Below are 576,716 nucleotides of genomic sequence, written 5' to 3'. Positions count from 1 at the left end.
TCTCATTATTCACTCACAATGTATTTCACATTCTCTTATCATCCCATTTAAATTCACAAAACAACAATATTTAACTGGAAGACCAGTAATTCCTATTCTGGCATTTGATCATCACTTATGTTAATACATACAACAGTCCAGGCTCACCAAGATCCTTAGCTATGCTACAGGTTAGTATGTCATCACAAACAAAACTTCAGGGCAGCATGGACAACAGAACAATAAAACATTCTGGTAACATTTCATCAGTAACTACAAAATAAAAAATAGGTGTATGCAGCTGCTAAAACAAGAAGACAACAGAGTTCTCATTATTCACTCACAATGTATTTCACATTCTCTTATCATCCCTTTTAAATTCACAAAACAACAATATTTAACTGGAAGACCAGTAATTCCTATTCTGGCATTTAATCATCACTTATGTTAAAACATACAACTGTCCAGGCTCACCAAGATCCTTAGCTATGCTACAGGTTAGTATGTCATCACAAACAAAACTTCAGGGCATCATGGACAACAGGCCAATAAAACACTCTGGTAACATTTCATCAGTAACTACATAATAAAAAATAGGTGTATGCAGCTGCTAAAACAATAAGACAACAGAGTTCTCATTATTCACTCACAATGTATTTCACATTCTCTTATCATCCCTTTTAAATTCACAAAACAACAATATTTGACTGGAAGACCAGTAATTCCTATTCTGGCATTTAATCATCACTTATGTTAAAACATACAACTGTCCAGGCTCACCAAGATCCTTAGCTATGCTACAGGTTAGTATGTCATCACAAACAAAACTTCAGGGCAGCATGGACAACAGAACAATAAAACACTCTGGTAACATTTCATCAGTAACTACAAAATAAAAAATAGGTGTATGCAGCTGCTGAAACAAGAAGACAACAGAGTTCTCATTATTCACTCACAGTGTATTTCACATTTCCTTATCATCCCTTTTAAATTCACAAAACAACAATATTTAACTGGAAGACCAGTAATTCCTATTCTCGTTATTGATCATCACTTATTTTAAAACATACAACAGTACAGGCTCACCAAGATCCTTAGCTATGCTACAGGTTAGTATGCCATCACAAACAAAACTTCAGGGCAGCATGAACAACAGACGAATAAAACACTCTGGTAACATTTCGTTAGTAACTACATAATAAAAAATAGGTGTACGCAGCTGCTAAAGCAAGAAGACAATAGAGTTCTCATTATTCACTCACAATGTATTTCACATTCTCTTAGCATCCCTTTTAAATTCACAAAAGAACAATATTTAACTGGAAGACCAGTAATTCCTTTTCTGGCAATTGATCATCACTTATGTTAAAACATACAACAGTCCAGGCTCACCAAGATCCTTAGCTATGCTACAGGTTAGTATGTCATCACAAACAAAACTTCAGGGCAGCATGGACAACAGACCAATAAAACACCCTGGTAACATTTCATCAGTCACTGCATAATAAAAATAGGTGTATGCAGCTGCTAAACAAGAAGACAACAGAGTTCTCATTATGCACTCACAGTGTATTTCACATTTCCTTATCATCCCTTTTAAATTCACAAACCATTAATATTTAACTGGAAGACCAGTAATTCCTATTCTGGCAATTGATCATCACTTATGTTAAAACATACAACAGTCCAGGCTCACCAAGATCCTTAGCTATGCTACAGGTTAGTATGACATCACAAACAAAACTTCAGGGCAGCTTGAACAACAGACGAATAAAACACTCTGGTAACATTTCATTAGTAACTACATAATAAAAAATAGGTGTACGCAGCTGCTAAAACAAGAAGACTTTAGAGTTCTCATTATTCACTCACAATGTATTTCACATTCTCTTAGCATCCCTTTTAAATTCACAAAACAACAATATTTAACTGGAAGATCAGTAATTCCTATTCTGGCAATTTATCATCACTTATGTTAAAACATACAACAGTCCAGGCTCACCAAGATCTTTAGCTATGCTACAGGTTAGTATGTCATCGCAAATATACTTCAGGGCATCATGGACAACAGACCGATAAAACACTCTGGTAACATTTCATCAGTACCTACATAATAAAAATAGGTGTATGCAGCTGCTAAAACAAGAAGACAACAGAGTTCTCATTATTCACTCACAATGTATTTCACATTCTCTTTTCATCCCTTTTAAATTCACAAAACAACAATACTTAACTGGAAGACCAGTAATTCCTATTCTGGCATTTGATCATCACTTATGTTGAAACATACAACAGTCCAGGCTCACCAAGATCCTTAGCTATGCTACAGGTTAGTATGTCATCACAAACAAAACTTCAGGGCAGCATGGACAACAGACCAATAAAACACCCTGGTAACATTTCATCAGTAACTACATAATAAAAAATAGGTGTATGCAGCTGCTGAAACAAGTATACAACAGAGTTCTCATTATTCACTCACAGTGTATTTCACATTTCCTTTTCATCCCTTTTAAATTCACAAAACAACAATATTTAACTGGAAAACCAGTAATTCCTATTGTGGCAATTGATCATCACTTATTTTAAAACATACAACAGTACAGACTCAATAAGATCCTTAGCTATTCTACAGGTTAGTATGCCATCACAAACAAAACTTCAGGGCAGCATGAACAACAGACGAATAAAACACACTGGTAACATTTCGTTAGTAACTACATAATAAAAAATAGGTATACGCAACTGCTAAAACAAGAAGACAATAGAGTTCTCATTATTCACTCACAATGTATTTCACATTCTCTTAGCATCCCTTTTAAATTCACAAAAGAACAATATTTAACTGGAAGACCAGTAATTCCTATTCTGGCAATTGATCATCACTTATGTTAAAACATACAACAGTCCAGGCTCACCAAGATCCTTAGCTATGTATGCAGCTGCTAAAACAAGAAGACAACAGAGTTCTCATTATTCACTCACAATGTATTTCACATTCTCTTTTCATCCCTTATAAATTCACAAAACAACAATACTTAACTGGAAGACCAGTAATTCCTATTCTGGCATTTGATCATCACTTATGTTGAAACAGATTAGTATGTCATCAGAAACAAAACTTCAGGGCAGCATGGACAACAGACGAATAAAACACCCTGGTAATAATAAAAATAAAAATAGGTGTATGCAGCTGCTAAACAAGAAGACAACAGAGTTCTCATTATTCACTCACAGTGTATTTCACATTTCCTTCTCATCCCTTTTAAATTCACAAAACGTTAATATGTAACTGGAAGACCAGTAATTCCTATTCTGGCAATTGATCATCACTTATGTTAAAACATACAACAGTACAGGCTCACCAAGATCCTTAGCTATGCTACAGGTTAGCATGACATCACAAACAAAACTTCAGGGCAGTATGGACAACAGACCAATAAAGCACTCTGGTAACATTTCATCAATAACTACATTATAAAAAATAGGTGTATGTAGCTGCTAAAATAAGGAAACAACAGAGTTCTCATTATTCACTCACAATGTATTTCACATTCTCTTATCATCCCATTTAAATTCACAAAACAACAATATTTAACTGGAAGACCAGTAATTCCTATTCTGGCATTTGATCATCACTTATGTTAATACATACAACAGTCCAGGCTCACCAAGATCCTTAGCTATGCTACAGGTTAGTATGTCATCACAAACAAAACTTCAGGGCAGCATGGACAACAGAACAATAAAACACTCTGGTAACATTTCATCAGTAACTACAAAATAAAAAATAGGTGTATGCAGCTGCTAAAACAAGAAGACAACAGAGTTCTCATTATTCACTCACAATGTATTTCACATTCTCTTATCATCCCTTTTAAATTCACAAAACAACAATATTTAACTGGAAGACCAGTAATTCCTATTCTGGCATTTAATCATCACTTATGTTAAAACATACAACAGTCCAGGCTCACCAAGATCCTTTGCTATGCTACAGGTTAGTATGTCATCACAAACAAAACTTCAGGGCATCATGGACAACAGACCAATAAAACACTCTGGTAACATTTCATCAGTAACTACATAATATAAAATAGGTGTATGCAGCTGCTAAAACAAGAAGACAACAGAGTTCTCATTATTTACTCACAATGTATTTCACATTCTCTTATCATCCCATTTAAATTCACAAAACAACAATATTTAACTGGAAGACCAGTAATTAATATTCTGGCATTTAATCAGCACTTATGTTAAAACATACAACAGTCCAGGCTCACCAAGATCCTTAGCTATGCTACAGGTTAGTATGTCATCACAAACAAAACTTCATGGCATCATGGACAACAGGCCAATAAAACACTCTGGTAACGTTTCATCAGTAAGTACATAATAAAAAATAGGTGTATGCAGCTGCTAAAACAAGAAGACAACAGAGTTCTCATTATTCACTCACAATGTATTTCACATTCTCTTATCATCCCTTTTAAATTCACAAAACAACAATATTTAACTGGAAGACCAGTAATTCCTATTCTGGCAATTGATCATCACTTATGTTAAAACATACAACAGTCACGGCTCACCAAGATCCTTAGCTATGCTACAGGTTAGTATGTCATCACAATTAAAACTTCAGGACAGCATGGACAACAGACCAATAAAACACCCTGGTAACATTTCATCAGTAACTACATAATAAAAAATAGGTGTATGCAGCTGCTAAAACAAGAAGACAACAGAGTTCTCATTATTCACTCACAGTGTATTTCACATTTCCTTATCATCCCTTTTAAATTCACAAAACAACAATATTTAACTGGAAGACCAGTAATTCCTATTCTGGTTATTGATCATCACTTATTTTAAAACATACAACAGTACAGGCTCACCAAGATCCTTAGCTATGCTACAGGTTAGTATGCCATCACAAACAAAACTTCAGGGCAGCATGAACAACAGACGAATAAAACACTCTGGTAACATTTCGTTAGTAACTACATAATAAAAAATAGGTGTACGCAGCTGCTAAAGCAAGAAGACAATAGAGTTCTCATTATTCACTCACAATGTATTTCACATTCTCTTAGCATCCCTTTTAAATTCACAAAAGAACAATATTTAACTGGAAGACCAGTAATTCCTTTTCTGGCAATTGATCATCACTTATGTTAAAACATACAACAGTCCAGGCTCACCAAGATCCTTAGCTATGCTACAGGTTAGTATGTCATCACAAACAAAACTTCAGGGCAGCATGGACAACAGACCAATAAAACACCCTGGTAACATTTCATCAGTCACTGCATAATAAAAATAGGTGTATGCAGCTGCTAAACAAGAAGACAACAGAGTTCTCATTATGCACTCACAGTGTATTTCACATTTCCTTATCATCCCTTTTAAATTCACAAAACATTAATATTTAACTGGAAGACCAGTAATTCCTATTCTGGCAATTGATCATCACTTATGTTAAAACATACAACAGTCCAGGCCCACCAAGATCCTTAGCTATGCTACAGGTTAGTATGACATCACAAACAAAACTTCAGGGCAGCTTGAACAACAGACGAATAAAACACTCTGGTAACATTTCATTAGTAACTACATAATAAAAAATAGGTGTACGCAGCTGCTAAAACAAGAAGACTTTAGAGTTCTCATTATTCACTCACAATGTATTTCACATTCTCTTAGCATCCCTTTTAAATTCACAAAACAACAATATTTAACTGGAAGATCAGTAATTCCTATTCTGGCAATTTATCATCACTTATGTTAAAACATACAACAGTCCAGGCTCACCAAGATCTTTAGCTATGCTACAGGTTAGTATGTCATCACAAATATACTTCAGGGCATCATGGACAACAGACCGATAAAACACTCTGGTAACATTTCATCAGTACCTACATAATAAAAATAGGTGTATGCAGCTGCTAAAACAAGAAGACAACAGAGTTCTCATTATTCACTCACAATGTATTTCACATTCTCTTTTCATCCCTTTTAAATTCACAAAACAACAATACTTAACTGGAAGACCAGTAATTCCTATTCTGGCATTTGATCATCACTTATGTTGAAACATACAACAGTCCAGGCTCACCAAGATCCTTAGCTATGCTACAGGTTAGTATGTCATCACAAACAAAACTTCAGGGCAGCATGGACAACAGACCAATAAAACACCCTGGTAACATTTCATCAGTAACTACATAATAAAAAATAGGTGTATGCAGCTGCTGAAACAAGTAGACAACAGAGTTCTCATTATTCACTCACAGTGTATTTCACATTTCCTTTTCATCCCTTTTAAATTCACAAAACAACAATATTTAACTGGAAAACCAGTAATTCCTATTTTGGCAATTGATCATCACTTATTTTAAAACATACAACAGTACAGACTCAATAAGATCCTTAGCTATTCTAAAGGTTAGTATGCCATCACAAACAAAACTTCAGGGCAGCATGAACAACAGACGAATAAAACACACTGGTATCATTTCGTTAGTAACTACATAATAAAAAATAGGTGTACGCAACTGCTAAAACAAGAAGACAATAGAGTTCTCATTATTCACTCACAATGTATTTCACATTCTCTTAGCATCCCTTTTAAATTCACAAAAGAACAATATTTAACTGGAAGACCAGTAATTCCTATTCTGGCAATTGATCATCACTTATGTTAAAACATACAACAGTCCAGGCTCACCAAGATCCTTAGCTATGCTACAGGTTAGTATGTCATCAGAAACAAAACTTCAGGGCAGCATGGACAACAGACCAATAAAACACCCTGGTAACATTTCATCAGTCACTGCATAATAAAAATAGGTGTATGCAGCTGCTAAACAAGAAGACAACAGAGTTCTCATTATTCACTCACAGTGTATTTCACATTTCCTTCTCATCCCTTTTAAATTCACAAAACGTTAATATTTAACTGGAAGACCAGTAATTCCTATTCTGGCAATTGTTCATCACTTATGTTAAAACATACAACAGTACAGGCTCACCAAGATCCTTAGCTATGCTACAGGTTAGCATGACATCACAAACAAAACTTCAGGGCAGCATGAACAACAGACCAATAAAACACTCTGGTAACATTTCATCAGTAACTACATAATAAAAAATAGGTGTAAGCAGCTGCTAAAACAAGAAGACTATAGAGTTCTCATTAATCACTCACCATGTATTTCACTTTCTCTTAGCATTCCTTTTAAATTCACAAAACAACAATATTTAACTGGAAGACCAGTAATTCCCATTCTGGCAATTGATCATCACTTATGTTAAAACATACAACAGTCCAGGCTCACCAAGATCCTTAGCTATGCTACAGGTTAGTATGTCATCACAATCAAAACTTCAGGGCAGCATGGACAACAGACCAATAAAACACTCTGCTAACATTTCGTCAGTATCTACATAATAAAGAATATGTGTATGCAGCTGCTAAAACAAGAAGACAATAGAGTTCTCATTATTCACTCACAGTGTATTTCACATTTCTTTATCATCCCTTTTAAATTCACAAAACAACAATATTTAACTGGAAGACCAGTAATTCCTATTCTGGCAATTGATCATCACTTATGTTAAAACATACAACAGTCCAGGCTCACCAAGATCCTTAGCTATGCTACGGGATAGAATGTCATCACAAACAAAACTTCAGGGCAGCATGGACAACAGACCAATAAACAGCCTGGTTACCTTTCATCAGTAACTACATAATAAAAAATAGGTGTATGCAGCTGCTAAAACAATAAGACAACAGAGTTCTCATTATTCACTCACAGTGTATTTATCATTTCCTTATCATCCCTTTTAAATTCAAAAAACAACAGTATTTAACTGGAAGACCAGTAATTCCTATTCTCGCAATTGATCATCACTTATGTTAAAACATACAACAGTCCAGGCTCACCAAAATCCTTAGCTATGCTACAGGTTAGTATGTCATCACAAACAAAACTTCAGGGCAGCATGGACAACAGACCAATAAAACACTCTGGTAACATTTCATCAGTAACTACATAATAAAAAATAGGTGTATGCAGCTGCTAAAACAAGACGACAACAGAGTTCTCATTATTCACTCACAATGTATTTCACATTCTCTTATCATCCCATTTAAATTCACAAAACAACAATATTTAACTGGAAGACCAGTAATTCCTATTCTGGCATTTAATCATCACTTATGTTAAAACATACAACAGTCCAGGCTCACCAAGATCCTTAGCTATGCTACAGGTTAGTATGTCATCACAAACAAAACTTCAGGGCATCATGGACAACAGACCAATAAAACACTCTGGTAACATTTCATCAGTAACTACATAATAAAAAATAAGTGTATGCAGCTGCTAAAACAAGAAGACAACAGAGTTCTCATTATTAACTCACAATGTATTTCAAATTCTCTTATCATCCCTTTTAAATTCACAAAACAACAATATTAAACTGGAAGACTAGTAATTCCTATTCTGGCATTTAATCATCACTTATGTTAAAACATACAACAGTCCAGGCTCAGCAAGATCCTTAGCTATGCTACAGGTTAGTATGTCATCACATACAAAACTTCAGGGCATCATGGACAACAGACCAATAAAACACTCTGGTAACGTTTCATCAGTAACTACATAATAAAAAATAGGTGTATGCAGCTGCTAAAACAAGAAGACAACAGAGTTCTCATTATTCACTCACAATGTATTTCACATTCTCTTATCATCCCTTTTAAATTCACAAAACAACAATATTTAACTGGAAGACCAGTAATTCCTATTCTGGCAATTGATCATCACTTATGTTAAAACATACAACAGTCCAGGCTCACCAAGATCCTTAGCTATGCTACAGGTTGGTATGTCATCACAAACAAAACTTCAGGGCATCATGGACAACAGACCAATAAAATACTCCGGCAACATTTCATCAGTAACTACATAATAGAAAATAGGTGTATGCAGCTGCTAAAACAAGAAGACAACAGAGTTCTCATTATTCACTCACAATGTATTTCACATTCTTCTATCATCCCTTATAAATTCACAAAACAAGTATATTTAACTGGAAGACCAGTAATTCCTATTCTGGCAATTGATCATCACTTATGTTAAAACATACAACAGTCCAGGCTCACCAAGATCCTTAGCTATGCTACAGGTTAGTATGTCATCACAAACAAAACTTCAGGGCATCATGGACAGCAGACCAATAAAACACTCTGGTAACATTTCATCAGTAACTACATAATAAAAAATAGGTGTATGCAGCTGCTAAAACAAGAAGACAACAGAGTTCTCATTATTCACTCACAATATATTTCACATTCTTTTATCATCCCTTTTAAATTCACAAAACAACAATATTTAACTGGAAGACCAGTAATTCCTATTCTGGCAATTGATCATCACTTAAGTTAAAACATACAACAGTCCAGGCTCACCAAGATCCTTAGCTATGCTACAGGTTAGTATGTCATCACAAACAAAACTTCAGGGCAGCATGGACAACAGACCAATAAAACACTCTGGTAACATTTCATCAGTAACTACATAATAAAAAATAGGTGTATGCAGCTGCTAAAACAAGAAGACAACAGAGTTCTCATTATTCACTCACAGTGTATTTCACATTTCTTTATCATCCCTTTTAAATTCATAAAACAACAATATTTAACTGAATGACCAGTAATTCCTATTCTGGCAATTGATCATCACTTATGTTAAAACATACAACAGTCCAGGCTCACCAAGATCCGTAGCTATGCTACAGGTTAGTATGTCATCACAAACAAAATTTCAGGGCAGCATGGACAACAGATCAATAAAACACCCTGGTAACATTTCATCAGTAACCACATAATAAAAAATAGGTGTATGCAGCTGCTAAAACAAGAAGACTACTGAGTTCTCATTATTCACTCACAGCGTATTTCACATTTTCTTATCATCCCTTTTAAATTCACAAAACAACAATATTTAACTGGAAGACCAGTAATTCCTATTCTGGCAATTGATCATCACTTATGTTAAAACATACAACAGTCCAGGCTCACCAAGATCCTTAGCTATGCTACAGGTTAGTATGCCATCACAAACAAAACTTCAGGGCAGCATGAACAACAGACCAATAAAATACTCTGGTAACATTTCATTAGTAACTACATAATAAAAAATAGGTGTACGCTGCTACTAAAACGAGAAGACAATAGAGTTCTCATTATTCACTCACAATGTATTTCACATTCTCTTAGCATCCCTTTTAAATTCACAAAACAACAATATTCAACTGGAAGACCCGTAATTCCTATTCTGGCATTTGATCATCACTTATGTTAAAACATACAACAGTCCAGGCTCACCAAGATCCTTAGCTATGCTACAGGTTAGTATGTCATCACAAACAAAACTTCAGGGCAGCAAGGACAACAGACCAATAAAATACCCTGGTAACATTTCATCAGTAACTACATAATAAAAAATAGGTGTATGCAGCTGCTAAAACAAGAAGACAACAGAGTTCTCATTATTCACTCACAGTGTATTTCACATTTCCTTATCATCCCTTTTAAATTCACAAAACAACAATATTTAACTGGAAGACCAGTAATTCCTATTCTGGCAATTGATCGTCACTTATGTTAAAACATACAACAGTCCAGGCTCACCAAGATCCTTAGCTATGCTACAGGTTAGTATGCCATCACAAACAAAACTTCAGGGCAGCATGAACAACAGACCAATAAAACACTCTGGTAACATTTCATTAGAAACTACATAATAAAAAATAGGTGTATGCAGCTGCTAAACCAAGAAGACAATAGAGTTCTCATTATTCACTCTCAGTGTATTTCACATTTCCTTATCATCCCTTTTAAATTCACAAAACAACAATATTTAAGTGGAAGACCAGTAATTCCTATTCTGGCAATTGATCATCACTTATGTTAAAACATACTACAGTCCAGGCTCACCAAGATCCTTAGCTATGCTACAGGTTAGTATGTCATCGCAAACATACTTCAGGGCATCATGGACAACAGACCAATAAAACACTCTGGTAACATTTCATCAGTAACTACATAATAAAAAATAGGTGTATGCAGCTGCTAAAACAAGAAGACAACAGAGTTCTCATTATTCACTCACAATGTATTTTACATTTTCTTATCATCCCTTTTAAATTCACAAAACAACAGTATTTAAATGGAAGACCAGTAATTCCTATTCTGGCAATTGGTCAACTCTTATGTTAAAACATACAACAGTCCAGGCTCACCAAGATCCTTAGCTATGCTACAGGTTAGTATGTCATCACAAACAAAACTTCAGGGAAGCATGGACAACAGACCAATAAAACACTCTGGTAACATTTCATCAGTAACTACATAATAAAAAATAGGTGTATGCAGCTGCTAAAACAAGAAGACAACAGAGTTCTCATTATTCACTCACAATGTATTTCACATTCTCTTATCATCCCATTTAAATTCACAAAACAACAATCTTTAACTGGAAGACCAGTAATTCCTATTCTGGCATTTGATCATCACTTATGTTAATACATACAACAGTCCAGGCTCACCAAGATCCTTAGCTATGCTACAGGTTAGTAAGCCATCACAAACAAAAACTTCAGGGCAGCATGGACAACAGACCAATAAAACACTCTGGTAACATTTCATCAGTAACTACATAATAAAAAATAGGTGGATGCAGCTGCTAAAACAAGAAGACAACAGAGATCTCATTATTCACTCACAGTGTATTTCACATTTCATTATCATCCATTTTAAATTAGAAAAACCACAATATTAACTGGAAGACCAGTAATTCCTATTCTGGCAATTGATCATCACTTATGTTAAAACATACAACAGTCCAGGCTCACCAAGATCCTTAGCTATGCTACAGGTTAGTATGTCATCACAAACAAAACTTCAGTGCAGCATGGACAACAGACCAATAAAACACTCTGGTAACATTTCATTAGTAACTACATAATAAAAAATAGGTGTACGCAGCTGCTAAAACAAGAAGACAATAGAGTTCTCATTATTCACTCACAATGTATTTCACATTCTCTTAGCTTCCCTTTTAAATTCACAAAACAACAATATTTAACTGGAAGACCAGTAATTCCTATTCTGGCAATTGACCATCACATATGTTAAAACATACAACAGTCCAGGCTCACCAAGATCCTTAGCTATGCTACAGGTTAGTATGCCATCACAAACAAAACTTCAGGGCAGCATGGGCAACAGACCAATAAAACACTCTGGTAACATTTCATTAGTAACTACATAATAAAAAATAGGTGTACGCATCTGCTAAAACAAGAAGACAATGGAGTTCTCATTATTCACTCACAATGTATTTCACATTCTCTTATCATCCCTTTTAAATTTACAAAACAACAATATTTAACTGGAAAACCAGTAATACCTATTTTGGCATTTGATCATCACTTATGTTAAAACATACAACAGTCCAGGCTCACCAAGATCCTTAGCTATGCTACAGGTTAGTATGTCATCACAAACAAATCTTCAGGGCAGCATGGACAACAGACCAATAAAGCACCCTGGTAACATTTCATCAGTAACTACATAATAAAAAATAGGTGTATGCAGCTGCTAAAACAAGAAGACAACAGAGTTCTCATTATTCACTCACAATGTATTTCACATTCTCTTATCATCCCTTTTAAATTCACAAAACAACAATATTTAACTGGAACACCAGTAATTCCTATTTTGGCATTTGATCATCACTTATGTTAAAACATACAACAGTCCAGGCTCACCAAGATCCTTAGGTATGCTACAGGTTAGTATGTCATCACAAACAATACTTAAGGGCAGCATGGACAACAGACCAATAAAGCACCCTGGTAACATTTCATCAGTAACTACATAATAAAAAATAGGTGTATGCAGCTGCTAAAACAAGAAGACAACAGAGTTCTCATTATTCACTCACAATGTATTTCACATTCTCTTATCATCCCTTTTAAATTCACAAAACAACAATATTTAACTGGAACACCAGTAATTCCTATTCTGGCAATTGATCATCACTTATGTTAAAACATACAACAGTCCATGCTCACCAAGATCCTTAGCTATGCTACAGGTTAGTATGTCATCACAAACAAAACTTCAGTTCATCATGAAAAACAGACCAATAAAACACTCTGGTAACATTTCATCAGTAACTACATAATAAAAAATAGGTGTATGCAGCTGCTAAAACAAGAAGACAACAGAGTTCTCATTATTCACTCACAATGTATTTCACATTCTCTTAACCCCATTTTAAATTCACAAAACAACAATAATTAACTGGAAGACCAGTAATTCCTATTCTGGCAATTGATCATCACTTATGTTAAAACATACAACAGTCCAGGCTCACCAAGATCCTTAGCTATGCTACAGGTTAGTATGCCAACACAAGCAAAACTTCAGGGCAGCATGGACAACAGACCAATAAAACACTCTGGTAACATTTCATCAGTAACTACATAATAAAAAATAGGTGTATGCAGCTGCTAAAACAAGAAGACAACAGATTTCTCATTATTCACTCACAATGTATTTCACATTCTCTTATCATCCCTTTTAAATTCACAAAACAACAATATTTAACTGGAAGACCAGTAATTCCTATTCTGGCAATTGATCATCACTTATGTTAAGACATACAACAGTCCAGGCTCACCAAGATCCTTAGCTATGCTACAGGTTAGTATGTCATCACAAACAAAACTTCAGGGCATCATGGACCACAGACCAATAATACACTCTGGTAACTTTTCATCAGTAACTACATAATAAAAAATAGGTGTATGCAGCAGCTAAATCAAGAAGACAACAGAGTTCTCATTATTCACTCACAATGTATTTCACATTCTCTTATCATCCCTTATAAATTCACAAAACAAGTATATTTAACTGGAAGACCAGTAATTCCTATTCTGGCAATTGATCATCACTTATGTTAAAACATACAACAGTCCAGGCTCACCAAGATCCTTAGCTATGCTACAGGTTAGTATGTCATCACAAACAAAACTTCAGGGCATCATGAAAAACAGACCAATAAAACACTCTGGTAACATTTCATCAGTAACTACACAATAAAAAATAGGTGTATGCAGCTGCTAAAACAAGAAGACAACAGAGTTCTCATTATTCACTCACAATGTATTTCACATTCTCTTATCATCCCTTATAAATTCACAAAACAAGTATATTTAACTGGAAGACCAGTAATTCCTATTCTGGCAATTGACCATCACATATGTTAAAACATACAACAGTCCAGGCTCACCAAGATCCTTAGCTATGCTACAGGTTAGTATGCCAACACAAGCAAAACTTCAGGGCAGCATGGACAACAGACCAATAAAACACTCTGGTAACATTTCATCAGTAACTACATAATAAAAAATAGGTGTATGCAGCTGCTAAAACAAGAAGACAACAGATTTCTCATTATTCACTCACAATGTATTTCACATTCTCTTATCATCCCTTTTAAATTCACGAAACAACAATATTTAACTGGAAGACCAGTAATTCCTATTCTGGCAATTGATCATCACTTATGTTAAAACATACAACAGTCCAGGCTCACCAAGATCCTTAGCTATGCTACAGGTTAGTATGTCATCACAAACAAAACTTCAGGGCATCATGAAAAACAGACCAATAAAACACTCTGGTAACATTTCATCAGTAACTACACAATAAAAAATAGGTGTATGCAGCTGCTAAAACAAGAAGACAACAGAGTTCTCATTATTCACTCACAATGTATTTCACATTCTCTTAACATCCCTTTTAAATTCACAAAACAACAATATTTAACTGGAAGACCAGTAATTCCTATTTTGGCATTTGAGCATCACTTATGTTAAAACATACAACAGTCCAGGCTCACCAAGATCCTTAGCTATGCTACAGGTTAGTATGCCATCACAAACAAAACTTCTGCGCAGCATGGACAACAGACCAATAAAACACTCTGGTAACATTTCATCAGTAACTACATAATAAAAAATAGGTGTATGCAGCTGCTAAAACAATAAGACAACAGAGTTCTCATGATTCACTCACAGTGTATTTCACATTTCCTTATCATCCATTTTAAATTAAAAAAACAACAATATTTAACTGGAAGACCAGTAATTCCTATTCTGGCAATTGATCATCACTTATGTTAAAACATACAACAGTCCAGGCTCACCAAGATCCTTAGCTATGCTACAGGTTAGTATGTCATCACAAACAAAACTTCAGGGCAGCATGGACAACAGACCAATAAAACACTCTGGTAACATTTCATTAGTAAATACATAATAAGAAATAGGTGTACGCAGCTGCTAAAACAAGAAGACAATAGAGTTCTCATTATTCACTCACAATGTATTTCACATTCTCTTAGCATCCCTTTTAAATTCACAAAACAACAATATTTAACTGGAAGACCAGTAATTCCTATTCTGGCAATTGATCATCACTTATGTTAAAACACACAACAGTCCAGGCTCACCAAGATCCTTAGCTATGCTACAGGTTAGTATGTCATCACAAACAAAACTTCAGGGCAGCATGAACAACAGACCAATAAAACACTCTGGTAACATTTCATCAGTAACTACATAATAAAAAATAGGTGTATGCAGCTGCTAAAACAAGAAGACAACAGAGTTCTCATTATTCACTCACAGTGTATTTCACATTTCCTTATCATCCCTTTTAAATTCACAAAACAACAATATTTAACTGGAAGACCGGTAATTCCTATTCTGGCATTTGATCATCACTTATGTTAAAACATACAACAGTCCAGGCTCACCAAGATCCTTAGCTATGCTACAGGTTAGTATGTCATCACAAACAAAACTTCAGGGCAGCATGGACAACAGACCAATAAGACACTCTGGTAACATTTCATCAGTAACTACATAATAAAAAATAGGTGTATGCAGCTGCTAAAACAAGGAGACAACAGAGTTCTCATTATTCACTCACAGTGTATTTCACATTTCTTTATCATCCCTTTTAAATTCATAAAACAACAATATTTAACTGGATGACCAGTAATTCCTATTCTGGCAATTGAACATCACTAATATTAAACACAAAACATTCCAACCTTACATAGACCTTTAACTATGCTATAGGTTTGTCTATTATCACACACTATACCTCAGTGGAGCTCTCGCGGACAGACCAATAAAACACTCTGGCAACATTTTATCAGGAACTACATCATCATCATCATCATCATCATCATCATCATTTAAGACTGATTATGCCTTTCAGCGTTCAGTCTGGAGCATAGCCCCCCTTATACAGTTCCACCATGGTCCCCTATTCAATGCTAACATTGGTGCCTCTTCTGATGTTAAACCTATTACTTCAAAATCATTCTTAACCAAATCGAGGTACCTTCTCCTCGGTCTGCCCCGACTCCTCCTACCCTCTACTGCTGAATCCATGAGACTCTTGGGTAACCTTGCTTCTCCCATGCGTGTAACATGACCCGACCATCTAAGCCTGTTCGCCCTGACTGCTACATCTATAGAGTTCATTCCCAGTTTTTCTTTGATTTCCTCTTTGTGGACACCCTCCTGCCATTGTTCCCATCTACTAGTACCTGCAATCATCCTAGCTACTTTCATATCCGTAACCTCAACCTTGTTGATAAGGTAACCTGAATCCACCCAGCTTTCGCTCCCATACAACAAAGTTGGTCGAAAGATTTAACGGTGCACAGATAACTTAGTCTTGGTACTGACTTCCTTCTTGCAGAAGAGAGTAGATCGTAGCTGAGCGCTCACTGCATTAGCTTTGCTACACCTCACTTCCAGTTCTTTCACTATGTTGCCATCCTGTGAGAATATGCATCCTAAGTACTTGAAACCGTCCACCTGTTCTAACTTTGTTCCTCCTATTTGGCACTCAATCCGTTTATATTTCTTTCCCACTGACATTACTTTCGTTTTGGAGATGCTAATCTTCATACCATAGTCCTTACATTTCTGATCTAGCTCTGAAATATTACTCTGCAAACTTTCAATCGAATCTGCCATCACAACTAAGTCATCCGCATATGCAAGACTGCTTATTTTGTGTTCACATATCTTAATCTCACCCAGCCAGTCTATTGTTTTCAACATATGATCCACAAATAATATGAACAATAGTGGAGACAGGTTGCAGCCTTGTCTTACCCCTGAAGCTACTCTGAACCATGAACTCAATTTACCGTCAACTCTAACTGCTGCCTGACTATCCATGTAAAGACCTTTAATTGCTTGCAAAAGTTTGCCTCCTATTCCATAATCTTGTAGAACAGACAATAACTTCCTCATAGGAACCTGGTCATATGGCTTTTCTAGATCTATAAAGCATAGATACAATTCCCTGTTCCACTCATAACACTTCTCCATTATTTGCCGTAAGCTAAAGATCTGGTCCTGACAACCTCTAAGAGGCCTAAACCCACACTGATTTTCATCCAATTGGTCCTCAACTAATACTCGCACTTTCCTTTCAACAATACCTGCGAAGATTTTACCCACAACGCTGATTAAAGAGATACCTCTGTAGTTGTTACAATCTTTTCTGTTTCCATGTTTAAAGATTGGTGTGATTACTGCTTTTGTCAAGTCTGATGGAACCTGTCCCGACTCCCAGGTCACTTCAATTATCCTGTGTAGCCATTTAAGACCTGACATTCCACTGTATTTGATGAGTTCCGACTTAATTTCATCCATCCCAGCCGCTTTATTGCACTGCAATCTATTGACCATTTTTTCCACTTCCTCAAATGTGATCCTATTTCCATCATCATTCCTATCCCATTCTACCTCGAAATCTGAAACATTACTGATCGCATTTTCACCTACATTGAGCAACTCTTCAAAATATTCCCTCCATCTGCCCAAGGCATCCACAGGATTCACCAGCAGTTTTCCTGACTTGTCCAAAATACTTGTCATTTCCTTCTTACCTCCCTTTCGAAGACTGCTAATTGCACTCCAGAATGGTTTTCCAGCAGCTTGGCCCATAGTCTCCAACCTGTTTCCAAAGTCTTCCCACGATTTCTTCTTGGATGCTGCAATTATCTGTTTGGCTTTGTTTCTTTCTTCAACATAACTTTCTCTGTCTACATGGGTTCTGGTATGTAGCCATTTTTGATACGCCTTCTTTTTCCTTTTACAGGCTGCCTTGACTGTATCATTCCACCAAGCTGTTTGCTTCATCCTACTTTTACACACTACTGTTCCAAGACATTCTTTAGCCACTTCTAGTACTGTGTCCCTGTACCTTGTCCATTCCTTTTCCAATGACTGTAATTGACTGCATTCAACTAACTGGTACCTTTCTGAGGTCGCTGTTATGTACTTGTGCCTGATTTCCTTATCCTGAAGTTTCTCCACTCTTATCCTCCTACATATGGACCTGACCTCCTGCACTTTCGGCCTCACAATCCCAATTTCACTGCAGATTAAATAATTATCAGTGTCATCAAAGAATCCCCTGAATACACGTGTGTCTCTCACAGCCTTCCTGAATTCCTGATCTGTTGTTATATAGTCAATGATAGATCTGGTCCCCCTGCCTTCCCGAGTGTACCGGTGAATGTTCTTATGTTTAAAAAAGGAGTTTGTGATTACTAAGCCCATACTGGCACAGAAATCCAAGAGTTGTTTCCCGTTCCTGTTGGCCTCCATATCCTCTCCAAATTTACCCATAACCTTTTCATACCCTTCTGTTCGATTTCCAATCCTGGCGTTAAAATCACCCGTGAGAAGAACACTTGTCCTTTACTCTAACAACTACATCACTGAGTGCCTCATAAAAACTATCCATCTTACCTTGATCTGTCCCTTCACAATGTGAATATACTGACACAATCCTAATTTTCTTGCTAGACACTGTCAAATCTGTCCACATCAGTCGTTCGTTTACATACCTTATTGCAACTATGCTGGGTTCCATTTCTTTCCTGATGTAAGGCCCTACACCCCATTGTGCTATTCCTGCTTTGACTCCTGAAAGGTTGACCTTGTATTCTCCCACTTCCTCTTCTTTCTCACCCCTTACCCGAATGTCACTAACAGCTAAAACGTCCAGCCCCATTTTACTTGCAGCCTCTGCCAGCTCTACCTTCTTCCCAGAGTAGCCCCCATAGATATTAATAGCTCCCCATCTCATTACCATTTGTTTGCCAAGTCGTATCTTAGGAGTCCCTGGTTTGTCAGTTAGAGGTGGGACTCCGTCACCTCCAAAGGTCCGAGGCATTTTGCTCTGATTATTTCCAGCGTCATATTTAAAGTACCAGGGAAGCAAGTTGCTAGCCTTACTTGCCCCGAGTCCCATTGGGTTCAACCACTGACGGCTGAGGGACTAACCGGTGGATTTGGTAGTCTTTGCCGTATGAGCACAAAGGTGACCACAACTCAGAATATGTCCGAGATGCCCAGCCTTATTCCAAGGTAACTGGTATCCCGACTGTTGGGACCACTTACATGGCCACTCATACGTTGCCCGTGGTTCATGAACTAGGACGTGACTACAGGAACCCACACCATGAACCACCAGGTACTACATAATAAAAAAATCTGTGTATATTGCAGCTAACACAAGAAGACAACAGAGTTCCCAATATTCACTCCCAGTGTATTTCACATTTCCTTTGCATCCCTTTTAAATTCATAAAACAACAATATTTAACTGGAAGACCAGTAATTTCTATTCATGCAATTGAACATCACTTATGTTAAAACATACAACACTCCAGCCGGACCTAGATCCTTAGCTATGCTACAGGTTAGTCTGTCATTACAATCAAAACATCAGGGCAGCATGGACAACAGACTCATAAAACACTCTGGTAACACTTAATCAGTATCTACATAATAAAAAAATAACTGTATGCCATTGCTAAAACAAGAAGACAATGGAGTTCTCATTATTCACTCACAGCATATTTCACATTCTCTTAGCATCCCTTTTAAATTCAGAAAACAACAATACTTAACTGGAAGACCTGTAATTTCTATTCAGGCAATTGAACATCGCTAATATTAAACACAAAACATTCCAACCTGACATTGACCATTATCTATGGTATAGGTTAGTCTGTCGTCACACAATAAACTTCAGGGGAGCTCTGGCAGACAGACCATTAAAACACTCTGGCAACATTTTATCAGCAGCTACATAATTAAAAAAAAAGTGTATGCAGCTGCTAAAACAAGAAGACAATAGAATTCTCATTATTCACTCACAGTGTATTTCACATTCTCTTAGCATCCCTTTTAAATTCACAACACAACAATACTTAACTGGAAGACCAGTAATTTCTATACATGCAATTGAACATCACTTATGTTAAAACATACAACACTCCAGCCGGACCTAGATCCTTAGCTATGCTACAGGTTAGTCTGTCATCACAATCAAAACTTCAGGGCAGCATGGACAACAGAATAAAAAACACTCTGGTAACATTTCATCAGTAACTACATAATAAAAAATAAGTGTATGCAGCTGCTAAAACAAGAAGACAATAGAATTCTCATTATTCACTCACAGTGTATTTCAAATCCCTTTTAAATTCACAAAACAAAAATGTTCAACTGGAAGACCAGTAATTTCTAATCTGGCAATTGGACATCTCTAATATTAAACACAAAATATTCCAACCTCACATCGACCTTTACCTATGCTATTGGTTAGTCTGTCATCACACACTAAACTTCAGGGGAGCTCTGGCTGACAGACCAACAAAGCACTCTGGCAACATTTTATCAGGAACTACAAAATAAAAAAATTTGTGTATAATGCAGCTAACACAAGAAGACAACATAGTTGTCATTATTCACTCACAGTGTATTTCACATTTCCTTAGCATCACTTTTAAATTCACGAAACAACAATATCCAACTGGAAGACCAGTAATTTCTATTCTGGCAATTGAATATCACTTATGTTAAAACATACAACACTCCAGCCTGCCCTAGATCCTTAGCTATGCTACAGGTTAGACTGAGATCACAGTCAAAACTTCAGAGCAGCATGGACAACAGACCAATAAAACACTCTGGTAAGATTTCATCAGTAACTACACAATAAAAAAATAAGTTTATGCCGCTGCTAAAACAAGAAGGCAACAAAGTTCTCATTATACACTCAATTTGTAATTCACATTCTCTTAGCATCCTTTTCAAAATCACAAAAACAGTAATATTTAACTGGAAGACCAGTAATTTATCTTCTGGCAATTGAACATCACTTAAGTTAAAACATACAACACTCCAGCCTGACATAGGTCCGTTGCTATGCTACAGGTTAGTCTGTCATCACAACCAAAAATTCAGGGCAATGGGCAACACACTAAGAAATCACTCTGGTAACATTTCATCAGTAATTACATAATAAAAAATAAGTGTATGCTGCTGCTAAAACAAGAAGACAACAGAGTTCTCATTATTCACACACAGTGTATTTCACATTTCCTTAGCATCCCCTTTAAATTCACAAGTTAACAATATTTAACTGGAAGAGCAGTAACTCCTATTCATGCACTTGAACATCACTTATGTCAAAACATACAACACTCCAGCCTGACCTAGATCCTTAGCTACGCTACAGGTTAGTCTGTCATCTCAACCAAAACTTCAGGACAAAATGGACAACAGACCAATAAAAGACTCTAGTAACATTTCATCAGGAACTACATGATTAAGAAATAAGTGTATGCAGCTGCTAAAACAAGAAAACAATAGAGTTCCCATTATTCACTCACAGTCTATTTGACGTTCTCTTAGCATCCCTTTTAAATTCACAAAACAACAATACTTAACTGGAAGACCAGTAATTTCTATTCTGGCAATTGAACATCACTAATATTAAACACAAAACATTCCAACCTGACATTGACCTTTAACTATGGTACAAGTTAGTCTATCATCACACACTAAACTTCAGGGAAGCTCTGGCAGACAGACCAATAAAACACTCTGGCAACATTTTATCAACGAACTAAATAATAAAAAAATAAGTGTATGCAGCTGCTAAAACAAGAAGACAACAGAGTTCTCATTATTCACTAACAGTGTATTTCGCATTTCCTTAGCATCCCTTTAATTTCACAGAACAACAATACTTAACTGGAAGACCAGTAATTTCTATTCTGGCAATTGAACATCGCTAATATTAAACACAAAACATTCCAACACTTCATAGACCTTTAACTATGCTATAGGGTTGTCTATCATCACACACTAAACTTCAGGGAAGCTCTGGCAGACAGACCAATACAACACTCTGGCAACATTTTATCAGGAACTACATAATAAAAAAATAAGTGTATGCAGCTGCTAAAACAAGAAGACAACAGAGTTATCATTATTCACGCACAGTGTATTTCACATTTCCTTAGCATACCTTTCAAATTCACAAAACAACATTATTTAACTGGAAGACCAGTAATTTCTATTCATGCAACAGAACATCACTTATGTTGAAACATTCAACACTCCAGCCTGACGTACATCCTCAGCTATCCTACACGTTAGTCTGTCACTACAGTCTAAACTTCAGGGCAGCATGGACAGCAGACCAATAAAACACTCTTGTAACACATCATCAGTAACTACATAATAAAAAGTAAGTGTATGCCACTGCTAAAACAAGAAGACAACAGAGTTCTCATTATTCACTCACAACATATTTCACTTCCTAGTAGCATCCCTTTGAAATTCATAAACAACCAATATTTAACTGGAAGACCTGTAATTTCTATTCTGGGAGTTGAATATCACTTAAGTTAAAACATACAACATTCCAGCCTGACCTAGATCTTTGCTATGCTACACGTTAGTCTGTCATTACAATTAAAAACGGCAGGGCAGCATGGACAGCAGACAAAGAAAACACTCTGACAATATTTCATCAGTAACTACATAACTAAAAAATAAGTGTATGCCGCTGCTAAAACAAGAAGACAACAGCGTTCTCATTATTCACTGACAGTGTAATTCACATCCTTTTAAATTCACAAAACAAAAGTATTTAACTGGAAGACCATTAATTTCTATTCTGAGAATTGGACATCTCTAATATTAAACACAAAACATTCCAACCTGATATCGACCTTCACCTATGCTATTGGTTAGTCTGTCATTACACACTAAGCTTCAGGGGAGCTCTGGAAGCGCGACCAATAAAACACTCAGGCAACATTTTATCTGGTACTACAAAATAAAAAATTCTGTGTATGTTCCAGCTAACACAAGAAGACAACAGAGTTCTCATTATTCACTCACAATGTATTTCACATTTCCTTAGCATCCGTTTTAAATACACAAAACAACAATATTTAACTGGAAGACCTGTAATTTCTATTCTGGCAATTGAACATCACTATTATGAAACACAAAACGCTCCAACTTTACATAGACCTTTACTATGCTATAGGTTAGTCTATCATCACACACTAAATTTCAGGGGAGCTCCAGCAGACAGACCAATAAAACACTCTGGCAACGTTTTACCAGGAACTACAGATAAAAAAAATTGTGTATAAAGCAGCTAACACAAGAAGACAACAGGGTTCTCATTATTCACTCACAGTGTATTTCACATACCCTTAGCAACCCTTTTTAATTCACCATACAACAATACTTAACTGGAAGACCAGTAATTTCTATTCTGGTAATTGAACATCACTAATATTAAATACAAAAAAATTCCAACCTGCCATTGACCTTTAACTATGCTATAGGTTAGTCTACCATCACACACTAAACTTCAGGGGAGCTCTGGAAGACAGACCAATAAAACACTCTGGCAACATTTTATCAGGAACTACATAATACAAAAATCTATGTATATTGCAGCTAACACAAGAAGGCAACAGAGTTCTCATTATTCACTCACAGTATATTTCACATTTCCTTAGGATCCCTTATAAATTCACAGAACCACAATATTTAATGAGAAGACCAGTAATTTCTGTTCTGGCAATTGAACATCACTTATGTTATAACATAAAACACTCCAGCCTGACCTAGATCCTTAGCTATGCTGCAGGTTAGTCTGTCATCACAATCAAAACTTCAGGGCAGCATGGACAACAGACCAATAAAACACACTGGTAACATTTCATCGATAACTACATAATAAAAAAATTAGTGCATGCCGTTGCGAATACAAGAAACATCTCATTATTCACTCACAGTGTATTTCACATTTCCTTAGCATCCCTTTCAAATTCACAAGACAACAATATTTAAGTGACGGACCTGTGTTTTCTATGCTGGCAATCGAACATCAAGAATATTAAGCACAAAACATTCTATTCTGACATAGACCTTTAACTATGCTACAAGTTAGTGCCTCATCACGTCCTAATCTTCAGTGGAGCTCTGGCAGACAGACCAATTAAACACTCTGGCAACATTTCATCAGGAACTACACAAAAAAAAAAAAGACCTTTAACTATGGTACAGGTTAATCTATCATAACGCATTAAACTTCAGGGGAGCTCCGCAGACAGACCAATAAAACACGCAGGCAACATTTTACCAGGAACTACATAATAAAAAAATCGGTGTATAATGCAGTTAACACAAGACTACAACAGAGTTCTCATTATTCACTCACAGTGTATTTCACATTTCCTTAGCGTCCCTTTTAAATTCACAAAACAACAATATTTAACAAGAAGACCAGTAATTTCTATTCTGGCAATTGAACATCACTTATGTTAAAACATACAACACTCCATCCTGTCCTTGATCCTTAGCTATGCTACAGGTTAGTCTGTCATCACAATCAAAACTTCAGGGCAGCGTTGACGACAGTCCAATAAAACACACTGGTAACATTTTATCTGTAACTACATAATAAATAAATAAGTGTATGCCGCTGTTAAAACAAGAAGACAACAGAGTTCTCATTACTCACTCACAGTGTATTTCACATTCTCTTAGCATCCCTTTTAAATTCACACAACAACAATATTTAACTGGAAGGCCAGTTATTTCTATTCTCGCAATCGAACGTCACTTATTTTAAAACATATAACAATCCAGCCTGACCTAGGTCCTTAGCTATGCTACAGGTTAGTCTATCATCACAATCAAAACTTCAGGGCAGCGTGGACAACAGACCAATAAAACACTCTGGTAACATTTCATCAGTAACTACATAATAAAAAAAAAGTGTACGCTGCTGCTAAAACAAGAAGCCAACAGAGTTCTCATTATTCACTCTCTTTGTAATTCGCATTCTCTTTGCATCACTTTTAAATTCACAAAACAACAATATTTAACAGGAAGACCAGTAATTTCTTTTCTGGCAATTGAACATCACTAATACTAAACACAAAACACCCAACCTGACATAGACCTTTAACCCTTTCAGACCTGATTTTTTATTTACTTATTAAAAAAATATCTTACATCATTTTTACATTCAGGTGACCCTCCTTACAACATCTTTCTAAGAAGAAATTTCACCTGATCTCTAGTTTTCTAGATATTTAATGTATACAATTGTGTTCATCAGGTCTCAAGCTTCATGTCATACATTACTGAAGTTTACACTATGGATCAAATATGCCACTCTTTATTTCCCTTTAAAACAAAAGAAACAATAAAAATAATTCCAAATTACAGTTCTTATTTAAACAACAATGGTCAAAACACTGATTTTTAAAGTTTCGTATGAAACTGCAAAAAAAACTTCTGTCCTTTTGGAGACATAAATGTACTTTACATTTTCTGCACTGAATTCTAGAACGCCCTGTACATTTTGGAAATTTGCCATGAATTGGAGCTACTACATCATGCAAAGGCAAATGATCAATGGAATCAAACCGTATATCTGTAGCTGCTCATAATTCTTCTCTTCTTCTTGGTATAACTCTCATGTCTGAAGCCAGTTCTTCATCAGACAGTCCATCCATTGCATGATTATATCTTCTCACTATTTCAGGTCTTTCTACTGTCACATATTTATGGTGTTTTTTGTCCCAACACTCAACTTTATCCACTGAGCCTTTACCAACAAAGTTTCAATACAATATAACTGGCCTATAGTCTAACCATTTACACATGGTAATGTCATCAGCACTAGTGATTTGTTCCCAGTAACCTCTGGTTTGTTTCATTATTGTTCTATCATCTGGAAAATGCAAGTTCTTTCTAGATCTGTTTTCTGCATCAGTGAAGTTACACCTCTCCAAGACAAATGTGAAATTTTATTAATGCAAGTGAACACTCCAAATGTTAATAATTCACAGAAAGGCACAGCAGTTATGGAACAACAAACACCAGAAATAAGTGAAACAGCAGCAGCACCATCATTATCAGCAGAAGCAGCAACAGCAGCAGAACCAACAACGACTGGAGCAGCAACACAGCAACGCTTAAGGAGGAGCCAAAGGAAAAATACATCTGTGTCATTCAGTAATAATTTTTTATGGTTTCAAGCCAAGAAGAAAATAAAAATGTGAAAAACCAGCCTGCTAACTCACAGATAAGTCACAAACATTAAGGGTCTTGAAAATAAAGTTAAAATTCTGGAGGAGTCATTGCCACAGAATAAGTATTCTTTCTTATGTCTGTCAGAACATTGGCTTAAACCAGAACAAATACAATACTATGTACCAGAAGGTTATAAATATGGAAACAGTTTTTGCAGATCTCAGTACCGTAATGGTGGTACTGTTATCTATGTTTCAAATGAAATAGAGTGTAGAGAACTAGATCTTAGTTGGGCTTGTGTAGAGAAACACTTTGAAACTACCGGGATCATATGTGATATAATGAAACTTATCATAGTATGTATCTACCATTCCCCTGACTCAGATGATAAAACTTTTTTAGATAATTTAGACAGTGTACTCTGCTACATAACGAAATGGAAACAGTATGTAACTGTAATTGGGGGAGACTTTAATTCAAGCTTTGATGTAACATGTAACAAACCCAGTGTAAATAAGTTACTGAATATGCTAAGGCAGCACAACTTCCATCATGTAAATTCAGAACCAACAAGACTACAAGCGTGCTTGGATAATGCTTTTGTCAACTGTGCATGTGATATGTACTCCACCAAGGTAAAGGAATTTGTTTTCTCAGACCACTCCATGTTAACAGTAGAGTTAAGACATTTTTATAAAAGGGGATGAGAGCAAGGCTGCACAAAAGTTAACAAAATCTAATACCTTAATATTAACAAAACACAATCTCATAAAACTAACACACCAGCTGAGCATAACAAACTGGGACAAATTATTTCAAAACTGTGATTCCAGTGCCCAAACAGTTTATGGAACATTCCACAATTACTTAACAGGTATTTTAAAAGCCCATCTTGTTCAAAAGAAATACCATAAAACAAGAAAGGGTAAATTTTGGTACACCAAAGAACTGGAGAATCTAAAAAATAAGCTACTGCTGTTGAAGCGCCTTGCCAAAGTAAACAATTCTAATGAAATTAAGGATCTCGAAAAAATCAGTAAGAAACTGTATAAGAAAGAGTTGCAATTGGCGAAACTTAGATACAACACAAATTTCATAAAAAATAGTAGAAACCAATGCAAAACAGCCTGGTCAGTAATTAATACTGTTAAAGGTGAAGTCAGAAACTTTGACAAGACAGTCCCAATACCAGCAGATACATTCAATAAATATTTTGTAAGCTGTGCTCATGAAATCAAAAAGCTGATCAGTAAACCCAATGTAACATGTATAGATTATCTGAGGAGAGCAAACCTAAATCATAATAGGGCCAGATCATCATTGAAACACTTCAAAGAGGTATGCCAACATGAAGTTCTTAAAATAGTCCAAGAAATGAAAAATTCATACAGTACAGATATTTTTAATATGTCAAACAATCTATTGAAAGAAATCATACATTACATTGCAGCACCATTAACATATTCCATAAACCTGTGTCTCATAGAAGGGTTTTTTTCCTGTTGCTCTCAAACTATCCAAGGTAACTCCAGTCTTTAAGAAGGGTGTCAAATCAGATCCTGCAAACTACAGACCAATTTCACTAATTCCAGTATCACTTCTGCTCTCTAAACTTGAGGACTATGGAATATGCGATAAAAGTTTAAAACTCATCAAATCATACCTCAATAAAAGGAAGCAGGTGGTGAGTTCAGGAAGTCATCTGTCAAACATAATCGAGATTCATCACGGTGTGCCACAGGGATCTAAATTGGGACCACTTCTTTTCCTTGTACACATAAATGACTTACCAGGAAATATAGATGTGAAGACATATATGTATGCAGAAGACACAACTTTCCTATCTGTAAACCATGTACTTGATAACCTTGTTAGTGATATGAAATTGGCAAAAGAAAATGCAACATCATGGTTTAATGCCAATGGTCTGCTATTAAATGAGGAAAAGACCCAGAATATGTGGTTCAGTCTATCAAAGACTACAAAAATAGGAAAACAAAAGGCAAAGTTTTTATGTATCGTACTTGACAACAGTCTAACGTGGAACTCTCACGTTGATCACATAGTGGTTAGGTTGTCAAATGTTATATATTTGTTGAAGAGACTGATGTATTGTGTGACATTTGAGTATGTAAGGACAGCGTACTTTGCCTTTTTTCAATCTGTTTTAAGGTATGGGTTAATACTCTGGGGAAACAGCAGAAAAATAAATGAAATTATGGTGATCCAAAAGAAAGCAATCAGAGTAATGGCTAAGGTAGATAATAGAACACATTGTAAACCATTGTTCATTAAATAGAGAATTTTAACAGTAATTAATTTATATATTCTTGACAGTGTTAACTACATACTTGCTGAACTACCTAATTTAAGTGTAACAAATGAAAGGCATGGCTACTATACAAGAACGTGTACTTCTCTGCTGTTGCCACAAAATAGATTAGCTAAAACTAACAATAGTCATAAGTATATGGCAATTGAAATATATAACAAACTGTCTAAAAATGGGTCAATCAAGCCTGCCAAATTATTTAAAGACAATGTTCATAACTTCTTGTTAACTAATCCATTCTATTCATTAGAAGAATTTTTAGAAATACCCAATATCAACTTAAATATGTAAAAATTTATTTTATAAAATTAATAGGTTAAGTGAACTGACGAAGTCTATTGCATGCAATAATGCTGAATGACTAATAAAGAATCTGAATCTGAATCTAAATGGACAGTACCTGATGCATTGATATCTTGATACAAAAGGAAATCTTGCACTATTCCACTCTTTTCACATGAAGACTTTGATTCCCCATGGACTTGGTTTCCCTTTGACATACTGCTTTGCAGAAAACTTCCCAGTGAAAGGAATATTTCCTTCACTGACACCAACATTCTCTTCTACAGGTAGTTCACTGCAGCATTTTCGAATGACTGAGTAAATTGGCCTGACTTTGTAAAATTTATACTTATTTTCAGGTGGCTTTTCCAGATTGTTCACCAAGTGTAAATTTGTTCGTAATTCTAAAAATCTGTCTCGTGACGTGTTTTCCCAAAATACACCTATCTTCATGCTTGTATCCAAATACACTTATAATCTGGAAATTTCAATGTGCCAGTCAATATATGCAAACCAAATAGCATCTCTTATGATTGAGGAGTTGTCTGCTTGAATGAGGTTTTGCCTTGTTGTAATGCATAAATATGAGTATGTGCTGCCATGCTAGTGAACAAATCATCTGGTATATATCTTTTGAAGTATTGCATTGGAGAACACAAGAGAGACTCTTCGAAATTTGGAGCTTTGTATGTCTCTCCAATGGTACTTAGAGGCTTGTGTTTCCATTTTATGGATTCTTTAGGTGTCACCATCATGTTGTCACGCAGGTTATTCAAGTCTGGGTTGTTTTCATTGCATAAGAAGTTCATTTCATCATCCACCACCTCACCATCATCTTCATCTTCAGATATGGTGTCTCTACGCACATCATTCACGCCCACTTTATTTGCTCCAACACGTCTTACTATTTGTAGAGCCTGCCTTTCAATAAGTGGTACACTCCTCTCAAACTAATGTCAGAAATGAGACCATTTTCAATTATGTCCATAATCAAATCCCAATCTTTCTCCACAGAAAGATATTCGTTATCCATATTTGTAAGACAAAAGCCAGCAATATAAAATAAAATCGTATGTACAGGTCAATTACTCTCCTTTCTTGCTGCTGATACTGAAGTTAATTGAAATATTTCCATACATAACTACCATAGCCATGCAAATATAGCTGACACATATTTTAGGTTATTTTCCTATTTTACACCATTAAGAACCTGTTGTACACAAATGTGTACATTAGTCTTACCTGATACATAACACAAATATGAAGTGAATTAAATTGCTGAAAATTCCACTGAAAGAATGTCTAATGTTTCCAAAAGAAGGAAATCACACAAAACATTCATAAACAAAACCCACAACAGGACTATTATAAAAATAAAGTCAATGAGTAATGGCTTCCCACAGAGAGACAACACCAGACAGTATATTTTGCTATGTGGCTCACAAGAGAGCCACAGCTGCTGAAGCATGGCTAAAAGAAACATACACAAATGTGAAAAGTGGGTTTGGATGCACCTGACACATCTTGTCAGCGAAATATTAGTGAACAAACTTTATATACACAGTTGTGACCACAAGGCCTGAAAGGGTTAACTATGCTGCAGGTTAGTCTATCATCACGCACTAAACTCTAGGGCAGCTCTGGCAGACAGACCAATAAAACACTCTGGCAACATTTTATCAGGAACTACATAATCAAAAAATCAGTGTATAATGCATCTAACACAAGAAGACAACAGAGTTCTCACTATTCACTCACAGTGAATTTCACATTTCCTTAGCATCTCTTTTAAATTCACAAAACAACAATATTTAACTGGAAGACCAGTAATTTCTATCCTGGCAATTGAACAACACTAATATTAAACACAAAACATTCCAACCTGACACAGACCTTTAACTACGCTACAGGTGAGTCCATCATCACACGTTAAACTTCAGGGGAGTTCTGAGTTCTGGCAGACAGACCAATAAAACACTTGGGCAACATTTTATCAGGAACTACATAATAGAAAAATCGGTGTATAATGCAGCTAACACAAAACAACAATATTTAACTGGAAGACCAGTAATTTCTATTCTGGCAATTGAACATCACTTATGTTAGAACATACAACACTCCAACCTGACCTAGATCCTTAGCTATGCTACAGGTTAGTCTGTCATCACAATGAAAACTTCAGGGCAGCATGTATAACAGACCAATAACACACTCTGTTAACATTTCATCAGTAACTAAATATTAAAAATATAAGTGTATGCCGCTGCTAAAACAAGAAGACAACAGAGTTTTCATCATTCACTCACAGTGTATTTCACATTTCCTTAGCATCCCTTTCAAATTCACAAAACAACAATATTTGACTGGAAGACCAGTAATTCCTATTCTGGCAATAGAACATCACTAATATTAAATACAAAACATTCCAATCTGACATAGACCTTTAACTATGCTGCAGGTTATGCTATCATCACACTCTAAACTTAAGGGTAGCTCTGGCAGACAGACCAATAAAACACTCTGGCAACATTTTATTAGGAACTACATAAAAAAAAATCGGTGTATAATGCAGCTTACACAAGAAGACAACAGAGTTCTCATTATTCAGTCACAGTGTATTTCACATTTCCTTAGTGTAGTAACACTGTTCACGTTACGTCGCACTTCACTTAGCGTATACCGGGACTGTGTCCTAGGCATGCCCGATGTTGACTGACTGCGCACGGCCTGTGCTGCCAGAGTTGTTGTTGGTATTCTTGTTGTTACGACGGCAGAGGGCGCGTCCGAATTCTCGCATGCCCTCTGGTGGACGGGACTCTACTTGCGGCAACTACCGTCCATGACGCGCCATGCCAATGTGCGCCTCCCGCGATCTTTCTGGTGGCTACTACACTCCTCCTCGTTTGGGGGGTGAAGCCACTGTGATCCACTGCGTCGGAAGGTGGAGCATCGGGCAGGAGCGATGACCTCCACATCCATTGGATGGCCGGAGTCTAGGGGATCTGCCAACCCTCGAGCCGGAACCTTCGAATACGGCTGGAAGTGACCCACACGAAGAGGCCCCCGTCGTCCCACAACCGGAGCCCGGGACAGAACGGGCGACAAGCTGTCGAACTCTGGATCCTGTTCTATCTCAGGAGGGGCAAGACACAGTGGCGGGGATGAAGGGGAAGGGACGACCACAGGGGAATTAGCCCTCTGGGAAACCGGGCCGGCTAGGGGGGCCGGCTCTCGCTGGGGCATCTCGAATGACGGCGATGCCGGTGCTGGAGCCACTGGAGGCGGGACGACCACCCCTGCTGATGGAGGCGAACTACTTGCCAGAGAACCGGGTCAGCTGCCGTTTCCCTGGCGACTCGAGAACTAGTTATCGGGAAGCCATCAACCGCTTGGCGGGACGCCACATCCAAATGAAAACACATAATCTCCTCTCAATCAAATGTAGGGTCCGGGCCCACCGGAAGACGGGAAAGAGCGTCGGCGTTGGCATGCTGGCCTGTAGGGCGAAAACGAATGTCATAATGGTACTTTGAGAGGAACGAGGCCCAGCGCTGTAGTCTGTGGGCCGCCCTATCCGGAATCTGAGAGGCGGGGCCAAATAACGATATTAACGGCTTATGGTCAGTGATTAACTGAAACTTCGTGCCATACAAGAAAGGGTGAAACTTGGTAACAGCGTAGACAATGGCCAAGGCCTCTTTTTCCACCTGGGAGTAATGGGCCTGCGCGGGACTAAGCGTTTTCGACGCAAACGTCAGTGGTTGCTCGGTACCATCTGCGTTGCGATGGGCCAGGACCACCCCCACCCCATACTGCGAAGCATCCGTAGCCAGGACCAACGGCTTATGGGGATCAAAAGTAGCCAAACAAGGGGCTGACGTGAGGAGGCCCTTCAACGTGGTGAACGCTCACTCACATGCAGGCGACCAATCAAAAGGAACACCCTTGTGCAGAAGGCAGTACAGGGGGTGGGCTATAGTGGAAGCCCTTGGAATGAACCGGTGGTAATAGGCTATCTGGCCTAAAAAAGCTTGTAACTCCTTCAGCGAAGTGGGTCGAGGAAGGTTGACGATACCTTGGACCAAACTTCCTAGTGGCTGGATGCTGTGCCGAGATATGGTGTAGCCCACATACTCAATGGACGGTTGGAAGAAGGTTGACTTATGCAGGTTGCAACGCAAGCCCACAGACCTTAATTTGAGAAAGAGGGTGCGGAGGTTGTGCAAGTGGTCTGTCGTGCTGCAGCCCGTGACAATTATGTCATCCAGGTAATTAATACAATGAGGGATTGTCGACGTGACATGCTCAAGATAACGCTGGAATATAGCCGGGGCACTGGATATTCCAAAAGCCAACCACTGGTATTGGTAAAGGCCAAACGGGGTGTTGACGACTGCCAGCCGTTTGGAGTCCTCATCAAGTGGTATCTGATGATAAGCCTCTGACAGATTGATTTTCGAAAAATAGTGGCCTCCCGCCATGGCGGAGAACAATTCATCAGCACGAAGCAAAGGATAGGTGTCCATCACCAATTGGGAATTAATGGTGGCCTTAAAATCGCCACAAAGACGTAATTTTCCCGAGGGCTTCTTGACAATAACGAGGGGCGAAGCCCACTCACTGGAAGAAATGGGAAGAACGACCCCTAGGGCTGTCAGCCGGTCTAGCTCTTCCTTTACCTGAGGGCGGAGAGCCAAGGGGATCTGCCTCGCGCGTAGAAAACGCGGGCGAGCCGACGCCTTCAACGTTAAGTGAGCTGCAAAATCTGAAACACGCCCCAGGCCCGCCTCAAAAATATCTGGAAAGTCTGAGATCAAAGATTCCAATGAGTGATAGGGAACGTCTTCGGAGACCAACTGTATGGTGTCAGCGATAGAAAAACCGAAAGCTTGAAAGGCATCCAGGCCAAAAAGGTTAGCGGAGCTCACATCACTGACAACAATAAAACTAATAGGCCGAGTGACTGATTTGTAAGTCACGTCAGTAGTGAATTGACCCAGTAGGGGAATGAACTGTTAACCATAACCGCGTAGACGCCGGTAAACTGGCGCCAACTGGGGCGATCCAAGGTCGGAATACGTTTGTGCATTGAACAACGAAACTGCCGCACCCGTATCTACTTGCAGTTGTAACCGGCGCGACCGAACCGACACCTCGATAAAGAGTTTGTGTGCCGATGCGTCGGGAGCCTGGCCCGATGAAACTTCCTGAATGTCAACGTCCACGTCCTCTGTACTTGCTTCCTTCGATTCTTTTGAGGCTGAGCGGCAAACTTTAGCAATGTGACCGTTTTTATTACATTTGCGACAAACGGCCCAACGCTGGGGGCACTTTGACCGATCGTGATGTATATAGCACGACGCACAGGACGGCAACAGGGGCCGGCGGCCGGAATTCTATTTACGCGCCGCGCGGGAGCGGCCGTAACGGCCGGATTGTACCGGTCGCACGTCGTCCACCCCGGACACAGTGGACGCGGCCGCGCCACCCCGAACCTCCGCGACGTCGCACCATGCTTCCAGCTGTTGACCTGCTGCGTGAGAGACTTCATACGATTGAGCAATGGACAGGACTTCTTCGAGGGAAGGGTCTTCTAACTGCAGGGCCCGTTGCCGGACTTCCCTATCAGGAGCCGAACGAACAATGACGTCGCGTACCATAACATGGGCATACGACTCTCGCGACTGCTCCGTGACAAAATGACACTTGCGACTAAGACCGTGCAGGGTAGCTGCCCACGCTTGGTAAGACTGATGGGGCTGTTTCTTGCATTGATAGAACTCGACCCTAGCCGCCACAACATGCGTGCGGCGGCGATAATATGAAGACAGCAATGAACACAATGCGTCAAAAGACAAGGACGAGGGTTCCTGCAACGGCGCTAGCTGCCGCAAAACGTGATACAGCGAGGGAGATATCCAAGACAAGAAGAGAGCACGACATACCTCCGCATCGGCAACATGAAACGCCTGGAAATGCTGCAGAAGGCGATGTTCATATGCGTCTCAATCCTCCGCCGTCTCGTCATACGGGGGAAAGGGAGGAGCACGGGTTCCCGGGTTCGATTCCCGTCGGGGTCAGGGATTTTCTCTGCCTCGTGATGGCTGGGTGTTGTGTGCTGTCCTTAGGTTAGTTAGGTTTAAGTAGTTCTAAGTTCTAGGGGACTTATGACCACAGCAGTTGAGTCCCATAGTGCTCAGAGCCATTTTGAACCATTTTGAAAGGGAGGAGGGAACGGCGCCGGAGCAGACGGCGTGGAGAGCAACGCCGGAAGCACTTGTTTCATGGTGGCCATGAGCTCCGTCTGCTGCGCAACCAAAACCCGCACCAAATCCTCCATGCCGTGGAGAAACTGTGAAACCGGAACAACGACGCAACACGCGAAAGAACGACCCTACTCGTCGCCAATTGTGTAGTAACACTGTTCACGTTACGTCGCACTTCACTTAGCGTATACCGGGACTGTGTCCTAGGCATGCCCGATGGTGACTGACTGCGCACGCCCTGTGCTACTGGAGTTGTTTTTGTTGTTCTTGTTGTTACGCCGGCAGAGGGCGCGTCCGAATTCTCGCGTGCCCTCTGGTGGACCGGACTCTACTTGCGGCAACTACCGTCCATGACGCGCCGTGCCAATGTGCGCCTCCCGCGATCTTTCTGATGGCTACTACACTTAGCATCCCTTTTAAATTCACAAAACAACAATATTTAACAAGAAGACCAGTAATTTCTATGTGGCAATTGAACATCACTAATAATAAATACAAAACTTTCCAACCTGACATAGACATTTAACTATGCTACAGGTTAATCTTTCATCACACCCTAAACTTCAGGGGAGCTCTGGCAGACAGACCAATTATACACTCTGGCAACATTTTATCAGGAACTACATAATAAAAAATTCAGTGTGTAATGTAGCTAACACAAGAAGACAACAGAGTTCTCATTATTCACTCACAGTGTATTTCACATTTCCTTAGCATCCCTTTTAAATTCACAAAACAACAATATGTAACTGGAAGACCAGTAATTCCTACTCTGTCAATTAAACATCACTTATGTTAAAACATACAACACTCCAGCCTGACCTAGATCCTTAGCTATGCTACAGGTTAGTTAATGGAAAAGGCCTTACACACACCATTTGATACAATTGAAATTCCACACACCTCTACTTCTGAAATTTGGAAGAAAATAAACTCTCTCAAGAATAAAAGCTCACATGGAATTTATGGCATTTCCAGTGGGATAATAAAAGCTTGTCCCCAAGAAATAAGTGAGATTCTTAGCCACATACGTAATAACTCTCTCAACACGGTATTTTCCAGATAGACTGACGTATGCCATTGTTAAACCACTGCATAAAAAAGGGGATACGTGTGATGTCAACAACTACTGCCCAATCTCTCTTCTGACTGCCTTATCCAAAATTCTTGAAAAAGTAATGTATTGTCGAGTAACTTCACTCCTTTGTAAAAATAAAGTTTTTAAAAAAAAATGTCAGTTTAGTTTCCAGGAGGGTTTTTCAAGGGAAATGGTATATATACTTTCACTAATGAAATATTAAATGCTCTGAGTAACCAGAAGTCAGCTGTTGGAATTTTTTGTGATCTATCAAAGGCTTTTGATTGTGTAAATCATGGAATATTTCTAGTTAAGTTTATGTACTGTGGTATGAATGGGACAGTGCTCAAATGGTTTAAATCATACCTAAATGGAAGAGCGCAGAAAGTTGAAATAAGCAGTTTACATAATATGCAAAAAACTGATGATTTCTCAAACTGGAGAACAATCAAGAATGGGGTGCTGCAAGGTTCGGTCTTGCGTCCTCTGCTGTTCTTAATATATATTAATGACTTGCCGTTCTATATTCACGAAGATGCAAAGGTGGTACTTTTTGCTGATGATACAATTATAGCTATCACACCCAACAGATAAGAATTAACTGGTGAAATTGTAAACAATGTTTTTCAAAAGATCATTAAGTGTTTCTCTGCAAATGGGCTCTCATTAAACTTTGACAAAACACAGTATATACAGTTCCACACAGTAAATGGAATGACACCATTGATAAATATAGACTTTGATCAGAAATTGGTAGCTAAGGTAGAATATTCAAAATTTCTAGGTGTACGCATTTATGAGGTGTTGAACTGAAAAAAACAAACTGAGGATCTGCTAAAACATTTGAGTTCACCTATTTATGCTATTGGGGTCATTGCAAATTTTGGCGATATACATATGAATAAATTAGCTTACCACGCCTATTTTCATTCTCTGCTTTTGTATGGCATCATATTCTGGGGTAACTCATCATTGAGTAAAAGTGTGTTCATTGCACAAAAGCGTGTAATCAGTATAATTGCTGGAGCTCATCCAAGATCATCCTGCAGACACTTATTCAAAGAGCTAGAGATCTTCACTGTAGCCCCACAATGTATATATTCACTTATGAAATTTGTTATTAACAATCCAAACGAATTCAAAAGTAATAGCAGTGTACATGGCTACAACACTAGGAGAAAGCATGATCTTCACTACTCAAAGTGAAATCTAACTTTGGCTCAGAAGGGAGTACATTATGGTGCCACAAAAGTCTTTGGTCACTTACCTAACAGCATCAAAAGTCTGACAGATAGCCATATCGCGTTTAAAAGGAAATTAAAAGAATTTCTTAATGGCAACTCCTTCTACTCATTAGACGAATTTTTGGATATACTAAGTGGATAATTTTCCCAACCCTCACAAAAAAAAGAAATTGAAAATATCGAGTGTCATGTAATATTTTGTGTAATGTAATATCTTGTATAGACACCTTTTATTAACCTGACACATTCCACATCATTATGAAGTGTTGTGTTGATGATCTATGGAACAAGTACCAACCTAATCTAATCTAAGAAAGTGGTCGAACAGATAAGAAGGATGATAGCGCCCTCTGGTGCCAGTACTGTGTACTAGCTCAGTTGGGCTCTGGACCTCGTGGTGAACACACTGGACGGCTGTAGTGCCTCAAATTGTTGAGATACAGACTGGTGCATGATTTCGACAGTTGGTGATTAGCAATCACGTTTGCAGAGTCTTTTAGTGATTCACGTGTCTGTAGGCTGTGTAACATGACACCAAGCATGTCAGAGCGTGTGTTTTGTATCTGTGTAATAGATATACTCCGTCCCTAAATAAATTGTTCCAAAATAAATAAAGTACACTCCTTCCTCTCTCCACCAGCCCAGTGCAAGCTGAGGCCTTCTTCCACGAATCCCTAGGAGAAGGTGGCAGTCGGATGACTTATGTTAATCCAAGTGTCCTTTCTTTCGCGCAATTTTCTTAGGGTAGCAGAGGTAACCCAATTGACCTATCTTCCCGCCAAAATCCAAACTTCCCACCAGCTCCTAGGATGAGGTGACAGGTTAGTAGAGGTAACCAGAGTGATCTATCTTCCAGTGATTTTCTTAGCTTAGTAGATATAAACGTGGTGTGATGAATTATCCTGTTTTAATTTGAACTTCCCGCCATTTTGGTGAGGGAGGGAACCGTGGCACTTTCCTGCTAAATTTCAAACCTCCCGCCAGAGGTGTGTGGCAAGGGGTGTGGCACTTGCGTCATCTGGAGTCTACCTACTTTGGGGCGACGTCCTGGTCTGGGGTGAACTACTTTGGGGCGACGCCGGCCTTGGGGTGATGTCCTCCTTCGGGTGATGCCCCCTTGTCACCCTACTGGCAGGATGTTAGAAAAGGAAGTATCAGAAAAATCTGAGTCCGATCCAAGAATTCAAATTATTTTGTTATGTGAGTGCATTCTTGTGTTTAAAATGTTTATTGAAAGCCGTTTGTCACCAGTTTTCCGTTTTATTTATGAGGAAATGATGCCTGGTTTGCCTACTCTCTATCCTTCGATAATACTGTGACTTGCCCTCCTCTCCCACCCAATTCCACTAGTTTATATCGTGGTTACGCCCTTCGATTTCACATTCATAGGGACAAACCGTGAGGTTCTTCTCCAGAGCAGATTCTCAGAGCAAAAGAGTATTCACTGAGAAAGTTTGCAGTTTCATATGAATGAAAAATTGGAAGCGTATTCTCCGACGAGAGAGTTTCCTCCCCACTGCCTCCCCACCTCCCTGAGAAGGTTCTCTGTGTGTGTCGTCCGCCGTGTCACGCACAGAACGCACGCGTAACGCCAGACTTCATTCAGCTCGCTCAAACAGGCTAGTCATTTAGTCTACAAAGATGGAACTGGGATCAGTGTGTTCTGGAAGAGTTGCACTACGATCGATTTCACTTTTACGTGGGGCAAAGAACTATTAAGACGATTAATGACAATTTAGAAAAATGCGTTTTCTGCGATCTTATCGAATTAACGATATGTGGGAACCTCTTCTGTTACTGAAGTTAGGTGAACACATTATGTGAATGAAATCTTAAATTTAAGCGATTTTTCATCTACTCCAAACCAGAACTGTGACAGAGCTTTCTAACACGAGATAATTTTGATTGAATACGACGCGGAATGATCTGCTCTCGTGTCAAGCACGCAAGCGATCGCCTGTGGGGTTCGTTACGAGAAACAGGTCGCTAGGTTTGTAATCAACCAGCTGATAATTCTTCTGATTCACCTACATTTCTAACGTAACAAGATATTAGATTTATGCTGCGAGAAGACATCATTATGAATATCCGGAAATGTCAGCCGCACAGTTGTTCTGTGTATACCAAAGTCTTCTCATACATCAGTTTGAAAAAATGTTTTAATTTTCACTTCGTTTGGAAGGTCACCCCTCTCTTTTTTCATGATTTTCTCGAAGGAAATGCGCCAGGCAAGTGATGTTTTTTATTGAGAAACCCGTATAAGCTTCCATAGTTTTCCTCTCCTGTATTTCTTCGGGTTACGTATACCTTCTTACCTTCCAGGCAATATAAACTCTGCCTTTACCGCCGAAAAGTCGGTAAAAATTAACCTCTACAGAACTTACTCAGTTCGATGTATGATACAGAGATCACTTCAAAAAACAGAGAATGTTCTCGACTTGTGATAGGCTCCTCTATTTTACTGATACGAAATGCTCTTTGTTTTGAGCGACCTCCCCCACACCTTTACTCAAGCTGAGGACGTTCTCGGACGGTGTGTATTCTCCGACTCGCTTTATTTCTACGAACCTGGGAATGTTCTCCAAAATTTAGAATATAAAGTAGACTCTCCGTCGTATTCATACGACGGGAGGTCGCGATTTTGTAAGTTGCACCAAACCATGATGACGCACACTCATTGAGGTAATTCGGCTCAGAAAGTTTTCCCACTGGTTGGCAGCCAATACTGGACTTGCAACAGTCTGTTTCAGAAATTGTTACGTTATTCACTCTGAAGCTGCAAATCGAAATGTATAATTCTATCCCAAATACAGCAACACTACTTGTGACCAACGTATACCCCACAGGATGCAATGTACTTTTTTCCGAGGTTTATACCTTATACCTGTGAATTTCTGCGGGCTTTTGGCAGAATCGCGTGGCACCAAGACTTACGTAGGGTCTTTTCAATTAAAGATGCCCAACACTGGATTGTCAATCAGCAAAAACGTCGTGTTACATAGTGCTTCCGTGTTTATTTCTGCTCCTTTTCTCTTTAACCTTCAATCCTTTCACTTTGGGTTGTCGAGATCAACTTTTCTTCCATTTCCCCCACCATCGGCGTCCATGCAACAGTGCCACTCTCACTCAAGTCTTGCGACCTGACAATTGAAGTCGATGTCTGAGCGAGATCTCTGCCACGACAGGAGTTTAGCGAGGAATACGACCGAGCAAGTTCTGCCAGCCCGAATTATGCACAACTTTTCTCCTGTTTTTTAATTTACGATTTCCCAAGAGCATTTACAATTACTTTTCAAAGTTACTACGATCCCATATCGTGATTAAAGTACTTTAAAGATAAGATTAGATTAGATTTACTTTCATTCCAATTGATCCGTAGTGAGGAGGTCCTCCAGGATGTGGAACATGTCAGAAAAACAACAATACATGACAAATATTTACAACTAAAACAAGTAAGCTAGCGGGCCGTGGTGGCCATGCGGTTCTAGGCGCTCCAGTCCAGAGCTGTGCTGCTGCTACGCTCGCAGGTTCGAATCCTGCCTTGGGCATGGATGTGTGTGATGTCCTTAGGTTAGTTAGGTTTAAGTAGTTCTAAGTTCTAGGGGACTGATGACCACAGCAGTTGAGTCCCATAGTGCTCAGAGCCATTTGAACCAAGTAAGCTAATGTACCATTCCACAGGTCCCAAGTGGAATGATTGTAATTTTTTAATGAACACTAAGAGTCATTTTACAAATACTAATGCACTGAATTTAAAATAAAAAAGTTTTTTATTTATTTATAAGGTAATAAACATGTAATACTTATTTACAATGAACACATTACTGCACTGAAATGGAGCAGAAGTTAAATTATACTTACACACACACACACACACACACATATTTTCAATGAACACATTACTGCACTGAAATTGTGCAGAAGTTATGTTGTACTTATATACAAATCAGTTGGTTTTACTAAGAAATTCATCAATGGAGTAGAAGGAGTTGGCCACCAATAAATCCTTAAGGCTTCTATTAAACTGAATTTCATTGGTTGTTAAGCTTTTTATGGCTGCTGGCAAGTTGTTGAAAATGTTTGTTCCTGAATAATGCACACCTTTTTTTACAAGACTAAGTGAGTTTAAATCCTTGTGAACATTATTCTTATTTCTAGTATTGATTCCATGAATTGAGCTGTTGGTTTGAAAAAGTGATATATTTTTAATGACAAATTTCATTAAGAAATAAATATATTGGGAAGCCGTAGTTAGTATCCCTAGTTCCCTAAACAGGCTTCTGCAGGATGTTCTTGAGTTCACACCACATATAACTCTCACTGCACGTTTTTGTGCCTGGAAAACTTTAGCTTGGCTCTATGAATTACCCCAAAAAATAATCCCATATGACATTATGGAATGAAAGTAAGCATAGTATGCCAGCTTTTTCATTTTTATGTCCCCTATGTCTGACAAAATTCGCATTGCAAACAGAGATTTGTTAAGACGCTTCAGCAGTTCTGTGGTGTGCTCCTTCCAGTTGAATTTATTATCAAGCTGTAATCCCAAGACTTTAACACTCTCCACTTCTTCTATCTTCTTGTCATCATATGTTAGACATACACTCTTGGGACACCCCTTTCAAGTTCTGAACCGCATGTAGTGTGTTTTTTCAAAGTTTAGTGACAAAGAATTGGCTAGGAACCAGTGATTAATGTCCACAAATATTTTATTGGCTGATCTTTCTAAGACTACACTTGATTTGCTATTTATTGCAATGTTTGTATCATCGGCAAACAAAACAAACTTGGCATCTGGTAATGTTGTAATTTATTTGGAGTTGTGAATAATAACAAATCGAACACCACACTGCATTCGAGCACTGCAGATGGGGGGCGCCACGAACTTGTAAGTCATCTTCAGTCAGGTGTCCGAATACTTTTGACCACATAGTGTATGTGAAGGCATTGTCAAGATCTAAAATGGATGTTCCAGCATCCAGAAAGTGCAGAATTGTCTAAATCTACGACAGACAGGTAGCAAATATGTTTTCCAGTCATTAAACAATCGAACCACACAATGAACATCAGTGCAGTAGTTACATGTGTAATGAATTTGATCTGAAAATATACTACGGAAGAAACTGGTTGACATGGCCAAAGATGAATAACATGTCTATGTTGGACAATCCATCTTCACAGGATGATACATAAAATGAAACATCCTTGGAAGAACTATGTTATCTGTGAATACATTTATAAATAAATTCATCTCTGGAAGAACAGTGTTATCTCCGACCGCAAGGTGTAAACAGTATGTTTGCAGAACAAGAATATGACATCATCCGGAAAAGAATACTCACGTTGTATACAAGTTTAAATGAGAAACACGTCCATATGTCATACATACCATGCTACAGAGAACTGCTAAAGTTTGCTATTAAAATATTTTGCATTGTAACCAATATGTTGCAGACCACTAGAGTGTCAGGCCTATGGCCTGAGTGCCAAAGTTGATAGCGAAATGAATCAACATATTAGTAGCTCAAATTCGCGCAGTCTCTACTAATTCAGTTCTAGGGAGACGAGAACTCAAGATTATGGGACTGTACTGCACTTGTGTTAAGGATGCGAATTACATTGGCACAAGGACGATAAAGACACCCCATTTAATGATACATTAACAGAAAAAAATGAATAAATTCTAGTGTCCGATTTCACCCTCGGCTTTGACCACAGAGTGAGGATTCAGATGGACAGAATTTATTTTCTATTGTCGACATACATTGCCACCGCGGACATGTGATCTCGGGATGGCATAGGTTTCTCCATAAAGCGTTCTATAAATTTTGAATGCCGCCATATCGCTAGTACAGATAGGTTCCCTTCGTATGTGTTGTGTATTTGGGACAGGTGTTTTGTAGACACCTTACCAATTTGAATTTGATACCTGGAATAAACTATTCTCACTGCTTTGATACGCAAAATGAGCGGGCATCACGTCACAGAAGCGTCACATCAGCGTGCATTCACACTGTCTCTCACGTCATGTAACGTCAGTTCACTTGGTCCGTGTCAGAGTGTAGTACTGCAACTGAGAAACTACGGTTATTAATGGCCAAACCAAACCTCATAACGTATGTTCTTGATCAGTTTTGTTTGTTGAAATACTGAGGCGTGAAACAATATTTCAAAACATCGACATTTCTGTGCTATGGCAAAGAGGGCGTCTGTTCTGTTATTGTCATACCTGAATAATTTTTCGCTTCCAGATATCTCACATTCCTTGTGTTAAAACATCCAGTGGAAAATAGTTCTAAACCTTTACAATTTGCCACGAAAACAACATACAATAATACAATGAAGATTAAGAAGATACAAAAGCACAAGATCAACTACTATAACACGAGCGAGCGCCGCAAAATAGGTTAACTTACGATGATAGCAGACGATGATACCGCCGACAATTCCTTGCCGGGAAACCTTGACCTGCCGTGACGTGACGTGACGGTCTGTTGATGACTTGTCTGAATACCGCCATTTCAAATGGATCGCGGAATGTTATGACTTGACATTACGGGACATCACGGACAAGGTGAACTGGTCTTAAAAAGAGTCATCCTGAGATCATGTGACAATTTCAGCTTAATGTTGACAACACGCGCAGCACGAAATGCACACTCCAGAGATTTTTCTACTCTGTGGCTTTGACCGACGTCATATCTGAGTCACAGACGCTGCTTAGAGGCGACATATGAAGGCAATGAGATTTATTGCTAAACCAAAAAATGTATTTCAGAAAAGAAAGATAATACACATACATACAATAACATCTCATTTCAGCTCACGCGATTAATTACATTGTCACAAGTTACATCGGAAAGAAATTTGGGTAACAAAAAAGAAAGTAACAACATAAAAAACATACATGCATTAAATAAATTATTGTCACAGTTTACACGAGCAAGTGAAAGAACCATAGCTGGCCTTCAAAGTCCACTACAATATCACTCGTAGTAAACTCGTAATCTACATCTACATGCCGGCCGCTGTGGCCGAGTGGTTCTAGGCGCTTCAGTCTGGAGCCGCGCTGCTTCTACAGTCGCAGGTTTGAATCCTGCCTCGGGCATGCAGGTGTGTGATGTCCTTAGGTTAGTTAGGTTTAAATAGTTCTAAGTCTAGGGGACTGATGACCTCAGATGTTAAGTCCCATAGTTCTTGGAGCCCTCTACATCTACATGGGCACTTACAAATCACACTTACGTGCTTGGCGAAGGATTCATCTACCCACCTTCACAATAATCCTCGATTATTACAATCACGAACAGGGCGCGAAAAAACGAACACCTATATTTTTCCGAGCGAGTTCTGATTTCCTTATTTTATGATGATGATCGTTTCTCCCTACGGAGGTCGGTGTCAAAAAAATATTTTCGCATTTGGAGGAAAAACTTGGTGATCGAAATTTCGTGAGAATTTTCTAGAACAACGAAAAACGCCTTATTTTTAATTATGTCCGCCCGAAATTCTGCATCACGTCTGTGTCAGTCGCACCCCTATTTCTTGATAGTACAAAATGTGCTGCTCTTCTTTGAACATTCTCGATGTAGTCCGTTAATTCTATCTGGTAGGGATCCCACCCCGCACAGCAGCGCTCCAAAAGCGGACAGACAAGCGTAGTGTAGGCAGTCTCTGTAGTCGATCTGTTGCATCTTCAGCCAGTAAAACGCAATCTTTGGTTCGCTTTCCCCCACAACATTTCCTGTGTGTTCTCTCCATTTTATGTTGTTCGCAATTGTGATTCCTAGGTCTATCTATATCTGGATCCCGCTCCAACTACTGCCATTTCTGGGCGCTGACGAGTCCTCTTCATTTGGCTTGGTCCTCCCACCACATTTCTTCCTCCACATGCTGCCAGGTCACACCTCTCCTTTCCACGGATATTTTCACTCCCGTTTTCCACCGTGTTCTTGGGCGTCCTCTAGGTCTTTTTCCATCCATCTTTAGTTCTTCCATAATTTTGGGGAGTCTCTGCCCACACACCCTCTTAACATGCTCGTACCATCTTAATCTCTTTTTTTCAGTTTCTTCTCTCATACATTCTTGTTGAAGGTCCTTTCTGATATCTACGTTCCTTACTCTGCCCATTCTTGTTTTTCCCATAACTGCTCTGAGAAATTTCATTTCCCCCGCTTGCTGCTCCAGACCCTTCCTGTCATTGTCCATGCTACTCCTCCATAGGTAACAATAGGGAAGTAATATCTCTTATACACAAGGAGTTTTGATTTTTCTGAAACTTCCTTATTCCAAATCAGGTGTTTCATTGTTTGGTAGAAATTGCCTCCCTTCTGTAACTTCCTATTAATTTCGTTGGTTATTCTTCCATCATTACATATTTCACTCCCTAAATAAGTGAAACTGTCTACCATTTTGAGGGGTTCTCCATTCTAAGTAATACATCCGTTGATCCCTCGGTCTCTTCCAAATACCATCACTTCACTCTTATCTTTATTTATTTTTAATCCATACCTTTTCATTATTTCCTTCCACACATCGAGTTGTAACTGTACATGTACCTCTTTATCATCCCATATTACCATATCATCTGCAAAAATAATCTTTTTGTCTTTTTCTTTTACTATATCTTTAACTGCCCTATCCATTTCCTCCATCACAACATTAAAAAGTGCAGGAGATAGAATACTTCCTTGTTTAAGTCCTTGTCTTATTTCGAAGTATTCAGAGTTCCCCAATGATGCTCTAATTCTACAATAGTGTCCTTTGTACATTGTCTTCATTACATTAATTTATACATCTTCTATATCTATTTTCTTCATTTCTTCCCAGAGCCTTTCCCTGGTAAGTGAGTTATATGCCTTTTCTACATCTACATCTACATCTATACTCCGCGAGCCACCTTACGGTGTGTGGCGGAGGGTACTTATTGTACCACTATCTGATCCCCCCTTCCCTGTTCCATTCACGAATTGTGCGTGGGAAGAACGACTGCTTGTAAGTCTCCGTATTTGCTCTAATTTCTCGGATCTTTTCGTTGTGATCATTACGCGAGATATATGTGGGCGGTAGTAATATGTTGCCCATCTCTTCCCGGAATGTGCTCTCTCGTAATTTCGATAATAAACCTCTCCGTATTGCGTAACGCCTTTCTTGAAGTGTCCGCCACTGGAGCTTGTTCAGCATCTCCGTAACGCTCTCGCGCTGACTAAATGTCCCCATGACGAATCGCGCTGCTTTTCGCTGGATCATGTCTATCTCTTCTATTAATCCAACCTGGTAAGGGTCCCATACTGATGAGCAATACTCAAGAATCGGACGAACAAGCGTTTTGTAAGCTACTTCTTTCGTCGATGAGTCACATTTTCTTAGAATTCTTCCTATGAATCTCAACCTGGCGCCTGCTTTTCCCACTATTTGTTTTATGTGATCATTCCACTTCAGATCGCTCCGGATAGTAACTCCTAAGTATTTTACGGTCGTTACCGCTTCCAATGATTTACCACCTATGGCATAATCGTACTGGAATGGATTTCTGCCCCTATGTATGCGCATTATATTACATTTATCTACGTTTAGGGAAAGCTGCCAGCTGTCGCACCATGCGTTAATCCTCTGCAGGTCCTCCTGGAGTACGTACGAGTCTTCTGATGTTGCTACTTTCTTGTAGACAACCGTGTCATCTGCAAATAGCCTCACGGAGCTACCGATGTTGTCAACTAAGTCATTTATGTATATTGTAAACAATAAAGGTCCTATCACGCTTCCCTGCGGTACTCCCGAAATTACCTCTACATCTGCAGATTTTGAACCGTTAAGAATGACATGTTGTGTTCTTTCTTCTAGGAAATCCTGAATCCAATCACAAACCTGGTCCGATATTCCGCAAGCTCGTATTTTTTTCACTAAACGTAAATGCGGAACCGTATCAAATGCCTTCCTGAAGTCCAGGAATACGGCATCAATCTGCTCGCCAGTGTCTACGGCACTGTGAATTTCTTGGGCAAATAGGGCGAGCTGAGTTTCACATGATCTCTGTTTGCGGAATCCATGTTGGTTATGATGAAGGAGATTTGTATTATCTAAGAACGTCAAAATACGAGAACATAAAACATGTTCCATTATTCTACAACAGATTGACGTAAGCGAAATAGGCCTATAATTATTCGCATCTGATTTATGACCCTTCTTGAAAATGGGAACGACCTGCGCTTTCTTCCAGTCGCTAGGTACTTTACGTTCTTCCAGCGATCTACGATAAATTGCTGATAGAAAGGGGGCAAGTTCTTTAGCATAATCACTGTAGAATCTTAAGGGTATCTCGTCTGGTCCGGATGCTTTTCCGCTACTAAGTGATAGCAGTTGTTTTTCAATTCCGATATCGTTTATTTCAATATTTTCCATTTTGGCGTCCGTGCGACGGCTGAAGTCAGGGACCGTGTTACGATTTTCCGCAGTGAAACAGTTTCGGAACACTGAATTCAGTATTTCTGCCTTTCTTCGGTCGTCCTCTGTTTCGGTTCCATCGTGGTCAACGAGTGACTGAATAGGGGATTTAGATCCGCTTACCGATTTTACATATGACCAAAACTTTTTAGGGTTCTTGTTTAGATTGTTTGCCAATGTTTTATGTTCGAATTCGTTGAATGCTTCTCTCATTGCTCTCTTTACGCTCTTTTTCGCTTCGTTCAGCTTTTCCTTATCAGCTATGTTTCGACTACTCTTAAACCTATGATGAAGCTTTCTTTGTTTCCGTAGTACCTTTCGTACATGATTGTTATACCACGGTGGATCTTTCCCCTCGCTTTGGACCTTAGTCGGTACGAACTTATCTAAGGCGTACTGGACGATGTTTCTGAATTTTTTCCATTTTTGTTCCACATCCTCTTCCTCAGAAATGAACGTTTGATGGTGGTCACTCAGATATTCTGCGATTTGTGCCCTATCACTCTTGTTAAGCAAATATATTTTCCTTCCTTTCTTGGCATTTCTTATTACACTTGTAGTCATTGATGCAACCACTGACTTATGATCACTGATACCCTCTTCTACATTCACGGAGTCGAAAAGTTCCGGTCTATTTGTTGCTATGAGGTCTAAAACGTTAGCTTCACGAGTTGGTTCTCTAACTATCTGCTCGAAGTAATTCTCGGACAAGGCAGTCAGGATAATGTCACAAGAGTCTCTGTCCCTGGCTCCAGTTCTATATCGATAAAAACCATTATCACCCTTTTGTTATACTCCCAACTTTTTTCCATCAGTTGATGGATAGAAAATATGAGGTCAGTTGTGCTTCTTCCTTTCCTAAACTCATGCTGTTCTTCACTCAGCTCCTTTTCTATCTTTTCACTTATTCGATTTAGTAAAATTCTTTCAAAAATCTTGGCTGTATGACTCATAAGGGTTATTCCTCTGTAGTTTTTTAGAAAGCCTTTATTGCCATTTTTGAAGATGGGAACAATGTCTCCTCTTCTCAAATCGTCAGGTACTGTACTATTTCTCCATACACTTGATAGTACTCTACAGAGCCACTGCATTCCCAACAGACCTGCTGCTCTTATCATGTCATCAGGTTCTGCGGCTTTCACCCCATTCATCTTCTTCACAGCTATTTCCATTTCTTCCTATATAATTTGTCCTAATTCTGCTTCCCAATTCTCTCAATTTCTCCATTATTTGCTGTTACCTCGTGTACCTGCTCCTCAGCATTTAACAGTTTCTTAAAATGTTCTTTCCAGAGGTCTTTTATATTCCCTGGATCTTCAACCACAGTAACTTCCTCTGTTTCCATCTTTACTGGTACTTCATAAGCCTTCCTTTATTTTTCATCATTTTATAGAACATTTTCTTATTGCTCTTCACATCTTCTTCAAAATTTTTTGTAAACTCTTCCCATGCCTTTTTCTTTGCTGTTTCCACTATTTCTTTGCACTTCTTCTTTTCCTCTTCATATCTTATATGGCCCTCATTATTTTTAGTTTTCCACCACTTTCTCCATGCTCCATTTTTTCTTCTAACTGCTTGGATTGTGGTATCATCCCACCAACTTGTCTGTCCTGCTTTTTTTTCCCAAATGTTCTACCACATACTTTTTGTGCTGCTTCGACTAAAGTGTCTTTGAATAAACTTCATTCTTTTTCTACATCGCAGAAAACTTCTTTTGGTAATTTTTGTGTGATTAATTCTCTATAATTGTCAACATTTTTACTCTCCTTCAGTTTCTAATTCCATATCCTCATCACTTTATACTGTTTTCTATTTTTCACACATTCATCCATTTTCCATTGTCCCACCAGTAATCTATGGTCTCCATCTGCACTCACACTAGGAATTATCTTCACATTTGTTACTCTCTCTCCCCATTCCCTATTTGCTAGGATATAATCAATTACACTCTTGGTTCTTCTATCCGAACTATATCTGGTGATAACATGACTTTCTCTCTTCATAAACCAGCTGTTTGCTAGTTTCATTCCATTCCTCTGGCACAAATCCAGGAGTCTTTCCCCTTCTTCATTTCTGCCCCCATACCCGAAACATCCCAACACCTGCTCAAATCTCTTTCTGTCTTTGCCTACCTGTGCATTAAAATCTCCCATCACTATATTCACACTGTCTATATGGTTCTCTAACTCATTTTCAAATACCTAGGTATTTAGTTCAATTTCAAACTTTAGATTTGAATGATTTATCGTCTAAATAAAGTTTGACAGATTCCTTTTCGCACCCATGTGGATGAACTCACATTTTTCATCATTTAGGGTCAACTGCCAACTTTTGCACCATATAGATCAACTGCCAACTTTCGCACCATATAGGTATCTTTTCTAAATCGTTCTGCAATTTTTTTGATCTTCTGACGACTTTACTAGATGGTAAATGACAGCATCATCTGCAACCAACCTAAGAGGGCTGCTCAGATTGTCTACTAACCCGTTTATAAAGATAAGGAACAGCATAACCGTGGGAAACACTGGAAATGACTGCTGTTTCACTCGATAACTTTCCATTAATTAGTATGAACTGAGAACACTGTGACAGAAATCTTTGCAATAGCACTGCAACTATTGAGAAATAGACTAGTGCTAAGAAACACAACTTCTCTCTCTTGACCTTGTGTTTCTCGTGGAATATAATGTATCCATACAACTTACAAGAATGCAGCCGACATCTTTCACAATCTCGTCTATTTCCAAACGTAAACTCCCAATCTCTTTGAAGGTACAAATGCCGGAATATTGGTGGCTGTCTAGTACATCACCCAACTCTATTACCATTTGATGTTTGAACCAGTCCCCTACATTATCAGCTTACTGTAAACTATTTGCTGGCAGCATGTATGGTCCTATCTTAGATTGGTGTAAACTGCACCATACTCAATTTACTGACATATAAGCTGTGCAGCTAGAATGTATTTTTAGTTGCGATCTCAGACTGAATTTACTTCTGTTACTCTAGCACACATACACTTTTTGTGTTCAATTACAACGTCACATTGGTAGCAGTACTTACATCACATCATGCTCACATCATCTGCAGTCATCTTACTAGTTTGTTTAAATAAAGGGAATTGAAGAAAAACCTAATACGCTTCCTTTCCCGCAAACCTGCCATGCTAGTCGTACAAAACAAGCTACCACCAAAATTTTTCAAATGGCGCTGAGCACTATGGGACTTAACATCTGTGGTCGTCAGTCCCCTAGAACTTAGACCTACTTAAACCTAACTAACCTAAGGAGATCACACACATCCATGCCTGAGGCAGGATTCGAACCTGCGACCATAGCAGTCGCGCTGATCTGGACTAAGCGCCTAGATCCGCTCGGCCACTACGGCTGGCGACTACGATCTCTCAGAGGATTATACACAACTGTGCACAAGGGTAAGTCAATTATTATCCGCAATTTAGTCATAGTTTTGTTTATTTTGGTACTACTGTCGTTTTACAATGATGATGCATGAGTTGTTTATTAATTGTTATATCTTTGCAATTATCAACCTGCTAGGTTAGTTTCGTTAATGCTGCTGCGCTGTTAATCATGGCTGCTCCCTTTCTATTTGCATCAAAGAAGAGCAGTATTGGGACAAAGGGAATACAGCGCCACTTTGCATTGTTGCCATATATATGCAAGGTGGCGGCGATGACGTCATCCAAGATAGCAGCGTATAGACTTGGCAACAGCTCATGAAGTCATCCAAGATGTCGACAATGATGTTATCCAAAATGACGGATCTTGGTGGGAAGTTGGAATTTTGGTGGGAAAGTCAAACGCCCCCCTCCCCGAGAAAAATGTCGGGAAGTTCAAATTCCAGCAGGATAATGCATCACACGGCGGTCATCTCCACTAAGCTAAGAAAATCGCGGGAAGACAGCTAACTTGTGCTACCTCCACTAACCAAAGTCATCCGACCGCCACTTCTTCCTATGAACTGGCGCCAAGTTCGAATTTTGGCGGTAAAGAAAGGTCACTTGGGGTTTCTCTACCTACCTAACAAACTTGCAGGAAACAAAGCTCACCTCCACTAACCTAAATCACCTGACCGCCACCTCTTCCTAGGGATTGGTGGGAAATGGACTATGCCTGCACTGGGATGCTGGAGAGATGAAGGAGTGTACTTTATTTATTTTCGAACAATTTATTTAGGGATGGAGTATATTTGTCAAAGCTATACAGAACACATGCTCTGACATGCCACACAGCATACATACTTGCAAACTACTCCTAAATAACTCATGTATAATGATCTACACTTGCACTTGCTAATTGCAAACTGTCAAAATAACGCATTGCACAGCCCACAGACATGCAAACCACTCGTAAATAATGCAGTACATTTACGTCCTGAGAGCCAAACAACTCGTAAATTGTCAAAATAATAATCCATCTAAAATACTCTGCAAACATGCTTGCTAATCGTCAAGTATCGAAATCATGCACCAGTCTTTATTTAAACAATCACAGACAGCACCACCATCCAGTGTGTACGCCAGGAGGTCCGCACTCCAGCTGACCTAGTACACACTACCACCACCGGAGGGTGCTGTCCAAGATGACAGCCATTACATCAGCTGATGATGCAAGTACAGTTATCCAATATGGCTTCAAACAGTGTGTTCACCACTAGGTCAGGACCTAGTACTCAGTACCACCACCAAAGAGCGCTGTCATCCTTTTCATGACACAACCCAAGACGGTGGGTGTAAAATGGGGGAAAATGACACTGCCTGTGCGGGACATGAGTTTTTATTTTGCAAGCAGTGTCTCCGCTATGAGATCTAGACTCCAAGTGAACTGTACACATTCGTGTCACGAGAGGGTGCTGTCATCCCTCCTGTGACGTAATCCGAGATGGTGGTCTATAGGGGGAAAATGGCGCGAAATTGACTCAGCTTGCGCTGGGGAGAGTAGGGAAGGAGTGCACTCTATTTATTTTGGAATATTTTATTTAGGGATGGAGTATATTTATCACACTGACACAAAACACACGCTCTGACATGCCTGGGGTCACGCCACACAGCCCACAGATCTGTAAACTACTCCTAAACAACGCTCTCCAGACACACAAACAACTCCTAATTTATCAAAATAATTTCAGTACAGACATGCAGACTCCTCCTAAGTAATGCAGCACAGTGGTGTGTAGACATGCTCAGTACTCTTAAACTGTCCAGATAATGAACAGGGCAGCTCACAGACTGGCTCGCAAAATAATGCAACAGACACACAATCAACGGGCAGACACTGCCCAGTAGAATGCACAGGAGGTTAGCGGCAACCCCCGCCAAGTGATGCGGCCGTCAGCTGTCAAACTGCACACAGGTGCCCTCAGGCAAGATGTCGCGGCATCCCTTTCATACTTGACACCAGATAAATTCCTATCCAAGTACGTGTTCACCTAGACACAGGGGCTGACACGACTGGGTGAGAGTGCAGCCGCAATCCAGTTCCGGACACAGGTGAAAGCTGCCTCTATTTCCGAGTATACAGTCACTGTTATACCGACCTAACAGAACTCCAAGGTGCAGCCCCCATATGCGAGACATCTGTGGACAGCACTTGTCTTTACTGCTGATGACAGAATAGCACAGGCTGCTTCCTCCTAATGGAACACATTAGCTGTGTTCAGCTGTGCATACCCGCCCCACCATGTCTGACACCTCGCCGTGAGCCGTTCGCATGGCGACTCGCCATCTAAAACGTTCTCAATGTTATTCATACATCACATGGCTTTGTAAAAAATAATAGCCAAGTCAACCTATCGGGAATTGGAAACGAGAGAAAATTTCTGACTGATGACCTAGGATAGAGAGAATACTAACTGCTGAGACGCTTTCATTTTCCACAGCAGTTGCTAATGAGAACTGCACAGCGTACTCGTTTGAAATTAAACCTGCATCATATTCATCTAATTTTGATTCGGTTTGTTAAAGAAAACTGCTAAAAACAAGTGAGGAGAGTTGTTCTCTGAGGAAAACCGCAGGTCTGCGGCTCTACGTCTGCATTTAAAGTGTATACGGCAAGGCACCTGACGGTGTGTGGCGGAGGGTAGTTTGTGAACCGGTGTCGCTTCCCCCTTTTCCTGTTCCAGTCATGTATGGTTGGCGGGAAGAGAGATTACCGGTAGGCCTCTACAATTATATCCCCGTGGACTTTTCGCGAGATATAGCCAGATGTGGACTCTGACCACAATCTATTGGTTATGAACTGTAAATTAAAACTGAAGAAACTGCAAAAAGGTGGGAATTTAAGGAGATGGGACCTGGATAAACAGAAAAAACCAGAGGTTGTACACCTCAGGGCTAGTAGAAATCCTTGGGCAACAGAAGAGATACTGAATTTAGTTGATGAAAGGAGAAAATATAAAAATGCAGTAAGTGAAGCAGGCAAAAAGGAATACAAACGTCTCAAAAATGAGATCGACAGGAAGTGCAAAATGGCTAAGCAGGGATGGCTAGAGGACAAATGTAAGGATGTAGAGGCTTATCTCACGAGGGGTAAGATAGATACTGCCTACAGGAAAATTAAAGAGACCTCTGGAAAAAAGAGAACCACTTGCATGAATATCAAGAGCTCAGATGGAAACCCAGTTCTAAGCAAAGAGGGGAAAGCAGAAAGGTGGAAGGAGAATATAGAGAGTCCATACAGGGGCATGTTCTTGAGGACAATATTATGGAAATGGAAGAGGATGTAGATGAAGATGAATTGGGAGATAGGGTACTGCGTGAAGAGTTCGACAGAGCACTGAAAGACCTAAGAGGAAACAAGGCCCCAGCAGTAGACAACATTCCATTAGAACTACTGACAGCCTTGGGAGAGCCAGTCCTGACAAAACTCTACCAACTGGTGAGCAAGATGTATGAGACGGGCGAAATTCCCTCAGACTGCGTTAGAGAAAAGTGAAATAATCAACACAGAAAACAATGCTGTACTGCTTCATTTTGTTGTGTGAATGTTGAGGACTCTAATGGCTCGACACATTTACATAATAAAATCGTCATTTTGTTTGTTGGTTAGATACCTTTGGCTCCATGCTGCTATCCACCACCAGATTGATGGTGCCTGACTAAATAAATAGTTGGAATTTCATTAGTTTTGCTATAGTTTTTAACTTCTACGCTTTTATTCACACAATTGTGATTGACATTTTATTGGACACATCGTTTCTGGAATAATTAGAGGGCTTGAATTCTCTCCAGTGTCCAGAGTCGCCCTCTCCAGAGCAGGCGAGCCTCCAGCAGAGCTCCGTGGCCACTGGGGCGACACCCGCTGCCACCTGCCGCGGTACCCCCTTTGCCGCTGAGCGCTCAGCCCTGCCAGAGGGAATCCAGGCCTGGCCGCAAAGCTACTCCATCGGGAACAGCTCTCAAGTCTAGCTCTGAAACGTGTTCATAAGCCTGCGACTTATCCAGTATTCGCTTTGACTTATTGTCTCGAGAACAGATCGTTCATAAGCTTCAGGAGTTAGATCTCAACTACAACTTTCTATGTTTATATCGAAGCACTGGCCTGGACGAAACAGTCGGTCCCTAGACATGCCGTCGTCTGTCGCAGAGCAACAGTAGACCAGCAACAAAGCTACGATCATTCTTGAAAATGTCCTCCCCACATGGGGACGAAACGTCGTGCTTTAAAGTGAAATCCCTTCGACCACGGCAAAATAGCCCGGAATATTTCATTAATTATGACAAGTACGGTCGTGGAAGTTTACATTTTACAATCAGATTAAAATGTTCGCCCTGAATATTGTTAATTATTATCTTTAGAATTACAAACGATCACTTTACCAGAACTGTTATTGTAGTTATAGAGCAAAGAAAGATAAAACGAAAGACATCTGACTTTGTGTTACACGCCGGCCGCGGTGGTCTCGCGGTTCTAGGCGCGCAGTCCGGAACCGTGCGACAGCTACGGTCGCGGGTTCGAGTCCTGCCTCGGGCGTGGGTGTGTGTGATGTCCTTAGGTTAGTTAGGTTTAAGTAGTTCTAAGTTCTAGGGGACTAATGACCACAGCAGTTGAGTCCCATAGTGCTCAGAGCCATTTGAACCATTTGAACTTTGTGTTACCACAGTTTGAAAACTCACAAGGTAACAGCTGTATGAAATCATTTGCAGATTAGAAACCTCTGAAATTACATGACATTTTCACAGATACATCCCGACAGACACTGTGCATTACAGTGGACATGAACTCTGATGGTAATTACATTTGTTGGCCTACCTGTGCGAATGGAACGTTCGTCTGCTCTGCAACATATTACTATTAAGGTAACGATGAAACTGTCAAAAACGAAATTTTGTTTACCGTGCTTGCGAGCGACGTGCAGTACAAGAGGCTATCTTATCAGTTTTCATAAAAATGTTTCTGCAGCGAGTATGCAAGCGTGTCCATAAAAGTCAAGAATGAAAAATGAGGAACTGAAGTTAACGACCGATAAATGAGGACAAAGGCTACAAGTACAACTATGCTTCGTTAAGACTGGGAAGGGATGATTATACGCATACCAGAGGAAACACGTGGTGAGGGCCGTCGGTACAGAGTCGGGCTGAGCACAGCACTGCAGCACGGGGGCGCCCAAGCGAACACTCTGCCCGCTCTCCATCATGTGCGACTGGAAAGGGGAAAACTTGTAACAAGTGTTACGGTGCCAAGCACTCTCTGCCATGCTCTTCGCAGTGGTTTGTACGTCGATTCAGATGTAGATATGACGGTGAAGACTCGGTGTTAACCACTATCTCAAGTATGTCTACGTTGTGACGCCACAGTTGTCTATAGTGGTGTGAGGCGTTCAGTGATCGGCAGAACAGCCTACACAGGGCTTCTGTGGAGTACATGTCTTCCGTCTGCGTATCGTTCCAGATGCTGGTTAGACGGGCAGGAATTGTCGGCGCCACGTACGTTGTCACTGCTGGACGACCCACGTAAAGTCATTTGAAAATGCGAAGTAATACTACGAGACTCGAATACGTGTAACGCAACTGAAGCATGTTGTTGTTGTTGTGGTCTTCAGTCCTGAGACTGGTTTGATGCAGCTCTCCATGCTACTCTATCCTGTGCAAGCTTCTTCCAGTACCTACTGCAACCTACATCCTTCTGAATCTGCTTAGTGTATTCATCTCTTGGTCTCCCCCTATGATTTTTACCCTCCACGCTGCCCTCCAATACTAAATTGGTGATCCCTTGATGTCTCAGAACATGTCCTACCAACCGATCCCTTCTTCTGGTCAAGTTGTGCCACAAACTTCTCTTCTCCCCAATCCTATTCAATACTTCCTCATTAGTTATGTGATCTACCCATCTAATCTTCAGCATTCTTCTGTAGCACCACATTTCAAAAGCTTCTATTCTCTTCTTGTCCAAACTATTTATCGTCCATGTTTCACTTCCATACATGGCTACACTCCATACAAATACTTTCAAAAATGACTTCCTGACACTTAAATCTATACTCGATGTTAACAAATTTCTCTTCTTCAGAAACGCTTTCCTTGCCATTGCCAGTCTACATTTTATATCCTCTCTACTTCGTCCATCATCAGTTATTTTGCTCCCCAAATAGCAAAACTCCTTTACTACTTTAAGTGTCTCACTTCCTAATCTAATACCCTCAGCATCACCCGACTTAACTCGACTACACTCCATTATCCTCGTTTTGCTTTTGTTGATGTTCATCTTATATCCTCCCTTCAAGACACCATCCATTCCGTTCAACTGCTCTTCCAAGTCCTTTGCTGTCTCTGACAGAATTACAATGTCATCGGCGAACCTCAAAGTTTTTATTTCTTCTCCATGGATTTTAATACCTACTCCAAATTTTTCTTTTGTTTCCTTTACTGCTTGCTCAATATAGAGATTGAATAACATTGGGGAGAGGCTACAACCCTGTCTCACTCCCTTCCCAACCACTGCTTCTCTTTCATGTCCCTCAACTCTTATAACTGCCGTCTGGTTTCTGTACAAGTTGTAAACAGCCTTTCGGTCCCTGTATTTTACCCCTGCCACTTTTAGAATTTGTAAGAGAGTATTCCAGTCAACATTGTCAAAAGCTTTCTCTAAGTCTACAAATGCTAGAAACGTAGGTTTGCCTTTCCTTAATCTTTCTTCTAAGATAAGTCGTAAGGTCAGTATTGCCTCACGTGTTCCAGTATTTCTACGGAATCCAAACTGATCTTCCCCGAGGTCGGCTTCTACTAGTTTTTCCATTCGTCTGTAAAGAATTCGTGTTAGTACTTTGCAGCTGTGGCTTATTAAACTGATTGTTCGGTAATTTTCACATCTGTCAACACCTGCTTTCTTTGGGATTGGAATTATTATATTCTTCTTGAAGTCTGAGGGTATTTCGCCTGTTTCATACATCTTGCTCACCAGATGGTAGAGTTTTGTCAAGACTGGCTCTCCCAAGGCCGTCAGTAGTTCCAATGGAATGTTATCTACTCCGGGGGCCTTGTTTCGACTGAGGTCCTTCAGTGCTCTGTCAAACTCTTCACGCAGTATCGTATCTCCCATTTCATCTTCATCTACATCCTCTTCCATTTCCATAATATTGTCCTCAAGTGCATCGCCCTTGTATAGACTCTCTATATACTCCTTCCACCTTTCTGCTTTCCCTTCTTTGCTTAGAACTGGGTTTCCATCTGAGCTCTTGATGTTCATACATGTGGTTCTCTTATCTCCAAAGGTCTCTTTAATTTTCCTGTAGGCAGTATCTATCTTACCCCTAGTGAGATAAGCCTCTACATCCTTATATTTGTCCTCTAGCCATCCCTGCTTAGCCATTTTGCACTTCCCGTCGATCTCATTTTTGAGACGTTTGTATTCCTTTTTGCCTGCTTCATTTACTGCATTTTTATATTTTCTCCTTTCATCAATTAAATTCAATATTTCTTCTGTTACCCAAGGATTTCTACTAACCCTCTTCTTTTTACCTACTTGATCGTCTGCTGCCTTCACTACTTCATCCCTCAGAGCTACCCATTCTTCTTCTACTGTATTTCTTTCCCCCATTCCTTTCAATTGTTCCCTTATGCTCTCCCTGAAACTCTGTACAACCTCTGGTTCTTTCAGTTTATCCAGGTCCCATCTCCTTAAATTCCCACCTTTTTGCAGTTTCTTCAGTTTTAATCTACAGGTCATAACCAATAGATTGTGGTCAGAGTCCACATCTGCCCCTGGAAATGTCTTACAATTTAAAACCTGGTTCCTAAATCTTTGTCTTACCATTATATAATCTATCTGATACCTTTTAGTATCTCCAGGGTTCTTCCATGTATACAACCTTCTATCATGATTCTTAAACCAAGTGTTAGCTATGATTAAGTTGTGCTCTGTGCAGAATTCTACCAGGCGGCTTCCTCTTTCATTTCTTAGCCCCAATCCATATTCACCTACTACGTTTCCTTCTCTCCCTTTTCCTACACTCGAATTCCAGTCACCCACGACTATTAAATTTTCGTCTCCCTTCACTATCTGAATAATTTCTTTTATTTCATCATACATTTATTCAATTTCTTCGTCATCTGCAGAGCTAGTTGGCATATAAACTTGTACTACTGTAGTAGGTGTGGGCTTCGTATCTATCTTGGCCACAATAATGCGTTCACTATGCTGTTTGTAGTAGCTTACCCGCATTCCTATTTTCCTATTCATTATTAAACCTACTCCTGCATTACCCCTATTTGACTTTGTGTTTATAACCCTATACTCACCTGACCAAAAGTCTTGTTCCTCCTGCCACCGAACTTCACTAATTCCCACAATATCTAACTTTAACCTATCCATTTCCCTTTTTAAATTTTCTAACCTACCTGCCCGATTAAGGGATCTGACATTCCACGCTCCGATCCGTAGAACGCCAGTTTTCTTTCTCCTGATAACGACATCCTCTTGAGTAGTCCCCGCCCGGAGATCCGAATGGGGGACTATTTTACCTCCGGAATATTTTACCCAAGAGGACGCCATCATCATTTAATCATACAGTAAAGCTGCATGTCCCAGGGAAAAATTACGGCCGTAGTTTCCCCTTGCTTTCAGCCGTTCGCAGTACCAGCACAGCAAGGCCGTTTTGGTTATTGTTACAAGGCCAGATCAGTCAATCATCCAGACTGTTGCCCTTGCAACTACTGAAAAGGCTGCTGCCCCTCTTCAGGAACCACACGTTTGTCTGGCCTCTCAACAGATACCCCTCCATTGTGGTTGTACCTACGGTACGGCTATCTGTATCCCTGAGGCACGCAAGCCTCCCCACCAACGGCAAGGTCCATGGTTCATGGGGGGGAACTGAAGCATAGGGAACAGTAAAATCTCGGAATCGTCACATATTTCTAACATGTTCAGTAATTTTCTACGTGACTAAACTAATTACAACAATTCACACTACTGTCTTAGACAAAATCATTTGCAGTAGTGTTATCAACGGAATACCGAGGCCTACGTAAGAAAACGGAATTACGTTTTCTGTGACCAGAGACGCCGCACAAAACAGATTCCGCAACAATATAGTTCCAGCCTGGCTGCGGCTATTGTCTTAGCGCCGACTGAGTACAGAGAAAGTCGCCGGAATTCATTAGGTCTCCGTGTGTGGGAAAAGCGTCGCAGACATCGACACCTTCCCTGGCAGTAATGCGGTCATGGAGAAAATGGCTGTGCAGTTTTTCGCCCTGATATCGATTTGTTACTCGAGCTCAACTCGGCAACGACACGGACAGCGTCTGACGCAACAATGTCGCCGCGAGCAGCTCCGTTCCCAGCTGTAACGGAATTCTCGGCCCACAGCTGTTTTCGCGGCAGCTTACAAACTCCGCGTCATTTTAATTGTTCGTTCGTCTTCTTGACTCCCGCAAGGCGTTTGATACAGTTCCCCACAGTCGTTTAATGAACAAAGTAAGAGCATACGGACTATCAGACCAATTGTGTGATTGGATTGAGGAGTTCCTAGATAACAGGACGCAGCATATCATTCTCAATGGAGAAAAGTCTTCCGAAGTAAGAGTGATTTCAGGTGTGCCGCAGGGGAGTGTCGTAGGACCATTGCTATTCACAATATACATAAATGACCTTGTGGATGACATCGGAAGTTCACTGAGGCTTTTTGCAGATGATGCTGTGGTGTATCGAGAGGTTGTAACAATGGAAATTTGTACTGAAATGCAGGAGGATCTGCAGCGAATTGACGCATGGTGCAGCGAATGGCAATTGAATCTCAATGTAGACAAGTGTAATGTGCTGCGAATACACAGAAAGATAGATCCATTATCATTTAGCTACAAAATAGCAGGTCAGCAACTGGAAGCAGTTAATACCATAAATTATCTGGGAGTACGCATTAGGAGTGATTTAAAATGGAATGATCATATAATGTTGATCGTCGGTAAAGCAGATGCCAGACTGAGATTCATTGGAAGAATCCTAAGGAAATGCAATCCGAAAACAAAGGAAGTAGGTTACAGTACACTTGTTCGCCCACTGCTTGAATACTGCTCAGCAGTGTGGGATCCGTACCAGATAGAGTTGATAGAAGATATAGAGAAGATCCAACGGAGAGCAGCGCGTTTCGTTACAGGATCATTTAGTAATCGCGAAAGCGTTACGGAGATGATAGATAAACTCCAGTGGAAGACTCTGCAGGAGAGACGCTCAGTAGCTCGGTACGGGCTTTTGTCAAAGTTTCGAGAACATACCTTCACCGAAGAGTCAAGCAGTATATTGCTCCCTCCTACGTATATCTCGCGAAGAGACCATGAGGATAAAATCAAAGAGATTAGAGCCCACACAGAGGCATACCGACAATCCTTCTCTCCACGAACAATACGAGACGGGAATAGAAGGGAGAACCGATACAGGTACTCAAGGCACCCTCCGTCACACACCGTCAGGTGGCTTGCGGAGTATGGATGTAGATGTAGATGTAGATATCGACGAATTACAGACCAGTGAAAGATTTTTTCCTTTCTATTGTCAAATCGCAAGACTGTTCTCTCTGGATAAAGGGAGAGAAGACAACGCCGTTTCAGTCAATTCCCGAAGCACTGGAACATAGAAACAGAATATTTAAACGAGTTTGTCAAATTGCTTCATCGCTTTGTTTGTAAGGGCGACGTGGCTTGATAGCGTCCCAAATGAAGCAGTACACACAGCGAGAGCTGAATGACAAGCACAAAAATTAATGAGACGTCGTTAAATATGGTGATACCAGGCGGTTCTTTTTCTTTCTCGTCTCAATATGTAGTTACAAGAGTAACGTAGTCTGTGTGGCGTCGTGATGTACGTGCGCGAGCGGTTACGCATAATCTGTCGGAACAAGCAGGTGCTACCAGTTTCTTCTGACCAGAAGACAACGTAGCTTCATATGTCACCAGTCTTAACTAAACTAAAACCTGCTAAATATTGCCTCAAGACGCATATGTGGATAAGCTCGCCAAAACTTCACTAGCAGCTGGAAGTTTTGATACTTACATCGAAGCCGGCCGCGGTGGTCTAGCGGTTCTGGCGCTGCAGTCCGGAACCGCGGGACTGCTACGGTCGCAGGTTCGAATCCTGCCTCGGGCATGGATGTGTGTGATGTCCTTAGGTTAGTTAGGTTTAAGTAGTTCTTAGTTCTAGGGGACTTATGACCTAAGATGTTGAGTCCCATAGTGCTCAGAGCCATTTGAACGATTTGAACTTACATCGAAGCACCGGTCCGAACGAAACAAGAAAGTAGTGAATACCAGAGACGCTTTGGTACATAAAGTCAGTATACTAAACAGATATTAAAGATTTCAGTAGTACACAGTAGTTCTAGCATAGCAATTCTGTTCGCACTAATCGCGCCAGTTCCTAGTAGTTTTCTGCTATGGACTAGTCAAGCACTTGAGTGCGTCACCACATTTCATACGAGCGGCTACTAATTATACATTTCTCCTCTGCCGTCATCAAGGCTACTACGGTTCTGTTTAAGTACGTGGCCGGAATGTGTAAGATATCGCAGCGGGAAAAAGTGACTGCAACGAAAATAGTTTGGCAATAGAGATTGCGGGATTCGATTGTCGAGGCTTGTCACCCGGCGTATTCCAAACGATGGATTACATGAACACCATTTACACATTTTAAAAATGTGTTAAAGCTGTAGCAAAATAAAAAGTACGGCCTTAAAATGCTTAAACTTGATAAACGTTGCGAATTGTTGTAGTGATAACAGTTTAAGGACAAGTTCTGTCGATTGTAAGGGCTTCGTACGTGTGGCGTTGCAAAGTAGGTCGTATTGAACACGACGCCTGTGTCGGTGTCATGACGCCACGGGTGTGTACCATGGAACGAGGGCTGCCGCGGTGTGTACAGAATGTACGTAAATTTTCTCAAGCAGGTGTCTACACCCGCATATCGTGCGTCTCCAGGGCTGGCTTGGCGAAGCTGAGTCGGCACTGTATACAGGTTGAGTCACCTAACGTTACCGCTGGATATATTTCGTAAACCACATCAAATACTGACGAACCGATTCCACAGATCGAACGTGAGGAGAGGGGCTAGTGCAATTGTTTAATTAAAACCATACAAAAATGCACGGAAGTATGTTTTTTAACACAAACCTAGGTTTTTTTAAATGGAACCCCGTTAGTTTTGTTAGCACATCTGAACATATAAACAAATACGTAATCAGTGCCGTTTGTTGCATTGTAAAATGTTAATTACATCCGGAGATATTGTAACCTAAAGTTGACGCTTGAAACCTCCGACGTTCAGTTGCGTGTTGCAACAAACACGGGCCTCGGTCGGCGAGCAGCATCTGCAGGGACATGTTTACGATGACGACCGTGTTTACGAGTGTGGCTGTAGTGCACTGTTGTGGTTTGGTCTAGCTGTCGCAGTGTCCGCATGTAGCGCTTGCTGCTATTGTTATTCTGCATTCGTCTCCGCACGCAGACCAACTGTAGTACACCGTGTTACTAGACGTCTGTGATAGTGTAGTGTTGTAGGAACTGTGACCATGGTGTATTCGAACTCTGAAAAGGCGGAGATGATACTCATCTATGGCGAGTGTCGACGAAATGCAGCTGAAGCCTGCAGGGTGTATGCAGAACGGTACCCGGGCAGAGAGCATCCAACGTGCCGCACATTGCAAAACATCTACCGCCAACTGTATGCAACAGGTATGGTCGTAGCACGCAAACGGGTCCGTAACAGGCCCGTCACAGGAGAAGCAGGTGCAGCTGGCGTGTTAGTTGCTGTTGCCATGAACCCACACATGAGTACACGGGACATTGCGAGAGCCGGTGGACTGAGTCAAAGTAGTGTCATGCGCATACTGCATCGTCACCGCTTTCACCCGTTTCATGTGTCGCTACATCAGCAATTACAGTGATGACTTTACTCATCGAGTGCAATTCTGTCAATGGGCATTAACAGAGAATGCGTTGCAGTTCTACGTGTTTACCGATGAAGCGGGTTTCACAAACCACGGGGCAGTGAATCTACGGAACATGCATTGCTGGTCCGTGGACAATCCTCGCTGGCTCAGACAGGTAGAGCGACAGCGACCGTGGACTGTAAATGTATGGTGCGGAATCATTGGCGACCACCTCATTGCTCCTCACTTCACTGCAGGGGCCCAAACAGCTGCAACATACATCGCGTTTCTAGAGAATGATCTGCCAACGTTGCTCGAAAATGTCCCACTGGAAACGCGTCGACGTATGTGGTATCAGCATGATGGTGCACCTGCACATTCCGCAATTAACACTAGGCTGACCCTTGACAGGATGTTCGACGGGCGTTTCATAGGACGTGGAGGACGCATAAATTGGCCAGCCTGTTCTCCTGATCTTACAAATCTGGACTTCTTTCTGTGGGGTACGTTAAAGGAGAATGTGTACCGTGATGTGCCTGCAACCCCAGAGGCTATGAAACAACGTACTGTGGCAGCCTGCGGCGATATTACACCAGATGTACTGCAGCGTGTACGAAATTCATTACGCCAGAGATTGCAATTGCGTGCAGCAAATGATGGCCACCACATTGAACATCTATTGGCCTGACAAGTCGGGACACACTCTATTCCACTCCGTAATTGAAAATGGAAACCATGTGTGTACGTGTACCTCACCCCTCATGGTAATGTACATGTCAGTGAAAAAGACCAATAAAAAGGTGTTAGCATGTGGACGTAATGTGCTGCTCCAGTCTCTTCTGTAGCTAAGGTCCATCACCGTTCCCTTTGGATCCCTACATAATTCAGTGCTCTGCGATACACACGATCGAACAGCGGAGGAGTGGTACTCAAGCGTCAACTTTAGGTTACAATATCTCCGGATGTAATTAACATTTTACATTGCAACAAACGGCACTGATTACGTATTATGAAACGTCCCCTTTCCACAATTATACATGACTGTGCTTAAACTGACACTCAATATTTTGTTAGCGCAACGCAATCTGACTTTCAAAGATCCCTGCAAAAGAATGGCCCTGACTAACATTAAACTATACCTTTCACAAATCACTTACCTCACAAAAATCTTCGCTGCTCAAGCTACTGCAATACAGCGAGCGCCACTACTGCCAGCTAAATAAAAGATTCAAACTATGGAAGGCACTAACTACTGATAGGGATAGTTAGCAAATGAAAGATATTAATAGAGAACGAACAATGTATTTACCTTAATATCATCATATATAAATATAGCAGTTCATGACAAATTACAAACCTCCGCCATCTCTCTCCCCACATCCACCACTGCTGGCGGCTCACCTCCAACTGCGCAACGCTACGTGCTGTTCACAGCCAGCTGCCTAACACTACAATGGCGAGTATTACAACAATGCAAAGCAGCCACAGACGGCGCACAGCACAGCCAGTGATTTTCATATTGAGCGCTACGTAACGTTGCCAATAAGAAAACATAAACAGCCTACTTACATAGAGAAAACATAAACAGCTTACTTACATAGCCCCCATGCTCCCCACAAAAAATTTTACAAATTTTTTTTTGGGCAGTGGCCAATAATGATTTGATAAAATTTTTCATAATTAAAATAACAAAGACATCAAATGCACACACTTATTGATACAATGTTGGTCAAAAGCTAAAATTGTCTCACAGTCCATAAAGACAGTCCTAATCGTACATAACAGGAGAATAGCAGTGTTTTTCTCAAAGTCTGAGCAGTAAAAGAAAATGCACACGGAAGTAGTGGATTTCCATGGAGTCTTGAAGAAGCAGTGTTGTCCTCCCAACGGAAAGACAGTGCTGACTCTTGACATGCATACAGGTAACGGGCCACAACAGAGCAAACCCACAGCAGAGTCAGTCATAGTTTGGAAGAATATTGGTAGGTAGGTCATCACAGAACAGACCCACTGTAGTCCTGGTAGAGATTACGGTATTGGTGGGCCACCAGAGGTGCAGACCCACTGCAGTCCTTGTAGAAATAATGGTATTGGTAGGTCATCATAGATGCAGACCCACTGTAGTCCTTGTAGAGATAATGGTATTGGTGGGCCACCAGAGGTGCAGACCCACTGTAGTCCTGGTATAGACGGCCAGCAGCCATCCGTTGCGACTGTGCAGGTGCACAATCACCATCGAAGATTCTTGCAGAGAATATAGCAAGTCCATAAACCACCACTTGTGCACTCAGAAAGTTTTTCTTTTAATTGTCCTTAGAACCAGCAATGCTGTTATCCAGTCCCTTGCTGAATTACCAACACACGTGCAAACACTATCAGTCCCTACTTCTCACATATTGTCCATATACTATGACCAACAGAAACGTGTGCAGTGAAATGTAACTAACAAGTTAATAATATCATGAACTGGTGACAATTACAATTTTATAACATAAGAATACAATAACAAAGGTACAAAATACATCATTAAAAACATAACAATATAGATAACATTTGTAGTACAGGCTTTACAAAAGAATAGAAATAGACATATACATCAGTGTTACAGGAATTATGACATGAGTACATACATAGAAGATCAGAATAACTTGCGAAACATCAACTTCACACATGAGCATTTAAACAGAATGAATAATGTCTAATATCTTTACAAAGTAAATAACATATTATTCATGCCAATTATATTTGAGGATACCAGTATTCCTCATCATAGTGAATGTAGCTTAATATTAAAAGAAGAAAAAATTCTATGAAACTACACAGAGACAGGAAGAAAACAAATACACAAGGGTACACAAACACGTACTGGGATAACACAAAAGGAAAGGACAGGGTTCGTTTTCAGTGTAACATTTGGTACTGCAGTCCAACCTAAAACTTCATATATCTTTCCTTTTATTTCATCCGTTGTTTCCACCAAAAAAATTCTATCTAAGCATGCTTTCTGTATTTAAATGTTCACACATTTCGTACCTCAACATTTATTTCCAAGAAAATCCTACCTAAACCTGTTTTCTCAATGCATTTCTTCCAATTCATCGCAACTCATTCTCTTAGAGGCTACCCCCTCTTAAGCTAACTTAAATCTACTCAGCTCAGATGCTAAACTAAGGGACGAGGCAATGCAGCATCACATAACAAATCAACACAAACAGCAATGCAAAAAAATGCAAATTGGCAAAGCTAGCAGCATAAATGAGCAAAAGTCAAATTCAATAACACTATGCCTGGCAAACAGCAGCAACTTATACCTAAACATGACATAGCGCAAGCAGAAAAAATATTACACTAAAATGGCCATGTCTAATACCTATGTCACATCTTAACATTAGAGTGATGCATCACAAAAACTTACGCTAGTAGATAAGTTACCAAATCGTAAAAGAATTATTTATGCAATTCCTGTGAAGGGAAATTTCTTTTTGTGCTCCCTCATTTGTTTTGGATGGATCATAAAATTATTTACTGGATCTGTAGGCATAAAATATTTATATTAGTACATATATTAAATTTTATTTTAACCATTGCTGCAGTGCAGCTAGAAACTTGATATTAATCAAAATGTGTAAATAAATACATAAAGCAAGCCATATGGCATTTTTCTTAACTAGCAAGACAATAGCTGTGAAATGTTTCTCATCGTTTCATTAGGCATTTCAGTAAATATCATAAATTACGAGCTCCACAGTATGCTTTCAACAAGGAGATGTCAGTAGCACGTACAATGGCCTTCCCTTTCTTTTTTTTTCTACCTGTGCCGCTGAAAAGGGCTCGCAATAATGGCTTTTTCTCCAGGCGTCTGACACAGCTGGGTGCCCGCGACGCATTACGTGCAGGTGGTCACTTAACTTTCTTACGGAAATATTTACCGCTAAAGTGACAGTCTGATATAAAAATATTTCACAGGTCAAGAATTTGCGTTACAAATCTGTAGAAACAAAATGCTATTGATATAACAGTGTCCAAAAAAATTTTTCGTCTGCATTGTAATACATTCACGCATATACACACACATTTCATAACTCTTAAAGTACGTTTCTTGGTTTCCAACATCCTTTTCATAAATCAGAGTCCCAAACCACTATTCATTATTCCTTACCTTATTATACATATACATATTCGTCGACACTTCTTCAATATTTCATCCTGAGAAACATGTAGCATAATCAAATTCCTCATATACGGTATCATCATCTTATTGATCATAAACATACCTCAACAGCATAATACACATCGTCGTCGTAATAATAACATCATAACACCTCAGTCAAATCTCAAAAACGTCGTAGCTTTCTGCAATAATATCAAAACCTAAAAAAATTCTCTGCTCATGTCAAAAGTGTCAGCTGCCTCAAACGTACTTTAAAAATCATGATCTCATACCAAATACATCATTCAAAGCTCTCATAGTATCACAATGGTTCCGAAAAAATATGAAGAGTTCACACAGTACAGACAAAATACAATTTCGTAAGTGTGAAGTTATCCAACGGTGCAATTACGTAAACATCTGTCACTGATATAGTAAAATAAATGTTTGTCTCTCTCAGTTAAATGATCAGATAGCTGTGTAATTTGTGTGTTAGAGAAATATGGTACCGATGTGTAAAGTTGTATAAGCAAATACCATATTAGCTAGGGTTCCTTGTGGTTGCCACAAACATGGTACACAAAGTAAGTGTGTACCCCCCTGAGGATTAATGTAATTATACCCTCAGGTGTTACAGATTACAGGAATAGAATGAAATATATCACTGAAAACTTTCTTTGTAATTCAAAAATCTTGAAAAATAAATGGCTTAAGTACAAAATCTCTCAAATGCGTGTCCTGTAGCGCTAAATGTGCGTCTTGCTGTAAGATAATTCTGTGGAAGTGTCGTACTTATCGTCCTCCGAAAGCCAAGTTCTGCAGAAGTCAATGTACTTACCTCATGATAAACAAAAGTGAAATGCTTTGCGTATAGATGTCGTAGTTATTATGCTTATTGGCGTGATGAAGAAAGTACTGTACAATAACGTAATGTTGTGCCACGAAAAAGGCTGTCTCATTGTTGCTATACCACAAAAGTTACTACTAAAACACGTTTTTCTTTCCAGAAGAATTCAGAAAACTGTGCAGATATAAAACAGATACACCGCAAAAGCAACATTGTAAATTGTCACTCATTAGTAGCGTCGTGATAAAAATCGTGTAGCTGTCACATAAACTAACCTCTGTGTCATCTGGTATCTCTCAGAAAGCACTTTAAATTCAGAATGTATTTTCAAATAAACCAAAATGTTGCATTAAAATCTCATTAGCAGTACTGGTAAATGTTCTAAGTATGTGAGCCTTATAGTCGTTACGTAATCGTGCAACAAACAAGCAAGAATGTACACACACAATAACACTGTGACGTCTGTTTACTATAACAATGCATTCGTCATTTCTGTTTAAATAAGTTCTCTTGGTTCTTGATTGGATATTGTACTTCAAACATTGTTGTATGTTAACAGTTTCTTAAGCATACTAGTAACGTGAAGTGAAACGTTTTATGGCAAAGACAAAGTTAAAAGGCAGATTATCTGTCAATAAATGGTTTTACATGTGAAATATGGTGTAAACCTTTACTCTTCCTAGTACGCAGAGTTTCAACTTTAACGCAATTATCATGTGGTATATGTCGGTGAGGAGTGCTAAAATTTTTTCTCAAGGTTAGCGTCTATGTTATTTTTCCCTGAGCCAGCCGGCGCAGGTGGTTGCCTGCTGTGCGAGTCATTGTCTGTTCCTTTGTTGGCGCGCGTCGTTATTGGGATTTGGAGACCTAACTTCTACAAATTCACCGTGACGAGAGGGCCCTGCCCTGTTTAAATCCCGCCAGTTCTGATGCAATTCAGGTCTGTCGTTACGATCATATCGTCTGTCGTCATGTCGGTAGATGCCATAGTTTCTTTCTTGTCGGTCACATGGTGGAGAATTTCTCCCTGAATCGTAACTGCGCGCTGGTCCGTTGCGTCTGAAGTTATTCTGCCTCCCTTGATAGTATTTATTTTGGTTCCCATATTGTCTGTTTCTCTTATTGTCTCTGTGATAGTCATTACCACGGAGAGGTGATCTTTCCCTGTAGTTATTACTACTCTGCCAACGGTTGTCATATGGGTGGTGTCTGTTTTGGTCACGATTTGTGTTGTGAGAATAGCCTTGTCGTGTCCAGTTATTATTTCTTTCATCGTGGAATTGTGACAGATGTGACCTGTAATTGTTGTGCTCCTGTTTCCGCGTTCCCCGATTGTCAGTGTCAATTTCCAGTTCTTGTAACAGACCCTGAAATGCTTCAATGTCATCTTTGCAACGTCCTGCTAAAATAATATGTCGTAAATGTTCAGGCAATTTGAGTAAGCAAATGCGGATGAGTTCTGAGGGGCTGTATGGGTTTGAAAGATATTGATTCTTATGCAACATGTCTTCAAAATATTTGACAAGACTGGAAAATTCAGATTGTTCAAAGTGTTTCATCATCATGATGCTATGTTTTACACGGTCTTGTGTAGCTTGAGACCAATATGCTGAGAGGAAGGCATGGTAAAACTCACCCTCACTGTGGCAATCGTGAATGACCGATCGCATTCTTACAGCTGGTTCATTCTCTAAATAGCCACACATGAATTCTAATCTGTGTTCTAACGACCAGTTGGGAGGAAAACAATGAGAGAATTGATGGAGCCATGCTTGTGGATGAATGTCGTTGCCAGAATTCTTAAATGTTTTGAATTTACGTGTAGTAATGAACAGCTTATAGTCAAAATCATCATGTCGGCAAGTCGCATGTCGGTCATTGTTACGTCGTTTCGGCGGTTCCATCTCAAAATTCGGCGTACCTTGCCAACTTCTTTCACAATTTCCGAAGTGCCCTGTGTTGTTATTTTGTGTCTGTTCCGTATTTGTATGTCCCTCTTCCCGTATTGGGGCGCGAGTGTCCTCTGAAATACGTAATTCTTGTAATACTTGTGCCAACTGATCTTGCACTTCGCGGATTTCTCTTTTGTACTGTGTATTGATTTGATTTTGATTTTGTTTGAATTTTCTAATTTGTTCATACTCTTCAGTGTCCAAGAAGGCTACAGGTGTTGTGTCATTCAGATCATCATCTACCTTTGTAGATAAGTTAGTGAATTGATCCGAAAGTTCGGCTACTTTATCCGATAGTGAAATCATTTCCTCTCTATGTTTTTCTGAACCAAGTTTCAGAGTGTCCATTTGTGTTGCAATCGTGTCTACTGTGACCTTTAAGTTTTCCTGAGCTTTTGCAAGTTGCATAACCATATCGGTAGATGCAACTGAGTCAAATTTTGCTTGCAAGGTCTCATGATTTTCATGAACAATAGTTTGCAGTTCTTTTATGGCTGCTTCGTGATTCTGTAGTGCATTTTCATGACGCGAAAAAATAGGTTGGAAATGCTCACAAATTTGTGTTTTTACGTCATTACAGACTTTTTGACATTTCGATTCAATGTGATGTAACTCAGCAGTTAAATCCTCACGTGTTCGTTCAAGAGTTTGCTCCAATGAGTCTAACTTTTTAAGATTTTGTTCCATTGTGTCTAACTTTTCAAGCTTTTGTCCCATTTGTTGCATTAATTGTAATAACAATGCACTGGTGTCTGAAACATGTTCCTCAGTGCTTTTCGGCAGTGAATTTACACCGGAAACATTCACATTTTGACAAGCAGAAAATGTGTCTTGACTTATTTGAGAAAACGGTGAGGATCCAAAACCTGAATCTACAGTATTTGCGAGATCGTGTCGTGTCATTTCGGCTTCCTGAGGCGAGCTATTGCCGACCGATCGATCGATAATGCTTCCCTCTTCACTAATTGTTTCACTGTCCACGCCATTGTTTGACGCCCGCTCCATTTCCCTGTGCACAGTTACCAAATTACTACTTTGAACATTAGTAAATTCATTACTCGGTGGCGCTAACACACTACTTTCATTTTCACTGTCATTTCTCAGTTTACTTTGGAGCCTAGTATTACGTTTTTCACACGCCATTATTGTCACAGTATTTCACACGACAACACAGAAAAACACAATTTGAAGAGCAAAAATAAGAGAACACATTAACATAACACTGAAAATAATATCTAGTTAATTACAGCTGCGAAATACTTGGTGCAAATCTATATGCATGCCACAACTGTTTTACTGTACAATAATGAAAGACTGCAACTACAAAGGAGATTTTCTCTACAATTACGCGCTAGCAATAAACAAAATCTACACTAATTACACAAACTACAAGAAAAAATCAGAAGATTCCAGTGAGGTATCCTAGGCTAAGGGTCGACATATGAAACGTCCCCTTTGAACAATTTATATATGAGACTGTGCTTATACTGACACACAATATTTTTAGCGCAACGCAATCTGACTATCAAAGATCCCTGCAAAAGAATGGCCCTGACTAACATTAAACTATACCTTTCACAAATCACTTACCTCACAAAAATCTTCGCTGCTCAAGCTACTGCAATACAGCGAGCGCCACTACTGCCAGCTAAATAAAAGATTCAAACTATGGAAGGCACTAACTACTGATAGGGATAGTTAGCAAATGAAAGATATTAATAGAGAACAAACAATGTATTTACCTTAATATCATCACATATAAATATAGCAGTTCATGACAAATTTCAAAACTCCGCCATCTCTCTCCCCACATCCACCACTGCTGGCGGCTCACCTCCAACTGCGCAGCGCTACGCGCTGTTCACAGACAGCTGCCTAACACTACAATGGCGAGTATTACAACAATGCAAAGCAGCCACAGACTGCACACAGCACAGCCAGTGATTTTCATATTGAGCGCTACGTAACGTTGCCAATAAGAAAACATAAACAGCCTACTTACATAGAGAAAACATAAACAGCTTACTTACAAAATCTCCCCATTCTTCTTCCACTGTTCTCTGATCTTCCTTTGGCAGCTTCTTCCTGATCAGTGTCTGGTACTGGGTCCTCCGTTCATCCTCTTTCAGCATTCATGTCTTCAACCTTTTCTCCTGTATGTCTGTTGCCCTCCTATCTTTTTTCTCTCTCAGGGTGGCTACCAACAGCCGATGGTCACTGTCTAAGGCCTCAGATGGAATGACGTTAACATCTGTGAGGCTGCTCATAATCTGCCTATCCACTAGTACATAGTTTACTACTGAAGTTTGGGACCAGTCTCCACTGTACCAAGTTATTTTGTGGCTACTTCTCTTCTTGTACCAGGAATTTGCGATTGCCAGCCCATTCCTCTTGCAGAATTCCAGCAACAATTTTCCTTCTCTATTTCGGTTCCCCCAGCCCTCTGGTCCCATTATCTCCTCGAATCCTTTCCTGTCTGTGCCAACATGTGCATTGAGGTCCCCTATTATAATCTGATTACCTCCATTTAGCTGCTTTTGCATGTCATCTTCAAATTCCTCCTTCTCCTTTTATGTACACCCCACCTGTGGGGCATATGCTTGGATGATTTCAATGCTTTTTCCTTTCACTTGTACTCTGGCTTTTATCATTCGATCATTGATACCTTCCACCTCCTCCTGCAGACCCTCTCTGACCACTATTGCCACTCCATTTCTTCCCCTCTCATTCCCTATCCAGTACAGTTTACATCCTTTACTTAGTGGTTTTTCACCAACTCCTCTCCACCTAGTCTCAGCAAGTCCCAAGATGTCCAATTTCCTCCTTTCCATCATTTCTACAATTTCTTCTAACTTCCCAGTTAGAGTCCTTACGTTTAAGGAGCCCAGTCGTAAACCATCTCGTAATCCTTTTCCATTGCTTGGTCGGTTTCCTTTTCTGAATTCTCATTCCTTGTCATGTTTCAGACCTCACGTCTGTATAGTCTTTCCCTCCTCACACCAGCCTGTGTGAGCTAAAACGCGTGCATTTCGGCCTCCACTAGCAACACGGTGGTGGTGGCTCTTCTGCCAACACAAGACTTAGGTTAGTTAGATTTAAGTAGTTCTAAGTTCTAGGGGACTGATGACCTCTGATGTTAAGTCCCATAGTGCTCACAGCCATTTGAACCATCTGAACTGTTACTACTGGATCAGATAAGTTTCACAAATTTTGTTCGAGATACACGCTTCAATGATTTCATCACTCGTCTGTGCTCTGTGTTTACAAGATATTAAATGAGTTGTAGGTTATAAACACTAATGGTATTCACACTTTGCACAGAACTTCTTTTCCACGCCTTTTGAAGAGCAAGTTCATGAATAATATCTTCAGATCTTAATTGTGGAACTACGGCGACAGTTACTGGCACGCCTGCAAAATTCTGTGGCCGATGTAAATGCTGGGAAACGGGTATGCAGCGTCACTAGAGTACTTCAGTATTAACGTAGGAGCTTCCACGTCACCAGGCACCGTTTGTCTGAGCACATTAATGTCTGACAAGAAATAAGGTGCAACAATGTCTTTCGAACATTCACAATTTGTGTTTAAACTTAGCTTTTTCCCAAGGTTTTTAGATAGCATTTTCAGTTCTTCGTCCTGTACGCATTTTTAAACTGTCTGGAGAAAAAAAAGCCGAACATTTCGGAATACTTAGCCAGTTGGCCAAACCTTTCTTTCAAACTTTTTAACACTGTCTCAACGACAGAGTAGAGAAAATCGATCCTATATGTCTCCTCTGACGGTTGAGCTATGCAAACCAAATCGTCACCTTCATAATCAAATTGCTTCGCCTTCTTGCCAGTTCTCCTTTCTCCAAATTTTGGTCAAGTCTGCGAAGTTTCTCTTTCGCCATTAACTGCACATTAACGAAACCTCCTTCGCGGAAATTCCCAATAAACGTAATTAGACTTTCGAGGGATTTAGTTGCTACTTTCACGTCAACGTTTGCTGCTTGAACTGCCTTAATTGTTGCGCTAATGGCAAAGAGAAGACCATACTATACGAGAACGCCTACAATAAACTCGAAGCTTTTCAAATCGTCCACAGCAAGCGAGAGAGCTTCGCACTTTGTTTTCGATTCAACAGCGCCGTCGCTCACCTCAGGAAGGGCGCCCCTGACTTCTCTCGTCTGGCACTTTAACAGCTTTGACACGCTACACCATACTTTGAATCTGAAAGATTCATCGCTGTTCAAGTTGGCGCCCTGCGCAATGAGATTTCCCATCTCTGCGTGGATACACTGAAAATAATGCATATTCTTTAAATTACACCAGAAAATGTGACTGCTTTTGCAGTAGATTCCGCCGCATCTGATAACACGAGACTGTGGCTGTCACATGGCATATAAAATGCTCTTGGTTTGCACCTTAATATTCTGGCTTGAACACCAGTTCGATAACCTTTTATAATCGATAACGTTGGCTTCTGCAATCATGAATATCGAGTCCTAGTTCATCTAATTTCGACAAAACGGTTTCGGTGAAACGTTCTCCTGTTGTTGAAGTGGCGCTCAGGAAATCGAAGAAGTGTTCTTCTACAGTCGCTGCGTCTTCTGATAAACTTACAGACCTAACAATCAGTGTCATTTGTTCATTGTGGCATGTATCAGGAGTACAACATAGCACGTCAGAAACATATTTACTTTCGTTTACAGAATTAACAATGCTGTTTTTTACTTTGTTGGCAAGCAAATTTATGAGTTCATTTTGAACGTTTTTTCCCAAGAAAATGGTCGTGACTTACTTGAGCCTTTACCCACCTCTAATGTTCCTGCAAAACAGGGTCAAATTCTGCTGTCATTTCGATCAAACCAAGAAAACTACCATTATTTTCTTGATAGAGCTTGTCGCTGCCTCCCTTTAAGGCAATATTACATTCAACTAGGTACCTGACGGTGAGTACAATTCATTTTAGAACCTGACGCTAATGTTCTTTCTCTCTTTCCAGTAGTTCAAGGTCAGTATGATCAATACCACTTTGTTGTTTCAAATTACCTCGCATTCTATCCACTTTCTTGTACTGTTTATGTTGTTAAATTATTGTTCACGCTCTTGAATCCGATTTCCTAAATGAACCCAGCCACAGAGTCCATCGCCTGATATCTTGTTTGAAGGAGATCGAATATGTTAACAATAAAAACAAAGAACGTTGTCGGTAGGTTTCGAATACACAAGCCATTTACGATCATTGTCTGTCTCAAGTTGGTAAACTTCTTATATTAAAAATGAGTTGAAAATTTTGTTTCATTCTCGTTTAAAGGATACTCAAAACTTACAATTTTAGTAGGGCCTTTATGTAAAATTTCAATTATCATTGTGGATGTTAACCTATTAGGCCAAGTGCCTGGGTCCAAACTCCTGATTGCTTCACAACTGCTAGTAGTAGGCCTACCCGAATGTGGGACAGCGGGAAGTCCGTATTCCAGTGCTTGTGTTCACTTGCATCTAAAGTACCACACGATGAGAGGCTGCTGTTAAGGACATGGCCTTTTAAGCACGCTGAAGTCTCACTGTCTGACGTTGTTGGTCGGAGAAATTTTCCGGAAGCGCCTTTTTGTGAGTTCAAAAACTGTTCAGTTGTAGCTTTTTCTTGGTCTTTTGAATACATGAATCGTATCTTTTAAATCTGTCCCTTTCAGGAAAGGTTTCCCTGTTGGCACTTTGAACTCCACAGGACAGGGAAAAACACTGTATCTTCACACACAGAGAACACACAACACGTGAAGTGGGAATGTGCGGCAGGCATATGTATCAACTGACGAGAATAAAACAATCATTCTGTGGGAACACCTTCTGACGGGTAGAATGTAATGCTTGATTGTTATCCACAGCAATGACTAGAAATGGCGTGGAGAGGCAGCGAGCAGCAATGAATCGAATCGACGCGTGGGCAGCGGCCGTGTGTTGGCAACAGATACTGCTGCGGCGCGTCCGTCTCACAGCCGCTGGTTCCCTCGACTCCGGTGCGGGCATAATTTTCTGAGAGGTACTCCAGTGGCCACAGCAGTGTCACAGTGAGCGTAGAATTGGATTACATTAAGTGAAAAGTACTTTCACAAACATGTTACTTTATTTTTTTCAGCTTGTCCGCAATAACAAAATTAGGACGACAGTCTTCGTATTACATTCGCATGTTCTGCGCGGGGTCCCTGGAAGCGCAGCCCCCTGTGAGGCCGCCTTAGCAGGCTGCAGTTGGTACCTGCCGGCCTCGCAGCCGTTGGCAGCACTGACTGCGTGCCACAGCCCTGCCGCTTCAGGCGTCTGTCGCATTTGTAGCGAGTCGTGTCCAGTGTGACGTTCTGCGTTGGGGTTTCGTGCTGCTGTTTCTGCGCCGAGAATTTCTTCTGCTACACCCACACCCTTAATAAGGTAAGGACGACTGTTTTCATGCGTTCCTGTAGTGTTGACTTATTTTCTTTGTTTTCTTTTGGTTTGTTTTTGCAAAGTCACGGTAGCTGTAAGGTTTCATTTACGTTCACTATGGAGACTATCGCTTATAAAGCAAACCGCGTTCGTTTATTACGCTCTCAAAATACTAACGAATTTCGTATTACAAACCTTGATATTTTAAAGTCCTACTGATTTTCCTATTAATTCTGCTGTTCTACGGACTTTAGGCATGAGTGAAAAGCATATGCTTGGACGAGATTTCTCCTCGTACTCGCGCCATTTTGTTGAATTTTTTTTTTTCCGAAATATAGGTTCGTATTTGCACACAAGTGATCCATAAAAGGATTATTGTGCGTGTTAGGAATAACAGAACAGAATGACGGAACACTGCTTCTGCAAGTAGATAAGATGCTATGGCAACTTCGACTATTGAGGAACTAAACAATTACTTTACGTCAGGATAGTGCGTAGACCTTGGGACAGTCTGATCCTATTGCTAGACGCATTTTGACAGTTCCATAGTGGGGCATTGAATCCGGTATTTCCCGAAGCAGTCAGCTCCACGAAAACTGTCGAATTTAGTACAAATAATCTGTCAGCTTCTTTCTCCCAGTCCTGCATTAGCAATCGTCAGCACGTCAAGTCACGCAAATGTTTTAATACAGAACGCTGTTCCATTGAATTTCGATATCTTCACTTTTCTAGAGTGATGTTTTTGGTGACAAGGTAGTCTGTCGGGTAGTCAGTAAGACTATATGTGTAAGTGCAGAAATGAATGAATTCTTACGTTGACCTAAAATTGATCCTCTTGCTAGACAAGTTGTCAAAATTCCCGGCGTTACGGGCTTAGTCTTCACTTCTGTTAATAATCGTGCATCTCCAGGCAGAGACTGTGCCGTACACTTACCAAAAAAGTAGTCGGTTTTCTGCTAAGGGGGTATCTGGACGAGTGAAGCAGTATCCCACGTAATGGACCAGTACTGAAACACTTTGGCAGTAAAACCAGCCATCCTCAGAATCTTTTCTGATAAGTGTTTGTCATTGCTCAGAACGATATCAAGATACAGAGTATCAGCTACAAATCTCACTGCAGAACTCAACTATTATATATATTCTTGATGGAACAGTCCATAGCTGTACTTTCGGTTCATAGCGTGCACGTCGGACACTACGAACAGGCAGTTCACCCGTGGACTGTTCCATCAAAAAATAAGCTGGGAGAAACTGAAGATTCACACACATGTTCCTGTCAAACCAAACGGGTGCTGCTGAGTAATACTTTATTAGGACAAATAAAGAATTATTCAAGTGTTGCGGCTTTTAAGAAGAACGCATTGTTACATCTGTAGTTGCCTACAGTATGAAGGGTGTTGCTGTTGCGTAGAGGAAGGAATACACAGTTTATATCACAGAAAGCGGATCTCTTGTCATTAGTACGTTGGGAGTAATTTCATCGTCTTTTGTGTAAGTAAATGAAAAATAGCAATGCAGGTGGTTGTAGACAAACTTCCACAAAGAGGGGCTGATACGATAGCCACCTCCCTGAAATTGGCTTGTGTTGACAAATTGGTCTGCATACATACATACGTACATACATTGATCCTTGTTGCATAGAGCATTAATACATTTCGTAACGATGTGGGATGTGTCACTTGAACATAAGTTTTCTTTGCACAAAATAGTAAATATTTTTATAGTTAATACTTCATGTTTAAAAATTCATCTATTGAGTAGGAGTTGTCATTCAGGAATACTTTTATTTTCTTTTAAATGTTGGTTAGATATCTGCCGGATTTTTAATGCTATTTGGTAAATGACCAAATACTTTTGTGGCAACATAATTCACACCTTTTTGTGACAAAGTGAGATTTAATCCAGAGTAGTGAAGATAATGGTTTCTTCTAGTGTTGTAGCTATGCACTTCGCTGTTACTTTTGAATTGGGGTGGGTCATTAATGACAAATCTCATAAATGAATATATGTATGTCGAAGGTACTGTGAATATCTCAAGTTCATTAAATAAACGTCCACAAGGTGATCTTCGGTGGGCTCCAGCTGTTAGCCTGATCACACCCTTCTGTGCTATGAATACTTTTCCTCTTAGTGACGAATTGCCCCCGAATACGATACCATGTGTAAGCAGTGAATGAAAATAGGCATAGTAGGCTACTTTAACGATGTTCATCACCAATATTTTGCAATAACCGCAGTAGCGTAAGTAGCTCAACCTATTTCAGCAGATCATCGATGTTTTTTCAAATTCAATTTCTCATCAGTGTACACATCCAGAAATTTTGAATACCCTGCCTTAGCAACAGACTTGCGTTCATAGCCTATATTTATCAATGTTTTTATGCCATTTACTGCACAGAATTGTATACACTGTTTTTTCTTAAAATTTAATGAGTGTCCACTTGCAGAGAACCACTTAGTAATTTTGTGAAAGACATTATTTACAATTTCCTTGGGTGTGATTACTGTACTTGTATCATTAGCAAAAAGAACTAGCTTTGCATCTTCATGAATACAGAGTGGCGAGTCATTAATGTATATTAAGACCAATAAGGAAACAGACTGAACTCTGTGGGACACCGTTCTTGATACCTCCCCAGTTAAAGGACTCCGCTGGTTTTCGCAGACTATTTGTACTGTTAATTTGAGCCTTCTGCTTTCTTCCAGTTAAATATGAATTAAACCATTCGTGCACTGTCCCACTCATGACACAATACTTAAGCTTGTCTAGAAGAAATTCATGATTCACACCATCAAAAGCCTTTGAGAGGTCACAAAATATTCCAATGGATGAAGTTCGGTTATTCAGTGCATTTAATATTTGATCAGTGAAAGCAAATATATAGCATTTTCTGTTGAAAAGTCTTTCTGAAAACCAAATTGACATTTGATTAGTACTTCATTTTTACAGATGCGTGATGCTACTCCTGAATACATTGCTTTTTCAAGAATTTTGGATAAAGCTATGAGAGGTGGGGTTGGGTGGTAGTTGCTAGCATCAGACCTGTCCCCTTTTTTGTGCAGTTGCTGAACAACAGCGTGTTTCAGTCTATCTGGAAAAATACATGTGTGGCTGAGAATCCTACTTATTTGTTGCGAACAAGCTTTCAGTACTCTGTAGCACAGCAAGAGATGTAGGTTGGTATGGAATAAGGTGCTATGGTTGTGAGACTGGTAAGACAATGAACGTGAATGCGAAATAAAGGGTGGGGCTACGGGGTTCGTATGTAGCATGTACTTCATCATAAGAGCAAACCAGATGTAAACAAACGCAAGCGCGGTGACTGGTCAGCAGCCGTAGCTCTCTTACCACTGGTGGTGCTCCGCTCTTGGAAGTAGGTCCAACTTATGTGTTCGGTAGCTCATTAGTATGTCAGTGCGGAAAAACCTTTCAGACATTCTGACGTATTAACAGCCATCAACGTCTATCTTAATCGTACTTTACCTACGTAACTTTTACCTTAAAAATTGTGTACAGTCACAGTCCCTGTAACCAGTACTTGTGCTCTGATTGTCTCGCTGTTCATACGTACCGCGAAAATGGACGACACTGCTTCCTGCTTCGTAGTGAAACACGAGCGTGGAACACCGTTAATGGCGAGAAACAACTAGTTAATGTTCTTCACAAGATTACAGACAAAAATCAGCTTTTGACTTTTTCGAGTAGGACTATGTATCGGAAATAAGGGAGGTGTTAACTGTATGCGTGGCGTGATAGACAGGGTCGTAGACTGACCATCGTGTGTGCCGGCGGGCGGTGGTTCTACGCTCCACGTGGTGCGTAATTTTCTTTGTTTGGTTTGAATACCTAAAGCATTTAAATATGAAACTCATCACATCTACATATACATCTATATGGTTACTCTGCAATTCACACTTAAGTGCCTGGCAGAGGGTTCATCGAACCATTTTCATACTACTACTTTACCATTCCACTCTCGAATGGCGCGTGGGAGAAAGGAACACCTATATCTTTCCGTTCGAGCTCTGATTTCTCTTATTTTATTATCATGATCATTTCTTCCTACGTAGTTGGGTGTCGACAAGATATTTACACATTCGGGAGAGAAAGTTGGAGATTGAAATTTCGTAAACAGATCTCTCCTCAATCAAGACTGCCTTTGATTCAGTGACTCTCAGCCCAACTCGCGTATCATATCAGTACACTCTCACCCCTATTTCGCGATAACACGAAATGAGCTGCCCTTCCTTGAACTTCTTCGATGTCCTCCGTCAATCTTACCTGGTAAGGATCCCCTACCGCGCAGCAATATTCCAGCAGAGGATGGACAAGTGTGATGTAGGCTGTCTCTTTAGTGATCTGCCAACAAAGCGCAGTCTTTTGTTTCGCCTTCCCCACAATATTATCTATGTGATCTTTCCAATTTAAGTTGCTCGTAATTGCAATTCCTAGGTATTTAGTCGAATTAACAGCACTAAGATTTGTGTGATTTATCGTATACCCAAAATTACTCGGATTTCTTTTAGTACCCATGTGGATGACCTCCCACTTTTCTTTTGCTTAGTGCCAATTGCCACTTCTCGCACCATACAGAAATTCTCTCTAGGTCATTTTGTAGTTGGAGTTGATCGTCTAATGACTTCACTAGACTGTAAATCACAGCGTCATCTGCAAACAATCTAAGGGGGCTGCTCAGATTCTCACCTAGATCATTTATGTAAATCAGGAACAGCAGAGGGCCTATGACACTACCTTGCGGAACGCCTGATATCACTTCTGTTCTAGTCGATGATTTACCGTCTATCGCCACGTACTGTGACCTCTCTCGGAGAGGAAATCACGAATTCGATCACACAACTGAGACGATGATCCATATGCACGCAATTTGCTTAATAGTCGCTTGTGAGGAACGGTATCAAAAGCCTTCTGGAAATCTAGGAATATGGAATCGATCTGAGATCCCTTGTCGACAGCACTCATTACTTCATCGGAATAAAGAGCCAGCTGCGTTGCACAAGAACGATATTTTCTGAAGCCGTGTTGGTTATGTATCAATAAGTCATTTTCTTCAAGGTGGTTCATAATGTTAAAGTACTGTATGTGCTCCAGAATCCTCCTGCAGATTGAGGTCAGTGATATGGGTCTGTAATTAAATGGATTACTCCTATTTCATTTCTTGAATATTGGTGTGACCTGTGCTGCTTTCCAGTCTTCAGGAACAGACCCTTCAAGTGAGCGGTTGTATATGATTCATAAGAAAGGCGGTGTTGTCTGCATACTCTGAAAGGAACCTGATTGCTATATCGTCTGGACCTGAAGACTTGCCTTAGTAAAGTGATTTGATTCGTTTCGCAACACCTAAGATATCTACTTTTGTCACTCACGCTAACAACTGTTCTGGTTTCGAATTCTGGAATATGTACGTCGTCTTCTTTCGTGAAGGAATTACGGAAAACTGTATTTAGTAACTCCGCTTCAGTGGCACCACCATCGGTAACTTCTCCATCGCTATCGCGCAGTGGCGGTGTTTACTGTTTTCTGCCACTGGTGAACTTGACATACGACCAGAATCTCGTTGGGTTTTCTACCGTGTTTTGAGACAATATTTCATTGTGGAAACTATTAAAAGCATCTCGCATAGACGTCCGCACTAAATTTCGAGCTTCCGTGAAACTTGGCCAGTTTTGGGGATTTTGCGTTCTTCTGAATTTGGCATGCTTTTTTCGTTGTTTCTGCAACAGTGTTCTGATGTGTTTTGCGTACCGTGATGGATCAGTCCCTCTCTTATTAACTTGGATGGTATGAATCTATTGCTGTCGATACTGTATCTTTGAATTTGAGCCATATCTGGTCTACACTTACATAATTAGCTTGGGAGGAATGGAGAATCTCTCTTAGGAAGGCATCAAGCGAATTTTTATCTGCTGTTTTAAATAGATATATTTTGCGTTTATTTTTAGTGGTTTTGGTTGATACGGTTTTGAGCCATATATGGCAATTAACTTGTGAATCACCAATTTTAAGAAAAATGCACATCCCGTAGTTTACAATTACGTATCAAGCGAAAATTTCTGGTGATCATTGCAAGTATACATTCTTAATTACAGATATATTATAAAAGATTGCAAAAGATGGTTGAAGATAAAACATTACGTGATTAAATTTTTCGGAGAAAAATTAAAAAGTACTGTTTGAATATGCCCATTGTTTTGTAGGACAGATGTGGTATCACATGAGCCAGAGTGATAAATGTCGCAGAAAGATGGAAGACAATTTTGATGGCGTCGAGCACGCTGTACAAATGGATTATTATTAGAGTTGTGGTCGTAACACTGCAGTCTGAACCCGACAGAATTGATATGGAGCCAAGTTAAGGTATTTGTCGCGAGAAATAACAAGACACTACGATGTCAAACGTACTGCAACTAATGCGCGAAGCTTTGTGACACGCCACTGCCTAACGATGGCGAACTGCAGAACAGCACGTCACGAAAGAGGAGGAGGAGGAAATGTGGACATTTGCACACCACGAAACTCTGTGATACATTTTAGGGTACATAGGTATTGCGAAACGGAGACGTCCTTCGCAACTGTGCAGTCCAGGCATTGGACAGTGTCTCCAGTACTTGGAGCTGGAACAACGGTTCTGCTCGCTTGGTCGGCTGTGTTCCTGTGAAGACAAAAAAAGGAAATGGCGGAAGACCAGACTTCATGTGGGCCGTCAAGACTGGTTAAAAAAAAAGAAACTTATCACACTGTTACCCCGTGAGTTGACGACATTTGCACGTGACCGTTATAATTGTTTATGCATCAAAAAAAGTAATCATTTGTCATTGCTGCTACTGGATATGAGGCCCTAAATTCCGTATTATGAAACAGCACCGTTTCAAGGCAACGGTACATGGAAGATTTGTAAAAACACGTCACTTTCTTTCGGATGTTTTATAATCAGACGTCATGTAAGGACGTATCGGCTGCTAAAGCCTTCATTACATTCAGTTTACGGTGCGGGGGCTGATCTTCCAGCGGTTGATTGTGAGGCAGCGGTTGTAAGCGTTGAGTTACAGAGCAGAGGGGGGCTACGGAGGTGACTCGCGTCCTACCATCTCACCTTCACGTTTGTAAAGGTTCTGGGACTTCTTTATTACGTTAATTGCAGTTAGTTCTTAAATATTCGATATTGTGTACATATAGTAGTTCCCTTTCTCTGGAGGTGTGCGTATCAGTTCTGGGTTGTCATTGTCAATTTACAAATCTACGTATTAAGTGTGAAACTCGCAAATGGTAATAAATATTCACACGTTTATCATCTGGCAAAGCAAATTGCCATTCAAAATAAAAAGCATAGAACTGACTGACACATCTGCAACAGATTAAAAAGGTAGCGTAGTCTCAGCTATACATAAAATGTAGCCGTATGTGAAGTGTACAAAAGACAATTTACGGGCTAAGTTTTAGAGGCCACTTCTTTCCCAGACAAAAATCTCCCATTAAAGTACCTCTTGAACCACTTACATTACGCTTTTCTTCATTTTATTACACCAAATGCTACAGATAGTGACGTGTTTTCGAGAGATGCTAGCTGTGTTGTTTCGAAACGGCTTTACTTACTGGACACAAGGTGAGTGAGCTGATGGTTTACCTCACTTGTTAGAGTGGCTGCCCACCCCCTTTTTTTTCTGACTCCAACTCTACACGTCAGTTTTCAGATTTTTTTTAAAAAAAGTAACTTTTCTTGAGAAACGTTAATGAGCGGGTTATTGGATTCTGTGCTGGCTGGCTTAAGATTCTTTTTGCTTGTAAGTCAGTAAGTGGTCTCACTTTTGATGTTAACGAAGGCGTATTAGCAAAAGCAGTTGGCACAACTTTTTCAGTATGTTTCAGAGCTAATTCTTGCCAACGTTTTAATCCCTCACTTATGCACAGCCTGGTCCACATGAATGCAAAACTTCTGGCGTCAGAATGACGTCACGTTTTCAGAAACTCCTGAGAACTGTAGGTTGCCCTTAACACAGCTGCAAGATCACACCACATCGCTATGTCTGCGGAAGACGAAATATTAATACTAACCTCATAGTTTTTTCAGATGATCCTGTTATCTATGATGTATTGTCTGAAAGAAGCAGCATATTCACTCAGATCTCGATAAGATTTCAAAGCGGTTGAAAAACGGCAACTTGATTTAAATGTTCATAAATGTAAAACTGTGCCTCCAGAAAATTAAAAATAGTATTCCAAGACTATATCATGGAGTCACTGTTGGAATCGGCCGACACATAAAAAGTACCTGGTATGAAATGGAATTTATGGGTAAAGCAGGTGACAGACTTCAGTTTACTGGTAGAATACTGGTAGAGAGCAGTCAGCCTACAAAGGACTTTGCTTACAAATCACTCGTACCATCGGTTCTAGAGTATTGCTCAAGTGTGTGGGACTAGTACCAAATACGACTAACAAGGGATACTGAACATATACAGAGAAGGGCAGCACGAATTGTCATGGATTTGTTTGACGCGTAGGAGTGTAACGGAAGTACGCAAGGAACTGAACTTCCAGACTCTTTAAAGACACACCCAGACTATCCCGAGGAAGTCTATTAACAAAGTTTCAAGAACCGGCTTTAGATGGTGGTGATGCTAGGAATATACTAACAACCCTCTACGTACCGCTCACATAGGGATCGTGAGGATAAGATTACAATAAGTACTAAGCGTACAGAGGCATTCAGTCATTCTTCCCGCGCTCCATACGTGAACGGAACAGGAAGAAACCCTGACAACTGGTACTGTGGGACGCTCTCTCTGCCACGGTCGTTTCCAGAGCATATAGACGTAGATGCAGATGCAAATGTAGAAGATGCTGTTTAGCATCGAATTATCACAGCGTCTTCCGTAGTTTCGGGCAATTCTCGTTGTCATTTTCTTTTTTCATCGCAGTGTATCTTAATTTTCGTTTCATCACAGGCACAGGAATTCTGCTGTAGATTTCTTCTGCACTTTCTCGACCTGGCCTATTCATCCACAGTTGTTCCTACGTGTACTTCGGTCGATTCCAAGTTGAGCTCCCATTTTCTCTTTCAAAATTACCTAATGTTGTTTCTCATTTCAGCTCGCAAGTACTGTGGATTCCTATAAAATGTTAAAGATTCCATTTTAAGTGGACTGCCTGTAGGTATTTGCAACATCGAGCGTTTCCTTACCTGTACTTTCCAGTTCCAAAACTCCTGCTGTTTATTCGCTCCCAAGTGTCTCGATAATGTCCGTACTTGGCTTACATACAGGATGGCGCACGAAATGTGTTAACATTTTGTTTTTGAATATAAACTTTATTGTCAATACAATCGGAAAGGAACATATACTACAATGAGGAGCCGTCCATGGAGATTTGTTCTAAATGAGCACATGCTCAATATGTCTACCATTGGGGGGCCAATTTTGTCCGTGATTGAAGCGAGCTGGAAACCTGAGTGAAATGATCCGCACGTCGAAATGCTCGTGTAAAAACTCCAATAGTCCAGACCTCAATCCATGTGACTCTTTTCTTTGGGGGTTCCTAAAGGAAAAAATTTCCCCGAAACGTCCACTTGATTTAATGGAGCTCAGAAGACTTATTCTTCAAGCTTGCAGTGAAATTACGGAAGACATGTGCCGTAGGGTAATCACTAACTTCAGTATTCGTTTGAAGGAAGGTCGGAAACGAAATGGTGGACATATGGAGTATGCGCGGAGTTAGAACAAATCTCCATGGGCGGCTCTTGATTATAGTATATGTTCCTTTCAGATCGTATTGACAGTAAAGTTCATATTCAAAAACAAAATGGTAACACATTTCGTGCGCCACCCTGTATGTTGCCAGTGAACATCGGCATTTGTTTTAGTAGATTAAAGAATTCCCTATGATCGCCATCAGTCACATCCCCCATGCTCCTGTTCTAGCCTCCTGGCAACCAGCCTTTCCCGCTCACTCTTTTCTGTTCGCCTTCTATCCCACTCAACCGGTTTCCTACCTCTCAAAGTGCCGCGAGGTTTGAGGCGCCGTGTCACGGATTGCGCGGCCCCTCCCGCCGGAGGTTCGAGTCCCCCCACGGGCTCGGGTGTGTGTGTGTTGTTCTTTGCATAAGTTAGTTTACATTAGTTTAAGTAGTGTGTAAGTCTAGAGACCGATGACCTTCGCTTCTTCAAATTGCGCTGTGTCGTCCATTTTGATTGCTAAGTTCTGAACGTTTCTTCCGTATCATCATCAATTTCTGAGCTCAGTGATTCTACTGTAGTCGTTAAGGTGCCATATTCGGCAACTAAATCCCAGTTTAGCTCCTCCTTTGACGCCAGCAAGTCTGCAGTCTGCCTTTAACTCTTCGCTATGTGCTCATTCTTTTTATCAGCGTGGCCAAATTGGCCAATCATGTTCTGCTCAGAGCTACATGCACTGCTGCCCTCTGTTCACTTATCGTTGCTTCAGCCTCGCCCGTACTCACACTTAGTAAATTGTGCACTCGACCCCAAACACTGCCAGCTGTGAGTGGAACAGGCTGTGCACACCCTTTAAATCTAAACATCTCCGCTGCACCACTGAAGTCTGCCTCACTCATTTGTCTCGCATCGGAGGAACCTACTGTTTCATTTTGCACATTTTCGTCGCTAAAAGTGGGGAGAATATGTCCCTACACTTCTCTGTACCTCCCAAGTCTCTTTTCTAGGCATTTCGTCTACTCACCACCTTTTTTCTTTTCTCCTCGTACTGCTTTTGGAGCGACTACACGTAATTATTTTCGAATAACGCAAATGAAAATCTTATACAGAAAAAACACTATCTGAAACAGATTCACTTAAATAACATGATAAATTTTTACTAAGTTCATCACACTGGCTAAACAAGAGTATTCATCACAAGCAACCTAATAGAATGAAAATGAGCTTCACACGCAATTCCCAGCGCAAAATCGTCACACGAGCATTAATTACATTTAAAAAACTCCCCAATGAAAAGGATTAAGACGAAAAGCTCCCGGACTACCATAAACACACTTCACACAAAATTCAAAACAGACAACAAAGACGACACTGTTTCATAAAGCAAGCAACAACGCTGATCAACCACAATGAAGTATTTGTGAGAGATCTGTAGAAAATAAAATTTACGTGTTAGTACACCCTAACAATGTCACAGCATCAACATAAGATCCCTGGGGTGACCGAAATCCTGTGCAAAAGGGTCTCGCCATTATGAAGGCTACCTGTTCTCCGCAAAATTCAGATTTAATGGCAAAGTCGGTGTTCCGAATGAAACCTGTTCCTGACTTCAAATACCAACAGCCACCAGGCAAACAGAGGTTATTTTCGTTTTCGTTTCATTGAGCACGCACCAGACACACAAACTTAGATTGTGGCTGAAATTCGTTCAAGTACTGGAAAAAGAGCAGGGAAAACCACCACCTGCCAGACTGTTGTATGAGCTAAGGAATGAAATATCCTCGTACTGGATACACAAGACAACATATTACAATTTTATTGATTGATCGCTATTAAGGGAGGATAAGAACTGAATGATTTTAGCGATCTTGACTAGGAAGCAGAGTGGTGCTGTGAGGTGGTATGTAAAGAGCCACTCGACGTTTACGTCTGAATTAAAACTCACGAAAATATTAAATGGTGCTTAAACTTCGGCATAGGGTACGTGTCTCTCGAATGCAGCCTCCAAATGCGGAACCCAATCTGCTAAATATGGGGTAGGATTTACTTGATGCAGACACTGACCATATCCATACATTATATAGTTTTGAAGAATGCTTGCTTGTTCTGCTTTCAAGTACACTGGGACAGAGAGCAACTACTTTAGACAGTCAACTTTTGAGGACAAAGGCCCGTTGCAAGAATTCACTATAAATCCAATAATTAGACAGTACAGTTACTGAATAAGAGCACCTCTACTCTGTACTTGACAAAGAATATGAGACACACAACACGTGTGGGGAATGAAGTGGTTCTAGCACTACACATTCCACCCTCCAAAGGGACTTCACAGTTGAAAATATTCTTTCCACAACAATATTTGTGTATAGTACGGCAGGAGCAAAACTCACAAGCGTTTCTATATTTTTTACATGAAGTACCTGTACTTTTAAGTGTGTGGAATATATCACACAGTCTCTTAACTGTTTCCAAATTAGCTTTTTCCAATTCCTCAAGTTTCTGGGATACAATGTTGTTCACGCATCCTATCTCGTCCGAAATGTTGCACATGAGTCTACTGCCTTAAGAATTATCAGAAAATTTAAAAGTTCAGCCCAAGAAACAGTATTTTTTTTTTTTTTTTTTTTTTTTTTTGTTCTCCAATGAAATGATTTCAGAGGTTGAAGTGGAGAAATCTACTTTTCCAAACAAGTCACAAAAGTGTCGAAGTGTCTTAGAATTGGTAAAAGGCTCGTATTTTGACCGACTGAAAGTACCTTCCTTTTCAAAGTTAATTAAAATGGTATTGATTATTTCTTGAAGCCAAGCTGAAACCGTGGTTATTTCCAACTTTTGGATTGAATTTAAAAACATTTTCAATGGGCATTGTGTGAAATGAAGCCAAAGAAGTGATTGTTGGTTTTCGAAAATTTGACAAACTGCCTATTGGCTTCTGTCTCGGGTTCTTCGGCCGACGTTCATCTAATGATTCTTCTGGCGTTTCGCCAGCACGAGTGGCTGGCATTGTCAAAGCTTGACCCTCCATTGCCGGTGGTGAACTGGAGCCGAGCTCGCGGCCGCAGACTATATGTAGCTGGCGCGCCAACGTCCGAGGTCTTCTCCGCGGTCATTTCCGGTGCGGTTCTCCTCTTGCTACCTGCGACGGTCGTTCGCTGCAGTACGGGAAGCCAGGATCCGTTTACCTTAAGGCTTTCCTCTTTCTTGTTGAAACTGTTCGCGTGTTTTTGTATTTCTACAGCGCGTGTGATAGTGCTTCTCTACAGCCAGAAGTTCCGTGTCGGGGAATTTTATTACGTGGTCGGTCTCATTCAGTGCGTGCTCTGCCACGGCCGATTTCTCCACCTGCCCCAACCTGCAATGTCGCTTATGCTCTTTGATCCTGGTGTTAATTGATCGTCCAGTCATTCCGACATCCATTGTGCTTTCGTATTTTTTATCGCTCCGTCACGTCTCCTCGTTTGTGATTTGCTGATGCAATTTTTTTTAGCACTCTACAACGCTGCATCGCTTTGTTGGGCTGTTCTCGTGTTACTATTTGTCTGATTATGATGAGAGAGCCCGGTGTGTCGACCAAGCAACGCGTCAGCGATCTGTGAGGCGCGCCGTGTTCTGTGCGGCCTGCGCTTCAGTCGTGTATTATGTGAGGGAAGGATGAAGGTCGGTGATTCTGACGCCGTCACTTACCAGCTTCATTTCACGTTGAAATTACACTATTGAAGTGCAGTGTAGATTTCTATGTGCAGGCACTAATGGCGGCAGAACCTAGGTTTAATTTGTGCCATTTCCAGTGCAACAGTTGCGAGAATCGAGATAGATTTGTTGTTAGTTTCCGTCAGAGGCTGAATCACGTCAAAATTATAACATTTGTTGGGGATTTGCTAATTATGTTTGACAGAAACCTACAGTAAACATTATTTCGTTTAGCCAGATACTGTTACAGAAGCCTTACCCGTTATTGATGGTAAGTCACAGTTTCGGAATCGTCGGTGGCCACTGACGTCGCATTTACAGACACTTCGGCATGACAAAGTACTGAAGACGACCCGTCTTGAAGAGTTCAGAAATGCCATGTGTCAGTTAGACTGCACATCGTCGTAAAACGCAAATTTGAATACCAAAACCATAAAATTGACAATTTTATCTCCGGAAACAGGTAGATCAACACGACTGTTCAGTGTGCTCCCCTCATCCACTGCAAGCAAAGAACGCGTGACGTCACGGAAAAGTGACTGTCGTCACATGTGAGGGACACGATGATTTGATAAAAGTTGCGCGAATTTTATGTATAAAAAGCAACCCGGAATCGGTGCTCTAAATGCCCTTCACTTTCGTGACATGGAACTATGTGTGGTGGTTTTCGTATTTATACTCGCCTATCACAAAATATACAACGCAATTGATGCACGCCGTATTAAAGGCCTGTTCAAAGCGTATCGTGTGTAGCGAGATAAGATTTGCTGAATTGTAGAAAACTGTGGCGTTCACGGATGAACAGCAGCGGCAGCCAAAAGTGTTTCCTAAAAAGGTCTCCATTTAATCGCGATTGTGTGGAATCAGCTCTTTAGGTCACACATAGATATCCAATAATAAGGGAGTAAGGTCACTCGTGACTTGGGAATGTGCGCAGTGTTTCCGGGTGCTTTCAATTCATTAGGTGTTCTGTCCACCAGTAAAATGTGATAGCCGCATAAAATTTCACATTGTGGTGTCTCACATGATACTTGGGCCGGCAGTAAACGTGACTCAGCGTGGAGACGGCGGCGAGGTGTCGCCCTGACACGTGGCTGAGGGTAGCCGTGCCCTACCACTGGCTGCTTGTAGTCTCAAGTTGAGCCACTCTGAGGTCCATCGTGGGCTGTGACTGCTGTACGGCAGCGAAACTTGGTGTGCTAATGCGCCCTTGCGGAACCGATTTACACTGGAAGGAATGTTCCCATATGTAATGGATTGGGAACGGAACGTGCACAGGAAGGGACAAACAAGTGAGAAAGGCAGAATGTCGATATTGTTAACCGCCACTTGCAGAACTTGTTCAGTATGAGCACCGGAGACTTCCGCGAGGTGTTGCACAGTGACAGATTCGCACCTGGTATTGGAATTGATTTCCTCCGGCGCCAACTGGTTTCGCGTTAACGCATTAGCATGTCTACAGTGTTTCGCTGCCTTACCATACTCACAGACCACAGTCGACTTGGGTCAGTAGCTTCATTTTACTTACAAGCACCCGCTACTTGAATGTCTCAGACGGAGAAAAAAAAAGGTTCGTGAAAATTTCGCTGTCACCTTGGTGGCCCATATGGTCATAAACCATTTAGTAGTTAATCAGTGAAAAAAATCTGCAGTTTTCTCAGACTTCCGTCGTGTGTTTCACTTTCCTCAAAGCATCAAGGCTCTGCCAGTACCCGTATTTCCAGTACAGGCGGCTGCCTAAACTGGAGCAGCTCGCAGCTGCTGATAGCGGCCGTCGACATTGACCCGTGGCGTAATGGTTTGCTGCGTGACGTCACACACACTCACGGATACAGCAGAACGCGTGGCTGCTATATTATTTTCTGTAAAGAGTGTTGTGGTGGAAAAGTGATCCGTTGCTTGGCCAGAGTTCTGGTACAGGTTGTCAGGTTACAGTATGGTTGTCACTCAGCGGAGCCAAAGAAACGGAATGCTACAGTAACAATTTTTGTGTGGCACGTATTTCACGCATGTTGGATTTCGAAGAGTGTCGTATGTCCGTTTTGGTGATGCACAGTTGGAATCGGCAGGTTCAGTGCTGGGCCCGCTTGCCCCTAGTGTGGAGGCAGGTCCACACCTGTGCAGCCGGCCGGCCAGCACGGCACCCCGCGGCACCCCCCACGCTCCGGACGAGTGCGGACCGCGCTCTCCCGCCCGCGGTGTTTTTCTGTCTGTTTTTTGTACTGCGTCTCACGGTTACGTTGCTGTGTTTCGCGCCCTTTCAAATTTTCGCAAGCCCATTGGCCGAGTGGTCTAAAAAGATACAAAATGGCTCTGAAGATCATCGTGCATACATACCTGTGGCGCGAGTTCTCGGTAACATCCAGTATGGCCTCTACTTTGTGTAATCAGTGATCGAGTGGTCTTCTGCTAATATTTCAAGTTCATTTGAGTCAGCCACAGTGCAATGAAACCCTATTTTAATCGCTAGATTTTCGAAAATAAACATTAAGAGAAACAGGGCTGTAGTACAATTATAAACATTATGACTTAAATATAGGAGACAACCGCAATTACGACACACACACACACACACACACACACACAGTTTAATTACACAAACCCGTGACCAGCTTCAGATTTTCAAACATCGATTGTTAAGTGCTTTTGCAAGCTGATCAGTACTTGCGTTAACCGCCTACGGCCAATCCAGCGATGCGAAATTTCGTCGTTTAGGTAGCAACAAACATCGATGCTCCCTGAAGGAATGAGTAGTCCAAACAACCACAACTGCAACATATCGAGGTAAGATGTATCCGGCACAGTTGCCTCACAGTATTAAAACGGCCCATTCATCTTCGCCTGTCACACTGCACAGGATACATTAACCCTCGGCGAATCTCCTTCATGCGCCGAAATTACCTGAGGTTTTTCAGTACGGCACACTCTCACATTGCGGAGATAAACTTTTTCAGTAAAGTGTTAATTGCTTTGTCGCTGAATATCAGCGTGGGGGCGAAATGTCCATCCTCAATTGATCCCTGCAATGTGGCGCAAATGTGGAGGCGCCGGCCGTAACAGTCCGCTTTTAATTGTTGTAAGGGATCCAGACGGTACGGTTTGGAGTGTAACCGCCGACGCACTGTCTTCCACATACTTTGCTGCCGTGTTCAGAGTTCGTGGCTTTTGCGTGCTGTTGACTTGTGTGGACTGCGTACAGAAATCTCGTTCAGCCCCCCCCCCCCCCCCCCACCCCTTACACGGTTTTTTGCACCTGCCACATTTGGTCAAATACCTCGCATGTTACAACACACGAAAAGTCTTCCCTTGCCTTGTCGCCATTTTGGCAAGGCGCTGAATTCGTAATGGCATGCAATCATATTCGTACATCTAATACTGCGGAAAAATTCGAATTCTGGAAACGAGTGAATCGTTCATAGTAGCCCTCTGTCTCGCCTTTTATCTGTCGTCCTTAGTTTCTGCACCAGTACGGTGCTGAGCAGCCCAACTCGTGATCTCGAGCCCCTTGCTCATTTTACACAAGGCCAAGAAGTCTTTAAAATCTTAGTCTGGTTGACAACATTGCATTTGCGGATTATTTCAATAACGTACGTAATATCTGTACACGTAATGTGCCTCCAGGAACACCCGCGAAATGTTAACCATCAAAGTACTTCTGTGCCCTAACAATGAATCACTGCAGCGCCTAATATTTAATTCACAGAATCTGGTACTTTCTGAACGCGCTTGGTTACACTTCACGTGCTGACTTCAATCCCAGTACATACACTGTGTACCTTAGTGTCGGGAATCTTTCCCTAAGCAATGAAAGATAATGTACGTAAATGATGAGTATATGCCTACTTCTACTGAACCCATATTACTCCTCTGTGGTACACAAGTTAATTATGTACGTACATGTAAACGATGCAGTTCCGCGTGTAACTGACGTATACAAAGACGCAGGTATCGTTAATACGTAGAGTGTAAGTGTTTGAATTCTAAAATTGGATGTAGAAGTTCGTTATGTGGAGAGCCAAGTACGGAAACCACTGCATCAGTGGCTTTATTCTTCTTTCAAAATAATGCTGATAAATTTATACACAAGTGCGTTTTAACGCGTAAATACCTAGTGTATGGTGAGCTGTCAGTGTTCCTGTTCATTAACTTGTAATTCACGCCCTACCTACCCTTAGTTCGCTTACAGTATCACTGAAGCGTCGTTCCTTTCCGTACGTAAAATTCCGATTACAAGTTACGAAATGCCACAGTAGGTGAAGTAACGTTCTCTAAAGCACTGCAGGACCTTTGCTTGTCTCTGAGTTGCACACCAGATACAATGAATTTTCGTCTCTTTTATTGACGATTAAAATGCGTAATACTTGGGCAAATCTGCTGATAGCAAATGTCGTTCTGCTTACTGTTTATCAAAATATGTCCCCGACCTTCATGCCTTCTTTCTTCTGTCGTGTAAATTTTGCCAACTCCAAGGAAACAAGACGACCGGCAAGTCAGGGATTTTTGTCTCCTTATCTATGAGTTTCAAACAGCTGTTTCTCTTTCTTTTTCTCCTACAGAAATTAGTATTGCGTATTTCTTTATACTTACCGCGTGTACAAATTATTTCCTCTTTTTTACTTATTTACATAAAAATATGCAAATAATCGTTACCACCTAGATGGACGTAGAACATGAAAAATATATCTATGGACGGTTAGTCTCTAATTTGGCTAAAAGAGAATTACTACCATCTTTGTAGCCTCTTTCATGTAGGTGCTTTAATAATACATTCATTACATGATGAACGGTGCAGTTTTTTATAAACTCACGCAAAGATTTATTAACGTGACTTTTCTCGACCGAAATATTTCAGACAGGACTAAAGAAAACGATGGCGTCAACTCTTGACAGTTTTTGTGTGGTGATCCACAGTGCGGACCTTACTGTAGTTAGTTTCTTACTGTGCTTAGTTTGAAGCGTCAGAAATTAAACTTGGTATTTGAACCTAAAGTAATTGCAGCTTGCGGGGATGACGTCATATAGCGATATTTTGCGCGGTTAGATTGTAAGAATTCGTATATTTTACTAAGGGATTTCGCGGGATTTTTTTCCTTGCTCTTTCTTCAGTACAAAGCCACTAAATGTGGCACCAGTGCTCCGGTAGTATAAAACCGAATACGGCGACCGGTCAGTCTCCTCTGCATCAACGAATCAGAGCGCAGACAACAGCCACTTACTGGGAACCGCTGGAAGTGACCAGCGCAAATATATAAGGGTTACTGCAAAAAACAGCCGCCATAAAATAAGTTCTGGCCATCGTACTCGGCGCAGCACAACGGAACAGACAGGAAAAATTTAGGTTCCTCTTCCGCCCACGAATGGCGCGTGGGTAGGTTGATCCTCCGTAAGGCGTCTTTATTGGCCGCAGTTTCTCGATTTTTCTCGTCGTCGTCGTCATTTCGCTGCAAGCCTGGAAGCTTCGAGGAGACGCGCTGGCGCTGCGGAACAGCGGTTTGTGGGCAGGAAGCGGGCGTCCGCGCAGTGCAGACAACTGCGGGTCGCCAGTCCAGGGTCAGCGGGTGACGTCACGCGGCGAGGCTGGTGGAAACCGGCTGCAGTGAGAAACACAGTGGCAGGAAAGGGGGGGGGGGGGGCAGCAGCGAGACTGACGTCACGGCGCAGCGAAGAACGGCTTCGGTGAACAAAAAGTACCTTCCTCCATATTCCGCAAAGTCGTGTGAGGTTTGAATCTGTAGGTGGTTACTTAGTTTTACTGCATGCCCCATCAAGACATTAATTTTGTGGTGCTTGTGTTTAGATTTGATTCATACATGAGAAGTGTGTTGGAAAAGAGCACTACAACGTATTACGGTTATGCACATGAGGGTATACAGGTACATTCATGGCGGTGCATTTTGTGTGGTTCATATCGTTTGAAAGATGTTTCACGCTGATACGGAAAACACTGGGGCGTAAAATGTGTACGCCACAGGAAGTTTTCAGGCAGAAGAACGTTTCCTTCAGCTTGTATAAATCATACAGAAGTGTACATGTTGGCATAATTTGACAACAGTAATTGTATAAATTTTTCGTTCCTGTTTAGATATAGTAAAAGTTGTCTGTGGACTGGAGCGGACACACACACACACACACACACACACACACACACACACACACGCACACGAGTGGTCCTACAAGAGTTTAGTTTCTACCGACTGAGCTGCGGGGCCATGGAAACAGAATGAGGTGGCGGTGTTGGCCGGGAGATTTGCTCCCGGGGTTGCTCGGCCGGTAGGAGAAAGCCGTCCCGTTTGACGCGACTCCGCCGATCTGCTCGGCGGTGAGATGAGCCGAAGTTACGGGGGCGCAAACACCCAGACCCCGAGAGAAGGAAATTAGCGACTCTGTCGGGAATCGAACCTGGGACGCTAACCACGGACTGCGGACACTGCTGCACCGACCGTGAACACGAGTCGGTCTGGGATACGCTGTGTGGGGCTCACCGCCTCTCTTTCCTGCTAGAAGCAGTTAGTGTTCCGAAATTCTTCCGTTCATTACCGCCTTAACAACGTCGCGTTTTGTCTCTGTGGGGGGGGGGGGGGGGGCGCCCAGGGGGGGGGGGGGATGTGAAGATGCTCTACAAAACAAAAATCTACTCGCATTTTGACCTAGAACATGCGAATTTCTTCTCAGGTGGGTCTCTGATAAGAGCCGTGCTGTCCGTTCAACGGAAAGAAAGATTGTGTTTTGCGGCATCGAATATCCGCTGACAAGCTTCGGGGTCACGTTAGTCTGTTTACACTTGTTAATAAATGAAATGGCCATGCTAGTACTAGCAATTATGTAGGAAAATTATATTACAAATCGCCTACTTTCAAAAAGAAATTCATAGCTCAGATCCTCAATAACAGAATTGCGGAATTGTATACAAAGAAAGATGGGTTAAACGAGAAAGCTTACTTGTTGTATCTTGAAATATTGATGCACTATTCGAAGTCTTAAAATTATCGAATAGATGATTTTTGGGCACTGGCCAATGATTTCATTGGTAAACAGAAAGAAGAAACACGCTGCAAGTCGTGCGAAAAAGCGTCAAATTTGTGTAAGGGTGTTATCAGAGGTAACCAACAAGGATGTTCGAATAATAAAGTTTTAAACCCACGTTCTGTGAACGTGTTATTAGTAAAACTTATATTTCCAACAGCTAAGACCCAGTTACTGTCCAAAGGGCTGAAATTCAATATCGCACCTGCGATTAAAGAACCACACGTGGTAGACAATTTCATAGCAGGCCTTAAACTAGGTTTGGAGTGTACCAAAACGCCAAAGAATGTTCAAACGCGGTTAGGCTAAGAATTCTGTGAAATCTTAGGAAATGAATTGTCTGTCGCTCAATCAAAGCATTACGTTATAGAACCGTGAAAAGTTTTAATCGTAAACTGGAGAATAATGGCGCCCTAGTTACGAAAGCTGATAACGGGAACTCGTTAATTATAGCTTGCGTATGTCGGTTATTTCGGCCGGCTTTAAACATCTAAAATGTTGTAATGTACTGATTAAGAGGTATAATCTGCCACGCAGTAAGAAAAGTATCACATAATCGTCTTGTGGTGCAGCTCTTCTTGTCGTCTCCGTGCTTGCTAAGAAAATGGGATGGGAAGTTCCGCCTTATGCAAGACACCTTTCTTCTTTGTTTCACACATGCATGTTTCAGCACTTTTGTGCTATCGTCAGTGGGTTCTATGTCTCTTTTTAACTGTAAATTTGTTCTTGACATATTAACATTTGTGTCGTTTACAACATTATGTAAAAGTTGCATTTCTAACTTAATTGGCGAAAAGTGGGTGTAATCATGAGTAACATGCGTTACATGATATGTGTCCACTTATTTTGGTAGCTGTTCTGCTACACAATATACAACTTGTCATCTGCAAACAGCAAAACGTAATTTATTTTAAATGCGAACATTTTTAGGTTAGGCTTTACCGTGACTGTTGCTGACATTAAATGAAACAAGTAGTTCACTGTTACCAGTCACCGTTTTATTTATTTCCACCACGCGTTTCGAAGGTTTAAACCTCCATCATCGGGTGGATTTACATTAGTAAGTATTACATTTGTGTGTTGTGTTACGATTTTTTGTTTGTTATGCATTTACGAACGGAAATAAGACTGTATCGCGTTTTCTTTCCGTAACTTACAGTTTTGAAGTTGTGGTACGTTTCCCTGTATTGTTGGCGAAGTAAATAGGCTTACTTCTGTGCCTTTGTTCGCGTGGCAATGCAGTTTGTCAAAACATGGGCGGAGTTTTCGCTGCCATTACGTGTTGTTGTGGCTGTGTGGCGTTCATTTGTTTCGTAGCGTGTTCTGCTGGGTGAGGCGCGCGAGCTTCAATTACATTTGGTGTGTGTGTGTGTGTGTGTGTGTGTGTGTGTGTGTGTATATATATATATATATATATATATATATAAGAGAGAGAGAGGATTTTGTGTGTGTGTGTGTGTGTGTGTGTGTGTGTGTGTTACTTGTATAGTTCTTCTATTGTAGCGAAGAGGGTTTTGTTGCACAGTGATGTGTATTCATTGAGTACTTTACTTCCTTGGGCTCTTGATTTTTGGATGTGGTAGTTTTCCTCTGTAGCTAATTTTTGGTATAGGCTGCTGCTAGTTTTTAGGATGTGAAGGTCAGTTGTTGGGTGGTGGTTGTGTGCTACCAGGTGGTCTGCAAATGTTGAGTGTGTGCTATTGCTTTTCAGTGCTCTGAGGTGTTCATTATATCTGGTTCTGAAGGTCCTGCATGTTTGGTCCACATATACATATTGACAGCAGTTGCAAGTAAGTTGGTAGATGCCGGACTGGCTGTATTTGTCAGTGTTGGTGATATTTCTTCCGAGTCTGCTCTGTATTGTGTTGTTGGTTCTGTATGCTATGTTGAGTCCTTGTTTCTTTAGTATATTACCCACCCTGTGTGTGACCTTGTTGTTGCAAGTCATTATGTGCCATTTGTTGCTTACTGCCTGCTGATTTGTTGTGTGATGTGTGTGTTTGATGGTTATGTGCTGTTTGTTTCTGTATTTTCTGGTTTATTTTGTCTACTCTCTTTGCGTCATATCCATTCTCCTTTGCAATTTGCTTTATCGTGTTCAGTTCTTGTGCGTAGTCATGCTTGTTTGTGGGTATTTTGTTCAGCCTGTGAAGTAAATATCTGAAGCTGGCTTGTTTGTGAGGTATGGGGTGATTGGATTGGTTATGAATAATGGTGCTGGTGGGTGTGGGTTTTCTGTAGATTGTGAATTCATGTTTGTTGTTTCTCTTGTGTATAGTGAGATCTAAGAAATGAAGTTTTTCATCTGTTTGTGTTTCTATGGTGAATTGTATTTGTGGGTGGATGGAGTTTATCATGAAGTTCTTTTATGCGAAACAGTGGTTCATCTATTAAGCAAATTATGTCATCTATGTATCTGTACCAATATATTATTTTGTACTGTTTTGGTATTACTATTTTGTCAAAGATTTGTTTTTCCATCTGACTGAGGAAAATGTCAGGTAGGAGGTCACTGATTGGGGATCCCATGGGTAGTCCATCTTGTTGAGAGTAAAATCTGTCGTTGAATGTGAAGTAGTTTTGTTCTGTGATGAGCCTGAGTATGGCTAATATTTCTTGTATGTTTGTTGTGGGTATGTTTCCTTGCAGTTGGAGGTTTCTTTCTATTATGTTGATGGTTTCTTCTGTTGGGGTGTGTGTGTACATTGAAATTATATCAAATGAAACCAATGTTGCTGTGTTTGGTATGTTTTCATATCTTACTTTTTCTAAGACTTCTGTTGTCAGTGTATTTGTATATTGTCTGTAGCAGAGTGTGTTTGGTGAAGTGGTATTTTGTGGCTTTATTGAAGTTTATCAAGACATATGGGTATTCTGGGTTTGTGAACTTAAGGCAATGATTTTAGGGTGGGGGCCTTGGGATTTTACTGTATCATTTTTCTAATCTGTGTTTCTGTGAAAATTGTTTCTATGTTTCTCAGGGTTTTCTGTAACTCACTTTGGTATCGGTTTGTTGGGTCACTGGTTAATTCTGTGATGTTGTTGCTTTGGATGAGTTCTAATATGTTGTGAATGTATTCCTGTTTGTTTATGACTACTATTGAATTACCTTTGTCAGATTTTGTGATGATGGCATTTTCTTGTGTTAATTTATTCTGTAGTTTTCTGTAGGTTTTTTCTTCAGGAGTCCTAGTGTTTTCTTTTATGGTGGTTTTGTTCTCTTTGATTATGTTTATTTCCTCAGCAATTAGTTGTCTTGTTAGGTTTGCATTGAATACAGGTGTGTTTAGTCTTTCTTGTTGCTTTATGATGTTTTCAGCTTCTGTTATATTTTCTACTGTCCTGTGTGACACCACTGTGTTAATGTTATGTTTGGGACCCTTTTCAAGTAGGCTGCTTTCTTGTTCAGATAATTTTATGTCTGTTAGATTAATCACTCCTTTGTGAAAGGTGTGTTTGTTGTATCGGTGGTGGGAATGGTGGGTGTTTGTGTGATTTAACATTTTTGTGAGTTTCTTTTGTTGGATTGTCTGTTTCCTGCCTATTATGGTATCTGTGTATGCTCTAACCCTGTACATTAGTTCATCAAAAAATGGTGGGTGTGTTATGTGATAGCTAGTTCTATATGCAATCTGTATAATTCAATATTCAGAGTCAGTTTTTTGGAATACAGAGACCGGATTTCTTGCTTTATTCACATGATTTCTGCTTTACGTTTTGTCTGCTGTGCTGCTGGTGGCATGTTGTTTACAGTTATTGTTATATAGTTAGGTACAATTTTATAAGCCAAACATAGTTTATTGAACTTAATGTTGAGTATGGTTTTATGAAATCTGATGGTTGTTCTGATATATGTTGAAGAGCTGCGATGGAAATACCTGGCTTGGTGTAGAAATAATCATCTTGTGGTGCAGTTCTTCTTGTTGTCTCCGTGATTGCTAAGAAAATGGGATGTATCACAGCTGGAAACTTGGCGTGTCTCGAGGTGACGCAACTCACAGTTATGAAATACATGGTCGTCATTCACCCAGTACTTCAGAATGATGGCAGTTAGCGACCCGGAACCAACTTCAGACAACATTTCAAACACTTGAGATAATTTCCCCTAATGTTACCCCGCCCCACACACATACACACACGCACATAAACATGCGCGCGCACTGGGAGATTGGCATGTCGAACATTTAGTCGCGCAAGAGACTTCCTTTTGTGTCAACTAGCCACACTGTCATCCAACTGTGTTTCAGAATGAGAGCACTTGTCCACATCGAACACACGTTAAGAATAATTTCAAACCGTTCCCAAACTCCTCTCATACATGCGTAACGTAGGATATCACACGCGTTAACTCATTTATAAAGCAACCAGTCGTCGGGCGCTATTTCGTGTGTCGGCATTGCGTGTCCTGTAATCCACTCGCGAATCAGAACCCGTGACGTCATCCCGACATGGTTGTGGCGATGAAATGCAGCACTTGCGTTCATTTCAGTTTGTTGTTGTTGTGGTCTTCAGTCCTGTGACTGGTTTGATGCAGCTCTTCATGCTACCCTATCCTGTGCAAGCTTCTTCATCTCCCACTACCTACTGCAGCCTACATACTTCTGAATCTGCTCAGTGTATTCATCTCTTGGTCTCCCTCTACGATTTTTACTCTCCACGCTGCCCACCAATACTAAATTTGTGATACCTCGATGCCTCAGAACATGTCCTACCAACCGATCCCTTCTTCTGGTCAAGTTGTACCACAAACTCCTCTTCTCCCCAAATCTATTCAATACCTCCTCATTAGTTATGTGATCTACCCATCTAATCTTCAGCATTCTTCTGTAGCACCATATTTCGAAAGCTTCTATTCTTGACTAAACTATGTATCGTCCACGTTTCACTTCCATACATGGCTACACTCCATACAAATACTTTCAGAAACGACTTCCTGGCATTTAAGTCTATACTCGATGTTAACAAATTTCTTTTCTTCAGAAACGCTTTGCTCTCTACTTCGACATTCATCAGTTATTTTTCTCCCCAAATCGCAAAACTCCTTTACTACTTTGTCTCATTTCCTAATCTAATTCCCTCAGCATCACCCGACTTATTTGACTACATTCCATTATCCTCGTTTTGCTTTTGTTGATGTTCATCTTATATCCTCCTTTCAAGACACTGTCCATTCCATTCAACTGCTCTTCCAAGGCCTTTGCTGTCTCTGACAGATTTACTATGTCATCGGCGAACCTCAAAGATTTTGTTTATTCTCCATGGATTTTAATACCTACTTCGAATTTTCCTTTTGTTTCCTTTACTGCTTGCTCAATATACAGATTGAATAACATCGAGGAGAGGCTACAACCCTGTCTCACTCCGTTCCCAACCACTGATTCCCTTTCATGCCCCTCGACTATAAGAGCCATCTGATTTCTGTATAAATTGTAAATAGCCTTTCGCTCCCTGTATTTTACCCCTGCCACATTTAGAATTTGAGAGAGTGTATACCAGCCAACATTGTCAAAGACTTTCTCTAAGTCTACAAATGCTAGAAACGTAGGTTTGCCTTTTCTTAATCTAGCTTCTAAAATAAGTCATAAGGTCAGTATTGCCTCACGTGTTCCAACATTTCTACGGAATCCAAACTGATCTTCCCTGAGGTCGGCCTCTACCAGTTTTTCCATTCGTCTGTAAAGAATTCGCGTTAGTATTTTGCAGCTGTGACTTAAACCTGATAGTTCGGTAATTTTCACATCTGTTAACACCTGCTTTCTTTGGAATTGGAATTATTATATTCTTCTTGAAGTCTGACGGTATTTCGCCTGTCTCATACATCTTGCTCACCAGATGGTAGAGTTTTGTCAAGACTAGCTCTCCCAAGGCCGTCAATAGTTCAAATGGAATGTTGTCTACTCCCGGGGCCTTGTTTCAACTTAGGTGTTTCAGTGCTCTGTCAAACTCTTCACGCAGTATTGTATCTCGCATTTCGTCTTCATCTACATTCTCTTCTATTTCCAGAATATTGTCCTTAAGTACGTATAGACCCTCTATATACTCCTTCCACCTTCCTGCTTTCACCTCTTTGCTTAGAACTGGGTTTTCATCTGAGCTCTTGATGTTCATACAAGTGGTTTTCTTCTCTCCAAAGGTCTCTTTAACTGTCCTGTAGGCAGTATCTATCTTACCCCTCGTGAGATAAGCCTCTAAATCGTTACATTTGTCCTCTAGCCATCCCTGCTTAGCCATTTTGCACTTCCTGTCGATCTCATTTTTGAGACATTTGTATTCCTTTTGGCCTGCTTCATTTACTGAATTTTATATTTTCTCCTTTCATCAATTAAATTCAATATTTCTTCTGTTACCTAAGGATTTCCACTAACCCTCGTCTTTTTACCTGCTTGGTCCTCTGATGCCTTCACTACTTTATCCCTGAGAGCTACCCATTCTTCTTGTACTGTATATCTTTCCCCCATTCCTGTCAATTGTTCCCTTACGCTCTCCCTGAAACTCTGTACAACGTCTGATTTAGTCAGTTTATCCAGGTCGCATCTCCTTAAATTCCCACCTTTTTGCGGTTTCTTCAGTTTTTAATCTACAGTTCATAACCAATAGCTTGCGGTCAGTCCATATCTGCTCCTGGAAATGTCTTACAATTTAAAACATGGTTCCTAAATGTCTGTCTTACCATTATATAATCTTTCTGATACCTTCTAGTATCTCCAGGATTCTTCTTTGTATACAACCTTCTTCATTTCGGTATTTTCACAATTTTATGGAACTAAGGCTGTGGTGAGCGAGAGACCTGCTGCGCTCCCCTGCGCCTCGGTTAGACTGAGGCGAAGGCTGGATTAGCAGCGGGCGGATTCTCGAAGTTTTGTCGTGATGTTTTGCTTCGTGAAATCAAATATTGCATATTTCTCTTTTCATCTGTGACGTCACGTCTCCTGCTTTGAGATTAGCTGATGAAAGGGAAGCTATCAGACACAACACTTTTTTTTGTACTATGCAACGCTGCAGTGCTTTGTTTGGCTGTTCTTGTGTTAAAATTTGCGTGAGAAGTCCATGGCGTGCTGACAAAGCAAAGCACAAGGGATCTCTCCGAAACGCCTCGAGTTCTGTGTGGCTTTTTGTGCAAAAAATTTGCCGCAGTCGTGCTTGGGCGTTAATAGCATCCTTTGTTGCGAAAGAATGGACGACTGACGCTGTCACTTACAAACTTCTTTACTTGAGGTTCAAATGACACGATTAAAGAGTAGTGTAAATTTTCACGTCCAGTCTACAACGACGGTAGAATTTTGTCATTTCCAGTGCAATAACGGCAAGATTAGGCGTAGACTACTCTGTTATTAGTTTTCCTGAAGGGACTGCTCCCCACATCCAATCGTGGCAATATTCAGAACTTGGTACCTCTACTTCAGCAAAAGCACTTTCCTCCGGGTTTTGTGCGTAAAACGTGCTTGGTGGTGCTTAGAGCTGGCCACATCTTCGTCGTAAGTAGTTACAGAGTACACAGCAGGCAGGCACCGCATTCTGCATATTTTCTGCATCAATTTTTAAAGGACTGGAATGTGGAAGAGAGAGTCGGAAACACGTTCTCCACAGTTCTTCGACAACGGGATTGGGGATAATAGCAAACCACCTTCTCAGAATTTAGTACCTTGAGACTATAGGGATCAATAAAATCGTGCCTTACGCAGAAGGCATTTCTCCTGCAAAAACATACGGCAGTTTGTGACGTATGACACAAGATTCACACGGTATTCTTAACTTACTTTTCTTCGGTTTGTTGCAAAATACTGTGTTTCGCACAACGCCACCATCAGGTATCCCGTCATTGGTTCCAAAGCCTCCATAGTGAACTCGTAATTTGCGTTTACTGTTGCAAGCAGCACCATGTTGCAGTAGCCATTGTAGTTACCACTCTCCAGGAGGAGGGACGATTAATGCGCACGTGTTCGCCGTCGATATGATCAAGACATTTCGGAACTCTTTTGCATTGTAAATCCATCCATCCTGAGACCTTGGGAACTGTAACATAGGAAGGAAAAACACAGCTACATATAACGTCAACCTTTTTTTTAATTTACACATACCTCCATGTGTTCATTTATCAAAGCATAGAAAATTGCGGCACAAGTATCTGGCATAATCTTCGAGAGACCCAGTTGTGAAATAGCAACACTGTGCTGCAGATGACGGTATGTAGGGCCAGTAGCTAAGTACCTTAATGTTGGTGCTGATTTCTCATGCGGTGCCGCAGCTCTCCCCATCTGTGTCTCCCGTCTTTGTAGTAAAGGGCTCACGAAGGGGGAGCAAGTGCTGGTAAGTTTCTCCATCCATTCTTAGGTAATTGTCGAAATCACCACACTCTAAAACTGGCAACATTTCTAGGTGAGAGACTCTCCTCTCTTCTTTGCAGCCATTTCTTCATCGAAAATTTTGGTGTCCTTCTCCTCTTCTTGCTCAAGCAGCCGTATAGTTTCAGAACCGGAAGTGCGCACAGCGACAGCCAAACGACGTCGTCGTCCACCCTGCCCCGCTCCACACAGCAGACTGACAGTCGGTGCGCGAGTAGCCGCGGTCGAGCGGTTCTGCCACCGAAAATCCGCGCGTTTTCTGCCGGGAGAAAGTGTCCTGTGGAACAGCGCTTCGTACGAACAATTTACCCGCGGCGGGAAATGCGCGCACTCCCGCCTACGCCCTGACAGCTTCCCCTGCCGGCAAACCGCGCATTTTCCCCCGCGGTAAAACGCCGTGTCGCATAGCGCCGACGCGTCGTGGAAACTGCCCCGGACGCTGAGCGCAGAGACGTGCTGTGGGAGGGAGGGAGTGGGAGCCGCTCCACGCCCTCAGGAGTGGAGGGACGGCAGTCGGGCTGGCAGAGGCCGAACCACGCAGTGGGGTGGCGAGTGCCAGTTTCTTCAGCTCTTCCAGGCGAATTGCGCTGGTCAACTCACGGATAGTAATATTCCCGTGTCACGACAGGGTGGCGAGCGAGCATGTTACCGGATCGCTGCTGAATGGCTGTTTCTGAGACACTCGCCACTGGCCAATCTCTATTCTCAGAGTGCGTGTGTCCGTGACGTCCACAAATGCGCTAATACTTTCAGTTGATTTTGATTCATATATTCTGCTAGGAAAACATTATCTCATTCTCTTCTTCAGTAGCGTTCGTATATAAGCAACTTACTTTCTGGAGTTCAGGTTTAAGAGTGCCGGTGGCGGCTGCTCCACACGTGGTACAGGGCGGCGCAAGGCGCACACAGACTGTTTCTGCAGCGTCGTGGCGTGTCCCCAGTCCAGACCAAATGCTGCCGAAGCTGCCGACACAGGCAGCTTGTAACACTGCAACCGGTTGTACGTAGCGTGTGCAATCAGATACCAAATTTGGTATATTACGTACTATTCCCCAAAAGAGCAAATAGTCCTGTCCCGGAAAAGCCACGTATAACACTTCTGTCAAATACAGCTACTGTTATACCATAACCTCAAAACTGGAGGCAGTTCGTATAATGAAATTATTTGTATTCAAGCAATTATAGTATAAAGCAACGGAGCAATGTTACCCTCTGAGAGGAATTTCGTTATGTTGACCGTGTTGTACCTAACGGAGGTGGTTTATCGGAAGTGAAACACAAAATTACGTAAATATTTAAACAGTAACAAACAACATCTTACCTATCTACACTGTTCAAAGAATAAAGAAAACGGTCGCCAGCCTAATTAGGCAAGAGAATGATTGACATTCTTGTTCAACAAAATAGGTATGAGTAACTGTAATGGACCAACACAACATATACTTTGCCACACGCGAGTGCAATGAACTCTGGCACCTGAATATAGCATGTTAACGTTAAGGTTGGAGCTACCAAATAAGAACAAACTATTTGCATAGATATAACACATAACAAAACACACTATTACCTTGAAGATTTAGTGCTCTCAATATCGTTACTACTAATATTCACTGTAGAATCATAAATTGGACATAGGTTTTATATTACTTTTCAAACAAATTCCTATCCGACATGAAATATGGATATGGTCCACAGCAAATTTAGTTACTCTGTGTAGATTAAGTCTTTCGCTACTAAGCACCTTTCTACTTAAAATGAAAATTAAATGGAATTAACTAACAGATTACTCCTCACTATCTTTTGAACAAAGAAATTGTTGTAAGTGGACCTTCTATGAATTGTTATCTAGCATGAGCACAATAGACAAACTGTTGCTCCTGTTACACCATTAACGGTCACCTTTAATACACAAGAGGAACCCAGTATTGTACAGAATTTCACTTGAATAGCAAGAATAGTAGAAACTACTTTGAGTGGAGAGGGGCCCTTAATCATGACCACTGTAGCAGAGCATACTAAACATAATTTCAATACACTAAAGAAACAAGGCCTTAACAAGTATGAACATGTAACCTTCAATAGTATTAGTTCTCAACTCTTACTGCAGTAGAACACAACTCGATGTGGTTATAAGACAATAGCTCGTCTTTGATTGATTTTCAACAGACTGCACTGTCATCATTTACTAAGCAAACTTCATAAGCCTCAGTTTTGAGGACTTTCACTTTAGAAGTTGGCAATAAAATTTTAATAAGCAGTTTTAATAGAGAAATTATTTTCAGCAAGCATTATTTACTGTATTACTCAGTTCTGCTCAAACACTGAGCTTTAAATGTTCTTTCAATAAAGACACTCGGTAATCACTTTAGAATGGGAAGGACCCTAAGAGGTTGTGTGACTAAGGATAAAAAAATCAAGGTAGGTATAAGAGTTAGAGTATAAGTTACCTTGTATTTGTCCGCACTAAAACATCCAATGAGCTGATCCTTCACCGTACACTTCTACTATTCCTTGGTTCCTTTTCAGTGGCTGCGCAATGTGGTGGCGATTGCATGTAGGTAGGTGGATTTGCAGGTAGAATTGCTGGACCCTGTCATTTCTAGGTGGCGATGATAGATAACAATTCAAGAATAGTTCCAGCTCTTTATCCATCCATCCGAGGCATTGGAAGGCGCCATGGAAAGCCTCTCTCGGTACCAGCACAATACACAACTTTTACGTGAGCAGTTGACAGTTTGGTAGCTCGGCCCCGACTGACTCTTGGTTCCACCTTTCTGTCCATGCCCACCACGTTTAGCGCGTGCTACGGAGTTCCGTTCCCGAGGGGAACCACAACACCTGTTACATATGAAATAACTTAAGAACCCTAAGTGAAGGTCAGCAGTTTACATAACAGCAAACAAACGTTTAAAAAAACAGAACATTAGCATATATTGACATTTCGACAAAAAATTAAACAAAATTACAATTATATACATTAAGTTTCGTCTCCCTCCGAATGAGACAAAGAATTTAAATGATAGATACACTACATTGCATAGAATCAAACCATGACATCAGAGTTTTTACAAAGAAAGGACTATACAATTTTGTCATCGATTCAATAAACATCATTTACAGAAACTCAACGATCTGACATTAAATAAAAGAAAACGCAAAATGAATCAGTAGAGCATTAGAGCTATGGTGTTAGATGCTGCATATCGGCGGGCACATTTCTCTGTACGACATGCAGCCCGTCTTGTTCTCTCTAGTGTGTTAACTTTATTCACAAAAACGTGACTCCTGTTTTCGGTAGTTACATGCAGACATCAGTTTAAATACGTACAAGCAGAGACGAATTTCAAAATTATCGACATGTGCTGTGTTTTACCTGTAAGGAAGACGCCGTTTTCACATCGTTTAAGTGACATCAGAAGACATCAATGTGTACGACACTGTCTTGCTAGCGTCATTCACGAGTGCAGTTTGCTACTGAGCTCGGAATGGAAATGAAATCTGCGTCCTTCTGTGCAAGAAATGAGAGTTGAAACTACCGCACGCGAACCAGACAGCGTAATTTCGAAGTAGAGACAAATCGCTATCAAAGTACAAGTGGGCCACGTCACAGATGTATGCGCTTGTTCGCGCCCTGACAAGACCTGCTGTGGGAAATCTTAACCCAATAGTCTCCGTCTCAGTCAATGCACGATAGTTCCAACTGCATATTCCAGTGTATTCAACTAGATCCGTAATCGAGCTAATGTAACGCCTAGATATTCTGAAACAAATAGAACTCGATGGTTACAATGGCTGTGTCAATACCATCTCTGTATCACATTACACTGCCCTTGGGAGATGCATACACTCTCGTCTCACGATTACAGCTGCGTAAATAAAGCGAAATGGATTCGCATTTCACGAATCTGGATTTACGTGAGCCGTTTGTGGCACATGGAAGTTTGTGCGGGATTTGGGTTCGAGTCCCGCTCCGGCAAAACGTTTCATGTTTCGCAAATAGCGGACGTCAATTCGGATTCGCGAAATTTGAATAAATTTCACAATAAATGTAAAACTCTTTCCAAGCTAGATGAACCACAGATCGGTGGTAACGTTTCTACTGAGGTTATGTTTCTCACACGCAGACAGATTGTCTATCGGAAAAACATCACAAATTGCAATTTTGTAAGTTTTTTTAGTGTGTCAGATGTGACGCTTGCATATCTTCCGTATAAAGGAGGTAACAGAATGAACCGTGAACGCTTCAGGGTTGCGTTTACTGTTGTAAAACTTGCTGCCATTTTAATTTTGTGACGCACGACAGATGAAGCTTGCGTATCTGGACATGTTTAAAGTTGTGTCGTAAGGCGTGGGCGGCTAGCTCAGCTGGCAAGAGTGAAGGTTCCGCGCTGGAAGCCTCTTTCGGGGCACAAACGACACAACTCGGGTGCGGCTGGCGTCCTGTTGACAGACAGGCGCGGAAGTAAACACTGTGTCCGCAAGCCTGGACACCGGGGAGACACACAACACAGCCGCCGGGAGAGAGCGGCCTGCCGCCAGGGAGCGGCCGTCCGCCGGTGGAGACATCTGCGTCCGCTGCGGCCAGCCCGGGCTGCACTGAGGCCGGGACTTCCCCGAGCAGCTGACGCAATGCGGCCACACCCGCGGAAAACTACTGGCTGCAGTTAGGGAGGGGTGGGGAGGGGAGCGGGGGAAGGGAAATGTCCGGCAGAGAAGGCGGCGCGCCGGCGGAACGCAGAAAGGCCCTGGTGCTGAAAGTACCCTCCACCACACACCGTAAAGCGGCTGGAAGTAGGTTACTTTCTCCTTTTGGATCACACCCCAGCTGTGCCGTGGGATTAGAATTTTCTCAGGTACTTGCCAAAGTGACTTATGACATGGAAGTTGTATGCTTTGGGTTTTCCGCAATTTTGTGATTAAACTGCCCTTAATCCACTCACTTGGCTCGTACTGCTTCAGAGCGCAATTTCCAATTATTTTACACCTTGTCCATAATTCCTTCACGTCCATCACATCGAAATTAAATGATGCCTATTCATTGCCTTAAGATACTAATACCTGCTTATCTACTATATCCATCATAGATATTCTCCTAGGCTTCGTGAAGCATGTATTAGCTTCAGTAACCATCGTCCCTACGTTGAAATAGAGATCATCAATTCCTGTCCATATAGTTGCAATATCTATAAAGTCAGGTCACTTTGTAGTTTAATCGTCCAAAACATTCTCAATGTGTGTGGGTTCCCGAAATAGCGGCTCAAGACAGTTCTCAGAAAAAGCGCAGTAGCACTTCCTCTTGCGATTCCACTTGGTTTTCTATCACATGCTCGCATCTTTCGATATCTGCTATTTTGACGTTTGTGCGATTATTAAAGGCGGAACTACGGACTAATGTTCGTCAGTGAAACAGTTTTGGGAAAAGACGTTTAGTATTTTGGGCTTTTCTCTGTAATCCAAGGTTTTGAGGTTTTCTGAGGAATTGGAAGAGAAGTTAAACGTAATGGACAGTGTCGTGGAAGGAAGATACAAGATCATCAACAAAAGCGATACAATGTAGCCAGATTATATTAGGCGATTTTGACGAAATTAGTTTAGGAAAAGACGCTAAAAGTAGTAGGTGACCTTTCCTAGTTATGCTTAACTGATGGTAGACAGAGTAGAGAAGATATAAAATGCACACTGGTAAGGGTGAGAAAAGCGTTTCCGAAGAAGAGAAATGCTTAAAATTCGAATATAAATTTAAATATTAAGAAGTCTTTCCTGACAGTATTAGTGTGTAGCCTTTTCTGGAAGTGAAATGTCGACGATAAAAAGTTCAGACAGGAAAGGAACAAAGGTTTTAGATTGCAGCACTACAGAAGAATGCACAAGAATTGATGTGTAGATCACGTAAGTAATGAGATACTGAATAGAATTGCCGCGCAAAGAAATTTGTGACACAACCTGACTAGAAGAAGGCATCAGTTGACAGGACACATTCTCAGACAGCAAGGGATCCCCAATTTAGTAGTGGAGGGAAGTGTAAAACAGGGGGGTTGGGGTGGACAGATGGTTTCGACCTATTTATTCACTTGAAGTGGGACTAAAGCTTCCTGGTACCAGTACATCCTGTGAAGTTGGTAGACAGGATTTGACTTCTAAATTCGTTGAATGCTGCACATAAGGCTCTCCTTACTCTAATTTAGTTCTGCTGTGGGGTTTTGGCCGCGCGTAGTTTTGCAGTGGAGCCGTGTTTGCCTCCTAAAGGCCGGTTCCCACTAGGGCTGCCGCGCGTCAAAACGGCGCGTCAGCGGCGTGGTTGCCATGGAAACGGCGTCAGCGGCACGCCGCGGCGGGCTCTGCGTCGCGGTTTGACCATGTCGAACCGCTTCCGCTGCCGCGTGCCGCGCTCCAGGTGCGCGCCGCCAATCACAGAACGCGCTGAGCGTGACGTCAGGAACGGAACCCCTGGCCACACGAACTTTCGCCGAACCGCTGGCGCGGACGCGGCGGCAGCAATGAAATACTTATCATCCGATTCCAAGGAAACTATTCGGCAGAAAAATTCGATTCTTGGGTATGTTACAGCCTGATATCTTCTCTCGATAAAGGACCGAATTTATTTTCGTTATTCGTTGTGGTTACTTGCTGTATCGCATTTACGTAAACCTTTACACGAAATTTTAATGAGTGTGCAGAGGTAAAAACGCATTGCGTGGACTTTGCGTACAGTTCATTTTAGGTAATACATTATTGCGTATGAAATTTAGTCAACATATCGAAATTGTTTTTAAAGCTGAGAGCAGATCGATAGCTATCACCGTTCTCGAGATATTGGATGATATGTCGGCGGACGGGCTGTGCGGTGACCGCGCGCGGGTCGATCGCGACGCGACCGATACTTCGTCCTGCTCGTCGTAAACCATGTGGTTGTATCAACCGCAAATTTCGTAAACGGTTCAAAAGTATCGAAACGCGTTTTTTTGCAAACGATAACTTGTGAAAAGTCATGTATTTCGTCGCATGATAAATATCCTAAATCTGTTTATCTACCGAGATATGAAAGTAACTACAGTTTTTCAGAAGGGATAGATGAATTTTTTTAAACAGCATTTAATAGCATGTGGAATGAGAAGTTAAACCGAAACTAATTTGCTGGTATGTCATAAGATGTAATTTACTAAATATCTACAGCTATTGATTATTCCCTTTGGTAAGTAAGAAACTTTTTTTTTCTTTATCCAGTGTACTTCACTGATTGAAGACGCGTTTCGCCTTTTACTTTAAGGCACCTTCGGTGGAATCTAGAATGATTCAGTTTTGTTTTGATATGTGATACTTGCAGATTATAAAACAGTTCACATCTTTTTTTACGTGAATGACTGACTACTTACAGTGAACCGAGTTTTTGGCGGACAGGCGGACATATACGTTTCCCTTCACCTGGTCACATGCTGGAGGTTGAACTAAAACTTAGATTATGGAACATAAGCACATTTTCATGTTCGCTCTGTTTTTTTCTGTCACTAGCAGTAGACGTTTTACCGAAAACTCTGATTTGAAGTCGTAACTACAGTGTGTTCACCTCATGTCCCTTCCTGTCTGGTTTGTTTATGTACATGTTGCCATCCTGCAGAATTATATGCTGAAAACTAATGTTTGTTTATTTTTGTTCTCCTTATACCTGTATGTGCGTGTGGCTAGTCAGTGACAGTTATAGAAAGTTGAAAGTGAATCCAGTAGTTGTCAGACAGTGGTTGAAAGATTTGGTGTTCAGCTGATTTCAGTTTTGGATTAAATGTTTTGTGGAGGAGTGCATGGAAGAGTAAATTCACTGCTTACATTAATAGATAAAATAGTAGAATAGCATTTCAACAGATGATTATTATCAGAATACTATCACCCAACCCCTTTGTCCTCACTCTTTGACGCCTCATAATATGTCCTGTCAACTTACCCCTGTTGTAGTCAAAGTTGTGCTGTAATTTCCTCTTCCTCCTCTATTTAATTCCGTACCTCTTCATTAGTTACACGATCCTCATATCTAATCTTCAGCATTCTTATTGATCACCACGTTTTGAAGCGTTTATTGTCTTCGTGACAGAACTGTTCATCGTCCACGTTTCACTTACATACAAGGCTGCAGTCCACACAAATACCTTTGTAAAATAGTATCCAACCATTATAATTTATATTCGATGTGAACAAATTTTCTTTTTCAGAACGCTTTCTTGCTATTGACAGTCTTCATTTTATGTCATCTCTACTTCTACCTTCTCAATTACTGCTTCCCTTTCAAGTCATTGAAGTCTTAGAAATGCAGTTTGGTTTCTGTACAAGTTGTAGATCATCTTGTGGCCCTGTGTTTTATCGCTGACATCTCCAGAGCTTCAAAGAATGTTTTCATTTAGATTGTCAAAACCTTTCTCTAAACATGCAAATGCTATAAACACAGTTTTGCAGTTCTTCAGTGTGTCTACTTATCTAAGTGGTAGGATCAGTATTGCTTTGCGTGTTCAGACATTTCACAGGAATCTAACATTATGCTTATGTTAGTTTGCACAACCCCTCCCACTCTCCTACCTACATATTCCTTCCACTTTCTAGCCTTCTCTTATTTGCTTAGTTCTGGCTTGCCAAATGAGTTCTTGACAGTTGCTTCTCCTTTGAGGAAAGTTTTCTTTGTTCTTTCACATTTTCATTCCCCTATGTTTTCCAAGTGCAAAATCGCGTTGCAATTTTGGACTTTCTGTCGACGTCATGTTTAGACATTTCTGTTTCCCATGGTCTACTTTATTTGCTGCATTTTTATAATTTTCCCTCTTGTCAAATTTAATATATCACGTTTTATCTAACGATTTCTACTGTACCTTCTTCCCGTTAACATACTCTGCTGCATTCACCACTTCTTCTCTCAAAGATATCCATTCGTATTCTAGCGGATTCCTTCCTCTGTTTCAGTCAGTCGTTGCATTACGGTAAATAAGATTATCGACTAACTGTGGTTCTTGACTTATTCAAGTTCCATTTCCTTAATTTGCTATCGTTTACTGTATTTTTGGTTGTAAACTGCAGATCGTAACCAATAAAGTATTGTAGGTTTGCGTCTGCACAGGGAAAATGTCTTATAATTTAAAATCTGGTTTCGAAAACTTTGTTCCAAATATGTATTATTCTTTCATGAGTGTTAAGCAAGGTGCCGGCGATGATTACATTATGCTCTGTGCGAAATTCTACCAGGTGGCTTCCACTTTCATCCCTTTGTGTTCTTATTGTTTTCCTGTACCTGCTACCGTATCAAATTTTAAATTTTTGTCTCGCTTAACTATCTGAATAATCTCTTTTGTCGTACATTGATTGTTTCAATGTGTTTATGGTGAAATGAGGAAACATGAATAATGAAATATGTGAAAGAGTACATTCTACAGAAAATGAAAATTTGGTATGTCTTCACCCAACTTCGTCTTTCCTTCTTGTAGGTGTAAGATATAGTTAATCAAACGCACCGGCATAATGGAATATTTGAAAGAGTACATTGTACAGAAAATGAAAAATTGGTATGTCTTCACCCAACTAGATATAGTTTTTCAAACGCACCGCGCGTTTCAGTGGGTCCCGCCCCGTACCTCAGTGGCTGTCCGTCATTGGCTACCGCTAGCGTCTGCCGCTTCCAGATGGGAACGCCAATTCCGCGAGCCGCCGCGTCAAAGCGGAAAACGCTTGCCGCCGCCGATGCCGCACGCCGCGCTGCCGCGCTCTAGTGGGAACCGGCCTTAACGCTGGTGCGGAACCACGGCGGGTGTCGGCCCTCCGTCACCACTCTGGCCGGCGCACCCGTGCCGGAAGCGTGTCGCACAGTACTGCCGAACTCTGCCCACTGGTGCTCAAGACAGCCGCTGGTGATATTTTCATGCTGAGCCCTCACATAACCTGCCGGCCTCTGTATATGTATTTACAGCCGTACTGAGTGATGCTGAAAGATACAGTTACCAGTTTGATCTCTTGCTTCAGACGTTGTTGTGGAACATAACAGTGCAGTGATACTTTAGAGGTGATTAATCTTCTACTTGTTGAATATTCTACTTCGGTAAAGTAAATAGTCAGCATCAGGGCTCGTCCGATGGACCCCGTACAACCACTCACACGAAGAAACATACGTAGCTAAAGACGGGAAAGTCGCACGGGTCACACCAATACTCAAGAAAGGAAATGGGAGTAATGCGATGAAAGACAGCCTCATATCACTGGAATCAATCTGCAGAATAATTTCGGAATATATACCCTGTTCGAAAATGAGTTACCTCAAAGAAAGCGATTTGTTCAGAATAAATTTCTTGTAAAGCACAACTAGCTCTTTTTTCACACCAAATAACGAGCGTTGTCGACAGAGGATCTCAAATCTATTCCATATTTATGAATTTCGAGAAGGCTCTTGACAGCGGGCCTCACATGCAACTTGTAATCGAACTGCGTGTCGCCGGCCGCTGTGGCCGATCGGTTCTAGGCACTTCAGTCCGGAACCGCGTTGCTGCTACGGTCGCAGGTTCGAATCCTGCATCGGGCACGGATGTGTGTGATGTCCGTAGGTTAGTTAGGTTTAAGTAGTTCTAAGTCTAGGGCACTGATGACCTCCGATGTTTAAGTCCCATAGTGCTCAGAGGCATTTGAACCATTTGAAACGGCGTGTCCAGGGAGTGCCTTCCCAGTTGTGCGACTGGATTCGTCATTTCCTCGCAGAAAGGTCGCAGTTCGTAGTCATTCGAGGAAAGTCATCGAGTAAAACAGAAGGTACATCTATTGTGCTCCGAGGAAGTGTTGAAGGTCCTCTGCCGTTCCGGACGTACGTAATTGCTTTACTAGATAATCTGAGCAGCCATTTTAGACTGTATAAAATTATCACATTTACCGTCTGGTAAGGTCAGCAGAACATGGAAACCAAATGCAAAATGATTTGGAGACGGTAACTTGTTTGTACGGATACTGGCAACTGATCCTACATAATGACGTGTTAAGCTTTATGCAAAACCGACTGAAATTACCATTACGGACAACTTAAATTGGAAAGAACACATAGAAAATGTTGTTGTGAAGGCGAACCAAAGAGCGCATTTTATGGGCAGAACACTTAGTAGATACAATAGAGCTACTGGAGAGACGGCCGACACCACGCGTGTACCAAATTACTAAATTGGTGATCCCTTGACGTCTCCTCGTTCGGAATGTTTGCTGTGGAGAAGGGATGCTTACCAGATGCGATTGACTGAGAACATCGAAAAAGTCCAAAGGAGGACAGTTAGTTTTGTTTTATTACTAAGTAGGGGAGAAAGTGTCACGGATATGACACGCGAGTTGCGATGACAATAACTGAAAGACCATTTCGTCGGGGCCAGATCTTTTCATGAAATTTAGTCACCAGTTTTGTCCTGCCAATACAAGAATACTTTGCTGCATAGTGAAATGACCGTCGCTAGAGAATTAAAGTTGTCGTGGAACGTCTTGAAGTGTGCATTTTTCTCGCGCGCTCTTGGGAAAGTATAACGGGAAAGAATTAGTCGCAGGGTAATTCGATGAACCTTCTGCCAGGCTCTTAAGAGTGAATCGCGCCGTAATCATGTACATGGTGAAAATGTTGTGTGGCATAAATTATATGAATGATTCATCTGGAAAACTTTGTTGCATATTGCATGGTAAAATGTAAGTAAGTTCTTGATGCGAAATTGGACGAGAAGCGTATCTATATTTTAGGGGTATCTTCGATGTACATGACATGCGGAAGTACGCAGTCTTACCTGTCGGCTCAGAATTAATTGGGGTGAAAGTCTGTCTACTTGATATGAGAATAAGGAGCTGATTTTTTATCTTTTTATTAATCAAATTTTTATTTGATGTTTATTATCTTTATAGCAGTTTACCGTCGGCTGAGAACGACTGGTAGCAAAGCTAAACACTCGAACCAACAACGATAGTGAATAATAATGAAAAATGCAAAAATAATTCCCAGGCCCGGCCTGTGTGGCCGCGGTCCAGCAGATACCGCCACGTTCTGACACACCACGGCGGGGCGCGGATTTCTGAGCAGGAAAGCAACTGCTGGGAGAGAACCCACGACCCCCTTACGCCGGTCCAGTATTCAGGACTCAGTAGAGGACACGGCAGTCAAATACTGTCTCAAGACGAGCAGAGGTCACTGGGAAGGTCTTGAAAAAAGTGTAGTAATTGGTGTGGTAGGGTCTTTTCTCGCATTAGGAGATGGAATACCCACTCTTTACATGACGAATAGCACAGTGTTCCCAGCTGATGCGAAAGTTTATGAACGCGGCTTTTCTGGAACGAAATTTTTCAGGCAGGACTATACAAAACTACTATGACGTCAACAGTTTTGTGCGGTGATCCACAGTGTTGGCCTTACACTGAAGCGGCGTAAATTAAACTTGGTATTTGACCCTAAAGTAACTGCAGCTTACGGGGATGACGTTTTGGTATTCGTTTATTTTGCACCGTTGTATTGTAAGAAATTGCGCAGGTATATCGAGTGTTCGGTGGCCTTTTTTGCTTTGGACGTAAGTTTCAATACAAAGTGACCAAATGTGGCACCAAAGCGCCGATAGTATGAAACCGAATACGACGACTGCTCAGTGTGTTCTGCCTCAGCCAATCACAGCACAGATGACACCCTCTTATTACGAACTGTTAAATATTACTACCGCTTACTGCGAAAACTGCTGCTGCAAAATAAACATTTCGACCGTCGTACTTTGCGCAGTACATAGGAGCAGACAGAAAATTTTAAGGTGTTGCATGGACACCAGGGCAGCAGGCAGTCAACTGAAACGCTATAAGATGAATGGCCAGATCATGCGAATTAATTACGTTATGTACTTGTGACCTATGAGCTTCTCGGTTAAGACTGAAATCAAAATAACTACGGAAAATACAGGCGATGACGTAGGGAGAAGCCGGCCGGAGTGGCCGTGCGGTTCTAGGCGCTGCAGTCTGGAACCGAGCAACCGCTACGGTCGCAGGTTCGAATTCTGCCTCGGGCATGGATGTGTGTGATGTCCTTAGGCTAGTTAGGTTTAACTAGTTCTAAGTTCTAGGCGGCTGATGACGTCAGAAGTTAAGTCGCATAGTGCTCGGAGCCATTTTTGAACGTAGGGAGAAGCAAGCGACGGAGATGTTCATTCGTTAGGCAGCGTTCTGTCGCAGTAAGCGTTGCGTGTGCTCGCTTCTCGGAGAAGGGAATGAAACGCTGCCACGAAGCGCCAAGGTCGTGGCGTTGCTGGCGGCGGAGGGGGTCACGTGACCTGAGAGCCGCTGCCCCGGCCCGGCCCGCCGGCTGTGGGGCAGCGAGGCGGCGCTCAGTCGCTTTCCTACGGGAGGGGGGGCGAGTGTGCGTGTGGGCGCAGCAGCAGCAGGTGGGGACGACGCGCAATCGCCCCGTGCTGTCTGAAGAGTGCAAGATTTGTTTGCAAAAAATGTTGCAACTATTGCCGGTACTAATAGTTCAATTCAGTATAAAGAGCCGCAAAGTACAGACAGCTGTTACAATTGACAGTATGTACTCAGTTTAATCTCAAAACAAACAAATTTTTTCGTTGTAGTGATCTGAAAAGGCAGCAACACAACTCATTTAGGTACAATAAACTCAGCTTGCTACTGACAGAATAGAAATGAAAGAAAATTACTTGCTCCCTCAGACACGGCCTCTCGCGAAACAAATTTTATTGCACGCAACTTCCTGGCAGATTAAAACTGTGTGCCGGGCCGAGAGTCGAGAACTCGGGTCATTTGCCTTTCGCGGGCAAGTGCTCTGCTGCGGAAGTAGAGCTATGAGCAGATGTTTTTTGAGTTGTGCTTCGGTAGCTCAGGTAAGCCGGCACGGTAGCTCAGCGTGTTCGGTCAGAGAGTTGTTTGGCCTCTGTAATAAAAAAACTGAGTCCAAGGATCAACAAACGAACCAGACCGGATGTCATGTGACGTCCGCAACGACCAAACACAACGATCAACAACGAACAAAACGCAAAAAAAAGTGGTAGAGCACTTGCTCGCGAGAGGGAAAGGTCGGGAGTTCGAGCCTCGGTCGGGCACCCAGTTTTAATCTTCCAAGAAGTTCAATATCAGTGCACACTCCGCTGCAGAGCGAAAATTTCACTCTGGAAATTTTATTCCATGTTCAGAAGTGAAACTGTGACTGAAAGTACTCTGGTGAAGTAAGTAGGATACTTCGGACTCCGTCTTGACTAAATAAAATTCGTTTATATCGACAAGCCCACATCAAACTAGAAATGGCCCACGTCGTCTGTACAAGCCTCTTACAAATAGTTACGTAGGTGAACCTATTTCGTTAAATAAGGCTCCTCAAACGACTTCTGAAGGCAACAAAAATTTTATTCTCAGTATTTCACTCTGTTATCCGCGTAAACTGCTCGCTAAGAGGTCCAAACTTGTGTTTAAAGCCCTCTTACAGCGAGACAAGTATTACGCTGAACGAGACAGGTACGGAGATTGCCATCGCATCTCGTGGAGCCCAAACAACCCACGATACGTTCGTCCATTGTCTGGGAATGACAGCACTTGGGAACTTGCAACAAAGTTTCAACATTATCTCAAACCTTGTCAAAAGTTTCTCTCGCTTCCATGCGTAACGTCAAATATTCGAGACAGTGGCGCATTTGTAAAGTAATAGATTACACGTGTAGTATAAGTGCGAGTTGTAGTCTTGACAGAATCGGGCGTGGCGTGGGGTTTATACTGGATGTGACTTGTGAGACCTCTGCACTGTACCTCATGCCGCTGTAGGACTTTCAGCAAACTTTAACACCTAAGTCTGTATGTACGTGCCGGCAAGCCGCGTGGCAGTGTGTGGCAGAGGGTACCACTGACTGCTCCCTTCCGCCTTGGCTGTGCCGCTCGCGAGTGGTACGTGGCTGGCGTCATCGTCGGTAAGCCCGTGTGTAGGCTGCAGTTTCTAGAATTTTCTCGTCGCGCTCATTTCGCCGCAGGCCTGAAAGCGTCGAGGAGACACGCTTGCACTGCGGCACTGCAGCACTGCGGTTTGTCGGCAGGAAGCGGGCGTCCGCGCGGTGGGTGCAGATAAGTGCGTGTCGCCAGTCCAGGGTCGGCAGCGGCGGGAGGTGACGTCACGCGGCCACGCTGGCGATAGTCGGCGGGGGTGGGCGGGAAGCCAGCGAGGCGCAGAGTAGAATGGCCTCGGTGCACGAAATACCCTCCACCACACACCGTAAAGTGGCCTTAGGTTTGAAAATGCAGGTGGTAGCTCATTCCTGCTACATTATGCATCGCAATATTAGTTTTTAGTACTTCATGTTTAGATTTGATTGCTACGGCTAAGGGGCGATGTAACGAATTAACAGTTATGCAGATGAGAGTATACCGGTACATTCGTAACAGGAAACACTGGAACCACTTAAAATTTACCGTTTACGGGTGGAACAACAGTTTCCTTCAGATCGTATAAATAATGTAATTGTTGACATGCTGGCGTACTTTGACAACACAAATTTTACGGTTTTGTTGTGAATGTGGTTCGTCGATTGGCGGTCAGCGTCCTCCTTCCTGTTCCACGCTTCCGCAGTGCGTTCCTGCCGCCACCGAGTCCACGGCACTCCCACCAGAGCCCCGCTGGTGCCAGCCCGCCCGTTGCTGAGGAAGGGCCGTCTTTAGGCCTAGGCGCGACACGACGCTACAGCGCGACGCGCACGAATCACGCGTGGCGCGCGTGTCCAGCGCAGGTCGAGACGCGTGCACGTGTTTTGCACGCGCCGGCTGACGGCGCTCCACGCTGCCAGAAACGAAGCGCGCGCACACTGTACTCTTTCTCAAACGATTTTGCAGAAACTACTCAGTAAAAATATTTCATTTTTTACTTGCTTGTAGCGTTATATGGCAGCTTCGTGGCCAAGTGCCCATCATCTCGCTAATGGTCATACTTCTTGCGATATACACATTATAGTTAGACGCTACGCAAACTTCGAAAAGCCTGCAATGAAAAATAAGGGTCGCTACGATTTTGCGTTTGGTTACACCATATGTTGTTGCGTTTGAAATTTAGCCAACGTGTTGAATTTTTGTTTAGACTTGGGAGGAGGTATCTATCTGCCTCCAATCTCGATTAAACGGATCCTACGTAGCGCGCTCACTTCCGATCTCACGCCCGCGTGAATGAAATACTCGCAACATCTCTCGTATCTCCTAAACCGCTTGAGACATCGAAACGAAAGATTGGCGAATGATAGCACACAAGGAGAGTATTTTGCTAATTCGTAAACACAGGGAACTTTATCTTTGGCGATATATCAGTACTTATACTTCCCTTCTTATTTTTTTGACTCCATTGGTACTAATTTCTTGAGTTATCGACAGCTAGCGAAACAAGATTTTGCTAGTTGTTGTTGTTGTTGTGGTGGTGGTGGTGGTGGTGGTGGTGGTGGTGGTGGTGGTGGTGGTCTTCAGTCCTGAGACGGGTTTGATGCAGCTCTCCATGCTACTCTATCCTGTGCAAGCTTCTTCATCTCCCAGTACCTACTGCAGCCTACATCCTTCTGAATCTGCTTACTGTATTCATCTCTTGGTCTCCCTCTACGATTTTTACCCTCCACACTGCCCTCCAATACTAAATTGGGTGTGATGACTGGGTGTTGTGTGATGTCCTTAGGTTAGTTAGGTTTAAGTAGTTCTAAGTTCTAGGGGACTGATGACCATAGATGTTAAGTCCCATAGTGCTCAGAGCCATTTGAACCATACTAAATTGGTGATCCCTCGATGTCTCAGAACATGCCCTACCAACCGGTCCCTTCTTCTAATCAAGTTGTACCACAAACTCCTCTTCTCCCCAATCCTATTCAGCACCTCCTCATTAGTCATGTGATCTACCCATCTAATCTTCACCATTTTTCTGTAGCACCACATTTCGAAAGCTTCTATTCTCTTCTTGTCTAAACTATTTATCATCCATGTTTCACTCCCATACATGGCTACACTCCATACAAATACTTTGAGAAACAACTTCGTGACACTTAAAACTATACTCGATGTTAAGAAATTTCTCTTCTTCAGAAACGCTTTCCTTGCCATTGCGAGTCTACATTTTATATCCTCTCTACTTCGACCATCATACGTTATTTTGCTCCCCAAATAGCAAAACTCCTTTACTACCTTAAGTCTCATTCCTAATCTAATTCCCTAAGCTTCACCCAACTTCATTCGCCTACATTCCATTATCCTCGTTTTGCTTTTGTTGATGTTCATCTTATACCCTCCTTTCAAGACACTGTCCATTCCGTTCAACTGCTCTTCGAAGTCGTTTGCTGTCTCTGACAGAATTACAATGTCATCGGCGAACCTAAAAGTTTTTATTTCTTCTCCATGGATTTTAATACCTACTCCGAACTTTTCTTTTGTTTCATTTATTGCTTGCTCAATATACAGATTGAATAACATCGGGGATAGGCTACAACCCTCTCTCATTTTATTTTCCTAGTATGAAAATAAAAATGAAATTTCTTCTCTTATGTTACTACAAACCGACACTGAGGTTTTCGTAAGCTATTGACCTCTGTGATTGCCAGTTACTTGTTCTTTGAGTGACTGTTTCAGGATTCTGCCGCAGTAGCTGCTGTGAGATGAGTTTGCGCAAATTACACTGTGTTTTGACAAAGTACAATTACAATTGTCAACAGAAGTGTGTCCGTTACTCATAAATGGTGACGCTTCTTCGAATGAGAAAAGGTTAACAACTCACACAAAAATTAATTACCAATTATGTTGGAGTTTTGGTCGAATGCCCGTAACCCATTGGTGTCCAACACTGAGGGACTGGAATGGAAACTTACCAAAGGATTTTATTGCTTCTCTTGTCTGAGCAGTATTAAAATAATGACGACCGTTCCTTCAGGCGGAATAATACGCACCTGCCGGATGCTGGTTACTCACCTACGGCTGGGCAAACTGTGTGATAGCGAATGAAATAGTTGTTACTGAGAAAAGGAAAGAATTGGTCTGTCGCACAACATACTGGTCAGTGTATTGTCAGCAGCGGAGGATAATACGCGCGACAGGAATGCAGACGCTGGCCATGTGTGCCTTGTGAGCTGCAGTTCGAAGAACATTGTCATGAAAGTAGATCTGCCTTTGTCAGCAGCACATTTCAACAAATTAAATATATCTAAGCACCACACTCTTTTAGGATATTCCTACTTTCGTAATAATACCGACCATTTTTTTTTCATTTGTATAATTAGTTTATTAATGCTGAATAATGTGCATGCAACAATTGAAATGCTGTTTCTCATCTTGGCGAGCCAATTGAAACACTGCTATTTCTGACTGCTTTTCGAGTGTTTCTAGCTTGCAGTGGAAATGTAATGTCCACAGGTACATACTATAATGTCTCTTATTACACCTATATCCAAGTAACGACAGTGAAAGCTACGTACTTCATATCTTCGACGTTTTATCAGAAGCAGAAAGAGGTCATACCTGTGGAAATAACGCCTCTTCGACTTCTTGCAGCAGATCGTAGAGACACGTCAGCATTACAGGCAGCAAGTAGCTACCCTTATTTTAATTTCCTGCCTCTTTTCTAAATCACTTGATTTTATAATTATTCCTTAGTTCCTTATTCACTACCCTCAGGATGAATCGTCTATCCCTTCTTACGATCTGAAAACATGGCGGAGGCAGAAGATGATAATGCCAGTGGCTAAGGGCTCACCAGTTACTGAACTGTCCATTGTTCTTGACAAAAGAAGAAACAAACCAAAAGAACTGTAGAGATATTTGCAACTGAAAACTATTATGGACTAACGTAAATAGATGGAGCTCTTGAACGGCGAAAGACGAAACACTACTCAGTGTTAATAAAATTCGGTATACCATAAGGCTGTATTTTTCGGACGGGCAATACTTCCACCGCCCATACGCGCCATGCCGGGGTGAGCACACGGCAGGACTGCCTTCCTCCCCCCCCCCCCCCCCCCCATCCCCTCCCGCGGTGCTCGCGTGACGCGCGTCGCCAGAAACTGTGCCTCAATCACAACGCCGCGCGTCGCGTCCCAGTCGCGTCGCGTCGCAGTTTGCGCGGCCCCATTTGAACCTGAAGTTAGGAAAACGCGCGCTGCGCTGCGTCGCGCCACACGCGCTATATGCGTCTCAATTTGCGCCTAGCCTGGAATCCTAAAAATGAAGTGAATTGACCGGGAGATGATCCCGTTTGGGGTTGCTCGGCCGGTAGGAGAAAGACCACCTGTTTCACTCGAATTTGTCGGTTTGCGCGGCGGTGAAACCGACCGGCAATGATTGTGGCTGAACAAACACCGAGATCCGTAGAGAGGGAAAACACCGACTCGGCCGGGAATCGAACTTGGGACACTAACCACGAGACCATGGACTGCGGAAACTGCTGCACAAATCGTGAATGCCAGTCTCTGTAGGACACGCTGTGTCACATGCTGTGTGTTAAAGCGGTAACGGACGGCAGAATTTCGAAATATTGACAACGTGTATCAGATATGAGATGAACTACAGTGTCGCATTTTTTTTTTGTGTGTGTGTGTGTGTGTGTGTGTGTGTGTGTGTGTGTGTGTGTGTGTGTGTGTGTGAGGGGAGTGAAGATGTAAAAAAAACAACAGTGCATCAAGTAACGCAGACAAGTAGGAACAGAACGCCCATTCTGCTGCCTTTACTTGTGTAATGTCGCACCCAACATGCGTATCTGGTTCGGGAGCTTTCCTGCATAACAAAAAATAATAAAATGAGAAATAAAATCTATGAAGCCAACGTCGAATTTTCTACCCAAATTGGAAGTTACTAAAAGTCCATGTCGATGAAACTTCTTTTCGTGTCGTCTGTGGCTGAAATAAATCCGATCCGATCCGTGAGCGGTACGTGATGCCTGACTCCTTTTGGCGAGCCAGCTGACCGGCGCTGCGCATGCGCACAGGCTCCGCTCCCAGCACAGCCGGCTGCCCTGCCGCTCCCTCTGGGCTGACGCGATGCACGCCGTCTGACACTACCGGAAAACCGTAACAGCAGTGCAGCGACATTTTAGAGATCGTTAATCCCTGAAAGTTCTCTTGAGAAATGCTTGGAAAACTTGTTCTCTGCTCCAGATGCCACACATACACTCCTGGAAATTGAAATAAGAACACCGTGAATTCATTGTCCCAGGAAGGGGAAACTTTATTGACACATTCCTGGGGTCAGATACATCACATGATCACACTGACAGAACCACAGGCACATAGACACAGGCAACAGAGCATGCACAATGTCGGCACTAGTACAGTGTATATCCACCTTTCGCAGCAATGCAGGCTGCTATTCTCCCATAGAGACGACTGTAGAGATGCTGGATGTAGTCCTGTGGAACGGCTTGCCATGCCATTTCCACCTGGCGCCTCAGTTGGACCAGCGTTCGTGCTGGACGTGCAGACCGCGTGAGACGACGCTTCATCCAGTCCCAAACATGCTCAATGGGGGACAGACCCGGAGATCTTGCTGGCCAGGGTAGTTGACTTACACCTTCTAGAGCACGTTGGGTGGCACGGGATACATGCGGACGTGAATTGTCCTGTTGGAACAGCAAGTTCCCTTGCCGGTCTAGGAATGGTAGAACGATGGGTTCGATGACGGTTTGGATGTACCGTGCACTATTCAGTGTCCCCTCGACGATCACCAGTGGTGTACGGCCAGTGTAGGAGATCGCTCCCCACACCATGATGGCGGGTGTTGGCCCTGTGTGCCTCGGTCGTATGCAGTCCTGATTGTGGTGCTCACCTGCACGGCGCCAAACACGCATACGACCATCATTGGCACAAAGGCAGAAGCGATTCTCATCGCTGAAGACGACACGTCCCCATTCGTCCCTCCATTCACGCCTGTCGCGACACCACTGGAGGCGGGCTGCACGATGTTGGGGCGTGAGCGGAAGACGGCCTAACGGTGTGCGGGACCGTAGCCCATCTTCATGGAGACGGTTGCGAATGGTCCTCGCCGATACCCCAGGAGCAACAGTGTCCCTAATTTGCTGGGAAGTGGCGGTGCGGTCCCCTACGGCACTGCGTAGGATCCTACGGTCTTGGCGTGCATCCGTGCGTCGCTGCGGTCCGGTCCCAGGTCGACGGGCACGTGCACCTTCCGCCGACCACTGGCGACAACATCGATGTACTGTGGAGACCTCACGCCCCACGTGTTGAGCAATTCGGCGGTACGTCCACCCGGCCTCCCGCATGCCCACTATACGCCCTCGCTCAAAGTCCGTCAACTGCACATACGGTTCACGTCCACGCTGTCGCGGCATGCTACCAGTGTTAAAGACTGCGATGGAGCTCCGTATGCCACGGCAAACTGGCTGACACTGACGGCGGCGGTGCACAAATGCTGCGCAGCTAGCGCCATTCGACGGCCAACACCGCGGTTGCTGGTGTGTCCGCTGTGCCGTGCGTGTGATCATTGCTTGTACAGCCCTCTCGCAGTGTCCGGAGCAAGTATGGTGGGTCTGACTGGCTGACACTGACGGCGGCGGTGCACAAATGCTGCGCAGCTAGCGCCATTCGACGGCCAACACCGCGGTTGCTGGTGTGTCCGCTGTGCCGTGCGTGTGATCATTGCTTGTACAGCCCTCTCGCAGTGTCCGGAGCAAGTATGGTGGGTCTGACACACCCATGTCAATGTGTTCTTTTTTCCATTTCCAGGAGTGTAGTTCGGTTACGGTTCTTCACAGCGGTTGTATAACTGTGTTAGGTCACCCGAAATATACGCAGAATGACTGAACATGTGTCGAGGTGCGGCTTGCGCTAAACTGTAACTACGCAAGTTATAACGGAGCTGGACTTCCGTTTAATTAGAATGTTTACATGAGGCGTGCGCCTAATTTTCCCAGTTACATTGGGAACGCGTATGTTCCGGGGAATAATGAAAATACGAAAAAATCCAGATACACTTGTAAACGAATTGTTACTGTGCGACTGGTTTTACACAGTAACGAAAGATAAAAGTATGGAATAAATAAACGGCATCAGCCATAAGCTTAGACGGAAAATAACTCGAGATCGGTCACCAGGTCAATTCGTGAGCAAAAATTACTGTATGATTATTAATTAATAATCTCTCTGCATAAAAGGGAATGTCCTGCCCGTCTGACCCATCATCGCCCAGCCCAAACCGAAACTGGAAATCTCCAGGAGGTGCGTGTAAGAAGATTGCGCGAAATTTCAACCATAAGGGGGTGAAATTGGGATGAAGGATTTTTGAGAAATGTCTCTATTAAGGTAATTTTGGAGCTAGAACTACAAAAACTAGTGTTTGATTTCTCAGTCAGAAAATAAAAAAATACGTGTTTGAGTGTTTCTGGAAATTCAACCCCTAAAGGAGTGGAATAGGGGATGAAAATTTTTAAGAAAATATTTCATTGCATTAAAAAGTTTCAAAGCTGCATTTATGAAAGTTGCTGTTTCACCTCTGGGTTAGGTATAAAGAAATATTTGTCACGGTATGGAACTTGTAACCTCCCCCGTGACATTTGAAAGACAATGTTTAAATATAAATGGAGCAAAGTGTAACCTCCCCACAAAAATGTTAAGTCAATTCAACAAAAAATGAATGAAATCTCAGCTGATATGAATTCAATAAAAAATGAAATCTCAGTGACAATGAAAACACAAATAGACCGAAATGTCGATCTTTAGGCCCTGATTAAACTCAAATTCTTACCTCAGTAATACTGCATCTGCTCTTATTTTTCGCATAGCTTGGAGGAAATGCATCGCAAATATATATATTTTTTTTAATTTAAGGGAGACTTTTCTTTAAGGAAATGCAAGGAAAATATTATTTCAAAAAGGGATTCTTTGTTTTGTTAAAATGCTTGGTTTGAAAACAAAATTATTATTGGGGCGATTCTTGAACAAATTAATTACACTTAAGATCCATTACATTATCAGATGTGCGCAAAGCTGCTTCATTACCTTATTTAAAAAATATACCTCGTCCTGAATGTCGACCATAGAGCCATGTCGACGCCCGCCGACTCCTCACACACAACTGCTAACTCGCAACAGCAACTACATGCTCTCGCGACTCGCTACGTACCACTACTGCCTCGCAGCAGAACTGAACTCTCGCGCGCTATTACTCTCTCGCAACTGCACTGACTACATGCTCTCTGGTCAGAGATTCTGTGGCTCGCCATCGCTGCCTATGAAACGTACGCGTTTCAAACTTGCTATGGAAATATCTGCAGAGCAACGCAAAAGGCACGATAAAGAAAAACTCTGGACTCCAGCTACCGGCTACCGGAATCGCATTTTGGTCAAAACTACATTCGGAAGAGACCATGCTTACACGGCCTTAATTAGCGTGAAAACCTGTAACGGTGTTGCAGTTTGTGCAAAACGTAAAAATCTGATTAAGTTAGAACAAAAAGGTTTCTGCCGGTCGTACAGACCACCCGATCGAAGCGCCAGTCCTTTCTGGACTGCAGTCACGAACCAATCAGGCGAGAACCGAACCAGGAGCTCAGACGTCGAAACACGATTAATACCACGAGAGAGAAAGTCGGTCGTCAGAAAACCAGGAGAACAGTTTGTGCCGAACATGCGTGTAAAAGTCGACGGTTTGCGAAACTGTTAGCGCATTGAACAACTTTGCGTTACCCACTGTGATGATAGGTGCTACCGATGTCATAAATGTAAATGTTCTCCTGATCTTACACCTCTGGACTACTTTCTGTGGGGTACGTTAAGAAGAATGTGTACCGTGATGTGCCTACAACCCCAGAGGATATGAAACAACGTATTGTGGCAGCCTGCGGCGACATTACACCAGATGTACTGCGGCGTGTACGACATTCATTACGCCAGAGATTGCAATTGTGTGCAGCAAATGATGGCCACCACATTGAACATCTATTGGCCTGACATGTCGGGACACGCTCTATTCCACTGCGTAATTGAAAACGGAAACCACGTGTGTACGTGTACCTCACCCCTCATGGTAATGTACATGTGCGTCAGTGAAAAAGACCAATAAAAAGGTGTTAGCATGTGGACATAATGTGCTGTTCCAGTCTCTTCTGTACCTAAGGTCCATCACTGTTCCCTTTGGATCCCTACGTAATTCGGTGCTCTCCGATACACACGATCGAACAGCGGAGGAGTGGTACTCAAACGGCACTGATTACGTATTTGTTTGTATGTTCAAATGTGCTAACAAAACCAACGGGGTTCCAACTAAAAAATGTAGTTTTATGTTAAAAAACATAGTTCCGTGCATTTTTTTATGGATTGTGGTAACCAATTACACTAGCCCCTCTCCTCCCGTTCGGTCTGTGGAATCGGTTCGTCAGTATTTGATGTGGTTTACGAAATATATCCAGCGGTAACGTTAGGTGACTCACCCTGTATTTATCAACTGTCGCTGGAGACAGGTGTGGCTGTCACTCGTAGAGGTATCGTCAGTCACCTGTATGCTGAAACGGCTGCTCCGTGTTGCTGTGTTTCAGAATCGTCCGCAATGGAAGCAGTTAAGGGCATCACAGAGACGGTGGCTGTCGACCTGGGGGACCTGCTGGACGCCGGGGACGACGCCATGGTGATGCTCGAGGCAGGTGAGACTCGGCTGGTGGTGCACAGGGCCGTCCTGGCGGACAGGAGCCCTGTGTTCGCGGCGATGTTCGCCCACGACACCCTCGAGGCCTGCACTGGCGTGGTGAGGATTGCCGACATCGGGGGCCCGGTGCTGAGGCAGCTGGTCTCCTACCTGTACACCCAGCGGGCCCCCCAGCTGCCCGGCACGGCCCCCCCGCTGCTGGCTGCAGCAGATAAGTACGGGGCGTCGGGGCTGAAGGCGGAGTGCGAGCGGCAGGTGGCCGCTCAGCTGACCGTGGAGACCGCGGCGGCCGCGGCCGTCCTCGCAGTCCGCCACTCCTGCAGTGACCTCAGGCGAGCCGCCATCGAATTTATTAAGGCACGTACCCACGAGGTGATGGCCACGCAGGGGTGGGCAGATGCGATGCGGAAGCAGCCGGAAGACTTGATCGAAGTGAGCCGGTTGCTGTACGATCCACCACCACAAACCAGGTAAGTGTGAGACAACCCACTGATTAGTGTCTCTCGGTTCTAGGTGTGTGTATTTCCAACTGTGTAATTTTTCCCACTGAATTTTCGTAGATGTGTGTCTGCTGTAAAATACACCATCATAGACAGTCATTTCACGATAGCTCACAATGCTATCATTACCCTCGTGTAGCAGTTTCAGTGAACCCCTAAACTGAACAGTGTTCATTACCAGGTATGTTAGCTAACAAAAATCATCAAACAGCCAGTTTGTGGGCATTATATTAAACTACATGTATACAGAAAGTGGTTGTTTAGGTTTTAGCATCAACTGTCATGACAGAGGGTACACTCACTGTGTGAATAGAGCATGAGGCAGACTGCTGTGGACACAAAGCTGTATTGCCCAGCATAGGCTCAGACACAGTGATGGGTGTAGTTTGCAACCGGCAGCCTGTACTGGTTGCTGTAGCCCTGTTCCCATAAAGTAGTCTCTAAAGTTGTCCATTGCCTCTGTGGCTGATGACAATGAGACACCTTTGAATAGTGCCACACTGCATGAAGATGATGACCGAGTAAGTCACTTACAGCCGACACCTCGAGCAAGGTAGTGTACTGCAGAATGATTAGAGGAGGGCGGCAACTTATCTACAATTTTATATTGCTGATGTTGACCTGTGGAATTTTCTTTGTGTAGTAAAGGAGACTATCCGAGTAATGATTATTCACACCTTAGTATTACAGCTTTGGCTGTTATGTAGTTGTCTGTCACTTTCTTTCCACGTGCAAGCCATATGCCAGTAACTATTCCAAGATAATTCTTAGTTCTCTCCAAATCCAGACAGTACACGGAAGATGTTAATTGCTCTAAAGGCACATTATATAAAAGAATGCTCTGCTGGGAGGGCTTGTATGGAAGATGTTCAGAAAACCAGGTGAAGTAAGCATCGGTGCCCCAGTGTCTGGCTGCTCACACCTCTTGCAGCCTGAGACCACCTCGCAGGATCACAGGCCAGACCTACCAGCAGTTCCAGCTGGTCCCATAAAATTAAATCTTCCCACCTCATTTTGTTCGCCTCTGTACTCAGCATTACATAAAGCTCACGCAGTGCTTGGATACGTTCCCTTCTGTGACACACAGAATACCGTGCCTTACTGTGTATTCGACGAACAGGTGTCCACCCCTGTGTGTGTGTGTTTCAGTGGATCTATGGCTTTACTAAAGCCACCCAGTGAACACTACAGGCTTCCATTCTCCTGTGGCACACCTTATGACATTATCTATCCCATCCATTGTTGTTGCTGTTCCACCTCTGATAGTCTGTGATGCTTAAAGTGGCTGTGCGACCAGAGTTACCATTTTTCTGCACCATCTTACAGTTACATATGTTCATACAAGTCTAATAGCCACTAACACTGATAAATGATCATTTATTTTTCATTTAGATTTTAATACTTATGCAGTATTTCAGTGTTCTGCTCATGGGTGATTCTAACACTAGGATTGGAAATCGAACAGAAGGGTATGAAAAGGTTATGGGTAAATTTGGAGAGGATATGGATGCCAACAGGAACGGGAAACAACTCTTGGATTTCTGTGCCAGTATGGGCTTAGTAATCACAAACTCCTTTTTTAAACATAAGAACATTCACCGGTATACTTGGGAAGGCAGGGGAACCAGATCTGTCATTGACTATATAATAACAGATCACGAATTCAGGAAGGCTGTGAGGGACACACGTGTATTCAGGGGATTCTTTGATGACACTGATCATTATTTAATCTGCAGTGAAATTGGGATTGTGAGGCCGAAAGTGCAGGAGGTCAGGTCCATATGTAGGAGGATAAGGGTGGAGAAACTTCAGGATAAGGAAATCAGGCACAAGTACATAACAGCGATCTCAGAAAGGTACCAGTTAGTTGAATGTAGTCAATTACAGTCATTGGAAAAGGAATGGACAAGGTACAGGGACACAGTACTAGAAGTGGCTAAAGAATGTCTTGGAACAGTAGTGTGTAAAAGTAGGAGGAAGCAAACAGCTTGGGGGAATGACACAGTCAAGGCAGCCTGTAAAAGGAAAAAGAAGGCGTATAAAAAATGGCTACATACCAGAACCCAGGTAGACAGAGAAAGTTATGTTGAAGAAAGAAATAAAGCCAAACAGATAATTGCAGCATCCAAGAAGAAATCTTGGGAAGACTTTGGAAACAGGTTGGAGACATTGGGTCAAGCTGCTGGAAAACCATTCTGGAGTGTAATTAGCAGTCTTTGAAAGGAAGCTAAGAAGGAAATGACAAGTATTTTGGACAGGTCAGGAAAACTGCTGGTGAATCCTGTGGATGCCTTGGGCAGATGGAGGGAATATTTTGAAGAGTTGCTCAATGTAGGTGAAAATACGATCAGTAATGTTTCAGATTTCGAGGTAGAATAGGATAGGAATGATGATGGAAATAGGATCACGTTTGAGGAAGTGGAGAAAATGGTCAATAGATTGCAGTGCAATAAAGCAGCTGGGGTGGATGAAATTAAGTCGGAACTCATCAAATACAGTGGAATGTCAGGTCTTAAATGGCTACACAGGATAATTGAAATGGCCTGGGAGTCGGGACAGGTTCCATCAGACTGGACAAAAGTAGTAATCACACCAATCTTTAAACATGGAAACAGAAAAGATTGTAACAACTACAGAGGTATCTCTTTAATCAGCGTTGTGGGTAAAATCTTCTCAGGTATTGTTGAAAGGAAAGTGCGAGTATTAGTTGAGGAGCAATTGGATGAAAATCAGTGTGTGTTTAGGCCTCAGAGGTTGTCAGGACCAGATATCTTTAGCTTACGGCAAATAATGGAGAAGTGTTATGAGTGGAACAGGGAATTGTATCTATGCTTTATAGATCTAGAAAAGGCATATGACCGGGTTCCTAGGAGGAAGTTATTGTCTGTTCTACATGATTATGGAATAGGAGGCGTTGGGTTCATGGTTCAGAGTAGTTTCAGGGGTAGGACAAGGCTGCAACCTGTCTCAACTGTTCTTCTTATTATTTATGGATCATATGTTGAAAACAGTAGACTGGCTGGGTGAGATTAAGATATGTGAACACAAAATAAGCAGTCTTGCATATGCGGATGACTTAGTTGTGATGGCAGATTCGATTGAAAGTTTGTAAAGTAATATTTCAGAGCTAGATCAGAAATGTAAGGACTATGGTATGAAGATTAGCATCTCCAAAACGAAAGTAATGTCAGTGGGAAAGAAATATAAACGGATTGAGTGCCAAATAGGAGGAACAAAGTTAGAACAGGTGGACGGTTTCAAGTACTTAGGATGCATATTCTCACAGGATGGCAACATAGTGAAAGAACTGGAAGCGAGATGTAGCAAAGCTAATGCAGTGAGTGCTCAGCTACGATCTACTCTCTTCTGCAAGAAGGAAGTCAGTACCAAGACTATGTTATCTGTGCACCGTTCAATCTTTCGACCAACTTTGTTGTATGGGAGCGAAAGCTGGGTGGATTCATGTTACCTTATCAACAAGGTTGAGGTTACGGATGTGAAAGTAGCTAGGATGATTGCAGGTACTAGTAGATGGGAACAATGGCAGGAGGGTGTCCACAATGAGGAAATCAAAGAAAAACTGGGAATGAACTCTATAGATTTAGCAGTCAGGGCGAACCGGCTTAGATGGTGGGGTCATGTTACACGCATGGGGGAAGCAAGGTTACCCAAGAGACTCGTGGATTCAGCAGTAGAGGGTAGGAGGAGTCGGGGCAGACCGAGGAGAAGGTACCTGGATTCGGTTAAGAATGATTTTGAAGTAATAGGTTTAACATCAGAAGAGGCACCAATGTTAGCACTGAGATGATGATGATGATGATGATGATGTAGTATTTTATGTGCTATTTGACATATCAGAAATCTTGTGTTCGAGATGACACTGTGCATTCCCTGAACCAATTGTAATGAACATAGAGCCAGTGTTGTAAATCATTCAGTGTCTTTCTCTTTTATTCAATAAAGATTAACATCAAAATTCCTTGTTTAAACAACAAACATATTACAATTGTTTACATTCTTGAAAAAAATTTAAAACATTATATTATTCCAAACTCGTTATGCACGCTGTGGGAAATTACTCAAGCTCTTATGTTTGAAAAAATTTTTGTTAACGGGAATCTTTTTACTAGCAGTAATCTTTGTGTACATTTTAAAAATTCTCTTCATGATGTATAATAGATTTTTGTCGTGATCTTCACCTAGTTCACTGCCTCATACTTCCCACACTATTGGGTGTCACTTACAGACAGATACACAATGTTTGGTTCTGGAACTGCCTCTGTCTTTCAATGATTCCACTCAACCCCCCCCCCCCCCCCCAACCTCTCAAAATTATACATAGTGTCACACTCAAATTTTATACACGACAGGTGCCTATGATTTTAACAATAATTAAAATAAGATGTATAAAACCACGTGTAAGCAGAATTATTTTTTACTTCATACAGTGTCCACTTCACACAGTGAAGTGATAGTGTTTTCCCATTTTTTGGGGAGGATGTCTCACTATCCCATGTTCATCCTACTCCCCCTTGTATCCATGCCAGCCCTTCTAGATAGACATCAAATTCTTACGGAATTTACCATTCACACCTACTGTATGTGGAGGACAAAACATAATTTTATTTCAGTAGCAAGTTCACAGCACAACTTACATCATCAATCACAAACATTGCTCATCACCCCCCCCCCCCCCCACACACACACACACATTAGTGTGTGTTTTTCCATCACTGGGGAATGACACAGCTTACTTCAACTACCCCATGGTTTCATGTGTGCTTACAAAGTGAGGATGCTCACTTGAAAAATACTTAAATTCCTGTCAACCATATTTAATGAATGAAATTTAGACGAATGTGGTAATACTGTTATGACACGTAACTGTTGCACAACCACAGCCTCTTTCTGTTGTCAAATCACGAGGTTCACCGTGCCTTACTGCCCGCTGTACTGAATTCCTTCTCCAGCTCAATTTGAAACACGCTGTCAACCATTTTGTAGCTGTACCTTTCAAAGACCAGTTTTAAGACAGGCTTTGAACGATGTCTGATGATCAAAGTATCACATTAATTACAATACAAAATGTTTGACAATCAGACGAGTGTCGTGCCTGTCAAATTTATATGCGTGTGTTAACATGCTCAGAAGCAGCCAAATTTCCTGAACTGCGTTCCACCTGGTTTGTATCCAGCCACATAACTTTCTTGCACTTTGTCTATTATCGTCCATATGAAAACCAATACCACAGTAATGTAAATATCAGAAAGCCCTTTACCAGAGATGACGGTCCTCAGTGCGTGTAAACTGAAGTGAATTACAATAAATGAGATTTCAAAAAGCAAGATTCAGCTTCAAACTACATGCTTTTGTATTGGACTGCGATCCAGGACTCCAATCCGGCCACTACAGATCTTAACTATCATTTTAACAGCATGTGACATCATATGCACTTTTTCAAACTTGATATGATGGGGCATAAAGTTTTGTTTTGGGCAGGGATTGTGAATGAAGCACAATAAACTGTTATAATTTTATGTATCGAAATTTTTCACCGCTAGAGGGATGATGAAACTGAAATGATTATACACCAAAGTATTCCCCTGCTGCGTTTCGAACCCAGCATATATCATGTTGTTTTCTAGCCACATATAGATAAACAATGTCGGTTTATTTCACCACCAGTGAGATATGCTCATGTCTGAACTAGAAATTATGCGAGGAAAAGTTCTGTGCTGACTGGGACTCTTAACCCTGTATATGCTATCACCACTGGCTACACACCTGTCAAATACTTTTCCACCAGCCACTAGGACTGGAATTTATAAATCTGAAATGATAGGATAAAAAGTTCTCTGCCTGTTTCATGGTCAAAATTGGCACGAATTGTTATTGTTGACATTGCATGCACAAATGCTAAAAATCATAATTGCTCCCACATATTACTTGCAGTGCGAATGCTACAACTTGAAATCACACAGCGAAAATTTTTGTACCCAACCAGTATTTAAAACCAGACCTTCCCCTTTCATTGAAACCTGGATAACTATGGAATGTTGGGGACCCAACAAAACGATGGAACTGTATTGTCCGAAAAGTGTTCAAAATGGCAGAAAGAGATATCCAAGTTAGATTCCCAGTTCAGCACCAACATTTTCAACATTGCAAGTTCAAATAAGTGTGCTGTGACTTTACATGACAATTGTTTCAGGGATGAAGTAAAATTTCTGGTGCAAGAAAGGTTAACGGTGAGCTTCCACTAGCCGGACGTCTGCCTCTGTCATGGCCCAACATACACCGACTCTCCTCCAGCAGGTAGTGAAGGAGCGTCGGCTTTATTGTAGATTAGGAAGGAAAGTGGAATCTTATGTTGTTAAACAGAAGTCACCGGAGGCAAAGAGGGTCTGTTAATACTTGTTAAGTGTTTGGCTGATCAGTGACTCGAACACAGAGCTTAAGCAAATGAAGGTAGAGAAATTTTAACAGACCACCAAACTACTTTCAATGCAGTGCCACTGTTTTGCTCGTCACTGGATGAGCGTTCCGTTTCCCTGGAGGTTCATTACAGCCTTTACAAAACATTCTTTTCCTTGTTAATCCATATCAATGGCCACTAGTTGCCTCAGCTACCTAATATGTACTTTAGAGTTGTTTTTGTAATCACTGAAATAAAATCACATAATTGTCGGCTGCACTACTGGCGTTATTGTAGGCTACAGAAATTTCTGCAGGAAGTGTTTTTTCCCACCTGAGCTGCTGTGATCTTGTAAGAGTTTAAGTTACACCAACACTAGATCGTACAAAACAAACTCAGCAACAAGTATCAATCAAACTTCCAGAATGTTCTCCATTGTCACATTTATAACTGCAGTAGTGTGCCATTGTGTCAAGGAACGTTAATTATTTTCTAGTTCTTTATTATTGTGATAGAGGCTTATAATTTTACTAAAAGAAGAGATGCATTATTATAATTTCTTCTGTTATTATTAACACCATCAATCTTGGCAAAGACGAGGCTTGTCTTTAGTAAATGTAGCTCATGTAGCACAGATAATCCCTCCATATAAATTCCATGTGGAAAAAGGAGGCCTAAAAATGTACCGTGCAAGTGCGTAAGAAAGTCCATAAATTTTCCTCATGTAGCATACTACATTGATGCATGTAGCCTAAAAGGACCACCCATAATTTAACTGAAACAGGTAGATTCATGCATAATATCATAGACTTTTGTCTGACATGTTGTCATGCAGGTTGGAATAAGTATATTTATCAATCATAATTTTTTATTTGTAGCTATAAAGTATTCATGGAGTGACTAATTGAATATTGTACTCTTGAAGGTCATGAGGATTGTTGTTTAAACCTTCGAAAATGGTGCATGAAGTATTTTGTGCGTCACAGTATATTGATAATTTTTACTTATGGACCATCTGACAGCAACTGAATAAAACACAATTTTAGTGCCATACGCGTTTTGAGTTTATTTTGTGCAAGGCATTATCAGTGGCCTGGAATATGTACATATGTTAGCTATTTAATTTACATTTTTGTCACTGTGCCTATAGGTTATAAACAGGTCTGGTGGTTGGTATTCCCTATTAAGTAGTAATGTTTTGAACTGTACTTACAGGTTGTGTGGACGATTTCTTACATATTACACTTCCATTGCATTTTTGGTGTTGTTCTTCTTATGAATGCCAATTTGCAGTTTTTTCCCACACTCCACAGCACTATGAACTGAAAGATTGTTTCAATGCAATGTTTTGGTTTCTGTTGCCGACTGTCAAATGTTTTTACCAAAGATCGAATGTTATTGCCAAACTTTCGAGTGTAATTATTGAAGTATGTCATCTGTGTGTGTGTGTGTGTGTGTGTGTGTGTGTGTGTGTGTGTGTGTGTGTGTGTGTGTGGTATTTTTTTTATTTTGACTCTGCTTATGTGTGTTAGTTTATGTGTGTAGGTCATGGTGTACCATCTGGTTCTTTTCTGTGTGGTGTTCTCAGTGTGTGTTTGTTGAGTGTGTTTGTAAGTTTTCAGCTTGTGAGTCCTTTTGTATTCTGGAAATGTTTGTTTTGTTGTATTATTTTGTGCACGTATGTGGTAAGTGTGTCAAAGAAATTACGTCAGGAAATAATTTTCTCATTTTCAGTTGGTTGGTTTTACCAGTATGGCTCAATCGATTACTGCCAAATGTTTTGAAATGTGACCAATTAGCCATCATGCGGCACTTTAATTCAATAGGAAATGTTGAGGAAGAAAGAAAGAAGTAATTAAGTGTCAAACATCCCATCGACTGCAAGACCATTAGAGACAAAGTAGAATCTACAGCTCTCAAACGTTAGAAAGGAAATAGATAGTGCCATTTCAAAGGAAAGGTCACAGTATTTGCATTGCTTAGTTTAAGAAAATAAAGGAAAACTTAAAACAGGATGGTTGGATGGGCATTTGAACTATTTGGCTTTACCTTCATAAAACAAAAATGTTTGGTCCTGACAAAAAAACGTAAAATCAGAGGCTAATGTGAGTCCTCAGAATGTAACAGTACACATCTGGTGTAATGAAGCTCTTTTGTGTTACGAAGTTCTTCCCACGGATATGTCCATAGTTATTAGCATCCATTGTATTCATGGTTGTCTGCAATGATTTTCATTGTGTCGTGCACATAAAACCAGAGGAGAAAAGCAATTTTGATTTTTATCGCCTCTGCATGTCTTGTCAACTATGACAGCTGGTGTCGATTTCAAGTCTGTCACACAAAACTTTAAATGATTGCTTGAAAAGTTAAAACACGTACCTCGTAGCAAGTGGTGAAAAAGAATTCGATAGTCATCATCATCATCTTGTGTGCAGTCAACAACGATGGTGCATGCAGCACGCGGGGATAGATTCCCACCCTACACAGAATGTTCTGTTAGGTTATTTCCAGTATATATATGGGCACATCCTGCTACAGCTAAACTAAGCAGATGTTTAACATGTATTTGTGGTTAGAAAACAATGAGAAGTGGTGGATTCAGATCCCAGTAAAGGAACAAAATACTTTTTCTCGACAGTTCAGATTCTCATATTGCTATATTTGGATATGTAATGTATTACTGCACTTAGTTAACAATCCTATTAGTTGCTAGGTTTGAATCATCGAACACAATGCGAAGCCATTTCAACATTCCAACATGCACACATACACACATGCTTACCTGTGGCTGAAATGATATTTAGCATCTTTCGTACTTAGTTAACAGAGACAATAGGTGCTCAGTTGGAATCCTGGATGGTAGTCTTAATACAAATGTTTTCGTCACTTAATTTCAAGTTGAAACTTAGTTTCCAAAAAGTCATTTATTGCAATAAACTTGAGTTTACAAGCTGCCATCTAATTATAACAGGTTTCGATATTCACATTATTGTGATATTAGTCTGATTGTGGACTCAGTGTTACAAATCAGTTGCTTCAAGTGGGGTCTTTTAGTAATCATTTTGTAGAGTGAAATGCCCATATCGAAAAGAGATCAGAGGAACTGCAAGACAGTAACATTATGTGGGTGCATTCGTCGTTCCCCTACACTCTGTCAAGGAATATGGGACTTCATTCATCATCATACAATTTAGGTGGAGTGGAATTCAGGCCGTTTGGATAGTTTTGATGGCGATAGCACCTGAGCTAACCTGTCCAGTAATTCTGTAATTATGTTTTGTGCAAGTATTGGGCGTTGTATGTACCTTCTGGCTGCACTTAGATTTGAACTACCTGTTGTACGGGGTTGAGCGACTGCCGTGGAAAGCTCGGATGGTACAACTGATTGTTATTAGCTTACTGGTAATTCATTTGTATTAACTGGAGCCCTATCCCCTGTGTGGATGGTCCCTCAGCAGTGCTGGCCATAGTGAGCCACCTCCACATCCCCACGAGGACACGCCTAGCCAGCTCACACCCTGCCTCTCTGTATGTGCAGTGCACCAGTCGTTACAGAGCTGAGGACCACCACTACCACCAGCACCACAACCACAACCAGAACCGCCACCACCACCACCACCACCACCACCACCGCTGCCACCGCCACCTCTGCCAGCGCACCTCGCCAGACACCTGCTGCTGCGCGGCTCACGACTCCTCCACCTGATGAGGCCACTGTCTCTCGAATGCGGTGAGTTCCCTCAGCGTGCGCACTCACACACACACACACACACACACACACACACACACACACACACACACACACACACACACACACACAGCATTATATGGTAGGTAAGATATAAATACTGAAAAGCAAAGTGTAAATGCTCAGTCTAGACTTAATGAGGGTCAGCAAAGTGAACTGGGAATAAAATCAAAACATACAATCAGAGGTGGTATCCCCACGACTAGATCATAGTACCATGGAAGAGAGGTTAGTTAAGAATAGGTTGGTAGGAAAAATAGTTATTGTCAACAGTTCAGTGTCTTATTCATCAAGACCAGCAAACCAATGCCAACAATAATTCAGACTGAGATTTTCAATCTGCAGCGGAGTGTGCGCTGATACGAAACTTCCTGGCACATTAAAACTGTCTGCTGGACCGAGATTCGAACTCGGGACCTTTTCCTTTCGTGGGCAAGTGCTCTACCAACTGAGCTACCCAAGCACGAGTCAAGCCCAGTCCTCAGCTTTACTTTTGCCAGTACCTCGGCTCGTACCCTCCAAACATTACAGAAGCTCTCCTGCGAACCTTGCAGAACTAGCACTCCTGAAAGAAAGGATATTGCGGAGACACGGCTTAGCCACAGCCTGGCGGATGTTTCCAGAATGAGAGTCGTGCTTGGGTAGCTCAATTGGTAGAGCACTTGCCCGCGAAAGGCAAAGGTCCCGAGTTCGAGTCTCGGTCCGGCACACAGTTTTAATCTGCCGGGAAGTTTCAATAATTCAGACAATGTCATGCCCAGAAAATTTAGTGATGGGGAGAGTATGAGTGCACTGAATGTGTAACACTGTCAGATGAGATAAATGTCTATTACTTTAGATGTATTGGAATGGTCTAGCAGAGGTCACACATACACACACATTTATGAGACCATTTTTGGTGTTTGTCAGGAATGAGAGAGGAGAAAGAACCCAATAATTTGCTATAGTTTCTGTTAGTAACAAGAAATACACTCGGCAATCACCAAACAGAAGCAAACGCCAGCAGAGCCTCAGCTTGCCAGGGTGTGCACCACCTTGGTTGCCCCACTGTAGTCTGCTGTAACAGCCAGTCTCGGTAACCACAGACATGCAAAGGGGAAACTGTGCCTTCTGTTGACAATGTGTCTGTCTGTCTGAGCAGCAGATTTGCAGTGCCATGAGCTCCCAGAGTCCACAATTACATGCCTTCCTATCTCTGTCTTTCCCTACAGTTTTTAACCTCAGCAACCACCTCTAGTTCCACAGTGGTTATTCCCTAATGCCTTCAAATATAACTTACTCTGCTGACCCTTGTACTTGTCACAGTTTTCCACATATCACACTATCCTCACCTATTCTGCAGAGATGTTCGATAGTTCTTCTGTTACGAGTTCACCTAGTTTAAACATCCGTCAATAGCACCGCATTTACAATGCTCCGATTCCCCTCTTGTTTTTTTCCATAATCCATGATTAATTTTTATCCAGTACTCTGCTCCAAGCATACATTCAGGTATGTCTAACACAAATTAAGGCATATCTTTGATATTAGTAACTTTGTTTTGCGGGGAATCTCCTGTTTTTCCATGCTACATTATTCCTTATAACAACCGTGCTTTGACCCTCAGTGTAAATTAGCATCACATGTACCAGAGTCCGTACAAGTGGTCTACTGTGTGGTCCTTAATTCTGTAAACTTTGCCACCAATGTTACTTCTGCCACACCCCAATACTTTCCTCTTTCTTCCATTCATTAATCCTGATTTGGCACTCATTCAACTGTTTATTACATTCACCAATTCTGGTGATTCAGTCTGACTTTTGGTGAACACAGAAATATCACCAATGAATTTTATCAATGATATCCTTTTCAACTTCAGTTTTAATTAAATTGCTATAAGTTTCTTCAGTTCCACCAATGATTCTTCAGTGTTCATCTGAACGTGTGTGGAGATTACCTGCATCCTTATCTTTAACAATCTTTAATTCAGAATACCAATTCTTGTTGATTATTGTACATATTCTATGTTACCTGCTGTTCAATATATCTTATATGTACCTTTTAAAAAAATTTCACACACTTTCATTATTTCATGCTGTCAAATGTCATGTAAAGATCTTCAAATCCAATAAAGATACCTTGATTTTTCTTACACATTCCATCCACTATCCCTGGATCCTTTACTCCAAATTTATCTTCCTCAAACAGATAATCACCTTTGTCTTCCATTCTTCTTCATGTTGTTGTTATTTTTTCAAAAAGCTCTATTCATGAGCTGTTTAGCTATTGCACTTACAAGTGCTTGGTTGCTTCTGTAGTATCTGGATGGTGTTTCTCTGGCATTCTGTTGCTATGACTCCTGTCTCACGGATTATGCAGACAAATGTGGATACTCGCTTGATTGCCGTTCATTATCACGTTGTCTAGAGCCTTGTAGAAGTTAAAATTCCCATTCCATTCCTGGGTACTTCGCTATCCTATTTATTTACACACTGAATTCTCATAACAGTTCTCTTAAAATTTAGTTCACTCATTATCATACCTGAATTGTGCTCCGAGTGCACATCTGTTGCTGGATACACCTTACAATTCAATACCTGATTCCAGAGTGTGTGTCTGGTTGTGATGTACTCCAGCTGGAAATGTCTTCACCAACTAAAGCTCTGCCGTCCTCCTGGAGATCTGAAAATGCCAAGATACCGAAGCAGCCATACAGATGTCACAGAATACAGGGCACAGCCTTGCAGCAAGTCAGCCACCCACATGTGGTGGAATTGTGCAGGAGGGCCCCTCCAAAGGGACTGCTTTTAGCGGTAATGTGGCCAACCATAAAAGGCAATCAGTGCTAACCTTAAACCGCTGTGAGGAATTTTTGAGAAAGTTGTGACCACAATATAACCTAATGGGAACAGGACAAACAGACTGGGATTCGTTTCCAAAACACTCCAGCAGAGTATAACCAACACTTAACATTTGTGTGAGGAACAGATGTTCTCCAGCACAAAAGCAAGTCTTATTAATTACATATTAGTTATGTATTAATATCAGTCGCCAGCCTAATTAGGAATTCTTGTTAAACAATGTAATAAAGCAGAAGGCAGTGCTAAGGCTAACCTAACCTTCCTTGACACACACACACACACACACACACACACACACACACACACACACACCTGTTTCATTATATCTGTTCACATTACACCAGAGCAACGTAACCTTGCAGATAAATGTAATACTAATTTGGAGGTCAAACAAATGGCCAATAAGATTGCAAACTGTAGCATATGCCTAACAACAACATGTACCTTGAATCAGGGCTTAATTTTGGCCACAATGCATTCTGGCACCTCCCAGAAACTCCCTTTCTTCTAATTCTCTCTTTTCTCCCCCCCCCCCCCCCCCTTTTTTTAACAGTACAGTACCGGAGATTTGAAGTAGTACATGTGTATTAAATCAAACCGTAACCGTAATTTTCTGCTGCACCAGCACAAGTGAACATGACAATGGCTCGCCAACATGATGTGACGGGCAGGAGGTAGAGAGAGAGAGAGAGAGAGAGAGAGAGAGAGAGAGAGAGAGTGTGTGTGTGTGTGTGTGTGTGTGTGTGTGTGTGTGTGTGTGTGTGTGTACGCACGTACAGTATACCCAAGATAATTGGAGTATCATTCTAAAGTTGTGATTGGTGCATATTGCCTTTTGTATACGACTGCCAACAACCTCGGCAATGTAGTAGCAAGGCAACATCTCATGTTATGTGTGTTAATGAGAAATAATGTAAGCCATGTTTGAATGTGAACGTCTTTATAATGTGCTTTCACGAAATCATTTTATTCCATGTTGTAATTTACGTCACAGCTAAAAATCATATGTGCGAATGGAGCAAAAATGACTAAAAGTTGGCAGCCTTGCGACCCGATATGTCCCTTTGCCCACGGCACTCTTGACCTTTGTCTTTATCTGCCCGCACCCTCGTTAGAACATGGTTGACGCTATACAGTAGAGGGGAGCTCCCACAGGGGGCAAATTTGAACTCCCAATGCAGAACGGACATGTATATGTTTGACCCTTAAGTCTGTCTGTCTGCCCCAGCATAGTCCTCAAACGAAAGTTCCAATTTTAAAGCCGTTTTTTTATTTGAAAGCTGGTTTAATGGGGACGGTTCTTAGCTATATTTCTGAAAGTCTGTTCAGCCGTTTAAATGTCATCAGCTATGTGAAGTAAAAATGTTTTCTGCCAGCATGCTCTCTTGAAATACATTACATAATCCATAAGAACTATATCACGTTATGTAGTACCAAACTGTAGAGCTCAAAAAGATGTACCTAAATAAAAGATTAAGGTTGAAGAATAATGATGATTTTTGTCTTCTGAAGTCAGCTGTTTAAACACCCACAAAGCAGAAAAATTGAGTGTGACTCAACTGTGAAAGACAAACATATGCTCTTGCTGACTTTTTGTGGTTCTTTTTGAGGTCTACAATTCATTAAAAAATCAAATGATTTTGCTCTAATAGTGTAAGGAGCACGACGGCAGCCCAGTTTCTTGCGACTTGACTTACAATTATAGCCACAGCTTATTTCTTGTGCTACCTAAAGTAGCTAAATATATAATAATAGATAGTAAATGAATATATCTGTGAGTTAAAGAAAGAAACAAGTAAATCCCATAAGTGGTTCTCGCATTACAGTTGCCTGTCTGTATGTCTATGTGAATTCAGTCTTTTTAGTCCACGATTCAGACAGGTCGTGTCTATGGCTTTTTCAATTTGAATCAGTTTACCTTGTTAGCCATCGCTGCCTCACAGAGAAGCCAACAAACAATCCAACAGGCACTTCAGGAATTCACGTTCAACAATATTACTCAATCACTCTCTGTACGTCAATCGCTTGCAGTGCAGTTGTTCTGCTCAGAACCGACGAGCATTGTTTTGGTTTGTTCGTAGTGTTTATTTACACATTGTGACTCAGTGGACAGGAGAGTTTAATAGTAATGTGTATCTCTACAAAAATTAGTGACTTCTTTAAACCTAAAAGACAAAACGTTAGTGAGGGCAATGAAAACCACAGTTTAGATGTAGAATCCATGACGTCAGCTGTGGCTGGAGAAGAAGATGCAAACAACAAAGCAGACAATCCTTCTCCTATGTCATTGTTGCAAAATGAAAATTTCTATAAGTTGGTGGATATGGATACAGACAACACATCTATAGACTGTATTGATAATTGTAATGATGGAAAGCCAGATTGTCGGTCTGTCAAACAATGTACAGATTATAAAGCTAAAAACCCGTGGTTGATTATTAAAAAAAGGCCAAGTTTGTAGATATACACTAGGTGCTGAAAAAACAAAACGGTTAAAACTGAGTGAGCAATGGCTTTTAGGAACTGTAAGCTCATGTGGGACATGATCAAATAACGTCCCTTAGGAAAAAACTGTTTGATCACTGCACATTTGAAGCTCACGGTTTAGCAAACAAAATCCAGACTACGCAGAAAAATATCACATTCAGAACTCCGTCGCTTCCACAGTAAAGGAACAAGAAGTTGTTACTGAGCGTATTTTTGGACAGCTTATAAGCAAGCAAAGTTAAATAGACTGTTTAATGAGTTTCAGACAGAAATTGATCTCCAAATTAAAATTGGTTTGGATATGGGCCGAATACTATGTTCAAATGTTGCTTGATCTAATATAGTGATTCATATTTCTGACCAGATGACATCAGATCTAATAAATAAATTAATAAAAAGTGACTCCAAATTTTCACTTCTTTTGGATAAAGCCACTTCACTTTCACACAAAAAAGCTTTGATTGTCTAGTTCAGAACATTGTTAAAAGGGAAAACGCCATGACAATTTCTTTGCGACTTTTTGAGCTAAATGACACAACAGCATCTGATATCTTGAAAGAACTTTTAAAGCAGTTAGAATCACTAGGACTAGGCTGTGAGTTTTTGAAAGACCATTTAATCGCTTTGACTTGCGATGGAGCTTCTGTCGTGTTAGGAAAAAAGTCTGACCTTGCAAAGCTGATGTTTCCAAACTTATTCATCTGGCATTGTTTGAATCATCGTTCAGAACTCACCATGCATGACACGATAGAAGAAGTGGTGGGAATTAATCACTTTAAAATATTCATGGATAAAGTTAGCAATATCTTCAGCTGCTCCCCGAAAAACAGCAGTGAGTTGGCAGTTGCTGCTAAAGGTTTGGAGCTAGAAATTTAAAAATTGGTCATGTGTTTTGACACTCGTTGGGTGGCCTCCAGTTTATTGGCAGTAAAAGCTGTGTGGAAAGATTGCAGGGCTCTGTACAGTCATTTTTTAGAAGTATCAGAGGACACGAAACGAGACTCAAAACAACGGTCTTCTTACAAAGGGCTTTGTAATACATTGTCATCTACAACTTTCGTCTCCAACCTAGCTGTAATCTCTGATGCCTTAGAAGAGTTGGCCGATCTATCCCTACAGCTTCAAAGATCAAGTGTTAACCTTGCTCAAGCTCACGACGACATTACACTTTTATTAAAAATGTTTGAAAGTCTGTTTGATGCAATGGGACAACATGCAAATGTAGCTAACATAGCACTGGAAAATATTAACTTTCACTGTGTTAAACTTTCTCAAAGAACAATTATTTCTAAGATTCCTGATGAACAGTTTAATCGCAGCTTGGCAAATAATTTGTGATCCAGGTTGCTATCAACAGTGAATGCATTTGAAAGCTACGATGATGATATGAACTACATGAAGGCCATTCACCTGAAATTGTGGCCTAAAAACATATCGATCACTTATGGAGAAAATGAGATTTTTCGAATGTGTGAAAGATTTAAGATTAATAGCCCTCTGAAATAATGAAGGACTTCAGGGAGTACAAACAGGGTCTGAAACCACTACTAAGTGGAGAAGTGCCAACTGTTCTTGTACAGCCACCAATGTTCAAAAATTTTGTATCAATAATAAACAGCATTGCAGTGTCGATTGCAGAGTGTGAACGTGGCATTTCTGCAATGAACTTAATTATGACACCACTGAGATCGTCACTCTACATCAGCACTGTTTGTAGTTCATTACGCATCAGACTTCTGGGACCACCTGTAGCTAGATATGAAAACGGGTGTCTTGGATGGCGAGGGGATATCGTTCTGCACTTGCTACACAGTCAAAAGCACGAAGTGATAAAGTGTATAATGAGGATAATTCTGTATTATGGAAATGTTTTTCGTAATCCATCTCCATTGATTGTGTTTAAAATAATTTCACAATGCTTATTTTTCTTCCTTTATTTGAGCCACTGAGTATGAACTTAGTTAAAACTATGAGTTCAGTTAATAATACATCCTAAAAAGGTACTTTTTAACAATAAATACACAATGTATATTCTGTATAAACTGACTCCTCATATGCCACTGACTTTTGTCAGGATAACAGATGTTTGTCATTTTAAGTTAATACACTATGTTGAAAGTGTAATAAACTTTAAAGGGAAATATTTAAACAAAGTTGTATACCCTTAGGTCAAAGATATATAGTGCATGTTGACAGGACTTGTTATTTTATGAGTGAAGGGAAATTAAATTCATATTTCAAACTACAAAACTGTAAACTCAAAATTAACGTTCGGTACAATTTATTATTAATGTGATATTCTTGATTTGGAATCATTTGTAATTTTATCATATATGAGTTAACAGATCAATACTCAATCCCACCGATTCAGTTTATTGGTCATTAGCGGTTTAATTGTTGAACGGCAAATCGAGCTAAAAATCTACTGAGATGTAGGATTCTTGAAGTTTTCAACTGCTGTTTGAAACAGTATAACATCTTCGTGCAGCCTGCTGAAGTAAAATTGTTTAAATAATGGTTTAATGTACAAACTAATTTTTTATATACACAGTATGTTATTGGAAATGAAAAAGTAATTTTAACAGAGCTGTAATGGAACTCAAGAAGCTTTGACATTTTTGTAAAATATTCGCCAAAGATGGATGATTGTTATAAGTGCGACTTTGACTGAAATGGTCGACTTCACTGTGAAGCTGATTTTAATATAAGTGCATGTTTATTTTTGTAATAATTCTCTCCCAATGCCAAATGCATTGATTGCTTTTCCTACAAGATGTATTCTACATGTAAAACATTTTTCGGTCAGATTGCAGCAAATGTGTTAACATTTATAATAACAGGTCCCTTTTGATTTTTTGTGGTTTAATAAATAAATATTCAGTTTGCAGTGGCTACTCATGAAATATGTTTTTCTCAGTTAAGACACTATGGGCTTATGGAAAAGAACAAATCTGTCATCTCTATGACGAGTTTATCATTTCCTGATTATTATAACATAAAGAACACTTGCCCACAAAAAGCAAAGGTCCCGAGTTCGAGTCTCAGTCCGGCACACAGTTTTAATCTGCCAGGAAGTTTCATATCAGCGCACACTCCGCCGCAGTGTGGAAATCTCATTCTGGGAACAATAGTGTTTTTTCAGTTAAATTTTTACACGTAGGGTCTCATGTTAATTAAATGGTAAAGACCTTTCTCTTTGGCTAGTAACATAGGAACAACTAAATTTTTTACGAGTGTAAAAGTTAAGTCATAGATATTTTTAGTCTATTAGTTACATTTTACATTCAGAAGGGAATTTATTTATTAGCTGTATAAATAAAACTTGTGATTTATTTTTCACTCACTATCATGAAAGTTTCAAATGACAAAATCTGACTGAAGAACATTACATATAGTCTTTTCCCATGGCAGTGTAACATGTGGGGAGGAGAGGAGAGGAGAGGAGAAAGATTACGGCAGCCTCAGGGTGAGGAAGTGGGAGGGGAGAATGTTTTAACTTTATCTTACATTGTTATCAACTCAGGCGCGACGCAACGATCAGCTGCTATGGTACAAAATGCTCACAGAATTAACATTGCGTGAAGACGTGGGAAATCGAAATTGTACTAGACCCAGATGGAGCAGGAATATCTTAGTCATTAACTGCTAAATGCCTTGTTGATGAATACTGAACACACGTTCATAGAGCAGCTACAAAGAAACTGTTTGAACGTTGTGGCTGGCAGCATTTGAAAACGTGATGTCGTGAGTATGACTTGGTGCCAATACGTGTGAAGCAGAACTATGGGGCAAAGTGACACTGGCACGGCAGGTGGTGGAACCTTGTGGTGCTATGTTTTTGATTATAAGATAGTATGGTTTAAAAACCTGAATTTCAGAACTGTATTTAAGAAAGAATTTCTCATTGTAAGTCTTATCACATGTCTCTCTCTGTGGCCAGTGGGGAGTGGTAAAAGGGGGCGCCTTACGGCACCTAAAAGTTTAAAAGTTAAGCCCTGCCTTGAATGAACTAGATGCAGCAGTTAATAGAACCAGTCACCAACACACATGATACTAATAGCAATACTAAACAGGGAAGAGCATGAAATGATTGATTTAAATCAGGAGGTCTATTATGATCCTACCATATAACATCATTGCTAGTACACGGTCTCTATACCTTTACGTTACCCAGCTTACATTTAAGTAGCTAATTCAGTAAATATTTCTTTATTGGGCCCAGTTTGAAGCAATTAAACAGAATGCAAATCTAACTACACTGGCTGTGGAGGTACCTTTGCTTTGCTTCATTAACTAACTAGTTTAGTACATGAGGGCCATGCTCATTAACAAATCTTCACAAGTGTGTATGGAAAATGGTGAGTATTCTCATCAATAATTATTCATTAAGTGAAGCCCAACAAACTATAACTCTTCAAATAACAAATGTACTTTGAAAAGTAGTCTTTTAACCTTCTCAAAATATAGTTGGGTGGCAAATGCCAACACCATTAAATTCAAGTTCAAACACCTTCTCATGGAATGAACAGTAATAAAACTTTGTAATTCTGATCAAAGTGCATAAATGCAACAATTAATAATCTTTTTCACTTCTAATTATTATTATTATTATTATTATTCTTTTAACTAACAACTTTACTGTTTTTGGACAGCTTTTAAGTAAGCCAAAGTATTTAAGAAAAGTAATGCAGATCGATTTAAAAATGCACTGGAAGTGGTGTATTTCTCAAATTATTAAACTGAACTCGAAACACAATAACTCCACACATTAGAAAGCAATCACAACTATTTTTACGGCTGCTGAATAGTCTTTTCATAATAAATTAGCTCACTCGGAATTAAATTCACTAGGATAGGATTCCTGGTGAGGTTTGTGATTTGGGATAATCACAGGTGCAAGATAGAGCTTTTAGCAATACCGTGATTATTATTAAAATCAACCAAATTTCACAAATACCTGGTCCATTTACAGAGTGCCAAATATAAACATTTTGCTGGAAGGCTGGTGGCACTGCCACTGGTGGCATGATTTGCAGTGGCTGTTAACATGGCAGCGATGTAGTCGTGGCAGTACTGTTTGCCTCACCCTGTTATAGACTTTCTGAATTATATTTTTGCAGGGCCAAAAACAATGCCTTTATACATGGTATCACCAAATGCAGCATCTGAGGTCCATATGTAACACTCTTAAGTTCCTCTGCCTCAATACTCCAAAAATATGAACTACAATGTTCTGCTACTGCTAGCGAGATATTAACCACAGCACTGCTCAAGCCAGACTCCTTAGCCGTCGCAAGGGACGAGTTGCCGCTTGCGTGAACGACACCTTTTCCATTCTGCCAGGCTACTTCTGTAGCTGCAGGGATTCCCCACATTTTTTACATTCAACCCTGCATTCCCTAACTATGGACCAAGTCATTTACAGTACATTATATAATAATCATTCCGGGAGTTATTTTCATTCATAAGCATAAATTGAACATTGTTCAAAAAGTTCACATAACTGAAATATGTATACATTGTCTAAGAATTTCCGTGACAGGTAAAACACTCTGCATATGACAGATACAGCACTCTACATAAGCAACTCTACAAATAGAAATATCAATACAAAGTAGGTCAAAAATGGATGTTACATATGCCCCATGGTTCACTGAAGATTCCTGCTAGGCAAACATCAATAACACCTTAATGGTACCAAGCAGTCGAAAATAATAATCACTTCATCCAGAGCTGAGCATGAAAAGAATACATTGCAAAACACATTAAACCACTATACACTTCATTATCAAAACAAGACATAAGCAACATTATTCAATTATGTGCACCTGTCACATCTGGCTCTCATTTTGTGAAACAGTAAGTTGAGTAGTAAGCAAAATTTATCTGTATCGCCAAGAATATTGAGTAGCATTTTGTAAGCATTAAGAAATGTAGGTATACACATAATAGTATACACTCTACAAATATCACAAGCAATTTGACATTGTACATGCAACACATCCTATAGCATGATTTTGAATTTACAAAGGAGGAAACTATCAATGCTGATTCTAATAATAGTAGTCCATTCTTTGATATTTACATAAACAAACATATTTAAATTTAACCTACTATTCTTTTCTTACTGCCTTTATTTGAAACACAGTCCCTCTTTGAAAACTGTAGCAAAACACATACAACACTAACAGATATGAAAATAAAATAATTTTGCTACCTGCAATAGCATCTTGCACTGCATTTGACAACATTAACAAATTACATATCACATTAATCAATTGGCTGCCCATTTTGGGTTTTGGCAGTCTATTATAAACAGTTTTTTTTTTCCCCACTTTGGCAAGTCTTCTATGCTGCCCATTCTGTATTTAAGGCATTCCACATTTCTTTTCAATTTGGCAACATTTGCTTGTAGCGCTTTCAGTACAGGGTTTCACATATTTTACAACAGGTTTTAGAATCTGAAACTTCTAAGATAGTAACAGCAATTTTACATAGGTAACAACATTTTTATAGGAACATAAATTACAGTTAAATACAGTATGGTAGCTTCATAAGATAGATACATTTCATCTACAGCATAATACACATTTTTAGTCTGGTATGATTTCTTCATTTATTCATTCCTAGGTACATACAGTTTGAGATCCACTACATTATGGACATCAAGGAGCTTCTTCAACTCTGGGTAGATTAAATAGTAGGCATTGTTGTGAGGTGTGTCTTGTACTGTGAATGGCCCATTATATATACATAAATTTAGAAATTTCGTGGTTAAGTTCACCTGATTATTCATGGGTCTTCAGAAGAACATAGTCTCCAATTTTGAACATGGAAAACTTCAGGTTGCTCGTTTTAGATCTCGTTTCGGCTTTGTTTTTTCTTTTACCAATTCTTTCTTCTGGGCTAATCCCAAATCTGTAAACGGTGGGAACTCTAGTTTTTCCTCATTTAAACATTTGCTCTTAGTACTGAGCAGAATTTCCCCAGGTGTGAACTCAGTAAACCCATGAGGCAACGTCTTCATTAATATATTTAGTTTCTACACCATTCTGCTCCATTCCATCTTTCCAGGTTTTGAAATTAAATTGGGGCCATTATTGGGCAGTACTGCACTGGGTTTTCCAATGGTTCTCAAATACTGAATCATCCTATCGAATACTGACATTGCTGTCACCTTTTTCAGGAGATACAATTTTATAAATGTAGAAAATACTTCCGAAATCACTAAAATACATTTACAATTACCAGAAGTTGTGGGGAGGGGTCCATACAGGTCCACAGACAGTAAATCCATGGTATCTTTAGGTAACGTGTTCTGCATTGGGCCTTGATTAGTTCTATTGGTTACCTTAGCTATCTGGCAGATGTCACAAGACCTAATACGTTCAGTTACCTTTCGACTCGTACTATTGGCAATCACTATAACACTAGCCAATTTATCTAGACACTCCTTTGGCCCAATGCTAGTGAAAATAATCTGACATCTGTATCAAATTGGGTAGGCCAACACACCATCCATTCTTCAGTAATGAAGCCTTTCCTCTTATACAAGATACTTTTAAAAATCAAAATTTACTTATACAGATTTCCAATTTGGTTGCTCATTTTGATGATATCGCATGGTTTTGCAAATCTGTTCAGATTCATTTTTGCCTGATCTTCTTCATGTAATTAATTTGGAAAGTTCCATCTCCATTGCATTCCTTGGGTACATCAGTACCATTGGGACAATTCATTGCCACATAATTTTTTGTACCCTTTACATAGCAGATTTCATAATGAAATTGTTCCAGGTATTAAGCCCATTGGGTGAGCCTGCCATTTAGAAGGCAACAACCTTTAAGGAATGTTTGAGCTTTGTGGTCAATGTGTGAAGATCGTAAAACCCCACCAACCTATAAATTTCTTTAGATCCCATAATATGGCCAAGGCTATCTCCTCTGATATGGTATGGTTCCTTTTGTTTCCTGTCAATGCCCTGCTGGCAAAAGCTATAGTTCTATGTGCTAAATTTCCTGTACCATTTATCTCCTGGAAAATTTCAATACCAATCCCATAGGTGCTACTGTCAGTATTCATATTGAAAGTCTCTGACAGTACTGGGTGATGTAAAACATTATCATGTCAAAGTTTAATCTTTAAAGATTCACAATCCTGCCGACTCTGATCTGTCCAAACAAAAGCACTAAATCTTTTTATAGATTGTTCAAGTGTGGATTGTTGAAGGGTTTCCCCTTAACAAATTTTCCGTAAAATCCACACCAACCTAAAAAGGCTTACACCTGTTTCCTATTTTTTGGTGGGGGAAATTTTTCTAAGGCACGTAGCTTTCTCCAGGTCCTTATTAATGCTGGTAGTAGTAATTACACGGCTCAAGAATTTAATTTCTAATTTTACAAGTTCACATTTCTATAATTTTAAAGTGATGCCTCCTGCTTGAAGAGCAACAATTTGGAGCTTTTTTTGCCAGTTTTCATTGTAGATAAATAAATCATCTACATAGATAGTTAACCTGGAACTCAACTCCTCTCCTAACACAAAGTCCAGAGCTCTAATAAACACTGCCAGAGAGGTATTCAGTCCAAATGGAACTACTTTGTATCGATAACATTTCCCAGTAAACAGGATTGCTTTATATTCATGCAATTCTAGACTTAATGGGATTTGCCAATAGCCAGCAGTCATGTGGAAACTGGTTAAATACCTCATTATGAAATTTTTGCAACATTTTGTCCAGATTTTCAGGCCTGTGCACCTCTCTTTTTACTTTGTTTAGAGTTTGTGCATCAATGGCCACATGTACTCCTCCATCCTTGTTTACAATGATAAGTGGACTGATATATTCGCTTTTACTGTGTTATATCACTCCTCATTCCATAATCTTATCTGTTTCATTCTGTACGGCCTGGTTTTTAGAAAAAGGTACCGAATATGGTTCCACAAAGAATGGATCCAGAGTTGCAATACAGTATCCAAAATTTTGAGCCAGTCCGGGTTAGCCGAAAATGATCTACTGTTGCTTTCTAAGATAGTAATAAATTCCGCTTTCTCAGAGCCGGCCAGAAATTCTGCACGCATGCGGTGCTCCTGCACATGTGCAACTTCCGGGTCACAGCGTGCATGCCACAGCCGCCAGCGTTCATATAGTGCACGTTTCTATGCACAGATGTCGCTTTATCCACTTGCTGGGGTACTCTGTACCAGTGCATTCTAGTGCTCTTTCCACAGCATGCAAGCCAACCATGGGGAGGTATTTTGCGTATTAAAACATTTAAAATACCGTCACAGTCTACTCATTGAGACGTCTACTTTTACGTTACCAGTTTAACCCAGTAAGACAAGTAATACAGTTAACAACCGTGGGTTTTTATTAAGGCAGCTTGACTGACGGCACGCAAATACGTGTAATGTTTTTGATCTCGTATTTAAGAAAGAGAGCAGTCAGTGACTTCCAGCGAACCTTATTCATGATTTCAAATAACATTAAACTAATGCAAGGTTTCCTATAACTAATTCTCGGTGCCCTCAGTTACACCCACATAATTTCTGTCTCACTGACCTCTGAACAGAATGATAACCGCAGACCTCTCGATCACCTGCTATTTCAATACTATTATCAGTTCCGTCTAAAATCTGCATAATAACAGACAATTAGATGAAGGTTATTGTTTATCGACTTTAGCTGAGCGTAGCCCTTCACACATTAAAAAAACCCTAAATGTAAGTATACATTGGAACAATCGGTTTAATGAGCAATTTTCCTGATAATAGTGTACCATGGAGCAGAATGATGCAATAATGCACAGTTAGTAAACAATAATTTTTAATTATGAAAGGAATAAATCCAAACACGTTTATCACTGGTCATGAGGAATGATATAGTTAATATCGGGCGTAAAGGATTAGCTCATTGACGAACGCAAGCAGTTGTGTAGATTTTCATAACTTATGCTTGACAGAAACCTTGATTTATTCATTTTCATCACCCAGAAAAACCTTTCACAAACATATGTCAACCCAAACATGGACATAAGTCTCGCGGCATCTTTGTGCAGGCGTGGAAATTCTTGTTGTGAAAAATTTTCGTAGAATTCTTTTGAACTTCCCACTTCAAAGAACTTGTCCTTCAGTCTTGTATTGCACTGTAGGTCGATCAGTTCCCTCTGTAGAACATTTGGAGCATCTTCAACTGACGACGAGAACGGTTGAGCAAAGAGGCCAATGGCAGGAGACAAACTCGTATCATCTGCAAATTGTGCCTGAAATTGTTCCTTAATTTTTACAATTATTGATATGTATTCTTGAAATCTAGCACTTTCATGGACCAGTCCAAGAGTCGGGAAATGTGCAGTGTTTTCTGTCATTAGCTGGCGCTCCCAAAGCGCAAGCTTCCTTTCAAAGGCATTTACTTTTTCCAACGTGTCAGAAATTATTTTCACCTTGCAAACTGATGTTCAGGCTGTTCATGTGAGACGTAATGTCCACAAGAAATGCAAGGTCTGATATCCAACAAGGGTCTTCCAACATAGGTTCACTTTTTCCCTTCTCATGTAAGAATGTTACTATGACCAAACGTAAATCAAAAAATATTTTCAGCATTTTACCTCAACTGATCCAGCCTACTTCAGTATAGTAAGCTATGTCGCCGTACTCCGCTCCTAATTCCTCCAAGAACCGCCGAAACTGGCGATGCTTATGCCCATGTGTCTTCAGGTAGTTTATAGTATGCACAATAATTTGCATGACGTTTGCTAACGTTACTGATTTTGCACAAAGTGCCTCTCGATGCAGAATGCAGTGAATTTCATACGTCCCATTTGTGCGCCCTAGCTTTTGGCGCATCCGTGCTATGAGTCCTCTCCGATGGCCTTGCATTGATGGTGCTCCATCTGTGGTCACTGAGACTCACAGATTTCAATCCATACCGACACCATCAATCGCTTGGAGTAAGTCCGCACCTGTAGTAGTCCCTTTCAAAGGTACTAAGTCCAAAACGTCCTCTGTTACACAAAGTGCGTTATCGACACCTCGTATGTATATCACAACTTGGGCTGTATCTGTAAGATCTGTTGCTTCATCGAGCATAACAGAGAAAGCAACAAAGTCTTTTGCCTTCTTTATTAGCTGCCTGTGCACATCGCCGGCCATAGCACTGATACGTCTTTGTCACTGTTTGTTTGGATAGACTGATTTCTTGAAACCTGCTAACGTTCGTGGGACACTCAAGTTCTGCAGCATCAGTGAGACACCCTTTCACAAACTCTCCTTCCTAAAAGGGTTTCCCAGATTGCGCAATTCTTAATGCGATTTTAAAACTTGCTTGCAGTGAAGATATAGTGTGGTTGTCATTCTGGAAAATTGAAAACAGTACATTGTACAGCATACAGTAAAATAGACATAAATGTAACACAAGAAACTAAGAAGTATCAGCTACTCTGACGTACTGTAAAATCGAGTTGGTGTCTCATCCATTTTCTTAAGGACATTTAATTTTGCTTGCCGTTCTTCACTGTTGAGTACACTATACTCGTCTTTGTGATATGTATTGTAGTGTCTTTCAATTGAAAACTTACGTTGGCTGCCTATTATTTGGTGGCACAGCACACACTGAGTTTTCACCAATGGCTACAAAAAAGAATTGCAGTACCCAGTCATTTTTAAACAACTGAGAACATAGATCTACATCTACATACATACTCCGCAATCCACCATACGGTGCGTGGCGGAGGGTACCTCGTACCACAACTAGCATCTTCTCTCCCTGTTCCACTCTCAAACAGAACGAGGGAAAAATGACTGCCTATATGCCTCTGTACGAGCCCTAATTTCTCTTATCTTTGTGGTCTTTCCGCGAAATACAAGTTGGCGTCAGTAAAATTGTACTGTAGTCAGCCTCAAATGCTGGTTCTCTAAATTTCCGCAGTAGCGATTCACGAAAAGAACGCCCCCTTTCCTCTAGAGACTCCCACCAGAGTTCCTGAAGTATTTCCGTAACACTCGCATGATGATCAAACCTATCAGTAACAAATCTAGCAGCCTGCCTCTGAATTGCTTCTATGTCCTCCCTCAATCCGACCTGTTAGGGATCCCAAACGCTCGAGCAGTACTCAAGAATAGGTCGCACCAGCGTTCTATAAGTGGTCTCCTTTACAGACGAACCACATCTTCCCAAATTTCTACCAATCAACCAAAGATGACCATCCGCACAACTGCCATTACATGCTTGTTCCACTTCATATCGCTCTGCAATGTTACGCCCAAATATTTAATCGACGTGACTGTGTCAAGCGCTACACTACTAATGGAGTATTCAAACATTACAGGATTCTTTTTCCTATTCATCTGCATTAATTTACATTTATCTATATTTCGAGTTAGCTGCCATTCTTTACACCAGTCACAAATCCTGTCCAAGTCCTCTTGTATCCTCCTACAGTCACTCAACGACGACACCTCCCCGTACACCACAGCATCATCAGCAAACACACACATTGCTATCCACCCTATCCAAAAGATCATTTATGTAGACAAAAAACAACAGCGGACCTACTACATTTCACTGGGGCACTCCAGATGATACCCTCACCTCCAATGAACTCACCATCGAGGGCAATGTACTGGGTTCTATTATTTAAGAAGTCTTCGAGGTACTTACATACTTGGGAACCAATCCCATATCCTCATACCTTAGGAGTCTGCAGTGGGGCACCGAGACAAACGCTTTCCCAAAGTCAAGGAATATGGCATCCGTCTGATACCCTTCATCTATGGTTCGCATGATATCATGTGAAAAAAGCGCAAGTTGCGTTTTGCAGGAGCGGTGCTTTCTAAAGCCGTGCTGATTCATGGAGAGCAACTTCTCTGTCTCAAGGAAATTCATTATATTCGAACTGAGAATATGTTCAAGAATCCTGCAATAAACCGACGTTACGGATATTGGTCTGCAATTTTGAGGATCTGCCCGTCTACCCTTCTTACATACAGGCGACACCTACTCTTTTTTCCAGTCGCCCGGGACTTTACGTTGGGCAAGAGATTTGCGATAAAAGCAAGCTAAGTAAGGAGCCAATGCAGTAGAGTACTCTCTGTAGAACCGGAATCCCATCAGGACCTGGCGATTTATTTATTTTCAACCCATTCAGCTGCTTCACAACCCCAGGGATGTCTATCACTATGTCCTCCATATGGGAATCTGTACGAGGCTCAAACGGTGGTATGTTTGTACGATCCTCCTGCGTGAAAGATGTCTCAAATGCTAAATTTAAAATTTCAGCTTTCGTTTTGCTGTCTTCGGTTGTCAGGCCAGACTGATCAGTGAGTAACTGGATGGAAGCCTACGACACGCTTACCGATTTTACGTAAGACCAGAATTTCCTTGGGTTTTCAGCAAGATCTTTTGCTAAGGTATGACGGTGGTAGTGGTTGAATGCTTTGCGCACCGCTCTTTTTACAGCAGCGCGAATCTCTAATAACTTTTGCCTGTCCTCATTCTCCCGATCTTTCTTGCACCGTGAGTGCAACTGCCTTTGCTTCCTGAGCATTCTCCGAATTGCGCTGTTAAACCACGGTGGGTCTTTCCCGTCCGTAACCCACATTTTCGGCACACACTTGTCCAATGCGTGATTTATAATGTGTTTAAAATTTGCCCGTAATACTTCCATGTCCATTGTACCGGAAGTCAATGAAGTCGATTCATTTACTAAGTGGGATGCTAACAACTGCTTATCTGCTCTTTCTAGTAAGAATACTCTGCTAGCCTTCTTGACGGACTTTTTAACTTTCGTAACCATAGTCGTAATGACAACATCATGATCACTAATCCCTGTCTCAACACTGACACCATAAATAAGGTCTGGTCTGTTTGTGGCTACCAGATCTAAAATATTTCCATTACGCGTTGGCTGTCGATTCAGCTGCTCAAGACAGTTTTTGGATAATGTGTTGAAAAGTAATTCACGCGACGGCTTGTCTGTACCACCTGTAATGAATCCATAGAGATCCCAGTCTATACTACGTAGGTTGAAGTTGCCTCCGACTAATATTGCATGATCCGGGTACTTCTGCGATACAGAATGTAGACTCCCTTTGAATGATTCTAGAACTGTTACGGTGGGACCAGGTGGCCGGTAATAACACCCCACAATTACCTTTATTTCCCCTAGCCCTGTTAAACGTGTCCAGTAACTTCACTATCACACTCACTTCGACCTCAGTAGACACAATATTTTTGTCAACTGCATTGAAGACACCACCTAGTATGGTGTCTAATCTGTCTTTCCGATACACGTTCCAACCCTCACTAAATATTTCAGAACTTTCTGTCTTGGGGTTCAGCCAGGTCTCAACCCCGAGAATAATTTGCGCGCCACACACTTCCTGGAGGGCAGTAAATTCAGGAACTTTATTCTGAACACTCTGAAAACTTACTGCTGATATCTTGATAGCTGAAGTGTCTTTACTCTGGGAACGATGCTGCAAATAGAGAGCTCTGCTTGCACCCCGCGTGCGAGGCCAGCGGTCTTCACCAAATCCGCCAGCCGCCCGTACGAACTGAGGATCGTCTCAGAACCCTAGCGACAGGCATCATTGGTGCCAACTGAGCAACTACTTGCAGGCAACTGCGCCCCGTACGCTCGATAGCCGCAGGCAAGGCCGCCTCCACATCTCGGATGAGGCCCGCCGGCAGACAAACAGAGTGCACGTTGGAATTCTTTGCAGCCCTGTACGCTGCTTCCGTAAGGGGCCCCATTACCCGCTTAACGTTGGAGCTCCCAATAACCAGCAAGCCTTTGCCCCCGTGTGCCTGCTCGGGCCCTGCTGAAGGAGCGGTCACCTGCCCACTGACTGGACGAACGGGCGAGGCCAGCCGGCCAGCCTCCACATTGGCCCTCCGCCTAGAGAGACGCGAATGCGTTGCAGTCCGCCACTCGCCCTGAGGTGAGTCCTTTGCTTTTTCGCAGTACCTGCCATTTCTCAGTACTTCTGTCAAGGTTTTGGACACCAGGGGTAAACGGGACTGGGTGTGTTGCCGTGTTGCTTGTACCACATAAACAGGGAAGTGGAGCCGCCGCCGTTCATTTAGGACACACGTCTAATAACAGATGTGACTGTCGTTTGCTGCCGCACATGTGCGCACATGATCAGCACATCCGCATGTCTGCACACTCATTTCCACTTTGACCTTTTTAATACATGACACATGGTCGTGTGACTGCTTTCATTTCTGAAGAGGTCCTAAGTACGATACATGTGAATGTGATGCTTTCAGTTTATCTTGTTCTCATCGTGACAGCTGGTTAGTGCAAAGACTGTGTTTATGCATACATTTTCTGGGAATTACCTTTTATTTTGAGTAAAGAGGTCCACGGGACAGTTTTAGATTATGCTCCGGTAGCGCCGAAAATAAGCTGTTGCGATCCCGCAGTTGCTATACTCAAATTCCTATGTTTCATGCTGTCCATCCACCCTACACTTTTCGTCAAAGTCTTCTTCCGCGCCCTTTATAATGTTGTTGGATGGCAAACCTCGCTCCACCAGCACTGCTTAAATTATTCATTTCTTAGGTGCGTTATGCATTATCACTGAATGACCGCCAACCCGGGCGTCCGCCTGTATTCCGCCAAGCGTCAGCAGCTCGTGGTCTTGCCGTAGTGTTCTCGGTTCCCGCGCTCGGAGTCCCGGGTTTGATTTTCGGCGAGGTCAGGGATTTTCTCTGCCTCGAGACGATGTTGTGTGTCCATCATCATGTCGTCATCATTGGCGTCAACTGAAAAGGATTTGCAATACGGCGGCCGAACTCCCACGCGTGGGGCCTCCCGCCCAACAATGCCAAATGATCATTTCATTTCATTCCGCCATGTCGCTAGAAAGCCAGCACACCATCTACAAAATCACGAAACCAGCACCGTACTTGAATAGTGACACATTACTGATTGTGAGCACATTCAGACATTAATCACAAATTCACGTGGTAGTAATGCAGAAGCCGAGTTGACTTTTCCGTTAATTCCCCGTCTAACGCAGCCCACAGACCTTTGTCGCTACCTCAGCTAATGATTGTTGCCGCTAGCGCCGAGGAAAGTTGGAATTTTAAACTCTCCCGCAAGGACCAAAGACACTCTAAAGTTAGTACATACTGACAGCACTGTGTAGGACGAAGTTCGAACATAATGTATGAGGTAGGACTGGCAGCTTGCATTACCAAATACAATTTTTTCTTCTGTTTGACACAGTTGCACTCAAAGATTTTGATTTGTGGGGACAATTTCTACATAACACTGTCTATCTCAAACACGTGCCTGCAAACAATTTATAGCTGTTAATGTGATCTTCACAAAATTTTTCATTCCAGAAAAATTAGACGTTTCCCATTAGTGTAATTAACATTGGACTCTGTCGTTGCAAATGCTAATGTACAAAGCAATTAGGGCACGCGTATATAATAGCAATAACTAGTATTTTTATATTTGTACGGATTAGTAACACTTATTCAGGTTCCAGTAACGTTACTAAGACAACTGGTGTAAGTTTCATCTAAACGTACTTGTTGTACAATATACTGAATACGACACTGCAGAGCCCGTGTTATTCCGAATCACAGTGCGAAGTTCCGCTGCATATGCTTGCGTCTCCAGTGGAACAGGCACTACGGCGGCTACAGCGTGTGCTCGTACATCTGTACAGGTGAGACATTTTACCTGCAAGTCGTTTGCCTGATGTCGGCGAGTAAATACGATATTGCGACCGGTCGCGATAAGCGGGAAACACGGCTTCGAGTCCCGGTCCGACACAAACTTTCACTGTCGTCATTCCACTGTACATCTGATGGTTGTCCGTATTCGCGACTGCGGAAGCGTTTCTCGTATTTCATAGCACCTGCAGTCACCGCTTTGCCCGTTCCTTCGGAGGTGCACAAGAACTTTGCATCGTAATTCTGAATACCACAGGCACTGTAATAACGCAAGTAAATTCAATGTTAGTGCGTATCTGTAAAGATAAGATTGTGGCGGTAACTCTGTCATTGACGCAAACTTCCGATTACCCTTCCAGGAAGAGAAGTCAAATGTAAATACAACGCATCGAAAGAAGCAGAGCAATGGGCAATTCCGTTGAGTTTTTAGTACTCAAAGCGACATCAGTGAACCCCTGTATCGTAGATCGTATCTCTGCGTAGCAACGTAAACAGAGATCGCAGTTTGGTTCGCACTGCTAAATAATTTAAAAATATACTTGGATACGGACAGTTGTGCTTTGGGCGGTGTCCATTATCGTTCATAGCCTTTCGACAAGCAATTACACAAAAGTTTCGTTTGTCTGGGACCAGAATAGCAGAATAGCGGCTCTTGCGGCCGTCCTGAGCGGGCGCGCTGTCGCGCCTCTGTTTGGGTTTTAAGACTTTACGTTCAGTCTCCGCGTTACAGTGTTGTGTAAAACTGATTCTGGTGATGCAGCATTTTAGTTTCCTTGTTTTCCCGAGCTGTTAACTGCTGACATGGCAACCACGTTTCCCAGAAAGCTTACCCCAAGATTTCGATTTGACAAAGCAGGCCGTAATGTTCAGCCAAGTTTACTGGAAACTCGTGACTGGATCGTTGACGTTATTGGCGTTACTTCGGACCAGACGCACACTGCTTATTATAACTTGGAGCAATACTGCTTTTTTGTGAAGCTGCTTTCCTCGTTGGTGCTGAAACGGATTTTGCAGAAATTTGAAGGAATAGCCGAATTCCGCCATCGCGGTAATTCGGTGAGTAGAGTTACCATTTCAAATGCTGATGTTGATTATAAACAAGTCAGAGAATTTAATTTCCCCCCTGAGGTAGAAAACTGCTACTTAAGAGACGTATTATCTAAATTAGGTGACATCAGGCAAATTTGTAATGAACGATGGTCAAGCCAGCATAGATTTGTTCTGTCGATATGCATGTCAAACAGAACATTCCATCTCATATTTTGGTTTGTGGCTACAAAGCGCACGTTATATACAATGGACAGACTTTGATTTGTCACATATGAAAGTGGGCAACTCCGGCAAAACTGTCCAAAAAAAGTGTTTGTATTGCAGAATAATTTACTACAGCGTAAAAGGTTATCACTGGCTGATCTTGTGACCGAAAATGAATGACAGGCGGTCACCTTTCCAGCATTACGGGAAATGTGGACGAAAGGCCACAAAATACTCTTGAAGCATTTCCACCTTTACTCAGGAAAGACACTGCAGACAATCCGGCTGGAAAAAGTAGTATAGCCACTAACAAGAGACGTCGAACTTTTAACGGCAGTAGCACAGATGAAGAAGATACCAGCCTGTCGCTGAAAGCTGTAGGTGACGTTCAGAAAACAGTACTGGGAACTACTGTTTCAGACAATATTGTCAGCATAGATTCAAACTCTTGAGTCAAGTGCATCAGTAGACAAATCGAACCCGCCACCATCACCGGAACAGGTCAAAGTGACACCACAGCCCCACTCTGTAGCGCTGGGCGCGCCGGCAGATGGCAATGCGCCCGTCTTCGTGACGCCACAGCCCCCGCGCTGCAGTAGCCGTACGTCGACCAGCGCAGACAGATTCACTCGCAGATGCAACTGAAAGCAAACGTGACGAGGTAGCGAGTGATTCTCAACAACAGGCGACGTCACAGCCCAAATCCCAAGGCGAAGAAGCGGAGTTTTACAGCAATAACACACAAACAGCAAACGAAAGTGGTCATAGAAGTGACGGGGCGTTGGAAGAACGTTCGCAAACTGCGTGTGCGCCGCCTTTGGCAGACGAGACGAGATGGTGGCACACGACTGCCCCTCAGATCCACCGACACCGCCCTCAGTGGAGAACTGCTCAGGGGGTGGGCGGAGCAGACATTCGGTGAAGGCCAGAGTCAATGCAAAGCGCAAGTAAAGTAAAAAGAAAGGTTCTAAAGCAAACCGGGACGGTGGTCTCCAGTCAGATTCTCAGGAAGTATCCGGCATGGAGTGGCATGAAATGATATACTAGCGGGAAAAAAGGCCACTCCCCTATGTTAGTCATATACGATTACCACGTTAAATATTAATAGGATACAGTCGGATGTTAAAATAGCTGCTCTGAAACAGTTTCTGTATGAGTCAGCGACGGATATTGCTCTCCTACAGGAAGTGGTATTCCCACAATTAAATTTGCCCATTTACGTCGATTTTTACAATATTTCCACTGAAACGAGTGTTGCACGGCCATTTTAGTTAGAGAAGGCATCCCTGTACATAACGTTGATAAATTAGAATCGGGGTGAGGTATTGGAATAAACGTAGCAGGAGTCACTATAGTCAGTTCATATGCTCCTTCTGGCAGCAGTAATAAAGCTGCAAGAGCCACATTCTTTAATGAAAGCGTAATTTCTTTACTGAGGAAAAACCCCCTCCGACTTAATAGGGGGAAATTTTAATTGTGTATTGAGTCGAAAGGATCAAATCCCCAACTTCAATTACTCACGAGACTTGAGACGTCTCGTTGTTAATTTAAAAGATGCGTGGGAAATAAAATAACCAACAGTGGTGAACTTCACTCATATTGTTGCGAATTCATGTAGTAGAATTGACAGAATTTACGTATCGGGAAATTTAGCAGATAAAGTACTGAAAACAGAAACTGTCCCCGTTAGTTTTTCCGATCACAGTGCGTTGTTGACCTGCGTAAATTTACCACAACCTACGAGAAGAGTAACAAGCCAGTGGAATCTAAATATTTCGTTATTATCAGAAGACGACTTAGAAGATGCCCTCACCAGAGCTTGGGAAATATGTCTCCATTCACTGAACAACTTTCCAAGTGTGATAGAATGTTGGACCCAACGAGCGAAACCGAAGCTAAGGAAAGTTTTAATATGGCCAGAGAAAGGAAACAGACTGTAGAATTCTACTCCAGCGTGCTAAGGGAACTCTACGATCAGACAGATGCAATTCCTACAAGATTAAAAGATATCAAGCAAATAAAAGCAAAATTATCAAGTCTGAAATGTAAGAAACTGGAGGGACTTGAAATGAAATCCAAAGTAAAGTCAGTCACTGAAGATGAGACTGCTGCACTGTACCACCTTGTCAGACACGCCAAGAATAGTAGTACTTTCGTGGATGAACTTCAGATCGACGATGGTACCATAATCACCACCCAGAAGGAAATAGAGATCTCAGCGTGTTATGAACGTGTGTATGCATCAGGGGAAACAGACGAAGGAGAATACGATGAGCTGTTTGATGCATATCTTTCACGAATATCGCGAGATTTCTTCGGACATCACCAAGGAAGATGTGTTAGAAATCGTGTGCAGCTCCCCCGCTAGGAAATCTCCAGGACCTGACAGACTGCCCATTGAATTCTACACTCCTGGAAATTGAAATAAGAACACCGTGAATTCATTGTCCCAGGAAGGGGAAACTTTATTGACACATTCCTGGGGTCAGATACATCACATGATCACACTGACAGAACCACAGGCACATAGACACAGGCAACAGAGCATGCACAATGTCGGCACTAGTACAGTGTATATCCACCTTTCGCAGCAATGCAGGCTGCTATTCTCCCATGGAGACGATCGTAGAGATGCTGGATGTAGTCCTGTGGACCGGCTTGCCATGTCGTTTCCACCTGGCGCCTCAGTTGGACCAGCGTTCGTGCTGGACGTGCAGACCGCGTGAGACGACGCTTCATCCAGTCCCAAACATGCTCAATGGGGGACAGATCCGGAGATCTTGCTGGCCAGGGTAGTTGACTTACACCTTCTAGAGCACGTTGGGTGGCACGGGATACATGCGGACGTGCATTGTCCTGTTGGAACAGCAAGTTCCCTTGCCGGTCTAGGAATGGTAGAACGATGGGTTCGATGACGGTTTGGATGTACCGTGCACTATTCAGTGTCCCCTCAACGATCACCAGTGGTGTACGGCCAGTGTAGGAGATCGCTCCCCACACCATGATGCCGGGTGTTGGCCCTGTGTGCCTCGGTCGTATGCAGTCCTGATTGTGGCGCTCACCTGCACGGCGCCAAACACGCATACGACCATCATTGGCACCAAGGCAGAAGCGACTCTCATCGCTGAAGACGACACGTCTCCATTCGTCCCTCCATTCACGGCTGTCGCGACACCACTGGAGACGGGCTGCACGATGTTGGGGCGTGAGCGGAAGACGGCCTAACGGTGTGCGGGACCGTAGCCCAGCTTCATGGAGACGGTTGCGAATGGTCTTCGCCGATACCCCAGGAGCAACAGTGTCCCTAATTTGCTGGGAAGTGGCGGTGCGGTCCCCTAAGGCACTGCGTAGGTTCCTACGGTCTTGGCGTGCATCCGTGCGTCGCTGCGGTCCGGTCCCAGGTCGACGGGCACGTGCACCTTCCGCCGACCACTGGCGACAACATCGATGTACTGTGGAGACCTCACGCCCCACGTGTTGAGCAATTCGGCGGTACGTCCACCCGGCCTCCCGCATGCCCACTATACGCCGTCGCTCAAAGTCCGTCAACTGCACATATGGTTCACGTCCACGCTGTCGCGGCATGCTACCAGTGTTAAAGACTGCGATGGAGCTCCGTATGCCACGGCAAACTGGCTGACACTGACGGCGGCGGTGCACAAATGCTGCGCAGCTAGCGCCATTCGACGGCCAACACCGCGGTTCCTGGTGTGTCCGCTGTGCCGTGCGTGTGATCATTGCTTGTACAGCCCTCTCGCAGTGTCCGGAGCAAGTATGGTGGGTCTGACACACTGGTGTCAATGTGTTCTTTTTTCCATTTCCAGGAGTGTATAAACGATTTTGGACCCTAATAGGAGAAAAGTTCACCGAAATTGTCAATGAAGTCTTACAGGGGAAGCCAGTGCCTGCAGAGTTGAAACAATGCAAAATCGTGTTGATCCCGAAGAACAGAGGCTGCAAAAACAAAAAAAAAAAAAACAACCTACGGCCGATTTCGCTTTTAAATTCGGATTATAAAATTATAGCTGGAGTAATTAACAAGCGCCTTACACCATGCACCGCTGACGTCATAGGCCAACAGCAGACTTGTGCTTTCAGAAGGATGATTTTACAAACTGCGGCTTTGTATCACGATGTCATTGCGTTAGTGCAGGCAAGTAACATAAAATGTGGACTGCTTTTCATAGACGTCCATAAGGCATTTGATCAAATGCGTCGAATGGACTTCCTGCCAAAAACCATCGACATCCTCGAGAACGTGACTATGGGTGTTACTGCACAAATCTCCGTTAACTGTCAACTGACAAAAAAAATTGAAATAAAATGGGGTGTTACCCAAGGAAGCCCCTTACCCATGCTCCTGTTCGTTATATCGCTGGAACCTTTCTTGAGACAGCTACAGCACAGGCTGACAGGCATTACCATGACCGTGGTAGGCGCTTACGCTGACGATGCAGGCGTAATCATGAGAGACCAAACAGATGTGACACAACTAGAGATGGTACTTGCAAAATACTGTTCCACATCAGGTGCGAGGGTAAATGGAAACAAAAGTAAATTTCTAAATATAAAGCGGCTTGCTAACTTGCGCATTGTGTGGGCGAACCATGTTAATGAACGCAAAGCCCTTGGAATAGCATTGACAACTCCCCTTTTAAAAATGATAGCAATAAGTTGGCGGGAGGTGGCAAGAAAAATCAAGGGAGCTTTGATTGAAAACTGTCAACGTAGCATAGACCAGTTCAAGAGAATACTGTTTATCAACACGTATATTTTATCCAATGCCTACTACATAGCACAGGTTCTCCCCATTCCATCAATGGTGGAGAAGGCGATCATGTCCACCTTAGCAAAGTTCTTGTGGAAAGGGGAATTGTTTCGAATGCCGGTGGAGACAGCAGTTTTGGATCCAAGCAATGGAGGAATGGGTCTGACATAAAGTGTAAAGCGATGGCATTGTATGTTAAACGAACATGGGGAATAATGTGTAACGATCCAGGGTGCACTACAGCAAAACTATATGACATTGTCAGGCCAGAAAGTGTAGATCATCATCATCATCATCATTTAAGACTGATTATGCCTTTCAGCGTTCAGTCTGGAGCATAGCCCCCCTTATACAGTTCCTCCATGAGCCCCTATTCAGTGCTAACATTGGTGCCACTTCTGATGTTAAACCTATTACTTCAAAATCATTCTTAACCGAATCCAGGTACCTTCTCCTCGGTCTGCCCCGACTCCTCCTACCCTCTACTGCTGAATCCATGAGTCTCTTGGGTAACCTTGCTTCTCCCATGCGTATAACATGACCCCACCATCCAAGCCTGTTCGCCCTGACTGCTACATCTATAGAGTTCATTCCCAGTTTTTCTTTGATTTCCTCATTGTGGACACCCTCCTGCCATTGTTCCCATCTACTAGTACCTGCAATCATCCTAGCTACTTTCATATCCGTAACGTCAACCTTGTTGATAAGGTAACCCGAATCCACCCAGCTTTCGCTCCCATACAACAAAGTTGGTCGAAAGATTTAACGGTGCACAGATAACTTAGTCCTGGTACTGACTTCCTTCTTGCAGAAGAGAGTAGATCGTAGCTGAGCGCTCACTGCATTAGCTTTGCTACACCTCACTTCCAGTTCTTTCACTATGTTGCCATCCTGTGAGAATATGCATCCTAAGTACTTGAAACCGTCCACCTGTTCTAACTTTGTTCCTCCTATTTGGCACTCAATCCGTTTATATTTCTTTCCCACTGACATTACTTTCGTTTTGGAGATGCTAATCTTCATACCATAGTCCTTACATTTCTGATCTAGCTCTGAAATATTACTTTGCAAACTTTCAGTCGAATCTGCCATCACAACTAAGTCATCCGCATATGCAAGACTGCTTATTTTGTGTTCACATATCTTAATCTCACCCAGCCAGTCTATTGTTTTCAACATATGATCCATAAATAATATGAACAACAGTGGAGACAGGTTGCAGCCTTGTCTTACTCCTGAAACTACTCTGAACCATGAACTCAATTTACAGTCAACTCTAACTGCTGCCTGACTATCCATGTAAAGACCTTTAACTGCTTGCAAAAGTTTGCCTCCTATTCCATAATCTCGTAGAACAGACAATAACTTCCTCCTAGGAACCCGGTCATATGCCTTTTCTAGATCTATAAAGCATAGATACAATTCCCTGTTCCACTCATAACACTTCTCCATTATTTGCCGTAAGCTAAAGATCTGGTCCTGACAACCTCTAAGAGGCCTAAACACACACTGATTTTCATCCAATTGGTCCTCAACTAATACTCGCACTTTCCTTTTAACAATACCTGAGAAGATTTTACCCACAACGCTGATTAAAGAGATACCTTTGTAGTTGTTACAATCTTTTCTGTTTCCATGTTTAAAGATTGGTGTGATTACTGCTTTTGTCCAGTCTGATGGAACCTGTCCCAACTCCCAGGCCATTTCAATTATCCTGTGTAGCCATTTAAGACCTGACATTCCACTGTATTTGATGAGTTCCGACTTAATTTCATCCATCCCAGCCGCTTTACTGCACTGCAATCTATTGACCATTTTTTCCACTTCCTCAAATGTGATCCTATTTCCATCATCATTCCTTTCCCATTCTACCTCGAAATCTGAAACATAACTAATTGCATTTGAGCAACTCTTCAAAATATTCCCTCCATCTGCCCACGGCATCCACAGGATTCACCAGCAGTTTTCCTGACCTGTCCAATATACTTGTCATTTCCTTCTTACCTCCCTTTCGAAGACTGCTAATTACACTCCAGAATGGTTTTCCAGCAGCTTGACCCATAGTCTCCAACCTGTTTCCAAAGTCTTCCCACGATTTCTTCTTGGATACTGCAATTATCTGTTTGGCTTTGTTTCTTTCTTCAACATAACTTTCTCTGTCTACCTGGGTTCTGGTATGTAGCCATTTTTGATACGCCTTCTTTTTCCTTTTACAGGCTGCCTTGACTGTGTCATTCCACCAAGCTGTTTGCTTCATCCTACATTTACACACTACTGTTCCAAGACATTCTTTAGCCACTTCTAGTACTGTGTCCCTGTACCTTGTCCATTGCTTTTCCAATGACTGTAATTGACTACATTCAACTAACTGGTACCTTTCTAAGATCGCTGTTATGTACTTGTGCCTGATTTCCTTATCCTGAAGTTTCTCCACCCTTATCCTCCTACATATGGACCTGACCTCCTGCACTTTCGGCCTCACAATCCCAATTTCACTGCAGATTAAATAATGATCAGTGTCATCAAAGAATCCCCTGAATACACGTGTGTCCCTCACAGCCTTCCTGAATTCGTGATCTGTTATTATATAGTCAATGACATATCTGGTTCCCCTGTCTTCCCAAGTATACCGGTGAATGTTCTTATGTTTAAAAAAGGAGTTTGTGATTACTAAGCCCATACTGGCACAGAAATCCAAGAGTTGTTTCCCGTTCCTGTTGGCCTCCATATCCTCTCCAAATTTACCCATAACCTTTTCATACCCTTCTGTTCGATTTCCAATCCTGGTGTTAAAATCACCCATGAGCAGAACACTGTCCTTGTCCTTTACTCTAACAACTACATCACTGAGTGCCTCATAAAAACTATCCATCTTATCTTGATCTGTCCCTTCACAATGCGAATATACTGACACAATCCTAATTTTCTTGCTAGACACTGTCAAATCTATCCACATCAGTTGTTCGTGTACATATCTTATTGCAACTACGCTGGGTTCCATTTCTTTCCTGATGTAAAGCCCTACACCCCATTGAGCTATTCCTGCTTTGACTCCTGACAGGTAGACCTTGTATTCTCCCACTTCCTCTTCTTTCTCACCCCTTACCCGAATGTCACTAACAGCTAAAACGTCCAGCCCCATCTTACTTGCAGCCTCTGCCAGCTCTACCTTCTTCCCAGAGTAGCCCCCATTGATATTAATAGCTCCCCATCTCATTACCATTTGTTTGCCAAGTCGTATCTTAGGAGTCCCTGGTTTGTCAGTTAGAGGTGGGACTCCGTCACCTCCAAAGGTCCGAGGCATTTTGCTCTGATTGTTGCCAGCGTCATATTTAAAGTACCAGGGAAGCAGGTTGCTAGCTTTACTTGCCCCGAGTCCCATTGGGTTTTACCCCTAACGGCTGAGGGACTAACCGGTGGATTTAGTAGTCTTTGCCGTATGAGCACAAAGGTGACCACGACTCAGAATATGTCCGAAACGCCCAGCCTTATTCCAAAGTAACTGGTATCCCGACTGTCGGGACCACTTACTTGGTCACTCATACGTTGCCCGTGGTTCATGAACTACGACATGACTACAGGAACCCACACCATGAACCACTTAAGGGGAGTTGGAATGCCGGAAAATGGAAAAAATTCACATTTTCAGTTTTTAACCTTATAACTTAATTTGAAATTTTCTGCTTAAAATGGTGCAAAATTTGTTAAGAAATTCCAATTGGAAGTATTTTTATTTAATTTTTCAAAATTACATGTGCGCCCAGCAAAGTTACCCATCTTGTGATTTGTACACATTTAAATCTTCGCATTTCCGAAAACATTACATATAGAAGGCTGTGGATTTCACTCTTCAGTTGTAGAATCTTTGATCCTTCCATAGGTACCATTGTTTTTACGACTAGCTGTGTTTATTGTTCAGTTTTTGATCTGTGAGTGTTTGTTTTGAGCCTCGAGTTTAGTTTGTCGCTCATTTGGAGTTTGTTATCTGTCTTGTTTTGACTTTCAGTGGTGAGTGCGTAGTTTCTACGATGCCTAGGAGTGCATCATTATTTAAAAAGCGAAAGTTTCGCGGTAATAGATTTACAAATAACGTTTGTTCAAGTGATTCTGCTTCAGCACCTGTTGATGCTGGTGAAAGTTCTGACGTTTGTACAGCTGAGATGTGTGAAGGAGACACGCCCACCAGTGCATCAAAAAAGAAGTTATCAAACTGTGCAAGTGAAATTACAGATGAAGCTTCTAATGAACAATATGTTTTAGTCGACTTTCCTGTTTTTACTGAGTTTATGAAGAAATGTTTGTGTTGTAATCTTTGTGGAGGTTCTTTTGATATGAACATAACAAAATCTATAGGACTTTCCTGCAAAATTGCTATAGTTTGTGCCAGTTGTGAAAATGAGACCTGTTTTTGGAGCTCTAAAACATGCAGTAGCAATTTGTTTGAGAGTAATATCAGGCTAATGTATGCAATGAGAGCAATTGGTAAAGGACATACTGCTGCTCAAACATTTTGTGCCATAATGAATCTTCCACCTCCACCTGCTAAAATTGACAATTACACTGAAGTGATAGGAGATGCTGTTCAGTCTGTAGCAGATTTATCAATGAAAGCTGCTGCCAGTGAAGCAAAATATATAAATGAAGGAAACCCAGATATCCCTGTTGCTTTTGATGGAACCTGGCAGAAAAGGGGTCACACATCCAAAAATGCTGTTGCTACTGTTACTAGTGTGGACAGCGGTAAAGTTTTGGACTATGAAGTGCTCACTAAACATTGTTACCATTGTGCATCTGGTAAGATAGAAGCAGCTCACATATGTAGCAAGAATTATGAAGGTACGAGTGGAGGCATGGAGGCTGCCGCTGCTGTGAAAATGTTTAGCAGATCAGAAAAAGAACGGGGAGTATTTTACACAAAATTCCTTGGAGATGGGGACTCCAAGGCATACAAAAGTGTTACAGAATCCATGCCATATGTCAATAAGACAATAACTAAACTAGAATGTGTCGGTCATGTTCAGAAACGAATGGGCACTCGTCTAAGGAAACTGAAACAGAATCTGAAGGACAAAATTTTGTCAGATGGTAAAACCATTAGAGGTCGCCTGTCAGATAAAATTATAAATGAATTACAACAATACTATGGTATGGCAATAAGAAATAATGCAAATAATTTGCAGGAAATGAGACAAGCTGTATGGGCCACATATTTACATCGATCATCAACTGATGATAATCCTCAACATTTTGCTTGTCCAGATGGTCCTCAGTCATGGTGCAATTATAGAAAATCTCAAGCTACTGGGGATCCTTATCACCATAAAAATTATATTCCATTGGCTGTTATGGAAGTAATTAAACCAATATATAGAGACTTGGGGCATCCTGATCTTCTGCGAAAATGTCTTCATGGTTGTACCCAGAATCAAAACGAGTCGTTCAACAACCTCATTTGGACTCGTGTACCTAAGAATGTATTTGTTGGGATAAAAACATTGAAATGGGGAGTCAGTGATGCTGTTATTTCATTCAATGATGGTCATATGGGTAGGCTAAAGGTCATGGCAAGGCTCGGCATTGCTCCTGGTATCAACACCATCAGAGGTCTTCAGCTTCTGGACAGCGTGCGAGTAAGGAAGGCTCAGTATGCAGCTGAATTTAATACAAAAAAAGCAAGGGCAGCAAGGAGAAGAAAGCTTCTAGGTGAAGAAGAAGAACTAGAAGATGACCCTGATTACTCTGCTGGACACTTTTGATAATAGAATAAAAGGTATTTGTGAATTTTCATAATAAATTACTTTAATCGCATTTTCTGGCATTTGACATTTTTAGTGTTACATGTACCTTTATCTCATAAACCACTCAACCAACAACATTCAAATTTTCACAAATGCTGCAAAACAGTTCAAAGAGGCCACTGAACTAGAATCATGACAAGAACTGGCTTATTCTCTGAACTAGGGAAGTTTATGTTATACTTTTTCCAATAAAAAATGGCTTAATGGTAAAAAATTCATAAATACTATACCAACAAAAAGAAAACATTGGTTCTAGTTCAGTGGGCTCACAATATATGCTGAAAACCTCTGCCAGAATTTCAAAGTTCTGAAGATAATAGTTCCAAAGAAAAAGGTACACAAAGTTAGCAAATTTAACATTGGCGAGATAGGGCATTCCAACTCCCCTTAAGCCGCCGATAAATATACAAAAAATAGGTTTTAAGCTAAAACACATTAGGGAATATAATCTGTAACTAAGTTATCTCAGCAAAAAGCTTTTAAACTCCAAAAAAGTTACAGCAAAGGTGATTTTAGCTGAAAGATGGAAACATGAAAATATGGAAAATGAATTCGAGAAAATACTGAAATATCAGAATCACAATAAGAAATGTGGTAACATGCTCCGAATTGTCTTCAAAAGAATGGGTATTGGTTAAGAACTGGATTCCTAGTAGAATGGGTTGGGTTCACGTTCCCAACCTCACCTGCAAGTCGCACATGAAAAATAAATCAGTAGTACAGCAGATACAAGAATATGACGGCAAACATCTGGTATCCGATACAAAGAAAGATCTTGAACTCCCCAAGGATGCGTTTAGAGGGCTGGAACTGACAAACATAAAAGGCAGTGAAGGATTTTGCGATGTCGCTGTTCGGGACTGCTGCTCTGTCCACGTAATTTACCCTGGAAGGAACACACGTCAAGGATTTGCTGAATGATTAATTTGGGTCTGGGAAATTATGACCAGGAACCTCAGGCTGCAGAAGAAGAAAATGTGCGTGCAGAACTGCCGCCAGCTGAAGGTGCGGATTTGTGCTACTGCTAAAGACTGAATGATTCCTCATTCTTTGAATGTTGTAATTTATGACTGCAATTATCTGCCACCTCATTTATGTCATTTCTTTCATTTTGTCCAACAACACAAATCATGGCAGTGGGTTTTCCATTTTCCACTGTAAAGTATATGAGGAGAAACATTGGTTTTTTAATCAGAATAACAAAGTCGATTGGGAAACATTCAATTTTTATACATATAATAATGATAAACAAGAACCGCAGTGGTAATTATCGTAAAAACAAACAAAGCAGTAATTTTGCGACATCTTGCGCAACATATAAAAACGGGCGTTTGCTATAAATCTGTACAAAAACATGCCCCATTAACATTTACGAAAATGTTTCTAGTTTCTGATAATTTTGAGGCAAACCAGTCATACTGAATCACGTCTCGGAATATTGGTGACGATGATTGATGGAGAATTATAGAATGAATTTTGATGCAATCTTCCCGGGAATTAATTTCACGATTCTCCTGTTACAATGCGCTGCAATTTTGCAAGCGCTTTACGAAATTTTTAACTTGCCTGTAAACGTAAACATCACAAGGTTGCACCAAAGAAGTGCATTTTTGAGGTATGACTTTCAGAGCCCAAGTTGGCATATTTCCGTCATCTTGAAAAATTGCATCATATGTCTCCGGAATCGTTTGACCTCCCCAAGAGTCAATGAGAAGTAAATATTTACTCTCCCCGACGAAAGATTTTAAACATTTGCGGAGAAAATCCATTTATAAAACTGTTGCTCCTTTTCCGGACTGCGATGATGTTACGATGACGTTCGTATAAGTATTGCCATAGCCATCTATTAATTAGTGAATACGAGGTCCGAAACGACAGGTCGCTTCTTGTAAGCATATGAAGACATGTGGGAGCAGTTTTCCGGATAATGTTATTGAATATTGTGCGGTGTACGAATGCGTCACTTTATTCAAATCCGACTTTTTCACGAAAACTGTTTTACTTACTTTTTCAGTGAGATTGATATTGGTATCCTAAAACAATAGTATTTTTAATATTAAACAATATTCGAATGTGTATGTAAATATCTTTTTCTATAATTAAATTTGAATTGATATATTTTACATCGGTAAAAACATTCTGTATGCAGAAAACATGTATTTACCTGTTTGGTCACTATGTATCGCATAATCCTCGTCGTGGTATTGAGGGATTAACCGGCACGTCTGCCGACGAAAGGCCTCCGCAGACGCCTGGATGGCCTCCATTGACGCCGCCTCTTTTTTCGAAACCAGTTTCGTGATCTTGCGTTGTGAAATTCTGTGCTTCTGTTTAAATGCCGTGACCTATCGATCAGACGCCTTGAATTTGAAATCGACGAATTGTACAGCCGCAGCCAACGTCCATTGCCGTAAATTGTTTGTCGCAACTTGCTGATGTTGCTGTCTTGCTTCCACAAAACGGTAGTAGGTCCACGAATCTATCGCCTCAAATTTATCCATTCGCGTACCGCCACTTTTAATATCTTTCTCCCATTGTGAAAGATATTCTTTTCGCATCCATTGGCTTTTTTGCAACGTCGCCAAGGACCACGTGAGGTGCGCTTTAGCAATATTCACGACTTTGTAGGCAAAGGGAATCATGTTACTTTTAAATCTTTTCGGTGACGGTTTATATTCGTCTGGAGACGAATCATTTTGTGGCACTTCGAACTGTTCGTCGTTCTCCTTACATTCTTCGCAATCCTCATGAGCGTGAATTAATTCCTCTTCAGTTACGAATGTTTTTGCACCCAAAAGTTCCAGTGTATTATTATAAAGTTCTCCGGCCAATAACATAGCATCGTGAGAGATTTCTTCCGAAGATGTCGATGCAATTAAAATATTTTCCGCCAACAGCTTTTCATAATACACCACTGTGCCCTTCAATCGTAATTTTGATAGATCACTATGAACGGACCCTTCAAGAATTTCTTCTCCTATTCCAGATGAGCCAGCAACTTCTTCAGTCGACGTGTTTAACCGCGGATGGGAATAACACGTTGAAATTTCAAACAGGCATGTCTGTTCACGACGAAATCGAAAAACAAACTGCCGTTTGCTTCTCACGGCTCGCGCGCTGTCCTATGCGCAGATGGCCGTTAAAGTCAGTTTGAGAAACTTTTTGAATAATTGGTGGAATAACAAAAGACATTCCACAGAACATTAAAATTGTCTCTCGTTTCTTCATGTTCTGAATCGCATAATCGAAAATGGAGTTCACATGACGCTTCTTCTGAGGAAGTTGGCGTATGTATCATAGTAATTATTTATGCGCAGTAGCTTGTGATGCTGGTCGGAGATGTACGTCCAAAAATCTCCTTCGCTCCTTTCTTTACTGGACAGCGGGTAAAATACCGCGTGTCCCTTCAACCAGTTGATGGCATTTTTCTTTGAGGTGGGGTATAATTCTTCTTCCGGGAATAAAAACCACGTTGGCGTTATCAAATACGGCGGTTTTCTCTGCATAGTTGATAATTTTTTTTCTGATTGACAACTATATATTATTTGCATTTCCACAGACAAATTGATGCTCATCTGTGTCAATCAGGTTGCAAGTGGTACACGAAGGGGAATAAGCCAGATGAATGGAATGTAGTCTGGAGTTCGTTGAAAATTTCCCATTCACAAAATAATACCACACGGCGGGTCGGCACCGGACCAACATTTTATACTCATAAGGCACCTGAGAAACTTTAGACCGATTTTTCTCGGGATTTTCCGAGTAGTGCGCCCTAATATTTTAACCACGTGAGGTGTTAGGGGTCCACGCAAAATTTCGGACAAATCCCCGACCCCGTGGTCGTACCGTCTCCTTGTGAGTTATGGTGGGGAGGTGGCTGACCTCCACGTGGCCTGCGTTTACGTTTAGTGGTTTTGCTGTCTCCTCTTCGTTTATTGCTGTCACGTCAAACGAAAGAAAATTGATTTCTGTGGCTGGGAGCTATCAAGCGAAGTAAAATACATTGATAAGAGTACAGTAGACTAAAATATGTTATTAGTTTCAGATTTTATTTTTATTTCCACCTTCCTGACAGTCGGGCCTTAATCGCCTTGCAGAACAATAGTTATTTTTGCCGGTTTGCTAAAGAAATTTGGCTTTTATTAATCTTCCTCGCTGAGGCAGTGAATTTATTTGAAACGAAGTTTTTAAATCCACATTATTGGCTAGTTTCAGCTTTTTGCTGCATACCAAAAGTGCACGTTTTCATCCAACCAATTATTATGTTACTAGCAGCTGCAAACACGATTTAAGTTTTGAGAGAAACTTGTGCAGTTTTTAGGTATAATCTACCCTGGTTGCTTACATGCTGCAGTACTCCCCCATAAAATTCTGCAGGAATGCAATTATGCGAGACGAAATGCAATTTCGAAACCAAGGAGGAGAGTATGTTCGATATCTGGTCTTTGGGTTTACACAAATTTGTGAATAGACCCGAAATACTATGAGCGTAGAACCGCAAGGGGAGAGACACATCCTGCAGAAATCTGCGCACAATACCGTGTTGCCCGTTTGTGCAGCTGCCTCTTAACGTGATCTTATTTCGGCGATAACAGAACCAAGTCAGGAGCACGCCTTAGGTAGTCAAGGCGGCCAGTGACTGTCGATATGGACCAACAAAGAAATGTTTCCAACAGGTTGTAATCGACCCCCACGGAATCGGAATTTTCCATTAGTGCGGAAAGGCCTTCATTATGACACAGTCATGAAGCAATGCTCTGTGCAGACGGGTGTTCATTTGGAATGATTCTTGTGATGGTCGGGGCTAGGTTCTCACATAAGGCAATCAATTTAAGAAGTACAAACAGCACATCTTCACCTGTGGTGACGTCATTTGAAAAATGTAGTGTTGCACCGTGGTTCCAAACTGACGTAAGAGACGTCACTTTGCTACTTGTTGCGCGAGAGTCCTTATAGGTTGGGCCATGGCGGAGGCCTAATCATGCCAGGTTGAAAGCCAGTCACCAGTAAGCTTTCTTACGCGAGAGTGTTTTTTGATGAATGTGCCACTCATCGTGCAAGATCACTGGGCAGCTGATTCTTATTTTATTTCGGCATGAGATGTGGAAAATATCGGTGCTGGACTGAGATTCGAACTCGGATCTCCCTTTTCGTCACGTCTGATGGCTTTGTGTTGATACTTTCCACCGTTCGCCTTGCGGTCTGCGCGGCTGCCCCTGTCGGAGGTTCGAGTCCTCCCTCTGGGATGGGGGTGTGTGTCGTCCTTAGCGTAAGTTCAGTTGAGTCCAGTAAGACCTTACCACAAAAAAAAAAGTTCCACTGTTCCGTTGTTTCCCCACGATTCCGAAGTTGTTACTGTCTTGAGGAAAGATGCACGACTGGGTTCGAATCTTGGTCTGTCTTTTCAACTTGTAGCAAGGACACACCAAACTTCATGTGACAAATTATTATGATTTTTGACGCCTCTCTGTACTTTGTGAACAATAACAATGGGTATGGGTTTCGATTTAGTCAGAGGCTGTTGGCTAGTGTTGAAAAAGACTGTCAGCGTCTCTTTTCATGTAGTCGGACGGTATGTGCAGGGTTCGATTCCCAGTCGCCACAGGAATTTTCGTCGAGTCATTTCCAAACCAGACACGCGCACATTCCGCTGCCTTCAGCGGCCGCGGCGTGCGGACCTCTGCTCAGAGCTGCGGTGAGTCTGAGAGCTTATCGCAGCTCTCCGCTGCAGTCTTTGTGTCTTAGTGAATGTCGGGAGATGCTAGTATGAGTCAGCTCCGCACAGCAGACACAAACTGGTCGACTGAAGCGCGAAAAGGTCCAACAAGCAGTCCAGAAAGTAAATGAAACTTCGGAGGGAGGTTCCAGTCGCACTACTCAGCCTGGACCTGTCATCCACACACCCGCCCCCGCCCCCGCGGAAGTACAGCGAGACGCAAGCGCAGCTTCCCACAGAGGTATCGCAGAACTGCGCGAACGAGGTGGCGGCAGATGGGGAAACGGCAGAAACTCGTTCAGCTTCCAGAGGCGCACCTGTCAGTCTCCGGTAACGAACGGTTACCTCACCTAGACCCAAGTGGCAGGGGGCGGATACGTATGTCACATTTATCAATAGCTTTTGTACTGAGTGTATTCGATGAAAGAGTCGAATTTATGAAACGTGGTACATTACGAACCCATGTCAAACTTGGAGGATTGCACCTTTAAACATCTGAAAGTATGTGGCTTGAAACACTTCATGTATGTGGCAGACACTGATGTCCTTCTACTTCAGGAACTAACGGCCGCTGCGCTACACGATGTCGCTGTAATTAATGCTGGAACTGGAATTGAACTGGAAACAGCGATACTCTCGAAAGAGTCAGCCACGTTGAACAACTCACAAATAATAGAAACAATCTACATCTACATCCATACTCCGCAAGCCACCTGACGGTGTGTGGCGGAGGGTACCTTGAGTACCTCTATCGGTTCTCCCTTCTATTCCAGTCTCGTACTGTTCGTGGAAAGAAGGATTGTCGGTATGCCTCTGTGTGGGGTCTAATCTCTCTGATTTTATCTTCACCGTCTCTTCACGAGACGTGGGAGGGAGCAATATACTGTTTGACTTCTCGGTGAAGGTTATGTTCTCGAAACTTCAACAAAAGCCCGTACCGAGCTACTGAGCCTCTCTCCTGCAGAGTCTTCCACTGGAGTTTATCTATCATCTCCGTAAGGCTTTCGCGATTACTAAATGACCCTGTAACGAAGCCCGCTGCTCTCCGTTGGATCTTCTCTCTCTCTTCTATCAACCCTATCTGGTACGGATCCCACACTGCTGACCAGTATTCGAGCAGTGGGCGAACAAGCGTACTGTAACCTACTTCCTTTGTTTTCGGATTCTTCCAATGAATCTCAGTCTGGCATCTGCTTTACCGACGATCAGCTTTATATGGTCATTCCATTTTAAATCACTCCTAATGCGTACTCCCAGATAATTTATGGAATTAACTGCTTCCAGTTGCTGACCTGCAATTCTGTAGCTAAATGATAAGGGATCTATCTTTCTATGTATTCGCAGCACATTACACTTGTCTACATTGAGATTCGATTGCCATTCCCTACACCATGCATCAATTCGCTGCAGATCCTCTTGAATTTCAGTACAATTTTCCATCGTTCCAGCCTCTCGATATACCACAGCATCATCCTCAAAAAGCCTCAGTGAACTTCGGATGTCATCCACAAGGGTATTTATGTATATTGTGAACAGCAACGGTCCTAAGACACTCCCCTGCGGCACACCTGAAATCACTCTTACTTCGGAAGACTTCTCTCCATTGAGAATGACATGCTGCGTTCTGTTATCTAGGAACTCTCCAATCCAGTCTCACAATTGGTCTGATAGTCCATATGCTCTTACTTTGTTCATTAAACGACTGTGGGGAACTGTATCGAACGCCTTGCGGAAGTCGAGAAACACGGCATCTACCTGTGAACCCGTGTCTATGGCCCTCTGAGTCTCGTGGACGAATAGCGCGAGCTGGGTTTCACATGACCGTCTTTTTCGAAACCCATGCTGATTCCTACAGAGTAGATTTCTAGTCTTCAGAAAAGTCATTATACTCGAACGTAATACGTGTTCCAAAATTCTACAACCGATCGACGTTAGGGGTATAGGTCTATAGTTCTGCACATCTGTTCGACGTCCCTTCTTGAAAACGGGGATGACCTGTGCTCTTTTCCAATCCTTTGGAACGCTACGCTCTTCTAGAGACCTACAGTACCACGCTGCAAGAAGGGTGGCAAGTTCCTTCGCGTACTCTGTGTAAAATCGAACTGGTATCCCATCAGGTCCAGCGGCTTTCCTCTTTTGAGCGATTTCAATTGTTTCTCTATCCCTCTGTCGTTTATTTCGATATCTACCATTTTGTCATCTGTGCGACAATCTAGAGAAGGAACTACAGTGCATTCTTCCTTTGTGAAACAGGTTTGGAAAAAGAGATTTAGTATTTCGGCCTTTAGTCTGTCATCCTCTGTTTCAGTACCATTTTGGGCCCAGAGTGTCTGGACATTTTGTTTTGATCCACCTACCGCTTTGACACAAGACCAAAATTTCTTAGGATTTTCTGCCAAGTCAGTACATAAAACTTTACTTTCGAATTCATTGAACGCCTCTCGCATGGCCCTCCTCACATTACATTTCGCTTCGCGTAATTTTTGTTTGTCTGCAAGGCGTTGGCTATGTTTATGTTTGCTGTGAAATTCCCTTTGTTTCCGCAGCAGTTTTCTAACTCGGTTGTTGTACCGCGGTGGCCGTTTTCCATCTCTTACGATCTTGCTTGGCACATACTCATCTAACGCATATTGTACGATGGTTTTGAACTTTGTCCACTGATCCTCAACACTGTCTGTACTTAAATCAAAACTTTTGTTTTGAGCTATTAGGTACTCTGAAATCTGCTTTTTGTCACTTTTGCTAAACAGAGAAATCTTTCTACCTTTTTTAATATTTCTATTTACGGCTGAAATCATCGATGCAGTAACCAGTTTATGGTAGTTGATTCCCTGTTCTGCGTTAACTGTTTCAAATAGTTCGGGTCTGTTTGTCACCAGAAGGTCCAATATGTTATCGCCACGAGTCGGTTCTCTGTTTAACTGCTCAAGGTACTTTTCAGATAAAGCACTTAAAAATTTTCACTGGATTCTTTGTCCCTGCCACCCGTTGTGAACGTTTGAGTCTCCCAGTCTATATGTGGCAAATTAAAATCTCCACCCAGAACTATAACATGGTGGGGAAATCTAAATATTTTCCAAATTATCCTTCAGGTACTCAGCCACAACAGCTGCTGAGCCAGGGGGCCTATAGAGACATCCAATTACCATGTCTGAGCCTGCTTCAACCGTGACCTTCACCCAAATCATTTCACATTTCGGATCTCCGTCAATTTCCTTCGATACTATTGCACTTCTTATCGCTATAAACACGCCTCCCCCTTCACTGTCCAGCCTGTCTCTGCGGTATACATTCCAATCTGAGTTTAGAATTTCATTACTGTTTACATCTGGTTTCAGCCAACTTTCTGTCCCTAGTACTATGTGGGCATTGTGACCGTTTATTAATGAGAGCATTTCTGGGACCTTTCTGTAGACGCTCCTGCAGTTTACTAATAGCTTATTAATATTGTTATTCCCCGTTGCGTTTTGCTTACTACTACCTTGTCGCGTCTCAAGAGGGCTCTTGTCGGGCCTAGGGAGGGAATTCTCTAACCTAAAAAACCCACACGTGCACTCCACACATACTCCGCTACCCTTGTAGCCGCTTCCTGACGCCTGACCTATTCAGGGGGACCCTACATTTCTCCACCCGATAGCGGAGGTCGAGAAATTTGCACCCCAGATCTCCGCAGAATCGTCTGAGCCTCTGGTTTAAGCCTTCCACTCGGCTCCAAACCAGAGGACCGCGATCGGTTCTGGGAACGATACTACAAATAGTTAGCTCTGATTCCACCCTGCGAGCGAGGCTTTCCGCCTTCACCAACTCTGTCAACCGCCTGTACGAACTGAGGATGACCTCTGAACCCAGACGGCAGGAGTCATTGGTGCCGACATGAGCAACAGTTTGCAGTCGGGTGCACCCAGTGCTCTCTATCGCCGCCGGCAGGGCCTCCTCCACATCTCGGATGAGACCCCCGGCAAGCAGACAGAGTGAACACTGGCCTTCTTCCCCGACCTTTCCGCTTTTTCCCGAAGCCTAACGTTGGAGCTCCCAATAACTAATAAACCCCTCCCCCCGTGTGCCTGCTCGGACCTTGCTGAAGGAGCGGCCACATGTCCACTCACAGGCAGAGCGGGCGACGCCACACGGCCAGCCTCCACATTGACCCTCCGCCTCGTGCGCCGCGAACGCCGCTGAACCCGCCACTCCCCTTGGGGAGAGGGTGGCCCAACCGCGCCCGGTACCCGCGAAGATGTCTCGACAGCAGGGACAGTGGGTGACGCATGTAACACCTGGGGTGTGCCTTGCGACGCACCGGACTCCCCACTGCCGCTACACTCCGAGGCAGCAGCCTGAAGACGGCTGACCGCGGCCATCAGCACGCTCAGCTGTTCGCGGACAGTGGCCAGCTCCCCCTGCGTCCGTACACAGCAGTCACACATCCTATCCGTCCTAAGAAATCAATTTACTGTAGAGAGTTAATCAACTTTTAACTAGACTGCTAATTCACTAATGGCGGCTGATAGTTGACTTAACTGTGGTTACCAGACACCCCTTGTAGAAAACAATGAAAAAAGCCCTACCTGTCTAAGGACTGTATTCAAAACACTAGCACTGCTGGCACTATGGCTGACTAAAGGGACTCGTGAGATCAGTTACTGCCCTGAATGGTGGTTACAGATAATGCATGAGGTGACTGGCCCGTATCGAACTACGGTGGGTAGAGGCAGATAAAGTATTCAAACTGTCCGTCAATATAGCGACATGGTAGCTGCGGCACATGTTGTCACGCTCGAGTGCGCCGTAATGTCGCTCGATTTCGGGAATGCTTTCGATAGGGAGAGTCACCAGTGCCTTCGTGAAACAATGACCGTACTTGATTTTCTGCAATATTTTGTCAAGGTAATTGGCATAATGTTGAAGAACAGCAGTTTGCAAGTCATGATCAGTGAGTGGTCGGCTAACCAGGCAGCTCGCACTCAAGAGTTGTGTGCGCCGAGGTGGTCCTGTGTGGAGGGCCTCGTTCGCCACTGCCGCTGAGGCCCTGCTAGCCGCTCTGCAGAAACTGCTACGAGGGCTGCACGCATGGAGACACACACACACATACCGCCAGAATATCGTGTGTAGGGCGTACACAGGTGATGTGGATGTAGTGATCGTTGGCGACAGCGACTGGGAGAACGCACTGCAGGTCACCAGCAAATACCAACTTGCATCAGGTTCAAAGCTAAGCAACACTAAACCACACATCATGAATGTGGGGTGCGGAATATCTTTGCGAAACATGCGAGACCTCAGTCCAAGTTCTGGCTCTGGACTACAGGTCTAACGTAAATCGTACTGCAGCTGCAAACTCTAAGAAAGTGCTTGCCAGCGTGCCAGTTGGAGTCAAAGAACATAGAGAAGACATGACGACATCCAAAGGCCACACTTTGCACATATGTAGATCGTCTCTAAAGTCAACTGTGTGGCACATGTTTTACCCATACCACATGAAAGAGCAGCAAGATTTCTGTCAGCTACGAATCATTTTCTAATTCGTGGTAATATTTTTAAGATAAAGTTTGACACGTTGACCATCTCAGGCGGAAACGGGGGGGGGGGGGGGGGGAGATTAAATATCGCCGACTTTGGGGGAAAGTGAGAAACTATATTCGTGTGTTCGACACACGAGATGCGGAAGAAGACACACACGCCCCTCACGCCGCACTTACCAGACGAAATTACTCCCACTGTTTCGAATCCACCCACAGATGTACGGCACGTCGCCAATGGCTTTTATCATTTTGAACAATTTTGATTCCAACTCAGCTATACTCAAACCAGAGTTGGCCGTCGAATATGGTAAAAGTCAAGAACATGTACGTGGAATTAATGAGAAGCAAAAGCGGAAACGTGACTGTACAAAAGTAGCCGCACTACAGCTGGACGGCCATCTGTACAAACATCGGCACCCCTCACCTACCAACAAGTGTGAAGACTACTCGGTAGAGGGCAGTAAACAGGAAAGTAGCAACCAAAGCGAAACTTGAGGCAGTCCACCTGGGTGGTCGGCAGCACGTGAGAGAATTACTACCTGACAGCAGGCGAGGTTCGTACGCGCTCAAGTGAACGACATCTGGTGAGTTATCAGACAATTGTTAGCCACAATAACGCGAACTCTACTCCCAATACCTTGCCTTCCAATTTTTTTGAATCGTAGCGACGTGCCGTGTGAATGAAGGAATGCTGTAAACTGGCTAAGAGGACAGACAACGCACCACCTGCCAGCAGAGGGAAACGAGACGGGCGGGCGCTGGGTGGGTCGCCGCACGCACGCCGGGCACAAGCGGGCCACGGGGCGGCGTGTGCGTCGCTGAGGCGGGAAACTGCGAGAGGAACTTCGCAACATGTTTCAGTACATACAGTTACGTGGAACAGTGTGCAAACTGAATAGAAAAAGACGTAAACGCAAGAACATCATAATGAATCGTCCTTAAGCTCTTTTGTGTTAAACGGTGTTTCTTACTGACTTATTTATTTTTAAGGAAACAGAAATCTAATTTGAAATGCATAGGTCAGAAGCACTATATTTTGTGTTGAAGGAATCTCGGAGGAAAAGCTGGTCCTCACGACAGAACACGTGGTACTTTTTAGGACACTTTATTTCACTTCGTTCCGTATGTCTAAACTCCTTCTAACGAGAAGCGACTGCACTGATTTCTGCTGTTCTGCGTTACATTCATCGTCACCCGCTGTATCAGGAATCGCAGCACGGAGCTTCCAGCGCGTGCAGTGGTCAGCGATGGCAGAAGACCAACTTTCCAAAGGAGCCTCGAGAACTGAGGCATTGGGCGAGTCACAAGATGTTGAGAAATAAATCGGAAAGCAGACCATCGTGAACACAGCTTGGAAGGCGTCGCTCTCAGCTGAGTTAGTTTGTGTGCAAACATGGTCTTTCAGATGAAGTGCTAAAAATAAAAAAAACTTTCACACTCTTTGATACTTGTGACTGAAACAGTACTTGAGATATTTCTTCTTTACTTGTTAGATTGCATTCCCCGATGGTAGCGAAGTGAGAAAACTTTCGTCGTGTCATTTAAAGGAGGATGCTGCTTTCTGAGGTTTCATTTATTACAATAAATTTGAATATGCAAGCGTAATGGCTGTGTAATGTACAATAACACGTTTCCTGGTATTTGCATCATCGAAGTGTCAGTTTGCATGTAAACCGATAATCACAGAGAGCAGTTTTCTCTTGTGGGCTCATGTAGTGAACATTTTGTACAGGCAAAGACTGCAAAGAACAACAACAACAAAGAATGAAAGAATTTCCGTTAACACAATTAATTAATGAAGTCCCCAGCAAGTATAAAATCTACGAAGCCAACAAAGCACAAGTGTAGCTGTTCTGTGTGTGGAAGTGTGATTCAACGTACACATCTGGCACAGTTCTTCTTCAATAAGACAAGAAATTTTAAATGTCATTTATACTGAAGTAATTAAAGAAAATAGAAATACTATAATTACGCAAGAAAACCAGAATTACACTCTAATACAAGAAGACAAGCCAGATGCTTTGTTGACTGAACCTGTAATGACGCATTATTCAAGACATTGAAATAATGAGAAAAAAAAGCGAGTTTTGTTACCTTCATATATATTGATGAAAAGCACTCTAATCATTACAATATCTCCATTAGAACAACATCTGCTGTCTAGCCCATCAAACAACTGCATAAAACATGGAACAAGCACTCCCTACTAAAACATCTCAACACCGACTCGCTACTACCACATCTCAACAAGCACACTCCACCACGACCTCTCGACAAGAACTCTTTACTACGACATCTCAGCAAGCACTGACAACTGCCACATCTGGACAAGAACTGCCAGTGGAGGCGGCGGAATAAAACTCTTTGGCGCAATCTCTGGCGCTGTGGCTCAGTGTAGCCACCTTTCAACTTGCAGGAATGAGTGTGACAAAATGTGGTAATGAAATTCTTTCAGAGGTTGTATAATGCTATTTGTAATGGACGATGAATGAAGATTTTCTAATGCGGGAGATGGAACAGGTTTGCTGTAATTTAATACATACACACAACTGCGCACTGTTTTGTATTGTGGGAGGGGGGAATACGGTAGGTTTGTTTCAGGACAGATTTGTATTCGCAGCAGTTGTTTCGTCGTGTGGCTGTTTTCCCCATTCTGTGTGTTGTGTGTTTGTAGCAGAGAGTGGCAGTTTGTGTGTTTTGTGCAGGAGCCTCTCTGCTAAAGAGAGGGGCAGGTGGCTGGTGCAGGCGGCTGAGGAGGGGGCAGTGGGGGAGCTGCGGGCGCTGATCGCCGCAGGGGCCGACGTGGAGGCGAGGGGCTGGTGGGAGCGGACCGCCCTGCACTGGGCAGCAGCCAGGGGAGACGTCGAGGCGGCGTGGCTGCTGGTGGGGGCGGGGGCGGCGGTGGACGCCAGGAGTGATGATGGGTGGACGCCGCTGCATTTCGCGGCACTCAATGGCCACACAGAAGTGGCGGCTGGGCTGCTGGTCGCGGGGGCCGACAGGGGGGCCACAGCTGGTAGTGGGCAGACAGCGCTGGACCTCGCCAGGCTGCGCAACCACAGGCGGCTGGTGGAGATGCTGTCATGAGGCAGGCAGTCCAGCGAACTCTGTGCAAAAAAACAGGAACTGAAAGAGTTTGTACGAGAGCAATATTCATAATTTTTTAAATAAAGATCGAAAAAGTCAATCCTATTGTGACTCACTAATTTCAGCCCTCCTCGAGTAGCATACAGCACACAAATACTCTAAGCAATGCTGTAGCAAAACTGAGACAACGCCAGATAACAGCAAAATAATTCACGTAACAACGGACAATCCTTCTCTCAAGAAAAACGTCCCGAGTAAAACTTCCGGACTAAACTTGGCAAAAGTCAACAGTTCATTGTGAACAATCACAACTGCTCTATAATATCTGATCGCTGAAAAGTATTTCATACCAGTCAGCAAGGTGCTGCATCAGACTATTCTAATTTGCAACATACCGAGATTAATGCTATATCAGTTCTATCACCAGAATTCTCGCTCCTGATACCAGACTCAATTTACTTCTCCATATTCAGCAAACATTCTACTCTACCGTACCTGTTGTGTTTAATAACAATGACATAGTAGTAGCGGTATTCACACCACATAATGCGACTATCATCTGGAACCATACAGTCAGTCTACATTGAACTAAACACAATCAGACCACAACATGACACGCATACAAAATGTGAAGGAAATCCTCTCTATCTGGTACTGTTGTCTCTACTTGAGGTAAAAGATTGCATCGAGCAAAGCAATCCTAGTTGTATTGGAGTCAGAACACCGGGGCCCGAGTTTCAGCACACGAAAGCAATTTCGCGACGACGCACACGAGTCTCCACACTCATCGGTCACAACGGCACAGCTGAGACGGTGACGCAAGTCCTGGAGCTACAGGTAATAAAATTACACTTACTTTGACTCGTACATCGAGTAAATAAGTGTAGTGGAGAGTGTACGCCTGTCAACTCAGCTGCTGTCACCTCACTTCACTCCCTGCGGCCGCAGCTGACGCAGCTCGCCGCTCCCCGCCACTCCGTGGCTCCTGCCACAACTGTCGGCGGCCTCTCTGCTTGTGAGGCGCCAGCAGGCAAACGGCAGAACAGTCCGTGAGGCCGTCACTCAAACTTCACTCACAAAGAGTACTGACAAGGCGCAGACACAACATTGCCTTCACGAATCCTTTCAACAGTAAAATTTCCTCTCCGAGACCTTCGCTATTAACGTCTACACTGTAGCAAGATTCATCGTTTCCCACAAGCTCTTGGACCGGAGAATCGTGTTCGCTTACGTAGTTCCACGGGAAACGGAATGTGTCCGTGTTGCGTGTGGCTGCACACGGTACAGTCAAGTTCCCTACAGCTGTGTAATAACGTGGCAAACATTTAGCGAGCTATGGTTTAAATCGTCCCCTGATGCTTCATCAACAAAGCGTTTTCTTCTGCCTTGCCGTTTCTCTCCGTCATCAATCATTACATTCAGTTCAGGTGATATTCCAATATTTTCTGCTACTTGGCAACTTCCTGCGTAAATAGTATCCCAACATTTCTCAGCTGATTTAATTCTTCAGCGTGACTCTTATTAATACTACTTGAAACATATGTTTCTCCGGTTTGAAGTACAACTTTACGTACGTTTATTGCAGCTAATAATTTCATATACTTATGAATGCTCCTTAGTTCAATGTGTTGCTCCCGCAGTCCAAGTTATTAGCAAGTTCAACCGCCCATTGTAATCCTGGCCAATTCTCGGCAAATGGATGCATGGCACCTACCCATACAGACCCTCTCGTTGCCGATATTTTCTTTTAAAACTGTCCGTAGCTGCCACTTTCATTTTAAATGAGTTTCTTAGAAACAGCAGTTGTACTGGAGACAGAGGAGAAACGTCATGGGGAAGTATCGCAGTTAACTCGAGTGCTTCTTTTTGCCACGTCTTCCCCACATGTGGCACATGTAAGCTGACGTTTCGTTGCTCTGTGTGCAACTATGACTGCCACATCAGACACAATCTTACACGCCTCCGCCGTGACATTAAACGCTCTTCGTGGAGGTAACAGAGGGCCATGTTGTGCATCTCGCCGAAAGTTCGGCACGCGCCTGACGCCCTCCAGCTGGTGCGGCTCACTGGAACGGCACAGCACGCTACAGCAGAGGGGAAACAGCCCAGAACTCCGTCCCCTTTCCTCGCATCGTCAAACACGCCGGAATTCACTGCTCATATCGCTCAATAACCGGACACCAAATAGTCTGAAACGTGTTCCTGTTTAAAATCGTGTATGTAAATGTCTGGTTGGTATCTGAGAAATTGGTAAAATTTATTTTGATATGTAAATAGGTTAATCTCAGAGCGGGCGAGCAGAACGGTTTTGAAATTAAATTTTGATCGGAAGTATGTGAAGCACACGCTACACGATGCGAAATCCAGACCAGCCAGCACGTCAAACAATTCGCCTGCGAGAGAGCGTGGCGTTTTCAGTGAAACTTACAAGTGCTATTTGATTGCAAACAAGTGACTCAGGTTAAAATGTTGGCCCTGAATGTTGTTAATGTTTATCTTCAGCCTAGCAAAGAATCACTGTACCAGCAGTTTCACGGTAATTACAGAGCAAATGAACACAAAATTTTACGCATCCAACTTTGTGTTAAAACTGTTTCAAAACTCACAAGGTAACACCTGTCTCAGATCATCTACCGATTTGAAACCTCTGAAGTGATGTACTTTCGCAGATATATCCCGACAAATACACTATCTGACAGTGGGCAATGGTAATTAAAGATGTTGGCCTACCTCTGAGAACGGAAGGTTCGTTTCTTCTGCAATCTATTTAGTATTAGTATAATGACAGAACTGTCAAAAACCAAAAAAGAGGAACTGAAGTTAACGACTGACAAATGAGAGGAAGGTTCCAAGTATAACTATGCTTCACTAATCCACAACAGCAACACACCCTTCCGTGAATTACTCACAACCACACATGCCAGCACACTCCCTGGTGCTACGCGCTTACATACTAGGAGTAGAATACTTGAAACGACTCACCACGCAGGAACTGGAGAATCTATTGTGATTTCGCGCGCTGCGTTGATAGCTACAGTGCTGTGCTATAATGCAAAACACATTGCCCACCTTGCCACCATGATTGTTACATCATTTCATATTTCGAATATTTTGTGGTATGTTATTAGTTTCGGGGTAATTTCTACCTTTTGTGTTTTTGCTGATACGTCTGTAGTTGACAGCCTCCAGCTGTTCCAGCACAATGTCTCCAGAACTGAGTCTGAATGCAGTGCTGCACGGCCCAGACCGTACATGAGAAAATCATTACGAAATATTATCAGCCCTGTATATGTTTACTTACAGCTGCACAGTAAAGGCTGATATTAGGAAAAATACTTTGTTTTTCTCGCATCTCCAGTTATAGATCAGTTCTTACAGGTAGCGACAATCTGTAGGAGACTAGAGAACAATCAGGTGAAGAAAGGTTCAACCGTAATTACGAAAATGTAATGTATTTCAAATGACGCAACGGATTGTGCAAAAAATGTCTTAGAGCTGAAGTGGAAAAATAAACATAATCGGTGTTGAGCGCACCGCCATCGAAGAAAATGGAAAAATCTACAAAGTAATGGAGCTAAATAACTACAAATATTCCAAAGTTTAGTTTTCGACCTCTTTCCTTTGGCAGATTCTTAAAATAAAACGTGGTATGTATGTCTGTTTTCACCTCTGCAACTGAATGTAGCCCAGTCAACTGGTTGTTGTCCCATAACGAAACTGCGGAAGATCTTTTAATGACGTGTTTTGGCCTACTAAATAATAATTTCGTGGTTGCTGCCTTGTAGCAGACTGGCTTCACAACGAGAGATCCAGAAAGCGTCAAAATTTTCACTCTCTTCTCAGATTTTCGTTCGTTTCACGAAGACTATGCGTTTCTCGGAGTTGAAAACCCTGAACAAAATTACAGTAGCCAAACTCTTCTACAAAACGCACCAATCAGGTCTGATTTTGTGACAGCGAGCGGTGACGGCGATAGAGAGCGCTGAAGAACGGCGACTGCCGAAAATTCGGAACGCTCCTTTAACGGCCTTCGTCTGTTGTTCTCTGGTATTACGGCGCACTGCAACGGTACGGCACGCTTCAGCAGAGGGGAAACAGCCCAGAACTCCGTCTGCGTTCTTCCCATCACCAAACACAACGGCATTCACCGTATATATCTGGCGATGAAACTAAAGTGATATCTTTTGAAACGTGTTCGTATTTATTTAAACTCGTCGTTTAAAGTGTCTGTCTGGTGTCTGAGAAATTATTGAAATTTATTTTGATACCGAAATATGTAAATCTCAGTGCAGAGCATCAGAAATGTGTAAAAATAAAATTTTGAACAGAAGTATGTGAAGAACACGCTACAGGCTAGCCAGTACGTGAAACAATTCGCCTGCGAGAGCGCAGGCGGTTTTCGATGTAATTTATATACGCTACTTGTCTACAAAACAAATGACTCAGATTAAAATGTTGGCCCTGGATACTGTTAATCTTTATCTTTACACTTGCAAACAATAACTGTACCAAAAGTGTTTTTGTATTTATAGTCCAAGTGAACATAAAATTTAACTGATCTGAGTTTGTGTCAAACGGCTTAAAAAATTGACAAATAACACCTTTCTGAAACAATTTACCGATCAGAAACGTCTCAAATGATGTGATATCTTCACAGATGCATTCTGGTGTGTGACGGAGGATACTCTGAGTACCACAGGTGTTTCAGCCTTTTCCTGTTCCAGTCGCTAATGTGTTGTACTCTCATAAAAAAGTTTGAAATCGAGTGAAAAACTTCACGTCCACAAGAGTAAACAGCTTTCATAAGTTTTAGCTCAAAGTATCAGTTCCCATTACGATCAGCAGAAGTGCCGAGCGTATCCTTCACGTACTTCCGTTCAAAATTTAATTTTTATACAGTTCTGTTGAACTGTATTGAGATTATGAAATTGCATTGTCCTCCTTTTCCAAAAAGCTGCTTCACAACTGTGGTGGACAAGGTTCATTCTGACGCTAGGCTTACTGTAACTGAGGAACCAATCGAGAACGGAGCTGAAATTCTGCCGTTTCTGTTGACATGCTTCCCATGTATCAATGATTCGGAACGGAGGACTGTAGAATATTTGGTAAGTAAAAGGCCGTGCCAGGTTAGTCCTCAGGGACGGTTCGAGAAATATCTTCCGACTACTCGTCTGTTAAGAGCTCTGTCTGGTTTTTCGTCCTTTGGCGACAGACCGACGTTGGGTGGCCACTGCTCCCAGAATCCGCGCAACTCGTGACGTGTTTACTACAACCGATCCAGCGCCGTCACGCATGCAGCACGCTATAATCTGGAGAACTTGGCCTTGAATTGTTCTCACTCTCTCAACATGGTATTAGTTAACTGCAGGAGCGTCTACGGAAAGTTCTCGGAACTAATCTCGCTTATAAGTAGTAACAATGTCCACACAGCAGTAGGGACGGAAAGCTGGGTGAAACGCGAAGTCAGTAGCAACGAGATTCTAAATTCCGGTCGCAACGTAGGTTGTAAAGAGAGGTCGACCGCTGGTGTTTAAAGCAGTGAAAAGTAGGATTACATTAGAGAGATCAGTGCAGATCCCGAATGTAAAATAATTGGTGTCAAGACAAGCATTAAAGTTGAATCAAACGTGGTGATCGGACGCTTCAATAGACCCAGCGCCAACAATGGCGCAACTGTTTGAGGGGAACCTGGAGAATATTTCGCGTGAATTTGCTGGCCATGTTATAGTTTTAGGTGGAAACTTAATGTTGCCATGTATAGAAGGAGACTCAGGTGGCTAAAACTGGTAGTAGGGCCAGAAAATCATAATAAATTAATCCAAATGCTTAACCGAAAAACTAACTTGAGCCATTAATCTGAGAAGCGACTGGTGAAGATAGCATCTTAGGCCTGCCGGTAACAAAGAGACTCGAACTTTTCGAATCTGTTGGTGTAGAACAGGGAATCAGTGATCCCAAGACCGTTAGAGTGTCACTGAATACGACCGTAAACAGGAATACAAAGAAAGGTGGGAAGGTCATTCTGCTCAGCAAGAGCGACGAGAAACAGGCTTCAGAGTACCTGAGCAGCCAGCACCAAAATTTCCTCTGCAGCGCAAACAGCGTGGGTGTCAGTGGAAGAAGTTGAAGAGCATCGTACAGTACGCTGTAGGATCACAGCGATGAGTTCAAGGCCACTGATTTCTATAGAAGTGCGCCTCGGCGCACGCCAGAACACGAGAGAAGAGTCTACAGAAATGTCAGACATCCGAATGTCAACTATGGCACTCGAGCCAAGGAAAGAGTTCTTTGTAGGAAGAGAGGCACACCTGTAACAGGCTGCGTTACTCTCTACGTGACGAAAACCTGCGTAAACATTCGGTCTGGTGATTTAGGCACTTTACAGCACTTTTATCCACGTACAAGTAGCTTCAGGGGGCGACATTTACGCCGCGGAAAAAGTCGTAGGTGGGGGCGCGACGCGGAATGTGGGCAGCGAATCCGGGCAAGGGCCGCGCATGCGCAGAAGCGGCGGGCAGGGCGGGAACAGGCGGTAGGGGCGCTGCGAGCAGAGAGAGAGAGAGAGAGAGAGAGAGAGAGAGAGAGAGAGAGAGGAAAGACCGGCCACGCGACGGAGAGGCCGAAACTAAATCGGGATTATCACTTAGCATATAAAATCTGCAACACTGTTTAGCGATACGAGCTCCAGTTGCACTCGACAATTCAAAATTCAGCCATGATTGCACACACCAGCGTCCGGCTGGCAGTTAATGTCACGATATTACAAAGATATTTTCTCCCGATCTACCAGTAATTTCGCAGTTGTATCTCAGCAGCTTACATCTACCTAATGGCCGTATACGGTGTACAAACACTAAACGCTATTTCGATAAGAGTTGTTTCACTTATGAGACAAAACGTTGCATTATAAAATTTCTGCTGCAAACTTCAGACATACGCAATGTCATAAAAAAAGAAAACTACACAGTTTCAAGTATGTGAAATACGGACATTTTTCCATTACTCGAAGTATGTCGGTACATAATCCCCCTGAGCTAACGCTGTCTCCAGCACACGGCAGGCCGAGTACACAGCCAGACCGCCCGACACACACACTGCCTGCTACTGCCGTGAAAGGAAGCAACACCCGTGCTGTCGGCAACTGACCTACAACGAATTTGGTTGTACCGATACTACAGAAGTTGAGTGGATTTGTCACATTCACAACTTCATTCAGATTTGTGGCCCAGACGTCTAGAAAATTGACACAGAAAATAGGACACCCCGTTTCCATTTCTCATTTAAGTGCCAACACGAGATATTTCTGCATTATGGGCATTTTCCAAAAAGCGTGAGCGTCCAGTTTAGCGGCAGTATCAACTCCTGAATCCAGTCGAGGGTGGAACGGAGTGGAGTACAGTAGAAACAGACCAACACTTCACCACCACTTACACACGTAATTTCATTGCCGCATGCTGCACAGTGCAGGGCGGCCATCCTTGGATAAAATATTGCCCGGTTTCGGCCGACAGTTGTGAATTCTGTATGTCTGGAGAGACGCCCACACGGCCGTACCTCTTGAATACACCGATTCTCGTCCGCCGACCCAAGTTAAGCTACTCTGGATGGCGAGCGCCAGTTGGCTTTAGTTTTGTTTTTTCGCGTCCTCTGCTATTTATACCCAATATTGCGGTAGTAACTGCATTAATCATTTCGTACCACGTCGCACGCAATCTTCCACACCGTCGCCGTGGTACTGAACACCCTGTGTAGAGGCGACACAGCGCACTCCTGTACCCAGCTGCCGGCTGTAGCGAGGTGTGAGAGGTTACGGCAAAACACACACCGCGTCCTCCAGAACTCAAAGTAGTGCCGTTAAGTCGATCTCGTGTCGTACACAATTCCCGCCACGCCCACTGCTTACACGTTTCGTCATTTATCCACAGCCACAGCTACTCAACGCCCAGCAGGGAATAAATCCGCACCATCACCTCATGAGCGTAATTCGTGTTAAAAAAATTCTTCGCGTTCAGTCTCGCCACCCAGGTCATAGTGAGTGCCGTGAATGTTTCGCAGCTTGCTACGGAGATTTAGGATTGGCGCCAACTGAATGCATCAAAATGAAACACGCATCAATGGCAGACACCTGTAAGGACTGTGTGAAGAACAAAATTGTAGTTAACCTCCCAGATGAGGGTTTGAATAGTGCGGTATGTGGTTCGTTGGGACTGACATACTCGATAAAACAGACTGCTGGTTCTCCGAAGTGAAGAAATCGCAGGCAGTTACTCTCGTAAAGAAACGGCCAACGATAGTGACGTAGATGACCAGCAAATGTTTCCGAAATAAATTTAAGAGTTAAAATTTCCATGCCGCAAGTACGGAAAGCGTTGGTGTACGGGATGAAAGAACGTGCTGAGAAGTGTGTGGTAAGGAATGCTTACATGTTGGTAGCCATGGTGGAAAGCAATCCGATGAATAGGGAGATGCAGAATAACGTGAAATCCGGTCGTCAATAGTCGCGACGTTTAATGTACACACTTTGGACCTATTCCTATGAAGCAATAGAAAAGTCAATCAGTGACAGAAACACCATCTTGCATGTCATGGTTTCTGATATTGCTAACGATATAAGGAGCGAAAGAATTTGTGCTTGACGAAGTTGGACTACCCGCTTCGAAAACATCGCAGAAAATCACGTCTAGAAAGATAATAAAGAAGGTACCGAGAAGAAGGTCTTAAAACTGTATAATTCATATTTAGGTGTTGGTACGTTTCGTTTGATGGTGTCCAGGCGTCTCGGAGCGAACCAAAGCGATGTTGTTCGGGCATGGAGGAGACACAGAGAGACAGGAACTGTCGGTGACATGCCTCGCTCAGGCCGCCCGATGGCTACTACTGCAGTGGATGACCGCTGTCTATGAATTTTGGCTCGGAGAAAAACCTGGCAGCAACGGCACCATGTTGAATAGTGCTTTTCGTGCAGCCACAGGACGTCGTGTTGCGACTCAAACTGTGCGCAATGGGCTGCACGATGCGCAACTTCAGTCCGGACATCAGTGGCGATGTCCATCTTTGCAACCACGACACCGTGCAGCGCGGTACAGATGGGCCCAACAACATGCCGAAGGGACCGCTCAGTATTGGCGTCACGTTCTCTTCACCGATGAGTGTCGCATATGCCTTCAACCAGATAATCGTCGGAGACGAGTTTGGAGGCAACCCGGTCAGTCTGAACGCCTTAGACACACTGTCAAGCGAGTGAAGCAAGGCGGAGGTTCCCTGCTGTTTCGGGGTGGCATTATGTGGGGCCGACGTACGCCACTGGTTGTCACGGAAGACGCCGTAACGGAGGTACGAAACGTGAATGCCGTCCATCGACCGACAGTGCAACAATATCGGCGGCATATTGGCGAGGCATTCGTCTTCATGGACGACAATTCGCGCCCCCGTCGTGCACGTCTTGTGAATGCCTTCCTTCAGCATAACGACATCACTCGACTAGAGTGGCCAGCGTGTTCTCCAGACATGGACCCTATCGGACATACCTGGCATAGGTTGAAAAGGTTGTTTATGGACGACGTGATCCACCAACCACTCTGAGGGATCTACGACGAATCGCCGTTTAGGAGAGCGACAATCTGGACCACCACTTCTGAAGGTCTCGCCGTATGGTGGTACAACATGCAATGTGTGGTTTTCGTGAGCAGTAGAAAGGGCGGAAATGTACAGTTTCCGGAACTCTAGGAACCTAGGTGGTGCTTTTAATATATAGAACGTAATAGCAAAAATGTTAACCAGATATAATTACTTACCAAATTAAAGAAGGAGATACTGACTTCTGTGTGTTTAAAAGCGTTCTTTCGGGCAGAGCATCTTCATTTTGCAAATAAAACACAGTTGTTGACAGAAAAAATAGTGGCAGCCAGAATAAATTCATAAATGTGCTGAAAAACAACAGGAGAACAATGCTATTAGTGCAGTTAATAAGGGAATCTGTAGGCAGCATTCGAGATAGCAGAATGTAATGTTAAAAATGTAGCCAGATGTTATTGCTTACCAGAGTAAAGAAGGACGTAATCATTTCTCTACATTTGAAAGCCAGCTTTGCAGCAGCGCGTCTTCCCTTTGCAAATAAAACGCAGTCGATGGCAGAGTAAGTAGCGGCATCCATAAGATGCTCATTAACCTGCTGATAAAAAGAAGGCGAACAAACCCATTGCTACATTTCATACAGGAATCTGTAGACAGCATTCGAGGTTCCAGGATGTAATATTAAAATCGTTAATAAGATGTAATCGCTTAGCAGATGAAAGACTAAAGTACTTATTTGGCCATATGTCAACACCAGTTTTCCAGTAGCTCATCTTTATTTGGAGTTAAAGCCCAGCAGGTGGCAGAGTAAATGGTGGCAGTCAGAACACACAGCTTAACCTGCCGAGAAAGAGCAGGAGAACAAACCTGTCACTGGACAGGTCTACTGGGAGTCTGTTATTTGCACTTCTGGATTTTGTACGTACTACGTATGGCTCAGACGCTAAGAGACACTTCTGAGTCGCTCATTATTCGCTCACAGTCTTTGCTCACAGCAACTGTGTCGCTGGAAGGTGTGTTCGTTTTTGTCATCGCTGCTGGGATGAAGGAAACATTTTTTTATTTGGTGGCACTGCAGTCGCAAGTAGTTAGATTCATTGTTGAATCAGACAGCCATGTGAAAGGAATTGAGATTTCTCATTAAGGATTGTTTAACTTTCACTGTAAGGGTTTTTTCATGTCTGTCAATTATTTTTCTAACAATTGTGAGACTAAGCATTTGACATCAATGTTGTCCTTTTTCAATGTTAGTGCATGTTGTAACATAAATTTCATAGAATTAATAATGTATCAGTTAATGTAAAAACTGTTTGCCAGGGCATATTTCACCTAAGAGCATTGTCCACATCCTCGGTCCAAGTCATTTTTATTTAAAGGACTCTCTCACCCAGTGGTGTGTATAACACAGTTTACTTGCTGGCTGGAGCATCGGCAGTAAGCTCTCAGCAACTGCAGTCAGAAATTTGCAACTGGCGTGCGCAGAGAAGCAAGCACTGCGTTTCCAAGCACTTACATTACGAGGTAAGACATTTTCATTTCACGATCTGTTTGCTACGAAAATGATCAGCGCACAGGGACCATTTCATGAACAACATTATTTGGCAGACCATTGAAGCACAGGGGCAACTTTGTTTAATTCGAGAGATTAACAGTAAAGTTCAGGATTTAATGAGTTTGCACATTTTTACAATATGAACACAGTAACAGAGCGTATCATCTCGTTGGAAGACATAAGACACACGCTATTGCAGGGCAAAGAAACAGCAACAAATGAATGTGTACCATCCGGTTATAAACGTACCAACTGACTCACATAATTTCACCGCAGCAACTGACTGTGGCTCTCCAGTTACACTGTTTTGTGATGCAGCATGTAATAAACGCAATGCCAGTAATTCTTGCTCTATGATCCCGTTACAAAAGACTAAAGTTAGAGGAATCTTAAAATTTACTCTTCATGGCCACACATTTTATGCAGGGTTTTTGATCATCCCACATTTAATAACGGAAGTTATGCTGGGTATGGATTTCTTGATAGAAGATGAAGCCATTTTGGGCCTTAAAGACTCTTCTATTCTACTATGCAACAATAACCAGCAAGTTGCATTAGAGTTTGAGAAGAGCATTTCCATCGAGGAACAGGAAATTAACAGATTGGAGCTTTTTCCACACACAAACAATACACAATGGTATACAGAATTTTTCACCGACACGTCTTTTGCTCTCGCCAATACAGGTGAAGAATCAAAGCCAAGGTAGACACTTGTGAAGCAGCAACAGACGAATCAAACAAAACACTGAATGGGACAAATATTTCAGCACACCGTTCATAGAATTTCTAATGATTCAACTTTGCTCTCGCCACATTTAGTTTTGAAGAATAAAAGTCCGCCAGACAAAATAAAAGAACTTGTTTCTCTCCGCAAGTCACAATGTTTACGTCATCGTGAATTGACTGACATTGCAATTACTAATACAAAAAAGGCAGCTGAGAAAAGGAAAATGCTACAAAAGAAGGTAAGTGACACTAGGAAATTCAAAGTTGGACAAAAAGTTTTAGTTCGAGCACACCCATTGTCTTCTAAAGCAAAGAATAGGTGTCAAATATTTGTATTCCTGTATAACGGACGATTTCGGAGTCGACGAATCCCACTTCCGAACGTAGTACATCTTGAAACACTCAGAACGAAAGTTTCCAGAGGTTTTCATCACCTCACCAATATAAAACCTTTCATTGTATAATTAGTTGACTTTCTACTCTTCCTTGAGATGACTACACCATACCAATATATAACACTTATGTTCTGACAACACGTATTTCACTCTCTTATGACGTCAAGCGTTTGCGAGTAGCAGTTAAGCTTTTTCTACAGGTTTTCTTTCACTGACATGTATGTGTACATGAAAATAACAATTTTTTCTCATACAGTACTATAAGTACAAGCCACTTTGTATGTTAATTTTCACTGTCATTATTTTTATGTAATAGATACAACAGAGCACATATCACGTCATGCTCTAACATAACTCACCCCGATCTTTACATTACATCATTGTACAAGCAGAGATTACGTAAAAGAAGAGAGCAATAATTTTTTTCGTCAATGACAAAGGCATCACAGAACATAAAAGCAACACGAGAAACAATAAATCGAATTTTGCGCGTCGTAAAGCATTTTCTCTTACAGGGTAACGTATAGAAGTATGCAACAACGGATTCCAGACAGTACTGATAAAACAGATAGAGTATATATTTTTTCACAGGTATAACACGTACTGTCAGTAATCGGAGGAGATATTCAATTTAAGCGTCTTGCACTGAGATACTCAAAGACTGAGATATAACCAGGATTTCTTCATTCACTGTCAGAATTTTATTGTAGGTGTCGTATGTGAAGTGAAGACTTACGGCTTCATTATAGATGAAGTATGTGTGGCAATGATTTATAGATTTTTATAATGAGAATACGATGAGATAATAGGAAGTGAGAATAGTGATCTTTTTATGATTATTATGCAGACGTTTATTATTTATGACATGAAGTGGCCTATTGATGTTAGGGATTGTTGCATGCTTTGTTGATTATGTTTTGGTGTGTATCTCTGACGAGTAGTACTTCTAGTGGTTTGAGAAAAGGTGTTGCAAAACGATAATACAAGGCTATGAATTTACAGGAAGATAAACACACTGTTTCAAAAATATGCATTTTTTTGTGAACAGCAATGAGAAGGGTTGAAGACTCTTATTACGATGTACTTGCTTTGATGAATTTCTGACTTTGCTTGCGCTAGTGTGTTTTTTTCTCATTTACAGGATAATAGCATTTCTCATTCTTTTTCGCCTCTAGATAATAGACTTAACCAGAAAGAGATAAATTCTTAATTGTTTCCGTTCTGCATCTTGACGTTACTTTTTCGTAGATATTAAGTACTCTTCCTGGTACCACTTAAATTTTGCATTTGGGGCAGTTTTAAGTAATCGGCACGTGCATAGGTTAAGGTTTCGTGAACACGTTTTCGTTTGCTTTATGTTTTGTGACTCAGAGGCAAAAGACAGATGTAATAATTTCTTTTTTTTCTCTACAGCAGTAAAATATTGTTCACATTTCATTCCTTTCCTTCCCTTTAGCCTGTATCCGTATGGGCATCTACTCGAGTATATAAAAACATACACGCTGCAGAAATCAGTATTGTACCCTTGTATAACAACACGAGTGGCAGACGCATGCTTGTGTGAAAAGTAAGAAGACAGACGGCAATGTTTGCCTATTGATACTCTCACAACGCATTGTACATGTAATGGTTACTGTATTTTAATGTTTCTTTTCTCTCACAGCGTGAAACCGATTTCCATTGTGATTATTCTGTCTGACATGTCACTGCCGACACAGCAGTGTATATTGTAATTTGAATATTCGTAAGAAATGCTTGTTATTCCTTGTTTTTTAATCTGGGAATTCACCATAATTGATGTACTTTTAGATAAGTGTAAAAGATTCATTTTCTTTCACTGCGTTGTAGCAGGATACACGTACTTTGAGAAAAGAGCACATTGATGGACTCGAGTTTAGTTATTCTCTACACTGCGAGACAGTTGGACGTATTATGGACGTTTTCTTTACGACGACATGCCAAATCGATTATCGTGATTTTAGATGGCTTCACAGACATTTTGTTAAAGTGACGTGGAGGTACCTTTTGTGAGCAGTCTGGCTCTGCGTTGTCACTGGGTTCATTGTGGACAGGTACAGCACCCACCGAGTCCGCCCTCAGCCGCCTCCCACACAGTCAGGGTGCGACGCTCTCACCTGGTCAGATATTACAGCGTCGTGAGTGCTGGAAGACACTCCAGCATGAGCTGCACAGCGTACTGTGTACACTCGTGCCAGCAGCTTCGTGTATGAAAATGACGAAAAGACATTGCTTCGATACACATTTGCCACGACAAAAAGACGACGTAATCACAGCCAGTCTCACCAGATTTTGCGCAGAGTAACTGCAAAGAAAAATGCCGTGAACGTCATTTTTTCCCACAGTTAATGACTTTACAACTAGTACACACTAACGTAGTGGTCAATTTTCTTTAACTTGAGTACACTGCTTTCAAACGGAATGTAGCGCATTCTAAATACACCCGAGCACCAGTGTAATCAGCATTATATTTGCAGTGCAGCTGAGCGCGAAATGTACGATGATTTTTGCAAATCAATTTATGAGCGACAGAGCACTGCTGCTTACTAAACTTCTTTATAGTGCATATACGCACTTAACATGTATATATTGCATATTCTGTTATCGCTATATATTTCTTTATAGTATACTATACCACTTCCTAGCTTACGACTATTTTCGTGTAATATTACGTAGACGAAGTTTTCAGTACAATCTTTGGCATGTGTAAACATCCTCCTGCAAAGTTCTGCCCAGAGAGGCTGTGAGATAGTGAAATAGATCTACTATGAGTTTCTTCTTCTTCTTCTTCTTCTTCTTTAGAATAACCAATTTGGAGGGTACGATCAATCAACTTTGGCTACTCTTCATTGTATTAGATTTCCTTAGTTTTCAAATTTCCTTCCTCCTTTTAGAGTGTTGTACCCTTTCTTGTTGAGTCCATTCTCGTCTAGTTGTTTTCTTTCCCTCCTGAAATTCTGTCTTTTGTACTGACTTTCTGAAATGTGTTCTGTTTTCTGTTGTGTGTATAGTAATTCCAGCGTTTTCCATGTCCTTTCCACTCTCTATGAACCATGCGGGTTTGGATTTGTAGCTACAGAGTAATGTGAATCTACGTTTGGTTAGTCTGTTGTTATCCATTCCGAAAATACCTCCAAAAAACTGTAGTCTTCTCTTCCACATTACATCACTTAGTTTTTCAGTTTTCAAGTACAGCACTCTGTTTGGTCTTAACCTGTACTCGTCATTATCGTTTCTTTTAGCTCCCAGTATTTTCCTTAAAACTCTTCTTCCGACCTTCTGTGAGTTTGTCATTTGCATTTCAGTACTTTATACGTACTATGTGTGTCTGAGACGCCAAACGACAATCTTGAGTCTGTTATTCTTCACGGGCAGTCTTTGGCCAGAGTCTGCCTGGCAGCGAGGAGTGCGGGAGTTGTGACGTCAGAGGGGTAGCGAGGCAGGCGCCGAGCAGGGGACTCGTGGCAGAGTAGGCGTGGAGGTGGCCGTGGGTGCGTCTGAGTTAAAGTGAACTGTGTCTGGATATTGTGAGACAGGGGAGGAAGATTTGACTAGTGATTTGGAATGAAATGAGATCAGGGAAGAGTATGAAGAGGAATGAAGGTAACATTACTTATTTAGTGACACCGCAGTCGCACGTAGCTAGATTCACTGCTGAGTGAGACATCCACATCAGGGAACTTCAGGTTTTCCATTAAAGATTCTGTAATTTTCACTGTGAGCTGTTTTTCATGTTTATTGATTATCTGTCTAACGTTTGTGAGAGTGAGAGTTTGGTATCGGTGTCGTCCTTTGTCAGCGTTAATAAATGTTGTAATATGAACTGCGTACGAGTAATAATATATCAGATAATTTTAAAAAAAGCTGGTTAAAGAGACATTTCATCTACGAGCATTGTCCACAACCTCGATCCAAGTCATTTTCATTTAAGGACTGCCTCACTCAGTGATGTGTGTGAAATAGTTTACTTGCTGTCTGGAGCATTGCACTGGGCTCTCAGCAACTGTAGTCAGAAATTCGCAACTGGCTTGCAGAGAGCACCAAGCACTGCGTTTCCAAGCAGTTAAATTACGAGGTGAGATATTTTCATTTCACGATCTGTTTGTTTGCTACGAAAATTATCAGAGCACAGAGACCATTTCATGAACAGCATTATTTGGCAGATCATTAACGCATAGGAACAACTTAATTTAATTAAAGAGATTAATAGTAAAGTTCACATTTTTAGAACGATTATGCAACATGTCGCATTCTGGCAGACAATTATATTACGTTTCTCTCGCTATTGGAAATGCAGCGAAGGCTAAACAGGAAACTAGTACGAAATCTCAAATAAAATGAAAGGAATTATTTTAAAGGAAACTTTCAAAATTACATTTCACATAGGAATCTGTACATATTATTTGACGTAGCAGAATGTAATATTAAAAATTTTAACCAGATCTAATTACTTAACATCCGATAGAAGGAAGTACTCATTTTTCTACATTTGAAAGCCAGATTTCGTGTAACGCATTTCATCTTCGCAAGAAAAAGGCTGTCGATTGCAGAGTAAATATTGGCAGTCAAAAGGTCGTTAACCTGCTGATAAAGAAGAGGAGAACAACCCTATTACTACGTTTCGTACAGGAATATGTAGATTGCATTAATGCAATTTTATAAATGCTAATCAGACGTTATTACTTACCAAACGAATCAAGGAAGAACTCATTTCCCTGCCTCCCAAAGCTATCTTTTGAGTAGGTTTCCAAATAAAACGTACTCGATATAATAGTTCTTTTGGAGGAACACTATTGAGAAAATTTAGAAAACAGGGATTGGACGCTGACAGCCGAACGATTCTAGTGCCACCAACAAGCATTGTTCGTAAGGTCCACGAAGAGAAGATACGAGAAATTAGGGCTCATACAGAGGCATATGGAGAGTCGTTTTTGCCTCGCTCTGTCTGCGAGTGGAACAGGAGAGTAACTGACAAGTAGTTGTACAGGGTACCCTCGGCCACGCACCATACGGTGGCTTCAGGGGTACCTATGTAGATGTACTACATTTCTTATAGGAATCTGTAGATATCTTTTTTATCAAATGAAAGAAAGAAGTACTCATTTCTCTACCGCTCGAAGCCAGTTTTCGAGTATCGCATGTTCTGTCTGCAGACAAAAAGCAGCCGATGGGAGAGTAAATGGCGGCAGCCAGAAGACGCTTGGTAACCTGCTGTGGTAAATCAGTGGAGGACAACTCTGTTACTACATTTCATATATGAATGAGCAGTGAGTATTTGAAGTAGCAGAAAATAATACACCCAACAGCCAAAGAAACTGGTACACCTGCCCAATGGCGTGTAGGGCCCCCGCGAGCACGCAGAAGTGCCGCAACACGACGTGGCATGGGCTCCACTAATGTCTGGAGTAGTACTGGAGGGAACTGACGCCATGGATCCTTCGGGGCTGTCCATAAACCCGTTAGAGTACAAGGGGTGGAGATCTCTTCTGAAGAGCACGTTGCAAGGCATCGCAGATGTGCTCAATAGTGTTCATGTCTGGGCGTCTGTTGGCCAGTGGAAGTGTTTAGACTCAGAAGTGTGTTCCTGCAACCGCTCTGTAGCGATATTGAACGTGTAGGGTGTCGCACTGTCCTGCTGGAATTGCCCAAGTCCGGCTGAATGCACAATGGACATGAGTGGATGCATGTTATCAGACACCTGTCAGAGTCGTATGTAGAAGTATCACTGGTCCCACATGACTGCAACTGCACACGCCCCACACCAATGCAGAGCCTCCACCAGCTTGAATAGTCCACTGCTGACACGCAGCGTCCATACCTGTACACGTCAATCCGCTCGATCAGTTTAAAAGAGACTCGTCGGACCAGGCGACATGTTTCGAGTCATCAACAGTCCAATGTCGGTGTTGACGGGCCAGGCATAAAGGTTTGTGGGCTTTCGGCTCCAAATGCCCATATTATGATGACCAACTGAGATGGTGGTTAAGATAGAACCCCGGGAAATACGATATGTTGTGGCAAATCTCATCCTACGTGTTTGCTGCCAACATGAGAACTGCAATGAAATGATTTCAGAAGACTGGTGTTTGGCCAACGAACCTCGACGCCTTTTCAGGCGGTGACTTGCCACCAACAGCTACGACTGGTATTCCGCAGCCACCCAGAAGCCTTCAGCCGACCGTTCAGCAAAACCCACGCACTGACGCTCCCACTGACTCCCCAGACGCAGATCGTGGATTCGCGCAATCTGACTGCAGCGCCAGATTACGAAATACTGAGGTGGAACAAAGACGTCAGTGTTCATCGATGCCTGGTACTCCCAGTTCGTCCATAAGTAACTCCACTGGGTCAACCGTCCCTGGTTTTACCCCGGAAAATGTCACGCCAGTATCCAGAGCAGCTGAGAGTGACGAGAAAGACAGGTCGAACCGCTATTGTCACATCATCTGCCTACGAGAATGAGGTACAACAAGCGACCAAGAAACCACTTAAAGTATCTGAACAGAATAGAGCAGAGATCAGGCTGCTGGCTGGAGAAGAGAAGAAGAAAGGAAAGGAAACATATCTTCCCTTACAGAAGAGGAACACAAAAACAAATTGACTCTACAGAAAATGAAACATCCGAAGACGACGAAGATGCGGCACGAACATATCGCAAGGAATTGTACTGGACTCCAACTGAGGGACGGATTGCCCGACAGAAGAGCAAACAGTAGGCTGGTGACTCGTGTGCTGGCACAGGCAGAGAGGACGATGGATCCCAGCTCACCTCTAAGACGTGTCATCGAAGAAACTTTTACCTAGTTGGCTGGTACAACAAAGTAATGTGTATTATTCTATTTCACTTTCGTTTGCGGAGTGTACTACAAAAACGTACCGTCCCTAAGTTTCCGCACATTGCTCCGAACGTAAGGCGCCCCCCCCCCCCCCCCCTGCCGCTGGAGCTGCGCCCCCCGCGGACTCTGCCACGCCGTGCTCGCCCTACGAAGGCTTTCCTCACGAAGCAGCGCAGTACACCGGCGGCGCACAGCTGCGCACGAGGCGAACTTCGGTCCAAACCTTCCAGTTCGACGGCCGCCGCAACCGGCTGCTTCGTTCTCCATTTCTTGTCTTAATGTCCTCGTGTTGTGCACTCTACCTACACGCATCACTCACCGTTACAAACCCTCGTATGCCTCGAATGTAGAAGAAGGAGCACAGAATGTCGTTCGCTGTAATCCAGTAAATTCAACAATATTACTTTTCCTGTCTGTAAACACAAATCTACGACCTACCCATTTTCATAGAGGACATCTTGAAGATGGAAAACTCCTGAGAGAGAAAGAGTCTGTTGTCATTGTGTTTTGCGGTAGTGCTCGTCTCTCCTACATCTCTTTCACCAACACGGAGTATTTCGCCACTGCCCATTTCGTGTAGGGTTCCATTCGTAGTGCCGCTCTGTTAATCTTCGTACAGAACACACTGCTCTGAAACCTAAGGTACTTTGCTTCACTTTTATCTACTCCGAATATAGCACAGAGACGGACAAGGCGTGGCACAAACACTGCAACGTAATATCAAGTACCCATCTAACACAGTGCTTTCCAAACGTTTCCTCTGACGGAACTCTTCGAGAATGCTGGTACTTTTACGGAACGCCTTTTCTGTTTTGAATGTTAACTAAACTTTAAAAAATGAGAAGGATTTGTTTTATTCAGTGATTACATCAATTTAACTCATGACTAATAACACAGTAATCACAATAAAATGAAATAAAAATTAATATCGTCAAGGTGTTCTCGAAAAAACTGGCCATGTTATAAACATTTTTTCGTGGAGCACATTTTCTGTCCTCGCAGAGCACCAATGTTCCACAGGACACAGATTGGGCAACCCTGCTCTAAGAAAATGCTCTGTGTTGAGTGCAGGGCGAAAGAGCACCGGTTAGTTTGAGACACACTGCGAATCTGGTTGTCATCCTCAGCAAACTAACAAAACACAGTTGCACAGGTGCGTCTAATTTTGGCTTCCAGAATGAGATTTTCACTCTGCAGTGGAGTCAGCACTGATATGAAACTTCCTGGCAGACTAAAACTGTGTGCCGGACCGAGTTCGAGTCTCGGCGCACAGTTTTAATCTCCCAGGAGGTTTAATTTTGGCTTACTGAAAAAGACGCACCGTCCAAAATACAGGGGCGAAAAATTCATTAACTGGATAAAACTGGAGTAACATTTTTGCCAATACGTATACTGGGTAACGTGGGACTAGTACCATCGCCGTAGTTGTTTTCAAATCGACAGGATGACTGACAGTAAACATTGAATGTTTACTGTCCCGGGCTACTTATCGTTACAACGCAGGAGCACTGTAACAGTGTGTGTGTGGGCGGGGGGAGGGAGGGAGGGAGGGAGGGAGGTGTTGGTGCTTGGTTCCTGTCTGAACTGGCTGCATAGGGTTAACTGCCTTTGGTTTACTTGGAACCGGCGGCCATTTGTGTAGCCATTCGACATCTGCCTTACTGCAGCTACGTTACAGTGTACTGTATTAAGCGAGGTTCGAACGACGACCCTGAACTAGCGCCCAGGCAAGTTGTGCAATGCGATTAATTCGTTTTGCAAAAGATTTTAATTGGGATGAAACTAATGCACAGCTAATGACATCATTTATAGTTACACCGATAGCATTTTGTGTGCAATAACATGCAGAAAACACGTTTATCCGGGAATTTTTTTAAACGTGCAGCTTCTGTACTTTTAACTTGCATAAATGGGTTCAAATTTTGCACGAAGGTAGGTAAATGGATAAAGTCAAAACGAGCCAAGATACTAGGTACACCTGGTTTCAATTTTCATCTCTACGTGCGGCAGTTGCTACGACGTGCTATTTTGGGCGCACACACGCGCACCTTTACATGTGTAAGTCAACGTGCGCGACCGATACGTGGCCGTGTAAACCCCGCTTAATGTACCACTCTGTACCTCCCGAGGTCTTTAGCAAACTAAAGAGAGACAAATACGGCGTAGTTTTTTAGTTGATGCCGATTTTTACTGCACTACACACGCTGCCTCTTGTGAAAACTGTGTTGTAAGTCATCACACACACACTACTACCGGCTCTCATCCCTTATCGTCTTCAGGAGTGCAGGTTACTATCCGCTTGGGGCGCTGCCGTCGCTGTGCATAAGGAAAACGGGCACCAGTGTGGTGGGAGTAACCTGTTAGTCCAGACTGTGGTTAGACAACACTCAGCCGCTGCGACGCGATATACACAAATACACGTCAGGTGTGTCGTAGGATCCTCAGTGCCTTCTGATCTTCCAGCAAACGGCCTCGCCGCAGTGGTAACACCGGTTCCCGTCAGATCACCTGAGTTAAGCGCTGTCGGGCTTGGCTGGCACCTGGCTGGGTCACTGTCCGGGTCTGCAGAGTGCTGTTGGCAGGTGGGGCGCACTCAGCCCTCGTGAGGCCAGTCGAGGAGCTACTCGAGTGAGAAGCAGCGACATAGGTCACCAGAACTGGCAACAGCCTGGAGAGTGGTGTGCTCTCCACATGCCCATCCCTACCTGCATCCAGTAATGCCTGTGAGGCTCGGATGACACGGCGGCCGGTCGGAACCGTTGTGCCTTCAAAGCGTGTTCGGGCGGAGTCCTTTTTGTTCCCGTGGTCTGCAGATAAAACATCTTGACCACAAAAAGTTTATCGCGAAACCATTTCTTAGAATAGCTGAATTCGTAAGAAATCACTCATCATTATTACAAGCATGTTGTATGAACATAATGTGTTCGCTTTTCTGCATCTACGAGAAATGGTCAGATGCAGGGGTGTCACGTAAGTCGGTGTGCCAAAGAGTCGGAAAGGTCGACAAACGCGGCTCTAACAAACAGTAAATCTTATTTATTCCTTTTCGGCATTTGTCATGGTTGTTCTGTTGACACCTGCAGGAAAAGAGAATTCGAAGTTACTAGTTTTCTTTCAAAGAAATCGGAAACACGAGATTTGAATTTCAGTTCTCAGTGTGGACAAGGAAGTTTTCTCGGCGTAAAGGTAAGAATAATTCACCAGTCAGCAGGAGAGCGGAGACAGCTGTGATGGTAACCAGTCGCAGTTGCGAATTTTTGCGGTGTGAGTTACTCGCCTCCAGTTCAGGTGGGAACTGAGCTGAAATGTTCGTATGTAGTTCGTGACATTTGTCTTACGCCATTTAACATGTATGAATCACATATGTGCTCGAAAAGCAGATAGTTTTTAGCGTTTTGTCTCTCTCTCTGTTTCTCCCTGTTCCACAATAGTCAGTATACATTACAACCTTCATAGGCTGAACCAATACAGTAACTATTGATTGTCTTTCACAAACAATATAGAAAACTTAGATGTGTTGTCGTCAATGCCATAACAGCATGCCTTTCTAGTCATATCGAATGCCTTTTGTGGCTTGGGTTTTTCCGATATGCGAATCAGGAAATAAAAGGTACGAATTTGATGGCGCCTACTTTGACGCTGACGACATTTTTATCTTCATCATACCTTGCGCGGCACACGAATGATCTGAATTCGAAAACAGCTGTGGTGCTGTCGTGTCGGGTTGGTGACAATCAGTTTGTGCAGCAGTGCCGCCAACTATATTGTATAGCCTGAAGTGACTCTGCCAGGCTACTGTTTGTGTTGGATCTCTGCGCTACGATATACCTGACAGACACAAATGCAGAGGGTGTCTCAGGAGGGACCTTCGATATTCGCGGATATTCCAGCGGCAATCATTCGAAACAAAAAAGCCTTAGCAAACGTGTGCTCTAAAGCACTTACCTTAAGAGCTGTGACCTCTTCTTCGTCTTCGATACCGTGAAGCAAATCGCTTCTACGGCCAGCTCTTTACTTTCCGTATTTTGAGAGGAGCTGTAAATAGTGATCTAAAAATTTCAGTATGAGGGTGTTGCTGCAAAGAATATGAAAGCCAGCATGACTCCGATGCTTGTATATAATCACCGACGTGTAAGGAAGGGCGTAGTGTGTTGATACAAACTAATGTATTATAGTGATAAGTGGATGTTTCGTTATGCTTCCTTTCGAACTGTTACCCAATAATTGTAATGTGTTACGTCTCAATCGAGCAGGTAGGTTAGAAAATTTAATAAGGTAAATGGATAAGTTAAAGTTAAATATAGTGGGAATTAGTGAAGTTCGGTGGCAGGAGGAACAAGACTTCAGGTCAGGTGAATACAGGGCTATAAATACAAAATCAAATAGGGAGCAGGTTTAATAATGAATAAAAAAATAGGAGTGTGGGTAAGCTACTACAAACAGTACAGTGAGCACATTATTGTAGCAAAGATAGACACTAATCCCACGCCTACCACAGTAGTACAAGTTTATATGCCGACTAGCTCCGAAGATGACGAAGAGATTGATGAAATGTATGATGAGATAGAAGAAATTATTCAGATAGTGAAGGGAGACGAAAATTTAATAGTCATAGGTGACTGGAATTCGATAGTAGGAAAAGGAAGAGAAGGGTAAGTAGTAGGTGAATATGGAATGGGGGTAAGGAATGAAAGAGGACCCCGCCTGGTAGAATTTCGCACAGATCATAACTTAATCATAGCTAACACTTGGTTCAAGAATCGTGAAAGAAAGTTGTATACATGGAAGAGGCCTGGAGACACTGGACTGCTTCAGGTAGATTATATGATGGCAAGACAGAGATTTAGGAACCAGGTTTTAAATTGTAAGACATTTCCAGGGGCAGATGTGAGCTCTGACCACAATCTATTGGTTATGAACTGTAGATTAAAACTAAACAAACTGCAAAAGGGTGGACATTTAAGGAGATGGGACCTGGATAACCTGAAAGAATCAGAGGTTGTAGAGGGTTTCAGAGAGAGCGTTAGGTAACAATTGACAACAATGGGAGAAAAAAATACAGTAGAAGAAGAATGGGTAGCTTTGAGAGTTGAAATAGTAAAGGCAGCAGAGGATCAAGTAGATAAAAAGACGAGGGCTAGTAGAAATCCTCGGGTAACAGAAAAAATAGTGAATTTAATTGATGAAAGGAGAAAATATAAAAATACAGTAAATGAAACAGGTAAAAAGAAATACAAACGTCTCAAAAATGAGATCAACAGGAAGTGCAAAATGGCTAAGCAGGTATGGCTAGAGGACAAATGTAAGGATGTAGAGGCTTATCTCACTAAGGGGAAGATAGATACTACCTACAGTAAAATTAAAGAGAACTTGGGAGAAAAGAGAACCACTTGTATGAATATCAAGAGCTCAGATCGAAAACCAGTTCTAAGCAAAGAAGGGTATGCAGAAAGGTGGAAGGAGTATATAGAGGGTCAATACAAGGGTGATGTACTTGAGGACAATATTACGGAAATGGAAAAGGTCGTAGTTGAAGATGGAAAGGGAGACATGATACTGCGTGAAGAGTTTGACAGAGAACTAAAAGACCTAAGTCGAAACAAGGCCTGGGAGTAGACAACATTCCATTGGAACTACTGACGGCCTTGGGAGAGCCAGTCCTGACAAAACTCTACCATCTGGTGATCAAGATGGATGAGACAGGCCTTCAAGACTTCAGACTTCAAGAAAAATGTAATAATTCCAATCTCAAAGAAGGAATGTGTTGTCAGATGTGAAAATTACCGATCGATCAGCTTAATAAGTCATGGCTGCAAAATACTAACACGAATTCTTTACAGACGAATGGAAAAACTGGTAGGAGCTGACCTCGGGGAAGATCAGTTTGGATTCCATAGAAATGTTGGAACACGTGAGGCAATTCTGACCCTACGACTTACCTGAGAAGATAGATTAAGAAAAGGCAAACCTACGTTTCTAGCATTTGTAGACATAGTGAAAGCTTTTGACTATGTTGATTGGAATACTCTCTTTCAAATTCTGAAGGTGGCAGGGGTCAAATACAGGAAGCGAAATGCTATTTACAGTTTGTACAGAAACCAGATGGCAGTTATAAGAGTTATGGGGCATGAAACGGAAGAAGTGGGTGTAAAGGGAATGAGACAGGATTGTAGCTTATCCCTGATGTTATTCAATCTGTATATTGAGCAAGCAGTAAAGGAAACAAAGGAAAAATTTGGTGTAGGAATTAAAATCCATGGAGAAGAAATAAAAACTTTGAGGTTTTCCGATGACATCGTAATTCTGTCAGAGACAGCAAAGGACCTGGAAGTGCATTTGAGCGGTATGGACAGTGTCTTGAAAGGAGGATATAAGATGAGCATCAACAAAAGCAAAACGAGGATAATGGAATGTAGTCGAATTAAATCATGTGATGCTGAGGGAATTAGATTAGGAAATGAGACACTTGAAGTAGTAAATGACTTTTGCTATCTGGGGAGCAAAATAATTGATGATGATCGAAGTAGAGAGGGTATAAAAAGTAGACTGGCAATGGCAAGGAAAGCGTTTCTGAAGAAGAGAAATTTGTTGACATCGAGTATAGATTTAAGTGTCAGGAAGTCATTTGTGCAAGTATTTGTATGGAGTGTAGCCATGTATGGAAGTGAAACATGGACAATAAATAGTTAAGACAAGAAGAGAATAGATGCTTTCGGAATGTGGTGTTACAGAAGAATGCTGAAGATCAGATGTGTAGATCACATAAGTAATGAGGAGGTACTGAACAGAATTGTGGAGAAGAGAAATTTGTGGCACAACTTGACTGGAATAAGGAATCGGTTGGTAGGACATGTTCTGAGGCATCAAGGGATCACTAATTTAGTATTGGAGGGCAGCGCGGTGGGTAAAAGTCGTAGAGGGAGACGAAGATATGAATACACTAAGGATATTCAGAAGGATGTAGGTTGCCGTGGGTACTGGGAGATGAGGAAGCTTGCACAGGATAGCTGCATGGAGAGTTGCATCAAACAAGTCTCTGGACTGAAGACCACAACAACAACGCATAATACAATTCCTCAAGTAGAAGTGGATGAATTCAACAGCTGAAAACAAACCGTACGTTTTCGGCCATGGGTTTTTGTTCAAAATATTATGTACCCACTCCCCTCATCAAGTATTAGAAGTTTGTAACGGGAAATTCCGAACAACCTGTAGCTCAATGCCATTAATCCGCGATCGCATTTATTCCGGTAGTTCCAGATTTTTAGTATGTTATATTAACTTACCCCTGCTGTAAAACGTGTGCATGTGGTCACATTTGAAAAACCAGCCGATATAGCGACAAAATCTTTTTCCCTATATCCCTAATTTCCACTGGAAATTTCGGTAAAAGCAGTGTCAATAGATTTTGTAGAGCATTTTTCTCCAAACTTGCATCTACGATTTTTTTTCTCTCTCTTATGGGTTCCTGGATATTATGGCTTAAAAATGTGTATGAGTTAGGAGAAAGACGCATTTTTCACGAATAGGTTTGATTTGTCGTGAGTAGTTCTTTCCAGGGAAATTTTGAGAAAAATTAACTGACAACAATGTAGTACAGCATAAAATGTCCATAACACTTATAAGCTGCAATGTGTTAATCCTGACGCCTTGTAAGAAATACCAAAATAATGGAAAAGGAAGAAGAGCAGATAGTTTAAGTCTGAACGCCATTTTAGTTGACATGTTACAATTTCCAGTCAGTAACATCCCAAAACAACGTTAATACATTTAAAATCTTATTTTTCTGCGAATATTAACCGACATGCGAGATTTTGCTCATCACTCCACGTAATTTCCGATAGCAGGTGTTCCAGACTTAGTGGCGTTCGAATTACTGATTAAAATTGCTGTATAAACCGCTGGTGTATTTTGTGACCAATTACTGGCAACAACTGCTGGTGACATTGCCAGCGAGATATTGCACATGTGTAGGCTGCTAGATGAACTCGTCGTCGGCGAACCTATCAGATAACAGGATACACAAGTGTGTAAGAGGTCACGGGTAAGTGATGCTCACTGCTGTACTTTACATATCACCGAAATGAAACACAGCTTTAACCAATGACGATCACAGCTCTTGAATGATATTTCCGCCTTCTGACTGTACAAACTTCCTTGTTCTATATTATTATCATGGTTTTGTTCTTAAGTCATTATCAGCTTCATTCGGTATAATTAGACATTGTTAAGTGATGTCATCGTTGAGATCTATTGAAATGGATGTGCAGCATGCAGAAAATCCAAAATCGTCTAAATATATGACAAACAGGTAGCAAATATGTTTTCCAGTCATTAAACAATTGAGCCACATAATGAACATTAGTACAGTAGTTACATGTGTAGTGAATTTGGTCTGAAAATATACTATGGAAGATACTGATTGACTGATGCCCTTCCCACGCCCGGGTTCCCGGGTTCGATTCCCGGCGGGGTCAGGGATTTTCTCTGCCTCGTGATGGCTGGGTGTTGTGTGCTGTCCTTAGGTTAGTTAGGTTTAAGTAGTTCTAAGTTCTAGGGGACTTATGACCACAGCAGTTGAGTCCCATAGTGCTCAGAGCCATTTGAACCATTTGACTGATGCCCAAAGGTGAATAGCATAAGTTGTATGTCCCTGTACGATAACACATGTTCACAGGAAGATCATAGGTACATAGTGTCATACATCTTTGGAAGAACTATGTTTTCTGTGAATACACTTACAAATAGATCTTTGGAAGAACAGTGTTATTTGTGACTACAAGGTGTAAACAGCATATTCATAGCATGAAAATGTGACACCATGCCGAAAGGAATACCAACACCACACACGGGTTTAAATGGGAAACATGTCCATGTGTCATACATACCATACTACAGAAAATTACGAGAGTTTGCCTTTAACATATTTTGCGTTGTAACCGATATGTTGCAGACCACTATAGTGTCAGGTCTATGGCCTGAATGCCAAAGACGACAGCGAAATGAATCAAAGTATCAGCAGCTCGAATTCGTGCAGTCTCTACTATTTCAGTTCCAGGGAGATGAGAAGCCAACATAACGTGACAGTATTGCACTGGTGTTAAGGATACGAATTTCATTGGCGCAAGGACGATAAAGACGCCTCATTTAATGATACACAAACGGTAAAAAAGCAGTGAATGAATTCTAGTGTCCCGTTTCACCCTCGGCTTTGACCACAGAGTGAACATTCGGATGCACGGATTAGATTTTCGGGGCGGCGTAGGTCTGTCCGTAAAACGTCCCACAAAGTCGGAATGCCGCCATTTCCTTAGAACCGACAGAGTCCCTTCGTATGTGCTGTGTATTTGGACAGGTGTTTTGTAGACGCCATAACAGTTTGCATTCGATACCTGGAATAAATTCTTCTCTCAGCTTAGATGAGTAAAATGAGCGGGCGTCATCTAACTGCACCGCCACGTCAGCGTGTGTTCACACTGCCTGTCACGTCATGTCACGTCAGTTCGCTTAGTCTGTGTGATAGTACTGCAACTGAGGAAACAAGGTTGTTAATGGCCAAAGAAAACCTCATAAGGTATGTTCTTGATCAGTTTCGTTTGTGCTAAGACGTGAAACAACATTTCTAAACGTCGACATTTCTGTGCTGTGGGAAAGTGGGCATCTGTTCTGTTACTGTCAAACCTAAATAATTTTTCACTTTCGGATATCTCACACCGCTTGTGTAAAAACATCCAATGCAAAAAACCTGCTAGTCGGCATGAAACATATACAATTTGCCCCGAAAATAAAGCACAATAATAAAAGAAATATTAAGAAGATACAAAGCACAATATCCACTACTATAACACGCGTGAGTGCGGCAAAATAGGTTAACTTACGATGTTAGCAGACAATGAAACTGTCGACATTTTCTTCCCAAAAATCGTTGACCTGCCGTGACGTGACGAGATGTGACGGTCTGTTGACGAGTTGTCTGAATGCCACCATTTGAAATGCATTGTGGAACGTTTTGACAGGACTCGATGGCCAAGATGAACTGTTCTTAAAAACAGTCATGCCGAGATCACGTGATAATTTCTGCTTAATGTTGACACCGTGAGCATCACGCAGTGACCACTCCAGAGATTTTTCTACTCTATGGCTTTGACCGACGTCTTACGTAAGTCACAGACGCTACATCTGAAGGCAATGAGGTTTACTCGTAAAGCAAAGAATGTATCGCAGAAAAGAAAGATAGTAGACATACATACACTAAAAATTCATAGCAGCTCACGCGAATTAAATAGCCACAAGTTATATCGCAAAGAAATTGTGGTAATAAAAAAGAAAATAACAACATTAAAAACAAACAGGCATAAAATAATTCCAGAATGAGATTTTCACTCTGCAACGGAGTGTGGCCTGATATGAAACGTCCTGGCAGATTAAAACTGTGTGCCGGGCCGAGACTCGAACTTTTTTTTTGAACGTATATAGACTTTTCCTTACAAAATAACAATTTTCGTTTTACAATTACAGTTTGCGTTTTACTTGTAAAGACGAGACAATCCATTCTTTGCTTTTATTTTTCTGTTACTGTACTGCCCAGGTAATTACTTCATTTGGTGCTTTTTTTATATATATTTTTCGAGAGTCTGTCAGTCACATTTCGTTAGTTGTTTCTTGCTCTGTTTACTGTTGCAGTTTAGCTTTTTCTGAGTCTTTGTGCATTACATCTGTACGTGTTGCAGAATGGATTGGGAATAAGCATTGATTGTACGATCTAGTTATTTTCAGGGAAAATTAGTAGAAAAAAGTTATGGTATTATTATTATTGTTATTATTTTTGTAGATATTTTGAGTTGTGGATGTGCTCTATTCATTTTACAATAATGTTGAGTTATTACTATCTTCTTAGTAAATCTTGTGTTAGAAAACAAGGGGGAGGCATTTCACGTTGGGTCTTGCAAACGAGACCTTAGTGGGACATGCTCTAGGCATGAAATCAGTTTGACAGAAACATTAACGAGTGTATCAATTGTCCACTGTTGTTTGATGAGTGAACTCGGAACCTTCGCCTTTCGCGGGCAAGTGCTCTAGCAACTGAGCTACCCAAGCACGACTCACGCCCCCTCCTCACAGCTTTACTTCTGCCAGTACCTCGTCTCCTACCTTCCAAACTTCCTGTGTTTGTAGGAGAGCTTCTGTTAAGTTTGGAAGGTAGGAGACGAGGTACTGCCAGAAGTACAGCTGTGAGGAGGGGGCGTGGGTCGTGCTTGGGTAGCTCAGTTGGTAGAGCACTTGCCCGCGAAAGGCGAAGGTCCCGATTTCGAGTCTCGGTCCGGCACACAGTTTTAAAGTGCAAGGAAGTTTCATGCATTAAATTAATTATTCTCACAGTTTATGCAAGCAAGTGTAAGAACCATAGACGGCCTTTTAAGTCCGTAAACCCTTAATCTATATTTACACCTACAGGGATACTTTGCGAATTACATTTACGTGCCTGGCAAAGGGTTTATCAAACCACCTTCAGGATAATCCTCTATTATTCCAGTCTCAAACAGCGTGCGGAAAAAATGAACACCTATATCCTTCTGAGCGAGCTCTGATTTCCTTATTTTATGATGATGATAGTTTCTTCTCGTGTAGGTCGGCGTCAAAAATATTTTCGCATTCTGAGGCGAAAGCTGGTGATCGAAATTTCGTGATAAGTTTCTGCCGCAACGAAAAACGCCTATGTTTTAATTATGTCCGCCCCAAATCCTTTATCGTGTCAGTGACACTGTCTCTCCTGTTTCTCGATAATGCAAAATGTGCTGCTCTTCTTTGAACACTCTCGATGTAGTCCGTTTATTCTGTCTGGTTCAAATGGCTCTGAGCACTATGGGACTTAACATCTATGGTCATCAGTCCCCTAGAACTTAAAACTACTTAAACCTAACTAACCTAAGGACATCACACAACACCCAGCCATCACGAGGCAGAGAAAATTCCTGACCCCGCCGGGAATCGAACCCGGGAACCCGCGCGTGGGAAGCGAGAACGCTACCGCACGACCACGAGATGCGGGCTTCTGTCTGGTAGGGATCCCACACCGTACAGCAGCGCTCCAGAAGAGGACGGACAAGTGTGGTGTGGGCAGTCTCTCTAGTAGATTTGTGGCATCTTCAGCCAATAAAACGTAGTCTTTGGTTCGCCTTCCCACAACATTTCCTATGTGTTCTTTCCAATTAATGTTGTTCATAAACGTGATTCCTATGTGTTTAGTTGAATTTACAGCCTTTAAATTTGACTGATTTATCGTATAACCGAAGTTTCACCGATTCCGTTTAGCACTCATGTGGAGAGCCTCACACTTTTCATTATTTAGGGTCAACTGCCAATTTTCGCAACGTACAGATATCTTTTCTAATTGTTTTGCAAATTGGTTTTGATATTCTAATGACTTTACTAGATGGTAAGTGACAGCATCATTTACAAACAAGCCGGCCGGAGTGGCAGACACGTTCTAGGCGCTTCAGTCTGGAAGCGCACGAGCGCTACGGTCGCAGGTTCGAATCCTACCTCGGGCATGGATGTGTGTGATGTCCTTAGGTTAGTTAGGTTTAAGCAGTTCTAAGTTCTAGGGGACTGGTGACGTCTGAAGTTGTCCCATAGTGCTCAGAGCCCATCTACAAACAACCTCAGACGATTCATCAATTGTCTCCGAAATCGTTTATATAGATAAGGAACAGCATTACCTTGGTATCATTAAGTGCATAAGAATAACGTTGGGGAATTTATAACGGAATGCAGAGTTCAGTAAACAGTTCATTCGCTTATCGCCTCACGGCAGCAAAGCAGAACTCGGAGGTCGCTTCTGAGGACAACAGGTCGAATCGCCAGGCTGACGTACAACTTAGCAGTCAGGGTGCATGGAGTAACCACGAGAGTGATCCAGCCTTTACACGAAGTCACACTGCAGACCGTAACCCCGGGTGTGGGTCCCGCGTGTCTAGCAGGCAGGCAGGCCGGCTGCAGGCACTCAAGTCGCCTCCTCCTAGTCGACTCCCGGCCATCACTGGCACCGAGGTGGAACCAGCCTCCACCAGGAAACACACGACACCTCCATCCTGCTGCGCCCCACTGAGTTCTCGCTTGACACCACTCAACTCTCCAATGTCGCTGGTCTTCGGGCAGTGGTATGCACGCTACAAGTCACCCACCTCGGACCTGTTCCTGAAGTAACCACTTTGTAACAGCTCATTGTGTCATTGTGGTGCCAACTTCCACCTAAGGTGCCGCTGCAGATGCAGTACAGTACGCCAGAGCCATACGCCAAACACAATTGTTTTTCCTCTCTGTAGTTCCACGTGGCCGTTTGGAGTCCAATCTTATTGGCTCCGCAGTACATTGTCGTGACCGTTTCTGGCAACAATGATGTACAGTGGCAACATTCGGGGCAAGTTTTTCTGTAATGTTGCAAAAGGAACATGGACCTTCTTGCAGCCCTAATACACAACCTCTTTCAGCCCCAGTGACAAACATCAATTGGCAAAGTCCAATTTCAAAGATAAACGAAATGTCGTGTGACTAGGGCCTCCCGTCGGGTAGACTGTTCGCCAGGTGCAAGTTTTGCGATTTGGCGCCACTTTCGCGACTTGCGCGTCGATGCGGATGAAATGATGATAATTAGGACAACACAGCACCCAGTCCCTGAGCGGAGAAAATGTCCGACCCAGCCGGGAATCGAACCCGGGTCCGTAGGATTGACATTCTGTCGCACTGACCACTCAGCTACCGGGGGCGGACAGTTTCAAAGGTAACTAACGCTCACGAACGTTGCAGAAAGTATTTAAACGAAACTTGATTTGCATCCTCATAGTGGCGCTGCTAGCCACACTCTTGTGCGACTGGCACTGCTCTTAAATCTGGATAGACATCATCAGACATCATCATTCTGAAGCAGAAAGACGCCTCCAAACTTACGTTTCAGTTGCAGAACTGCTCCTTGGTGTTGCGATTTTCAGATCCGCCTATAGGGGTGCAGCTTTCTCCATTTCGAAGGAATCCCCCCCTGGCGTAACCCCCCCCCTCTCCACCCATCCCCTCACAACCACCACCTACTCCCCCACCCCCCCAGCTGATGTGGTGCCTTTGTCTTTTCAACTAATATCCTAGTAGCGCAGTTTTCTCGCCAATAGTAGCCATCTCGACACCTCACACTTACTACAATATATACACACCCATGATCGACAATCATTTTGATCAACAAATTTATTTTTGTTACAAACGCAGTTATCGACGGGTTTATATAACGATACGATATTGCAGTGCCTGTGTTATTCCGAATTACAACGTGAAGTTCGTTTCGACGTGCCTGCATCGTAATTCGGAATAACACAGGCTCTGCAATGTCGTATTCATCCTCCGACTGTAGGCAGGCGACTTTCTACAGAAACGTCTCCCTGTGTTGGAATACACTTAATGGAGGTAAGAGTACAGCTTGCAGACACATGGTTGACAACAAACAGGTGTTTGCGGCTGGCCGCGGGTCTCGCTCGGATAGCCTAATGGTAAGGCGGCCACTCGCGACGAGTGGGACGTCCGGGTTCGAGTCCCGCTCCGGCACAAATTTTCACTGTCGTCATTCCACTCCACAGCTTATGGTTGTCCATGTTCTCAATTTCGAATACATTTAATGTACAAAGGGCGTTCAAAAAGTTTTGCACAGTCGTCTCTAATTTTTTCATTTTTTGAAGGAGGAGAATGAAATTTTTTGTGAACATACTTGGAACATTTAGCTCTACATTGAGCCTACACTATGTAGCCTCCATCAGCTGTGACGCATCTGGCCCAACGTTCTTTCCATGACGTAAATGCACTTTGGTAAAATTCTCGGGATTGACTTTTACACCATCGCGCGACACAGGAAATAAGTCTCACTATCAAATGTTTTACCGCGCAGGTGGGCCTTCCGACGATCAAAGAGGTAAAAATCAGATGGAGCCAAGTCCGCACCGTACGGAGGATCAGGAACAATTTTCCAACCCATTGTCCTGATTTTTTTCTGAGGCATAAGAACTGTATGGGGTTTGGCATTGTCACGGTGTAGTCTGAAGAACTGACGTTGAAGCTGTGGTCTGTGGGTCTTGATGGCACGTCGCAGCTTGTCCATTGACAAACAGTAATGGTCCCGATTAACTGTGGAGCTAGGTTCCAAAAAGTCAATGAAAACGACACCACACTGATCCCAGAAGAACGAGGCCATCACCTTTCACCCTGCTGTTCGTGAACGTCTTTGTTTCTACTTCCGTGGGGAACCTGGATGGCGCCGCTCCGTGGATTGGACTTTGCTCTCAGGTTCGGACAAAAACAACCATGTTTCATCCTGTGTAATGACGCCGTCAAGACACTGTTTCCACTCTTCAGTGAAGGTCTTCATGAGACCCTAGCACACATTCTTCCTCATCGGTTTCATTTCGCTTGTCAGTAATCTAGGCACCCAACGTGCAGAGACTTTCCTGTACCCTAGTGACTGTACCAGTGGTACCACACTACCCAATGACAAACGAGTCATTTCAGCAATCTGTCGTGTCGTCACACATCTGTCATTTTGGATGATTTGGTCAATGGTCTCCTCATTCACATCACTCACTGCCATCGATGGTCTACCGCATCGTGGATTTCCCAGTAGAGAGAAATCAACTTCTTTAAACCTCTGCAATCATCGGTGGATACTGCTGCGATCCACAGTGTCCCCCCCATTAAAAGGGGGCAACTTCCTGTGAATCAATGTGGCAGAGTCATCGCCTGTCTTGAAGGGGAACTCCACCATCGACCGTTCTCGCAACCTGACATCTACTTCACGGTCCATTATGGCTCACCTGTAAAAAAAAAGGAAATACTTTTATATACTAACTTATATCTGAATGTTCAAAGTATGTTCACAAAGAACTTAATTCTCCTCCTGCAAAAAATAAAAAAAATTTAAGACGGCTGTGCAAAACTTTTTGAACGCCATTTGTAGATTGCATGGGGGCTTAATTAAATATAAGATTGAAAATACTTTTAAATCTTATTCGTAGCTGTATGTCCGATTACGCTGTGTCTCGTAATCGGTTGGCCCTGACTATTATTATTACCCAATCTGACTGCTTAGAACAACAACAAAGAATGAAATGAAAATTTTCATTAACACAATTAATTAATTAAGTCCCCAGCAACTATAAAACCTACTAAACCAAAGCACAAATGTAATTGTTCTGTGTGTGGAAGTGTGACTCAACGTACACATCTGGCACGGTTCTTTTCCAACAAGACGAGAATTTTTAAGTACCAATTATACTGACCTGATAAAAGAAAATTACAAATACTACAATTGCGTAAGGAAACCAGAATTAAACTCTAATACAAGAACACGCGCCAGATGCTTTGTTGACTGAACCTGTAATGACGCATTATTTAAAACATGGAATTAATGAAAAAATACGCAATATTTTACCTTCATATATATTGACGAAAGGCACTCTGATCGTTACAGTATTTCCATTAGAATAACATCTGCTATCTCTCCCATCAAATAACTGCATAAAACATGGAACACACTCTCCACTATCACATCTCACTCCGACTTCACGACAAGCAGTGCCCACTAGCACATCTCGGCACGAACTGACCACTACGAGCTCTGGACAAGCACTGACTGCTACGAGTTCTTAACAGGCACTCCCTACTACGAGCTCTGCCCACACACTGACTTCTACGAGCTCTCAACAGGCACTGACTACTACGAGTTCTTAACAAGCACTGTGGAGGCGGCTTAATAATACTCTTTGGCGCAATCTCTGGCGCAGTGGCTCAGTGTAGCCACCTTTCATATGCCCCTCCTCCACAGGCCAAAATTTGATGGTATTTTTGCCAGCATTGGTGGTGAAAATACCACCAAATTCGTTCACAAAAATACAGACAAAAATAAAAGATAATATTAATACCTAAATATCACATAATTAGTTAAAATTTTGGCTTTGCACTGACCTTTCAATAATCTAATATATAAAATACAGTAGGCAATACAAATTCTTTTCATACATGTGGCTTTACATAATAGTTTACACAATACATAAAAATATAGTTTATACAAATGTTCACATAAAACGCTTTCAATGATTAGTTTATACAAAAAAAAAAGACACCAACAGGTGACATCTTTTCAGGAAAAGCAGTCCATCAGTGGCACCCAGTAAAGTTTAGCAGGTGCAGACAGCAACAAGTGACATCATTTCAGTAGAAGCAGTCCATCAGTTGCACCTAGCAATGTTGAGCAGGTGCAGACAGCAACAAGTGACATCATTTCAGTAGAAGCGGTCCATCAGTGGCACCCAGTAAAGTTTAGCAGGTACACCCAGCAACAAGTCACATTAGTTCAGTAGAAGCAATCCATCAGAGGCACCCAGCAATGTTGAGTAGGTGCAGACAGCAACAAGTGACTTCATTTCAGTAGAAACAGTTCATCAGTTGCACCCAGCAATGTTGAGCAGGTGCAGACAGTAATAAGTGACTTCATTTCAGTAGAAACAGTTCATCAGTTGCACCCAGCAATGTTGAGCAGGTGCAGACACCAACAAGTGACATCATTTCAGTAGAAACAGTCCATCAGTTGCACCCAGCAAAGTTGAGCAGGTGCAGACACCAACAAGTGACATCATTTCAGTAGAAACAGTTCCATCTGTGGCACCCAGTAATGTTGAGCAGGTGCAGACACCAACAAGTGACATCATTTCAGTAGAAGCAGTCCATCAGTTGCACCCAGCAATGTTGAGTAGGTGCAGACAGCAACAAGTGACTTCATTTCCATACAAGTAGTCCATCAGTTACACCTAGCAATGTTGAGTAGGTGCAGACAGCAAGAAGTGACTTCATTTCAGTATAAACAGTTCTAACAGTGGCACCCAGCAATGTTGAGTAGGTGCAGACACCGGCAAGTGACATCATTTCCATAGAAGTAGCCTCATCTGTGCACCCAGCAATATTGAGTAGGTGCAGACACCAACAAGTGACATCATTTCCATACAAGTAGTCCATCAGTTGCACCTAGCAATGAAGAGCAGGTCCAGAGAGCGGTCCATGATATTCACTATCACTAATCACACTGTTCATCAGCAGAAACTAAACATGTCCTAGTGGCACCAATCATGTACAAAAGGTACAAGTAACAGTCCATAATATTCACTATCACTGATCACTCAGTTCATCAGCAGAAATTAATCATTCCTAAGTGTCACACATTACGTTGAAAAGTGCAGGTAACAGTCCATAATATTCACCTTCACTAATCTGACATTTCAGGCATGAACAATAGTTTGAAAACACATACAAATGCTTTTACAATGCTCTTACACTAAACATACAAATTCTAATAAACACACAAAAGATGTCAGATAATTGTCATATTAACTATTACAAATACACAAACATCAGTAAACCTATAATATTTATGGGTGTCAGTGCAAGCCACTACAAACAAATAAAATAATATTTACGAGATAGGTGAGTAGGATTAGGAAAGGAAAACACACAAAACACACTCATTCATCTTTCATCCACATTAAGTACTACTGTGTAATTGAATAGTGTTAACTGTGTAAACGTAATTCTGTCAAAATCTGATGTTCATCATATGTATCAAGTAGTAATGGCAGCAATGTATCACAGTCAATAATAGTTAAGTCAACGTCATAGTCATCATGTCAAGACCAGTGTTTGCCAAGCCAAATCAAATGTACTGTTGTTGAACAACTGTCAGTGAGCCAAGATACGCAAATACTTCCTCTCTTCAAAAAAAATATATACTGCTTAGTGATTTAACAAAGTGTGTGTATAGACTATCTTCCTTCTACTTTAGTGTTCTAGTCTGCTATCTTCATCCTCCTTGTTCCATAAGACCAACAAAAAAAATATGCTCCTCACTTACTTTACCTCTTATACACCAAAACTCCAATAATCATCAGCATCACATAATCTCAATACTTCACTAATACCTCTTACGTCGATACATATAAACCTTATCATCAATATCATTTACCTTACCTCTTGTCCACAAAAACTCCAATAATCATCAACTTCATATAATCTCTATACCTCAATAATACCTCTTTAATACGTCGATAAATATGAACCTTATTACCAATATCATTTCACTTCCAACACAACTCTTTCCTCTAGTCAGTCTCCTCGAACAAGTACAGATAAAATCCTAATGCAAACCTCATCATACCATACAATCTGAAGACACATTGCCAACACACAACCTCTGTGTAATCCATCTGACCCAAATCTTCTGCTCATTATGAATTATAAACAAAAGAAATGCATACATGACCTCTAACAGACTTAGTTCGAATAACTATCAGTAATTAAGTACGAGTACGGAGTTTGAATGATAGTAATATTTCACAGTGTGTACACCACTTCAAGAATTATGGCAGAAGCAAACATGTGGAGTATTTCTTGTATCAAGTGTCACTTCCTATTTCAATTGCTCACGAAAAATGCAGTGTAATAACTGTCAATGGTCAAAACCTAGTTTCGGTATGTCATGTCGTTAGCTTCCTTCCTATTATCATAAATTCATACAGCTTCCATAAAACCTCAGCTCATGTGACTTCTATGAAGTTCTTTGTACCAATGTCGTTCGTCGAATTATAGCAGTTCATTTTCTTATCTTACAAATATAAGGCACTGAGCGTAAGCAAAACAAGCAATAGCGAGTAAATATACCAGTAGTGAACAGAATGCCAAAAAGTGGATGCAGCACAATTCTTACAACGAGGCTCTGCCAAGCAAACAATCTATAATTAATTCAATAGCGTGACCTAAACTCTATGTTCATACACAGTATATCAGCATTTCTATATACCAAATTAAAGAGTAGTTATGACAACAAAACAGAAATGTATAAATATGCAATCCATACGCAAAGCAGTAACATGTCATTAGCATCATATCAGCATAAGCAAATAAATGTTCATATGTAATCTTAATAAGTAAACATGAAGGCGCAAGCAGATAAATCACAAAGTATAACTTACATACCTAACCACATCAGCACAATTAATCAGGTTACAATTATAATTTAAATAAATAAGCACAGCAGGCACATAATAAAAAAATATGACATCAGTGAAAAAGCATAGCAGCCAAGCGATGCATAATATACACAAGTTACAACCCAGTTCATTAATAATCATTGTCAAAATCAGTTAACGTACGCAAGCACGTCGCTTCACAAGTAATTTCATAGAACATGAAATTAGCACAAAGTATGAATCACGTAATCGCGAGCAGCAAATTACGTCTAAAGTACGTACCTAAGTGGAAATATGTTACCTGAAAAATAAACTCAATTAATAGTTATCCTTTTTAGTTTATTAGTTTCTTCTTCGAAATTACATTCTTCCTGAAAATTTCTCGATAGCAAGTCGTCTTAACGTCGGAGACACACAGAATTTACCTGAAGTTCTTAAATATTTTATAGAACCGTATCCTGAAAAATACTGAATGTTAATAACAGAATTCATCAAGTCACTATAGCTTTATACTGAATTTAATCGGAGAAATTAAACTTGTGTATTTGTTTACGGCTGTCAGTGCATTCGCACTGAGAGCTCGATCAGCTGTAGGCGCGTGATGTAGGAAGCAATTGTTCGCGGTCAACGACTGCTTTGTGCGGCGCGCAGACTTGACTGTTGCTTTGAGTATATGCCGCCGCCAAAACACAGCGCGGTATCCTTGTATTCTCCGCATGTTTACATAAACTGTTGGTTTCTCTAAAGTATGTCATTCCACAAAAATTTTAACGTTAGATATATGATGTATTCCTTTAGAGCGTCGAGATTTAAGAGTTTCTACTTCAACAGTGTTATCATGAATAATTTTGCGAATTCTATATGGACCGTTATAAAGCAGAAAAAATTTGCGACACAAGCCTTTTCCTTTGTGCGATAAACGATGAGACTTAATTAACACCTTCTGACCAACTGACAAGATTTTTGAACGACCAGGACGCTTAGCTGATCTCTCTCTTCTAGCAGCCGCAGATGCAATATTTCGTAGAGCCAGGTTGACAACTTCAGAATGCCGCAGTTTCCGTGAAGGCGCAAAAGGAACTATTTCAGATATGCCATTTGTCGGTGCTTTATTTTTTAATACCAGTATAGGCGGTAAAGAAGTTGAATCATTAGGGAGATCATTCAGAATGTTTTGAAAAATATGAAGATACTGATCCCACGTTCTTTGATTCTGATTACAATAGAGTCGACACAATTTATTGATTTCCTTCATCCATCTCTCTGAAGCATTAGATTGAGGGTGAAAAAGTGAAATGAAAATTGGTTTAATTTTACGACGCTGTAGAGTACGAAGCCAAATTTTAGAATGAAACTGTGATCCATTATCTGATATAATCTTATCAACGTGACCAACTTCTTTAAGAAAATGTTTGATGAAAGCGTTAGATACTGAACGAGCTGTTGCTTTGCGAAAAGGTGTAAAACACACATATTTTGACGTCAGTTCCACTGCTACGAAAATGTACGCAAAACCATTAGTAGATCGAACCACTGGACCGAACAAATCGACTGCAGCCATCTCCTTTAATTTCGCTGGAATGATAGGAAACAACGGTGCTCTGTGAGAAACTGTTGGCGGCTTAGCCTTTTGACATAATTTGCATTTGGCCAGAACAGATCGAATACGTTTTTCCATATTACTGAAATAACAATTTTCTCGTAATTTCTGAAAGCATTTTCTGGGCCCAAAGTGTGCATAACTGAAATGCGTATACCAAATCAATTTATTCACCCACTCATCAGGAATACAAACTAACCAAACGGAGTTGTCGACCGATTTTCGTTTAAAAAGAATGTCATTGCGAACTAAATAATGCCGTCTAATCGCTACGCTTTCCTTTCTCCTCCACTTCTCCTTAATGTCCTTCCAGATTGGATCCTTATTTTGCTCCTTAGCGATGTCCTGGAGCGAAGACGAAATAAAGTTCTCAAACGCAACACCTTGAATATACATCAAACAATAATTGTTTTCTATGCAGTCCTCTTCAGCACTTTGTTTCAAACCCATAGGTGCACGTGATAAAGCATCAGCAACAATATTTGAAGAACCCTGTATGTAAACAATACTAAAGTCAAATTCCTGTAGGTACAACGCCCATCGTGACAATCTGCCGTGAGTTAATTTTGTCGACATGAGAAATTCCAGAGCTCGATGATCTGTGTAAACCTTCGTATGTCTACCAAACAAAAATGTCCGAAATTTTGTGAAAGCCCATAAAACAGCCAAAGCTTCAAGTTCTGTAATCGAATAATTCTTTTCTGATTTAGAGAGGACACGACTTCCAAATGCAATAGTTTTCTGTACTACAACGCCGTTTTCTTCTATCTCTTGAAATAAATGTGCACCTAGGCCTTTGTATGATGAGTCCGTTGCCAAACAAAATTCTTTAGATAAATCCGGATGTGAAAGAAGTGGAGCAGCAACTAAAGCATCACGAAGCTGTTCAAATTCTGACTGAGCTTCCTCATCCCAACACCAATTAGATTTCTTTCCAGATAGTTCACATAAACGAGGTGTGGCCAAATCGTCCAATCTAACAAAGCGTCTAAGAAAATTACAGACACCAAGAAAACTACGAACATCACGTTTTGTGGTAGGAACAGCATAATTAAGAATAGCGTCTAATTTTTCTGGATCAGGAAGAATACCTTCTATAGAAATAATGTGACCGAGAAATTTCACCTGAGAACGACCAAATTCAGATTTTTCCAAGTTCACTGTAATGCCAACTTTTGCAAAAATACGTAACAATGAATCCAAAATTTTGTTGTGCTCACTCCAAGAACGTTTAGCAATAAGAATATCGTCGACATAAGAAGTAATATTGTTACGAAGATAAACAGGTAAAATTTCATTTAAGCTACGAATGAATGCTGCTGAAGATACAGTAAGTCCAAACGGTAATTTCCGAAACTGGTAACAGTTACCAAAGGCTAAAAAGGCATTATATTTTCTACAGTCAGGGTGGAGTTCTATCTGCCAAAAACTTGCGCGCATATCAATCGTGGATAGAACTTTAATTCCATGAAAATGTTGAAGAAGTTCATCTAAATTTTGTGGACGGTCAGTTTCAGGAATGATGATATTATTTATCTCTCTGGAATCCAGAACCAAACGAATTGACCCATCCTTTTTAAGAACAACGTGTAATGGGCTAGTATAAGGACTGACTGCAGGCTCAATAATGCCCTGATCTAACATGTACTGAAGTTCATTCTTAACCTTGTCTCTGTAAGCCAAAGGAATAGCTTACGTTTTCCCGCGAAATGGTGTGTGTTCTTTTACTTTAAATAGATATTGTAGGCCTTGTATAGTTCCTGTGTGATGACTAAATACTGTAGCATGTGAAGTCAGAATGTGGTACAGCTCTTCTCTTGTAACGTCATCTGGCACTTCAGCTTTCTTAACCTTTTCATTAATTAATTCTTCGCTATTAGTTATATCATCCATCGCGTCTCTGTATCTATTGTCATTGTCATGAATAAACACACTGTCGTCATAGTGCTCAACGAAAACATCAGAAGTAAGAAACCTTAAACATTTTTTATCTGACTCAGATCTTGTTAAACACTCGAAAAATTTCAAACATTTCGGCATTCCGGCAACAGTCAAATTCACACTTCCTTCTTTAAAGTTCAAAATTGCCTTATGTGTGTTAAGAAACTCCATACCTAATATAATTTGTGTACTGAGTAATGGAACAATAATAAAATTAGCAGAAAATTCGTATCCTTGACAAATAAAATTTAAGTTGGTCTGTTGTTTAACTTCCACACTTTTTCCAGAAATAGCACCTCGAATTGTAGTTTTAGAAATAGGTAACACAGGACAGGCAATAGTTCTTTCACATATACGAAAAACTGATTCACTAATGACATTCAGTGGGCTCCCGGAATCTAAAACTGCAGTGAACGTATTCTTACCGACACATACTTCAATAACAGGATGTAAAAATGCGTCTACATTATTTTCCTTTTCGTCTAGCAAAATGTCTCTCATGTTCAAAAATGGTTCAAATGGCTCTGAGCACTATGGGACTTAACATCTATGGTCATCAGTCCCCTAGAACTTAGAACTACTTAAACCTAACTAACCTAAGGACAGCACACAACACCCAGCCATCACGAGGCAGAGAAAATCCCTGACCCCGCCGGGAATCGAACCCGGGAACCCGGGCGTGGGAAGCGATGTCTCTCATGTCTTCCAGGCGTACGTAGTGTAAAGTCGTAGTGTCACTACTTTCTGAACCGTCTATATTGCTGCCAGAAGCCGAAGCTGCAAGTCATTGTCGATTGTTTGCGTCACGTCTTTGAGTATTCGCGTCATTTTGCGGATCAATTTCTACGATTTGCACTTGTCTCTCTGAAGTTCTGTCACGTGGAGGATGCCAATTAGGTCCTTCCTGTCTGTTAGATGCAAATTCTGGGTTGTGTCTGTTATTAAAATTTCTATTTTCCTATCTGTTTGCATAACTACTTCTTGTATAATTTCGACTGTCACTTCTGAAATTATTGTTGTATCTACTACCCTGATTATTTCTGTAGTAAGAATTTCTATTACTGTATGAATAATTTCTGTCCTGATGATACCGATTACTGTTTCCGTATGATTGATCATTCCGGTACGAATTACTGTTATTATAATTGTCTGTGTAATTTGTGTTAGAACGTCTGTTATTGTCATAAGGCTGGTATCTATTGTCCTGTCTGTTTCGTCTGTCATTCTCAAAATTACCGCTATAACGTCCGTTCCGACCACTATCCCTTTTCTCTGAAAATCTATTGTAATTACTGTTACTGAAAAAGTTACAAGAGGTCCCGTCATCGTTGTCATACTCTAGTTCTTGCAACAAAGTCTTAAAAGTCTCAATGTCGTCTTTACATCTTCCAGCTAAAGCAATTTGTCTTATGGATTGTGGCAGCTTAGTTAAACAAATGCGAATTAATTCAGTCGGGCTGTAAGGGTTGGAAAGGAACTGATTCTTTCGAATCATGTCTTCAAAATATTCCGCTGGCGTGCGGAACTCAGACTGTTTAAAGTTACGCTGCATAGTAAGACTGTGTTTGACTCTGTCTTGCGTGTTTTCGGACCAATATGCCGATAGAAATGCATGATAGAAGTCATTCAGATTATTACAATCTCTAATGAGTGCGCGCATCCGCGTCGCTGGTTCGTTTTCTAAATATCCACACATAAATTCCAGTTTGTGACTTGGTGGCCAATTTGGTGGGAGTGCGTACATAAATTGATCTAACCATGCACATGGATGTATGTCATTCTTAGAATTGCGGAAGATCTTAAATTTCCGGACAGTCAAAAAGTGTTTATAGTCAACATTTTCGCCTCCTGGCGTCAAAGACCTACCGCGTCTGTCCCAGTCACAATGACGATTATTGTCAAGTTCGCGCGCCTGGCTCTCTCTTGTCGCATCCCGTAAATGAAACAAATTATTTTCTTCAAACCCTTCTGGTATCTGTGATTCTAAATTTCTCTTGCCGTCTTTTCCTACGATTTCGCCTTGAATTTGTTTGACTTGCTTTTTTAATACCTCAAATTCCCTTTTCACGCGTTCATTAAATTTTCCCTGATTTTCAACATGCTTATTTATGTTCTGATACTCTTCGGTTTCTGCAAATGGTACTGGAGCTGTATCATCCGAATCTCTGTCACCATGTAAACTAAGATTTGTCGGTTTATCTGAAATTTCCTCAACTCTTTCTGATAAGTCACCTAATTGTTCTTTCTGTTTATTTACGTCTTCCGTAAGTGTCGTGACTCGGGTTTCAGTACTGACACATTTGGTAGTTAACTGTTCATATTGTTGTGTTAGGTTATTTAATCTGTCATTTGGCACGGATTCCTCGATTCTCTCAAATATTTCTTCCTTATCCTTTGCACGTTGTAAATTTAACTCTGAAAATTTCTGTACTATCACGCGATCTCTTTCTTCCTGTTCTCTATCCTGTTCCCTTTGTCTAATCTCTACTGCAACTAATCTATTATTGTGAGCATTCAAAATCGGTTGTACTTCTTCTCTGATTTCTTTCTTTAATTCATCTTTCATATTTTTGAAACATGTCCCTATTCGTGAATCTATCCGTGTTTCCATTGTTTCCATCTCTGTTTTAATTGTTCCTATTTGTGATCCCAACTGTGATCCCACTGAGTCTAACCGTGATTCCATTGTTCCCATCCGTGTTTCCATTGTTCCCATACCAGTTTTAATTGTTCCTATCTCTGTTTTTAATTCAGATTGAAAATTTAATATTACACTCATCAACTGCTCCATATTAACTTGTTCGAAATTCTTTTCGCCCCTAACATTTCCCGCAAAACTAACTTCCTTCTGCATAGCTGTAAAGCTATCTGTGTTCGATACTATTTCAGAATCTTCTATCGTTAATCTCGTATTCTGTGAATTTTCTGATTGAGAAAAATTTTGAAATGGTTCCGGACTATTTTCCCGACTTATTACATTGTTTTCAACTCCATTATCCACCATACTGTTTTCCCCTGTTGGCGAGTTCGCCATGTCAACAATTTCGTTATTCTCACTATTCATCATTTTTGCCTATTTCATTGATCGCGTAATCATTTACAAAATATACAAAAGATTCGTCACGGTACGAAAATTACACACAATGACTCTTTATCTCCAACAATACTATTCACACGAGATGTTTCCTTCAAACACGATTAACGAACAATTGAAATAATTGCACAAAATTGTCAAACGCGTATACAAGGCAATAAAAATTAAATTTTGAAAAATACCATTAGAAGAATGCCAATTACCAAATCTACACATGCAAAATAGACTACAATTACTAAACTACAAATTACTACAACAATACTACCGTCTACTATTTTCACAATCAGAAGAATTCCAAGGGACGATCCGAAGCAGCGGTCGCCACGTGCATGGGGGCTTAATTAAATATAGATTGAAAATACTTTTTTATATTTTTCGTAGCTGTATGTCCGATTACGCTGTGTCTCGTAATCGGTTGGCCCTGACTATTATTATTACGCAATCTGACTGCTTAGAACAACAACAAAGAATGAAATGAAAATTTTCATTAACACAATTAATTAATTAAGTCCCCAGCAACTATAAAACCTACTAAACCAAAGCACAAATGTAATTGTTCTGTGTGTGGAAGTGTGACTCAACGTACACATCTGGCACGGTTCTTTTCCAACAAGACGAGAATTTTTAAATACCAATTATACTGACCTGATAAAAGAAAATTACAAATACTACAATTGCGTAAGGAAACCAGAATTAAACTCTAATACAAGAACACACGCCAGATGCTTTGTTGACTGAACCTGTAATGACGCATTATTTAAAACATGGAATTAATGAAAAAACACGCAATATTTTACCTTCATATATATTGACGAAAGGCACTCTGATCGTTACAGTATTTCCATTAGAATAACATCTGCTATCTCTCCCATCAAATAACTGCATAAAACATGGAACACACTCTCCACTATCACATCTCACTCCGACTTCACGACAAGCAGTGCCCACTAGCACATCTCGGCACTAACTGACCACTACGAGCTCTGGACAAGCACTGACTGCTACGAGTTCTTAACAGGCACTCCCTACTACGAGCTCTGCCCACACACTGACTTCTACGAGCTCTCAACAGGCACTGACTACTACGAGTTCTTAACAAGCACTGTGGAGGCGGCTTAATAATACTCTTTGGCGCAATCTCTGGCGCAGTGGCTCAGTGTAGCCACCTTTCAAGGTCTACAATGCAGCGCCAAAGAAATTGTTATAGGCATGCATATTCAAATGCAGAGATATGTAAATAAGCAGAATACGGCGCTGCGGTCGGAAGCGCCTATATAAGACAACAAGTGTCTGGCACAACCATTACATTGGTTATTGCTGCTACAGTGGTAGGATATCGACATTAAAGTGAGTTTGTACGTGGTGCTATAGTCGGCGTACGAGCGACGGAACACAGCATCTGCGAGGTAGATATGAAGTGGGGAGTTTTCCCCGTACGGTCATATCGCGAGTGTACCGTGAATATCAGGAATCGGGTAAAACATCAAATCTCCGACATCGCTGCGGCCGACAAAACATCGTGCAAGAACGGTACCTACGACGACTGAAGAGAATAGTTTAACGTGACAGAAGTGCAACACTTATGCAAATTGCTGAAGATTTCAATGCTGCACCATCAACAAGTATCGGCGTGCGAACCATTCAACAAAACATGATCGATATGGTCTTTTGGAACCAAAGGCCTACTCGTCTACCCTTGGTGACGGCACAACACAAAGCTTTACTCCTCGCCAGGGCCCGTCAACAGCGACTTTGGGCTCTTGATGGCTGGAAACATGTTACCTGGTCGGACGAGTGTCGTTTCAAGTTATAGCGACGGATGGATGTGTACTGGTATGGAGACAACCTCAGGAATCCCTGCATGTCAGTAGCGAGGGTTCAAGCTGCTGGAGGCTCTGTAAGGATGTGGGGCATGTGTACTTGGAGTGATATGGTACCTCTGATACGTCTATATACGACACTGACAGGTGACACGTACGTAAGCACCTTGCCTGATGACCTGCATCCATTCATGTCCATTTTACATTCCGACGGACTCGGGCAATTCCAGCAGGACAATGCGACGTCCCACACGTCGAGAATTACTACAGAGTGGCTTCGGGAACACATTTATGGGTTTGAACACCTCCGCTGGCCACCAAACTCCCCAGACATGAACATCACTGAGCACATCTGGAATGTGCTTCAAAGTGCTATCCAGAAGATATCTCCACTCCCTCTTGCGGATTTATGGTGTTCATTCCTTCCAGCACTGCTTCAGACATTAGTCGAGTGCATGTGGCACTTCTGCGTGTTCGCTGGTGCCTTACATGGTTAGGCTGGTGTACCAGTTTCTTTGGCACTTGAATGTGCATCAGTTGCCAATTCATTATTAAAGACTGGCACGTCATGAGATTTTTGTGTCGGAATAGTAAACCAGTACGCCTGGACATCTGCTACAAGTCTCTTAGTGTAACTCGATGTCGTCCTAAGTCCACGTTGCAGGCGTATTTGTGAAACAAATACTCTTTCGTGACGAATGCGTGTCCGCAGTTGATGTCTGATAAAGTAAAGGGAAAAATAAGCGAGTCACGGGTGGGAGACGTCACGCTCCCTGCGGTTTAACCTTCCTGCGGAAACACTTCCGCTGCACGTAGCGCACACTCAGTCAGTGCTCCCTGCGGTACGCACCGCGTGTGTTCGTTCGCACCTCTGCGTGAGTAGCTGACAATGGACCCAGCGGGCGTAGCTACGTCGCTGCTGGTTTTGCTGGCAGCAGATAACTCCTCGATGCTCGACTGTGTCTGTAACCACGTCGCCAGCGTCACCGACGACATGAGTTACGGCGATGGACTGATGTGGGAGACGTACTGCCAAGACCTCGGTGAGTACATCTTCGTACAGCGTCGACTCACTCGACGTTACGCAGTTACACAGTTATGTACTCAAACAGGCAGCTTGGCTTGCACATAGTGCTGTGAAACAAGGTAAAACGTTCACAGGCCACCAACGAAGGAGTACATCATACGTCTACATCTGTATGATCACTCTACAGTTCATATTTAAGCAGTTCATCGAACTACATTGTACCTTCAAGTTACGTGGCTAGTGTTCCACTCTCGAGCAGCCTGCAGGAGAAATGAACATTTAAATCTTTTCATACGAACCCTGATTTCTATTCTTCTTCTTCTCTGTGTAGGTGGGCGCCAAAAAATATATTCCCACACTCTGAGGAGAAAGCTGGTGATTGCAGTTTCATGAGAAGAACCTGCTTTAACGTGAAACGTCTTTGTTTTCATGACAGCCACTCCAATTCCTGTATTATATCCGTGGCAAACTCTCTCCTATTTCGTGGTAATACAGAACGAGTGCCCTTCTTTGGACATTTACGATGTCCGTCAATCCTACCTGGTAAGAATCCCACTCAATACAGCAATAATCCGGAACAGGGCGGACAAGTGTAGTGTAGGCAGTCTCTCTAGTAGGCCTGTTGCAGTTTTATAATCTTCTGCCAATAAATCAACGCCTTTGGTTAGCCTTCCCACACACATTACCTATGTGACATTTCCAGTTTAATTTACTCGTAATACTAATCTCTAATTGTTTAACTCAATTAGATTTCTTTAATTTATCGTGTTACTGAAATTTCGAGGATATATTTTACTACTCATGTTAATGACTTCACACTTTCGATTATTTAGAGTCAGTTGCCACTTTTCAAATCATACAGAGATCATGCCTAAATCATTTTGAAATTGTTTTTTATCATCTTATGACTTAACGACAATCGTAAATTACAGCATCAGCAGCAAGTGGCTTGTAGTGAAATAGCGTGCTGACGGAATATCGTTTCAGTTATGCGACTGGATACGTAATTTCCTGTCAGAGAGGTCGCAATTCGTAGTAACTGGCGGAAAGTCATCTAGAAAAATACAAGTGATTTCTAGCGTCCCCCAAGTTAGTGTTATCGGCCCTTTGCTGTTCCTCATCTACTTAAACTATTTGGGAGATAGTCTGAGCGCCGGCCGGTGCGGCCGTGCGGTTCTAGGTGCTTCAGTCTGGAACCGCGTGACCGCTACGGTCGCAGGTTCGAACCCTGCCTCGTGCATGGATGTATGTGATGTCCTTAGGTTAGTTAGGTTTAATTAGTTCTAAGTTCTAGTCGACTGATGACCTCAGAAGTTAAGTCGCATAGTGCTCAGAGCCACAGTCTGAGCAGCCGCCTTGCAGATGATGTTTATCGACTAATGAGGTTATCAGAAGATCCAAACGAATTGTAAAACGATTTAGAAAAAATATCTGTATAGAGGGAAAATTGGTAATTGTCGCTAAACAATGAAAAGTGTGAGATCATCCACATGAGTGCTAAAAGAAATTCGTTAAACTTCGGTTACACGATAAATCAGTCAAATCTAAGCACCGTTAAGTTTAAGTACATAGCTAGGAATCAGAATAATCAACATTTTAAATTGGAAGGAACACATAGAAAATGCTGTGAGGAAGGCTAACCAAAGACTGCGTTTCATTGGCAAAACACTTAGAACATGTAACAGGTCTACTCAAAAGACTGCCTACACTACGTTTGTCCGTCGTCTTTTAGGATACTGCTGCGCGTTGTGGGATCCTAAGGACCAGATAGGATTGACAGAGTACATCAAAAAAGTTCAAAGAAGGGCAGCACGTTTTGTATAATTGCGAAATATGGGAGAGAGTGTCACTGAAATGGTAAAGGTTTTGGGCTGGAAATCATTAAAACAAAGGCGTTATTCGTTGCTACGGAATCTTCTGATGAGATTTCAATCAGCAACTTTCACCTCAGAATGTGAAAATATTTTGCTTACGCTGACCTACGAAAACCATAATAAAATAAGGGAAATCAGAATTAGCACTGAAAGATATAGGTGTTCGTTTCCTCCGCGCAGTACGAGATTGGAATAATAGAGAATTATTGTGAAAGTGGTTCGATGAACCTTCTGCCAAGCACTTAAATGTGACTTACCCGTGTAGATGTTGATGCAGATGAAAAAATCTTTGTGGACTGTTCAGATTGTCTCCTAAATGATTCATGTAGATCAGGAACAGCAGAAGTCCTATAAATATTCCTTGGGAATTACTCGATGAGTTTCCGTCGATTACTACGAACTATGACCTTACCGACATGAAATCACGAATCCACTCGCACAACTGAGACACACGTAATTTGATAACATTCCGCCTGTGAGGAACAGTGTCAAAAGCCTTCTGAAAACATAAAAGTATTAAATCAGTTTGACATCCCCTTTCGACATCAGTTATTACTTCGTGAGAATAAAGAGCGTGTTGTTTCTTCACAAGAACGATATTTACTGAATACGTGTTAGTTATCTCTCGATAAAACGCCTTCTTCCAGGTGATTCATAATGTTCGAGCGCAGTGCATCTTCAAAATCATTCCGCAAATCGTCGTTACTGATATGGATCTGTAATGCACAGGATTACTCCTGCTTCCGTTCTTAGTACTGGTGTGACTCGAGCAACTTTCCAGTCTTCGGGTACGGATCTTCCGTGGAGCGGGCGGTTTTATGCGACTTCTAAGTACGGAGCTGTTGCATCAGCGTAGCCTGGAAGGAACCTGACTGGTATACAGTCGGGACTGGAAGAGTTCCCTTTATTAAAAGATTTGAGCTGCTTCGCTACAGCGAGGATAACTACTTCTAAGTTACTCATGTTGACAGTTGTTCTTTATTCGAAATCTGGAATATTTACCTCGACTTCTTCGGTGAACGAATGTCGGAAAACGATGTTTAGCAACTCTTATTTACTGGCACTGTCATCAGCAACATCACCATTGTTAACGCGCAGTGGAGGTATTGATTGCGTCTTGCTGCTGCTGTACTTTACGCATGATCGGAATCTCTTAGTTTTCTTTTTGAGAAAACTATTCAAGACATGTCCCATCGAAGTTCCCTTCTGTAAAACTTTGATGATCTAGTTGTTCTTTCCTTCGTTTAAAAATTTGCGTGATTTTTTCTGTTGCTTCTGCAACACCGTTCTGATATGTTTTGTGTATCGTGGGGAATCTGTTTAATACGTATCTCTCAACTGCGGTCGATGCCATTTCCTAGCATTCAAACCCCATCTTGTCTGTATTTACATATTGCGGTCGAAAAGAGTGGAGATTGCGTGAAGCGGACTTTTATCTGCTTGTTAAAGCAGATGTATTTTGCATGTACACTATGTGCTCAAAAGTATCCGGACACCCCTAAAAACGTACGTGTTTCATATTTGATGCATTGTGCTGCCACCTACTGCCAGGTACTCCATATCAGCGACCTCAGTAGTCATTAGACATCGAGAGAGAGCAGAATGGGGCGCTCTGCGGAACTCACGGACTTCAAACGTGGTCAGGTGATTGGATGTCATTTCTGTAATACGTCTGTACGCGACATTTCCACACTCCTAAACGTCCCTACGTCCACTGTTTCCGATGCGATAGTATAGTGGAAACGTGAAGGGGCACGCACAGCACACAAGCGTACAGCCCGACCTCCTCTGTTGACTGGCAGAGACCGCTGACAGTTGAAGAGCGTCGTAACGTGTAATGGGCAGATATCTATCCAACCATCACACAGGAATTCCAAACTGCATCAGGATCCACTGCAAGTACTATGACAGTTAGGCAGGAGGCGCGAAAACTTGGATTTCATGGTCGGGCGGCAGCTCATAAGGCACACATCACGCCGGTAAATACCAAACGACGCGTCGCTTGGTGTAAGGAGCGTAAACATTGGACGATTGAACAGTGGGAAAACGTTGTGTGGAGTGACGAATCACAGTACACAATGTGGCGATCCTATGGCAGGGTGTGGGTATGGCGAAGGCCCGGTGAATGTCATCTGTCAGCGTGTGTAGTGCCAACAGTAAAATTCGGAGGCGTTGGTGTTATGGTGTGGTAGTGTTATTCATGAATGGGGCTTGCACTCCTTGTTGTTTTGCGTGGCACTGTCACAGCACAGGCCAACACTGATGTTTTAAGCTTCTTCAAAAATGGTTCAAATGCCTCTGAGCACTATTGGACTTAACATCTGAGGTCATCAGTCCCCTAGAACTTAGAACTACTTAAACCTAATTAACGTAAGAATATCACACACATCCACGCCCGAGGCAGGATTCGAACCTGCGACCGTAGCCGTCGCGCGGTTCTAGACTGTAGCGCCTAGAACCGCTCGGCCACTCCGGCCGGCTTTAAGCATCTTTGTACTTCCCACTGTTGAAGGGAAATTCGGGGATGGCGATTTATGCTTAAAACACGATCGAGCACCTGTTCATAATGCACGGCCTGTGGCGGAGTGGCTACACGACAATAACATCCCTGTAATGGACTGGGCTGGACAGAGTCATGACCTGAATCCTACAGAATACCTTTGGGATGTTTTGGAACACCGACTTCTTGCCCAGCCTCACCGACTAACATCGATACCTTTCCTTAATGCAGCACTCCGTGAAGAATAGGCTGCCACTCCCCAAGAAACCTTTCAGCACCTGACTGAACGTACGCCTGCGAGAGTGGAAGCTGTCATCAAGGCTAAGGGTGGATTCCAGCATTACCACGAACTTGTAAGTCATTTTCAGCCAAGTGTCCAGATAACATGGCATATTTTTGGTGGGTTTAGGTGTTACGGTATTCAGTCTCGCTACAACAGCCTTGTAGTCACTAATCTGTGTATCCGCTATTGTGCTCTCTATTGGTTCACCTTTATTTGTTGCTAAGAGTTGAAATATAGTTTCTAAACCATTAACACTTCGAGTGCGTTCCTGAACTAACAGTTCGAAATAGTTTTCTAAGAAAGCATTCAGTGGTATTTCGAAATAAGTTTCTTGCATGCCACCGACTCTAAACATATATTTTTTTCCAACGTATCGAGGGTAGATCGAAGTCACCGTCACCTATAATTGAACATATGGGTGGCCTGTTTGAAATGAGACTCAAGCTTCCTTTGAAGGACTACGTTTATTAGAACTGAGCTTTTTAGAGGAAACCGACAGCTCAGTTTCAAGTCTACAGATCTATGGACTTTGTCTAATCTGTTTTTTAGGCGAGACGATATCTTGAAGTATTATTGGGAAAGTCTGCAAATTACCCGTCTAGATCAATCAGAACGAAAGAAATTGTAGAAGGCAGTTGAAGATTGCGATCTTTTTGCAGGGGCAAGGAATCGGAATTCGCAGTGATAGACAAATGTAAATTTCCGTGTCATAAGCGAAAATGGCGAATGGCATTCTGCGTGTTACAATTGATCTGTCTGTCATGACAGTACTGAGCAGGTATCATCAGCGATTCAGTTAAGCGCCTCCTAATGCCGACAATACGAGCATTCTCAGGCGGCATCGGCAGTCTGAATGGCAGAACGTTTGTACAAAGAAAGAACAACCGGCCGGCGCGAAGCAGATTATCGCTAATGTGTTCTCCATAAAACCCAAACATAACACCTGTTAAGCATGAACGCTTTTTTGATGTCTTTTACACTGAAAAGCCAAAGAAATGGTACGCCTGCCTAATATCTTGTGGGGCCCCCGCAAGCAAGCACAAGCGCCGCAACACGGCGTGGCGCCGACTCGACTAGTATCTGAAGCAGTGCTGCAGGGGACTGACGCCGTGAACCCTGCAGGGCTGTCCGTAAATCCGTAAGTGTACTACGGGACGGAGGTCTCTTCCGAACAGCACGTTGCAAGCCATCCCAGATATGCTCAGTAATGTTCATGTCTGAAGAGTTTGCCGGCCAGCGGAAGATTTTAAACTCAGGAGAGTGTTCCTGGAGCCACTCTGTAGCAATACTGGACGCGAGGGGCGTCACATTGCCCTGCTGGAATTTTCAAGTCCGTCGGAACGCACAATGGACATGAATGGATGTGGGTGATCACGCAGAATTCTTACGTGCGTGTCACTTGTCAGAGTTGTATCTAGACGCAGCAGTGGTCCGATATCATTCCAACTGCACATGGTCCACATCATAAGAGGGCCTCCACCAGCTTCAACAGTCCACTGCTGACATACAGAATCTATGGATTCATGAGGTTGTCTCCATACTCGTACACGTTCATCCACTCGATACAATTTGAAACGAGAGTCGCCCGACCAGAAAACACGTTTCCAGTCATCAACGGCTGCTGTGTATATTCTCTGCAATTCCTGTCGGTATGTACTGGTGTTCAGTGAACAGCTACAGCCGTTTCCAACAGCTGTATTAGTTTTCCAGTGCCCTCTGTTGTTTCGAGCAGTGGTTTGTAGAGCTACCAGTGTTTTCCAATGGCCGGTGAACGTGCTTAGCTGACATGGCGAGTCAGACTGCGTGGTGCTTACAGCAGGCCGTAGTTGTGAGGGGTGGAGCGGTACTTGAGAAGACCTCCTGCCTGCATACAGTCATGTAGATCGCGGATCACCCAGAGAAGGGACGCCAAACATCATCATAGTTATAATAATTTACACACACACACACACACACACACACACACACACACACACATATATATATATATATATATATATATATATATATATATATATATGTAATTGAAAACGCAAACCACGTGTGTACGTGTACCTCGCCCCTCATGGTAATGTACATGTGCGTCAGTGAAAAAGACCAATAAAAAGGTGTTAGCATGTGGAGGTAATGTGCTGTTCCAGTCTCTTCTGTACCTAAGGTCCATCACCGTTCCCTTTGGATCCCTACGTAATTCGGTGCTCTCCGATACACACGATCGAACAGCGGAGGAGTGGTACTCAAGCGTCAACTTTAGGTTACAATATCTCCGGATGTAATTAACATTTTACAATGCAACAAACGGCACTGATTACGTATTTGTTTATATGTTCAGATGTGCTAACAAACCTAACGGGGTTCCATTAAAAAAACGTAGGTTTGTCTTAAAAAACATACTTCTGTGCATTTTTCAATGGTTTGTATTAACCAATTACACTAGCCCCTCTCCTCACGTTCGGTCTGTGGAATCGGTTCGTCAGTATTTGATGTGGTTTACGAAATATATCCAGCGGTAACGTTAGGTGACTCACCCTATATATATATATACAGCGTGGATCACAATTAATAGTGTAAACGCATGTAGTTGAAAGTACACGATACTAGAAGCAAAAAGGTCTCAGTAAACATAGCGTCGTAAATGCATACCTTAAGAGCTACGAGCAATTCTCCATCTTCGATACTGTGAAGCAGGTCTCACCTACTGCAGGCTCTTTGCTTTCCACATTTTGGGAAGTATGTCCAGTAACATTTGCTATAAAATGCAAAGCTGAAAAGTTATAAGCAGTTGTTCATTAGAAGAGTTGTGTTTCCAAGTAGCGAAGATGAGCACGTGTTCATAGCTCTTAAGGTGTGCATTTTAGAGCAAATGTTTACTGGAAATTTTTTCTTGTTTTGGTCCCTACTACTACTTCCCAAAATGTGGAAAGCAAAGAGCCTGCAATTGAAGAAGTTTGCTTCATAGTATCGAAGATGAAAAACTGCTCGTAGTTCTTAAGGTATCCATTATCGACCCCATGTTTCCTCAGACTTTTTTGCTTCCAGTATCATGTACTTTCAACTGTATGCGTTTACACTATTAATTATGATACACGGTGTATACTGTTCGTTTCATTGCAATTCATACAAATTTACAGTATTATTCCGATCTTCATGAAATTTTGCACACTTTACCTTCAATGGAAGAGGATGGTCACCGTCTGCACAATATTTCGTAATCTGGCTGTAAATATATGTGTATGTGGTATATATAGAGGAAAGGTTTTTACGAAATAACTCTCAAAGTTCTTTGCCGATTTACTTCAAATTTCTGCATGATCCCCTAATGAACGTTTGGGAGGACGTAAGCTACATATACTTTTAGCAAGAGCTGGTATTGTCATTTGGAGAGCGAAACCGGTGGATAAGTAGTACTAACTGCGACCTGTGGCTCTTTTCAGAAACTTGTATGCGTACCTACACACGAGCAGTGGCGGATACAGAAAAACCTCAAGGAGGGGCGCTAAAGATATCTTGAGCTATCTTTACTTTTAGCTTAATATTAAATAATCAAGTCACATGGAAAGTTTAATTTAAACTGATTATACACATATACAAGAGCATGCCATCTTCTGATATAAAAAAGTTACAAATGTGGTTCTCTTCCTTAAATGAAGAATTGTATGCGCAGATTGATTAATTGGCATAACACACATTATTGGTTAACTGAAAATCCATGTTGGCTGCGGCAAGTTGCACACCAAAAACCGTGGTCGGTGACTGTACGGTGTGAGATTCTGGACAGAATTATAGGCCCCTATTTCATCGAATGAAATCCTAATGTTAGGAAGTGCACCGCGTTACTGCAAGAAACATTAGGTCTGTTACTGGAAGAAATACTTTTAGGAACAAGGAACAGAATGTGGTATCGACACGTTGGGTGTCCGGCACATTTTTCGCTGATGGCCAGAAACGAGTTGCAGAGACAATTCCCAGATGGTTGGATTGGATGCGGAGGAGACGAGTCGTGGCCGGCTCGTTCGCCAGACTTGACACCTCTGGAGTTTTTCTTGTGGGGATTCATAAAGGACATTGTTTATAAAGACGTTCCTACTACACTTGAAGATATGCGAGAGAGAATTGTCAGAGCATGTGGTTCGATAAGTGCCGAAGTGAGAAGGAATACCACTCAATCCATGATAAGAAGATTGCAGCACTGACTTGATACCAATGGTCATCAGTTCGAACGCCTTCTGTACACGGACGTTCATGCCACGTTTTTGACCTTCGTTGATCTTCAAAGACCTTACTGTTACATGTCATTCGATTCGTCTCGATAGCCGCCATCAGCTAATAAGTACCAAACTATAGCATCCCATTTAAGAAAACGAGGTTGACCTTCATATCTCTGACGCGACACCACCTAGCATCAAAAAACCAACGTCATATTATGGCCACCGTTGTCCTATGCAGCATTTCTCCCACAAACTTTTCAGCTACTATCATACTTTCGGAGTTATTCTTGGTGGCAATAGTTGGTGACTCACCCTGTATAATCGTATGCGACTCTCATTTTCCATTCATCTGTATGTGTAAATTAATTAATTACTAAATCAACTTCTTGTATTTTGACTTACATAATTGTCGATCTGTTTTTTACTGTACAACACGTAATTTTTTTGGCAACTGCCATGTCCAGCTTTTATAGTACTTATCTAAAATTTTTCCTCTCATGTGACTGAAGCGCAGCAAATAGTATCCCCTGACGATCCAACCAAAGCCCATACGTTGGCGGGGGGTTGGGAGAGGGGGGGGGGGGGGAGGAGGGGGAAGCAACAGTAAGGAAGGAAAAAAGTTGATTGCTGTTTCCAAAGCGCGGTTACTTTCGCTGTGGGTATCAACAAGTCACAGGGCCAATCAATTTCTTGACAGATATTAAACATTTTGGGCAACGTCGGGAATTAGTTACTTACAAGTATTAATGATTAATTATGTTGTAAAAAATGTCAGGCAATGTCTTTCAGCCACTGCGACGCTACTCCGATCCAGTAAACTTCCAGCCTTCTCCAAAGAAATGACGAGGACATTGATCAGACGAGAGGCCACGCAGTCGTACCAAACTACGCAGTGGGCTGTGCTGCGTGCGAAGTGGATTCGTTGGCTCTTAGACACAATGCAGCCAAGATCTGTGTGTTGATTAGGACCTCGAAGCTTTCTGCACTTACAAGTTAACTAATATCTCATGTACATTACTGTAAAGCTCGCACTGATTATCTGCAATGTACACACTATGATGGCATCCCGATGTTTCGGCTGTTGATGATAGCTGCCTATCAGAGGCCTCGCTTCATGAGTTTACTTCACGACAGTGCTACCGACTGCGAGGATCACCACAACGAACAGTAACACGGAGCAGGTACGAAACAGCTTAAATGTTCTCTCGCGAGATTATCTCTCAACCGAGATAAACTTTATCGGATGGCTCCGAGGTCGCTTCTCTCGGGCTCAGCGTTGTTTGCTTCCAGAGACACTGAATTTTCTCCTCTATTTCTTATTCTAGGGCTCTTATTGCTCTTTCTCCGCGCTTTTCCTGAAGGAGACTTGAGTCGCCATTTTAAAATATTCTCCTATCCTTTGTAACGGAACCAGCGGAGAGAATGTAACGGAACTAGCGGGGAGAATGTCTTTTGAGTGCTAGAATAATCTGACCACGAATTTTTAGGCAGATGAATATATTTTTTTAAATTTTTTTATTTACTGTGGGTCCACTTGCTGCCATCCAATCCTCTGCTGCTTCATTTTCGGCGTGTCTCATGTGTCAGCCACATTGCTACAAATAAAGGCAGATCTTGTTGAATTACTGTTTTAACCGATCCGAAGACTGTTGAGTAATTAGCTATCATATTAGCTTACTGTCAACCGTGTAAGTGTATGTGGAAAAAATACTGTAACACTGTGACTCTCTTACACGAGCAAAAAACGAGGATTGGAGTGCGTCAGGTAAATAGACCTGACGAGATATGCAACGTATGCAGCTCAGATGCGCATCACAGAAATTAAAACCAGTACACTAGGGGCGTTCAATAAGTAACGCAACATATTTTTTCTCGGAAATTTTTGATTGAAAAAATACGAAATTTTGTATGGTACATATTGGAATATTCCCGCCCATTGCCTCATGGAGCTCCGATAGTTGGTGGGGGACAATACGTAGCTTTTAAAATGGCGTCTGTAACAGAGGTGCGTTCCAAGCAGAGAGAATTTCTAACTCATAGGCGCGTGCAGAATGTCTACGGTGACGTGGCAGTGAACGAAAGCACGGCGAGTCGTTGGACGAGGCATCTGACGTCATCGCAACAAGGTCGCGCAAGACCTTCCGATCTGCCCCGTGCCGGCCGTCCACACACAGCTGTGACTCCTGCAGTGTTGAAACGTGCGGACACTCTCATTCGAGATGATGGACGGATCAGACTCAGACATCTCGCTGCAGAATTGGACGTCCGTGTTGTTAGCGCTGACACACTCGTCCACCACGTGAACTACTCAAAGATGTGCGCCCGCTGGGTTCCTCGTCACCTAACAGAAAGAGTGTTCTAGCAGCAGTGGACACGGGAAGATCCTGAAGAAGATCCCAGCAGAGGGGTCGAAACGTCGATTATTTTAGAGGAAATATGAAGCGGCCTAATAGCCCCGAAGATTTTAACTTCACGCAAGGACCGTCTGTGCGGAAATGCTTGCACATTACGTAACTGATAGTTACAATTTGTTGTTGGACATCGTCACATGCTGTGAAACTTGGATTCTTCACTTCGAAACGAAAACAATACGGCTGTCCATGGAGTGGCGCCACACAACCCCACTTCTGAAGAAAAAACTGAAAGCTGTACGGTCAGTTGGTTAAATAATGGTGTCGGTCTTGTCGGATTCTGAAGGGGATATTCTGTTTGATCTTCTCCCACGTGGTGCAAAGGACCAATCTGAAGCGTACTGCGCTATATTCAGCGAACTGAAGAAACGACTTCTGCATGTTTGCCATCACAAAAATGTAAACGTAATATTACATCTACGTCCACATGGATACTCTGCAGATCACATTTAAGTGCCTGGCAGAGGGTTCATCGACCAACCTTCATCATTCTCTATTATTCCAATCTCGTGTAGCGCGCGAAAAGAACGAACAGCTATATCTTTCCGTATGAGGCCTGATTTCCCTTAATTTGTCGTGGTGATCGTTCCTCCCTATGTACGTCGGTGTCAACAAAATATTTTCGTATTCGGAGGAGAAAGTTGGTGACTGGAATTTCGTGAGAAGATTCCTCCGCAACGAAAAACGCTTTTGTTTTAATGACGCCCAGCCCAAATCCTGTATAATTTCAGTGACACTCTCTCCCCTATTTCGCGATAATACAAAACGTGCTGCCCTTCCTTCAAATTTTTCGATAAAGTCCGTCAATTCTATTTGGTAAGGATCTCAATGCGCAGCAGAATTCTGAAAGAGGACGGACAGGCGCAGTGTAGGCAGTCTCCTTAGTAGGTCTGTTACATTTTCTAAGTGTCCTGACAATAAAACGTAACCTTTGGTTAGCCTTCCCCACAGCCTTTTCTCTGTGTTCCTTCCAATTTAAGTTGTTCGTAATTGTAATTCCTAGGTATTTAGTTGAATTTAGATTTACTGATTTACCGTGTAACCTAAGTTTACCGGATTCCTTATAGCACTCATGTGGATGGCCTCACACTTTTCGTTACTTAGGGTCAACTGCCAATAGTCACACCAATCAGAAATCTTTTCTGAATCGTTTCGCAATTTCTTTTGATATTCTGATGACTTTATTAGTCGATAAACGACAGCGACATCTGCAAACAACCTAAGACGGCTGCTCATATTGTCTCCCAAATCGTTTACGTAGATAAGGAGCACCACATGGCCTATAACACTACCTTGGGGGACTGATGACCTTCGCTGTTTAGTCCCCCTTAAACATCCCAACAACCACCACCACTACCTTGGGAACGCCAGAAATCGCTTCTGTTTTACTCGATGACTTTCCGTCAGTTACTACGATCTGTGACCTCTCTGACATGAAATCATGAATCCAGTTACATAACTGAGATGATATTCCATAGGCACGCAATTTCACTACAAGCCGCTTGTGTGGTACAGTGTCAAAAGCCTTTCGGAAATCCAGAAATGCGGAATCATTCTGAAATACCTTGCCAATAGCACTCAACATCTCGGGCGAGTAAAGATCTAGTTGTATTTCACAAGAACAGTCTTTTCTAAATCGATGTCGACTGTGTGTCAATAGGCCGTTTTCTTCGAGGTAATTCATAATGTTCGAACACAATAGGCTATATGTTCCAAAATCCTGCTCCATATCGACGTAAACGATATGGGCCTCTAATTTAGCGGATTACTCCTACTACTTTTCTTGAATATTGGTGTGACCTGTGCGACTTTGCAATCTTTGGGTACGGATCTTTCGTCGAGAGAACGGTTGTATATGATTGTTAAGTATGAAGCTAATGCATCAGCATACTCCGAAACGAACTTGATTGGTATACAGTCTGGACCAGAAGACTTGCTTTTGTTAAGTGATTTAAATTGCTTCACTACTCCGAGGCTATTTAGTCATGTTGGCAGCTGTTCTGGATTCGAATTCTGGAATATTTACTTCGTATTCTTTCGTGAAGGCATTTCGGAAGGCTGTGTTTAGTAACTCTGCTTTGGCAGGACTGTCTTCGATAGTATCTCCGTTGCTATCACTCAGAGCACACATTGATGGTTTCTTGCCGCTAGCATACTTCACATACGACTAGAATCTCTTTGGATTTTCTGCCAGGTTTCGAGACAGTTTTGTTATGGAAACTGTTATAGGCATCTTACATTGAAGTGCGCGCCAAATTTCGAGCTTGTAAAAGATCGCCAATCTTGGGGATTTTGCGTCTGTTTAAATTTGGCACGTTTGTTTCGTTGTTTCTGCAACGGTGTTCTGACCCATTTTGTGTACCAAGGAGGATCAGCTCCGTCGTTTGTTAATTTACTTGGTATAAATATCTCAGTTGCTGCCGATACTATTTCTTTGAATTCAAGCCACATCTGGTCTACACTTATATTATTAATTTGGAATGAGTGGATATTGTCTGTCAGGTAGGCGTCAAATCAATTTTTATCTGCTTTTTTGAATAGGTATAGTTTTCGTTTATTTTTGGAAGATTTGGGTTTTACAATATTCAGTCTCGCTACGACAACCCTGTGTTCACTACTCCGTGTATCCGTTTTGATGCTCGTTATTAACTCAGGATTATTTGCTGCTAAGAGATCAAGTGTGTTTTCACAACCGTTTAGTATTCGTGTGGGCTCATGAACTAACTGCTCGAAATAGTTTTCAGGGAGTGCGTTTAGCACAATTGCCGATGATGTTTTATGCGTACCTCCGGAATTAAACATGTATTTTCGCCAACATATCGAGGCTAAATTAAAGTCACCACCAACTATAATCGTATGAGTCGGGTTGGTATTTGAAATCAAACTCAAGTTTTCTTTGAACCTTTCAAAAACTGTATCATCTGAATTGGGAGGTCGGTTAAAGGATCCAATTATGATTCTATACCGGTTGCCAACAATGACCTCTAGCTCACAGGTAGCATCTACTTCAGTTTGGCGGCAAGTTGAACTACTTCTGACAGCAACAAACACGCCGCCGTCATCCATGATTGTGTAAGGCCTTAGACAAGTCTACACACCAGAAATGAGCTCACAGACCTTCCTCGTACATACTACATCACTGCGTTCACACATTCCGATTGCCATCTGTTTGGCCCAATGAAGGGTAACCACTGCAGGAAGCAGTGCGTGGATGATGGGGGAATTATTGGTGCAGCAGGAGGCTGGCTCCGTCATCACCCAGTAGAGTGGTGCCATGAAGCCCTCCCAATGAGGCGGCGTAAGGGTGTCGCACTGAACCGACGTTGTGTTCAAAAATAGGGTTTAGGAGCCAGAGAACTGGGGAATAGTATGGTGTCTTGGTACCCTGAATAAAACATAACTGTTGGCATAGAAACAGTGTTGCGTTACATACTGAACACCCCTCATATGTCCACTATAATCATCAGTATTTTTCTTTTCCTGTATGAATGTGGGCAGACAGGACATGGTGGGGGATGTAAAGAGGGTGCCATTCCGGGAGGTGAGAGCATGTTGGGAGGCAGGCGGGAAGTCGACGGCAAAGGCTGCAGGTCTGCAGAGCAGGCCGGACTGAAGCTCTGGAGTTGGCGGCACCCACCCCCGCTGGCAGCCAGCGTACAGACGATCCAAGTCTTGGGGCTCCTGCGAGCGGCAGTTCAGGTGCCACAGGTGCAGTGCAGCGTCTCTCATGAAGCCTTGAACAGACCTCTCGCTCACTGACGTACCGGTATTTCATCTCATCCCATCAGCGCGCGCATACATCTGCCTAGCCAGCCCAGGTTCTCCAAATCGCCAATCAAATCACTGAACAATAGCTACGTTTTCGACTTGGAAAACACTCTCTGTGCTCGCATTAGATATTGCACTAGTACGAGATATTTCGGGTAACGCTGCAATTCAAACTGTGTGCAGACTGCCAGTCGAAATATCCCTGTTCCGTGCGATCTGAATCCACTACGTGAGTGGGTATTAAAATTATCTGTTTAACACTGTCCTGTATTTAGTACATACTGTGTCGAAACATCTATCAACATTTAACGCGTGTTGTCAGCCTGCCTTCATATTTCTGCAGGTATTTTTCTGGAAGCACTTCACCACACACTGATCGGCAACACATTATGACGACCGATCTGCTATCGATGTAACCCCGTCCAGGCGACAACAGCGCCACCTGGTGGTCAGACACATGCACGGTGCATGTAGTATGAATGAGCCTGCTGTCCATGTGTGGAATGGGGAAGGCGTGCAATCTATCTGGGTCTGACCGAGGGCAGCCTGTGAAGGCCTAGAAGCCCAGCACCAGCATTTCGGAAACGGCACGTCTTGTCGGGTGTTAGAGGAGTCTTGTGGTGAGTGTCTTTAGAACGTGGCGAAACCAGAGTGAAGCCACACCCAGAGGTTGGGCAGCCACCCCTCATTACAGGTGTCGGACATCGTAGGCTGGTCAGAATGGTAAAAAGGACAGGCAGCGAACTGTGGCGGCTCTAGCATCAAACTTCCATGCTGGGTAGAAAATATATAGATACAGCAACAAGGAATATCTCAGTGGGCAGTACAGTTGAAGAGGAATGGACGTCCCTAAAAAGGACGATAACAAAGGTTAGGAAGGAAAACACAGGTACAAATAAGGTAACTGCGAAGAAACCAGGGGTAACATAAAAAAATATTTCAATTGATCTATGAAAGAAGGAAACAGAAAAATGTTCTGTGAAACTTAGGAATACAGAAATACAAGTCGCTGAGGAGCGAAATAAATAAGAAGTGCAGGGAAGACGAAATGGCTGCATGAAAAATGTGAAAGAATCAAAGAAGAAATTATCGTTGGCAGGACTGACTCAGCATACAAGAAAGTCAAAACAATCTTCGGTGACGTTAAAAGCAAGGGTGATAACATTAAGAGTGCAACGGGAATTCCACTGTTAAATGCAGAGGAGAGAGCGGATAGGCGGAAAGAATACAATGAAAGTCTCTGTGAAGAGGAATTGTCTGATATGATAGAAGGAGAAACAGTAGTCGATTTAGAAGAGTTAGGGGACCCAGTATTAGAGTCGCAATTTAAAAGAGCTTTGCAGGACTTAAGGTCAAAGAAGGCAGAAGGGCTAGATAATACCTAATCAGAATTTTTAAAATCGATGGGGGAAGTAACCACAAAAGGTCTATTTACGTTGGTGTGTAGAATGTATGAGTTTGGCTACATACCATCTCACTTTCGAAAAAATATCACCCACACAATTCACACAATTCCCAAGACGGCAAGAGCTAACATGAGCGAGATTTATCGCACAATCAGCTTAACAGCTCATGGATCCAACTTGCTGACAAGGATAATATACAGACGAGTGGATAAGAAAATTGAGAATGCGCTAGATAACGATCAGTTTGGCTTTAGGAAAGGTAAAGGCACGGGAGAGGCAATTCTGAAGTTACGGTTAATAGTGGAAGCAAGACTAAAGAAAAATCAAGACATGTTCACAGGATTTGTCGACCTGGAGAAAGTGTTCGACAGTTGAAAATGGTGCAAGATGTTCGAAATTCTGAGAAAAATAGGGGTAAGCTATAGGGAGACACGGGTCATATACAATATGTACAACAGCTAAAAGCGAATAATAAGAGTGGGCGACCAAAAACGAAGTGCTCGTAATAAAAAGGATGTAAGACAAGGATGTAGTCTTGCACCCCTACTGTTCAATCTCTACATCGAGGAATCAATGATGGAAATAAGGTTCAGGAGTGGAATTAAAATTCAAGGTAAAAGGATATCAATGATGCGATTCGCTGATGACATTGCTATACTGTGTGAATGTGAAGAAGAATTACACGATCTGCTGAATGGAATGGTCTGATGAGTACAGAGTATGGATTGAGAGTAAATCGAAGAAAGACGGAGGTAATGATAAGTAGTTGAAATGAGAACAGTGAGAAACTTAACATCAGGATTGATGGTCAGGAAGCAGGTACAGTTAAGAAATTCTGCTACCTAGGCAGTAAAATAACGAGTGGCGGACGGAGTTAGGAGAACATCAAAAGCAGACTAGTAATGGCAAAAAGGGCATCCCTGGCCGGTAGAAGTCTACTAATATCAAATATCGACCTTAATTTGAGGAAGAAATTTCTGAGAATGTACTTCTGGTGTATAGCACTGTATGTTAGTGAAACATGGACTGTCAGAAAACCGGAACATAAGAGAATTGAAGCATTTGAGATGTGGTGCTACAGACGAATGTTGAAAATTAGGTGGACAGATAAGGTGAGGAATGAGGAACTTCTGTGCTGAATCGGAAAGGAATATGTGGTAAAAAAGTGGTAAGGAGAAGGGACAGTATGATAGGACATTGTATAGGAAGACAGTGATAGGAATACATCCAGCAAATAATAGAGGACATAGGTTGCAAGTGCTACTCTGAGATCAAGAAGTTAGTACAGCAGAGGAATTCGTGGAGGGCCGCAACAAATCAGTCAGTAGACTGACGACCTCCCCCCCCCCCCCCCCCCAAAAAAAAAAAAAAAGAGTACAAGTATGTCTGAACACACAGTGCACTGAACACTTCTAGCAATGTGCCTCTGTAGCCGACAACCCATGCACGTGCCAATGTTAACACCATGACATCGGCAGCTACGACTGAAATGGGTGAGAGGTGGCATGAACCTCCTCTCATATTTCTATCTTACGATTCTCCTCTCTAATTGCCTGCGGTGGAAAGTTGCTATTCCTTCACACGCGGACTTCCCACGCAGCGTCTCTCGTCACCCGGGTGGTCCAGTGACAGGCGGGCTCCGTCTGACTTTGAAAGGATAAGCCGACAGGTGTGAGGGGGTCGAGTGAATGCTTTCCAGACGCCGACATTGTCAAGAGGCACACCCACAGGGCCAGAAGTAGCGTCTGGGCTAGAGGTTCCGTTACTTCGCAGAAACGTAGCGAAAACACTTTCTGGCGGGCTACCAGCGAGGCGTGGGAATGACTTGTGTACCCAGGCAGCTGTGGCGGGAAAATTCCAGCGCTTTCTGCAAAATAGTAACTGTGATTGGCTTGCTCAGGGCATAGCTCTGTGACGTAGCAAGATCGGCGCAGAAATTGGCGCCAAGAATCTCCATTGGTGGAATGGTAGCGTTCCGGCAATGGAGTGGAATTTTCCGCCGGTTTTCGAGTTGCTGATTGGAACGTTTAACCACGGCCACTGTCGTGGGGGCGGGAATGTTCTGTGTTCGGTTTTGTACGGGTTCTCTGGTGGGTAGTTGGCTCTCGCCTTTCGGTCGAGCACGTCGAAGCAACCAGCCAACGGCTCCGGTACGGCAGATCGTGTCCTGGGAGTCAAGAAGTCGGTTTGGTAATGTATGTCCGCAGCACCGGCAGATAGGGATTTTCCCAGGTGATAATCAGAGCTCAGCAGAGCGCGCCTGTTCGTCTTTTCTAACTTGGTTCTGTCTTGGGTAGCAGCAATTACTGTTGGGTTGGCTATGTGTTTTCTCTAAGAATTGAGTTGCTAGGAATTGGCTGCACATATCACTTCGTCATAATCCTCACAATCTAGTTTAGGGCCAACTTCACATTCACAGCGTTTGTTTAAGTATCCAATTAGAGCCAGTTTGATGTATTGTTAATGTTTCATGTGGTGTTGTTTATTATTTTGTGTTTAGTCTTAATAAATCATATTGTTATTTTGGACAGAACTTTCATTCTGTTAATAGGTAGAGCAACCACATCATTCCTCACTATGTTAATGAAACCTTCGCTTAATTAACTTATTTATCAAATCAAATTATTGCAGGGGCCAAACTCTCTTCTACTCCACTGGCAGGGTTGATTAGAGTCAGTTTGCGTATATTTCTATCCTTGTGCAACAGCAAAAGTTGGAGTTAGAATAGGGGGGGCTTAGAGCATCATGTACATATGTAGATTCTACACTGCTAGCCCCGGCACCTCGCATGGGCACATGGCCACTGGCACTGGAGGTTGGCGCAGTGGCAGAGCGTTGCACGGCCTCGTGACTCCCGATACCTTCTTCATGATGCCGATGGCAGGGCGCGAATCCGTCACCTTCTGGGGACAGCTCCTTGACTTCTGTACTGTGGGACGGAGACAAGCTGGCAGCCGGTCTGTTTTGCTCTCGGGGACGTTCACGTGGGAATCTGTGGGTCCAGTGGAGCTCGGGCAAGGCACCGTGACACCCAAGGAGTATCGTAACTGGTTGCAGACCATGTACACGATCATGTTTCCCAACACTAGTGGCATTGTCCAGCAAGATAATGCTCGATGTCGCAAGGCCTGGAGTGTGATTGAGTAGTGCGGGAAACAGAGTGGCGAGTTCCAGTTGATGGACTGGTCCCCATGCCACCAGATCTGAACACAATCACACACATCTGCGATGTGACCGAATGTGGAGTCAGAGCTCATCACCCCACTCCCCGGAATTTATGCGAATTAGGTGACTTGTGCGCGCAGATGTGGTGCCGACTCAGTCCAGCGACATACGAAGGCCACACTGCTTCCATGCTGCGATGTGTCGCCGCTGTTATCTTTGCCAAAGGTGGACATACCGGCTATTAGCTAGGGGATCACAGTTTCCTGGCTGATTAGTGTAGCTGACTGCATCACCTGTGCCTACTGTTAATATTTTCTGATGGGTAATCGACATACAGTTTAGACAGTAAGGTTCCTGTAATGTTCCCTAAAGATCATTCTGTTTAAGAACGTAGTGAATTCCTTTACGTCAACCACGAAAGAATCTGAAATATGTGGGACATGCATGAACAGACTAAATCTTTATATATGTGTCAACTCAAAGGCTACGACCCAGGATATCAGGTAAGGTATTTACGTATCTTAAAATAAATTCGAGTAGTCATCAAACCAAAATTTACTAAAAAGGGTTCTGTGATGGGGTATCATTCAGGCTGCAATAACGCAGCTAGGACTGAGACTAATTCGACAGATGCAGAGGTAATCAAGCGAATTACACCACAAAATAAATACGACGCACCAAGAATTATGCGAATCGGACGGAAATCGGTAGATGTGATGTACATAGAGAGACAAACATGTAGTTTAAGAAAAATTGGATGATTTATTGAAAAAAAGCTTCACAAGTTGAGCAAGTCTGTAACACGTTGATCAACCTCTGGCCTTATGCAAGCAGTTGTTTGGCTCACCTTACCACTGTCTGGGGCGCCTCCAGACACCTCTCCACTGGCCATCGGGGCCCAGTTCGAAGCAGAATTCATCAGTGAAGACGATTCTACTCCAGACACTGAGCTTTCAGACCAAAGACGTGTCTACAGACGTCCCGCGCAATGGCGGGACACCAACCAGAATGTCGCCCGCCACATGGCGCGGCACCCAGGAGTGGTCTGGGGCGACGTTTCTTTTCTCTTCGTAGCAGGAACTCTTTGGTAGGCATCTGCACCGCCTTTACTGCACAGTAGTACGTCGACGATTTCCTACGCCCACTTTTGTCGCCTTTCATGGCAGACCATCCTGGGCTTATATTTCAGCAAGATAATGCTCTCCCGCAGACGGCGAGGATTTCTGCTGCTCGTATTCCTGCTTGCCAAACTCCACCTTGGGCAGCAATGTCGCCGGATCTCTCCCCAATAAAGAACGTAAGGAGCATTGTGGAAAGAGCCCTCCCACCGTCTCGAGGCTTTGGCGATCTAATTTGCCAGCTGAGCAGAATTTCGCACGATGTCCCTCAGCAGGTCATCCAACAACTCTGTCAGTCAATGCTAAGCCGAATATCTGCCAGCATGAGGACCAGAGGTGTACAGCACGTTACTGACTTGCTCAGTTTGTGAAGCTCTTTCTCTTGAAAAAACTATCAGTTTTTTTTGCTTCACTTGTCGTCACTTGTTTGTTTATATCTGTACACCACATCTACCGATTCAGATAATTTCTTCGTGGTGCGTCGTTTCTTCTTTGTGTTAGAGTGCACTTTGAGAAATTTATGTTCGTATTGAATGTTGATTACGCAGTGGAAAATATTGATATTAACCTCCCATGGCGCAGTTATCTATAATGAAGTGCTACCCGAAAGAACCGGCACAAACATCTAACCATATGTTGAAAATCGATATGATTTCAAACTGGCACAAAGAATGGCAACTTGCATTAAACGTTCAGAAGTATAAAATCGTGCACTTCACACATAGGAATCACTCATCTCGTAGAAATAACTGGGTGTTACAACTTGTAAACATATCGGAATGATCACATGTGCTCAGTCATATGCCAAGGCGGTGGTGGACAACGGTTAACTGGTACGGTACAGGGAACGTACAACCCATACATATATTACAGATGTAAAAGTAACTCTGTATATTACATTGTCATGACTAAATCGCTGAACCAATTTGGATAAAATCTGGTATGGAGATAGCTTGGACCCCGAAGGAAAACGTGGTAAACTCAGGGAAGAAGAAAAAAAATCCTGTTAAATTGTGTAGCTGTTGAGCACCTAATGTTTCTTTGCTTCTCTAACACTATCTTTTTTTTCAGCTTCTAAAATGTTTTCAATATTATCTATTTGTAGAACATCCTTTCCATCTTTTTTTAAGCTGCGTAGTTGTATTATCTTTAGGAGTATTATTCACATTTTTAAACATGGTATACGTTAGTATCACGCAGACGACACTCCTGCAGATGTCGACGACTACAAGTGTTTATAGATTAAACCGTTACAGTGCGAAACCGAGGTCTGCTCATGCGTGCGCTTTCTGCAGTTTTAAAAATAACTGCTACACCACCTGGTGAAGCCATACGATTTTTACGGCGTAATATTGTGGAGATGCAATGATAAAATGCTAATGTAAGCCCGAGAACCATGTTTAAAACTATTACACCGGTTCAAATGGCTCTGAGCACTATGGGACTTAACATCTGAGGTCTTCAGTCCCTTAGACGTAGAACTACTTAAACCTAACTAACCTAACGACATCACACACATCCATGCCCGAGGCAGGATTCGAACCCTCGACCGTAGCGGTCGCGCGGTTCCAGACTGAAACGCCTAGAACCGCTCGGCCACCCCGCCCGGCTATTACGCTGCGAAAGCTATGAGAAACATACCACTAGCAGTGGAAAAATGGCTCCTATCGGAGCACAAAAAAATCATTTCCATAAAAGGCTCTCATTCAAAAGTGGGTTAGCAGCTACTGTCTTTGCACCTGTAAAATTTTACCCAAAAATATAGGCATGCGAACAGATTCGCTCTTTTTTTTTATTGACATGCAGACTTCAACAAGTTCCACTACCTGTAACTCGCTCACATCCAGTAGTCCTCCCCTGTAAACGGCTAATATCCACTTCCAGATGTCCTCCGTCACCCACCCATTCAGCCCATCTCATCGCTGTTATAACTTTGTGTATCTCTGTCATTCTCTCCTCCCTCACAGCCACACTCCCCTTCATTCTGTCCTACTACTACACCCTTCTGTCACTGTCTCCCTCTTGATCTTTCTTATTGCTAATATACTATTTCTTCCTCCCCACTGCTTGTGTCTCTTCTTCTTTGTCATTGTCATACACTTCATTCTGTCTGTCTCTTAATATCGCTGGCTCTCATCCACTTCCCCCCCCCCCCCCCCCCCCGCCCCACCACCCTGGGACTGTCTCCTTCACTCATTTCAAAGAACTGTTCTGTCACTCTCATTTCTGCTCTACTGGCTCTGAGCTTCTCTGTTCCCCCCACACTGCCACTGTCTCGTTTGAATTTTCTATAGCACAACCACTTTCTACCATTTTTCAGTATTTATTACTTTTCTGTCTCTTCGCCACTGTCACTTTCTGCTTCTCTCTCAGAATAAAAGAGCGTGAGTATGTTTGCATGTCAACATCTTCAGAGGGGCTGAGGAACGTAGAGTGGGGCAGATAGCACTCAGTTTTCAGTCAAGAGTCTTTTAATTAAACAGGGACATAATCGCATTTTTTCTGTCCGATACGAACATTTCTCAGTTGTTTTCTTTCCTTTCCCTGCTGCAACAGGGCATGTAACTTATATGAAAATAAAGTTATTGGCCAATAAAATATAGATACTTCACTTACACTACGTGATCAAAAGTATCGGGACACCCGGAAACCATACGTTTTTCATATTAGGTGCATTGTGCTGCCATCTACCACCAGGTACTCCATATCAGCGACCTCAGTAGTCATTAGACATCGTGAGAGAGCAGAATGGGGCCCTCTGCGGGACTCACGGACTTTGAACGTGGTCAGGTGATTGGGGGTCACTTGTGTCATGAATCTGTACGCGAGATTTCCACACTCTTAACGTCCCTGGGTCTACTGTTTCCGATGTGCTAGTGAAGTGGAAACGGGAAGGGATACGTACAGCACAAAATCGTACAGGCCGACCTCGTCTGTTGACTGACAGAGACCGCTGACAGTTGAAGAGGCTCGTAACGTGTAACAGGCATACATCTATCCAGACCCTTACAAAGGGATTCCAAACTGCATCAGGATCCACTGCAAGTACTACGAGAGTTAGGCGGGAGGATTTCATGGTCGAGAGGCTGCTCATAAACCACTCATGAGGCCGGTAAATGCCAAACGATCCTTGGATTGGTGTAAGGAGCGTAAACACTGGACGACTAAACAGCGGAAAAACGTTGGGTTTAGTGACGAATGACAGTACACAATGTGGCGACCCGATGGCAGAGTGTGGGAATGGCGAATGCCCGGTGAATGTCACCTGCCAGCGTGTGTAGTGCCGATAGTAAAATTCGGAGGCGGTGGTGTTGTGGTGCGGTCGTGTTTTTCATGAAGGGGCTTGCACCCCTTGTTGTTTTCGGTGGCACTGTCACAGCACAGGACTACACTGATGTATTAAGCACCTTCTTCCTTCCCACTGTTGAAATGTAATTCGGGAATGGCGATTGCATCTTTCAACACGATCGAGCACCTGTTCATAATGCACTGCCTGTGGCGGAGTGGTTACACGAGAATGGCATCTCTGTAATAGACTGGCCTGCACAGAGTCCTGACGTGAATCCTATAGAACACCTTTGGAATGTTTTGGAACGCCGACTTCGTGGCAGGCCTCACCGACATCAATACCTCTCCTCAGTGCAGCACTCCGTGAAGAATGGGCTGCCATTCCCAAAGGCCCCTGATTAAACTTATGCCTGCGAGACTGGAAGCTGCATCAAGGCTAAGGGTGGGCCGATACCATATTGAATTCCAGCATTACCGATGGAGGGCGCGACGAACCTGTAAGTCATTTTCAACCAGGTGTCCGGAAACTTTTGTCCACATAGAGTATGTGAAACTGAAATAACGCAAAACTGAGTTTCGCCTTCAGACCTGATTTTTAGGAGCAAATGGATTGTAGTTTCACAACATGAAGTTCCCAGATGATAACGGAGACACCTTACAGCATATTTCTTCTTGTTACGTCACTTTATGTATCATGGTTTCGTCTCAAACCGGATTATAGGTGCGTATTTTGCATGTACAAGTAGGATATCTTTTAACCTCTCTGTATCTCGGAATGTAAAAAGTTATGAAAACAATTTTCAAGGTTGTTCGAGACCGGGATCTTTGGGATATTTGCTGTGCATCGCTGTCTTGGAATCCTCGGCTGGGTTCTGGTCAGCCAGTGCAGGCGAAAATATAGTAAAAAGCCTTTTTTGTATGGTTTTCCAAGGAACCGCATATAAACTAACGGTGCCTCCATCAGTTTCATCAAACACATTATAAACACTCCGTCATCAGGCCACAAGTGCCCCATCGCTACCATCCGACCGCCGTGTCATCCTCAGCTAAGGTTGCGGATAGGAAGGGCGTGTGGTCAGCACACCGCTCTCCCGGTCGTTACGAGGGTTTTATTTCACCGGAGCCGCTACTATTCGGTCGAGTAGCTCCTCAGTTGGCATCACGAGGCTGAGTGCACCCCGAAAAATGGCAACAGCGCATGGCGGCCCGTATGGTCACCCATCCAAGTGCCGGCCACGCCGGACAGTGCTTAACTTCGGTGATGTGACGGGAACTGGTGTATCCACTGCGGCAAGGCCGTTGCCCAAACACATTATAGACCACGTCAAATGCAAAAAGAGCCACCCGATTTGCTCCATTTGCCTAAGCAGGATGAAGTGTGTACTATTCGTACTTTGACCTTGTACTGTAGGATAGTGGCGCTGAGAGGATCCTTCTGCTGGGTATGCAACTGGCCTCTAGCCCAAGGTCCATCCACAACACTGGGCCCTACCTTTTTATCATAAACATAACCTCAGGTACGAGAACACTAAGGTCGTGTTTTTATACGCAGAGTTTTGGAGTATATTAGGCTGGCGTGCTGCAAGATGCACACCGATTATCGTTTATTTCATGCTACGCTTCGTTACCGTAAGTGTGATTTAGAGTATTTTTCTAAGATAGCTCTGTCTGCGAAAGTTTCTGGAACTCATCAAGCCTCGAAGCAGTCTCAGAGCCGCCGGACCTTACATGCAGAACATCACGCGGCAGCAACAGCTGCAGAGACAGACCAGTCACTAACACGCTGCATTTTAGACACTTACAGCTTCCGAGACGCTTAAACACTCTGAGCAACGGCGTTATTTAAATGCGATATAAGAAACAGAGAGACTACGTACCTTTACATGTAAAATGTGAGAAGCATTTAGTGAGTTGCATTTAATTATGAATCGTTTAACCGACTCCGTTAATCATCGATTGGTCATCTTAGGGAGGATACATCAAAAATGTAAACATCGTAACGAGTTGAAATTGTTGGAAGAAGTGGTTGGTCTGATTTGCTCTGGAGACGAGCTCTCACTTGAATTCCTAGGAAAGCCAGAGGAACCCCTAAAAACTGCTTTTTTGACGGAATGTAATGAATCAGTGTGTTGTTAAAATATAATTGGGAAATGCAATGCATGCTTTGAGACGACTTCATTTGCTACGGGTATGGAGGTAAAAATGCGAGGTTTTCACCTACTCTTACGATTCAAGGTGAAAATTGCCGTAATTGCCTCTTTGCGTCCTCCACTTAACCATCACCATCAGTCCCTACAGACAGGCATAGTGGGGAATGGAACCAATGAAGCAGCCTGTAGGGATAAATATATCCGAGGCGTGGAAAAAAGAGAATGTTGCGTGAATACAATCACCTAATTACCAATTTTAAAACTGCATTGGAGAAAATGCTAGGAGGAGATTACAAAGAAGTGATTCACCCTGTCCATGCACTGAGGGCCGAACTGTAAGATCGGTATACTGCTCCGTTACTCATCACAACATAACCACGGGTATGGGGGTACAGCTGTGTCTAACGACTAATTAGTCTACACGGGAGCTTCCTTACAAAACGGTCGTGCAACCCAGCCCTGCTTACTGGTCAAATGAATGGGATGCATACCAAAAACCATTAAGTGGGGATACCGAAGGTAGGCGAAGAGAGCAAAGGAGGGTATAAGATGAACATCAACAAAAGGAAAACGACGATAATGGAATGTAGTCGAATTAAATCAGATGGTGCTGAAGGAATTAGATTAGGAAATGAGGCACTTGAATACTAAACTAGAAATTAGTTTTGCTGTTTGGGAAGCGAAATAACTGATGATGGTCGAAGTAGAGAGGATATGAAATGCAGCCTGGCTATGGTAAGAAAAGCGTTTCTGAAGAAGAGAAATTTGTTAACATCGAGTATAGACTTAAATGTCAGGAAGTCCTTTCTGAAAGTATTTGAATGTAGCCATGTATGCAAGTGAAAAATGGCTGGTAAATAGTTTAGACAAGAAAGGAATAGAAGCTTTTGAAATGTGGTGTTACAGAAGAATGCTGAAGATTAGATGGGTAAATCATGTATCTAATGAGGAAGTACTGAATAGAAAGGGGAGAACAGAGATTTGTGATACAGTTTGACCAAAAAAAGGGATCGGTTGGTAGGACACATTCTGAGATATCAAGCGATCACCAATTTAGTATTGTAGGAAAGCATGTGGTGTAAAAACCGTAGAGGGAGATCAAGAGATGAATACAGTAAGCAGATTCAGAGGGATGTAGGTTGCAGTAGTTACTCGGAGATGAAGAGGTTTCCACAGGATAGAGTAGCATGGAGAGCTCCATCAAAACAGTCTCAGGACTGAAGACCACAATAACAACAACAACGAAGAGAGCAATTCGAATGGCCACAGGCTTCTCTGAGTCGCATAAGAGCATCAGGGGAACGCTGTAAAGGCCAAACTAGTCTCAGCTATTACTCGAAATTCTATCTATATAGGGTGACGATCCAGTAAAAAGTTTGGAATCAGAGATTAAACTAGAGCCACCTACGTATTTCATTCTTCCCGTGTACAATACGCAAAGCATTGAGGAACCCCTCGTGTGTAGTACAAGGGAAAGCAGCCTGTAACAAGCATTTCATCTACATCTACGTACGTACTGCCCCGGCCAATACACGGTGAATGCAGGAGGGTTCAGTCCGCCACTATTAGTCAGTTCCATTCCACTTGTGAATTTTATCAGCAGGTTTTCGCGAACAGAACATCGTCTTCCCTCCACGAATTCCCGTTTGACGTCACCAAGTATCTTAGTAACAATCGCGTGTCTATCGAACCTACCGGTAACAAGTCCAGGAGCACTCCTCTGATTTGCCTCGACATCTTCCTACAGTTCGACTTGGTGGACGTACCACACACGCGACCAGTACTCAAGAATGGACCGCACAATTCTTCTATACGCGGCCTCCTTTGCAGGTGAGCTACACTTTCCTGTAAGCCGAAGTCGACCATTCGCCTTACCTGTTACCGTCCGTACGAGCTCCCTCCATTGCTCATCGCTTTGCAGCGCTACTTCTAGGAATTTCACTGATCAGTTCTTCCGTTACTGCTTCAACATGGATACAGGTTCTCTCTCCCAAAATGTTAGCTAACCACACACATAACAATGTAGATTAGAAAAAGACGTTACGAAAATTAACATGGAAAATACCGCCAACAGTTCCCTATCCACAACAATGCCAACCACAACATCTCATTTCTTTTACACTTAAGAGACGAAGAAACTGGTACACCTGCCTAATATCGTGTAGGGCCCACGCGAGCACACAGAAGTGCCGCAACGTAACGTCGTATGGACTCGACTAATGTCTGAAGGTGTGCTGAAGGGAACTGACACCATGAATCCTGCAAGGCTGTCCATAAATCCGAAAGAGTACTACGGCGTAAAGATCTCTTCTGAACAGCAATCGTATCATCTAGACGTATCAGGGGTCCCATATCACTCCAATTGCACGCGCCCCACATTACAGAGCCTCCACCAGCTTGAACAGTCCCCTACTGACAAGCAAAGGTCCGTGGATTCATGAGGTTGTCTCCACACACTCACACGTCCATCCGATCGATACACTTTAAAACGAGGCTCGTCCGACCAGCCAACATGTTTCCAGTCATCAACAGTCCAGTGTAGGTGTTGACAGGACCAGGCGTGGCGTCAAGCTTTGTATCGTGCGGTCACGAGGGTACACGAATGGGCGCTCTGCTCCGAAGGCCCATATCGATGACGTTTCGTTGAATGATTCGCGCACTGACACTTGTCGATGGCGCAGAACTGAAATTTGCAGCAATTTGCAGAAGGTTGGGGCTTTCGTCACGTTGAGCTATTCTCTACAGTCGTCGATGGTCCCATTCTTCCAGGATCTTTTATCGTTCGCAGCGGTGTCGGAGATTTGACTTTTACCAGATTCCAGATATTCACGGTACACTCGTGAAATGGTCGTACGGAAAAATCCCCACTTCATCGCTATCTCGGAGATGCTGTGTCCCATAGCTCGCGCGCCGACAGGAACGCCACATTCAAACTCGTCTTGATTAACTGACATTGTAGCAGCAGTAACCGACCTAACAACTGCGCGAGACACTTTTTGCTTACATAGGCCTTGCCGACCACAGCGCCGTATTCTGCCTGTTTACATATCTCTGCATTTGAATACGCATACCTATACCAGTTTCTTTGGCGGTTAAGTGTATAATGCTTCACTAAGCTGAAGCGTTATGCGTCGGAGATGAAAGGTATGGTACTGAACGTATCATTAGAGTCGACGCTGAAGAGTTTTAACGAATGACGACATTTGAGACTGTTCTTGAAAATGCTGCAGTATTGAACAAGATTTTTGTTTAAAAAAGACGAGTAATTCATGTCACACCTCAAAAACTGCAGAAAATGTGCAAAATCAGAAAAACTGGATGAAGCAGGAGTGCTAATCCCGTAAGTTTAGCAGCAGGAAAACTTCTATGAAGTACTGGCGGAGGTAAAGCTGTGAGGAGGGGTCGTGAGTCGTGCTTGGGTGGCTCAGTCCGGAGAGCAAAATGGAAAGTTTCCGAGTTCGAGTCCCAGTCCGGTTCGCAGTATCATTCCTTCAGGAAATTCCAAGTAGCTGGTTTGCTGTACATCAAAGTCGTCGCTAAATTATGGATGTAGAAGCCCACATTTGGTTACTAGAATCGTAACAGCAGAAGGTACAGAAAATAACTAAATTGTACTTTCTGTGTGTATTCTGAATACAGGCAGATTATACGATTGCGTTGTTAGCTGACTGATGACTATACAAGCTGTAGTACGCAGAGCCTCCAGTTGTGCCATCAACAGTGGCTGTCATCTGACTGGACGTTGAGTCGAACTAAAGCTTAGATGACATGTATAGTTACATTCTAGCCCTCTTCAACTCTGTACCAGAGCTCAATGGCTGGTGAGTTTTGAAGTGCCCGTTTCTTAGCAACACGTGACAAGGTGCTTTCAATGGGTGAGAGGTCTGCAGAACGTGCTGGAGGTAACAGCCCAACACTCTCTGTATCGATGTACGTTGGGACAGCATGGGTAACATAGAATGAGATTTTCACTCTGCAGTCGAGCGTGCTCTGATATGAAACTTCCTGGCAGATTAAAACTGTGTGCCTGATTGAGACTCGAACTCTGGACCTGAAACTTCCCTGCAGATAAAATCGGTGCGCCCGACTGGGACTCGAACTCGGGACCTTTGGCTTTCGTGGGCAAGTGCTCTACGAATCGAGGACTTGCCCGCGAATTCAAAGATCCCGAGTTCGTCCGGGACACGATTTTCATCTGTCAGGAACTTAATATTTTGCTGGAGACAGAATGACGCAGATCTCGAAGATAGAGAACACTGACCAGTCTTAACATGTCAGAAATTTAACGATTGTTGTGAAAGTTTCCAGCCATTTACTGTGTAGCAAATGGCTCCGCGTACGACGACACCAGGTGCCGGAGATATATGAGAGCGATCAGTTCAACCTGGCAACCTTCGGTCTCGGTGGAGTCGATTTTTTTTGTGTTGCAATTTCAATGGCTGCTAGTGACCGTCTAGGCAGTAGTAGTCAAGAAGAACCTGTGTGATCAGTCAGTGTGCCAGCCTAATGGGTACTGGAAATCGTTTCGCAGGAAATTATTATCTGTTCGAAACGTGCGAGAACCTGGAGGCGCCGTCCGTCGCGGTGCCGGCCGCCACACGGCTGGTGCCGCGCAGAGGCCACGAGGAGGACGAGGAGTGCGGCCGCGCCCTCGCGGAGGTCCGCCACCTCACGGAGGACAGCTCCAGGGAGCTCACCAGGGGCCTCATCCGCGGCGTCGCTGCCGACTGCATTCGCTCTTGCTCCGTACAAGGGTACGTACGCCACTGAAAGAACCAACCCATAGTCGTACGTGTAATCCTCTTCTCCAGTTCTCATATTTGTTCTCTGACCTATCTTTACTACCTCCATTTTCCGAGACTAATATTAGTTAGTGAGTAGACGGGACGAAACTTTGGTCACCTAGGAGACATCAAGGTAAGACCTTGTGACACCGGCTGAGAACTTGATAATGACAGCTGGAGTTCATAAGACTCTTCAGGTTTCTCATACAGAGCTGAACTTCCCTTAAAGTTACCAGTTGAGCAGGTGGGAAGGGGAATGGCAAAGGGAGATGAGAGGAAAAAGAGTAGTGAAGGGAAGGCATTGATGAAATAGAAGGCTGTGTAGAGCTGGAGTGGGAGCAGCAAGGGGGTGCGAGTGTGGAGCAAAAGGAATAGCAAAGGCTCGGCCAGGGGGCTTATGGGAAGGTAAGATAATTGCCAAAGAGTTCCCACCAGCTCAGTTAGGGAAAATCTGGTGCTGTTAGTAAGGATCCAGATGTCCCAGGCTGCGAAGCAGTCACTGAACTGAGGTCCAATGTATTGGGCAGCGTAATCAGCAACTGGGTGTCCAGCTGCCTGTTGGTCACAGTTTGTCATGCGGACTGACAGCTTGTTTTTTGTCATGTCCCCATCGTATTCCTGCGTGTTCCCACAAGCAACACTGCACCCTCCCCCACCGCTTCCATGCTATCCTTCCTCCTTCCCCACCCTCCTACTTACCACCAGCACTCACGGATTGCTTCTCCCATCAGACACAGTGGTAGTCATATGTGTGTAGGTGAGTTTACAGTTATACTCTGCAACAATACTTCTGCACTCAGTGGTCCACCGAATGGGACTTAAGTCCACAAAGTCCACATGATTTTGGATCTGCTGGTAAGTAATAACATGACACAAACCGATTTAAGCCTGTCATCATGACCAAGAGGCCACGCACGATGATATAGTCACAACATTCACCCAGTCGACAACTTGGCACCCTACATCGTCCTATTTACCAGTTTGAGTTGGGGTGATGGTGCATTTCACTGTGTTAGCTTTGCATCTTTTAAGTCTACGTAGATTGTCACAAAACGAAATATACTTCATCAACCTCAAACAGAACCACTTGCTATGAAACTGTATTTGATGACAGGTTGTTAACTGGGAATGAGCAAGAAAAGCTTATTATGCCATAGAGGTGAAACACCAGGTTGTTGCCTGTCCAGTTTCTTGTCATATCTGGCGCGTTCTCACTGAAGAACTGGTTGCCATCCTCTCTGCTCACATTTTTTGGCTGCAGTGACATCAGACAGTCCACTGTAGGACAAACAATGCTTTTCATACTATAATGGCCTAAATCGATGGCCCCACTGAAACACTCTCCTGACCATCCATTAAATAATTTTTTATACCTCCCAACGCTGACAACGTGGGAGGGACTATTTTTCCTTTCACTTCTACACTGCCTGTGACTGTTTCACCTGTTAGCACCTCAGGGGGTGTCTGTCTCTGCAAATTACACAGTATTTTTTCCCTCCACTAGTATTCTTAGGCCAACCTTCCAGATATCTTGATGCCACATGCCAAACTACTGCCATGATTGGGATTTTTGTGGGCACTGTCTTCCTCCTGCGCTTCAATGAATTCTTGTAGCTGTCGTATTCCGAAAATTAAGCAGTTAGAAACAAAATTGAAATCCCTCGTGATTCCAGGTTTGGATCATGATGTAGTTTTCGCTAACCTCTCTTTAATAAAAGTTTACATCCATCTACATACACTATGTGATCAAATGTATCCGGACACCCCGAAAAACAAACGTTTTTCATGTTAGGTGCATTATGCTGCCACCTACTGCCAGGTACTCCATATCAGCAAACTCAGTAGTAATTAGACAGCGTGAGAGAGCAGAATGGAGCGCTCTGCGGAACTCAGGGATTTGGAACGTGGTCAGGTCGTTGGGTGCCACTTGTGTCATATGTCTGCACGCGAGATTTCCACACTCCTAAACATCTCTAGGACCACTGTTTACAATTTGATAGTGAAGTGGACACGTACAGCACAAAAGCGTACAGGCCGACCTCTTCTTCTGACTGACAGAGACTGCCGACAGTTGAAGAAGGTCGTAATGTGTAATAGGCAGACATCTATCCAGACCATCACACAGGAATTCCAAACTGCATCAGGATCCACTGCAAGTACTATGACAGTTTGGCAGGAGAATTTCATGGTCGAGAGACTGCTCATAAGCCACACATCACACCAGTAAATACCAAACGACGCCTCGCTTGGTGTAAGGAGCGTAAACATTGGACAGTTGAACAATGAGAGAGACAAACCACGGTACACAATGTGGCGATCCGATGGCAGTGTGTGGGATGGCGAATGCCCAGTGAACGTCATCTGCCAGCGTGTGTAGTGCCAACAGTAAAATTCGGAGGCGTTGGTGTTATGGTGTGGTCGTGTTTTTCATGGACCGCTTGTTGTTTTGCTTGGCACTATCATAACACAGGCCTACATTGATGTTTTAAGCACCTTCTCGCTTCCCACTGTTGAAGAGCAATTCGGTGATGGCTACTGCATCTTTCAACACGATCGAGCATCTGTTCATAATGCACGGCCTGTGGCGGAGTGGTTAAACGACACTAACATCCCTGTAATGGACTGGTCTGCACAGAGTCCCGATCTGAATCCTACAGAAAACTTTTGGGATGTTTTGGAACGCCGACTTCGTCCCAGGCCTCACCGACCGACATCGATACCTCTCTGAGAGCAGCACTCCGTGAAGAATGGGCTGCCATTCCCAAAGAAACCTTCCAGCACCTGATTCAACGTATGCTTGCGAGAGTGGAAGCTGTCATAAAGGTTGGACCAACACCATGTTGAATTCCAACGTTACTGATGGAGGGCGCCACGAACTTGTCAGTCATTTTCAGCCAGGTGTCCGAATACTTTTGATCATATAGTGTAGGTTTCCTCTGCTTCCTACTCTTAACCATTATTTTAATTTGCAAACTTAATCACAGTGAATAGAACGTGTGTAGTAAGATGACACATCACTTGTCTGACATTCACTGACAGCAGCAGTTGGTGTAAGGTGTGAGACGACTCATCATTCACTCAGAGTGACAGTCGTTCTCAGTCCTGGCGGTTAGAGTCTCTTTAAGAACAGTACTGTTACGCTGACTTTTGTCGCTATGGCTGGCACATCGTTCCCTCCAGACACATGCACAATGAGCGTTGACAAACCAGTACCCTGGGTAACTTCATTCATGGTCTGTTAATGTGCTTGTCCAAAAGTGATAGATCACTTCTGCCATTCCGTAAGATCTACACGTCGACCCGCCTTAATTTACTGATCTGTCACAAGCGACCTGCACGAGCACACCACGATTACCACCCCAGTGTTGTGGCTGAAGTCAGTGGCGGGGGTCACGTGACTGCATGGTACCAGTCCTGCAATATCTGTAGCATTCCAAAGCAACACGTGTGCTCAGTTAAGCTGGTAAACAACATTTTGTCTGGTGGGTTTATGTCACGTTTTGCAAATTGTATGAGGCTTGCAAAATTTTTGAGTACACCTATTTTGGCTAATAGTGAGCATCGTGTTGGAAATCAAGAAGTGATTGCCCACTTTGTTTTTAATTTCACTCAGAAAAGTTATCAACAGGTCAGTTTCTTTCTACAAAGACCAAAGCAGATCAATGCTCAGTTTGTAGACCTGGTATAGAAGGGGTCTGTGTTCGGTTCCAAGTACTGCGAAGTATTTTACCTCGGAGGACTGGAATGGGGTGCCCTCAGCCTCGTGATGTCATTTCACGAGCTGATTGCGTCCGAAAGACCGGCTCCAGGTCCTGGATGTCGACAGTGTGCTGGAGAGCGTTGTGGCGGTCGCACACTCCTCCACGCCCCTCCCACGGCGCCACTGGCAGAAGATGACGCGGCGACCGCTCTGTCCCCACTGGGGCGCCAGGACAAGAGCGCAGAGTTTGTTAGCGTAAGTTTATTCTTACTGCTAGTGACATTCGTATATGAGTGAGGCTACGACAACTGTTCACCGAATATTTATAAATTTTGTGTCTTAGTTCCTCATTCGGACATAACTTTGCTTTAAAATCATAAAGGAAACACCTTCCTGACGTTCGGCAGCTGTTATTCGCTTAATATCAAACTGGCTTTCAGCTCCTTAACTCATCGTCAAGTGTCAACGTGACGCTGACCTACAAACTGAAAGCCGGATTGTGATTAAATAAACACCAAGAAAGTGTTTGCAGTACGATTTTCCTGTCGTGTTCTGTCAGACACTGAGTACTGTTAAGTTAATTCATTTTCTTTTCTTTCAAATGGTCTTATATCTCAACGATATTAAATCGTAGAAAACAAAGTTACCTGTCAGGTTATTAAGTGAAGAAATCAGTCTGAACTGTGAAATGTAAAGGTGTAACTTAATTAGGAAATGAGTCACTAGACGTAGCTGACGGGTTCTGATACTTGGACAGCAAAATTACTGAGCTCGGAAGAGGTAGATCTACATGTACGTGATTACTCTGCTATTCACAATAACGTGCCGGGCAGAGGGTTCAATGAACCACCTTCAAGCTGTCTCTCTACCGTCCTATTTTCGAACGGTGCGCGAGAAAAACGAGCACTTAAATTCTCCTGTGCGAGCCCTGATTTCTCTTACCTTATACTGATGATCGTTTCTCCCGATGTAGGTGGGTGACAACAGAATGTTTCCGCAATCGACGGAGGGAACTGTTGATTGAAATTTCAGGAGAAGATCCCGTCCCAGCGAAGGACGCCTTTGTTTTAATGATTGTCACTCCAATTCATGTATCATGTCTGCGGTACTATCTCCCCTATTTCGCGATAATACCAAACGAGCTGCCCTTCTTTGTACTTTTTCGATGTCATCCGTCAGTCCCACCTGATACAGATCCCACACCGCACAGCAATACTCCAGAATAGGGCGGACAAGCTGGTGTAAGCAGTATCAGTAGTAGACCTGTCGCACCTTCTAAGTATTCTGCCAATGAATAGCCGTCTTTGGTTTGCTCTACCCACAACATTATCTATGTGAGAGTTCCAGTTTAGCTTATTTGCAATTGTAGTCCCTAAGTATTTAGATGAATTTACAGCCTTCAGATATGTGTGACTTACCGCGTAATAGAAGTTCTTCAGATTTGTGTGACTTATCGCGTAATCGAAATTTAGCCGATTTCTTCTATTACTTGTGTGAATAGCTCCACACTTTTCTTTATTCAGGGTCAACTGCCACTTTTCGCACCACACAGATGTCATATCTACTTAATTTTGCAGTTCGTTTTGGTCATCTGACGACTTTAGAAGACAGGAAATGACTGCTTAATCTGCAAACACACTGAGACGGCTACTCAGATTGTCTCTATAGATCAGGAACAGTAGAGGGCCTGTAACACTTACTTTGTTCAAAAATGGCTCTGAGCACTATGGGACTTAACTACTGAGGTCATCAGTCCCCTAGAACTTAGAACTACTTAAACCTAACTAACCTAAGGACATCACACACATCCATGCCCGAGGCAGGATTCCAACCTGCGACCGTAGCGGTCACGCGGTTCCAAACTGAAGCGCTTAGAACCGCACGGCCACACCGGCCGGTAACACTTACTTGGAGAACGCCGCATATTACTTCTGTTTTACTCGATTACTTTCCGTCTGTTACTACTAACTGACCTTTCTGACAGGAAATCACGAATCCAGTTGTGTTTCACAAGAACGATATTTTCTGAAGCCGTGCTATGTGTCAATAAATCGTTTTCTTAGAGGTAATTCGTAATGTTCTAATACAGTATATGTTCCAAAACTCAACTTCAAATCGACGTTAGTGATAAGGGCCTGTATTGAGCTGATTACTCCTATTTCCCTTTTTGGGTATTGGTGCTACTTGAGCAATTTTCCAGTCTTTAGGTACGTATCTTTCTATGAGCTAAATATGGGGCTATTGTATCAGCTTACTCTGAAAGGAACCTGACTGGTATACAATCTGGCCTGGAGGCCTTGCCTTTTTTAACTGAGTTAAGCTGCTTCGTTACACCGAGGATATCTACTTCTATGTTTCTCATCTCGGCAGTTGTTCTTGATTGGAATTCAGGAATATTTACTTCGTCCTCTTTGGTGAAGGAGTTTCGGAAACTCTGCTTTAGTGGCACAGTCATCAGTGTATACACCGTTTTTATAGCGCAGTGAAGGCACTGGTTGCGTCTTGCCACTGGTGTGATTTATGTATGCCTAAAATCTCTTCGGGTTTTCTGCCAGATTCCGAGACAGAGTTTCGTTGTGGAAATTATTAAAAGCATCTCGCATTGAAGTACGCGCTATATTTCGAACTTCTGTAAAACTTTACCATTCTTGGGGATTTTGCGTTCTTTTAAATTTGGCATGCTTTTTTCGTTGCGTCTGCAACAGCGATCTGACCCGTTTTGTGTACCATGGGGGTCAGTACTATCACTTATTAATTTATGTGTTATATATCTCTCAGTTGCCGTCGATACTATGTTTGATATCATTCCACATCTTTTCTACGCTTACATGATCAGATGGGAAGGACTGGAGACTGTCTCTTCAAAAGACGTTAAGAGCTTTTTTATCAGATTTTTTTTTAAATAGGTATACTTTGCGTTTCTTTTTTATGGTTGTAGGTGTTACGGTATTCAACCTAGCAGCAACTACCTTGTGGTCGCTAATCCCTGTTTCGACATGATACTATTTGTGCAGGATTTGTTGCTCACAGGTCAAGTATGCTTTCGAAACAATTTACTCTTCGAGTGGGCTCATTAACTAATTGTTCAAAATAATTATCTGAGAAAGCATTCAGTAAAATTTCGGATGATGTTTTATTCCTGCAGCAGGCTTTAATCGTATAATTTTTCCAGCATATCGAGGCTAGATTAAAGTCACCACCGAATATAATTTTATGAGTGGGGTACTTATTGGAAATGAGACTCAAGTTTTCTTTGAACTGTTCAGCAACTATATCTTCTGAGTCGGGGATAGGTAAAACGATCCTATTAATAGTTTAGTCCGATTGTCAAGTACAATCTCTACCCATACTATTTCGCAGGAACTATCTACTTCAATTTCGCTACAAGGCAAACTACTTCTGACAGCGATAAATACTTCACTACCAACTGTGTTTAATCTATCCTTTTTGAAAGGTCGATTGAAAAATTTTCGGCTGAACTTATTTCCGGCTTTAGCCAGCTTTCCGTACTATTTCAGCTTCAAAGCTTTCTATTAGGGCTTTCTGGTTCTTTCCCAAAACAGCTACGACAATTCACAACTACAATACCAACTGTTACCACAATTGCCTTACTGTGTTTTACCTGACCCTTTTTAGACAAACTCCTTTTCTGTGGTTTCCTGAGACCCTCTAACCTAAAGAAGACCCTGTAACCTAAAAAAGAAGAAACAGGAGTCAGTATAGAAGAGATACGGGATCCAGTATTACTATCGGAATTTAAAGAGTTTTGGAAGACTTAAGATCAAATAAAGCAAAAGGGGATAGATAACACTCCATCGAAATTTTTGAAATCATTGGGGAAGTCAAAAGTAAACGATTATTCACGTTGGTGTGTAGACTGTATGAGTTTGAGGACATTCCATCTGACTTTTGAAGAAGCATCTTCAACATAATTCTGAAGATTGCAAGACCCGACAAGTGCGAGAATTATCGCACAATCATCTTAACATGTGATAATCCAAATTTCTGACAAGAATAATATTCAGAAGAAACAAAATTAAAATGGAGGATCCATTAGATGACTGTCACCTTGGCTTTAGGAAAGGTAAACCACTAGAGAGGCAATTCTGACGTTGCGGTTGATAATGGAAGCAAGGAAGAAAAAGTCAAGACACTTTCATTGGATTTGTTGACCTGGAAAAAGCGTTCGACGAGGTCAAATGGTGTAAGATGTCCGAAATTCTGAGTAAAATAAGGGTAAGCTATAGTGAAGAGCGGGTAGTATACGACATGTACAAGGATCAACAGGGAACAATGAGAGTGGAAGACAGCGATGTACTCTTTCGCCCCTACTGCTCAATCTATTCTTCGTAAAAGCAGTGATGGAAATAAGAGAAAGGTTAAAGAGTGAAATTAAAATTAAAGGTGAACGGATATCAAAAATAACATTTGCTGATGACCTTTCTGTCTTCAGTGAAAGTGATCAAGATTTACAGGATTTTCTGAGTGGAATGAACAGTGTAATGAGTGCAGAATATGGACTGAGAGTAAATTGAAGAAAGACGAAAGTAGCAGAAATGAGAACAGCGACGAACTTAACATCAAAATTGGCGGTCAAATTAAGGAATTCTGTTACCTAGGCAGAAAAATAACCCATGACAGATGGAGCAAAAAAGGACAAAAAATGCAGACTAGCATAGGCGAAAAGAGCATTTCTTCCCAAGAGGAGTGTGTCAGTATCAGACATAGGCCCTAATTTGTGAAAGAAATTTCTGAAAATGTACGTTTGGAGCATAGGATTGTATGGTAAGTGAAACATGGACTTTCGGAAAACTGGAAAAGAAGAGTATCGAAGCATTTGAAATGTGGTGCTACAGAAGACTGCTGAAAATTAGGTTGACTGATGAGGTAAGGAATGAGGTGGTTCTCTGGTGAGTCAGTTAGGAGAGGAATATATTCGAGCACTGACAAGAAGAGGAGACAAGACTGTAGGACATCTTTTAAGATATTGGGGAATAGCTTCTGTGGTACTAGAGGGAGCTGTCGACGGAAGAAATTATAAAGAGAAGCAGAGATTGGAGTACATCCAGCAAGTAATTGAAGGCAAATGTTGGAAGTGCTACTCTGAAATGGAGAGATTAGCACAGGAGAGGAATTCATGGTGAGGTGATTCAAACTAGTCAGAAACCTGGTGGCTTAAAAAAAGTGCCTGTCGTTTAAGAATATAGTATACCACCAGACACGAGAACACACTGTGTCCTGATGCATTACTCACACCACCATTGTAGGAGTTGAATACGAGAAAAGACATGTTCATTCACAAGAAAGTGCATGTACCTGCTTTTATTTTATCAGCCTGTTCGCAATGAACCAAAAGCTACTTCCTCCTGAATATAGTTTACTACATTATTCAGTTCCTAATTCGAGTGTGTAAAGATAGTGTCTATCCCATCCACAAGAAAAACGTCTCCAGAGTCATCTGCTGCAGCTGTTACATTGTCATTAAGGTATATTAGAAAAAGAAACGGCTCTAGCATGTCAAGTTACTTAGTGACGTGTTCCATACATCATAGTCACGATAAATAAATAAATAAACGTTTTGATGATGTGAACCATCTCACAAAATAGGACACAATTTTTAAACTAAAATATTCACATGACTATGGGCTACTCAATTGAAGAATTCCACTATGTGATAAAAGGAGTTGTTAAGGAGACACATCTTGAATCTACATTGAAAAACTCTTCTATGATCTGAAATTTTTCTTCAGATGGTGTATATTTCAGTTTTTCTGTGCCAAGGTTGCATGAAGGGCAAAGCAAATCCTCCTAGTGTTATGAATATCTCTGTCACTTTCAAACTCGGATTCATTTGAATGTAACAAGTTTTAAAGTTCATAAATGAATTACGAGGCTGTGATTAATATTCTCGGGTTATTAAAGGGATACTTTCTGGACGTATGTGTGAGGACCACTCACATGATTGTAAGTAATTTCTTTGGGGAAATGAATACTTCTTGCCTCTGTGAGAAGTTAGGCAAGAATATTTTCCATTAAGACATCAGTAAATGGAAATATGGAAAGTATATCAACTTACTGACTTCTATATCCCTAGACTTGGAAATTATTCTCATTGCAACAGTAAACAAAGCTAAACATCTTAGCAAGTCTACTCGACGGGTTTTCTAGTTGAACTTTTCATCAGCATGGGCACTCAACAACTTATAACGTCTACACTGTTAACTATTTCTTGTCTGTATTTTCGGTTAATCAGTGGTAGGATGCTTTTGACAGTACAAAACTAGTCGGTGTGTGTGTGTTTCCAAATTTTAAAGGTAGCTCATTAGTGGCAACAAGTCAGTAACTTTTACAAAAGCACAATTTACTATTTTTTCTGCTGTTGATTTTTTACTAGCCTTCACAATAATGCATGTATCACCTGTGAAAATCACTGATTCTGTCTGCTGATGCCAGTAAAGTAATAGATCATTAACATGAAGCAAGAACAGTAGTGAGTACATTTATCAGTCAGTTAATTAGAGCAGAAATTGCTGTGTTCATGAACATGGGTATGTATCGAGGAATAAAAATGTCCAATAGATTGCTTAAGAAGACAAAAGAGACTATAAACGAAAATATTTACAGAGGCAGTTAATAACCACCTGTTAAGCAGTAAGTTCTATACAGTGAAGGATTATTTCATAACACAGAGGTTTCCTAACAATGTAACACAAGTAAATTATAATAACACACCACAGTCATATTACAGCACATTTTCGATCTGCATTTTGTTTTTATGGAAACTTCATCTCAAAGTTCTGTACTGGAAAATACTGACATGCCTCTGAGTCCAATATCTCACTCATTGTGGAGGGATGTTAGCTCAGTATTTTCCGGCAAGCCGATGGGAAGTTATGGTACATGAAATTAAAACCTAACATCATCGTCATACTGTTGATTGCAGTTGATATTGTGTACGTAGAGTATGCAGGTCTGTTGCTAAGAGATGAACGGACAGTACACCACCAGTCTGCTCTATTCACCACCCAGATATTCTAACGTCAGTATTCTGTTTCCCCTAAATCACTTCAGGCAAATGCCCATATGGTTTCTGCTATGAGGCCCCGGCTGACTAACTGCCCCTTCTTGTCAAAATAGATGGGCAGATATCTAAATGTCTGTCCATAAGAATCGTAAGAATTATGTTTGTTGTCCTCAAGCTGTAAAACAACGACATGTAAAACATCCTTAAAATATTGATCCACACAGGCATAAAACTACCATTCCAGCTGTTACATGAACCAGGTTGAGCATGCTTTAGACTGCTTGAAAGTGTGAGTCTACCATCACGAGAACTCTCTGCATACTCCTTCGATGGTGTCAGGAATGCCTCCATGGAAGAGTGTGGTAGGCCTGGGCAGCGATGAATCGGCCACTTTGCAGACAGCATGCCAAGAGTCACTAGCAATGTGTCCCACAGAAGCGTGTCAGGGCCCTTGTTGTTCATGTTTGGTATTAACGACCTTGGAGCATAATTTATAATAACCTCGGGCTTTATGTCAATACTTACTTACTTTACGTGTCCAGATTGCTAACTGTTCTTTAGATCTGATCAGCCAGAACATTGTGACCACCGACCTACCAGTGATATAAACCCACCCAGGCGATGGAACTGTCACACTGTGAGGAATAATTGCCAGTCGACACACGCACAGTGCATCTCTAGTTTTTTTTTTTTTTTTGGTCATCAGTCTACTGACTGGTTTGATGCGGCCCGCCACGAATTTCTATCCTGTGCTACCTCGTCATCTCAGAGTAGCACTTGCAACCTACGTCCTCAATTATTTGCTTGACGTATTCCAATCTCTGTATTCTTCTACAGTTTTTGCCCTCTACAGCTCCCATGGAAGTCATTCCCTCATGTCTTAGCAGATGTCCTATCATCCTGTCCCTTCTCCTTATCAGTGTTTTCCACATATTCCTTTCCTCTCCGATTCTGCGTAGAACCTCCTCATTCCTTACCTTATCAGTCCACCTAATTTTCAACATTCGTCTATAGCACCACATCTCAAATGCTTCGATTCTCTTCTGTTCCGGTTTTCCCACAGTCCATGTTTCGCTACCATACAATGCTGTACTCCAGACGTACATCCTCAGAAATTTCTTCCTCAAATTAAAGCCGGTATTTGATATTAGTAGACTTCTCTTGGCCACAAATGCCTTTTTTGCCATAGCGGATCTGCTTTTGATGTCCTCCTTGCTCCGTCCGTCATTGGTTATTTCACTGCCTAGGTAGCGGAATTCCTTAACTTCATTGACTTCGAGATCATCAATCCTTCATGTTAAGTTTCTCACTGTTCTCATTTCTACTACTTCTCATTACCTTCGTCTTTCTCCGATTTACTCTCAAACCATACTGTGTACTCATTAGACTGTTCATTCCGTTCAGCAGATCATTTAATTCTTCTTCACTTTCACTCAGGATAGCAATGTCATCAGCGAATCGTATCATTGATATCCTTTCACCTTGTATTTTAATTCCACTCCTGAACCTTTCTTTTATTTCCATCATTGCTTCCTCGATGTACAGATTGAAGAGTAGGGGCGAAAGGCTACAGCCTTGTCTTACACCCTTCTTAATACGAGAACTTCGTTCTTGATCGTCCACTCTTATTATTCCCTCTTGGTTGTTGTACATATTGTATATGACCCGTCTCTCCCCATAGGTTATCCCTACTTTTTTCAGAATCTCGAACAGCTTGCATCATTTTATATTGCCGAACGCTTTTTCCAGGTCGACAAATCCTATGAAAGTGTCTTGATTTTTCTTTAGCCTTGCTTCCATTATTAGCCTTAACGTCAGAATTGCCTCTCTCGTCCCTTTACTTTTCCTAAAGCCAAACTGATCGTCACCTAGCGCATTCTCAATTTTATTTTCCATTCTTCTGTATATTATTCTTGTAAGCAACTTCGATGCATGAGCTGTTAAGCTGATTGTGCGATAATTCTCGCACTTGTCGTCTTCGGAATTGTGTGGATGATGCTTTTCCGAAAGTCTGATGGTATATCGCCAGACTCATATATTCTACACACCAACGTGAATAGTCGTTTTGTTGCCACTTCCCCCAATGATATTAGAAATTCTGATGGAATGTTGTCTATCCCTTCTGCCTTATTTGACCGTAAGTCCTCCAAAGCTCTTTTAAATTCCGATTCTAATACTGGATCCCCTAGCTCTTCTAAATCGACTCCTGTTTCTTCTTCTATCACATCAGACAAATCTTCACCCTCATAGAGGCTTTCAATGTATACTTTCCACCTATCTGCTATCGCCTCCGCATTTAACAGTGGAATTCCCGTTGCACTCTTAATGTTACCACCGTTGTTTTTAATGTCACCAAAGGTTGTTTTGACTTTCCTGTATGCTGAGTCTGTCCTTCCGACAATCATATCTTTTTCGATGTCTTCACATTTTTCCTGCAGCCATTTCGTCTTAGCTTCCCTGCACTTCCTATTTATTTCATTCCTCAGCGACTTGTATTTCTGTATTCCTGATTTTCCCGGAACATGTTTGTACTTCCTCCTTTCATCAATCAACTGAAGTATTTCTTCTGTTACCCATGGTTTCTTCACAGCTACCTTCTTTGTGCCTATGTTTTCCTTCCCAACTTCTGTGATGGCCCTTTTTAGAGATGTCCATTCCTCTTCAACTGTACTGCCTACTGCGCTATTCCTTATTGCTGTATCTATAGCGTTAGAGAACTTCAAACGTATCTCGTCATTCCTTAGTACTTCCGTATCCCACTTCTTTGCGTGTTGATTCTTCCTGACTAATGTCTTGAACTTCAGCCTACTCTTCATCACCACCATATTGTGATCTGAGTCTATATCTGCTCCTGGGTACGCCTTACAATCCAGTATCTGATTTCGGAATCTCTGTCTGACCATGATGTAGTCTAATTGAAATCTTCCCGTATCTCCAGGCCTTTTCCAAGTGTACCTCCTCCTCCTCTTGTGATTCTTGGACAGGGTATTCGCTATTACTAGCTGAAACTTGTTACAGAACTCTATTAGTCTTTCTCCTCTTTCATTCCTTGTCCCAAGCCCATATTCTCCTGTAACCTTTTCGTCTACTCCTTCCCCTACAACTGCATTCCAGTCGCCCATGACTATTAGATTTTCGTCCCCCTTTACATACTGCATTACCCTTTCAATATCCTCATACACTTTCTCTATCTGTTCTTCAGCTTGCGACGTCGGCATGTATAGCTGAGCTGTCGTTGTCGGTGTTGGTCTGCTGTCGATTCTGATTCGAACAACCCGGTCACTGAACTGTTCACAGTAACACACCCTCTGCCCTACCTTCCTATTCATAACGAATCCTACACCTGTTATACCATTTTCTGCTGCTGTTGATTTTACCCGATACTCTAGTAATAGCATCTCTAGTATCAGTGAGTATTCTGTCCATGTTTATAATGTGGAAGGCACGTGATATACCTTAGTGTGACCGAGGACAGAGTGTGATGGGCCGGAGGTCCAGCACGGAAACTGCACGACTTGTCAGGTGTTCTGGGACTGCAGTGGTGAGTGTGTTCAACATGTGGCGACACGAAGGTGAAAGCACGTCCACACGTCGTGGGGTTGGGTGGCCACCCATCATTACAGATGTCGTACGTCGTAGGCTGTGCAGACTGGTAAACCAGGACGGGCAGCGGACAGTGGGGGAACTAACATCAAACTTTAGTGCTGGGCTGAGTTCAAGTGTGTCTAGACACACAGTGCACCAAACACTCCTAGTGACAGGCCTCCGCAGCTGACAGCCTGTGTCTCTGCAAATGTTAACGACGTCAGCAACTGCGACTGAAATGGCCACACTACCATCGACTCTCGAACTTGGCGTTATGGTATGTTGTGGCATTATCTGATGAATCTCGATATGCCGCTGGAAGGGCCCCAATCCGTCGTCTTCCAGGGCAACAGTTCCTTGACACGTGTACTGTGGGGTGGAGACAGGTTGGTGGTGACGGCTCCATTATGCTCCAGGGAACACTTACGTGGACATCCGTGAGTCCAATGGAGCTCGTGTAAGGCACCATGACCGCCGAGGAGAATAGTATACTGGTTTGCAGACCACATACACACCTGCATGACGACCATGTTTTCTGAAAGCTTTCTTTTCAGTTAGATAATGCACCATGTCACATGGCCAGGATAGTGATGGACTGGTTCAAGGAACACAGTGACAAGTCCCAATTGATTTGCTGGCCCTCCAACTCACCAGATCTGAACCTGGTCGAAAACATCTGGCATGTGCTTCAACGTGGCGTCGCAGCTCATGGCCCTCCTCCCCGGAATTTACGGGAATTGGGGATTTGTGTGAGCAGATGTAGTTTCAACTCTGTTCAGCGGCCTACAAAGGCCTCACTGCTTCCATACCATGATAAGGCTCCACTATTATCCATGCCAAACGTGAACGTACAGGCTATAAAGTAGGTAGTCATAATGTCCTGGCTGATAAATGAGTTTCCAGTACTGAGACACATGGGTGGCTTTGTCATTTGCCATCATAATGTATGCCACTGTGATCGTTTTGCCTGTTTTTGGACATATCGTTAAGTCTTGTGTTGCAACACATTCACAGGAGTTGTTCTTCTTTCATCTCCATTTTCTCAGATTGGTATTGCAGTGTGTGACGGTAGTTCTTAAGTGGTGAAGCACCTGCCATGTCGGAAACAACAGATGATTCGCAGCAGCCAGTGGTTCTTCAGGCTTTATGAGCATCTGATCAGTACAGTTTTGCAATAAATTTTTCATCCTATTTCAGGAGGCTCGTTTACAGAATTAGTCCTTCGCATTAAACTCCACTGGGATATCAGTAGCCTGTGCTGTATTTCTTAACCGTATAAATGGTGCCGGTGATAATCGGACTGCAACTTACCATCTGTTTATGGGTCGAGCTATGTCGAAAGTTGGGTAAATTTGCCGAACTAGCGTTGAATTTAGGAGCCAGACACTACGCGCTCTTTCTCATTGTTTACCACGTCGGCATAAGTGGCAACTGCAGAATGGTACCAGGCATTTGTCGCATTCTCAGCTGCAGAGAAACATAGGACGAGAGCCGATGTTTTCAGAATTTGAGGATGAACTCCCCAATTCGGTCCGCTGAATTTTTGGATGATGTTGTTATTCGCACACACTTTTCCCTTAACGTCCAAAATGTCACATTGTTGTCAAGTCGGATACCCAAATATTTCAGCGGTTCATCGTGGTTTATTTCCTGACCCAGCCTCGCCACTTTAAATTGTATATGTGCGTCTTTATTTCTAATGTGAAAGGCACACATCAGAGTTCTACTGGGATTTAATGTGCAGAACTGTTCTCCATAGTATGTCTTTGAGAATTCACACCACAAACGATTTTCCTTGTGAGCCCATGGCAATATCGCCGATATATATATATATATATATATATATATATATATATATATATGTGTGTGTGTGTGTGTGTGTGTGTGTGTAGACCGGCCGAAGTGGCCGAGCCGTTCTTGGCGCTACAGTTTGGAACCAAGCGACTGCTACGGTCGCAGGTTCGAATCCTGCCTCGGGCAGGGATGTGTGTGATGTCCTAAGGTTAGTTAAAGTTGTTGTCCCATAATGCTCAGATCCATTTGAGCCAATTTTGTGTGTGTGTCATTTCTTCGCCTTCTCCTGTGCCTATTTCTTGTTTGTTGCGTCAAATAAACAGTCTATTTTGAAATAGACGTTCCCCTAATTTTGTCATTCGGAAGTCCTTATTATAAAATTTATCGAGCAGCCGTTGGTGACTGACAGTATCATAGCCAGCCGAGAGATCTGTAAAAGCGAGTCCCATTATCTGTTTCTGTTAGAGGCCGTCCTCTATATGTTGAATGAGACTGAGTATTTTACCGCAACCACCAAGCATAAATCCTACTGGTTCTGGTATGAATTTGGTCTCTAATGCTACAAAAAGTCTTTCAAAACGTATTTTTTCAATGGCCCCATAGAGATGACACAAATGCGACGAAGACGAGAAGTTTGAGGATCTGTAGGGTTTTTAGCAGGGCTACCACTCTAGCTTTCCTCTAGAGTTTCGGAATGTGCATGCTAGTGAGATAGCTATTCATTAACCGTACATCACATTTTAATGCTGTAGTACCAAAATGCTTTATTCCTGTATTGCAGATATGATGCAGGCCAGCAGCCCTGTGTTCCCCCAGTTCTTGGTTTGGCAAAGACGACTGTTTCATTATTCATATCTCGTTCGATTTTCAGTCTTTTTAATTTTATACTTTCCCGTTTAATTGAGGGCGATAAGATGACGTGTAGGGAGTTGCTCTGGTTTGATCAGGTGCTGGAGTTGTAGGATGTCAGGATGTGTTTCCGCCTTAGCGTCGCCTCGCATTGAAGACACTCCCGCAGCACTCCCGGAACATCCGTCGAGTCGTGCAGTTTCTGAAATGCTCGTGCCGAGCCTCTGGGCCATCACAATCCGCCCTTGGAGGAACTCAGGTGGACTGCGTGCCTTCCCATTCTACACACAGACAGCTCGCTCACTGATACCACATGAAGCGTGCGTGTGTGTGTGTGTGTGTGTGTGTGTGTGTGTGTGTGTGACTAGCACACGTCCCTTGCCAGGTAACGCTGCTACAGTCTGGACGGTTTCATATCGATAGTAGTTTGGTGGTCACAGTGCTTTGGTTGACCAGTGCGCTGACTGTGGCCAAACCCAAATAAAATAACTGCTTCTCTAAACATCTACTGTAGGTGTCTCCCTTATCTGTCTCTGTCATTTGTGCTGCACTTAATGAACCTGACAAAGTTTTTTCTTGAAATGAGAGGGGATTAAATGCAGATATGCTACGCAATGCCACAGCATGACAATGTAGTGACGATTATGCACAATGAGGCCTTGAGAACCGTTAGTGGCACTGCCGGATCAAGTGCCACTCAATGGTTGCCTGTCCTATCCCACATTGCTCCTGCTTACCTGAGATCTAAACCGACCAATGTGCAAATTCTGAAGCACCGTATGAACTCAGTTCTAAATACCGTATTCCATAAATCCACTGATTGCACACCTGAAGAAAGCCACACACACCACTTTGTGTTTATTTTCGTATTTATCTTCGATGTCACCGAGATGTAGAAAGAATGTGGGAATGAACACCCAAAAGGCGCATCTTATTCAGAAACCAACGGTGAAGCGTGCAGAGTCTCATCTTCGTTGTGGTGAATGCTCATGACTCATCTGCACTCGAATGGCGCAAGGGAGATGTGGCCACCTCCTGATGAAGTGGTGGCTTTATAGTGAAAGTGTTGCATGTGGCTGTGCTGTGGAGGAACAGATACTTGTAGAGAACTGTCGACGCCATGTTTCGAAACTTAGCCTGAAAGACTTGTGTCAAGTGAGACCGAGTGCTATGGTATGATTATGAAATTTGAACATTCACCAATGAACACAATGTACATGTTTGTATGTTATATAAGGAGTACGCTAATAATGATCTATCTATAGCAGGGCCTGTACTTGTTCTATCATTGTATTGGATGAATTTGTGCAGAAGTATTCTTGTATTTCAACAAAGGCCGCTCACTTTACCAAAACGAGTCAACAGCCTCGCATACCATTCGCAATTCACGCTGGATTAACTCATTCTAATATCTTGATTCATACCTAATGACCTGGATATCAGTATCGAAGGGCGACATAAAAACTTGAGAAGTGACTGGCCGAGTTTGGTTTCATTGCTCTGTTCAAGAAAAGACGGTCTAGTATGAAAATGTAACTTGTTACAACAGGTGACCACATTTCATTGTTTAAGGTTGGATGACATTGAATGGAACCTGGAGACACTGCAAACGGATCGGCTGAGGAGTGCGACCCTCACCAAGTTACTGCACGCTGTACAGCAGATCACAAGAGCCATAAACCACAGGAATCGCCTTGTCTTGGATTATAATTGGGAATTTCTTCATAATGACCACAACATCAGCAAAACTGGTGAGTATCTCCTTTGACAGTTTGTTATCTCTGTATATGAAGGGCAATGTCCTGAGTGACTCACTTGTCACAATCCAGCCTTAACCGCCAACGATAGAAATTCGAAATTTGGAGAGTGTAAAGAAACAGTGTTTCAGCACTTACAGGAATTGAATTCCTGTGGGGGGAGAAATAGTGTGTGACTGTCTCTTTTTAAAAATAAATCTTTATTAAAGAACTGTTAAAACAGTTATTGAAGTTACATCTATGTTACTTGAATTTTTGCTTAGAAATAAAAAGAAATACCGTTTTCATCGTTTTTGGAATAAGCAGTGAAATGTTTTATGAAATTATTTCATTATGGAAGCATTTTAAAGCTAAATTAATTAAAATTTGTATTTGGGTTCTCGATTAGAAACAAGAAATACGTGTTTCGGTGTTTTTGGAAATTCAGCCCCTAAGTGAATGAACTAGTGTGTGACTCATCATTCACTAGCCCAAACTGCTAATGAGAAACTTGAACTACTAGAATGGGAGCTGGTCTTATACTGTTAACACCATTTAGTGAGGCATTGTTCGAAACTGCATCCCTAAGAGGGTCAAGTAGGGGCTGAAATCTTTTTTCAAGACATGTCACTCTTATGTTAATTGTGATGCTAGAGCTTGAAAACTGGTATTTGGTTTCTGAATCAGAAATAAAAAAAATACATGCTTCAGTATTTTTGAAAATTCAGCTACTAAGGGGTTAAAATAGTGGGTGAAAGTTTATTTTGAAAATAAATCATTATTACAGTACTAATAAACATTTTTAAAGATGTATCTCTGAAAAATGGGATAGGACTTCTTCGTTAGTAATTAAAAAGTATGTGTTTTGGTGTTTTTGGTATTTTAGTCGCTAAGGAGGTGAAACAGGCAATGAAAATTTTTATGAAAGTATTTTATTAAGTAATCCTTTTTATAGCTAAATCGAAGAAAATTTGTATTTGTGTTCTTGGTTGGAAATTTAAAAAACTAAGTGTTTCGGTGTTTCTGGAAATTCAGCTGCTAAGGAGGTAAAATTGGGAATGAAAATGGTTCTGGAAATATTTGATTACGAAAGAATTTTTCAAACAAAATGTTGAAAGTTTGTATTTGGCTTCTTGGTTAAACGTAAAAAAATTGATGTTTAAATATTTTCTGGAAATGGAACCCCTAAGGGGTTGAAATAGGGGACGTTAGTTTTTACAAAAAATTTCGTTATATTAAAACATATTTAAAGTTAAAGCTATGAAAATTGGTATTTGACTTGTAAAGAAATATGCGTTAGGGAATGAAAATTTCGATGACAGTAAATATCACCGAAATTACTCAAAAGGGTGGATTAACGAGGATCTCTGACTCCAGTTACCAGAATTGATTTCTGGTCGGAAGTGCATTCGGAAAAGACCATACTTCTACGGCCTTAATTAGCGTGAAATGCTTAGAAGATGTAGTGATTTCTGAACGACGTAAAAATCCGATGAAGAAATAACCGGTGTGGACCATACACTCCACACAAGAGAAGCGGTAGGTGCTAAGATAGTTGTTAAATGAAGCGGAATGTGCCCTTTAAGTTATGTTAGGACGTAAATCTTGTCTAAGATAAAGAACACATAGATTATGGGGCTGTGTTTACCGCAGACTCCTCGATGTGACACGAATGGTACACTACCCCTTGCCTACATGTCGGTGCTTATATACCCGCGTTAGAGTCATGCTACATTGGAGATATGCTGTAGCAAGACCTTTCAGATGGAAACTTTTTGCAAATGGAAAAATGTTTTAAAAAGTCTGATGTCAGATGTGGCTTTCAGGTTAATAACACCCTAAAACTACGAATAAAACATAAACTGAAAGGGAACTATGATAAATTTATAAATTTGATGCCTCTGGAGTATAAAGGATTGACTGCAGTAATTGTGACAAATATTATATCGGTCAAACGGGCCGCTCTTTTGAATTAAGGTTTAAAGAACTCTAACTGAAAAAAAATGGCTTTGGGACAGCATTTATCTGATACTGGTCGTTCCATAGAGAGCTGTATGCGTATTCTTCACCGATTGGGAAAAAGCCGTGCTCTTAATTTGTTAGAGTAGCAAAAAATAGAGAACCAACTCAACTGCTTAACTGGCAAAACGACTTTGCGCCTAATGCCTACTTTGCTTAATTTGACAATGTTTTACTCTAATCACTTCACGCCTCTGTTATATATAGTGTGTTGACAAGTTCACCTAGTATTGAGTGCATCACATATTTACTTCGTTTTCATACGTTTTACGCATGACTCTAGTATGTTCTTGTTCCTTCTCTATTCATTTCATAGACTACATTAATCAGATGATGTAGATCATCCACTGTTACGGACTTTTTATCGTTCTTTTCTTGCAACGGAGCACCGCTGGGTACGAGATGCCCTCTGCCGGTCACGTCCCTCCAGCCACCTCCCGCCTGTGCGGAGTTCTGTGGTTAGCGGGGCAGAGGGCGCTGATTATGTGCTGCACTATGTTTTCTTTCATTTGTGGCTTCTTTAGTGATTTGTGTTATGGTTGTTTAATATTACCCGGTGCACTATCAACGGTGTTTAATATTTATGTCATTATCTAGAATATTGGCACTAGAGCACAAGTCAACCACTGTTTCTTAACTCTTCCCCCCTTTTAGCAATATTAATTTTGTCGTGTTCTTCTTTTTATTGCTTTTTATTAATGTAATGCCTGTTATACGTTATAAGCTTATTACAGACTTCAACGTTTGTACCAGCCCTTTATTTTCGCTATTTCAATTAATTATTGAAAACTAGTGTGTGCCGACATTAGCGACATCTGGTGAACTTACAACACAAACATCTTGTGGCTACTGTACGACAACTTGTTTACACAGTAGTACTACTGACAAAATGACTCGTGCGTGTGATGTTATTTATATGTATTTGACGATGCTGGTGCTGATTCCGCATTTAACATTTGACGATGCCACTGTGGCTGCAGTACATTAGGACTTTGTTTCTATGAAATAGGTATGCCTCTTCATATTCAAAGTGCACAAATGTAAATTTTGTCAGCACTACTTTTCATTATGGTCTGTATTGTTCTTAAGCTGCATATAGTTTGCGAGTGAATTTAAGTTTTTCCCATTTTTGCTGCAGATCTAATGATGGTCATTAAAGACCGAAACCGATAATCTGTTAACAAAAAGTTTGTGACTATAGACGTAAATTAAAGGAAACTTTTTGATCGCCCCTTATATAAATCAGACATTATTTCTTCCTGTACTTGCCCTCTATTTGTCTGCAGCACCTCTTGCAACACTGCAATTATCTGCGTTTTCCTGACACATTTCCGAGAACCTCTTTTTCTCCTCAATATACACGACGTTTTATACTCTTTTTATTCAATATTGCTCCATACACCATCATTATGCTGACCCCTTTCAACATACAGGGACGTCTCCTTCATTAAGTCTTGAGTTCTTTTACGTAATACCTTATAACTACACTTAGTTGAATGTTCAGGCTTTTACTAGCTTCATATTCCATGCAACGTACATAGATATGAGATAATATGGCTCTGTGTCTCCATACACATCACGTTCTCTACTATCTAGATCAGATATAAATGTATATATATTTGTTAACGTTGTTCTCAGATGCAAACTCTCGTTTCAGATTTCTGTCTTGATTCAAAGTGGTCAGTATGAGCTAATTGTTTCAGCTGCGCCATTCTAGTCAAGATAGTCAAAAATAAAGACAAATAACACTTAATTAATAAGAACGAAAGATAAACGGAAGTATGATCCTTGAATTTGGAAATAAAGTTCCATCCAGTTCAGGCCTCTTAGTTCGCCAAACAGTGTAACTACGATGCAGAAGTACCTTCCCAACAGACTCTTAAATACTGTTATCTATAATTTTTTCCAGGGCTATAATGTTCCTGAGTCTCAATTCCTTCCAGATTTTCAGATATTCGAGAGACATTCACGTGAGGTTTCGTACAATTCTGAGTGGTTGCTTATATACCTGCATATCCATTTTAGTTTGTGCCACTCTGCTTTATTCATTACTCTTTACTAGTACCAGTTATCCTACTTTGAAATTAGATGGGGTTACAGATTTTACATCATATCACCATTTCGCATCTAACATTCTTTCCCCTATGTTTACTCTTTCTTGTGCTTGATTATTGCCTAATGAGATATCGAATAAAACAAGAAAGTCAGTCAGCTCTGGTTTATGGTTACATATTAATTTGTATGATGCAAATACTGTTGCATCAGGCTTGTGGTTGTTAATGATGGCTTCTAATTCCTTAATATTATTACCCCATGTTGAATGTTTCCTCTACATCTTCTGCAAAGTCCCCTATAACCTTATTTATCTAAGGGAAAATCCTAAGATAATTATGTATCATATCCTGACAACATTTCTTCACTTTTTTAGCATCAAACCGTTTACCGCCGACCGGAGTGGCCGAGCGTTTCTAGGCAGGTTCGAATCCTGCCTCGGGCATGTATGTGTGTGATGTCCTTAGGTTAGTTAGGTTTCAGCAGTTCTAAGTTCTAGGGGACTGATGGCCGCAACAGTTAAGCCCCATAGTGCTCAGAGCCATTTGAACCATTTTTTGGAAACCGTTTACCATTACTCACCACGACATTCTGAGGCCTACCTAACTCAACAAAATTGTTGTTACCCAGCTTTTCTGTAGGTGTTGTGGTATTAGCTCTTCTGTCTGGAAATAGCTTAATGTATTTACTGAATCCACTGAAGTAGACCAAAGCACACTCCTCTAGAACTAGGCGTAGGTCGAAAATGATAAACTGCTAATAATTCCACTGTGTTCAAGGGATTGCATATTCCCTTGCACAGTGCTATTTACTAATCTTCTATTTAACTCAAAACGCATATTTTCTAAAGTTACTCTCTCATTGAAGTTTGTAATGGATTTCTTAGTCCCTTAATGCTCTTACTCTAAATACACTTAGTCTATTAAAATGGCAGATTTTTGGAGGGGAAGCATATTATCCGTTCTGGCAAATCCATGTTCGTCCTCTTGCACCAAATTCCTTGATGGATATTGTAATATTGTGCTACTATGGGATAATTAGGGTCTCCCAAATGATGTTTTACTGATCTCCGAAGATCACCCTATTCTGTTCTCTTTCAGAGTACCGACATATTTTCTTCAAAGCAATTTCCGCTTTGATTTCATTTATAGCAAAAGTGGGTACCAAATCGTTTTTAGTTAATGTAAGTTCAGACGCCTTATATAGTTCAGCATTCTAGGCAACCTGTTGGCCGCCAAAGTACACTTTCTTCATATGTTTTTAATTTCATGATCGAACTGTTGCAGGAACATTGCTCACCTGGCATGTTTTAGCTGACAAGTTTGCAAAAATGTTAATGCTTTAAAATCATTGCATATTATTACTTGGTGATTCAACAAAGAATGCTCAGATTTCTTCATTCCAAATACGATGGACAGTGCGTCTAGCTCTGATACTCCTTTATTATGCTCCACTGATTGCAGTGATTAAGTGGTAAAAGCTATCATCTTACACACTTCAATACCCCTTCTTTTTATTTTATACACTCTTTTACCATATGCACCAGAGTTCAATAAAATAAAAGAAGTCTTCTCAAAATGTGAGTGATTCAGCAGCGGGTTATTTACGAAATGATTTTTTAGCTTTTAAAATGTGGGCTGATATTCTTTAATCTGAACCCAGGGGCTATCCTCTTTTAACATCTGATGTGTGTAAGAAGCGTAGAATGACTCCTTCTACAAAACGCCGATAAGACATAAACAAGTTAAACATGGCTTTACGTAGTTGCTTTTTCTTTGACGTTCAAACAGCTCAGTCACGGAGAACCTGGATGGTTTTGCTAAAATACGTTCTCCGTTAAACACATGGAGCAAGAAATACAATTGGTTCTTAGTGCATGCCATACTTTCTTAATTCAGTTTTGAGCCACCTTTTCCTACTTCATCACATACATTGTCCAGAAAATTAAAATACTCTTCCCAAGTAGGGCATGCAACTTCATGTTGTCTACGTAAAATGTCACTTGCCCTAATGCTTCCTGCCTCTGTAACAGCGCCATAGATCTTAAAATATTACAGACAGAGGGAAATACTCTATACCCATGAAAAAATCCATTATATATACGGGACACATAATTTCTTCATTCTTTTGCCAATGGAAAATTCCAGTAACCACAAATTATATCCAACCATTCATGTGAAACAAGTAGCTCCTCAGAATTATTGCAATAACTTCGTATATTTTGTGCTCTATCCCTCATTAAATTTTGTTTAAACTATAAGAATCCAGTACCAGCCTTACAATTCTATCGCATTTCAGTGCTACCACCAGTGGATTTTTAAAAATATGTATTGCCTGTTCCAATATTCCCCAATCTAACGTTCGTTGAATCATTTTTTAAGAGGTTCTTGGCAACTGGTCATCATTAGATATGGTTTCTTGAAAAATATTTCCAACTTCTTACATTTAAATTGCATTATTAATATGTTTCCATACATGTGAAAACACATTGTTATGCTTGACTAACACTTGCCTAAGCTCTTCTCTCTGTTTACATGAAACTAGATGCTCACACTGAATTTTATGTTCAGTACACAGTGGATCCTGATATTTGTAATTCTATTATAGGGTGGCTCAACTTATTATGAACTACACTGAAGCGCCAAAGAAACTGGTATAGGCTCACGTATTCAAATGCAGAGATATCTAAACAATCAGAATACGGCGCTCCGGTCGGCAATGCCTTCATAAGACAACAAATCTCTGGCGCAGTTGTTAAATGGGCCTTCGGAGACAATGACTGCATGACACAAAGCTTTACGCCTCGCCTGGTCCCGTCAACACCGACATTGGACTGTTGATGACTGGAAACGTGATGCCTGGTCGGAAGAGTCCTGTTTCAAATTGTATCGAGTGGATGGATGTGTTCGGATATTGTAATGTTGTTGACTGGAAAGATGTTACCTGCTCGCAAGACTCTGGTTTCAAATTGAATCGAGCGAATGGACTTGTACCTCATGAATCCATGGACCCTGCATATCAACAGGGGACTGTTCAAGCTGGTGGAGTCTCTGTAATGGTGTGGGGCGTGTGCAGTTGGAGTGGTATGACCACTAATACACCTGGATACGACTCTGACAGGTGACACGTACTTAAGCATCCTGTTTGATCACGTGCATCCACCAGGACAATGCAACATCCCACACATCCAGAATTGCTACAGAGTGGCTCCAGGAATGCTCTTCTGAGTTTAAACACTTCCGCTGACCACCAGACTACCCAGTCATGAACATTGTTGAGCATATCCGGGATGCCTTGCAACGTGCTATTCAAAAGAGATCTCCAATCTCCACCCCCTTGTAATGTTACGGATTTGTGGACAGTCCTGCAGGATATATGGTGTCAGTTTCCTCCAGCACTACTTCAGACTGTAGTCGAGTCTGTACCACGACGTGTTGTGGCACTTCTGCGTGCTCGCGGGGCCTTACATGATATTTGGCAGGTGTACCAGCTTTTCTTTACCCTTCAGGTAAAAATGGGAACCTTCATGGGTGGAGGATGGATAGCTACCGCACCATACAACTCCCTTAATTGTACTGGGACTCGTTTATGAGTTTCAGGGACACACATATTATGCACTTACTTCTCCAATACATATTGATTATAAACCACCTGCATGAGTTTTGTACTCGATAAATCATATAAATCATATATAATATCATCAACGATTTTACTTAGAAATATTGAATCATCTTTGGTGATGTGTCATCTCTCTCACCGTCCATGGTCGTGTTGGGAGTAAACAGGAAAGACGGTCTGCTTGTGTATTATAACTTACATCAAGTACATGTCTAATTAATTACATCTTCTAGTAATTCAGACTGTCTGTCTGTGAGTTTGTCTGATTAGCATGGTATTTCAGTTAAGATGTATATTCCGCGTAATGAGCCTGGTCAAGTTAGACCAAGTTAGGCCAATTTGAAATTATTTAAGCATGATTGTGGCAATGGAATTCTTACTTTAGGCTTCAAAATCTTGTTTTGGAACCAGTTTCGCCGCATATGTGTGTGTGTGTGTGTGTGTGTGTGTGTGTGTGTGTGTGTGTGTGTGTGTGTGTGTGTCTGTGTGTGTCTGTGTGTATGTGAGTGTGTGTGTGTGTGTGTGTGTGTGTGTGTGTGTGAGAGAGAGAGAGAGAGAGAGAGAGAGAGAGAGAGAGAGAAAGAGAGAGAGACTGAGAGACAGAGGGAGGGAGAGGGAGAGAGAGAAAGAGAGATAGTTCGAGCGTTTGTGTACAAAAATGTCTTACGTAACAAACTTTGACTTCAATGTGAAAGTTATGGAAATAATGCAGCTTGACTCCATTTTTGCGCGAGATTTACACAATAAAGTTATTAAATACAGATAAATGTGTGTGTGTGTGAACGAAATATTACTGTCAAGCAAATGATGCCTGTCTCTCACATTGGTTCCCGTTCAAGTTAATGTTACGTAATTCTTTACTGCATATCTTTGAACTTAGCGACATCATTATGCTTGATTTTAATACCACGGTGTGGCTGTTTGGAGAGGCTGATGAGACGGTGGTGGGAGGGGAGAAGGGGGGGGGGAGGGCGTGGGTTGTAACTTGATAGACAAGGGGGCGTGGCTGCCGCTATCTTAGATTATGACGTGGGTCACATGATGTAAAGAAAGTGGTCCAGAACATATGTATAATGTAATGAAAGAGGCCCAGCATCCCCATACACTGTGCGACTTACACTTTTGTTGTTGTTGTTGTGGTCTTCAGTCCTGAGACTGGTTTGATGCAGCTCTCCATGCTACACTATCCTGTGCAAGGTTTTTCATCTCCCAGTACCTACTGCAACCTACATCCTTCTGAATCTGCTTAGTGTATTCATCTCTTGGTCTCCCTCTACGATTTTTACCCTCCGCGCTGCCCTCCAATACTAAATTGGTGATCCCTTGATGCCTCAGAACATGTCCTACCAACCGATCCCTTCTTCTGGTCAAGTTGTGCCACAAACTTCTCTTCCCCCCAATCCTATTCAATACTTCCTCATTAGTTACGTGATCTACCCATCTAATCTTCAGCATTCTTCTGTAGCACCACATTTCGAAAGCTTCTATTCTCTTCTTGTCCAAACTGGTTATCGTCCATGTTTCACTTCCATACATGGCTACACTCCATACGAATACTTTCAGAAATGACTTCCTGACACTTAAATCAATACTGGATGTTAACAAATTTCTCTTCTTCAGAAACGCTTTCCTTGCCATTGCCAGCCTACATTTTATATCCTCTCTACTTCGACCATCATCAGTTATTTTGCTCCCCAAATAGCAAAACTCCTTTACTACTTTAAGTGCCTCATTTCCTAATCTAATTCCCTCAGCATCACCTGACTTAATTAGACTACATTCCATTATCCTTGTTTTGCTTTTGTTGATGTTCATCTTATATCCTCCTTTCAAGACACTGTCCATTCCATTCAACTGCTCTTCCAAGTCCTTTGCTGTCTCTGACAGAATTACAATGTCATCGGCGAACCTCAAAGTTTTTATTTCTTCTCCATGAATTTTAATACCTACTCCGAATTTTTCTTTTGTTTCCTTTACTGCTTGCTCAATATACAGATTGAACAACATCGGGGAGAGGCTACAACCCTGTCTTACTCCCTTCCCAACCACTGCTTCCCTTTCATGTCCCTCGACTCTTATAACTGCCATCTGGTTTCTGTACAAATTGTAAATAGCCTTTCGCTCCCTGTATTTTACCCCTGCCACCTTTAGAATTTGAAATAGTGTATTCCAGTCAACATTGTCAAAAGCTTTCTCTAAGTCTACAAATGCTAGAAACGTAGGTTTGCCTTTCCTTAATCTTTCTTCTAAGATAAGTCGTAAGGTTAGTATTGCCTCACGTGTTCCAATGTTTCTACGGAATCCAAACTGATCTTCCCCGAGGTTGGCCTCTACCAGTTTTTCCATTCGTCTGTAAAGAATTCGTGTTAGTATTTTGCAGCTGTGACTTATTAAGCTGATAGTTCGGTAATTTTCACATCTGTCAACACCTGCTTTCTTTGGGATTGGAATTATTATATTCTTCTTGAAGTCTGAGGGTATTTCGCCTGTTTCATACATCTTGCTCACCAGATGGTAGAGTTTTGTCAGGACTGGCTCTCCCACGGCCTTCAGTAGTTCCAATGGAATATTGTCTACTCCGGGGGCCTTGTTTCGACTCAGGTCTTTCAGTGCTCTGTCAAACTCTTCACGCAGTATCATATCTCCCATTTCATCTTCATCTACATCCTCTTCCATTTCCATAATATTGTCTTCAAGTACATTGCCCTTGTATAGGCCCTCTATATACTCCTTCCACCTTTCTGCTTTCCCTTCTTTGCTTAGAACTGGGTTTCCATCTGAGCTCTTGATATTCATACAAGTCGTTCTCTTATCTCCAAAGGTCTCTTTAATTTTCCTGTAGGCGGTATCTATCTTACCCCTAGTGAGATAGGCCTCTACATCCTTACATTTGTCCTCTAGCCATCCCTGCTTAGCCATTTTGCACTTCCTGTCGATCTCATTTTTGAGACGTTTGTATTCCTTTTTGCCTGTTTCACTTACTGCATTTTTATATTTCCTCCTTTCATCAATTAAATTCAATATTTTGTACCAAATCGAATTTACTGCAAACTAATAGAACGGCCTGGCACCAACATGGAGAGAAGCGATTAACTGATCAGTGATAGAAGGAGTTACAGTGAACGTTTCGCAGCTATGTGGACATACAGTGTCGAAAATGGAAATTGTTACCGTAAAACACCAGTAAGATTTTTGCTTAACTTTGCGCAAATGTTTATCATTAATAGGTATTAAGGTGTTAAACATTCGGTTTATTCGAGACTAGTGTCCATCATGATAAACGCTCTCCAAATGTCCTCTTGAAGAACTTATTGCCATGCTTAAAATATATGATATGGCATTTCATACGTATGTTTTGGCTGGAAGTTGGTATGAATTAATGTCATCCTATCGCATCATAGTTTTCAACTGCTGGGAAAATTAATTTTTCTTTATTTAAAATCATAGGTGTCACCACCGAATGTGGGGAGAGAGGGCGACAATGGGGACATGTGGGAAAAGGTTTCTTCAAAAGCAATTTCAAGTTTTTGAGTCTCACGAGGATAGATCCCCAGCGATGGGATCGACTTTCTGAAATCATTTACACAGTGATATACGTCAAGGTCTCAAGTTTCAGACGCTGCAGGCAGTCACCATCACAGGCATTCATTTACGAGTAATCGACGAAAAAAATTCGGAATTTCGCCTAATAATCTTCAACTTTAAAGAAGACACTTTTAAACAGACTGCTTGCACAGGCCTCACATGTAGGAAGTTAAGAGTTCAGAACTAGTCAGGTAGATAAAATTTTTTTATTTTTAAACGTTTTTTGAAACGACTTTAATCATTATTTTTGCTAAATTAATTGGGTTCTATTTCTTTATTTCCATTCCTTTGTAACATAATTTTAATCAATATATTTTTAAAATTGCTCTCACTTTTTCTGATGCGTTTTGAACTTGGAATTTATTTACATTTCATTTTATTATTTTTGTTTATTAATTCCGACTCAAATTCTTCTTCTTTATCATTCTATGTTTCTCACCATGTTATTGCATTCATTATTTCCATTCCACATTTGGCTTAGATTTCGTTTTATTTGTAATCCCTTCTTTTGTTTAAATCACCATTTTACTTAGTCCCTAGTGGAATAAGAATAAATTTTTAAAATGTTTTTATCATTTAACCATCCAAAGAAGGAACATCTTAAATAGAAATATACATTTTTGGCACAAATGCACAGCCAGTATAAAGAGACTATTTCGTCTTTTGTTGTTATACGATTCATCCGTTGTTTCAAATGTTTAAACATTATGAGTGATAAATAAAAATAATGAAAACACTTGCGAAATGATCCCAGTTGGAAAAAGAACGTAAAAAAGAAGAGAATGAGACAAATTGTAAATGTTGATGTGTTGTTGTTGTTGTGGTCTTCAGTCCAGAGACTGGTTTGATGCAGTTCTCCATGCTACCCTATCCTGCACAAGCTTCTTCATCTCCAAGTAGCTACTGCAACCTACATCCTTCAGAATCTGCTTACTGTACTTACCTCTTGGTCTCCCTCTACGATTTTTACCCTCCACCCTGCCCTCCAATACTAACTTGGTGATCCCTTGATGCCTCAGAACGTGTTCTACCAACCGATCCCTTCTTCTAGTCAACTTGCTCCACAAACTCCTCTTCTCGCCACTTCTGTTCAGTACATGATCATTAGTTACATGATCTATCCATCTAGTTTTCAGCATTATTTTGTACCACCATTTCAAAAGCCTCTTCTTGTCTAAAACATTTATCGTCCATTCTTCACTTCCATACATGGTTACACTCTGTACAAATACTTCCAGAAAAGACTTCCTGACGCTTAAATCAATGCTCGATGTTAACAAATTTCTCTTCTTCAGGAACGCATTCCTGGCCATTGTCAGTCTACATTTTATATACTTTCTATATCGACCATCATCAAATATTTCGCTAATAAAATAGCAACTCATCTATTACTTTAAGCCTCTCATTTACTAATCTAATTCCCTCAGCATCGCCTGATTTAATTATGCATTCCATTATCCTCGTTTTGCTTTTGTAGATGTTCATCTTATATCGTCCTTTCAAGACACTGTCCATTGTATTCAACTGCTCTTCCTGGTCTTCTGCTGTCTCTGACAGAATTACAATGTCATTGGCAATCATCAACCGTTTTATTTCTTCTCCATGGATTTTAATTGGTACTCCAAAGTTTTCTTTTGTTTCCTTTACTGCTTGCTCAATATACAGATTGAATAACAAAGGGGATAGGCTACAACCGTGTCTCACTCCCTTCCCAACCACTGCCTCCCTTTCATGTCCCTCGACTCTTATAACTACCATCTGGTTTTTGTACAAATTGTAAATAGCCTTTCGTTCCATGTATTTGGCCCCTGCCATCTTCAGAATTTGAAAGAGAGTATACCACCCACATTGTCAAAAGTCTTCCCTGTGCCTACAAATGCTAAAAAAGAAGGTTTGCCTTTCCTTAATCTATTTTCTAAGATAAGTCATAGGGTCAGTATTGCCTCACGTGATCTTCCCCAACGCTGGCTTCTACCAGTTTTTCCATTCGTCTGTAAAGAATTCGTGTTAGTATTTTGCAGCTGTGACTTGTTAAACTGATAGTTCGATGATTTTCACACTTGTCAACACCTGCTTTCTTTGGGATTGGAATTATTATATTTTTCTTGAAGTCTGAGGGTATTTCACCTGTCCGATACATCTTGCTCACCAGCTAGTAGAGTTTTGTCAGGGCCAGCTCTCCTAAGGCTTTCAGGAGTTAATGGAATGCTGTCTACTGCCAGGACCTTGTTTCGACTTATATCTTCTAGTGTCCTGTCAAATTCTTCACTCAGTATCAGGTCTCCCACTTCATCTTCACCTACGTCCTCTTCCATTTCCATAACATTGCCCTCCAGTACACCACACTTATATAGAGCCTCTATATACTCCTTCCATCTTTCTGCTTTCCCTGCTTTGCTTATAAGAGGTTTTCCACCTGAGCTCTTGGTTTTCATACAAGTGGTACTCTTTTCTCCAAAGGTCTCTTTAATTTTCCTTTAGGCAGCATCTATCTTATCCCTAGCAATATATGCCTCTGCATCCTTACAATTGTCCTCTAGTCATCCCTGCTTTGCCATTTTGCACTTCCCTTTGATCTCATTTTTGAGACGTTTGTATTCCTTATCGGCTGCTTCATTTACTGCATTTTCTCCTTTCATCAGTTAAAATCGATATCTCATCTGTTACCCAAGGATGTCTACTAGCCCTCGTCTTTTTACCTATCTCATCTTCTGCTGCCTACACTATTTCTTCTCTCAGAGCTACCCATTTTTTCTTGTACTGTATTTCTTTCCCCCATTCTTGTCAATCGTTCCCTAATGCTGTCTCTGAAACTCTCTACAACCTCTGGTTCTTTCAATTTATCCAGGTACCAACCTCTTAAATTTCCACCTTTTTGCTGTTTCTTCAGTTTTAATCTATAGTGCATAACTCATAGATTGTGGTCAGAGTCCACATCTGCCTCTGGAAATGTCTTACAATTAAAAACCTGGTTACTAAATCTCTCTCTTACCATTGTATAATCTATCTGAAATCCTCCAGTGTCTCCAGGCCTCTCCCACGTGTACAACCTTCTTTCATGATTCTTGAACCAAGTGTTAGCCATGATCAAGTCATACTCTGTGCAAAATTCTACCAGGCGCCTTCCTCTTTCATTCCTTCACCGTATTCCAAATTGACTTACAATATTTTTCCTTCTCTTCCTTTTCCTACTATCTAATTCTAGTCTCCCACGACTATTAAATTTTCGTGTCCCCTCACTATCTGAATGATATCTTTTACGTCATCATACATCTCTTCAATCTCTTCGTCATCTGCGGAGCTAGTTGGTATATAAACTTGTACTACTGTCGTAGGCATGGGCTTCGTGTCTATCTTGGCTACAATAATGCGTTCACTATGTTGTTCATAATAGGTTGACTGCACTCCTATTTTTTATACATTATTATTAAACCTAGTCATTACACGTATTTTATTGTATTTATAATCCTGTGTCCACCTGACCAAACGTTCCTCCTACCACCGAACTTCACTAATTCCCACTTTATCTAACTTCAACCCATCCATTTCCCTCTTTAAATTTTATAACGTGCCTGCTCGATTAAGGGATCTGACATTCCATACTCCGATCCACAGAACGCATTTTCTTTCTTCTCATAACGACATCCTACTTAGTAGTCCCCGCCTGGAGATCCAAATGGGGGACTATTTTACCTCTGTAATATTTTATCCAAGAGGTCGCCACCATCATTTAACCATACAGGAAAGCTGCATTCACAAGGGAAAAATTACAGCTGTAGTTTTCCCTTGCTTTCAGCCGTTCGCAGTACCAGAACAGCAAGGCCATTTTCAGTAATGTTACAAGGCCAAATCAGTCAATCATCCAGACTGTTGCCCCTCCAACTACTTAATCTGTTTGATCCCAAGAAGGTTTTCCATTCAAATGTCTTACGAATTCCTATTTAAATCGAGTGAGGATAAACCATAAATACCACTTTCATGATTTTAACAACATATTTAGTGTAAAAAAATTGACGTTCCCAAAATGGAACAGCGTGAACGGGAGGGTGCAGGTACCATGCATGGTAATACTGTGAGAAACGAATGTAAATTTTTCATATTTACGTTTATTTTTCTCACTACATAGTTGATACAGCTCATTTACAGATTATCCAAAATGTGGATGTGTAACCAAATAAGGCATAAACAAAATTAAACTGTGATTTACTGAGTTCAGTTTCAACTTTAGTTTGTATGAAAGTGCTCAAAACAATTTGCATGCAAAGGAATTTTACATTTCTTACATTGTTTTGCTGTGTTCTTCTTGCACTGGCCACATCTTAGTTGTTTGCCTAATGGTACAATCAGATGATCTTGTCCATCATAGTGTACATCATTGAGCACCCTTTTATGTAAGGCTTTTGGATTTAGTACTGGATGGGCAGATGATTGTCATGAGCTGTACTTTTGAAAGTAGCTGTTGACCACATACCTTCTGAAGCCAAGAAGATTGAGTGGATTGCCCTTATACTGTATTGTTTGTCTATACAACAACCAAGCATTGTATGTTGATGCAGTTAGCAGAAAAGCAAGAAGTTGGTAGCACCATTTCTTTGTTCTGAAATTAATCCTTTAGTTTACAATATTTTCATTAAGTCTGTCCACTTGTCCCATGTAAGTGTTGTAGTTACCACCTGCAGCAGGAGTAATTATATCAATAAAGTTTTTCTCACTCCTACTGTATCATTTGGATTGTCCAGTTGGTTGAACTCCAGTTCTGTTTGACATGATGATAACAATACTGTTGTCATGGTAGCGAATCAGATTATTATCGGTTACTTGGTCATATGTTCTCCCTGGAGCGTTTTTCATTTTATGAAGTTCTTGCAGAGAAGCTCCCTCTGTTCTACTTGAGCGAATTGTTCCTGTTCCAGTGCAGCCCTTTCCTTTTAGTGCATACAAAAGTGGCAAGGAAGTATAGAGGTTATAAAAAAAGAAATCATATGTCTGTTCATTCTCAAATGGAAGTTTTGATACTAGGACTAACAGAACTGAACCACATACAACAAGCTCAGGTCTTGTGTTTCCTGTTGCAACACCCTGGTATGGTTCTGCTTGAACTAGGTACCCTAGTCTTGTATGAAGACAATAAATATTATAACCAAACCTAATCGGTTTACCTGCTATTTCTTACTTTGTTCCATGTCTACCATAATACAGAATCATAGCCTCATTAATACATAGCAGTCTTTCGTTATTGAAAGCTCTTAGCCACCTACTATACAAGAGCTTCCAAAGGGCTCTCAATTTTGAAAATCTGTCATATTTGGATAAGCTGTTGTTATCGCAGACATGTATGCATTTCACAATTTTGTCAAATCTTCCCCTTGTCATTGCTTTTGACACAGATAGATTATGGCAATCCTCGTTCATTTCTCAGTACATTCTAAAGGTAAAGGGTTGTAACCTGTCAGAAGAAATATGGCCAGTAATACTCTTATTTCTACACTTGACACACTGAATGATGTATCTCCCTGCTGATGAACGTAAATATTTGGGTAATGGGCTAGCATGTCAACAATAGTGTCATCATAAAACAGTTCAAGTAGCTGTACTGGTGACATTTCTTCCATCAAAAATTCTGTAAGTGTCCATGTCTTCATCTGCACTTCATTTATGTCATTCTGAGCCATCTCATATCAGCCCTCTTTCTTCTGCCAGTAACAGGAATAGTATTTGATGTAGAACTTTAGGGGCTGAGAACATTATCAACATGGGCAGCACCAGAAGCTGAACATGATGGCTCATTAGGCTCCCTATGACCCACCTGTAAAATAAAACATCAACTTTCTAGAAACTATAAATAATATTTAAAGTTACAGATAAATAATGTAAAAGATTGTAATAAGTGTATTTACTAATCAAAATCTTCAATTCATAGTACTGTCTAGCATTTACTTATTGGGTAACAATGTCCCATTCACAATACTTCGTAAGTTTTGCTTCTGCAACAGATTCTAGCTTTTTGCCACTATGATTTATATCAATTTCACACTCGTCACCTGAATCTTCATCTGAGCACCATGGGTCATCAGGGGGATTTATGTACAAGTCTGCATCACAAAAATCAGTATCCTATTCCAATAATGCTATAATTTCATCGGCAGTCAACCTAAAATGCAAGTGTTTTACTGTTATTTCAATGCAACCACTCAATCCTACTGTTCCAAAAATGTAACACTCAGCTGTAATGCATTATAACCCATTGTTGAGAACAGATATGAACAAATAAAACACACACAGACTATCATTATTGTATTTATACGCCATATTTAGAAAATATAATGTCGTTATCCACTGTCAAATATAGTAAAACTTATTTGCCCTTTCCTTGTAGCCATTTTTCCATAAACAGCAATTACTACAGCACTAACACTGTTCCTACACAGATGCTAGCAGCGCAGCTGGCAGTTTTGTGTAAAAGCAAGGAGCATGTAGAAGGCCAGCAGTGTAACAAACTTACCAGAAACTAAAATCACTGTACACAAAAAAATTACAAATTTTTGTTCCAGAAATGGAACAGTGGGATAAAATGGGTTAATATGCTGGTGCCCCTCTTCAGGAGGGGCCTCTCAGCAGATACCCCTCCGTTGTGGTTGCACCTATGGTGCGGCTATCTGTATGGCTGAGGCACGCAAGCCTCCCCACCAACGGCAGCACTTGACGCCTGTAGCTTCACCGTTACACTGCACAGCATGTTATCACCGTACAGAAGTTTTCTGAAAGTCCATGACACCACTTGTAGACGTTTCCTTGTTAGCTGACAAAGAAAGAATGACGTCGTTGAACGAATATTTCCAAACTCTAACGAATTACACATATCGAAAGCTCTTATGCAGTGATTAGTAATGGTTTGTAGGACTGACTAACGTGTCAGTAAGAAAATTCTCTTATATTATTCAATAAAAAGAAAATATTTCGAGCTGTGTTGGTATGACTACGTGGGACGAATGATGAGGGTAGATGAACGTGAAACTGATTGGTTTTGCTGAAAGCTTTTTCGAAGGGGTGGCAAGGAGGCACCCAGCTGAATTCCATGCAACAATCATTTACAACCTGATGTTTGTATAATAATAATGTTGTAGTTAGTGCTTGTGTCAAAAGCAATTGCTATGAAGAGTGTTACAAGCAACTGATTGCTACTTCCTTTCCTGAAAGGCAAGGGAGTGACTACTAAGCTTGTAGGAATTTATTTTTAAAGTGACTGAAAGACAGCGTATTGAAAATTACATTTGTACATATTATCATTCCTTGAATGTTCCCTAGAAGAAAGTTTATAATAAACTAGCGCTTTACATATCGCAGCTTCGTCCGGCTAACACAGAAAAAATATATTCTTGTAAAATAACAGGTTTTCAGCGATCTCCATGCTTTTAAAGCATAGGTCTGTACTTGAAACTATGAAGTACATTGCATTTTCTGATGGGTTATTTTCACTTTCTTAAGCTGGTTTTAATAATGAAACTAATACAGTATTTAAAAATGCGGTCTCCACCTCTTACTGTTTTACTCGACCGACTGAGACGAAATCGTGGATGAACGAATCTTTTATTTGCTTTCAGAATGGTTTCCACGTTGGTTTAGGAGGTAATACACTTTACTCATACGCACAGCCTCAAAAGTGCATATGTTAATATCATATATGTTTTTATACTAGATAATAGCAAAACAAGTTTTAATCTGGGCTTAAATTGGAGAGCTGTAGAAATTTAAAAAGCTACTGAAATAAAGTGACGGGAAAAAAAATTTCAACACAAAAAATTAATTAATGTAGACTTACTAAATTTCGGGAATACAAAAGTCTAGGCACCATATTTAGATGATTAGCGCTGGTAGATCTCAGCTTAATGTAAGCAGGGCGAAAGCCATTCCAAATGTGAAATGCTTGTACATTAATAAACGTGTAACTCCCGAAATTTAGAATGCAGGCATGCAAACGAGCATCCGTTGTGTCGTACAGGTGCCACGTTTCAGTTTGTCGGATGGAGTTCCGTGCCTATTGCACATGGTCACTCAATGCAGGGACGGTTAAAGCTTGGTGTGGATGACACTGGAATCGTCTTCTGATGATGTGTTATACGCGCTCGATCGGAAATGTGATGGTCGAACAGCCCAAGGCAACATGTCGACTGTAGAGCATGTTGGGGTCACTACAGCGAGCGATATCCTGTTGGAAAACACTCCTTAGGATGCTGTTCGTGAATGTCGGTTCAACAGGTCGAGTCATCAGACTGACGTACAAATTTGCGTCAGAGGGATGCGATAACCACGAGGGTGTTCCTGCTACTATACGAAATCGCACCTCCTACCATAACTCCAGATGTAGGCTGAGTGTGTCTAGCACACAGACAAGCTGGCTGCAGGCCTCTGGGCTCCTCCTAACTGACACATGGCCGTCACTGGCACCGCGGCAGAACCAACTCTCATCAGAAAACACGACAGATCTCCACCCTGCCCCCAGCGAGCTCTCTCTTGACAGCACTGAAGTCGCAAATGGCGGTGATTTGGGGTGAGGAGAATGCACAGTACAGGGAGTTTTGCTCGGAGCTGTCCTTGAAGTAACCAATTTGTAACAGTTCATTATGTTACTGTTGTTCCAACTGCTGCTCACATTCCTTCAGCCATCTGCTGAACACGATGGTTTTCCCTCTCCACAGAGCCACGTGGTCGTCTGGAGCCCAGCCTTCTCGCGACCGTGCATTCTCGTGACCACCGTGGCCAGCAGTCATGTACAGTGGCTACCTACCTACCTGTCAAGTCTTTCTGCAATATCACAACGGAAGATCCAGGTTCCCATAGCCCTATTACAAACGCTGTGAGCTGTTGATAATAGCGTGTCTGTCGCCTTAAAGATATTCTTGACTAACGTCAATGTGCCACATCCAGTATCAAAGGTAACTGACCATCATAACAGTTACAGTGTGTATTTAAATAAATGTAATTTGTATCGTCATACGCGACTGGCGCGAAATTGGAATAGGCGTCATCATTAAGATATAGAAACACTCCTACTTTCATTTATGTCGCACAATTCTTTCTTGGGGTTGCGTTTTCTTTCCCCGTCAGTTTAGGTGGTCTGAGACCTTACCAATCCTCCAAAAAATGATATTAGCTTCCAATTTTTTTACTTTCTTCAAGGAGCTCTCCCATTTAGAGTCTTTTATGATGTAAGCCTACCTATTTGGTCCCCCCCCCCCCCCCCTGGAATTTAGTGCTGGTGACGCCAGTGTTTAAAATGCTAAAAGTAAGCTGACATAGAGATGACATTTCCATCAACATATGATACAGGCACAGATATACTACTCGTGTACCGCTTCGGTCCGAAAAAGATGTCCATACTGTAGTGTGACTGTAGTCTGACAGCGTATACATATTTAGTAAATTCTACCTTCATACCCTCTTTATCCTTGTGAATGCAGAAAGTGAATGTTGTGCTCGCATAGAAATCTGATCCACTGACCTCTTCACCACTTTGTCGTCCGTCTTCTTGTCCAGAATTCCAGGCCGAGATACCGGTCTTCCTGGAGCACCTCTCTGACTACTGGCGGGACTCGGCGCAGCTGCTCTCACTGGGTGTCAAACATTTCTCTCAGCTGCTCGTCCCCCTCGCTTTCGAGCAAATGGTAAGTGGAGATTCTTTTCGTGTTTTATGTTATATGTACGCGGGATGAGAAAGTGATACACAGAGCCACGATTACGTGGTCAGTCCTCTTAGTCTGTTTACTGGCTTACGTGGCTCACACTGTCGCTGTTTCCGCCGCTCTGACTGCAATGTTAACTCACTGCAAGAGATCTGACCCCCTGTACCTTGTGCGGTTATTAGGCAAAGCAAGCACAGTCGGAACGGTTAAGGATAGCCAAGAAAATCATCCGTACCTTTCTTGTTCGTAGTTTCTCGTAACTTCCTAAACCAGCTGGAAAACTTCCTGTCAGATCTTACAGTACAAGCCTAAGCCTGGTGGCCACATATTTCTTAGGCAATGGTCCAGATGTTACTAAACCGTCCTTTATATCACTATCTGAGAATCTGCTTATTTGGAGTCTATTACTCTGTAGGTAATACGCAGGAGAGAGGGGTCAGGGATTACGGTCTGCTATAAAGATCACTTTGCGTAATAGAATTTGACAGCCTATGTTGATTTTTTAAAGGCTTCATCGTTCAGAAATAACTTGGAGAATGTCTATCCACACATGAAGAATTTAATGGGCGCAAACTTAAGCTTATGCACCGTGGACATCATGACCAACCACTACCTACCTCACACTCCAGTATTCCTGCTCCTTCTGCGAAATTACCCTGAGGTGACAAGGCACGGGGTAACGATGTGGTCACTCACTGACGGTGGTAATGTCGCGTGCACAAGGCGTGGAAGGGCAGAGCATTGGCGCAGCTGCCAACTGTACTCAGGTGATTCATGTCTGGCGTGGTTATGATCGTACCACGGCAATTAACACGCTTTGTGCGCGGAATAGTAGTTGGAGCTAGATGCACGGGCAATTCCATTTCGGGAATCGTCAGAGAATTCAGTACCCTGCTGCCTACAGTATAAAGGCTGTGCCGAGAATAGCAAATTTCAGGGATTTCCTCTCACCACGGACAATGCAGTGGCTGACACCCTTCACTTGACGATCGAGAGCAGCGGCGTTTGACTACAGCTGTCACTGCTAACAGACAACCAGCACTGCGTGAAATAACGGCAGAAAGCAGTGCGGGGCGTATGACGAACGTATCCATTAGATCCATTTATAATCTGTTTAGGGAAAGTTTATCTATAACTACCCATACACATCCATAGCTAGTATGTGTTAACGTCGAATGTACACTCCTGGAAATGGAAAAAAGAACACATTGACACCGGTGTGTCAGACCCACCATACTTGCTCCGGACACTGCGAGAGGGCTGTACAAGCAATGATCACACGCACGGCACAGCGGACACACCAGGAACCGCGGTGTTGGCCGTCGAATGGCGCTAGCTGCGCAGCATTTGTGCACCGCCGCCGTCAGTGTCAGCCAGTTTGCCGTGGCATACGGAGCTCCATCGCAGTCTTTAACACTGGTAGCATGCCGCGACAGTGTGGACGTGAACCGTATGTGCAGTTGACGAACTTTGAGCGAGGGCGTATAGTGGGCATGCGGGAGGCCGGGTGGACGTACCGCCGAATTGCTCAACACGTGGGGCGTGAGGTCTCCACAGTACATCGATGTTGTCGCCAGTGGTCGGCGGAAGCTGCACGTGCCCGTCGACCTGGGACCGGACCGCAGCGACGCACGGATGCACGCCAAGACCGTAGGATCCTACGCAGTGCCGTAGGGGACCGCACCGCCACTTCCCAGCAAATTAGGGACACTGTTGCTCCTGGGGTATCGGCGAGGACCATTCGCAACCGTCTCCATGAGGCTGGGCTACGGTCCCGCACACCGTTCGGCCGTCTTCCGCTCACGCCCCAACATCGTGCAGCCCGCCTCCAGTGGTGTCGCGACAGGCGTGAATGGAGGGACGAATGGAGACGTGTCGTCTTCAGCGATGAGAGTCGCTTCTGCCTTGGTGCCAATGACGGTCGTATGCGTGTTTGGCGCCGTGCAGGTGAGCGCCACAATCAGGACTGCATACGACCGAGGCACACAGGGCCAACACCCGGCATCATGGGGTGGGGAGCGATCTCCTACACTGGCCGTACACCACTGGTGATCGTCGAGGGGACACTGAATAGTGCACGGTACATCCAAACCGTCATCGAACCCATCGTTCTACCATTCCTAGACCGGCAAGGGAACTTGCTGTTCCAACAGGACAATGCACGTCCGCATGTATCCCGTGCCACCCAACGTGCTCTAGAAGGTGTAAGTCAACTACCCTGGCATTCAGGCCATAGGCGTGAAACTGTAATGATCTGCCACATATAGATTACAACGCAAACTATTTTTATGGCAAACTTTCGCAATTTCCTGTACCATGGTATGTATGAAACATGGACATTTTTCTCATTTAAACCAGTAAAGACGTGGGTATTTCTTTCGGCATGAGGTCATATTTTTGTGCTACAAACATACTTTTTACACCTTGTGCTCACAGATAACACTGCCCTTCCACAGATGTATTTATAAATGTATTCACAGATAACATAGTTCTTCCAAAGATGTTTGATTTTATGTACCTATGATCTTCCTGTGGACTTGGATTGTCCAACATAGACATGTTATTCATCTTTGGCCATGTCAACCAGTATCTTCCATAGTATAATTTCAGATCAGATTCATTACACATGTAACTACTGTACTGATGTTCATTCTGTGGCTCGACTGTTTAATGACTGGAAACCATATTTGCTGCCTGTCTGTCGTTGACTTAGACCATTAAGCACTTTCTTGGTGCTGAAACATCCATTTTAGATCTTGACGATGCCTTCACATACACTATGTGGTCAAAAGTATCGCGATACCTGATTGAAAATGACTTACAAGTTCGTGGCGCCCCCCATCAGCAATGCTGGAATGCAATGTGGTGTTCGATTTGTTATCATCCACAACTCCAAATGGATTACACGCTTTCTCTTTAAAGTACTTTAATCACCACATGGGGTCGCAGTAACCTTGAAAATTAAATTTCAGATGGTCTTGGGAAATCGTAAATTAAAAAAAAAAAACAGGAGAAAAGTTGTGCATAATTCGGGCTAAGCTTGGCAGCACTTACTCAGTCGTATTCCACGCTAAACTCCAGCCGTGACAGAGATCTCGTTCAGACACCGACTTCAGTTCTCCAGTCGCTAGGCTGGAGTGAGAGCGGCACTGTTGCAGGGACGTCGCTAATGAGGAAAATGGAAGAGGAAAAGGGGTTGATTTCGGAATCCCAAAGTGGAAGGAGTGAAGATTAAAGAGAAAGGAAACAGAAATAAACACGGAAACACTATCTAATACAACGTTTCTGGCGATTGACAACCCAGTGTTGGACGCCATTAATTGGAAAGGACCGAAATAACTGTTGGCCCGACCCGATTCTGCCGAAAGCCCGCAGAAATTGACAGGTATGTGGCATTAACGTCGTACAAGAACAGTACATTGCCTCCTGTGGGGTAAACGTTCGTCACAAGTAGTGTTGCTGTGTTTGGGACAGAATTGTACATTTCGATTTGCAGCTTCAGAGTGAATAATGTAACAGTTTCTGAAACAACCTGCTCGACACCCAGTACTTGCCGCCGTCCAGAGTGAAAACTTTCTGAGGCGAATTACCTCTCTAAGTGTGCGTCATCATGGTTTCGTGCAACTTACAGAATCGCGACCTTCGGTTGTATGAATAAAACGGAGAATGTACTTTATACTCGAAATTGTGGAGAACATTCCCAGGTTCGCACGAATAAAGCGAGTCGGAGAATATGCTTCACCCGAGAAATTTCTCAGCTTGAGCAAATGAGTGGGGGGAGTCGGTAAAAGCAAACATCATCCTCCGATTTCGCATGAATAAAACTGGAGGACCGAATCACGAACCGAGAACATTCTCCGTTTCTTGAAGTGTGCTCTGTAGCATAACATCGAGCTGAATAAGTTCTGTTGACGTTAGCTTTTACAGACTTTTTGGTAGTAAAGGCAAAGTTTATATTGCCTGTAAGGCAAGAAGGTATAGGTACCCGAAGAAATACAGAAGAGAGGAACCGCAGAAACTTCTACGAGTTTTACAATAAAAACATTATTTGCATTGCGAATTTCCTTCCAAAAAATCATGAAAGAAGAGATGAGCGACCTTTCAAAAGAAGTGAAAATTGAAATGTTTTTGTTGCTATTTAGTAGACTCAAGTTTTCACACTGATGTACGAGAAGACTTTGGTATACACAGAACACATGTGCAGCTGACGTTTCCGGATATTCGTGTCTTCTCACACCGTAAATCTTACACTTCATTAAGTTAGAAATATAGGCCAATCAGAAAAATTACCAGCTGGTTGATTACAAACCTAGCGATCGGTTTCTCGTAACGAACCCCACGGGCGATCGCTTGCGTCCTTGACACGCGAGCACACCATTCTGCGTCGGATTTGAACAAAATTATCTCTTCTTAGAAAACTCGGCCATAGTTCCGATTTGGAGTCGATGAAAAATGATGTAATTTTAAGATTTCATTCACATAATGTGTTCACCTAACTTCAGTAACAGAAAAGGTTCGTACGAGTCGTATACTCAATACGATCGCAGAAAATGCGTTTTTCCAATTGTCTTTAATCGTCTTAACTATTTGCTGCCGCACATAAAAGTGAAATCTAAACGTAGTGCAACTCTTTACAGAACACACTGACGCCAGTTCCATCTTCGTACACTGAACGCTTTGCCTGTTTGAGCGAGCTGAATGAAGTCTGACGTTACGCGTGACACGGCAGACGACACACACAGAGAACCTTCTCAGGGAGGTGGGGAGGCAGTGGGAAGGAAACTCTCTCGCCACAGAATACGCTTCCGATTTTTCATTCATACCAAACTGAAAACTTTCTGAGAGAATATTCTTTTGCCCCGAGAATCTTCTCTGGTTAATGAACTCTTTTTATGTATACGACTCCTAATCCTCACGATTTCTCCCCACGAATGCGAAATCGAAGGGCGTACCCACGACATAAACTAGAGCAATTGTGGCGGGAGGGGGCAGGTCATACTATTCGCAAAGAATTGGGAGTAGGCAAACCAGGCATCATTTCTTGATAGAGAAAACAGAAAACTGGTGACAAACTGCTTTCAATAAACATTTTAAACATAAGAATGCATTCCCGAAAGAATACAATAATTTAAGTTCTTGGATTGGACTCAGATGTTTCTGATACTTCCTTTTCTTAAATTTCGCCGTATTCTTTCACGCAGATTCGGTGTTCGCTCAGCAGGAACAACGCAGCCAGTCTCTGCTCTGTCTCGATTCGGTTCTAAGCCAAGTCTTTGCTGTTCGTAGAGTATCGATGGATCGTTCCATAGTCACCGTTTCCGTGGAATAGTACTCAAAATATTTAGTACTTGTATAATGCTAGAGAAAAGGTTCTTGCCCTGGTCAAACAGAGCAGCGACCTATAAACCACTTAATTTAGAGTCAGAGACACACTTTCTCCTCGATCAGTTGTACTGCGGGTGCAGCTGAATGGCAATGGCCATAAAACCGTGAAGCTTTTAAAACAACTCGGTGTTTTTATGGAATTTCAGTGCGCTACTTTTACACATATTCAGGGGATGTAGCTTGTTCAGAGCAAACGTTGGAATACTTTCAGGGGAAACTGAATACTTAACGGAGACGGGAGTGATTCGATATACGGTAATACGACCGAACGTCATCAGCACTTCCTTTCATTTTATGTCAAACATTTTCTTTCGAATTTTTACTTACGAGCCAAAAATCAAAATTTAATTTCCACCTCCGGTCCCCCTGCAGGAGCAGCCTGTGCTTCTACAAGTAATTCCACACTCATCGTGTCTCCTTCACTTGGGTCTGCACTCAGATGGTTGAGAACCCATGGCGTGTGTTCACCCACCGACTTACATTGCAGGACATTCACAACGGGTACCACAACTCTAGAGGCCTCGCTACTACTATTCTGCGAAGAGAAGATAAACTACACCTACGTTGTCTTTAACATGTGGATAACTGAAAACCACTTTCTGTGACTTGGTAGGTAATTACATCTGGCTAATGTTTTAGAAATTAAATGCCATTATCTCACACACTCATTACAGATTCATACACGCCATGTAGTAATACGCTTATTCTCCTGGTCTTCATCTGCAGCATAACGAGTACCGCCTGCCTGCCACCATTAACTCTGCAGTAGACTGCCTTTCATCTGCAAACAGAACATGCCCTGCTCGAAAGATGCGTTTGAGATGTAGGGATGTGTCTTTATTTCTTTAATTTGATAAAAATATCTACAGATTCCTATACGAAATGTAGTTCATCTACACAGATGGATTACTGCTGCTACCATGGCAGCTTATCAAGATTTAAGTGAGTCTTAACGCGGTGTTATAGTCGACGCACCAGCGATGGGACACAGCAACTCCGAGGTAGCGATGAAGTGGGGATTTTACTGGACGACCATTTCAATCGTGTACCTACAATATCAGGATACAGGAAAACATCAAATCTCCGACATCGCTGCGGTCTAAAAAACATCCTGCAATAACAGGAGCATCAACGACTGAAGAGAATCGTCCGACGTGACAGAAGTGCAACCCTTCCGCAAATTTCTGCAGATTGCAATGCTGGGCCATCAGCATGTGTCGGCGTGGCAACCACTCAACGAAAAATCATCGAAAAGGTGTTTCGGATCCAAAGGCCCACTCGTGTACCCTTGATGACTGCACGACACAAAGCTTTACGCCCGCCAACACCATCACTGGACTGTTGATGATTGGAAACACGTTGGCTGGTCGGACGAATCTCGTTTCACATCGTATCGAGTGGATGGACCCTGCATTTCAGCAGGGGACTGTTCAAGCTGGTGGAGGCGCTGTACTGGTGTAGCTGGAGTGATGTGGGACCCGTGACACGTCTAGATACGACCCTGACAGGTGATAAGTACGTAACCATACTGTCTGATCACCTGCGTCCATTCACGTCCGTTGTTCACAACGACGGACTTGGGCAATTCCAGCAGGACAATGCGACATCCTGCTCGTCCAGAGATGCTACAGAGTGGCTCCAGGAACACTCTTCTGATTTTAAACACTTCCGCTGGCTGTCAAACTTGCAGCATACTGTTCAGACGAGATCTCCACCCCTTCGTACTCTTATGGATTTATGGACAGCCCTGCAGGATTCATGGTGTCAGTTCCCTCCAGCACTACTTCAGATATTAGGCGAGTCCATACCACGTCGTGTTGCGGCACTTGTGCATAAAATATGTCGACTTGAACAGCAAATTATAGGTGTGTGTCTTTAGGTTTACGTCTACTCCCTTTCCTGAAACTGCTCCTCTAACTTTAGTCTTTTCTAATGCGACTGTAGGGCAAGAATTATTCGGACTGAGTCTATTACATGCTGCATAAGTAATCAATGTAACTGGATATCCTTAGTCAACTCCCGCTGTGAAATTGTGTGTGTCAGTTGGTATCTTTATAATCGCAAGACACACATTCTTTTGTGGTTGTTCTTTTCCCTACAATAACGTCTCTCTTATATCTTCCAACTTGATAAACGTTCTGTTACTGTGTTCATATTGTAAAAATGTGCAAACTGATTAAATCCTGAACTTAACTATTTATCTATGTAACGTTCCCTGGCAAACTCACGCTATTAATGAACTAAAATTTATTTGTACCATATACGCCGCTCTGGGCAATTTGTATATACTGTAATTATTTAACAAAAAATATTATTGAATTTTGTGTAAAAGACATTTGTTATTATTGTAATATTTTTTGTAGTAATATTCTCTCTGTATTTAGGATGGTAATATTTCTATATTCATTATATAATTGCGAAATGTGTCAATATCTGTGATAACAGAGATGTGAAATTCAGCCAGAGGAAAATAATGTTATGAGATTACAAAGAAATGTTAATAGTCAGCAGTAGTATAAAAGCACCACGTACTGTGTATTCTTTGGTCATCTCCGTGTAGAGCTGAATGCGAGAGGAAGCTGTGACGAAGCGTTTTATGAATGGGTAGACTTCTTTTGTCTGTATCTAGATTTAGCCGCCATTAGAGGAGATATTACAAACTAATGTGAGTTGAATTATTGTTGGGTCTAAATATAATTTATCAAAAGTGTGTATTATTAATGTAAATTAGCTTGCCCATGTCATCTATAATATTTATTTAAAGAATTTTCAGCATTTTTAGCGGTGTTGCTGGGCTGTGCCGCGACCGATCGATTTGCAGCGGCGGCACATTTAAAAAATTGTCCCGCTAAAGAAAAATTAACCAAACCCGTAAATCGGGAACAGATAAAAATTAACAGTGAATTAAGAAAATGTTCTTCTTTTGCAGCGATCCTGAGACTGATGAATTTTAAACTAGTTACACATTTGTGCATTCGTAGGCGGATAGTTAATGTTGAAATTTAACAATTTTGGTTCTTTCAAATAACTTAAATGTATAGGGAAGTATGTTTTATCAGTGATAATTAAATGTCGGCTTGGCAATATTTAACCATTTTCTGCTAATAGAGACAGTCTTGTGTTCCATAGCTGACGCCGGGAAAGAATTCAGTAAATAAACAAAAAAAAAAAAAAAACTACCCCACTGCATTTAGAAAATGTGTGCCAAGGCCGAATTATGTAAAGGATTTAATTCTCAACTAAATATTCTTAATCAGTTAATATGAGTTCACGTAATTTTTAAATGTACGTAATTCTTTTGAAAATGAATTTTTATTACCACACGTAAATAAGAGAAAGGTTCTACAACAAAGTTCGTACTTACAGAAGAAAGTTAAAGAGAGGTAAAGACAAAATTAAAAAAGAAAACTGATTATTATTATTCTTCATTGAAATTTTATCATTTCATTAAATTGGCGCCCAACGTGGGGCACGAATATGCAATGGCCACTAAATACCCATGAGATAACTAGGGAATTATTATAGTCGAACTTTGTTGGAGAACAATTAATAATTTTTCCATGTATTGTATGTATTGCCTAACCAATATTGTGTGGTAATACCTGTATATGATTTTTTGCATGAGAACACTATATACCCAGAGGCAAGCTGAAGAAGAGAGCTCATTATATCGAAAAATTAATTACCTACCACAATATCAGGGGGCAGCTGCACCCAAGATAGATCACCGAAAGGTAAAGCTACAGTGTAGTTGTCCTGTGGGTAGTAAAGTAGCCTCAGTGCATTGTTCTCGGATCATTAGTGGTGTGCTTGTTGTTAGTGCTCTTTTTAAAAAATAACAGGACATTTGAGTAGTTAGTCACTGTAGTATATAATAAGTGTGTTTCAACAAATGACCATTTCTTGTGTGATTATGTCAGTGAAACCTGAGTGTTAGGATATTTAGTTCAGATTTTGTTTCTTTTGTTGACTATGGTTAGATTGCGTAGTCAGAAAGATATCAACATGGATAATGAACAACAGTTAGTAAGTAGTGATACCAAGTTAGAAAGTGGGACACAAAGTAACGTTAGTGGCGTAGTTCAGGAAGTACAATGTGAGAATCTGGGGGCAGAAGGGCAAGAAATGTTGCCACTGCCAGCCAGTGATTCAGTTGATAGCGGAAATACTGTGCCACCCGCAAGCACTGGACACGGACCAGAGAGTGGTGAGGTGTCAGAAGTGCAATCATTAAGAGTTATGTTCGAGCGCATGCTCAATTTCCAAGCTGAATTTGTACGTATGCAAGCAGAACGCGATAGAGAACGTGATGCTAAACAAGCAGAGCGTGATAGAGAACGTGATGCTAAACAAGCAGAGCGTGATCGACGCCTGCATGAGAGAGACTTGCAGTTAATGCAATCCTTGGAAACTATGCAAAATGAGATTGTTAGTTTGAGACAAAACTATGAAACCATACCCAAAACGGTGCAAGAACTGAGCGAAAGAGTAGATAGTATCCAAGTGGCTAACGCCAGTATCGTAGATGAAATCAGTGTACTGACTAACAGGGTGGAACAATTAGAAATTGACACAAATCAAGTAATTGAGCACAAAACGTCCGAACAAGTGCACGAAATTGAAAACGAATTTATAAGAAAAAATAGACGAGAAAGTGCACGCCGTGATTGAAGCCAAAGATGTGGGCTCAAATGCAGGACCTAAAAAAGGTGGTACACACCGTCCTCTTGCCGAGCTAGAAATCAGCTTGCGGCACGACGACCCACAGGCGTATGTCACGCCAGCCAGGTCCAACAATGATAGGCATATAAATACAGCAGTAAAAAATTGCGACTGCAAGACAGAACAGGCAACCAATGTTACCGAAACAAATAAATGTCACTCCAAAATAGTGATTGAAGAAAGCCTGATTAGAAACCGACAGTTTCAGATCTTTACAACGGAGAAGAAATCTGTTCACCCTGTAGTGTTTATCAAGGGATTTAGAAACATTTTGCCTAGCGTTTGGAGTCATACACAGAAAATACAGTTCGTTATGTCTTACATACAAGGAGATGCTGCATTATGGGCAACCGAAGCAGCTGACAGTTGCGACACATATGAGCAATTTGAAAAGGCATTCTTGGCCAAATATTGGTCAACATGTATTCAGGAGAGATTACGGAAAGAGGTATATAATCCAGAGCCGTATTCTCCACGATTAGGCAATTTGCGAAAATATTTTGAGAAGTACATTAATAAAACCCGTTATTGGGACGAGCAGATTTCATCCCGGGATTTGATCAGACTTTTGAAATCACACTTGCCGATACACGTAAAGGAAAAACTTATACACGTGCCGGAGAATGACATGGAACATTTCTTGTCTGTTCTGGACTCAATTGACCTGATTCAGGAGGATGTTAAGGCAGCCTCTGAACAGGCTAGAAGTAACGGAAACGGTTACAGAGATGGTCGAAATAACACGCCTCCACCAAATAATGGAAACGGCGGAGGTAACAATAGGAGACAAGATTATGTACAGAACGGGAATAGAGGTAGAGACCGGAACGGCAATAGTCCGCCGGTGAATAATGACCGGAAAAGGAGGTCTGATGACCGATATGAAACAGGCCCACCAAGCAATAGTAGATGGAAAAATGCCAGGGGGCCGTGGAACACTAATACCTATAATGGTGCAAACCGAACTTGGCCACAGAACCAGAGGCCCAGTCCGGACCGGCAAAACAGTGAAAGATATGACAATAACCGACCGCCACCACAAAATGCGCCAATTGCGCAACCGTGGCGGCCGACGCAACACAACTTACACATAGTGGAGGTCAGCGACACAGAGCAGCCACACCCATCCACCTGTAATAATTCAACAAACTAGATTCAGCCGAGATACTCTCTCCATCGTCGGCTGAGGTTTGGAGTGAGAGCAGCCCGACACAGAACAAAACATCGGGAATCTGTATCCTCAGGTACAATGACGGGGTACAGATGGGACATGAATTGATAACTGAACCATCCACGTGCGTAAAGGAGCACAAAGACAAAGTACAAGCGATAATAGAGATCAAAATTGACAATATTGATGTGCAAGCGATCGTAGATACAGGTGCTACTGTCAGTGTCATGAGTATGGACTTATTCAGAGTACTGGGGAAAGAAAAGCGTATGCTGACTTTTCCTGTGAACAATTGCAAAGTCACTGGAGCCATAAGTGCACAGCGACAAATAATTAAACTCCAAGTGCGGGTAGAGATGTATACAGGGGAAGAAGCCATAGCGTGCTCATTCCTGGTAGTAAAGGGTTTAAGGGTAGCCTGCATTTTGGGGGTAGATTTTTTGAGAGAAAGGGACGCAGTAATCGACCTTTCTCGGGGAAAATTAAGTTTCATGAACGCGGGTAGGAGGATAGAATTGTCCATGCTCAGATCGGAAGAGGTACCTGTGCCTAACTGTAATGCTTTTAATATAAAATGTAGGAATCAGTGGATACTACATTTAGACAATCATTGTCAAGGACAAAATCTCTATTATTCAGACATACAAAACGATCAATTAAAAGCAAATGTGGACGCACTTGTGAACAAAGTATCACAGTCCGAAAATTTGAACTCAATGCAACAGCAGGATTTGGTACAGTTATTATCTAATTATGCAGATGTATTTTCAGAACGACCAGGAATTGTTAAGGGGTATCAATACAATATCGAGGTGAAGCCCCACAAAACCTACTGTCGAGCCTCATACTCCATTCCTTGGTCCAAGAAGGAAATAGTAGCTAAAGAAATAAGAAAACTGATCGAATGGGGAATAATAGAACCGTCTTTGTCCCCTTATAGTAATCCTTTGGTGGCGGTAGCAAAAGCAGACGGACAGGTACGGTTAGTATTAGATGTGAGAGACATAAACGAAATTATTTTACCTGTCAGGACTCATCCGGAAAACTTAGATGAGCAAATTCAAAAAATTCCACGGAGTGCAATATTTGACATCTGTTGATATGAAAAGTTCATTATGGCAAATCCTGCTCACACCCGAATCGAGGAAATATACTGCATTTATATTTGGGGGAAGGAGCTACCAATTTAGGGTACTACCTTTCGGCTTAAATGTAAGTGCAGGAGTTTTCATAACAGCCCTCGACGCGGTTTTAGGTCCGGATTTGCTGCAAAGGGTAACAGTGTATGTAGACGATCTGGTGATTGCTACTGCCACCTGGGAGGAGCACGTAGAACTACTGGGTAGAGTCTTAGAAAGGTTTAAGCAAGCGGGAGTAACAGCGAATCTTGAGAAATCCAAATTTGGATGTAATCAGATTAAATTTCTAGGTCACATAATAACACCACAAGGCATCAAACCTGACAGCAAAAAACTTGACGCAATTCGTGGGTTTCCTAGCCCGAGAACTAAGAGACAACTCAAAGCGTTTATAGGTCTTGCATCTTTTTTTAGACGGTTTGTTCCAAACCAATTAATGAATAACGAGTCTTTATTGAGCCTGTTGCGTAAAAATGCGCACTGGGTGTGGACAGAAGAATGTCAACACGCATTTGACGCTATCAAAAACGCCTTGGTGAATGCAAACATACTGCGACACCCAGACATGACAAAAGATTTTTGCATAGCGACAGATTCGTGTTCATACGGTCTGGGCGCTTGTTTATTTCAGTGGGACAGGAGCAACGACCCCACAACAATCAATGTAATCGGATTTGCCAGCCGCACACTAAACAGCTGCGAGAGAGCATATTCCGCTACCGAATTAGAGGTTCTTGCAGTGGTTTGGGCGGTAAAGAAATTCAATTATTACATCTATGGCAAAAAAGTCAAAGTATTCAGTGACCACCAGGCTCTGAGATATTTAATGTCTTGCAAATTATACCATACCCGCTTGCTAAGATGGAGGTTAGCATTGCAGGAATATAAAATTAAGATTATGTACCTAAAAGGACAAGATAATGTTGTAGCTGACGCCTTGTCGAGGCTCCCACTAGGGCAATCCTCAGTGTCGAAGATTTTGGAACAATCGGAGGAATATCGAATACTCTTAGTACAAGATAAGGTACATAGGAGGGACTTTTTACATACGTGTAAGAATTTGTCTATATTGCAGGAAACTGATCCGATTTGGCGAGATATCATTAGCAAAATTAAAGAAGGAACCAATCTTAAAAGTGTTCAGAATTTCAAAATAGTAGATAATATTCTGTATTATAAAACAGGTGTGTCAAATGACCATGGAGTCGTGTGTATACCGCAACAGGCTATCCCAGCTGTAGTGTGGCACACGCATTTAGCATGGTGTCACGCTGGGATAGGCAAAACAATAAGGATTTTATCCAGATTCTGTTACTTTAAGGGAATAAGCCAGCAGACTCGCACCATTATCAGGACTTGTCCTCTGTGCCAAAAAGCTAAGTTTCAAAATAAGTCCACAAGGTTTGAACTGCATCCTATAGTGGCTCATCGGCCACTTCAGTTAGTATCTATAGACATAGCAGGACCCTACCCTCGAGCCAGGGGTGGATTAAAGTACATTTTAGCGGTATATGACCTTTCCTCTAAATACTTAAAAATATACTGCCTTAAATTAGCCACTGCTCGTGGAATAGTTAAATGGTTAGGGAAAGAATATTTTACACAGGTGGGTAAGCCTGAAGCGATAATATCGGATAATGCTTCCTATTTTACAGGCCATACCTGGAAGAACTATTTACATGAACAAGATATAAAGCACATACTAATATCCCGTTTTCACCCACAAGCAAGTTTAGTAGAGAGAACATTTGGAGAGTTAAATAAATTTTTCAGGTTATACATTGCATGTAAGCACACAAGATGGCCAGATCTGATACCTAAGTTTTTGGAAATTCACAACGCAACCCCGCATGCTTCTACGGGGTATCCACCAAACGAGATTATAATGAATAGTAATAGAGTTCTGAATGAGTGGCTGGCACCTTTGCCTAAGGTCCCAGTCATTCCTGAGCCTAAGGAAGAGAAGATAAGAAAAGCAGGGTGCAACCTTACCAGGTGCGCTCAGAAAAGGAAAGAAAAATATAATCGACATGTGACGAATAACCAAAAATTTAGTGTTGGGGACTTGGTGCTCTTACGCAATCATCCTAAGTCCTCGGCATCCTTGAAACAGAATAGCAAGTGGCAATTGGTGTACAATGGACCTTTTAGAATAGTAAGTGTGCCACATGAGTGTAGCTATCTCTTAGCAGATCCCCACTCAGGGAGAGTACGGGGACTGTATCCGCGTAAGGATGTCAAAATATTCCTACAGTAAATGACTAATAGTCCTATGTGGACACCATTCTTTTGTAAATGAATGAACATTAATGATGTGTGATCTGTAGAGATAATGTACTAGTGTAGAAGTATTTAGTTATAAGAATATGATTGACTTTCTCTTTTGTTTATGAATATTTGTGTTATGTCTTCTTTTAATTAGTGTTAGCTTAAACATGCTCTAAATGTCTGCACAGATAACCTGATTAGTGCAATTATTTGTAGTGTTAAATTGTGACAGAGATCAGTCAGGAGGAATATTTTAGTAGTGATTAGTTTGTGTACTGCATAATATTCTATATGTGTGTCAAACTTGAAATATTTCTTGTAAAATCTTTTCTATTATATGTGTATATATGTATATATGTGTAGCTGTCAGAGTGACAGATTCGAACCCAGAATAATATCAATAATATCAGGCCCTGAGAACTTTATTATCAAACCAGTGTTATCAAAGAGAGTAATGCACCCAGTAGTGACCTGAGGGCACCATGGGAGGCAAACTTGTTGCAAATTTAAGTAACGCAAAGTTACGCACAGAGAAGCTTCAATTGAAGCATGTGCAGATCCAATCAGTAAAAAAGGAGCTAGCCTGATACAGTCCAAGTCAATTTTAGCCTGCAGAGACTACACTGTAGTTACGTAGGACCTTGCAAGTAAAGTGAGACATAATTTCAAAGGAGTTATTGAACAATATGCCTGAATCCGGCTGGAATGCACAAATAAAATATACTCGAACATGAATATAGATGATTTTTGGGCAAACTAATACGAAATTTTAATATTTGTTACCATGTACGCAAGTATCACACACATTGGTAAAGAGTGAACAAAGAAGTTACGAATGTGCTGTTACAAAAATTGCACAACGGACATTGTAAAAAAAAAAAAACACTTAAACAAAAGTGCAGTATTGTGTAGCAGAGACAAACAGTGACTGTTAAACCTGCAGCAATACGTCACGAAGTTGTTTTGTACAAGCAATAAGAAACTGTATCATCGCCGTGTGTGCAAGTGGACAAGGAACTAGCATGACACGAACAGTGAGGCGATAACGGACGGTGGACCAAGTTAGTGTCAAACTTTAACTCTTTGTGTGTCAAGGGACGCTAGGAAAGCGCATTGACTACAGAGATACATTTTGTCCTAAGGTGAAAACTTGCGTGTGACGAATGACAAGTCATGACATGGTGAAAAAATATTGTGTGCCCATAAAACGTGTTACTGTGACAACGAAACATTGTGCAAACCAGACTAGTGAAGGCCTACTGAATAATAACTGCCAATAACTGTGTGCGTTTTTTCCCACAGCAGGAAAAATGCCCATAATGGTAGTACACTGTTTGTGAACTTGTTGCATGTTTGCTGGAGCACTGCAAGAAGATGTCACACGGGCGAGCTGATACACAACGCGCATCCGGCTACTTCAGCCATGCAGCGGCCGCAGCAGCCCGTAGCAGACCAGACAGCCACACGCCTCTCCGCGCCTACACGGAGCAGACGCGCCGCGCTGAGCGCCGCTCAACAATCACTCCGCACCGCTCACCAACTACAGCATTATTGACATTTTCCAAAATATTTACACAAACTGCATAACATGTCAATGACTCCAATTTTGATAAACATTGAACATTTATTATGTATATCCGTAAACTGATAAGAGAAAATGAACACTAACAAGTGTAGGAGATGGATTTGTAACACGTAGGTAGTGGAAACATTATGAAAAGTGATGCTGTGCCAAGTGATTTAAAAAAAAAAAACTAACTGATATATCCTAGGACAACTGACCTTGCAGTATATCGCAAAATTAATAATAACGAGTTGTTAATCACACACAAAAAACTTTCGTTGAACTGTATGTGACTGTGGTATTATGTAACCGTTGATGACAAACTGCTAAATTAATTCAAAAGAATGACTGTTAAAGATACAAGATTAATCATGAACCAACTGGGATGGCTGGGCTCCGGCACAGTTTTGCCTAGGTTTCCTGTCTGCCTTCGCCCAAATGGGGGAGCCATGAACATATATAACCCTGGGACTAATTAAAAGAGCCATTCCATAAAGAAATACAGAATTGTAAAGAACGTTACTGGCACCATTGTGTCAAAGTATAGAAACTCTTTGCCAAATGCTGCCAGGGGGCAATGTAACGTTCCCTGGCAAACTCACGCTATTAATGAACTAAAATTTATTTGTACCATATACGCCGCTCTGGGCAATTTGTATATACTGTAATTATTTAACAAAAAATATTATTGAATTTTGTGTAAAAGACATTTGTTATTATTGTAATATTTTTTGTAGTAATATTCTCTCTGTATTTAGGATGGTAATATTTCTATATTCATTATATAATTGCGAAATGTGTCAATATCTGTGATAACAGAGATGTGAAATTCAGCCAGAGGAAAATAATGTTATGAGATTACAAAGAAATGTTAATAGTCAGCAGTAGTATAAAAGCACCACGTACTGTGTATTCTTTGGTCATCTCCGTGTAGAGCTGAATGCGAGAGGAAGCTGTGACGAAGCGTTTTATGAATGGGTAGACTTCTTTTGTCTGTATCTAGATTTAGCCGCCATTAGAGGAGATATTACAAACTAATGTGAGTTGAATTATTGTTGGGTCTAAATATAATTTATCAAAAGTGTGTATTATTAATGTAAATTAGCTTGCCCATGTCATCTATAATATTTATTTAAAGAATTTTCAGCATTTTTAGCGGTGTTGCTGGGCTGTGCCGCGACCGATCGATTTGCAGCGGCGGCACATTTAAAAAATTGTCCCGCTAAAGAAAAATTAACCAAACCCGTAAATCGGGAACAGATAAAAATTAACAGTGAATTAAGAAAATGTTCTTCTTTTGCAGCGATCCTGAGACTGATGAATTTTAAACTAGTTACACATTTGTGCATTCGTAGGCGGATAGTTAATGTTAAAATTTAACAATTTTGGTTCTTTCAAATAACTTAAATGTATAGGGAAGTATGTTTTATCAGTGATAATTAAATGTCGGCTTGGCAATATTTAACCATTTTCTGCTAATAGAGACAGTCTTGTGTTCCATAGCTGACGCCGGGAAAGAATTCAGTAAATAAACAAAAAAAAAAAAAAAACAACCCCACTGCATTTAGAAAATGTGTGCCAAGGCCGAATTATGTAAAGGATTTAATTCTCAACTAAATATTCTTAATCAGTTAATATGAGTTCACGTAATTTTTAAATGTACGTAATTCTTTTGAAAATGAATTTTTATTACCACACGTAAATAAGAGAAAGGTTCTACAACAAAGTTCGTACTTACAGAAGAAAGTTAAAGAAAGGTAAAGACAAAATTAAAAAAGAAAACTGATTATTATTATTCTTCACTGAAATTTTATCATTTCATTAAATCTACTTAATAAAAAGTGGTCCTCGTGTGTTAATGCTCCTGTTGGTGAAATCATCCCTGCCCATTGACGATTTTCTTAGCAAACAGATCCTGGAGTGGAAATACCTCACCTCGTAACGTACTTGTTTTGCAAGTAGTGGCGCCTACTCGCTCACAAATTATTTTGCAGAAAGCTTCGTCCATTTGGTGCTCAGGTGAACGCCAAGTTGAGTTACAAATGTTGTTTACATTGGTGCTCAGGTGTACTCAGAATACGTTACATTTCGTTTGAAAGAAGTGTGCGCAAGTTGAGAAAATGGTCTACTCCATTATTGTGCATTAGTTATAAAGTTACCAAATGAGGGGAAAAATTAATTCTGGCATTATCTTTTATCGTTATTCTGCTCAAAATCTCATGAGACTAATTGTGATTATATTGTCTTTTAGTGGCAGCAAGTATGTATCGAAGCAACGTCTTTTCGTGGTTTTCACACACGCAGGTGTTGGCCTGAGAGTACGCAGCACGCTATGCAGCACATGTTGGATTGTCTTCCAGTACTCATGACGTTGTAACAGCTCTCCAGGTGAGAGCGTCGTATCGTGACTGTGTGGGAGGCGGCTGAGAGCAGACTTGGTCCACTCAGTACGTGTCAGTGATATGCCCGCATCTCGTGGTCGTGCGGTAGCGTTCTCGCTTCCCACGCCCGGGTTCCCGTGTTCGATTCCCGGCGGGGTCAGGAATTTTCTCTGCCTCGTGATGGCTGGGTGTTGTGTGCTGTCCTTAGGTTAGTTAGGTTTAAGTAGTTCTAAGTTCTAGGGGACTGATGACCATAGATGTTAAGTCCCATAGTGCTCAGAGCCATTTGTGTCAGTGACAAATCCAGTGACACCTCAGAGCCAGACCGCTCACAAAAGGTACCTCCATGTCACTTTAACAAAATGTCTGTGAAGTCACCTAAAATCACGATAATCGATGCGGCATGTCGTGGTATAGAAAACGTTAATAATACCTCCAACTTTCTCACAGTCCAGAGAATAACTATACTCGAGTCCATGAATGCGCTGGTTTCACAAAATACCTATATTCTGTTACAATACAGTGAAAGAAAATAAAGCTAAGACGTTTATCTAAAACTACGTATGGTAGATTCTCGGATTAAATGACAAAGACTAACAAACATTTCTCACGAATATCGACATTACAATTTAGACAGATGTGTCCGTCGTAACATGTCAAACAGAAAAATCATAATCGAAATTGGTTTTACACTGTGCTAGAAAAGAAGCATTAAAATACAGTAATAATTACATGTATAATGCATTATCAAAATATCAATAGGTAAACATTGTGTTGTTATGCAAGAGTACAATAGTGATTTCTGCAGAGTGTGTGTTTCTATGTACTCTAGTAAATGCGCAGAAGTATACAGGCTAAAGGAAAGGAATGGAATGGAATGGAATCTGAACAATATTTTCCATTTCTCAGTTGTCTGTCAGTCACACAAAAAAAGATAAAGCAAGTGAAAATGTGTGCACAAAACCTTAACCTATGCACGTGCCAGTTACTTATAATTACCACAAATGCGAAATTTAAGTGTTATCAAGAAGCGTACTTAATACCTATGAACAACTAAAGTCAACGTGCAGAATAAAAATAAATAAGAAATTATCTCTTTCCGATGAAGTCGATTAAATGTGGGGAAAAGGAATGATAAATGATATTATTCTGTGAATGAGAAGAAAATCGATTAGTGGAAGCAAAGTCACAAATTTCATCAAAGCAAGTAAACCGTAATAAGCGTCTTCAAACCTTCAGGTTGTTATTCCCAATGGAAAAAAAGGCATATGTTTGAGAGAAAGTGTTTATCTGCCTGTAAATTCATAGTTTTGTCTTACCGCTTTGTAACACCTTATCGCAAACCTTCAGAAATTCTAGAATGAGAGTTTCACTCTGCAGCGGAGTGTGCGCTGATATCAAACTTCCTGGCAGAGTAAAACTGTGTGCCGGACCGAGACTCCAACTCGGGACCTTTGCCTTTCGCGTGCAAGTGCTTTACCATCTGAGCTGCCCAAGCACGACTCACGCCCCGTCCTCACAGCTTTACTTCTGCCAGTACCTCGTCTCCTACTTTCCAAACTTCACAGAAGCTCTCCTGCCAAAGGCAAAGGTCCTGAGTTCGAGTCTCGGTCAGGCACACATTTTTTATCTGCTGGGGAGTTTCATTAGAAATTCTATTCATCAGAGAAACACACCAAAACACAATCAACAAAAAAAGCTCCAAAGGTTAAATCATCTCGTAATACCTAACACTCCCAAACATCAGTGTGCCACACTTCATATTATAAATCATAAACGTCTGCATAATAATCATGAAAAGTTCGCTATCCTCACTTCCTGTTGTCTCACCATATCTTTGTTGCAGAAATCCATAAATCATTGCTACACATGCTCCATCTATAATTAATCCTTAAGTCTTCACGTACGACACAGTAAAATTCTTACAGTCAATGAAGAAACCCTGGTTATAGCTCAGGGTTAGAGTATCCCAGTGGAAGACGAAGAAATTAAATATCTTCTCCGATAATTGACAGTACGTGTCATACCTGTGCAAGTATTCATACTCTACCTGTTTTATCAGTACTATCTGGAATCCGTCATTGCATACTTCTGCACGTTAGCCTGTAAGAGAAAATGCATTATGACGCCCAAAATTCGATGTTATTGTTTCTCATGTTGCTTTTATCTTTTTTGATGCCTTTGTCTTTGGCGAAAGAATGTTTGCTGTCTTCTTTTACGTAACCTTTGCTTTTAAAATGATGTACTGTAACGATCGGGGTCAGATGTTAGAACACGGAATGATATATATACTCTGTAACAATCTTGACAGAGAAAATAAACATCCGAAATGGCTTGTAATTTTAGTGCTGTATGAGATAAAAATGTTATTGTCATGTACACATACATGTCAATGAAAGAAAACCTATAAAAAAAGTTTAATTTCTACCCACAAACGGTTGGCGTTATAAGGAAACGAAGTGTAGTATATCGGTATGGTGTTGTCTTCATGAGGAGTACAAAGTCAAACAATTACACAGTGAACGGTTTTGTATTGGTGATGTGATGAAGACCTGTCGAAGCCTTCGTTCTGAGTGTTTCAAGATGTCCTACGTTCCGAAGTGGGATTCGTCGATTCCGAAATGGTCCGTTATAAGGCAATGCAAATTTGTGACACCTGTTTGCTTTACTAAGACAATGGCCGTGTTTGAACTAAAACTTACTGTCCAACTTGAAATTTTTTAGTGTGACTTACCTTCTGTTGTAGCGTTTTCCTCTTCTCAGCTGCCTCTTTTGTATTAACCGTTGCAGTGTCTGTCTGTCAACGATGACGTAGACGCTGTGACTTGGGGAAAGTCACAAGTTCTTTTATTTTGTCTGGCTGACTTTTATCCTTCAAAATTAAATGTGGCGAGAGCAAAGTTGTATCAATAGCAGTTCAATTAGTGGTGATCTGAAAAATCTGTCCAATGGAGTGTGTTGTTTGGTTCGTCTGCTGCTGCTTCACGACTGTCTTCCTTGGCTTTGACTGACTGCGAAACGTCGAAATTTAATCCTTCATCTGCATTGACTGTGGCAAAATACGTGTCAGTTAAAAATGATGTGTACCATTGGTTATTTTTTGTGTATGAAGAAAGGTCTAATCTGTTAATTTCCCATTTGTGTATTGAAATGCTCTGTTGAAAGTGTAATGCATCTTCATAGTCCGAAATGGCATCATGTTCAGTTAAAAAACCCAAACGCAGCTAAGTGTCAGTTTTTAAAAGTGGGACGATCCAAAATTCTGCATAAATTGTGTGGCTGTGAACAACAAATTTTAAGTGTGTGCGTGGTTTTTACATCTATTCTTATTCCTGAAACTGCTCCTCTAACTTTAGTCCTTTGTAATGAGATTGTACACAAGAACTATTCGCATTGTGTTTATTGCCCGCTGCATCACTAATCGATGTAACTGGAGATCCATAGTCAGTCAGTGCGGTGAAATTATGTAAGTCAGTTGGTATGCTTCTAATCGCATGATGCACATTCTTTTGTGGCTGTTCTTTTCCCTGCAATAACGTGTCTCTTATGTGTTCCAACGTGATGATATGTTGTTTTCCTGTATTGATACCGTAAAAACTGTAAACTGATTAAAACCTGAACTTTACTATTAATCTCTTTAATAAAAGCAAAGTGGTCCCCGTGTGTTAATGGTCTACAAGTAATGCTGTTCGTGAAATGTTCCCTGTCCGTTGATAATTTTCGTAGCAAACAGATCCTGAAATGGAAACATCTCACCTCGTAATGTAATTGCTTGGAAACACAGTGTTTGGCTGCTCTCTGCGCTCCAGTTGCAAATTTCTGACTCCAGTTGCTCAGGGCCCAGTGCAATGCTCCAGACAGCGAGCAAACTGTTTTGTACACACCACTGAGTGAGACACTACTTTGAATAAAAATGGCTTTGACCGAGGGATAGCTGAAATATGCCCTTAACAAAATGTTTGTACATTATCAGATACACTCCTGGAAATGGAAGAAAGAACACATTGACACCGGTGTGTCAGACCCACCATCCTTGCTCCGGACACTGCGAGAGGGCTGTACAAGCAATGATCACACGCACGGCACAGCGGACACACCAGGAACCGCGGTGTTGGCCATCGAATGGCGCTAGCTGCGCAGCATTTGTGCACCGCCGCCGTCAGTGTCAGCCAGTTTGCCGTGGCATACGGAGCTCCATCGCAGTCTTTAACACTGGTAGCATGCCGCGACAGCGTGGACGTGAACCGTATGTGCAGTTGACGGACTTTGAACGAGGGCGTATAGTGGGCATGCGGGAGGCCGGGTGGACGTACCGCCGAATTGCTCAACACGTGGGGCGTGAGGTCTCCACAGTACATCGATGTTGTCGCCAGTGGTCGGCGGAAGGTGCACGTGCCCGTCGACCTAGGACCGGACCGCAGCGACGCACGGATGCACGCCAAGACCGTAGGATCCTACGCAGTGCCGTAGGGGACCGCACCGCCACTTCCCAGCAAATTAGGGACACTGTTGCTCCTGGGGTATCGGCGAGGACCATTCGCAACCGTCTCCATGAAGCTGGGCTACGGTCCCGCACACCGTTAGGCCGTCTTCCGCTCACGCCACAACATCGTGCAGCCCGCCTCCAGTGGTGTCGCGACAGGCGTGAATGGAGGGACGAATGGAGACGTGTCGTCTTCAGCGATGAGAGTCGCTTCTGCCTTGGTGCCAATGATGGTCGTATGCGTGTTTGGCGCCGTGCAGGTGAGCGCCACAATCAGGACTGCATACGACCGAGGCACACAGGGCCAACACCCGGCATCATGGTGTGGGGAGCGATCTCCTACACTGGCCGTACACCACTGGTGATCGTCGAGGGGACACTGAATAGTGCACGGTACATCCAAACCGTCATCGAACCCATCATTCTACCATTGCTAGACCGGCAAGGGAACTTGCTGTTCCAACAGGACAATGCACGTCCGCATGTATCCCGTGCCACCCAACGTGCTCTAGAAGGTGTAAGTCAACTACCCTGGCCAGCAAGATCTCCGGATCTGTCCCCCATTGAGCATGTTTGGGACTGGATGAAGCGTCGTCTCACGCGGTCTGCACGTCCAGCACGAACGCTGGTCCAACTGAGGCGCCAGGTGGAAATGGCATGGCAAGCCGTTCCACAGGACTACATCCAGCATCTCTACGATCGTCTCCATGGGAAAATAGCAGCCTGCATTGCTGCGAAAGGTGGATATACACTGTACTAGTGCCGACATTGTGCATGCTCTGTTGCCTGTGTCTATGTGCCTGTGGTTCTGTCAGTGTGATCGTGTGATGTATCTGACCCCAGGAATGTGTCAATAAAGTTTCCCCTTCCTGGGACAATGAATTCACGGTGTTGTTATTTCAATTTCCAGGAGTGTATATTATTACCCGTATGCAGTTCATATTACATCATCTATTAACATTGTCAAAGGAAGACACCGATACCAAAATCTTACTCTCACAAACGTCACTGAAATAATTGACAGACATGAAAAAACCCTCACCGTGAAAATTAAACAATGTTTAATGAAAAATCTCAATTTCCTTGATATGGCTGTCTGATGCAACAACGAAACTAATGTAACTAGCGTGACTGCAGTGCCACTAAATAAAAAAAATGTTACCTTCATTCCTCTTCATAACTCTTTTCTAATATCCTTACACCTCATTTCATTCTGAACCGTTAATCGTATCTCTCTCCTCTGTTTCACAGCATTCAAACACAAAGCACTTTACTCAAACGCAGGCGCTCTCAACTTCACGCCTGCACTGCCCAGAGTCCCCTGCTCGGCGTCTCAACTCACAACTACCCCCCTGACGCTGGAACTCCAGCGCCCTTCTCTCTCCCCGGCAGCGACGACAAACACGTGGACACCCTCCAGCGACGGACCTGCTCCTGCCTTCTTCCGCTTTGTAGGTAAACAGACCTGGTTAGACACTGTTCATATGGGACCCTGCTGCCTCAAATGCTGTCTCCTGTTCCTTACCAGCAGGTTAATGAGCGCCACGTCGCTGCCGCCATTTATTCTGATATCGACTGCATTTTTTATTTATTTTTTGCCATGGAAAGATGCCCTGCCCTGCTCGAGAGGAGGCTTTTAAAAGAAGAGAAATTAGTACTTCCTTCTAGCACTGGGTAAGTAATTACATGTGGTTAACATTTTTTAATATTACTCTCTGCAACGTCAAAGGCTATTGCCTACAGCTTCCTATCTGGAATGTGGTAACAGGGGGTATTCTGCTGTTCTTTATCAGCATTTAACGGACGTCTTTTAGTCTACTCTGCCGATGACTGCATTTTATCTGCAAATGGAAGATGCACTACTCGAACACTCTTTTTGAGAAGTAGGGATCATGAGTACTTCTTACTTTCATTTTATAACAAATAACATCTGGTTAACGTTTTAAACATTACATTCTGGTGCCTCAGATGTTTTCTACGGAGCCCCACATGAATTGTAGTAATAGCACTGTTCTTTTCCAGCACGTTATGAATGTGTTCTGGCTGCCACCATTTTCTCCGTCAACAACTGTGTTTTATTTGCAAAGTGGAGATGCCCTGCCCAAAATCACGCTATGAAACGTACAGAAACCAGTACCACCTCCTTTCATTTTGTAAGTGATTACATCTGGTTTAGAATGTCCATATTACGTTCTATATATTGAAAATGTTACAATTGTCGTGACAATAATGGAAAAGAAAAAAGTTGCTATTTTGTGTCGCATCAGCAAGACCTCAGTGAGTGTCCCTGCAGTTTCTTTGCCTCAGTCTGTCATCAACTGCAGGCCGCGGCAGGCGCCTCTTGCTGACACACTGTGGTGACGTCACAACACCACCGCCCACACACGCTGGCCCCGTAACCGAGTGAGCCTGGCCTTATTGCCTCTCACCGGAGCAACAAATCAACACTTTGAAGTCTGGAAACAAACAAACTGAAAGGCATTTACTAAAAAATATCTTAATACACAACTAAATTAAATTACATTTTTTTATAAATAATTTGTATACTTAATTGGCTTTCGTGTGAAATGGCGCAAAGCATTCTGGCATGCAGAGCGCAACATCACACACTGGACAACAGCGTGTTGATTCTTCCCTTTTCAACTCTCCAGTTTCTTTTTTAACTGTCACCACACGCTTTACACAATCTTCACGGCCTCGCTTTGCTGTCAGTTGGAGAAAATTTTCTTCCAAAATGTCGCCCAGTTAGTCTGTCGCCTGCAGTCGAAGGCTTCGCCCATACTTGTTCCTTTCCAGCCACTGTGGCCAGTGTTTCTCCAGTTAACACACATGAGTTTATCTGGAGGACATGGTTGCCTGTGCAGCATTTTATACATAACTGATTACTATTCCCCAAATGAAAATTCTGTACATAAGTGAGTCGTGCGAAGGACTTGCCAACACGTTTTGTATTATTTACAGTCTGATATGTCACGTGAACGAATTATTTCTTTCAATGATGTAGTGAGAATTACTAATTATTCTTACAAGTTTCAAATAATTCGAAATGAAATTCACGCTTTACCTCAATCCTGTAGGCGAAATTTGTAACTAATTTCCGAACACCGGGTTTTACGAGATTCACCCACCACTCAGTTGCTTTACGGAAGAAACGTTTCCAGTTAACCCACAATTTGTAGAGAGCAATGAAATCCATATTCATCCACATTATGTGCAGCAGGTTAGAATTTAATTTCCAGTATCCTCTGCGAATTATTTTGGGACTGTTTAAACATTTTGCAATAACAATTACATGGTGGTGGTCGAAAAAGCTGACAGGGGCTGCGTAGTAATCCTGCACAGCTACTCACACCCCGCTGTCGTGTGGAGTCTGTCAGGCCTCGAAGCTGACACTGGCGAGGCGTGCGTGCAGTGAGTGCGTGTAACGGCGCGCCGCTCAGCTACGTCTTCCGTGTCCAGACTAGAGATGGGGGATCCGCTCCTGAACTAATTCATAGAGTTGAATCTTTCAAAGGAGTGAACAATCAGTGATTCAGAAAAAAAGAACGGTAGCTCCAAACGTTTCTCACGGCAGAGAGAGAGAGAGAGAGAGAGAGAGAGAGAGAGAGAGAGAGAGAGAGAGAGTCTGAGCAGACCAGTGGGGCCTCTGCTGGTCAGAGCACACTGCACACCACACAACACACAACACAGCCAGCGCCGGCCTCTGCCCTGCTTCTACCTTGGCTGCTTGCATTGAGCAGTGCCCCATTGGATTTTGTGTTTCACATATGCCGTGCCGTCTCTGTGCGTCGTCTGCCGCGTGCAGTGTCTGGCGCAGCTTGACTTCGCATCGCACTCTGTCGGCGATCGTTTCAGTCACATGTCCTGCCCTCTGGGCAGTTGATGCGAGCAACAGGACAGAGAGCCTCCTAGCGGAGAACATAAGAACTACTTGCAACAACCTGCTCACAAGGGAACGGACGATTTGTCTCGGAGCGGGTGAGTGGTGGCAGTTCACCGCTCCCCCCGCCCTCGGAACTCGCCTGCTCAACGCTCACCCCACCGTTCTCGACTCTAGCCAGAGTGTTGAGCAAAGCAACTCAGGTGTCACTCTGCTCTCTGCGGTCTCAGCTCACGCAGTAATACAGCTCGCGGCTCGACCTGCTTGACTCAGCGCCTCTGCGTCGGAGTTCGTCTCTACTGGATATTGTTCTTCGTAGTAATACCGTTATGTATATTACATAATTATGTTATGTATACATCATTTGTTTTTATTTTATTTTTATTTGTTTAAACTGATCAGATTAGGTTCCTGACGGTTCCTCTTACTATAGCATTTTTTATTATGGTCACTCGAAAAATGGTTCAAATGGCTCTGAGTACTATGGGACTTAACATCTATGGTCATCAGTCCCCTAGAACTTAGAACTACTTAAACCTAACTAACCTAAGGACAGCACACAACACCCAGCCATCACGAGGCAGAGAAAATCCCTGACCCCGCCGGGAATCGAACCCGGGAACCCGGGCGTGGGAAGCGAGAACGCTACCGCACGACCACGATATGGTCACTCGAATTTACGCTTTAATTACGAGCGAACCGATAAACGTATAGCAAAAGCGATACAACAATATTTTCCTTGTTTTATTCTGCGGAAGGCTATATGCAGCACTTTGGTCTTACAGTCAAATTTATATATTTTTTTCTTATTGTAGTACGGATTTTGCGATTTTAGGCGTCTTCGGAAGCAAACGTTCACTTTAAAAATATATGGCTTGCGATGTATTTGTACGAGGTTAATGAAATTTTAATACATTATAGCCAAATATATTGTTAATGTAAATCACAAGTTGCAACGTTTTCCAATCACCCAAAAAACCACGATAGTGCAAAATAAATCAATAATCAAAAACTTTGTCATATCGTGGAAATTACAATCAACAATACAAAATTCTTACTCATTATCTGTGTTACTTCAAAATAGGATCAAATAAGATCAAAATACAGGTATAGTACTGGAATAAACCAAGTTTAAAGGGCAATGTGCCTTCCATTTATTTTCTATTGTGAATGAGTGGTGAGTCATGAAAAAGAGCTAGTTCATTTCAGGGAGTGAACAGTTCTGATCCGATCTCTGAAAAGAACAGCTTTTCCCATCTCTAGTCCAGACCTGCAGTCATATTTTGCAGGGCACAACGGAAGTGTGTCACAGCTTCTGAATCTATCGCCCTTAAAATACAATTAAAATGTCCTGCGGTGACAATGTCGCCTCTTGCCTGTCTCAGAAAATACGGGACTCGATCGCTGAAAAATCTTTCCCCAGCAGCTCTCTTGTTTGATGCGGAGGGAGTGCAGAAGTTTAGAGAGGCGACCACATTCACAACGCCTGTCACAAGGCGTCCTCCCGGCTCTTTTTCTACATCCTTTAGTTACTGTGTTCGTGAAGAGTCACTCCCTGAAAAAGGCGCAAAATCTGCATTACAAAACTCTGCACTTGGCCGGTGGCCACACGAGCGAAAAGCACAACGGGTACTTCTGCGCATGCGCGGGCGTAGCGAATCCCTCTGCCGGTTCTGTGATGCTGGCACCCTTTCTGCCTCCAGACGGCCGTCGCGCTGGACCTGTACCGTACGTTTTTGACAGTTCCGTCACTCTCTTAATAGTAACTGGTTACAGAATCGAGGAGCGTTCCGTTCGGACAGCTAGGCCAACAAATTTAATTAACATCAATGTTCATGTCCACTGTAAGGTACAGTGACTGTCACAATGTATCTGTGAAAATATATCATTTTAGATGTTTCAAACACGTAAATGAAGTCTAAACATGAAGATGAACAATATTCAGGGCCAACATTTTAATCACAGTCATTTGTTTTGCAGACAAATGACATATACAAATTACACTGAAATCGGCATGCTCTCTCTCGCAGGCGAATTGTTCGATGTACTGACTAGCCTCTAATTCGATATCGTGTAGCGTGTGCTTCGCATACACACATTTACCAAAAGACGTGGGACATACTGATAAGAAATAGTCCGATCGTGCATGTGTAACGTCAGTCCCGCATGGCGCGTAAATATTTAAGCGGAATGTCTCAGCGACAGAACATGCAATTGCACGTCTGCTGGGATAAAGTTGGACGTTTTCAGGTGTAAACCCATCCCTTAAAATATCCGCCGTTGCGCTGTTGATTTCTGCATCGATAGTAACGACAGCTTGAAAGCCAGCTGATGTTCCTACAGCTGCCGTTGAGACTTGCTGCAAAAATAATACATCAAACGTGACATCTCGTATTAAATCATCTAGCGCACTAATTGTAACAGAGGTTGTTATCGAAATAATGTTTAGTGTTAGTACATCGTGGACTGCCATTAGACAGATGTAGCGTGCTGTGACGTAACTGCGAAATTGCTGCGAGAGTGGGAGAAATTGTCTTTGTAATACTGGGACATTAAATGGCAGCCGGACACCGGTGTCTGCGATCATCACCGACTTTGAAATTCTTGAGTACAACTGGAGCAGTAATCGCTAAACAGTATTACACATTTTATGTGGGAAGTGATCGTCCTGATTTGGTTTCTGCCCCCTGTCGTGTGGCCGGTCTTTTCTCCGCCGCCGTGGTCGGACCGCCCCTGCCGCCTGCTCCCGCCACGCCGCTGCTTCTGCGCATGCGCCGGATTCGCTGCCCGCATTCTGCGTCGCGCCCCCACCTGCGAGTTTCCCCTCGGCGAATGCGCCGGCCGTTTGCGCGGCCAGTCTGACGCCACCTGTTGCTGTTTGCATTTGAATAAAAGTGTTCCAAGCGTTTTTGCCTAAGAGACAAGACAATGTTTACACAGGCTTTCGTTACATAGAGCGTAATGCGACATGTTACAGATACGTTGCTATTTCCGGAAATAACTGTTTCTTTGGCGTGATTTTCATCGATGAAATTCGGATCTCGGAAATTCCTTTGTTATCTCGTGATCTGGCGTGCGGAGACGCGCACTGAAATGAAAAGCAGCGCTGTAAACTCATGTCTGTCCAACCAGGCCTGAGACGCATTTGGTCGGTACACACCTGTCTGAAGCGTATTGCGGGTGCATACATGGACGAGGAAAAAAAATTCCCGCATTTTCCCCGGATTTCCCGGTTAAAAATACACTTTCTTCCAGATGAAAATACATTTTTTTCCGTCTTAAGTAACAGTATACATTTCCTCGGAACTGATAAACTTATGAATCCTTTCAATGGTAGTGGTTTTATACACCGGCATAGAATTTCCGGTCACTTTAAAAAAAGGAACTTAGGGAAAAAACACGTTTTGGAAAGATGCCTGATGTGCAGCAACATGTACACTGCATGTTTTCGTATTACGAAAGTATAAATTCGAATTCCAGCGAACACCGCATGTTACTTTCCGAAGGACTGAAATCGAGACTGCTATGCGCTTTTGTAAGCCAGTCATGGCTCATGTCAAGCGATCTCGCCAGCCGATGACTGAGGATATTCAGAGCACAGGACATGTGACGTAGTCACCCAATAGCATCAGTACTGCCAACAACCGCGAACAGGAAAAGGTAATGCTTTAAATTAATATACATAGTGCTGCTACTAGAAAAGGAAAGCTTTCACGTATAATATTGGTCTCTAAGATTAATAAGCTGCAAGAGAAGCTAAGCTGTCACACATAAAGTTTATATTTTTTTGCGCGAGTTACACTTTAAGATTGTTGTTGTGGTCTTCAGTCGTGAGACTGGTTTGATGCAGCTCTCCATGCTACTCTATCCTGTGCAAGCTTCTTCATCTCCCAGCACCTACTGCAACCTACATCCTTCTGAATCTGCTCAGTGTATTCATCTCTTGGTCTCCCTCTACGATTTTTACCCTCCACACTGCCCTCCAATACTAAATTTGTGATCCCCTGATGCCTCAGAACATGTCCTACCAACCGGTCCCTTCTTCTCGTCAAGTTATGCCACGAACTCCTCTTCTCCCCAATTCTATACAATACCTCCTCATCAGTTATGTGATCTACCCATCTAATCTTCAGCATTCTTCTGTAGCACCACATTTCGAAAGCTTCTATTCTCTTCTTGTCCAAACCGGTTATCGTCCATGTTTCACTTCCATACATGGCTACACTCCATACAAATACTTTCAGAAACGACTTCCTGACACTTAAATCTATACTCGATGTTAACAAATTTCTCTTCTTCAGAAACGCTTTCCTTGCCATTCCCAGTCTACATTTTATATCCTCTCTACTTCGACCATCATCAGTTATTTTACTCCCTAAATAGCAAAACTCCTTTACTACTTTAAGTGTCTCATTTCCTAATCTAATCCCCTCAGCATCACCCGATTTAATTTGACTGCATTCCATTATCCTCATTTAGCTTTTGTTGATGTTCATCTTATATCCTCCTTTCAAGACACTGTTCATTCCGTTCAACTGCTCTTCCAAGTCCTTTGCTGTCTCTGACAGAATTACAATGTCATTGGCGAACCTCAAAGTTTTTACTTCTTCTCCATGAATTTTAATACCTACTCCGAATTTTTCTTTTGTTTCCTTTACTGCTTGCTCAATATACAGATTGAATAACATCGGGGAGAGGCTACAACCCTGTCTCACTCCTTTCCCAACCACTGCTTGCCTTTCATGCCCCTCGACTCATAACTGCCATCTGGTTTCTGTACAAATTGTAAATAGCCTTTCGCTCCCGGTATTTTACCCCTACCACCTTCAGAATTTGAAAGAGAGTATTCCAGTTAACGTTTTCAAAAGCTTTCTCTAAGTCTACAAATGCTAGAAACGTAGGTTTGCCTTTTCTTAATCTTTCTTCTAAGATAAGACTTAAGGTTAGTATTGCCTCACGTGTTCCAATATTTCTACGGAATCCAAACTGATCTTCCCCGAGGTCCGCTTCTACCAGTTTTTCCATTCGTCTGTAAAGTTACCCATTCTTCTTCTACTGTATTTCTTTCCCCCATTTCTGTCAATTGTCCCCTTATGCTCTCCCTGAAACTCTCTACAACCTCTGGTTAGTATTTTGCAGCTGTGACTTATTAAACTGATAGTTTGGTAATTTTCGCATCTGTCAACACCTGCTTTCTTTGGGATTGGAATTATTATATTCTTCTTGAAGTCTGTGGGTATTTCGCCTGTCTCATAGATCTTCCTCACCAGATGGTAGAGTTTTGTCATGACTGGCTCTCCAAAGGCCATCAGTAGTTCTAATGGAATGTTGTCTACTCCTGGGGCCTTGTTTCCACTCAGGTCTTTCAGTGCTCTGTCAAACTCTTCACGCAGTATCTTATCTCCCATTTCATCTTCATCTACATCCTCTTCCATTTCCATAATATTGTCCTCAAGTGCATCGCCCTTGTATAAACCCTCTATATACTCCTTCCACCTTTCTGCCTTCCCTTCTTTGCTTAGAACTGGGTTGCCATCTGAGCTCTTCATATTCATACAAGTGGTTCTCTTCTCTCCAAAGGTCTCTTTAATTTTCCTGTAGGCAGTATCTATCTTACCCCTAGTGAGACAAGCCTCTACATTCTTACATTTGTCCTCTAGCCATCCCTGCTTAGCCATTTTGCACTTCCTGTCGATCTCATTTTTGAGACGTTTGTATTCCTTTTTGCCTGCTTCATTTACTGCATTTTTATATTTTCTCCTTTCATCAATTAAATTCAATATTTCTTCTGTTACCCAAGGATTTCTATCAGCCCTCGTCTTTTTACCTACTTGACCTTCTGCTGCCTTCACTACTTCATCCCTCAGAGCTACCCATTCTTCTTCTACTGTATTTCTTTCCCCCATTTCTGTCAATTGTCCCCTTATGCTCTCCCTGAAACACTCTACAACCTCTGGTTCTTTCAGTTTATCCAGGTCCCATCTCCTTAAATTCCCACCTTTTTGCAGTTTCTTCAGTTTCAATCTGCAGTTCATAACCAATAGATTGTGGTCAGAATCCACATCTGCCCCTGGAAATGTCTTACAATTTAAAACCTGGTTCCTAAATCTCTGTCTTACCATTATATAATCTATCTGATACCTTTTAGTATCTCCAGGATTCTTCCAGGTATACAACCTTCTTTTATGATTCTTGAACCAAGTGTTAGCTATGATTAAGTTATGCTCTGTGCAAAATTCTACAAGGCGGCTTCCTCTTTCATTTCTTTCCCCCAATCCATATTCACCTACTATGTTTCCTTCTCTCGCTTTTCCTACTGATGAATTCCAGTCACCCATGATTATTAAATTTTCGTCTCCCTTCACTACCTGAATAATTTCTTTTATCTCGTCATACATTTTGTAAGTAGGCTATTTATGTTTTCTTTATGTAAGTAGGCTGCTTAGGTTTTTTTATTGGTAACGCCACCTCTGTATGAAAATCACTGGCTGTGCTGTGTGCAGTCTGTGTCTAGTTTGCATTGTTGTAATACTCGCCATTGTAGTGTTAGGCAGCTGGATGTGAACAGCGCATAGCGTTGCGCAGTTGGAGGTGAGCCGCCAGCAGTGGTGGATGTGGGGAGAGAAATGGCGGAGTTTTGAAATTTGTCATGAACTGCTATATTTATATATGATGATATCAAGGTAAATACATTGTTTGTTCTCTATTAATATCTTTCATTTGCTAACTATCCCTATCAGTAGTTAGTGCGTTCCATAGTTTGAATCTTTTATTTAGCTGGCAGTAGTGGCGCTCGCTGTATTGCAGTAGCTTGAGTAGCGAAGATTTTTGTGAGGTAAGTGATTTGTGAAAGGTATAGTTTAATGTTAGTGAGGGCCATTCTTTTGTAGGGAATTTTGAAAGTCAGATTGCGTTGCGCTAACAAAATATTGTGTGTCAGTTTAAGCACAGTCTTGTATAATTGTTCTAAGGGGACGTTTCATATGTCGACCCTTAGCCGAGGATACCTCACTGGAATCTTCTGATCTTTTGTTGTAGTTTGTGTAATTAGTGTAGATTTTGTTTATTTCTAGCGCGTAATTGTAGAGAAAATCTCCTTTGTAGTTGCAGTCTTTCATTGTTGTACAGTAAAACAGTTGTGGCATGCATGTAGATTTGCACCAAGTATTTCGCAGCTGCAATTAACTAGATATTATTTTCAGTGTTATGTTAATGTGTTCTCTTATTTTTGCTCTTCAAATTGTGCTTTTCTGTGTTGTCGTGTGAAATATTGTGACAATAATGGCGTGTGAAAAACGTAATACTAGGCTCCAAAGTAAACTGAGAAATGACAGTGAAAATGAAAGCAGTGTGTTAGCGCCACCGAGTAATGAATTAACTGATGTTCAAAGTAGTAATTTGGTAATTGTGCATAGGGAAATGGAGCGGGCTGCAAACAATGGTGTAGACAGTGAAACAGGTAGTGAACAGGGAAGCATTATCGATCGATCGGTCGGCAACAGCTCGCCTCAGGAATCCGAAATGACAGGACACAATTTCGCAAATACTGTAGATTCAGGTTTTGGGTTATCACCGTTTTCTCAAATAAGTCAAGACGCATTTTCTGCTTGTCAAAATGTGAATGTTGCCGGTGCAAATGCACTGCCGAAAAGCGTAGAGAAACAGATTCCAGACACTAATACATTATTATTGCAATTAATGCAACAAATGGAACAAAATCAGAGACAAATGGGACAAAATCTTAAAAAGTTAGACACAGTGGAACAAAATCTCAAAAAGTTAGACACAATGGAACAAAATCTTCAAAAGTTAGACACTACACTTGAACAAACACGTGAAGATTTAACCACTGAGTTACATAACATCGAATCGAAATGTCAAAAGGTCTGTAATGACGTAAAAACACAAATTTGTGAGCATTTCCAACCTATTTTTTTGCGTCATGAAAATGTATTACAGAATCACGAAGCAGCCATAAAAGAACTGCAAACTATTGTTCATGAAAATCATGAGACCTTGCAAGCTAAATTTGACTCAGTTGCATCTACCGATTCGGTTACGCAACTTGCAAAAACTCAGGAAAACTTTAAGGACACAGTAGATACTCTGAAACTTGGTTCAGAAAAACACACTGAAGAAATAAGTACACTATCGGAGAAAGTAGCCGAACTTTCGGATCAGGTCACTAACTTATCTACAAAGGTAGATGATGATCTGAATGACACAAGACCCGTAGCCTTCACTGACACAGAAGAGTATGAACAAATAAGAAAATTCAAACAAAATCAGAATCAAATTAATACACAACACCAAAGAGAAATCCAGGAAGTACAAGATCAGCTGACACAGGTAATACAAGAATTACGTATTTCAGAGGACACTGGCGCTCCAACACGGGAAGAGGGACTTAGAAACACGGAAAAGCCGCAAAATAATAACACAGGGCATTTCGGAAGTTATGAAAGAAATTGGCAATGTGCACCGAATTTTGAGATGGAACGGCCGACACGACCTAACAATGACCGATATGCGACTCGCCGACATGATGATTTTGACTATAAGCTGTTCATTACTACACGTAAATTCAAAACATTTAAGAATTCTGGCAACGACATTCATCCACAAGCATGGCTCCATCAATTCTCTCATTGTTTTCCTCCCAACTGGTCGTTAGAACACAGATTAGAATTTATGTGTGGCTATTTAGAGAATGAACCAGCTGTAAGAATGCGATCGGTCATTCACGATTGCCACAGTGAAGGAGAGTTTTACCATGCCTTCCTCTCAGCATATTGGTCTCAAGCCACGCTAGATCGAGTAAAACATGGCATCATAATGATGAAACATTTCGAACAATCTGAATTTTTCAGTCTTGTGAAATATTTTGAAGACATGTTGCATAAGAATCAATATCTTTCAAACCCATACAGCCCCTCAGAACTCATCCGCATTTGCTTACTCAAATTGCCTGAACATTTACGACATATTATTTTAGCAGGACGTTGCAAAGATGACATTGAAGCTTTTCAGGGTCTGTTACAAGAATTGGAAATTGACACTGACAATCGGGGAACGCGGAAACAGGAGCACAACAATTACAGGTCACATCAGTCGCAATTCCGCGATGAAAGAAATAATAACTGGACGCGACAAGGCTATTCTCACAACACAAATCGTGACCGAAACAGACACCACCCGTATTACAACCGTTGGCAGAGTAGTAATAATTACAGGGAAAGATCACCTCTCCGTGGTAATGACTATCACAGAGACAATCAGAGAAACAGACAATATGGGAACCAAAACAATTATTATCAAGGGAGACAGAATAACTTTAGATGCAACGGTCCAGCGCGCAGTTACGATTCAGGGAGAAATTCTCCACCACTTAACCGACAAGGAAGAAACTACAGGAACTATCGACATGACGACAGACGATGTGATCGTAACGACAGACCTGAATTGCATCAGAACTGGCGGGATTTAAACAGGGCAGGGCCCTCTTGTCACGGTGAATTTGTAGAAGTTAGGTCTCCAAATCCCAATAACGACGCTCGCCAACAAAGAGACAATAGGCAATGACTCACACCGCTGGCAGCCACAAAACGTTCTTATGACACTAACGACGCAGCTGCCGTAGCTAGTAATTACGTAAAAATGGAAGACATTAGGGACATCTTACTCCAGGAACACGACATAAAACATAAATATATTGCATATCCTGTGATTCACATTACAGTAAATGATGTAAAATTTACGGCAGTACTTGACTCTGGCAGTCCCATTTCAGTAATTAGTGAAACAGCCTTTAGCAAATGCAACAAATCGAACGATTGTCCCACACTTCCGTTACGTAAGATTAAATTACAAGGTGCAATCTTTGGAAAAAGTGTAGATGTACGCCAACAAACCAACTTAGAATTCTATTGTCAAAGCCACAGCTTCTCTATGAGCTTTCTCATTGTTCCATTATTGTCGACGGAAATTATACTGGGAGTAGACTTTTTGAATGAATACAAAGCAATCTTAAACTTTCACGATGCTGAAATAGGTTTAGAGAATGAAGGTAAGTCAGTAGCTTTGAAATTTGAAGATTGGCTCTCAAACCATGACGAAGAAATTAATCGGCTTTACCTCCTGTTAGACAACAGTTCGGAATTTTCGACGGAACTTGACGCTAACAATCATTCTGCAAGTACTGACAGGGATGATATCGACAGCGCATTTGACACTAATAAGTTAATTCAGAATAAAATTCAAACAATTGAGAATTGTAGTGACACTGATAGGCAGGACCTTTTTGAGATTTTACAAGCACATTCCACAGTTTTTACTCACAAAACAGGAACAATCAAGGGATTTCAATACCAATTTCTTGTTCGTGAGCATACTAAATTTTGTGTTAGACCATACGTAATTCCAGCACATTATAGGGACCGTGTTAGAACAGAAATACAATCTATGCTTGACGAGGGCATTATTGAGCCTGCAGTAAGCTCATACAACAATCCGTTACATGTTGTTGAGAAGAAAAATGGATCGATCAGGCTTGTCTTAGATTCGAGACAAATCAATACTATCATTATTCCTGAAACAGACAGGCCGCAAACGTTGGAAGAACTTCTTCAAAATTTTAATGGTGTAAAAGTGTTGTCTTCCATTGATCTCAGATCCAGCTTTTATCAGATCGAACTTCATCCAGAATGTAGAAAATACACAGCTTTCCTTTGTTTCGGCGTTTGTTATCAGTTTCGGAAACTTCCCTTTGGTTTGAACATTTCTTCAGCAGCATTCATTCGCGGGCTAAATTCCATATTACCTGAGTTCTTAAAACGTCACATCACCTTATATGTGGACGATATTCTAATAGCAGAAGCTTCATGGGAACTACATAATCGCATCCTCAACAGTTTGTTACGTATTTTTGCAGAATCTGGAATTACAGTTAACTTGGAAAAGTCTGAATTCGGTAGGTCAAAGGTGAGGTTTTTGGGACATATTATTTCTTCTGAAGGCATTCAGCCGGATCCTGAAAAGTTAGAAGCAATCAGAGCCATTCCAGTTCCATCCACAAAAAGACAAGTCCGCAGTTTTCTAGGTCTCGTAAATTTTTACCGTCGTTTTCTGAATATGCAAATTCTTGTTACACCAAAACTTTGTTCTCTCACTGGAAAAAATACTATTTGGAACTGGGACGAACAAGCACAGTTGGAATTCAATTCTTTGAAAGAAGCGTTACTTCACGCGCCAATCTTAGCTCATCCAGATCTGTCACAAGATTTCTGCCTTAGCACGGATTCTTCTAAAGTCGGTCTTGGTGCCCATTTATTTCAAGAAGCCATAGAAAATGACACTACCATTCAGAAAACCATTGCTTTTGCTAGCCGAGTGCTAACAAAATCTGAAAAAAATTATTCCGTTACTGAATTAGAAGCTTTAGCTATCGTTTGGGCATTTAACAAATTCCGTTTCTTTCTTTCTGGTAAGCACGTAAAAGTATACAGTGATCATCGTGCATTACAATTTCTTATGTCTTCAAAATTAAATCATGATAGGTTAAAACGTTGGGCATTGTTTCTGCAAGAATTCCGCTTTACAATAGTCTACATTCCCGGCAAGGAGAACATTGTTGCGGACGCACTGTCACGCGCACCGGCTGGGCTTGAGAAAAGTAACAAAGAAGGCAACCTCGAGAAAAATTTCAGTATTCTTTACATTCAGAAAGTCGCCTTTGAAAACTTCATCACCACATCTTTAAAGGACATTGCTCATGAGCAAGATAAAGATCCGATTTGGAAAGACATCAAGAGCGAATGGCATGAAAAGACACACACACGGATTCGGCATTATTATCTGGTTAGAAACAACATACTGTTCAAACGCTGCACTGTTGATGACAAGCTATGGGTACTTTGCATTCCTGACGATTTTGTTAATAAGCTCATTTGGTACATTCATTTCAGCTACGCACATTTTGGCCCACGAAAATGTTATCATATTCTTCGAACGACTTGTTATTTTAACAATATGGAAAAGCGAATTCGAAGAGTCTTGTCTATTTGTAAACTTTGTCAAAAGGCGAAACCATCTACTGTCTCACATCGTGCTCCGTTATTTCCTATTATTCCTTCTAAATTAAAAGAATTTGCTGCTGTTGATCTCTTGGGACCGCTTGTCAGAACATCTAATGGATTTTCGTACGTTCTAGTCGCTGTTGAACTTACTTCAAAATTTGTTTCTTTCACACCGTTACGTAAAGCCACTGGACGGTCTGTATCCAACGCCTTTGTTAAAAATTTCTTACGTGAAGTTGGACACGTTAGTAAAGTCATTTCAGATAACGGACCTCAATTCAGATCTGCTGTTTGGTCACGCATGCTTCGCAACCATAAAATCAAACCTGTTTTTATTTCATTGTACTCACCACATTGTAACCCCTCTGAACGGATTATGAAAGAAATCAATAAGCTTTGCAGACTTTATTGTCACAGAAAGCATCAGCATTGGGACAGATATTTACACTTATTTCAAAACGTGCTGAATGAAATGCCTCACGACTCCACTGCTTTACCACCTACTCTTGTACTGAAGAATGAAGAACCACCGAACAGAATCAGAGAGCTTGTACCTTTCCCGAATACACGTAAACTTCGACACAAAGACATAATTAATTTGGCTCTTAAAAATATAAAATCTGTAGCAGACAAAAGGAGAAAACTAAACGGTAAAGTAAATGCAAAGAAATTATGTATTGGTCAGAAAGTTCTCATTAAAGCTCATTCATTGTCACATAAGAAGAAACACTTGAGTCACAAATTCTTTCTAGTTTACAATGGACGTTACAGAATCCGACGTATACCACATGATAATTGCGTTGAAGTTGAAACTCTGCGTACTAGGAAGAGTAAAGGTTTACACCACATTTCACATGTAAAACCATTTATTGACAGATAATCTGCTTTTTAACTTAGTCTTTGCAATTTTCACTTCACGCTACTTGTACAATTTGTCACACTGAGAAACTGTTAACATGCAACAATGTTTGAAGTTAAATATCCAGTCAAGAACCAAGAGAACTTACTCAAACAGAAATTACGAATGCATTGTTATTGCGAACAGATGACACAGTGGTTAGTTAATGTGACAGCTACACGATTATATCACGACATTACTAATGAGTGACAGTTTACAATGTTGCTTTTGCGGAGTTTCTGTTTTATATCTGCACAGTTTTTCTGAATTCTTCTGGAAAGTAAAACATGTTTTAGTAGTAACTTTTGTGGTATAGCTACAATGAGACAGCCTTTTCTGTAGCACAACAATACGTTACAGCACAGTACTTTCTTCACCACAACAATAAGCGTAATAACTAAGATATCTATACGCAAAGCATTTCACTTTTGTTTATCATGTGGTAAGTACATTGACTTCTGCAGAACTTAGCTTTTGTAGGACGATAACTACGACACTTCCACAGAGATTATGTTGCAACAAGACGCACATTTAGCGCTACAGTAGACGTATTTGAGTGATTAATTTTGTACTTAAAACATTTATTTTTAAAGATTTTTTTAATTACAAAGAAAGTTTCCCGTGATACATTTCATTCCATTGCTGTAATCTGTAACACCTGAGGGTATAATTACATTAGTCCTCAGGGGGGTACACGCCTACTTTGTGTACCATGTGTGTGGCAACCACAAGGAACCCTAACTAATATGGTATTTGCTTATACAACTTTACACATCGGTACCATATTTCTCTAACACACAAATTACACAGCTATCTGATCATTTAACTGAGAGAGACAAACATTTATTTTACTATATCAGTGACAGATGTTTACGTAATTACACAGTTGGATAACTTCACACTTATGAAACTGTATTTTGTCTGTACTTTGTGAAATGCTCATATTTTTTCGGAACCATTGTGATACTTTGAGAGCTTTGAATGGTATATTTGGTAAGGTAGCATGATTTTAAAGTACGTTTGAGGTAGATGACACTATTGAAATGAGCAGAGAATTTCTTTTAGGGTTTGAAATTATTGCAGAAAGCTACGACGTTTTTGAGATTTGACTGAGGTGTTATGATGTTATTATTACGACGACGATGTGTATTATGTTGTTGAGGAATGTTTATTATGCTACGTATTTCTCATGATGAAATATTGAAGAAGTGTCGACGAATATGTATATGTATAATGAGGTAAGGAATAATGAATAGAGGTTAGGGACTCTGATTTATGAAAAGGATGTTGGAAACCAAGAAACGTACTTTAAAAGTTATGAAATGTGTGTGTATATGCGTGAATGTATTACAATGCAGACGAAAATTTTTTGGACACTGTTATATCAATAGCATTTTGTTTCTACAGATTTGTAACGCAAATTCTTGACCTGTGAAATATTTTTATGTGAGACTGTCACTGTAGCGGAAACTGCTGTCGTAAATATTTCCGTAAGAAAATTAAGTGACCACCTGCACGTAATGCGTCGTGGGCACCCAGCTGTGTCAGACGCCTGGAGAAAAAGCCATTAGCGCGTGCCTTTCAGAGCACAGGAAGAAAAAAAAAGGAAGGCCATTATCCTGGCCATTGTCATTCCTTTAGAGAAAGCATCGCAAATCCGACACCCTGATTACTTGGAAACATATCGTACTTTCTGATATTTACTGAAATGCCTAATGAAATGACAAGAAATAGTTTGTCTACACACCTGACTATGACTACTGTCTTTCTAGATGAGAGATTTTTTTACTACTTATGAAATGCCACATGACTATTGAACGATGTTCTTATGCTTGCTTTGTACATAGTTGCTTATTTCATTTGATATCTAGTTTCTAGCTGCACTGCAGCATTGGTTAAAATAAAATTTTATAGATGTACTAATATAAATATTTTCTGTCAACAGATCTATTAAATAATTATTTTATGATTCACATTCTTTAAAAAAGGAGCACTTGGAAAGGAAAGAACAATAAGAAGGAACTAGTAACAGTAACACATAATTTTCTTTTCAAGTACATGGTAATATTTTTTTTACAATAAGTTGCTGTGGTGCACCACTTTAATTACTTAGGCATTAAGATGTGAATATACATTTCCCTTATCTGCATTGTTGTTTTTACTGTAATATTTTTTCTGCTTGAGCTATGTCATGTTTAGATATAAGCTGCTGTTTGCCAGGCATAGTGCTACTGAACTTTAATTTGTGTTACTCTGCTAAGCCAGATTTATTTTTTTTTTGTTTTGTTTGCTGCTCATTGCCTTATATTAGTTGTAATTTATGCTGCTTGCTTTGCCTTTTGTATTTTTTATCATTGCTGTTTGTATTAATTGTTTTGTGCTGCTGCATTGCCTCGTCCCTTAGTTTAATATCTGAGCTCAGTAGATTTAAGTTAGCTTAAGAGGGGGTAGACTATATAAGAAACGAACTATGGAGAATAGGGGAAGAATGCTTTGAAAGTTACATGAAAACGGTTTGGGCCTAAATGAGTATTGTACAATGAGCCATATTTATTTTGAAAGAAATATGAATAGAATACAGAAAGCAGGTATAGATAGGACTTTTTGGGAATAATGACGAATGAAGGGAGATCTCCGAGAAATAATGCAAAATACTGCAGTACAACAAACCCTGTCCTTTCTTTTTGTGTTATCCCACTATATGTTTGTGTACCCTTGTGTATTTGTTTTCTTCCTGTCTCTGTGTACTGTTTCATAGAACTTTTTTCTCTTCTAATACTAAGCTACATTCACTATGATGAGGAATACTGTTATCCTCGAATATAATTGGCATTAATAATATGTTATTTACTTTGTAAAGATGTTAGACATTATTAATTCTGTTCTGTTTAATGCTCATGTGTGAAATTGATGTTTCAAAAGTTATTCTGATCTTTTATGTATTTACTAATGTCATAATTCCTGTAACACTGATGTATATGTTATTTCGATTCTTTTGTAAAGCCCATATTACTACAAATGTTATCTGTATTATTATGTTTTTAATGATGTATTTTGTACCTTTGTTATTGTATTCTCATGTTATAAAATTGTACTTGACACCAGTTCATCAAATTAAGTAACTTGTAAGTTCCATTTCACTGCACACATTTCTGTTGGTCATAGTATATGGACAATATGTGAGAAGTAGGGACTGATAGTGTTTGCACGTGTGTTGGTAATTCAGCAAGGGACTGGATAACAGCATTGCTGGTTCTAAGGACAATTAAAAGAAAAACTTTGTGAGTGCACAAGTGGTGGTTTATGGACTTGCTGTATTCTCCGCAAGACTCTTCGATGGTGATTGTGCACCTGCACAGTCGCAACAGATGGCTGCTGGCCATCTCTACAAGGACTACAGTGGGTCTGCATCTTTGATGACCCACCAACGCCATTATTTCTACAAGGTCTGCAGTGGGTCTGCACCTCTGGTGGCCCACCAATACCATTATTTCTACAAGGACTACAGTGGGTCTGCACCTCTGGTGGCCCACCAGTACCATTATCTCTACAAGGACTACAGTGGGTCTACATCAACCATCAATACCATCATCTCTACAAGGACTGCAGTGGGTCTGCACCTCTGGTAGCCCACCAATACCGTAATCTCTACCAGGACTACAGTGGGTCTGCTCTGTGATGACCTACCAATACTCTTCAAAACGTCGAATGACTCTGCTGTGGGTTTGCTATGTTGTGGCCCATTACCTGTCAGCATGTCAAGAGTCAGCACTGTCTTTCTGATGGAAGGACACTACTTCTTCAAGACTGCATGGAAATCCACTACTTCTGTGTGCATTCTCTTTTACTGTTCAGACTTTGAGAAAAACACTGCTATTTTACTGTGATGAATCAGGACTATCTTTATAGACTGTGAGAAAATTTTAGCTTTTGACCAACATTGTATCAATAAGTGTGTGCATTTGATATCTTTGTTATTGTAATTGTGAAAAAAATTTTAACAAATATGTATTGGCCAATGCCCAAAAAAATTTGTAAAATTTTTTTTTGGGGATCATGGGGGCTATGTAAGTAGGCTGTTTATGTTTTCTTTATGTAAGTAGGCCGTTTAGGTTTTTTTATTGGTAACGCCACCTCTGTATGAAAATCACTGGCTGTGCTGTGTCTGTATGAAAATCACTGGCTGTGCTGTGTGCAGTCTGTGTCTAGTTTGCATTGTTGTAATACTCGCCATTGTAGTGTTAGGCAGCTGGATGTGAACAGCGCATAGCGTTGCGCAGTTGGAGGTGAGCCGCCAGCAGTGGTGGATGTGGGGAGAGAAATGGCGGAGTTTTGAAATTTGTCATGAACTGCTATATTTATATATGATGATATCAAGGTAAATACATTGTTTGTTCTCTATTAATATCTTTCATTTGCTAACTATCCCTATCAGTAGTTAGTGCGTTCCATAGTTTGAATCTTTTATTTAGCTGGCAGTAGTGGCGCTCGCTGTATTGCAGTAGCTTGAGTAGCGAAGATTTTTGTGAGGTAAGTGATTTGTGAAAGGTATAGTTTAATGTTAGTGAGGGCCATTCTTTTGTAGGGAATTTTGAAAGTCAGATTGCGTTGCGCTAACAAAATATTGTGTGTCAGTTTAAGCACAGTCGTGTATAATTGTTCAAAGGGGACGTTTCAATTTCATCAATTTCTTCATCATCTGCAGAGCTAGTTGGCATATAAACTTGTACTACTGTAGTAGGCATGGGCTTCGTGTCTATCTTGGCCACAATAATGCGTTCACTATGCTGTTTGTAGTAGCTAACCCGCACTCATTTTTTTATTCATTATTAAACCTACTCCTGCATTACCCCTATTTGATTTTGTATTTATAACCCTGTAATCACCTGACCAAAAGTCTTGTTCGTCCTGCCACCGAACTTCACAAATTCCCACTATATCTAACTTTAACCTATCCATTTCCCTTTCTAAATTTTCTAACCTACCTGCCCGATTAAGGGATCTGACATTCCACGTTCCGATCCGTAGAACGCCAGTTTTCTTTCTCCTGATAACGACGTCCTCTTGAGTAGTCCCCGCCCGGAGATCGGAATGGGGGACTATTTTACCTCCGGAATATTTTACCCAAGAGGACGCCATCATCATTTAATCATACAGTAAAGCTGCATGTCCTCGGGAAAAATTACGGCCGTAGTTTCCCCTTGCTTTCAGCCGTTCGCAGTACCAGCACAGCAAGGCCGTTTTGGTTAATGTTGCAAGGCCAGATCAGTCAATCATCCAGACTGTTGCCCCTGCAACTACTGAAAAGGCTGCTGCCCCTCTTCAGGAACCACATGTTTGTCTGGCCTCTCAACAGATACCCCTCCGTTGTGGTTGCACCTACGGTACGGCCATCTGTATCGCTGAGGCACGCAAGCCTCCCCACCAACGGCAAGGTCCATGGTTCACGGGGGAAGGATCGAAAAGTAGTAGTACGAAATCTTTATATACATTTTGAATCGTCTTATTCTTCCGCAATTTGTGCGAGTCCCCTTTTCTTCTCCTTCCATGTTCTAACAAACCATCTTGTCATCACTAACTCTGTAACTATTCCTGCCAGTGTCAAAGCTTATTCTCTGGTTAACTTCACCAACCCTGCCACAATCACCAGTTTAGTTATCCTGCTTTTATTCTCCGGTCAGGCGGTATTGCGTGTTCGTACAACGCGTTTTCCGCGTGACTCCCAGAACAGAACTTTAGCGGCTGCTAGCTGGGGACTGTATAACTGGCCCTTAGTAGTGTAGCGGTCTGGCCAAAAATTTTCTGTCGAAATTTCATATTCTTGGACACTCGGAGAAGAAAATACATAATCTTTGTTGCCTGTTAATCCTGTCAGTCATTTATTTCCACTCTGGTAGTCTCAATCTAGGGAATTCGCTAGTAATTATAACAATGCTGATCATTTGTAAATCCACTGAACCACACAACAGCTATAGGCATTCACCCGTTCGGCTCTATTCGCTCAGCTCGTATAGCCCCATCCTCTTTTGTCTGCAGGGAAGTTTATTTGTAGGTGCGGCGGGGATTCCCCTGGCAGACACATCACGTACACTATGCATGCATTCAGAAATAAACTTAAAATTTGATCAAAAATGTTAAAAGAACCAACAGGGATGCGTTGAAAACCATATGAGTAATCGATTGACCAACGTGTGCTGCATGCTAGGAGCTTTGTGAAACAGTCTTTTTCCTCAATAATATGAATTTGCACCTCCCCCCCCCCCTTGAAACTGTCGCCCGGGGTACATACCCGGTTTGTCCTCGCTCCCTACCCCTAGTTCCGGGCCTGTTGCGCATACGTGAATGTGGCAGCGTAGGCGCACCAGTAAAATTTTTGCTGATAGCACTGCCTGCTTGCTGCTTATGCGGCTAACTGCCACACTTCTGCAGCCAGAACCGGGAGAAGGTACTACTCATACGCGACTCAACTGCACATGCACATAAGCTCGCTCCAACCCCTCAAACGAATCTAAGGTAAAAAGTTGTGACGTCACGCTCATCGGAGGCATTTTGTTGTTATGAAGTATGGCATAGTCTTCGTAAAGCCTTTGACACATCTTGCTGTTGGCAGACGCTTGTATGAGCACTGTCTTTTGTTGTTGTATATGGCGCATTTCCTTTGCAACTTAAGTTTTATATTCGTTTTTTCCTCTCATTCGTGTTTTATTGCTGCAGTATTATTCTGCAGTAGCGATATACAGTACTATTCTTCGTTATAGTATTGGTTCTTATCAGTCAAAGTACAAAAATTTAACTGAAAACTAAAACAATGAAAACTTCCCGTAATTTTAAAAAATTCCCGGGTTTCTCCTTGATGAAAACATTTCCAGGTTTTTCCCGGTTCTCCCGGGTCGTTTACACCCTGGTATTCTGCACTGCTCTTGAACTCCTTCCACTGACACACACGCTGTTAGTGCTACAGAGGAAAGGTAATCTGAAGACTGTTTATAGTCTCTCTTGTTACGCACAGTAACACTCCCAACTTACTTTCTATTTCTGTTAAAGCTCGTATTCAGTGAGAATAACAGTCTTATCGCTGATTCCCTCTTCTGCCCTAACAGATTCAAAAAGTTCCGGTCTGTTAGCAGCAGGCCTAAGATGTTATCTTCACGACCCGTTTCTCAGATTAATGGCCCGAGGTAGTTTTTGAGTGAAGCACTTAGATCAGTTTCTCACGATTCCCTGGTCCTGCCAACAGCCACCTATGTCGCCCACTGCAGAGGTGGCAGGTTAAAGGTTCCATCTAAAACTATAAATGACCAGGAAATGCACGCCAGATGTTCTTACTTTCTATTCAGAGCTCTTCATGCACGATATTTCTCGCATCGTCAGAGAGGACTAACCTGAGACGGTCTTTTAGTTAATATTCTACAATCCTCCATTCCGAAATCACTGATATCTGGGAAGCATGCCAATACGAATGGCAAAATTTCAGCTCGGTTCTTAGATTGGTGGCCGAGTTACAGTAAGCCTAGTGTGCGAAAGGACCCTGTCTGCCACTGTTCTGAGGCAGCTTTTAGGAAAAGCAGGGCAATGCAATTTCACAATCAGTGTCTGAAAGACGTACTCGGCCCTTCTGCTAGTCTTAACGGGAACCGATAAGTTGAGCAAAGACAGATCAAAACTCTCTATTCTTGTCGACGTGAAATTTTTCAGTCGATTGCAAACATTTTTATGAGAGCACAACAGGGACATGAAGAAGACTTGAGCTCTATTTCAGTTTCTCTACACCTGACTCAACCGATATATTGCTACCTGCTACGCACGTCTCGGGAGAAGGAGCGTGAAAATAAAAATTAAGGAGGGAATGTGAAAGTAAAAATTAAGGAGAACAGAGGTCAGTTCTGCTACAGAGATAATTATGGAGAACGGAGGTCACACGGTGGCTTACCAGCAGTGATTCACACCGCGACTGCAACAGGAAAAGCCCAAAACAGCTGTGGTACTCAAACTATCCTCCGCCACACACCAGAATGTATCTGTGAAATTATCATTTCAAACTTTCCAAATCGGTAAGTTATTTCAGAGAGGCGTTATCTTGTGAATTTTCAAGCAGTTTTGACACAAAGTGGGATGCGTTACATATTATCTTCATTTGCACTACAGATACGATAGCAGATCTGGTGCAGTTATTGTTTACAAGGCTGAAGATAAAGATTTACAATATTCAGGACCAATATTTTACATTGAGTTATCTGTTTTGCAGATAAATGGTATGTATAAATTACATTGAAAACGGCCTGCTCTCTCGCAGGCGAATTGTTTGATGTACTGGCTAGCCTGGATTTCGCATCGTGTAGCGTGTACTTCGCATACTTCCGTTCAAAATTTAATTTTTACACAGTTGTCACACTGGACTCAGATTTACGTATTTCGATATCAAAATAAATTTTAGAAATTTCTCAGATACCAACCACACAGTTAAAACAACGAGTTTAAATAAATACGAACACGTTTCAAATATATGCCGCTGTGTTTGATAATGCGAAGAATGCAGATGGAGTTCTGGGCTCTTTTCCCTGTGCTGAAGACTGCCATACCATTCCAAAGTGTCGTAATAGAGTGCAACAGATGAATGGCGTTAGGCGCGTTCCGAATTTTGGGAAGTCGCCGTTTTTCAGCAGGATGTAGCGCCGTCACCGCTCGTCGTGAGAAAATCACGCCTGATTGCTGCATGTTGTAGAGGAGTTTGTCCAATTTAATTTTGTGTTGGGTTTTCATCTTTGACAAACACGTAGTCTTTGTCAAACAAAGGAAAATCTCAGAAAAGTCGGAAAATTTTGAGGCTTTCGTTGTGAAGCCGACATACTACAGGGCAGGAAGCACGAAATTTGGATTTAGGAGCCCAAAACATGTGATTGTGGAATCGCTGAGAAAAGATCTACCGCAGTTTCTTACCAATTGGTATCTTTTGGTCATTGCACGCAGGGTGGCTCTGGATAGTTACTGCTAGATATTTCACGGTAGGTAACTTACTGTTTCCAGCAATTTGTGATCAGCAGTGTAATTGTAGAGTAGTGGATTTCTTTTCCTGTGTATGCACAGTATATTACATTTACTTATGTTGAGGATCAACTGGCAGAGCCTGAAGTATTCATCAATGCCGTGGAGGTCACTCACCAAGTCAGTACTGTCTCCTGGCGCCGCTGCTTCCTCACAGAGAATGTTGAGGAGCTCCCGTGTGTAACGCCGCCACATGAGGGCCACAGAGGCTCTTGTTCAGAATGCAGTCTGCCGCTTTGGTCACACATGCACGCATGGGGACGCCAAGTCTAATTGTATCACAGCAGACAGGGGAATGAATGTTCCAAACGTGGTCTGCTTCCAAAACAGCTATAGAGATGCAAAAGTGTACTTTGGGAAACTGCCGTATAATTCCAGTGATCGCTATATGTCTCACATGATTGAGTATAATTCCCTGAGAGATGGTAGTTTGTTCTGTAAGAACAGCAAGGGAGGTGTTTAGGAGTCTAATGATTTTAGGTGGTTGTTCAATTCTCTTTATTTGAAGGTGAGCTGCCAAGAAGGCTGCAGATGGTGTGAGCATGATGTGGTGTGAGCACTGCTACCAATGTGACATTACAGTTAAACATGAAAAGTACTTGTGCAGTGCACGCACAGAAGTGAATTCAGTGTGAAATCTGAAGATACATTCTAACTGAACAGCTTATATGGCAGTAAGATGAGTATGGTGCAGTTTGCAGTGATGTGGTGTAGCACCATAGACACTGCTAGCAAATAGTTTGCAGTAATTAGGTAATGTAGCGGACTGGTGGGAAGAAGTGACGTTACTGCGGCTGGACGACGTGTCACACAGCAACCGGTATTCACGCATTTGTCTCTTTGAATACATTGGGTGTTTACGTTTCGAAATACAGGCGGTTGTGAGAGACGTCGGCTGTATTCTTGTAAGCTGTTTGAATATTCTATGTGGGACGAGAAACACAAGAGAGAGAGAGGGAGAGAGAAGTGGACTTTATGAATGATGGAGTATTTGTCAATTGTTGCTGAGCTTTTGCAGAAATTGCTTGCGAAGTGTTTTACATAGCGAATTCTCAAAAGGAAGGTTTGTCACGTCGGTTTACAGATATCTCCTGTTGTTGCAGTAGTTGTGGTGTTACTGGGGTAATTGCGTGGACTGCGAAAGGTAGAAATGAATAGAGAAAGCGATCTTTTTTTTTCAATTTTTTATTTGAATACGCTGTACAATGAAGTACATGATGACATTTCCTCCACTGGCACGTATTAATGCTGTGTTAAAATCTCGACGAGCTTCTGATCGTTCTGCCGCGTGGTGATGTCCAGGGGGGTCCTCCCCCACTCATCCGTCGCCCCCCTGTCGGCTCCGGCCCGCAGCAATTTTGCCGCCGTTTGTGTGTGGCCACACGATGCCGCGAAGTGCAGCGGCGTCTGCCCCCACTGAGTCCTGGCGTTGGGGTCGGACGCCGCAGAGCAGCAGCCGCACCACAGCCGCGTGGCCTCTCCGTGCAGCCCAGTGCAGGGCGGTCCACCGGCCCCCGCCCCTCGCCCCCACGTCCGCCCCAGCCGCGAGCAACAGCCGCACCTCCTTCACCGCCCCTTTCTTAGCCGCCTTTATCAGCCTCCTGCCTCCCTTCTCCTCAGAAAGGCTCCTGCACAAAACATCGACACACTTATTCTCTACTATCGAGACACACACACCAAATGAAAGAAACTGTCACGGCCGCAAAACTGCCAACAATTCTGAATACACTTCTTCTGAGCGACAGGTCACAAATCTAGAAATCTCGCTTCTGCGATACAGGTTAACCAGCGTATTACAGACAGATCCACAGCACTAGCCCATAATCAAAAACTTCAGCCATCTGCCATTAAAAATAGGTGCACTCCATCTCGAAACAAATTCATTTCGCACATTTCCTCAAAATTCACTCCACAGATCCGCCTCCTTTCACCTCGGCATGCAGTTGCTACCCAATCCTTCATCTACATTCAAACACACCCGTAAAACTACTTTCTCTGGGTACCAATTCCTTCTCTCACTTAGGAAGAAAACACTACAAACTACACGCATCTGTAAGTACTGAAATACAATTTCCTCACCAGATAGCTAAGTGATTCAGACCAGTAACATGGAAATTTTCTGACATACCGACAAAAGATATAAAAGTCACTGCTTCGTACACAAGAAGTTGGTCGACATATTTCAAATACAACAAGGGCACCAGCTCGACTCTCCCTGAGACACACACACACACACACACACACACACACACACACACACTACCTACCCGCTGCATAATAATCATCACATGTGCTCATATAATCATGCATGCAACAAGAGATACATCCACTGGAACATTCATTTCCATCTACTTACACCCTTTGCAACCCACCATATGGTGTGTGGCAGAGGGTATGCTGTACCACTACTATACTCAGTCATGTTAACTTTGTGTAACTTTTTGCAATTTTTGAAAATTCTGGACACAAACCAAGTTACACACCGCTACAGGCAGTGTAACACTTTACATTTATAGTTAAAAAGGTCTTCGGAACTGTAAACGTACACCAACTATGTTGCTCTCGAGTAAAATTTCTGTTTCAGTAGCAGTAGAAACACTTAAACCGTAACATTAGACCAGTCTCAAGAAAGTACTGTATTTCCTGTATCTAATGCTGTGCATAAATTTAGATCATGCCAGAAAGAAATCAGGTGTCTGTAAGAAATAGAAGCAGACAGTGTTAATTGATTATTGCATGTTCACTTACAAAAATCAAAATACTTGTATAGATCCGGCATTGCTGAACTTTAACCAATGTCGCGAGAACCTCTCCCCACAGCTGATGCAAGTCAAAGGCTAATCCCAAGCGAGAGAGCCAATAAGAAGCTCCAAAGGCAAGTGAAATACTAACTAGAAGCTACAGAGGTAATAAAACTGCTGCATCCAGTACAAAATAATCGATGTAGGTGGAGCAGCAACCATACGAAACAAAAGTAGTAACTGGTACACATAAAAAGTTATCCTAACTGGCTGCAGTCATCTGCTTTATCCGTTCCGCTCCCAAGTAGAGCGAGGGAGAAACGACTGCCTCTATGCCTCTGTACGAGCGACAACGCCTCTCACCCTATCTTCACACGCCTTGTATCAAGTGTACATTGCCGAAACTAGAATTGTTCTGCAGTCAGCCTCGAAAGACGGTTCTCTAAATTTTCTCAACAGAGTTCCTCGAAAAGAATTTCGCCTCCCCTCCAGTGATTCAGATTTGAGTTCCTGAAGCTTCTGCGCAATACCTCTGCGCCACTCGAAACTGCCGGTAGCAAATCTAGGAGCTCAGCTCTCAGTCCTACAGCTGTCGTCCATTAATTCTACCTGTTGCCAATACCAAACACTCTAGCAGTACTCGAGAATAGGTCGTACCAGCGGCCTACATGCAGCCTCATCTACAGGCCAACCACACTTTCCTAAAATTATCCCAACAAACTAAAGTCGACCTCCCACCTTCCCTTCCACAGCCCTCTCAACCTCGTTGCATTTCGTATCGCTTTGCGAACTCTCGCTCAGACATTTAAGCGACGCCTCTGTGTCTAGCGGAACACCTCTACTGCTGTTTTGTTTTTCCTACTCACCTGCATCAACTAATGTTTCTCTACATTTACAGATGGCTGCCATTCGTCACACCAACTAGAAATTTTGTCCAACTCGCCTTGTGTCCTCCTACACTCACTCAACGACGACATCTTACTGTACACTAGGGGACAGTCAGCCAATAGCTGCAGATACCTGTCCACCAGATCATTTATGTATACAGACAGTAACAGCGGTCCCACCACCCTTTTCTGGAGCACTCCTGCCTCTGGCGAACGCTCGCCACTGAGGACAACATACTGGGTTCTGTCACTTAAGAGCTGAGGTCCACTCACATACATGGGAACTGATTCCATACGTTTCTATCTCCTTCAACGTTCGACTGTAATCCACCGTGTGAAATGCTCTGTGGCCATGTACGAATATGTTATTCAGAGATGATCGACAAGCGCACCACATCACAGGAAAATCTGAACAATGCAAATAATTGCGATCTTTGGGGTAAAAATGGCTCAGTCACCTCTATCGCAATCACGGGTTGTATTAAAGAGTCGGCACAGAAAGAACTGGGGGCTAATGTTCCCCGTCTCAAAGAAAAGGATTGTAGTTCACACAAAAGTCAGCCTTGCCGCTACTGGACGCATCAGAAAGGCACCTGAAAATAAACCACACGGTTTGCCAGAACTGCCAAGAAACACCACTAAGAAATTTGGGGAATAAACCCATCATTGCAGGCAGCTTCTCAAAATCGGTAATTTGCTCAACCATAGTGACTTTTGTATGGCTAAAAAGTAGTGCTGACATTACACAAATTAGTTGTTGCCGTAAAAACAAAACAAAAAAATAATTTTCCTTGCAAGAAAGCTGTTTAGTGTAAGACACTGCATGAAATGCGGTTTACTTCGAACAGACCTCTAAGTAAAGGAAACATCCCTCTAGAGAGAAGTGATGACTGACTGGCGATGCAGATACTTTATACAAGTCAGGAAATTAACAGAACTCTTTTCTATCGACGAAACTTGGGTGGTGAAGCAACGACATTTCTCTTAGAAGACTATGAGAGGGTCATGACGTTGGCACCAAAATGGACAATATGATAGTGCAAGCAACAGTGAAACCAATACTTGGTTTATTTATTAGTCTACACCAATATCGTCTTCACAAAAATATTTCCCATTACATATTATACATTTATTCCAGTGGTTCGTCCAATGCTTAAAACTGTTCTGGAACAATCCTTACGGTAGCATTTAGTTCTCTCAGATGTGCAGTTTGAATGTCATCTTTTATGTAAAAGACAGCTCTTTAAGGTTTGTCGTTATTTTTGGGAACAAATGTCACATGGAGCGTACGTGGGGCCAAGGACATCACTACAGTATTGTTTCTAGCCAAACATGCACAAGCACGCAACGAAGTGTGAGCAGGTGCGTTATCGTAGTGCAGAAACGGTGAACTGTTCCGCCACAAAGCCGGACTTCTTTCCGCGTTGCTTCAAGCCATCGGGGTTGACCTGGTGAGAAGTTCTGCCTACTGGCCGTTTCATCTTGGGACGAGGAGTCGTGGTGCACTGTACTGTTAAAACCGAAGATTGCTGTCAGAAACGTAACATTCACATTTCACTGGTCTCGGCCATCCGTCACCGAGACGATTGACTGTTGGTTTACGCATCGTTTGCTTTGACTCTCAGTTCGTCTTCTATTATGACCTTCTCGTCATCCTCATCTTCTTCGAAATGTTTATACCGGCCGTAAACACCTATTTCACTCGTAGTATACTCACCAAAAGCAGTATATAATATTTCTAAAACCATGATGAATTTTAATCTGTTCTCATAGCGAAATTTAATACAAATGCGGTAATCTGTTTTTACAGTAAACAAATAATCACTGATACTCTTAAAATACCAGTAACCTTTCTAACACCTGACAACACACTAAATAATAGATACGCAGAACGTTGTACACACAATGACAAAAAGGAAGTAGGAATCTGAGTAAAACGCGTGAAATGGCGAGTTTCCCGTTACTTCTGAGCACTCCTCGTATCACAAGAATGGTTACGCTTCAATCCACCCAATCAAGGGGAACTTTTACCTCTTAGAGGAAACACAATAGAAGCAAGTCTTCAGTTGTCCAGTATAATTACACCCCATTTCGTTTATAATCACTTCGGAATATATCCATCCATTTAGGAGGGAATTGTAGATGAAAATGCATTCAGATGAACAGGCATTCGGTTATGACGTATATTTGTAATAGATGCAGCAACCCTGGCTTTTGATTTCTGTTCCTGTGTTTCGGGAGGTGGCTATCGTCTGCTGTCTTGCAGTGGTGCCAACTCATTTACCTAAAAATGAACGCTGCCCGGATGGGTCTGCACAGTGCGTCGCCACCGATTTAAGGCGCGCGCCGCGGAAGTGCCGGCACGGCATTTCGGAACCGAGGCATATAGGAAAAGCAGGCAGGCCATTCCGGCCCCAAGCGAGTAAAAAAACACTCGGACGCCCTCACACGCGCCTTGACGTCACGGAGAGGGGAGGAGAGGAGGCTGCAGCGCCGAGTATCCAGTTTTGAGAGAGCCACGAGCAAGGCTCGCTGTGAGTGTGCCGCGGCAACATTGCATTAATAGTGCTCGGACGACGACGGACGTTACGTATCACGTTTTTCCCAAGGATGAGCACTTGCGACGTGAATGGATAGTTCGATGCAAACGCAAGGACAAAGCGAATGTGAAACCTGCACGTGTGTGGTCAGCTCATTACCGGCCAGAAGATTATGAACGGGATTGGAGAAATGAGCTTCTAGGGTTACCTTCAAGGAAGAAGTTATCACCAGCAGCAATCCCCTGCATAAACATTCCGAACTGGCGTGGACAAGAAATTGTGGAAACCGGTGATGCAAACGAAAGGGTAAGACGTCTGCACATACATAACACTCAATAATTGGAACTGAAAAATTACCGTAATACAAACGAATTCACATAAATGCAATGCTTCTTGACGCATTGCTATATTGCTTTACGGGAGTGAATGACTCGCTATATTGTAAAGGCAATAAATAATGTTGCTCAAGTGTATTTGCTTTTCCTCCTGGATATAATAGCTACATTTGTCTTAGAAATAGCCGTTTTTTTAAGTATTCTCAATATGTTAACTATTTTAAAGCTAGTATATAGTTCAAATGACAAAATCATCATATTTCGCGTAATTTGTTTACATTTACTTGTGTAACAATAACTAGGCTATTGTAGCCGCTTATGCTGGTGATATTTAATCGCTTTTGTCAATTGATCTGATTTTTAGTGAGAAATTAATGCAGTTGCATAGTACTTGGTCCAAAATTTTAGGAATAGTAGGCCTACTCGGTAAATAATTTGAAGAATAATAAAATTAAAATCAAATTCATTCCTTAGGGATCCAGAAGTCGTGCACAACGCTGTGGAGCAAGAAGTTTGCAAAAGTGAGCTTTGACGGCTTTAGAAACTGTGTCACCGAGGGGGGGTGGGGGGGGGGGGTGGGGGGGGGTGTTCGGTTGACCCCCAGGTACAGATTGCGTTCATGCACCCACTGAACTACACTCCTGGAAATGGAAAAAAGAACACATTGACACCGGTGTGTCAGACCCACCATACTTGCTCCGGACACTGCGAGAGGGCTGTACAAGCAATGATCACACGCACGGCACAGCGGACACACCAGGAACCGCGGTGTTGGCCGTCGAATGGCGCTAGCTGCGCAGCATTTGTGCACCGCCGCCGTCAGTGTCAGCCAGTTTGCCGTGGCATACGGAGCTCCATCGCAGTCTTTAACACTGGTAGCATGCCGCGACAGCGTGGACGTGAACCGTATGTGCAGTTGACGGACTTTGAGCGAGGGCGTATAGTGGGCATGCGGGAGGCCGGGTGGACGTACCGCCGAATTGCTCAACACGTGGGGCGTGAGGTCTCCACAGTACATCGATGTTGTCGCCAGTGGTCGGCGGAAGGTGCACGTGCCCGTCGACCTGGGACCGGACCGCAGCGACGCACGGATGCACGCCAAGACCGTAGGATCCTACGCAGTGCCGTAGGGGACCGCACCGCCACTTCCCAGCAAATCAGGGACACTGTTGCTCCTGGGGTATCGGCGAGGACCATTCGCAACCGTCTCCTTGAAGCTGGGCTACGGTCCCGCACACCGTTAGGCCGTCTTCCGCTCACGCCCCAACATCGTGCAGCCCGCCTCCAGTGGTGTCGCGACAGGCGTGAATGGAGGGACGAATGGAGACGTGTCGTCTTCAGCGATGAGAGTCGCTTCTGCCTTGGTGCCAATGATGGTCGTATGCGTGTTTGGCGCCGTGCAGGTGAGCGCCACAATCAGGACTGCATACGACCGAGGCACACAGGGCCAACACCCGGCATCATGGGGTGGGGAGCGATCTCCTACACTGGCCGTACACCACTGGTGATCGTCGAGGGGACACTGAATAGTGCACGGTACATCCAAACCGTCATCGAACCCATCGTTCTACCATTCCTAGACCGGCAAGGGAACTTGCTGTTCCAACAGGACAATGCACGTCCGCATGTATCCCGTGCCACCCAACGTGCTCTAGAAGGTGTAAGTCAACTACCCTGGCCAGCAAGATCTCCGGATCTGTCCCCCATTGAGCATGTTTGGGACTGGATGAAGCGTCGTCTCACGCGGTCTGCACGTCCAGCACGAACGCTGGTCCAACTGATGCGCCAGGTGGAAATGGCATGGCAAGCCGTTCCACAGGACTACATCCAGCATCTCTACAATCGTCTCCATGGGAGAATAGCAGCCTGCATTGCTGCGAAAGGTGGATATACACTGTACTAGTGCCGACATTGTGCATGCTCTGTTGCCTGTGTCTATGTGCCTGTGGTTCTGTCAGTGTGATCATGTGATGTATCTGACCCCAAGAATGTGTCAATAAAGTTTCCCCTTCCTGGGACAATGAATTCACGGTGTTCTTATTTCAATTTCCAGGAGTGTATTTAATAAGAATTTGGAAATTAAGGAACTGAGGGCCGAGATTGAATGCACAGAAAGAAGCGGCACTAAAAAATGTGAATCAGCCTTACGAAGTAAAACGAAAGATCTCCGACGTGTTCTTTCGCTGAAGCGGGCAGAAAAGTCATCTGACGTGAAAGAAAAAGCAACATTGCACAAAAGTGTAAATAGTGTATTGTCAAATTGTTTTACACTGGCGCAAATAAGATGCCTATTAAACGAAAATAAAAGGGTAAAGTGGAATTCAGAGGACATCCCATGCATTAACTTTAAGAGCTCTGTCACCTAAAGCATACACTTATTTGCGAAAGCGAAAAATTCCTTTGCCGTGCAGGCCAACTCTTCAGAAACGGACGAAGGAATTTAAACACAGACCGGGTATTCTTGAAGATATCCTGCATTTATTGAAAGCCAAGTCACACACTTTTACTACTCGAGAGAGAGACAAGCAGTTCTGACATTTGACGAAATCAATTTTGATGGCCGCACATGTTACGATTCGTCTGCAGACGTAGTAGTCGGACCACATTCCAATGTACAAGTTTGCATGATACGTGGGTTGTGGAAGCAGTGGAAACCACCAGTTTACTATGATTTTGACACTGATTACCAGTAATTTGCTTCAGAGCATCATTAAGGTAGTTGAGGAATCAGGAATCGGTGTTGTTGCTGGGACGTGTGATATGGGCGGAAAAAATATAAAAGTTTGGGAGGAACTGTCTGTCGATACAGAAAGAACTTATTTCGTAAATCAAGCAGACGACACCACGAATGTATGGGTTTTCTTTGATGTACCACATCGGTTAAAGTTATTACTGAATCGTTTCTTGGATACAGGCATTACGCTACCTGATGGGTCCAAAATATCTCGGGCAGCTCTACAGGAACTTTTAAAACATCAGAAGAGTGACTTAACGATAACACACCACATTACTGAAGTGCACTTAAACATAACTCGACAAGCAAGGCAGAATGTACAGATGGCAGCGCGACTATTTTCACGACAAACAGCTCAGGCTTTGAAGTATGTTCTTCATGAAGACGTTGAAAGCAATTTTATTGAAATCCTTAACAACGTCTTTGATGTCTTGAACTCTAAAGAGTTCCAAAATATGAATGCTCCCCCTGCATAAAGGCTTTAGAATGAATCTCTGACTTCGAGAAAATGCTTAACAGATTCTTTGATATCTGTCCAGCAATGTGCGTTGGTTACAAAGAAAGAATGTTGCCTTTCCAAAAAGGTTTTATAGCTTAAATAAAATCTCCCTTTGGTCTTTTCGCAAGTCTGAAAAGTATGAAAGTTAGCTATATATTGACTTGTAGGCTGAATCAAGATTGCGTGGAAAGCTTTTTTCCTAGGGTACGAAGATTAGGTATATTTCATAACAATCCTACACCTTTTGAAGTAGGGAACAGGGTAAGTCTCCTTATACTGACAGATAATGCAAGTGATCTCTCTCTCTCTCTCTCTGGGAACACACCAGTTACTAAAGAATTGAACACGGAGTCTTCCCAGTGTGACGTCGACCCGGATCCTGCATCCCTAAGTTTCATTACCAGTGAGCTCTGTGTGTATGTTGCTGACGAAGCGCCACTACGAGAAATCCCAGAAACTGTGAATGTGGAAGAAAATTTAGTGACATGTGGTAACAATGGGGCACGACTCTGTAACCTCAGATGTTCTTCCAGATGCGGTAAAATACATTTCAGGCTATATTGCATTAAGTGCCACAACATTGATAAATCACTAGGCTTTCCAGCAGCAAAAAGTGAAGGACATCATGCTGCAGACTGGATATCAATTACATCTCGTGGTGGTCTTTACACTCCAACGCCAGCATGGGAGAACAACAGTGTTGCTGTTTGAAGAAGAATTTGCTGCTTTTCACGGAAATGGACTGTGTAAACAAAAAAATGTCGTAAAGTCTCTGTGGTCTATTACAAAACAAAAGTTTCCTGAGGTTCATGAAGCAGTTATTACTCTTTATGTAAAAACGAGAATATTTATAACGATTAGGCATCTCAATCAAGAAGCAAAGATGGAAGCAATGAAGAAATGTGCCGCAAAGAGGAAGCAGTTATGAATTGCATCGCCGTCTGGTAAACGGCAGTAGAAACAGACTGCATTCGTATTTGCTTCCTCATCAAACGAGCGAGTTATTTTCCAACTTAATTATCATTTATTTACTGTTAATGTTTACAAAACCTGTCATGCCCCTGGTTTTGACTTTTACAGATGCGTATCGAACGAAAGCAAAAGTAAAATGAATGAGTAACATGGCACCGAGTCTGTGATGCGGCGCATTTGCCGTGTAAGCATACGGCTGCGCCGCGCCAGGGTCCTCGTCGTGACGTCATGGCGCTCCACCCAATAGCAAGTGTTTTCGCCTGAGCACTGAAAGATAAGAGTGTCATGAACACCAAGTATGTCACATTATATGCGCCAGACCACACGACGACATATCATCCAATGTAGTTTGTCCAGTTCATCTCTCTCTCTCAAACAGCCATTCCAAATGTGCCTAGCAGTCGATGGTGTGCAATTTGACTATATTGTTAATTAAACTGCAAAAACACACTTCACTAAGGAATTTATTTAGTTTGTGGATGACAAGGCATCAGTTATTTTGAATAAATGTTTAGCTTATTTAAAATCTATTCCGTCTACGTACAATTTCGAGTAGTTTCTAATTTCTAACTGACAGCAGGCCTTTTGCGTTGTAGAACCACCCGGGTGCTTCCAGGCAGAGACAGGCTGAGGTGACAGAAGGTCATGGGATAGCGATATCTACACATACAGATGGCAGCAGTGTCGCGTAGGCAAGGTATAAAAGGGCAGCGCGTTGGCGCCGCTGTCACCTCTACTGAGGTGACTCCTGGGAAAGGGCTTCCGACGTCTTGATGGCCGCACGATGGGTTTCAACAGACTTCGATTGCGGAATGATAGAGCTTGCCTATGACTTGATATTTTTAAAATGTGCAGTATCCGATGTATCGAGAAAAGGATTGATATATCAGCACAAAATCATCAACGTGCCTGCCTATAAAAATATGGGCTGCACGTTGTAAGTACACTGCCGGTTTTTAGAGCTGTACGTTGGAGTACTGATTTATTATTGAATACTCTGTACATCAACAAGCTATCCCCCTCAGAGCAAGAACTGAAAGGGAAACGACGCGCATTCACACCTCCCGATAACCACCGTGCTAGCTACGGTAACTGCATGTAGGTGACACACGGAAAGGTATGTCGTGGGTCCATCGTTCGGTATCGTCACGTATCAGATTTGTCCGCAACACTTCACGTCGACTTCCCTGCTTTTTCGTTTCTGCGCCAGCGACCCTGCAGCTGTAGTGCCAAAACTGTGAGGCGAATCTAAAAGTTTGCCGTTTCTGTTGGTAGCGCGGGGCGCCGATTACGTCAGCAGTTCCCTCAGTTCATTGCAGCGACCAGTGTTGTCATTTACACTTTTGATCATTTTAAACGTCCGATTTTGTAGAATGTCGATGTGAAGAAAGAGCACACTAGTTTCGATAAAAATTGTGTAACGCAACAGGTGTCCTGTTTCTTCACATTTGAAATCGTCTTATTCCATTCAAACCGCCCATCCCCCCGGGGCAATGGGTGCCACATATACTTGCCTCACAGTCAAAATTAAACATTGCACCTGATTAAAGTTCAAAAAGCGACAACAATCGTTTACACAATGAAAGTAAAATTATGCCTCAGTACAAATTCAAAAAAGCAACTTCAATATTTTCCGAAAACTGTGAAAAAATCTAAATTAGAGAGACTGTCTTTAGTTCGCGTGGCGAGAAGACGTATTTCTAGTGATGCAGTATGTTGTCTGAATAATACACTACTGGCCATTAAAATTGCTAAACCACGAAGATGAAGTGCTACAGACGCCAAATTTAACGGACAGGAAGAAGATGCTGTGACATGCAAATGATTAGCTTTTCAGAGCATTCACACAAGGTTGGTGCCGGTGGAGACACCTACAACGCGCTGACATGAGGAAAGTTTCCAACAAATTTCTCATACACGAACAGCAGTTGACTGGCGTTGCCTGGTGAAACGTTGTGATGACCCGTATAAGGAGGAGCAATGCGTACCATCACGTTTCCGACTTTGATAAAGGTCGGATTGCAGCCTATCGCGATTGCGGTTTATCGTATCGCAACATTGCTGCTCGCGTTGATCGAGATCCAATGACTGTTACCGGAATGTGGAATCGGTGGGTTCAGGAGGGTAATACGGAACGCCGTGCTGGATCCCAACGGCCTCGTATCACTAGCAGTCGAGATCACAGGCATTTTATCCGCACGGCTGTAATGGATCGTGCAGCCACGTCTCGATCCCTGTGTCAACGGATGGGGACGTTTCCAAGACAACAACCATCTGCACGAACAGTTCGACGTCGTTTCCAGCAGCACGGACTATCAGCTCGGAGACATATATGCATGTAATGTCTCCCCAATTCGATTAATTGAAAAGACAGCAGTGGTGATGTGTTTCATAAACAACAATTTTCGTGTTGAGCAGTTTGCAGTAGAGGCCACCATTAAAAGAAAAAAACGGATTACGCAGTGTATGCAATTTTATCTGATGGACAACTTTTACAACTTGCGAAGTAACCTGTAGTCTATTGAATATGGATTTTTTTTTAATTTAAAAAGAAAATAGACTTGTATGGAGCATATGTATCCGAGAGACAGAGGCAACAAATGATAGCTGGATGAAAATGTCATATCAATACTGACGTTGTGGGAGATATGTCGTACACCTGTAGGTGGACTGCGAATATAATCTGCTGTATGCCCGTAGCAGGAAACCTGATAGGATTCCCTGGACGACCTCTGGTAACGCCACATGGAACTTCAAAAAAGACAGGGGGGGGCAGAGATTTCCTGTCTGCTTTGTAAAAGGGAATGCACGGAAAAAATTCGGGGTGATAGCTGAACAGAGACGAGAAGGAAATGTGATTGTAAGGCACAGCCTTGAGTGTGACAATGTTATTGTGCTGGCTGGAGTGTTCTTTTCTTGTTTGCCCCCAGTGTGCATGACTAGCCTCAGTGCTCATAGCTCCTGCTTTACTGGATATCTCAGGAAGTCATACCCTGCTCTTTGGGGCCAGTCACCCAGGGGTAGTGTCTTTTCTAGTAATCAGGAAAATCCTCAGTCCCAGGTTTGAACCTCACCATCACTTGAATTTTGAATAACAATCATCAGCATCGGTGTCTGAAGACTTCCAGCATCGCGTGTCACCCTCTTTCAGCCAACAGCCTTTCCAAAGAGGGCGGAGGGGCCGACAGAGGTTCAGGGCACTCTCTTTCCCTTGAGGTCTGAAACTGCTCCTAAATGAGGAAGAATTGGCAATGATCAACAACGTGAGGATACCGAAGGCAATGTAAACCACTGCATAAAGATACATAACGTGCATCAACATGACATGTGGTATGTGATTCAATAAGAGCCATAACGGTCTCTCCATTGGCAAAAGACTAGTCCCCCATTCAAACTCCAGGCGAGGAGGCCCAAGAGGGAGGTGACCACGAGAAAAAGGTTGAGTAACCAACGAAAGGATAACATTCAATGATTCGGGAGCTGGAAAGTGAGGAGTTCAAATGTGGTTGGGAGCCAGAAAATAAGAAACGGATTTCTGGTCACATGAGAATAGGGTAGTAGCAACAGCAGTAGGATTCAGTATCAATAGAAAGGCAGAGCAGAAAGTGAGTATAGATATGTTCTCGTGAGAATCAAAAGCAAACCAACAACATGCATAGTTCAGGTATACTTGATGACGTCGCAAGTTGAAGTCGCAAGTGAAGCACATGATATCAGCATGTGGTGCACGATTAATACTATTATCCTGGACACTAAGTATACAATTCGGCACTATCAATGATGTTTTCAGTGTGCATGTAGCACATGTAGGTGTGTGTCATCTTATATTGAGCGTTTTTAAAAATTTTTTACTTTTAGCTATGTACTTCCTGTGCCAAATTACGCGTTATTACCCGCATGATTTGTATGCACGAAAATTGAAAAATTTATGTTTGTTGCCTGCTCCTGATATAGTTTCAACACTAATTCTCTGTGTCTTCCATGACTGCCAGTCGAAATGGGTGTGCTTCTGTTGCCTGCCTGAGTTGCAGGAGTGTTTTAAATGTTCAGTGGATTCCAAAGTCGATATCTGCAGCTGATTATCTTGGTCAATCAAAGCAGAAAGTACTTGAATCTCTATACAGGAGGGAATCAACATCTACATCTACAAGGTTACTCTGCAAATCACACTGAAGTGCCTGGCAGAGGGTTCAATGAACCATTTTCATACTACTTCTCTACCATTCCACTCTCAAATGGCGCGTAGGAAAAAGGAACACCTCAATCTTTCCATTGGAGCTCTGATTTCTCTTATTTTATTATGTTTATCATTTCGCCCTACATAGGTGGATGTCAACAAAATATTTTTTATCAGAAGAGAAAGCTGGCAATTGAAATTTCGTAAACAGATCTCGTCGCAAAGAAAACCGCCTTTGTTCCAGTGACTGCCACACCAACTCGCGTATCATATCAGTGACACTCTCATCCATATTGCGCGATAACACGAAACGAACTGCCCTTCTTTGCACTTTTTCGCTGTCCTCCGCCAATCGTACCTGGTAAGGATCCCACACCGCGCAGCAATATTTCAGCAGAGGACGTACAAGTGTAATGTAGGCTCTCTTTGGTAGGTTTGTCGCATCTTCTAAGTTTCTGCCAACAAAGCGCAGTCTTTGTTTCGCCTTTCCCACAATATTATCTATGTGGTCATTCCAATTTAAGTTGCTCATAATTGTAATTCCTAGGTATTTAGTCGAATTGACAGCCCTCAGATTAGTGCGATCTATCGTATACCAAAAATTTTGCGGATTTCTCTTAGTACCCACGTCGATGACCTTGCAGTTTTCTTTGTTTGGTGCCAATTGCCACTTCTTGCATCATAAAGAAATTCTCTCTAGAACATTTTGTAATTGGAATTGATCGTCTGATGATTTTACTGGAAATTACAGCATCTTCTGCAAACAGTCTAAGGGGCAGCTCAGATTATCACCTAGACCCTTTATGTAAATCAGGAACAGCAGAGGGCCTATGACACTACCTTGCGGAACGCCGTATGTGACTTCTATTCTACTCTATGATTTGCCGTCTGTCATTATGAACTGTGACATCTCTGCGAAGAAATCAAGAATCCAGTCACACAATACAGACGATACTTCATACGTATCAAATCTGATTAATACTGGATGTATACGTGGACAAGGAAAAAATTCCCGGATTTTTCCCGGATTTCCCGCTTAAAAATACACTCTCCCACGTGAAAACACTTTTTCCGTCTTAAGTGCCAGTATATTTTCCCTCGGAAGTGCAAAACTTATCAATCCTTTGAATGGTTATGGTTTTGGACATGGGCGTAGAATTTCCCGACACTTTAGAAAACGAAACTCAGGGATAAAGATACATTTTGGAAATATCTTTGATGTGCAGCAACATGTACGTTGCGTATTTTCGTATAACGACAGCACACACTGGAATTCCACCAAACACCGCATTTTACTTTCCGAATCACTGAAATCGAGATTGCGATGCGCTTTTGTAAGGCAGTCACAGCTCATGTCACGTGATCTCGCCAGCTCATGACAGCGAGTATTCAGGGCATAGGGCGCGTGACGTAGTCAGCCAATAGCAACACCCCTGTTAAGCAGCGGTAACACACGAGTTAATGGCTTACATTAACATACATAGTGTTGCTACAAGAAAAGCAAAGCTTCCACATATAATATTGCGCACAAAGGTTAATAAGCTGCAAGAGAAGCTAGTCTTTCGATATAATGTTGATTTTTTGCGCGTGTTACACTTTAAGATACATCACACAAATGTGGCAGTAAAATTTTTAATAATGACATAAATGTCTGATCTCCAGGGTTCGAAATTCTTGTAAATGGCTTGTCATCAAAGACTTGATTTTTAAATGGAGTGAAACACACTGTGATTTAAGAATTTCATGGTACATCCTCGCGCATAGTCCAACTTACGTTAAAGGATATTTACTTTGAAAGTAACGCTTTTCAAACCAGCATTAGCAATATTTTTCCACGACCTGCTGGAAACAGGTTCGTTCCAGCAGCTGCCGGAGAGCGCCAGGTAAGAGGCGCCCCGCGCTTGCGCAGCTAACATGACGTAGGAAGCCCGTATGCACGTACGTGTAAAACATTAAAAGATCTTACATTACGTTGTAAAAGCAGTAAGACGTCACAGGGTACTCCAAGAGATCAGAATTTCGTGAACCATACTAAAATGTGCACATTTAAACTGCAACTTAAAGCGCACATTCGTATGTCCAGATTCAGATGTAAATTTTCTTGGAGTACCAGTACTGCATTATCTCATGTTTGGTTCATTATTATGGCATAATGCCATACCTGCTAGGAGATGAAAACTTGCACTTGAAATGCAGCGACCAGTTGAAACTAGCCAGTACTGTGGAATTAAAAATTTCGTTTCAAATACATTGGATGCCTCTGCAGGAAAGGTTAATAAAAGCCAAATTTCTTTAGCAAACAGACAAAAATAACTTCATTGTTCTGCAAGGCGATTTAGGCTTGACTGTCAGAAACTTGGAAATAAAATAAAGTCTGAAACTAATAATGTATATCAGCCTTCAGTAATTATGTGAATTTATTTTCATTCACTTGATACCTCCCGGGCCGGCCGAAGTGGCCGTGCGGTTCTAGGCACTGCAGTCTGGAACCGCGAGACCGCTACGGTCGCAGGTTCGAATCCTGCCTCGGGCATTGGTATGTGTGATGTCCTTAGGTTAGTTAGATTTAACTAGTTCTAAGTTCTAGGGGACTAATGACCTTAGAAGTTGAGTCCCATAGTGCTCAGAGCCATTTTTGATACCTCCCGGCCAAAGATATCCGTTTTGCTTTCATTTGACGCGAGAGTAAACGAAGGAGAAACAGCAAAATCACTGTGACGCGAGAGTAAACGAAGGAGAAACAGCAAAATCACTGAACGTTAACACGGGTCACGTGGAGACTACCCACTATAATTCATACCTCTCTGCGCGTCAGCCTCGGATCTACGATATTTACGAACCGGGTCAATACTAAAAAAAATCGAATTTTCAAAAGTACCCTATGTGCACCTTGTAAAACACATCATTCTGAAAAATTTGAAACAAAAACATACGTGTTCGAGAAAATATAAGACATGTTATTTGGCCTTAAGTGTGCCGAAGTGCAGTGCCACGCCTCTTCACACAGCGTTCTCCTATCGCACGTCACTGTATTTCACTCTGTGGAACTCAAGTCAGTATTTTGTAACGGATGCCATCGAACTACATTCAGGACAGCGAAAATTAAAATCTCCTTTGATTTTAAACAAAATAACCTTGCAATTAATACTGGATGGAATTATTTGTAACCGGAAGACGAAGAACTCTTCAGAAAATTTGGATTCTTTATTGCCTAATAGCTAATAACTTTCTGTTCTGGGTGACAAAATGAAATATAGGATACACAAAACCAGATAAGACAAGAGACAAGCAAGACAGTACAGATTTCTTCAATCCTTGCGTTCTTTTCTCACTAATCTTGCTCTACCTTTACATGCCGTGCTTTCCTTTCTGCGAAAGAATCTGTTACCTCATCAAAATTCGTCAAATGTTTTGCTACATGAAAAATCGAAATGTCGTTGTCTAATACTCAAAAAGCTTTTAATACAAATAGTACCAAAGACTGGTGTGGTTTCTCGATCTCATTACGTCTATTGTCACTGTTTGCAGGACGAAAGAAAATAGGCCTTTCTAATATTGCAGCAACTGTAACAAACACCAAACAAGCGAGATTGTTTTGGTAATAACGGTCATTTTTATAATACGGCAGAATATAACTCGCCAAGTACCAATATTAAATGCCTGTTTGGCCTACTACAAGCAAAAGGCTTTATGTTAGGAAAAAGTTTCATCTTTCATTCATAAGCTCCAGTTTCTTAAGCATGTGCTCGAAAAGTAGAAAAGTAGTAGTACGAAATTTTTGTATAAATTTGGAATCGCCCCGTTTCTTCTCCTTCCTCGTTCTAACAAAAACTTCTCATCCCTAATTCTCTAACTATTCCTATCATTGTCAAAGCTCATTCTCCAGTTAACTCTACTAACTCTGCCAGAATCACCGGTTTAGTAATTATCCAGCGATTATTCTCCGGTTAGGCGTTATTACGTGTTCGTACAACGCGTTTTCCGCGCTACTCCCAGAATGGAACTTAAGCGGCTGGTAACCAGGAAATGTACAACTTGCCCTCTACTTTAGCGACCTGGTCAAAAACTTTCTGTCAAACTTTAATTTTCTTTGATACAGCGACAAGATAATACGTTAATATTTCTTATCTGTTATTCTTGTTAGTTGTTCATTTCCACTCTGGTAGTCTGAATCTATGGACGTAGCTATTCGCTCATCATCTGCATACCAGTCAGTCACATACACACACACATACTACATTCACCCGTGCGGCTTTATTCCACTCAGCTCGTGTAGCCCCGCCCCCTTTTGTCTGCAGGAAAGTTTATTTCCAGATGCGACTAGGATTGCCCTGGCAGGTACGTCACGTACACTATGCACGCATTCAAAAATAACCTTACGATTCATTCAGAAATCAACTTAGAATGTGATCCAAAATGTTCAAAAAGCAACAGGGATGAGCTTCAAACTCTTTTGAATAATCGATAGACCAATGTGCGCTAGATGCTAGGTGCTTTGTGAAACAAGGTTATTTTTCCTCAACACTACGAATTTGCCTCCCCCCCCCCCCCCCCTCACCGCCGAAATTGGCGCCCGGTTCAGATACTCTCGTTTGCTGCACAACCAACAGCGACATTCCTGTTTCCAGAAGCGGGAGAAGCTACTACTCAGAAGCGACTCAACTGCTCATGCGCGTGATTCCGCTCGTAACTGCTTAAATGAATCTAATGTAAACAGTTGTGACTTAACGCTCATCGGAGGTAATTTGTTGTTACGAAGCACTGCATTGTCTTCCTACAGCCTTTCACACATTTTGCTGTTGGCAGACGCCTGTATGAGCACTGTGTGTTTTTTGTTTATATATGAAGCATTTCCTTTGGAATTTATATTTCATTCCCTCGTTCATATTTTGTTGCTGCAGTATTATTCTGCAGTAGCGGGATACAGTAATGTCCTTTGTTAGAGTATCGGTTATTACCAGTCAAAATGACAAAAAATTAACTGAAAACTACATCAATGAAAATCTCCCGGGATTCTAGAAAATTCCCGTTTTTCCCAGTTTTCTTGCGGATGAAAAAATTCCTGGGTCTTTCCGGGATCTTCCGGGCCGTATACACCATGTAATAGTCTCTTGTTAGGAATGGTATCAAAACCCTTCTGGAAATCTAGGAATACGGAATCGATCTTAGATCCCTTGTCGACAGCACTCATTACTTCATGGGAATAAAGAGCTAGCTGTGTTTCACACGAACAATATTTTCTGAATCCGTGTTGGTTATCTGTCAATAAGTCATTTTCTTCAAGGCGAGTCATAATGTTCGAGTACAGTATATTCTCCAAAATCCTACTGCAAATTGAGGTCAGTAATATGTGATGTGTCTGTAATTCAATAGGTTACTCCTATTTCCTTTCTTGAGTATTTGTGTAACCTGTGCTACTTTCCAGTCTTTAGGAACAGACCTTTCGTCAAGTGAACGGTTATATATGATTGCTAAGAAAGGCACTATTGTGTCTGCATACTCTGAAAGGAACCTGATTCGTATTCCATCTGGACGAGAAGACTTGCCTTTCTTAAGTGATTTGAGTTGTTTCACAACACCTAAAATATATAATTTTTCGTGAAGGAATTAAGGAAAACTGTATTTAGTAACTCCGGTTTAGTGGCACCATCATCATTGAGGAAACTGCTGTTGGATATATATAAAACTGAAGTATAAAATGGTCCATACTTGATACTGAAATCCACAGGCTATGAAGTCATCTTGCAAATGTATCAGTTCACTGTGAGATGTCAATATATTTTTCAGTAGGACCAACTATCTTTGCCCACGTCAGTTGCTCATTTCTGAAACTAGAAGTTAACTATGCCATGGAATTATGCAAAACTTCTCCTCGGTGAACCAAACCCACTACTCGTGACACCTTGTGACCTCCATCATCCATCTGTTTTTTTACAAGTGACGATCCATACAGTGCTGTACGCATCTCCACTCAGCCACACCCACAGCATTTCTCACTTCTCGAGAGCAGATACCTCAACCATTAGACCAGCTGAGTGCGTTTGCTGGCCTAGATCGAATTACCATTGTGGATGATGTTTATTACCCGTGGTTTGCAAACACTACCACCAGAGGTTCTCATGTACATCCGCTGAAGTAGGATAACATCCACCAATTCGATTTCCCTTTTGCTACTCTTCCCACAAGTCCCCCGGGATAAACTCTAGTGGAAGTGTCGATGAGATGCTGAGTCAGAAGTGGAGGTCTACTCAGGCAGCCGACTGCTCAAGGAGACTGCCTGCAATAAGCGGCAAATCTGGGTTCCTGTTCCAGTGCGGCACAGATTTCCAATAGTCACTACAGATGTAACTCACTAGGGAACCATTTAAGGAATATTCGAATTACATTTTAAGACAAACCCAAAACAAGCTGTATCCTCATACCGGTACTAAATAATAACTTTGTAATTGTTACTTTTATTTCTGTTTACCTTTCTTTCGTCATTTCTTCCTGAGTGTCTTCAATAACTTGTATCTACAACCATTCACGTAAGTTTTGTTGAGTGGAATTGTGTGAAACATCCCGTTTGCATACCCATTTAATTCAGAATCAATTTGTAAGACACACAATCATCACTAAAAACAAAATCTAGATTCAACACATCAATATATAAAGAATCTTTGGAAATGGGTATGATTTGTATGTGACACTTCCTACGTAACTAAAGTTGAGTGACTCTGAAATGAACTTAATTCTCACGGCAAATACAGAGAACGAGAAATCTTCTGCATATGTGCTCAGTCTTCAAAATATCATAGCCAAAAAAGTGAGAAAGGAGTAATGTTTAATGGCAACTGTAACCTCTATCCAGAAACTGAAGGAATCTGTTTTTTATTTTATTTACTATATCGGCTGGTTAATGCCAAAATAAGCAGTACTCTGAGGGTAAGACTTGGGCACGTGTGGCAACACAACTCACCGGAAGCGAGAGACGGCTGCGTCATCGGGTGGAGGGGTGTGTCGGGCTGACGTGGGAGGCGCAGCTGCAGCAGGAGTCCGGCTGTGGCCGCTGTGGGGTTGACTGTCAGAGTTGGGGGTGGACCCGCCCCCTGTGGCGGTCGGCGAGCTGCACAGAGAAACACTGTGTGGGTGGGCGTGTTCACACAGGGGCTCACTGCAGGCGGTACAGCTGAGGGACTGTCCACCGGGGCAACAGAACACTCAGTGCCAACAACACCAGCCTGTCGCTTAATGTGACTGTGCCACCAATTAACTGATCTTTTTCTACACTACTTCTGCTATATTCCCCATTGGCGTAGCCTAAGATGCAAAACAACAAATTGTTCACAATTAAGCACAAACCAAATTCCAAACATAAGGGCCAACAATTTTGCTGCCCTCACAGAACAACTATCAGACAGAATTTAGAAGCAGTTAAAGTCAACTGGCTGCTACTTTTGGTTGTGAGGTAATTTGAAAACTGATATATGGTGAAACGTCCCCTTTCAACAATTCTTACATGACTGTGCTTAACCTAACACACAATATTTTTAGCGCAACGCAATCTGACTTTCAAAATTCCCTACTAAAGAATGGCCCTGACAAACATTAAACTATACCTTTCACAAATCACTAAATCACTTACCTCACAATAATCTTCGTTTCTCCCACTACTGCAATACAGCAAGCGCCACTACTCCCAGCTAAGTAAAAGATTCAAACTACTAAAGGCACTAACTACTGATAGGGATAGTTAGCAAATGAAAGATATTAATAGAGAACAAACAATGTATTTACCTTAATATCATCATATATAAATATACCAGTTCATGAAAAATTACATGAATTACGTATTTCAGAGGACACTCGCGCCCCAATACGGGAAGAGGGACATACAAATACGGAACAGACACAAAATAACACAGGGCATTTCGGAAGTAATGAAAGAAATTGGGAATGTGCACCGAATTTTGAGAGGGAACGGCCGACACGACCTAACAATGACCGATATGCGACTCGCCGACATGATGATTTTGACTATAAGCTGTTCATTACTACACGTAAATTCAAAACATTTAAGAATTCTGGCAACGACATTCATCCACAAGCATGCTGGTGTGTGGCCTGTCTGGATCAGGTGTCTCAGGACTACTGTCCAGCAGAGGACGGTAACCAGGTGTTGATGGAGGTGAACTGAGAGGGTGCACCTCAGCATGCACCTGCATCGCTTTGCGTACTACAGTAGGATTCCGTTAGCCTCCTCCCTGCCAAGTCATCAAAAGTGGTCCCAGGAGATCTCTCGTCACAAGAGCCTTCCTGATGAGTATATGTGCTGCTAGACCTGGCACTCGACATATCCTGGTACATGCTTTCTGTATTTATATGTTCACATATTTCTTACCTCATTATTTATTTCCAAGAAAATCCTACCTAAACCTGTTTTCTCAGTGCATTTCTTCCAATTCATCGCAACTCATTCTCTTAGAGGCTACCCCCTCTTAAGCTAACTTAAATCTACTGAGCTCAGATGCTAAACTAAGGGACGAGGCAATGCAGCAGCACAAAACATGTAACACAAACAGCAATGACCAAAAAAAATGCAGAGTGCAAAGCAAGCAGCAGTAAATCTAAATTAACAAATAAAACGCAAAATTACAACTAATATGAGCCAATGAGCAGCAACAAAAAAAATCAGTTGTAAAACCGGCTTAACAGAGTAATGTAATGTGAAATTTAGTAGCACTATGCCTGGCAAACAGCAGCAACTTATACCTAAACATGACATAGCGCAAGCAGAAAAAATATTACACTAAACAACAATGCAGATAAGGGAAATGTATATTCACATCTTAATGTCTATGTAATTAAAGTGGTGCACCACAAGAAGTTATTCTACCAAAAAGTTACCAATTACTTGAAAAGAAAATTATGAATGCAGTTACTAGTTCCTTCTTATTGTTCTTTCCTTTCCAAGTGCTCCTTTTTTAAAGAATGTGGATCATAAAATAATTATTTAATAGATCTGTTGACAGAAAGTGTTCACATTAGCAAATGCATTTCATTTTATAAAAGCAAAGCTGCAACACAGCTGGAAAACAGATGTCAAATGAAATAAGCAATTACGCAAACCAAAGCATAAAAATATCATTCAATAGTCATGTGACATTTCATAAGTTAGTAGAAATTCTCTCAACTCTCGTAGAAAGACGCTTGTCATAATCAGGTGTGCAGATGTAAAAATATTTCCCATCAATTCATAAGCATTTCAGCAATTAGCACAAAGTGCGAGTGATCATATGTTTTCAAGTAACGAGGGTGTCGCATTAGCGATGAAAGGCACACCCTAATGGCTTGTTCTCCAGGTGTTTGACACGTCCCACGTCCCTTTTTTTTTTCTACCTGTGCCGCTGAAAAGAGCTCGCAATAATGGCTTTTTCTCCAGGCGTCTGACACAGCTGGGTGCCCGCGACGCATTACGTGCAGGTGGTCACTTTCGTTTCCAACATCCTGTTTCACAAGTCAAGAGTCCCTACCCACTATTCATTACTCCTTACCTTATTACACATATACGTATCCATCGACACTCGTCAATATTTCGTCATTATAAATATGAAGCATATTCAAATAACTCATATAGCCTCAGCCTATTAATCATAAACATACCTCAGCAGCATAATACACATCGTCGTCGTAAAAATAACATCATAACACCTCAGTCAAATCTCAAAATCGTCGTAACTTCCTCCAATAATTAAAAAAATTCTCTGCTCATGTCAAAAGTGTCATCTTAAATATGTGAACATATAAATACAGAAAGCATGTACCAGGATATGTCGAGTGCCAGGTCTAGCAGCACATATACTCATCAGGAAGGCTCTTGTGACGAGAGATCTCCTGGGACCACTTTTGATGACTTGGCAGGGAGGAGGCTAACGGAATCCTACTGTAGTACGCAAAGCGATGCAGGTGCATGCTGAGGTGCACCCTCTCAGTTCACCTCCATCAACACCTGGTTACCGTCCTCTGCTGGACAGTAGTCCTGAGACACCTGATCCAGACAGGCCACACACCAGCATGCTTGTGGATGAATGTCGTTGCCAGAATTCTTAAATGTTTTGAATTTACGTGTAGTAATGAACAGCTTATAGTCAAAATCATCATGTCGGCGAGTCGCATATCGGTCATTGTTAGGTCGTGTCGGCCGTTCCCTCTCAAAATTCGGTGCACATTCCCAATTTCTTTCATTACTTCCGAAATGCCCTGTGTTATTTTGTGTCTGTTCCGTATTTGTATGTCCCTCTTCCCGTATTGGGGCGCGAGTGTCCTCTGAAATACGTAATTCTTGTACTACTTGTGCCAACTGATCTTGCACTTCCCGGATTTCTCTTTTGTACTGTGTATTGATTTGATTTTGATTTTGTTTGAATTTCCTAATTTGTTCGCTCTCTTCTGTGTTATTAAAGACTACCGGTTTTGTGTCATTCAGATTATCGTCTACCTTCGTAGATAAATTATTTAGCTGATCCGAAAGTTCAACTACTTTCTCTGATAATGAACTAATTTCCTCCATGTGTCTTTCTACTGTGTCCTTTAAGTTTTCCTGAGTTTTTGCAAGTTGCGTAACCGAATCGGTAGATGCAACTGAGTCAATTTTAGCTTGCAAGGTCTCATGATTTTCATGAACAATAATTTGCAGTTCTTTTATGGCTGCTTCGTGATTCTGTAATGCATTTTCATGCCGCGAAAAAATAGGTTGAAAATGCTCACAAATTTGTGTTTTTACGTCGTTACAGACTTTTTGACATTTCGATTCGATTTTATGCAACTCAGTAGTTAAATCTTCACGTGTTTGTTCAAGTGTGGTGTCTAACTTTTGAAGATTTTGTTCCATTGTGTCTAACTTTTGAAGCTTTTGCTGTGTTTGTCTCTGATTTTGTTCCATTGTGTCTAACTTTTGAAGCTTTTGCTGTGTTTGTCTCTGATTTTGTTCCATTGTGTCTAACTTTTCAAGCTTTTGCTGTGTTTGTCTCTGATTTTGTTCCATTTGTTGCATTAATTGCAATAATAATGTATTAGTGTCTGGAATCTGTTTCTCTACGCTTTTCGGCAGTGCATTTGCACCGACAACATTCACATTTTGACAAGCAGAAAATGTGTCTTGACTTATTTGAGAAAACGGTGATGACCCAAAACCTGAATCTACAGTATTTGCGAAATTGTGTCCTGTCATTTCGGATTCCTGAGGCGAGCTGTTGCCGACCGATCGGTCGATAATGCTTCCCTCTTCACTAATTGTTTCACTGTCCGTGCCATTGTTTGCCGCCCGCTCCATTTCCCTATGCACGATTACCAAATTACTACTTTGAACATCAGTTAATTCATTACTCTGCGACGCTAACACACTGCCTTCGTCTTCACTGTCATTTCTCAGTTTACTTTGGAGCCTAGTATTACGTTTTTCACACGCCATTATTGTCACAGTATTTCACACGACAACACAGAAAAACACAATTTGAAGAGCAAAATAAAATAACGTAGCAATGGAAATAATGTCTAGTTAATTGCAGCTGCGAAATACTTGGTGCAAATCTACATGCATGCCACAACTGTTTTACTCTACAACAATGAAAACTACAACTACAAAGGAGATTCTCTCTACAATTACGCGCTAGCAATAAACAAAAGCTACACTAAATACACAAACTACAAGAAAAATCAGAAGATTCCAGTGAGGTATCCTAGGCTAAGGGTCGACATATGAAACGTCCCCTTTCAACAATTCTTACATGACTGTGCTTAACCTAACACACAATATTTTTAGCGCAACGCAATCTGACTTTCAAAATTCCCTACTAAAGAATGGCCCTGACAAACATTAAACTATACCTTTCACAAATCACTAAATCACTTACCTCACAATAATCTTCGTTTCTCCCACTACTGCAATACAGCAAGCGCCACTACTCCCAGCTAAGTAAAAGATTCAAACTACTAAAGGCACTAACTACTGATAGGGATAGTTAGCAAATGAAAGATATTAATAGAGAACAAACAATGTATTTACCTTAATATCATCATATATAAATATACCAGTTCATGAAAAATTACAAAACTCCGCCATCTCTCTCCCCACATCCACCACTGCTGGCGGCTCACCTCCAACTGCGCAACGCTACGCGCTGTTCACATCCAGCTGCCGCTGCCCAACACTACAATGGCAGACAACAATGCAAACTAGCGACAGACTGCACACAGCACAGCCAGTGATTTTCATATTGAGCGCTACGTAACGTTGCCAATAAGAAAACATAAACAGCCTACTTACATAGAGAAAACATAAACAGCCTACTTACAATGGATGCTGAATTATATCACAGGAGGAAGAGAGAGAGAGAGAGAGAGAGAGAGAGAGAGAGAAACAAACTGATAAGTTGGGCTATCAACTTACTGTTGAAACTATACGGTCATGGATATGCAGCCGCTGTTTGATGTGAAGCCCGAGGGAATGAAGAAGATGGACAAGAATTACAAGAGCTATGCTATAAAAGTTATCAAGAGTATATTCAAAATCTGCATTTGAGTAAAGCAAATAGAACTGTATATATGCATGTAATGTCTCCACAATTCGATTTATTGAAAAGGCAGCAGTGGTGATGTGTTTGTTAAACAACAATTTTCGTGTTGAGCAGTTTGCAGTAGAGGCCACCATTAAAAGAAAAAAACGGATTACGCAGTGTATGCAATTTTATCTGATGGACAACGTTTACAACTTGCGAAATAACCTGTAGTCTATTGAATAAGGATTTTTTTTTTAATTTAAAAAGAAACAAAATAGACTTGTATGGAGCATATGTATCCGAGAGACAGAGGCAACAAATGATAGCTGGATGAAAATGTCATATCAATACTGACATTGTGGGAGATATGTCGTACACCTGTAGGTGGACTGCGAAAATAATCTGCTGTATCCCCGTAGCAGGAAACCTGATAGGATTCCCTGGACGACCTCTGGTAACGCCACATGGAACTTCAAAAAAGACAGGGGGGGGGGGGGGCAGAGATTTCCTGTCTGCTTTGTAAAAGGGAATGCACGGAAAAAATTCGGGGTGATAGCTGAACAGAGACGAGAAGGAAATGTGATTGTAAGGCACAGCCTTGAGTGTGACAATGTTATTGTGCTGGCTGGAGTGTTCTCTTCTTGTTTGCCCCCAGTGTGCATGACTAGCCCCAGTGCTCATAGCTCCTGCTTTACTGGATATCTCAGGAAGTCATACCCTGCTCTTTGGGGCCAGTCACCCAGGGGTAGTGTCTTTTCTAGTAATCAGGAAAATCCTCAGTCCCAGGTTTGAACCTCACCATCACTTGAATTTTGAATAACAATCATCAGCATCGGTGTCTGAAGACTTCCAGCATCGCGTGTCACCCTCTTTCAGCCAACAGCCTTTCCAAAGAGGGCGGAGGGGCCGACAGAGGTTCAGGGCACTCTCTTTCCCTTGAGGAAGAATTGGCAATGATCAACAACGTGAGGATACAGAAGCCAATGTAAACCACTGCATAAAGATACATAACGTGCATCAACATGACATGTGGCATGTGATTCAATAAGAGCCATAACGGTCTCTCCATTGGCAAAAGACTAGTCCCCCATTCAAACTCCAGGCGAGGAGGCCCAAGAGGGAGGTGACCACGAGAAAAAGGTCGAGTACCCAATGAAAGGATAACATTCAATGATTCGGGAGCTGGAAAGTGAGGAGTTCGAATGTGGTTGGGAGCCAGAAAATAAGAAACGGATTTCTGGTCACATGAGAATAGGGTAGTAGCAACAGCAGTAGGATTCAGTATCAATAGAAAGGCAGGGCAGAATGTGAGTATAGATATGTTCTCGTGAGAATCAAAAGCAAACCAAGAACATGCATAGTTCAGGTATACATGATGACGTCACAAGTTGAAGTTGGAGAGAGAGAAAAAGTGAGGATATTGAACAGGTAATTCAGTACTATGTAATAGTAATGGAGGGACTGAAACGCGATCGTAGGGCAAATAGTGGAAGAAAGGGTTACACGAGAATATGTACTTGGTAATAGGAGTAGGAGAGAAGAAAGGCTAGTTAAGTTCTACAGTAAATTTATCGTAGTAATAGCTGGTATAGTCTGTTCAAAAATCACTAGACGAGGAGGTATACTTGGAAAAGGACCGAAATATGGGAGGTTTAAAGTCACACCATATTATTGTCAGGCAAACATTTTGAAATCAGATACTGGGCTGTAAAGCATACCCAGGAGTAGATAGAGAGTCATAACAATTTAGCACTGATTAAGAGTAGGCTCAATTTTACGAGACTCGTCAGTAGCAATCGATGTACAAAGAAGTGGAATACAATAGTACTAAGGAAAGAAGAGATGAGATTTATGTTCTCTGAGGCTACAGATACTGCAATAATAAGCAGCTCAATAGGTAGTTCAGTTGAAGAGGAATGGCTATCTTTAAAAACGACAGTAAGAGAAGTTGGAAAGAAAAACGTAGGTACAAAGAAGCTAACTGCGAAGAAACCATGGAAAACATAAGAAATCCTTCAGTTGATCAATCAAAGAAAGAAGTTCAAAAATATTCAAGAAAATTTAGTAATAGAGAAATATGTCACTTAAGGATGAAATGAATAGGAAGTGCAGAGAAGCTAAGGTGAATTGGCTGAACGAAAAATGTGAAGAAATCAAAGAAGAAATGATTCTTGGAAGAACTGACGCAGCATATAGAAAAGTCAAAGCAATCTTCCACGGAATTAGAGGCAATCGTCGTAACATTAAGAGCACAATGGGAATTCGTGTGTTAAATACAGAGGTGAGATCGGATAGTTGGAAAGAGTACACTGAAGGCCTCTCTGATTGGAGCAATTTGTCCGATGGCGTGACAGAAGAACAAGCAGGAGTCGGTATGGAAAATATTGGTGATTAGAATCAGATTTTAAAAGCGCTTCGGAAAATTTAAGATCAAAGAAGGCATAAGGTATAGACAACATTCAATCAGAAGTTCTAAAATCATTGGGGGAGGTGGCAAAAGGTCTATTCTCACTGTTGTGTAGAATGTATGAGTCTGGCAATATACAATCTGACTTTGAGAGAAATATAATCATCACGATTTGGGAGACTGCAAGAACAGAGAAGTGTGAGAATTATCGCACAATCAGCTTAACAAGTCAAGCATCCCAGTTGCTAAGAAGGATAATACACAGGAGAACGGAAAAGAAAACTGAAGTTGCGTAACATTCATAAGATTTGTGGTCCTGGCGAAAGCGTTTGGCAATATCAAATGTTGCAAGATGTTTGAAATTCTGAGAAAAATACGGGTAAGCCATAGGAGAAGTCGAGTAATTTGCAATATGTACGAGACGCAAGAAGGTAAAATAACAGTGGAAGACCAAGAACGAAGTATTCGGGTTAAAAAGGGTGTCAAGACAGATGTAATCTTTCGCCTCTACTGCTCAATCTATATACCGAAGAAGCGATGACAGAAATAATGGAAAGATTGAAGAGTGGAATTAAAATTCAGGGTGAAATGATATAAGATTTGCTGATGACTGATTCCCTCAGTGACAGTGAAGAAGAATTACAGGGTTTGCTGAATGGAATGAACAGTCTAATGAGTACAGAATATGGAATCAGAGTAAATCAGAGAAAGGCGAAATTGATAAGAAGCAGAAGAAGTGAAAACAGCGAGAGACTTAGCATCGTGACCGACGATCAGTAAGTAGATGACGTTAAAATGTTATGCAACGTAGGCAGCAAAGAAACCCATGATGAACAAAGGAAGGGCGAACAAAGCAAGGGCGACGTCAAATTCACACTAGCACTGCCAAAAAGGGAATCGCGCTTACCTGGCTTCTGCTGGTGGCCCTCCGGCCATACTGCTGACTTCAATGACTTCTTGCGGGTACTCGAGCACAGCGTCCACCCAGCCCCGCGTGGCCATCACCTGCGGGTGGTCCTTTTATGAAGGCGACGGCAGCCCTGGTGGCGTCCGGGCACGAGTGCCTCACTGCCGTGACGGCCGTCGCCGCTGCGGTCTCGACGGCCAACTGCGAGATCAGCTGCCGCTCGCAGTCAGCCTTCAGGGCCGACAAGCCGTATTTCTCGGCCGCCGCCAGCAAATGGTGGGCCGTGTCGGGCAGCTGGGGGGCCTGCAGGGTATACGCGTAGGCGACCAGGAGCTTCAGCACCGGGCCCTCCACGTCGTTGATGCTCACCTGGCCGCAGCTGGCCTCCGGCATGTCGTGCGCGAACATCGCTGCGAACACGGGGCTCGCGGCCGCCAACACGGCCCTGTGAGCCGCCACCCTCGTCTCGCCCGCCACCAGCGTCACCAGGGCGCCGTCACCCCCGTCTAGCAGGGCGGCCAGGGCCTCGGTTGTGGTGTTCTGAACCTCCGTAACTGCCGACATGGTGGGTGGTCCTGAAACACAGTACCACTTAGCAGCCCTCACACTGCACCCTCAACACTTGTACGAGGCGCATGCATACCTGTATGAAACAGCAGCTGTGAAAGTGTTGTCCACCCTGAATCAATTGCAACGTCACCAGTTTCCTTAAAATGACAAGGGTCCGTACTGCTTCGTGATCACCTAACGTTTGTAACTACCAGCGCGGTGCTACGATAGACTGCTTTCACCTTCTAAAAATGTTATCGTTCTCAGTCAAAAGATGGTTTATTTATGTCATAGCAAAATAATGGGAAAGCAACAAACTTCTTTCAGCACTAAAGTTACAGGACTTATATTTAAATCCAAGCTCGTGGCACCTCTGAGGAATATTTTCTTCCTCCTCATCTCAGGTTCCTCAGATCCGTGACACCTCATCAGAAGCAATGTACATGTAATGCAGAAATCAGCTTCGTCGGTGAATGTCTCAGGGTAGGCACGATTAAACTTGACCGGCCATCGTGGCCGAACGGTTCTAATAGTTTCAATCCGGAACCGCGCGCCTGCTACGGTCGCAGGTTAGAATCCTGCCTCGGGCATTGATGTGTGTGATGTCCTTAGGTTAGTTAGGTTTAAGTAGTTCTATTGGACTGATGACCTCCGATGTTAAGTCCCATAGAGCTCAGAGCCATTTGAACTGTTTTGAACCACTTTAAGTCTAAATTCATTGGTATCTTTAACTCTCCTTTGTCATTGGTATCTTTAACTCTCCTTTGAACAGATTGATATCTGCGTCTTCTTTCTTAAGGAAAAGATGCAGCGCCCACCTCCGTGGTAAAGAATGCTGCATAATACAATCATAAATCATGTCGCCATTTTATCCGATTGTTGCGAGCTATGGTGTACCCAGGTATTTCCAGGTTGAGCAGTTTAGAAATGAAACTCGTTGCTCCATTTCCAGAACGTGCGTTGTGAAACTTTCACACAAATGGTTATTTGTATCTCCTTTTGGCGTTGACGTGTTTGTATAGAATCTTTGCCCCACAGAACGTCCGGATACTTATTAGTTGACACATACGTCATGTGTAAACCAAAGTAAGCTCTATAACAGCTCCGACATCACTCTTGACTCTCCTGGTCGTATGAGGGGGCAAACGACGGAGTCAGTGAAATAGTTCCACACCCTACAGTGTAAACTGGTTTCGTAAATTCAGACAAGTGGGTTTCGCGAGAACGGCGTCCACTTTTTTCGAAACGTGCCGACTTAGCATCTCCATTACCCCAGCGTAAGAGGTCTGCCGGATTGTTACGGTGCTAGCAAAGCACCTAAGAATTCGTTCCAAGGCTTCTGTCACGCCAGCTCGACGTGGATGGAGACGCCGAGGCAGTGCTGTACAGAGCGTAGCACCGGAGGTCAGTGCAGGGTCGCAGGCCAACACGTACACTGCAGGCTTCTGGAAGCCACCCGACCAACTCAAGTCTTCCTTTCCCATCCCTCGTTAGTTAATTGTACACTTGTTTCCGTTTTATGTCGCTTTGTGGTTTTTTCGCCTCCCCATACAAAGTATGCACTCAATGTTTTAGGCTCAAAACTTTGGACACTGGCGTTGTAATCGCATAATGAACGACTTTTTACTGTTGTTTAAAGGTGTTACCGTATTTTCCTACACCCAAGTGGTGTTGCATGTCAATAAACTAAGTGGTAAAAGCTGTAAAGACGTTCACATTTCCATACAGTCTTCGAGCATCGACATGTTCCTCGTCTAACAAACAGACATCATTGTCTTATAAATCTTTGATGTATCCTGAGATCAGTGGTGTAGTATTCTACTTTATTGTGACACTCGCAATGCGACTAGTTTACACTGAGCTTTCGCAGATTCTTTCACTCAAACGGTTTTCTAGGTAATCAAAAACTTGCCAAGATACTGAGCGGGATCGTGTCTGAATTATTAGTAGACAGAGAGCCATGGTCCCGATCACCTTCAGCATATTTTGGAGACACAATCTTCGTGCGTGTCTGCGCCATGTAACCGGCAGAGAAACGTGCGTGAAATGCAAGGAGTGGCCTGCAGGGGGAGCTGGCCACTGTCCGCGAACAGCTGAACGTGTTGATGGCCGCAGTCAGCCGTCTTCAGGCTGCTGCCTCTGAGTGTAGCGGCAGTGGGGAGTCTGATGCGTCGCAAGGTACACCCCAGGTGTTACACGCGTCACCCACTGTCCCTGCTGTCGAGACATCTTCGCGGGTACCGGGCGCGGTTGGGCCACCCTCTCCCCAATGGGTGGCGGGTTCAGCGGCATTCGCGGCGCACGAGGCGGAGGGTAAATGTGGAGGCTGGTCGTGTGGCATCGCCCGCTCTGCCTGTGAGTGGACATGTGGCCGCTCCTTCAGCAAGGTCCGAGCAGGCACACGGGGGGAGGGGTTTATTAGTTATTGGGAGCTCCAACGTTAGGCGGGTGATGGAGCCCCTTAGGATAGCAGAAAGGTCGGGGAAGAAGGCCAGTGTTCACTCTGTCTGCTTGCCGGGTGGTCTCATCCGAGATGTGGAGGAGGCCCTGCCGGAGGCGATAGAGAGCACTGGGTGCACCCGACTGCAAATTGTTGCTCATGTCGGCACCAATGACTCCTGCCGTCTGGGTTCAGAGGTCATACTCAGTTCATACAGGCGGTTGGCGGAATTGGTGAAGGCGGAAAGCCTCGCTCGCGGGGTGGAATCTGAGCTAACTATTTGTAGTATCGTTCCCAGAACCGATTGTGGTCCTCTGGTTTGGAGCAGAGTGGAAGGCTTAAACCAGAGGCTCAGACGATTCTGCGGAGATCTGGGGTGAAAATTTCTCGACCTCCGCTATCGGGTGCAGAAATGTAGGGTCCCCCTGAATAGGTCAGGCGTGCACTACACGCCGGAAGCGGCTACAAGGGTAGCGGAGTACGTGTGGAGTGCACATGGGGGTTTTTTAGGTTAGAGAATTCCCTCCCTAGGCCCGACAAGACGCCTCCTGAGACGCGGCAAGATAGGAGTACGCAAAATGCAACAGGGAATAACAATATTAATGTGCTAATAGTAAACTGCAGGAGCGTCTATAGAAAGGTCCCAGACCTGCTCTCATTAATAAACGGTCACAACGCCCATATAGTACTAGGGACAGAAAGTTGGCTGAAACCAGATGTAAACAGTAATGAAATCCTAAACTCAGATTGGAATGTATACCGCAGAGACAGGCTGGACAGTGAAGGGGGAGGCGTGTTTATAGCGATAAGTAGTGCAATAGTATCGAAGGAAATTGACGGAGATCCGAAATGTGAAATGATTTGGGTGAAGGTCACGGTTAAAGCAGGCTGAGACATGGTAATTGGATGTCTCTATAGGCCCCCTGGCTCAGCAACTGTTGTGGCTGAGCACCTGAAGGATAATTTGGAAAATATTTCGAGTAGATTTCCCCACCATGTTATAGTTCTGGGTGGAGATTTTAATTTGCTGTATATAGACTCGGAGGCTCAAACGTTCATTACGGATGGCAGGCACAAAGAATCCAGTGAAATTTTTTAACTGCTTTATCTGAAAACTACCTTGAGCAGTTAAACAGAGAACCGACTCGTGGCGATAACATATTAGACCTTCTGGTGACAAACAGACCCGAACTATTTGAAACAGTTAACGCAGAACAGGGAATCAGCGATCATAAAGCGGTTACGGCATTGATGATTTAATCCGTAAATAGAAATATTAAAAAAGGTAGGAAGATTTTTCTGTTTAGCAAAAGTGACAAAAAGCAGTTTACAGAGTACCTGACGGCTCAACACAAAAGTTTTGTTTCAAGTACAGATAGTGTTGAGGGTCAGTGGACAAAGTTCAAAACCATCGTACAATATGCGTTAGATGAGTATGTCCCAAGCAAGATCGTAAGATATGGAAAAGAGCCACCGTGGTACAACAACCGAGTTAGAAAACTGCTGCGGAAGCAAAGGGAACTTCACAGCAAACATAAACATAGCCAAAGCCTTGCAGACAAACAAAAATTACGCGAAGCGAAATGTAGTGTGAGGAGGGCTATGCGAGAGGCGTTCAATGAATTCGAAAGTAAAGTTCTATGTACTGACTTGGCAGAAAATCCTAAGAAATTTTGGTCTTATGTCAAAGCGGTAGGTGGGTCAAAACAAAATGTCCAGACACTCTGTGACCAAAATGGTACTGAAAAAGAGGATGACAGACTAAAGGCCGAAGTACTAAATGTCTTTTTCCAAAGCTGTTTCACAGAGGAAGACTGCACTGTAGTTCCTTCTCTAGATTGTCGCACAGATGACAAAATGGTAGATATCGAAATAGACGACAGAGGGATAGAGAAACAATTAAAATCGCTCAAAAGAGGAAAGGCCGCTGGACCTGATGGGATACCAGTTCGATTTTACACAGAGTACGCGAAGGAACTTGCCCCCCTTCTTGCAGCGGTGTACCGTAGGTCTCTAGAAGAGCGTAGCGTTCCAAAGGGCACAGGTCATCCCAATTGTCAAGAAGGGACGTCGAACAGATGTGCAGAACTATAGACCTATATCTCTAACGTCGATCAGTTGTAGAATTTTGGAACACGTATTATGTTCGAGTATAATGACTTTTCTGGAGACTAGAAATCTACTCTGTAGGAATCAGCATGGGTTTCGAAAAAGACGGTCGTGCGAAACCCAGATCGCGCTATTCGTCCACGAGACTCAGAGGGCCAATTACACGGGTTCACAGGTAGATGCTGTGTTTCTTGACTTCCGCAAGGTGTTCGATACAGTTCCCCACAGTCGTTTAATGAACAAAGTAAGAGCATATGGACTATCAGACAAATTGTGTGATTGGATTGAAGAGTTCCTAGGTAACAGAACGCAGCATGTCATTCTCAATGGAGAGAAGTCTTCCGAAGTAAGAGTGATTTCAGGTGTGCCGCAGGGTAGTGTCATAAGACCGTTGCTATTCACAATATACATAAATGACCTTGTGGATGACATCGGAAGTCCACTGAGGCTTTTTGCAGATGATGCTGTGGTGTATCGAGAGGTTGTAACAATGGGAAATTGTACTGAAATGCAGGAGGATCTGCAGCGAATTGACGCATGGTGCAGGGAGTGACAATTGAATCTCAATGTAGACAAGTGTAATGTGCTGCTAATACGTAGAAAGATAGATCCCTTATCATTTGGCTACAAAATAGCAGGTCAGCAACTGGAAGCAGTTAATTCCATAAATTATCTGGGAGTACGCATTAGGAGTGATTTAAAATGGAATGATCATATAAAGTTGATCGTCGGTAAAGCAGATGCCAGACTGAGATTCATTGGAAGAATCCTAAGGAAATGCAATCCGAAAACAAAGGAAGTAGGTTACAGTACGCTTGTTCGCCCACTGCTTGAATACTGCTCAGCAATGTGGGATCCGTACCAGATAGGGTTGATAGAAGATATAGAGAAGATCCAACGGAGAGCAGCGCGCTTCGTTACAGGATCATTTAGTAATCGCGAAAGCGTTACGGAGATGATAGATAAACTGCAGTGGAAGACTCTGCAGGAGAGACGCTCAGTAGCTCGGTACGGGCTTTTGTTGAAGTTTCGAGAACATATCTTCACCGAAGAGTCAAGCAGTATATTGCTCCCTCCTACGTATATGTCGCGAAGAGACCATGAGGATAAAATCAGAGAGATTAGAGCCCACACAGTGGCATACCGACAATCCTTCTTTCCACGAACGATACGAGACTGGAATAGAAGGGAGAACCGATAGAGGTACTCAGGGTACCCTCCGCCACACACCGTCAGGTGACTTGCGGAGTATGGATGTAGATGTAGATCAGATTCCAGATATTCACGGTACACTCGTGAAATGGTCGTACGGAAAAATCCCCACTTCATCGCTATCTCGGAGATGCTGTGTCCCATCGCTCGCGCGCCGACAGGAACGCCACATTCAAACTCGTCTTGATTAACTGACATTGTAGCGGCAGTAGCCGACCTAACAACTGCGCGAGACACACTTTTTGTTTATATAGGCCTTGCCGACCACAGCGCCGTATTCTGTCTGTTTACATATCTCTGCATTTGAATACGCATGCCTATACCAGTTTCTTTAGCGCTTAAGTGTATAATGCTTCACTAAGCTGAAGCGTTATGTGTCGGAGATAAAAGGTATGGTACTGAACGTATCATTACAATGGACGCTCAAGTGTTTTAACGAATGATGACATTTGAGACTGTTCTTGAAAATGCTGCAGTATTGAACAAGATTATTGTTTAAAAAAGACGAGTAATTCATGTCACACCTCAAAAACTGCAGAAAATGTGCAAAATCAGAAAAACTGGATGAAGCAGGAGTGCTAATCCCATAAGTTTAACAGGAAAACTTCTATGAACTACTGGTGGAGGTAAAGCTGTGAGGAGGGGTCGTGAGTCGTGCTTGGGTGGCTCAGTCCGGAGAGCAAAAAGTAAAGTTTCCGAGTTCGAGTCCCAGTCCGGTTCGCAGTATCATTCCTTCAGGAAATTCCAAGTAGCTGGTTTGCTGTACATCAAAGTCGTCGCTAAATTATGGATGTAGAAGCCCACATTTGGTTACTAGAATCGTAACAGCAGAAGGTACAGAAAATAACTAAATTGTACTTTCTGTGTGTATTCTGAATACGGGCAGATTATATGATTACGTTGTTAGCTGACTGATGACTATACAAGCTGTAGTACGCAGAGCCTCCAGTTGTGCCATCAACAGTGGCTGTGATCTGACTGGACGTTGAGTCGGACTAAAGCTTAGATGACAGGTATAGTTACATTCTACCCCTCTTCAACTCTGTACCAGAGCTCAATGGCTGGTGAGTTTCGACATGCCTGTTTCTTAGCAACACGTGACAAGGTGCTTTCAACGGGTGAGAGGTCTGCAAGACGTGCTCAACACTCTCTGTATTGATGTGCGTTTGGAGAGCATGGGTAACATAGAATGAGATTTTCACTCTGCAGCAGAGTGTGCTCAGATGTGAAACTTCCTGGCACATTAAAACTGTGTGCCTGACTGAGACTCGAACTCTGGACCTGAAACTTCCTTGCAGATAAAATCGGTGTGCCCGACTGGGACTCAAACTCGGGACCTTTGGCTTTCGTGGGCAAGTGCTTTAGCAATCGAGGACTTGCCCGCGAATTCAAAGGTCCCGAGTTCGAGTCTCCGTCCGGCACACGATTTTCATCTGCCAGGAACTTAATATTTTGCTGAAGACAGAATGATGGAGAAGATAGAGACCACTCACCGGTCTTAACATGTCAGAAATTTAACGATTTTTGTCAAACTTTCCAGCCATTTACTCTGTAGCAAATGGCTCCGCGTACGATGACGCCAGGTGCCGGAGATATATGAGAGCGACCAGTTCAACCTGGCAACGTTCGGTCTCGGTAGATTTTTGTGTTGCAATTTCAATGGCTGCTAGTGACCGTCTAGACAGTAGTAATCAAGAAGAACCTGTCTGATCAGTCAGTGTGCCAGCCTAATGGGTACTGGAAATCGTTTCGCAGGAAATTATTATCTGTTCGAAACGTGCGAGAACCTGGAGGCGCCGTCCGTCGCGGTGCCGGCCGCCACACGGCTGGTGCCGCGCAGAGGCCACGAGCCGCCGGCCGCGGAGGACGAGGAGTGCGGCCGCGCCCTCGCGGAGGTTCGCCACCTCACGGAGGACAGCTCCAGGGAGCTCACCAGGGGCCTCATCCGCAGCGTCGCTGCCGACTGCATTCGCTCTTGCTCTGTACAAGGGTACGTACGCCACTGAAAGAACCAACCCATAGTCGTACATGTAATCCTCTTCTCCAGTTCTCATATTTGTTCTCTAAGTTACCTTTACTACCTCTATTTTCCGAGACTAATATTAGTTAGTCAGTAGACGGGACGAAACATTGGTCATCTAGGAGATATCAAGATAACACCTTGTGACAACTTGATAATGACCTCTGGAGTTTCTTCAGCTTAGTCATACGGAGCTCAACTTCCCTTAAAGTTACCAGTTGAGCAGGAATGGCAAAGGGAGATGTGAGGAAAAAGAGTAGCGAAGGCATTGATGAAATAGAAGGCTGTGTAGAACTGGAGTGGAAGCAGGAATGGGATAGGAGTGTGGAGCGAAAGGAATAGCAAGGTCTCAGCTAGGGGGCTTATGGGAAGGTAAGATAATTGCAGGAGAGTTCCCACCTGCTCAATTCAGAAAAAGCTGGTGCTGTTAGTCAGGATCCAGATGGCCCAGGCTGTGAAGCAGTCACTGAACTGAGGTCCAATGTAGTGGGCAGCGTAATCAGCAACTGGGTGTCCAGCTGCCTCCTGGTCACAGTTTGTCATGCGGACTGACAGCTTGTTTTTTGTCATGTCCCCATCATATTCCTGCGTATTCCCACAAGCAACACAGCACCCTCCCCCACCGCTTCCATGCTATCCTTCCTCCTTCCCCACCCTCCTACTTACCACCAGCACTCACGGATTGCTTCTCTCATCAGACACAGTGGTAGTCATATGTGTGTAGATGAGTTTACAGTTCTACCCTGTAACAATACTTCTGTACTGAGTGGCCCACCGAATCTGACTTAAGTCCACAAAGTCGACATGATTTTGGATCTGCTGGCAAGTAATAACATGACACAAACTGATTTAAGCCTGTCATCATGATCAAGAGGCCACGCACGATGATATAGTAACAACATTCAACCAGTCGACAGCTTGGCACCCTACATCGTCCCACTTACCATTTAGAGTTGGGGTGATGGTGTATTGCACTGCGTTAGCTTTGCTCATTATGTATCATCTTTTAAGTCTGTGTAGATTGTCACAAAACAAAATATACTTCATCAATGTCAAACAGACTCACTTGCTATGAAACTGTATTTCATGGCAGTTTGTTAACTGGGAATGACCAAGAAAAGCTTGTCATGCCATAGAGGTGAAGCACCAATTATTCGCCTGTCCAGTTTCTTCCAACACCTGGCGCGTTCTCACTGGTTGCCATCCTCTCTGCTCACATTTTTTGGCTGCAGTGACGTCAGACAGTCCACTGTAGGACAAATAATGCTTTTCATACTATAATGGCCCAATTCGATGGCCCCACTGAAACACTCTCCTGACCATCTATTAAATAATTTTTTATACCTCCCAACGCTGACAACGTGGGAGGGACTAATTTTCCTTTCAGTTCTACACTGCCTGTGATTGTTTCACCTGTTAGCACCTCAGGGGGTATCTGTCTCTGCAAACTACACAGTATTTTTTCTCCTGACACGACAAGCCAAACTACTGCCACGATGAATTGGAATTTTTGTGGGCACTGTCTTCCTCCCGAGCTTCAATGATTTCTTGTAGCTGTCATATTCTGGAAATTAGGCAGTTAGAAACAAAATTCTAATCCCTCTTGATTCCAGGTTTGGATCATGATGTAGTTTTCGCTAACCTCTCTTTAATAAAGGTTTACATCCATCTACATACACTATGTGATCAAATGTATCCGGACACCCCGAAAAACAAACGTTTTTCATGTTAGGTGCATTATGCTGCCACCTACTGCCAGGTACCCCATATCAGCAAACTCAGTAGTAATTAGACAGCGTGAGAGAGAAGAATGGAGCGCTCTGCCGAACTCAGGGATTTGGAACGTGGTCAGGTCGTTGGGTATCACTTGTGTCATATGTCTGTACGCGAGATTTCCACACTCCTTTACATCTCTAGGACCACTGTTTACAATTTGATAGTGAAGTGGGAATGTGAAGGGGCACGTACAGCACGAAAGCGTACAGGCCGACCTCTTCTTCTGACTGACAGAGACTGCTGACAGTTGAAGAGGATCGTAATGTGTAATAGGCAGACACCTATCCAGACCATCACACAGGAATTCCGAACTGCATCAGGATCCACTGCAAGTACTATGTCAGTTTGACAGGAGGATTTCATGGTCGAGAGACTGCTCATAAGCCACACATCACACCAGTAAATGCCAAACGACGCCTCTCTTGGTGTAAGGAGCGTAAACATTGAGCAGTTGAACAGTGAGGGAGACAAACCACGGTACACAATGTGGCGATCCGATGGCAGTGTGTGGGATGGTGAATGCCCGGTGAACGTCATCTGCCAGCGTGTGTAGTGCGAACAGTAAATTTCGGAGGCGTTGGTGTTATGGTGTGGTCGTGTTTTTCATGGACCGCTTGCTGTTTGGCGTGGTACTATCACAACACAGGCCTACATTGATGTTTTAAGCACCTTCTCGCTTCCCACTGTTGAAAAGCAATTCGGTGATGGCTACTGCATCTTTCAACACGATCGAGCTTCTGTTCATAATGCACTGCCTGTGGCGGAGTGCTTAAACGACAATAACATCCCCGTAATGGACTGGCCTGCACAGAGTCCTGACCTGAATCCTATGGAACATCTATGGGATGTGCCAGGCCTCACCGACCGATATCGATACCTCTCCTCAGTGCAGCACTCGGTGAAGAATGGGCTGCCATTCCCAAAGAAACCATCCAGCACCTGATTGATCGCATACCTGCGAGAGTGGAAGCCGTCATCAAGGCTAAGGTTGGGGCAACACCATATTGAATTCCAGCATTACTGGTGGAGGGCGCCAGGAAACTTGTATGCCATTTTCAGCCAGGCGTCCGAATACTTTTGATCATATAGTGTAGGGTTCCTCTGCTTCCTACTCTTAACCATTATTTTAATTTGCAAACTTAATCACTGTGAATAGAACGTGTGTAGTAAGATGACACATCACATGTCTCACATTCACTGACAGCAGCAGTTGGTGTAAGGTGTGAAACGACTCAACATTCACTCAGAGTGACAGTCGTTCTCAGTCCCAGCGGTTAGAGTCTCTTTAAGAACAGTATTGTTACGCTGACTTTTGTCGCTATGACTGGCATATCGTTCCCTCCAGACACATGCACAGTGAGCGTTGAATCCAGTACCTTGGGTAACTTCATTCATGGTCTGTTCATGTGCTTGTTCAAAAGTGATAGATCACTTCTGCCATTCCGTAAGATCTACACGTCGACCCGTCTTAATCTACTGATCTGTCACAAGCGACCTGCACACCACGATTACCACCTCAGTGTTGTGGCTGACGTCAGTGGCGGGGGTCACGTGACTGCATGGTACCAGTCCTGCAACATCTGTAGCACTCCAAAGCGACACGTGTGCTCAGTTAAGGTGGTGAATAACATTTTGTCTGGTGGGTTTATGTCACGTTTTGCAAATTGTATGAGGCTTGCAAAATTTTTGAGTACACCTATTGTGGCTAATAGTGAGCATCGTGTTGGAAATCAAGAAGTGATTGCCCACTTTGTTTTTAATTTCACTCAGAAAAGTTATCAACAGGTTAGTTTCTTTCTACAAAGACCAAAGCAGATCAATGCTCAGTTTGTAGACCTGGTATAGAAGGGGTCTGTGTTCGGTTCCAAGTACTGCGAAGTATTTTACCTCGGAGGACTGGAATGGGGTGCCCTCAGCCTCGTGATGTCATTTCACGAGCTGATTGCGTCCGAAAGACCGGCTCCAGGTTCTGAAAGTCGACAGTGCGCTGGAGAGCGGTGTGGCGGTCGCACACTCCTCCATGCCCCTCCCACGACGCCACTGGCAGAAGATGACGCGGCCGCCGCTCTGTTCCCACTGGAGCGCCAGGACAAGAGCCCAGAGTTTGTTAGCGTAAGTTTATTCTTACTGCTAGTGACATTCGTATATGAGTGAGGCTACGACAACTTTTCACCGAATATTTATAAATCTCGAGTCTTAGTTCCTCATTCGGACATAACTTTGCTTTAAAATCATAAAGGGAACACCTTCCTGATGTTCGGCAGCTGTTATTCACTTAATGTCAAACTGGTTTTCAGCTCCTTAACTCATGGTCAAGTGTCGACGTGACGCTGACCTACAAACTGAGAGCCGGATTGTGATTAAATAAACACCAAGAAAGTGTTTGCAGTACGATTTTCCTGTCATGTTCTGTCAAACACGGAGTACCGTTAAGTTAATTCATTTTCTTTTCTTTCAAATGGTCTTATATCTCAACGATATTAAATCGTAGAAAACAAAGTTACCTGTCCTTAGGTTATTAAGTGAACAAATCAGTCTGAACTGTGAAATGTAAAGGTGTAATTAAATTAGGAAATGAGTCACTAGAAGTAGCTGACGGGTTCTGATACTTGGACAGTAAAATTACTGAGCTCGGAAGAGGTAGATCTACATCTACGTGATTACTCTGCTATTCACAATAACGTGCCGGGCAGAGGGTTCAGTCAACCACCTTCAAGCTGCCTCTCTACCGTCCCATTCTCGAACGGTGCGCGAGAAAAATGAGCACTTAAATTCTTCTGTGCGAGCCCTGTTTTCTCTTACCTTATACTGATGATCATTTCTCCCTATGTAGGTGGGTGACAACAGAATGTTTCCGCAATCGACGGAGGGAACTGTTGATTGAAATTTCAGGAGAATATCCCGTCCCAACGAAGAACGCCTTTGTTTTAATGATTGTCACTCCAATTCATGTATCATGTCTGCGGTACTATCTCCCCTATTTCGTGATAATACAAAACGAGCTGCCCTTCTTTGTACTTTTTCCCTGTCATCCGTCAGTCCCACCTGATGCTGATCCCACACCGCACAGCAATACTCCAGAATAGGGCGGACAAGCGTCGTGTAAGCAGTCTCTGTAGTAGACCTGTCGCACCTTCTAAGTGTTCTGCCAATGAATCGCCGTCTTTGGTTTGCTCTACCCACAATATTATCTATGTGATTGTTCCAATTTGCCGGCCGAAGTGGCCGTGCGGTTAAAGGCGCTGCAGTCTGGAACCGCAAGACCGCTACGGTCGCAGGTTCGAATCCTGCCTCGGGCATGGATGTTTGTGATGTCCTTAGGATAGTTAGGTTTAACTAGTTCTAAGTTCTAGGGGACTAATGACCTCAGCAGTTGAGTCCCATAGTGCTCAGAGCCATTTGAACCATTTTTTTGTTCCAATTTAGCTTCTTTGCAATTGTAATCCCTAAGTATTTAGTTGAATTTACAGCCTTCAGATTTGTGTGACTTATCGCGTAATCGAAATTAAGCCGATTTCTTTTATTACTCGTGTGAATAGCTCCACACTTTTCTTTATTCAGGGTCAACTGCCACTTTTCGCACCACACAGATATCATATCTACTTAATTTTGCAGTTCGTTTTGTCCATCTGACGACTTTACAAGCCGGGAAATGACAGCATCATCTGCAAACACACTAAGGCGGCTACTCAGATTGCCTCCTATCTCATTAATATAGATCAGGAACAGTAGAGGGCCTGTAATACTTACTTGGGGAACGCCAGATATTACTTCTGTTTTACTCTATTACTTTCCGTCTGTTACTACTAACTGACCTTTCTGACAGGAAATCACGAATCCAGTTGTGTTTCACAAGAACGATATTTTCTGAAGCCGTGCTGACTGTGTGTCAATAAATCGTTTTCTTCGAGGTAATTCGTAATGTTCTAATACAGTATATGTTCCGAAATCCAACTTCAAAACGACGTTAGTGATAAGGGCCTGTATTGAGCTGATTACTCCTATTTCCCTTTTTGGGTATTGGTGCTACTTGACCAATTTTCCAGTCTTTAGGTGCGGATCTTTCTATGAGCTAAATATGGGGCTATTGTATCAGCTTACTCTGAAAGGAACCTGACTGGTATACGATCTGGCCTGGAGGCCTTGCCTTTTTTAACTGAGTTAAGCTGCTTCGTTACACCGAGGATATCTACTTCTATGTCTGTCATCTCGGCAGTTGTTCTTGATTGGAATTCAGGAATATTTACTTCGTCCTCTTTGGTGAAGGAGTTTCGGAAACTCTGCTTTAGTGGCACAGTCATCAGTGTATACACCGTTTTTATAGCGCAGTGAAGGTACTGGTTGCGTCTTTCCACTGGTGTGCTTTATGTATGACTAAAATCTTTCGGGTTTTCTGCCAGATTCAGAGACAGAGTTCCGTTGTGGAAGTTATTAAAAGCATCTCGCATTGAAGTACGCGCTATATTTCGAACTTCTGTAAAACTTTACCAGTCTTGGGGATTTTGCGTTCTTTTAAATTTGGTACGCTTTTTTCGTTGCCTCTGCAACAGCGATCTGACCCGTTTTGTGTACCATGGGGGATCAGTACTATCACTTATTAATTTATGTGTTATATATCTCTCAGTTACCGTCGATACTATGTTTGATATCATTCCACATCTTTTCTACGCTTACATGATCAGATGGGAAGGACTGGAGACTGCCTCTTCAAAAGACGTTAAGAGCTTTTTTATCAGCTTTTTTAAATAGGTATACTTTGCGTTTCTCTTTGATGGTTGTAGGTGTTACGGTATTCAGCCTAGCAGCAACTACCTTGTGGTCGCTAATCCCTGTTTCGACATGATACTATTTGTGCAGGATTTGTTGCTAACAGGTCAAGTATGCTTTCGAAACAATTCACTCTTCGAGTGGGCTCATTAACTAATTGTTCAAAATAATTATCTGTGAAAGCATTCAGTAAAATTTCGGATGACGTTTTATGCCTGCAGCAGGCTTTAATCGTATAATTTTTCCAGCATATCGAGGCTAGATTAAAGTTACCACCGAGTATAATTTTATGAGTGGGGTACTTATTGTAAATGAGACTCAAGTTTTCTTTGAACTGTTCAGCAACTATATCTTCTGAGTCGGGGGTAGGTAAAACGATCCTATTAATAGTTTAGTCCGATTGTCAAGTACAACCTCTACCCATACTATTTCGCAGGAACTATCTACTTCAATTTCGCTACAAGGCAAACTACTTCTGACAGCGATAAACACTACCAACTGTGTTTAATCTATCCTTTTTGAATGGTCGATTGAAAAGTTTTCGGCTGAACTTATTTTCGGCTTTAGCCAGATTTCCGTACTATTTCAGCTTCAACGCTTTCTATTAGGGCTTTCTGGTTCTTTCCCAAAACAGCTACGACAATTTACAACTACAATACCAACTGTTGCCACAATTGCCTTACTGTGTTGTACCTGCCCCTTTTTCGACAAACTCCTTTTCTGTGTGGTTTCCTGAGACCCTCTAACCTAAAAAAGACCCTCTAACCTAAAAAAGAAGAAACAGGAATCAGTATAGAAGAGATACGGGATCCAGTATTACTACCGGAATTTAAAGAGTTTTGGAAGACTTAAGATCAAATAAAGCAAAAGGGGATAGATAACACTCCATAGAAATTTTTAAAATCATTGGGGAAGTCGAAAGTAAACGATTATTCACGTTGGTGTGTAGAATGTATGAGTTTGAGGACGTTCCATCTGACTTTTGAAGAAGCATCATCAACATAATTCTGAAGATTACAAGACCCGACAAGTGCGAGAATTATCGCACAATCATCTTAACATCTGATAATCCAAATTTCTGACAAGAATAATATTCAGAAGAAACAAAATTAAAATGGAGGATCCATTAGATGACTGTCACCTTGGCTTTAGGAAAGGTAAACCACTAGAGAGGCAATTCTGACGTTGCGGTTGATAATGGAAGCAAGGACGAAAAAGTCAAGACACTTTTATTGGAGTTGTTGACCTGGAAAAAGCGTTCGACGAGGTCAAATGGTGTAAGATGTCCGAAATTCTGAGTAAAATAAGGGTAAGCTATAGTGAAGAGCGGGTAGTATACGACATGTACAAGGATCAACAGGGAACAATGAGAGTGGAAGACAGGGATGTACTCTTTCGCCCCTATTGCTCAATCTATTCTTCGTAAAAGCAGTGATGGAAATAACAGAAAGATTAAAGAGTGAAATTAAAATTAAAGGTGAAAGGATATAAAAAATAACATTTGCTGATGACCTTTCTGTCTTCAGTGAAAGTGATCGAGACTTACAGGATTTCCTGAGTGGAATGGTCTAATGAGCGCAGAATATGGACTGAGAGTAAATTGAAGAAAGACGAAAGTAGCAGAAATGAGAAGAGCGACGAACGTAACATCAAAATTGGCGGTCACGAAGTAGATGAAATTAAGGAATTCTGTTACCTAGGCAGAAAAATAACCCATGACAGACGGAGCAAAAAAGGACAAAAAATGCATACTAGCATTGGCGAAAAGAGCATTTCTTCCCAAGAGGAGTGTGTCAGTATCAGACATAGGCCCTAATTTGTGAAAGAAATTTCTGAAAATGTACGTTTGGAGCATAGGATTGTATGGTAAGTGAAACATGGACTTTCGGAAAACCGGAAAAGAAGAGTATCGAAGCATTTGAAATGTGGTGCTACAGAAGACTGCTGAAAATTAGGTTGACTGATGAGGTAAGGAATGAGGTGGTTCTCTGGTGAGTCAGTTAGGTGAGGAATATATTCGAGCACTGACAAGGACATCTTTTAAGATATTGGGGAATAGCTTATATGGTACTAGAGGGAGCTGTCGACGGTAGAATTTATAAAGAGAAGCAGAGATTGGAGTACATCCAGCAAATAATTGAAGACAAATGTTGGAAGTGCTACTCTGAAATGGAGAGATTAGCACAGCAGAGGAATTCATGGTGAGGTGCATCAAACTAGTCAGAAACCTGGTGGCTCAAAAAAAGTGCCTGTCGTTTAAGAATACAGTATACCACCATTGTAGGAGTTGAACACCAGAAAAGACATGTTCATTCACAAGAAAGTGCATGTTCCTACTTCAATTTTATCAGCCTGTCCCCTATAAACCAAAGGCTACTTCCTCCAGAATATAATTAATTCAGTTCCTAATTCGAATGTGTAAACATAGTGTCTATCCCCTCCACAAGAAAAACGTCTCCAGAGTCATCTGCTGCAGCTGTTACATTGTCATTAAGGTATATTAGAAAAAGAAATGGCTCTAGCATATCAAGTTACTTAGTGACGTGTTCCACACATCATAGTCACGATAGATAAATAAATAAACGTTTTGATGTGAACTGTCTCATTTGAAGAAAAATAAGACACAGTTTTTAACCAAAATATACTATTCACATGACTACGTGCTATGCACTTGAAGAATTCCTCTATAGAATAAAAGGGATTGTTAAGGAGGCACATCTTGAATCTACATTGAAAAACTCTTCTATGATCTGAAATTTTTCTTCAGATGGTGTATATTTCAGTTTTTCTGTGCCAAGGTTGCATGAAGGGCAAAGCAAATGCTTCTAGTGTTATGAATATCTCTGTTACTTTCAAACTCGGATTCACTGATTGTAACAAATTTTAAAGTTCATAAATGAATTACGAGGCTTTGATTAATATTCTCGGATTATTAGAGGGATACTTGCTAGACGTATGTGTGAGGACCACTCACATAATTGTAATTAATTTCTTTGGGGAAATGAATACTTTTTGCCTCTGTGAGAAGTTAGGCAAGAATATTTTCCATTAAGACATCAATGAATGGAAATATGGAAATTATATCAACTTACTGACTTCTATATCCCCAGAGTTGAAAATTATTCTCTTTGCAACAGTAAACAAAGCTAAACATTTTAGCAAGTCTACTCAACGGGTTTTCCAGTTGAACTTTTCATCAGTATGGGCACTTAAGAACTTAAAACTTCTACACTGTTAACTATTTCTGTTCTGTATTTTCGGTTAATCAGTGGTAGGATGCTTTTGACAGCACAAAACTAGTTGGTGTGTGTGTGTGTGTGACTGCGTTTTCAAATTTTAAAGGTAGCCTATTAGTGGCTTAACTTTTACAAAAGCACAATTTGCTATTTTTTCTGCTGATGATTTTTTACTAGCATTCACAATAATGCATGTATCACCTGTGAAAATCACTAATTCTGTCTGCTGATGCCAGTAAAATAATAGAACATTAACATGAAGCAAGAACAGTAGTCAGCACATTTATCAGTCAGTTAATTAGAGCAGAAATTGCTGTGTTCATGAACATGGGTATGTACCGAGGAATAAAAATGTCCAATAGATTGCTTAAGAAGACAAAAGTGACTATAAACGAAAATATTTACAGATGCAGTTAATAACCACCTGTTAAGCAGTAAGTTCTATACAGTGAAGGATTACTTGATAACACAGAGGTTTCCTAACAATGTAACACAAGTAAATAATAATAACACACCACAGTTATGTCATAGCACATTTTCGATCTTCATTTTGTTTTTATGGAAAACTTCATCTCAAAGTTCTGTACTGGAAAGTACTGACATACCTCTGAGCCCAATATGTCACTCATTGTGGAGCGATGTTAGCTAAGTATTTTCCGGCAAGCCGATGGGAAGTTATGGTACATGAAATTAAAACCTAATATTCTTCGTCATACTGTTGATTGCACTTGATATTGTGTACGTAGAGTATGCAGGTCTGTTGCTAAGAGATGAACGGACAGCGCACCACCAGTCTGCTCTATTCACCAGCCAGATATTCTAACTTCAGTATTCTGTTTTCCCTAAATCACTTCAGGCAAATGTCCATATGGTTTCTGCTATGAGGCCCCGCCTCACTAACTGCCCCTTCTTGTCAAAATAGATGTGCAGATATCTAAATGTCTGTCCAAAAGAATCGTAAGAATTATGTTTGTTGTCTTCAAGCTGTAAAACAAGGACGTGTACCACATCCTTAAAACATTGATCCACACAGGCATAAAACTACCATTTCAGCTGTTACATGAACCAGGTTGAGCATGCTTTAGACCTGGTGAAAGTGTGAGTCTACCATCACGAGAAATCTCTGCATACTCATTCGATGGTCTCAGGAGTGCCTCCATGGAAAAGTGTGGTAGGCCTGGGCAGCGATGAATCGACCACTTTGCAGACAGCATGCCAAGAGTCACTAGTAATGTGTCCCACAGAAGCGTGTTAGGGCCCTTGTTGTTCATGTTTGGTATTAACGACCTGGCAGCATAATGTATAATAACCTCAGGCTTTATGTCAGTACTTACTCACCTTATGTGTGCAGATTGGTAACAGTACCAGAGACCCGATTAGCCAGAACATTATGACCACCGACCTACCAGTGATATAGACCCACCTAGGCGATGGAACTGTCACCCTGTGAGGAATAAATGCCAGTCGACACATGCACGGTGCATCTCTAGTATCAGTGAGTATTCTGTGCATGTTTATAATGTGGAAGGCACGTGATATACCTGAGTGTGACCGAGGACAGAGTGTGATGGGCCGGAGGTCCAGCACGGAAACTGCACCACTTGTCAGGTGTTCTAGGACTGCAGTGGTGAGTGTGTTCAACATGTGGCGACACCCTGGTGAAAGCACGTCCACACGTCGTGGGGTTGGGTGGCCACCCATCATTACAGATGTTGTACGTCGAAAGCTGTGCAGACTGGTAAACCAGGACAGGCAGCGGACAGTGGGGGAACTAACATCCAACTTTAATGCTGGCCAGAGTTCAAGTGTGTCTAGACACACAGTGCACCAAACACTCCTAGTGACAGGCCTCCACAGCTGACAGCCTGTGTCTCTGCAAATGCTAACGACGTCAGCAACTGCGACTGAAATGGGCACACTATCATCGACTCCCGTACTTGGCGCATTGGTATGTTGTGGCATGATCTGATGAATCTCGATACCTTCTTCATCATTCAGCTGCAAGGGCCCCAATCCGTCGTCTTCCAGGGGAACAGTTCCGTGACACGTGTAATGTGGGGTGGAGACAGACTGATGGCGGCTGCATTATGCTCCAGGGAACACTCACGTGGACATCCGTGGGTCCAATGGAGCTCGTGTAAGGCACCATGATGGCCAAGAATAGTACACTGGTTTGCAGACCACATACACCCCTGCTTGACGATCATGTTTTCTGACAACTTTTTTTTTCGGCTAGATAATGCACCATGTGACGTGGCAAGGAGAGTGATGGAATGGTTCAAGGAACACAGTGACAAGCCCCAATTGGTTTGCTGGCCCTCCAACTCACCAGATCTGAACCTGATCGAACACATCTGGGATGTGCTTCAACGTGGCGTCGCAGCTCATGGCCCTCCTCCCCGGAATTTACGGGAATTAGGGGATTTGTGTGTGTAGATGTAGTTCCAGCTCCCTCCAGCGGCCTAGAAAGGACTCACTGCTTCCATACCATGATAAGGCTCCACTATTATCCATGCCAAACGTGAACGTACAGGCTATAAGGTAGGTTGTCATAATGTCCTGGCTGATAAATGAATTTCCAGTACTGAGACAATGGATGGCTTTGTCATTTGCCACCATAAAGTATGCCACTGTGATGGTTTTGCCTGTTTTTGGACATATCGTTAAGTCTTGTATTGCAGCACATTCACAGGAGTTGTTCTTGTTACACCTCCATTTTCTCAGATTGGTATTGCAGTGTGTGATGGTCGTTCTTAAGTGATGAAGCACCTGCCATGTCGGAAACAACAGATGATTCGCAGCAGCCAGTGGTTCTTCAGGCTTCATTAGCATCTGATCAGTACAGTTTTGCAATACATTTTTTATCCTATTTCAGGAGGCTCGTTTACAGAATTAGTCCTTCGCATTAAACTTCACTGGGATATCAGTAGCCTGTGCTGTATTTCGTAACCGTATAAATCGTGCCGGTGATAATCGGACTGCAACTTACCTTCTGTTTATGGGTCGAGCTATGTCGAAGGTTGGGTAAATTTGCCTAACTAGCATTGATTTTAGGAGCCAGACACTACGCGCTCTTTCTCATTGTCTGCTACGTCGGCATATGTGGCAACTGCAGAGTGGTACCAGGCATTTGTCGCATTCTCAGCTGCAGAGAAATATAGGACGAGAGCCGATGTTCTCAGAATTTGAGGATGAACTCCCCATTTCGTGCCGCTGAATTTTTGGATGATGTTATTATTCGCACACACATTTCCCTTAACGTCCAAAATGTCACATTGTTGTCAAGTCGGATACCCAAATATTTCAGCGGTTCATCTGGTTTAGTTCTTGACCCAGCCTCGCCACTTTAAATTGTGTATGTGCGTCTATATTTCTAAAGTGAAAGACACACATCAGAGTTCTACTGGGATTTGATGTGCGGAAGTGTTCTCCATAGTATGTCTTTGAGAATTCACACCACAAACGATTTTCCTTGTGAACCCATGGGAATATCGTCGATATATATATATATATATATATATATATATATATATATATATATATGTGTGTGTGTGTGTGTGTGTGTGTGTGTGTGTGTGTAGGTAGATCGGCCAATATGGCCGAGCCGTTCTTGGCGCTACAGTTTGGAACCGGGCGACTACTACGGTCGCAGGTTCGAATCCTGCCTCGGGCATGGATGTGTGTGATGTCCTTAGGTTAGAGCCATTTGAGCCAATTTTGTGTGAGTGTCATTTTTTCGCCTTCTCCTGTGCCTATTTCCTGTTTGTAGCGTCACGTAAAAAGTCTATTTTGAAATAGACGTTCCGCTAATTTTGTCATTCAAAGTCCTTGTCATAAAATTTATCGAGCAGCCGTTGGTGACTGACAGTATCATAGCCAGCAGAGAGATCTGTAAAAGCGAGTCCCATTATCTGTTTCTGTTAGAGGCCGTCCTCTATATGTTGAATGAGACTGAGTATTTTACCGCAACCACCAAGCATAAATCCTACTGGTTCTGGTATGAATTTGGTCTCTAATGCTACAAAAAGTCTTTCAAAAAGTATTCTTTCAATGGCCCCATAGAGATGACACAAATGTGACAAAGGCGAGAAGTATGAGGATCTGTAGGATCTTTCCCTTGTTTCAGCTGGGCTACCACTCTGGCTTTCCTCTACAGTTTCGGAATGCGCATGCTACTTACTGATACAGCTATTCATTAACTTTACATTACATTGTAAGGCTGTACTACCAAAATGCTTTATTCGTACACTGCAGATATCATCCAGGCCAGCAGCCCTATGTTCCTTCATTTGTTGGTGTGGCGAGGACGTGTGTTTCATTATTCATATCTCGTTCGATTTTCAGTCTTTTTAATTTTATATTTTCCATTTAATTGAGGGTTGTAAGATAATCTGTAGGGAGATACTCTGGTTTGATCAGGTGGTGGTGTTGTAGGGTTGTGGCCCCTCGATGTCAGGATGTGGTTTCACCTTAGTTTCACCTCGTATTGAAGACACTCCCACAGTACTCCCGGAACATCCGTCGAGCCGTGCAGTTTCTGAAATGCTCGTGCCGAGCCTCTGGGCCATCACAATCCGCCCTTGGAGGAACTCAGGTAGACTGCGTGCCTTCCCATTCTACACACAGACAGCTCTCTCACTGATACCACATGAAGCGTGTGTGTGCGTGTGTGTGTGTGTGTGTGTGACTAGCACACGTCCCTTGCCAGGTAACGCTGCTACAGTCTGGACTGTTTCGTATCGATAGTAATTTGGTGGTCATAGTGCTTTGGTTGACCAGTGCGCTGACTGTGGCCAAACCCAAATGAAATAACTGCTTGTCTAAACATCTACTGTAGGCGTCTCCCTTATCTGTCTCTGTCATTTGTGCTGCACTCAATGGATCTGACAAAGTTTGGCTCAACAGTAAATCAATTGCACCAATTTTCTGGAAATGACTGGGGATTAAATGCAGATATGCTACGCAATGCCCCAGCATGAAAATGTAGTGACCATTATGCACAGTGAGGCCTTGAGAACCGTTAATGGCGCTGCCAGATCAAGTGCCACTCAATGGTTGCCTGTCCTATCCAACACTGCTCCTGCTCACCTGAGATCTAAAGCGACCGATGTGCAAATTCTGAAGCACCGTATGAACTCAGTTCTAAATACCGTATTCCATAAATCCACTGATTGCACACCTGAAGAAAGTCACACAGGCCACTTTGTGTTTATTTTCGTATTTATCTTCGATGTCACCGAGATGTAGAAAGAATGTGGGAATGAACTTCCACCCAAAAGGCGCATCTTATTCAGAATCCAACGGTGAAGCGTGCAGAGTCTGATCTTCGTTGTGGTGAATGCTCATGACTCATCTGCACCCGAATGTCGCAAGGCAGATATGGCCACCTCTTGATGAAGTGGTGGCTTTATAGTGAAAGTGGTGCATGTGGCTGTGCTGTGCAGGAACAGACACTTGTAGAGAACTGTCGACGCCATGTTTCGAAACTTAGCCTGAAAGACTTGTGTCAAGTGACACCGAGTGCTATGGTATGATTATGAAATTTGAACATTCACCAATCAACATAATGTATATGTTTGTATGTTCTATAAGGAGTACGTTAGTAATTATCTATCTGTACTAGAGTTTCTACTTGTCCTATCATAGTATTGGATGAATTTGTGTAAAAGTATTCTTCAACAAAGACCGCTCACTTTACCAAAACGTGTCAACAGACTCGCATACCATTCACAATTCACGCTGGAATAACTCAGTCTAATATCTTGATTCACACCTAATGGCCTGGATGTCAGTGTCGAAGGGCGACCTAAAAACTTGAGAAGTGGCTGCCTGAGTTTGGTTTCATTGCTCTGTTCACGAAAAGACAGTCTACTATCAAAATGTCACTTGTTACATCAGGTGACCGCATTTTATTGTTTAAGGTTGGATAACATGGAATGGAACCTGGAGACACTGCAAAAGGATCGGCTGAGGAGTGCGACTCTCTCCAAGTTACTGCACGCTGTACAGCAGATCACAAGAGCCATAAACCACAGGAATCGCCTTGTCTTGGATTATAATTGGGAATTTCTTCATAATGACCAGAACCTCAGCAAAACTGGTGAGTATCTCCTTTGAAACTTTGTTATCTCTATACATGAAGATCCACGTCCTGAGTGACTGACTCGTCACTATCCAGCCTTAATCACAAAGGACAGAAATTCGAAATTTGGAGAGAGTAAAGAAACAGTGTTTCAGCACTTTTGGGAATTGAACTCCTGTGGGGGGAGAAATAGTGTGTGACTGTCTCTTTTTAAAAATAAATCTTTATTAAAGAACTATTGAAACAATTATTGACGCTACATCTATGTTACTTGAATTTTTGTTTAGAAATAAAAAGAAATACGGTTTTCAACGTTTTTGCAATAAGCACTGAAATGTTTTATGAAATTATTTCATTATGAAAGCATTTTAAAGCTAAATTAATTAAAATTTGTATTTGGATACTCGATTAGAAACAAGAAATACGTGTTTCGGTGTTTTTGGAAATTCAGCTCCTAAGTGAATGAAATAGTGTGTGACTCATTCACTGACTCATCATTCATCAGCCCAAACTGCTAATGAGACGAACTTGAACTACTGGAATGGGCGCTGGTCTTACACTGTTAGCACCATTTAGTGAGGCATTGTTCGAAATTCCATCCCTAAGAGGGTGAAGTAGGGGCTGAAATGTTTTTTCAAGACAAGTCACTCTTATGTTAATTGTGATGCTAGAGCTTGAAAACTGGTATTTGGTTTCTCAATCAGAAATAAAAAAAATACATGCTTCAGTATTTTTGAAAATTCAACTACTAAGGGGTTAAAATAGTGGGTGAAAGTTTATTTTGAAAATAAATCATTATTACAGTACTAATAAAGTATTTTTAAAGATGTATCTCTGAGAAATGGCATTGGACTTCTTTGTTAGTAATTAAAAAGTATGTGTTTTGGTGTTTTTGGTATTTTAGTCGCTAAGGGGGTGAAACAGGCGATGAACATTTTTCTGAAAGTATTTCATTAAGTAATCCTTTTTATAACTACATCGAAGAAAATTTGTATTTATGTTCTAGGTTGGAAATCTAAAAAAATTATGTGTTTCGGTGTTTCTGGAAATTCAGCTGCTAAGGAGGTAAAATTGGGAATGAAAATGGTTCTGGAAATATTTGATTACGAAAGAATTTTTCAAACAAAATGTTGAAAGTTTGTATTTGGCTTCTTGGTTAGAGGTAAAGAAATTGATGTTTAAATGTTTTCTGGAAATGCAACCCCTAAGGGGTTGAAATAGGGAACGTTAGTTTTTACAAAAAATTTCTTTATATTAAAACATATTTAAAGTTAAATCTATGAAAATTGGTATTTGACTTGTAAAGAAATATGCGTTAGGGAATGAAAATTTTGATGAAAGTAAATGTCACCGAAATTACTCAAAAGGGTGGATTAATGAGGATCTCTGACTCCAGCTACCAGAATTGATTTCTGGTCGGAAGTGCATTCGGAAAAGACCATACTTCTACGGCCTTAATTAGCGTGAAAAGCTTAGAAGATGTAGCGATTTCTGAACGACGTAAAAATCCGATAAAGAAATAACCAGTGTGGACCATACACTCCACACAAGAGAAGCAGTGGGTGCTAAGATAGTTGTTAAATGAAACGGAATGTGCCCTTTAAGTTATGTTAGGACGTAAATCTCGTCTAAGATAAAAAACACATAGATTATGGGGCTGTGTTTACCGCACACTCCTCAAAGTGACACGAATGGTACACTACCCCTTGCCTACATGTCGGTGCTTATATACCCGCGTCAGAGTCATGCTACATTGGAGATATGCTGTAGCAAGGTCTTTCAGATGGAAACTTTTTGCAAATAGAAAAATGTTTTAAAAGCTCTGATGTCAGATGTCGCTTTCAGGTTAATAACACCCTAAAACTACGAATAAAACATAAACTGAAAGGGAACTATGATAAATTTGATGGCTCTGGAGTATAAAGGATTGACTGCAGTAATTGTGACAAATATTATATCGGACAAACAGGCCGCTCTTTTAAATTAAGGTTTAAAGGACACTCACAGAAACAAAACGGCTTTGGGACAGCGTTTATCTGATACAGGTCACTCCATAGGGAGCATTGGGAGTTGTACGCGTGTTCTTCACCGAGGGGGAAAAAGCCGTGATCTTAATTTGTTAGAGAACCAGCTCAACTGCCTCACTGGCAAAATGACTTTGTGCCCAATGCCTACTTTGCTTTATTTGACAATGTTTTACTCTAATCACTTCACGCCTCTGTTATATATAGTGTGTTGACAAGTTCACCTAGCATTGAGTGCATCACATATTTACTTCGTTTTCATACGTTTTACGCATGACTCTAGTATGTTCTTGTTCCCTCTCTATTCATTTCATAGACTACATTAATCAGATGATGTAGATCATCCACTGTTACGGAATTTTATCATTCTTTTCTTGCAACGGCTGGGTACGAGGTGCCCTCTGCCGGTCACGTCCCTCCAGCCACTTCCCGCCTGTGCGGAGTTCTGTGGTTAGCGCTAACAGAGGGGGCTGATTATGTGCTGCACTATGTTTTCTTTCATTTGTGGCTCCTTTAGTGATTTGTTTTACGATCGTTTAATATTACCCGGTACACTATCAACGGTGTTTAATATTTATGTCATTATCTACAGCACATGTCAACCACTGTTTTTTAAGTCTTCCCCCCTTTTAGCAATATTAATTTTGTCGTGTTCTTCTTTTTATTTCTTTTTATTAATGTAATGCCTGTTATACGTTATAAGCTTATTACAGACTTCAACTATTGTACCAGCCCTTTATTTTCGCTATTTCAGTTAATTATTGAAAAGTAGTGTATGCCGACATTAGCGACATCTGGTGAACTTACAACACAAACATCTTGTGGCTACTGTACGGCAACTTGTTTATACAGTAGTACTACTGACAAAATGACTCGTGTATGTGATGTTATTTATACGTTAATGACGATGCTGGTGCTGATTCCGCATTTAACATTTGACGATGCCTCCATGGCTGCAGTACATTATGACTTTGTTTTTATGAAACAGGTACGCCTCTTCATATTCAAAGTGCACAAATGTAAATTTTGTCAGCACTACTTTTCATTATGGTCTGTATTGTTCTTAAGCTGTATATAGTTTGCGAGTGAATTTAAGTTTTTCCCATTTTTGCTGCAGATCTAATGATGGTCATTAAAGACCGAGACCGATAATCTGTTATCAAAAGGTTTGTGACCATAGACGTAAATTAAAGGAAACTGTTTGATCGCCCCTTATATAAATCAGACATTATTTCTTCCTGTACTTGCCCGTTATTTGTCTGCAGCACCTCTTGCAACACTGCAATTATCTGCGTTTTCCTGACACATTTCCGAGAACCTCTTTTTCTCCTCAATATACACGACGTTTTATACTCTTTTTATTCAATATTACTCCATACACCATCATTATGCTGATCCCTTTCAACATACAGGGACGTCTCCTTCATTAAGTCTTTAGTTCTTTTACGTAATACCTTATAACTACACTTAGTTGAATCTTCAGGCTTTTACTAGCTTCATATTCCATGCAACGTACATAGATATGAGATAATATGGCTCTCTGTCTCCATACACATCACACTCTCTACTATCTACATCAGATATAAATGTATATATATTTCTTTACGTTGTTCTCAGATGCAAACTGTAGTTTCAGATTCCTGACTTGATTCAAAGTGGTCAGTACGAGGTAATTGTTTCAGCTGCGCCATTCTAGTCAAGATAGTCAAAAATAAAGACAAATAACAATTAATAAGAACGAAAGATAAACGGTAGTATGATACTTGCATTTGGAAATAAAGTTCCATCCAGTTCAGGCCTCTTAGTTCGCCAAACAGTGTAACTACGATGCAGAAGTACCTTCCCAACAGACTCTTAGATACTGTTATCTATAATTTTTCCCAGGGCTATAATGTTCCTGAGTCTCAATTCCTTCCAGATTTTCAGATATTCGAGAGACATTCACGTGAGGTTTCGTACAATTCTGAATGGTTGCTTATATACCTGCATATCCATTTTAGTTTGTGCCATTCTGCTTTATTCATTACTCTTTACTAATACCAGTTATCCTACTTTGAAATTAGATGGGGTTACAGATTTTACACCATATCACCATTTCGCATCTAACATTCTTTCCCCTGTTTACTCTTTCTTGTGCTTGATTATTGCCTAATGAGATATCGAATAAAACAAGAAAGTCAGTCAGCTCTGGTTTATGGTTACATATTAATTTGTATGATGCAAATACTGTTGCATCAGGCTTGTGGTTGTTAATGATGGCTTCTAATTCCTTAATATTATTACCCCATGTTGAATGTTTCCTCTACATCTTCTGCAAAGTCCCCTATAACCTTATCACTCATATTTATCTAAGGGAAAATCCTAAGATAATTATGTATCATATCCTGACAACATTTCTTCACTTTTTTAGCATCAAACCGTTTACCGCCGACCGGAGTGGCCGAGCGTTTCTAGGCAGGTTCGAATCCTGCCTCGGGCATGTATGTGTGTGATGTCCTTAGGTTAGTTAGGTTTCAGCAGTTCTAAGTTCTAGGGGACTGATGGCCGCAACAGTTAAGCCCCATAGTGCTCAGAGCCATTTGAACCATTTTTTGGAAACCGTTTACCATTACTCACCACGACATTCTGAGGCCTACCTAACTCAACAAAATTGTTGTAACCCAGCTTTTCTGTAGGTGTTGTGGCATTAGCTCTTCTGTCTGGAAATAGCTTAATGTATTTACTGAATCCACTGAAGTAGACCAAAGCACACTCCTCTAGAACTAGGCGTAGGTCGAAAATGATAGACTGCTAATAATTCCACTGTGTTCAAGGGATTGCATATTCCCTTGCACAATGCTATTTACTAATCTTCTATTTAACTCAAAACGCATATTTTCTAAAGTTACTCTCTCATTGAAGTTTGTAATGGATTTCTTAGTCCCTTAATGCTCTCACTCTAAATACACTTAGTCTATTAAAATGGCAGATTTTTGGAGGGGAAGCATATTATCCGTTCTGGCAAATCCATGTTCGTCCTCTTGCACCAAATTCCTTGATGGATATTGTAATATTGTGCTACTATGGGATAATTAGGGTCTCCCAAATGATGTTTTACTGATCTCCGAAGATCACCCTATTCTGTTCTCTTTCAGAGTACCGACATATTTTCTTCAAAGCAATTTCCGCTTTGATTTCATTTATAGCAAAAGTGGGTACCAAATCGTTTTTAGTTAATGTAAGTTCAGACGCCTTATATAGTTCAGCATTCTAGGCAACCTGTTGGCCGCCAAAGTACACTTTCTTCATATGTTTTTAATTTCATGATCGAACTGTTGCAGGAACATTGCTCACCTGGCATGTTTTAGCTGACAAGTTTGCAAAAATGTTAATGCTTTAAAATCATTGCATATTATTACTTGGTGATTCAACAAAGAATGCTCAGATTTCTTCATTCCAAATACGATGGACAGTGCGTCTAGCTCTGATACTCCTTTATTATGCTCCACTGATTGCAGTGATTAAGTGGTAAAAGCTATCATCTTACACACTTCAATACCCCTTCTTTTTATTTTATACACTCTTTTACCATATGCACCAGAGTTCAATAAAATAAAAGAAGTCTTCTCAAAATGTGAGTGATTCAGCAGCGGGTTATTTACGAAATGATTTTTTAGCTCATAAAATGTGGGCTGATATTCTTTAATCTGAACCCAGGAGCTATCCTCTTTTAACAACTGATGTGTGTAAGGAGCGTAGAATGACTCCTTCTACAAAACGCCGATAAGACATAAACATGGCTTTACGTTGTTGCTTTTTCTTTGACGTTTCAAACAGCTCAGTCACGGAGAACCGGGATGGTTTTGCTAAAATACGTTCTCCGTTAAACACATGGAGCAAGGAATACAATTGGTTCTTAGTGCATGCCATACTTTCTTAATTCAGTTTTGTGCCACCTTGTCCTACTTCATGTCATACATTGTCCAGAAAACTAAAATACTCTTCCCAAGTAGGACATGCAACTTCATGTTGTCTACGTAAAATGTCACTTGCCCTAACGCTTCCTGCCTCTGTAACAGCGCCATAGATCTTAAAATATTACAGACAGAGGGAAATACCCTATACCCATGAGAAAATCCATTATATATACGGGACACATAATTTCTTCAGTCTTTTGCCAATGGAAAATTCCAGTAATCACAAATTATATCCAACCATTCATGTGAAACAAGTAGCTCCTCAGAATTATTGCAATAACTTCGTATATTTTGTGCTTTATCCCTTATTAAATTTTGTTTAAACTATGAGAATCCAGTACCAGCCTTACAATTCTATCGCAATTCAGTGCTACCACCAGTGAATTTTTAAAAATATGTATTGCCTGTTCCAATATTCCCCAATCTAACGTTCGTTGAATCATTTTTTAAGAGGTTCTTGGCAACTGGTCATCGTTAGATATGGTTTCTTGAAAAATATTTCCAACTTCTTACATTTAAATTGCATTATTAATATGTTTCCATACATGTGACAACACATTGTTATGCTTGACTAACACTTGCCTAAGCTCTTCTCTCTGTTTACATGAAACTGGATGTTCACACTGAATTTTATGTTCAGTACACAATGGATCCTGATATTTGTAATTCTTTTATAGGGTGGCTCAACTTATTATGAACTACACTGAAGCGCCAAAGAAACTGGTATAGGCTCACGTATTCAAATGCAGATATGTCTAAACAATCAGAATACGGCGCTGCGGTCGGCAACGCCTTCATAAGACAACAAATCTCTGGCGCAGTTGTTAGATGGGCCTTCGGAGACAATGACTGCACGACACAAAGCTTTACGCCTCACCTGGTCCCGTCAACACCGACATTGGACTGTTGATGACTGGAAACGTGATGCCTGGTCGGAAGAGTCCTGTTTCAAATTGTATCGAGTGGATGGATGTGTACGGATATTGTAATGTTGTTGACTGGAAAGATGTTACCTGCTCGCAAGAATCTGGTTTCAAATTGAATCGAGCGAATGGACTTGTACCTCATGAATCCATGGACCCTGCATGTCAACAGGGGACTGTTCAAGCTGGTGGAGTCTCTGTAATGGTGTGGGGCGTGTGCAGTTGGAGTGGTATGACCACTAATACACCTGGACACAACTCTGACAGGTGACACGTACTTAAGCATCCTGTTTGATCACGTGCATCCACCAGGACAATGCAACATCCCACACATCCAGGATTGCTACAGAGTGGCTCCAGGAATGCTCTTCTGAGTTTAAACACATCCGCTGACCACCAGACTACCCAGACACGAACATTGTTGAGCATATCTGGGATCCCTTGGAACGTGCTGTTCAGAAGAGATCTCCATCCCCTCGTACTGTTACGGATTTATGGACAGCCCTGCAGGATTCATGGTGTCAGTTTCCTCCAGCACTACTTCAGACAGTAGTCGAGTCTGCACCACGACGTGTTGTGGCACTTCTGCGTGCTCGCGGGGCCTTACATGACATTTGGCAGGTGTACCAGCTTTTCTTGGTTCTTCAAGGTATCTTCAAAAGCATGCCCTTCAGGTAAAAATGGGAACCTTCATGGGTGGAGGATGGATAGCTACCGCACCATACAACTCCCTTAATTGTACTGGGACTCGTTTATGAGTTTCAGGGACACACATATTATGCAATTACTTCTCCAATACATATTGATTATAAACCACCTGCATGAGTTTTGTACTCGATAAATCATATAAATCATATATAGTATCATCAACGATTTTACTTAGAAATATTGAATCATCTTTGGTGATGTGTCATCTCTCTCACCGTCCATGGTCGTGTTGGGAGTAAACAGGAAAGACGGTCTGCTTGTGTATTGTAACTTACATCAAGTACATGTCTAATTAATTACATCTTCTAGTAATTCAGACTGTCTGTCTGTGAGTTTGTCTGATTAGCATGGTATTTCAGTTAAGATGTATATTCCGCGTTATGAGCCTGGTCAAGTTAGACCAAGTTAGGCCAAGTTGAAATTATTTAAGCATGATTATGGCAATGGAATTCTTACTTTAGGCTTCAAAATCTTGTTTTGGAACCAGTTTCGCCGGGTATGTGTGTGTGTGTGTGTGTGTGTATGTGAGTGTGTGTGTGTGTGTGTGTGTGTGTGTGCGTGTGTGTGAGAGAGAGAGAGAGAGAGAAAGAGAGAGAGACTGAGAGACAGAGGGAGGGAGAAGGAGAGAGAGAAAGAGAGATAGTTCGAGCGTTTGTGTACAAAAATGTCTTACGTAACTAACTTTGACTTCAATGTGAAAGTTATGGAAATAATGCAGCTTGACTCCATTTTTGCGCGAGATTTACACAATAAAGTTATTAAATACAGAGAAATGTGTGTGTGTGTGAACGAAATATTACTGTCAAGCAAATGATGCCCGTATCTCACATTGGTTCCCATTCAAGTTAATGTTACGTAATTCTTTACTGCATATCTTTGAACTTAGCGACATCATTATGCTTGATTTTAATACCACGGTGTGGCTGTTTGGAGAGGCTGATGAGACAGTGGTGGGAGGGGAGAAGGGGGGGGGGGAAAGGGCGTGGGTTGTAACTTGATAGACAAGGGGGCGTGGCTGCCGCTATCTTAGATTATGATGTGGGTCACATGATGTAAAGAAAGTGGTCCAGAACATACGTATAATGTAATGAAAGAGGCCCAGCATCCCCACACACTGTGCGACTTACACTTTTGTACCAAATCGAATTTACTGCAAACTAATAGAACGGCCTGGCACCAACATGGAGAGAACTGAATCTCGAGAAGCGATTAACTGATCAGTGATAGAAGGAGTTACAGTGAACGTTTCGCATCTATGTGGACATACAGTGTCGAAAATGGAAAATGTTACCGTAAAACACCAGTAAGATTTTTGCTTAACTTTGCGCAAATGTTTATCATTAATAGGTATTAAGGTGTTAAACATTCGGTTTATTCGGAACTAGTGTCCATCATCATAAACGCTCTCCAAATGTCCTCTTGAAGAACTTATTGCCATGCTTAAAATATATGATATGGCATTTCATACGTATTTTTTGGCTGGAAGTTGGTATGAATTAATGTCATCCTATCGCATCATAGTTTTCAACTGCTGGGAAAATTAATTTTTCTTTATTTAAAATCATAGGTGTCACCACCGAATGTGGGGAGAGAGGGCGACAATGGGGACATGTGGGCAAAGGTTTCTTCAAAAGCAATTTCAAGTTTTTGAGTCTCACGAGGATAGATCCCCAGCGATGGGATCGACTTTCTGAAATCATTTACACAGTGATATACGTCAAGGTCTCAAGTTTCAGACGCTGCAGGCAGTCACCATCACAGGCATTCATTTACGAGTAATCGACGAAAAAAATTCGGAATTTCGCCTAATAATCTTCAACTTTAAAGAAGACACTTTTAAACAGACTGCTTGCACAGGCCTCACATGTAGGAAGTTAAGAGTTCAGAACTAGTCAGGTAGATAAAATTTTTTTATTTTTAAACGTTTTTTGAAACGACTTTAATCATTATTTTTGCTAAATTAATTGGGTTCTATTTCTTTATTTCCATTCCTTTGTAACATAATTTTAATCAATATATTTTTAAAATTGCTCTCACTTTTTCTGATGCGTTTTGAACTTGGAATTTATTTACATTTCATTTTATTATTTTTGTTTATTAATTCCGACTCAAATTCTTCTTCTTTATCATTCTATGTTTCTCTCCATGTTATTGCATTCATTATTTCCATTCCACATTTGGCTTAGATTTCGTTTTATTTGTAATCCCTTCTTTTGTTTAAATCACCATTTTACTTAGTCCCTAGTGGAATAAGAATAAATTTTTAAAATGTTTTTATCATTTAACCATCCAAAGAAGGAACATCTTAAATAGAAATATACATTTTTGGCACAAATGCACAGCCAGTATAAAGAGACTATTTCGTCTTTTGTTGTTAAACGATTCATCCGTTGTTTCAAATGTTTAAACATTATGAGTGATAAATAAAAATAATGAAAACACTTACGAAATGATCCTAGTTGGAAAAAGAACGTAAAAAAGAAAAGAATGAGACAAATTGTAAATGTTGATGTGTTGTTGTTGTTGTGGTCTTCAGTCCAGAGACTGGTTTGATGCAGTTCTCCATGCTACCCTATCCTGCACAAGCTTCTTCATCTCCAAGTAGCTACTGCAACCTACATCCTTCTGAATCTGCTTACTGTACTTACCTCTTGGTCTCCCTCTACGATTTTTACCCTCCACCCTGCCCTCCAATACTAACTTGGTGATCCCTTGATGCCTCAGAACGTGTTCTACCAACCGATCCCTTCTTCTAGTCAACTTGCTCCACAAACTCCTCTTCTCGCCACTTCTGTTCAGTACATGATCATTAGTTACATGATCTATCCATCTAGTTTTCAGCATTATTTTGTACCACCATTTCAAAAGCCTCTTCTTGTCTAAAACATTTATCGTCCATGTTTCACTCCCATACATGGTTACACTCTGTACAAATACTTCCAGAAAAGACTTCCTGACGCTTAAATCAATGCTCGATGTTAACAAATTTCTCTTCTTCAGGAACGCATTCCTGGCCATTGTCAATCTACATTTTATATACTTTCTATATCGACCATCATCAAATATTTCGCTAATAAAATAGCAACTCATCTATTACTTTAAGCCTCTCATTTACTAATCTAATTCCCTCAGCATCGCCTGATTTAATTATGCATTCCATTATCCTCATTTTGCTTTTGTAGATGTTCATCTTATATCGTCCTTTCTAAACACTGTCCATTGCATTCAACTGCTCTTCCTGGTCTTCTGCTGTCTCTGACAGAATTACAATGTCATTGGCAATCATCAACGGTTTTATTTCTTCTCCATGGATTTTAATTGGTACTCCAAAGTTTTCTTTTGTTTTCTTTACTGCTTGCTCAATATACAGATTGAATAACAAAGGGGATAGGGTACAACCGTGTCTCACTCCCTTTCCAACCACTGCCTCCCTTTCATGTCCCTCGACTCTTATAACTGCCATCTGGTTTTTGTACAAATTGTAAATAGCCTTTCGTTCCGTGTATTTGGCCCCTGCCATCTTCAGAATTTGAAAGAGAGTATACCACCCACATTGTCAAAAGTCTGCCCTGTGCCTACAAATGCTAAAAAAGTAGGTTTGCCTTTCCTTAATCTATTTTCTAAGATAAGTCATAGGGTCAGTATTGCCTCACGTGTTCCATCAATTCTACGGAATCCTAACTGATCTTCCCCAACGCTGGCTTCTACCAGTTTTTCCATTCGTCTGTAAAGAATTCGTGTTAGTATTTTGCAGCTGTGACTTGTTAAACTGATAGTTCGATGATTTTCACACTTGTCAACACCTGCTTTCTTTGGGATTGGAATTATTATATTTTTCTTGAAGTCTGAGGGTATTTCACCTGTCCGATACATCTTGCTCACCAGCTGGTGGAGTTTTGTCAGGGCCAGCTCTCCTAAGGCTTTCAGGAGTTCATAGAATGCTGTCTACTGCCAGGACCTTGTTTCGACTTATATCTTCTAGTGTCCTGTCAAATTCTTCACACAGTATCAGGTCTCCCATTTCATCTTCACCTACGTCCTCTTCCATTTTCATAACATTGCCCTCCAGTGCGCCACACTTATATAGAGCCTCTATATACTCCTTCCATCTTTCTGCTTTCCCTGCTTTGCTTATAAGAGATTTTCCACCTGAGCTCTTGGTTTTCATACAAGTGGTACTCTTTTCTCCAAAGGTCTCTTTCATTTTCCTTTAGGCAGCATCTATCTTATCCCTAGCAATATATGCCTCTGCATCCTTACAATTGTCCTCTAGTCATCCCTGCTTTGCCATTTTGCACTTCCCTTTGATCTCATTTTTGAGACGTTTGTATTCCTTATCGGCTGCTTCATTTACTGCATTTTCTCCTTTCATCAGTTAAAATCGATATCTCATCTGTTACCCAAGGATGTCTACTAGCCCTCGTCTTTTTACCTATCTCATCTTCTGCTGCCTACACTATTTCTTCTCTCAGAGCTACCCATTTTTTCTTGTACTGTATTTCTTTCCCCCATCCTTGTCAATCGTTCCCTAATGCTGTCTCTGAAACTCTCTACAACCTCTGGTTCTATCAATTTATCCAGGTACCAACCTCTTAAATTTCCACCTTTTTGCTGTTTCTTCAGTTTTAATCTATAGTGCATAACCCATAGATTGTGGTCAGAGTCCACATCTGCCTCTGGAAATGTCTTACAATTAAAAACCTGGTTACTAAATCCCTCTCTTACCATTGTATAATCTATCTGAAATCCTCCAGTGTCTCCAGGCCTCTCCCACGTGTACAACCTTCTTTCATGATTCTTGAACCAAGTGTTAGCCATGATCAAGTCATACTCTGTGCAAAATTCTACCAGGCGGCTTCCTCTTTCATTCCTTCACCGTATTCCAAATTGACTTACAATATTTTTCCTTCTCTTCCTTTTCCTACTATCTAATTCTAGTCTCCCACGACTATTAAATTTTCGTGTCCCCTCACTATCTGAATGATATCTTTTACGTCATCATACATCTCTTCAATCTCTTCGTCATCTGCGGAGCTAGTTGGTATATAAACTTGTACTACTGTCGTAGGCATGGGCTTCGTGTCTATCTTGGCTACAATAATGCGATCTCTATGTTGTTCATAATAGATTGACTGCACTCCTATTTTTTATACATTATTATTAAACCTAGTCATTACACGTATTTTATTGTATTTATAATCCTGTGTCCACCTGACCAAAAGTTCCTCCTGCCACCGAACTTCACTAATTCCCACTTTATCTAACTTCAACCCATCCATTTCCCTGTTTAAATTTTATAACGTGCCTGCTCGATTAAGGGATCTGACATTCCACACTCCGATCCGCAGAACGCGTTTTCTTTCTCCTCATAACGACATCCTACTTAGTAGTCCCCGCCTGGAGATCCAAATGGGGGACTATTTTACCTCTGGAATATTTTATCCAAGAGGTCGCCACCATCATTTAACCATACAGTAAAGCTGCATTCACAAGGGAAAAATTACAGCTGTAGTTTTCCCTTGCTTTCAGCCGTTCGCAGTACCAGAACAGCAAGGCCATTTTCAGTAATGTTACAAGGCCAAATCAGTCAATCATCCAGACTGTTGCCCCTCCAACTACTTAATCTGTTTGATCCCAAGAAGGTTTTCCATTCAAATCTCTTACGAATTCCTATTTAAATCTTATGTTTCGAGTGAGGATAAACCATAAATACCACTTTCATGATTTTAACAACATATTTAGTGTAAAAAAATTGACGTTCCCAAAATGGAACAGCGTGAACGGGAGGGTGCAGGTACCGTGCATGGTAATACTGTGAGAAGCGAATGTAAATTTTTTTCATATTTACGTTTATTTTTCTCACTACATAGTTGATACAGCTCATTTACAGATTATCCAAAATGTGGATGTGTAACCAAATAAGGAATAAACAAAATTAAACTGTGATTTACTGAGTTCAGTTTCAACTTTAGTTTGTATGAAACTGCTCAAAACAATTTGTATGCAAAGGAATTTTACATTTCTTACATTGTTTTGCTGTGTTCTTCTTGCACTGGTCACATCTTAGTTGTTTGGCTAATGGTACAATCAGATGATCTTGTCCATCATAGTGTACATCATTGAGCACCCTTTTATGTAAGGCTTTTGGATTTAGTACTGGATGGGCAGATGATTGTCATGAGCTGTACTTTTGAAAGTAGCTGTTGACCACATACCTTCTGAAGCCAAGAAGATCGAGTGGATTGCCCTTATACTGTATTGTTTGTCTATACAACAACCAAGCATTGTATGTTGATGCAGTTAGCAGAAAAGCAAGAAGTTGGTAGCATCATTTCTTTGTTCTGAAACTAATCCTTTAGTTTACAATATTTTCATTAAGTCTGTCCACTTGTCCCATGTAAGTGTTGTAGTTAACACCTGCAGCAGGAGTAATTATATCAATAAAGTTTTTCTCACTCCTACTGTATCATTTGGATTGTCCAGTTGGTTGAACTCCAGTTCTGTTTGACATGATGATAACAATACTGTTGTCATGGTAGCGAATCAGATTATTATCGGTTACTTGGTCATATGTTCTCCCTGGAGCGTTTTTCATTTTATGAAGTTCTTGCAGAGAAGCTCCCTCTGTTCTACTTGAGCGAATTGTTCCTGTTACAGTGCAGCCCTTTCCTTTTAGTGCATACAAAAGTGGCAAGGAAGTGAAGAGGTTATCAAAAAAGAAATCATATGTCTGTTCATTCTCAAATGGAAGTTTTGATACTAGGACTAACAGAACTGAACCACATACAACAAGCTCAGGTCTTGTGTTTCCTGTTGCAACACCCTGGTATGGTTCTGCTTGAACTAGGTACCCTAGTCTTGTATGAAGACAATAAATATTATAACCAAACCTAATCGGTTTACCTGCTATTTCTTACTTTGTTCCATGTCTACCATAATACAGAATCATAGCCTCATTAATACATAGCAGTCTTTCGTTATTGAAAGCCCTTAGCCACTTACTATACAAGAGCTTCCAAAGGGCTCTCCATTTTTAAAATCTGTCATATTTGGATAAGCTGTTGTTATCGCAGACATGTATGCATTTCACAATTTTGTCAAATCTTCCCCTTGTCATTGCTTTTGACACAGATAGATTATGGCAATCCTCGTTCATTTCTCAGTACGTTCTAAAGAAGAAATACGGCCAGTAATACTCTTATTTCTACACTTGACACACTGAATGATGTATCTCCCTGCTGATGAACGTAAATATTTGGGTAATGGGCTAGCATGTCAACAATAGTGTCATCATAAAACAGTTCAAGTAGCTGTACTGGTGACATTTCTTCCATCAAAAATTCTGTAAGTGTCCATGTCTTCATCTGCACTTCATTTATGTCATTCTGAGCCATCTCATATCAGCCCTCTTTCTTCTGCCAGTAACAGGAATAGTATTTGATGTAGAACTTTAGGGGCTGAGAACATTATCAACATGGGCAGCACCAGAAGCTGAACATGATGGCTCATTACTCCCTATGACCCACCTGTAAAATAAAACATCAACTTTCTAGAAACTATAAATAATATTTGAAGTTACAGATAAATAATGTAAAAGATTCTAATAAGTGTATTTCCTAATCAAAATCTTCAATTCATAGTACTGTCTAATATTTACTTATTGGGTAACAATGTCCCATTCACAATACTTCATAAGTTTTGCTTCTGCAACAGATTCTAGCTTTTTGCCACTATGATTTATATCAATTTCACACTTGTCACCTGAATCTTCATCTGAGCGCCATGGGTCATCAGGGGGATTTATGTACAAGTCTGCATCACAAAAATCAGTATCCTATTCCAATAATGCTATAATTTCATCGGCAGTCAACCTAAAATGCAAGTGTTTTACTGTTATTTCAATGCAACCACTCAATCCTACTGTTCCAAAAATGTAACACTCAGCTGTAATGCATTATAACCCATTGTTGAGAACAGATATGAACAAATAAAACACACACAGACTATCATTATTGTATTTATACGCCATATTTAGAAAATATAATGTCGTTATCCACTGTCAAATATAGTAAAACTTATTTGCCCTTTCCTTGTAGCCATTTTTCCATAAACAGCAATTACTACAGCACCAACACTGTTCCTACACAGATGCTAGCAGCGCAGCTGGCAGTTTTGTGTAGAAGCAAGGAGCATATAGAAGGCCAGCAGTGTAACAAACTTACCAGAAACTAAAATCACTGTACACAAAAAAATTACAAATTTTTGTTCCAGAAATGGAACAGAGGGATAAAATCGGTTAATGTGCTGGTGCCCCTCTTCAGGAGGGGCCTCTCAGCAGATACCCCTCCGTTGCGGTTGCACCTATGGTGCAGCTATCTGTATCGCTGAGTCACGCAAGCCTCCCCACCAACGCCAGCACTCGACGTCTGTAGCTTCACCGTTACACTGCAGAGCATGTTATCACCGTACAGAAGTTTTCTGAAAGTCCATGACACCACTTGTAGACGTTTCCTTGTTAGCTGACAAAGAAAGAATGACGTCGTTGAACGAATATTTCCAAACTCTAACGAATTACACATATCGAAAGCTCTTATGCAGTGATTAGTAATGGTTTGTAGGATTGACTAACGTGTCAGTAAGAAAATCCTCTTATATTATTCAATAAAAAGAAAATATTTCGAGCTGTGTTAGTGTGACTACGTGGGACGAATGATGAGGGTAGATGAACGTGAAACTGATTGGTTTTGCTGAAAGCTTTTTCGAAGGGGTGGTAAGGAGGCACCCAGCTGAATTCCATGCAACAATCATTTACAACCTGATGTTTGTATAATAATAATGTTGTAGTTAGTGCTTGTGTCAAAAGCAATTGCTATGAAGAGTGTTACAAGCAACTGATTGCTACTTCCTTTCCTGAAAGGCAAGGGAGTGACTACCAAGCTTGTAGGAATTTATTTTTAAAGTGACTGAAAGACAGCGTATTGAAAATTACATTTGTACATATTATCATTCCTTGAATGTTCCCTAGAAGAAAGTTTATAATAAACTAGCGCTTTACATATCGCAGCTTCGTCCGGCTAACACAGAAAAAATATATTCTTGTAAAATAACAGGTTTTCAGCGATCTCCATGCTTTTAAAGCATAGGTCTGTACTTGAAACTATGAAGTACATTGCATTTTCTGACGGGTTATTTTCACTTTCTTAAGCTGGTTTTAATAATGAAACTAATACAGTATTTAAAAATGCGGTCTCCACCTCTTACTGTTTTACTCGACCGACTGAGACGAAATCGTGGATGAACGAATCTTTTATTTGCTTTCAGAATGGTTTCCACGTTGGTTTAGGAGGTAATACACTTTACTCATACGCACAGCCTCAAAAGTGCATATGTTAATATCATATATGTTTTTATACTAGATAATAGCAAAACAAGTTTTAATCTGGGCTTAAATTGGAGAGCTGTAGAAATTTAAAAAGCTACTGAAATAAAGTGACGGGAAAAAAAATTTCAACACAAAAAATTAATTAATGTAGACTTACTAAATTTCGGGAATACAAAAGTCTAGGCACCATATTTAGATGATTAGCGCTGGTAGATCTCAGCTTAATGTAAGCAGGGCGAAAGCCATTCCAAATGTGAAATGCTTGTACATTAATAAACGTGTAACTCCCGAAATTTAGAATGCAGGCATGCAAACGAGCATCCGTTGTGTCGTACAGGTGCCACGTTTCAGTTTGTCGGATGGAGTTCCGTGCCTATTGCACATGGTCACTCAATGCAGGGACGGTTAAAGCTTGGTGTGGATGACACTGGAATCGTCTTCTGATGATGTGTTATACGCGCTCGATCGGAAATGTGATGGTCGAACAGCCCAAGGCAACATGTCGACTGTAGAGCATGTTGGGGTCACTACAGCGAGCGATATCCTGTTGGAAAACACTCCTTAGGACGCTGTTCGTGAATGTCGGTTCAACAGGTCGAGTCATCAGACTGACGTACAAATTTGCGTCAGAGGGATGCGATAACCACGAGGGTGTTCCTGCTACTATACGAAATCGCACCTCCTACCATAACTCCAGATGTAGGCTGAATGTGTCTAGCACACAGACAAGCTGGCTGCAGGCCTCTGGGCTTCTCCTAACTGACACATGGCCGTCACTGGCACCGCGGCAGAACCAACTCTCATCAGAAAACACGACAGATCTCCACCCTGCCCCCAGCGAGCTCTCTCTTGACAGCACTGAAGTCGCAAATGGCGGTGGTTTGGGGTGAGGAGAATGCACAGTACAGGGAGTTTTGCTCGGAGCTGTCCTTGAAGTAACCAATTTGTAACAGTTCATTATGTTACTGTTGTTCCAACTGCTGTTCACATTCCTTCAGCCATCTGCTGAACACAATGGTTTTCCCTCTCCATAGAGCCACGTGGTCGTCTGGAGCCCAGTCCTCTCGAGACCGTGCATTCTCGTGCCCACCGTGGCCAGCAGTCATGTACAGTGGCTACCTACCTACCTGTCAAGTCTTTCTGCAATATCACAAAGGAACATCCAGGTTCCCATAGCCCTATTACAAACGCTGTGAGCTGTTGATAATAGCGTGTCTGTCGCCTTGAAGATATTCTTGACTAACGTCAATCTGCCACATCCAGTACGAAAGGTAACTGACCATCATAACAGTTACAGTGTGTGTTTAAATAAATGTAATTTGTATCGTCATACGCGACTGGCGCGAAATGGCATAGGCGTCATCATTAAGATGTACAAATACTCCTACTTTCGTTTATGTCACACAGTTCTTTCTTGGCGTTGCGTTTTTTTTTCCGTCAGTTTATGTGGTCTGAGACCTTACCAATCCTCCAAAAAATGATTTTAGCTCCTAGTTTTTGTACTTACTTCAAGGAGATCTCCCATTTAGAGTCTTTTGTGATGTAACCCTATCTATTTGGTCCCCCTCCCCCCCCCCCCCCCCACCCCCTATCCCCCCCTGTAATTTAGTGCTGGTGACGCCAGTGTTCAAAATGCTAAAAGTAAGCTTACATAGAGATGGCATTTCCATCTACATACGTTACAGGCGCAGATATACTACTCGTGTATCGCTTTGGTTCGAAAGAGGTGTCTATACTGTAGTGTGACTGTAGTCTGACAGTGTATACATATTTAGTAAATTTTACTTTCATACCCTCTTTATCCTTGTGAATGCAGAAAGTGAATGTTGTGCTTCCATAGAAATCTGATTCACTGACCTCTTCACCACTTTCTCGTCCGTCTTCTTGTCCAGAATTCCAGGCCGAGATACCGGTCTTCCTGGAGCACCTCTCTGACTACTGGCGGGACTCGGCGCAGCTGCTCTCACTGGGTGTGAAACATTTCTCTCAGCTGCTCGTCCCCCTCGCTTTCGAGCAAATGGTAAGTGGAGATTCTTTTCGTGTTTTATGTTATATGTACGCGGGATGAGAAAGTGATACACACAGCCACGATTACGTGGTCAGTCCTCTTAGTCTGTTTACTGGCTTACGTGGCTCACACTGTCGCTATTTCCGCCGCTCTGACTGCAATGTTAACTCACTGCAAGAGATCGGACCCCCTCTACCTTGTGCGGTTATTAGGCAAAGCAAGCACAGTGGGAACGGTTAAGGATAGCCAAGAAAATCATCCGTACCTTTCTCGTTCGTAGTTTCTCGTAACTTCCTAAACCAGCAGGAAAACTTCCTGTCAGATCTTACAGTACAAGCCCAAGCCTGATGGCTACGTATTTCTTAGGCAATGGTCCAGATGTAACTAAACCGTCCTTTATCTCACTATCTGAGAATCTGCTTATTTGGAGTCTATTACTCTGTAGGTAATACGCGGGAGAGGCGGGTCAGGGATTACGGTCTGCTATAAAGATCACCTTGCGTAATAGAATTTGACAGCCTATGTTGATTTTTTAAAGGCTTCATCGTTCAGAAATAACTTGGAGAATATCCACACATGAAGAATTTAATGGGCGCAAACTTAAGCTTATTCACCGTGGACTTCTTGACCTACCACTACCTAACTCACACTCCAGTATTTCGTGCTCCTTCTGCGAAATTACACTGAGGTGACAGGGCACGGGGTAACGATGTGCTCACTTACTGATGGTGGTAATGTCGCGTGCACAAGGCGTGGAAGGGCAGAGCATTGGCGCAGCTGCCAACTGTACTCGGGTGATTCATGTCTGACGTGGTTATGATCGCACCACGGCAGTTAACAGGCTTTGTACGCGGAATAGTAGTTGGAGCTAGATGCGCGGGCAATTCCATTTCGGGAATCGTCAGAGAATTCAGTATCCTGCTGCCTACAGTATAAAGACTGTGCCGAGAATAGCAAATTTCAGGGATTTCCTCTCACCACGGACAATGCAGTGGCTGACACCCTTCACTTGATGATCGAGAGCAGCGGCGTTTGGCTACAGCTGTCACTGCTAACAGACAACCAGCACTGCGTGAAATAACGGCAGAAATCAGTGCGGGGCGTATGACGAACGTATCCATTAGATCCATTTATAATCTGTTTAGGGAAAGTTTATCTATAACTGCCCATACACATCCATAGCTAGTATGTGTTAACGTCGAATGTAGGTGGTGGTCACATTAATTCGACTCCATTGTGTACAAATAAATGCAACTCTCTGAACTGACTTTGTAGCTTGAGAATCGTGTGTTTGATAAGACATCAACACAACCCACTTTGCATTAATGTTATAATATGTTGTACAAAACTGAATATTTAGTCATAAGCTGGCATTAACTTAAGCATTATGCAATAGTCGCACCTACACGTGTAACTTAAAGTTGGCTGCTAATTGTGAATGTTGTAAGTAATTTGAACCACCTTCTGTGTGTCTCAGGGTATCCACTCAAATGATCTGCAACGCCATGAATGGATTAACAGCATGAAACATCTGAGAGACATGCTGCACACGAAATTAAGCGGCTGGGTTCATGATGTGCAATCCGTCAGCGAGCAGATGGCGTACTACAAAGTGGAAGAACACAAGAACAGGCCTGGGACTTATATACTTAGGTAAAAGCGAGTATACTTTGTAACTTTTGTCGAACTCATTACGATTCATGAATTTTTATTCCATTCCTTCCCCTCGTACGTATTTTTTACAGTTACGTAAACAGCTGCGATAATTTAATTCAGGACTGAGCAGAAAATGTGACTACTGGACAATAGTCAAATACCGTTGCTGCCAGATACTACATAAGTTTACATAATTTATGGAAACGGTGAGAACCTCTGAAAATTTGTGGTACTTGACACATAAACCTAGTATAGAGGTCAAACAGGGCTAAAACAATTTGTCTAATCGAGGAAAGTCATGCTAATAACGTGTATTTCCACGTCTAGCCTAGATGATGGCACCAATTAGGGAAGGAAGAGCGTACAAAAGTTATATTAATCTAAGGGCTAACCAGCGATAACGATTAAACAAAAGATGAAGAGGTGTCGATGGGAGGGTGTGGGGTGGTAATTGGTCATAGTTTTCATGTCTTACACTGTGACGTGCGGTTTTAAATCCGCTCATAGCACAGTGCATAAATACTGGAAGATAGAAGTGAGAGGTACAACGTGTATGCCTCTCCACCACTGGGCATGTGGGGTCACGGAGTGGCCAGCTTGGGATTGTCGAGGATGGCGAGTGTGTCTTGGAGGTGCAGGGCGAAAAGTTTTACTATACTTACGACGACCCCTTTGAGTGCGGGGTGGCAAAAGGCCAATGATGTTTGTGGCATTCGACTCCTCACATATTGTCTATCATGCAACCACAATATTGACTGCCAATGGCAACAGGGGTGGGACTGGAGGTCTCCAGCTGCGAGCACAACATGAGGCTATGGAACATAAGTGAACTGCTTAGTCAACGAGTAACTCGCAATAGTGTTACAATGCTAGTGGTGCTGATATGAAGCAGAGCAATGGCAACAATTAAGAAACAAACATTGTAATATATCTACAACAACACTTCACGAAGTTGATGATTCGTCAGAAAGAAACACAGGGATTTTTGCAGAGTGAGAAAGAAGTGGCAGATGAAATATTAAGACTTCTGCAAGATGATTCAGTGGGATGTGTGGCATCGTATATGTTTGACTGTACAGATGGTATAAATAACGAGTGCAATGATGATAATATGTGCTTAACAAGTGAAACTGATACTGAAACGAGTCCCAGCTATGTAGTTCATCACACTTGTAGGGCAGGGAGCCAGAAATCTCGGCTCCATTGAAACGTAGTAAAGACCAATCGTTGTCCAAGGAGCTGGTATTAAACATAATAACATACATGGAAGATCATCCGCAGGATAGGAATAACGCAACTGTGAATAGATTTCGAATAATTCCACAGCAGTATGACAGTGTTCTGCATAAGAAAAAGGACAAATATTCAGGGTAGAACAAGAAGGACTTTTTACAAAAACTGATCTCCGCGCGTTTCAAGGTTTCTTGATAAAATTTATGGGATGTCCATGATAGTTACCTACTACGTTATGCACATCAAATTGTGTGTGACGTAGATTACAGTGATTTCAAGGGAAGTAGTAGACGGTAGCATAACTTGAAACAGTGCTATAGAATTGGAAGACATAAGATAACGACATTTCAAACGAAGTGTCCACTTGATATGCACAGCAAAATACGGAATCGACCCGAAAATTTGTAGATGATTATTCTATCCTTCAGTAAGGAATTTGTTTGAAGAAGAAATGCATTTAAAAGGTATCCAGGAAATTAGAGGTACTAAGAGAGTTGTGTCAAAGTCGAGTAAAATCAATGCCTCAATACATTAGTATACAATTATACCGATTGTTTAACTTGATGGTAAATCGGCTATAAAGTTATTTATTGTGCTGCGACAAGCTGAAGGTGCTCTGCTCCCTACGACTCTTTCTCGTGTGTGTGATCTTGCAAGGGCAGTAGGATATATTTATGTCACAGAAAGCAAGAATGGAATAGCGGCGTAAGAAAACAACAGCAATGGTAAGAGCAGTGGTTTGGGCCAATCGCTGGTCCATTTAACTTGCTTTTGCTTGATTCCTCGTCTCCAGATAAAAATCATGCTCCTTTAGAGCAAACTATTCCTCCCAAAAAATGTGTGACATTGCATTTCACACCACCTGGAGCCACTGCGTAAATTCGACCTCTGGATGTCTGCTTTTTGCACGTCTATAAACCATATTATAGCACTTTCTGGAGCTATGTCTTCAAGGATATCAGTTTCACAATAAGCTCTTCGGCGTGCTGTTCTGCATTAGGCTGGATGAATCACATTCCATCTGTTTTCACCACCCTATTACACCAATATGATTCTGTATGCTTTCTTTAAGAGTGAATATGCAGTTGGACGTCCTTTTCGGCTTGTAACCCCAAAGAAGTTCGCCTTGGATCTTGATGGTTGGCACCTCTTTGACGACTATGACGCACTATTTTTCATTTGGTGTTCATAGTGCAATTTCATGGTTTGCTTTTAACATGTCTTGAATATCGACGATGTCTGTCTGTGAAGTATAATGCATATGTGCCATTAGAAGTATGATCTGTGCACCTCCTGGACACATTTTCTGTCACCATCCTGATGCACATGGTGAGTCATTTGCAGCTAATGTTCTTCCTGTCAGAATTGTTAACACAACGCTTTCAAATTAGCTTTACTAAAGACTGAAGTTGCGATCTTGGACTCAAGAGGGTCCTTGTTAGACTGTCAGTCAGGGGTTGATTATTGAGAAAGAGAGGGTAATGTTGAGTGGATCATGGCTGGTAAGTCAATAGAAAGCTTGCCAGTACTTGAGTTTATAGTTGGTATACTCAGAGCTTGTCTGTCGTCAGTTCAGGCGTCTTTTTGTATGAAGTATATTGCTGTGGCATCTCTCTAATTCCTAGTGGCGAGTTAGTGTGTTCAAGACATTGGTGAGGAAGAAGGAACAGTAGTACCCATGAGATTCTTTGAATATTTCAAGAGGTCAAGGAGAATTTAAATGGGACTGATAGCTGGGATGAGTGTGTGTGTATGTGTGTGTGTGTGTGTGTGTGTGTGTGTGTGTGTGTGTGTGTGTGATAGTGACTTTCGTTGAAATTTGCTGCAGGAAGGAATTTGTATCGGATATACCTTCAGGATATGGAGAGTGACAAGGTATTTTCTGATTTGAGTCTGTACAAGCTTCCAGTAAACGTCCTAGATTTTATAGTACTATTCTAGAATTATTTTACGTGGGTTATTGTGGGTTGGATATGAGATGGAGTGAGAATAAGGGTTGACTTTTGCATGAACTCGTGATCACTTTCAATCAGATGAAGGATATGTGCAGTTATGCGTCTGAGGAGGTAGACAGACGAATCATTTCAGTGATAGGGGAGTTGAGACATGAAAGGAAGTAGATCATTTGCCCTCAGCTACGTTCAACATGGTAACTGCTGTGGATATACAGGTCCACAACGATAATGTAGGTGTCGAAGGGTTAATCAAAGTGAGCAAGGAAATAGTGTACGACAACTCAGAAAGATATGGGTGGTGACTGTTAGGTAGGGTAGATCACATAACTAAAGACGAGGTACTGAACAGAAGTGGGGAGAAGAGGAGACTGTGGCACGACTAGAAGAAGGGATCGATTGGCAGGACATGTTCTGAGGCACAAAGGGATCACCAATTTAGTACTGGAAGGAAGCGTGATGGATAAAAATCATAGAGGGAGACTAAGGGATGAATTCAGCAAGCAGATTCAGAGCGGTGTAGGTTGCAGTCGTTACTCGGGCATGAAGAGGCTTGCAAAGGATAGAATAACATGGAGAGATGCGTCAAACCAGTCTTCAGACTGAAGACCACAGCAACACCAACATGGGGAATGAGTCCTCCTACCCAATATCCTCTTACTAACTTGGGAGGTGGCGAGGCTTACCTGAACACCTACAAAATGAATTCGTTTTAAACAAGTGCCAGTTGTTTATATTACTGGATATTCTCTCACTTCCTTCCCCTTCACATATCTTATTAATCTGTAGTCCACTGCAAGGTGTTAACGCTATTTAGTGTTCTGTTACTTTCGACTCCTTTATACACTTTAATGACCGGAACTGCCTGCTCCAGCTGGTTTCCTCCCAAGTCCTACTTTTTTGACTTATTAACGCAAATATCTACTATCCTTATAGTGTTATTCACTTACCTGTTCTTTGCCTTTTACCTTCTAATCCTTATTCTTTCACGTTTATTTCTGTATACTCATCAAACTTTAGTGTCAATTACGTCTCCATAGGGGAGTAGTGATTTTTTAGGTGCTGTGTCGTTGATACTACAGGATATATTTTGCGTGTTTCTGAGTACATCTTATCCACCCATGTGACTTTATATTTTCACATATATGCACCTGTCAAAGACTATCGTGTCACTTGATCTATTTTATGTTCATGATTTCTATGACTTCCATTTGTTTAGCATTTTTGTTATTAGGTATAGTTAAAAGAATTTAGGTTTATGCTTTAAAGATTGACACGATATTTGAAGAATGCATTGCCATACAAAAAACCTAAATGGAGAGATTACCAAACATGACCTTGAGCCCTTATGCTCCTTATCCGCATGTTCTGTATAGCTGCACAGCGCAGAGATTTTGTTTAATGCTGAGACTCAATCTATTACTCCATAATTGAGTGTCACACTTACTTCTACTTCAGTCCCATTAGATCCACGATTAAAGAGTACTCTTGATAGGAGAGTTGGCAGTAGTGCAGAATTGTGATATAAACTAGATAGCACCACCGTAGCTATGGGCCCTATAATGGTGAATTTCATAGCTGCAGAACAGTTGTGCGTCCCCTGAGGTTGCTTAGTATAGACTACAGGGATCGGTTTAAATTTTGTACTCATCACTAGTTTCTAATAAATACTTTTTCTCGTCAAATGTATCCATTTTCTCTTCATCAAGTATCAGATCGCTGTAGCTTCGACTTTACTTTTGTTTCTCGTTTGTTATTTCTTTATAATCTGATTTATACTTCTCCCTTCTCTCATAAATATCATTTTCTGAATTGCAAATGTTTAGCGACTTATCTTTCAGTGGATTCATTCTTGGCTTGTTGAAATATACCTCTTTTGCAACACAGTCACATGAGACAATACTAGTGTCCTCCCTGTCTTTAGCAGACTCCTTTATTCAATCCCCATACACGTATTTACGATGTCTATGTTCTCTTCACATGGGTGATTGGTTTCGTTTCCATATGCGTTAAACCATACTATTTTCTTGGGCCGTTTCTGTTTTACTCTCCTTGGTACCTTCAAGAATTTTACTTTGTGCAATCCCTTTGTCGTTAATGTACATGATCGGACTTCATACGAACCTGATACGTTACCCATCACCCTCCTGTCTCCATTTGTATTTCCATGTGGTGTGACGTGTGTAATTTTTGACTGAGTCAGATAAATTTAATTTCCGGTAATTGTACGTTATTCCATAAGTGCACAATGCTTCGCTTTTCAGGGTGCCTTAGATAGCTACCTAACGATGGCTGGCGAAAATAGCTATCAAATCCATATCTCTATTTCACCGCAATCTTAGATCAAAAGACAGTTCACCTGCAACCTCATTACATTTGATTTTAAATAGATCTCTTATACTAGAATGAGATTTGCATACACTTTATCCAGTGAATCACTGCTGCTTATGTTAAATGTGACAATTCTCGTTTTTCATTTGTTTTTTAATTAACTGAATGTCATTAACTTCTAAAGCCACCAGTTTTTGGTCATTTCCTATGAAATGCTGATGCAGTGTCTACAAGACAAACTGAAATTTCTAAGTGAACTTCATTCGGTAACGACACCACATTAGATTTAAACAAGCTATTGTAGGCTTGTATGCCTCAAACACACTCTAATCTTACATAATATTTCGGGCATGTTGCACTGTCCTACTGGATTTGTCCAAGTCTGTCAGAATGCACAATGGGCATGAATGGACACAGGTGAACAGACAAGCTACTTATGTATGTGTCACCTGTCAGAGTCGTATCTAGACTCATCAGGGATCCCACATCACTCCAACTGCACATGCCCCACACCATTACAGAGCCCCCACCAGCTTGAACAGCCCTTGCTGTCATACAGGGTCCATGGATTCATTAGGTTGTCTCAGTAGTTCCTTTCACGTTACATACATTTTTTTTAAAATCGAAATTTTCTGCCTACGTTCAATAGAGTATTCCCTCTTTAATCTACATTCACTTTAATCGACATTTACTAGCAAGAAGAACAACGAGTACTACAGCAGCGACTCCCACGCCGCCTTGGTGCATGCTAACAGCTACTGCCATGCACCACCGCCACTCCTTCAGTAATGGTTATTCTTCCTATCTTACTGGCCCTGCTAATTCATACCGATAAAACGTATGTCTCAACAGGTGCCCTAATGGGCGCATAAAACCCCTATTCTAAAATTGTTTTGAATGTAAAGGAAAATAAACAGACCTTTGGTGAAGTCACTGGGCATCTCATGATTGACATGACGATCAGCTACTTTGCTCCTCTCCTAAATGGATACTGTTACTGCCGCCTTACTCCAAAATATTCCATGCATTATGTGTATAATTTGAAGGGTGTGTTGATAAGGGTAAATGTTTGCATTGGAATTTGTACTCTGAAGAGACTAAAGTCATGGGATACCTAGTAATATCGTATCAGGTCTCCATTTGCCTGAAGTAGTGCAGCAGCTACATGCGGCATTGATTCATTGGAAATCCCCTGCAGAAATATTGAATCATGCTGCCTCTGTAACCATCCATAATAGCAAAAGTGTTTCCAGTGCACGATTTTGTGCAAAAACTGACCTCACAATTATGTTAAATTAGTGTTCCATGGCACTCATGTCCTTGATTGTCCAGAATGTCCTTTGAACCAGTTGCAAATAATTATTACCTCATGACATGAGTAGTGGGACAATGGGGGTGTGGGGCCATTTTGTTACTGCAGGTTGCTTCCATCAGGGGCAGGTATGCACTCAGAGGCAATCCTGTTGTTCTCCTTTGATTGACGCATACTTAACCCACTGTCCCATTGAGCGGTTTTCCAAGTCACTGCAGATAACTTATTGTCCCCCCCCCCCTCCCACTCCAACTCCCCTGCCCCTTTCACTGCTACAGGTACACTTTGAAGTCTGAATTACTGGAATAGAAACTGTCACTACTATTTCACATGATGACACAAGTACAATTAGAGCTATGATGTCACAGACACACTGATTGACCTCCCATCGCAAATCCAAGATGGCTGCCGTGATGGCGCAAGTATCGTTACCCAAAATGGTCGTTGTGGGAAATTCAAAAAGAGCCATACCCCTCACAGATGGCAAATTCAAATTTTGTCAGTTTTTCGCGAGGGTAATGCTCACCTAGATTTAGAATGAGTTTTTGTGAGTGCCATACCCACCTAGACTTTGAAGGAATTAGTTAAAGCCTCCACCACGATCTTCAACTGACCACCACATCCTTGGTGGTCTAATGTGTTCTAACGTGCACTAACGTGTACTAACGTGCACAGTGCATAGCGTCATCTGAGATGGCGGCTGTGACATCAGTTGATGATGCAAGTGCCACACCCCACTGGCGGGATGTTGAAATTTCGGTGGGAAGATAGGTCAACTGGGCTACCTCCCCTAACATAACCCCCCTCCCCTCACTCCAGGCCAGCCGCGGTGGCCGTGCGATTCTGGTGCTGCAGTCCGGAACTGCGGGACTGCTACGGTCGCAGGTTCGAATCCTGCCTCGGGCATGGATGTGTGTGCTGTCCTTAGGTTAGTTAGGTTTAAGTAGTTCTTAGTCTAGAGGACTGATGACCTTAGATGTTAAGTCGATCTGTCACTAACTCTGTAAACAGCACTCCTGTCAGGCAAATATGTACACTGGGAATGCAGTATCACTAACTTAGTTATGACGCTGAAGTCTATATTTTACACCCAATATGCGGCAGGAGGATGGAGTACATCACATAAATCAAAGTTCATTTACTGGGATGTGTCACGTCTCATCACACATGAGATGGAAGTCCTCTGATGACAGACAGGTTTACTGTTAATGATCGGAAATGTTATGCTGCTGCTTGAATGTGAAGGTACCATGGCTTATGTTCTGACATACGTTTGTGGGACGTAATCAAACTACTATTCATGTATAAAGAAAAAAGATTGTGTATGTCTAGTCATAACAGAATGATGGATTGAACATGGTGAATTGTGATTTCAATGCATCGGGAAGTATATCCGAACATAGGTGGTGATAGATTCATTTCCTAAGCAGCTGCACAATATAGCAATTCAAGCGTTAATCTGGACCTGCTATAGTGTACAAACAGGACAGTCAATACAGCTGTTACAATACGTCCCCTCATCGGCACCCCGTAAGCGTACCCTAGTATTTTCCTTGTTGTCTGTCAGAAGTGATGTTGATTCAGTACGCCAACCCGTGTCTGTGACGCCTTTCTTAGCATTACATCCGCGGATGGTGTATTCATTACCACACAGTGCCAGGCGCCTGTCCTTCATAACACTTGTTTGAAGAATCTCGGCAGGGTGCAGCACCTTCCAGAAGTGATGATTCGACGACTTTGTTGGGTAATTTCCCAGGACTGAGGAGAATCGAGACATATAGCCAGTGTGAGTGTGGGACTTTTTTTGGATGCTGTGCAGATACAAACGATAACTGCACTGTTTGTGCAAAATGTGTATATACTGCATTGTAAAGTTACTGTGGTTTATGGTGTGGCATGACTAGAGAAGATAACTGTGTGTCCTATCGTGAGGAACGTAAATATTAGGGACATCGATAACCACAAGCGATTTTTTACATGGGAAATTACAGTATGTGCACTGTAGATAATGAGATTCGTTCTAGAGGAAACATTAGCTGACCATCTATCGGTGTCAGACTGCAGTTGAATCGTAATATTTAATTGTAGTTAGACTGTTAAATATTCTTGTGAGTCTTGTATGTATTTGACGATCTGTAGACAATTTTTGCAGGGTTTAACTGTCAGTGCAATGTAGCGATCTGTGCAAAATAATTTTGTCTCTGAAAGTCTCGTCTGCAGGAAACAGTGGCAGATGGTGCTCCCAGACGAGCAGTTTTACAGGTAAGTTCACTGGTGGACAGGATCTCCTGTTAGGAATGTGCCCTGGGAAACATTGCAACATCTCTAGGTGGTGGACCGAACTGCAGCTATGTGTCATCACACCAGCAATGGTGCCTAGGTGAACACGTATTTCGGTAGGAATTTCTCAAGTGTAAAGTATGAAAGAGATGACAGCGTCTCATACTCACAGAGCCCAAACTATTGCGTCATAGCTTCGCTGGGAGTGCCAGTGCAGCGTCAGGTATCAGGTGGTGGGATGTGTTTTTTATTATTAGCAATCTTTTATTTAAACTATAGTCCATCTAAATATATATTCTGCTAGCCACCAAGCGGTGTGTGGTGGAGGGCACTATTCACACCAAAGTTATATTTCCCTCCTTCTGTTCCACTCTCAGTTTGTGTGTGGGAAAAACGTCTGTCTGATCACCTCAGTATGAGCTCCAATTTCCATTATCTTTGAATGATGATCATTGTTCGATATGAAAGTTGGTGGTAATAATATATGCTCTGCATCCTCGGCAAAGATAGGATTTTGAATTTAGTGAGCAGCCCTTCCATTTAGTGCGCAGTCTATCTGCAAGTGTGTTCCACTTCAAATTTTCAATGAGATTTGTAACACTCTCGTGATGGTTAAAGGTACCAGTCACGAATCTTGCTGTTCTTCTCTGAACCTTCTCAATCTCTTGAATCAGAACCAACTGGTAAGAGCCCCCATACATACAAACAATACTCAAAGACCAATAGGATGCCACAAATTACAAACAACTACACCATACATGTGAAGAATATCGATTTAATTAATTTGCATAAACTTTTTATGTCAATGTGGTATTAGCGGTACAGTAGTTAAGGGGAGGCAGTGTATGCGTGGGTGACATGGAGCAGAGCAGCAGGTTAATTGCAGCACACTAAGTTAATTTGAATACTTTTTATGTGAAACGCAGTTCAATAGTTTAAGGGGATGGGGATGACAATGAAAACCATTTAACAGAACAACAGGTTAAGTGCTGACAAAGGGCCAAACATTAGGTTAAACAACCAGAGTACAGTGCTGAACATTATGTTACACAACATGTTTTCCCCATGTAATTGATTATTACAAGACCTAGATGTTTCCAAACAGCAGAGAATGATGAGCCAGAGAAATCCAACCCCCACAAACTGAATTTCTTATAAATAAACAATATACCTTTTCCATATATTCCATAAATTTTCTTAATTGTTTAAACAATATTCCATACAGAGCAATCAAATACCCTCCAAATGATCGATAAACTGAGTCTTTTTCCTACCAATTCCTAGAAAGAGGTGTTGGTTGGGTGAATTAGGTCAGTGCAGGTGCTCTTTTTTCCTGCCATTTTCTTAGGTATGTGGCATTATCCTGTTGCAATTTGAACTTCCCACCATTTTTTTGTGGGAAGAGGAGGGGTGTTAGGTTAGCAGAGGTAGCCCAATTGACCTATCTTCCCGTCGAAATTCCAACTTCCCACCAGGTGGTGTGTGGCACATCCGTCATCAACTAATATCACAGACGCCATCTTAGATGACATCATGCACTGTGTACGTTAGTACATGTTAGTGCACGTTAGTACCTGTTAGCCTGCTAACATGGGTTGGTAAGGGGATGTGGCAGCTGGTTGAGGTTCGTGGTGGAGACTTTAACTATTTCCTTGCAAGTCCAAGTGAGCGTGGCCCTCGCGAAAAAATGACAAAATTTGAGTTTCCCACCTGCAAGGGGGGAATGGCACTTTTTGAATTTCCGCCGCCGCCATCTTCGGTAACGGTACGTGCGCCATCATGGCCCCCATCGTGAATTTGCGATGGGAACCCCATCAGTATGTCTGTGATGTCACAGGTCTAATGGTACTTGTGTCATCATGTGAAATAGTAGTGACAGGGGCTATTCCAATAACTCAGACCTCAAAGTGTACCTGTAGCAGTGAGGGGGCGGGGGAGTTAGTGTGTGTGGGGAGGGGGACAATAGGTTAACTGCAGTGCCATGGAAAACCACTTAACAGGACAATAGGTTAAGTACCTGTCAATCAAAGGAGAACAATAGGATTGCCTCTGAATGCATACTGCCCACGATGTAGGTAACCTGCACTAACAAAATGCGTCAGCATCCCCTTCTTGAGGGGGGAGGGGAGTGGGAGGGGCTGGAAGGGACAATAGGTTAAGTGCCACAACATGGTAAAGCATTTAGCAGAATAATACGTTAAGTACCTGTCAAACAAAGGAGAACAATAGGTTTCCCCCTGAGTGCATACCTGCCTCTGATGTAGACAACCTGACTACCCCTCTGTCCCGCTACTGACATGGTGCATGGTGCTCTATAAAATTTCCAACTTTGTTTGGGAACATTACTGCATGAACGACTGCAAATGGTCTCCAAGTAGCCGAACGAGACCGTTTCCAGTCATTTATCAGTCCAGATGGACCAGAGGACCCTGTTCATTCCATTACGGAGCCACCATCAGCTTGCACACTGCCTTGTTGGGAACTTGGGTTCACGGCTTTATGGTGTGTGGTCTACACTCAGACCCTACCATCAGCTCCTACACAATGAAATCGGGAAACATCTGAAAAGGCCACAGTTTCCCTTACTCTAGGGCGCAACCAATACGGTCACTAGCACAGGAGCAGTAGCAGCATCTTCTACTATCATTCCCCATTGACAACAAATTGCATTGCACTTTCCTAACGGATACGTTCGTCTTACGTCCAACACTGATTTCTGTGGTTGTTTCACACAGAATTGCTTGCCTGTTAGCACTGACAACTCTACGCAAACAGTGCTGCTCTCGGTGGTTGAGACCATCGGCCACTGTGTTGTCCGTAATGAGAGGTAATGACGGATATTTGGTATTTTTGGCACACTCTCTTGGAACTGTCAATCTCGGAATATTGAATTCTCTAACGATTTCCAAAATGCCTATGCGTCCAGATCCAACTAGCATTCCGTGTTCAGAGTCTGGTGATACCTGTCATGCGATCGTAATCGCGTAGAAACCCTTCTCACGTGAACTGCCTGATTACAAATGACAGCTCCACCAAAACACTCCCCTTTTAAACTTCGTGTACGTGATACTGTTGCCGTTTGTGCATGTGCATATCGCTACCCCCAGACTTTTGTCACCTCCATGTATAACACTGTAATTCATCGTAATTCATCACAATAAACGACTTTTATTTGAGCAAAATGTTCTAATGACAGACCGACACACAATTTTAATTTGCCGTGAAGTTTCATACCAGTGCACCCTCCAGTGCTGAAAGTAAATACTTTGCGGATACCTCTACATCACACGTGAGCTGCACATGATCTGGCACGCTGAATTAACTTGTTTTTAACTTTTAACGTCGCAACTTTTTTTGTTACAGACGACCTCTGTTGAATCATGACCTACTGTCCTACCACGAGCGGTTCCTCTCCTTCAGGGACGACTTTACTGCGCTGTGCGTCGCTCGACATCGACGGGCGTCACAAATGTTTGGTCTCGCCGACGCACTGTATTCCTTCTATTATTACAACTGGTTCTTCGACCTACAGTTTGTAGGTGACATCGAGAGTTTAGGTAAGAATAATTTTCTCAGTCAGTCACTTCATTTTTGTGCACTGGTGACTCCCTACTGTATTCCAGGTCGAGGACTGAGCCTCGTAAACAGCTAATGATGTGTGGTTTCACATTTTCCGTAATTTCCCATGTGACCTGCGTTAACTACTGGTGTGCTTTTCATTGCTGGTTCCTCGACTGGTTGGCAACTCTCCCCCTAGTTCTATTGCAAACTGACTACTCCAGTTCGACGTATCTATAGACTCCTGCCCAATAGGATGTAAAAACCTACATATAGCAAATATTACAGTGTTTGGAAGAGATAAAAAGAATCGACTGGTTGGCAACTCTCCCCCTAGTTCTATTGCAAGCTGATTACTCCAGTTCGACGTATCTATAGACTCCTGCCCAATAGGATGTAAAAACCTACATATAGCAAATATTACAGTGTTTGGAAGAGATAAAAAGAATCGACTGGTTGGCAACTCTCCCCCTAGTTCTATTGCAAGCTGATTACTCCAGTTCGACGTATCTATAGACTCCTGCCCAATAGGATGTAAAAACCTACATATAGCAAATATTACAGTGTTTGGAAGACATAAAAAGAATTACTTTAAATGTTACAGAAACGTCACTGGAGCGTCGGTTCCCCACTAGGCATCCGTGAATTTCGCGACGCTAGTGATATTCACAGACGTTGTTAACACTGCTGCTTGACTAGTATGGTTTTAGAGACGTTGCTGAAAACGTCGCGCTATTACATTTACCCATTGCTGCCATCGCCATAGCAATGCCCAATTCCATCAAAACAACCAACTGACTCGTGTTCACTAATGCGCCAAAGGAACTGGCATAGGTATGTGTATTCAAATGCAGAGATATGTAAACAGGCAGAATACGGCGCTGCGGTCGGCAACGCCTATATAAGACTACAAGTGTCTGGAGAAGTTGTTAGATCGGTTACTTGTGCTGCAATGACATATTATCAAGATTTAAGTGAGTTTTAAAGTGGTGTTACAGTCGGAACAATGGACACAGCATTTCCAAGGTAGGGCTCAAGAGAGGATTTTCCAATACGAGCATTTCAGTGTACCGTGAATATTAGGAATCTTGTAAAACATCAAATCTCCGACATAGCTGCGGCCCAAAAAGATCCTGCAAGAACGTACCAACATCGACTGAAGACAATCGTTCAACGTGACGGAAGTGCAACCCTTCCGCAATTTGCTACATATTTCAATGCTGGACCATCACCAAGTGCCAGCGTGCGAACCATTCAATGAAACCTCATCGATACCGGCTTTCAGAGCTGTGGCCCCAATTATGTACCCTTGATGAATGCACGACACAAAGCTTTATGCCTAGCCTAGGCCTGTCTATACCGACATTTGAGTCTTGATGACTCCAAATATGTCGCCTGGTCAGACGAGCGGATGGACGTGTACGGGTATGGTGAGAACCTCATGAATCGGTGGACACTGCATGGTCGTAGCGGTCTGTTGAAGCTGGTGTAGGCTCTGTAATTGTGTGGAGCGTGTGCAGTTGGAGTGATGTGGGACCCCTGATACGTCTAGATTCTTTAACCAAATGAAAAATCAACTCTTCTGGAGTGTCTATCGTTGCCCCATACACCGAAGGCTTCATGTCCCTCAGTACGAGATCAGCAGCATCCTGAAAACAATATTCATCACACAGCCATCTGAACATGGTCTCTGAACACAGATTACATCAAAACTTCATGGACAGCTAGCGGGATAACGGTACGTCTGTGAGAGTTCTGTCACATGAGAGAAACTTTTCTTATCATCTTCGCTGAACAGTGTAAAGCTTTGCATACACAGTTCTTTTGAGACCGAACAAAAGGCCGGTTTTAAATGTGTTTGTTTTCTGTAGCTCAACAGCTACAGATATAAATTTTTTGCTAAGCAGTGAACTGCTGTGGACGAGCTAAATCGTCGTGTTCCGCTGCACCACAGTTACTGAGTGTGGAGTCTTGTACCGCAAGGAAGCAAGGGAGCAGACGTTGTTATGGGTGGTTGGTATCCTCTTTCTACACTACAAATGCACGCGTGGACTAATATGGTTCTTTATTTACATGAACAGACTTTTACTTAATTTCAATAGAGTTCATGTGTTTTGGTACAAGTTCATCAGTAATAGTCCTCTTGCACGCAATATCGGTAACCTTGATATTACAAACTTTAGTGTCATTGCTAGTCCCACTATAGTTAACAATCTGGTCACAATGTACTGTCATAGGCTGTGATGTGCTCTGCAAACGTACTGACAGATGCCAAACAGGAGTTTGAGTTCGTGAGTGAGGCCTAGAGGGCGTTGGCCACATCTTGCTTGCGGGTGTGTCTCTGGCCTCTCTCGTGACAGGCGCGCTTGATTCAGCGTGCGGGCGTTCTCAAGAAGAATGTGATGATGTGAATGGATGGCCCTCAACTATGTACCCTACGACAGAGTTGCAATATGAAAAGTTTTGGCTGGTTTCGTTGTCTAGGGGCTGGGATACGTAGTTGTCGCATTACAGGCCAAATACAGCTGAGTCTACAGTATACAATATGGATGTACACATGAATCGAATGGTCGAAGCTTCCTATGACTCAACAATTGCGAATTTAGGACGTAAAAAAAACGTTTATAAATAAAGCATTGCAATTAAATAAATCTGCAGATTATCTTAACGACTTTAAATGATGAGTACGACAGTAGAAGTACTTTTGACAGTGTGGTATATATTTCTGGAGAACACTTATTGGTGTCGATGGTCCAATAATTAAATAAAATATAAGTTGAATAACAGGAAAACAATAGATTCCTACTGCACGTAATTAGTTATGAACGACAACATAGCTCGCGAGATATTCACTTCTACAGGCGCACTACGTCTTCACTGTAGAAGCCGCGGAAATCTCACAAGTGCAAACGTCGGCATTCCGAAGTATTTCTATCCGTGGCGACCAGGCGCAAACCGCTGCCCACTCTCCAAGTCTCTGCCTCGACTGCCGCGTCAAGCCCCTCCCCCGTGTCCTCTGCCGTACCCCTCTCCCACTTCCATCGAGTCTCCCCATTCACGAGCGCTGTGATTGGCTAGAGCGCTCCCGCCATGTCTCCAAGCCAAAGTACGCTCACAAACATCAAACACTCTCGAAATACTGGATTTACATCTAAATAACTTGAAATTAAATAAATATTCCTACGGCTGGACTATAAACAAGCTCTAACATCCATTATTAAATACATCAACAAATTATATAAACATATATCAAAGGAATAGCGAGCCAAAGTAACCCAGTAGCCTAATGTCTCCGTGCTTTCTAAAACACGGTAAATAATTGACCATTTTCTTCACGAATAGCATATATCGGATTTAAACAAAGACATAGATGAATAAATATATTTATAAGCATGCTGTGGAGTACTTATGGCCTGACGCTATCTATAGTAATCGGCTATTTTCACCTCCAATAACTCGTGTACTATTGACGTTAGATGCCTGTAATTCATACCACTTTAGGTTTAATCTAATAGCTTTCCAAAGACACGTCGATCGACGAAATCGAATGAAGTGTTTAAACTTTGGAAATTCATTGCTGGGTGTTACTTGTACAATTTACCCGCAGATACTAAACTTTAAACTAATAAAGATATTGAAAATCTGATTACAGCATCAGAATCGTCGTGCAAATGATAGTAATTTACATGTTTCTTTTTGAGGTATCATGATTCATCTGGCTAGTATTAACATCTATACAAACTGCGAAATGTCTGCCACGATGGTTTCACAAAGTCCGCCACCTTTGGCACTCTCGGCGTGCAAGCCTCTTTCACTGACGCAGCCTCACCGTGGAACTGCCAGCCTCGTGCCCGGGCTGCAGCCCTCTTGCTTCGGCCAACGTCCGGCACAACGTGGTCGGCCTGCCGAGCGGCCCGCGTGACCATGACAACTCCGAACTTGGAATACTTTCAGGGCGCCACAATCCGCCTTTTAGAGGCGTCTACTATTGAACTTTGCATATCATCTTTGCCAATTGCTGTGCTGGCGACAGCTTACACCAGCACACTGAGGGCACGTGTAAGTGCGCTCCCTGGGATTTCCTAAAGCACTGTTGACGTATTTATGTGTCCCACTCTGCCGACCTCTCCCTGCTCCATAGCAGCTACTTCATCTCGATTAACAGAAAAGTTTCGATTATTCATCATACAAACAATGTACGTCTTTGAGTGCTGTCACTTGCGTAAACCTTGTTTCACTATCTCGAACGGTTTATGAAATATTATGTTGATTACGATCACATCACTATGATGCACAGGGACGGAAATGAACGCATTTCACGGAAGTGTCCAACAGATATAAAAATCAATAACTGGAGGACGGAATGAGATAATGATCTGTTCTAAGTTTGAAATCAAATTTCCATATTTTATCTACATTTCCTATAATGCAACGAATGAAGTGAAATTAAACATACACACGGTTAATGCAATGTGTTATTAGTTATGGAAACTCTTCCATATTCCGTGCAATGTTTTACTTAATTTGACATAGTGAAATATGACAAGAAGGAAATGAAATTCTGTACCTTATGGAGATAAGATGTCAGACAGTAGTATGTGCAAAGACGAAACTTCTTCACGCAATACTTTTCCAAAGATCGGATGATAAGTATTTCATGACAGCACAGGTATAATAATTTGGCCAGCAGTATCCACATTACACCCAGCACGTCTGAGGCAGTGAAAGTGTTAATATTGTAAATGCTGCAGTTATTTTAACGTTTCGTATATGATCTAAGTATAATATTTCTTATAATTTTCTATTTTTCATTAATGATTAATATTTTTATTTAAAATTGAATAGTTAATTATGGAATATAAATTGTTAATAATTTTCTTATAAATGTTGATTCTGTGAATCCTAATAATACTGAGAAAACTTTGTATGAATGATGTGTAAAAACAGTAGTGTTGGTTGAAAAAATCATTTTAAAAGGTCAGTGTTACTGCATTCTGCGCAAGGAAAGTACTGGATTGTACAGTATGATATGTTCATGATGAAAGAGGTGTTATGGTCGTTCTGACCATTAGAAACTTAGTACCAGACAAGGGTTGCATGTATAACTAACTGATCACTGGCCTAAGGAGGAAGTGCAGTCGGATGTAAGTATGCCAATTCATACATGACTAGCTGCAAACTTTGCTGTGACATTCCGCTAATGCAGCACCTGCATAGTACCTCTAGGACAGTGATAAACATGAGTAATCATCAATATTAATATTGATATAATATACCTACAAAATATGTATAAGCCAATATTACCACCTAACTAGTGTATATGAAATCATATCAAAAGTGCTATCCTGACAGGGACACAAAATAAGACATAACTATTACTTTCACTTTACTGGAAATGATATTTCCTGACAGGATCCAACTGTCTATCAAAAGATTCTGGTTGTGTCAATTAAATAAAATGTAAGGACTTACTGGAGACAGACCTGAGTGCCTGCCAAAACGTTGTACCAAGGTTTATCAAATAAAACGTAACCATTGAACTGAATGACTCGGTTTATGAACTATGACAATAAGAGATTTTCGAGTATCATCAGTTATATCCAACAGGCTAGTTGTGGTGGTTCAAATGCAAGTTCACTAGCATTGTAATGGGACACCATTAATGAGATTAATGTTCAATGGATTTAAAAGTGGCAATGGGAAACAATTTACCCACTGACTTCTTGTAGATAAGTGTAATCAAACTGAGTGCCTTTGGTCGCCACTGGCCAATACCAGCTGAAGTAATATTCTTTTCAAACAACGCATAGCAATTAGGATCAGTATTTAAAGTAAAATCTTGATACTGATAGCTGTAGGAGTAGATTTCTAAGGAATTTCACACAAGATTTATTAAACCATAGATGAGTGGGTAACGTTAAACAAAAAAGCATAGATAATTATGTAATTCAGGTTCATCCTCACATGGAATGAATTAATTAACTGTTCATTAGTACTCAGTGCTTGCACCTATTAGTTATGCTAAATTATTCAGAGCACCACACAGCATCATGGATTTTAGGATAGGCATGTGGTAACCTATGATATTGACGGACAGCAGAACAAGACTCACATGTGTGTACAATCTACAAACACAGCTAAAAATGAGTTTCCCTTCCGAAAATCAGCGTTAGAATAACACTACAGTGTTCTTGGCATAGTAGGTGGATTGCATTAGCAGACAGGTGCCAAGCCATGAGAGGTTTCATTAACTGGATAATCAAGGACTTGAACTGAACTGAGTAGTGATTTATTATTTATTATTTACTATTATTTGGTTATTATTTATCTTCACAGATCATGCACTCCCACAATGTGTGTTCTGGTGTGCCTGCACTGTCCCAGGAACAGCTATCATGTATCTATCTTCTAATTTTGTATAGATACTTAGCATAAGGGCCATAACAGTCAGGTAATGAATCAGTCCACTCGACGGGTTAAGAAATCTCGTTTTTACTCCCTCCCACACGTTTTGCCACAGTTGTAATATGTTATCTTTTATTTATTACTTTTTAGGATTGGCCTCAGTTCCAGGCACCCTTCATACTTTCATTTGATTGCCTTTCTGTAGCCAGGAAAAGACCAGTTTTTTTTATTTTCCAACTATAGTGAGCATATTCCTAGAATTACTGACAAAGCATCATATGGGGCAGTTCAATAGACACCCATTAATTTTGGCAGCACTCCTGACGGAACTCTCCTCACTAATGCAGCTGCCTTAACTAGCTCCAACCTATGAGTCCAAAGTCTCACACGATATCCTGTAATTGATGCTAATATAGATTGATGGTAAACTCTGATTGTTGTTGCCTGTTAGCTACGGTTATAACTTTATTCATCACATTTATACCTTTTCTGCCAGTTTTCTCTATTTGTAGTTCAAAGTTACGATGTTCGTCCAGAAGCATACTCAGCTATAGGGATAGATTTATTTAGAATAAGGAGTGATTTATTTATCGCTATCATGGGGGCCTCCAATGGACACTTGAATCGATATGGCCAAACTGTGAAAACAATGCTAATTCCATCTACCATATTTAGGAGGACAACGGTTCCATCCCGTGTCCGCCCATCCTGATTTAGGTTTTCCATGATTTCCCTGAATCGCTTCAGGCAAATGCCAGGATGGTTCCTTTGAAAGGGCACGGCCGACTTCCTTCCTCATCCTTCCCTAATCTGATGACACCGATGACCTTGCGGTTTGGTCTCTTCCCCCAAAATCAACCCAATCCTGTTCGTTCCCCTCAGTCCCTGATCTGACCCCCATATACCATAACTGATTAAAAATTGGCCAAGTTTACAGAGTAGATTCAGGAGGTTGAAACCTATTTCTTTAGCAAGGTATTTGCAGCCTACGTTAACTTTGGTGCACATGTGGGAGGGTATGACACTAACAGCCTACACATGTGGTATCTATTTACCAAATTTGGTTTACTATGCACTATGCCCCAATTGAACAAATTGTCCCGTCATGGGAAAAGTCATGTGTAACACTATACTGCACCATTTAGTACATAGATATAATATTTATAGCCAATTTTGGTATGTAGATGCAGTATAATGTGAGAACTTTTGCAAAATTTAACCATGAAATGCCTAGAGCATTTTGCTTATTGAAGCCGGCTGCGGTGGTCTAGCGGTTCTAGGCGCTCAGTCCGGAACCACGGGACTGCTACGGTCGCAGGTTCGAATCCTGCCTCGGGCATGGATGTGTGTGATGTCCTTAGGTTAGTTAAGTTTCAGTAGTTCTAAGTTCTAGGGGACTGATGACCACAGCAGTTAAGTCCCATAGTGCTCAGAGCCATTTGAACCATTTTTTGAACCATTTGAACCATTTTTTGCTTATTGGACGTGAAATGAAAGATACATAAAAACACAGAAAGTGTAAGATCCAATTTAGATAAAGTTTTAATTACTCAAACATACTCAAATGAAATAGAATACGGTCGCCAGACTAATTAGGCATAGAAATGCGAAACATTTCTTTTAAAGAAAAAGTAGCCAGTTTTAGTGGAAAAACTCAGTCTATACTTGTTTCCATCGAAAATGCAGTGAAACCAATCACAAGCAAAAAAGTGGTAAAGTGGATACTAGCAGTTATTGTAAAACATGATTGGCCTCTGAAACACAAAAGACATTGGTACACTCATCAATTTTAAATACTTTGTCAAACCTGAGTAACTTAATCAGCACAACAATTGCAAGCCTACACTAACTGGAGATTGGACACAGGTCTAGTTTCATTTTGTGATATTTTCAACACAGCACGAATTCAATTAAATTTCACTTGCATTAAGATTCACTCTATTCTTTAAAAGCAAAAAAGTAACTGTTTTCATGGATAATGGCATTCATAGTAACCTTACCTTCAGTCAGAACAAAACAGTAAATGGGTGCTCATAAACTGAAATTGGACCTTTTAACACACAATGTGCACAAAACTCAACATAAATTTCAAAAGCCGTTAGAACTTACTACTATCATGTAACTATGTGCAGTTTGTGCAACTTTCAATGGGGAATCCCCTAATCTTTACTACTACTATAAAACAAACTATCCCACTTTCATGAATAATTTAAAGAATGCCAACTTTTGGAATTCTCTTTCTGAAACATTGATTCACCTTTTATGCATTTTTATAACTGATTTTACAGTGAATATTTTTACTAGGTACTGGTTTTCAAACCATTCATTAAGAACATTAACTTTAAAGTGACCACAAAATGGCTTGTTGTCTGTTATCATCTCAGTTGTCTACATTTGAAACCAGAAGTTAAGCAAGTAATTTAAGAGATTGGACACTTTAGAGTGAAGAAGTTCAATTACTGGGAGGTTTTCACAAAGCTACACTTACATCCTCTTCAACTTTACCAAAATCTACATTACTTTTAGATAACCTATTTCACTCAATTTTGAACAAATTTAACCAGTTAATCGTCTTTCTTTTTTTTATAATCATTTCTAACAATCTGGACACTCAGAAATCATTGTTCAAGCAGAGAGGATCCTGAGAGATATTTAGGTGAGGAACAGAATCAAGTTATGCACATAAATTTTGGTATGAGTTAACTTGTATTTGCACATACTAATTCTGCTGATCCATCACTTCATAATTCCTCCTCTCTGTTAATGTGATAGCGCAATATTGGTGGCGAGTATATGATGGCAGAGGGACTTGCCATTCGAATCGAATACTCTGTTATTTCTTCATGGAGGTCGTCACGTTATATAATACTTACAGGCCACAGAGCATCATATTAAATCCATTCATCCACCCAAGGCTTTGGCATAACAAATCCAAGCACTAAAAGCGTAACTCGACACCTGCACAGTTAACTTCCCAACCACTAGCTGCCAACTGTACAGTAGCTAGCCTCCAACTGACTCTCATGAAAAGATTTCACTCACACAAATCACATTTTGTACGTGCTAAATAACTTCTGTTTAGAGGGGAACCACTCCATATTTTACCATAACATGAACCAAGAGAGCTAAATTTGGATCAGCAGTTACAAGTATCAAGTTGTAGTGTACTGTTCTCCTCGGGGTTCTGCCGTGAAAAATATAAAATAGAAAATCTGATTGGGTTTGGAATTTTGGTGGTTTCAGTTACAGATAAGGTGGACTTCGTATTATTGATTGAGATCATGCTGTAATTTGACCGTGCATGGCAGACCGGGTTGGCAACACTACAAAAAGCGACTGTACGGAAATAGCATCAGAAACTAATTGAAATTTATCTTATAATCTTGTTAGGTACGCAGTATTAATTACAATGTAGTCTTCATGGCTGTCCTCCTAATTTCTCTTGTAGGACGACCCGTCTTTCACTTTTCTCCGTCTGTTGAAAACTTCTTCACGTTGTCGCTGTCATGATCAATTTACATATTTGAAGATAACCACCTCGAGTCACTATTGAAACAACCTCGCTTTGTAATGTAATTTTAATTTCCACCCAAAAGCACATTCAACACATCGCCGAAAAATACACGTCTTTAGTATGAAGACAAGAGAGAGAGTCTAATCAATTAGTTGTTAAAAACAAAAACCTACGCAAAAGTAAAAAAAAAAAAAACGAACAAAATTATTTATAAAAATCGGTCGCTGGCGCAGCGCTCTTCTGCGTGCGCGATCGTAAATTATATCTTTGTATTGGCGGAGGCGCGGTAGTCAGAGTACCATTACAAAGTAAACATTTTTAAGTAAACATTGCATTTACCCGTATTAACAAATCAATACAAAATTACTTAACCAAAATCATCCATTTCCAAATACAACAAAAGCTATTAGTCAATGAAGAGAAAACATAGTACAACATATCAAGAGCACATACTAAAGAAAATACACTTTATGTAAAGCATAATAATCAGAAGAACAACAATACATAAGATCTTACTATGGTGTTACACATGCCCCATGGTTCAGTGAGCTTTCCCAAACATCTATAACACTCAAGTAGTACTGGCTAAAAAAAAAAATTATTCCATCCAACTTTCGTTGGGTAAGAGAAAACATGTTACATACATACAGTAAATACACTAAGAAGAATCATACATTTCTTCCAAAAGATTGTTCAAAAAGAAGCATATATATCATTTACTTTATGAATAACAGGTTTATCGTAAAACAGGACATCATTACCCATTATCATCTCATACACAGACTGTCCAAATATTTTCTTTACTACAGAGAAAGTCATTTTAACATTATTATAAACAGACAAAAAAATCCATCGTTAAACAGGACATCCTTAATCATCTTCATCTCATACATATATTATCCATTAACAGACAACCAGTTCATAAAACAACCTACACATTTATAAAACAAGTATAGCATTCTGTAGAAAAGCAAATATACATAAACTAAGACATACATTAACCAAACACAAAAGCATCCTACATTGCACATTTAATTAATAGCAATTCAAAACTTTTGTTCTAGAGAAGCACATAAACACTCTAATATATTTATTTAGAACCTAGCTTTAATTTCCACTGCCCTCATGTTACAACCAGACAGTCCATTTTTGGTTGATTGCACAGACATACCTATAGTTACATCAGATTTAATATTGTTTTTCACTGACTTCTATAGAAATAGTCAGTCCATTTTTGCAACTCATAATTAAAACATACACAACATTAATCCAGAAAATTCAGCTTATTTTGTTGCCTGCAATAGCACTTGGCAAACCATGTCTGTAAACATTTAGGTACACAGAAACACGTACAAATTTTCTTTAAAAAGGAAATATTTTAACTGTATTCTTGCCCTGGTTGGCAAGTCTTTGTTATTGCCTGCTGCAATTGGCAGTCCTCTGTCATTAACTCTATTGTATTCTCTTTACTATTTTGGTTTGTTGGCCGACAACACATTTTTGGCATTTTATTTTATTTTATACTGCAGAAATTTTATCCTTGCAGTCCCTATTACATCATCTCCAGTAAATATTACACATTTGGTTCAATATATCTTTTATATCTTTTTATGTTATACAGAATGTGAAACTTAAACACATATATTAGACACTGGTAACAAAAAACATTTCTTTTCAAATGACTACATCATAAACCTGTGAATTTAAATGTCATATGCAGGATTAAGTCAAGAATGAGATTTTTTCTATTCATTTGTCATTGCTTTTTCACACGCTTCTAGGTCATTACACATATCAACTCAGGAAATCATCTTATATTTTATTGCAAGTGATTTCCGTCAACTCCTGTGGTTTAGAAAAAGGAACATCTCAATTCTAACTCATACACATACAGTAGATACTTTTCCCTTGTTTTTGACAAACTTTTTCATCACCATTTTCATACAAAAACTTTTAGACATTAATCATACTAGAGTATCCATTGAAACTCTACTTTTACTTATTCTTGAACACCTTTCTTCCAAGAACTTTAGTCATTCATTTGCATTGCGTGCTTCTACTTCTTATTACAGTACCCACTTTACTTACAACATGTTTAGTCATTTTCTAGTGCACGTGTATTACTTATTTACTTCTTTATCCACAAACAATTACTGTATTTTGCATGGATTTATCACATCCCTTTAGCATACACACATCTATTTATTCTGATATCTATTCTGATAGGGAAGAAGGAAAGATGATAGTAGAAGTTCTGAATGCTAGAAGAGGAAGATTGACAACAGGAAAAGAAAAGGAAATAGTATTGTCAATAACTTGAGTACCTGGTGTTTGCCAGACACCTAGCATCGCATAGAGTGCAGTGCCCTCTGAGGGTTTTGATTTCATTCATTATTTGTTTCTGTGGACATACTATTTTAGGTTAACAATGTTTGTAACTCCCAAAGGTTTTCTTGATCTAGGGTATAGAAGAAAATAAGCACTGGCATGTGGAGCTCCTTGCACTTCAAATGGTCCATTGTAAATGTATTTAAATTTAGAAATTTCATCATTAATTTCACTAGATTTTTCATGTGCTTTCACCAGAACGTAGTCACCAAGTTTAAATTCAGTTGTTTTGAGGCACTTATTATGCCTTTTCGATCTAACAGCCACTTTCATTTCATTCTCCTCCTAACTAGTTCTTTTTGCTCATGCAAGTTAATCCCTAAAACAAGTGGAAATTTCAAGATCTCTTCAATAACTCTTTTGCTTTTATGGTTCAACAGAATTTATTTGGGTGTAAACCCCATTGTCTCATGGTAGAGAGTGCTCATGGCGTTTTCAAAATCTGTCACAAATCTGCCCCAGGCCTTGTGATTATGGTGGCAATAGGTTCTACCTAATCTTCTGAATGCCCACACATACCTTCCGACAGGGTTACTTGCAGGGTGGTAGGTAAAACTATATTTCACTTGTATACCATGTTGTCTCATACCTTCTTTCCATATTTTAGAAATAAACTGAGGTCCATTATCAGATAGGACTGCTCTTGGTTTACCAATGGTGTTAAAATAATCATTCATTTTACTCAAGATTGCTTTTGCAGTAGCTTTTCTGATAGGGTAAAACTTAATAAATTTAGAGAAAACTCCTAAAAATACCACAATATAAGACCTACTTCCTTATGTTTTAGGGAGAGGACCATACAAATCTACTGATAACAATTCCAAGATGTCTTTTGGCACTGTGTTTTGCATATACCCTGGTTGGTCTGGTTAGCAAATTGTGCCCTATGACACACATCACAAGATTTAATTCTGTCAGCAATTTGCTCGGTGGCACCCACATTAATCACAATTACATCAGTTAATTTCTCAATACACTTTTTAGACCCCAGTGCCCTAAGGCAAAATGGAAATAATCAATAACTTCATTTTCAAACTGCATAGGCCAATAAACTTTCCATTCCTGAGTACTTGCATCTTCCTCCTATACAATATTCCATTAAATATCTTATAAAATTTACTGATTTGTGGGAAGTTGGGGTTAATGAAATTTGTTTTAACAGATTTCCAGACCGCATACTCTTACAAATCTGTTCAGTTCTTTTTCTACCTGGAACGTCTTTGATACATCTCATGTGAAACTTACCACCTTTATTACATTCTTTCAGTAGGTTATTCATATCCTCTGGCAATGGAGATGAAGCATCGGCCACATGACATTCACTGCCTTTGATATACAAAATTTCATAATCAAACTGTTGTAAGTACAGAGCTCATTAACTTAACCTGCCAGTAAACAATCGACAGTCTTTCAAAAAAGTTAAGGCTCTATGGTCAGTATGAATAATAGTTTTGTGCCCCATAAGTAATTTCTAAATTTCTTTAAGCCCCAAATTATGGTTAAAGCTTCTTTCTTTGAAATAGTGTTATTTTTCTCATATTTAGTTAGATCTCTACTAGCAAAAGCTATAGTTCTATGTTTTGCTTCCGCAGATTCTGTGCTTTCTTGAAAGATTTCAATACTAATCCCCTATGCGCTACTGTCTGTCATCATGTGGAATGGTTCACTTAAAATAGGATGATGTAAAATAGTTTCTCTTATTAAATCAGTTTTCAAGTCTCTGAAGTCTTTCTGACATTCTGACGTCCAAATATATGCACTGTTTTTCTTTAGCAAACTGTTCAAATATGGGCTATTAAAGGCTTACCCCTTCGCAAATTTGCGATAAAAACCACAAAGACCAAGAAATGCTTTCAGTTGTTTTCTGTTCTTAGGTGGAGAACACTTTTCAATTGCATTTAGCTTCTCTGAGTCCTTGCCAATCCCATCTGTAGTTACGATGTATCCTAAAAACTTAATCTCCTGTTTTACAAATTCACATTTCTTCAATTTCAAAGTCATTCCTCCTGCTTGAAGAGCAACGAGAGTTTTGTTCAATAGTTCACAATGCTCTTCCCAACTTTCAGTAGCAATCAACAAATCATCTATACAAACAGTTAATCTGGCACAAAGTTCTTTTTCTAACACAGTATCTAATGCTCTTATAAAAACTGAAACAGAAGTATTTAAACCAAAAGGTACAACTTTGTACTGATAGCATTTCCCTGCAAACACGAATGCTGTATGTTTCTGGGAATCTTTGTGTAATGATTATTTGCCAATATCCCGCAGTGAGGTCAAGACTAGTTAAGTACATTACATTATGGAATTTTTGCAACAGATCACCCACATTTTCTGGCCTGTCTACCTCTCTCCTGACAATCTTGTTCAGTGTTCATGCATGAATAACAACTTGCATGCCACTGTATTCCTTATTTACTATAATAAGTGGACTATTATATTTACTGTTGCTTCTTTCAATCACTCCCCATTCTAACATTCTGTGAATTTCGGCCTGTACCACTTCTTTCTTAGCTATTGGCACTGGATAGGGTCTTACACAGAATGGTTCATGTTCAGCTGCATCGATATGGTATTCAAAGTTCGTGACAACACCTGGATTATCAGAGAATACTTCCCTGTTGTTATTTAAAACAGCAAATAGTTCATCTTTCTGTTCACACAAGAGTTCTTGGATAGCATCAACAATTTCCTTAAAATTGTCAATTTTTTATTCATTCAGTATTAAATTTTTCACATGGTAGATTTCATATAAGTGGGACAAACCATCATTTTCAGATTCTATCTCTAGCATTATGGATTCTACATTAGCGCCATGTACAGTGTCATCTTCTGTAAATTTAATTTCTAATGTATTAGGCTCCCTATTAATTTTAACAATTCCATTACGACAATATAAAAACACTTTTTCTTTGTCCAGTCAATCAATACCCGAAATCATCTCAGCACTTAATTCAGGTACCATAAAATGTCATGTTCAAATTTCTGTCCTTGCATTTTAAATTCAATCAGTACATTTTTCCAAATGGGTTTACTGGACTTGCCAGTAGCTCCTACAATCTTCACTCCACTCACAGACATTATTACTAACCCTGGCTTACTTGAAATGTGTTCAAAAAATGATTCTGATACAGCACTAATTTGTGATCCTATACCAAAAAATACTTGCAACTCAATATTAATAACATTACTGGGGATAATGGTTTTGTTTAACAGTTCTAGAGTCTTTCACCTCCTGTTCTTCCCACATAAATTATGTTCAACCATTATGTCCTTCCAGGAAATGTTACCTGCTTATTTCTGTTGTATACTGGGTGGCTTTTTAGGTTTCTTGATCTCTATATCTCTAGCGATCTTTAACAGTTCTCGTCCCTCTATGATTTCATCAGGTAGTTCTTCTGGTTCCTGCAATTCAAATTCTTTCATGAAATTAATTAAAGCATGCCCCAGCATAGTATCACCAGTGGCTCTTTCGGTTTTGCTTCACATTCTGGATTTTGTTTGGAAAGATTGTCACTCATTCTTTTGTATCGTCTTTCGGTAAATGTGTACTCACTTTCCTCTACCTCCGAGAATTCATTCTCATCTAAATCTATTCATTTATAGTTTCTTGTCCATTTTAGTTAATATTATATTCATATATATTTCACTTTCAATCTTAGATAACTTTCTGCTATTTACTCTTTCAAATTGGCTGCAAGTTCGTGCAGCTGGACGTTTTATGCTCACTTTACTTTTGTAAAACACGTAATACTGCAAAGCTGTAAAATCAACAACGTCCTGTCACGGGGGGCCACATATAACATTAACTGCCTACTCGTGTGCTATCTACTTACTAAATTTGGTTTACTATACCCTATCCATTTGCACACTGAGACTGTCACAGACCTTATGAAAGAGCCCTTCCAATCATTCTTCCTACTTGGAGACTTTAATGTCCTAAATATCTTGTGCAGATAAATCTCTACTTGTCCTCACCGTCGCGTTTCGGAGAGCTTTCTGATGTCTCACGAGCTGCATATCCTCGACACAGGCACTCCCACTCCTTTCTGTGCTGCCACTGGGTCACTGTGAGCCAGCGACCTCTCTTTCTGCTCTCCAGGCTTCGCAGACCAGGTTCAGTGGGCAGTCACTGATGATCTTCACTCAGTGACCACGTCACAGTCTGTATTCATCTACTGGATGGAGCATTACCTGCACAGAAGCCACCAAAATTGTTGGTCGGTAGGGCTAACTGGATGCTTTTCGTCCATCTGGCTGTGTCTGAAGACTGCAACAGTGTCAACGAATGGGTGGACCACATCACACAATAGATCCATCACACCACTGACTTATTAATCCCAAGGTCCTGTTGCTTGTTGGACTGGTGTGTGTCGCTCAGCGATCCAGGACAGGCGTACAGTTAGCTCTTCAACTATTTAAGTACAGCCCAGCAACACACAATCTCACAGCCTTTCACGTCACGAGAGCCAATACTTGACACATCATTAAGGAGAGCAAGAAAACGGCGTACCAAGCGTTTCTGGACTTTGTCAACCATTCCACTTCTTCTACAAAAGTACTGGAACCCATTATGAGGGTTTCTGGCAAACACAGTCGTCTACCAATAACACCAGTGCTGAAACACAAGTGTCTCCAAACTACACCCAGAAACATCACTCAAACTCTGGCAGATCATTTTGCAGCGACTACTGCTGATGCCAGCCTTCACAAGCTGTGAAGGGAAGACCCTCGAGCGAATAGTTAACCGTCGTTTGGTCTGGCTGTTAGAAACCAGGCAACTGCTTAACCACTCTCAGTGTGGATTCTGGAGGTTTCGATCCACTGTTGTCAACCTGACTCTACTAGAGGTGGCTATTCAGCAGGCCTTACTATGTAGACAGCACTGTCTTGGCATATTCTCTGATATCGGTAAGGTGTACAACACTATGTTTGTGGGCTTCAGTTTTAACTCCAAATTTTCGTGGTTGCCACACCTGTGAGACCTGAAAGCCAGAAATCAGAAGGCACAGTATTCTCGTGCAACTCCACGAATGGGGCTTTCATGGTCATCTCACCATCTTCATATGGTCCCTCATGTCTAAGCGCTTTTTTAGGTCTTGATTTCGTAACACGCTGTTGGAATGTTTTGAGAAAGGGAATGGTGTTCCTAGAGGAATGTTTTGAGATTTAACCTCTTTTTTTTTTAGCGATAAACAGTATCACATATACAGAAAGGAGCCTTGTACAGTGCTTCTTAACTGTGGACAATTTTGCTGTTTCATGTTCCTCCTCCAGAAGTGCTACGGCGACCCACCAGTTGCACTTAGAGTGCGGAAGTTAGGGAGGTGGGCTGCAAAGACAGGTTTTCAGTTTTCTGCAGATAAGAATTTTAATTATTCTCATTGTAATTTTAATTTACCTGACTTGCATGTGAGGGATACAAGTCGACATTTTTAAGACTCAATCAAGTTTCTGGGCCTCAGTTTGAACTCCAAATTTTCGTGGTTGCCACACCTGTGAGACCTGAAAGCCAGAACCCAGAAGGCACTGAATACTGTAAAGTGCCTTGACCTAAGGTCTAGGGGATGAGACAGGGTGTGTCTGCTCCAGTTTTATAGGGCTCTTGTGTGTTCGTGGCTAGACTATGGATGCACAGTGCACAGGTCAACGAGGTCTTTTTACCTCAAGATTATTGACGCATAAGGATATTAGGATGCGCTTACAGAACCAGCCCCATACGCAGTCTCTGTGCTAAGGTTGGGAAACGGCCATTCACCATCTAGCGACACCTCCTCATGGTGAATCAGGCATGTAAGTTTCTTGTAGCTCCAACTTCACCTGCACACCATACCATTGCTCCTCCACCTCTGGAATGCCATTTCTCCATGAGCAACATGGACATATGGACACTAGGTAGGGCATGTGCTGTAGTCACTTGGTGTGGAACAAGTGCAACCCCAAATGCAGTGTTTTAACAGTCTGCTACCCTGACTACTGTAGAGGTCCAGAGTAACTTTAGATTTAGTGTAGTATAGCAGATGTAGCACTCCAAAGGACTTTTTTAATGGTCACCAAACCTTTATAACTGTCTTTATGGATGGGTCGAAACAGGGGGACACTGTTGGTTGCACTACTGTTTTCTCTGTTTGTATACTCAATGTCTGACTGCCTTGCAAGCTTTTTGTCTTTGATGCAGATTGATATGCGACCTTGCAGGCACTGTAGCAGACGAGATGTGCTTAACGTGATAAATTTCTTGTCTTGTCTGATTCGCTGAGTGTTCTTCACTCTCTACAACGTTTGTACCCAGTAGCTAAAGTAGTGCACAATATCCAGGACGTCCTCCTCCAACTACAACGGCAGGGGAAGGAGAAGTCAGTCTGCTGAGTGCCAGGGCATGTGGATATTGCTGGAAACGAAAGGGCAGATCTAGCAAGCAGGGAGGCGTGCCGCGCTGCTGAGTTGGCGCGGTGTGCCATCCACCTGCCTGCTGTCTCCTTGCTTTTGGGTCGGTGGGAGGATGAGCGGCTCCCCAGTCGCCTTCACACAGGCCACAGCCCTATGACACGTGGCTTCTTGCTCCGGTGAGGACTCTGTCCATTGTGTAGTACTTGTGGCATACAGATCATAGTGTGCCAGATTTTATCAGACTATGTTTTATTCTCCGACCAGTGGGCAGCGACTGATTTGCTGATAGATCTGCCCTCCGTTTTAATTAACGTTCAAACGAATGTGATGAGAGTCTTATGGTTTTGTAATTTGTCCACTATGTTTCCGAAAATTTTAGGGAGATGATTTTAACGTATTAATTGTGTGCCCAGCTAACCTATCTTTTTCGTATGTGGTCAGCCAATCAGATTTCTTAGAGTCTCTTTTTTTAGCTCACCTGTCCTTTTATTTCCGTTTTAATCCCAGATATAGCACCTTTCACCCTTTATCCGTTGCCTTAACTGGTGCGAGACAGAGTGCTTGTGTGGTCAACGCGAGTGAGGTGGCAGAGAGAGGATGAGCGTCACATTAAAGGTTTCCTCCTCACTGTGTGATACCATTTTCTTAGTTTTATCCACATTTGTTTCTTTTAATGTGAGTAAGGGTGCTGATAATCTCGCTGTTGACCGACTGTAAGCTCCAGACACACACACACACACACAGACACAGACACACAAACACACACACACGCACACCTGCAGCAGTTACTGAGATTAGCGTTCACATGTAGACAGGTAAACGTGCCATGGTAATCGCATGGTTTTCACTCAGGCAAGGACTTTAATTTATCAAAGCTCAGGAAGTTTGCACTAAAAATTTACAGATGATATACAAAAACCTATTTCGTGAACCTGTCTCTCTGCTAGTGGAAATTGCGCCAAAATCTCTACAGTAGAGCCTGAGATTAGGCTTCGCTTCAGACTCCAAAATACGGCTAGAGACTATAAAAAATAATACTTGTTGTTAACACTCTTGGGCGAGACGCGGCAGGTCGCAACTAGTTGCTCCAAGCAGCAGTCAGATACTTTATTCATTAACTTTGGCCTAAATCCTTTCATTATCAAATATTTTTTAATGTGGTCATATGTTGGTGACCACAATGCTTGAATGTGAGCAACTCTTGCGAAAGGATTTCATTCCAGACTGCTCGGCCGGTTGAGGAAACACGCTTTCATTTGTATTTTTTACGTCCAGCACGCTACCAGCCTTCGATACATAACCAGCTTATTGCGCTCAAACAAGCAGAGCTGCTTTACGATTTGCACCATGGCAAATACTCTCATAATGTTTTTCGTTGTTTGCCCTCTCTGTGGACCTTCGTACATCCATACACGCGCCACTAAACGCACCTCTACAGTGTAACTGTTTCAACACGAATTCACAACTGAAATGGTGCTGTAGTGAAACAAAAGAGTATAGTAATTACACCAACGCTTTTCGTCAGCTTCAAAGGAGGGATACCAAGCAAACGAATGTATGTCCTCAATGATTGCACAAAGTCACCCACCAAGTTAACCGAGAGCACAAATGCGCTGCTTCCTGGACTAGGGTAGGCGCGCCGGCTCCAAATCGAATCCGCCTGGTGGATTACCGACGAGCGCCGGTGTGCCAGCAAGCGTGGATGTGGTTTTTAGGCGGTTTTCCACATCCCACTAGGTGAATACCGGGCAGTCCCCACGTCCCGCCTCCATTACACGACTCCCAGACATCTGAACACGTTCACACTATTCCATGGCTTTCACTAGACGCAGACAGCTGGGGTACACTAATTCCATCTTGGGGGGGGGGGAGGTTATGGGGGGGGGGGGGGGGGATAGGAAGGGGATCTGGATGCCCTATGCACTAACAATGGCAAATCCATAGTAACAACGCCGACCCTGCGTTGACGTGGGAGAAAGGCACAAGGAAATGATGAACAGTTACTGTAGATAGTCAGGAGGGTTTTGAGGACTTCCTGCGTACTCTGTAGATGAAAACGAATTACGTGCTCTTCTCTCGATTCAACTCTGGTATATATCTTTCCAAATACAAAAAGTTTTGTTGACATTATTTATCATCGATGATGAAATACACCTGGTCTTATCATCCAGAGGAGCCTCTGGGATCAGATGCGTACATCTGCTTCTGCATACATTTGGTGTGTGAGCACCACTCAACTCGCAGTGATTCTTTTCCAGATGAGGAGTGGCAGAGGGAGGACAGAAGCAACGCCATGCTCTCCGTGGACACTGACTGCGTGCAGCTGTTGGCGAACGCCCTCGACCACCCCACGTGTCCGCTGGAAGACCTGCCACCGGAAACCAAAGACCTGCGCGAGCGGTGCCGCGTGCAGCTGTGGGACGACATGGTGCAGAGGTCGCCCCACGTACCCGTCACCAGCTACCTGGCCTACACGCAGAGGATAAACGTCAACCTCTGCCTGCTGGCCTGGATGACAGCCAACTCGTTCGGCGTTTGTCAGGACGTCCCGTTTAGTATGCTACAATCCGTACATGATGCTCGCTGCTATTTCGACAGCCCTGGCGATCAGTCCTGCCTGCAGTCGAACGCTACAGACACCATCTGCTCTGTTTCCAGAGCAGTCCTGTTGCTGATGTGTGGCGATTTTTCTTTCCATAAGTCTTTCGATTTATGCGGCGTCAGTTTCTACACAAACGGATCACACTTCACGACGTACAATTTAACGTGGGAAAGAGAGTTCTACAAAGGGTATGTGAGGCCAACAGAAAGGGCTCTTAAGTACAAAGACAGCTTGAACAGTGCCACCTTGAAATACAAAGATTTCAAAATCGACAGCTTAAAACCTTTAGAAATGTCATTTATAGCCTTAAATATTATTTTCCGCTTTTTGACCACTGTTGTATACATGTACCTGCCCCAGTTACGTAATGTCCCGGGAAAGATATTCTTGTCCATTCAGATCACGGGTATAACGCAGATCTTGTGTTCTGAGGTCATTTATCGTATGACAGGTGTCCCCGACCTATCTACGATGGTCCACATTGATAGTGCCCTTACTCTTCTAAGATGTATCTGGCTAAACTTATTCTGCTACCAAATGTACGCGTGTGTCCGTCATCTTAGGCTCCCTGACGACCTGCCACCTGCTGAAGCCAGAAGGGTATTCCGTGGTCAAGCGCTGTACGCACTGATACCGTGGAGTGTGGTATGCACAGCAACTATTGCTTTCGAAAAGATGAGCAAATATTACCTGATGCACAGTCGGATAATATTCCTTGCGGGGATTTCTCTATCGATAACTTTCAATTTGGTTTGTCTTGGGTCGGTGGGATACATGTACTTACATGCTCGGAACTCCATGCGGCAACTCAAAATCTTTAGTAACGATAAATTTGCCTCTAAGAAACAATATGTTTTTATGTCAGTTAAGGGTGTTATTTTGAGCGGGATAGGTATAATTATTAGAATTGGGTTCCACCAGGCACAAGGCATAGCGCAGTTTGTGTACTACGTACACATAGCCACGATGCTGCAGGGACCACTGCAGTTCGTTTTCTTCATTTGTAATGGAACGACGCTGCCTCTGCTCAGGAACAGAGTGCTGTCGTGGTGGAATCCGGATATCATACGCCCAGGACAGGAGCTCTGTTCAACAGCTGAGAGAAATCTGGAAAGGAGGAGAAATGAACGGTCTCTCCTTGCGCAATCCTCGTTGTAAGTTACATGGATATTGTTTCCAAAGGGCTGTCTCGACTGTAGGCAGGACTACAGCCAGTGACCAGTCATAATGATTGAATCCAGCTGACAACACAAAATTAACTCCTACTGCTAACGCAAAACCAGTGTATTTTTCTCACTTGTTCTAAATTATTCTACATGTCTGTGTTTGTCTAGTTAATTTAATGAATTGACATTAAGTAACTACTATTAAAATGTAATTTGCTACAAGATAATAAGAATTTCTTGCTCCATTTCTTCCAACCCACCCTGTGATAACATGTTAACTTGGTCTCCGAAATTTTCACAAAAATATTTTGTTATCCATAGCATATGATAAAAACGAAAATACTGCAAGAATTTCTTGCATATGAAAAAAATATTTCAACCACTGGGCAGTGAAGGGAACAGAATATACTCTTGCAATGTCTTTGCAGGAATGTTTGCCTTTCCCATTTATTCCTACAAAGCTTCAAAAAGATGTCTACGTTACCCTTCTTATCTTGCAAATAACTGCAGAACTGTGCTTCGTCTTTTGTCTCACACTAGATCGCTCAACCCAAAATTCTGTCTCCGACTAGTACTAGGAATTTTTTAATGACAATTTACATGACTTTCACCTCTGGCAACGCATTGTGTATCTGAAAATTATTCCCTTGTACCATATTTAACTTCAGCTTGATACAGAATTTTTTTGCGAATTTATTTACTTATCTACATTGTTCCATGACAGTATTTATTTTTTGGAAATATGCAAGTCTTAAATAAGAATTGTATGTGTGTATTACGTGTATGTTCAGTACTGTGCCAAGAAAAATTAGTATCAGTGTCAAACCAGAGGAGCAGGAAGATGGAGATAACTCAACTGTGTGGAAGAACATGTAATGGTGTTCGTAGCGCTGATTAGTGTTCTGATTGGTCAAAGGGGTACAAAATGTTATAGTATGAGACAGTAACAAACAAGTGTCGTTGTGACATGTTGTTTGAAGTGAATGCATAGTGTTAAAGGACAATTGCACAGGACACAGGAATAAGAGCAGTTGTTGTACAGGATGTTGACATACTGATTGAGAAATACAGTAAGGTATTAAAGAAAACGTTAAAAATCAATGTATATACTGTGTAGCACTTGTAAAGAAGAAACCATGTTGCTTAAAAGTGTATTTTTACAATTAATATAGTGGAAGGGAAAAAAATTTGTCAGAAGTTAATGTGAAAGAACATATGTCTGGCAAGAGTTAAACTGTAAGGACGTAGTACCTCGAATTTAGTGTGATTTGTAATCAACAGATGATGGCCAATTTGTTCGAATAAAAACTGAGTGAGCGAACAGTGCAAATGGAACCGATCCCTGTGTGAATTTAATATACACTCCTACTGAGCATCACTGCCACAGACGGTATTACATAAAGTCATTTTTTCAGAAAGTGTCAAATTACAGCGAACCTTAACGGTGAATTTCGTGGAGGAGGGATTTCTATTTTGGATGTAGAGGAACTAGAGATTGCAGCATCCCTCGCCATCTTCGTATGACACGAGGTAGGTGTGACGTGCAGCTCAGCCTACCTACATACCTATTTGATCACATACACACTCACTCACTCTCAAACAAACACACACACACACACACACACACACACACACACAGGTGCGCGCGCGCGAGCACGCTGCAGAACCGAAACAAAGTGATGAACTCCTTCCGTCGTTTCTTCGGAACTCCCGCCGCGTCGCGAAAACACAATCGCAGTTTGCCCCGCGTCAGCCAGCCGGAGTGGCCGAGCGGTTCTAGGCGCTCCAGTCTCGAACCGCGAGACCGCTACGATCGCAGATTCGTATCCTGCCTCGGGCATGGATGTGTCTAATGTCCTTAGGTTAGTTAGGTTTAAGTAGTTCTAAGTTCTAGGTGAGTGATGACCTCAGATGTTAAGTCCCATAGTGCTCAGAGCCAATTTTTTTAATTTTTTTTTTTTTTTTTGCTTCGCATTAAACACATCACGTGACGCTCTACTCCGCGTGTTTAGTTGCAAACAGTTTACTGGCAGACCCGGATAAATTTTGCTACACTAGTAAAACCGCTCTAAATGTGACGTCGTCATCTTCGCTTTGATCAGCGAGGCATAGTTAAGCTTCACCAATCTAAGTCCAGCACCGGCAATTACCAGCACTGTTAGTACACTGAGGAGCCAAAGAAACCTGTATACCTGCCTAACATCGTGCAGCGCCCCCGCGAGCACGCAGAAATGCCGCAACGCGACGTGGCATGGACTCGACTAATGTCTGAAGCAGTGCTGGAGGGAACTGAGACCATGAATCATGCAGGGCTGTCCATACATCCGTGAGAGTACGAGGGGTGGAGATCTCTTCTGAACAGCACATTACATCCCACATCTGCTCAATAATGTTCATATCTGGGGAGTTTGGTGGCCAGCGAAAGCGTTTAAACTCAGAAAAGTGTTTCTGGAGCCACTCTGTAGCAATTCTGGACGTGTGGGGTGTCACATTGTCCTGCTTGATTTACCAAAGTCCGTCGTAATGCACGATGGACATGAATGGATGCAGGTGATCGGCCAGGATAGTAGCATACGCGTCAGCTGTCAGAGTCGTATCTAGATGTATCAGGGGTCCCGTATCACTCTAGCTGCACTCCATTACGGAGCCTCCACCAGCTTGAACAGTCCCCTGTTGACGCGCAGGGTCCATGGGTTCATGAGGTTGTCTCGGTACCGATTCACGTTCAACCGCTCGATACAATATGAAACGAGACTCGTCGTACCAGACAAAATGTTTCCAGCCATCAGCAGCCCAATGTCGGTGCTGACGCCCAGGCGAGGCGTAAAGCTCTGTGTTGTGCAGTCATCAGGGGTACAGGGGCGGGCGTTCGGCTCAGAGAGCCCATATCGATTATGTTACGTTGAATGGTTCACACACTGAAACTTGTTCATGGCCCAGCACTGAAATCTGCAGCAATCTGCGGAACGATTGCACTTCTGTCACGTTGAACGATTCTCTTCAGCCGTCGTTGGTCCCGATCTTGCAGGATATTTTTCCGGCCGCTGTGATGTCGGCGATTTGATGTTTTAGCAGATTCCTGATATTCACAGTACACTCGTGAAATCGTCGTACGAGAAAGTCAGCAGTTCATCGCTACCTCGGAAATGCAGTATTTTTCTTTTTTTCTTGGCGTTTCAGTGTAGTAACGTTACTACTATCGCGTAATGTTCCAAGATTGGACCGCAGGACTGGGGAGATAACCATCTAAGTTGAATAAATTAACTTGAATTGGCTGCACGCAATATAAAATTCAAAGCCAGCAGGAAAACGGTGACTTAGAAAACATCACTCTCAGATCTGCACGGGAAAACTTCAGTTTATATATGTGAATTCACCCTAGCCACGCCCGTCACTTTCTACCTAACCGCTGGTTCCAGCTACCTAACATGTCCGAGTTTCCTCTCAGCTCACCGACAATAACGCTCCTGCCACAGGAAACCATACAGGCTTCCAGAACACCTACAGCCAATAACGGAAGAATTCCTCCATCAGCAACTGTCTGAGGGGACTGTTGAACAGGTGTAGATGTTTTAACTGTTCCCAAAAATGTTGTCCCAAAAATGTTGTCGGATGGCACAAGAATATACAGATTATGCTGTGACTACAGATACCCCAACACAAGGACTATTACTGGTGCACATCCAACATTGAATGCAAAATAAATTTTGGACAACTTGGATCAGTGTAAATACATTTTTACGATGGACTTAAGAGCGGTCCAAAACATTCACACAGGGAACAACAGGGCCGCGCGAGGTAGCCGCACGGTCTAGGGCTCCTTGCCACAATTCGCGCGGCTCCCCCCATCAGAGGTTCGAGTCCTCCTCCGGACATGGGAGTGTTAGTTTAAGTTAGATGTCCTTAGGTTAGTTAGGTTTAAGTAGTTCTAAGTTCTAGGGGACTGATGACCTCAGATGTTCAGTCCCATAATGCTCAGAGCCATTTGAGCGCACAGAACAAGTAACCACAGAGTCAACACACAACCAAGGACAACAAACATTAGAAATATCGATAGTGACTATTAATCAGCAGGTGAGGTAGCACTAATTCTGTCCCTCTGGTTTTTGATGAGAGACAGAGCCGGATTCTAAGCAGCTTTTAAACAGAATCCACCATCTCTGTTAATAAGGTTGCTTGATAGTCTGACTTCAACAGCTTCCTTAATAACACTATCCCACGTGCACTATCACACGTGCAAGCCAGAATCTCCGTGTTGTTGTATTCCATAGGATGGCCGGTGTCAAGGCAATGTTCTGCAACAGCGGATTTGCTCGGCTGTTGTAAGCGTGTGTGACGCTTATGTTCAATACACCGGTCTTCCACAGTCCTGATTGTCTGACCAATATATGACATGCCACAAGTGCAAGGAATGCGATAGACACCAGCCTTACGCAAACCAAGATGATCTTCTACCGACGCCAACAAGACCTTAATCTTACACGGTGGTCGGAAAACACATTTCACATCATATTTCCGCAAAATACGGCCAATCCTGTTGGAAATGCTTCCTGCATAAGGCAAAAAGGCCGTAGACTTGGGTGCCACTTCGTTGCTATCGTCACTCAGCCGTTGCACAGAAGGCTGATGGCGCAACGCAGGTTTGATCTGCCTCTCACTATAACAATTCTGACGAAAGGTGACTTCGAGATGTGACAGCTCAGCTGCCAAACTTTCAGGGTGTGAGGTAACGAGGGCCCTGTGAACCAAGGTTATTAAGGAAGCTGTTGAAATCAAACTATCAAGCAACCTTATGAACAGAGATGGTGGATTTTGTTTAAATGCTCCTTGGAATCTGTCTCTCATTAAAAAAATAAAAAATAAAAAAACAGAGTGACAGAATTAGTGGTACCTCACCTGTTGATCAATAGTCACTATCGATATTTCTGATGTTGGTTATCCTTGGTTGTGTGTTGACTCTGCGGTTACTTGTTTGTGTGTGTTATCTTCCTTGTTTCTTCTCTGTGAACTGAGGTATTAAATTCTCTTGTACATTGCTTCCTCCTTGCAGTTGTGCGTCGAGATTGGCAGGGTGTGCTCCTGTCGAAATATCGGCTGTGGTCGACGACGTCACCAGGCAGCAAACCCGGAAGTTAATGGAATGTCCCAGGCATGTTAGATAGGGTTCATTTCTGGATGACATGCTGGCCGCTCTAGTCGAGCGATGACGTGATGCCGGCCGCAGTGGCCGTGCGGTTCTAGGCGCTTCAGTTTGGAACCGCGCGACCGGTACGGTCGCAGGTTCGAATCCTGCCTCGGGCATGGAGGTGTGTGATGTCCTTAGGACAGTTAGGTTTAAGTAGTTCTAAGTTCTAGGGGACTGATGACCTCAGATGTTATGTCCCATAGTGCTCAGAGCCATTTGAACCTTTTTTTTTTTTTTTTTTTTTTTTTGATGATGTGATCCTGAAGGAAGTCATTCACAAGATCTGTACGATGGGGTCACGGATGTAGTCCAGGAAGACGAATGCCTCGCCAATATGCTGCCAATATGTTTGCACTATCGTTTGGAGGATGACATTCACGTATCGTACAGACGTTACGGCGCCTTCCATGACCACCAGCGGCGTACGTCGGCCCCACGTAATGCCACCCCAAAACACCTGGGACCCTCCACCTTGCTGCACTCTCTGGACAGTGTGTCAAAGGCGTTCAGCCTTACTGGGTTGCCTCCGAACACGTCTCCGACAATTGTCTGGTTGAAGGCATATGCGACACTCGTCAGCGAAGAAAACGTGATGCCATTCCCGAGCGGTCCATTCGGCGTCTTGTCGGGCCCATCTGTACCGCGCTACATGTTGTCTTGGTTGCAAAGATGTACCTCGACATGGATGTCGAGAGTGAAGTTGCGCATCATCCAGCCTATTGCGCACAGCTTGAGTCATAACACGACGACCTGTGGCTGCCCGAAAAACATTATTCAACATGGTGGCACGGCTGTCAGGGTTCCTCTGAGCCATAATCCGTAGGTAGCGGTCATCCACTGCGGTAGTAGCTCTTGGGTGGCCTGAACGAGGCATGTTATCGACGGTTCCTGTCTCTCTGCATCTCCTAACAACATCGCTTTGGTTTACTCCGAGACGCCTTGACACTTCCCTTGGTGAGAGTCCTTCCTGGCACAAAGTAACAATGCGGACGCGTTGGCCCCGCGGTGTTGACTGTCTAGGCACGGTTGAAAGACAACGCGAGGTGTCCTGGTGGAATGACTGTAACTGATCCGCTGTCGGACCCCCTCCGTCTAATACGCGCTGCTCATGCACGGTTGTTTACATCTTTGGGCGGGTTTAGTGATATCTCTGAACAGTCAAAGGGACTGTGTCTGTGATAAAATATCCACAGTCAACGTCTCACTTCAGGAGTTCTGGGAACCGGAGTGAAGCAATACTTTTTTTATGTGTGTATTAAAGACTTTCCTATTATACTGAACGAAACGAAACTATTTTAGGAGCGCTCTGGCAGAGAAAACACTTAACTGCTGTTATACTCTGTGGAAAAAAGTTAGTGCACCCATTTAGAGCTTTCCAGTTCACGCACGATTTATTGTAGCCACTGTGCATATGGAGTACGTGAAATTGTTACGTTTACAGATCAATAGCACCAGCGGATCTGAGGTAGCATGTATCGGCCCCTGCTGAAACACACATATTAGTATATGGTGTAGCTCCCACAGGTGGTAATTCAGGCACTGACTCTGGTATCCAGTCGATTATACAAATGTAGAATACTGCGATACATTATGCCATCCCTGCTCGACCGGTTCTGTAAGAGTTGTTGGTTGTCGAGTCGCAGAAGTCACTTCTCGTCCCATTGTATCCCACATTTGCTCGGTTGCAGATAAGTCCAGGGACATTGCTCGCCAGGGAGTTTGCTGCACATCTTGCAGAGCACGTTGAGTTACACGGGCAGCGTGTGGGGGAGGATTGTCCTGTTGGAACAACACATTACCTTCCTGTTACAAGAGCGTCATTGAACAGGTCTAACAATATTCTGCACATATCAGCTGCATGTTAAAGTCCCGTCCAGAAGGAGCAAAAATGAAAGAGAGCTGTAGTGGGTGAGACCAGTGTGTCTTGTCTATGAGACAGCACTTACCAGGTCTACGTCATACGAGCAAACTACCATCACTTGCGTGCAGGCAGAATCCGCTTTCGTCGCTCAAGACCTCGGCACGCCAATCCATCTTCCAAGTGAGCCTCTGATGACGTTAGTCGAGTGGTGCACGTCGATGCTGTGGTGTGAGGGGGAAACAGGCTACAGCTTTGTCTGCCCACAGCATCACTTCTTATAACAGGTTCACAAAAGTTCGCGTGGACGCGTCTGGGCTCAGAGTCCCTCTCACCTGTGCTGTGCAGGCTGTACAACCTACCAGTGCTGCCCTGACAATACAAAGACATGGGCCAGTGTCTCTGCTACTTGGACGTCCAGAACCTCGTCTGTGATGCTCAGAGAGTTCACATGACCACTGATAGCAGCGTCATTGCACAACTGACGCAGCAGCGCCCTCTGGTGTGGCGGTTGTACAAAAGGACCATCCCGCCACAGTTTTACCGTGGCATGGTTGCCTGCTTGCTTCAGACCTGAGCCTTCATGGCATATATCGTCATCGGACCAAAATAGACGTCGTCTTTCCAGATGTAAAAAGTTTTGTTTTGACAATGTTCCTGTTGGGTCTTTAGCATATATTTCACTCAGAGAAACTTGCTGCCAACTGCATTGTGGGCATCATATGCCACTCTTGTTATGTGCAAGACTGTGTTGTTCATTGTCAGGACACTACAGATTAGGACAGTGAGATTTAGTGACGGGTAGTGAGGGCCACCGGCTCTTGGCTGCTGAGGTAAGGATGTAACTCAGGGCTGAGGGCACGGGTTCACGAGCAGGGCATCGGAAGTCTAGATTATCCTGTTCCCAACACGCAACAACAGCGTCCAACACACCAAAATGAGACAACAAACTTCACTTGCAACAAAGCCGAGCAATGCGAAAGAAAACGAACTAGCCAACAAGGCAGACAAAAATACTATACGTACCCACGAACGTTACACCCGACATTCAAAATGGCCACACCTCTACATCCTGTGAAGCGCCTGTAAGGGAACAGCTTTCCACGACTGACGCCTCTGACTCTCATGACTGAGCAGCTTCTCATGTGGTTACATCCAGACGCAGGTCCCCAGCAAGCAAAGCATCTGACGGCACCCTAACAAAGTTTGAAACAAACTACCATTAATCAACAATAATTACTCTAGAACATGTAGACAGCAATGAAATCGCCAAAGCACTGCACAATCCACTAAGATAAGGCAATCTACTTCATTTTGTTCTGGACTTAAAATTCCGAAAAAAAAAAACAGTGCCAAGGTTAACACACACCACTCAGATAAAAAGATTGATACTACGTACTGACCTGAAGCAACTGCAACACCAAACAAATCGCGTGTCAGACTGCGAGTGGAAGAGGTACTGCGTGGAGCCACTCTCATCGTTCACCGTTATATAGTTGCATGACCACTTTTGTAAAAATTGTCATGGACCATAACCAAATACCAACAAATTGATGAATCTAGCAAACCTCAGTTAACCAAAAGGTAGAACCGACAGGACTGCTATGACTAAGGTTACATCAGTGATAGCCACATCTGATTACTGTATCTGTACAGGTGTACATCAAGTCTGGGAACATTTTCAATTATTTATTGCACAAGAACCAAACATTGTACAGATCTCATATATATTGCATTTTGAAGAGAAACCCTGAAAGATTTCCCCTGTATACCGCCACAGCGTAGTTTCGTTTTTGTTGTGGTCTTCAGTCCTGTGACTGGTTTGCTGCAGCTCTCCATGCTACTCTATCCTGTGCAAGCTTCTTCATCTCCCAGTAACTACTGCAACCTACATCCTTCTGAATCTGCTTAGTGTATTCATCTCTTGGTCTCCCTCTTCGATTTTTACCCTCCACGCTGCCCTCCAATACTAAATTGGTGATCCCTTGATCCCTCAGAACATGTCCTACCAACCGATCCCTTCTTCTAGTCAAGTTGTACCATAAACTTCTCTTCTCCCCAATCCTGTTCAGTACCTCCTCATCAGTTATGTGATCTGCCCATCTAATCTTCAGCATTCTTCTGTAGCACCACATCTCAAAAGCTTCTATTCTCATTTTGTCCAAACTATTTATCATCCATGTTTCACTTCCATACATGGCTACACTCCATACAGATACTTTCAGAAACGACTTCCTGACACTTAAATCTATACTCGATGTTAACAAATTTCTCTTCTTTAGAAACGCCTTTCTTGCCATTGCCAGTCTACATTTTATATAATCTCTACTTCGACCTTCATCAGTTATTTTGCTTCCCAAATAGCAAAACTCCTTTACTATTTTAAGTGTCTCATTTCCTAATCTAATTCCCTCACCATCACCCGACTTAATTCGACTACATTCCATTATCCTCGATTTGCTTTTGATGATGTTCATCTCCTTTCAAGACACTATCCATTCCGTTCAACTACTCTTCCAAGTCCTTTGTTGTCTCTGACAGAATTAAAATGTCATCGCCGAACCTCAAAGTTTTAATTTCTTCTCCATGGATTTTAATACCTACTCCGAATTTTTCTTTTGTTTCCTTCACTGCTTGCTCAATATACAGATTGAATAACATCGGGGATAGGCTACAACCCCCCCCCCCCTCACTCCCTTCCCAACCACTGCTTCCCCTTCCTGTCCCTCGACTCTTGTAACTGCCATCTGATTTCTGTACAAATTGTAAATAGCCTTTCGCTCCCTGCATTTTACCCCTGCCACCTTCAGAATTTGAAAGAGAGTATTCCAGTCAATATTGTCAAAAGCTTTCTCTAAGTCTACAAATGCTAGAAACGTAGGTTTGCCTTTCCTTAATCTAGCTCCTAAGATAAGTCGTAGGGTCAGTATTGCCCCACGTGTTCCACTATTTCTACGGAATACAAACTGATCTTCCCCGAGGTTGGTTTCTACTAGTTTTTCCATTCGTCTATAAAGAATTCGCGTTAGTATTTTGCAGTCGTGACTTATTAAACTGATAGTTGGATAATTTTCACATCTGTCAACACCTGCTTTCTTTGGGATTGGAATTATTATATTCTTCTTGAAGTCTGAGGGTATTTCACCTATCTCATATATCTTGCTCATCAGATAGTAGAGTTTTGTCAGGACTGCCTCTCCCAAGGCTGTCAGTAGTTCTAATGGAATGTTGTCTACGCTGGGGCCTTGTTTCGACTCAGGTCTTTCAGTGCTCTGTCAAACTCATCACGCAGTATCCGATTTGACGATAGTCAGCGCTAGTCCCAAATATGGCGAGTTCAGGTGCCACTCCGTGTGACTTTTTTCTGTGGGGACACATTAAAGGTCTGGTGTGATGTAGCAGATCTCCGGGAGAGAATACGGGAACCGAATGCCACAGTCGGCGATGTCATGTATGCCAGCCATGGGACAGGTATGGCAAGAATTCGATTACTGTATTGACGTCTGTCGGGTCACTCACGGTTCACGTATCAAATGTTTGTAAACAAAACTTTCAGAGGTTCTCTTCAAAAAGTTGAATCTACGACATGTGTACAATGTTTAGTTCTTGCGCAATAAATAATTGAAATTTTTCCCTGTATATTAAATTCATCTTGTTAACATCTGTATTATGTACTTGGGGATCTTACTGAATACAAGATAAGAAGAGCCCACCTCAGCAGGGGAGACAGCCAGCATTCACCCAATGAGAGTTACTGTATGTCTTCCGGAAGGCGAACCCTGCTAGGGGAAGAAGGAGAGCAGGTGGAATGTTTGGAACAGTATACTGAATGTTATCTGAACTTCGCACTCTGGCATCATCTGCTTTGCGTCCTAAACGATGGTACTCCATTTCATCATGTCTTTGAAGTGGGAATTCGTTGGTGATGAAGAAATTGCATACAGTGTGGGGGAGCAGTTTCGTATCGCCCTGTCCTCCACAAGTATCCAGCTTTCTGGGGAACAACAGTCCAGATGCTGTGCGCAGACACGATCTCTAAAGTGGGGCGAGATGTGAAGCTGTAGGGCACTTTTGGTTTAAACGGTGTGGGACCCCCAGCCACAAGACGGGTGCTTTGCTGTCGACTTTTTAAGAAATACAACGGCTACGATTGTTTAATATGAATGAAGTCTAAAGTAGGAAAATAGAAATCGTTTTCTGTACATTCTGTACATTGGCTAAAACATTGAACAGGACAGATAGTGGGAGTTAAGAGTTGTCCGTTTCAGATTTCCGGCACCAAAAAGCCACGAATCTGGTTAATTATCTTTAAAATGAGTATGGAAGGGAGATTGTTGTAACTTTATAACGGACTCATTGGGCACCTCTCAGAAGATTCACTACCATTAGTCCGCGAATTATCCACAGGGATATTTTGCCTCTTGCTGGGACTGCTTTGTGGAATTTATTGCGATCCTAGACTCACCAGAGGACAGCACAGTGGAGAGGGGGACCTGGATTCTGGGCTCTGAGGGAGAACAGCCTTCGGTAGCAGTTAAATGACTTAGAATTTTCAGCCGCCACAGCAAACCTCTCGCAGGCATCACTAACTCTAAGCATGGTGAGACACTACAGTATTCACAGACGAAGTGATGGAAAGTACATGGGCTTAAGTTGAAGCCCACAGCAAATTGTAACCAACAGGGTTTTGTAGTGATCATTGATTTGTTTAGCAGTTTGACAAAACTCCCTATTTATCATCTTGCAACTTACAGCACACATATTTACATATATTAGAGTCATCTGTGTTTAATAAATTAAATTCATGGAGACATGCAGGGAATCAGAATTACCATATGTATGAGTGTAACCTCAAATCTGAGACGTACGTGTAGTGTTAATCAATGTAGTGAACATATGGCAAAGGTCCTGGAGGCATTGTTAGGGTTCTGAGGTCACCATATGCCGTTTTTAGTAACTTTTTAGTAAATTTTTCTTTTATCATAGAAACATTTTTTAAATTCAAATCAAACTTAGCATTTCTTGGTATACTGTAGGTGTAGCCTAGATAGCCACAAAATTTTGTGCATTTTTATATAAAGTAGTGTAGGATGAGCGACGATTTTGTGTTAATCTTATATTAGGCATACTCATTTGTTGTTTACATGTGCCGAAGGATGTAAATGTGTTGAAGTACACAATGAGCTGTCAAAACTTGTGCATAATTCGTTTTTATATAAATAGCACATTTTCCTATGCCAGGGAACAGAATGTAATCACCGGGAAAATACTCTTGTCAATGTCCAAAGTAGCGAATATGCCCCTCTTTAAAAGACTCTGACATAAATCTAGAGAACCAGCTCCCGCAACGCTCAGTCCGCCTTCCTCACGAGAAATTTTAGCGTGAGGACTACTCGCTCTCGCTTTTCCTTAAAGAGAGTACCAGAGAGAGCAAATAACGTTGGAAGAGGGAGAAGACCGTACCAGTGGGAGAGAAAGAGAGAGGAGACAATGGTGGTGGAGAGGTAAAATGGCACAGAAAGAGGAAAAGTGATGGATTAATACAATAGCGGTTGGAGCCAAAGAGAGACAAGACATTGATGGTGAATGAGAGACAGTGGTTGTAAAAGAGGAAGGGAGATGCGTGGCTATAGGAGCAATGGGATCAGAAAAGAGAGGGGGGTGGTGGAAATAAAAAAGGTAAATGCATGCAGAGCACGCATGCTACGTATTGGGTGTCTGGACACCTGCCTTCCAACCCCCCCCCCACCCCTCTCCCCTCTGAAACCGGCTTTGCCTACTTTTCCCCAGTCCCTATACACGTAAAACTTTCCCAGCCTATGGGTCAAGCTTCCAAGCAAACGATACCCAAGGAGATGTGTAGAGGGAAGACAATTGTGGTTGCACAGACTGACAGCAGACTGTAAGCGAGAAGGAAAGGGACAACGGCAATGGAAGAGAAAAATAATAGCAATGGGAGTGCTACCGAGAGAAAATGGCAGAGAAGGAGACAGTGGCAAGGAAATGCGAGAGAAAGGGATGAAGGCAGCGACAGTGAGGGAGACAGACAGCTGAAATTTCCAATGGGAGCATAGAAGGCAGTGGGAGAGAGATATAGATACTGGGTGGTTATCATTAAACTTCCCCTATTTAACATGTTATAACACAGATACTAGGTACTGTACAAGTACCAAAGTTGGTAGCATTAATGTCAAGGACATGTGGAAGAGAAGTAATGCAGAATTAGTTGAATTGAAACACTTTCAATGTGCTGGTACGGCATATCATACCATTACATACCGCTACCATTACTGCTACAAAATGGGCTCTATATGGCGCCCATCAGTGTCCAGATAAATCTGGAAGCTCGAGATTGCATTCTCTACAGTACAACGAATCATGTCTGTACGTATACTTGCTACCTCTCTTGATACGCTGCGCTTCAGATCAGCACATGTGTGAATGTTTCGCTGGTCCTGGTAAACCCTGTCCTTGAGGTAGCCCCACAACCAGAGGCCACAGGGAGTGAGACCAGGTGATCGTTCCGGCCAAGCATTGGGAAACGATCAGCTGATAACTCGATGTGCGGTGGGCCCCATCTTGCATGAAAACTGTCCAGTTCAATGCATCTCTCTCCTGTAGAGCGGGTACGACATGTTGGTGAAGCATATCGCAGTAGCGCTAGCCAGTCACACTGCACATCTTTGGTCCCATGAGTGCCAACCTGTTCAAAAAGGAATGGGCCAATGATGAATATGGATGTAAGCCACACCATACGGTGACACGTTCACCACACAGGGGAACTTCATGCACAGTGACTGGAGCTGAAAGTTCCTACACTCGGCAGTTCTGTGTGTTTACCTGTCAGAAAAAAATGAACTTTTTCTGTCCATAGGATGGTCCAGGGCTAGGCCTCGCCAACTTCAGTTCCTGTGGAGAGCGAAGTCAGCACGTGGTTGTGCGTCCAGCGGTGCAAGCTGCTGTGTGATACAGGTCTTTTGCGGATACCATTTGAGAATGGTTCGAAGCACCTTCAGTACAGTGCGCGGGATGTTCAACTGTCGTGACACAGCACGTGCACCTCCTCACGATCGAAAATTGCGCGCAGCGTTGTCTGCCATAGCAGCAGCGATTTCATCAACCATCTGCGGTGTAACCGGCCGACGGCCTCTTCCCAGAGCGACTCACAGTTCTCCAGTTGATCCAAACTTCTTCATCATGCTCCGCACAGCAGGTGGAGAAAGAGGATCCTTCTTTTGTCCTTTCAGCCGGCGATATTCTCGAAGTGCAACTGCAGCATTACTGTTGTTTTGATAATAGAGATTCGCCAATAACTCCTTGCTCCTTTTGTCCAAGCTAATGTTGACACGTCAGCAAGTCACTGGGACTGGTCAGGTGTGTGAGACTACGAATCACGGCATCTGGTGGCCATAGTTGGAACTGGATGGTGGCGCTGTGATGCTTGGAAATAATGCACCCCATGCTACCAAGTTTGGTACTTGTACAGTAATTAGTTTCTGCGTTATAACGGGTTAAATAGGGAACATTTAATTATAAACGCCCGCTGAAAGGAAGATGCTAAGTATAAAGATTTTACTACGAGGATTGTCTAGATAAAGCGATTTATAATAATTTGTGTAAAAATAGCGCAAACACGTTTGTATGACAAAATATTTTGTGAGAAAGGTAGAAAGAGGAAGAGGCAGCTGGTTCCCCACTTTTCCGACAGAGAGGAGCATATTCGTCTATTTTTTGCCCCGAAACGAGTCTTTTTCAGATAGTAGAAAACGCTTGTGTATTTAGAATCAATAGAATCCAAGACTGAATTTTAGGATGAGAATATATTATGGACCAACGCAGCCTCAAGTTTTGTGCACTAGCAGTGTTAAGTTAGAATCACTGGGCAACCATCTGCTTCGAACAGATTACGCGAGGTGTGTGATGGTGTACATATTTCTATCATTGCTACCAGGCCCATAGCAGCGCCCTCGTGTGTCAGTTTGTGGCCTTAAGAGGAACACAGTCCTCCAACATTTAACATATCTCCCTGATCTGGTCCCAGTCGGCTTCGTGCTCTAGCTCAGACTGAGATCTCTACTGGAGAGGGGGGCGGACTGTTCAAGGGAATGCAACGGACAGCGAGCGTGGACATCGTTTCAGTGAAAGGCAGTGGAAACGTGATGGAGGGCCTCTACGTCAGTGCTGTGAATGTGTTTCAATTGACCGAATGTGAGCTGCAAACTGATACTGCAGTACACGCCTCTAACACCACACTGCGTTTTATTTCGAAGTAACGTCAGAGCTTATTGAAACCGCTGTTTGCATACGTGGCGACAATCAATTAGTGCAAGAGGACGAAACGCATATTCTAGATTTTTGATTCGAAACGATGTACAATAAAACCTTCTATGTCGACGTCAAAATAGATCTAGAAGAATAGGCGCAAGTAACCAGGAATAAGGCACACAATGCAGAAACATCTTCAAGAAAGCTGTAGCGACCTTACGTGCCGCAGGCGTCGAGAAACGCTCGGTAGTTGGTAAAGAGTCAGCTGAGGGCCGCGGTTGACACACAACTGATAAAAATCTGGCCTGATCGAAAAATAATAAATGGGGACAATTGTGCAAGTAGTTTTTAAATTAGTAATTTAAAAATGTATTCGTAGAATGTTTGACCACTGCACAGAATCAAAAAGGAGGGATATGGATATTAGCTCTGTTGTTATTGAAAAACAATTGAGACCACCTAAAGTGAGCAATGCACCAGATGCTTACGGAACTGAAGTTAAGTTTTACATTAAATATACCACAAGATGAGGTCCTTCCCCGGTTCGTATTTAGGGAGAATGACTTGTACCAGTGCCGTACAACAAGAGGGGAGTTCAGCTCCGTCCTGTTTACAGAAATGGTACAAGACTGGACACACAGCATCATACATCCAACATGGCTGACACAGGTCTGTTGAAGGAGCCTAGAGCATACTGTAGCTGACGACATCATGTCACTCATAGAGGAACACACGTTTCTGTCGGAGAACTGGCACAGACTGAAGTGGAACCACTTGTCTGAGACACAGCTTTCCTTATTTACATAGTATCACATGTCATAACTAGCCCGAGGGTGTCAAAATTTATCCCCCTGACGCCGACAGCGGCCGTGCAGGATAAAGGGGGACCCGCCGGGCCACGCCTCCAGTGGCTCTGCACCACGAGCGCCCTCTGCAGCACGGCTGGCGCCGCTGACACAGCCCACTCGTACTCGGAGCCTCTTCGCGACGTGACGCCACGCAGACGTTGCCCAGTCGCTGTGGACACGTAAAGGACCTTCTGCACACCGACCACCACAGCACAGTGAAACGCCCTCAAGAACGCGCCGATCAGCACGCCAATGCAAAGAGCGGGCAGCGGCAAACTTCCAGGAAGACAAAGTTCAGCGCCCCCTGTCGATGTTGACTTAACCAGCCGTCCGTCGCTGGTCGGCCCAGTTGGGTCGCAGACCTCGAGAGATCAGCACTGCACAATTGGAAGTCAGAGGCTACCCGGCCACTGACCTTCTTCTGTGTGAATGAGCACGCTTTGCCCGAACTCTTACGGGACTCGTCAGCTTAGTCTGGCGCGAGTAATGAGTGAATGGGCAAATATCAATTAAGAACACAGCGAATGTAGGGTGTGGACATTTGGGAATGTGGGTGTCATGGGAAGCGTGCACGGGATAAGTCCCTGCATTCAAAATGGGTCAAATGGCTCTGAGCACTATGGGACTTAACAGCTGTGGTCATCAGTCCCCTAGAACTTAGAACTACTTAAACCTAACTACCCTAAGGACATCACACACATCCATGCCCGAGGCAGGATTCGAACCTGCGACCGTAGCAGTCGCGCGGTTCCGGACTGCGCGCCTAGAACCGCGAGACCACCACGGCCGGCGTCCCTGCATTCACACTATCCTCTGTGCCATCGGTAGCTCAGATGCATGGAGTGTCTGCCAACTAAGCAGGAGACCCGGGTTCGAGTCCCCATCAGGGCACACATTTTGAACTGTCCCCATTGATGTATATCAACAACACCTGTCGGCAGCTAAGGGTTTCCATTTAATTATCATTACATTTGCTTGTATTGACACTTAAAAATATGTGTTTATACAAGTCTGCACACCTAAGGCGGTGTTCACAAAAGTTTATTCGACTGTTCGTTCTCATAAACTCTAGAGCCTGGATCCCTCGCATTCCGACTTCCACCTGTTTGGCCCAGTGGAGGGAAGCAGTACGTGGATGATGGGGAGGTCGCTGGTGCAGATGGGCGTCTGCTCTCACCTCGACCAGGAGAGCGGCACCGTGTAGGCACACAGGCCGTCCCAACAAGGCCGCCACATCCAACTGAGACTGCGTTGAAAAATAGGGTTTGTAGCCAAAAAACCGCACCACAAAGCGTGGATCTTGTCGTTGGTGGCGAGGCAAGCGTGCCTCAGCTATACAGATAGCCACAAGCGAGGGGTATCTGTTGAGAGGCCAGACAAGTGTGTGGTTCCTGGAGAGGAGCAGCAGCATTTTCAGTAGTTGCAGGAGCTACACTTTTGATGATTGACTGATCTGGCTTTGTGACGTCAACCAAAATGGCCTTGTTGTGCTGGTGCTGGGGATGGCTGAAAGCAAGGGGACACTACAGCCGTAATTTTTCCCGAGGGTATGCAGCTTTACTCTTCGCTTAAACGATGACAGCATTCTGTTGGGTAAAATATTCCGGTGGTAAAATAGTCTCCCATTCAGATCTCCAGGCGGTGACTACCCATGGGTACTTCGTTATCAGGAGAAACAAAACTGGCGTTCTGCAGATCGGAGCGTGAAATGTCAGATCCCTTAATTGGGCAGGTAGGTTAGACAATTTAAAAAGAGACATTGAGCCGTGGTGGCAGGCGCTAGGGTGTTCTACTTGCATCGCTGAGATGGATATCCGTCTGTCCTGCTGTCTTTGACTGCCTCCCCACGGCGGTTTTCCGCATGAACGTGTGACGGGGGAGTCTCCGCTCGCCGCTCAACGAGCCAACTTGTGCTGACAACAAGCCGGCGCCCCTGACCGTGGTGCACGGGCCCCGCCGTGCTCGCCGCCCTTGTCTTTTGGCGCGCCGGATGCACGGTGCCGATCATTGGCCGCCTTGGCGTGCAAAATTGTGGTGCGTTTGTCGTCTCACACTGAACAGCTACCCAGCTGGTATTCTGCAAGCTCAAAGTTACGTATGACTTTTATTCTGTGTTTATCTAAGAAGATTGTTGAAACTTACTGTGGCATGGGTAGCTGCCGGACATGATTCTGAACTTGGTTCCACAGTGGCTATTTTAAGGAGGCTCATGTGCCTCATTTCGTTTCTCATCATCTGTGGAGTGTGTATTTTAAGTGGATTTCACCCAACTTTTAACTTGTTTTACGACATACTGACCGCTTTGGGACTGGTTGCGGTTGTGTAAGCGCCCGGCAGCGGTAGAGTTAATGGTTTAATCATTTGTCACGGCAGGATTTGGTATGTTTATTTAATTTTGAAAGTGCCTGAAGGCAGCTGGAAGTGATCTCTAAGTTTCCTGCTAATTTATTGGGAGACGGGAATGTTAGAGTATTGCTCCATAAGAATTTGGGGGCATGCTTATAAATTTCAGTGTGGCTGTGATTTGACCTAGTTTTCATTGCAATCTATTTGTGCTGCAGGCCATTTTTTAAGTCTGCTCGTTTTCTGGCGTCGGTGCGGTTATGGACTCTTGTCAGGACCGCACATTCTAAGGCCAGTCGGACTATATATAAATATACACCGCCTGTTAATGAACATGTGCACAAGCCGTGGGGAGTGAACGCTCGTATTGCCTGCCGGCCGTAGCGTTGTTGCTTCCAAACACTGCTGTGGACCTTAATGCTGTTCTCTAGTTAAGCGAGGCCACTTTGTTAATATTAGCGTTTCTGTTATTTTACTGGTTGAGTTATTACTAGCCATTCTTATTCAATACTTACGTTAGTTATCTGAGTATCTTTAATGACTGTGCAACTTGTTATTATTCCTGTGTGCCAGTTTTGCGACCTTGGTTGGCCCACTTTGCATTTTTAGTATAAGCATGTTTCACTGTGGACCTTTATGTGGGCAGTTCAGTTTTATTAAGCTTTAAGATCTTTGTCCATATAATGATGTTGTGGTATTATGTGGCCGTATAACTTTTGTTTGGAGGTGTATAGTGTTACCAGTGTTTGAGATATGGTTAAACAAGAACGATTGTTTATTATTGATTGTTCATCTTGTCCACTATGTATGATTTTGGTTGCAGACGCAAAATATGATTCTTATTCGTGTTTATGTAATTCAATGAAAGTGGAGATTTGTATATAGCATCAGTAAGAGGACAAGTAAAGGGACGAGAAAGGTAATTCTGACGTTACGGCTAATAATGGAAGCAAGGCTAAAGAAAAATCAAGACACTTTCATAGGATTTGTCGACCTGGAAAAAGCATTCGACAATATAAAATGGTGCAAGCTGTTCGAGATTCTGAAAAAAGTAGGGCTAAGCTATAGGGAGAGATGGGTCATATACAATATGTACAACAACCAAGAGGGAATAATAAGAGTGGACGATCAAGAACGAAGTGCTCGTTTTAAGAAGGGTGTCAGACAAGGCTGTAGCCTTTCGCCCCTACTCTTCAATCTGTACATCGAGGAAGCAATGATGGAAATAAAAGAAAGGTTCAGGAGTGGAATTAAAATACAAGGTGAAAGGATATCAATGATACGATTCGCTGATGACATTGCTATCCTGAGTAAAAGTGAAGAAGAATTAAATGATCTGCTGAACGCAATGAACAGTCTAATGAGTACACAGTATGGTTTGAGGGTAGATCGGAGAAAGACGAAGGTAATGAGAAGTAGTAGAAATGAGAACAGCGAGAAACTTAACATCAGGACTGATGGTCACGAAGTCAATGAAGTTAAGGAATACTGCTACCTAGGCAGTAAAATATCCAATGACGGACGGAGCAAGGAGGACATCAAAAGCAGACTCGCTATGGCAAAAAAGGCATTTCTGGCCAAGAGAAGTCTACTAATATCAAATACCGGCCTTAGTTTGAGGAAGAAATTTCTGAGGATGTACGTCTGGAGTACAGCATTGTATGGTAGTGAAACATGGACTGTGGGAAAACCGGAACAGAAGAGAATCGAAGCATTTGAGATGTGGTGCTATAGATGAATGTTGAAAATTAGGTGGACTGATAAGGTAAGGAATGAGGAGGTTCTACGCAGAATCGGAGAGGAAAGGAATATGTGGAAAACACTGATAAGGAGAAGGGACAGGATGATAGGACATCTGCTAAGACATGAGGGAATGACTTCCATGGTACTAGAGGGAGCTGTAGAGGGCAAAAACTGTAGAGGAAGACAGAGATTGGAATACGTCGAGCAAATAATTGAGGACGTAGGTTGCAAGTGCTACTCTGAGATGAAGAGGTTAGCACAGGAAAGGACTTCGTGGCGGGCCGCATCAAACCAGTCAGTAGACTGACGACCAAAAAAAAAGAGGACAAATGTCCGAAGTTTATAATAAAGACTGTTTTGAGCCAAATTAAAATTCTAAAACAATCACAAGTTTGTCCGTCACCAATGATGCCGGGCTTCCTATTTCATTTAAGTAACTGTGGTGAGATTGTAATTTTGATTTCGTAAAGAATTGAGTAGTACCTCGGTTCATGCATAATTTGTTATTTTTCGGCACTTAAGCACGCGTTGCGTTTGATTTCGTGGTTAATGTTTTGGCTAGTAGTAATCTCTTTGTTAGTCGATAATCTCTTCGCATTTTCCTGAACAATATTTTCTACTTCTTTACATTAGCTTCGTTTTTGTATCCAGACGTTTCCCTCACTATTAGGCTCATTACTACGCCCTAAATCAGCACCGGTGTGGGGCAGTTTCAGAGGTGGAACAGCGTTTCGGGGGAATGTTCAACAGTTCTTTTCAAATCTCTTTCATAATCCAAAGCAGACAAGAGCGTTTTCAGCTGAAAAGTAATCTCGAAGTGTACAAGCGTTTAACAATCTTCTTTTCGTTACACCGGTTTTAGGACGCGATGCAAGCCATTCTTTTCCACTCTAAAAACTCCTCAATTAACGATAATTACGGTGTAACTCTGTAAACAATTGCCAGTGACTAATAAAATGGCTCTGAGCACTATGGGACTTAACTTCTGAGGTCATCAGTCCCCTAGAACTTAGCACTACTTAAACCTAACTAACCTAAGGACGTCACATCCATGCCTGAGGCAGGATTTGAACCTGCGATTATAGCGGTCGCGCGGTTCAGGACTGAAGCGCCTAGAACCGCTCAGCCACACCGGCCGGCAGTCACTGATAAAAATTCACGTTGTCCTAACCAACGTTGTTTTTCGCCTGTGAGCGGCATTTTAAGGCATTGTCTTCACCTCGACAAACGAATCTCCTGTCCTCTGTTGGCAACATGCTGACATTGTTCCCGTCACGTCTTCCACCTCGGAATTCTACAGTAGTCTGTTTCACATTTCTGCTATACGTTAAAAAAATACCGCAATTTTTTTTTACTACGAAAAACGAGATTATCATTTTTATTTCTTTTTGTGAAGTGTGCTATCCGTCGTGTTTAAATGACCGACATTGCACAGTTGTAGCACAGATTGGCACGATTTGTGTATCTACATACTGCTCAGAAATCATTGCCCATTCTAATCAGGAAACGTATTTAAATCTTGCTTCGTAACGATTTGGTTAAATGTATCACATGTGCTTTTACGTAGTTACTGTGTACTGAACTTCAAAGTTATAAATCGCTCGTAACGCATTCCGTCATTTTGCCGTATTTAGCACTTTCTACCATAGACGAAGTGTATTGGATGGCTGAGAATTCGACCATTACTGTCACGTCACGTCTAGAAGAAACAGGGTGGGGAAAAACAATTTGACCGAAAGTGCAGAGCAGGAAGGCAGCATCAAATCAAGGAATTTCGGTATTGCAAGTGTCAGTTGAATATTTCGGGTGCTATGCCAACATGGCAACTGTGGTCAGTCTAAACATTTGCTGTGACATACTTATAGCAATAAGTGGCGGATCGTTTTTTAGTCATTTTCACCTTTTTAAGACGTATTGAAACATGAGACATGCACATCTGATTCTGTTCATCTCTAAAAACGTGCAGTGTCCTGAGTCAGCTAAGTGCGATACACGTGTAAGTGGCGCTTTAAATTTATCTTGTTCTCATGGTGGCGGTTGGTTAGTTCACACAGCCTGTGTTTACGTATATATTTTCTGTAAACTACCAGTCATTTGGAGCCAAGACGGTCGTGTGTGGGATTTTAATTACGTTCCGGTGCCGCCGAAAATATTCAATCGCGAAGCCTAGTTGCTATACTCAAATTTTTGTATTTCATGCTGCGTTTCCACGATACACTTTTGGTCAGATTGTTTCTATGCACCCTGTATGACGACGCCGGATGGCAAACTTCGCTGAATCACAACAGCTTAAATTTTTCTTTTTTTACGAACGCTGGGTGACTGCCACCCATATTCTGCCACGTCACTGGAACGCTAGCACGCGACACATAAAATCATGAAACCAGTATCAGATCCGCGTAATTACACTGTACCGATTACGTGCATATTTAAACGTTAATCACAAATGTAGATAGCAGTAATGTGTAAGATGAATTTCTTTTTCCGTTAGTCTTCCGCGTCCTGCAACCGACAGAGCTTTGTCGCTGCCTCAGCGACTGATTGTTGCTGCTACTACGCAGAACGATGTCAATTTTAAAGTCTGCCGCGAGTAATGGCGGTTTTCTGAAGCAAACGAAAGCGGGAGAAAAATGTATATGCATCATCTGATCGAGAGTGGATCCCTAATTGGCACAGAGACTTAATTTTTAATATTTACGAGCAGCAGAGCCTGGCGTAGCTGTCCAGTTGCGAGATGCGTGTCCATTCCGACACGTGAATCGCACCCCTAGTCGCCGGCAGTTGTAACATTGTAATGCATTCGAAGTGTGCTCTTTCGCACACCGAACCTACATGGATGGACTTGTGTCTCAGCTGCCTCCAGCTGATTGTATCCTACACTCCTAAGAAGTAGACGATTCTGTGAGAAAATCTTCTGGAAAACACGTTTAGAAATCGCCAAAAAATACCTTCAGAACCTTTCTATCCAAGCCAGTTAACGCTTGTGTTACTTATATTATGCTCACCTTAATGACACACGTGGTGCAGAATATGCGTAGCGGTAAGGGATGGAACTTATTTACACCCCACGGCTTTGAAGACGTATGATGGCTAGAAAAATTCCTCTCGGCCCGAGGCGGAACCTTAAACAAGTACACAGGATTAGCAGATATGTTGTCACCACCCATCGATTGTGAAGGTTTAATAAACAAGTTGACAGCGTCGTCTGTTTCGCATCGAGGCGGAATATAATCGCAGTGTGAGAACCTGTCTTACTTCGTGGCAATGTGTCCAGCTGTTGTCCTTCTGTGTTTCTACAGACTGCATTCGTATCTGGTAACGGATAAGGAAAAAGATCTATCATCGGCCCTAACACACTGCGCATGTGAAGAGGAGCACCGTATGGAAACTAACAAGTAATTTACTGGAAAGGTGATAAAAATGGAAAAAAAAATCTTGCGTCAGCGATATTATTCTGTCGTGTCTGGGCAGCGCCGAACGCGAGAACCAACGCCACCAAAGCTTTATTTTAATTTACGGCGCCTTTTTGCGTTGTACGGCGCTCGTTGGCGCACGTGAAACTTTGGGCACACACACAGCGTTTCATACCTTAGGCCATAGTCACACACATGTAGACGGCAAATGCATCTATCCTTGCCGTGTCGAGGTTCGAAACCAGGTGGATAAGACAGTTGCAGTATTAAGCACTCATATCAACGACGGATCCGAGTCGTATTAGCGTCACACGTGTAGCAATTCCGTTAAGCTAATTTCCCCAAGACTCGCAGTGCTAATCCGGTATCTATCCCTGTTGCGTTTGGTCAGGTGGGACGACACCAAACGTTTCACACACTGTCCTGACAAGTCTTTATTTTCACGAACGACAGAATTCCTGTTCTTGTTAGACTGTGGCTCATTTAGCTGGCCGCTTCTACAGAAGAGCAAATATCGGCCTGGCGGGAAGCATACAGTTTTCTGGCCGTTTCCTCAGGAGTACGTGTGGTGTGTTTCATTATGGCTTAAGAACTAACATTTGTGATGTCCGAATTTACACAGAATAAGAGGCTATGGTCCCTGCATACTCCAGTACAGATAGCGACACAGTATCGAGATATGAAGCGTGAAGAACCGAATACGTTACTGATGGAGGACGCCCTTATACCGAGTTAGAGATTAACATCCCGTCGTCTCAAAATCTTCGCCATTCGTAACGTTTTACACCTGACGACCGACACGCATCCCTGCTTTCAACCCATGGAAGGACACACTCGCCCTGTTTATTACGGCCGACTCTGCAGCGCCACACGTGCAGCCCCTGCCTTCGACAGAGCTCGGCCTTACAGTATTCCCACTAAGACGATGCGTTTAGTACTGCGAAAGATTTGTCCTATAATTAAGTTTTAGCGTTTAAATGGTGTACTGTTTATTCTGCTACTGCTTTAATGTGTTATCTAAACATATAAATAGCGTACATCTAATCGATCGTTAGGAAAACGGGGATTACATGTTCCAAACGCACAAATTTCCATCGCTTTATTTTCTGCATCGACATTCGAATTGCACAGCCTTTGTTGCCAAAGAGTTTTCGTTGTGGTTTGCTTCCTCCTCTGAGAAGTAGTGCTGTGATTTCTTACACATTCCATCCACATATCAAATCAGCATGAAAGTTGCCCTAATGAGAATAGAGAAGAAATTTAACATTACTAGGTGCTCGTACGAAGTGTGGTGTCCGCTCTCCGACGTGTCCGAAAAGTCCATACCAGGAAACCGCACTACAAAATGGCACGCATTGTGTATGTTGATAATCTTTAAAAACCGTGTCCCAATTACGGCAAGCACAGTTGCTAAGCTAAAACTAGTGTGTACTAATAAAATGTTTAATATGTCTCCAATACACTGACTTTACATAGGAAAGCGTCTCACGTTGAATTGCTAGAACAATAATTATAAAAGGTGGCAATGTTATTTACACAGTATCTTTTAAATAGATATGATGGTATCTGATACTCAGCTACTAATGCAAAGAAACGTACTGATGCTAAAATGCTTTAAATTCTTGCTATGATTTAATATTTAAAATTTAATAATTCTCTTTCTGTTAATATTTAATTAATTAACTTACGTCGTTCAGATTTCGTAACGATGACGGCCTTAAAATTTAAAGTTGTTCAGTCCCTGTTTTACAGCGTCAATGATTCGACGAATTACTCTGGAGTACAGCCGCTGTCCAGGTTGAAACTACAGTTGCGAAATCTGATCTGTGCGGCCTCTCTGATGACAGAAGACGTAAAGCCTTTGTATGAAATAAAAAAGTCTGTTTACCTCGGTTTTGCGTCGTTAACAGTACTGTCAATATAGTTGGCAAAACACACGTGCGAAATATTATACATAGTTAAGCCGAACATATTTCTCCGTCAGTTCTGCGTCCCCTGCGGCCTACAGAGCTTTGCCACTGATGGCAGTTCGACTGTCTCGCGAGTGACGGCTGTTATCTGACCTTTCTTAAAATCCACCCACAGCAGGATGTCGCGCCGCCCGCCATTCACGAGATACGTGTCCGTTCCAACATGTGAATCACACGCCTAGTCGATGGCCAGTTGCACCTTTTTAATGCATCCCGACAGTGCTGTTTCGCAGTCCGCACATTCATGGGCGGCCTTCTGTTCCATCTGCCTCCAGCTGACGGTATCCTAAATTTCTGAGGAGGAGGCGGAGGTTGTGTGAGAAAATCTTCCAGAAAACACGTATAGAAATCGTCAAAAACCACCGTCAAAACATTTTTATCCGGGTCAGTTAATGCATGAGATTCTGTTTTATTATGCCCACCCGGATCACACGCTTTGTGTGGTAATAGTTGTTACGTATTTACGCCTCAAGGTTATGAAGACTTGTAGCGGCTAGAAACATTCGTCTTGAGTGACGGCCAAGTCTTAATCATATACGCATTGTCAGCGTCTATTTTGTCAACAGACATCGATTGTGAAGATGTATTAAAAGTAGTCGACAATATCACCTGCTTTGTGCCGATGCGGAATTTAAACGCGGTGTGTATCGACAGATTCCATTCGTAACTGGAAACAGATTAAAATATATCTATCCAGAACCTTTACACACTGCACCTGTGAGGACAAAGAACACGTTCAAGTCAAACAGTAATTCACTGACAAGGCGGTAGAAAATTAAAACAAAAAAACTTGTCTCATCCATATTCTTCTGTCCTGTTGCTGGGCAGAGCAGGTCGCGAGAACCAATACCGCAAGAGCTTTGTTCACGGTGCCTGAATGCGTTACACGCTGCACACCGGCCTGTGCAAAATTTTGGACACAAACTGTGTTCCGTACCTTCCGCCAATCTCGAAAGTCTGCCGTAGTGTCCTTCATATTCTTGCCATATATTGAAACAATCTTGCAATTTTTTTTTATTATCACGTAAAACAAAAGTTAGTATTTTGATTGTCTCTTATTAAACGTGCTATCACTCGTGTTTCAATAGTCGACATCGCAAAGTTGTCCCACGAGCCAGTGCGATTTGTATGTCTACGTACTCTTTCTAAATGATTGCCCAGTGTGGGACAAGCACATCTGCGGGAAATTCGTTATGATACAATTATTATCTACTATTCGAATCTCTGACTTGTCGGTTATATACATATTTACGGAGCTGTATGCGACCCTGAAATCGTTTTGTGACAGTAAAATAGTAGGACTGCTACTACATTCCACATCTGCGATGTCGATGCTGGATGTGTCCCTACAACCACAGCCGCCTCTCGCTTAGTGGCACAGCCTCCGGCTCACAACAGTCGCTGGTGACAAAAACATCCCTTAACCCTGCGTACAGCGGTGGGAATGTGAATTTACTTCAAGTCTTCTGCCCACATCTAAATGCCTAATCTTTTCAGGTGCAAAACGCTTCCACCAGTGCCCGCCTCGTATTTCTTTCGACAACGAGCGTAATTCCGGTCTATTAATTAAAGCAGCCACGAACGCTTTAATGGGCCTGGATAAGACTTCTGAACAGTCCTTTACGTGTGATCTGCTCCTCACACTTCTCCATCTTATATTTTCACTGACCTCCGTAAGAAATTCGTACTCTATATTACATGTTGACGTTTTCCTTTCACAATACGGAAACACCGCCAAGTTTGTTTCATCGTCGATAGTTTGCTCAGCGGAGACCATGGGTCTGATACATAAGAATCTTGGGACGTACCGCAGGCGTTCGTTCCGGCTAGTAGAATCGGTTAAGGTTTAACATGTAAACATGACTACAGAAAAGTGGTTTCCGAAATTTTGGTCATCCCAATGTTGTGTCCCGCGTGGTCGCCGTCTCTGTCGCGCCTTTCATCTTGACTGCTCAGTACAAACATGGAAACTCGCGGCAGGTATCCGATTCTGTTAGCCCACCTTGATGGAGGGCTAGAAGCAATATTCACCACATTTCAGTATTGTCAAAACAGTTAATAAGTAGAATAGTGTTTGCCTCTGGTCAGGAGAAGAAATAGTGGCTACTTGGTTCCATAGTGTCGTAGATACAGTATTTATCGAACAAAAAAAAAAAAAATAGAGGAATTAAATTCACCGTATTCATCAGTCTCTGAATCCACACTTCCACATCATAGACACTATAAATTTATTTCGTCTTCATTCACGATGCTAGTTCCAATGTCATAGACCCAGTTAGGTGTTTTGTTTAATTATGAACGCTTTGGCAACTGACCAACGGTGCGTGCTTTCACTAATACCGATTCTGTGTGGTCTCATACGTTGCTCCATAATAGCGTGACAGACACACTTGTCACGACATTTGTGCGGTTACCGCTCCACTAGAGAACTTTTTGTAATCAGAAAACATATTACACGTCTAATTCCGTAGTGCCTCGTTATATAAGTCACATTTCCTTTAACATAGTTACTGTGTACTGAGCTTTAAAGTTACAAATCGCTACCAACGCATTCTGACATGTTGCCATTGTTTGACCAAAAGCGTAGGGCACAAAGAGAGTGTCAAACGAAGGAATCTGAGTATAGAAATACAGGTCGCAGTTAAATATTTAAGGCGCTACGGCAGCATGGAAACGGTGGTCAGTTAAAACGTTTTCTATACATACTCCTGTTAATTAAGTGGTCGCTCATTTTTCACTCATTTTCACTTTTTTTAAATATACTCAAACAAGAGACATGGGCATGTGATTGTCCTCATTTCTGAAAAGTACTGTCTCGTTCGTCAGCTAAATGCGATACACGTGTTTGTGACGCTTGAAATTTATCTTGTTCTCGTCGTGACGACTGGTTAGTCCAAACATTCCGTTTACGTATACATTTTCTGGAAAATACCTATCATTTTGAACAAGGGCCTCAGTATGGCAGATTTCAATTACGTTCCCGTAGCGCTGAAAATATGGATTTACGACCCTTAGTTGCCAAACACACATTCCTATGATTCATGCTGTCCTTCCGCCCTGCATTTTTGGTCAAACTGTTTCTGCACGCCCTGTATATCGGTGCTGGATGGCAAACCTCGCTCAAACAGCAATGTTTAAATTAGTCGCTTCATACGTTCGTTACACATACGTCACTGAATGACACCCAGCCAGGTTGTCCGCCTATATTCCGCAACGTCACTGAAAAGCCAGCACGCGATCCACAAAATCACCAAACCAGCACCAGATTCGCACGGTGACACCGTACTGGTTGTAAGCACATTCGGACATTAATCGCAATTGCAGATCATAGTAATGTAGAAGCCGACTAAATCTTTCCGTTAATTCTCCGTCTCCCGCAGACCACAGAGCTCTGTCGCTGCATCAGCGGTCGAGTGTTGCTGTTGGCGCCACGGAATGATGGCAGTTAACATTCAGAGTTTCTCCGGAGTAACTGGGATTCTGTTAAAGGAATGAAAACAGAAAGAAGTAACGAATGAGGCAACTCGGAATCAAACAGTACGTTTCTGGTAGTTTAATGCGATGACAATTTTGAATGATAACTTTCGTGATGCGATTGAGTTACCTGCAATTACAGAAACCCAGGTTTTAAGTTGGGCCCTCCACAGGCAAACTCACTATAGTTATCGTCCGTGTCAAGTTTCATTTTACACACAACTAAATTACACTATTTATTATGACCTACACGTAACGTAGCCTGTAATTCATGACGAAGTTGACTATTTCTACTACCACTCTCGTATTTTTTTTAGGTAAGGAATTAGCAAAATGCTCAGACGAGAAAGCAGTCTTGCGTCTGTCACGCAATCCTCCTGGAAACAATTCCTCTATCCAGAGCATTTCTTTCTCCGACAGAGGAATGATTTTACAATTACCTTTGCATGTAATTCATACCTTACTGTATAAACTGAATATTTAGTAAAAGGGCGAACCGAGTTAAGTACTGCATAGTGTGAATGAATGCTGCGATTTTCCAACAAAGAACAACAGGCACAAAATACTGAGACTCGGCTACAGATGTCTGCCATCACCAAGCTGCAGTGGCAGCTGAGTCATTCGTGAAATCTTAATGGCGGCCACGGCTGCCGAGGCTCGTCCACGGATGCAGCTGCAGCCCACAGTGTGGGGTGACGTCACAAGGCACCCCTGTCTCCAAGACAACGCACGACGTGTTTTGCTGTATGTAATCACTTGTTTCTCTTTATCGAGCATTTCCATACTTACTCACCTTTGAACTCCAGTATATTTTCTCGGTATCAATACAATCAATTTAAACGCTCTGTATAATACTTTTTTACGAGCGGCACGATTATTAACAATTTTACATTCAATTTTGTCGGGCACTTGTTCGTTATTTACTGTATTTCCTCATTCTAAACACAGCGTCAAGCAAATTACGTTCACCTCTGAAACTTGGCCCGCCTTTACAAGGCACATCTCTAGTAGTATTAGGTGCTTAACACGTCTGTATGATTTGCGTGCAAAATTTGATCTTCTACGCAAAAGGCAGACGTAATTTCGCGTCTGCTGCCAGTTGTAAGATGCATTAAAGTAACGTGTCCCACTCACTGACCAGTTACGCCGATTTTAATCTGTCCACCCGGTGCCATATCGCCGCCCACAGATTTCTGGGTAGTCCTCCTACGTAACAGAACTTTTCCGCTCTTTGCCTCCCGCTGCTGTCGATGTAGTTCAGATTTTCCGTTTCAAGATCCGCCAGACAGTCGATCGCTCGTAACACGCGGTCCGCGACCGCATTCTCTGAAGACTGCCGCCGGTTGTGAATTTGGGTCTTTCTCCATTCAGATGATGTATCTTCCAGCGTCGCACCTAACTGCTTATGCCTCTTGTTACTCCATGCTACGAATTGTGCCCTTTTACTGAACAACTAAAAGAAAATTAATGCCACGTATTATTTTGAGTAGTTGAAAAGTACACTTCGTAGGCAATATACTTGCACCTCACATTGAAATCAATTTTTTTTCCTCTCAGGAAAAAGAAAAGATGTTCCGGGGAGTGTTGGAATGTGACGAAAAAAACAGTATTTATTTCCATTCTTTGCAAAAGAAATACGAAATATAAACTTATTTTATGTTTTAATATGCTACTACTTATTTGACAGCGCTGAGCAACGCTTCGCTCCAGAACGAAAACAGTCTGAAATTTATTCTACGACTCCTGACTGCGTTATACGATATTCTCTGGTGCTGTGTGGAGGCGAATTTGGAACCGCAGACGCCTGTTTCTCTGGTGTGGCGGTCTTGTCCGCTCACAGTTATCTCATTTTATCTTCTGTCATACATATAGGCTACAGCCCTCCCTCGTTGCCCACTACAAGAGATTTCGATGTACGGATGTTCTGTTTTTATTTCTTGGACGTGCGTGATTCGCATCCGAATCAGCGGTATACGCTGCGATGGCGCCCGTGTTGCAGAAGAAGGTAACTGCGAAAGGAGTTACAGAGGATGCAGTGTCGTCGATGGCCGACAGATGGCAGCATGCGACTTCCCGTGTTAAGCTTTGATATAGGGAATATGCCGGTGAAACGGAATACACAGTGCGAAAAAGATGTATACGGGCTCCATTGCGTATAATATGGACATTGAAATTCTGATACCTTTTTATAGTAAATTATAAATGTCGAACGGAGGAGAATGTTTAGCGTAAAAATAAAATTTTTGAATCACTTGTGTTTCCGTTTCGAGAAAGTAACGGAATGTTAATAATCCCTTCCATTCTGTCAAACAAAATATAAACGTTATTTAACAGTTCTACACACGGCTAACGAATGTGCTTTCCATAAACCGAACTGCCGCTATCGCTTCTGGTTCGTCATGTAAACGCTATCATATCGACTCCCGAAACATGGTCACCGGTGCCGGATTTCTTGCTGTATTTCGAGGGAAAAAAACACTACCACAGCATTCAATCATTTTACGGTTTTAAGCACTTTCATTTTATCGAAGAATTGAGACTGCGGTCAGCACCCTGGTCATGTGTGATGATGTGTAACAGTGCAGGATGACAAAACCCCGCCCAACCGCCACTGCTTACGTTTGCGTTTTCTCACACACGTCAGTGACTGACTACCAAAAGGGACGCCACTCGAACGCCAGCACGGGTTACACAAAATCGTAAAACCAGCGTCGCATTCGCATCCTGACACGGTACTGGCGTTGGGCACTTTTAATCGCGGTTGCAGATCGTGGAAAGATAAAGCTGAGTTTATTTTTCCGTTAATTCCGCGTCTGCTGCAGCCCACAGAGCTTTGTCGCTGCCTCAGCGACCTATTGTTGCTGCTGGCGCTCCACAATGTCGGCAGTTTATCACTTGCTCGCTGACAATGGCGGTTTTATGGAGAAAATGAAAACGGAGATATTATAGTAAATGCACAACCACCAATCAAACTTTACATGCAAACGATAAACCTTTAAACGATAAACATCGTCGGTGGGGCACACATAACTGTATGTTGTCCATTTAAACCCTCATTTACAGTTAGGCCTTCCACACACAAACACGCAAAACTTATCATTCTGTCCAATCGAAATTACGCATCGCATTCCTCAATGAAAAATACTACTCACTTCCACTAATCACTTGTGGCGTCGTACTTGCGTGACAGTTCCACCTCCCTGTAGCAAACGATTGTCTGCTATATTAAACACTGTCCGCATATAAAAGCATTTCAATATTTTCGCAATAGTAATTGACGAGCTAAAAAGGTTTATCGTCTTGTTACTGCTTAATTATCATGTCGGCATTCACAAACGTTGTGTGAGCTCCCTGTTAACAGGGATTGATAATGTTTTATCGCTCTGAAACAGCGGCTGAAACTCGTATGCAGACGTAGAAACCGAATCGCAAAAGTCGGCGTTCGTTCCAACAGAAACTACCCATGACACTGGTCGCTAGAAAATGATATTAACTTATACAAGGGAGAGTAATTTCCATAGCCATTGTCTTCGTAAAGCTGAATGTTTTGTAAACTCACCATCGTAATTAGTTCAAAGGCTTTCGTTTCTTCAGCAATACGTAAACGAACAATTACAGAGACTTGGAACCGTGCCGAAAATTTCGTTACAAATGGGAACGGAGTGTACCGCAGCTACGTTGCCCTGACACTCGCTTTTCGGCGTTCTTCGCCGGATTAGCCGCGAATAACAAACCGAAGTTCGGACGAATCTCTCCGTCGCCTCTTTCTGGACCAGCCGACTACAGCCGTGCTGGCAAACAAGGTGTCGATGTCTGCGACGCTGCTTCCACCACGGGTTAAAAGTTATCAAGTCTAGGAGAGCCTCTGCAGCTTCCCGACGCTAAGGCAGCAGCCGCCGTGTCGGTACAAGTTACTGCTGCACACTCTCGTCTCTGCGGCCTGTCTTCTCACGGAGCAGATGTTCCTTGGTTTTACCTGAATATATACAACGTAAATAATGTTGCCAAAACACTACGGCGAATATTTACATTTATTACTAACTGTTTTCTCGCATTATCGTCCTAAGCATATTCAAGTTTCCTAATACCCTCACTGTTTTCACATGTGTTTGTGTCCGCCGGCAATCAAATGCGCCATTAGCAGTGCAGGAAACTCACCGTCGTCAAACCAGCATCGGAGAGAAATTTGCTTACCGAGAAAGCAACTTGTGAAGGTTTACATCTATTCTAGAGCCGACACAGCTTGGCCTGTTGTTGACCGCACTAAGAGAAGACATGTGGCACTCGAAAAGACCGTCGTTTTAGGAAGTTAAGGAATTTCAAGGGCATACTTTTTGTTTGGCTCTAGCTTCAATACATTCTAAAATCATCTCAGAGGTGTTTATCTTACCGTCTGCAACTCTGTCGCTCGCTTACATATAATTATTCTGGTTTAAACTTGTCTTTTAGGAGCTGACTGCTTGACATGTTCTCCTTAATTTGGCACCTTCCATTGCGACGCGGTGCTGTGGCTCTTTACCTATTCCGGCCACATACTAAAAGCGTGTTACAATTGTCGTGATGATAATGGATAGAGAATGAGTTGTTGTTATTATTGTATCTCGTGTTATCGAGAGCTTAGTGCGTAGCTGTGCAGTCTCTTTGCGACAGTACTTCATTAACTAGAGACCACGGCCGGCGTTACTTGCTCGTACACCACAGTGACGTCATAACATCCACACTCGCGTCTCATTCATTATGAACGGCTGCGCACTGCCACATATGCTAGCCCTGAAATCGGGCGAGTCCGGCCTTTTTGCTTCTCACTAGAATAACACGGCAACTACTCTCAAAAGAGCCATGCATTTCTGGACAGACGATTTTTTCCATTTAATACAACTTTTCTTTTACTACAGGTATTAACACACTTGGAAAGCGTGTAATCGGCGGATATCTGTCCGATCGTGTTTGCTCACTGGGCTACAAGCGCAAAACTTGTACTCCTCACGGCTTTGTGTTCGCCTCGACCAACGGATTACGTGACGTCTGTTGCCAACATGCTGATTTTATTCCTGCAGCGTCTTATATCTCCAAATTCTACCGTAGTCGGTTGCACATTCTTGGTATATATTAAAACAATCCCGCGATTTATTTGAATGGCCACGAAAACAAATGTTGTCATTTTTATGTCCTCTTCTTAAACGTACCATTCGTCGCGGTTCAACAGTCGACATCGCAAAGCTGTACCACAGATCGGCGCGATTTGTATATCTACACACTCTCTCGAAGCGATTGCCCAATATGGGACAAACACAACTGCCACATTTGCGATGATACAATTGTTCTCTACTATTCGAATCTCCGATTTCTCAGTAACATACTTGCGTAGGGGAGCGTATCTGGTACTCAGCCCGTTTCTGTGAACGTCAAATAGTAGGACAGCTACTATTAATTACATAGAGCAGTCTCTGCAAACGGATCTGCTATTAGCAGTTCCGTCTCATCACGGGACCTCTGCGATATCGATACTGGAAATGTGCTTATAACCACAGCCAGCCTCTCGCTTAGAGGCAAGGGCTACGGCAAACAGTGGCCGGAGACAAGACACCCCCTGACTCTGTGCACAGCCGTGTGGATGGGTCTGTAGTCTTTGAGCAGTATTGTCGCCGTGCCTAAACGCCCAAAGCTTTTTGGTGAAATGTGTTTGCAGCAGTGTCCATCTCGCACTTCTTTCCACAACGAGCGTAATCCTGATCGCTCAAGAAATCAGCTATGAACGCTTCAATGAACGCTTGTATGAACGCTTGAACGTTCCTCTATTTCCAATCTCCTCTTCACCCTCCACCACATCATGGCTCCACTGACGTCTGCCAGGATTCCGTACTCTCCACCATCTGTTAATGTCTCCACCTACTGCGCAAAGAATGGTAAGTCTGCTTCATGAAGGACAGCTGCATTGCAGAGACCACGCGTGTAATAATTATGAAGCTCGGGACATGGACGTTTGCTCACTCAAGCAAAACCGATTACTGTTTAACATGTAACCACATGATTAAAACGGTTTCCGAAATTTTCCTCCCCTGAATGTTGTTTCCCGTGTAGTCGTCGTCTCTGTCGTATCGTTCATCCTGACTGCTCAGTACACACATGGAAACTTGCTGCAGGTATCATATACCTACATGGAGGATTTGAGGCAAATTTCACGACGTTTCAGTACAGTGAAAACCGTAAATAGAATGTAGTTCGCCTCTGTCAGGAGAACAAATCAGGGCAACTCGGTCTCGTGGGTTACTGTGTCGCAGGGATATATCGAGATACGGAGAACAGCTGATATCACGCTATTCATCGGTCTCTGAGTCATCACTTCCACATCACAGAAACTATAAAATTAGTTCGTCTCTATGATAGGAGCAATGCGACCAACGCCATTAAAAGTTGCGTTTCATTTTCAGTCCATAGGGAACTGGGGAACTGACCAATGGTGCATTGTCTCTCTCGTTCCATTAATACCGACGCTGTAGAGGCTCATAATATGTTGCCCCATAATAATGTGCCAGACGCTTTTCTCACCACATTTATACATTTACTACTTGCTTAAACGTTTCGCATTTTCTTTCACGTACTTGCCGTCTACTAAATTTTATAGTTGTATATCGCTACCAACGCATTCCGTCATTTTGTCGTTTCCAGCACTTTCTATGGAGTCGTGAGAGTTCGACTATCATTATGTCACTTGCTACGACACGCTTACTTAAGAGGTGACTCATTTTTCATTTACTTTGACCTTTTTAAGACATCTTCAAGTATTAAATATGGACATGCGATTGTCTTCATTTCTAAGGAAATATTGTGTGGTACGTCGCCTAAGTATGATGAATGTGTATGTGATGTTTTATAGTTTCCTTCTTCTCATCCTGAAGACTGGTTAGTCCAAAGACTGTGTTCACCCGTACATTTTCTATAAATTACCTTTCATTTTGGGTAAAGAGGTCTCCATGTCAGATTTTAATTACACTCCTGTAGCGCCGAAATTACGCATTTGCGGCTCTTACTTCCACTCAAATTCCTACGATTCGTACTGTCTTTCCGCCCTGCACTTTTGGTCAAATTGATTTTCCGCACCCTGTATAACATTCCTGGATGGCAAACGTCGCTCAGCCAGCAGCGCTTAAATTATTCACTTTTTACAGACGCTACACGTATCTCACTGAATGACGTGCAGCCAGGTTGACCGCCTACATTCCGCCACGTCACTGGAAAGTAGCACGCGATCCACAACATCACCAAACCAGCACCAGATTCGCATGGTGACACCGTACTGATTGCAAGCACACTCAGACATTAATCGCAAACGCAGATCGTAGTATGCAGAAGCCGAGTTTATCTTTCCGTTAATTCTGCGTCTCCTGCAGACCACAGAGCTCTGTCGGTACATCAGCGGTCGATTGTTGGTGTTGGCGCCACGAAATGATGGCAGTTAGATTCAGGCTTTCTCCGCAGTAACTGGGATTCTATTAAAGAAATCAAAACAGGAAGGAGTAACGAAAGCGGCAACTGGCAGTCAAACAGTACGTTTCTGTTAATTTAACGCGTTGACAATTTTGAACGATAATGTTCGTGATGCAATTGAGTTACCAGCAATTACAGAACCCAGGTTTTATGTTGCGTCCACCATATACAAACTCACTAAAGATATCGTTCCTGCCACGTTCTTACGAACTACGCACAACTGAGCCTGTAATTCATGACGAAGTTGACTATTAATTTTACTAGTCTCGTATTTTTCTTAGGTAAAGAATGAGGAAAATGCTCACACGTGATAGAAGTGTTACGTCTATCATGCAATCGTGGAGGAGACAATTGCTCCAGCCAGAGCAGAAATGCCCTTCATGTAATTTATATTTTTTCTTTATAAACTGAACATTTGGTAACAGGGCGAGCCGAATTACATACTGCATAGTGTGAATAAATGTTTCAATTTTTTGAGCAACCGTGATAAACAAGAACAAAATACTAAGACTTGGCCACAGATGTCCGCCATCATAGGGCTGCAGTGACAGCTGAGTCGTTCCTCAAGTCGTAATGGCGGCCACAGCGGCTGAGGCGCCACGTCGCGCCCCTGTCTCCGTAGAGCACGCGCCACGTGTCTCGCTGTATCCAATCATTTATTTATCTTTATCGAGCATTTCGACAGTTTCTCACCCTTGAACATCAGAGTATTTTCTCGGTATCAATACAATCAATTTGAACGCTCTGTATAATACTTTTTTACGAGCGGCATGATTATTAACAATTTTACATTCAATTTTTGTCTGGTCATTCGTTTGTTGCCGACTTTCCTCATTCTACACTCAGTAAACGTCAAGCATTTTTGCTTGTACGTTTCAAAGTTGCCCCACTATTACCGGGTACATCTTTAGTAGTATTCGGCGCATAACATATCTTTTTAATTCATATGCAAGTATTGATCTTCCACGAAAAAGACACATGTCAATCCGTGTACCTGGTTAAGAGAAACATTGGAGTCTCTCCCTACTCAAGACAGCGAACTAATGTCCAAAACTGTGAGCAGAGCGTAATGCTGCGTCTGCCGCCAGTTGTCAGACGCATTCCAGTATCCTGTCCCACTCACTGACCAGTTACGCAACTTTAATCTGTCCACACAGTGGTATATCGCCGCCCACAGATTGATGGATACTCTTCCTGCGTAACAGAACTTGGCCAGCCTTTGCCTCCCGCTACTGTTCATGTTCAGATTTTCCGTTTCAAGATCCGCCAGGTAGTCCGTCGCACTCAACACCTGATTCGCGACCGCTTTCTCTGAAGACTGCCGCCGGTTGTTACTTTGGCTCTTTCTCCATTCAGATGATGTATCTTCCAGCGCCGCACCTAACTGCTTATGTCTCTTGTTCTCCATGCCAGGATTTGTGCCCTGTCACTGAAGAACTAAAGAGAAATTAACGCCACGTATTATATTAAGTAGTTGAAAAGTACGCTTCGCAGGGAATATACTTGCACCAAACATTGAAATCAATTTTTTTCCTCTCAGGAAAAAAGAAAAGATGTTCCTGGTAGTGTTGGAACGTGACGAAAAAAAAAAAATTTATTTATTTCCATTCTTTTCAAAAGAAATACAAAATATAAACTTATTTCATGTTTTAATATGCTACTACTTATTTGAAAGCTCTGAGCAACGCTTCGTACGAGAACGAAAACAGTGTGAAATTTATTCTACGGCTCCTGACTGCGGTATACGATATTCTCTGGTGCTGTGTGGAGGCGGATTTGAAATCGCAACTGCCTGTTTCTCTGATGTGGCAGTCTTGTCGGCTCACAGTTGTCTCAATTTACCTTCTTTCATACAAATAGGCTACAACCCTCCCTCGTTGCCCAAAGAAGAGATTTTTATGTACGAATGTTCGTTTTTATTTGTTGGAAGTGCGTGATTCGCACCCCAAAGAGCGCTGTCGAAAGACGTTGTGATGGAACCCCTGTTGCAGAAGAAGGTAACTGCGGAAGGAGTTACAGAGGACGCAGTGTAGTCGATGGCCGACAGATGGCAGCATGCGACTTGCCGTATTAACCTTTGATACAAGGAATGAGACGTTGGAATAAACAGCGCGAAAAAAAGTCTACGGACTCCATTCTGTCACACAACGACCAAGGACCTTGTATATAGTAATGGACACGGAAATTCTGATATCTTTTTGCAGAAAATTATAAATGCCGAACGGAGGAGAAATGTTTAGCGTAAAAATAAAATATTTGATTCTCTGTGTTTCCGCTTCGAAAAAGTAACGATATGTTAATAATGGCTTTCATTGTGTCAAACAAAATATAAAAGGTTATTTAACAGTTCTACAAACGGCTAACGAATGTGCTTTTCATAAACCGATCTGCCGCTACCGCTTCTGGTTCGTCATGTGCTATCATATCGACTGCCGAAACATGGTCACCGACGCCGGATTTCTTGCTGTAATTTGAAGGAAAGAAACACTATCACAGCATTCCATCATTTTACGCTTTTAAGCACTTTCATTTTATCGAAGAATTGAGACTGCGGTCAGCACCCTTGTCGTGTCATGTCTGATAATGTGTAACGGTGCAGGATGGCGAACCCCCCCCCCCCCCCCCCCCCCGCCCAAAACGCCACAGCTTACGTTTGCGTTTTCTCACACGCGTCACTGACTGACTACCAAAAGGAATTACACAAAATCGTAAAAGCAGCTTCGGATTCGCATAATGACACGGTACTGACTGACGTTGGGCACTTTTAATCGCGCTTGCAGATCGTAGAAATATAGAAACTGAGTTTATTTTTCCGTTAATTCTGCGTCTCCTGCAGCCCACAGGGCATTGTCGTTGCCTCAGGTACCTATTGCTGGTGCTGGCGCTCCACAATGTCAGCAGTTTTAACTTTCTCGCGAATAATGGCGGTTTGATGCAGAAAATGAAAACGGAAAAATGATAGTAAATGCACAGCCATCAGTCAAACTTTACATTCATCGGAGTTAGAAGCGAGTAAACCTTTAAGCGATAAATAACGTCGGGAGCGCACATGACTGTATTTAATCTATATAAACCCACGTTTAGAGTTAGGCCTTTCAGATACAATCTCGCCAAAGGTATCATTCTGTCCAATCGAAATTATGCATCGTATTCTTCAATGAAAAATACTACTGACTTCCAGTAATCACTTGTGGCGTCATGCTTGCATAACACTTCCACCTCCCTACAGCAAACTATTGTGTGCTATATTACACACTCTGATCGCATTTGAAAGCATTTCAATATTTTTGCAATAGTAATGGACGAGCTATAAAGATTCAACGTCTTCTTACTTATCTTGTTGGCATTCACATACATAATGTGAGTGCCGTGCACCGATTTGTTCACGTGGAGAGACAATGATTTATTGCTCTGAAACAGCGGCTAAAACTCGTATGCAGACGTGGAAAGTAACAATCTATCGTATTCGACACCAGGAAATGATACTAACTGATACAATCGACAATAATTTCCATAATCGTTCTCCTTCCAAAGCTAAATGTTTCGTAGACTCATCATCGTAATTAGTTCAGAGGTTTTCGTTTCTTCAGCAGTACATAAACGAACAATTACAAAGAGGTGAATTTTTGAAATGTCGCGAAAGCAGTACTGCGCCGCAGATTTCGTTACAACTGGGAACGGAGTGTCTCGCAGCGGCATTCTGGATACAAATGCTTTCGGCGTGTTTGGCGCCTTAGATTTGAATAAGAAATCAAGATTAGGACAAATCTCTCCATCTCTCTGCACCAGCCGGCTGCAGCCGTGCTGTCAAAGAAGGCGTCGATGTCTGCGACGCTGCTTCCCCCCCATGCTCGAATCGCAACCAAGTCGGGGAAATCCTCTGCAGCCCCTCAAGGAAAGACTGTAGTCGCGGTGCCGGTGCAAGTTTCTGCTCTACGTTCCCATCTCTTGCGGCCTGCCTTTCCACGGAACTGATGTACCTTGGTTTTACCTCAATATAGATAACGCAACTAATTTTACCTAAAATACTACAGCGAATATTTAGATTTATTGCTAACTGTTTTATCGCGTTATCGTCCAAAGCATATTCAGGTTTCGTAATACCCTCTCTGTTTTCACACGTGTTGTTGGCCGCGGGCAAGCAAATTGCACCATTAGCGGAGCAGGAAACTCACCACCGTAAAACCAGAGACGAATTTGCTTACCTGGAAAGCTGACTATGAAATTATGTATTCTGGAACCGACACAGCTTGGTCTGTTATTGGCCACACTCAGAAAATACATTTGGCACTCGAAAAGTTCCGTCGTTTTAGGAAGTTAAGGAATTTCAAGAGCATACTTTTTGTTTGTCTCTAGCTTTAGTACACTCTAGAAACATCTCAGTGGTGTGTACGTAACCGTTTGCAACTCTGTCGCTTACATGTATTTATTCAGGCCTTACTTGTGTTGTAAGGGCTGACTGCTTGACATGTTTTCCTTGATGCATGATTTTCTCAAGAGGTGATTGTTTCCGTTTAACCCTCTTTGAAAGCGTGCAAATGGCGGATGTCTGGCCAATCGTTTTTAAGTCACCGGGCTACAAGCAAACCTTATACTCCTTATGGTTTCAAAATTGTAACGTAGTCTGTTTCACATTCTTGGTATATATTAAAACAATTCCGCAATGTTTTTTGAAAAACCACGAAAATAAAAGTTGTCATTATTTATACCCTCTTGTTAAACGTGCCATTCGTCGTGTTTCAACAGACGGCGTCGCAAAGCTGTACCACACATCGGTGCGATTTGCTTGCCTAGATACTCTCTCGAAGTCATTCATTGCCCAATATGGGACAAACACGTCTGCGGGACATTTGCGATGATAGAATCGTTCTCTACTATTCGAATCTTCGATTTCTCCGTAATATACTTACATTAGGAAGCGTATCTGGTACCCAGTCCGTTTCTGTGAACGTCAAATAGTAGACATCTTCAACTTTTGTAGTCCTGTCTTCCTCAGTTGCGTGTAATATTACGGTATATTGATAATTTTTACTTATGGACCGTCTGACAGTCGGCAGCAGAAACCAAAACATTGCATTGAAACAAGCGTTCAGTTCATAGTGCTGTGGAATGTGGGAAAAAACCGCAAATTCCCATTCAAAAGAAGAAGAACACCGAAAATGCAACAGGAGCGTAATATGTAAGAAATTGTCCACGCAACCTGCCACTGATGATGTCTTGAAGAAAATAAAGGCGAAACGCGTATGGCACTAAAATTGTGTTTTATTCAGTTACTGTCAGACGGCCGATAAGTAAAAATTATCAATGTACCGTCAAATAGTAGGGCTGCTACTACATAGTACGTAGGGCAGTATTTGCAAACGGATCTGCCAATAGCAGTTCTGTCTTATCGCGCAAACACTGCGATATGGATCCTGGAAATGTGCTAATAGCCACAGCCAGCCTCTCACTCAGTGGCGAGGGCTACGGCAAACAGTGGCCGGAGACAAGACACCCCCTAACTCTGTGCACAGCGGTCTGAATGGGTCCTCAGTCTTTGAGTAGTTTTGCCGCCGTGCGTAAACGCCAAACGCTTTTTGGTGAAATGTGTTTGCAGCAGTGCCCATCTCGCGCTGCTTTCCGCAACGAGCGTAATCCTGATCGCTTAATAAATCAGCTACGTACGCTTCAGTGGCCGTGCACGAGGCTTTTGGACATCCCTTTACGTGCAGTCTGCTCCTCATCTTCCCCCATATCACGACTCCACTGGCGTCTTCCAGGACTCGGTACTCTCCACTACTTGTTAATGTTTCCTCTTCATATTACACACAATGACAAGTTCGCTTCGTCAAGGGCAGCTCCATTGCAGAGAGATGTGTGTAAAAATTATGAAGCTCTGGACATCGACGTTTGTTCATCCTATCAAAGCCGATTAATGTTTAACGTGCAACCTCATCATTAGAGAAAAATGGTTTCCGAAATTTTCCTCACCTGAATGTTGTTTCCCGTGTGGTCGTCGTCTCTGTCTTAACCGCTGAATACAAACATGGAAAATCGCAGCAGGTGTCAGATACCTTGACGGAGGACTAGAGGCAAAATTCACCACGTTTGAGTACAGTCAAAAACGTAAATAAATTGAATGTGGTTTGCCTCTGATCAGAAGAAGAAATGAGGGCTACTTGGTTCTATAGGTTAACGTGTGGGGGGAGTTGATATGACGGTATTCATCGGTCTGTGTCATCGCTTCCACGTCACAAAAGCTGTAAAAATACTTTACTTACGATGATAGGAGCAATGGGACCAAAGTTAAAAATCGTGTTTCATTTTCAGTACTTTCGGAACCCACCACCGGTGCACTGTCTCTCGTTTCATGAATACCGATGCTGCAGGGGCTCATATGTTGCTCCATAGTAACGTCACGGAGGCATTTGTCACGACATTTGTACATTCACCACTTCAGTTGAGGACTTTTTGTGATCAAGAAACATATTTTACATCTTACATTCTAGCTACATGGTTAAACGTATCGCATTTTTTCTATTAAATTTTAAGGTTATATATCGGTACCAGCGCATTCCGTCATTTTGCCGTTTCCAGCACTTTCTATGGACTCCTGAGAAGTTGACCATCACTCTGCCATGTCTTGTCTCACATATACAGTGTGTGAGAAAACAGTCTGACCCAAAGTGTAGGGCAGAAAGACAGCATTAAAAAAACCAATCCGAGCATAGGTACTAGAAATGGCTGTTGAATATTTACAGCGCTATGCCAGCATGAAAACGGTGGGCAGTTTGAACATTTGCTGCGACATACTTAACGCTAAGTAAGTGGTGGATCACGTTTCCTTTACTTTGTCCTCTTGAAGACATGTTGAAATATAAATCATGGACATGTGATTGTCTTTATTTCTAAATAAATGTTGTCTATAACGTCGGCTAAGTATTACACAGGTGTATGTGATGCTTAGAGTTTTTCTTGTTATCGTCCTGAGACTGGTTCGTCCATAGACTGTGATTACACTTACATTTTGTGTGAATTATCTTTCATTTTGAGTAAAGACGTCCACATGTCAGATTTTAATTACGTTCCTGTAGCTCCCAAAATACGAATTTTCGACCCCGAGTTGTTGTACTACTAAGTTTCACACTGTCTTTCCGCCCTACACCTTTGGTCAAATCGTTTCTCCGGACCCTGTATAACGATGCTGGATGGCGAAACCCTGCTCAACCAGCACTGCTTAAATTGTTCACTTTTAACGTACGCTACACATACGTCACTGAGTGACTCCCACCCCGGTCGCCCGCCCATATTGCGTCGCGTCACTGGAAAGCCAGCACGCGACACACAAAATCACGAAACCAGCATCAGATCTGCATAATTACTCTGTACTGATTGTCAGCACAATTAGACGTTATTCACAAATACATATAGTAGTAATGTAGAAGCTGGACTTATTTTTCTGTTAATTTTCCGTCTCCTGCAACCGACAGAGCTTTGTCGCTGCGTCAGAGACCGATTGTTGCTGCCAGCAGCGCGGAATGTTGGCAGTTTTAACTCTCCCGCAATTGATGGCGGTTTTGTGAAATAAGCGAAAACGGGAGAAGAATTCAGATGCAAGTGTTCATCATCGAAATGAGAGTGAATCCCTACTTGACGCATGTCTACCCACAGCAAGAACTCGCGTAGGTGTGTGTCGTTCCCCACATGTGAATCACACTCCTAGTCGCTGGCCAGCTGTACCACTGTAACGCATCCGGACTGTGCTGTTTCGCACTCGGCACATTCATGGATGGCCTTCTGTCACAGCTGCCTCCAGCTGATGTTACGCTACACCCCCGAGAAGGAGGCGATTGAGTGAAAAAATCTCCCGGTAAACATGTAAGGAAATCGTAAAGAAGTACCGTCAAAACGTTTTTAGCGAAGCCAAATAACTCACTGCTGCTGTTTTATTACGCTCGCGTGGATCACAGGCGTCGTGCGGAATACGTGGAACGGTAAGAGCTGGAACGTATTTACACTACATGGTTTTGAAGACGTATAATGGACAGAAAAATTGCTCTAGAGCCAAGGAGAAATCTTAGTCGTGTACGTAGAATTAGCGAATATGTTGTCATCAGGCATCGCTTATGATGACGTAATTAAAAAGTTTACAGCATCATTTCTTTGTATCGATGTGTTAAATGGTAACAGATAAGAAAGGATTCCTCGAATGCCTTTACACGCTGCTCATGATAGGAGGAAGACTGCATTCAAGTCAACTATTAATTCACTGAGAAGGCAAAGACATGGAAAAAGCTTGCCTCAGCTTTATTATTCTGTCGTGTAGCTGGGTGGCGCCTATCGCGAGAATGAAGTCCGCCAAAACTTTGGTTTACGTTGCCTGACTTCGTTATGTGCTCCTCGCTGGCGTATGTGAATCTGTGAACACACACCGGGCTTCATGTGTTAGACCGTAGAGACACACGTATACACGGCGCCTGCATCTATCCTTCCCGTGTTGTGGTTCGAAACCAAATGGATTAGACGGTTGCACTATCTGCAACTGCAATCAAGTACTGACTTCAGCAACTGATCTTGTTGCATTAGGACCACTCATTTGGTAATTCAATTAATCTACTTTCTAGAAGATTCGCGACGTTAATGCGATAACTGTCCCTGTTACGTTTGGCCATGTGGAACGACAGCAAACGTTTCTAACACTGTCCTGCCAACTCTTTATTTTCACAAATGGCAGAATTACAGGAATGCGACCAATTTCTCTTCTTGTTGGACTGTGGCTCATTCAGCTGGCCTCTTCCACAGAATCGGTTGGCGGGAATCATATAGTTTTCTGGCCATTTCCTCACGACTACGTCTCATGTGTGGCATTATGCTTTAAGAAGTGACATCCGTAACGTCCTATTTTTACACGGAATAAAAACGTACGACTTGTGCTTTATCTAGTACAAATGACGAACCAATATCGAGATAAGAAGAAAACGTTGCTTGTAGAGTAAATTCATAATAGTGGGTTAGAGATTAACTCTCTGTCGTGTCAAAAATTTTCGCCATTCGTAGAGTTTCAGAAATGACGACCGACTACAGCCAACATCCCTGCTTTCATCCAACCCAAGGATTTTGGTAAATGTTTGCCGCGTAGCGTGTGCTGTTGTCATTTGGGTTGAAATTCTCCCTTTTGAAAGAGTGTCCAAACATTCCTGAGTGATCAGTCAGTGGGCAAACTGTAACGACTTTTGTTTCACGTGTCTTTGTGATGGTCGGCAAGCGCGGGAGCTCACCGGTCATCCCAGCCCTAGAAACGCATATGCAGATGTGTAGTCATACTGTGGAAAATTTACATATGTTCCATACGCATGGCGTTCCATGATACACAACCGTGACGTTATAACATCTACACTCCCGTCCTGTTTATTACGAGAGATTGTCACAACCCACATATGCAGCCCTACCTTATCCTCTGTTCACCAAGATGATACGTTCAGTGTTCCAAAAGATTCCTCCGTGTTAACGTTGTAGTTGCATCTTCCTCCGCAAAGTAGTTCCGCGACATCTCACACATTCCGGCCACGTATCAAATCAGTATCAGAGTTGCCTTGATGACGACACAGAGTAAATTACTCATTAATATCTGCTTCTACAAAACGCGTTGTGCACTCTCCGTAGTGTTTAAATGGTCCTTACTACAAGACTGTAGTAGAAACTGGCGCCAGTCATACATGTACGTAATCTTTGAAAACTGTGAGTGAATTACGGGAAACACAGTTGCCGTACTAGAACCACTGTCTACTACTAGAAGTTTTAATTTGTCATTGATACACTGACTTTGGCGTAACAAAGCGTCTGTTGTACTCAGGAGATTTGCACGAATAATGCATACTACGGCACTTCTGTTTCTTTCAGACCGATGCCTCGACGTAAACATCGAAACTTGCAGTTGCTATGAAAGTTTTGGAGCCAGTGAAGATGTGGTTCTGGAGGAAGTATTTTGCTGCTTTCAGTTTAGTCAGTATTGGTAACATTTGAAGCTACTTTGTCTTCTGGTCAGAAGAAACTGATAGCACCTCTCGGTTCCGGCAGATTATACTTTACCGTTCCTGCACGTACAACCACCACGTCACACAGTGTGTGTTACTCTTGTGCCGTAGCTTTATAGTGAGAGCAGAAAGGAGAAAAAAAGACAGCTGATATCAGTACATTTAACGAAGTCATTCATTTCTGTGTACGTTATTCACCTCTCGCTGTGTGTCCTGCTCTGTTTAGGAAAGGAGGAAGCGCCGGTAGCAAACTTTTGTCAACGGCTGAATCTGGAGGTCGTTCGTACTAGCGAGGCGATGAAGGCATCTGCGAACTAAGGGTAAATCTGTTTAATTTATTTTATTTCATCGCATAGGTGAACGGACTGAAACAGCATAGTGTGGTCTCCCCTAATCCACAGAAGATACGATAAGAAATGTTACGTTCTTCCGATTAATCTACAGCTAAGAAAAACCTTCAACTTCTCATCGTAATCGCAGTTCCTTCCAGTTCACCGCCCTGTAATTCGTCAGAATCAGGTGAACGGACAATTTAAATCACACAGTGTTTACAATAAACTGTTGCGCCTAAAATTCCGTTACAACGGGGAACGGAGTGGCTCGCGACGGCATTCTTGCGTCAGACGCTGTCCGTGCTCTTGTCGAGTTGAACTTTTGTATCTGTTCAGGATTACATTAGAAAGATTCGTCTCCTTTACTTCGGCTCCACATCACTGTCGTCGTGCTGCCAGACGAGGTGTCGACGTCTGCGACGCCGCTCCCCCACGTCCGGACGCAAATGATTCGATGACCTGCTCCGTAGAATAGCCGCTGCACAAATTGAATTTTTTTTTTCCTGGGAAATCTGATTTTTGCGGCATCTCTGACGACAGAAAAATGTGAAGCCCTTTTCTTATACAAAAGTCTGTATTGCTATATTTTTTGTTGGTAACAGTACTCTAAATATTTTTACGTAAAACGCTAGGCAAAGTATTACACTTAGATGAGGCAAGTGGCAAACGAGGGAAAATGTTAGAAATATGGCGCGCTTCCCAGAATTGACTGTTCCCTTCGCTTCAGTTGTGTTACACATATTCAGGTCTGGGGAGGGCGTCTCTTGCTGATACACTGTGGAGACGTCGCAACATCGACACTCGCGAGTCATTCATTACCGACGATCCTGCACTGGCAAACACGCCACGCCTGTAATCGAGTGACCCTGGCCTCACATTCTTATTACTAACGTACTGAAGAAACAATTTCTTTCCATTTCAATGTGTCTCATTTTTGCTCTACTATGCGCTCAATACACCTTGAAAACGTAAACGGCGGACATCTTTCCGACTGGTTTCAACTCTGCTAGCTACAGCTGCCAGCTAATATAATTATTAATCGCTCTGTCTGCTGATTGTGCAAATGGACCGCGCGAGCCGAGTAGACGACGTGTTTACATCGCTGTGACATCTTCTTTCCGGAAATGCTGCTGTGGTCTCCTGTACATTCCGGTCGTGTATAAAAACAGGCCAGTACTCGTCTTCTTGACAATGTGCAAACACGTAAAGTTATCCTTTTTGTAACCTGTTGTCAAGTATGCCGTCCAGTCTCTATCGTGTTTGAATAGTCGGTACCACAAAGCCGTAAAAGAAATAAGTGCGCAACCTGTATCTATACTTAGTTCACAACCGTGCACCAGTAAACGTAACTTTTGTCGCTCAGTACAGCACCTTCCAACGCTTTAACGGACGTGGATACTTTTGAACACCCGTTTATGTGCAACCTCCTCCTGCTCCCCATGTTCTCACTGGCGTCCGTAACAAGTCCGTACCCTGCACCATTTGTTAATGTCTCCTCTCGATATTAGGGGAACGCCGAAAAGTTCGCTGTACCGAGGATAGTTGCATTGCAGAGGCTATGAGCGTAAATGTTATGAAGCTCGCAAAATAGAGGCTTCTTCGGACTAACGTTTCATATGCAAACATGACTAGAGAAAAGCAGTTGCCCAAAGTTTCGTCTTGTGAATGTTGTGTCCCGTGTGAACGTCATATCTGTCGTACCGTACACCTTACCTGCTCAGTAACCAGGCTAGGTGTTAAATCACAGAAAATATTAAATTCTGGTCGAGGTCTACGTAGTTCCATAGATTGTTGTCCACATGTTTCAGATGTTTATTGAAATACAAAGAGAAGTTAATATCGCCCTATTCAACAGCCTCTGAGTCATCAATACCGAATCACAGACGATAAAAAAGAGTACCGCCATTACTCACGTTGATGGTAACAATGTGACCAACGCAGTTAAAAATTTTGCTTCGTTTTCAATGCTTTGGCAGTTGACCGACGGTGCATAGCCTCTACTTTCATTAATATTGACTCTGTGCGGTCTCACGTGTTGCCCCATAATAGCGCGACTGATACGCTTGTCACGACACTTGTACATTTACTACTTTACCCGAGGACATTTTTTAATCCAGAAACGTATTTCACATCTATTTCCTTAGCGCCTTTGTTAAACGTATCATAGTTATCATCCACTGAATTTTAAAGTTACAAATTGCTTCCATCGCATTCCGTCATTTTGCCGTTTTTCACACTTTCCATCAAAGATTAAGTGTACTGGACTCTAGAGAATTCGACCAACCCTCTGTCACGCCTCGTCTGGCATATGCAGTGTGCGGAAACACAATTTGACCAAAAGTGTAGGGCACAAGGACGGCATCAAATGAAAGAATCTCAATATGGAAGCCAGAGGCCGCACGTGAATATTTAAGGCGCTATGTCAGCATGACAACGGTCGTCGGTTTGAACATTTGCTACAGATAATTACGTTAATTAAGTCGATGCTTATCCGTCATTCATTTTCGCTCTTTTATGAGATATTGAAAAATGAAACATGCTGCGTCAGCCAAGTCCGATACACGTGTGATACTTTAAATTTATCCTGTTCTTCAAATATTCTGTTTACGTATACACGTTCTGCAAATGCAGATCGTAGTAATATAGAAGCCGAGTTTATCTCTCCGTTAATTCTCCATATCTCGCAGACCACAGAGCTCTGTCGGTGCATCAGCGGTCGATTGTTGCTGTAGGCGCCACGGAAAGATGGCAGTTAGATTCTGATTTTCAGTGGAGTAATTGGGATTCTATTAAAGAAATGAAAACAGAAAGAAGTAACGAACGCGGCAGCTAGCAGTCAGACAGCACTTTTTTTTAGTTTAATGCGACGACAATTTTAAAAGATAAAGTGTTTTATCTATTAAAAAAATCAAAGTTTAAAGTTACGCTCGCAACGGACAAACTCACTAAAAGGTATCGTCCTTGCCACATTTCATTTTACACACAACTGAATCAGACTATTTCTTATGAGCTACACATAATTAAGCCTGTAATTCATGACGAAGTTGACTGTTACTATTCCTACTGTTGTATCTTCCTTACGTAACGAACGAGCAAAACGCTCACATGAGATAGTAGTCTTGTGTCTAGCACGCTATCGCCCAGGAAACAATACCTCCAGCCAGAGCATTTCCTGTTGCCACACATGAATGATTTTGTCATTACCTCTACATGTAATTCATGTGACCTTCCAAACTGAATTACGTGAATGAATGCGGCAGTTTGCTCGGCAACAACGATAAACAAGCAAAAAAATAGAAAGACTTGGCTACAGATGTCTGCCATCACAGAGCTGTCGTGACAGCTGAGTCTTCCGTGACGTCTTAATGGTGACGACAGCGGCTGAGGGGCGTTTAGAGACGGCAGCAGACCACACTGACGTGTGACGTCACTTGGCAGCCAAGTCTTCTAGTATCCGCTGCAATTAATCATTTATTTTTATCGATCATTTAATAGGTATACATTTTCGGTAAATTAACCATCATTTGGTGCCAAGATGCCCGTGTGGGAGATTTTAATTACGTTCCGGTACTGCCGAAAATGTGTAATTGCGACGCCTAAATGCTATTCTCAAATTTCTGTGTTTCATGCAGCGTTTCCAGGCTACAATTTTCATCATATATTTTCTATGTACCCTGTACAACGATGCAGGATGGCAAACTTCGCTGAATCAGCACTGCTTAAATTTTTTATTTTTTACGTACACTGCACATGTGTCGTTCAATGACTCCCACGCCGATCGTCCACCAATATTTTGCTACGTCACTGGAACGCTGGCACGCGACACACAAACCGTGAAACCAGCATCAGATACTCATAATTACACTGTACAGAGTGTGAGCAAATTTAAAAGTTAATCGCAAATGCAAACAGTGGTAATGTAGAAGCTGAATTTCTTTTTCTGCTAGTCTTCCGTCTCCTGCAACCGACAGAGCTTTGTCGCTGCCTCAGTAACTGATTGTTGCTGCTACCACGAGGATCGGTGTCAATTTTAGCTCTCCCGCGAGTAGTGGTGGTTTTCTGAGATAAACGAAAACGGGAGGAAAATATATATCCAAGTGTTCGTCATCGAAACGATAGTGAATCCCTAATTGCCACAGCGACTTAATTTTTAATATTTAGGAACAGCAGAATCTTGTGTTGCCGCCAATTGCGAGATGCGTGTCCATTCGCACACGTGAATCACACTCCTAGTCGCTGGCAGTTGTACCTTTGTAATGCATTCGGAGTGTGCTGTTTCGCACTCCGCACCTACATGGATAGCCTTCTGCCTCTAGCTGATCTTACCCTACACTCCTGAGAAGGAGGAGATTCTTGAGTAAATCTTCCGGAAAACACGTATACTAATCGTCAAAAAATACCGTCGAAACATATTTGTCCAAGCCAATTACCGCATGTTTTATTATGCTCACTTGCGTGACGTGCGTTGTGCGGAGTATGCGTAGCGATGAGGGACGGAGCTCCACGGTTTTGAAGACGTATGATGGCTAGAAAAATTCCTCTCAAGGCGAAACCTTAAGCACGTACACAGGATTAGCAGATATGTAGTCACCACCCATCGATTGTCAAGACAAAATAAAGAAGTTGACAGCGTCGTGTGTTTCGTATCGACGCGGATTATAATCGCAGTGTCAGAACGTGTTTTACTTCGTACAATGTGTCTAAACGTTGCCCTTCCGTTTCTACAGATTGCGTTCGTATCTGGTAACGGATAAGATAAAAGATCTATCGTCGGCTTTTACACACTGCATATGTGAAGACGAGAACCGCAGTGAAGGTCACAACTAATTTACTGGAAAGGCGATAAAAACAAAAAATCTTCTGTCCGCGATATTACTCTGTCATGTCGCCGGAGAGCAATGATCGCGAGAACGAAAGTCACCAAGGCTTTATTTTACGGAGCCTGACTGCGTTATACGCTGCTCTTTGGCGCATGCGGACACACACCACTTTTGAAAATGGTTCAAATGGCTCTGAGCACTATGGGACTCAACTGCTGAGGTCATAAGTCCCCTAGAACTTAGAACTACTTAAACCTAACTAACCTAAGGACATCACACACATCCATGCCCGAGGCAGGATTCGAACCTGCGACCGTAGCGGTCGCGCGGTTCCAGACTGTAGCGCCTAGAACCGCTCGGCCACTTCGGCGTGTGTTTGAGACGGTCTGCAAGCACTTGTATAGTAAGCAGTGCTGATAATTCACTGCCGTCCACCCAGCCCGGGAAACGCATAATAAGCAGATGTAGACACCTAATTTGGAAAGTGTACGCACATTCTGTGCCCATTGCGCCAGGCCTCGTTGCGTGGTACACAACCGTGACGTCACAACAGGGACACACTCGCCCTGTTTATTACGGCCGACCCTGCAGCGCCACACGTGCAGCCGCTGCCATCGGCAGAGCTCGGCCTTACAGTCTTCTCACTAAGACGATGCGTTTAGTATTGCGAAAGATTTGTCCTGTTATTAAGTTTTAGCGTTTGAATGGTGTACTGTTTGTTCTGCTACTGCTTCAATATGTTATCAAAACAAATAAATGCCGTACATCTAATCGATCGTTCTGCTACTGGCCACAGCAGCACATCGCGTCGCCCGCCATTCACGAGATGCGCGTCCGTTCCAGCATGCGAATCACACGCCTAGCCGCGGGCCAGCTGCTCCATTTTAAAGCATTCGAACAGTGCTGTCTCGCAGTCCGCACATTCATGGCTGGCCTTCTGTCACAGCTGCCTCCAGCTGATGCTGTCCCAAATTTCTGAGGAGGAGGAGGAGGAGGAGGAGGAGGTTGTGTCAGAAAATCTTCCAGAAAACAAGTATAGAAATCGTCAAAAAACACCGTCGTAACATTTTTATCCGGGTCAGTTAATGCATCAGATTCTGTTTTATTGCGCTCACCTGGATAACACGCTTTGTGTGTTAAGAGTACTTACGTATTTACGCTCCAAGGTTATGAAGACTTGTAACGGCTAGAAAGATTCGTCTTGAGTCACGGCCAAGTCTTAATCATATACGCATTATCAGCGTCTATTTTGTCAACAGACATCGATTGTGAACATGTATAAAAAATTGTCGACAATGTCATCATCTTTGTGCCGATGCGGAATGTAAACGCAGAGAGTCCAGCAGTTGCTTCTCTGTGTCGACAGATTCCATTCGTAACTGGAATCAGATTAAAATATATCTACCCAGAACCTTTACACACTGCACCTGTGAGGACAAAGGACATGTTCAAGTGAAACAGTAATTCACTTAGAAGGCGGCAGAAAATTAAAACAAAAAAACTTGTCTCATCCATATTCTTCTGTCCTGTTGCTGGGCAGAGCCGGTCGCGAGAACCAACGCCACAAGAGCTTTGTTCACGGTGCCTGAATGCGTTACAAGCTGCACGCCGGCCTCTGCAAAATTTTGGACACAAACCGTGTTCCGTACCTTCGGCCAATCTCGAAACTCTGCCGTAGTGTCCTATTGTTATCACGTAAAACTAAAGTTATTATATATTGATTGTCTCTTATTAAACGTGCTATCACTCGTGTTTCAATAGTCGACATCGCAAAGTTGTCCCACGAGCCAGTGCGATTTGTATGTCTACGTACTCTTTCTAAATGATTGCCCAGTATGGGACAAGGACATCTGCGGGAAATTCGTTATGATACAATTATTATCTAGTATTCGAATCTCTGATTTGTCGGTTATATACATATTTGGGGAGGTGTATGCGGCCTTCAAATCGTTTTGTGAGTGACAGTAAAATAGTAGGACTGTTAATACATTCTACATCTGCGATATCGATGCTGGATGTGTCCCTACAACCACAGCCGCCTCTCGCTTAGTGGCACAGCCTCCGGCTCACAACAGTGGATGGTGACAAAAACGTCCCATAACCCTGCGTACAGCGGTGTGAATGTGAATTTACTCCAAATCTTCTGCCCACATCCAAACGCCTAATCTTTTCAGGTGCAAAACGCTTCCACCAGTGCCCACCTCGTATTTCTTTCGACAACGAGCGTAATTCCGGTGTATTAATAAAGCAGCCACGAACGCTTTAATGGGCCTAGATAAGACTTTTGAACATCCCTTTACGTGTGATCTGCTCCTCACACTTCTGCACCTTATATTTTCACTGGCGTCCGTAAGGAATTCGTACTCTACATTACATGTTGATGTCTTCCTTTCACAATACGGAAACACCGCCAAGTTTGTTTCATCGTCGACAGTTGCTCAGCGGAGACCATGGGTGTGAAACGTATGAACCTTGGAACGCACCGCAGACGTTCGTTCCGGCTAGTGGAATCTATTAAGGTCTCACATGTAACCACCACAACAGAAAATTGGTTTCCGAAATTTTGGTCATCTAATTGTTGTGTCCCGCGTAGTCGATGTCTCTGCCGCGCCTTTCATCTTGACTGCTCAGTACAAACATGGAAACTCGCGGCATTCAGTATTGTCAAAACAGTTAATAAGTAGAATAGTGTTTACCTCTGGTCAGGAGAAGGAATAGGGGCTACTTGGTTGCATAGTGTCGTTGATACGAGTATTTATCAAAAAAAAAAAAAAAAAGAGAGAGAGAAATTAATTTCACCGTATTCTCTGAATCATCACTTCCACATCATAGACACTATAAATTTATTTCGTCTTCATTCACGACGATAGTTCCAATGTCATAGACCCAGTTAGGTGTTTTGTTTAATTTTGAACGCTTTGGCAACTGACCAACGGTGCATGCTTTCACTAATACCGATTCTGTGGGGTCTCATACGTTGCTCGATAATAGCGTGACAGACACACTTGTCACGATATTTGTGCGGTTACCGCTCTACTAGAGAACTTTTTGTAATCAGAAAACATATTACACGACTAATTCCGTAGTGCCTCGTTATACGTGTCACATTTCCTTTTACATAGTTACTGTCTACTGAACTCTATAGTTACAAATCGCTACCGACACATTCTGACATTTTGCCGTTGTTAGCACATCCTACGAACGATTAAGTGTACTGGACTCCTGAGAATTCGAACAACATGCTGTAACGCATCGTCTGGCATATACAGGGCGGAAAAACTATTTGACCAAAAGCGTAGGGCACAAAGAGAGCGCCAAACGAAGGAATCTGAGTATAGAAAATACAGATCGCAGTTAAATATTTAAGGCGGTACGGCAGCATGGAAACGGTGGTCAGTTAAAACATTCTCTACATACTACTGTTAATTAAGTGGTGGCTCATTTTTCACTCATTTTTCACTTTTTTTAAATATACTCAAACAAGAAATATGTGCATGTGATTGTCCTCATTTCTGAAGAAGTACTGTCTCGGTCGTCAGCTGAATGCGATACACGTGTTTGTGACGCTTGAAATTTATCTTGTTCTCGTCGTGACGACTGGTTAGTGCAAACATTCTGTTTATGTATACATTTTCTGTAAAATACCTATCATTTTGAACAAGGGCCTCAGTATGGCATATTTCAATTACGTTCCCGTAGGGCTGAAAATATGCAGTAACGACCATTAGTCACCATATACACATTCCTATGTTTCGTGCTGTCCTTCCGCCCCCCTTTTTTGGTCAAACTGTTTCCCCACACCCTGTATAACGTTGCTGGATGGCAAACCTCGCTCAAGTAGCACTGTTTCAATTATTCGCTTTATACGTTCGTTACACGTATGTCACTGAATGACACCAAGCCATCTTGTCCGCCTATATTCCGCCATGTCGCTGGAAAGCCAGCGCGATCCACAAAATCACGAAACCAGCACCAGATTCGCATGGTGACACCGTACTGGTTGTAAGCACATTCGGACATTAATCGCAATTGCAGATCATAGTAATGTAGAAGACGACTAAATCTTTCCGTTAATTCTCCGTCTCCCGCAGACCACAGAGCTCTGTCGCTGCAGCAGCGGTCGATTGTTGCTGTTGGCGCCACGGAATGATGGCAATTAACATTCAGAGTTTCTCCGGAGTAACTGGGATTCTGTTAAAGGAATGAAAACAGAAAGAAGTAACGAATGAGGCAACTCGGAATCAAACACTACGTTTCTGGTAGTTTAATGCGATGACCATTTTGAATGATAACTTTCGTCATGCGATTGAGTTACCAGCAATTACAGAAATCCAGGTTTTAAGTTGCGCCCTCCACAGACAAAGTCACTATAGTTATCGTACTTGCCAAGTTTTAAACACAACGGAGTTACACTATTTCTTATGAACTACACATAACTGACCCTCTAATTCATGACGAAGTGGACTATTACTACTACTACTACTCTAGTATTTTTTTTTAGGTAAAGAACCAGCGCAATGCTATCACGAGATAGCAGTCTTGCGTCTATCACGCAGTCGTCCTGGAAACAATTCCTCCAGCCAGAGCATTTCTTTTTCCGACACAGGAATGATTTTACAATTACCTTTGCATGTAATTCATACTTTACTGTATAAACTGAATATTTAGTAAAAGGCCGAACCGAGTTAAGTACCGCATAGTGTGAATGAATGCTGCGATTTTGATCTTCTACGCAAAACGGCAGACGTCATTTCGCGTCTGCTGCCAGTTGTAAGATGCATTCTAGTACGGTGTCCCACTCACTGACCAGTTACGCCGATTTTAATCTGTCCACACGGTGCCATATCGCCGCCCACAGATTTCTGGATAGTCCTCCTACGTAACAGAACTTGCCCGGCCTTTGCCTCCCGCTGCTGTCGATGTAGTTCAGATTTTCCGTTTCAAGATCCGCCAGACAGTCGATCGCTCGCAACACGCGATCCGCGACCGCTTTCTCTGAAGACTGCCGCCGGTTTTTAATTTGGCTCTTTCTCCATTCAGATAATGTATCTTCCATCGTCGCACCTAACTGCTTATGCCTCTTGTTACTCCATGCCACGATTGGTGCCTTTTTACTGAAGAACTAAATAAAAAATAATGCCGCGTTATATTTTAAGTAGTTGAAAAGTGCACCTCGCAGGAAACACAATGGTTTCAGACATTGAAATCAATTTCTTCCTCTCAGGAAAAAAATGATGTTTCAGGTAATGTTGGAATGTGACGAAAAAAAGAATGTACTTATTTCCATTATTTTCAAAAGAAATAAAAAATATAAGCTTATTTCATGTTTTAATATACTACTACTTATTTGAAAGCGCTGAGCAACGCTTCGCTCGAGAACGAAAACAGTCTGAAATCTATTCTACGGCTCCTGACTGCGTTATACGACATTCTCTGGTGCTGTGTGGAGGCGGATTTGGAACCGCAGCCGCCCGTTTCTCTGATGTGGCGGTCTTGTCGGCTCACAGTTGTCTCAATTTACCTTCTTTCATACAAATAGGCTACAGCCCTCCCTCGTTGCCGACTACAAAAGATTTTTATGTACGAATGTTCTGATTTTATTTCTTGGAAGTGCGTGATTCGCACCCCAACCAGCGGTATCGAAAGACGTTCTGATGGCGCCCCGTGTTGCAGAAGAAGTTATCTGCGGAAGGAGTTACAGAGGACGCAGTGTAGTCGCTGGCCGACAGGTGGCAGCATGCGACTTGCCGTATTAAGCTTTGATATAAGGAATAAGACGGTGAAACGGAATAAACAGCGCGAAAAAGATGTCTACGGGCACCATTCTGTCACTCAACGATTAAGGACCTTGTATATAGTAATGGACACGGAAATTCTGGTATCTTTTTGCAGAAAATTATAAGTGTCGAACGGAGGAGAAATGCTAAGCGTAAAAATAAGATATTTGATTCTCTGTGTTTCCGCTTCGAAAGAGTAACAGTATGTTAATAATCGCTTTCATTCTGTCAAACAAAATATAAACGTTATTTAACAGTTCTACAAACAGCTAACGAATGTGCTTTTTAGAAACCGATCTGCCGCTACCGCTTTTGGTTCGTCAGGTAAACACTATCATATCGACTCCCGAAACATGGTCACCGATGCCGGATTTCGTATTGTATTTTGAAGGAAAAAAACACTACCACAGCATTCCATCATTTTACGGTTTTAAGCACTTTCATTTTATCGAAGAATTGAGACTGCGGTCAGCACCTGGTCATGTGTGATAATGTGTAACAGTGCAGGATGACAAAACCCCGCCCAACCGACACTGCTTACGTTTGCGTTTTTTCACACACGTCACAGATCGACTACCAAAAGGGACGCCACCCGAACGCCAGCACGGGTTACACAAAATCGTAAAACCGGCGTCGGATTCGCATAGTGAGACGGTACTGACGTTGAGCACTTTTGATCGCGCTTGTAGATCGTAGAAAGATAGAGGCTGAGTTTATTTTTCCGTTAATTCTGCGTCTCCTGCAGCCCACAGAAGTTTGTCGCTGCCTCAGCGACCTATTGTTGCTGCTGGCGCTCCACAATGTCGGCCGTTTTAACTTTCTTGCGAATAATAACGGTTTTATGGAGAAAATGAAAACGGAAAAAGGATAGTAAATGCACAACCATGAGTTAAACTTTACATTTATCGAAGTTAGAAGCGAGTATACCATTAAACGTTAAGTAACGTTGGTGGAGCACACATGAATGTGTTCAATCTATATAAACCCACATTTAGACTTTGGCCTTCCACACACAAACTCGCCAAAGTTAAACGTTCTGTCCAATCGGAATAAATGCTACCGACATCCACTAATCATTTGTGGAGACATGCTTTCATAACACTTCCACCTGTGTATAGCAAACGCTTGTATGCTATATTACGCACTCTATTTGCATTTAAAAGAATTTCAATATTTTCGCAATAGTAATGGACGAGCTATAAATATTTATCGTCTTGTTTCTTCCTAACTATGATGTTGTATTCAGAAACGTTAAGTGAGCTTCGACCACCGGTTTGTTAACAAGGAGTGACAACACAATGTCGGCCGTTTTAACTTTCTTGCGAATAATAACGGTTTTATGGAGAAAATGAAAACGGAAAAAGGATAATAAATGCACAACCATGAGTTAAACTTTACATTTATCGAAGTTAGAAGCGAGTATACCATTAAACGTTAAGTAACGTTGGTGGAGCACACATGAATGTGTTCAATCTATATAAACCCACATTTAGACTTTGGCCTTCCACACACAAACTCGCCAAAGTTAAACGTTCTGTCCAATCGGAATAAATGCTACCGACATCCACTAATCATTTGTGGAGACATGCTTTCATAACACTTCCACCTGTGTATAGCAAACGCTTGTATGCTATATTACGCACTCTGTTTGCATTTCAAAGCATTTCAATATTTTCGCAATAGTAATGGACGAGCTATAAATATTTATCGTCTTCTTTCTTCCTAATTATGATGTTGTATTTAGAAACGTAAAGTGAGCTTCGACCACCGGTTTGTTAACAAGGAGTGACAATGATATATTGCTTTGAAACAGAGGGTAAAACTCGTATGCAGACGTGGAAAGTCGTCGTTCGTTGCAATAGTAACAACCTGTCGTATTCGCCACCAGGAAATGATACTACCTGAGATAAGCCACAATAATTTCCATAATCGTTCTCTTTCCAAAGCTAGACATTTCGTAGACTCATCATCATGATTAGTTCAGAGGTTTTCGTTTCTTCAGCAATAGATAAACGAACAATTACAAAGACGTGAATTTTTGAAATGTCGCCAAAGCAGTACTGTTACAACTGGGAACGAAGTGTCTCGCAGCGGCATTCTGGACACAAATGCTTTCGGCGTGTTTGCCGTGTTACATTTGAATAAGAAATCAAGATTTGAACGAATCTCTCCATCGTCTCTTTCTGGACCAGCCGGCTGCAGCCGTGCTGCCAAAGAAAGCGTCGATGTCTGCGACGCTGCTTCCACCATGCCTGAAACGTTTGCGAGTCTCGGAGATCCTGTGTAGCTTCCCAAGGAAAGACGGTAGCCGTGGTGACGGTACAAGTTTCTGCTGTACATTCCCACCTCTGCGGCCTGTCTTTCCACGGAACTGATGTACCCTAGTTTTACCTGAATCTAAATAACGTAACTAATTTTGCCTAAAATATTACAGCGAATATTTATACTTATTGCTAACTATTTTCCCGCATTATCGTTCTAAGCATATTCAGGTTTCGTAATACCCTCTCTGTTTTCACACGTGTTGGTGGCCGTCGGCAAGCAAATGCACCATAAGCAGAGCAGGAAACTCACCGCCGTCAAATCAGCATCGGAGACGAATGTATTCAGGCCTTACTTGTGTTGTAAGAGTTGACTGCTTGACATGTTTTCGTTATTATGGCGTTTTTCATTGCGACGCGAAAAGAAATAGTTGTTATTATTATTTTATCTCGTACTATCAAGAGGTTAGTGAGTATCTCTGCATTTTTTCTTTTGGGTGGGGAGGGGGGGGGGGGGGGGGACAGCACTTGATTATCTAAAGGCCACTGCAGGCGGATGTTGCTCATACCCTAAGGTGACGTCGTAACACCCACACACTCGCCTCATTCATTACGAACGGCTCTGCACTGCCACATGTGCTAGCTGTGAAATCGAGTGAGCATGGCCTTTTTGCTTCTGACTAGAATAATATATTAAGTACTCTAAAAAGACCCATGATTTTCTGAAGAGGTGATTCTTTCCGTTTAATAAGACACTTTTTCTTCTAGTGTAGGTATTAAACCTCTACGAAAGCGTGCAAATGGCCGATATCTGTCCGATGGCGGATACCTGCCCGGGCTATGAGCGCAGACCTTATACTCCTTGTGGTTTTGTGTTCGCCTCGTCAAACGGATCACGTGCTCTCTGTTGGCAACATGCTAATAATATTCCTGCAGCGTCTTACATCTCGAAATTCCACCGTAGTCTGTTTCACATTCTTGGTATATATTAAAACAATTCCGGAATTTTTTTGAATGACCACGAAAACAAAAGTTGTCATTTTTAATTCCTCTTATTAAACGTGCCATTCGTCGTGTTTCAACAGTCGACATAACAACGCTGTACCACAGATGGTTCAAATGGCTCTCAGCACTATGGGACTTAGCATCTGAGGTCATCAGTCCCCTAGAACTTAGAACTACTTAAACTCAACTCACCTAAGGACATCACACACATCCATGCCCGAGGCAGGATTCGAACCTGCGACCGTAGCGGTCACGCGGTTCCAGACTGAAGCGCCTAGACCCGCACGGCCACACTGGCCGGCGTGTACCACAGATCGGCGCGAATTGTACGTCTACATACTATCTCGAAGTCATTGCCCAATATGGGACAAACACATCTGCGGGACATTTGTGACGATAGAATTGTTCTCTAGTATTCGAATCTCCGACTTCTCAGTAATATACTTACGTAGGGGAGCGTATCTGTGAACGTCAAATAGTAGGACTGCTACTACACAGTACGTAGGGCAGTATTTGCAAATCGATCCGCCAATACCAGTTCTGTCTTATCACGCAACATTGCGATATGGATCCTGGATATATGCTTATAGCCACAGCCAGCCTCTCGCTTAGTGGCGAGGGCTACGGCAAACAGTGGCCGGAGACAAGACAGCCCCTAACTCTGTGCACAGCGGTCTGAATGGGTCTTTAGTCTTTGAGAGGTTTTGTCGCCGTGCCTAAACGCCTAATACTTTTTGGTGCAATATGTTTGCAGCAGTGCCCATCTCACACATCTTTCCACAATGAGCGTAATCCTGATCGCTTAATAAATCAGCTGTGTACGGTTCAGTGACCGTGCACGAGGCTTTTGAACATCCCTTCACATGCAGTCTTCTCTACCACATCACGGCTCCACTGGCGCCTGCCAGGAATCCGTACTCTGCACCATCTGTTAAATTTTCCTCTTCATGTTACAAAAAGACTAATAAGTTCGCTTCGTCAAAGGATAGCTGCATTGTACAGACCATGCGTGTAAAAGTTATGACGTTTGTTCGCCGTAGCAAAGTTGAATAACGTTTAACATGTAACCACATGATTAGAGGAAAACGGTTTCCGAAATTTTCGTCATCTGAACATTGTGTTCCGTGTTGTCCTCGTCTCTGTCGCACCGTCCTTCTTGATTGCTCAATACAAACATGCAAACCCGCAGCGGGTATTACATACCTTGATGGAGGACTAGAGGCAAAATTCACCACATTTCAGTACAGTGAAAACGGTAAATTAATAGAATACGGGTTGCCTCTGACAGGAGGACAAATGAGGGCAGCTTGGCTCCATAGGTTAGTGTGTGACAGGTGTATATGGAGATACAGAGACAACTTGATATCACACTATTAACCGGTCTCTGAGTCGTCACTCCCACATCACAGACGCCATAAAATTATTTCGCCTCTACTCACGATGATAGGCGCAATGCGAACGACGCCATTAAAAGTTGTGTTTCATTTTCCGTGCATTGGGAATTGAGCAACGGCGCACTGTCTCTCTTTTCATTAATACCGATGGTGTAGGGTCTCTTAATGTTGCCCCATAATAACGTAACAGACGCTTGTGTCACGACATTTATACATTTACTACTACATGAAACATGGACATGTGATTGTCTGCATTTCTAAAGAAGTACTGTCTCGTACGTCGGCTAAGTATGATAAACGTGTATGCCATGATCTACGTTTTCCTTTTTCTCGACCTGAAGACGGATTAGTCGAAAGACTGTGTTCACGCGTACATTTTCTGTGGATTACCTTTCATTTTGAGTAAAGACGTCCCTATGTCAGATTTTAATTACGTTCCTATAGCGCCGAAAATACGCATGTGCGACCCTTAGTTAGGACACTCACATTCTTACGTTTCATACTGTCTTTCTGCCCTGCACTTTTGGTTGTTCCGCACACGGTATAACGTTGCTGGGTGGGAGAGCTTGCTCAACCAGCACTGCTTAAATTGTACTCTTTTTATGTACGCTACGCGTATGTCATTGAATGAGTCCCGATCATCCGCCTATATTCCGCCACGTCACTGGAACGCCAGCACGCGACATACAAAATCGCGACAGCTGCAACAGAGCCGCATAACTAAACGGTACCGATTATGTGGTATGAAATAGCGGAGGTCGGTAAGACGAGTGTCGAAGCCAAGAAAAGGGCCACCGAAGCGAAGAGACATGCTGAGTTAGTAAGGGTAGAGGCAGCTGGCGCCAAAACATTGGCCAAAACCGCAAATAACCGTGCAAGAATCGCTAGGCGAATTGGACACATGAATGCAATAGGAATCGATGCAATGAAAGCCCAGTGGAAGGGAGCACTTGCGAGCACAACGCAAAGAATGGAAAGCGTTGAAGAACGCGTTGCGGGTACCACCCAAAGGTGTGGAAGCGTAGAAAAAGATGTGGCGCGCCGGGAACGCCGAGTACAAATTGGTACACAGCGTGCAGAGGCGGCGGCCGGCTCGGCGCGACGCAGTCGAGTACGAAGCGCGCTCTGCAGCCCAGGGAGCGCACGGCTGCAAAACTGCAGCCCGGCCGCCACAACTACTGTGTGATACTACACGCAATAGAAATGTGCTAGATGTACCAGACTATGATTACAAACACATTTTATCGGCCCTCAAATTCCAAAATTTCCGGGAAAATGGAGGCTCACTTCACCCAAAAATTTTGCTGTCACAATTTTCTAACACGCTACTAATATCTTGGCCATTGACAACAAAATTAGAATTTATCTGCGGGCACATCGAGGGCACGGCAGCTGAGAAAATGCGTAGTGTTGCAGGTACATGCCGAATGTACCCAGAATTCACCGAGTCATATCCGCAGGCGTCAGGCCTCTTCGAGGCTTTAATTAGAAAGAATCAGTTTCTTGATGTGCCACATAGAGATGGTGAAATAATCAAGTTCTGTTTCGCGAAACTGCGGAGCAACTACCAGCTAGCGCTTGTAGGAAAGTACGGAGCGAATATCGAAACATTGAAAAGCCTTCTGCGCGAGTTGGAGTTAATTTTCTAAAAAGAAGCAGCGCATGATGGAAGGAAAGGGCAAAATAAGTATTACAATGGCGACTTTCGTGGAGCACCGCGCAATAACAACATCCATCAGCGTGGTGGAACATGAGGGAGCCAGGACTATAAGAGACAAAATTGGGGCGGCAGAGTAACTTGCAGAGACAAAACGATACCCGCCAGTACGACACGAGCTGGAGGCGCAGAGATTCACATGGAGAGCGGGACGAGTGAGTCGAAATACGTGGTCCTAACGCGAGTTCCAATCACCGAAACAGAAATGGAGGGCGAGCTTGAAGCCAGGACCGTGCGGTTTGGACGGGGTGGAAAATCCGCACAAATACTCGGACAGAGCCGTTTACATATGTTGAAATGTGAGGAGCGCAAGAACGTAGTTTTTGTACAGAAAAAAAGTGTTGCCTGTGTGTGAAACAAAAGGGAAACATTTGTAAAATAGACATCTTTCTGTTGTGTACGTATTAGACATTAAGTGTGGTACTTTGTTTTTATTTATATTCTTTAACATGTACATGTGTAACTTGTAGGGGCTACGAGGCGACATGTGGACCTTCCGCATTCTTTGTTAACTCCGAAAACGAAGGGTCGGTCTAACTCACTTTTCTGTACTTTCCATGTCATGCGGGAGCCACCACTCTTCCGAGTCATTGGTAACACAGAGTGCACCTTCCCGTGTGTTTTGTCTTTACACCGTACCAATTACTGAGTCTTTGTTGAGGAAGAGCTACTGGGTGCATACCGACAGTGTTCCGGGCACGCCTCACAGCGCTGCACCACTTGTTTGTTTGCGCGGTATTCGTCACTGCTGTCGTGGGCACACAACTGCGGTGCTGCACCTACTTTCAGTGTGGCTTTCCTCTTCGTTGGCGTGTTGGGCACGCCACAGCGCGTTGCTCCATACTCTTGGGGTTTGGAGGCGGATATGTACAAAGGTGGCCACTGTGCCCGCCCACGCCGCTGCAGCTAAGCGCAACTTTTCTGGAGTGTGGCGAGTTTCTCGTACGGTGGTACGTCACGTCTCTGAGCGTCAGCGGTCGTCGGGATTTACCGTGTGAGCGGTGTAATGCCGAAGGTATGGAATTCCTCAACAAGTCCGGTAACTGGTGTCTCGGTGTGAGACCTAGCACACACGACAAGTCTAAAAGTATGATATTTACAAGAAATTGTGTACAGAGGTAGAGTCCTTGCATTGTAACTTGCCAAGTCTGCCGTGTTATTATTATTATTTTTTATTTTTTTTCTGTGTGTGTAAAATTCCACCGTAAGTTTGTGTACATCCAGTTCCATCTCAGATGAGTAGCGACCGACTCAGCGATCGGCCACGCCAGAGACAGCAACATCCACCGAGTTGTCTCAGCGGGGCAGGACGGGGGAGTACGTATGGTAAACGGGTGTAGCCGATAAGTTGCATACAGTATTTTTATTAATTTCCATTACTAAGGCGATTGCAGCTAATTATATCTCGTCTAATATGTGTTCATTGTTTATTTGTGTGCGTCCGCCATGTCTTGAGCAGTTTCAGGGATCCATCGAGGCCTCTGGGATCCAGAACGGCGAGGGACGTGCAGTGGCGCCTGTAGATAGCGTAATTGGTGAAGTTGAAGAGTCAGCAGGAGTTGTGAGCATGCTCCAGTGACGGGTATGTCATAGGTGGGATTACGTACAGTATTTTAGAGTTACGGGTGGAGTACTTGAGCCTCTCTGTATCTCAATGAGTCGTACCCTGGTATTAACAATGGGCCCATAGGTTAAGTCACTATTCTTTACAATAAGGATTAATTATAAAGTCTCTCAGCAGAGTATAAGAATTTTGTGTTGTATTAGTGTAACAGTTCTATTCATGTAAATATTCGCCTCTATTAATTTGTTTTATGGAATGTACAAAATACGATCTTTACAAATTCTGAATGCTGTTTTAGTAAAAAGTTTTGAGGAGGCAGTCTTTATAAAAGGTCTTAAGTATTGTGTAGGTACTGCGAACAGCGAGTGACTGCTGGACGAGAACTGACGCTACACGGTGGTCGGTGCGGAGTAAATGGAGGCCGAGCGGCTGGGAGACGCCTGAGCGAGGCGGCTGTCAGCCACGCCCCGCCCCGCCCCTCCGCGACGGCTCAGAGGCGAGTGCCGCCCACCTGCTGAGCGAGGCGGCGGCCCACCTGGCCGACAGCCTCCGGTCAGCTGAAGGCGGACACAACCCCGGGATCCCACCGGGACGGGCGACCCCGTTGGCGGCTGGCCGAGGAGACAGCACGGCACCGCTCAGCGGTGACGCAGAAATGGGGACTCCACTAGAAATGGGGACTCCACTAGATAAGGGGACTCCACTGCAGGAGAGGTGCCAGACGACGAGGGCGTACTCTGACAGTGGCAGCACGAAGAGTCGCAGAGATCTAGTGAGGCGCGCTTATGACGGACGCCGTTTACAGTTCCTGCACGAATTCGCATAAATCACAATAATAGGCCGGACTGCACGCCCAAAGCAGTTCTGTGCCGGGTATTGATGGACTGCAGTTTGTCGTGACTATGTTCTCTCCTACAGATAGCAGTTCCGAGCAATCAGCCACGTTGATCGATCTGCTATCCTGGTTTCATCCTCCATCAGATGAATCCACGAGTGTTGCAGTCACTCTGAGAGTAGAATCCCGTATTGCAATTTTTCGTTCTAGATAAGACCAAGTGTACTGTCTTAGGACGTCCAACTACCTGTCCTACGGCTCTGTCCCGATTCTTGCGGTCCTCAATACAATCAGAGCCCGTACGTGTGCTTGCCACCGTACCGCACTGTGCTGCACATCAACAATAGGCTGTCGTACCACCCCACGAGATTCTTGTTGATGGACAGTGCCGCTACAGAGAGTGGAGGATGACTGGAGCAACTTCCGGGTGCCGCGCCTGGCTCCCAGAAACATTAGATTGGTGGCCCACACCACCAGTCGCACTGCTTCCAGCTGGCGCCGCTTTCTCCACGCCAGGAACCACCATCCCGCTCCACACACGAGTGTCGCAGTATTCGTGTGTTGAGTGATTCGTTGTGTGACGTTAGCATGCGAAGGACGTTACGGTCAACTGTTTTCTTTTTTTTTTCTTTTCTTGCTCAGACAACTGCGTGAACACAGTAACATTCGTGCTTTTAGTGAAAACGTTGTTTTTTTTGTTTTTTTTTTTTTGCCCCCCAAACTTTATTTCAGACACTAGAGATTGGAAATTCAATGTCAAATACATGTATATTTTTCTGCTTTATAGCTTTCAGTCTTCTTTTTTTATATGTACATGTTCATGTTAAAGATATCCTGGTTCCCTATCATCATGTCAGTTTGGAACCATTTTGTTTGGTGATGCACACTATGTTACATAATCTTCGATCACACAGCTACACTTACGAAATTTCTGTCTTTTTATGTACACTATATCTCTCTATCTCACTTATGTTGATGCCTGTCAATTGTCACTATGTGTACAAATTTCAATAGTTACAAAATGTTATACACAATAATATGCTACTGTTACACGAGAGTATTTTTGTTTGTCTATGTGAGCGGAATATCTGTGGTTACAATTCTGGTTAATGGTGAATGGACCATCAGCCAATCGATCACTGTAAAATATTTATCATCCTTTCTGTGAGAGTGGTTAAACGTCTCAACCGCGAAGCATAGAGATATTGTTTGTCTTTTTGGCTTCATGCAGAAGTATGTGTGTGTTTGAGTTGGGCACCAGGAGCTAATCTTCAAATGTTACTTTAATGAGAAGCTTGCAGGTCCATTAGGTCAACATTTTACTGCACCTTCGAACTTAGCCTTCTGGCATGTGTTCAACATTTGTATGACTGTGTGAGTATGTCCATGTATGACAGTGGGCTCCCTGAGGGTGAATTTGTGTTGCGTGTGAGTTATTCGTCAATGTGAGTAAGATGTTGGCGAAGCCATAAGAAACATTCCACCTTTCATTTTATCATCAATTTCCAATGTAATCTGCCAGTTCGTTGTGACATTTTGGAAACTGTTTGGAGCGATTCTTTCTGAGTGATTGACGCACTACATTTGTCAAGTGAGTCATCCACTACCAAAAATAATCTAAATTGACTGGGGGGGGGGGGGGAGAATGAGAGGTTCTATGCCCTCTTTTGCGTGTCTCCTCTCATTTTAATCAATTTTATTAGTGTTCTATGTCATTGTACGGTAGTAACAGACCGAATAAGGTTATTGTAGTGAGAGTATTTGTACTGAGTGCTCAAAAAATAATGTTCACTTGATTCCTATACGTGTTGGGTTACTTCCCTGGGTGGCTTGTGCGAGCCAACCATCGGAGGACGTGGCACATGGCATTTCCGGTTGGGGACTGCACTTCCCTGAATCTGAGGGGTTCGTACAATAGGCTTAAGCCCCTGGTGGAACGACCTGCGAGACATCTGACTGTCGCCGCAGTTTATGTGTTTAGCATTCCGGCGCGTCCGGAACGGAGATTCCTGGCACCGACTGACTGCATTCTCCTCTTCATTCTGACAATACTGGTGTCCACAAGTCTGGGTGCGACTGTCTGGCGCCAGATGGCCCGCGGTCTAGGCAGGTTGTTTTCGTAGCCAGTGAAACGGCAAGTTCAGTGCCCTCAGCTGAACAGCAGAGGCACGACTGGTCAACTTAAACTGAGGCTGGTTGACGTCATAAAGCCCTGCTCGGAATTGCAGGGAACGGCCGTTATTGGCGCGAATGACGTTCCGAGACAGTGTGGGGGGATTTTGTAATCAGCAGTTTCCGAGGAGAGTAGAGAGTTCAGCAATGCTGGCTTCGCTCTTGCTTAGAATTCTCAGACAGCCTTCGCTGCCAGGGGTTGCCACTGAGCTGCTGCACGGCACAAGTCGGCCCCTACATCACCAGGACGCTGCCTGCCGACGGCGTGCTGCAGATTTCAGTACCGGTACAGCATTGTGCGGCTCCAGCATTGTAGGTACTTATCAATACTGAATCACTCAGCAGCAAGCATGCTCACATTGTTACAAGTCCACCTTGTTTGTTTCTCCATGTGATCCCCTCTCACTGCTAATTGCGATACTGCTGTATAGTCGGGAGATTAATATTTGATTCATTAGGACCTCCAGTCATTATCGTCAGTCTATTGCCTCACAGACAGTAGGAGCCTCTTGTTCTCGAGCCAACTCTTATTCTCATAATATTTCAGTAACCCTATTCTCTAACGAAGTGTCTGTGTCGATAATCTTGTGAATTTATGTTCTGATGTATAATAAATCTCATTCTAATATTTAATCCGTATATCATGTCGTAGAGATATGCAGAATCGCATTTCCTGTTGTTTAGTATGATAAAGTTCTCTTTTTTTCTGAGTAGATCACTATTCTTATTAAATTATTGTGAGTGTGCACTCCTTATTTAACTAACTAGCAGGGGCCAACATCATTTTCCTCCATTACCATTGTGCGCATAATTAATTAGCTGGTAGATAAGGAGGGGGTCGAGTGCATGTCTCGTTCTCATACAAAATTCGTCATAATTAGAGAGGTACAAACTCTTCTCCACTCGGCACCTCGCAAGATTTCATTAATGACTTAGCTGTCACGACAACCCTATGATGGCAGACATCTGTAGCTAAATCTTTCTCTTTCGTGCTTGTTTATCGTTGTTGCCGAGAAAATTGCAGCATTCATGCACATAATGCAGTAAGTAATTCGGCTCGCCGTTTACTGAGTATTCAGTTTATACGGTTAGTCGCAACAGGAATGTCTCGGACTGGAGCAGTTGCTTCCTGGACAATTACATGACAGACGTAAGACTGCTATATCGTGTGAGCATTTTGCCCAGTCTTTACCTAAGAAAAATACCAGAATAGTAACAGTAATGGTCAGCTTCGCCATGAATTACAGGCATAGTTAAGTGTAGTTAATAAGAAGTGGTCTGATTCAATTGTGTGTTAAATAAAATGTGCCAACGACGATAACTTTAGTGAGTTTGTCTCTGCAGTGCGTAGCTTTAAATCTGGGTTTACGTAATAGCCGTTAACTCAGTCCAACTACGTAATTTATCGTTTAAATTTGTCATCGCATTAAACTACCAGAAACGTGCTGCTTGACTGCTAGATGCCGCGTTCTTTACTTCTTTCTGTTTTTATTCCTTTAATAGAATCACAACTTAACTGCCATCGTTCCGTGGCGCCAACACCAGTAATCGACCGCTGATGCAGCGACAGAGCTCTCTGGTCTGCAGGAGACGGAGAACAAACGGAAAGATAAACTCAGCTTCTACATTACTATGATCTGCATTTCCGATTAATGTCTGAGGTTGCTCACAATCAGTACAGTGTCACTATGAGAATCTGATGCTGCGTTCATGATTTTGAGGCTCGCGCGCTGGCTTTCCAGTATCGTGGCGGAATATAGGCGGACGAATGGGCTGGGAGTCATTCAGTGAGCTGTGTGTAGCGTGCGTAAAAAGTGAATTATTTGAACAGGGCTGGTTGAGACAGGTTTGTTATCCAGCACCGTTATACTGGGCGCGGAAAAAGTGCAGGGGGAAAGATAGCATGAGACATAGTATTTTGTGTATGGCCACTAAGGGTCGTAGCTGCATATTTTCTGGGCTACAGGAACGTAATTGAAATCTGACATACGAATGTCTTCACTCAAATGACTGGTAATTTACAGAAAATGTATATGTAAACACAATATTTGGACTAACCAATCGTCGCAATGAGAAAAAGGTAAATTTAAATTATCACTTTCACCTGTATCAGATTTAGCTGATGCACGCTAGACATCATTGTTTCAGAAATGAAGAAATAACATGTCCATGTTTCATTTTTCAATACGCCTTAAAAGGGCCAAAAGGAAGGAAAACTAAGCCACCAGTTAATTAACAAAATTATGTGGAGCAAATGTTCCAACTGACCACGGTTCATGCTGGCATAGCGCCTTAAATACTCAACTGCGACCTCTACATTCCTTCATTTGATGCTTTGGCCTTTGGTCAAATTGTGGTTCCGCACCCTGTATATGCCAGACAATGCGTGACAGAATGTTGGTCAAATGCTCAGGAGTCAAGTACACCTAACCTTTGGTGGAAAGTGCTAACAAAGGCAAAGTGACGGTTGCGTTGGTAGCGATCAGTAACTTTAAAATTCAGCAGACAATAAGTATGATACGTTTGACAAAGGCGCTAAGAAAATAGATGTATAATACAAAAAGTCCTCTAGTAAAGTAGTAAATGTGTAAACGTCGTGACATGAGTGTCAGTCACGCTGTTATGGGGCAACACATGAGACCCTACGGAATCGGTATTACTGATAGCAGAGACTGTGCACCGCTGGTCGATTGCCAAAGCATTGAAAACGAAACAAAACTTTTAACTGATTTGGTCACATCGATCCTACCACCATGCGTAATATCGTCTGTGATTCAGTAGTGATGAACGAGAGACTGTTCAATACGGTGATATTAATTTCATTTTGTATCTCTATATGTACCTAAAACATATGGGCAATGACCTAAGGTACCACGCAGACGTCGACCAGAATTCAGTATTTGCTGCGATTTTCCACGTAGCCTATTTACTGAGCTGTCAAGGTGAACGGTACGAAAGATACGACGTTTACACCGGACACAACATTCAGAAGGCGAAAATTTCGGAAACCGTTTTTCTCTACTTATGTTTACATATTAAACCTTGACAGGTTTTGCTAGTCCTTATTACGAGATTCATAATTTTTACGAGTATCGTCTCTGCAATGCAACTGTCCTTGGTACAGCCAACTTATCGGTGTTTTCCTAATATGGAGAGGAGACATTAACAATTATTGGTGGGTATGGATTTATTACTGTAAGTAGGCTGTTTATGTTTTCTCTATGTAAGTAGGCTGTTTATGTTTTCTTATTGGCAACGTTACGTAGTGCTCAATATGAAAATCACTGGCTGTGCTGTGTGCAGTCTGTGGCTAGTTTGCATTGTTGTCTGCCATTGTAGTGTTGGGCAGCGGCAGCTGGCTGTGAACAGCGCGTAGCGTTGCGCAGTTGGAGGTGAGCCGCCAGCAGTGGTGGATGTGTGGAGAGAGATGGCGGAGTTTTGTAATTTTTCATGAACTGGTATATTTATATATGATGATATCAAGGTAAATACATTGTTTGTTCTCTATTAATATCTTTCATTTGCTAACTATCCCTATCAGTAGTTAGTGCCTTCAGTAGTTTGAATCTTTTATTTAGCTGGCAGTAGTGGCGCTCGCTGTATTGCAGTAGCTTGAGCAGCGAAGATTTTGTGAGGTAAGTGATTTGTGAAAGGTATAGTTTAATGTTAGTCAGGGCCATTCTTTTGTAGGGAATTTTGAAAGTCAGATTGCGTTGCGCTAACAAAATATTGTGTGTTGAAACACGTATGTAACGCAGCAGCGATGGCGAGGCATTGTAGCATCTGTGACCAGAGAGTATGCGCTTGACCGCGCGAGTGTTGCGAGCGGTTCTCAGTCAGTAGTCTGTCGTTGCGAGGCTGTCAGTAGTCGTTGCGAGTCTGTTTTTTAGTAGCTGTAGGGCTGTGCAGTTCGTCATGCAGAGCGGTCGGTCAGTAGTAGCAGCCCAGTGCGGTTGTGTGATGTAGGCGGTCGGCAACACTGGTCAAGATGAGGAATAAGGTATACTGTTAATTAATATAATCATTAGATAATGAAAAATTTTATTTATTGTAATTATTCTCCAACAAGTCTCCCAATAATAATTTTTTATTTCAAAAGCATTTTCTCAAGAATTTAATTTTTTATTGAACTCAAGATTTCGTTGCACTTCCCATTTCATTCCACTTCTTTTGAAGAAAAATTCCACTAAAATCACAAAAAAAAAAGAGAATATTATTATTTGCAATGCAGTTCCTCCAAGCGGTGCGCAACAACAAGAGCAGATATGTGACATCTATTTATTCTGAGGTAAGACTTTAATTCTGATTGTTTTACACAGGGCCAAAGACCGATATTTCGGTTTAATTGAAATTTCTTGTCACTGAATGGACTTTAATTTTGAAGGATTTATATTTGAGTCAGATTGCGTATTTCACATTTTTGTTGCCATTTTCAATACCTCTCATTGTGGGCGAGGTTACAATTAGCAATGTTCATTAGCATTCATAATTAAATATTGTCGTGTTTCTTTCTTTCAAATTTTTGTGGGGAGGTTACACTCGGCTCCCATTTGTATTGAGTATTGTCATTTTCATTCCTTTTAAAATTACGGTGGGGAGGTTACAGTGTCAGGTTAAGGTCAGTCTTGTAAAAATTGTTCAAAGGGGACGTTTCATATGTCGACCCTTAGCCTAGGATACCTCACTGGAATCTTCTGATTTTTTCTTGTAGTTTGTGTATTTAGTGTAGCTTTTGTTTATTGCTAACGCGTAATTGTAGAGAGAATCTTCTTTGTAGTTGCAGTCTTTCATTGTTGTATAGTAAAACAGTTGTGGCATGCATGTAGATTTGCACCAAGTATTTCGCAGCTGCGCTTGCAATTAACTAGATATTATTTTCAGTGCTATGTTAATGTGTTCTCTTATTTTTGATCTTCAAATTGTGTTTTTCTGTGTTGTCGTGTGAAATACTGTGACAATAATGGCGTGTGAAAAACGTAACACTAGGCTCCAAACTAAACTGAGAAATAATAGTGATGACGAGCGTAGCTTATCAGCGCCGCCGAGTAATGAATTTACTAATGTTCAAAGTAGTAATTTGGTAACTGTGCACAGGGAAATGGAGCGGGCGTCAAACAATGGCGTGGACAGTGAAACAATTAGTGAAGAGGGAAGCATTATCGATCGATCGGTCGGCAATAGCTCGCCTCAGGAAGCCGAAATGACACAACACAATATTGCAAATACTGCAGACTCAGGTTTTGGATCCTCACCGTTTTCTCAAATAAGTCAAGACACATTTTCAGCTTGTCAAAATGTGAATGTTGCCGGTGCAAATGCACTGCCGAAAAGAGTAGAGGAACAGATTCCAGACACTAATGCATTGTTATTACAATTAATACAACAAATGGGACAGACACAGCAAAAGCTTCAAAAGTTAGACACAGTGGAACAAAATCTTAAAAAGTTAGACACAATGGAACAACACCAGAGACAAACACAGCAACAGTTAGACACAGTGGAACAAAATCTCAAAAAGTTAGACACAATGGAACAAAATCTTCAAAAGTTAGACACTACACTTGAACAAACACGTGAAGATTTAACCACTGAGTTACATAACATTGAATCGAAATGTCAAAAAGTCTGTAATGACGTAAAAACACAAATTTGTGAGCATTTTCAACATATTTTTTCGCGGCATGAAAATGCATTACAGAATCACGAAGCAGCCATAAAAGAACTGCAAGCCATTGTTCATGAAAATCATGAGACCTTGTGGGCTAAAATTGACTCAGTTGCATCTACCGATTCGGTTACGCAACTTGCAAAAACTCAGGAAAACTTAAAGGACACAGTAGATACTCTGAAACTTGGTTCAGAAAAACACACTGAGGAAATGTGTTCACTATCGGAGAAAGTAGCCGAACTTTCGGATCAGGTCACTAACTTATCTACAAAGGTAGATGATGATCTGAATGACACAAGACCTGTAGCCTTCACTGACACTGAAGAGTGCGAACAAATTAGGAAATTCAAACAAAATCAGAATCAGATTAATACGCAACACCAAAGAGAAATCCGGGAAGTACAAGATCAGCTGACACAGTTAATACAAGAATTACGTATTTCAGAGGATACTCGTGCCCCAACTTGGGAAGAGGGACTTAGAAACACGGAAAAGCCGCAAAATAATAACACAGGGCATTTCGGAAGTTATGAAAGAAATTGGCAATGTGCACCGAATTTTGAGATGGAACGGCCGACACGACCTAACAATGACCGATATGCGACTCGCCGACACGATGATTTTGACTATAAGCTGTTCATTACAACACGTAAATTCAAAACATTTAAGAATTCTGCCAACGACATTCATCCACAAGCGTGGCTCCATCAATTCTCTCATTGTTTCCCTCCCAACTGGTCGTTGGAACACAGATTAGAATTTATGTGTGGCTACTTAGAGAATGAACCAGGTGTAAGAATGCGATCGGTCATTCACGATTGTCACAGTGAAGGAGATTTTTATCATGCCTTCCTCTCAGCGTATTGGTCTCAAGCTACACAAGACCGTGTAAAACATAGCATCATGATGATGAAACACTTTGAACAATCTGAATTTTCCAGTCTTGTCAAATATTTTGAAGACATGTTGCATAAGAATCAATATCTTTCAAACCCATACAGCCCCTCAGAACTCATCCGCATTTGCTTACTCAAATTGCCTGAACATTTACGACATATTATTTTAGCAGGACGTTGCAAAGACGACATTGAAGCATTTCAGGGACTTTTACAAGAATTAGAAATTGACACTGACAATCGCGGAACGCGAAACCAGGAACACAACAATTACAGGTCACATCCGTCGCAATTCCGCGATGAAGGAAATAATAACTGGACGCGACAAGGCTATTCTCACAACACAAATCGTGACCAAAATAGACACCACCCGTATGACAACCGCTGGCAGAGTAGTAATAATTACAGGGAAAGATCACCTCGCCGCAGTAATGACTATCACAGAGACAATCAGAGAAACAGACAATATGGGAACCAAAATAATTATTATCAAGGGAGACAGAATAACTTCAGACGCAACGGTCCACCACGCAATTACGATTCCGGGAGAAATTCTCCACCACATGACCGACAAACAAGAAACTATGTCAACTACCGACATAACGACAGACCTGAATTCCATCAGAACTGGCGAGCTTTAAACAGAGCTGGGCCCTCTGGGCAAGGCGAATTTGTGGAAGTTAGGCCTCCTAATCCCAGTAACGGCGCGCGCCAACAAAGAAACAGACAATGACTCACACCGCAGGCAGCCGCGTGCGCCCGCTGGCTCAGGGAAAAATAACATTGACGCTAACCTTGAGCAAAATTCCAGTATTCTTTACCGACGTATACCGCCTGACAATTGCATTCAAGTTGAAACTCTGCGTACTAGGAAGAGTGAAGGTTTACACCACACTTCACATGTAAATCCGTTTATTGAAAGATAATCTGCTTTTTAACTTTGTCATTGCCATAAAACTTTTCGCTTCACATTACTAATATGCTTTGTCAGATTTAGAATCTGTTAACATGTAACAATGTTTGAAGTGAAATATCCAGTCAAGAACCAAGAGAACTTATTTAAACAGAAATGACGAATGCATTGTTATAGTGAACAGACGTCACAGTGTTATTGTGTGTGTACATTCTTGCTTGTTTGTTGCACGATTACGTAACGACTATAAGGCTCACATACTTAGAACATTTACCAGTACTGCTAATGAGATTTTAATGCACCATTTTGGTTTATTTGAAAATACATTCTGAATTTAAAGTGCTTTCTGAGAGATACCAGATGACACAGAGGTTAGTTTATGTGACAGCTACACGATTTTTATCACGACGCTACTAATGAGTGACAATTTACAATGTTGCTTTTGCGGTGTATCTGTTTTATATCTGCACAGTTTTCTGAATTCTTCTGGAAATCAAAACATGTTTTATTAATGACTTTTGTGGTATAGCTACAAGGAGACAGCCTTTTCCATAGCACAACAATACGTTACAGCATAGTACTTTCATCATCACAACAATAAGCGTAATAACTAAGATATCTCTACACAAAGCATTTCACTTTTGTTTATCATGAGGTAAGTACATTGACTTCTGCAGAACTTAGCTTTCGGAGGACGATAACTACGACACTTCCACACAGATTATGTTGCAACAAGACGCACATTTAGCGCTACAGTACACGTATTTGAGTGATTAATTTTGTACTTGAAACATTTATTTTTAAAGATTTTTGAATTACAAAGAAAGTTTTCCGTGATACATTTCATTCCATTGCTGTAATCTGTAACACCTGAGGGTATAATTACATTAATCCTCAGGGGGGTACATGCTTACTTTGTGTACCATGTGTTTGGCAAGCACAAGGAGCCCTAGCTAATATGGTATTTGCTTATACAACTTTACACATCGGTACCATATTTCTCTAACACACAAATTACACAGCTATCTGATCATTTAACTGAGAGATAAACATGTTTTTTACTACATCAGTGACAGATGTTTACGCAATTACACCGTTGGATAACTTCACACTTATGAAACTGTATTTTGTCTGTACTTTGTAAACTGTTCATATTTTTTCGGAATCATTGTGATACTATGAGAGCTTTGAATGATGTATTTGGTATGAGATCATGATTTTTAAAGTACGTTTGAGGCAGATGACACTTTTGACATGAGCAGAGAATTTTTTTAATTATTGGAGGAAGCTACGACGATTTTGAGATTTGACCGAGGTGTTATGATGTTATTTTTACGACGACGATGTGTATTATGCTGCTGAGGTATGTTTACGATTAATAGGCTGAGGCTATATGAGTTATTTGATTATGCTTCATATTTATAATGACGAAATATTGACGAGTGTCGATGGATACGTATATGTGTAATAAGGTAAGGAGTAATGAATAGTGGGTAGGGACTCTTGACTTGTGAAAAAGGATGTTGGAAACCAAGAATCGTACTTTAAGAGTTATGACATGTGTGAATCATGTGTGAATGTATCACAATGCCACTGAACATTTTTTGGACACTGTTATATTCATAGGATTTTGTTTCTACAGATTTGCAACGCTAATTCTTGACCTGTGAAGTATTTTTATGTGAGACTGTCACTTTAGCGAAAATTGCTGTCGTAAATATTTCCGTACGAAAGTTAAGTGACCACCTGCACGTAATGCGTCGCGGGCACCCAGCTGTGTCAGACGCCTGGAGAAAAAGCCATTATTGCGAGCCCTTTTCAGCGGCACAGGTAGCACAAAAAAAAGGGGAGGCCATTATCCTTGGAAATATTCTTACATCTGCAAACCTGATAATGACAAGTGTCTTTCTACGAGAATTGAGAGCTACTGACTTACGAAATGCCACATAGCTATTGAATGATGTTTTTATGCTTTGGTTTGCGTAATTGCTTATTTCACTTGATATCTGGTTTCCAGCTGTGTTGCAGCATTGCTTTTATAAAATGAAATGCATTTGCTAATGTGAACACTTTCTGTCAACAGATCTATTAAATAATTATTTTATGATCCACATTCTTTAAAAAAGGAGCACTTGGAAAGGAAAGAACAATAAGAAGGAACTAGTAACTGCATTCATAATTTTCTTTTCAAGTAATTGGTAACTTTTTGGTAGAATAACTTCTTGTGGTGCACCACTTTAATTACATAGATATTAAGATGTGAATATACATTTCCCTTATCTGCATTGTTGTTTAGTGTAATATTTTTTCTGCTTGAGCTATGTCATGTCTAGGTATAAGTTGCTGCTGTTTGCCAGGCGTAGTGCTACTGAATTTTAATTTGTGTTACTCTGCTAAGCCAGGTTTAATGCTGCTTGCTTTGCAAATTTGAATTTTTTTCGTCATTGATGTTTGTGTTAATTGTTTTGTGCTGCTGCATTGCCTCGTCCCTTAGTTTAGCATCTGAGCTCAGTAGATTTAAGTTAGCTTAAGAGGGGGTAGACTATAGAAGAGAATGAGTTGCGATGAATTGGAAGAAATGCATTGAGAATCTATACGAAAAACGTACAGAAAGCAGGTATAGGTAGGATTTTCTAGGAAATAAATGATGAGGTAAGATAATGGAAAATAAAAATGAGGTAAGAAATGTGTGAACATATAAATACAGAAAGCATGCTTAGATAGAATTTTTTTTGGTGGAAACAAAGGATGAAATAAGAGGAAAGATATATGAAGTTTTGGGTTGGACTGCAGTACCAAATGTTACACTGAAAACGAACCCTGTCCTTTCCTATTGGTGTTATCCCACTATGTGTTTGTGTACCCTTGAGTATTTGTTTTCTTCCTGTCTCTGTGTACTGTTTCATAGAATTTTTCTTCTCTTCTAATACTAAGCTATATTCACTATGAGGAGGAATACTGTTATCCTCAAATATAAGTTGCATTAATAATATGTTATTTTCTTTGTAAAGTTGTTTACAATTCTGTTCTCTTTCAATGTTCATGTGTGAAATTAATGTTTCGAAAACTATTCTCATTATTTTATGTATGTACTTATGTCACTATTTTTGTAACACTGATGTATATGTTTATTTCTATTCTTTTGTAACGCCTGTTTTACTACAAATGTTATCTGTATTGTTATGTTTTTAATGATGTATTTTGTACCTTTGTAATTCTATTCTTATGTTATAAAATTGTAATTATCACCAGTTCATGACATTATTAACTTGTTAGTTACATTTCACTGCACACGTTTCTGTTGGTCATAGTATGTGGACAATATGTGAGAAGTAGGGACTGTTAGTGTTTGCACGTGTGTTAATAACTCAGCAAGGGACTGGATAACAGCATTGCTGGTTCTAAGGACAATTCCAAAAACTTTGTGAGTGCACAAGTGGTGGTTTATGGACTTGCTATATTCTCCGCAAGACTCTTCAATGGTGATTGTGCACCTGCACAGTCACAACAGATGGCTGCTGGCCATCTCTTCAAGGACTACAGTGGGTCTACATCTTTGATGATCCATCAATACTATTATTTCTACAAGGACTACAGTGGGTCTGCACCTTCGATGGCCCACCAATACCGTAATCTCTACAAGGACTACAGTGGGTCTGCACCTTCGGTGGCCCACCAATACCGTAATCTCTACCAGGACTACAGTGGGTCTGCTCTGTGATGACCTACCTACCAATATTCATCAAAACTTCGACTGACTCTGCAGTGGGTTTGCTCTGTTGTGGCCCATTACCTGTCAGCATGTCAAGAGTCAGCACTGTCTTTCCGTTGGAAGGACAACACTACTTCTTCAAGACTGCATGGAAATCCACTACTTCTGTGTGCAATTTCTTTTACTAATGAGACTTTGTGAAAAAAACCTGTAATTACTGTTATGATGAATGATCAGGACTATCTTTATGGACTGTGAGAAAATTTTAGCTTTTGACCAACATTGTATCAATAAGTGTGTGCATTTGATTTCTTTGTTATTGTAATTATGAAAAATTTTATCAAATCATTATTGGCCACTGCCCAAAAAAAAATTTGTAAAATTTTTTGTGGGGAGCATGGGGGCTATGTAAGTAGGCTGTTTATGTTTTCTCTATGTAAGTAGGCTGTTTATGTTTTCTTATTGGCAACGTTACGTAGTGCTCAATATGAAAATCACTGGCTGTGCTGTGTGCAGTCTGTGGCTAGTTTGCATTGTTGTCTGCCATTGTAGTGTTGGGCAGCGGCAGCTGGCTGTGAACAGCGCGTAGCGTTGCGCAGTTGGAGGTGAGCCGCCAGCAGTGGTGGATGTGTGGAGAGAGATGGCGGAGTTTTGTAATTTTTCATGAACTGGTATATTTATATATGATGATATCAAGGTAAATACATTGTTTGTTCTCTATTAATATCTTTCATTTGCTAACTATCCCTATCAGTAGTTAGTGCCTTCAGTAGTTTGAATCTTTTATTTAGCTGGCAGTAGTGGCGCTCGCTGTATTGCAGTAGCTTGAGCAGCGAAGATTTTGTGAGGTAAGTGATTTGTGAAAGGTATAGTTTAATGTTAGTCAGGGCCATTCTTTTGTAGGGAATTTTGAAAGTCAGATTGCGTTGCGCTAACAAAATATTGTGTGTCAGGTTAAGGTCAGTCTTGTAAAAATTGTTCAAAGGGGAGGGGACGTTTCATTACGTACGCCAGTGAAAATATAAGGAAGAGGGGAAGGAGGAGATTGCACGTAATGGCATGCTCAAAAGTACTATCCACGTCCGTTAAAGTGTTGGAAGGTGCTATATTGAGCGTCCAAAGTTAAGCTTACTGGTGCACGGTTGTGAATTAAGTGCAGATATAAGTTACGCAGCAATTTGTTTTGCGGCTTTGTGGTATAGACTATTCAAACACGATGGAGAATGGACGGCATACTTGACAAGAGGTTACAAAAACGATAACTTTACGTGTTTCCACATTGTCAACAAGCCAAGTACGGGCCTGTTTTTATATACGACCGGAAAGTGAGGGAGACCACAGCACCATATCGGGAAAGAAGATGTCGCAGCGATGTAAACATGTCGTCCACACGGTTCAAGCGATCCTTTTGCTGAATCAGGAGACAGAGCGATTAATAATTATATAGTTGGTAGCTGTAGCCAGGAGAGCTAAAACCAGGCGGAAAGATGTCCGCCGTTTGCGTTTTCAAGGTGTATTAGGCGTAAACTAGACCAAAAATGGAAAAAAATGCTTCTTCAGTAGGGTCACTCGATTACTGGGTTGGCGCGTTTGTCAGGGCAGGATCGCTCGTAATGAGTGAGTCGCGAGTGTCGATGTTATGACGTCACGATAGTGTCAGCGATAGACGCCCTCCCGAGATCTGAATATATGTAACACCACTGAAGCGAAGGGAACAGTTGATTCTGGGAAGCCCGCCATATTTCTAACATTTTCCCTCGTTTGATACTTGCCTAATCTGAGCGTAATATTTCGCTAGGCGTTGTACGGAAAACTATTTGGAGCACTGTTAAAACGAAATATCGAGGAATAGACAGATTCCTTTCTATAAGGAAAGGGCTTTACTTTTTCTGTCATCATAGAGGCCGCACAGATCAGATTTCGCAAACATGATTTCAACCTGTACAGTGGCTGTTCTGCAGAGCAGTTCGTCGAATCAGCTGCTTCCCGACTTTGGGGAACAGCGTCGCAGACGTCGACACCTTGTCTGGCAGCACGGCGATAGTGATGCGGAGACGGAAAAAAAAGGCGATGGACCTTTCTGAATTAATCCCGAACTGCTACTAAAGTTCATCTCGACAAGAGCACGGACGTGGCACAAGAATGCCGTCGCGAGAAACACCGTTCCCAGCTGTAACGGAATTTTCCGGCCTACAGCTGTTTTCACAGCTATTTATTGTAAACACCGGGCCATTTTAATTGTCCGTTTACGTGACCGTGACGAATTACAGCGCGGTGAAGTAGAAAGAACTGCGATTACGACGATAATCCCAAGGCTTTTCTTAGCAGTAATTTAATCGAAAGAACGTAACATTTCTTATCGTGTTTTCTGCGGATTAAAGGAGACAACGCTATGCCGTTTCAGTCTGTCCCCTAAGCAATGACACTAAAAGACAGATTTGCCCCGAGTGGAGAAATCGCTTCATCGTAACGCTAGTACGGACGACCTCCAGATTCAGCCGTTGACAAGAGTCTGCTATCGACGCTTCCTCAGCTCCCAAATAGAGCAGTGCACACACCTAGAGGTGAGTAACATACACGGTAATGAATGACTTCGTTAAATATATTGATATCAGGTTTCTTTTTTTTTCTGGTCTCTCTATAAAACTACGGCACAAGAGTAACATACTCTGTGTGGCACGGTGGTGGTACGTGCAGCTACGGTGAAGTATAATCTGTCGAAACAAAGAGGTGCTATCAGTTTCTTCTGACCAGAAGACATCGTAGCTTCATACGCTACCAATATGTTACCGATTCTGAGTAAACTGAAAGCACCTAAGTACTTCCTCCAGAACCGTATCTGCAGTGGCTCCAGAACTTTAATAGTAGCTGGAAATTCCGATATTTACGTCGAAGCACCGGTCTGGACGAATCAGAAGAGTCCTGTTGTCTGTGTCATGTAAGAAGGCGGCCCGATTTTCAGCTGTTCTAATCATCCCCCTCCACTAGCCACTGGCGGCCACTAATATTCATGCTCTTTCCGAGCGGCTAGCAGCGAGTTACAGCAGTGAGCGAGAATCTCGCTCCTACGTGCAGCACTGTTGCCGCACTTCGCCACAACCGAACTGTCCATCCAACCATCAATTTTTTTCTTTCCTTTATTTTCTTGCAGCAGTACAGCTGTGAATGTGTACCTCGTAAATGTTTAAGAGCGATTAAAAAAAAATGTCATATGACGGCAATAAACGTGAAGTGCATCACAAGCAGGCGAGGCGGATTATTTAACTCATTTATAACTATTTCAAACGTGAATTTAAAAGCGCGTCTCCTACGGTTGATATTTGAAAGCACTACAATGGCCCCCAGAACCATGTGGAGTCGGCAAAGAACTGTTAAAGCGAATTGTAAAGGGAAGTGTCAAGACTGTCGGAACTGTAGAAACAGTTGGTTTCGTGTCGCCGGAAAGCATCGAAATCGCAAAGAACCTGTACCACAAATGGATAGTTTTAACAATGTTGTTTTAAAGAGATCCGTGTGAATGATGAATGCCTGACATAACAAAAACGTGTTACAATTACGCAGGCTTCAATGGTAAGCGCTTCGTCAAGGTAAAGAATTTTCAAAGACATTGGTTCCAGATACGTTAAGAAGAGAGTTTTTAGTTCGTACAAATGATATAGGTGCAGCACGAACTACATCCCATATAAAGATTCACGATACAAGAGAAGCAGGTAGGCCAGCAGTGTATTACCTTGATGAAACATGGGTCAATTATAATGATTCCAAGAAGATGTGCTGGAAAATTATTGATGGTACTGGCGGTTTTAAATTTCTCATAGGGATAGGTTTTCGGACAATTACTATGCATTACTATTACTCTTCTCGTTTTATTTCTGAGAATAAACTTGTATTTACGTGCAAGTAAAACAGCAGTGATTACCATTCTGGATGAACGCTGCCAGCCTCGTGATGTGATTCACAATTCTTGTCATAGCTCGCTTCGAAGTCGGTCATTGCCAATTATAGTTAAACTGTTATAGAAAAAAAACATCAAGTACAAACACCTGAAATGTGGATATTTTTCCCCAGCTTAAAAATGAAAATAGTAAGCATCGTATAATCTAGACTCGTGTCGATCTTCTGCAGCTCGTTAATTTATACTATACCAGTCACGTGACAGAACGTTCACACACGACTTCCTTGTACATGAATGCGGTCACAGCATTTTGCGTTTACTCACGTGTCACTGTCATTGTAGCCACATGGAATTAATTTGGGCAAAGGGTGTTAAGACTATGTGGAAGAAAAAGAAACAAAACATTCAAGGTAACATACAGTGAATCGCTTGTACATGAGGCAATAAGCAACGAGGCAACAGACAACATCCCACCTGTACTGTGGGCATAGTCTGTGTGGCATGCTAGGAAGAAGAAATTGACAGGGAAACGATGATTGATATAAGACTTGAACCTATCATCATAAATTTAATACCAGATTGTTCAGAAACAGACTCAAACACAAGTGAAGATGGTATTTCAATGTAGACTTTGGAACAAAGTAATATTTCTTAGTTTTAAAGACTCATGGCTTAAAAATGTGTTTGTCAACAGATCAGTTGCATACATAATAATGAGAAATTCCTAGCCTTTCTGATTAGGACTTGTATCCTTTCAATTATGCAAACTACAAATGTATCGCCCAAGAAGAAGTTAAGCTTCTCCCACCGTATTGTAAATCTCTGTCATTTTCAAGGCACTTACTGGACAGGGCTCAAAAATGACAATGATGGTTACCTGTCGACATATCGGTAGTTTTCGATGTTGTCGGTCAGATTCCCTGGAGTTATTCGCAGGTGGACTTAATTTTTTGCTTCTTCAATTGATTATCGATGCGGTCTCTCACTGTAACATCTAACGTGTTAGTTTACACTCACAATGCCCGTTAACAAAGAAAAATATGACAACTTACTGACCATTCTTACGGTAGTCTTTTACATTAGTCTTTTCTTCCACTAATTCTTTTTTTACACGCACTGATTACACTCAACTACCGTCAAACACACACACACAGACACACACACACACACACACACACACACACACACACACACACACACACACACACACCTTAGACACAGAGCAGAAGCAGTTGTCAAGCAGATATAATGATTTAGGTTTGTGCTCGAAGTTAATTTTGTAGTGTACTAAATTTCTACTTATAATGCATTTATAATCGCAATAAATGGTAATTATTGCAAGCAGTTTCAATGTCGTTTTGAGAAAAATGGTACTTCACTTCTTCACAAAACTGTGTCAGCTGTTCTCGAACATTTACTATTTCCCTCGTAGATTTGAACCTATAATACTCGCTTTTGTGTGGCTTTTCGCGTAACTCACGGCGGAACTGCTCGTGTTTAATACATTCTCTTTAACAATTTGGATCGATACGAACATTAGGGATGGCGAATAGTGTGTTAAATTAGCGCGTCGAGTGTTTAATAATTTATTATTTATCGCCTTGTTACAGTCGTTTAATCGCTGATACCTTGAGCGAGAATAACGTGCAACGAACAGAAAATAGTGCCACATGCAGTCGGGCCGTGTTTCGATGTATCAGTGTCGATTCCTGCAGATTTCTCGTACCACAGTTGTTGAAAACGAAAACCACGCGTTCCTGGCTACGTCACTGCAACGAAATAACCAATGTTCGTAGAGGACGCAAGTATGCGAAAACCACCAAACAGTCAGCACTTCGGGCTGAGTGAGTTTCAGTGCGACACGGCGTCTGTTGCCACTGATTCCAGCAGCCGTGGCTGTCTGTAATTCTGGACCGCCAGCCGAGAGTGACAGCAGGTTGCCTCTGTTGCGCCTTGCAGTGCTGACAGAAGTTTATTTTTCAACATTTCACTTAATTTGGCCGAATTTGAACATCTAAAATGTTGTAAGGTACTCATTCAAAGGTATAACCTGCCGTTACGGCTTTCACACAGTAAGAAAAGTATCACAGTTGTAAACTCAAGGCGTGTCGCACGGCGCTGAAATACGCGAACGTTATTCACCCAGTTTTGAGCACTTGGCGACTTCGAACACACGTTAAGAATAATTTCAAAGCGTTCCTAAACTTTTTCTCGCTTACATACTTAACGTCAGGTATTACAGACGTTAACTCGTCTGCAAAGTAATCAGACGTCCGAAGTTGTTTAGTGCGTAGGCATTCCGAATCCTGTACTCCACTCGCGAATCAGAACTCGTGACGTCATGCCGACATGTTTCTGACGATGAAACGCAGCACTTGTGTTTATTTCAGTATTTTTACAGTTTTCTGGAATTTAGGTTGTGATGCACGAGCGATCTGTTGCTTTCCCCAACCTACGTTAGACTGAGGCGAAGATTTGGTTGCTTGTTGGCGAATTCTTGAAAATTTATCGTAATGTTTGCGTTTCATGAAATAAAACTTCCTTATTCTTTTTTATCGTTCTGTGACGTCACCTTTCGTTTGTGATTTGCTGATCAAAGAGAAGCGATCACACACCACAATTTTTTTGCTCTGTACAAGTCTGCAGCGCCAGCCGGAGTGACCGAGCGGTTCTAGGTGCTACAGTCTGAAACCGCGCGACCGCTGCGGTCGCAGGTTCGAATCCTCCCTCGGGCATGGATGTTCAAAATGGCTCTGAGCACTATGGGACTCTAACTGCTGAGGTCATAAGTCCCCTAGAACTTAGAACTACTTAAACCTAACTAACCTAAGGACAACACACACATCCATGCCCGAGGCAGGATTCGAACCTGCGACCGTAGCGGTCGCGCGGTTCCAGACTGTAGCGCCAGAACCGCTCGGCCACAAGCGGCCGGCGGGCATGGATGTGTGTGATGTCCTTAGGTTAGCTAGGTTTAAGTAGTTCTAAGTTCTAGGGGACTGATGACCACAGAAGTAAAATCCCATAGTGCTCAGAGCCATTTGAACCCAACTCTGCAGTGCTTTGTCTGGCTATCACGTGTTATTATTTTCCTCATAAGAGACAAAGCAACGCATGAGAGGTCTTTGAGACGCGTCATGTTCTCTGCGGCTTGTGTGCAGAAAAGTTGTCGCAATCGTGCTTGCGCATTAGTCGTATCTTACGTGACCAAAGAATGAATGATGGTGATTGACTGTCACTTGCCAACTTCTTTATCTGACGTTCAAATGACACAATTAAAGTGCAGTGTAAATTTTTATATGCGGCCTATAACGACGGCAGCATCTAGATTTAATTTGTGCCATTTCCAGTGCAATATTTGCGAGAATCGAAGTAGATTTCCTATTAGTTTCCGTCAGAGCACTGAATCACGTCGGAATTACATTTGTGGCGGCATTTGCTAATTATATTTGACTGAAACCTGTAGCAAATATTATTTCGTTTAGGCAGATACTGCTACAGAAGCCTTACCCTTTACTGATGGTAAGTCACTGTTTGGGAATTATCGGTAGCCACTGACGTCCAATTTACCGACATTTTAGCATGATAAAGTACTGAAAATCTTGAAGACTTCTGAAATGTCGTGTATCATTTAGACTACATATCGTCATAAAACGCAAATTTGAGTACCAAAACTATGAAATTGCTAACTTTAACTTCGCAAACAGGTAGATCAGCACAGCAACTGTCCAGTTTGCTCCCCGCATCCAATCGCAGCACAGGACGCGTGATGTCACATAAAAGTGACTGTCTTCACACGTGAGGGACGGGATGATTAAATAAAAGTTCCAAGAATTTTATGAATAATGCGTAACTCGAAATCTGAGCTCCAAATGGCTCTCACTTTCGTGACACTGTAGTGTGTGTGTGTGTGTGTGGTGGTTTCCGTTTTTATACTCGGCTATCACAAAGTATGCAACACAATTGGAGCACCGTAATCAAGACCTGTCCAAAACGTCTCGTGGGTAGCGAGATCAATTGGCTGAATTGTCGGGAAATGTGACGTTGACGGATGAAGAGTGGCCGCAGCCAAAACAGTTTCAGAAAAAGGCCGCCATTTAATCGAGAATGTGTGGAATTCGCTCTCTGAGGCACACATCGATTGCCCATAATAACGGAGTAAGATCGCTGGTGACTTACGAATGTGTACAATGTTTCTGGGTGCTTTTAATTCTTCACGTGTTCTGTCCACCAGCAGAATCTTTGACAGTGTGGTGTCTCACACGATACTTGGGCTGGCAGTAACGGCACTATACCACTGGGTGCTCATAATCTGAAGTTGAGCCACTCACAGGGGTCCAGTGTGGACTGTAACTATTGTATGGTAGCGAAACTTGGTATACTAAAGCCCCCTTGCGGAACCTGGAAAGGAATTATTTTCGATTTTGGCCACCAAATGGCTCTATCAACGGAAGAAAGACGTATAGAAATGTTTCAATATGTAATGGATTGGCAACGGAACGTGGGCAGGAAGGGTCAAACAAGTGACAAAGGCAGAAGGTAGGTCTTGCTATTAACCGCCAGGTTCAAATGGTTCAAATGGCTCTGAGCACTATGCGACTTAACTTCTGAGGTCATCAGTCGCCTAGAACTTAGAATTAAACCTAACTAACCTAAGGACATCACACACATCCATGCCCGAGGCAGGATTCGAACCTGTGACCGTAGTGGTCGCTCGGTTCCAGACTGTAGCGCCTAGAACCGCACGGCCACTGCGGCCGGCTAATTAACCGCCAGCTGCACTACTTGTTCAGTATGAGAACCGAAGACTTCGGCGAGACGTTGCACAACGACAGAATCGCACCTGGTAACTAAAATCGGAACTGATTTCCTCCGGCGCAAACTGGTTTCGAATTAACGCCTTAGCATACCTGCCAAGTTTCGTTGCCATACGGTAATTACAGACCACAGTGGACCTCGGTGAGTGGCTGCATTTTACTTACGACCACCCGGTACTTCCATGCCTCTGCTGAAGGAAAAAGCGATTCGCGAAAATTTCTCTGTCGCATTTGTGGCCCATTTGGTCATAAACCATTTAGTAGTTAGCCAGTTAAAAAAAGTTTGCAGTTGTCTGACTTCCGTCTTGTTTCACCTTTTTGAAGCATCAACACTCCTTAGGTTCTGCAAATACCCGTCTTCCCAGTACAGGCGACTGTCTAAACTGGAGCAGGTCGCAGCTACCGATAGGGGGCGTCGACATTGCCCCGTGGCGTAATGATGTATTCTGTGACGTCATATATACTTACGGATGTTTTCATGGCTGCTATATTACGCATTTTTTCTGATATAGGTGGAAAAGTGATGTGTTGCATAGCCCGAGGTCTAGGCTGGGTTGACAGGTTACAGTACGGTCGTCAGTTAGCGGAGCCAAAGAAATGGAGTGTTACAGTAACGATAATTCTTGCTGTGTCAGATATTTTATGCACGTTACATTTCGACGAGTGTCTTATATCCGTTTTGATGTCGTCATGGATCCTAATACAGTTGGAAGGGCAGGTTCAGTATTTTTCAGCATTGGGCACAGTTCGTAGCTAGTGTAAACAAACGTACGTTTACACCTGTGTAAATTTGCGTGTGCACAAGACGGACGCAGCCTTCGCACAAAGAGACATCGGTGCAGCCAGCCTCGTGCGCCTGTTGACACGTGGGCGCGGGCAGTCGACACGTCCCAGACGAATACAGACCTTGCTGTCCCGTCCACGGTTTTGTTTCGTTTGCTCCGTTTTGCTGCGTCGCACTATTAAGTTCTAGTCTTTCGTGCGCTTTCAAATTTTTGTTAACCCATTGGCCGAGTGGCCTAAAAAGGAACAAATGGATCTGAAGAATATTATCGTGCATACTTATGACTCGAGTCATCGGTATCATCTAGTGTGTCTTCTGAATGGTATAGTGGATAATCGAGTTGAACTTTTTACTGCTAATGTTATGAGGAAACGTGCTTTCCAATGCAGTGGCAACGCGTACCAATTACTAACGGCCTTTTGAATAATATTCATGTTGATTTGAGACACACTATGTAGTGCCTGTTATCTATCGCTGCATTCTCGAAAACAAACAGCATGAGAAACTAGGCTGTAGTAAAATTATAAAGATTACAACTTAATTAGAGCAGTCAACTACGAATATGATATGGAAAGTTTATTTACACAAAACCATTGCCGGTTGCCGATTTTCAAAAAAAAGTTGTTAAGTGGCTTTCAAAAGCTGATCAGTACTTTGAAAGGTGGCTACACTGAGCCACTGCGCCAGAGATTGCGCCAAAGAGTACTATTAAGCCGCCTCCACAGTGCCTGTTAAGAACTCGTGGCAGTCAGTGCTAGGAGAGAACTCGTGGCAGTCAGTGCTTGTTGAGAACTCGTAGTAGTCAGTGCTTGTTAAGAGCTCGTAGTAGTCAGTGCGTGGGGAGAGCTCGTAGAAGACAGTGCGTGGGGAGATGTGCTAGTGGGCACTGCTTGTCGTGAAGTCGGAGTGAGATGTGATAGTGGAGAGTGTTGTTCCATGTTTTATGCAGTTATTTGATGGGAGAGATAGCAGATGTTATTCTAATGGAAATACTGTAACGATCAGAGTGCTTTTCGTCAATATATATGAAGGTAAAATATTGCGTGTTTTTTCATTAATTCCATGTTTAAAATAATGCGTCATTACTGGTTCAGTCAACAAAGCATCTGGCGTGTGTTCTTGTATTAGAGTGTAATTCTGGTTTTCTTGCGTAATTATAGTTTTTCTAATTTTCTTTTATCACGTCAGTATAATTGGTATTTAAAATTCTTGTCTTGTTGAAGAAGAACCGTGCCAGATGTGCGTTGAGTCACACTCCCACATACAGAACAGTTACTCTTGTGCTTATTGGTTTTGTAGGTTTTATAGTTGCTGGGGACTTAATTAATTAACTGTGTTTACGAAAATTTTCTTTCATTGTTTGTTGCAGTCAGATTGCGTAATAATTCTAGTCAGGGCCAACCGTTTACGAGACACAGCGTAATCGGACATACAGCTACTAAAAACAAGAAACTAAAAGTATTTTTAATAATATTTAATTAAGCCCCCATGCAACTTGCGTCAACCGCCATTTAAAAGAATATTCGTTTCTGTGCAAAATATCAAACCTTTTCTCTGGAGATGTGAAGTTATCGACTAAGTTTTCAGATGCAGAGCCGCGCGGGATTAGCCGAGCGGTCTTGGGCGCTGCAGTCATGGACTGTGCGGCTGGTCCCGGCGGAGGTTCGAGTGCTCCCTCAGGCATGGGTGTGTGTGTTTGTCCTTACGATAATTTAGGTTAAGTAGTGTGCAAGCTTAGGGACTGATGACCTTAGCCCATAAGTCCCTTAATTTTTCATTCTTGAGGCTGCACGGAAAGAAGTTCTAGATTTAATTACAGAATTAAACACACGTTAGCTATTAACGATTCCTGTGTCTTGGTCTATGAGTACGTCAGTCAGGTGCGAAACTGCGTTGGGTTGCATGTTCGTACTTAATGAATAGTGTACTGGAAAGGAGTAATGAAAGTCGGATACAAGCAGGCATATACTCACCATTTACGTACGTCACCGTTGATGGCTTACGGCAAGATGGCAGATGGTGATGTACGCAGTGTAGGTAGTAGCATTGAAGTCACTACATAGTTTTGGCACTGTGTGATTAGTTCGTACAGAAGTGCTAGTACATTCTGTGAATGAAATATTAGGCGCTGCGGTGATTAATTGGAAATGCACAGAAGTACTTTGATTCCTAACATTATCAGGAGAATCCTTGGAGGCAGGTTTTGTGTGCAAATATTATCTATATTATTAAAAGAATTTGTAAATACAACATTGTCAACCTTTCCGACTATTAATTAAGAGAACTTTTAGCGTCACATGAAAACAACAATGGGATCGAAATCATGAGTTGAGTCGCTCAGTGACCATACCGTCACAGCAATGGAAGACGACACAGGAGGCGAAATACAGGGCTACCAATAAATCATTCACTGGTTTCCAGAACTCTACATATTCCGAAATATTATCCGCCTCAGCGAGTTTAGACTGTGCCGACCTCCTCATATTAACAATGCAGCGCCTTGCGAAAATGCCGACAAAGCGAGAGAAGAGTTTTCGTGTGTTGGAATGTGCGGGATGTTTGACCAAATGTTGCAGCTGCGGCCGTGGAGGAGGGTGAGCGAGATTTTTGTACAAAGAAGTCAACAGCAGCGACAAGCCGCGAACTCTGAATACCGCAGCAAGGTGTGTGGAAGACCGTGCGTCGGCTGTTACACTTCGAACCGTGCCGTCTGCAGCCCGGAAGGTTGCGGCCGGCGCCTTCAGATTCGCGCCACAACGGAGGGATCACTGGAGGGTGAACCTCCGTGCTGAACCTCCATCCTGATCTTCAGCGACGAAGCAACCTAGAATTTATCTGAAAAACTTAATCTCCGCAATATGAGTGTGGGCTACTGAAAATCCTCATGAAATTGCGGCGCACGAACCAGATTCGCAGATGGTTAATGTTTTCTGTCCAGTGTCACAGACAAAGCTGAATGGGCCGTTTTTATTCTGTGAAGGAACTACGACGATCCTCGGTACGCCACACTCTCACATGGCGGAGACAAACATTTTAAGATAAATGCAAGGTTGCTTCGTTGCTGAATATGAGAATGGGGACGAAATGTCCATCCTCAACCGGTCCGTGCATTGTGGCGCAAATCTGAAGGAGCCGGCCGCAACCTTCTGCTTTTAATAGTTGTGAGAAATGCAGACGGCGCGGTTCGATGTGTGACCGCCGACGCACGGTGTTCCACACACTTTGCTGCGGTATCTTAGAGTTCGCGGCTTGTCGCTGCTGTTGACTTCTGTGGACCGCGTACAGAAATCTCGTTCACCCCCCTACACGGTTGCAGCTGCCATATTTGGTCAAATATCCCGCATATTACAACACGAGAAAAGTGTTATCTCGCTTTGTCGGCATTTTGGCAAGGCGCTGCATTGTTAATGTGAGGTGGTCAGCACAGTTTAAACTCGCCGAGTTTGCTGTTATATTCATACACCAATCATATTTCTACATGTAATATTTAGGAAAATTTAGAATTCTGGAAACGAGTGAATGATTCATGGCAGCTCTGTATTTCGCCTTCTGTCTGTCGTCTTCCGCTTCTGTAACAGTATGGCCACTGAGCGACTCAACTCATGGTTTCGATCCGCTTGCTGGTTTTATGTTATGCCAAAAGTTAGTTCAATTTTAAGTCAGATCGGTTGACAATATTGTATTTACGAATTCTTTTAGTAACGTAGGAATATTTTCACAGATAATCTGCCTCCAAGAACACCCCCGAAAATGTTTACAAACAAAATACTTTTGTGCTCTTACTATTAATGACAGCAGCGCCTAATATTTCTTTCACAGAACGTGCCCCTTCCTGACCACACAGCGCCGACACTGAAGGTACCGCCTCTGATGCCAGTACTTACACTGTGTACGCTACTGTCCAGAATCTTTCCGTAAGCAATGAACGTAAATGGTGAGAATAGCCTACTTGTATCGGACCCTCAATACTCCTTTCTGGTACACAACTTATGTACGTACAGTCATGCTCAAAAGTATCCGAACGAATCGAATTGCATTTTGCCTGAATCGCATGCAACCCGCATAACGCAGCTGTTTAGCAGGTCCTCTAATCGCCCCTCAGTACAGTCGTTTGACTATTGAAAATGGTTCCAACAAGTCACCACTAGGAAACACTGCTCCGTATCACAGTAACTCAAGATGTAAAGTAATACCACGACACTACAAATATCAGGGAACCCCCTATCACATATAAACTGTCCTTAACGCTTGTAAGCTCACATATATTACAATAAAAGACATACCTCAAATGTTACCACTCTCATTGTTACGTCGGATAGGTAATGCACGTAGTAAGTTCGTCATATTCATGATTTTTTCATGAAAGTAACATACCGTACTTATTATTTAACGCAAAATGGCATTAAAAATTTAAGTTATTCACGAGCAGCTAGTTGAGAATATCTATGGACTTCAAATGACACGACGAACCGTCTCGTTCTGCATATTGATTCAAACCCAGGTCATGTAGACTAAGCAAAGATTTCGTGACAGACGGAAACCTACAGTCATTCCTGACTAGGCATACAGAGAGTGATATACCTCGATTTTAGACAGTATCAGTTAGCAAATATCAACTATAAATTACATAACGTAAACATTTTTAATGGACACGGATTCCTACCCAGCATCTATTGTCCTTGTTAAGGAACTACGAGGGATGTTAAATATTGCTTCTTCACATGTAACTTATTTGAAATGCCGTGACGCGAAGCTTTGTGTTGGACTGGGGTTCGAACCCAGAACCTATTCTCAACAACATTTCTCCTCACACTGTCAGCCGCCTACTCCTGTTCCGCTCGCGAATGTCGCGTGGCTGGGGCGATCGTCGGCAGGGCCTCTTATATTGGCTGCAATTCCTCAGTTTTTCTCGTCGTGGCCATTTCGCTGCAAGCCTGAAAGCCTCGAGGAGACGCGTTGGCACGCCACTTTTTCAATTACACGCCACACGTCCTGTGGATACATTCAGTCGAGACCGTTCGTAGCGACATCACTTTTAACGACTTATTGGCTATAACATCGAAATCTAATGGTTCTATCTAAACCGTACATGAATGCTGCATTTAGGCTATAGCACAGGAATCTAATGGTCTCATCTAAACCCTATATGAACGCTGTATTTATTAAGTCCCTTACGACGTCTCTTTTTGCGACTTACCGAATAAAACTACGTATTTTTGTTCCATTTTCGGACAAATGTATCGGCTGTAAGCTCCAATGTTAGTTTTTTTTGTCGCTTATTTGGGGAGGTAACTCTTATTTTCAAACATTCGATTTCTGCAGATTGTTGGTTTCAAATCAGGCGTCACAACGAATACATCGTCAATTGCAAAGTGTGTACGTACACCTTAGATGCTAAAAGCAAACTAATATAACAGAGTACGTTAAGTAGGGCAGTATATTGTAGTATGTGTTACTGTACAGCGTGTAGTTCAGAATCGCTAACAAGAGATCAATTTTTTGCATTCACATGACACAATTGTATCGTCAGTTACTTTCCTAACCATTTCAGGAGCGAAAATTTTTTTGATTGATTCAGATACTTCTTTCCCAGCTGTACTTCTTCGCTGAGGTTTATGGGCCAAGTTCGCAGAACCACTTTTACGTATTCTTGGAGCTGCTTCTGGATACACTCTACCAGAACTCGTAGCATATTGGGAGTGTTGTCGTGTGCATTGTTTCTTCATTGCCCCCACCCCTCCCCGTATCTTCTTTATTTTTATTCTCTTCAATGTATATATAATTCGACTCGAAATCCCTTAACCCTGATACTTGTTCGTCTATTAGATGTTAAGCGAAAATTTCTGCCTCGTTCAGGTCTCTATGACTCATTGTAGAAAATCTTCCTCAAAAGAAACACGTTTGCTCAACTGTGACAAACTGCTAATAATAATGGTTAGTCTATAAATCAACCATGAAAATGAAACTAAGCAACTAGACATTCAACAATGCGCCATCAAACTTGCGTTGTGGGTTGCCAAAAGAAATTTAGAACGAATTAGAATCGCGGTCGCAGGTGGCGTCAACCCAGTGCAAAATATGCCCTTGGGCACAAAAGTTAAAGTTTTTTTTCGTTATTATTTCCCATTTTCAAAAGGGATGATGGGCGATCTGTTATGTTATAATGTGTGGATAAAAGTCGCATTTCAAGATCGCTAAAACTCCTCTACTGATTACTAGTTTCAGATCATTGACGAGACTTCTTCAGATATAAAATACAAAAAGGTAGCATAAAAGAGGGCAACTATAGCATAACACGTTTTATGTTTAAAATTCCTGCATCATTTTCAGTTTCGTGCAGGCCTATGAAATTCTTTTAAAAAATTGAACAATTTTTTTTTTACTTTATTCAGAATGGGTTGAATGTGTGGAAGCCCATTCTGAGCAATTAAATTGAGTGTGTGCGCAAAGCAGGGGATGTGTTTCCAGGCTGTGAGTCTTATAGCTGCCACAATATTAGCAGCATTGTCGCTAACAACACACACGACTTTTTCTGGAATGCCCCATTCCCTTGTGACATGTCGCAGTTCTTCGGAGAGTTTTCCTGACGTGTGCCTTTCGTCGTATTTAAAGCACTCTAGGAGGGAAGATGCCAGCTCCAGGTCTTTAACGTAGTGTGCTGTCACCAACAAATAACTCTCATTTGTGGTTGAGGTCCACCCATCCATTGTCAGCACAACCGCTACCGCAGAATTTATTTTGACTCTTACAATTTCTTTCATCATGGCGTACTGTTGTTTTAGTAGTGTATTGGAAATTGTCCTCCGAGCTGGCATTCTGTACGCACCATTTAGTTAGCATACAAAACTTTGGAAATGTTTGCTTTCCACTATGTTGAAGGGCAAATAATCCTTTACAACAATCTCCTGAAGTGTGAAATCTATCTCTTGATTTCTTCTGTTCGAAAGAGGTTTCGAAAAATACGTAGGTAATGTCCTGTGTTATTGATACCTGCTGTCTGATGATGAAGTGATACTGTTATTTTCTGGCACCGACTGCTGTTCGCTGCTGACAATTGCTGGTGTTGGTTCCGGATTGTCCGCGTTATTTGTGCAAGAAATATCGGAAGATTCAGGAGCAGAGGGCGCTAAGCGCCTGACTGACATGACACTGTCGGATGCAGCACTCGAACATGACGCGCTAGATTAAATGTATTTCCTCCTTTATATGAAACACACTTAGAACGACAGCTGCACTTTGCTTTCCCATCACCTAAATCGGCGAAGAAACCCCAAATTCCACTGCTTTTACGCGATCGCGAGTTGCTAGCCATAGCATAAGAGAGTGTTGGGACGAGACGACGCCGCCACTCGGCTGATAACCCGAGGAGAGTTCGTCGAGTGACGCCTCGGTTTCCGGGCTCGCGCCCCTCCGCCAGGCCCACCAGACTCAACGGTCTCAGCAAGCTGGAGAGAGCCTTTAATCTCCCCTGCACAGCCGACACAGCTGTAAGACTAGGCGACAGTGGTAAATGGGAGAATGGCGATGTTGAACAGCTGAAAAAGATTTTTTTTGCCATAGTCTCTTTCATGGTTTCAGACCACCGTTTCTCACTTCTCTTTCGCGCTGCATCTGTCATTTCCTCACTGAGGCAAAATTTTCGCTTTAGTTTCCTGTTGCAGTTTCTCGGGCTCGCTCTTTGGCCGGCTTGTATCCTCATTCATTCGCAGGACTGCACAAGATGAGGTGCCACTCCCCCTTGCGCAGTTCTCATTTATGCCCTTATTTATCTAAGATTGCTGTAATTTTTCAGGGAATCCAGCGTAACTGGACTGTCTGTGCATATTTCTCGTGAGTCGTCCTGAGCTTCTGTGCCCATATCTGGAATAAGTAGCATTTTCTAAAATATATTTTCCAGTTCCTAAAATTATTCTATGTTCCACGGCTCGAAATGCCTCGATAATGCCCACGCGTAGCTCATACATGTGAACAGTCACAGTTACTTTCATCATTTCCACCGGAGGATAGCGATGGATTTGCAGGTATGTGTGCAAACTGAGGAAGTAACTTAATGAACCATGATCGCTGCACCTCAGAACTCTGACGATGCTGAAATGACGGTCGAGTGGAGGATGATTAAACTTTGCTATCAGCACACGAGTGACTGGCCTTTTCCACTACTATAGACATATTCGTAAGGTACAAAGAACGAAATACAAAAGGACTGACACGTCAAAAAGAGTGAGAGGTAAACTATTTAGTGCTCGTTCCACAGTATCGAACGTGAAAAAGTGCTCATAGCTCATAAGGTATGCATTTTAGAACTTAGTTCACTGGACCGTTTCTCTCTGATCACCCTTTATAGAAGTGTCCTTCTTATTCTACTGAACTGGATAATGCGCTATATTGCAGTATCAGTAGCTTCGGAGACATTTAAGCTTGCCTTTCCATTACTTAGTACTTACGTATTCCACTTTTTTCCGTATCGTTTCTTCCTGACTAATGTTTCAAACTCAGTCTACTCTTCACCACTATTAAATTGTGAGCTGAGTCTATAACTGCTCCTGGGTATGCGTTACAATCCAAAACCTGATTTCGGAACCTCTGCTTGACTATAACGTAATGTAACTGGAATCCTCCTGTATCTCACGGCCAGCATGTTCTCCAGACATAAGCCCTATCGAACATGGCTGGGACAGATTGAAAAGGGCTGTTAATGTGCGACGTGACACACCAACCACTCTGAGGGATCTACGCCGATTCGCTGTTGAGGAGTGGGACAATCTGGACCAACAGCGCCTTGATGAATTTGTGGATAGCATGCCACGATGAATACAGGCATGCATCATTGCAAGAGGACGTGCTACTGCGTATTAGAGATACCGTTGTGCACAGCAATCTAGACCACCACCTCTGAAGGTCTCGCTGTATGGTGGAACAATATGCAATGTGTCGTTTTCATGACCAATAAAAAGGGCGGAAATGATGTTTATCTTGATTCTATTCCAGGTTTCTGTACAGGTTCTGGATCTCTCGGAACCGATGTGATGTAATACATTTTGATGTGTGTATCTACAGGCAGATTTGCAAACCTTTTTAGCATCAAATGCTAGGCATTGTCCTAACAGAAAGCCTGAAGGTAGTACTATTGGACCTCCTCTTACAAAGTCAATACCGTCTTCAGTTGCTCATATCTCTGTTTTAAGTATGTGGGTATTTGCAAGTAACTTGAACCCTTCTTAAGCTGTTTTAAATGTGTGTTTATATCGTCGAAATTTTTTCACACTGTACCATACTGCCCCTATTCACTCAATGAGTGAATATATTTGCTGTATGTATGATTGAGGGTTTGCAGAATAGTATGACGTGTTTATCATATCTGTAAATATCTTGCATAATATTTGTTTTGCACTGGTGCTCTTTCAATGAAAGACAAATACACATTTTAAATAACTTCGTTTATTAACTTTTTTACATTCACAAAATAAGAAAAACAATTGTTGACTCATTTCTTAATATTCGCTCTGTCTTATATCTCTGTATTATTCTTTAAATAACTGGTTTTTTATGCTATAAATTCTGCTTCCATTGTGTTCAATCCAACAGGAGCGACGTCGTATCTCCGTTCTCTGTCTGTAAACCAGGCTCTACAGTTTCAATATTTATAGGATTATAGTAGCAGCCCTTGGTGCTGCAAGCATACATATGTTTACATATTGTTCTAAATCATCTTGTATGCAACATTCACTTACATAACATACAACATCGTTTAGTAACGCTTTCACATATATTTGCCACCGTATTTGTCTGTTGCAATCCGTAGTGCACTGCATAACCAATACAACTTCACGACACTTTTATACAGGTCGATGATGGTTGCCTTATTGCTACAGATGTTCATGTGAAGAGGAAGTTGAAAAGGGTCGTAGTCTGTTGTCATCAACCTCTCAGTTTGATTCATCGGCAAACAATGCTCGCCCCAACTCGTATCTGTAAATTGTGTTTTACATTACGACGGACATCCTCAGTTTCTACCATAACTTCACACTCACGATCTCATGCTAATCCTACATTTACATGTTTTGAACCATAAGCTAACATGTATGTACTGATAAATAGTAGCATTCTGAAACGAACTGATAATATCATAGAGCTGTATGGTTTATATACCTCTCTGCAGTATAGATGACCTCGAAATTCCAAGACTTAATGCAATAACATGCAAAAATTATATAGCACGACGACAGGGCAGTTAACACACTTTCTAAGCAGTGAAGACATAGTGAAAATGACACTGTGCCGCGACTCTCGTCGGTAAGTACTATTTCAGTATCCACAGTCCAGTTCGCTTCAGGATACAGAGACCAAGACCATGGGAGAAGCATAACTGATAAATCATATGTAATTATTTGATGAAATTATGACATACACCTCAGGATCCAGAAGACAGCCCCTGGGTAATTACATATCCTGATGATTAAGCATGTAAATAATCGAATCAGCACATGTGAGGGTAAAGATATCTCTGGAATTAGGACGATTTGATCATGTGACGTCACAGCAGCGGGCAGGACGTGCAGCTGCCTCAAGTATGTTGCAACATGTGACCCTGTTTCTGTTATGATAATACTGAGGCCATTAAAACTGGAATATTTAGAAAGCGACATTGAATTGTCTGTAAAAAGAGCACTCACCCCATGCTTAAGATAAGCACATCAGCCTTCTCCACTGCTAATCCATTTCAAGATCCTCTACTGATGTCTAGGGATATCGAATCCTGTCTGCATGAATGGGTCCTTGACTAGATGCTTGTTGACTATTGGTGACGGATTCCACTGAATTTTCCATAAATGGTTGACAATCAAAGAGAACACAACGAGGTTTTCTGCTGTGCATGATGAGGGTTTCCTTGATTTCAAGTGTTGATGTTCTGCCTGTAGAGCATCTCGATGACTGGCCAGCTGAGGATTTCTTCAGAATGTTCTTCCAGACCTTTAGGAGAGCTGGTTTCTTAGAGCTGGGGGTGGGATGATGCTGAGAACAGGAAGTCTTAGAGCGATTGTACTCTGAATACATTCCATAATACCTGATTCAGTTGGACATCTATCTTCTTAGTATGAGCACTATTGATCCTGGTCGAACAGTAATCTTCAGCAACAGAGCACCTATGATAGGGTTAGAGCTATGGATCTCAAAACACGTGCATTAGCTCCCCATAAGATACCACCAAATTTTTAAGACTGTTGTTTCTCGTTTTGAGTTCAGGTGCTACTTGTAAGTCAAGAGTTCTATCTAGCGCTGTTCCTATGTATTATGGTGTAACGCAGTACAACGAGACTTGGTCTCTGAATCTGTCTTCTGGTGTGCACTCTGACTGTCTTCTGCATAGATGTGATGTAGATACAATTATTTTCTGTAGATTTAGGTGGAGCCACTATTTCTTGATGTATACATCTAAGACTTCCATATCAGTGAATAAAGAGGTTTCAGCATCATAAACGTTGAGGCTCTGGGCCACCAAGCAAATGTCATCAGTATAAATCAATTTTTTTGAAGACTTTTGGTAAGCTGTGCATGTACAGACCAAAGAGGTAGTGGACTCAGAACAGACATTTGAAGTAAACTATCATTTGGCTTAAGTACACTTCATCTGTCATTGTGAGAATGGATATGAAATGCTCTATTGTTTAGCATGTTGTTAAGTAAGTCCTTAAATTTACGACACAATCGTGAATTTCTAAAGAAGTGCTTCTCACCAAGCAGTGTCGAGAACAGCTGATAGGGCCAAAAAGGCAGCTACACTTACTAATTTCTGCTCATACTCATTTTCGATATAAGTAACTAGAGAGAGTGTCTCTTTCTTAAATTACTTTTGCTTCTTAAGCTGGGCTAGCGCATTTATTCTTAACGAAAGAGTGTGTTTCGATTGTTACTATATGTTGAGAGCTGAACTCTGTAACTTCGTTGGTGTAACCAATTGTCTATGGAAAATGTGGTTCATTAGTCAGCATGGTACGTTTTCATTATTTCTATTTGCTTATTTCTTTAATATCTGAAAACAGTTTAATAGTCACATTCACCCGATAGGTACTTTCCAATTACTTACACAGTTCCAAGATATGCTATTAGATGATGGCGTTCAAGCCTACAGAATTCATAACCACATTGTATTTACCATGATTGGCATATCACCACGCAATACTACGTAACTTTGTCAAATTTGGTTAAATCTAAGGCAATTCCCTGTTTCAAAATGGTTCAAATGGCTCTGAGCAGTATGGGACTTAACATCTATGGTCATCAGTCCCCTAGCACTTAGAACTACTTAAACCTAACTAACCTAAGGACATCACACAACACCCAGCCATCACGAGTCAGAGAAAATCCCTGACCCCGCCGGGAATCGAACCCGGGAACCTGGGCGTGGGAAGCGAGAACGCTACCGCACGACCACGAGATGCGGGCGCAATTCCCTGTTTATTGTTTCTTTTACAAGCTAACAATAGTTGACTGGCAACCAAAACGTGTAATGAATGGTAAAGCAATGTGTTTTTGCGATCAAGAAAATTAAAAGGCTTCGTAATTAAGTTTTAATGTTTTAGAAATACATAAGATCACTTATCTGCAGCACCTGATAAGTCAGGTCTTAATAACACGGGATTAATGTCAAGATCATTCGTCGAGTACTTCAGACTGACTTTGTTGAAGAATGTCTGTTTCTGAGTTGCTGATCCCAATTACAGTCACTGTTGACAGGGGAGAGGTGAAAATGAAAATAATTAAGTTTAGTACAAGCAGCAATGTGCCCTAGCAAACGTGTTACTCTTTGATCGGAAATGCGCTTAATGATGTAGTGACGATGTTCATCTTAAGACAAATGCTTAGGAACTAATCTCTAGTATGATACGAAGGATTTGTAACATAACCGTGTAAGTCGGAGGTAAGTGCCATGTTATGTAGGAGAAACTGCTGTCTGAATGGTGTAGTGATCTATGTCTTTGTATAGTCAATAGCATAGCCACAACATATTTAGAATATCTGCTGTCATGACATTACATAGGTTTTGTTTTCAGCTAATGTAGTTGTGTCAGATATACATCATACTGAAGGTAATATTACAGATAGGGAAGTGGTCATGGATGTAAATGAGGTGGGAGATGTAACTGTGCGAGATCAAATTTGACAGTGTTCTGAGATATCTAAGTCGAAACGAGGCCCAGGGAGTAAACAGTCTTCTGGCAGGATTACAGGCAGCCTCGGGAGAGCCGGCCACGGCGGAGCTCTCCCACCTGTTGTGCCAGGCGTATGAGACAGGCGAAGCACCCACAGACCTTAAGAAGAATGTAATGTTATCAATTCCAGAGAAAGCAGTTGCTGGCAGGTGTGAAAATTACTGAACTATCGGTTTAATAATTCGTCGTTGTAAAATACTAACACAAATTCTTTACAGAAGAATGAAAAAACTGGTAGACGCCGACCTCAAGGAAGATAAGTTTGGATTCCCGAGAAACGTGGGAACATGCGAGGCGCAACCTGACCAAATGGAGGGGCGGTTGGTAGGACACGTTCCGAGACGTCGACAGGTAACCAATTTAGTTTTGAAGTGAAGTGTGGGTGAAAATCGTAGAGTAAGACCAGGTGGTGGATACAGTAAGGAGATTGGGATGGATGTGGGCTGCAGTATGTACTTGAAGAGGCCTGCAAGTTATACACTAGAATGGAGAGCTATTTTTAAAACCAGTCTTCACACTGAGGGGCGGAACAACATCTCTCTGTGTTGACGTGAGGAATACATATTTATTTAAAGTAGGGGTAGTTGAAGATCACAGGTTGGTGCTGAAGGATAGATTTCGTGGATCCACTGTATTTTAATCTACTCGACTTGCTTAGCGATGATTCCTGCTTGTTTTTGAAGGGGCTGACCTGCTCGTTAATTCTGCCGCATGTCTGGCCCTGACAACAGTACGCAGTGTCATCTGTGTACAGGGCTCTTCTTTCGATCCTCGACCTTTAGAGATGTCAGCCGTGTTGTTGGTGTGTAGCAGTGGAGACGTGACTGTCCCACGTGGCGTCTCTGCAGCTGGCTTAATACTTGTCCAATGGTGATCACCAAGCAGCGCTTGTACTTACCTGTTTCCAGCAACATTTTTAGTAAGTTGCACACTTTGGGATGCCAAGTTCAAAAGTAACGTTTCAAAGAGCAGCCCAGAATGCCACAACCAATGCAAGGCGCGTTCGCCGTCCACGAGAAAGCGTGCCGGCGTCGCGCCTGCCGTGTTGCGTTCAGCCTGCGTCGCTCTGCTGCTCAGTCCTGGGACCGGGTCGCCTGTGCTGTGGTTGCCGCTGAACCCGGCTTGTTCTTGTGCCATTATGTTGCTCTATTCCTTGAATAACTTTGGTCTGTCTCGAAAGCTTTCCCTGTCACTGAGAGCACGGTAACCTGTGATTTGGTGTTGTTTTTTGGTCTTTCGGGTTGGGAAATCATCTTGATTTTAGCTTGCTTCTATTTTAGAGAGACTATTTTCAGTTTCATGGCCGCGATGAAGAAACGTCTGATGTGTTTGAGGCAGGTGTCTTGTGAAAGGAGTGATTTATTTTGTTATCTTCCAGTGCCTCCAGTCTCTGAGCTGCTTTCTTTCCATTTCATATTCGTCAATCTTATAAAGTAGTGGATGTTAAGCGGTTGCATTCGGATTTTCGAATATTATTTCCTCGTCGGTTTCATCGAATTTTGGATGCCACGGATGACCGTGAATGTTTTTGTAGCACTTTGAGGAACTTTTTTGAGGTCGTCAGTAATCAATGACATTCTCATCTGCTATTAAGGATGGTTGTTCGCAAATGGTGTGCTATGACCTGTTGGAACTTTTTTCCAAAAACTACTTCTATTGTGGGACCTTATTCTTGTGATTACCTCGCGCATCATTTGGTGGGTTTCTCTTCTTATTAGGTCACTGAAAACGTTGAAGCCAATCGTAGCATATCCATTTGGTTAGTGCCGTATGGTCTACAGAATTTCCCTACTGTTTAATTTTGTTTCTTATGTGCGTCAGGAGTCTTAAGGAGTGGTCTGAATAGTTGATTGGTTAGGTTTTGTGTTAAAACGTATCAATCTGATTTTTTCGACTATCCGATTTCGCGAGTTTATGATCGTTTTAAGTTTTTTCCTAGTTTTTGTGATTCACAGCATAATAAATGATAGGTATTCGTTAGCTATGCAGTCGCCAAATTCAGTGTAGCTTCAGAATCTGGGTAGCTATGTTGTACGTAGTATATGTCCTAAGATAGAAGTGCCATAGTGATTGATAAAAGGCGGCGAGTCATTTCTGAGTCTAGCGTGATTCAAAATGGCTACAACAAGTTTAATATCTTTCTTGTTCAATTTTTCAGCAAATATCGCAGACCTAACACTGAGTCTCCTGTTCCTTTAGCTGGGCACAATGAGGGTATATAATTAACGAGATCAGTTGGCGGTTCCTCGGCAGGATACATCGTTGTGGTGTTTTATATGAAAGACTATGAAGCATCTATCTCAGCTTCTACTACGGTCTGGTTTGCGTGACAGATACAGTTCTCTAGATTGATTTCTCTACCTGCTCATGAGGTACGTGCTGCGACTATAATGCCAACTTCTTTTTCTCTTACTATGCCTTTAGGGAGTTTGTTTTTAGAGCAGAAACCCAGTGTGTTGACAATGCAGATAGTGGCAATATCTTTCTTAGGCTTGAATGTGAAGGTTAATTCTTGTTTCCTGGTGTCTCAGGCCAGGTTGGGCATTGGCCTCCTTGTCTATCAATATGGCGATATAGACGTGGATCCGTGTTCGCCAAAGAACGTAGTAGGAGGTTTTTAGAAACTGCTGTTATTGTTTCCCTTCTTTCAAATATCATGTTGGGAAGGGCTGTAGTGAAGACTCAGAGTATGTTTTCCGTTTGATTGTTTTCGTGACATTCTTGGACGAAGACCGTGATAGTTTCATCAATGCGCTTAATGTATTCAGTTTTGTCTGCTGAGACAGGCTGTTTTGGTCTTTCTTTGCAACTCTCATCACTATTAACGTTATCAGTGTTGCAGCTCCTGCATTTTGGTGCTTCTTGTTTCGGGTCTATTTTGCCATTAAAAATTCGATGTGCTCGACTCCGTTCTTCACATTTCTCTTTATATCGCAGCTCTTCGTGGCTTATTGGAAAGTGTTGCAATATGGACGTAGCTGTTATTGAGGAGATAGTGTTTAAATAGTCCAACCCTGTGAGGTACACAGTGCATTCTGAAATGGTGAACAAGTAGCTTGTTAGTTGGTTCTTTGTAACTATAGATGACTGGAAGCAATAGCGGGGAATTTTGATTTAGTTTCCCGGTACCTTTAGGTCCCCTTCAGTTTTTTCGTTTGTTGTATCACGGTCAAAATTGGTTATCACAAAGGCGAGCGTGAGTCTGTGTAGTTTCTCTTTTGCTTAGTGTTTGGCGTGCGATGTGATTTCTGTTACTGTTGCTTCAGATCGGTAAGTAACTCAAACTGTTCTGACGGGTTTCGATATCTGATGGGTATGTTGTGATGTTGGCAAATTTTTTCGGATTTTTTTGTGAACGACTTGGTGGCCCAGGCAACTGTTTTAGTGCAGGTTACAACGATTTGGCGGTTTCTTTGCCACCTTCTTAGTTTATAGTTTATTGTAGGGTTTGCTAAAGTGCCATAAGTTGTGTTAGATGTGCTTTAATTCAATCTGCATCCAACCAGTTGTAAACATTGTTCTTCGTGAGATGTATTTGGATGAGTGTAAACTTTTTGTAATTGGCGGCTTTGCCTGTTTACTTCGGGTTTCTTGTCCGGGTTTTCGGCTAGTTCGCGTAGCGTTGCGTTTCTGGAGATCTGGTGGAGACAGAGTTCCCTGCTTCAGTCTGGTGCGGTGAAAACTGTTGTTGCATATCGGAAACAGGACGATCCATAGTCCCCCCCGCTCTGCTTGAGAGCGCTCGCAGTCAGCGTTGAGTCCTGTGCCTTTAGCCTCGGCAGATGCGAGTTGGTCGTCCCTGTCTCAAGTGTGGCGGTTGTGCAGACTGCCGATCCCAAGTCTGAGTCGCTCTGACAATGCTGCATTTGACGGCAGTGGCGCGAGTTACGCATGATGCACTTTGCAGGGGACATCAACACGCTTGCTGTCGAACAACTACGTACATGTAACAACAGTTCAAGCAGTTTCGGCTGCGAGAATGCTTGTCTCCAGATATATCAGAGGAAAGCCCTTAGTAGGTATATCGGTTGCAGACGTTAATGCTTGATACCCCACGAGTCAAAGGGTTGTAACAGCTGATTCCCTGACCACCCATATCTGCTCGCTGGTTCGCCTTTTTGAAGACCAGAACGTGACAGCAGCGGCTGTAAGCAGCAGCAGGGAGTGGCCAGTGGTGGGGCTTGCAGTCCTCTGCTGCTCCTGATTGGCTGAAAGGCCCACGTGTAGAAGGATTTCGTGGAGAGGCTCGGAGCTCGGGGAATCGAAAGCTGGCCGTCGGCGCCCGTGTGGCCGACGTGGCGGGTCGCGGGCGCTCCGGAGCGGAGTTCTGTGTCGCGACGCACAGTGTTCCCGAGTTTCCAAACGCCTTCTCGTTTGCGCGCATCTATTACCGCTTAAGAACTTTCCTGTCGTTATCTGCGAATGTTGAAATAGTAATTAGTGTGGGCGTTTACGGCGAATTGTAGCTCAGGGAAAACTCGGTTATGTTAACTAAGTGGTAGTGGTCCTCCGACTGAAATGACTGACTTGGCTGGGGTAATTGGATAGCGATAATCTCAGTTTGTTATCCAAATTGAGTGACCGTCTTTCTGGTGAGTTTGAACTGTGTATTTCGTACAGCCAGTCGAAAGTAATTTCCTGGACTTGGCTGTGAATGTTCCCAGTACTGCGGTCGGAACTCGGGATCCTGCCTGGGGGTAAGTAGGTAGCACGAGGGCCGTTAACTACTGGCTTTCGAGCGATGAGGTTCGATACTTTCCAGCGGGTCGAGGCTCGGCTGGCGACCACTGTGTCGGACCGACTTTACGCGTGTCCCGGTGGTGCAGGACGCTTGTGTGGGTGGGCCCCGTGTCGGCTCTGGCCGCCACCACCTAAAGAGAAGGCCGCGACGCGCTCTTGTGACGTCACGCAAAGCGGGCCAGGGTTGGCTTGGCGCTGCGCTGACAGAATCGAGGCGCACGGCCTGCAAATCTCCGTCAAACGGTTTTACAGAACGTGTTGAGCTGCCGGCGCCCCTCTGCGGCCTGGCGGGCTGCACCCGGCACCTGCCTCCCTCGTGGCGCTGCGGCCTCTGGTTCCACTGCGTCCAGCACGGAAATCGCGGTTAACACTGCGGGTGGCTGGTAAATGCAAAATTCACGACAATCACTCCACGTAGTACTATTTATCACAGGATTTTCAGTTGGGCTGGATACTAAATTCACACAGACACTCCTTTACTTTGCTCACTCAGGTTTTATTTGAACAAATGGGAGATCGTCTGTTGATTACGAATCACAACAATTTCTGCGTACTGTGCGCTTCCAGTGAAACTACTATGG

General features: G+C 42.1%; 2 protein-coding genes across 2 annotated transcripts; one reads left to right on the top strand and one right to left on the bottom strand.

The window, feature by feature from the left end:
• Nucleotides 1-49,952: 49,952 nt before the first annotated feature.
• LOC124553430 (craniofacial development protein 2-like) lies at nt 49,953-51,008 on the bottom strand. Its single transcript, XM_047127292.1, has 2 exons — nt 50,886-51,008; nt 49,953-50,309 (listed from the first exon to the last, which is right to left on the bottom strand). Exons 1-2 carry the CDS (start codon nt 51,006-51,008, stop codon nt 49,953-49,955), a joined length of 480 nt encoding a protein of 159 aa, XP_046983248.1.
• Nucleotides 51,009-120,000: 68,992 nt separating this feature from the next.
• On the top strand, nt 120,001-535,112 carry LOC124553590 (BTB and MATH domain-containing protein 43-like). The gene is made up of 4 exons (XM_047127444.1): nt 120,001-120,040; nt 131,146-131,722; nt 141,706-141,897; nt 534,388-535,112. The coding sequence occupies exons 2-4, from the start codon at nt 131,157-131,159 to the stop codon at nt 534,449-534,451; spliced, it is 822 nt and encodes a 273-aa protein (XP_046983400.1). The 5' UTR covers nt 120,001-120,040; nt 131,146-131,156; the 3' UTR covers nt 534,452-535,112.
• The last annotated feature ends 41,604 nt before the right edge of the window (nt 535,113-576,716 follow it).

The sequence above is a fragment of the Schistocerca americana genome, chromosome 11 (genome assembly GCF_021461395.2).
Source record: "Schistocerca americana isolate TAMUIC-IGC-003095 chromosome 11, iqSchAmer2.1, whole genome shotgun sequence".
NCBI lineage: Eukaryota > Metazoa > Arthropoda > Insecta > Orthoptera > Acrididae > Schistocerca > Schistocerca americana.
Note: the sequence above shows the minus strand (reverse complement) of the source record. Positions and strands in the feature narration are given on the sequence as shown.

Bases quoted from the DNA above. Each gene is read 5' to 3' on its own strand.
- LOC124553590 (XM_047127444.1), top strand. From the start codon at position 131,157: ATGGAAGCAGTTAAGGGCATCACAGAGACGGTGGCTGTCGACCTGGGG. The intron at 131,723-141,705 runs GTAAGTGTGAGA...CTGTATGTGCAG, and splicing joins GATCCACCACCACAAACCAG to TGCACCAGTCGTTACAGAGC. The intron at 141,898-534,387 runs GTGAGTTCCCTC...TGTCTTGAGCAG, and splicing joins GCCACTGTCTCTCGAATGCG to TTTCAGGGATCCATCGAGGC.
- LOC124553430 (XM_047127292.1), bottom strand. From the start codon at position 51,008: ATGGTAATAGAGTTGGGTGATGTACTAGACAGCCACCAATATTCCGGC. The intron at 50,310-50,885 runs GTAAGTTGTATG...TTTAATGCACAG, and splicing joins AAGATGTCGGCTGCATTCTT to GTAGGCAAAGACAGAAAGAG.